General features: G+C 37.5%; 8 protein-coding genes and 3 long non-coding RNA genes across 28 annotated transcripts; 4 read left to right on the forward strand and 7 right to left on the reverse strand.

Moving 5' to 3' along the window:
• The first annotated feature begins 3003 nt into the window (after nucleotides 1-3003).
• c8a (complement component 8, alpha polypeptide) lies at nucleotides 3004-27443 on the forward strand. Its single transcript, XM_015355814.2, has 11 exons — nucleotides 3004-3183; nucleotides 5705-5819; nucleotides 8386-8530; nucleotides 9577-9727; nucleotides 11299-11488; nucleotides 11798-11980; nucleotides 14505-14745; nucleotides 17551-17670; nucleotides 19544-19701; nucleotides 19996-20218; nucleotides 27101-27443. The coding sequence occupies exons 1-11, from the start codon at nucleotides 3077-3079 to the stop codon at nucleotides 27247-27249; spliced, it is 1782 nt and encodes a 593-aa protein (XP_015211300.1). The 5' UTR covers nucleotides 3004-3076; the 3' UTR covers nucleotides 27250-27443.
• A 1161-nt stretch (nucleotides 27444-28604) lies between these two features.
• On the reverse strand, nucleotides 28605-44738 carry c8b (complement component 8, beta polypeptide). Of its 2 annotated transcripts, none has more exons than XM_015355813.2 (12): nucleotides 44618-44738; nucleotides 42709-42865; nucleotides 42200-42347; nucleotides 38047-38188; nucleotides 37647-37779; nucleotides 37354-37551; nucleotides 36308-36548; nucleotides 33657-33785; nucleotides 31748-31911; nucleotides 30807-30960; nucleotides 30264-30332; nucleotides 28605-28844 (listed from the first exon to the last, which is right to left on the reverse strand). In XM_015355813.2, the coding sequence occupies exons 1-12, from the start codon at nucleotides 44695-44697 to the stop codon at nucleotides 28690-28692; spliced, it is 1770 nt and encodes a 589-aa protein (XP_015211299.2). In that variant the 5' UTR covers nucleotides 44698-44738; the 3' UTR covers nucleotides 28605-28689. The 2 variants fall into 2 exon arrangements, with proteins under 2 accessions (XP_015211299.2, XP_015211298.2); XM_015355812.2 differs by lacking the exon at nucleotides 28605-28844 and adding an exon at nucleotides 29800-30080.
• A 14408-nt stretch (nucleotides 44739-59146) lies between these two features.
• Nucleotides 59147-83367, forward strand: LOC138241189 (uncharacterized). Its single transcript, XR_011190391.1, has 4 exons — nucleotides 59147-59532; nucleotides 61263-61362; nucleotides 82190-82204; nucleotides 83254-83367. It is a non-coding gene; the product is annotated as an uncharacterized lncRNA (long non-coding RNA).
• On the reverse strand, nucleotides 70418-432562 carry LOC102696525 (DAB adaptor protein 1). Of its 13 annotated transcripts, XM_069194212.1 has the most exons (17): nucleotides 432290-432562; nucleotides 256865-256921; nucleotides 192076-192287; nucleotides 132335-132474; nucleotides 130216-130314; nucleotides 106085-106216; nucleotides 102101-102220; nucleotides 101171-101209; nucleotides 99827-99892; nucleotides 97901-97960; nucleotides 92910-92960; nucleotides 91132-91194; nucleotides 90754-90850; nucleotides 86925-87491; nucleotides 84379-84506; nucleotides 81745-81816; nucleotides 70418-74493 (listed from the first exon to the last, which is right to left on the reverse strand). In XM_069194212.1, exons 3-17 carry the CDS (start codon nucleotides 192140-192142, stop codon nucleotides 74449-74451), a joined length of 1746 nt encoding a protein of 581 aa, XP_069050313.1. In that variant the 5' UTR covers nucleotides 192143-192287; nucleotides 256865-256921; nucleotides 432290-432562; the 3' UTR covers nucleotides 70418-74448. The 13 variants fall into 13 exon arrangements, with proteins under 13 accessions (XP_069050313.1, XP_069050315.1, XP_069050312.1 ...); XM_069194214.1 differs by lacking the exons at nucleotides 256865-256921; nucleotides 432290-432562 and adding an exon at nucleotides 243963-244177 and having other exon boundaries at nucleotides 97907-97960; XM_069194211.1 differs by lacking the exons at nucleotides 256865-256921; nucleotides 432290-432562 and adding an exon at nucleotides 243963-244177.
• On the forward strand, nucleotides 397587-441831 carry LOC107078423 (uncharacterized). Its single transcript, XR_001479358.2, has 3 exons — nucleotides 397587-397671; nucleotides 438022-438084; nucleotides 441756-441831. It is a non-coding gene; the product is annotated as an uncharacterized lncRNA (long non-coding RNA).
• Nucleotides 441832-488909: 47078 nt separating this feature from the next.
• oma1 (OMA1 zinc metallopeptidase) lies at nucleotides 488910-508429 on the reverse strand. 2 transcript variants are annotated; one of them, XM_015355840.2, is made up of 9 exons: nucleotides 508161-508429; nucleotides 506853-507350; nucleotides 504288-504516; nucleotides 501400-501573; nucleotides 500746-500853; nucleotides 496042-496170; nucleotides 493772-493846; nucleotides 492249-492398; nucleotides 488910-489819 (listed from the first exon to the last, which is right to left on the reverse strand). In XM_015355840.2, exons 2-9 carry the CDS (start codon nucleotides 507314-507316, stop codon nucleotides 489541-489543), a joined length of 1608 nt encoding a protein of 535 aa, XP_015211326.1. In that variant the 5' UTR covers nucleotides 507317-507350; nucleotides 508161-508429; the 3' UTR covers nucleotides 488910-489540. The 2 variants fall into 2 exon arrangements, with proteins under 2 accessions (XP_015211326.1, XP_015211327.1); XM_015355841.2 differs by lacking the exon at nucleotides 496042-496170.
• A 2789-nt stretch (nucleotides 508430-511218) lies between these two features.
• mysm1 (Myb-like, SWIRM and MPN domains 1) lies at nucleotides 511219-522882 on the reverse strand. 3 transcript variants are annotated; one of them, XM_015355838.2, is made up of 20 exons: nucleotides 522818-522882; nucleotides 521955-522033; nucleotides 521415-521485; nucleotides 521115-521189; nucleotides 520519-520591; nucleotides 520189-520251; nucleotides 519030-519615; nucleotides 518416-518614; nucleotides 518172-518302; nucleotides 517664-517767; nucleotides 517312-517389; nucleotides 516619-516707; nucleotides 516074-516128; nucleotides 515945-515995; nucleotides 514928-515002; nucleotides 513713-513901; nucleotides 513359-513491; nucleotides 512883-512988; nucleotides 512599-512656; nucleotides 511219-512452 (listed from the first exon to the last, which is right to left on the reverse strand). In XM_015355838.2, the coding sequence occupies exons 1-20, from the start codon at nucleotides 522874-522876 to the stop codon at nucleotides 512279-512281; spliced, it is 2448 nt and encodes an 815-aa protein (XP_015211324.1). In that variant the 5' UTR covers nucleotides 522877-522882; the 3' UTR covers nucleotides 511219-512278. The 3 variants fall into 3 exon arrangements, with proteins under 3 accessions (XP_015211324.1, XP_015211323.1, XP_015211325.1); XM_015355837.2 differs by having other exon boundaries at nucleotides 520153-520251; XM_015355839.2 differs by having other exon boundaries at nucleotides 520153-520251; nucleotides 521955-522050; nucleotides 522818-522874.
• A 1586-nt stretch (nucleotides 522883-524468) lies between these two features.
• LOC102697106 (uncharacterized) lies at nucleotides 524469-528119 on the reverse strand. Of its 2 annotated transcripts, none has more exons than XM_006635017.3 (5): nucleotides 527958-528119; nucleotides 527455-527495; nucleotides 527287-527361; nucleotides 526355-526553; nucleotides 524469-525472 (listed from the first exon to the last, which is right to left on the reverse strand). In XM_006635017.3, the coding sequence occupies exons 1-5, from the start codon at nucleotides 528022-528024 to the stop codon at nucleotides 525069-525071; spliced, it is 786 nt and encodes a 261-aa protein (XP_006635080.1). In that variant the 5' UTR covers nucleotides 528025-528119; the 3' UTR covers nucleotides 524469-525068. The 2 variants fall into 2 exon arrangements, with proteins under 2 accessions (XP_006635080.1, XP_015211238.1); XM_015355752.2 differs by having other exon boundaries at nucleotides 524469-525514.
• Nucleotides 528120-528315: 196 nt separating this feature from the next.
• caiap (CARD- and ANK-containing Inflammasome Adaptor Protein) lies at nucleotides 528316-531413 on the reverse strand. The gene has a single exon (XM_006635018.3). It carries the CDS (start codon nucleotides 531127-531129, stop codon nucleotides 528853-528855), a length of 2277 nt encoding a protein of 758 aa, XP_006635081.2. The 5' UTR covers nucleotides 531130-531413; the 3' UTR covers nucleotides 528316-528852.
• Nucleotides 531414-537814: 6401 nt separating this feature from the next.
• Nucleotides 537815-540093, reverse strand: jun (Jun proto-oncogene, AP-1 transcription factor subunit). Its single transcript, XM_006635001.3, has one exon. The coding sequence runs from the start codon at nucleotides 539539-539541 to the stop codon at nucleotides 538573-538575; it is 969 nt and encodes a 322-aa protein (XP_006635064.2). The 5' UTR covers nucleotides 539542-540093; the 3' UTR covers nucleotides 537815-538572.
• A 943-nt stretch (nucleotides 540094-541036) lies between these two features.
• LOC138241190 (uncharacterized) lies at nucleotides 541037-549153 on the forward strand. Its single transcript, XR_011190392.1, has 2 exons — nucleotides 541037-543232; nucleotides 548561-549153. It is a non-coding gene; the product is annotated as an uncharacterized lncRNA (long non-coding RNA).
• Nucleotides 549154-576716: the final 27563 nt, after the last annotated feature.

Raw genomic sequence — 576716 nt, forward strand, 5'->3', positions numbered from 1 at the left:
CAATTGTATTTGTCAAGTTATCTGTTAACATTGCATAAACTCTCAATGCTATGATGATGGTACACAACTGGTCACTACATATTCAGATTTATTAGGCTAAATCACTGATTTAAGGTTTGAGTCACATATTGAAAAAATACTTATAATTATCCTTTTGTCATTTAGAAATATTGTAAACATCAGTTAATGCTTATGACTTCCTGATAATGAGAGAAGAGTTCATGAGTCCGTAGGTTTGGACTGCTGTAATGCTCCGTGTGCAGGCATCACTAGTCAAATTAAATTAAAGTGTTTGTGTGCCATGTAATTTATTTATGCCATAAACACTGTATAATCTCAGCTTGCAAACTGTGTCATGGGCCATTTCAGAAAGAAGAAGCTTTCTGCTAATGAATGGATGCTTTTTAGTGTTTACCTTGATGATACCTAGGGTATATACACAATCAAGATTCAGTAATATTCATTTTTGGTGTCTCTGATATTTTGTTTATTTGTTACATCAATTGACCTTGACTGTAAGAGCAGGTACTTTCATTTACTTAGAAGCTTCCCTTTTGTTTTATTACACTAAAGACGCAATGCATGCAGTACTAACTTTTAACCAACAGATGGCGATAAGAATTCACACTGCATTACATACAGAATTCTATTTAGGGAAATCATTTTTTTAAGCTCAGTTAAAAAATTAAATACAGATAATATTATTTGGAAAAATAATTTCATCCTCTCTAGGAAATTCTTATAAATGAATTAAATTCATGATATACTGTATAAACCAAGAGTTTAACTGATGTTTTAGTAATGAGTTTTTCACCCTGGAGTTACGCTTTAAATATTGTCATTCTGACCAAATAGAGTTCTGTGCCACTCTAGTCTTATCTGTAGATAGGGTTTTTGGACAAAGATAAAATGCAAGGAAGAGTTAGCTACAAGTAGCCACTTGAGGATCTTACAATGATCTACAATACATTATGCGAATAACAAATATGAGGTGTATGTGAGAAGTGCATAACCCAAATCAGTTACCTACAGGAGAATAATAGTCATGCTACTAGTAATGTCACTGCATGTGTAGTCTCTGGGAAGCATTTTTTTAAACAAATGGGTACTTTTATTGTAGCTATATGCTGAAAATGCATCCTCTTGTTGCTTTGATTCTGTGCCAGGTTTGTTTGATAAACTTAAGTGTGTTGAATATTTTTAAAGGTAAAAACACCAAATCAATATACCTTTTTAGCACAATTATCATCCTTCACTTTAGAGAAAAGCGGTTTAAAAATGTGTTTAAGCATTACTGTGGACAACATGGTTTTCTTTCTACATTTTACATTTCACCTACAGTATAACGCCAACAGCAATTCTAGTTTTTTTATTACAACAATAGGACACACTCATTACAGTACTTGACCATAGCTGACTATACTCCAGATTCAATATATTTTCTAAAGATAATAAAACCTACAGCATTATGCTGACCTGATGAGAAGGCAATAAGGGAATCTGTGTCAGTAAGGTCTCTGCAATAAAGAGGCTTGATCTAGGCAATATCATGCTGAGAGTAATTAAATCACTAGCTGTGACTTTATTTTAAGACAAGGTCAACAGAGTGTACATATTTGATTCAGTTTAGTGTATTTTTTTATTTTAAAACTACTCACTCCCTCTTTTAGCTATGTTTCAGTCTCAGGACATCATGTATAAAAGCTTGCATTTATTGATGTTTGTGAATACATTTCACATCCTATTTTTATTACTTCTGTGCTCGCTTTGTATGTGGTGCAGCCTATGATCATCTTCTTTAGGTGCTGTTTAAATAGGGTTTAAAATGTCTTTAGTGACTTCTGAAGATGCTGGAAGATGTGTCCCATTTGTACAGATTTTGATAAAAAAAAAGAAAAAGGTCTACCAGTTAAGCGCGATGGACATGGGATGAGCTTGGTTTATTCAAGGGCTCATTCACAGATTTCATCCTGTTTGAGGAATATAAAGAAGAAAGAACTGGGCCTGAGGTGCTTGAAATTGGATTGACTGTAGTCATTCAGGTATAGAACCTTTCTTTTAATGTCAAATTGCCCTCTTTCATTTGTATCAGCCCCTCTGCGTACCTGCTTCAGTAGTCCCCAGTAAACATATGACTTTATTTTTTTGTAAAAGATATAAAATAGATTTTGTCTCCTTCTTTTTCCCTTACTACCACTACATCAGTTACAGTCTGTATATAAGCCTATAGTGAAACTGCTAGGTGCTTTAAAGTGAGTCTGCTTTTTAAGACCAACTGAATAACCACTGGCTTTCAGCAAAATTGTGTCCTTTAAAACTAGATGACTAAAACTAACTAACTTTTCATTTGTAGTAGTAAAGGATCCAGTGTGTTTCACTGTGATAGTGCTTGCAGATTCTATCAGCTCTAAATCAATATACTCTTTCTACAATATGTAGAGATTTGTTAAAGTCTGTAATACTTCTGCACTTAAATGGTATGGATATATTAGTTTTGTATAGCAAGCAATTCTGGAAATCTTCAATCTAAAATCAATAATGTCTTACAAGGTCAAATAAAATTCCTTTAATTTCTTTAGCTCTTTTAACCTGTATCCACGTATCTCTAAATAGACATTTTTCCCATGTGCATGTAAAAAGTAGAATGGACCAGTTGATTTAAACAATTTTGTATTTCAATGTTGATAATCAAAAGGATTATTAGGTTTCAACTAAAGGAACCCATAACAATCTTATTAAACTGTGAGTGTTAGACTTGCTGGCTATTCTAATCATAAGAATCCCCAAAGTCTGACTGAATTAAAGAAGGTGCACTTTAATATAGATAAACATATACTGTAGCTACAGTGTTTGGTTATTGTGCAACTTGTGCTATTTACCAACTGCTTAACCAAAAAGTCAATTTTATGGAAGGAGTCAGTTCCCGGGTAAACAGTGTTTCCAATTGTTTGTCTTTAATCAATGATTTACTCTGTGCTCTATTGATCCAACTCTGGTTGGATTGATGCGTGCAAAACAGCCAGTATAGAACCAGGAATCCAGAGTGTCTTCTACACTGTAGCCATTAATTGTAACGATGAAGAGATTTATACATTCTTCAGTGGGCTTAACCCTCCTGATATTACTAAATCATCTTATTGTGGTCCGGCCTTCTAATACTCTCAGGAGCTGTGTTGATGGGAGGTATGGATTTTTTAATACTTTCATTTTGTATTGGGCTACTGGATAAGCTTTTTTTCTGTTAAAAATAGTTGGATAATATTTCTTTTGGATTTGCAACACATTAGAATGAGAAATTGTAACTGAAAGTGATTCATTAAAAAATATAAGCATTTGTGTCCTTTCTCTGGCTTGCTTGAATAATGCTTGTCAGATGACAGAAATAATATGATTATTTAGCTCAAAATAATTCTACTAAAAGGCAGAATCTTTTTTTATAATTTGTTAGAATGGAAATCATTAATAAAATAAATAATAATAAAATCATTAAATAAATGTTGTTTTGAAAATTATTTGATTAATTCATCAATTAACCATTTTTATAAATCAAAAATCATTCTGTTATGATGTTCACTATCAATTAATCACTATATTAACCAGAGCCTAAAAAAAGAATACTGAAAGAGATCCAATGATATTTGCTTGAAATAATTGCAAAATAAGACTGTCATGCCTAAGCAGTCGAGATATAGTGTAGATTCTGCAATGATGTAACCTGGTGAGACACAGTCGCGTCTTGCTGATAGGTGTCATGCCCAGTACACCTAGAGGGCGCTCTACTTTTCTCCTGTTCCTAGTTCCCTGTGACTATTCATGTCTTTCTGGTGTGTCTTGTTGTATAGCCAATTTACTTCCTGCTTCTGCTCTGCTACTCGCTCAACATTGAGGTTCAGATGTCCCGAGACCCCTACTAGCACCAGGTCACTCCTGTCCATGGCCTGAGGGCATAGGTTTCTATAAGGCATTTCCTGAACAGCTGAGCCTGGGCTAACCCCCGCCTCGTCGCTACGTACAGAGTCTTTTTTCACTCTCCTTCCATTCCACGGTTTCGTCCTGAAGTGGGGCATGTATAAATCTCACTTATCCAGCATCAAAGTATCACCACTTAAGCACAGTGTGAGAGGTGTTGGTGGGGTCTGTTAATTTAGCCTCAAACAAAAGTTACACTTAGATGCCATAAAGCTGACTTGCTTTAGAACCCTAGTGGCTTAACTCTACAGTACATAATAAAAGACAGGAACAACACCCACAAACAGGTTAAACCAGACAAACTTTCTTCTGACTGTATATAAGAGCTTGGAAACCCTTGCAGTTTGTCTGTTATGTGGGGCAGACCCAGCGCGTGTTGTTGGACTTAGTGAGTTCAATAAAACTGAATCTGCACAAGACTGTCCTGCTCCTCTGATGAAGAATTTCCCATAACAGTCCTTTCCGACATCTGTGAAAATAGGCTGGGAATCCAAATGTTAGAGCCTGGTGGGGGGTTAATGTTAACTGAAGGCTGTCAGAGAGAGACAAATTGGTGGTATCAGGGAACCAATAGGTAGAATAGGACCTTATGCATAACCGTGAATCCTGCAGAACGTGGCGGGACAATCCAAAACACATAACCCAGGGGCTTGGTCAATTGGAGAAGGAATGAGTCCAGTAACCAAGGAAATCCAAAAAGACAATCCAAAAAACAAAATCCAAAGAGCATGGTCAAAAGACAGGGGCAAAGGTTAGTAACCAGGAGATCGGTAAAAAAGTTTAGAAACACACACCAGAGAATTCTACAGGAGGCTTCTCAATAGTGAGCATGGGGTTGGTGTGTGAGGGAACTTTAAATACCGAAGGGAAAGGGATGTGGTTGGATAATTGGTCCAGGAGTGAACATTTTTGGAATCTGGTGCATGTGGGAATGTGATGGGCTCAATTAGGAATGAGATTGTGAAAGAGTGGGTTTGGGAATGTAACGGCGTTTGCGAGGGAGAGTATGGAGTGTGACAGGTGGAGCATGGAGGCCGCCAGAGATGGCCAAAGCAGGACAAAGACTGATGGAAAATGTGTAAGGGAAACAGTGGCTATAATTGGGAGTGGACTCAGGTTAATACAGCTGAATGCAGTGTCATGTGAAGCATTTCAAGAACAGAGCACTGGACCAGTGGCAAATCAAGGCTTAAGTATTGTCTTGGATTGCGCACTTGTTAATTGGTCAAAGGTGGCCAGGACATCTGGGCCAAGATAGTCTAAGTAGTCCTGGGTGGAATGTGGCTCCTCATTGGCTTGTGCTCGGTTTCCTAGGACTGCACCGAGGACTGCAAGCTCCTAGTGGCTCACACATAATGGATTTAATATAAATTAGCATCGATGATGTCTTTTTTATGACGCTCAAAAGAAGTCACCTCTATTTCAAGTTTCTTAAAAATGGGTTATAGCTATTCACCTCTACGTACTATATTATATAACTCAAACATGAGTGATAAACCTAGTGTAAATCAAGATGAAATGACCCTAACAAATAATGGATTAGTTCTGCACAGCAGTAGTCCTCAACGAATGGGTTAACATGTGGCTTTCATTTAATCTGTGTTCTCATTAACCCAAAAATTGTTGATTAATATTATTATTAGCCATAATGCAAACCAATTGTATGTACCTTTGGTGCACCAGTAGTCTTAAGTGTTGCTCTTTCTCTAAGTGCATGTTCTTTCTTTCTTTACAGAGGTAAGAACAGCACTGCAAGGAAACCCAGAGGTGTGAATACCCCTGCTCCAGTGGACTGTAAACTAGGCCCATGGTCAGCATGGGCACCTTGCTCTGCCTGTCAACAAAAAACAGTTAAGTACTCTACATCAAGATTCATATTTGTCTATATATGGATGCATGGATGGGCAGACAGAAAGATCGAAGTTTTCCTGGAATGGTCTGCCTACTTTTGATATAGAACTAATTTGCAGTATGGGCTCTTGATTCATGAATAGACGTTTATGGGTTTATTACCTGAGTAGTTTTTACTAATGAGAAACCTTGAACCCAAGTTTCAGTCGGATTGATTCAGTAAAACCTCTGTCTGTATAAAAGAGTACAAATGTAAGCTAAATAATATTCAATATTGACATATCCCATTATTCATAGGCAGTTCACTTTAAAACACCAAGACTCTGAACAGTGTTTCTAACAAGATCCATGTGAAGCCAGTTTCACTGGTCAAAGTATGGCTCTACCATGCCGATGAACCTTAACAAGTGAAGAAGAAGCTCAGGATGCCTTCCTCTCCTTTGTGTTAATCCTTCTTAATCTCTGTGCTGCCTTTTTCCCTGAAGAACAGTTGATTTTTCTCTTGTCAACATCTCAGAATTTCTGGTTCTTTTTGCATATGTTTCTTCATTTACCTCTCTGATTGTACTGACCATGACTTACTCTCAGCCCCGTAATCCCCCTCCAATTGTGTTTTTAATATTCAAGGGTTCTATCCTGGGCTCCCTACTATTCTCTCTCTTATCCTGTTCCCTGGGTCTTTTCATTTCCTCCCATACCTAGACTATTGTAACTCCCTTTTTAATGCCCTCTTTTAAAACTCTCCATTAACTTCAACTCATACTGAATGCTGCTGGTTTGTCATTTCTCATTTTCCTCATGCTAGTCCATTCCAATTTTCAGTGCCTGCTCAATATTCACCTGTTAAGATGGCTCTAAGTAAGGCTTGGTCTACTCAGCACTGGGATGAGTACATACCGGTTGCTCCTGTAATTGGTGTTGATGGCACTCTTCCCTCTGACAAAAATTTCAAAAACCTATGTCCCAGTACAGTAACTGGAGACACTATGCTGCATCTGTAATGTTAATTGTCTCCACTATGTGGTGATTAAAGATCCAATGACACTGCTTGTAAGCACAGGGATGTCAGACCTGGTGTCTGGGAATTTACTACTCTAAAGTAGAGTTTACTACTCTGTTCTTCAACATTCTGGCCTCCCTACAGTTCCCCCTAATAATTGAATTAAGACTTAGAATTGAGGCAGGCAAGTTAAAGTGTACAATAATGAAGACATTTCTTATACCTCCACCTGATGTGCTGTATTGTAAGGCTGCTGATGAATAATGGTTTCCACATGTCACTATGGATGGGTGCTTTAATTCAATGTTTGATGAACTGGGTTCCCTCCAATTTGTAGAGCACTTTAGGATCTTTGGAACAAAAGCAATTCATATTTGCAATAAATAAATTATTTTATATCCACACAATATCTATATAACTGTTAAAAACTTACTGTTTCATTTTTTCCAGCACAATACTTGCTATAAACCTCCATCTTGTGCTAGTCGTTTTTATGAACTTATGTAATATGTGATTTTTATTTATGTAAAAAAATGATAGAAATTTAATACAATTTTAATACAAATTTAAAGTGTATTGTATGTCACCCTGGATAAAGGTGTCAGCTAAAAAAAATTAATATTTATTATCATTATCATCCACATGGACAAATAAACCACAGACATTTTCAAAGAAAACATTCTCTCTGTCATATGTTTACATACAAAAAAATGTACTACTGTGAAATTTATACATTCCTATTACAAACCCCCAAATGAATAGTTATGATATGTTTTAGCACTTCAATTTCCATATCAAAGCCCTGGAAAACTCAATATTTCTGATCCCTAATCTTTTAGATTTTGTAATGACAAAGAAATCATATTAGTAATGGAGGAAATGAATTTCTAATCTATATCAAACATATAATTTTTATTATTTGTTCAGGAGAAGTGTAATTAAATATTACAATCTTAAATAAATTTCTGTATCACAATACATTTCTTATCACTATCCCTCTGAGCGAGTACAGATGCACTCCTTTAAAGCATACAAAGTAAAATGTAGAAACAATTCTTATACTGATAATGAAGATCTACTACAACAATATGAGTGTGCTTTCCCCAATACTGTATATGCATAATTATTTCATTTTTAGTATAAGTATAGGTAGAACAGCAATGGTTTAGTTACGTAGCAACTAACCATGTGTGGTTGCACAAGTACTGCTTAAATTTCCAGTGTACATTTATTGACAGCATATTTGAACAAGCTTATTTGCATTACTATTGAATATTGAGGCGAGTTATGGTTCACCGTACTATAACTTATTAATATCTGGATACACGTGATGTTGTCAACAGTAGACTTAAATAGAAATATTAACGTATGCCTTGTCAGCACCACTGCTACATACATTGCCTCTGCTTCTAACCATAAAACCAACCTCATAATTCTTCTATTTTTAACGAGGTACAGTTTGGAATCTACTTTGCCGGTGAAGTGAAGACAGGACAAGCACTATAAAGCACTGAATTTTTTAGTTTGCTTCTGTTCTCATCTTTTCCTGTTCACTCCTCTATCAGTACCAGCACAGGTACTTGGAACAAGCAAACCAGTTTGGTGGTAACCCATGTCTGGGCAACAAGTTGGAAGAAAAGATATGTCCCAGTGACATACAGTGCAACCGACAGGACCTTTGTGGAGAGGATTTCACATGCCAGGAAACAGGCAAGTTAACTTGTATGACAGCATAATGGAAGAGGATTGTTATAATTATTATTAATTAGGGGTGGGGTGACATGGTGGCACAGTAGTTAGCATTGCAGCCTTGTAGCGCTAGGGCCCTGAGTCCAATTCTGGAGATCTCAGGGCCATGGCGAATGATAAGACGAGCTCCAAGAGCAGGTACACAAAGGAGCCTCAGGAGTCTTTGGGATGGCAAGGTGGGAGCAAGGCTTAATGATAGATGATGAAGTGATAATGCAGGAAAATAAATCATGTGAGTTGGAAAAAAAGGCTGCCTTGAATCAGCAAAGATGCTGACTCGAATATGACTGACTGAAAAAGTAATAAGCCAGTAAAAAGCTGCCTTGATGCAGTGGAGAGACTGGCCTGAATATGGCTGTCTGAATAAATATTAAGATTGGAAAAAGCCACCTTGATGCAGAGGAGAGACTGGCAGGCTGAAACTAAGCTGGTTTTGGATAATGCAAAGGCTCCCCAGCAGAATGAGACTGGCTGGAATGGCAGCAGAGAAAGTCAGAGCCGTGGCTTTGGAGGTGACAGCGAAAAAGAAAATTAAAAAGTATAAGCCAAAGAAAACCAGAGAGACTGAATGGCCTTGCTGATTCAGTGCTTGTGAACCTTAGGAAAAAAATTAAGCATTTGTTGGATGATTGTTTCAGTACTTGAACCTTAGCTCAATGTCAGAGCACTGAATAAACAGGTAAAATAGCCTTTAATAGTCTGCTTAACTGTCTGATTGATTTTGAGATGGTCTGCCTGATTGAAAGATAAATGGTCTTTGGGAGTTGTGTCTTAAGTGAGTTCTCAAAGCGTTGGAAGCAGGCTGAAGCAACATCGGGATGTGAGCTGCTCCCAGCCTGGGTGTGACACTGATAGATTAATTGGCCCTGGTGTGTGTTTGTGTCTTGCAGCCCAATGCCAATCAACGAGTAATGTGTTCATTACTTGCTGATTGGCTTTGGGATCCAAAGTTGCATGAACAGCTCTGTGTGCTGAGAAATGTGCAGTGAACATGTGTCTGTTTCCAGGGCGGTGCATCAGCCGGCGGCTGCTATGCAACAGTGACCCAGACTGCAGAGATGGGTCAGATGAGAATGAATGTGGTGACTTGGAGAACTATGAAGATACTTTCTGCAAGCAGCTTTTCCCTATCCCTGGCTCAGAAATAAGTGCCCGAGGGTAACAGTGCATCTCTGGTCAGCTATGAGGGTCTCTGGGATTAAAGGGAGGCCAATACAAATTTGTTTTCACTGAGTTTCAGAAATCCAACGTGCTAAGTATTGTCAGCACAGAAGAAAATGCCTAGCTGCTTGTAATGATACATAAATGTATGTTCAAATGTAAAGTTTAGGTTAGAATATTTAAACATATTAGAATATATTTAAATGCAACAATAGTGAGTTCTGTACTGACACTGCATTAACATCAGTGAGCAATTTTAATTTAAGTCACTCCAGAAAAAATCAATTTAATATGACTCTTGTTAATGTAGAAATTTGTATCATGAAATTGAAATATCTAGGCCTTAATATAATGTGAGTCAATGGAATTAAATACCTATTATGTCATTGGTTATTGCCACCACACTATCATTCATAATGAGTTATATCAGCCATCCAATTAATTTCCACCTCTTAATATCACTTCTGTTTTTGCATATTGCTGTTACGCATTCTGCACGCACTCGCACTGTCACGCATTCCACACACTCTCACAAACACCATCACATTCCCATGTGCACCCACTCAAACATGCTCACGCCGCAGCTAATCTTCCTATCATCTTTTACTCCCATCACTACTTTAACCCTCCTCTTTTCCCATACTTCTCCCCCCTCCATAAACTTTGGAAAAAAACTACAACCATACTGTTTGGAACCGCCCACAGACAACAGACTTCTGCCAATAAACGCTGACGACCCTTTATTTTTTAGCAGAATGATTGCTAACAATTGCATGACATTTTCACTTTATAGTAAAAAAATGTAAAAAAAATATTTAATATGATATACTGTAGTTACTATATCAAATAACATAAAAATTATACATTTTTAGTACTTTCAGAGTGAAATACTCTCAAAAGTGTAATTCTTTTAAACTATGTATTTACTGAGTAAAATATGTATTCAAGAATATAACACTCCATTTTAATTATGAATGGAGTTTATAGCACAATATGATAGAAGGTATTAGAATACACCTTATTGAACAAATATACAAACATTGCTGATTATTACAATGTGGTTGTTTCATGGCAGGTTTGTCACATGTGTATGATATACAGTAGTAGGTGATAACTGCCAGAAACATGATATTTGCTTGGATATTGGTGAGTCACTGATAACAGCAACATTAACCAGCAACACTTAATGTCAGACGTTTTATTCTGTGGCTTATAATTATATTATTGGAGGGCTTTACACACAAAATTGTTATGCTGCAACATTTGTAATTAATATTTTGTGATCAATTAAAACTAAATTTAAAAATATTCAGTACAGTAGACTTTCCTATTGTACCACCATAATGATGCAAAGCAGAACATTGCCATTATATGTATACGAGTAAAACACCTTGAGAAAAAACATTAGTTTCAAGTTATTCATACATTTTAACTTGAAGATTTTAAACTTTAAAATTTTGAAAAACACAAGGTCATTTGTTAAAATCGTTTCATAATATTGCTATATTTTTAATTGAACAAGAAATGGGAATTCAATTGATTTTGTGAACATTATTTGTCTTCTTTAGCTATAATGCATTAACGGGAGAGTTTCTCCTCAACACTATTGACCCTGGTTACTATGGTGGATTTTGTGAATACGTCTATAATGGTGACTGGAGGGAGCTGACTTATAATGCTTTTTGTGAGCACATGTCTTACAACGAAGATGAGAAGTATTACAGGAAACCATACAATATCCACTACTATCAATTCTTGGTAGGTATGAGACTTTTAAATCCAGAGTTTGAATTTCTCAGCATCTTAAACCTATTTGCTTATAGTTGTTCCTAATCCAGAGTCTGGCTTTCTGAATCACTTTGGGCCATATTTAGCAATTTGTGTCAGAAAAACATGTTCGTTGTGCCAGTGATTTTAGGACCCTTAATTGGTCTATGTTCACAAAAAAAGATACTGAACTGGGACAATAACTAGAAAAAAAGATTAACAGAAGGCCTCTGAAAGTAGACATTGTGTCAGTGGTATGATTTTCTGCTTTTCAGATTTATTTTGTGTTGATGTTGACAGGCCCAAGCTGACTCTGGAAGCTCTTCAGAATTTTATAATGATGTAACCAGCTTGTTAAGAGCAAAGAAGGAAGAGGATTCTTTCAACTTTGGTTTTACAATTGGAATTAGTGTAGTTGAAGGTGGATTTTCACATAAACAAGATTCCAAATCCTTAAAAAATATATCAGAATACACAGATCAGGTAAGTTGGAACCTAACTTTATATCTGTTTTAGTGTTTTACTTAAGTGAGTTCACTTAAGGAAGTTTTTAGGAAACTACACTGTGATGTTTTAAAATGTTACAAAAATCATATGTTCTAATTCACTGAAGCTGTTTTAGTTTAGGGATTTCATTCATTTTCTTTATGAATACATACCAGTTAGTTATTAATTTCGTTTTAAAAATTGTAGCAAACCTATCAAGGTTTAAATGTGATAACTTTTACCTTAAGAATAATACCTCAGTAGCACCTTAGCTTGCAAAACTTGCTCCGAATTAATGGGGAAGTCATCTTATGAAGATCTCCAGGTTTCAAGATCTGTGTATGCTGATGAACTAGATAGATATGGTTGCAGAAGGACAGTGGCACAACAAGCTTCACCCTCTTGCAAAAAAAGAAATTGGTATTCAGAAAGTTGAGTTATTGTACAGGAAGGCTGTTACATACCACAGGCAACTGGCCACAAAAAACTCTTCTGCAGCTGAGTATTTAAGCTACCACTAATAATAATTTTAATTTTGCCTTATCAACCAATTCAATGATCTGCAATTCAATATAAGTTTCTTACAATTATGCAAATATATTTTGCCCAAGACAATGTAGTTGTGAGAAAAACTGGGGTAAATCAATACCTACTGAACATTACTCTTTTGTTGCATAAGTAGTCTTCCAATTTAGAATTTTTCATCATATTTTTTTTTATTTTGTTCCCAAACATTTTAAACTGGTCTTGTTTGGACTCCACATATTCAAATTGGGGCATGCATGACCTTATCTAAGTTGTTAGTTTTCTTATAATATGCATAACACCATGCTGCTTACTCCAAACTTGGAGGATATTGTCCCTTAGAAAGGACTATTGATATGTAAATCATATGTAAAATGATAGCCAGTTAAGACCATACATGGCAGGTTTCATGCTTAACATATTGGGGAAGATGCAGTTATAATATGATACAATGGAACAAGTAAAGTTTAATTCCACATAAAAAAATAAGAAATTTCTCCACTGCTTCAAGGAGAAACACAACCTTTTGGTTGTATAGCCTTCTTCAGAAGTAAAGAACATTTACTTATGATAACGTGACAGGTTATTAAAATGAAATACAAGTCACAAAAATCCAGATTACGGTTTACACTTTTGAAAAACAGTTCCTCGTTAATATTTCTTTCAAACATATATATACAAACACACATACACACAAAGTATAAACAATTTCCTTTAAGTGTAGCAACATTTTATATCTAAATATGTATTTAATGATAAATAATATTAATACCAATAATAAAAATAATTTAAATCTTTCTTAATATCATTAAAGCCAGCAGCCTTATCACCCTGCAACTAGAAACTGGCAACCCACTGAAACTAAGTAGGTGTGAGCCCGGTCAGTACCTGGATGGGAAAAACTAAGGTTGCTGCTGGAAGAGGTGTTAGTGGGGCCAGCAGGGGGTGCTCACCTTGCTGTCCATGTGGGTCCTAATGCCCCAGTATAGTGATGGGGACACTATACTGTAAACAGGCGCTGTCCTTCGGATGAGACGTGAAACCAAGGTCCCGACTCTCTGTGGTCATTAAAAATCCCAGGGTGTTTCTCGAAAAGAGTAGGGGTGTAACCCCGGTGTCCTGGCCAAATTTCCCATTGGCCCTTACCAATCATGGCCTCCTAATAATCCCCATCTATGAATTGGCTTTATTACTCTGCTCTCTTCCCCACTGATAGCTGATGTGTGGTGAGAGTTCTGGTGCACTATGGCTCCCGTCGCATCATTCAGGTGTATGCTACACATGGGAGGTGGTGGAGGGGAGTCACCATTACCTGTAAAGTGCTTTGTGTCCAGAAAAGAGCTATATAAGTGTAAGAAATTATTATTATTATTGTAGTTAGGGTATACTCTTGCTGGTATACGCCTGGGTAATACTGCAGTTATTTTTTGTTATTGGTTTGGTTAGTGTCAATGGCTATAAGCAGATCCTTGTTTCCCACTTTGAATATTAACTCCATAGCAATCTTATTGCAACATTGCTGTACTATATTTATTTCCTGGCAATGAAACTTTCTTGGGTTTTGTCATTTTACTTGATATTTAAACAGTTTCCTGTGAACCACACATTCACAAAGGAATGTCTGTTTTTTAACCTTGTGTTTTCCATACTGTTTTATCAAATTTTTAAACAACTGTTGTCTATACTGTGACTTAATACTAAACATAAATCACCTTGCTCACGTACTTGAATGCACATTGGTCTTACATGCATGACTTTTGCTTTTCCTATGGTTTTTATCTATTGTATTTTATTTTTTATTTAAACCTATTCCTGTTGTAATTTTTTCAGAAATACTTATATAATCTTTCAAACAAGTGTGAGAACTTTCCAAGGGCTGTACTAAGAAGTATGAAGTTTTAAACTAAAATAAATTGTCCTTGGCAGACACAGACTTCATTAAAATGGATAGTACCGTATTGTAAGGGTTAAACATGACCATAATATTTTATTACAGAATTTGGGATTTATAAGGCATTTGACAAAAATTCAAACATCCCAATTTAAAATGAGAAGCAGAGGTTTGGTTCTGGATGAAGATATGTATCAGTCTCTAATTGAACTCCCAGAAGAATATGACTATGGGGCCTACTCCCAGTTCATCAACAGTTACGGAACTCACTACATCACCTCTGGCATAATGGGAGGAATCCTCGAGTACATCATGGTTGTTGACAAGAAATCTATGGAAAGGAATGGTACATTTTTTTCTTTCAATATTAACATTAAAAGTCTTGAAAATGTGGGATCTGTATCAGTAATGTAAGTGAAAATGAACAGTTTCTCATTTTTCTCATTTTCAATTTCACCTTTAAAAATTGAGCAATTAAGAACCAATTGGAGGAATAAATAAGCAATTAATAATCTTATTATACGGTTAATAAGCAATCAGAAAGCTGAACTTTGCATTAAAACTTTTTTAACTTGTGTGGAAACAATGCTGGATCTCTGTTCCAGTACATTTGTGTTTAGGGTGGTCTTGTGCCTTTTACTTCTATTGGCGAACATGACATCATTAGATAGCAAACACAATACAGCCTGAAAGTACCTGAAGATGTCTTATAGATAAAATATAAAACAGCCATATACTGTAGATCATTAGTTCCTGTTGATCCTAAACAAGCTTAGGCCTTAGTTCTCAGTGCAAATGTGAAATGTGAAAAAAGTAAAAAGTTGATGGTATAATTTTACATTTAACATATTCTGGAAAAAAAAGAGGCAGACATTGCATGTCAGAGGCTGGGTTATGTCAATAGTCACTATTGGAATTCCACAAGTGGCAGCACAGAACTTGCTAAGCACTCATTGGATTATGGTTGGGTAGTCAGTCAGGGCTTTCTCAACTTCTAGTAAAACAGTGACTCTGTGACAGTGTTACTACAGAGTTTGCAGTGTGTCAAAAGCTAAATCAGTCACTGTGAACAGAAATATAAAGCATACATACAAAATGGGTAGGCATGTAATAAAAATCTAACCATTTTCTAACCACGTCTTCCAATTCATGGTTGTGGAGGAGCCAGAGACACCAGTCCATCTCAGGACAGACACACTGAGATAGATGTGCATGCACTCACACATAGGACCAGTTTTCCTAGAAGCCAATGTAACCCCATGGGGTATGGCCATCAAATTAGGTCATGAAAAGGGTGTGTTCACAGCTGCGGACACCCCCCCCCCCCTACAGCTTTTAGGGAGTTTTTCCACTCCTTTCCCTAGTTTCACACACACTCTCCTCCAAGAGTGTTGATGTATACGTCCCCCTTGTCTGGGCAACTAGGACCCAAAGCAAGCGTATGTCAATTTCTCTAAGCCCTTGGCTGATGGACTGTTGGGCTCAGAGTTTCCCAATTCATCCACGCTTCTGTCTCTACTATGATCTCTGAGATCAACTCAAGATTCACTAATATCGCTGAGCGTTTTGCTCATGTATTCCTGAAGGATCCTCTAGTTCTCTCTGTTGTTTCACACTAGTTCCTTTTGGGGAGAAGCAGTGAAAAACTCTCGACTTGGTTGTTCTCATTTGGTACGACTTCTCCGACCTCTACTGCTTTCTTTAACTTACCAGCTGGCTGACATGGCAACGATCGTATCTGCTACTCTTTGGGAGCCTTCCCTGCATCTCGATGATGTTTACTGAAGGAGTCTAGCCACTACACATGGAGTATCCGACTCCCTCACTCTACCCTAGTTCCACACCCACAGTTACCCACACTTACTCGCATCGGTGGCACCCTCCTTCTGTTGCCACTGTATGCCCACGAACAGATTTCAGCAGCTAGATGAGCCTTTTTCTTCGCTCAACACTTCAATGTTTTTCAGAGTGAGGATTCCTCTACCGCAACCTACTCGGTTTTATATCATTCACTTGAAGAGGTAAGCAGCAAGACATTGATAAACTCAATGCTTCAGCATTTTCTAGAGTGAGGACTCCTCTGCCACACCTACTCTATGATACACACTCTATTACACAAATTCACATTAACTTAAACACCACTTACTAATCCTGTCACTCAGTGGACTTTTCTCTAGACAGACCTGTTCTTTTACTCCAATGGTCCCTTCCTTCAATGCATAAACATCTAAAAACTCTTACCTAGATTCCCTAAGAAATTAACATTCTACAACTCTTCTATTCAGGACACCTAATATTATATGCAGTTCCTTTCCAAAATCCTCCAAGAGTGTTGCCATCATTGTTTCCCCTTATCGGGGTATCTCTACAGCTGCAACTTACTAACCTGCTTTCTCATAATGCAGATGTTCTTCCTAAACATTGATTTCAGCAGCATCTGACACCTGCTGCTAACACGCAGATAGATGCGATCTATTCTCTCTCACTACTTCACCTACTGTATGCATGAGTTAAGAGGATACACCACATTACAGACACCTGACCTCACTCATTCTGTTGTGCTGAGTCTGTTTCTTCTTTTCCTACATATTAAAGTTGTGATCTTATGTCTGTCCTACTCTACAGCTAGTCCAGTACTGACTGCCTGGCTTGATCTTCACTCAGGGAAGTACTCAGTCAGCTCTTATAGACCTCTCACAGTAGAGTCTTGTTAACTCTAATAAGTTCTATTCAGCTGTGGTCGCCTAGCAACGTGCATCTCTCTTGCAAGAACTCCGACACTCAGGGACTCCACACCCTGGACAGCATTACAGCAATTAACCTAACAATATGCTTTCGGACAGTGGATGGAAACCACAGGAATTCCTTGCTACCATGGGGAGAACATACAAAGTTCACACAGATAGCACCCCAGATAAGAAATTGAATACAGAGCCCCAGCACTGTGAGGCAGCAACAATAACTGCGCCACCACGTGGCCCCAAAAAGTAATGAGCAATTCTCAAATTAAAATAGGAAAATTGATTAGTATTCACACTTTAGATGGTTACTGTCTTAAGTCTAAATATTTTTTTTCAGCAATATGTAAGAGAAACTGATGCCTGTGAAACAATGTATTTTTTGTCATTCACATTCACCTTTGATCTTGTAGAAATTACTGGAGAGCAGGCAGGGCAGTGCAATGCCTTGTCACTAGGAATTGCAAAGGTTGGCCCAATGGACCTTTCTGTCTCAGCAGACTTTTGCAACAGACATGGGTTTCAGAACACAGGTTTGTGTGCATGCCTTCAGTTTTTCTTAACAGATAGTACCATATTTTTCCTCTGGGGTTATATTTAGTAACGGTTAGCAAAGCTGTAACTCAATTGCACATCACTTTTGTGGTGTGTTAGGTACCACACTAAAATGTGTGGGAAACAGACATTGCCTGCAACTATGCTAAACTAAACAGAAACTCAGACAATGTATTCTCTGAGTTGTGTAGTTGTGTATTAACAACTACAAGTGCATTACAGATGATTGGATTACATATGAACAGGTGCACTGAAGGGATCTTCTTATTGGCCCTAATCTTACCTACTGTGCTTTGATTGACTACAGAATTTGATTCACTGTTGATGTATATTTGTACACATGTGAAACCTGACACCTGTTATAAAAGGTGTCATCATCCCTTAAACCCTGTAGAGTACAGGAGAAAACCAGGAGTGCAGGAGACCAGGTCTTTTGCCATAGCGGAGTTTGCCAGTGTTTGGAGAGTGGCGCAATTTCTCCTCTGAGCCTATAAGCTACAATGATCAAATCCCAGCAGGGGCAGAACAGAGTTGCATCCATCACACACGTGCAACCAAAAGGATTCACTAATACTCTTAATTGTGATAGCAAAAGTGTCGGTGTTCACATTCACATGTTTACTATATAGGGCCATGTGAAGAACACAATGATTGCCAGATTAAAATATTCATAGAACCTTTTTATGACACATCGGAAAAAATACATCACCTCTCGTTAGTTTCTGTGAACCCAAATGTGGGAGGGGGAAAATAACCCTTCAAAAGATATTTTCTGCAATACGAAAAACTATGTCAAAAGGAGAAGCCAGTAATCTCAAATCTAGAGAGCGTGATTGCCGAGTCAAAGAGCTGTAGTTAAATGGAGGAAGCCAGAAATCTGAAACCAAGAGGGGTACTTCCCAAAACTGGAGTTAACAGGAGTTAACACCGCTACTCTTACAGACAGAGCCATGGGATCTTTAAAGACCATCTTATCTTCTGAGATCTGACAATGTTAACCTAGAAGGTGACCATGGCTATGGAAACAGTTAAAACCGTTGAAGGGTTTATTAAATTCTATAATTAGTGCAATATTATTTTGAAATGTATAGTACATCTGTGTACATTCCACAGTATAACAATTGTAGTTTAATCTGACTCTAATTAAAAATAATAAGACCTCTATCTGCTTCATAAGTACTTATTTATAACTCCATGGAAAACACCCACAGCCTTTAGCTATGAGCTTTAGAACAATCATGTGTTCAAAACATATGCATTTATCGTATATACTGCGTGTATAAATAAAACTACTGTATATGTGATAAGACCATTATGTGATTTTTTTTACACTGATGTTTTAAAAAATAAAAAATCAGTAATTGTGGTCTAACTCCCCATCTATTAGTCTGTTTTATACAACAATTATCCTATTCAGTTTCTATCAAGGTGGAATAAACAAGGTGATCATCACTAAACGGAACTAGGTTGCTGAAGATTTCACCTGAACTGTAGACAAACTTGCAACAGACTGATAGCTCAGTATTGCTGGTCCTTTGATAAGTGAAGAATACTATAGTGGAGCATTTCTATATTTTTATTTCTTGATTTTCACCAGGTTTGACATTCAACAAGTTAAATCACCACATCAGCCAGTTAATGATCTCAGTAATAAGGTGATTTAGTGCTTATACCATAGCCCAAGTGTATCATGGCTATTCATGAATTATCAATTAATTAAAATGACTCCAAAAACATTTAATCATGATCCAGAATCTATATCCATGTTATTTTTATAAAAACATGCATAAATAGACTGACAAGTTTCTTTTGAAGCTCAGTATATATCTGTGTGTTTATTGATTTTGACAGATAATAAAAAGGAAAGTAGTATGGTAAAAGATGTTATCAACTTGATTCGAGGAGGAGACACAGCTTCCAGCGGTGGGCTGTTGGCAGTTTATGATGAGAAAACATACCGACATTGGGGGAAATCCTTAAAATACCAGCCAGCTCTCATCGAATTTGAGGTATAATGAAATATTCCCTTAGAGCAAATTGTTTAATTAAATCTACATATCCATATTAAAGCAAAAGCAATAGCACATGAGACAGTGAATTTTTGACAAACATAGAAAGATTTGTTAGTGATTTTTTTAGTATTTTTTAATAAGAAAAAGCTTAAAACTAAATGGGGATGTCAGTCTTGTGTTGTTGCATTAGTTAGTATATTTGGGACGATATTAGCTTGGGAACACCAGAGGAGAAAAACAAATCATAGTTCTGATGTCCCTTCTTCTGTGTTTATTGTGCATTAATTCCAGATCCTTCCAATATATGAGCTAGTCCATTTCAGCACAGCTAAGAGTGGCAATGCAAAGCTTGAGAACCTGCGGAAGGCATGGCATGAGTATCTGAGGGAGTTCAACTCATGCCGCTGTCAGCCCTGCAAAAACAATGGGCAGACCATGCTTGATGGAACGTCGTGCCGGTGCCTGTGCCCCAGTGGATTTGAAGGGCCTGCTTGTGAGGAGACCCAGAGGAAAGGTAATGACCTTTCAGAAAACTTTTTTTCCAATCCCTTCTCTATCACTTTCAGTAAGTTGTGTAAAATAATATACATAAACAAAAGCTTAATTTCTTTAAGAGCAGTTGATTTCCTTTATACAGCCAAATCTTTGAAAATCGGAATAAAAAAGCATACTAAATATAAAGTTTTTTTTAAGGTTTCCTGCATGTGAGACAGTTAGCTATCTCCCAGCTGTACCTATCAATCAACCAAAGCTGAACACAGAAATAAATAGTACTGAGTATCATTTGGGGGTATTTTTACATCTTTTCCAACTTGCAACCAGAGGAGCTCATCAAAATGAAGCAATTCAGCATTGCTACCTTCCTTCTCCAGCATGGCTGCCTCCTGTGTCTGCCATCTTTAATTTTCTCTCTTATCCATTATGCACCACTGGCCAATGTTTTACAAAACTCTTTATGTGGTACAATGGAGCCCAAAAAAAACTCGGTCCATTCAAAATGATAAAAATATGGTAACTATGTCAAATATCACTATAATACAGATGCAGCCATTCAAAGATCGCAGTACAAACCAATATCATGGGCAACTATGCTTGCGCCACCGCTGCATACCGTGGTATGTGATTGGCTGGCCAAAATGACCGACAGGGGAACTGGTGGTGCATTGGTCGGTAGTGGAAAGGTTAAATCATTTAATGTTTTTATTGTGCACGTTTTAATCTGCTTAGTATTTAATATTTAGATGGAATTTTACAACTAAAGGGAAATTTTAGTAGCTGAGCATGAAAAGAAGAGGAGCATAATGCATCTGAAGGTCATAAACGATATTAATTTAGGAACATAAACATTATGTAAACTGTATATTGCTGGTCTTGGTAGTTTAAAGAAAAAAATACACACCAATATTCCATTTCTCCCTTAACATTTCTCCCTAAACATCAAAGTCTTACATGTGGTTATTTCGGGAACGTTTTTACACGCTCCTTCTGAACATATTACTGTACGTTTATATACTTTGTGAAAATTGATCTTTTTAACATTTCTGCAAATACACTTGTTATCGGATTAAACAAAAGCATACTTTTAGAATTGGATTAATAGGGAATATAATATGGATTCGCAGATCTAAATAAATAACGGTATAACTATATTCATGTACTGTTGCACAAACAGTAGTATAAGACTTTCCATTGATATGTGCTTGTCACATGACCGCCTCAGTAGTGTGATAGCTTAAGTGACTGACTTATGACCCTGAGGTTGAGTGTTCAAACCCAGCTGTCACCATCAGTTTTCTTTTGACAAATAAACATTTCTTTGAAAAACTAGGGCACAAATCCACGTGAGCCCGAAAGCCCTAAATTAATGTTGTGCATTCGCCAGGCGCTGCACGGTTTTTGCATCTCTCTCTCTCTCTCTCTTTCTCTCTCTCTCTCTCTCTCTCTCTCTGTGTCTACATTATTTGTAAAGAAACCGGTTTCACAGGTATTTTCAAAGTAGAATAGAGCCAGTCTTCCAATGAAAGACAGTCCAGAAGACAGAAAGACAGAAGACAGACACAACACAAAGCTGTGTCAGTCTTCTGTGTAAAAAAATCGGTTTGAGCACCATGGGTGCTGTTTTTAATAAGTTACTGAGTAAAGAAAAGGAATTTTCCTGCTGTCACCAGTATTGTGTATATAGTTTTATGTACAGGCTGCAAAAAATTTCACTAGTAGAGGTCTTTAAAATTAGGCTGGGCAAACTATTTTTTTAATTCTTAAAAAAAAAGAGATATAATGATGTGTTCCTGCTTAGACATTGCACAACTTTTAAAGCCATAAAAACAGGTTTTGATAGTTAATAACCACTTTTTATGCGCGAGAAACAGGTGATTTTTCTTCCTCGTGAATAGCTTAAAATTTCTGTGTGTGCTTTAATTAAACATTTAAAATACACTAATTAAAAAAAAATTAAAAAAATAAAAATTTGTTTCGAATAGAAAAAAATCATATTCTTTTGTCTTGGTCTGGTATGTAGAACAGATCAGCAGGTCTTTTTTTTTCCAATCAGAGGCTCACCACAATTCACACTCATCCACATCACAGATCTGCCACACACATACGCCTCAGGACAGTGAAGTCACTGACTTTCATATCGAAACATTTTGACACTGCGCTTAACAATCTTAGGAAGATCACAAAACAAGCCTGTTAGCCTGGTTTTTGCCTTAAAAAATCACGCCTAAGAAAGTGAAGTAGTATTAACTAGCAAAGGTGTTTCGCAGATGTAGGCATTATACGTAATTCAGGATTTATGAACTCTAATAATTAATAACCCTAATTAATCGAATCCCAGGTGTTCATAAGTTCATAAAGCCTGAATTACATAATATGCCTACGTCTGCGAAACACCTGATCATCTACTCTAAAGATTTCAGTGCTTTGTGTATATTCTAATTGCAGTGGGGGCAGGGTGTGTGGGGAAAGGTTACTGGAGTAAAGTTAGCTTGAAGTTCGTGAATGATTTTGGCATGTCTGTAGCTTTTTCACGAAACTTCCTAGAGTTAAGAAAACACTTGCTGTGTGTACAAAATATATCGTGACTGTTTTCACAGTCTTCACTATGTAGTTTTTAAGCCATATTTTTTACCACGCTGGAACATTCTTTTGTTCATATCTTCGCAAGGGAAACACAGAAGGCCTTCAAACCAAATGTATTTCATGAGGAATGATGGCAGCCGAAAGCTTGGGAGAAATTAGAATCGTTTATTGGGATGTGGAGATTTGGCGTAACCTGCTTGGCTGAGGGCCAACCTCCCGGCCGTTGGACAGGGAGGATAGGACCCCCATGCAACCAATGGGGTAGCTGGAAAGGTGGAGAGGGGGTGGAGGAGGGATGCAGAAAACAAACGAGGAAGAGGAGAAGGTGACGTTTGATATATGGAGACCAGTTGCTTATGTCAGGATTAGTGAGAATTGCAGCAGCTGTGTCGAATGAGCTTGGCTGCCTTCATTCCTCCCGAACTTTCATTAAAAACTCCATTTAAAAGACCATGAACTCTGGTTTTTCATCAATGCGTAATTACGCACTAACTGGAACCAGGGGGGACTGCTGTGTACACACGTTCACAACGTGAGAAATACTGCTCAATACGGCTTTGTGTAAAAAACCTGTATATCACCATAGGAAGCATAACAGCGCAGCCTCCAATTACCCAGTCTGTAAGCACAGGAATAAAGCTTTGTTTGATTTCTGAAACCCTTTCTTTATGTCCTGTTTTCAGGTAAGGGTCAACTATATACACAATACTGCTGACAGCAGGAAAATTCAAATATTCTTTAATCAGCAGCTTATTAAAAACAGCTCCCATGATGTTCAAACTGATTTTTTTACACAGAAGACTGCTTTCTGAATCTCTTTTTCTCATGCTTTTATTTAATGTGGCACTGTGCACCCCTATGAAGAGGGCAATGCTGTTCACAAGCCAATAGCATTTAAACCACAGCACCTACAATGCTGCAAGTAAGTGTTTTACACACTAAGCAGGTCCTCTGACCTTTCCAAGTCTTGCTTTGGGTTGTGAAACCTCTTATTTTTTAATGATTTTTCAATATGGCATTACACATTTATATGACATTACCATTACACATGACATTTTTTAACCATTACACAATTTAAAAAATCATTGGTGTTCGAACTGATTTTTTTTACACAGAATAGTGAGAGAGAGAGGGCACCGGGCGCTCCTCGGCTGCAGTGCCAGGAGCATGCGCAACATCAGCTTTGCACCCCACACCCTGCGGTACTGCTGTGTACATACAGTACGAACATGTTGTAATATTTAGAAATATAAAAAATGTCAATAGAATGCCAATAATATTTGCTATTTTAGTTTTTGAATGAAATTTGTATTTGTTAAAAGAAAACTCATATCAATTGCTGGATTTGATCACCCAACCTCACACTTATAAGTCAGTCACTTAAGCTATTACGCCATAGACACAGTGCCATAGCATGGGGGTGAAACAGCCGTACACATATCAATAGGAAATCTTATACTACTGTTTGTGCAGTAATACTACAGCAACACTACAACTACAGCAATACTACAATAGATATTTCTAAATATCACCCATGCGAGTTGTTCGCACGAACACATATTGGGCAGTATTTCTCGCATTGTGAATCCTCAGGTGAACCTCAGTGGTCTGGGGTGCAGGCTACAAACCTGTAGCCTTTTAACGACAGAGTTGTTCTATTCCACCTTTCGGGCAGAGTCTGTCTAAGAAAGCATAATATTGTAATAACAGTGGGGACGGGTTTGGTCGAAATCTGTGTTCTTCACACCTGAAACATTTTCTCTGAAATCGTTTTCTTCCCAGTTTAGCCGATCTTTTGCTGCCTGCACATGCTTACACAGCTCCCTAGGTAAATTATCATACTTGACTGTGAAAGCTTTAGAGAACTTAACATTTTCATTATCAACAAATTGTAAATACGACATTTACATTGGCGTTATTAATTTTTTACTTGAGTGTATGGAGGAGTGTCAGCTGTCAATGATAGCAGACCCCCCCCTCTTAGGCTGGGCAAACGATTTTTTTAATTTTAAAAAAATAAATAAAAAAATAGATATAATGATATAAACATTTACTGCAAGACATTTATTCTGGTGGGTAGCTGCGTAAGCCTGCAACGTTTCAGCTGTGAATCCTTCTTCAGGTGTGAGGGTCTTCAGCTCAAAATGAAATGCTTGAAGTTTGTAATGTAGGGCGCTCTGAACGAGTTAAACTTTAATGCAGGAAAAATGTATTTCCCAGATGCCATACTGATTCTTATGGAAGCCTGTTTCCACCAGGGAGTAAAAAAAAACACGCTATGGTATTCTCTCTGATGCAGTGCAGTTAAAAAAATATCTCTGATGCTGTTCCTAAATTAATATAGTTTATGACCATCAGATGCTTTATGCTCCTTTTCTTTTTTCCAATGGATTGGACAGGGAGAGGCATTTCATGATGTACTTTTCACTGATCTCTGGAACAGTTTTCAACCATGTAATTTTATAAAAAGGGGAGATATGTGAACAAGCAAAACCCAAAACATCCGCCGAAGGTTAGCCTATTCTACTCTGAGAAGGGTAGAGGGGGTGGAAAGTGCCTGTGGTCATTTAATTAGTATTAAAATTCGCACCGATTCCCTTGTGAAGATATGGACATAAGAAAACATTGACAATGTTCTTTATACACAAAGGAAGTGTTCTCAAAACTCTAGGAGGTTTCGTGAAAATTCTACAGCTGTGCCAAAATTGTTTTTGAACTTCAAGCTAACTTTACTCCGGTTTTCATTGTCAGATTGTGAATCAAAAAAGGCATTTAACTAAACACGCGTTTGCGATTTTAATCAAAATGGGGTTAGACCATTAGACATGTAATACACTTCCTCTTGATCATGTTAGAATCTTTATGTAAGCTTTAAGTTTTTTTTACCTTTTAATTAAACACTTTAAACACTTTAATTTTGTAAACGCAACACGCATTCCGTACAGATATAGTACAATCACATTCTCCTGTCTTCCCGTGGTGTAAAACGAATTAGCAGGTGATTGAGATAACAATGCATCACCCACTGAGTGGAATGTTCTCATATTATATTCCCTGATAATCAAATTCTAAAAGTATGTGTTTGTTTAAGCCGATAACGAGCAAATTCACAGAAAAGGTTAAAAGGCTATCGCTTTTCACAAAGTATATAATCCTAATATGTTCAGAAGGAGCAAGTGAAAACTTTTCAAAAATAACCACATGTAATGATGCTTAAAATGTTTAGGGAGAAAGTGGAATACTGGTGTGTATTTTTTCTTTAAAATACCAATACCAGCCTTATACAGTTTACATGATATGTTTATGTTCCTAAATTAATATCGTTTATGAGCATGTGAAAGGCATGGTGAATTGGAGATTCTCAAAACTTACTTTGTATGATTGGAAACTAATACGTGATTGGATCAACGAAAAGCTTTTGCTTTACTTTTTGTCAATGAAAAAAATGTCGGTTACAAAGAATATGGACCAGGGTAATACTTTTGAGTTTACAGCTTGTCCAAGGTCATTCATTATTAATACTATTAGTAATATCTTCGGTTAAGACTTTGATGCATAAACTATTTCTGCATAATTAAAATATTTATGATAATGGTAGGTTGTGTACTTTTGAGCTGAGCAATCTCAAAACTGAGCAATCTTGCTTTCATAAAATATACCAACTTTTTAATGATGATTAACATGCTGTAATACACAGTTTAAATTTAAAAGTCTAAAGAGTATACAACTTATATTCTAAATTGAATAAAGATTGTCCCTCAGCAGTGATCAGGATTTGAAAACGGCATTTTCTGGTGACAGCTCAAATGCTGTACATGAGAGATTAAGCTTTATTAGCTCCTCCTGACAGTTTTACAAGTTGATTCTGGATACTATTAATATAATCTAATGTGCATATTGTAATTTGCAGTATGACGAGAAATTACGCGTTATACAGCATTTTGATGCGACACGCCCACCGTGTTATACTATATAGTCATATAGCATATTAGTATATGGGCATAATATTTATCCATGCATTCGACCATTATAAGAAAACCACTTGTCCTGTTGAATTGAGCATCAACCTTCAGGCTGTCCAGAAAGCATAGATTGCAAGGCAAGACTTGAAAGTACAGGCCTGTCCTCACCTAGGATACAAGTTTATCTAATGTCCACAGAGGTAGTTACAGTTTAGACTGCATGTCTTTGGGAAGTGGAAGCTCCTGGAGAAAACCCCACAGACAGGGCTCCCCATCTAAAACTCAGAACCCAACAGCTGTAAAGAGCTCTGCCTCCATGATCCATATTTATTTGTAGTTTCTTCAACCCACAGGACCAACACATGGGAACTGGGGCTGCTGGAGCTCCTGGTCATTCTGCAGGTCTGGCAGTAAAACACGGAGTCGACACTGTAACAACCCTGCTCCTCTCAACGATGGATCTCCATGTTTGGGCAAAGCCTCACAAACAGTGTCCTGTTAACAGTTTTCTCCAGGCTGTTCACAGTCAACAGAGCACTGTTGAAGAACACACTCGTCTGCCTTTATAATAATCATGAGAATAATACTGATAATAATAATAATAATAATAATAATAATAATAATAATAATAATAATAATAATAAAAAGGCAAGGGTACTGCACATTGTAGCATATCAATAAAATATAAGAATATGAGTTTTTGGAATTTACTTTCCAATCTTGGGCTCTTACAGGTTCTTACAGTATCTCTATCAGCTACTTAAAAATAAATGTCCACCCCTCATTTGTAAACATTAAGTAATTGATTATTAAATTTAAATACAAAAATCTATTACATTGCTTTTTAGACTTTTTAAGAGGGGTTTGTGTAACTGTATTTAAAGGATGATGAAGTATGCTTTTTTAATTAGCTCCCCAAAATTTCTGACATTGTGGCAGTCTGTGAAATATTATAGGATTATTAGTGTGGTTTAAAAGTGACCTATGGTCACATTCATGTCAGTGAGATTTCATGGAAGGAAGCAGATTGTGGTACCAAGAAGAATGATATGTAAATGATACTTCTGCTGATTTTTTCTGAGCTAGAGAATCTACACTTCCACACAAGCGGGGCTGGTAAGGTATATAATCAGGTAGCAAGGATGACAAGAGACTTACAAGATATTAAAAATAATTATGCTTTTGTGACCTGTATACAACATAATACCATTGGTAGAAGCAATTAAGAAACAAGCTTCAGAACCATACATTCAAATGATTTGAATGTAATATAGCCCTTCCACGAAAGAGTGACAAACCATGTAATTATAGACACATAAGTCTTATTCTGATTATAAGTAAAGTTATGGGAATGTTAATTATTACTAGAGGATAATTTGAATATCATTAGGATTTTGTGGGATAATGAACTTTATTGTTGATTTTATAAAGTATTCGAAAGTAGAAAGTAGTCGTGGTTAACTAACCTACTGTATCCATTGATTTCTTTGAGCAAGCAACAGCAGTAATGAACACAAACCATATTGTATAATTTATACAATAAAATATTCATTAAATATTGTATTTTTAGTTTTAAAGAAGGTGCATTAAACCCAGAGAGTGACAGGTAAGGGGTGAATGCTCAAATTCCAGTGATGTATTCAGTGCAGAACCACAGGGATCTAAATTACTAATTTATATCAGTAATTCTAATATCTTAATCTAATAGAATCTAGTTTCCGTCCACTTCACAGAATAAATATAATCAAAATAGTTATAGTAAAAAGTAATCAAAAACCATTTTGGAACTTCTGAAAACATTTTGTACATGATTGCCATCTTCTGAAACATTAAAAAAATGCTAGTATTACAACAATGTCATAGTGTTTTGCAGAGGAAGAAAATAGTTTATTTCTCTATAGTAATCAGGGACATGGCAAGAAGTGCTGTTTCAGTAAGCAAATCACTTGCAGGTCTCAGATTCCTCACTGATCCCAAAGCAACCCACACCACCATTCTGAGGAGGGGGGTTAGTGCAGCTGCGACTACGGCGTCTTTTCTGGCCACTACATGTCGACCACTGAGACCAGCAGCTCCAGCTGCCGTCCACTGCAACCCCTGCAAGAAGCAGTGTCAAAGGTCAAAAGCAGGTCACGACAAGAGGTTCACTCTTCTTTCAGAATCATTACATTAATCAAAGACAGTAGAAAATATAAAGCAATATCATGGACATCATAACATTATGGACAATGGGAGTCAATGATGGTACCATTTGTTTTTTTTTAAAGTTTACATGATTAAGTGATTTAAATGTTTCTGTATTGACAGGTAACAAAATCTGAACTCTGAACACTGAATGAGACGAAACAAATATTCACTCTTTCTGAAAATCATTAAACAAGTCTCTTCTTTCTTATTCACTGTTTTCTACTGGAAGAAATTAAAGTACACAGACTGGGAATCTAGCAACTTATATTTTGAAAATGTATTGAGAAAACAGGCCTGGTAACCTAAGGCTTTGATCCAAAGGGAATGTCAGTATATAACAGGGGTGTCTAACTCATTTTTAATGGGGGCCAAACTAAAAACATTTAATCATGTCGCGGCCACAAATGCAGAGATAAATACTGATTAGAGTTTTATTATACATTTTTCCACATATGCAAGTGAATGTAGCCTATACAAACAAAATATTGCTTCAGTATCCCTATTTTTAAGAATATGGTTGAACATTTCATAAAAGAAAATGTATTCAAGATAAAAATAAGATAAAAAAATGTAGGTAATTTTTGGTAATGTAACTATATTGCACAAAATGAATTGAAATAAATACATAAATTGAAATAAAAACAAACACAAATAAGGATAGGTCTACATCACAAACTGTTAGCCTACTGTTGCTTTGCCAAGCCAGCAGCCTGAGCTCTTTTCTTTGATGCAAGAAAGTCTGCAAGTGATTATACAATAAATTCAGTCGATTTCTCTGAAAGCTGCTCTTGTAGATCGTAAGCAATCTTATCCAGTCGACTAGCCATCCTGCTGTTGCGAGACTCACACAATTGACCAGAGAAGTCTAACAAGGGCCGGATTAAAATGGATGGTGGGCCGAATGCGGCCCGCTGGCTATGAGTTTGACACATGGTATATAAGAATATGCGAAAACATTAAACTTAGTGTAAAAATAATCTGAAATGAACATATGTAATGGAGTGGTTAAACAAACGTTTACTAGGAGTTCAGATTGTACTACAGATTTCTCTTTAATGAATACTGTACTTGCCTGCTGCTGCTCCCTTGAGTACATCTTTTCTAAAACACCTCCCTTCATCCCATCCCAGCCTCTCTGGTTCATTCCTTACAGGTGAGAGAGATTTTGGCAGTCTTGGTCTTATGGCAAGGACTGTAACTCAGTCAGGCATGATAAAGCCGAAGACTAAAATATTAAGTGTGCTTTTTCTTTATATTTGTCATCTTGTCTCATTGGACTTTGACCTAACGGCTGAAAATTTGAAAATGATCTGTACACAGCAGGCTTACCAGTTCTTTGAGTGATTTCACAAGCTCTCCCACGAAATCCCATGGGACACACACACTCACACCTAGTGTCTATGATGAAAACAATGACATGAGCATGACTTTCAGATCTGTTTAATCACATTACTGCTACATTGCTGATACACATACAGTAAGATTCTAGGTATTGGGATAGATCTTTTACACACTGCATCAGTTCATTCTTTCTTTAATTTTAGGAGGAGTTAACTTTTAAATTATGTAATTAAAGATTTGAAAAAAACCCTTGCGTGTTAAGTGTATCATTTCTGCTAAAGAAGCCAAAATGTTGATGACAATTTTAGACAGCATGAGACTTTGAATACGTATGATACTAAACAAAATACTTGTTTATTACAAACAAAATACATGCTCTAGGAATTCACAGAGAATTCAGATATTGTCTGTATCATTTCTTACTCTATAGTTATATATATTTATTCTATAGATCAGAACAGACTTAGATCTAAACATACCACAGCGAAAATAAATCCCAAATTAAGCCTTTGGGAGCAGAGCTGAAGTTACCTTTCAGCACAGCCACTCCATTGTTGAGGCAGGGGGCACAGCGGCAGTTACTGCTCTCAGCCAGGTACTCTTCTAAGGCCCGTTTTAGGTTCCTCTTGATAATATTGGCATTAGCAAAATCTTTGGAGGTTACCAGCTCAAACAGAGGCTCTGTCTACATGGGAATAAAGGATGTCCTGAATCACTGGAGCTCAGCTTGGACCACTACCCAGTGCTGGGAATACCATTTTGTTAGATGCTATGCGGTGTCAAGAGATACAGTATATTATTACACATAATACATATAGTAATACTGCTATGTCTTTTGGAAGAAAGGTCATAAAGGATTTTGAATAGTACTATTCAAATTATATGAAGTCCATCTGAAAGTTTAATGTTGCTTTCCTCATCTTATTACTAAATAATCTTTTTAATCCATATAACTAACTATGTTATCAAACACAGCTGAAGCCTATCCCAGTGAGCAACAGGAGCAAGGAAGGGTACACTCTGGACAGGATGCCAGCCAATTTCAGGGCACACACGCTCACACCAGGGCCAGTTCTCCCAGAAGACAATTCACCTACAAGTATGTCTTTAATAAACTTTAATTATATAGCACCTTTAAAAGTGGTTTCTCAAAGTGCCATAACCGGAGGAAACCTTCCTACCCAGAAGAAGCCTGTGAGAGCAAACGGAAAACATACAGTACAAGAGCACCCCAGATCCAGAACTAAACCAAGGGCCCTAGCACTATGGGGCAGCAATGCTAACCACTGCACCACCATACCGTCCTAATCTTATTAATTTATTAAATTATTTTTCAATGATCTGATCCAGAGCTGGAAATAATACTTCAGAAGACATTTGAATCTTCTGTAAATTGTATCTCAAGCTGTGATCAGTATGTGTTGCCTATATTACACAAAAACAGATCTATGAATGAATATTTACAATCGTACCTTGCTCTCGATGAAGTCGGGATTGTACTGCACGGCTTCTCCCCATTCCTGCATCAGTGCCGGAGTCGGCAGCTGATTATACGCCAACCTAGTGATATACTCACTGGCTCCTCCCTTCACTTCCACAATAAAATCTTCAACAAACCTCTTTTCTGTTTTGCTGTCTTCAGTGTCCATGGAAATGAAAAATGAAGTGTATAAAACAAAACGATACAGGTTAAATTACTTGAGCACACATATAAATATGTATTTTCAGTGAAATGTGTTAATGGGAAGGTATTGTTCCAAGCAGCACAGGACAGAGCCATCAAGCCTACATTTCTTATTTGTTGAGAACATGAAAATTTGAGATATTAGATTATTTAGATATTCAAGGCAAATTCCAAATTCAGAGCATATTCATTTTGAGGTAGATTTTATCAGGCTCTACAGTCCATACTGTAGTCCATACTGTGAATACTGTATTCAAAAACACTAAATCATGTCAGGGGACACAAGTGAAAAGTACAGAGAAAAGTGCATTTAAAACCAAGAATGAGAGGCACTTCTTTACGCACAGGGTTATAGAAGTCTAGAAAAAGCCATCCAGTCATGTTGTTGAAGCTGATACCACCATTGGTTCTGAGAAATGGCTGTATGAGATCCTTGGATTAAATAGTTACAAATGAGCTAGATGGGCCAAATAGCCTTGACTTGTTAAGTCAGTCAAGCCCCTGTAATACACCTGATAGAGATAATGTGTATGAGTAGGAAGTAATGTAGTTTGTTCGGGAGAAGAAGGCTCCACAGCTGAAATTTTGTATTTCTTCTATTCTCTTTTTAGCATGGAATAAACCTTTACTTGTTCCTTTGCAGCGTTCACATGCTGATGCAGCTATTTACTTAATATAGCAAAGTTGGTCTGTGATGCAATTTTTTTATCCATCATTACCAATTACTTTCCATGATTATTACTGAACAAGGATATTATGATTCACAAACAAAAAAATATTACTAATATAATACGTAACATGGAATGGTGAATTCCATGTGTGCTGATGTCACAACCAAACCCTTGCATCCCTCCAAATCTTCCTATTACAACTGGTGTCACGTACATAGTGTTGAACGAAAAGGCGAGAACTGAAATGTAAGTATTATCTCTAAGGGAACTCTTTAAACACTAAAAGGTTTCTCCGCTGATGAGATTAATCTGTTCATTATAAAGAAGACCAAAAAAAAACTAAGGAAATGGCATTTTGGAAGCTTCATTGCAGGGCAATCACTATGTAATGCATTTATCACTTCTGACAGAAATTCATCAGGAACCCTTGACAAAACAGTTGCCTTCCTGAACCTAGTACAAATCTTGACAACTCTTATCGGATGCTTTTGTCAAATTCAATAATATTCCCTTGCAGGAGACTTCAAAGGTCCATGCAATTCAACATGTCTGTCCTATTCCCAAGGAGGAGGGAAACATTTGCATGGCAGATAAAAGATAGTCCTTAATACTGTACGTTCCTTCTCAGTGAATGTAACAATCACATTTCATTTGGCATTAACATAACCTTTGGCACATGCTTAACTGTAATCACCTGCTCCTGTTAACACAGATATATACAGAATTGTGTTTTCAATAAAAAGTAGCATCCTCTCACAGTGGGAGGATAATGGTAGCATGGGGGATGGGATCATCTATGGATGATCTGCAGAATATCAGAAAATTCCAGTTATTCCTAATAGAAAAAAATACTATTGTTGGAAAAAAACACCAACAAAGCAAAAAATTAAGAACCCCATATTATAAAATATAAATTACAACAATAGTCTTTAATTCAGAGGGGAAAAAGATTTGTTTTCAGTAAGGAATAAAGTTGCATGACAAGTCTTGAGAGATTGACAACACTTTCAGCTGTTCTTTATTTACCTCCTAGTTCCTTTAGCAGACCCCGACATCTGCCACCACCAGCTCCAAGACTCACATACAGCCCATCAATGTTAGCTCCAACTTTCAGGCCGGCTTGGACACACTTGTTTGCATCACTCAAAGTAAAATCTGAAACAAGAATCACAAGAAATAATTGCAGGACTCCATACTCAGACTTCTTAAGTCAGTACTGTTGGAACTGTTTGTTTAACCCGGTGTTCCTGAATTATTGTTGTATTATTACTCACCAAGACTGTGCCAGAGAACAAAGATCTCAGGTGCCTCTAATTATACCAATAGCTTGGGTATATTCTTGGCATAATGTTTACAATTTGAAGGTTATGATTATTTATTTGAATTGATTAATTTGCACAGTCATTTTCTGATATTCTCTATTTTTGTAACCCCTATTTGTAACAATTTAGGCACTTAATAACAACAACAACAACAATTATTATTATTATACATCACCAGTCTGGTCTGTTCCCGTACCCCAGAGGGACCCTACCACCCTGCCACCTGGCATATAGCTTACATTTAGGAGTGGGAAGGTAACCATGAGGCTTTTTTCCAGTACTTGAGCAGGTCTCGCCACTTCAGAGGACACCAGAGGACTCTCCCTGAGTTATCCCTGAGTGCTCATAGCGAATGACCTTTCACAAGTACTGATTCTAGGAATACACCAGGTTTAGGGATCTGATGGTCTTCCTTTTCTATTTGGTGGTCTGCTAAGTGGATGTTGACAATTTTACAGACCATTTTATGGCCAGCAGCCATATTACTCCGCAACTCATAACTAGCAGCCCACTAAAACAAAGCAGGTGTGAGCCTGGTCAGTACCTGGATGGGAGACCTCCAGGGAAAACCTAAGGTTGCTGCTGCAAGAGGTGTTAGTGGGGCTAGCAAGGGGTGCTCACCCTGTGGTCCATATGGGTCCTAATGCCCCAGTATAGTGAGGAGGACACTATACTGTAAACAGATGCTGTCCTATGGATGAGATGTAAAACCGAGGTCCTAACACTCTGTGGTCATTAAAAATCCCAGGGTGTTTCTCAAAAAGAGTAGGGGTGTAAACCTGGCATCCTGGCCAAATTTCCCATTGGCCCTTACCTACCATAGCCTCCTAATAATCCCCCTCTATGAATTGGCTTCATTACTCTGCTCTCCTCCCCACTGATAGCTAATGTGTGGTGAGCGTTCTGGCGCACTATGGCTGCCATCAAATCATGCAGGTGGATGCTGCACATTGGTGGTGGTGGAGGGGAGTCCCAATTACCTGACAAGCGCTTTGAGTGGAGTGTCCAGAAAAGTGCTATTTAAGTGTAAGTAATTATTATTATTATTATTATTATTATTATTATTATTATTATTGTACTCTCTTGTCTCTGAGACATTGATCTGCCTCATTTTCTTCTGTCCCACACCAGGAACATAGGGGATGTCATCGTGATTCTTCTGTCTTTCAACCCGGGAAGGAGATTGCCATCCATGGGTTCAGACAGAATCGTTTCCTTAGCTTCTCATTTTGGTTGTGCTCCCTTCATTTCGTAGTCCTTGACACAGAGAAGAACCCCCCTTGGAATTCCTTTCTGAGGTGGCCATGAAGTTATTGACAGTTTAAGGATTCATTTGTCCAACAGTTTGTCTCAGTTCAGGGTGCAGTTGTCGTAGGTATGTGTCGAGGACTATTTACTCCACTATAGAGTTGGGTGTTAAGGATTCTGGCTCCAACCACTTTTTTGATACGTAGACTAAAGTAGATAATAAATTTGGGAGGGAGCGGAGATGTGGGGATCATTTGTGTATACAGTAGCATGAATCTGTGGATAATTCAAGCACATACTTAAGAAACATATCTCTGCCTATTTTAGTGGTTTGGTTTAGTCAGTATAGGGTCAGGTTTTTTAAATTAAAACCTGTTTTCAAAGCCATTTTTTAATCATTTTTGTGTGAGTATGCACAAATGCTAACAGAGAAGAGGAGCAGATTTCATATCTAGTTACAGGTATAAATTGATTTAATATTGCGAAACAGCTACATTTACACTTTAAGGTCAAAATGTAGAATCCTAACTATTTTATTTGTTCTATTCCCCACTTTAGGAAGTTCCAGTTCTAAATCTCTAAGTCACCAAAAGTAACCACAACAACATATTATAACAAAACTGAGGATAAAAAGAGAGGAAATCCAAACTGTGTGAAAAATGGACAATTCTGCTTTTTTGCGACCTCCACAAAGCTTAGGAGGGAGGACACAAATGGCTCATACTAATTACATGGCAAACTCATGTGTGCCAGCAAGCTGTAGGACATTCCAGCTGAGGTTGCCATAGGTATCTGTGGACCCTTTCAACTCAGATGGCATTTGGAGTACTCTGCAAGAATATCCATAGACCGATTCCAGAGCAGCAGTATTACATTTTTCTATCATGGTTACCAATACCGAGTATTGGTAATTTTAAATGAGCCCTTCCTAATGTATTGTGCAATATTAACACAGCATCCATATATTTCAATTCTACACTTATACTGCGAGTATATATCCTAACCTTTGCCTGACCTTAGTACAACAGGTTCAAATTTGACTATGATTAGGCAGTTTCTCTGGTTGATGCCACTCAGGAACTAAGTAATCCCATCATTGCATGGTACCTGTACGCTCCATACTTTCTTGATTCAGCACCACTGTGTACTCATAATCGCCACCCAGGGTAGCCTCAGTAATGTAATGTGTTCCATAGTCCTTGAAGATCTCTTTGTACTCTCCATAGCTGTACTCCATAGGGAGGCTCTGCAACCTTTGGAAGAACTCATAGTGCAGCATCAGATCCTGTGTCTTCAGCTTGTACTGTGCCACTTCAAGCCTGGAATGTGCTCGCACAAAACTGCTTTTCTGAAAAAAAGAACAGCATGTTAACCTTTGTTTGAAGCACGGGTTTACTTTCCCACCCTTCTCTCTAGCTGTTGTAAGTGGCTACATTATGTTTGTTTCAGTTGAGAGCCTACAGTGAAGGGCTTGTAGATCTTCAGATGTAATGAAGGGTGCTAGTATATCTAAACAGGTTTGTATAAGCACCAAGCACAGGCATAACTTGTTTGCAATTCATAAACATGTTTTGTATTTTTTTTATTTATAATTAGGGTAATCTTCCCACCAAATTTTGAATGAGGAATTCTGTCTTTATTATAATGTCTTTACAGCTCTGCTTCTGGCAATGGTCTCTGTACATACTACATTTAGGTAAAGAGTGAGTGAAGACAGGCTCCTCTCAGTTGCCCATCAAATAAGCCAATCATATATTTACAATTAAAAATTCTCATTGTCAAGAAAAGTGGCTCAGCACTGAGTGGAGGAATAGGGCGTCTATTACTGAAGTCACTGCACCTTTTAATGCATCTGGTAAGGTGTCATTACGTTGTCAGGAGCTGAGAGAGCACTGGCTGACAAATCTCAAATCCTACTCCTTGCAACACAGTTTTTGTCTTTGAAAGGAAAGTTTGTGGTCAAGGAGTAAGTCAGTCCCCACTAACCACTAACGTTTGACGTTAACTGCAATATATAAATATGTTGTTCTTGTAAAGACATACTTCAGAGATAAATATGCAATGCCATGGTATACCCATAATTCCTCTTTTGTCATCCTTCAATTACACTTTTATTCTGTTACTATAATTATTCATGCTTCTATATTACTTACTGTCCCAGATAAACGTCGGGTTTTTTGAACATTCTTCTTGAATTTGGCATCTTGGTAGTTAAAACCAAACTCAAATATGCCAGGAAGACTAATTCCAAAGCTTACGCTTTTTTGAGAACTGTGTGCCTTGAATGTGTCTTTTTCATAACTGGAGTATGACTCGTATGCATCCAATGAGAACTCATAATTTCCTTTTGTCTAAAAAAGGAGACAAAAGCAATGTGTACTTTAAAGTTTTGCAGTATAAAAATTCTGAGATTGATCTTGCAAATTAAAAGACAAAATATAGTTACCTCCAGAGTGTAGTGTTGCAAATTAAAGGGTTTTCTAAATCTTGTGTTGTAAATGTATTGTGGTAAGCAGCTGCCCCCATAGTATCTATTATCAATAACAACACCTTCCAAATTGCTGTTCAAAATGTTTATCCTAGAGATAAAAAACCAGAATAGAAATGAGAAAACAAAACAAAGCTTTTATGATACAAAATCACAAATGTAACCTAGTTAACACTATATATTGGAAACCCATTATTTACACTGAAAATATGCAGCCTCAGAGCTAAGACAGGAATATGAGTAATAGAGGAAGACAGTAACAATGTTTTTGATGAACGTGATTGTTTTTCACTGTTTCTGTATGACAGAGTGTAAGTCTGTTGTGTGTGGTTGGCAGATTGGGTGCACAAAGACTTACCCTTTTCCTAAGTTTTCGATTCCCCAGTACTCCTCTACTTTAGTCTTACAGGGTTTGTAAACTTTCTTGCAGCTTTTCTCGTCAGAGCGGTCCCCACAGTCATCATCTCCATTGCACACGAGCCTCTGGGGAATGCACCTGCCTGGAAGACATAGGGTTCAGGGTTTGAGAAGGTTTTGTCTGCTCATGGTCACTTTGTCTATAAACTTTTATCTACCAGGTTATACTTAATATAAGTAAGCAGCATGTTCAGTCTTGGGGTTATGAAGAAGTTTCTCATTCCCATTTCTCACAGTTTCTCAATTTATTGAATGGAACTTATCCTGCATTCATGGAATTTTACTCTCTACAAATGTTTCTACAGCTGCATGAGTTTAAATAAATATTGTTACAAATGTTTTATGAAAATAGAGAAAATCAGGATTTGACCGAGTGGTTAAGACAATAAGTAAAATAAATATTCATAACCCCCAACTTGTGTAAGTGATTTCTCCAGAATATACCTAATGTCACGATTATAGTTCCCCCTCCTTAAGGGCGCTCCAGCCCTTTCACTTTAGACTTTATTCTGTGCACCTGATCCCTATTCCCAGCCCACCTTAAAAGCCAGGCGCTGCCGCTCATCCTGGCTCTGCATCTGGTTTCCGCACCATGCGAGTCCGGGACCTGGAACCGCCTGGTCCCGTTAAGGTTTTAACCTCTGCTCCTGTTCCTAGTCCGCCGGTTCCGACCTGGTTCATGGTTTTTAATTCCTTGTTTTGATGGATCTCCTGGCTTTGGGCTTACTCTTGTGTTTTTGGATACCCTCTAAGGATTACTCTCTTGGATTGTTTGCCTCGGCCACACCTCCCCCGTGCACCAGCGCACTTTGGACCCACCCCCCTGTTTTTAGCCCCGTATTCCTGCATGACGTTTTCCCAGTGTTTCCCCACTTCTTTGGATTGTGTCGTCTGCATAGGGTCCGGAAAGAACTGTTCGTTACACCTAAGCGCTGGTATGATTAGAAGCGCATGAATTCTTTATTCTCTGGCATAGCTTTGGTGATAAGAAGAGTAATAATTCAGGCACACTTGGTTAAACAAATATTTCTTACAATGGCATCACAAACTGCACTACACACAACAAAACATACAACACACAAGTTATTCTATGTACAGTATTTACAGACAAGGCCTAACAGAGGCCTAATATTCTAATCATCCAGAAAAAACCCCAGACTTCTACTAAGTATTAAACTCTTTAAGCCTACAGAGGCCACATTAGAGATAAGCTACCTTCTAATTAAATCAAATGCAACCTGCACTTAAATCTCTCACTCTCTGCACCCTGCCCCAAAATAAATGTGAGCCTATTGTACAAATGTACCCACAAAGAGGAAAGACATTTCTAACCTTGATATCTTTTACTCAGGAAAACCAAGTTCGCGAAAAACACAGAATAGCAAGCTCTCCCCTAGCAAGGTTCTGACACTTAGCTCCAGTCAGGTTTTGTTAGGATGATCATGAAGCAGGGGCTCTTGCCTGGCACAAGCTTCAAGTTCCACCTCCTCCTGACTAATCTCTTGTCTCTTTCTTCTTGCTTCTTGTCCCTCTCTGTTGTTCTTAATGTGATCTTATATTGCATGTTTCTGTACTGTTCATTGACAATCATTAACCCACAACTTACCTAGGTATACCAAGGTAAACTTTCAAATTGTTTTTTGCTGAAGGGACCCCCAGACCTCAGCAAACATCCTCTCTGCTTTGAAGCAAGAAATGTTTACTCTTCTAAGTTTCACAAACTTTAACTAAAATCCAATAGACACTTCTCAGTCACCTAAAGCTGTAACACTATTTAATACAGTTATTTATACCAAATCAGTTTAAATACATAGCAATTGCACTTGTGTTCAAGAAGATCCAACAATGTCTTGTCAAGGTCCTTCTAGCTTTCATATCCTCTTCACAGGCATTAGAGTCTTTCTATTGAGTCTTATACTGCTTATTTGAAACTTCTCCTGTGGTAATTAAATTAAAGCAGCTCAAAAGCTCAATTCTTTAGGATCTGTCATGGGTTTCTTAATGGTTCCATTAAATATTTTGTTGCTTAACAAGTTGAAAGCTGTTAAATTGACCCAGTCAATAATTCCTCGTTTCCAGCCGTCACTGTGTCTGTGACTGTGAAATAATTTTTCCCTTGTCTCTGCGAACCCCATTCACTCAGTTTGAATTATTATTACCCTAATTATTACTAGTTAGAAATGGTTAGAGACTTAGCCCGGATCCCTGACGACCACGCATGTCGTTTCATTTTTTTTTAAGATAATGCAAGATAAACAACAGTTTTTTTCAAACCACTCCACATATTTTCTCACATGCAAGTATTCTCCAATATCATCACAACAAAACCATAACGTTTGTTTCCACAGATGTGACACTATTGTGCAATAAACCAATAAATGAATGAAACAGCAGAACCCCAATAAAAACACCCGGCCACCCGGCCAGCAAAGCATGTCAATATCATACATTTGTACCAACAAAATCGCAAAAGCAAAAACCAGCAAAAAAAAAATATATATCCCATGATTTTACCTTATTCTGAAGCATGATATGTATCCAAAGTAACCCAGACTAGTTTATCTCCAGACCGGGTGGCTACTGATAGTTATTGCCTGTGTTGTAAATAGTAGTAAATGTTTGAAGCAGGGCCGCAAGAAATAAGGCGATCTGATTGGTAAAAAGCACCGTCATTCGTTGTATTTTCAGCCATTCAGATCCCTTAGGGGGTGAGACTTGCTCTAGAAGCCTCAGGCTGCATTCCGCCTGCCTTTTAGCTGTCAATCATTGAGTCAGAAGGGGGTAACCAACCAGTTTTTTATCAGTTTCTTATCAGTTTTCCTTTTTTTCACACCAGAAGGCAACTCTTGAGTTTTTTTTCCATTGCATAACAGCAGATAAAGGCTTTCAAGCAGTGTCTAAAGGTTTTTATAGCAATTGCAATGGTTTTTATTCTTATTATTTTCAATATTTTTACCTCAAAATGAAGAAGTCACCTAGAAGGTTTTCAAATTTTTACACATTTTTACACGCATATAGTTGAAAAATCCGACCTCTGAAGACCAAAAAAACATTTTCGTCTGCTGTGTTCTTGGGGTTTTGTTTTCATATGTGTGTCTGCAGAGTGGACACATTAAGAAATATAAGACATTTGACTGTTCACACTAAAAGCCAAGGGGGTTAGCTTCGATTTAAGACCTGAACTAGGCTCCTGCTATGTTCTGCTGCAGCGATATAACAAATGTTTAAGGGGGAGGAAATTCCATGTGTAAATTGGCTAAATGTGTCCATGGAGATACTGTAAGTGGTTAAAAATATATGATTAGACTTTTTAAGTTAAATTTTATTTGATTTCATTATAAGAATGTATATTTGTAGATAAACATTTCCCAGCCTGGAAAAAATCTATTATGATCTAAAAAGTACATAGTGTGAGCCATTTTCTGTATGTATGTGTGTGTGTGACTAGCTACTGTACTACTGTGATCCCTTGTAAATTTTTACTTCATCTACTCAGCACAACTATCCCTGCTCCAACAGGATTATCAGAAATTACTTTTGTGCTCTTTGTTTCCTGCACTGACACTGGGGTTTAATGGGACACTCTTCGAACTCAACTCTCTCCTTAGCCTTTCTTTCAGGTTGCATCAGGGAGCTGTGAACTCAACACATGGTACACACGCATTAACTGGTAAATATAATATAAAATATGAAAAATAACTAAACAATTTAGATACTTCAGACTCAGGAGTAAAAAAGAACATAAAGACACTCAAATTAATTTAGCATGGTGAACGGGAAACGGTTTGTTGCACAAATAGTACATTGGACAGAGTTCCCAAGTAGCTATTTGCTCTTAACCCCCATTTGATGTGGGACCTACAGCGATAAGAAAGTTGAACTAGAGAGACCTATTTAGGAGACTGAAAAAGTTGGAGAAAAGTCTGTAATTCCATTTTTGTCATCTGTTCTCTTATTTTGTTTAAAAACAAAGTTTTCCACACTGCTGGAAGACAAGCTATATTGAATCACTTATTATTACACTCTTTTACTTTTACTTTTACTTTTATGTAAGAAATAGTGCCCCCTTTGTGCTGAGAAAGGTGTTACAGTACCCGTGGTGGTGCAGACAAAGCCATCGCACTGGACACTGTCTCTGCAGGAATAGCGGGATGGGGGGGCACAGGCCTCCTCTTCTCGTCCGCGGAAGTGACAGGGTTCCCCTCCGAACTGGGAGGGCTGCTGCAGCTTTGTGTAGCGGTACTATACAGAGAGAGGGGTCAGAGGCAACCAGTGGCTGCAGAATCCTTCATTTAAGGGAGGAGTGAAACTCACACAATTTGTGCTCCTTATGGGGTCGTTGTGACAACCTTTATATTGTACCCAGATACATGTGAAACTTTTTTGGGTGTTCCCACCTTCTGCTGTAATCAAACCAATCACTATATAACTGACTGCAATTTTCTGCTTGTGCATTATACAGTATAATAGCAGCACTAGGCCAGCAATGTATCAAAGAGCCTTATGGATGTGATAGCATCCTGTTGAAAGAGACAGTGCATTTAATTTCGGAATTCGTTTTTTTTTGTGAGGCAAAAAGAGCCTTTCTCAGACTGGTACTTACTCGCTTTTTCTGACAGGGATCACATCGGGTCCATTCAGACCACTCTGAAAAAACACATTCCACAGGCTCTGGTAGGCCCCCTACTGACCGGCTCCAGCGAACCTTGGACAGAACATTAAGGCTGGAATTGTGAAGGCTCAGCTGGACCTCACTGCAACTGTTCACAAAAGACAGGCAAATAATGAAACATAAAAAGAATCAAAGAAGAAGAGATCAAAGGAATTTAAAGAGCAGAACTTAGCTAAGCTGACGTGTAAGACATATCATTGCGGAGCACACAGGGCCAAATTTTGGTGGTCGTAGGCCCTAGGCACTTTCACTCTGAAATGTGCAAAAAGAGGGGTAAACCCCAATTGAATTACATCGATTGACATGATGCACTTTAAACTATTGCAATGACTGCACATCCATGATGTGCCGGCAACAACATGTTTATTTTCCTCTGCTCCTCAGACTTTGACACTCCTTGAAGGGGTTACACACACACACAGGGTAAGGATTAAGGGGTTTATGGTGGGTTACAAGGACAAAGTAGCTAACACTGACAACTATTTACAATAGCTCATCATAAACTCTCTATGCTATTTACACTGCTAGGTCAATCTCCGGTCGACACACTGACCTCAAGTCCAGCCCCATGGCTCCTGCCCCCTGCCTGCCTTGTTGGCCCATAGCTAAGGGGAGGTGCAGCTACTAAAGCGACCGTTGTGGGTGCTACACTATTCTAATGCTAAACCACGGGATTGATGGACCATCCCTTAGATACTTCTAGTTTCTAGAACAGCCACTAGATAGTGTATGATTATGTATTTGGAGCCCTAGAGTCAATTGTAAGCATGTTGTTTCAGCTCATTTTTCATTAGTCACTAGTGTTTCCCTCCTTCGCAGGCCCTAAAATGTTTGTAGGCCCTAGGCACTGTGCCTACTGTGCCTAATAGGAAATGCGGCACTGGAAGCACAGAGGAGAGAAATTGTGTTACATAATTTAAATAATAAATTATAAATTGTCAGCAATCCATACAACTCCAACTGTTAAAATAAATACAAAACCATGCATTAACTGAATGAGCATTTCATTGTGTTACATGTAAGGCAACTATTAAAATCCATACTGACATACTATTATCCCACCATAATGCCAACCTCAGTGGAAGATTGTGTGAAATGGAAATCCAGCTGGAATGATTTATCTAGACCCCAAAGCTGAACTACCAGTGAAGCAACATCTGAATCACTGAGTCACTGAAGTTTGCCTTCCAGTTATAAATAGACATGTAATGGTAACTAATCTAAGTAAATGTAGGGGCACTTAAGGCAAAAAATAATTCAAAATGATTAATGAGGCAGAAACAATTTAAGTGATGTTTTTTGCCATGCATAGTCAACCACATTTTACTTTTGAACAGGCCCTGAAACATGGATACTGCAAAATGTGCTGTGAAGTAAATGAAAATAACAACCCAATTATTATTTTTTAAAACATGAAGTAGCTATAGATATGTCTACTGAATCTGGTAGGGAGACATATAAAAGAGCTTTAAAATGACAAGGAATTAAATTGAGCATGACAGCAAATGAAACTTACAAGACTCAGAAAATTACATTCCTTTATTGCCCTGACCTTCACTGACAGGTTTTGGAATTAAAAACTTTTGTATTTGTGCTTCAGGATATCCATATTACGAATTACAGAATGGGTGTTCTGTAAAAGTCAGGATCCACTAAATCCCTAGAGTTTTACAGATGGATCCACAAAAGGATACATAAATAAATACCATACTGGTAGCATTAACAGACCTCAGGAGTTTTATCTTACTATTTATAAGTGCTTAAGATTTTTTTTCCAAAACTGTGGAGTTTTAAAGATTATATACAGATACAAATATAAAAATATTATTTATGCACTTACCACCTAGTAACATGTAGCAACACAAAAAGAAGGAATGAGGGGTTCTTGGAAAAGATGTGGATCACAGACAGGGGTGTCATAGTTGACAGCAGACATACAGAGCTTTAAAAGAAACAGTAAAGTGCCCTTTGCATTTCTGAAAGGGGGTAGACTTGTAATATTTACTCATTGAGGAGGAAATCAATATGCATGGTTTTTAGGGTCTTAACTCTTTGCTGCACAGGTTTGGCTCACGGAAAGAGCAGCTCTATGCATTAGGGGATAAGTCAATGTAAAATATATGTAAAATATAATGCAATTTTTTAAAGTTCTTTTCAAATTAATACACATGATCACTTACTTACAAAGACAACCATAGGGTCTTTTGAGATCAATTACTGAAGTGACGCTTGGGTTAAAAAAATAACATGAATCCATCAGTCAATCAATAAACACTTTATTGCAACACTATTAAATGATATATAGTATACTGTAACTGCTGTACTGTAGTCCCTTATTTTATCATTAAAACCTCACACCCCCACGCAATGTGTAGGCTCACTTGTTCTAGAATAGATGCATGCCTGCCATAGCACAAGGGCATTTGATGTTAACGTATGAAAAGTGCCATACAATGTTTGGAAAAGTGTGTTTTTTATGTTATTTTCTGTTGAACAAATTGGAGAAGTGAAATGAAACATTTTTTAAACTTTCCAACAATTACTGATAATTTCATAAAGCTTTTTGGAAATTTATTAATGCAGTAAAGTGACTACTAATAAAAACACTTTCAAACAAAATACTAAAAAATAATCTCAGACATAGCAGCATAAAAGTGTCCAAATTTAAGATGTACTAGACCACATATTGGATGCTGTATCATATCCATTGAAATATTATTTAGAATCTCATATGAGTAAATCTATGGGCTGTGGGAGACCCATATAAGGTAATTCTCTAGATTAATTTTAATGAAAAATGAAAGGGCTAAAAAGCATTAGAGTTTCTGTTTGAAAAAATAACCAAAGATCTTTTTATAATTAGCATTCTTTTCAATTATGAAATAATCCCTGCAGCATTAGACTCATGTTTGGGTGCTGAGCAAGGCCAGTGTCACAAAATAACCCACATCTCTTGAAATCTCTGCATCCTCATGTCCTTGGGGTTCTTTCAAAGTTCTCCTTGCTGTCCAAGGACCAGTTTTGTACCAATAAATAAACAATGAAGTGAGTTTGAACACAAAAACGCAGCTATATCCTCAATTTCTTATCCTGAATATGTTTAATTATTATACACATATAACATTATTAGATTCATAAACATTAAGAAAAAACATAAAATCTTTGCCTTCATATTTAAATTATAAATGAGTGCTTTAAATATTTTCTGTTGTATTCTGGAGGAAAAAAAACAAATGTTACATGTTACATTGTTGTGTAAATTCTTTAAAAAATGATACATCAATGATGACAAAATCACTATCATTATTAACCCCAGCTATTTTCTCAGAAGTAACAATAAAGTAATCATAGTCTGAAGATTATTTCTTGTTAAGAAAAAGAACAAGTTGGGTCGCATTCTTTTCTGAAAGCATAGTGCTCTGCTCTAGGCTTTACCTTGGAAGACGTTTTATTTAGTCTTGGACCTTGGCTGTTAAAGCCAAGGTAAAATTCCTCCTTCAGGATAAAAAAAAATACATTGTTTTTTAATTTACCAAAGCATTGAACTCAAGGGAAAATTCCTAACTGGAATTTGCCTCATCCTCATTGCACAAATGTTTACAGTATAAGTAAACTGCACATAGGGCTGTTAGAGACCTCTGCTGGTGAAATTTTACATACTGTACTGTATGTATTGAAATAAATACAACACCATCTGTTGTTGGGTACAAACTCTGAATCAGAATAGTTAGGGTTAGTTAAGAAGTAATAAAATGATGCTTTAGTTCATCTTGAAATCATAGCATTTGTTATAAAATGCTGCTGTCCCTTTACTGACAATATTGTTGAAGAGCAGCACTGCAGTTGTCACAATAGACTGGGAAGTGCATTTTATGTTGACCTCAGAACAATACAATTGGTACTGCAGGTAATAAAGTCCGTTCCAGTAAAATATGCTCAATGCTTCAACACAATTTTAATTACCTTGTAATTATTGATTATAAACATTTATCCATGTATAACACAATAATGTAGAGTGTAGTGTAGATTGCATGGAGTAACAAGTTAAGGCAAGGCTTAACAAATGTACTGTTTGAAATCTGATTTTTCTAATGATTTCTATAATTCTGTACTTAGTTCTCCCCTTTTACATGACTGGTCATCTTTGTCACCTGACCTAGTCAGTAATTTAAGCCTTGTGATGATCAATATTTTGGATAAACTCACCTTTAAAATTCAAACCCTCCTCTCCGTGATATACAGCTAAACTTCGGTCTTTGACACTGTAGTACACAAGAGGGAAAAATATTTTAGGTTTATAATGCACACCTGCAAGTCTACTGAGTTGCTCTAGCTTCTGCCAGATCCTCCTATATCTTGGATACAATCAGCACTCGGACTAAGAAAGTGCTATTCTCTGTTATTTACAAACGCATTGAACTCCCTGACAAATCTGTTCTTTCTTCCACACCTGACTTCTCTTAAGTTTTTGCAATTCTTTCAGTCCAAGATTATAAATCTACAATTATCTGAATCAAGCCTTAGTCTTGTTCCTGTTCCAGAAAAATATTTAAGCCCTAACTTTGAAATTCCCTCTGTGTCAGATGTTTCTGAATTTACCCCAATTAATTCAGATCAACTTAAAAAAAATATTGTTGCAGAACAACTTGTTGCCTGAGTCCTATCCCACTTCACTGAACGCTTGCTTCCAGACATCTGCCTATTAATTGTCAACATCATCAATAGTTCCCTTTCCATGGGTGTGGTACCTACTGTACTGCTTTTAAGAATGCATATATCAGTCCTACAGATGCAGCCATTCAAAATGAGCGGTAAAAACCCGCGGTACAGTAACCAACCCGCAGGGCACCGTAGGGCACCGCAGGGCAAGTGATTGGCTGGCCAAAATGACCGACAGGGGCACCCGTGGTGTATTGGTTGGTAGTGAAAAGATTTAATCATTTAATGTCTTTACTGTGCACATTTCAATCCGCTTAGTTTTGAATATTTATATGGAATTTTACCACTAAAGGGAAATTTTAGTAGTTGAGCATAAAAAGAAGAGGAGCATAATGCATCTGAAGGTCATAAACGATATTAATTTTGGAACATAAACATACAGTATATGGCTGGTCTTGGTACTTTAAAGAAAAAAATACACACCAGTATTCAATTTCTCCCTAAACATTTTAAGCTTCGAAGTCTTTAACTAACATGATACCGGACTCAACAAGCATACTTTTAGAATTTGATTAAAAGGGAATATAATATGGAATCGCGTATCTAAAGAATTTAATAACAGTATGATTATATCCGTGTACTGCGACATGGCTGTGTAGGGCTGTTTCGCCTGCCTGTTCATGTGAGCTGTCTTGTAGCCTACTGGTCTAGGTGCATGACTACCAACTGGCAGGTTGTGTGTTCGAATCCAGCTGGTACTGGACTTTTCTTTTAACAAACATTTCTTCGAAAAAATAGAATAGCGATATTATGGACAATCAATTGACTTTTATATTTCAAAGTATCGCAACATGATCGATATTTGCGATATTTTGAACATATCTTCCCTTCTGACAGCGGTTCCTGCTTCTAGTGTGTGTCTGTGTGCAACAGAGTAAATTTTTATAGAGAAATGGAGGCTGGACAGTATGCGTTACAATATAAACATTTATATTGATTTAAATCGTGTTCTGATTTAAATCGCAAACGCGTGTTTAATTATGTGTTTTTTAATCATAATCAGGCTAATGTATTTCTACATTTTCTGTATGAACCAGCTTAGAGGTTCATACAGAAAGACAGCTTGTGTTTAAATTGAGTGTAAGGTAATTTATGCTTCTAAAGTCATGGTCAGCATTTATTATTGTACTGTGCTGTAAACTTTTTCTGTGCCTAGTCACATTATTTTATAGCGTTTTTATTGCGTTATTAAATCCGGTGGTGCTGTGTGTTAGTTTCCTGACTCCCATGTCACATGGTCTGTGATTGAATCCCATGGAACTATGACTTTATTTTTTAACAAACATTTCTTTGAAAAAATGAAACGTTTCCCTTGGTCAGAGATTAAATAAAACCTCACTCGCACCAAACAAATTTATATTTCTAAATATCACAAAATACGTTCATTGTCTTCCAATCGAGTCGAGTTGACATTGGAAGCCTGCCACACCCGGACTGTTAAACCAACGCATTAGCACGTCAAAGCCCATTGAGGGTATTGAGCCAGTATTGGCTTTAGTATTCCCCCCCTCTCCCCTCAATTCAATTCAATTCAATTCAAGGTGTTTTATTTGCATGACAGATGGGTACAAGCAGTGTTGGGTATGTATATTGTAACGCTTACGGCAGACAGGCACTGTGTAAGAGCCGGCGCACCAGAGCAGCGCACAGAGGGAGAGGGAGCGTCTGCATATATAACTTAGTTTTTAAAATTAGTCAAGCAATATGAAGCATCTCCTTTTACTTTTAAGTCCCTTAAATACATTGAGCACAGCTTTCTCACCACTTAAGATTGCTTTTGATACCATCCTTACACAAAGCAGAAGGGAGATCTTAGTGCCAGAGCATAAAAAGAATAGGAGCATACTGCAACGCGTGTGAAGTCCATAAACAATATTAATTTTGGAACTTAAACATACAGTATATGGCTGGTCTCGGTACTTAAAAGAAAACATACACACCAGTATTCCATTTCTCCCTAAACATTTTAAGCATCGAAGTCTTTAACTAACGCGATACCGGAGTCAACAAGCATACTTTTAGAATTTGATTAAAAGGGAATATAATATGGAATCGCGTATCTCAAGAAATTAATAACGATATAATTATATTCATGTTGCAAAAGAACTGCAACGGACATAAAAACTCCCTTGCTTTTAACAGAGCGTTCCATAACTTCTAACTACGAAAATGCCAGGTGAAAGGATTTGTAAACATATTTTGTTAAAGCAAGTCAGTTTTTTCCGCAACACATAAAAGACATTTTCCCAAGAAAGTTTAGCCTTTGTCACTAATGAAACCACTAAATAAAGACATAAATATAGAAATCTTAAGATTTGTTTTATTTAATGTTGGTAGCAGGATGAACTGTCAGAGTGTATATTTTGTTGCAGAATTGCTGCAAGATGTTAACAGTGAAAAAGGTATTTAGAAATGAGTTATTTCAAGATGAAAATTTTCAGAATAATTGCAAATCTAGCAGGATAGAGAAAGCACAGAAAACTGGCAGTTAGATTGATCAGATTAGTATGAAAAGTCATTTAGTAAAGGGAATGAGAAGAGTGACAAAGTAGTATGCTTTAGATCTTTTTATCTGAACCAGGGGAAATCTGATCATGTTTCCCTATAACAATAATAAAAAACTTTATTTGATATATCACCATTAAAGGTGGCATCTCAAAGCAATACAGTAGATGTAAAAACAGATAAAAGGACCACAGATTACAAAGTAAATGCATATAAGAAAGACAAGCAGTTAGAGGTGCTACCAAAATTAGAAAATGAAGCAGATACAGACACTAAGTCTTCTGAAAAGAAAGGTTCTGAGGTTAGATTTAAACTGGCCCTGGTGTGTGTGTGTTTGTGTCTGTCTGTCCTGTGATGGACTTGCGCTATGTCCAGGGTGTATTCTGCCTTGTGTCCGTCGCTTACTGGGATAGGCTCCAAATCCTCTGTACTGGATAAAGAGATTAGAAATGGATGGAAGTAAAGGCACTGTGTGGATGGAACTATACACAGTGTTAGAAACCCACTATGAAATGGCAGCATCTCACTGAGAATAAAACATTTTATAGTGCTGGCTTAAGGAAACAGCCTTTCCACCTCTCTTGCACATCAGTATCCATACCTAGTTATTTAAACAAATTGCCTCTAATTATAAACATCTTAATATGCTGGCTCTGTGGATCCGCATCAGCTATGTTTGCCCATTCCTTCAATTCATGTGCATCCAACACACAGTTCAATGCCAGCAACTACACATAATCTAAAATACAATCCTTATTTCAGTATCTATGTAAACATATAGTCTGTTAACTTCATCATCTTCATCAAAAGTATGCCTAACCCCATTATGAAGTGTTCTTGTTATAAGTGTATTCCTCAGCTTTCCTCAAATTATCTTCTTCTTGCCAACATCTCTAGTCTTTTATCCTGCAATAACTCAGCCAACACTTAAATCTCCAAAAGCTGCTTGTGTTAATTTCTTGAAATCACAAATATCATGTGTAAATACTGGCCATGTAATACTCTGCATTGTGGAATAATAGTTTATTTTAAAGGGAACTAGAGAAACTAAGAACTAGAGAAATCAAGAAAGGCTTTTTTTCTAGAATTAATAAATGCACATCCTGTTCACTGGGGAAATTAAATCCACACTGAACAATCTTCAATATGTTCAGAATATGACAGCAAGAATCCTATCAGGGATGCATTACACCTGTTTTCAGGTCCTTGCACTGGTTACCTATCAGATTTTTAGTCAACTTCAAAATCCTTATCCTCCTTATATACTGTCCTACAACTGTTATTTTTGATCTCTGAATTATTGTACTTGACATGACTTCATTCAGCCTTTCCTGAACGTCTATGACAGGCAGAGAGAGTGCTGTTTCTGGTGCGATCTTTTGCAGCTGACATTTCACTGTTTTAAACGAACAAGAAATTAGATTGCTCATAAATCACTTATTCTATATAAACACAACGTAATTGCCCTCCGAAAATCCTCTTTTTCTTGTTCATTTTAGAGACCTTGATCGAAACTGATTTTAGATGTCAGAAAGGATTTATTTTCTCTGTATTTCCTACATTGCTTTGTCGAGATTTTAACTTTATATCTAACTTTATATCTAGGCTCAGATTTCAACTATAAATCGTACAGTAATTAATAGCAGTAAATACTGATGTTTTGCGCCCTCTTACCACAAAAATATATGTTTTGTAGTTGGGATTAACTTTATTTCGTATGCGTAGCTACTCCGATTCGGACACCGAACAGTTAAAGATGGCGGCAAATCAGACACCCAGAGAGGGGGGGGGGCGTCTTCTCGCCTCCATAACTAAAATGCCAAATAGGAGTGGCTTAAGTGACATACACAGTCGTGTAACTGACAGTTTGAGGTAGCCTATCGTGTAAATTTCGCTTTGTTGCTGATAGGTTAAGTTTTCGAAACTCTGCCCCAAAGTCATGTGACTGATTTTTCGCCCTGTTTCGTTGGTTAAACGCGATGATCACAAGCACCACCATGGTAACTGGGATGTGTGGTTTTTAATTCCGTTTGAATTATAACTGTACGTACTGTCTTCATATTTGGCCAGGGCTTTAAAGAGAAGGCGCGCCAAAAAATGTCGGTGCCGTCATCTCCGCTTTAAAGGTACCCCCGTGCTGGAAGAATTTGACCTCAGAACGTTTACCCAGCGTAGTTACTGTATAGTGGACATAAAAACAAGAGTTCGCTTGCATTATATCCTAGAAGACACAGATCAGCGCCAGACCGATAAATGCTTGATGAACTAGGGATTGGACAGTTTCCAAGTGCTTGTACAATCGATGGAAATGTTCAAATAAATGTGCAAAAGAAATAAACAAAATAATCATTTATTTCTTTATCATATTGGCTAGCTAATGTCCTCTCTTTGCTAGTTAGTGGCTGTGTTTCTGCGTTGGGTAGCAACGGGTGACTGTTCTCAGGCTGAAGATGTAAACAATAATTAAATGTGATAAAGTATAGTTTGGATGTTTATACATTCATGTTAATCGTATTCTTGATTTATTTCAATAAATGTTCATGTTTCATTTGCTAACTTAGAGCATATTGTGCAATGAAGAATAAAATAGCTGCATGACAAGTGACTTCCTTCTCTCAGTGGAAATTAAAAGGTAGCCTGATAAATTATAAGACAGTAAGAAAGGTTCCAATCAGGAGGAGACAATTCTTTCCATTTTTTTGTTTGATTGCTGGTAGCAAACTGATCTGAGGATCTACTCCAGCTCTTTCTCTTTTTATCATACAGTAAATTTTATTTTCTTGCTTTCTGAAACACAATATAACAAAAAATAACCTCACAAACTCAAAGAAAAAATCCTTGCTCCCCCCCCCTCCCCTTGGCAGTACTTCCTCCCATGCTTTTAACTAAGGGCATCTAAAATACTGTCAAACAGCTACAATGGTATCTCTGTACAAGGCTTTGACTGTGTCAATCACAGCACCTACCGTTCCCTTACCAGCAACAACATGGATTCTAACACTCAGACATTAAAAAAAGTCAGGCCAAGAGAGAAAATACCGAGCTTTACAACATGCGGTACCAGTAACATTTTACCCACAGTAGACTCACCAACCAGATGTGTTTCAGTTTCTGTGATAAGCCTAGATTAATCATATCCTCTCCTCTAGTAGGAGCACCAAGTGTAAACATGTAACGTCCCTATTAAAAATAATGGCAAAACAGAAGTTCACTCTTTCTAGAACATACCTTCCTATGGACACTCCTAAAATGTATAAAATAGTGTCCACAGCATCTCATAATAGAGGCAAATGGGGAACTACAAACTCATTTCATACAATGCCATCCATGAGGGGTTAAATACACCCTGAGAGAAATTAATTTCTGGATAATTCAACGGCTGTGATTTCTGGAATATGTATTATCCCAAATATTTTCAAAAGAAATTGAATCATTTCAATGAATCTGTGCCATTCAAGTACCTGCTCCAGACAGTAACCACTGCTAAGGGTTTATATGAAGCTTGCATTAAAAGACTTTAAAAAAATGTCATGTTCCCATAAAAAAGTCATGCCTTGGAGTATAGACCCCCATAGGAATGCCATAGACTCAAACTGCAAAATAAACACATACAGAAAGAAAGTATTTGTATTGTAATTGCAAATCCTGGTACTGTATGAGTGATTGGTATGACTTTCCTCATTACAAATCTCTTATTAGAATTTAAATTTCTCTGTAACTCCAGGTCAGAACAGAGAAAATGTAACTGCCTTAAGGAGTTTATGATTATGAAAAATAGAAGGATAAGCATGATACGTATGTCTTCTGTCATTTTCTAAGTCATGTTACTGAGCACCAAATCTTATTGAGAATATGAATCCATTTAAGGTTTATACCATTAAAGTAACGGTTTATTCCATGCTGAAAATGTTTGTACCAGACTTTTTTGAGGCCTGTTTAATTGTGTCTGAAGTCTGATGTTGTAAATTTTATCGTTAAAAAGATCCATGAAAATGTCACTACTAAAGTTAGCTGGTACTGTTGGTATTGTAAGTGGCAAGTAGAGCTCATATTTTAGATTTTGTGTAGTTGCTAGCGTTGAACTGTGTGTTGGATGCACACGAATTGAAGGAATGGGCAAACATAGCTGATGCGGATCCACAGAGCCAGCATATTAAGATGTTTATAATTAGAGGCAATTTGTTTAAATAACTAGGTATGGATACTGATGTGCAAGAGAGGTGGAAAGGCTGTTTCCTTAAGCCAGCACTATAAAATGTTTTATTCTCAGTGAGATGCTGCCATTTCATAGTGGGTTTCTAACACTGTGTATAGTTCCATCCACACAGTGCCTTTACTTCCATCCATTTCTAATCTCTTTATCCAGTACAGAGGATTTGGAGCCTATCCCAGTAAGCAATGGACACAAGGCAGAATACACCCTGGACATAGCGCCAGTCCATCACAGGACAGACAGACACAAACACACACACACCAGGGCCAGTTTTCCCATAAACCAATTAACTTACCAGTATGTTTTGGAGTGCGAGAGGGAGTCATATCACACATATGGGAAAAACCATGTAACCCAGAGAGAACATGTAAACCCCACACACACCGGATGGCAGGAATTGAACCTAGGACCCCAGTGCTGCAAGATAGCAATGCTAACCACTTTGCCACCATTATAAATGGATGGATATCTTAGTTATCTTTCTAGTTCACAGGTTTGCATGCATAATTTAATTTTGAAAGCCACTGAGACATCAGGTACTACTGTTGTATTTCTGAAAAAGAAACAAAACAAAAAACATACTAACAACTGTGCCATCCTACTCCTTAGTTAATACATTTTATTATTCATAAACAGTTAACATTGTTAGCAAAATATTTTGAATTATATTTAACCCTATTTTTTCTTTAGTTTTGTATTTAACTTATTATATGATAGTCAGACTTAATGTATATTTGAACAATGAAAATATATTTTTACAAGATTTTACTTAAGCACTTAAAATTAATATGGTTAATAATAGTAAACTGTAACATGCTGTAACAAGATCGGTTAAACTGTGAAGAAAATGCTTTCAGAGAAAATGTTTCAGGTGTGATGAACATAGATCTCCAATGCAATTTCAACCAAACCTGTTCCCACACACCCTGCCCCCACTACCATTAGAATATACACAAAGCACTCAAATCTTTCGAGCTAATGATCAGGTGACCCGAGAGAGAGCGAGAGAAAGACCAAGGGGTGCGGAACCAGGGAACTATTTACATGGAAAACGGGCGATCTCCCCAGACTGTCCGCCCGTTTCACTGTTACCTGGATACCTCTTTATTTAGAACTCACTAACACTGATTTTTAGTTTAGAAGGATTCTAGTAGGGTTTTAGATGAAAGGCAGCAACCTTAATCAAGCCCAAATCATAATTGAACCCATTCAGAGCCTACATTACATTTTAGCGTTTCATTCTGAGCAGAAGACCCTCACACCTGAAGAAGGGGGAGGTGTCTTTCGCTGGAAATCTCGCCTGCTTCTACTTTACGAGTACAACCCACTCTCTGCTGGAGTGCTGACTGTGACGAATTAAACCGGTTTCACAGGTTTCAATCACAGACCATGTGACATGGGAGTCAGGAAACTAACACACAGCGCCACCGGATTTGATAACGCTATAAAAACGCTATAAAATAATGTGACTAGGCACAGAACAAGTTTACAGCACAGTACAATAATAAATGCTGACCATGACTTTAGAAGCATTACACTCAATTTAAACACAAGCTGTCTTTAGCCCTCTAAGCTGGTTCATACAGAAACGTAGAGATCCAGGCTCAGAACACACAGCTTCATTAGCGAATACATATGCAGGACAACTAGAGAAGACGTTTTACAGAGGATGGATTTTTAAAAACATCCCATCAGTGACATCACTGATTGTTCTAGATAAAACTGCAAAAAAAAACAACAACCCATAATGTACTTCTTTGCGGCTCTGTTTGCCCAAATCATATATTCACAACGTGAAATCTAGAAAATAATATTACGTAACCAAAATCTGCAATATGGAAACATAACCTGTGTAATTGTTGATAGATGATGTACTCGTAACATTTTTTCAAGACGAACTACAACATTTAAAAAATGACTTGTATGTACTTGATATCTCTAATCAATCCACGGGTCCCAGCACAAAACGAAACTAAAACGCATATCGTTTCGCGCTTCTTATTAGTTGCTCAAAAGTAATTTGACCATATGAAATGCATAATATAAACCTAGAAACATATACGTGAGCAGTACTTAAGCACTGTAGTATCGGTGTTAAGACATACCTCTCAAATACTGTAAATCAAGTTAAAAATATCTCAAGACCGATTCTGGTCATAATGAAACCATGTTTCGTGTATGTTTTCTTTAAAGTACCGAGACCAGCCATATACTGTATGTTTATGTTCCAAAATTAATATCGTTTATGGCCTTCACAGGCGTTGCAGTATGCTCCAATTCTTTCAATGCTCAGCTACTAAGATTTCCCTTCAGTGGTAAAATTAGATATGAATATTCAATACTTAAACGGGCACAGTTAAGACATTAAATATACATATACATACTGTATACAGTACAGTTTTCATACGGTAATATGTTTATGTTCCTAAATCAATCTCTTTTATGAGCATGTGAAAGGCATGGTGAATCGATTCTCAAAAGTTACTGTACTTTGCATGATTGGAAACAAATGCGTGATTGCGAAATGCTGTAGTGTTACTTTTACAAAGACGTTCTATGAAAAAAAGAATGTTGACCAGGGCAATACTTTGAGTTTACACTTACAGCTTGTCCAAGGTCATTCATTATTAATACTATTAGTAATATCTTCTTTAAAGACTTTGATGGCCACAGCTCAAACATGAGAGGTTGAGCTTTATTAGCACCACCTTGCGGAAATTCCGGATACTATTATTTTGCTTGTCGTATTATAGGAGAATTTACGGTAACTCGCGGTATTTACCGGTAGCTTGCGGTAGACTGCGTACAGCGTACCGCAAAATAATAATTTTGAAAGGCTGCATCTGTATATTAAAACCTGACATGGATTCTGATGTAATGATTAACTACAAACCAATTTCTAATTTAGCAATCCTGTCTAAAGTTTTAGAATGTGTAGTTGTACATGAATTACAGGCTAATGTAATAGCTAATGATCTGTTTAAACTTTTCCAGTTTTTTTTTATTATTTTAATCATAGCACTGAGACTACTCTTCTCACTGTTCTTCTCTTCTCAGACTTATTGTGTCTGATTCGGGGCTATATATCCTTAAAAATCCTTATGCTCCTTGATATTAGTGCAACTTTTGATACAGTAAATCATTCAGTGTTGCTCAATTGAGTACAAACATTCTTGTCTACCAATGGTTTAATGGTCAAAATGGTATCTTTAACTGGTTTTGCTCATATCTCATTGACATTTTGTTTCCCTTAGTCCTCATCAATCTCCCATAGCCCAAGTCAATCAAGGTGGTGCCACAGTCTTGGCTCAGTCTTGGGCCAATCTCTTATTGTTTATACTGTATACTTCTTCTTGGTCAGATGATATGCAAACATGGTCTTCAGCTTCATTGTTATGCAGATGATACTCTGATTTACGTTAAAACTTCCCCCTCTGATCTCCCAACTCCGTCGCTTATCTGTAATCAAACTCTGGATGTCATCCAATTCCCAAAGCTAAATAGTGACAAAACAAATTTAATTTGTGGGTAACAAATGTCAGCTGGAAAATCAGCAGCATTACTTCTCAGTAATGGTGGGTGGCTTCCTCATTCAGGTGTCAGCTGTAGTCAAGAATCTGGGAGTCACACTTGATGCTCTCCTGATTCTCCTGAGATGCTTTATAAAAAAATGTATTTTTTTCACATTAGAAATATTGCACTCATTAGGTAATTTCTACCAATGTCTGATGCCGAGTACCTTTATAACATCAAGGCTTGATTTCTATAATTCTTTACTCTATGGGCTTCCTACCTCTCTTCTAGTTTGCAATATGTTCAGAAGTATGCAGTATGTTAGACATCTAACTCACAACAGGCCTGGCAGCATATGACTACTACACTTAAGTTTCTACATTTGTTGCCTTTAAACTCTGTCACGCTCTCTGCAGCCAGAGGGAGCTCCTTCTCTGTCCTGTCCCTGGTTTCTGGTCTGCTGTCCTTCCGGTTCCTGTCTTTCCCTTGGGCTATATATTTCCGGGTCTTGCACTCTGTCCTCGCTCAGCATTGACGTTCGGATGTCCTGAGACCTGCCTAGCACCAGGGCGCCCCACGTCCGCTCCCTGAGGGCATAGGTTTCTATACGGCATTCCTGAACTCTTTGCACTAATAAGCCTGGGCCTTTTTCCCATCTCGCCGCTACGCCTATGGGTCTTTTTCCGCTCTCCTGCTCCCCACGGTTAGCCCCTTTGGACGTCCATGACAAACTCATGTATTCAGACTTCCGGTTAAGATGCGGATGGGAATGGCAGCATAAAACGGATCACCACCCGACAATTTTGAATAAAACCCTGAAAAAAGTTTTTTTTTTTTACATTATGTTTGAAAAATAATAACTATGGCTGAAGTGACTGTCAGGAGAAGCAGGGGAAAACTACTGACTCGGAAAATATCGAAACTGCAACTTCTGAACGCAGTCGGAGCAGCTCAGTGAGTTCTGAACAAAATAGCGCAGACGCCAGTCTTCAGAAAATATTATATGAACTTAGAGACTTCAGATGGGGCTATAAACAGCAGCTTACAGATATTAAACAAGAGCTGAGCAAGGTTAATAAGAGACTGGATAAGACAGAGGGATGGATCAAAGAAGTGGAAACAAGGGTCTTGACAACAGAAACCGTGATAAAGAAACTTTTTCAATGACAAACTACTTTGGAAACTAAATTAACAGACAAGGAAGGAGATCACACAGAGAAAACATTTGGATTTATGCAATCCCCGAAGAATCCTTGAAAATCTGCTGAGGGGGGAATTTGAGTTACCGAAGAATGTGGAACTGAGAATTGAAAGGGCGCATGACGCCAAACCGCGCTCCATTGTTGCCAAGTTCTTAAGCTACAAAATGAAAGAGGAAGTGTTATGTAAAGGTTGGCAAAATAAATAACTTTTCTATAATAACAAACGATTTTTACGTGGATCATGATTACCCCCCGACAGTACTCAAAAAATGTATGGAATATTCTGAGGTAAAAAAGGTGCTGAAATTCCAGAAAATTTCAGACTCCATTTCCAGCGAGGCTATGGGTGTTCTATGAAGAAGGCACCTGTCTATACCATTCAGCAGCAGAAGCCAGAAAGGACATGGCAGAGTGGGGACTTAAAGTTCAAGTTATACCACTAGCGCCTACATTGGAAGAAAAAATTGAGCAACTGTTTACTTGGCAGAAGGCTGGCAGACGGGTTGGCCCTGTGCAAGACCAGTTCTTGAAACAGCAATATAAGGAGAAACTACAGAGTTTTAGGTGGAGATCCCCCTTGCAAGACTGAAGAAAATGGATACAGTGAGTTGTTAAAAGTTGGTCAGGATTTAATTGTTTAGTTGTTTTTTTGTAATTTATTTTTTTGAATAAGTGTCCTGCGATGTTTAAGATAATTTGTTAATGTTGGGATAGATATCTGGTGACTACGACTAGAGTGCCTTTTTTATTTTTCTGGTTACCCTCTTTTTTCTTTTTATAATAAAAGTTTGGATTTGCCATTGCGTCGCCTACTTAAGGGCCCTCCTCCAGAGGAGAAGGAGGACTTCTCTAATGGAGTTTCTTTTTTTTTCTAAAGAGAAGCCGACACAGGGTTCATTTGAAAAGAACCCTACAGATGGAAGAAAGTACTGTGATCGAGATGGAGATGGATACAGTTTTGTTTAAGATTGTTTGGCTAATGTTTTTGTTTATTGTGTTTTTTGTTTGTGAAAATTGATGGGTGGAGGATGTTTAACAATATGAAACATATGTCTTATGGGAGAGAGTATGAAAGTTCTACCATTTACATAAAATATGTCCAAGCAAGACCTTGTAAAACAACTTCTTGTTGCCTGAGTCCTATCCCTCTTCACTGAACGCTTGTTACATAGTTACATTTAATGTTAATGGAGTTCTTAACCCTATTAAGAGAAGTAAGATTTTGTCTAAAATGAAGAAAGAAAGGGCTCATATTGTTTTTTTACAAGAAGCACATCTGAGTGTATTGGAACACGAGAAATTAAGGATTAAGGAAATTAAGGTTTCTCAAAAATGTATTTCTCCTCATATAAATCTGGCCATAGGAGAGGTTTTGCTTTTTTCAGTTGCTTACAGACATTAAAGATAAGGACAGGAGATATGTATTAGTACTGGGAAATATGGAAGGGGAATTATTAACTTTACTTAATATATATGCCCCACCTGGTAGTGATTTTAATTTTTATTAAAAAAAAATGTTCGACTTGATGGTTAATGCACAAGGGATACTGATTTGTGGAGGTGATTGGAATGTGTGTCTTAACCCCAGGCTTGACTCTACAAATATATCTTCTCAGAGGGCTAAGTCATTGCATAAAAAGATTAATGTACTGATGAGAGAAATGGGAATAATAGATCTTTGGAGAGATTTCTATCCAAGTGGGCGAGATTACACTCACTATTCCTTCCCTCATTCAGTATATTCAAGGATTTATTATTTTTTTATATAGAGAGATAGACATAGGATTCAACATTGCGATATTGGTAGAATTGATTTTTCAGACCACACTCCTATGTCATTGTCCATACGATTAAGTAATAATCGTGGAAATACAACATGGAAGATGAACTCCAGTCTGTTGAACGACCCACAATGTTCCAACATTTTTTTGGAGGAGAATGATAATGGGGAAATGGGACCAGAGATGATATGGCACATTAAAGGCAGTTATAAGGGGGACAATTATTGCTCTGAGCAGTCATAAGAAGAAGGAAAAGCAACTACAATTATCTAATTGGAGAAAAAACATCAAGAAAATCAGTATTAAAAGATCATGTAAGAAATAAAGATGAGAAACAAAATAGATGTCTTATATACACAGGAAATTAAAATATATATATATATTTACTAGACAAAAATATTACGAGTCAGGGTCAAAATCACTAAAGCTGTTGGCAAGAAAATTTAAAAAACAACAGACCGATAATAAGGGACCAGAACTGTAATGGTGTATTATATAATGATCTTTGACTTTCGAAGGAATAAGTCTCCTCTGAACCCTGTTTCCATCCAGGGTGAGGACATAGAGGGCGTACATTCCTACAAGTACTGAGGGGTACACCTGGATGATAAGATGGAGCGGTCTGGTAACACTGACGCCCTGTACAAGAAAGGTCAGAGCCAACTCTATTTTCTTAGGAGACTCAGGTCCTTTGGTGTGTGTGGAACACTACTACACATTTTTTATGAATCAGTGGTGGTGGCGGCCATCTTCTATGCTGTTGTGTGCTGGGGCAGCAGCATCATGACAAAAGATGCAAATAGGCTCAATAAACTTATCAAGAAGGCTGGTACTGTGTTGGGGATGAGCCTTGACCCATGGAGGTGGTAGCTGAGAGGAGAATGCTGACCAAGCTCACAGCCATCATGAACAACACCTCTCATCTGCTTCATGGGACTGTTACTGGGCAGCGGAGCACATTTAGCAATAGACTGCTCCAGCTACGGTGTTCAAGGGAACGTTTCCGCAGGTCTTTCCTCCCGGCGGCTGTCAGGGTGTATAACGCTGCCCTAGGCTAGGACTGTTAGCGCTTCATTTTCTCCTCTATGGACAGCATGTTTACTCCATTGAACTGTTTGGACAATCACATTGCACATTTTGCAAACCTATGCACATTTTGCACATATTTTATTGTTTTTACAGTGGCTATGATCAGCACATTTTGCACACACCTATGTATTTATTTATTTTTATTTATTTTGTTGTCTTTTGTTTTATAACTATTCTGATGTCTGTTTTGCTTGTCTTGGGCTGGACTGCTGTAACACATCAATTTCCCTACAGGATTAATAAAGTATTATCTATCTATCTATAAATGGGAAGAAATCCAAAACACTTTTACAAATTATTACAGAAAACTATGTACACAACCCCCTTCAGAAAGTGAAGAAAAGATGGATACTTTTTTGGAATCCTTCAGTTTACCAACTGTTACGGATTATCAAAATAATATATTAAAAGCGACGATAACACCAGAAGAATTGAATTCAGTGATAACTAGCCTCAGAACTAATAAATCACCTGGAACTGATGGTTTTAATTCAGAATGGTATAAAACCTTCCGAGCAGAATTAATACCAAATCTTCTTTTTGCTTGTAGCTCAGCATCAATTGATGGAAAAATGCCCCCATCATGGAGAGAGACTATCAACTCAGTTATCCCTAAGGAGGGGAAAGATAGATTAGATTGTGGATCGTTCAGACCAATCTCAGCCCTTAATGTGGATTATAAAATTTATTTAGCAATACTGGCTAAATGAATTGAAAATATTCTCCCTCAACTGATACACTATGATCAAACAGGGTTTATTCAAGATAGACAAACCCATGATAACATTCGACGCACATTGATAATCATGAACCATATTCAACAATATAATTTAGAAGCTTCTTTGATGAGCCTAGATGCTGAGAAAGCTTTTGATTCTGTTAGTTGAAAATACCTCTATAAGGTCTTATGTAGGTTTGGTTTTTGCAAAAATATTATCAAAGGTATTCAAACCTTATATGATAGACCAATGGCACAAGTTAAAATAAAAGGTTATTTATCTGATAGAATAACTTTAGAACGAGGGACTAGATAAGACTGGCCTTTGTCTCCATTGCTTTTTGCTCTCTATATATAGAGCCATTAGCCCAGTGGATACGACAAGATAGCTAAATAAAAAGTATTTCTATACAAGGGCACAAGATAGGATTGTACTCAGATGACTTTTTGTTATATCTGGAGGTTCCCACTAGTTCATTTCTAGAACTAATGAAACTCTTAGATAGCTTTGGCTTGCTGGCAGGGTATAAATAAAAAAAACAACAAATTCTAACTTTTAATTACAACCCTCCCGAATTTTTAAAAGCAAATACCACCTTAAGTGGGACCAAAGTTCAAATGAGATATCTAGGAGTCTATTTACCAAAATATATTTCTACATTAGCAACAATGAATTATGGACCCCTTATAACTAAAATTAAAGCATATATACTGAAATAGAACCTAATCCGCTTTGAGTTTTAGTTCTAGAATTGAACTGTAAAAATGAATGTACTGCCTCGATTACTCTTCCTATTTCAAGCTCTCCCTGTAGAAGTCGCTGCAAAACTATTTTCAGAATGGGATAAGATGATTTCTAGGTTTATTTGGCAGGGGAGGAAACCTAGAATTAGATTCAAAACATTGCAACTTTCAAAAGATATGGGTATGGCTTTACCAAATTTGAAAGATTATTATTATGCATCTGAAATTAAACCTCTCATTAATTTTTGTACTCCAGAATATCAAGACAGATGGAAATATATGTAATTATCCCTTGTAAATAAGCCCACAATTCAGGCATTATTAGGTAATAGGAATTTAAACAAAATTACTGAAAAATATTCAATCCATGGATACAGTTTCAACTAAGGACATGGAATACGATCACAAAAGAGTATCACTTGGGTGAGGCATTAAAGATACTCAGATGGTGTGCCTATGATAGAGTTTCAACCAAATAAAGTGGATAATGATTTAATGATGGGGTAGTGAAAGTAGTTACAGAAGCCTACAAATCAGAATTAGGTAAAGGTATTATATCTAGATTATATAAAGGTTTTATGGAAAATAAATCATATTCTACAGAGTATATAAAAGATAAATGGGTGAAAGAAAATGAAGTTAGAATTTTGAATGAAATGTGGCTTAAAATGTGTGAATTTCAATGGAGATGTACTAACTCACATTTATGGAGAGAGTTTTGCTGGTACATTTAGAGTATATAGGTTCCCCCCTTTCATAAATGTATACATCTACCTCATTTTGAATGTATATAATTTTGTTTAGAAGTTATATAATTGTAAAATACTAGGGGAACAAACAGGAATTGGCAATTTTTGTTTGTGATGTATAGTCGAAGGTGTAATGTAAAAGTAAGGCTGAATAATGGTACAGATGCAGCCATTCAAAATGCGCGGGCGATACCGCATTATTTTGCGGTGCGCAGTCTACCGCGAGTTACCGGTAAATACCGCGAGTTACCGTAAATTCTCCTATAGTACCGCAAGCAAAATAATATTATCCGGAATTTCCGCAAGGTGGACCTAATAAAGCTCAACCTCTCATGTTTGAGCTGTCGCCATCAAAGTCTTTAACGAAGATATTACTAATAGTATTAATAATGAATGACCTTGGACAAGCTGTAAACTCAAAGTATTGCCCTGGTCCACATTCTTTTTTTCATTGACCGTCTTTGTAAAAGTAACACTACAGCATTTCACAATCACACATTTGTTTCCAATCATGCAAAGTAATATGTAATTGCGTATCTAAAGAAATTAACAACAATATAATTATATTCGTATACCGCAACACAAGAATAGTACACGCTGTACATTGTCTTGATAATGTTTCTGTAGTGCTTTTTCAGCACCCTCCATGTGACCTTGCCAGTGGCTCAGTGGGTTAGGTTCCTGACTGTGATCGAATCCCACTGAATCCCCATGAATTTCCTTTAACAAACATTTCTTTGAAAAAATGAAACGTTTCCCTGAGTCAGAGATTAAATAAAACCTCACTCGCACCAAACAAATGTATATTTCTAAATATCACACCATGATCGAATTTAAGTAATTTTCATAACAATCAAAAGGCAATATAAACATTTATATTGATTTAAATCGCATTTTGATTTTAACCGCAAATGCGGGTTTAAATATATGTGTTTTTTGATTCACAATCAGACAAATGCAACATAAATTTATACTGTATCTTTGTCTTCTAAGTATCTTAATAAACTTTCAGCATAGCTTTCTCCCCATTTAGATTTATTTTTCTTGGTATCTTGGGATCAAACGTGGAAAGATTAGATTGTAATCGTTTTTATTTTTTAAATACATTTTAGAAAACTGTAATCTATACTAAAAAGCTGTACACCACCTGCTATAAAGACACATATTGTAATACTTTCGAGTTTGGATAGGACAGACACGAGAACTCAGACTTTAACTTAGAGTTAAAGCAAGTTAAAACCTTGATTTTATATATCACCTTTAAAAGTAGCATCTCAAAGCAAAGTAAATACCCAACACTGATTGTACCCATCTGTCATGCTGATAAAGCACCTTGAATTGAATTGAACTGAGGGAGAGAGGGGGAGAGGGCGAGCGAGAGAGCCAGGACAGACAGGCAAATAAAATACACTCCACAGACATTCACAACAGCGACATATCATAAAACGTTTGCATATATAGTTAAGTTATTACTTGGTTTTCAAAGTGCAATGAAATACAATATTGTTGTTGTTGCTGTTATTGCTGTTTTTATCCTGTAAGGCGTTTTGAGAAGCCACCTTTAAAGGCGATATATAAAAGCGCTGATTCTTATGGAATGTGTTCCGCCGGGAACTGTATTACAGCAGCACAATGGACAATTCTATATAAATTGCAAAAATGCACTTGGAATCTGTCCAAGCCCTACTTTGGCAGGCATTTTCTTTTACTGCAACGGACATAAAAACTCCCTTGCTTTTAACAGAGCGTTTCATAATTTCCAACTACGAAATTTATTTAAACTGCGACACTTATCATTCAACGAGAGCTCGAAATATCACAAGGATCCCCAAGAGCACAGCAAAGACTGTATTAAAAGAATCGCGTATCTAAAGAAATTAATAAGATATAATTATATTCGTGTACTGCGACAGGGCTGTGTAGGGCTGTTTCACCTCTCTGTTCATGTGACTCTATTCAAAAGCCATTTAGCAAAGAGGGGATGAGAAGAGTGACAAACTAGTATACTTTAGATCTTTGTTTCTGAACCGGGGAAAATCTGATCATGTTTCTCTATAACAATAATAAAAAACATTGCCACACCCGGACTGTTAAACCAATGCATTAGCACGTCAAAACCCATTGAGGAGCCAGGTGCAATAATTGTTTTGTCCCTTGATTTACTGATCTGCATTAATTACAGAAATCGAGTTCCTGCTCTTTGCAGACAACCTAGTCCTGCTGTTGCCCACAGAACAGAGGCTGCGGCAGAACCTGGCACTGCTGGAGCAGCACTGTTAGACCTGGGTGCTGACAGTCAATCTGGACAAGACCAGAGTTATGGTTTTCCAGAAAAAAATCCAGACCTCAGGGAAACAGGTACAAATTCACACTTAACAACAACACATTAACACCTAACAATGGGAGCAGGGCCGAATTAGGCCAGTATCCACAATTGTTAAACATACAGAAAAGAATATTAGAGTATTGGCTTTAGTATTAGCCATAGAGAACATTAAAGTGCCCCTTTCCATTCAGCGGGTGTCTGAGCCGCTGTGTCCTATCTTCTGACAGTCGCTGTTGTGAATGTCTGTAGAGTGTATCTTATTTTTATTACTTTATTTTTATATTATATTCCCTATTAATCAAACTCTAAGAGTATGTATCGGCTTGTCCCCCCCTCCCGCCCCTCTCTGAGTTATATTATGTATTTTTCATATATAAGATATAATGATGTGTTCCCGCTCACACATCGCACGACTTTAAAAGCTAGAAAAACAGGTTTCGATTCACATTATCTGGCGAGCCTTGTTTTGTCAAAGGACAGCACAAAAAAAAAACAGACAGGGGGGGGGGGCAAGCGAGAGAGAGTTTTTTACCCTCTGTCAAAAAAAAAAGTCACCAGGGGCAGAGACTCTGGGGGGATCATTGTGCGGTACAGAACGGAGCTCAGTCAATCCAAACAAGTTCAGTAGTAAAGAGAGAAAAGTCAACAATTGATTTAAGGACGATCTGTCAAAGTGCAATGAAACACAATAATGTTGTTGTTGCTATTATTGTTGTTTTTATCCTGTAAAGCGTTTTGAGAAGCCACCTTTAAAGGCGATATATAAAAGCGCTGATTCTTATGGAATGTGTTCCGCCGGGGATTCAAAAAAACTGCAACGGACATAAAAACTCCCTTGCTTTTAACAGAGCGTTTCATAATTTCCAACTACGAAATTTATTTAAACTGCGACAGTTATCATTCAACCAGAGCTCGAAATATCACAAGGATCCTCTAGAGCACAGCAAAGACTGTATTAAAAGTATACTAGTGACAAACTAGTATACTTTAAATATTTTTTTCTGAACCGGGGAAAATCTGATTATGTTTCTCTATAACAATAATAAAAAACATTATTTTTCATATCACCTTTATGTGATATCACCTTAAGGACAGCACATACAAGGGTTCATTGCACAATGGACCGTGCAAAGAAATTTAAAATAGTCTTCTTTAGGTGTGAGGGCAGGAGTGGATTGCAGAAGGCATAATCAGCAAATTAGGAAAACAAAGAACAGGACAGGTGAGACGTTTATCCAGAGAGTTAGTGATCAGAAAAAGGAACAGCTGTTACGCCCAGGTTTTACGCTCTCTCTCTGCTGAATGAATAAAAGCATTTTATTAAAAACGCGTTTGTGTTTGTCTGGGTATTTACTTTGTAATCTGTGGTTAACATCTACTGTATTGCTTTGAGATCCCACTTTTAAAGGTGATATGTAAAATAAAGTTTTTTATTATTGTTATAGAGAACATGATCAGATTTTCCCTGGTTCAGAAAAAAGACGATTAAAATCTGTAATCTTTCCACTTGTATGTAATCGGAAAATACAAGAAGTTTCTGCTTTGTGTAAGGATGGTATTAAAAAGTAATCTAAGTGGTGAGAAAGCTGTGCTCCTCAAAGCGCTTTACAGGATAAAAAGAATAACAACAATAGTGTTAGGCTGGGCAAACAATTTTTTTATAGAAATACAAAATGAGATATAATGATGTGTTCCGGCTAAGACATTAACGAGTACAACCCCCCTTTCTGCGGGAGTGCTGGCTGTGACGAATTAAACCAGTTTCACAGGTATTTTCAAAGTAGAAGGGGGCGAGATTTCCAGCGAAAGACATCTCCCCCCTCCAAAACCAAGGAAGTACAGTACTTACTAGTTAAGAAAGCTAGGCTCCTCAATGAAATTGCTTTAACATGCTAATGCGTTGGTGTAACAGTCTGGGCGTGGCAAGCTTCTAATGTCAACTTAACTCGATTGGAAGACAATGAACATATTCTAGCCTTAAATGAATTAATAGCAAACATGGTTTACATAAAATACGTTTTTCCAAGAAAGTTTATAATAATACGATCTATAGTTGAAATCTGAGCCTAAATAAAAAGAAAAAGCATTTTCAGAGAGCAATCACGCTGTGTTTATATAGAAAAAGTGATTAGGTTTATGAGAAATCTAATTACTTATTTGTTTAAAACACTATATAAAATAAAGTTTATTATTAATTTGCTGGACAGAGCGGTGAACATTATTATGGATAAGACAAAGATAACGATCCTGATCAGTTTAGAAATCTGTGTACGCTGTAAGGTTTTTACTTCTTAAACTTTTAAAATACACGTTTCGAATAGAAAGAAATCATCTTCCTGGTACAGTATGTGTAGCAAACCAGCATGTCTTTTTGCTCCAATCAGAGGGGTTAGACGCTCGGTTAAAAGCAAAGGAGATTGTCTGTTATAGTGGACATAAAAACAAGAGTTCGCTGGCATTATATCCTAGAAGACACAGACCGGCGCCAGACCGGGAGAATGCCCGCAGCGTAAAAGAAAATGCCTGATGAACTAGGGATTGGACAGTTTCCAAGTGCTTGTACAATCGATGGAAATGTTCAAATAAATGTGCAAAAGAAATAAACAAAATAATCATTTATTTCTTTATCATATTGGCTAGCTAATGTCCTCTCTTTGTTAGTTACTGGCTGTGTTTCTGCGTTGGGTATCAACGGGTGACTGTTCTCATGCGGAAGATGTAAACAGCTTAATTTTCGTGTTAAATAATTTTTTAAAATTAAAATTCATTCTATACAGCAATTGCATATTTGGGTACCGTTTCATAAAACTTTCATGCTTAAAATATTTAGGAAGAAATGGAAGACTGGTGTGTATTTTTCTTTAAACTACCAAGACCAGCCATACACAGTACAGTTTACGTTCAGTAATGTTTATGTTCCTAAATTAATATCGTTTATGATCTTCAGATGCATTATGTTCCTCTTCTTTTTATGCTCAGCTACATAAATTTCCCTTTAGTGGTAAAATTCCATATAAATATTCAAAACTAAGCGGAATAAAATGTGCACAGTAAAGACATTAAATGATTAAATCTTTTCACTACCAACCAATGTACCACGAGTGCCCCTGTCGGTCATTTTGGCCAGCCAATCACTTACCGCGGTGCCCTACAGTGCCCCGCGGCGGCTTGTGGGTAGATTACCGTACCGCGGGTTTGTACCACGCATTTTGAATGGCTGCATCTGTAGTTTATATGTAAAATGGTTTGGTTTTGCTCTCTAAAATAAAAAAAGAAATCATCAATTCAATACAATATATTGTTACTGACTTTTAAGGCTTTAATATTCTAGCTCTTTCATAGAGGTACATCTCTGATCTCCTCCATGTTTATACTCTCACTTGTAGGCTGGTCCTTTGCTCATTGTACCCAGAAATCTTGGAATTATTAACAATAAATGGAATGCCACCTATGGAATGGCCATTTTCCAACTCTTTGGAAGGCAAATTCTTTTTTCAAATCTAAAGGCAAAACCCATCTTTTTTATGAGGGCCTTACCCTGTATTATACTCTGTATGTTATTGTTTAATGTTTACTTTTATCGTAATTTTTGTCTTTTTCTTTATCAATATGTACACTGTCCTTGGGTTTGGAAAGGTGTTTAATATTTTTATAGATTTTGTTTTTAATATTATTACTTTGAAAGGAGGGTACAATTTTATAAGTTGATCTGACAGGTAATCCAGTCTCAAGCATCAGTATTTTCTTATTCCTAGATCATGATCTTTTCACATTTCTATACTTTATAATCTAATGATTTTCTTATATTCAATGGAAATCTGTTGCTAAACTAAGCCAGGCTGGTAAGAAGGAGACTTGTATAAATATTCCCAACCTCTCTCATTGGCCTATATAAGATCAATACAGTAGTTATAATGTTGTTTATTTAATTCTTTTAACTTTTCAGCATGTAATTAATCTCTACTTGTTCTTATGTAGTTAATATTTTATGTTAAAAAGACAAGAAGTGAAAAACCAGCTGGTTTATGAGTTAATCTTCATGGGATCATTGTGATTTTTACAGTACAAAGGAGTCAACATCTTCTTTTAGGATGTGTTTATTTGTAACAGTATTACATGGTGGATTACATAAATCAAAAGAAAAGAAAAAAATATCTAAAAATCCACTGTAGAATGTTGTATTCATAAAGATAAAAATAATGTAAATTTACATTAACAAATTGTTAGCTGAGGTAAAGTTAAAATAGATCTAGAAATGTACTCAAACAGTCATTTTCCCCCTTATTTTCATTTCTGTTGTCAAATTTTCTTCTTACATTTTCTTAAGTTGAAAAAAATATTCAAATTAAAATGGGACTCTGGCCATAACATAGGCAATTGGAGTAAGAATGGTATTTGTAAAATTAATGTGCAAAAAAAAAATGTGATGGGTTGAACTTCAACACCTAAAAACAATTTCAAGATCCCCACCCACTTTTCTTGGGTGGGTCTAGGGATGTATTTCTCACACACATCATTGTACAATTTTTTTAGGTTCTTAATATCCAAATTCATGATGGAAAGCTAGACTCAGAGTGCAATCTGTCAATTCTTTTATAAGACAGGATCAATGAATTGCATTTCCATCCTACCTTAGGATTCCAGTACTTACTGTTTTTCCAGTTTATATTGGCACTGAAATGAATGTAATATTGAAAATACAGGTCACTGCATTTCTTACATGATGATACAGGACAAAAGTAATTATCACAGATTTTCCAGCAACTGAAACAACATACCCCAAACATACATGAGAAACTAATAGAGTTAAGTGCACATCTCTCCCACACACACCTTACATAGATGATATGGTAACCCCTGAGAAAGAGATACCAAGTCCTACATACAGTATTATTGAAATCCAGCATGGGAAAATTGCTTTGCTCTTTTATACTCTGCCAAGGCCATGAGGAGGGTGCACACACAGATAGGACAACGAACATTTATCTTGAGCCTTTGGTTGTATGGTACCATTGGGGAAAATTGAAGTTCTTCATGTGAGCAATTTGAACTTCTATTTTCTATGGTGTGAGAGTACATACACCAGACTATTATTTGCTGCCAGCAGGATAACCAAAATGACTTGTGTTGTGGCTGTAAATTAAGTCAGACAATAACCTTGATAGAAGTCAGGATGGGATATTTGTAAAGGAAAGACAGGGCATCGTGATTCAAATTACAAATAGGAAATATTTCCAGTGGTGAGTGCTTCTGATGTATAAGTAGGTGCCTATAATTTATCCAGGCAGACAAAAACATTCAAAGTGAATGGGAATAGCTGATTATGTCTTACACACAGTGGAATATAACCTCTCAGCATCACTGTCTAGATCTTTAGTTAAAGGACAATGCATCTTGGCTTCCAAATGCATTAAAGCCAATTAAAGAGAGTGACTTTATGGTGAGTAGTTCATTACAGCCTAAAATGTAATCTGCATTCTAGGCCTTTTCTAATTTGAGGGGAAAATGCATTTTACCAGGAAGAGGGGCACTTTACTTTTTTATCCAATACCCAGCCTGAATAGAAATTTTATAAAGCACTATACTCTCTAGATACAGTACTATTTGAGTTGTTGTACACTACTGCAATGACTTTCTGTGAATCCAGCTCAGTCACAAATTTAAGATTCTATGCTGATTTCATTATACATCAGGCCTGGTGTGTGAATTAACATCATTTTGTATAATGTGACAATGCTAGGCAACAACAGGAACAAGCAAAAGGTTAAATAAAACAATAAACTAAAAAAAAGTACTCATAAGTGAAAGGACCAAATGCTGGCTAAATTGTTGTTGTGTTATGTGGAAGTTGCCAAACCTTTAATTTTAATTATTGTTGAATGAACAATTTCCATTCTGGATGAGATAACCTGAACATAAATGTGCACAGTAGAGGCCTCTACTGATAATAAGCATTAGAACAGAATAGGGGACTAATAGCAGAGTAACTAACAGAGAGCGGTAACCATAGCACTCTAACACTTTGTGACTTTTGCTGAAGTTTTCACAGGCTGAGCTTTAGAACTAGGGACAGACAGATTTGGCTGCAAGAGATAGGACCTTTGTCATATTGCTCAGAAAGCAATAAAGCCAATTTAACATCTGCATAACAGTGACTAACTTTGGAACAAGATTATTTTGAATAATCATACCATTTGGAAAAAAATAGTGCTTCCTGACAGTTTTATCAAGTTAGCCCTCACTGCTAGATCATTACCCAGAAATTGTACTGTATATTTGCCACAGTGTATCAGTGTAAAGAACAGGGTATATTTTACACAATACATCATTGTGCTCTCCACACTCATAGAACAGTGGTTAAGGCAGTGTTCACTGCATGTGATGCTGTTTGCTGTTTTTAAGAGGGACTAAAGGTGCTTTTCTGTGGATTTCAGTGGAAAACTCCTTAAAAATGGGACTTGTCAATTATCTTCCATTCCCAATCTAGAATATTCATACTGGTACAAAAGGACATTTGCCTTTTTTTCAATTAAGTCTCAAGGGACCACAGACCACAGTCAGCATGGATGTTGTAATGTGCCTCTCATTGATTAGAGCAAGCTCCCAGTGGCTGCTTTTGCATGGCAGGTCAAAGACACACTGGTCAGCTCTTACTCATCAAACCCTGGCGGTACCTGGCCACTGGCGTGTTCCTATCTGGAGAAACCTAGTCACCATTTACAAAAGTCATACACATCCCAGGTTTGAACTAGTTAATGCAAGACTCAAGCTGCGTGGTCGAGCCTCTCAGGAGTCCCAGCAGTACTTGTTTTTTAAGACTACAAGAAATTGATAGTAAGAGTTTCTTGTAATAATGCGAAAGAAAAATGTTCTTTTTTTAAAATACTGTTACTTCATACATAATTGTAGTGACATCTCAAAAAAGTTAAAGCAAAATCAACAAGCAAAAAGAAATGCTGATATTGCTTGGGTTTCATGTATGAACTGGCATCACTTGTGCCTCCCTATTTTATGGCACAAGAGTCCTTGTTTGAAAGAATGACTTATTTACAAAATAAATCTGGCAAACCAAAGTTCAGATGCCTTAAAGCCATTTACCCTAAAACACATATAGAGCTGACCCCAATGGCTGGATTGACTTATAAAATAAAAATTCCATTTCAACTTATTTTTTTAATTAGTATTGTACAAAAGCTATAGAGAATGAACAGTTCAATCACAGAATTGGATTAGCAAAATCCATGCCCCTCAGTGTCCATTTCAACAGACAACACATCTCTTCTGAGACTTTATATGAAGAAAGATTTGGCAAATTATTCCTTTTGTCTTCAATACAGGGTGCACAGAATAATCTTTACTGCATAGCACTCTAGCAGCAGAAACAGAAATGAAAGAAAATGATTTTCCTCTCCCTTCTGAATGAAGCAAATCATGTATTTCTCCATCAGGGGAGCTGGGCTATCCAACAAATTAACTAAATCTACTTCTCTGCTCAAGGAATCATTAGATTTTTTATCTTTGTTTTAATTGCAACTGATTTGTATCATGTCTCAATTAAATTTCCATTCCTCATAAATACTGTAGCTTTATGGTAATACAATGATCTTTTTTAACATCCCAATGGATTTGGTTTAGAAGGAAAGTGGCACCAATCTGCTTCATTTTCTGTGCGCAGCGATGTCATTCTCGTTTCTTTGTGGAAGGAAACTCAAAAGCCACACAAAGAGACTTCAGTAAGGCTGAATGCGTCCGCCGTAAAAAATGCTTGAGACACGGCGACTGTTGAAAGCTAGTTTCTTTTGTTTCTTTTAGAAAGGGAACAGTTTGGACCTACTAAAAACAACAACAAAACAAGAAAAATAAGGAACAAAAAGTACAGTGTCTCCCTTTCTTATGGAGTCTATATGAGCAGCAGTAAACAAGCTCATAAATCTGCTCCTAAAAACAAGAGGCTGCTGAAGAAGAACACCATTCCAGTGAGAGGAAACCTTCTGCCTTGCAGTGTCAGATTACAGAGAGATAGAGCCCTAGGAACCCACAGAGAGCCAGGTGACAACAAGGTCTTTCAGATCCGGTCTTGTGGAGCACCATAAGATGGATTTTCTTTTGTACTTATTTCTTCCATTTGTGAATCTGGGCATAGAGAGGATCTTTCTCCTGTGGACAGTAAAGACAGTGTTAGTTCAATGCTGTAATCTACAACCATAAGAGAAAATTATACTATACATGGCCTGCAGTAATAATAATAATAATAATAATAATAATAATAATAATACAAATAATTGCTTACACTTATATATCGCTTTTCTGGACACTACACTCAAAGCACTTTACAGGTAGTAGGGACTCCCCTCCACCACCACCAATGTGTAGCATCCACCTGGATGATGCAATGGCAGCCATAGTGCGCCAGAATGCTCACTACACATCAGCTATCAGTGGGGAGGACAACAGAGTAATGAAGCCAATTCATAGATGGGGATTATTAGGAGGCCATGATTGGTTAGGGCCAATAGGAAATGTGGCCAAGATGCCAGGGTTACACCCCTACTCTTTTCGAGAAACGCCCTGGGATTTTTAATGACCACGGAGAGTCAGGACCTCTGTTTTACATCTCATCCAAAGGACAGCGCCTGTTTACAGTATAGTGTCCCCGTCACTATACTGGGGCATTAGGACCCAAATGGACCACAGGGTGAGCGCCCCCTGCTGGCCCCACTAACACCTCTTCCAGCAGCAACCTTAGTTTTTCCCAGGAGGTCTCCCATCCAGGTACTGACCAGGCTCACACCTGCATAGCTTTAGTGGGTTGTCAGTTGTGAGTTGCAGAGTGATATGGCTTCTGACAGTGACATATTCTGTACATTTAAGAATATACAGCTATACATTTAAAACAGTAAATTAATAAATAGAAAAACTGGTGTAGAATGTATTTTAGTTTTTGTGGTTCAAACAATTTCAAATTACAGATTAAACAAATTGTACTAAATACAATACATACATTATTTATTTGCAATGCATTTAAATAGCATACATATACTTATAGTGCACACACAAAAAATATGATTTGAAAGCAGAGATCCAATTATTCACAAAAAAAACTAAGTTAAATGTTTCAAACTCCTTTTAAGGAAACTAAAAGTACTTTCTTTAGTTTTTACTAATAACACCAAGCTTAGGCAGTGTGTTAAACAATATACAATATCTTAGCATCAAAACAGAAAACAATCAGATCTTTTGTGTTGAGAACTAATGTGTCCTAAACATGCATACTGACCACTTATATAATAATAATAAATTAATAATAATAATAATAATAAACTTTATTTTATATAGCGCCTTTAAAGGTGGCTTCTCAAAGCGGTTTACAGGATGACAATAACAATAAATAAGAAGACTACAACAATAAATAAGAAGATTTCACAAGATAGGACACAACTATAATTACAACAATACAACAATAACAATAGAAGAGACCGTGGAAGGTGGTATTAAGAAGAGCAGAGGGGTGAAGAATGAAACCAGTTAAGTAAAGGTTTTTCTGAAGAAGAAGGTTTTGAGTCTGGATTTGAAGGAGTTTAGAGAAGGTGACTCTCTAATATCCTTGGGCAAAGAGTTCCAGAGCTTGGGGGCATAGCAGGAGAAGGCCCTGTCGCCCAAACAATGTAGACGGGCTTGGGGGACAGTAAGGAGGGCAGAATTTGAAGAGTGGAGGTTGGGAGGTGGGGAGTAGGGCGATAAAAGTTCAGACAGGTATTGAGGTGCCAAGCCATGTAAAGCCTTATAGGTGAACATGAGGATTTTAAAGTCTACGTGGAATTTGACAGGAAGTCAGTGCAAGGACTCCAGGATAGGAGTAATGTGAACACTTGCACTAGACCTGGTCAGGATTCTGGCTGCTGAATTTTGGACATACTGCAGCTTGTTCAGAGTAGATTTAGATACCCCAGGGAGTAGAGCATTGCAGTAGTCAATTCGAGAGAATACAAATATGTTGATCAGCTTTTCAGCCACAGTTAATGTTAGCATAGGGCGTAGTCTTGCGATATTTCTAAGGTGAAAAAAAGATGTTTTGACAGTATGCTGTACATGTGGGTCGAATGTTAAGCCAGAATCGAATATAACCCCAAGGTTTTTCAATTTTGATTGAAGCTCAAGTACAGAGCCATCTACAGACAGGGTTACAGGACTGGCTTTACGAAGTTGATGGGGAGTACCAATAAGCATGACTTCAGTCTTGTCACAGTTAAGATGAAGGAAGTTTTGAGTCATCCAAATTTTTATGTCAGAGATGCAATTAGATAGAATAGAGACAGCCACATCAGTGTCGGGTTTGGTATGGATGTATATTTGAGTATCGTCAGCGTAAAAATGAAAGCTGAGGCCATGTGATCTTAAAAGCAGACCAACTGGGAACATGTAAATGCTGAAGAGCAAGGGGCCCAGTATTGAGCCCTGGGGGACACCAGACTTGACAAGACCAATTTCAGACCTGTACCCACTGAGAGAGACAAAGTGACAGCGATCAGTGAGGTAAGACTTAAACCATTTGAGGGCAGTGTCAGAGTCTCCAAACACAGTCTCGAGACGAGAAAGTAAGATGTTATGGTCAACAGTGTCAAAGGCAGCACTGAGATCAAGAAGGATGAGTATGGAAAGAGAACCAGAATCAGAATCTATTAGGAGATCGTTGGTGACTTTGACTAGGGCGCTTCTGTGCTGTGAAGTTGACGGAAGCCAGATTGGAGGGGTTCGAAAAGGTTGTTTGTCATGAGGTGGTTATGTAACTGAAGTGTGACAGCACGTTCTAGAATTTTAGAGAGAAAGGGTAAGTTGGAGATGGGGCGAAAATTGTTAAGATTGTCGAGAGCCATGTTAGGCTTTTTTGGCACTGGGGTAATGGCAGCAGTTTTGAGGATCGTTGGTAATGACAGTGCTCAAGGATTCATGTATTATATTGAGGACAATGGGACAGAGAGAAGAGAAACAGGACTGGAATAAAGTGGTTGGAATGGGATCTAAAATAGATGTGGGTTTCATGCGCGTAACTAGTTTGTTTAGGGATGCTGAGTCAAGAAGAGAGAAGCTGGAGAGACAGGAACCAGAGAAGTTGGATGAGGAGGGAGGAGGTATGGAAATGATATCCGTAGTGGAGAGAATGTGATGCCGGATGTTGTCAATCTTAGAACTAAAGAAATCTAAGAATGTGTTGCAAAGTTGTGATGAGGCAGGTAATGTGGTAGGGCAGTTTGGCTTGAGCAGTCTGTTGATGGTGGAGAAAAGATGTCTGGGATTGTTTTGGTGATTTTCAATGATGTGAAAGAAGTAGGTGGATCTAGCAGAATCTACAGTAACCTTATAATCAGATAAGTAATCTCTCCAGGCCATATAATGTACATTTAAGCCGGAAAGACCCCACCTACGCTCAAGTTTGCGAGAGGTTGCCTTCATGAATCGCAGATGGTCATTGTACCAGGGGGCAGGGCGAGAGAAGGAGATGGTTCGAGTTTTTAAAGGAGCAAAGGTGTCAAGGGGAGATAAAAGAGCATTGTCAAGTAACTGTATTTTGTCCTCTAGAGGGTCAGAGGAAGAGAAACAGGATAAGGAGGACAGAACAGAATTTCGAATTCTGTTACTTACAAGAAAAAAAGTATAAAGCTAATGACAGGAGAACAAAATAATTTCAGAAAAATACTGTTGTAAGTTGAAAATACTTAGTTTCTATAAATAGTTCATTTTTTACCAAGCATCAAATTAGAAATTATAAAAATGTAGCTAAAAATGTTTCTCTAGGTTTGACATTTAGTCAGCTTTCTTGATTTAACCATGCTTCATATTAGTCTGTACTTTTGATTAAATCCAGTCTCACACAACAGTACACTAAGCAATACGTGTCTTCTTTGAAATCTGCAAAGGAACAAGTAAAGGTTTATTCCATGCTGAAAAGAGAAGAAAGAAATACAACGTTTCGGCTGTGGAGCCTTCTTCAGGTGTGTGGAGAAAGGTTATACAGCAGAAACATTCTGTTTATTTTCTTCTCTTTTCAACAAGAAATAAACCTTTACTTGTTTCTTTGCAGCCTGCTGATGCAGCTACCTACTTGAACTTCTTTGAAATCTGTTTCCCAGTTTACACCCTCCCTATGAGAAAGATTTAGAATATAAGGTTATATGTACAGTATGTCCAAAACAGTAAATGTGAAAAACCTAATTAACAAGCAAGAAAATTGTATTGTTGTCAAATAAATTTTAGAGATAAAAGACTATTAAAGGCACTTTGTGCCTGAGCACATACTGTACTGTAGTACTGAGTGTTCTAAGTACTAAGTACTGAGTGTTCCGAGCCACCAAGAAAAAAATCAGGAAAATGAATTAAATCTGTCATAATTCTGCGACGAAAACACATTTGAATGTACTTCATACTATGCTTTTCCATTTAATTTTGAAATCTTTCTGCATGTACTGTGGACTTCAGTATCCAGCATAAGCACTAGATGGCACTGCTGGTTCTACAGTTCAATCAGTTAACCATGGAGTCTGCACATTGTAGCCATGCGGGTCACCTTCCCTTCTCTTCTCAGTCAGTAACTCATAAATAAAAACAAAACAATTCTCAGTCTAACCAAATTAGTAAATATGCCAAACTCTTACAATACCAATGCAAATGATAAAGATGCCAGTAATAATCATGTCTCATCTTTATATCTTTCACACACAGTTACTAGGGTTGCAGTTCAATCTATTGTTGTCAAACTGACTATTGAGAGCATTCATATGCTCCCTCCTTTCTCTGTATTGCGATGTTTGAAGGCACGAAGGGAAATGTGTGTGTGGAGGTGGCTGTAGTGTGTATAGTGCTTTGTTACTGCAGATTCAACATGGTTTTTATTTGAGAGAGAACTGCCTAATCATGCATTCCTTTTTGCACACTGTAGTTAAAGGTGGATATGATGTAATATATATTCTGGAAACTATGGAAAATGATTCAGAAATTAAATTAAATAAATATGTAAGAAATTTCAGAAATTACAAATTTTAAAAAATTAATTAAAAACTTGCAGTCATTGTTTCTTTAGCACTGTAAAAACACATTATACAAACACATTAAACAAATTATCATTCTCAGATGAAATCTCTCAGATAATTGACATAACGATAAATTAAATTAATCTATGTTCTAAATAATAACCTTCTAAAACCAAAGTTTTAAGGTGAAGAGGTCTTAAATTCAGGAAAACTCAAACCCTGAGTTAATCCAGATGAACAAGGCCTTCAGTTTTGCCTCCGCCTCATAAATTCTTCTCAGATACACTGGCTGAAAGATAGGAGAGGCAGCCCTCGCTCCCCTCACTGAAGGCTGAAATGGGATTTCACGAAGGAGGGCAGACTGCAGCAACTGTGTATGTTTGGGAGGGGGTTGTACAGTATACTGTACAGCTTTATGTGGAACAGAAGGAAGGTGCCAAGTGCTTTAACAGCCCAGTGCCTGAACTCATAGTGACAGCCAGAAAAAGGATAGCATCTTGAGTCACTTTAAATTATTCATTTTGAAGATAGTGAAACATGAGGAATACAACCTCTTGTTTACAGCGCTGGCCTGACTGCACAATGAGGGGATTAAAACTGAGGGATGGTGGCAGGGAGCCACCATTCTTCAGACATATTCATGCCCAAAATCAAATAAAAATATCTGTTTTCCTGGGCATCATCCAGGCTGCTCATACTGCATTACAAAGCAGCATGTGATCAATAAGTGAACTGTAACAATACATTATTGCATGTATTTGACCAAGGGGACTTAATGGTTTCATTTAGTACAAACGTTCACTGACAACACCGCAAACACACGTCATTGTGTATAATACAGAGCTGGAAGAAACGGCTGTCTCATTGTGTTTTACACTGAGAGCACTGTCCTTCTATGCTTTTAATCCACCCGTCTCCACCATATACTGTAGAGAGACACACACTGAAAAGCAGTTAGTTGTTGACTACTTTTGAATCTTTTCAAGCTTCCATAAGGTCTACAAAACAAGGAATCCTGCTTTTACCAAACTACACTGCAAAATATGCAAAAAAAAACACAAGACTTGGAGATTTAAAGTGCAACAATACAATGAAAGACAGACAGAGAGGGGTCAACATAATTATACTTGATTTCAACCTGAAGCCTTATGAAATATTTTCACAGTTCAAGACTGCCTTTTGTACTTTCTGTGTGCCCCATCAGTTGGATAGTACAACATTAACTGACCACCAATTTGCAAATGCTGGTGAAGCTTGTGGAGCAGAATGAATGTTCAATCATACATTTCATTTTTAAAAAATACTTTGGAGATCCATTACATTTTATAGCAAAAACAGATACATTCTCTGAAGCAATTCATCTAAAAAAAACTGACAGTTAAGCAAAGAAAATGCCATTATTTAATATTTTTTCTTTTGTTATGAATGTTACAGTAATCAAACATCACCAGAACATATCATTAGTTAGTCTATAACTAATCACCATTTTGGTTTGATAGATAAGGAATATAATGAAGGCACTTGCTAGCATGGGCTTCACCTTGCAAAAGGCATTTGAGGTTCAAAATAATGGATCAATAAGAAATAACGCTTTGATAAAAAACATTGATTGTTTTCTACATAAAATTAACATGTACTGAGTTTTACAAAATCATTCTACAAGCTACAGAATATGAACAGATTGCCATGTAAATTCCCGATTATACTGACAACGCCATGCATGGGTTTGCCAGTATATTTTCAGTAAGAGATGAAGATTGACATGAAAACAAAACTTCAACTACTGAAACCTAGCCCTTCAAATCTGATCAGGTATTATACCAACATCTGCTTTTATTCTGGATTAACTACACTGAATATTTTTGAAACGGTATCAATCACACAGATAAGAATGAAAATTATTATTTTTTATTTTTTACATTATATTTTTGAACTAATATATTGATTACTGAAGCTTACTTGGAGAGATAAGAATGACTGGGAGAGAAGAAGTAGATTTGTGGTTGAGAAGAAAGTGCACATATTAGGTCATATAATAATATGGTCAAGATACTCACGTTTTGTCGCAGCTTGAAAAATAAAAACATCCAGATGCACTGTGGGAGTGTGTTAGCATGCACACATACATGCATATCATATACATCACATATACTGTATCACAGAGCATGCTGCCAATGCAGGCAGGAGTAATGTGCAGGAAAAGCAGGATGACCTAAAGGAAAAGCAATAAAACACATGGAGACGCACAGCCATAATGTGGAGTTGTGATGAAGGGGGGCAGGGCGCGTGTGGTGTCAGCTGATGTGAGCACAGAGCAGGCCAACACCAAGAGCAGGAAAGAAGGACAGATACCTACCCTGACCTGCGCTATCTAGCTACCGACCTGTGGACTGGGGCTATCAACAGGGGGCTCTGCGGGGGGCTCGCTGGCAGAGGAGGCCTGAGACCCACCGGCCTGGAAATCAAGGGAGAGAGAACTAAGAAGGTAGAAAAGAACATACAAGCAAACAGTGCAGGAACAAAGGAGCAGAGGAAAGGAAGAAAGAACAAAGTTGAAGGAACAGTCAAACACAGGATCAATCGCCATGAAGAACAGAGGAAAATCTAAGCAAATCTAACCCTTCACTGTGCCAGTAATTCTGACATGCCATGCCTAGTATGCATCATACATAAAACTAGCCTTTCCATTTAAATTTTCAGCCCACTCTTCTTGCTCTGCTTGGCCACTTCAGTTTCACAACCAGGGGGTACAAATCACTGAATTTGTAATGTCTTCAATTCATGTTTAAAGCCCATATTTACAATTTCCATATTCTGGTCTCTTTCAGATTCCGAGACAGATGGTAAGTAGCTAACATCACCTGACTGCAGTATTAACTCCCCCAGACACACACACAAAACAACTTGGTTCAACTCTAAAATGAAATAAACAGCTCAACAGGGTTCTGAAGTTCAATGCACTGCTCTGCAAGTTTGTTACTGCTATGGACAGGAAATAAGCCAGCAATAAGCCTAAAATATTTCAAACTAATGACCCTGTTTATAGAAAACGTCTATCACATTAAAGTAATGCAAAAAGCTTAATTTTCTACACTTCATTAGTATTTGTACAACAGCAAGAAACCAGTAAAACGGACAATGATTCATAGTGCTATATAATGGGAAACTTATCTATTCCCTTGAATTGATATCTATATCATGACCACGTTAAGTGTCTAGGCATTTGTCTATTTAACTGCCCTTAATTGACTACCTCTTTCCTAGATTTTCTTCATATTTATTCGTTTCCTGAAAGGTGTCTGGTAGCACTTCTTTGACTTCTGGCAGCACTTTTTCTAGGCCAGTAACAAATGGTATTTTCCATCTTGTGCTTCAAATTAAGGTTTCATTCCATGCAAAAAAAAATGAATTTGGGTAATTTGTCTCATACTTTTAATAATTGGCAAAAATTGTGGCTGGATTATTATTGAAAACAAAACTCTGCATGTTTTTAAAACACATTTTTTGTTTAATTTATAATACATGAAATTTGAAGATAGGAGTTGTTGCCATGTTCATATCATAGTTATTAATGTGTAGGATTTACATTAAATGGAAGTGTTTTATAACCAGGTAATGCTGTTTTGTAACCAGTAAATGCGTGTGTGTTTTTGTTTGTGGTGTTTCCATCGAATAGGAGATAACATTATGCAATTCATTTGTCCCATATCAGGATTTGAAATGTTTATTTTTATAATCTTGTGTGTTGTATTTACATAATTAATAGAATAACATGATACAATTGTTTTAGATTTCAATCCCAATGCGGAAAAGTTAAGTTGTATATGTAATGTTAAGTAATGCTGATGTAAATGTAATGTAATATGTAAAGTTATTACATATTTTCTTTTAGATTTTCAACAAATGTGGATACTGGATCAGATAAAGGTGACCACACAGATATATAGCAAGGACTGCACTGCTGAGACAGAACATGAAAGCATGTGAAATAAAAATTACTACCACATCTAATCTTCATTCATTTGTATTTGTTCTTTCATGATCCAAGTGATGAGCTCTTTATTAACCCTGACATCACAGATAGAAAGATGGAGCACATCTCACTGCACACTTTAAAAACTTTCCCGATTATTTCCCAAGAAGTCCCATCATGTTCCCTTTCCTGCAGGATGATCATGTACACCATGAATTAATCAGCCTGTGACGAATTGGTCACTTTTGCTATTTACAACCAACCATAGGAGATATGCTACATGACAAATGAAATGTAAATTACTTATGTGGCTTGTACATTGTGACTTCAGAATTTATTATTAACCGTATATATAATGTGGTATATACAGGTTTGTACTCCATATGGATATTAATAAGCCCACAGCTTTTTTAATAGCTACAAAATGAGGGAAGGTCTTGCAGGTTTACTCTGTGGAATGGTCAGGGAATTTAAACATGTTATTCACACAATTGCAGACAGACGGTTAAAATTAATGATAAATGATAGGTGGCTAGTTTGAGCCTATTTTGTAAGACATTTCTATGGGAATACTGTACATGTCTTATATGGTGAACTAGTGCTGGCATTAAAAGTTCTAAGACATCATTTCAGGTAGGAGACTGTTTAAAAGAAATTTAAAGGTACAGTATACATATGAAAGGACTGAAGACACTATGGATTTTTACTAATTTTTGCTGTTGTCCACAGCTAATTCTCAGGTGATTTGGTATAGTTGGGTGTGCTGACAGAAGATTCTATTTAAAAGCCATCAATGAACATACTGTACCACACTCTATTTCACTGTATCATTGTTATTACTATACATCTTTCTGTAATACTGGTAAAAACATTGTTTTAATTCTGCAATAAAACACTGAACAGAATTCAATGTAGGGAATCAAACTATTGCATAGCTTTCCATGAATCCATTTTGTCTTGCACTTATTATATATGCTGTAATCCAAAAAAGGAGACCACCTGTTCCCTGCAGATTATTTTTCCACAGGCATTGGTGATACTCACAGCATCTTCTTCCCCACTCCGGCTGGGACTGCCTTCTGCGTCACCGAATGAATCGTCTGTGGCCGGGTCACTGGCATGCGAGGTGGAGGACTTGGATGGAGAGCTCTGTCGGGGGGCTGGAGTTGGAGCTGCATAAAGACACAGAGCAAATACCCTGACAAAGACAGCCGCTGCAGTGTGCGAATACAGGCACAGACACAAGACACACACACTGAAGTCTCTAACACAGGAAATTCAGATCCTTGTGTTAAAATGTAATCTAATGAATTTGTTGTTCTCCACATTTTGACTTTTCTTGTCAGTAATGTAGAACAATACTCAGATGTGGATCCAAAATTTTTAAAGCATCTGTGTGTAGCACCTTGGATTTTTACCATGCTATGTATGTTCAATAAGTCAGAGTCAATTTTTTGTCAATAACAAACTAAAAGTGCATGGAGACTAGACAAGCCAAAAACTTGCGAAATTGCATTATAGACGTAAACAAGCTGTCAATAATTTTTTCAGTCAATCTTTTCAGTTTAATGTTTGTTGAACAGAGTCACTGCAAAGGCTTCAGTACTGAATACTGTATCTACATACAGTACATATCTATATAGATTTATATATAATATATTCAGACATTAAGAACATTATTTATATATTGATATAGAAAATGCATTTTAACTTGTAGTGAGTATATGTAGTGAGTGTAGACTGTGTTAAATGTACCTATGTATATTGACAAAAACTAAGAGAATAAAGAGGAAACTTTAAAGGCCAGGGTATGCACAGAACCTAAATGCCATGTTCTCAAGATACTTGCACTTGTACATGGTACTAAAACCTTTCACATTCACTTAGCACAAACTGTGGAACACTTTCTCTGACAATTATAGGCAAAACACAGAAGGATGTAACATAAGCTCTCTCTGGGAGGCACTAAATGTAATCGTGCTGTTTTCTCAAACTCTGTCATCCTTTCAGACAGCTGCACTTTGGGTAATGCCTTGTTGAATCTTCTTACAGCTCATGCCCATTCCGTCTCCAGTGTTCTTGTTAAAACTCCTGCTCTTTTATTTTGCTGCCTAACCTGGTGGATTGCAGTGCTGTAGAATATCATTGCGGGGCTATAGTTGCTTTAGTTTTTTTACCTGAAACAATTTAACATATATTCAAAAATATTCACTGTTATATTTTAGGAGATGATCAGAAGTAAGTGGAATCCACTCATAGGAAAACTTTAAGACCATAGCCAAAAAAAAATCCAAGATTAATATATTTCACCCTGTTAAACATGCTATAGCCCAAAACCTCTTGAGCAAAAGTGAAGAATTACACTATAACTGCAAAGTTCTCACCTCTGATTATTTTAATTTGCACAGAATGTGCATCCTGACATTGTATCACTTTTCTTACTAATAATTCATACAATACAGGTTTGTAAAATTAAATGGGCCATCATTGCTTCAGTCTCTCAGTATCATAGATAATTAAACAATCATAAATAGCTCACAGGGGAAGACAAAATATTCTTCTGCTCTTCTAAATGTCAGCTATTGCCTTTAGTTATTTTTCTGATAAAATGGATTCTAATTTCACAGCTCAACACTACAATCTGTTCTTGTTCCAGGGGGACTATAAGCACAATGTGGTGTCTGTATGGTGGACCCACAGAGCCCAGCACCTGTCTCTCGGAAAGCATGGAGTGTAAGGGTTTGTAGTGATATACTGTAGTTCAAGACATACAGTACAGAAACTTAATCAGATGAGCCGAATAAAAAAGAACAAAATAACCGGTACAAACATGTTTCTAGGACAATGCAAAAAAATGAAAACTAAAAGATGAAGACATCAAAAGAAAAAGAAGGGGATGAAAGAACAGAAAAATAAGCTGGAAAACATAAAGAAAATGCAAGGTACTAATTAAGGTACTGATGATGTCTTCCAGTTTTCCATATCCTTTCTAAGTGAAAATGGCATGCTTGTTTTGCAATGTACAGTATTGCTTATGTATTATATAAATCAGGTATGAGATTTTGGATTCAAAAGCTTTAGACTTTAGTCTAATGGACATTTTACAATGTGTCTTTGAGGAAGCCATAGAGCCCACAGTAACCCTGCTTTTTCAAAGATAACAATCTAACACAGAGATGAAGATGATAACTAATTCAACTAAGAGGAGCATCTTTCCATGTGACTTTGGAAATAAATGCCTTTTGTTTGCAAGAAGAAAATAAATCTGTGACATAAGTTATTATATTGGTATACTTAAAGATTGCTTGCTGAAGCTGGACACTAAAAACAAGAAAAAAACAACAAAAACCGTACAATAGAGCTGAAACGAAAAACTGCACAGCAGAATTAACCATTTCAGGCTTTATGAACACTAGAGATTTATTTTGCAAGTAAACGAGCACGAGGTACTTATTTTTAGTAAATTTGCATTAACTATCTTTCTTAATAATAATAATAATAATAATAATAATAATAATAATAATAATAATAATATAGCCACTGGGGTCTATCTATTGTCTGGATTTAGAATCTGTAGGATAAGAACTCACGTGAGTTGGTGGAAGGAGTAGTAGAAGTCACAGGAGTCAGGTTCATTTGTGATATGTCAAAGTCATCGCAGTCATCGTTGTCTTGAGCCACTCCCACACGGTTGAAGTAAGTGGTGAAGGCCTCCGAGGTGCAGGCCAACACTGGCTGCTCGCTTTTTCGAGATGGTACAGCGGGTGGTTTGGCCATCTGGAAATCTTTGAACATCTCTTTGCTCATCTTCTGTCGGGACGGATCTCCCTGCTGAGGGCTGGACACTGTGGGGGCTTCGCAGGTAGGTGGCACGGCAGCCACAGGTGCCGCTGCTATGCCCTGGAACATAGCAGCCGGCAGGGGGGAAACAGTTTGCGTCGGCATGAAGGCAGTGGGTGGAAATGCCCCTGCCATGGCAGCCCATTGCTGCTGAGTGGCAGGAAAAAGGTTGGCTTGACCCCAAATCATTGGCTGGGCTCCTGGGATGACCTGAGCGACGGGCATGGGAGGCTGTATGCCAAACGCCAGGGGCTGCTGGGCGGCAAACGGCTGCTGTCCCCAGTGGGCAGGCTGGACAGCTCCCATTGTGACATAACCTGGAAAGTACAGCCAAGGGCAAGAAGTGAGCTCCACAGAACACCTGGCCAAGCTAGCCTTACACAGTGTTACACAGACCACTGAAGCAGTCTTCACCAATCCTGTTGCAGCAGGCATAATAGAGGTGCTGACTAGAAGCAGCAACAGTTCACAAAGGGGGAAAATACATTGAGTAACCAGTGACACACATTAACCAACAGCGAGTGATTCACAAGAAGTATTCTTAAAACCACTATGGATTTTTTTGGTTTTCCAACCGGAGTACAAATACTTATGTATCTTATATTGAAACACTTGCACCTTCTCGAGTTAGAATAAACATTCTAAAACTAAGAACACCATCACATCGTATTAGAGTATGTATTTTAGAGTTCTTCAGGCAGAATCCTGATGGGGAAGTGGGCTTGTGTGAAGAATGAGTTTTTACTCTGCATTATATAGTAATTTATCCTAAAGTTTGTTTAGGAAAACAATGGGTCATGGTTTGTATTTTTAATTTAGGAATTCACTGAAAGATAAAAGTAAGACTGATGCAGGTTTTGTTGCTTCCAAAAATGTTAAAAGTAAATCCATAAAGAGGTTGTGTATTTAAATGGAGAGTGTCTTTGAAAGAATACCTTTGCAATAAGCCTCTAGTTTGTGAAATTGAAATCTGTCTGAGGGTGTCTGAGGGTGTTGAAATGGCAAAGATGTACACTAAAATAAGAAACAAGCCTGATTTTCTTACATTCTGCCACAATAAGCACTAAAAACTGTGCAAATTAAATCCCTTTACTTAATGTGGCTGCTGTAAATTTGACTGCCAAGGCAGAAGAAAAATTATTCACAACTAAGTTAAATGAAGTCCCAAAATTCAATAGTAAGCTACTTTGAATATATTAAAGATAATCACATTATCTAAAATAGGCTATAAAACATTTGTTTGGTCAGGTACGCCGTTGCTGAGCAAACATTTATAAGTCCAGGTTTACTAACAATTGTATAAGTATACAGAATTCATCAAAGTACTTACAGAATTGTTTGTAAGTACTATGATGAATTTCAATGAAATATTGTTTACATTTATACCACTATTCAATCTGTCACAGCCAGATGTCCCAGCTGTATCAGCAATTATAGAGGAACTGAATATGCATGTATGTTTAGAGTATACAGACAGCATCCAAAATCATCAGAGCCAAACTTTTGCAAGATCACTGACTATTTATCCAGTAATCTGAGTTTATTAAGATAAATATTTTATTAAACAGATTTAATTGTGTAATTGTGAGTAAATGTATTGTTAATCTATCACTCTATTATCGTAATAATTAATTGTAATTAAAAAATGAAGAAGGATTAACAAATATTTTATTACAGAGCCAACAGCTCTTCTATTTTGTATCTCCATTGACATACAGTATGTTTCAACCCAGGGCCAGTACAACTATAAAATTCACCCAAAGTTGTCTAATCTTTGTCAGTCATTATTCAACTGTACTTGTCACTTCAACATTGTATGTTATGAATACTCACTGAAATGTCAAGTACTGGAGTACAGTGTAACATGAATATGTTTTTTCCTTTTTTGTATGAGACTGTGCAAAGCTTTCCAAGAGGTCCCATTTTAGACACAATATCTGAGCAGCATGAAAATGATTAACTAATGACTGCAAACAGCACTGAGGAAAACCAATCTTCTCCAGGTAGGTACTGTACCACAATGTACTGTAGGGTCTTATGAAGACTGATTGAATCTCTTTTCTGCTCAGCCAAGGGTATATTTCATAACCTCAAGGGGCAATATAAGGAAAGTTAATCACAGAGGTCCTAATGCTTTACTGTGTTACTGTATACTGTGAGAGAATTCAATCCGAAGATTGATATTGATTTTATTGCTAACACTGTCATATCTGTGAGACACAGTTCATATCTTTGTGGTATTTCTAATAACTTATTATGCCTGTTGGACTGTCGCTTCCATTGACTTGAGACATGTTTAATTACATGCTCACAATTTCATAGCTGTTTCATAGTCTCATAGTTTAAAAAGACTGTGAATGATTTATTTCAAAGGTGACCTGCATCCTCTACCATTACAAAAAAGAATGCGCAAGATCTTTTAGAGCTTAGGAAATACAGCATTGCCTAATATCCTAGTCATTATATATTGAATAAAAATTGATATTATCTAATTAATCCATTCATTTAAATTTATTTTTCAAAAGTGGTGAATTACTTATTTTTATTTGATTCAAAGAAAACTCATTTTGTGAAATTCAATTTAAAATTAAGTATTTAATTTTTTAACATAGTAATTAAACTGAGGAATTCAAAGTGTTACCAAGATTAAATTATGACAACTGTGACAAATTATGACAACAAGTGAAAAGTCATAATAAACCATATTTCAGGAGATGTACACAAACCCTTTTGTTTTGTCTAGGTCTAGGCTAAAGTAATTAATGTTTAAATACATGATCTGGATTTAAAATGTTTGGCTTAAGAAACAATGACTTGGTCAAGTGGCTGAAGTCGTTGGAGACCTTGGCTATCACATGAGCCAAAGGGTTGCAGGTGGTAGCAATGACATTTGTGGAGGTATACATGAGCAAAGAACATCGGTAAGGTAGTCCGGATTTCTATACTGCAGCAGGTGACTGCAAGTAGCTGAGATTCATTTTTCTCCCAGACATTCATTTTGAATCCCATAAAAAACAATATAAGAGTAACATTATGAAATACATGCTCCAATAGTTTTCTATTGCAATTTTTAAGTGTACTTAGAGTAAAAGGAGTTCAAAATAAAAGTTTGGGAGATATGACAACAGCCAAGCTCAATTAGCCTCATCTGTCCTAAATAGTAATCATATAATTCCTGGCATCTTTTCCTCACATTAAAAAAAATACAAATACTATATGTAATTCTATATGTAAGCCCCTTCACTCTCTCGCATTTGACTTTTTCATCCCTTCTCCACCCCATCTCTACCTTTGCAGTTCCCCCTGTGATCACTCTGCATGGGGATCCCAGCCTCCTTGTCCTATGGAGACTGGCCCTCAGCCAAGCAGGGTAAGCCAAGTTGCTATGATTAAAACACTCAATAAACATTTCAGTACACTTAATTCTTGGTTGTTGTTATTCCTAGTGAATGAGAATGTACTATGCTACAGTAGCTCTAAGATAACATGATATCAGGACCTTATGGGAGCTGAATGGAGTAGGTGAATCTCAGAGCACTGGTTGATGGGTTGATGCCTGTGAGAGAAACTCTCCTTTACCTGAGGGCACTGATGCAGGGTTGAAAGGGGCGAACATCTCCGATGTGGGTTGATGAGACACTCCAGGGTCGAGCGTGTTGGCTGGAGATGCAGGTGTCTGACGGAACAAACAGCAGGTTAAAGAAGCAGTTTTCTTTCCTTCCTTCCCATGTGACTGTCTTCAAAGTGCAAATTATAAAAAATAGTTCCAGGTAATGCTTCTTTAAAAAAAGAATTAAAAGTAAAATTTTCACAAAAATTTTCCATTCTTTTAGTTTTGTTTCATAGTTTTTTTTTTATATTGAACGGGTTATTCGTATACTCGTGGTCATAAAGCAAAGGTTCCTTAACAAAATCTGAAAAAAAAGCACATGGTGTGGAAGTCGGCGGGACACTCACGGATGGAGATGTGATATCAGGAGGGGTCGACATGTCTCCAAACAGTTCCAGTTGATTAATATTCTGGAATTACAGATTTCAAAATGCATTTTAGAAAAGCAGAGGAAAGCTAAGGCTCCAATTTCTTTAGAAACAAATCCTCACTGGAATTCATGTCATACGCACCTTTGTCACGAACAGTTCTAAAAAATCTAGCAACGTTAGGTAGAATTAGTGAGATGTGGAGGCTCATTCCATGAATGTGAATTTGATAAAATATCTTGTTAGAATATGAACAACAACATGTGAATGAAACATGACACTAATGGATTGCAAGATACTCACCCGGAACTAGCCATAGCTTGAAGCAGGTGAGAATTATAGACTCCCTAACTTGAGTGAGAACCACACATAAATGCATTATTTTTTCTAATCTGATGTTTCCCTTAAGCAGGTAGAGAATTCATTTGTCACTTCATTTAATATTCCTCCAGGAAGGAAATATGGAGAGGGTTCATTCTATTTATACCACCTTATATTCCCAGTCTTGTACAGTACTCTGTATCAGATAAAGGATTTGCATAAATCATAAGACACATTTTGGATGTCGGTGCAATTCTTAAAATATTTGAGTCAATTGCATATCATTGCAAACTTTTTATATTAATGTACTATGTAGTCCTATTATTTTAATATCAGAAAACAGATCTAAAACTGTAGGATGAACAGTCTATTCTCATCTAGTGCTGCTTCAAACCCAGCCTTTTAAAATAAAGGGCTAATAAAACATTCAAATGCATTCGTAATGTCTGTTAGAAATTAGTATGCTGGCCACATTTGGATTTTGGATTGTGCAGATTTGTTTTTACTGATCAGGGTTTCAATAATAAGCAAACTTTTAGCAGGATGTTTATTTCTATATTTTCAACTACATAATAGTACAAGCAGTACACTATTTGACTATATTGATAAAGTGCTAATATTCCATTAACTAGTTATTTTAAAGACCATCTTCACACTACATTACACATTTTCCAAAGCTGTACTGTATTTTTTAAATGGATTAATTGTATGAATTACCATATGTAAATTTGTGCTACATAAAGTGGACCATACACTTTTATTTTTACCTTTGAAGAGTTATTATTCAGAGTGAATTGCTGCAATATATGGATCAATATTTACTGCTGATATCTGTTTTACATTAAATTTAAGTCAGGATAGTATCCCTTTTCATATTCTGTTTTAAAGAGGAATTCCACGTTTAAAAGAAGTTCAACCATTAGGGCTTTGTGATGGGATAAAAAACATGGTGTAGTTACATGTGGCATTTCTATTACTTGTTTACAAGCCGCCAATGAGGCACTGCTTCGGTGCCAACTGCATTACCAGCTTATTCAGTTTCTTGGAACTAATATCCATGACATAATGGTTTATTCCATTGTTGATAAATTATTCTTGACTTATGAATCACTACTCCAAGGTCTCCATGATTATATGGAATTACTACATATTCCATAGCAACATTTATGTTTACACATGGACATAGCTAGCAAAGGACACCGTGCCAGTAAGCAGCAAGTGTCCTAAAGGCTACACAGCAGATGACAGTGTATTGACATGCTTTAATAAAGGTAGTAACTTTGTGCACTCAATAAAACCATAAATGTACTTAATACTGATTGTGTTAAATCTATCAATCCTGAGTGCTGATTAGACATTAATACAATTTGGATCTAATTTCACTACTGATTGTGAACAACCTGTCTCCCTACATTCTCAGACTATCTAAACCTTACCTGGGTGACCTTGCACAGGTCCTCATCGATCTCCACCAGTGTCTGTCCATTCTGCAATGGTAAAGTGGTACTGAATGGGTGATAGGATGAGAAAGTGGGACAGCAGTGACCACAGACACTGGGTGAATGAGTGAAGATGAAGATGATCAGTCAAAGACATTCTCCATGTGTGACCTGCTCTCATATTCATTAATATGGAAAAAACATTATCTTTTTGACCTGTGACTCTCAAATCCTACTCCCTCATGATCACATACACAGGACACTATATATTGTGTGATTGAACAGGTAAGGAGAAGTACAGGTTGCAATGCAACTAATTCAGAACACAGGGAATAAACATACTTATTAAAGGCCAGTACTGACAGGGATTTCAGAATAACTATTCCAACCAATCAGATATCAATTAGACATATCCTGCTAAAGAAAATTCTAGTTCTAGCTTCAATATCTGTTCCATGAGGGGATAAGGAATAGATAGAGAAAAAAGATAAATAAAGATAAGCCATGAATCTCTTTATTTTAAATGTCTATGTCTTGTTTTCATTCCAAACCTCAGGCTGTCAGGGCTTTTCTTTTCATTTCCTGACAGGAAGCTGTGACTGTTGGTAATTGATGGTAGGAATAAAAGCAACAATTAAAAAGGAATTAATTATGCCCGCCTACCAATCAGTACCACTGGCAAAGATACATAAATGTGTTTCACACACAGAACAGAATACATGCAAAATGCAAAAATGCAAACATTATAATCAAGCACTGTCAGATAAGTCAACTCCCACTTATCCAAGAATAATTAAAATATTGATTTTAACTTCATTCCCTAGTGTTAGCAGTAACCATGGCATGAAAATGACCAGAAAGGGTGCAATTAAGTGATGTCATTGTAGGATGATAAGGATTAATTCTAATAAAAAAATAAAAGCAATGAAAATGGTGCTGTCATAACTCACTACAAGAATGGGTTGAGGGATCACCAGTAGAGAATAGTACATCACAGCACTACATATAAAGAGTATGAAAAAGAAAAAAAAGCTTATACAGGTAGTTGAGACTTATTTTTGCCTGATTAGAAATCAAGATATTTAGAACCACCTTAATTACATTATTGTTTGTAACAGTGACCTGTTTCACCAGCCATTTTGAACTGCAACAATCTTTATAACAAAATAAAAGACACGAGTATAAAATAAGCATACAGTATGCCCTGGGTATTTCTGGTTACAAGTTCTTGGTGGACAAAATGTGTTCCAGAAAAGCTGGACTGCTGAACTTATACATCTTTAATGCTGGTACTGGTACTCTGAGGGGTTTATTGTGTTTGACATAATGCAAAGTTGAGTCAGTATAGTCTAACCTATAGCATATATAGTATAGTCTCCTAAACTACTGCTGCTTTATGTATTTTGGTATGTGCAAGTTTAATTGGAATAATGGTAATCTAGCCCTGAAGGTAATATGTTATTGCAAATTGACTGCTGCTACAGCAAAGCTTATTAGAGTTTTGTTTTTATTTTGCTTTTGGGAGGATAGGTTAGTGGTTGATACCACTAACTGATAAGAAGTGTTGACCCTCCTGACTGTTCACCCTATCTCTCTCAGTTGAACTGAATACTGTATCTCCATGACCTTGGTTTCCTGACAGCCTCAGTACCTCCTCTCTCGCTGGACAGCTGTTCAGCCTTGCTACGCCTACCTTGCAATTTGTGTACTCTGGGGAAAAGTGTAATTAATCACGTGTGTGTATTTTGCATATGTTAATGTAGCCTACATAATTAACATTGTATACCTTATCTCCAATTTTCTGATTGATCATGCAAATGCATTCCATCTGGAAAGAAAAAAATGTGGAGCCATTTGCACATGGTACTAAGATTAAGATAAGAAAACAGGGATGCCTAAAGCATACACTTACGTTGGCTGTTTGTAGCAGATTTCTTCTGCTTCATAATGTTTGTGTGTAAAATCATATTATGTAGTATTAGTTCATTTTAATTTGGGGGGCAATAGGGACCTTTAAGGACCTTACTGATTTACAAAACGTATTCCACATAAAAAACTGTATGAAAAGTGAACTCTGGCCCAACATTGTTAAGCATTACATTGTCTTTCTCCTTAATATGCCACAGAGAAGTGCAGTTAGGCTATTTCAGATTCCACTTTTTATATGTTCATTGGCAGTAGCAGAGAGAAAACCAGGATGATCCTTCTTATGTAAGGAATTGTATGCAAGTTAGCCGAAAAGTGTAAAGCCCATGATTAGTGTTGTTAGAATGAAAGCTTTTGAACTCAGTTTTACAAAAGTTCACCTACAGTATTTGGCAGATTGTTCCCCACTGGAAAATAACATGCTGAATAAATACATAAACTGTGCATTTTTAAACGTGATTAAATGAGAAGTCATTTTTTTATTTCCCCCTAAGGATACTTTCCTGATCTGTTTGCCATTTATTTCTACTAAAGCAAGGTGCTTATTATCTAGATACTATGCTTGGTACAAATGCACACATCAACTCATTTTGTAATTTGGGTCTTGCAGTGAAGCCATTCCTTTACCATATCTTCTTAAGACTGCACCATTCTCCTTAATTCTCCTGAAGACTATTTGTAATGTGCCAATTTGTTATTAATTAATATTCTATGTAAAGTTAGTTGGAAGCATCCATGAAACATACATGATAGTTTGTGGCTGTGCTTCTTCTTCTTTGCCACCATAAAAATAATGTGTTTTAAAGTCAACACTTGGCTGAGTTCTAACAATAGTTTATAGGATTCCAGAATTATTCTGTGTTTGGAACAGATACATTCCAGATTTTATGTATAAGTATTAATATGCCTTCTTTGATAATGTGATTAAAATAATATAAACAAAAAGGGTACAACAGTTTCATAAAACTTACTAATCAAGGATATTGAATCTGAAACCATCCAGGTAAAGCTATTTTACGCTTGATTCACTGGTACTAAAAAATTCCAAATAACTAAATAGACTATCACAATTGTGGTTTTAGGACTGGTAATTTCAGAGTTAAGCACACTGTGTGGCTTTTCATGAAACTATAGACACAATAATGTGTCTGATTTTTAAAGAAACAAAAACAAATTAAAATAGAAATGCTTGGCCTACATGAATGTAAATCAACATACTATAAACACAGGCCATAATGAATCATATCACACATAAATAAGTACTGTGAGTTCAAAAAGGCTATCTATCCAGCTTTCTGGGCTATGTTAAAGGGAGTCCCTAAATAGTGTTTGCTCATTGAAATTGTTCTATATAACATTATGAAAAGCTCACCCTACTCACACAATCGACAGTACTTATAACAATTGCAAAGTAATTACAAATAACATTTTACTTTTAGCGACACAAATACCGTATTTTCAATAAATGCACAGATCCAAAGGCATCAGATAAGAGCTTGCTTGCACCGTATTCTAAGATGGTGAAATGTGTCAAAGGAAATAAACCTACTGTAAATGTGATTGGATGACAGGGACAAGGAGCAATAAGCACTCAATAAGCTCAGACTGAATGAACAGACCAGCAATAATACCAATGAAAAAGAACCTAAGTCAGCTTTTCTACATCCATTTGAAATGAGATAGCAAGTTTTAACAAGTTAAAGTTTGATTGTTTGTTCTGCAACTGGCAACAGTTAAGAAGACTGGGCATTTGCTATACACAGGGCATTGAATCATTTAAACAGCACTGCTTTAAAATGTTGCCTTTCAATTAATTTCTTATAAATACTTACTATATCCTTTGTCAATGGTTAGATTGTATACTTCTACCCAGATGGAAAGAAATATATTTTCAATTGTTTCCTTTTTTAAATATAGACTTTCCTTTTATTTAATAAGCTTCATGTAATATCAATAGAGGATCACTCTTCTAAAGAAACAAAATACATATTCTTGATCTACCAAGCAGAATCTTCAAAAGAACTATGCAGTTCTAATGAAAATACATTTCCTATCCATATGAGTAGTTCCAAATCATGCATTTCAGTAACTTTTCATTTTAGGGGTTGCAAATGTCATGTTTTACAGACATTTAAAAATCTGTTATTTGTAATTTGTCAATTAATTTAACATTTCTACAGGATAACTATCAGAGTTTTCTTATTATGGTATTATTAATAATAAGTAAGAATAAGTTACTACTAAGCACTAAAGAACTATTAATCTACTACAGGCTATAAAGAATTTCTCATTTGCAACCCCTAACCTAAAATGTTGCAGATTATAAAACTGCATGCAGCTAATACAAAGCAAAAGACAACCGCAAACAAACCTCTCAACATACCTAAGATCCAATTCAGAACAATAGAACAAAAAAGGTAGAAGCAATTTGACTATAATAAGTGGAAGTTAAAGAAATTAGTATGGGGACAAAGGCAGTGTTTAAATGGTGGGGGTTTGCCAGAATTATTTTTTTTTATCAGATTACTTGCCTTTATTAGATTTGGTTACATGCAAGCTCTAAACCATTGGTAAATTACATATTATGACATACTTTTGTCCTTCCACAACATGCATAAATGTGGCTCCATTGTCCTATTCTTGGAATGTTATAGATTTTAAACTCCTTTTGTGGTATGTTTTTAATAAAACCTTCATTCCAACGAATAAAATCATTCAAAGGAAAAAAACTAAAAAAACGGCTACAGCCTCCTCTGCTATTCCTACTGAGAGGCACAACGGATTTTCTAGATCCCTCCAGTTAGTGTAGAACACACAGCACTTGAGGCCCGTGACCCTGAGAGAGCATACTGTATGTTCCATACAAAAGCATAGCGCTCTGCCAGAGATCACATAGGATTCTAAAGCTGAAGTAAAAGGGGCAGCAGCAGAATTCCATATGGAGAAAAATAGAAGGAAATAAAGAATAAAAAACTACTGCCTTTGCGCAGTGGGCTTCACGTGATTTGGAGTGACTGAGAGGTTTGCCTGAGGGTAGCAAAGAACAAAGCACAAACACCTACACTCACTGGATGCCGTTTGGGAACATCATAGACACCTTCCTTCTGCTGACTTGTAGGGACCTAGATTGGCAGTCAGTCAAGCCAAAAATAAGTAAACAAAAAATTATCTTCAGGCAAAAAAATACCTATAACCTTCAGGAGGCAAACAGCAGCACTCAGACACCCCCATCACCACCACTACCAGAAAGACAGGACAACTCAGGAGGAACTCTACTTTTCAGGAAAAATTAAATGTTTGCCTGCCTCACTAATTTATGAGAATCATATTTCAGTTGAAGATATCCTTCACATATAATTAAAGTCTAAGCAAACCTTTATCTGAATGAAATCACAAAATTGCAGTATAAATCTGGTTTGTAACCTAACAGTACACATTACTACAAAATGTGCTGAAAAATAAATGCAACTTCTTTCTGCAAATCTGTTCTAGTTTTTTCATTTCAGTAAAATGCCAAAATATTTAGCACAATATTTTAATTTGTTCCCATATATCAGTATAATTTTAAAAACAGCACATTTATTTTTAAATTAGAATGATAGTGAGAATTTTTTCTCATGTAGGAAATTTCATTAGTACTAAGAACCTTTGGAGGCAAAAGCAATTTTTTACAGAATTTCTAAGATTTACGAAAGCAGAAACAAATTTCTTAGTTTTGTTGTTGTTTCAGGCTTATTTTTGGTGATTAATATTATTTTCACTTTTTCTAGCTTATTTATATTTGTTACAATTATTTCTGCTTCTGCTTTGAAATGATTCAGCTTATTTTTTATTTAAAGATCAAAAAGCATTGCTGGTGATTAACCTTCCTTTGGCTTTCATCTTCTAAAGAGGAGGTAAGCACAGTGCTACTCAGTGGCAGAATTAGAACACCACGAAGGTCAGCTTATTCCTTTGAGAAGGGAAATTGTAAATGCTGCACAGTGTAGTTGCAGCAAATGACTGATTTTTACGCAGACCAACAGATAATGGTTTCCATTTGGCAATTACTGGTTTCTGAATTTTTCATCACTAATCATTAGCAATCCAGATTTATAATCTCTTTGCTTGCACAGTTGAAAGAATTTAACATATTTTCTCAAGACATTTCTGAAGTAAGTTTTTTAGGTGCAAGAATCAAGTGAATTTCTTCACCCGGCCTTCAGTGATATAAAAGAAAGCAGAGAATGATTTTGAATAATAAAAATATTTTTTCCAGTCCTCTCTCCAATACTAAAAACAATCATTCTTACTATGTTAAACTAGGCTGTATGCCTTCACTAAATTATTCCTAACAATAATTGGTAAATATTGCTACTGCTATGGAGGTCCCAAACCAGCAGAATACGTAGCTCGTAGAGAATAAATAACTGAGTGCTATCAAATCAATGTCTAGGATCCACAGTTGTATCAATCAAGCTTAATGTGTGTCTAAGTGTTTTATTTTGCAGTTTGGATCAAATCAAGCCTTATGCTCTGTGTTAATCTAAGATGCTATTTTTGTAAAAAAAAAAAAAGCCATATTAAAATAAGTATCTAATACAAAAAAATAATCACTGAAAAATATCTGAAGATGACCGGGATGGAAGATGGAATATTGACTTCCACCAAACAGTGAATGTGTCATACATCATTTCATGCAGTTTGGAACTTGTTTGGAACCAACTTGTAAAAGATGGGCCGATCACTAGATGATTTTCTATTTTCTATATAGCCTAATCTGGACAAAACTAGATAGAAACACCTGTTCCTAATTATTTTGCTGCAAATATGGAGATAATAAATTTTTATGAGAGTTGGATTTGGTGAAGAGATTAGATGTCTCCTGCTACCTGAGACCATGTGAGAAATAGAGTCCCTCTTGCTCAGTTTTAAAAATACAAGCCTCCTGCCTTGAAGTTCCAGCTGTCAGATAGGGCAGCATTGATTCAGAAGGGAGGTTTTAGTACCTGATAAATGTTCTCCTCTGACTGGGGCTCACGGATGGGCTCGTGTCCAGCCTCAAACACAATATACTATAACATCGGCAGCACAACGGGAGAAGGCAGAAAGAAAAACAGTGGGAAAGCACAAAGTGATTGGTAAACAAGATCAATACAAGCATGGCCCAAGCAGTTACACTCAATCATCTGGACCAGCAGCCCCATTTACAATGAAACAGATCTGCACTGACTGGGGATTCGGGATTATTCTCATCCATACCAGCAATGTCATGGGACATATTTTTTAAAAGAACTGCATTCCTTCTCAAATGCCACTATTTATGCAATTATGCAATTCATTCAGTTAATACTATTATCAGATAACATTGTACAAAATTGGAGATGTTTTTGGTAGGGATGAATGTTTTGTAATCAAATTGTGAAATGCACATGATAAGCTATAATGCTTATATTGTAGGTACTTGTAAATTCAAGTAAAGAAAAATCAAGAAACAATCAAATAGAATCTGCCATTCCTGCCCTTCTCTGTGAACTACAATGACTTGATTCAGCTGTTTCTGAAAGGAGACAGAGCAGACAAAATCCTCTTTTCTCATGATCTTTACAGCCCCACATGGAAGAGAAATTTTGGCTAAGTCAAACCCAGCTCAACCCGTTGATGGTTTGCAATTCTGATTAAAAAAACACTGAACCACTGAACCAATTTTCATAATTTCTTCACACACTTTATTTTGTGTTTGGTACTTGTGTATGTGAGTTATGTTCACTAACATACACAGATATAATTGAAATTTAGAAAGTATTTCTCTGTTATGTAGGGAGTCCCTGAATTTTCTGGCCATATTAATATTTTTTTTATCTGCATGCAACTACACAGGGCATAGTTATTCTTTTTTCAGCTTATACAACGGTTAATATATTTTGCTAAAGGTATTTTGGGTCATTTGCCATATTCCAAACATTTTGAAAAGGGTAAAGGGTTAAAGCTGTCTATATTCAGTGAGTGCTACAGAGCATTGTATTAAGTGAAGCAAGTGGAAAAAGAGGTGCAATCAAACCAGGCCAGACCTTCAAATCAACCAGAAAAAAACTGTGTAACACTGCACTGGTAAAAAAACTAAAATGGTTAAACACAATCAATTACTGCAATGATCCACTATGTATTAAAAGTATAGGAGGGATGAATTAATATGACATTAATTTTGAAAGAGAAAAATGTAAGGGTGGAGTTTGTAGTTTGTGACGCCTTTTACTAACAAGGGAATTTTCTACTATAAATTTAAAGCAAAGAGTCTGTATCAGATAACCTCAGAAATAAAAATCATATTCATAATTTGTATAAAAATGTACCTGGTACACAGGGTCTTCTACATCTTCCTCCAAAATCGTCTTTGAAAGCATTTAAGAAGCAGAAGCAAAGATTGGACCAACAGAAAAGAGAAAAGAGGAGGGAGGATAGTGGTGGAGTAAAAATTAAGATTCAAAGGCAGGCAAATCAGCAAACTCGACAGGAGCACAATAAATTTTTCAACATCTGATTATTAAAATTTCATTCTTGGAAGAAATATTCATTGCTTTTTCCCCACTCAAGAAGCCACACTTTGACAGATTTTTGTAATTTAATTGTAAAAGCTGCCTGAAACTTATCACCCAGTGTGATCTAACTGCTAGCAGATATGTTCAGGCTCAAAATAAGTAGCAATAAATGCAAAGGAGATCAATGAGCTCTCTTTAATGACATGCTTAATTATGCAGAGACTGCCACTACTGCCTTTGTCTTGAAATTGTATTTCAGATATATTTTTTAAGTTAACATACTTAACCACAGTTTATTTTAAGTCATACTTTTTAATATTTTTTATATACACCGGTTTCCAGTTCACTTTAAAAAAAATGCTTACAGTGAAGAACAGATATTGTAAATGCAGTACATGTCTTCTGTATATGTTTCTACAGAATCCTTAGAGCATCTACAGTATGTGAGAATGAGTTTGCAATGCTGTAAGCTTGAACTAAATGATTTCCTGGTGATAGAACGCCTTACAGATGTGAGTCACCTCACTGTGTTTTTATCTGGCTGTAACTTCTTCCAGGTCAACACTTTCTTTCGAATTCTCGTTTTATATGCATTCACTAGAGATCATGGCTGACCTGTCTGTACTGACTGTACAGTATGTACATTCATAATCTATCATTTCTTAATAAAATACTCTTCCAGTCTTATTCTGTAATAAAGTGGAGATGTTGCTCACGATAAATATTGGAAACACTCAGGTTTACCTGGTAAACTGCCTGCTCACACTGTTTATCCTTCTGTGCCTTCTTCTCCATCTCTTCGCGCTGCTTTATCTCATAGATGAGTTGAAAGAGATCTCGCAGATCAAGGATTACAGGCTCAGCCTAGAGGATGAAAGGGATGCTGAGGCTGATGACTAAGTCATATATCTCTGTATACTGTATACTTCCACATCTCAAAACTGAAAACAACAAACATTAGATTATAACAAATAAAGTCCAGCAAACAAAACTAGAATGAAAATAGCCAAGGGATCAGATCAGAAGTTAATCAATTTACTCTTTTACTTATCTTTTACTTACAAAATTCATAGTAAAAAGAGATTAACTTGGGAGCTGTTTATGCATACTGTTATCCTCCAAAAACAAGTCTGTGTGGCTTCACTCGTGAAACAAACAGTGCATACACTCCTTTCAACCTGAAGTTCATCATTCCACACCTGGAGCATTTGTAGATCTATGCTTGGCTGAAATAATGGACAATCACTGACATTTCTGAAAAGATGTACAGGTAACAAACAATAAATAGCTGTTGTTTTGTCACTGAATGAAAACAAAACAAAGTAGCCTATAAAACATAAATCTCTTAACATTTAAACATGACAGAGTTTCTATTCCCCTCTGAACCAAATGGTCTGTGGTATGAGCCTAGGATAGGTGCTCAAAGGACTCTAACATAGGGAAGGTGATATAGCTATTACCACTGGCATAGCATAGAAGGTACAAATCCAAGGTATTCAGGAGTACAATTCTATGTATGTGCATTAACTACAGATGAGTCTGTAGATGCCTATGTGTCAGCTGAACATAAGAACATGAGATCATGGTTACAAAAGAGAAGGAGCCATTTGGCCCATGTAGCATGTGTAGTAGTTAGCAGCAAAGTGATCCGAGGAACTTTTTCCAAGAGCATCTAAAAATAAAATAAGGTAAAGGCTTCAGCAAAACAGCTTGATTATCCTACATATTTTCACCCTATCTGGGTAAAAAAGTGCCTCCTGTTTTCATGCTACAAACCAGTCCTGTGGATGTCTAAGGAAGGGGGAAGATCAGATCAAGAAAAGGGAGGCATTCAATGCCTGTTGGAATTAGTAGTTTGATTTTTTTTCAATGCTCTGTCAACAATACTATACTGAAAGTATACTGAATTCCATCTCACAATATTAAATTAGAGAAGAGTCTGGAGCTGTACCAACAAAGCTCCAAAGTCATTTTTAAATCAGGGTGGGTTAACACAACACCTTCTGATTCTTGTCATACAGATCATGAATTAAGAGAAAATCAACAATGCCACAACTATGACAATCTTCAAAAAAGTCATACAGGGGGATCTCTGCAAGCTTATTGTGGGTAAGCGCATTACGAGAGTTGTCCTTGGCTATTGCATTACCCTTACTGAACAATTTGTTCTAGAATCACGAGTGGATTAAGACCCTCAAGAGGCACAGTGAACATCATGTCATAATCCATCAATTACTTGAAAAACATTTAACCTATTTAACCTCCAATGCCTTTGGTCAAGTTTAATTTTCTTGCAAATGTCATGATGTTTACCATTGCAATATTAACTACATGTTAAAACATACACTCTCATGTGCATATTAAATCTGGTATGATGAATCCAATTACCATGTTTCTGAAAAGGTTGTTGGAAATGAAACCTCTCTACCGAGATGCAACACTTGCATAACTGGCAAAAATTATGATTATGAACTTTAAACCAAGAGCAAACAGTACAGACATTACAAATAACACATGGGCACATCTATTTGGCTTGTGTCAGACTTCCTAAAGCTCATGTCAAAACAAAACCGAAGCAACATTACATGACTCACAAGCCCCATACAAATTCAGCCAGTGTTCTTACCTAGAGAACCATATGTTCTCAGTGGAAATGAAGCACTGTGGTCAAAATGCTGTGATGTATCCATAATAATGAACAGCCCTTCATACTGTTTTCCCATAATGAATTAGTCCCCATCCTCCTTCACAAGAGGAGTTAGATATGCATGCTCAATGCTCCCTGCTATGCGTGGACTCTGAAGAGACAGTGCTTACATGACTTTCTCATTACTACAAAAAATAACACCATAAAATTAATTAATTCTACTTGTTTTCTTCCTATAGTCCATCCACATAGTTTTATCATGGATGCTATAAAACGGATTCATTTACAGTATAGATACCTAAAGGATCTTTGAATCTTTGAATTAAGCATTTACTAAATGCTTAGTACTTTAATCACATCAGATTGATATCAGTTGATGTTGTGGTTTTAATTTATTTATAACCCAGGTGTTATTGAATCTGTACTGAATGCACATATATTGAATCAGTTTACCTCAATCTTTATTTATTTCCCCATAAAAAAATTCTCCCTCAATACAATTCTGCTCCATGCTTGACTCAGAGTTTGAAAGGGATGGACGCCTAATTATTATTAATTTATTAATGAGTGAAATCACAGAAAACAGAGAACCGGAGCAAACAATAAAAGAAAACAGAAAGTATATTGGGTTTGAATTAATTTAGTAATATACAAATAATTTCTTTTTCTTTTTCGACTACACAACCCTTTATGGAGTTAAATATACTGATGGAAAAGAGAAACGCAACACCTTCTCCTCCACACTCTGGCCCTCTCGTCTGCGTGGAACAGGCTGAAGAATGACTCATCCGTGAAGAGAACCTGATGCCACTGCTGACGAGTCCATCCCAGCCTCTCTCTGGCCCAAGCCAGTTGGGTGTGACGTCTAGGAGTTGTGAGCAGAGGGCCTCTGACAGGTCGTCTTGCTCTAAGGCCAGCAGTTTGGAGCCTCACTGTCCTGTCATTGATGTGGGCAGTTTCAGCAGCAGTACGAGTGGCAGATCTGAAATAATCTCTCAGATGGACGAGTCTGATGTGTCAGTCCTGCTCCATTGTGGTCACTCGAGGTTGACCAGATCTTAGATCTGTCCTGTTGGTCTGCCTAAACCCTCTCTGCAGTCGGGACACAGTGGAGCAGCATACTCCATAGTGTTTGGCAACGCTGGCACATGACATGGCTGCCTGCAGCATGCCAGTGGTCCTCTCCCTTGCTTGTGGTGATATTCAAGGCATTATGGAATGCACAGAAAACTGGCTGAAAGTGAGGACTTTTTCTTGCAGTGACCTAAGCTTTGAATTAAGGCCATTTGAAAGGTGACTTGATCAGGCATTGTTTCACCTGGACCTCATTGGGTAAAAGTGCACCTAACAAGCTTTTGTGTGATTTGCAAGTTGCAATGCTTCACTGCACAAGCTGTATTGCTGGTCAGAGGGCTTAAAACAAATTGATACCTTTTTGTGAAAGCACATAAGTGTAATGAATCCAAGTGATGAAGTATGGGGATCCTTTGCAGACGAAGGAGAATGTAGGGGCTGTAACATGTGTCCAATCCAAATCAATAGGTGAGTCCGTAGTCAAGATCAAAGGTAGTTCAAAAAGCCGAATGAGGTATACCAAGAGATGTTTAACAAAAGGCGAGATAGGAGCTCTCTAGTAGAGGAATCAATACCGAGCAGCGAGTAGCGAGTTTAGAGGGTTTAAATAGAGCTGTGTGCAGCACAGTACAGCGGGTGGTGATGGTTTAACAAGTGTGGTGACACTTTTTATGATTAGTCCGTTGCTGGAACTGGTTAGCTCATCTGTGGGTCGAACTCTGCTGGCTGGCACTCGTGACAATAAGTTATAACTAGAGTATTCTCACTCCAGAAAATGTTGCATTTCTTTTTTCCCTCAATATATTTTAAACCACTGTGGATCTTAATCTGAAGGGTTTTATGTGTTTGATTAAAATGATAAGCAAACATACTAAAACTATGGTATCCAGTTTCTGATAAAGATCTAAAGAAAACAGGTTCTGAAGCTTAACATTTAAGAGTTTTATATTGAATGACTGTGCAATGCTCTAATCCGGTGTGTCTGCTCATCCGGCCACTGTACTCACTGACTGTGCTGTCTTGATGGCCACAAATCGGTGGTTTCCCTCCTTCCCACACACATAACCAAAGGCTCGGTGATCTGTGATGTCCTTGGCAATGTATGAGATTTCATGGACTGCGTGGTGATGCTGAAGGACCTGCAACCAAGAAGCAGTAACACGATTAAAGAAAGCTTCAGGAAGGGGCACAACTGACTAATTTACATTAAAGGCTGGGATACAATTGGCCTTCAGACATACAGTATGTGCTGTGTTACATTAAAGACCTAAAGCTACACTAGCAGATTGATAGACACAGCATTTTATTGAAACAACATGGATGCTATCATAAATGGGTTAGTAAGCAGCTTAAGTGGTGCAGTATACAGTACCTCCACGCAGAACAGACAAGATCAAATAATGGAATCAGTGCACTATCAACTAAATCTTAAGTATAGGTACTACAAATTTATAAACTCTAAGAATGCTCCTATATCCCATTTAAGAATCTGCAATTAAAAAATGAAAAAGAAATAGAAATAGTTAATTTACAATATTTTAAATTTCTACAGATATCACTCTTAATTAGTACTTAATGCTCTGTTTACAATATACTAAGATTAAATAATTTAAATCCACTGATAAAGATTAAATATGCAACAAACACTATGGTCCAATATTCATTTTTTGCATTTTCAATACTTCTTAGTATATATTAGATTTGTAAAACTGAGTGGAAAAGCATAACATTCTTCATGATAATACCTAGAGAATCACATGCTCTCAGTGAAAATGAAGCACTGTGGTTAAAATGCTGTCATGTATCCATATTTTAAATAATGAACAGCCCTTCATACTGTTTTCCCATAAGAAATAAGTCCCCATTCTCCTTCACAAGAGGAGTTAGATACAGTATGCATGCTCAATGCTCCCTGCTATGCATGGACTCTGGAGAAACAGTTCAGGACTCCTTTCAACAAAACATTCAAGCTATGTGGCAAAATTATTGCTGATTATATTTGTGTCTAAATGATTGTACAGTAGTACTATATATAAATGAGGTGCTTAATTTCCGTTCTGCTAGTAATAATATTGTACCAGCTGGGGTAGAAATGCAAGAAGTTTATTTGAACTCTACTTTAATCACTACATCATAAGAACACAAGAATGACCTAGAGCTTATCTGCAATTGCACTTGATAATTTAGGAGTTCTCCAGTGCGATCCATCATTACAGGGCTCCATTGCTGGCCCAGTCAGCAAGTGGTTCAGAGCAGGACCACATACTGCATATTCTTAAAGCTCTGCTGTGTTTTGACACCATTTGCCAGCAGCCAGTCTCTTTGTTAAAGCCACAACAACTTTCATCTGCAGAGATGATAAAAACAAAATCACTTGCTACCTTTTTCTTGCAGATGCAGTAGCAACATTAACATTTCTGCCCTGTAGCTCTATTCTGTGCAAAACTAAATAGTACAAAAAGTGATCTGAAATCAAGATAGGTAGATAAAAATCATGTTTTCTTAATTTCTACCTTGTAGACTGAGCTTTGATTCCATAAAAACATTTGTTTGAAAAAAAAATGAACAACGTCTTGAAATAAAGAAAAAAAAAATTAAAAAATTGCATTCCCTTGTCATAGTCAGAGGATGTCTTATTTATAACTTTCTCTGTTGGATCTTTGCATTGGAGATAAACTGGGATGTACAGAAAATGCTGTGTTATTCTCCTGTCCCTAGGGGATTCAAGACCTGTTTATCACCATGCAAAAGAAAAGGAAGTTCTGCATTCTTCTCCTGACACTACAAACTTCTTATGAGAGAGAGGATTCACTTAATCTGTTTATAAGCACACACCTAATGGCTGGGCCTGGTCAACACTGAGCTTAAAGGCTGGGATTCTATTGGCCTCTAGACATACAGTATGTGCTGTGTTACATAAAAAACCTAAAGCTCCACTAGCAGAATGACAGATACACCATTTTATCAATACAACATGGAATTTATTAGCCTTCAGAGCTGGAAGAAGTCCAAAGAAAACTATTAAAAGTAAGAAAATGAAGACATCCATTGCTATAAATGGTATTTGTGGACCACTAGGTGACACTCCTCTCTCTGGACCAGAATTTCCAAACCAATGCCACAGAATAGTGGAAAGAGGACACTGTGCAGCAGGGGGTGTCATCCTTCATGCCATTTTCAAAATACAGGTGCTGTGACTAACATTCATTTGTCGTAAATGTGTAAATATATGCACTAATCTGGTACATTACTACATTTTCATTTAGGTACAGTATATCTGTTATATAAATACAAATGTCAACAAAATATTAAATTTCCATAACTCATCACTCACAGGTATATCTTCCTTTAAGAGCAATTGAACCATCTCCCCCTTGTGTTTCTCACTCAATGCATAACAAGCCAGAATCAAGGCAGAGATCTAACAGGGACAAAACTGAATTCATACTGTATGCTTCCAATACCTCACTGCAAGCATGTCATAAAGAGCAAATCCTCCTACATTTGCAAAGTTTATTTTTAATGCTATTGCTATCCATTTGATGCTTTTACCGCTCTTCTGTTTGCATAATGGATATCCAAATCTAGAATGGACCAGCAGAATTTGTGATAATTGAAAAACTTGAAATATAGATACAAATGAAAAAAAAGTTTTAGATTTTAGTGAGAATACAAGTACAATATATTTATAAGCATTAAAAATACGAGAAAACAAAAGTTAGCCACTTTGAACTTTGTTATTTGTTCCACTACTATACATTTCACTGAGAAATGTGACATGTCTGACTGAGATAAGCGAAGTAGTAAACATTCTGAATTGAGTAATATGCTGTAAACCCACAGCAAGTCCTATATATATTCCTAAAATTAAGTTTTGAACTATTCAATTCATAGGTATCGTTTGTGCAGCAAGACGAATAATTATACAACGGTCTGGAGACAGGAAATAAACCTTTCAAATAAACTGGTAGTATAGTATTATTTGCCTTTCATTGTGTCACTTTTTTTTTCTTTTGCCAAGGAGAAAGAGATAATTACTGAATTCCTCTATAAAAAATAAAAATTATGCTTCTTGTGTGTGTGATAGAATGGCTGTAAAGCCACTTTCTTTACATACAAATAATAATGCTAAATTTTCTAAAAAAAATGCAGCAGTCTACTACATGTACATCAATAAAGAGAGGCCAATCAGGAGGTGTGAAGTCAGCTAGCATTACACCTCACACCTGAAGAAGGCTCCATGGCCAAAACGTTGTGTTTTCTTTCTTCTTTTTTTCAGCATGGAATAAACCTATTACTTGTTCCTTTGCAGCCTACGCATGCTGATGCAGCTACCCACCTGAACTAGTATCACACCTTCCCCGTTCTCTTAACAACAGACTACTTTTCTTCTAATTTCTCTATTCATTGCAGGTTTCAATGCTCTTCACCTATCCTGACTTCACACCTCCCGATTGGCCTCTCTTTCTGTCCCCTGCTCCCGCCCCTCGCTCCTCCTCTCTCCAAGCTTTTGTTCTCCCGCTACATTACCTTTGCTTACTGCCCTGTCTTTCTCACACCTGAAGAAGGCTCCACGGCCGAAACTTTGTTTTCTTTCTTCTCTTTTCAGTATGGAATAAACCTATTACTTGTTCCTTTGCATCAATAAAGAGAGGTCACTTTTCTATGCAGCACAGACTCTACCTCTGAGGAACTGATTGGTAATAATAATTTCTTATGAAGCCATAATTATTTATGGTGTGCATCTTTTTAGAAAGTCCTTACTATGGGTTATTATAATTTCAAATAGTGTTCTGTAAACTGCTATCCCATCTGTGTGGTTAGTAAATGTCTTGCCTGTTAGTGACAGCTTACGTAGTTCTGAAGATCTTGCATTAATTATAAAGGCCTAAGGAACAACAGAGAGGTAACTTCCTGTTTAAATTCAAAGACAAAAAAAGTGTGCCATGAAAAAGCAAGCTGGCTATTAGAAAATCATGGTAAATGAGGTTGGGGTGGAAACAGGGCACTGCTTCTCACTGTCTACAAGAGCAATAGGCAAACCATGTTCCCTCAACACTGATGACAAAATACCAGCTTATCATCAGCTGTGACTGAAAATAGCCTTTTCTGCATTTGTGCAACTGTAATTCACACTAGTTGAGACAAGGAAAAGGCCTTCAATTAGTATATTGCACTGGGAAATGCAATTTCATTTCTGTTATAACAGTCTTGGGTCACGCTATAAATATTTTCTAAAAGACATCCTGCTTCTTTTGATAGACGGTGAATGGATAGTGTCCATTTCAAGGCTGTGTATGAAGAGATAGTATTTGACCTTTACCTGCATTTCATCACCACTTAGTTCTGTGAGGACAAGAGAGACATTATAGGCCATGTGTACAATGTCAGCTCGGTAACCTAATTTGTGGCATGTTGAAAAGTATCTGCTTATAAAACCTTATAGAGTGCCTGAATGAAGAAAACAGATCACACTGCTCAGAAAAGAAGTTGCCAGTCTTGTTTTAAAATGCAGACTGGGATATTAATCCAGCTTCTGAGCTATTCAAGGCCGAGTGATTGCCAGCGCCAGATGTGTACGAAGACTAAAACGTAAAAAAATATACACCAGGGACTGAGATCTCCAAGATATGCCTGTCAAGAAAAATACAATATATCTTGTCACGCAGGATAATAATGAATACTAGTGTGATCCTACAATCTCTATTTGAAAAAGCAAGGATGGTTCCCCTGGGTTTTTGCCATCAATACAGAAATAGTGATATTCAAATATGTTTAAATAAGCAGAACATTTAGTGATATAAAAAAGACTGGCACTAACTTCCAAGGGAGATCTATAAATCATTAGTGTGTTAAATACCACTGCTTTGATTCTCAACAACATGTAGGTATGGATCAATCTACCTTATTTCACTCAATCCTGAGAATAGTTCCAAATCATTAGACCTAAACTAAAAGTAATTCTTAAGAGTCTTTTTTAAAAAGAATCTTTGACTCGAAGATATTCATTTGTTGGTACTAATCCAACTGCTAATTATTTCATTCCTCACAAATGCAACAACGAGCTCCCCTTGTGCACATCGGAAGCAAAAACATAAAATATAGAATTGAATTTAACATGAAACAATGAAGCGTATAAGAGATCTAAATATTTTTTGTTCCTTTTTCTCTTTTTTATTAATCCACAGTCAGACAATGTAACTGTCTAGTAAAACACACAAATCTGAGCTCCTTAAGACAGGCTTGTCACCCTCTCACTTGGTGAGAACTGCAGGCCTTTATCCTGTAATGGATTGGTTTGAGCAGTTCATCACTCCCCTAGGGATACACATTCTTCAGGACCTGGTTACCATGCATTACAGCTAACACAAAAAGGAAGGAAGGCTTGCACATGCTTATAGCTGTCACGATTGCTACTCCTCCTCTTAAGGGCACTCCAGCCCTTCCTTGTTTAGCCCCATTACCTGCACCTGCTTCTTATTTCTGTTCTCCCTTAAAAGCCAGACGCTGACATCATCCGGGGTTCCTCATTGAATTCCGCTTCGTGAGAGCCCGGGTCCTGCTGTGTCTGGCTCCGTTATGCTTTTAACCTTCTGTTCCTGATTCCCCTCCCTTCGCCGGTCCCGACTCGGTTCATGGTTTTAATCACCTGGATTGATCTCCTGGCCTTGGAGTTTGCTTCTGTCTTGGATTACCCGTTTGGATTTTCTCTTGGATCGTTCGCCCCGGACTCACTCCCCCTGGACACCTGCACCCCTTGGACATGCCCCCTGTCTCCATACCCTCTCCTGCATGACTTTTTCCCCCGTGTTACCTCACAATTTCTGATCGTGTCATCTGCATAAGGCCCAGAAAGAACTGTTTCGTGACAATAGCAGAAGTCTAGTTACACAACAGAAAAAATGCTTGATTCTCCTACAGTGTGGCAGAAGTAGTATACGTAATGATTAATGTTCAAACGAATAAAGAACACCTTTTTGGATTTAGAACCATCACAATTTTCGGATCTACCACTGTCTTAATGCTCTCATACAGTATGTGTTCTCTTCACATACAGTATAGCAACTGGCAATACATATGTTCCACTGAATAGCACATGCATTTTAACAACGTGGTCGCAAAACACATTCTTAGGGGGGTAAGACAAGAATTAGAAAGGGGTGTTACTCCTTCATACCCATATGCTTTGTGACATGCAGTGAAATGAGAAAACAGGGAAGATTTTAAGCATTCGATATGTGTATCACATAAACAGCATGCTTCAGTTATGGGTACATCAATAGAAAACTGCCTGAAACAAAAACCTTTTGAAGCCAAAGGTTTTATGTCTTGTGTTCAGCCTACCATATGTAATTCTACAATTTGGGAAAATACAATTGCATGCAGTTCTTTTTCCTTTCACTGAAAGCTCTTCTTATGTGAGGCTAAACTGATTTTGCATTCTAGTGCATTACAGCATATTAGACAACTTGTTTTGACATTTTGAATCCAATTACCTACTGGAGAACCACATTAACATTAGTTTTCACTTAGCCCAGTTAAACCCCTTGTGATGGAGTAGGTTCTTGAGCTGTCTTTCGCCGGTGGAGGGTCAATGCTTCTAGTTGAAGCAGAGAGCCGACACATAGTCAGTTCCAAGGTGGCTCCATAGTCCCCATAGGGGAGTCGGCTCCATAGTCTCCAAGGTGCGTTTCTTTTAGATTCTCAAAGTTGAGCTACTAGCGAGAGACCCTTGTGCACTAATTGCCAGGTATAACGGACGCCTGCTGTCTTGCAGCTGATGCCAGGGTTCCGAGGTGAACCCAGAGTAATCGTGTGAGAATGTTATTTAGGTTTTCCTAATGAGGACCCAGGTGGTGCTGATTCACATTCTCACGTGAAACTGGTTAGAAAGGGAGTAGCTGGATGATCCTCTACTGATGTAAAGTGGGAAACCTTTTACACTGTCCCACATCTGTCCCCTCAGCTTAGAGTGGTTCACCCTAAGCAGTTATATCATGTTGTCTTCATAGAGCATCTGCGTTCCCGTGGGCTGTCCCCGTTCGATGTTTCACTTCAAATCGATATGGCTGAAGGGCAAGGAGCCACTGGGTCACTCTGGCATTTTTCCTTTGTTTGCTTTCATCCAGATGAGTGGAGCGTGGTCGGTTACTAAAGTTAATTCCCTGCCCAGCAGATAGTATCACAACAATTCAACACCCCATTTCATGGCCAGACACTCTTTCTCTACAACGGCATATCTTTGCTCCCTCGGTAGTAATTTCCTGCTCAGGAACATGACTGGATGTTCCACTCCATCAATTTCCTGAGACGGGACAGTGCCAATCCCCCTTTTTGAAGTGTCTGTAGTAGGAACTGTTTCTTAAAATCTGGCACCATAAGGACAGGTTCCTGACAGAGGCCATCCTTGAGTTTGGCAAAGGCTCTGGCCGTTCACCGCACTGCCTTTGGAGCCGAAGTCCATGTCAGCTCCGTGAGGAGGGCCGCCCATTCAGCCAGCTGGGGAATAATGCGTCGGTAATAACTGAGTAAGCCGAGAAAAGACTTCACCTGCGTCTTTATCTTAGGGACTGTCCAGTCTCGAATAGCCTGGATCTTATTCAGCTGAGGCCGTGTTGGTCCTTTGCCCACCACATAGCTGAGGTATTTCACTGAGGCGAACCCAAATCTGCTCTTTTTAGGGTTGATTCGGAGTCCTGCTTCTTCTAGCGAGCAGAGGAAAGCCTGGAAATGGTCTAAATGTGAAGACCATCACTAGGTTGTCCAGGTATGCAGTGGCGTACTGAAGGTGGGGCCTCAACAGCTGGTCCATTAGATGCTGAAAATTTGCTGGAGCTCCGTGGAGAATGAAAGGAAACACCTTATACTGATAGAGCAACTGAAGGTGTTGAAAATGCGGTTTAAGGTTTCGCTGCGGCTGTTGGGGGAATCTGCCAATAGCCCTTAGTCAGACCTAGCGTCATGATGAACTTGGCTTTCCCCAATTTCTCCAGGAGCTCAACAATCTGAGGCATTGGATAGGCATCAAATTGAGAGACTTTGTTCAGCCTTCTTAAGTCGTTGCAAAAAATCTTCAATGTCATCCAGCTCCAGCTTACTCTGAATTTCCTTTTGGATTTCCTCACACTTTGCTTCGGGTATCCAGTAGTGAGGTATCCTGAGCACGACTTAACAGAGTGTGGGCTTCCTCTGTTTGGCTTAGGGAAAGGTGTGGAGAGAGTGTTACAGTTTCCCAGGCTGAAGCGGTTTAAGCACAGGACAGTGAGGCAGGCGCACCATCCTCCATGGGGTTTTCACGCCACAGTGTCAGGAGATTGACATGATAAATCCTTTCCTTCTTTTTGTGGTCCAGGTGATAGATCTTATAGGTCACCAGGCCAGTTCATTCACGTACTTCATATGCCAGCGTGCGTAAAGCTTGCACTCCAGTGCAGGCAGGAGTAGCATTACATGGTCACCAGGCTGAAAGGTCCGAAGCTGACGCTGCAATCATAATACATTTTCTGTCTGTCCTGTTCTACTCTCAGGAGTTGTTCCACTATCGGTTTTAACTGGGACAGCCTCTCCTGAAACTTGTTCACGTAATCTAGGATGTTAGTAGAAGTAAGGCGTTGTGCCTCCCAGGACTCTCGGGCAATGTCGAGGATTCCCCGGGGCTGCCTCCCATAACGTAACTCGAACGGGGAGAACCCCACTGAGGCTTGTAGCACTTCCCTGATAGCCAACCGAATGAGAATCCTTCTTCAGCATCTGTTTAAGGGTTTTATTAAACCTCTAAACCAAACTATTGGTCTGCGGGTGATGCACGGAGGTCCTTAAGAATTTTACTCACAGGAGGTCAGTGAATTCCTGCATTAGCTGGAAAATAAATGGGTTCCCTGGTCGGTTAGAATTTCTTTAGGCAGCTGATCCGAGTGAACACATTTACCATTTCCCTGATGATACTTTAACTGACAACCCTCCGAACTGGAATGGCCTCTGGATATCAGGAAATGGTAAATGTGTTCTTAACTTAGACATTGCACGACTTTAAAACATATAAAAACAGGTTTCGAGAGTTAAAAACCACTTTTTATGGGCGAAAAATGGGTGATTTTTCTTCCTCGTGATCAACTCAGAATCTTTGTGTACGCTGTAAGGTAATTAAACGTTTAAAATACACGAATTTCATAAAGACAACACACGTTTCAAAGAGAAAAAATCCCATTCTATTCTCTTCCTGTTGTGTGAAACTCATCAGCAGGTCTTTTTTTCCCAATCAGAGGCTCTGAAAATAGCGTACCGCCCACTGCGCTCCGTCAGAGAGGGGCGCGGCACCGAGAGAGGGAGGAGGCGCGGAGCTCAGCAGTACAGACCGAACGTTCTTCTGCCTGGAGCGCTTATGGCAGCGATCGCGTCTGCATTTATGTTTTTAAAATTAATCAAGCAATATGAAGCATCTCTTTTAAGTCACTTAATTATCATTAAGCACAGCTTTCTCACCACCTAGACTACTTTTTGATACCATCCTTAGACAAAGCAGAAACGTGTTGTTCTGTCTAATGACATTACAAGTGGAAAGATTACAGATTTTAATCGTCTTTAATTTTGTTACGTTATACATTTTAGAAACGTTTCATCCATACAAACACCACAAAACTATTCTCGATTGTATTTCTGAATGGTATGTTACACTTAATTCACTGTTTTAAATACATCTAATTAAGAAAGTTAGGTGTTAGCATAAACTATTTGCAAAATATTAAATTTAGCACTGTAATAAGTTGTTGCACTTTCCCCCGCATCTTGTAAAAATATATTTTCATTGTTCAAATATACATTAAATCTGACTATCATATAATAAGTTAAATACAAAACTAAAGAACAAATAGGGTTAAATATAATTCAAAATATTTTGCTAACAATGTTAACTGTTTATAAATAATAAATTGTATTAACTAAAGAGTAGGATGGAACAGTTGTTAGTATGATTTTTGTTTTGTTTCTTTTTCATTACATACAACAGTAGTACCTGATGTCTCAGTGGCTTTCAAAATTAAATTATGCATGCAAACCTGTGAACTAGAAAGATAACTAAGATATCCATCCATTTATAATGGTGGCAAAGTGGTTAGCATTGCTATCTTGGAGCACTGGGGTCCTAGGTTCAATTCCTGCCATCCTGTGTGTGTGGGGTTTGCATGTTCTCTCTGGGTTACATGGTTTTTCTCCATATGTGTGATATGACTCCCTCTCGCACACCAAAACATACTGGTAAGTTAATTGGTTTATGGGAAAACTGGCCCTGGTGTGTGTGTGTTTGTGTCTGTCTGTCCTGTGATGGACTGGCGCTATGTCCAGGGTGTATTCTGCCTTGTGTCCGTTGCTTACTGGGATAGGCTCCAAATCCTCTGTACTGGATAAAGAGATTAGAAATGGATGGAAGTAAAGGCACTGTGTGGATGGAACTATACACAGTGTTAGAAACCCACTATGAAATGGCAGCATCTCACTGAGAATAAAATATTTTATAGTGCTGGCTTAAGGAAACAGCCTTTCCACCTCTCTTGCACATCAGTATCCATACCTAGTTATTTAAACAAATTGCCTCTAATTATAAACATCTTAATATGCTGGCTCTGTGGATCCGCATCAGCTATGTTTGCCCATTCCTTCAATTCATGTGCATCCAACACACAGTTTAACGCTAGCAACTACACAAAATCTAAAATACAATCCTCATTTCAGTATCTATGTAAACATACAGTCTGTTAACTTCATCATCTTCATCAAAAGTATGCCTAACCCCATTAGGAAGTGTTCTTGTTATCAGTGTATTCCTCAGCTATCCCAAAATTATCTTCTTCTTACCAACATCTCTAGTCTTTTATCCTGCTATAACTCAGCCAACACTTAAATCTCCAAAAGCTGCTTGTGTTAATTTCTTGAAATCACAAATATCATGTGTAAAGACTGGCCATGTAATACTCTGCATTGTGGAATAATAGTTTATTTTAAAGGGAACTAGAGAAACTAAGAACTAGAGAAATCAAGAAAGGCTTTTTTTTCTAGAATTAATAAATGCACATCCTGTTCACTGGGGAAATTAAATCCACGCTGAGTAATCTTGAATATGTTCAGAATATGACAGCGAGAATCCTATCAGGGATGCATTACACCTTTTTTCAAGTCCTTGCATTGGTTATCTATCAGGTTTCGAGTCAACTTCAAAATCCTCATCCTCATTCAGTACCTACAGTATATGGCTTATTATCTGTCTACTCCCCACCTTTGTCCGTCTGACTCTGGTCTTCTAGCTGTCCTCAAGAACATCTACATTCTGTGGGTGACAGGGTCTTCTCTAGCTGTACCCCAGAGCTCTCAATTTTTATTCCCAGTGATATCAGTCACGTACCCTGAGTGCATTTAAATCTAACCTCAGAACCTTTCTTTTCAGAAGACTTAGTGTCTGTATCTGCTTCATTTTCTAATTTTGGTAGCACCTCTAACTGCTTGTCTTTCTTATATGTATTTAATTTTTTTATATTTGGTCCTTTTATCTGTTTTTATATCTACTGTATTGCTTTGAGATGCCACTTTTAAAGGTGACATATAAAATAAAGTTTTTTATTATTGTTATAGAGAAACATGATTAGTTTTCCCTGGTTCAGATAAAAAGATCTAAAGCATACTAGTTTGTCACTCTTCTCATTCCCTTTGCTAAATAACTTTTCATACTAATCTGATCAATCTAACTGCCTGTTTTCTGTGCTTTCTGTATCCTGCTAGATTTGCAATTATTCTGAAAATTTTCTTCTTGAAATAACTCATTTCTAAATACCTTTTTTCACTGTTAACATCTTGCAGCAACTCTGCGACAAAATATACACTTAGCACAGTTCATCCTGCTATCAACATTGAATAAAAAAATCTTATGATTTCTATATTTATGTCTTTATTTAGTGGTTTCATTAGTGACAAAGGCTAAACTTTCTTGGAAAAATGTATTTTATGTGTTGTGGAAAAAACTGACTTGCTTTAACAAAGTATGTTTACAAATCCTTTCACCTGGCAATCTACCTGAATGCCCAACTATCTGAGAAGCCCTCCATGAAACCATGGTTGCTATTAATTCATTTAGGGCTCATTGACAGAATTGCTGTTTTTTATGCATGCTAATTTTCTGATTCCTCACTCTGTTTACTGTTTATAGATAACACTTTATTGATCGCAAAGGGAAATTGATGTACATGTTTGCATGTTCTTTTGTAACATACACCTTTTTGTGATTTTTTTTTGTATATCTAAGCTAGTGTTCCTGCATCCCTCTTATGCACTATAGGCATGGCTTTTTTTCTGTTTGCTCCATTTCTAAAACTTTTTGCTCATGTGCATTTTTGTATTTTTTTACACCTCTAGCACTTTAACATCCAGAATTTTCATTTGCCTTAATTTGTAGAATGAATTTGAGTTCTAGCCTTAAAAATCTTAAGTTTTCACTATCTTTTGTTTCTTGTCCTACAACTGTTATTATTGATCACCGAATTATTGTACTTGACATGACTTCATTCAGCCTTTCCTGAGCATCTATGACAGGCAGAGAGAGTGCTGTTTCTGGTGCGATCTTTTGCAGCTGACATTTCACTGTTTTAAACGAACAAGAAATTAGATTGCTCATAAATCACTTATCCTATATAAATACAGTGTAATTGCCCTCCGAAAATCCTCTTTTTCTTGTTCGTTTTAGAGACCTTGATTGAAACTGATTTTAGATGTCAGAAAGGATTTATTTTCTCTGTATTTCCTACATTGCTTTGTCGAGATTTTAACTTTATATTTAGGCTCAGATTTCAACTATAAATCGTACACTAATTAATAGAAGTAAATACTGATGTTTTGCTCCCTCTTACCACAAAAATATATATGTTTTGTAGCTGGGATGAACTTTATTTCGTACGCGTAGCTACTACCATTCGGACACGAAGTGGTTAAAGATGGCAGCAAATCAGACACCCAGGGGGGGGGGGTGGCGTCTTCTCGCCTCCATAACTAAAATGCCAAATAGGAGTGGCTTAAGCGACATACACAGTCGTGTAACTGACAGTTTGAGGTAGCCTATTGTGTAAATTTCGCTTTGTTGCTGATAGGTTAAGCTTTCGAAACTCTGCCCCAAAGTCATGTGACTGATTTTTCACCCTGTTTCGTTGGTTAAACGCAATGATCACAAGCACCACCATGGTAACTGGGATGTGTAGTTTTTAATTCCGTTTGAATTATAACTGTACGTACTGTCTTCATATTTGGCCAGGGCTTTAAAGAGAAGGCGCGCCAAAAAATTTCGGTGCGTCGTCTCCGCTTAACAGGTACCCCCGTGCTGGAAGAATTTGACCTCGGAACGTTTGCCCAGCGTAATATTAGATCAAACATTTGTGAGCGGGCAGAGACTTGGAGATTATATCACCATTCGTGGAAACGCTGGGCTCAGACGCAAGTCGTGGCCCCTTCCCGGGCTAGAATTTCGGCTTAAAGGGGGTCGTAGTCAGAGGTAGAAGAGCTGTCCAGGTGTAATATGCCTTCTGAGCCTCGGCACACAGGAAAGGAGCTACGATGCTAGCCCACAGGTTACGGTCCCACTGTAGCCGCTCTGATGCCTGCAAGTATGCCTCTACATTGTCCTCAGATGTCATCTTCTGCAGAACATGACTGGGTTGGACCCAGACAAGTGTTGGTACAGGTGACATGGGCGTGGTTACGGGAGGAGGGGCTGTGATCTTCTCTCCAATCTGCCGGCACAGATCCTGCACAGCAGTCACCTGGTCCTGCAAGTAGCAGGTCTGTGCTGCAGCTGACTCCTGTAGTGTGGAGAGTTGTGCATGTTACATGTCTTGAGCTTGCTTCTGTAATTCATTGGCTTCCCTCTGGACAGTCGTAAGGGCTCAAACCGCTTCCTCTAGCAGACTCAGACATTGTATATGTTGTACTATGACATCCTAATTGCACTTTGTCTTGAGAAATGAGTGCAGCACCATCATCTGTGACAGGAAAAGGAGATTACCTTTTTTCCCATGGCAGGTAGTTCTAACTCTAAATGTACTCAGATGTGCCCCAGAGTACCTGTGAAAATACATTTCCATCCTGAAACTCCTGCTTTTAAGAGTCTGCACATAAGCAATATGCATTCTGTCGTACCACATTATGAGCACATTCCGGTTATATTAAGATACGTTTCATGGGTTATAATAACATGCTAAATACCCTTTTATGGAATTGTGCAAATGCATTGTATTCAGAATCATACTAATTGCTGTACAAAGATAAGGCAAAGAAAACATAAAAAAGATTAGTGTTGTTAATTTTTAATAAACTTAAAAAGTCTGCATTAGACCAAGTGTTGGTTATTCTTTCTGTAATGAAATTCAATAAGGGGTCAATTAAATAATTACCAATGGAGAAAAGCAGCCCTGTGGGACTTGAAGAAAAAACACAATTTATAGATATTGCAGTCTGCAGCTCAGAAAATTATTTCAAAGATGTTTGTGCTTGTCTGTGATCCAAAAACTAATTCAGTCTACAAGTAAATCTCACCGAGTTCAATTTCTTTTAAGTCAAAATTCCTATACTAAATGTAATCTTTTTAAAGCAGACTGGGGACTGTTTATAAACAAAGCCATGTAACTTTAATGTAATTTACTCAATTACTGTATAATAACCTGTATACATATTTGCACTTGAATACTCACAAATGCACACATATATATTTAGTTGTACTGTATATACAGAACATTCTCAATGTTGTTAGGTTCCAAAAATCTAACTTAAGTCGATAATGATATGTAGCTTATTACACTGCACTTTAGAATGTATGTCTGCTTACTGTATGTTGTGTGTGTGGCAGCACATATATCTTTTCTTCTTCCTTGCTTAGGGACAGCCTCTAAGCTGTCGCAAAAGGAATCTAATGGAGACAAAGTCCCAGGTGAACAGGTGAACTACAGTATACAGGCTTTTCTTGTGTGACTGCCAGCTCTCATGATTTTACAACATGTTCCAGAGAACCATATTCATTAAATGAAAAGCAGACACTTGGAGGAAAGGCTGGAATTAGACAGGCGCACTGTTTAATCTTGATACTTTGAATATCCAAGAGACAGCCACCTGTGTACATCTGTAAACCTTTTCTGTTTGTTTTGTGAAGCTCCAGAGCTTCAATCACTCATCAGCAGAGAGGGAGGAATACAAATTTCCACTGCTAATGGAGAGTTTCAATGACCTCGACCTTTTAACCTTCATATTCCATGAGCGGCAGTATCTCATTAATACTCTTTATGATGATTTATTGCCTTGCAAACCATCCCCCTTGGCAGCCACTCGCCTCGTTGCAGGAGATCCAGCCTCTTCCTTCCCCCACACGGAGAAAGTGCCATGCCAGGTGCCAGGACTAAGGGGGCAAGACAGGCAGATATTTCAGTGCCAGAGTTCCTCAGGATAACTATCATTACCTGTATTCTGAAAAATAAACTCCATGCTTTTAGGGCATGACCACTGGTTACATTCTTTGTCCTAAAGATGATAATACCTGGAAGATCTTTAGCAGTGTATCAATATTATGTACAAATGAAGCACTAAGGAATTTACTGGATTATACAGACTGACATGGGACATACTTTGATAGACTTTGGTATATTTTCCAATATAATCAAACATTTTTTAAATCATCATATATAAGATGTGTTTTATGATGATAAAAATTGTAAAACGCATACAAAGCTCATTTTCATTTTTGAAAGGCTGTTTCTAGGCTGTTCTGTATTGATCAGATGTGATGATTCAAATGGAAGCAGAGTCAAGATTCCTCAATGTTCAACAACAGCTAATATGTGTTATTCCTTGTACAGTGCTCAGAATTGTTTAAGCACTTTAAAGCATTGCACTTCTGGGTTTTGGAGCATTTCCAGATTTAAAAAGCAATATTATGCTGCGTCAGCATGTTTGGCAGGTGGATAGAAACAACTAAGAAAAGTGAAAGAAGTACATATCTATGGGAGAGGCAAAGCTGCAGGCAAAACATTGTGAGATTGAGAACAGAGCAAATGGAAAATGAGAGTTATAGAATACTGCAATTTTAATTAATTTCACATTCATCCAGAGCCTCCTGCTTTCAGTCTAGTACATTTCTAGTACAATATTTTGTTCTTCCAATCATTTTAGTAAAAAGCAGATGTTGAAGAATCCTGTCTATTGTTTTATCTCTCTGAAGGTAATCACTAGGATACAGGTTTCCTAGTATCATCACATCTGATGATCAATACAGAACAGCCTAGAAAGACTTTTTTTCAAAAATTAAAATGAGCTTTGTATGTGTTTTACTATTTTTATCATCATAAAACACATCTTATATATGAAGATTTAAAAAATGTTTGATTATATTTAACTTAACTGCATCATTAAGTTGATCATTAAGTTTGCGGATGACACCACTATAATAGGACTGATCAGTGATGATGACGAGTCCACTTACAGGGATGAAGTCGTACAGCTGCTTAGGTGGTGTCATAGCAATAACCTCGACTTGAACGTAAATAAAACAAAGGGCTAATAGTGGACTTTTGGAGACACAGGCCACACACTCACAGCCCACTCAGTATTGATGGAACAGAAGTGGAAACAGTCACCAGCTTTAGGTTTCTGGGAATTCACAACTATAAAGATCTAACCAGGACTGTGAACACTGACTCTAACATGAAGAAGGCGCAGCAGCGCCTTTATTTCTTGAGGTGCCTCAAGCGATGGGGGATGCCAGTACCTGTGTTGGTGAACTTTTACCGCTGCACCATCAAGAGCATCCTCACCAACGGGATCACCGTGTGGTATGACAACACCTCTTCTCAAGAAAGAAAGGCACTGCAGAGAATGGTCAATATGGCCCAGAAGATCATTGGCTGTGGTCTCACCAAGATTAAATAGCTCTATGTGGACCGCTGGCATGGTAGAATTCTGACCATCACAGAGGACAGTCACCACCACGGGCATGAGCTCTTCACCCCACTGCCCTCAGGCAAGAGATATAAGAGCATACGGACAGTTACAACTAGATTCTTCAATAGCTTCTATCCACAAGCAGTGCGATTGGCGAACAAATTTAGCCATGCCCCTCGGACCACACCTACACCCTCTACCTCATTATGATTTCTTATTTATTGCACATCTCCAGTCATTGTTTGCACATCTGTATTGTTTAAATTCAAGCTGTTTACTTGTACATTGTCTACTGTTTGTTTGTATATTGTCTTGATGAACTGTCTGCATGTTATTGTTTTACACTTGTTTTAACAATTGAGAGACTTTCTGTAAGTAAGAATTCCATTGTACCAGTACATGTACCAGTTACATATGGCAATAAAGTTCAAGTTCAAGGTTCCTCCAGCTTTGAAATTGATGAAGTCTGCAGGCTGTTTACTATACAATATGCAGATCTTCATGACAGAACACAGGGAAAAAAATAATTTACTGTACATTTACTGTTCAGTTACCTTAATGTGTTTAATTGATTAGTTATATTTAATACAGTCATGTGTATGGTATCTATGCCTAATACAAAGTAAACAGAACTTGACACGCTGACTTACTGGATTTGTAATACCACTGTCATTACATACAGGTAACATAAAGGACTATATTTTAATTCTTGGTATAGTGAAGGAAGAAATGGTAAATTTCTCTTATAAAAAGAAATCAGAATTCACTTCAGTCCTAAACACACGTGATTACTCCAATTGATTGGAGAGGGGTAGGGGGTTTCTTTTTTTTTACTGCTAGAATTACTAATTAACTGGTACCCAAAGGAATGATTAGAGACAAGAGGGAATTGTAATGAGGCTCCTTGTTAGAAAAATCAAGTTAGATCTTTATGCTCTTTACAGCATTCCACTATTCTATGAAAGATGTCAAAAACAAAAATAAAAACACAGAAAAGATACAATCTGCACTGTTGCACACTGGTTAGTATTGCTGCCCTATAGTGCTGGAGCCCTGGGTGCATTTCGTAGGGTGCTATCTGCGTGGAGTTTGTATGTTCTCCCTGTGTTCATGTGGATTTCCTCCGGATTGTTATTTAGCTTCTGAGGAAATTGGTCCTTGTACGAGTGTGTGCATGTCTGCGTCTGCATGTGTCCTGTGATGGACTGCAGTTATAAGATGACTGAATGGTACCACCTTGTGTATACAGTATATTGATAAAATATCACTATTATTATTACTTGTATGTGTTGGAGATGTACTATCAGTAGAAGTATAGAAAAAAAAGAATGGAGAATTTTTTCAAGTAAAATTCATACCATATATTTAACCACTTCCTCATGTCATTTATAGAATTTTAATGCATACCAGAACATAAGCATAAATATTTCCCCCTCTTAAACTTTAGAAATCTGCAAAAATATTCAGAATTTTCTTGGTAACTCATCACACCGGGGGTATTTCTGTCACCCTCTTTGTTCCTGCTGCTTTCCATACAATAAAATCATTCCAGGACTGTTTTCCAAACTTGTCCCACCACATAACAGCTAATAAAGATAAGGCACACTCTGGCATGTCTCCAGAATACCATCTAAATGGAGTGCTAATAGATCAGTCACATCAGTGCATTCTGTGGTATGGTTGCTTTGTAATGAAATTATAAGGTCACTTGTATTCCTTGGAACTACAGTAGGTCTTTGAAAAACACATCAATATATAGTATGTGGATGTCAGTGCAAAGGCTAAAGAAAATCACACCAAGCAAATCCATTGTCAAATTAAAAACAACATCTGTTATTTGAAATGAAAATTTTTAAATGTAAGACAAGTGTTTGCATTTAATAAAAATCTATAGAAGAGAAATCAAATACTTCAATGTTATAGAAAACAGTTAAATTGAAAATAAAAATAATTACTTCAAGACTATTTTATTGGGTCTAATATTATAAATATTGCACCATTTTGGAATTTTAATTGTTTACTAGACAGTATTTTCCACTTCATGTTCTATGTTTTAGCAGATAAAGTAAATTGGTACAATACAACAGTTTTGACTGGGGAAAACAGCTGTCTAAGCTGTCTGGAGAAAAAAGAAATTAATCCATTCGTTTCTAACTGCTTCTTCCAATAAAGGGTCACAGGGGAGCTGGAGCCTATCAAATAAAGCAATGTGCGCAAAGCAGTATACACTTTGAATGGGATGCCAGTCCATTACAGGGCACACACAGACACAAACATGCACACATTTACACCAGTGCTAATTTTCCAAAAATCTAGTTAACCTACCAGTATGTCTTTGGACTGTGGGAGGAAACCTGGTACCTGGAACCTGTGTAAACACGAGGGAGAACATACAGACACCAAGTAGATAGCAGCGTGGGTCTAGAGCTGAACCCTGGGACCAAGCTCTGCAATGCTAACCACTGTGTCACCATGCTGCCCTGTAAACTGAAATATAATACTAAATTTCAAGTAGTAGGGAAGGGAACTTTTCTTCCGACTCAGACTTTCAGACTCTGCCTACTGCATAACTGATAAGAGTTTGTTTCCAAGGTTACCTCCCTCCTCACATGGAGTGCTGGGGTTTAGACAGGAAATGGCTTGTTGAAAAAAGCTCCTATGCAGCCCACCAGTAATCAAATGTCTTGAATACATATCAAGAATAAACAAACATATTAATTTGAAGTTATAGTTAGGAGCCGGCTGAAAACTTACTGTAAATGTATAGGAAAAAGAAAGACAATGGCAAACAGGACAGCACCTTCTTTTGCAGAAGTTTTAAAAGGGAGAGCACTGAATGATAAACATATGTTGGTGCAGGCTGAGACGCTGTAAATGTTAGAGTTAATGATGATGGCAACAAAACCAACAGCTAAGTCTTTTTCAGGTGCCAAAAGATTAATGACCCATCTTGCTTTTCCATTTTCAGCACCTCGATTGCCTTCCTTGTCAATCTCTGAAATGACCTTTCCATCACATGTGATTGAAATAGGGAAACTCATCATGGGTACGACATGAGAAAAATCAGCTGTGAGACTCTATTTATCCTCAAACAACAAAGACACATTGCAACACCATGGAATAACTGCATATACAATTGATGCTTTTTATATAAGACAGTACAATTCCAACGTCGGAAGTACAGGCAGAATTTAAAGAAATACTCATGCACACATGCATATCAGCATGGATTTTTCAATAAAAAGTTCCCTAGGGATTTGATACAGTACATGCAGCATGTACTACTGTATATATACCTCAACCATAGTAATACTATCACATAAATACTATCACACAAAACATCAGAGCCATTTACAAGACATGTCTGGTTGTATAGGCCCCAATTAACAATAGTCCTAGAAAAATATACCCAAATTTAAATTAAGCACTCCAAAATATATGCTCATCCTTGACCCCCAGCCATAACTGGGTTCACAAACATCATTGTTCTAAATAAATCTTGCAAAAAGCAATGTTTATAATGCCAGGTACTTGCGCAATCCAAGATTGCGTTAGAATTAAGGTTTCTCGCAGTCATCTAGCCTCCAAAACAAACTCTACTTTGCTCTCCTGCTGCTCTGTTACTTACAACCTTGGTTTTTTATAGCAAAGAGCCTTGCCAGGTGGATGCTGCACATTCGTGTTTGTGGAGTGGAGTCCCCATTACCTGTAAAGCGTTTTGAGTGGAGTGTCCAGAAAAGCGCTATATAAGTGTAAGCAATTATTATTATTATTATTGCCAGAACAGAAAGCCTTCAGGCTTCATGGACAATCTAATAACATACAGGACACTATAGCAAACTAACTTGCATTTACTTATATTTCACTCTAAGGACACCTTAATGAATCGCAGCTGAATAGAACCTTTAGTACCCCTACAAATCCTGTCAGTTCCAGCAACACTGTAGGATTAATCACATATTAATTTCCATTATGAACTTCATTCCAGAGATCTGCCAGATGTCACAGTGCTCATTTGCAGTCATAACGTACACAGTATTGACTGGGAAACCATTGCAAATCTAAAAACAAACCTTACAAGTGGTAAATAGAAACACAAGCTTGGATATACAAAAGAACGAATGAGTGAAAACTCAACAGCAAATTTCTTAAACCATCCATATTTATTCTCTTATTATATTACAGTTGAAGAGGAATTACACAAATAAACCATAAACAAAGGAGTTTCTTCTCATTGATTGATATTTCAATATTTATGTTCAGTCTTACAAAGTGGTGCACAGGTTTAATTGGTATTGCTGTGTAGAACTCAGTTGAAGATAAATCAAATAAGAGTATTATGTAGTCCTTATGTGGGCAGCTTTGACAGCACCAGTTCCATTTAATGTGTGATTCCTGTGATTTACACAGACGGCTTTTCATCACTGGAACAGTTCATATTCTGGAGCCTGGTCTGTTGTATTTTTTATAAGGAGAGGTAAATCCTGAGCTTACCACCTAACCGGCAGTAAAACCCAAATAATAGAATTCACTTGCACCACACAGATCTGCCCAGAATTAACTTGCTGATATATATCTTCCAGTGCTTAAGGGAGAAAAAGTCACAGAAGACCAGTACTACTTCCAAAGAGTGACCTTCACAGTCAGTTCTATAGCCACCTGTAATTCACTGTTACTGTATATTTCTCAGTAAACCTTTGATGAACAAACGGCACATTTCTGTTTGTGTATAATAAGGTATACTGTAATCACATACCATTATGTATTTTTATAAGGCAGCTACAGGGAAATATACACTTCATCAAACAGGAAAAGCATTAAGATTCAGTATTTACTTATTCTCCAGCATACAAATACAGTACATACTGTATGTGACCGCACTGATAAAAAAGACCTAAATAAACTGTTGTAAACCCTGCAACTGTTATTAAAGTAAAAAAAAAAAGTTTTTTAGACTACAAAATGAATGACTTTAAAAATTCTACAAATTGTGTAAGGGCTCTATTATGGATTGTTAAACGAGACTCTAACAGGCGGTTATGTAGAGGTGATCGTGTGTTTTTCATATGAACATGAAAGAGTGAATTTATGCCTTGTACATTTTAAGTTCCTTATGCAATGTATACTTCACAAACACAACACCAGCCTTAACAATAAACTGGAACTCTAACCGTAATGCTAACCCTGATCCTAATCTTCACCTTAAAGCATATTTTAAATTTGCAGTTTCAGAAGTGATGCAAGACATAGTGGTTGAGTTCTGTGTACAGTACTGTATGTGTGCACACTATAGCAATGGAAGGGGGGCATGAAACTTTTGGTGCTTTATCTCAATAAACTTCCTGAATGTGCATTAACAGTGATACAATCCATGCTAAATCTTCAAACCTATTTTTGAATGTAAAATTAAAATTAAAAAGTTATTTTAAATGACCTTACACAACGTATCCGAGATCTAAACATGTCATCCATGCATTGTGCTGAGGGAGATTTTTGTCACATGTTGTTAATCATATCTAAACCCACCAACCAATGAACATCTTTGAACACTGTAGTACAGAACTCAATTCTTCACAGTCTCCATTGCCATAGGCTAGTGCTGATTAAAACCTTTTTCTCTCAGGAGCGCCAGCACAAAATTACAGCTACAACAAAAGGTCAAGCAAGGCCCTGCAGCTATCAGGTCACAGATCTGCATTGATTAAGAGGCTGTCAAAGGCTCTGTTAATTTTATCCTGTCTGAAAACCATAGAAAAAAACTCCTTATACAGTACATTGGGTGAGAGAGCAACTATTTACTGAAGTCTAAAATATTATTCACATGTTCATACCTACTGTATACTCTTCTAACAAGCATAAATCATAATAATATACTGTATAGTACAGTGGCTTGGTTCATGTTAATATTATACATTATACAAATGTTTCTTTCTTTAAAAAAAACATCATACATTGTTTTTTATCATGTACCCTTTCAGTGGAAATCACCAGTTGTTTTAAGACTTGGCTCTGTTAATGGCTCTCCAGCAGTAACTCAGGTTTAACCGTTGCAGATCTGAATAATCCCATAAATAATCAACAAAGTTCTGATGATTATGGACTACAATTATTTTTTATCTAAAATCATTGTCATATATAAAGTATAAAATAAATATATATACTGTAATACTATAAATTCAAGTCACTACAAGACTGTTATGACTATAAAATTACATAGAACAATCCACATATTTTAGAACTCAGAACAATGTAAAGTGTCCAACCATCTACAAAAATCTCCCCGTCGCATCCTTCTATTAGAAATGCATCATTAACACTCGAGAAACAAAAAAAATGCAGGAATTTTTGCAGTTTGTTTTAAAGTACGTTGTAGAATATTAAATACACTCATCCATTTATTTACTCAGACGTATCAGTGTATCCCCTTTATAAAAGGCAAATCTTCGGGTGTACAGAATTACACCATAGGTGCCTTTGTGGCTTTACTTTCTGAAAGACGTTAAAACAAAATGCCTCTGTGTTTAGAAACCAGAGTCATGGGAACTGCCGGTCCAGAAAGGCTGCGCTACTACTGTTTTTCAAGGTGTCCAAAACTGAGAGATGGGCTAAGAGAGGCTCTAGGAACACTGTCATTTACAAAGGGCAACAGCAGCATTTGGAATTGTAGTGGAGCTCACATAAAACAGCATACAATAAAACATCATACTGGAAACTATAAAAATTACCACATACTGTACATTTTTTAAAGTATCATTTACCTCACAAAGTGGTGATATTGTCTTTTGCAGCTCTGAAAATTTTTTTTAGATCTTAAACTTGATTTTTACCTTATGCTGATGTACTGTAGTGCCGAATATTTGTCACATCTTGTTAATTGCTCACATGCCATCAAAATTCAGAAACCAGCACTCTGTATCAGGAAATAGCTTGTTTTTTTGACAAACTACAGAAAGATAACTGCCAAGTGATTGTGTTTGTAAGACATGTCAGCTTTAAAGGAGCTCTTGTTTCTTCATACCTGTCTTTTGATTTTCCTAAGATGGCAGAGTGACCGAATGCCTATGCTTGTTGTTGCCACTCCCCTTGAGACGTGGAGCCCAGTGTGTCCTTGGGCAGAAAGGATCCAGAGGCAGCACGTGTCAGTATTTTATTTTTTGCTGTACCATGCAATTCTGTTACTCACCCCTGTCTTCTCATCAAAGATTTTGATCCCTCCAAAGGAGACAGTTAAAAAGACTTTCTGCTTGTGTTCTCCTTTAGAACGAGCTGCAGCAGCAATTCCCTGTAGGGGAAAAAAAAAACAGCAACAACAACAGAAAATCAAGATTTTTTTTTTCTCCTCCCTTGAGATGACAGGTGTTATGTTATGGTAGTGATATGTTTTTATAACAGCACAAATAGTTTCAGTACATACAAAAAAGTATGAATGTACAGTAGATAATAATAATAATTATCATTGCTTACACTTATATAGCACTTTTCTGGTCACTCCACTCAAACCCCACCAATGTGCAGCATCCACCTGGATGATGCGACAGCAGCCATAGTGCGCCAGAACGCTCACCACACACCAGCTATCAGTGTGGAGGAGAGCAGAGTAATGAAGCCAATTCATAGATGCTACAGAGACTACAAGAGTAGGTTACACCCCTACTCTTTTCGAGAAACACCCTGCGATTTTTAATGACCACAGAGAGTAAGGACCTTGGTTTATTACGTCTCATCCGAAGGACGGACCTGCTTACTATACTGGGGCATTAGAACCCACATAGACCGCAGGGTGAGCGCCCCCTGCTGGCCCCACTAACACCTCTTCCAGCAGCAACCTTAGTTTTTCCCCAGGAGGTCTCCCACCCAGGTACTGACCAGGCTCACACCTCCTTAGCTTCAGTGGGTTGCCAGTTGTGAGTTGCAGAGTCTTATTGCTGATGGCTTTACAGCACACAAATTAAATCTGAGGTGTGAGCTGGCAGACCATTTTTTAAAGCACCAGAATGAACTTTGTATGATTTTCACACATACAGTACGTTTCACCAAATGGATGGTGAAGGAATGTTTTTAGGGGACTTTCTGTGCAAACATTATCAGTAATTACTGTTACTATTAGTTAATAAAGAGCAGAAGATTAACTCTTTAAATTGGCCAATATCTGGAAAGTATGGAAAACATAAAAATTAATGTATCATTGGAGAAGTTATCTGTCTCTATTAATCGAAAATCTGCTTTTTTATTAAGGGATTCTCTTTCTAACTTCAAAGACTGATCGACTGTGACCTCTGGCCTCCAAAGAATAGTATGCAGTTATTGACTAAGACATTTTTCTTGATGTGACTATGGACAGAGAGCAGATATTAGCTGTACACCACTGGAATAGCAGAGCTTTGAAGTCCAAGTGTCTGTAAGATTATTTAATAAACAATCTTTTACGTTACGGCATACTGAGCTTTTTACATGATAGCGGTGTAACATACCCGAATCTGTATGTGCAGATCTGTATCTGTATCTGAATATGCAAAGAGGTTGCAGCACAGCAGATGAACTGATTAGAAAAAATTAATTATATAATATTATATGAATTAATATAATAATACATAGAATACTTTTAATTAATGTAATATTAATAGCATAATTGTTATGACTTATTGTTACTACCTAGTAAGGTTTTTTTGAACATTTATATTGTTTTCTGCGCAAAAAAACTGAGGAACTGAACAAATTAGAACAATTTCTATTGAAATTGATCATCTACTGATGCCAAAGCTGTCTATTATTGCTGTTTTGATGAGTATTGCTTTCCGCATACAGAGAGAAAGATCTATAGTATCCCCATTACAAGAAACAGAGAACTCTCTCCAGTTTAACATTAAAAGTACAAAATGGAACAATTTCAAATTTATTTGTTAATTCTGTGGAGGTGGAGAAACTTTCAAACGAGACACTAGGTCTGATGGACCAAAATTGACCCCAGACATCCTGGCCTTTATAATACATTGTGGAAACACAGCAGACAACCAACCCACTCCATAACAAATGACTTACATTGACAGGTGGACTCCACTCTAGCCATCACAGAAAACTATGTCCCTGGTTTGATTTTGTGACAGAGCTGGAGGCTTTGATTTGCAAGAAAACGTCAATTGGTGCAGTTTTTTATTTGTTAAAGAGCATATTTCAAAACATCTGATTAACAGTCTTTGTAAAGGATCATTTATTCTAGGCTATAACCAACAGACGTCAGAGCTAAAGTGTTAGTGGATGAATATTCATGACAGCATGACAGCCCACACAGCATGGGTGCCTACCTTGAGCTTCATCATAGAGTCCTGGCATAACTTGTCCCCCCGTGCAGCTGTGACTTCATCAATCCCAATCAGCTTGGCCTTGTACCGGATACCATCCCCTTTGAAGCGTTTAATCAGCCCTGCTTCACTGCGATCCTGACCTGCAGAAAAACCACAGACATAATAAAACAGTGTTTTAAATCCCTGGGCATAAGCCTGGGTTTCATACCAATAACTCATGCAATCATGGGCTTCTGCACAGAAGACATTAAAGTTCACAATGATCAAACTTCTACAAAAAAAGGTATTCACCTACAAAACATTTACGATGAAATTATTTACCCCTCAAATGTTTTAAAATGTTAATTTTCCTGCCATTTTTCAACATATTTTTCACTTTGGACTAACAAAGGATTCAAAGAAAGACACGTGTCTTAAGTACTGTATATTACAATAATAAGAATAAAGTTGCCTTTTTGCACAGTGTGGCAACAACTTTCAGGTCAGTGAACAGAAGAAATGAAAGATACAAGTAGAGATAAAACAGTTACAATTGGCATAGTGTTTTTTAAAGTCTTAAATACAGAAGCATCTGATCTGAAATAATTTTGCATATTTGGAACCTTTAACATATTCTTTGTATTTTTTAGGAAACTGATATGTTTATTAGGTACAATTTGAAGCTAGTGCTCATGTATAGAGTAGAGATGACTAAAGCAATCGAGTTTAAGATCTCACTCACTACATTAGTGTTATAATTGGAGACTAGATTTTAATGGGACAAACCAATACCTTGTACTACTTTCTTTATAAAAGGTGCAATTATATTGCATAGTTAAATATAATTATTTGTTATTTCTAGTTAACTAATCTTAGTTCCTGAGAGGTCAAAGACTAGATTTGAGAAGTACATTAACACTTTCACATGTATTCTGGCTTTACAGCCATGAATCTGGGGTGACATTTCACCTGCCAGACCTTGTGCAGAACCTCAATAAATTTCTGACGGCTGTTTCTGTGTGATGGATGTTGGGGCCCTGAGGTGATGCAGTTCTGATGGTCTGAACCCTGCTTTTAACAGATCAGCCTGGGTGTCTTGGTCCGTGGCAGATGGGTGACACTGACAGCAACCATCTGATCTGCAACACGTGAAAAGGGCACGGATCATAGAAAACCTCATGGAAAAGCTCAGCGGACTCTGCAACACAATGTCTGCAGGGTACATGGATGCTGCACCCAGACAGAAAAGCGTTGAAAACTGGTGCTTCATCAACAGATTTGGCTAAAGTCAGGCCTGACACCAAGGCTTTCTTTGGTGTGGTTGATATTTTTTAGCTCCCCTTGAGCAAAATATTCAGATGAAAATTTGAACAGATGAGCAAGCTTGTATTACTGGATTCAGACAAGGCTTCAAGGTTTTGCATTCTGAACATTTAAGTATACAGTCTATTTTATTAATTCACTCCAATAGAAAGTGTTTATTTCTTAATTTGTTCTGCTTGAATAAATAACTTTACACTTGCTGATATTAGTCACAAAAACTGGGAATAACATTGGTGAGTGGAAAAGGAAAGTATTTTCCTGCAATCTCCAAGTACTGGTTTCATTTACCTTGTTACAGCAGGATGATCACGTTTTAAAAATAAGATGTTACAAATTGAAGCAGATAAAAATCACATGGTGCCAACTTGTGCGGATAATTTTATTGGTATTGAGGGGATGCCTGTCTTGGAATGCTAACCACTGCTCAGTTATTGCACCAAGTGCTGCTTCAAATGGGCAAAGATGCATGCAGCGGGAGATGGCTTTTTGACAGCAGAATTTAGAGCAGAAACAGTTAATACAGTGCGGAGCCCCAACGTGTAATAAAGCGATCAGAGGAAGAATGCTGGCGCTCATTCAGTGCAAATACATCAAAGAATCCCCTTTACCCATATACTTTCTAAAGACCAGTCGTCTTTGTTAGTACTGCCACATCCATCATTATTTACTCTCTAAATCATGATTGGTGTTGAATGTGCATTAAGATAAATTGCTCTTTAAGATAAAGTGAAATTAGGAACCTTCTGGCTAAAAGAGTGGCATGTTTGTTCAGAATGTGACAATTTATTTTACCTGGTAAAGCAAAAAGGATGAAGCCTTCACAAAATTGCCATCATTAAACCCTTAGTTAAAACAGCACAGTGCTGTGCCAGTATCTTAACCTATTTTGCTAATTGAATTGCCTTCCACAGCCAGGACTGTGTGAAATGAGAAGACTAGAGCTCTGAATAAGCAATTGAAGGAAATGCTTATTACAGGTGAAGAGAAAGTCGATTCATTGAGGTCAACAAAAGTTTAGCTTTATAATCCAAGGATAGAAGCAAATTAATATTCAGGAAGGCATGTTTCAAAAGGGCACATTTTCAGCCATATGCTCAGAAAGTCACACACAAAGATGTGTGGCAAAGGCACATTAGGAAATTATGTACACAGATTCAAATGAGGAATGTTTTGAGAATCACAGAAATACTGTACACTGATTAAATGTAAAGTTCTAATTCTGTGTTTCAAAAAGAATGAAAATCTATACAGATAATAAAGTATTTTTAACTTAAAAATAATTCATTGTCTAAGAAAAGATGAAAAAACATTATTGAATCATTATATTTTTATTATATTGGTGCAATTAAACATTGAAAGCATTCTCTGTGTTAATAAGTGCCTTTGATGTAACATGGTCTGATTTGATGAAAAACGAACAGTTAAGGAAAACATTATTCAGCTACTTAAAAAATAAAATCTTGACTATCACCTTTAATCATGCAGGATAATTAAATCTGTTTTGAATTTTCCAGAACTTAATAAAAATGAATGAAGGCCCTCCTCAGGCTAAGCTCTATGATCATAAACCTGGTAATGTTGCTAGTCCTCTCTGACAGGGATTCTAAACAAAGACATTCAGCTGCTGAGTGCCATCAAGGATAGGCTTGTATTAGTGTTCTTTTGGCAACAAAGGGATTCCAGAGGCCCTGCGACCACCAAGGATCTTGTTAACATGCAGAGATTAAAAACACACAACTGGCTAATTGGGTGAGTAGAACAAAAATAATTGGTGATTCTAGATTATAAATCTATATCACCATAACACTTTCTTTAAATAATCGAGCCATTCCAGATATTCTCTGATGGAAAGCAACAGGCCAACTGTTAATGGCCATCAGCAAGTGACTTATGGAACACCATTCTGGGCTATGTCATTGTCAATTTGAAGCTATTTGCTCAAACCACAAAGCTCTTATTGCAACTTATGGCCCCTTTTTGTGCTTACAAACCTCAGTGAAAGACTGCTAATGAAAGTCAGCACAGTCACATAATTGCAGCATCTTTTCAGTCAATAGCATGCCTGAAGTGTATGATGTCCCAAAGGATAGAAAAGCTAGATTCTATTGTGTGGTGAGCTCACTCAGTGTCCCGCCCTCTCTGTCAAATCTCTGTGACAGCATGACACTGTTGTCTTATCTTGTCTCTCTTTTCTTTATACTGTAGCTTCTCGAGTGCCCTTCATTTTTATGTATCAGTAATGGTTAAGCACAGCCTTTATTTGTATAATTTGTGGTCTGCAACTAATATCATAACAGGAATACACCCTCGCCAATAACTCCCTCATCGCAAAAGAATTGACAGTTTACTGTCTTATGAGTTCTAAATGCTTTAAGACAAGACAAAAACTTATTTGATGACATTACTGAGATTGACAGTGCTTGACAGTGGTTGAAATATGGGTTCCGACAAAAGCTCCCCAGGTGTAAAACCATGTTAATTGCATATTACTAAATAATTAATTTGAAAATTAGTATGGAGTATGATGGAATACTACCACTGCATTATAAAATCAACGCCAAACAATTTTTAAGTATTTCTTATAAGTATTACACTATTTGTTTAAACAGTAATGTCAGGTGTCAACAAATATCACAAACTGTTCTCCATCAAAACATCAAAAGAAACTTATCATTTATATATGTTCATATACGTTCATTCAAATATGTTGTTAGAAAAGAATTACAGATTTTGGATGTTGATTACATGTTTTTAGTATCATTTTGATCATTGATGACTCGCTGTGATACACTAGTGTGGCTAGCTGTTGCATAATCTCGAAATCATTTTATTCGTGAGACAGTTCACTGGGCACAGGTGATAAGGTGATTTAGGTGTTTTAGCCTTTTTAATATTGCATCTGGTGAATATTTAAAAAAACTAAATAGAAATAAATACAGTATATCCTACTTATCAAGAAAGAAAAGCCTTTACATCATAATTAAGTTGAAGGCTGGACTTACCTCAAGAGAACTCATCAGCAGTGGTGCATCTTTCAGGGGTTTTGTGAATCAATGTTTTGTGCAGGCTACCCTGAGATGGTGTAGTCAAAGCAGGTTTGACTGTTCTCTCCAGAACACCACTGGTAGTGATTAATGGCAACCAGACTACACAGTGCAACATTGATCATGTCTTTCTTACTGCCCTGCTTGTGAGTTCATTCTAACATATCATTCTGACTTGTCTTCACACTGCTACCTAAACAAAGGCTTTTCCGGTGAGATGGGAAATATGAAATATGCTGTAGATTCCTATAACAGATCTCCCTTGATGGTAGCCAAGCATAAGGAAATTTTGCTACATTAACCCATCTGTGAATCGTTTAAAGGCAGCATAAAGATTGAAGTTGCTTCTTTTAACCAGGTTTTAACCTTAAGTCAGTCCGTAGCTTACCTAACCTCTTTCTATCTTATGACTGAATAGCAATGGAAGTCACCCTGATCTGGTCAATTTTGTTTAGGTCGATACTCTCTATAAACATATTTTTTAGTTACCAGCAGGCCAACAAGGAAACAACTAAGTCTGCTTCTCTTTTGTTATCTTCCACACTCTTAGTCACTTTAAATATCTGTGTCTAGGAGACCACTACACTTGCTCCTAACCTTGGGAGCCTTAACTTCTAATGAGTTGTCTCCCCTGAGACTGAGCTTCTCCTGAAGCTCCAAACGTGTCTCAGTCACCTAAGCGCAAATGGTTAGATGCCTCACTGCAAGACTGGCTTTGGCTGAGAAAGCCTTGTTCTCCCCCAGAACATGCTGTCTGTAGCATTGTCCCTTTGGGATTGTTGGTAGAACCCACCCCTTCCTGGGTTTAGATGGTATCTCAGCATCTCACTGTGAGATCTGGTATCTCATTGACATACCTCCCAGGTGAGGAACTTACACTTGTTTGCCTCTCACTGACACACATGCCAGCAGCCAGCAGCCATTTCACTCTGCAACTCACAACTGGCAACCCACTAAAGCTAAGCAGGTGTGAGCCTGGTCAGTACCTGGATGGGAGACCTCCTGGGAAAAACTAAGGTTGCCGCTGGAGAGGTGTTAGTGGGGCCAGCAGGGGGCGCTCACCCTGCAGTCCAAATGGGTCTTAATGCCCCAGTATAGTGACTGGGACACTATACTGTAAACAAGCGCCGTCTTTCAGATGAGACGTAAAACTAAGGTCCTGACTCTCTATAGTCAATCCCAGGGTGTTTCTTGAAAAGAGTTTGGGTGTAACCCTGGTCGCCTGGCCAAATTGTCCCTTGGCCTTTACCAATCATGGCCTCCTAATAATCCCCATCTATGAATTGGCTTCATTACTCTGCTCTCCTCCCCACTGATAGCTGATGTGTGGTGAGCGTTCTGGTGCACTATGGCTGCGGTCGCATCATCCAGGTGGATGCTGCAGATTGGTGGTGGAGGGGAGTCCCCATTACCAGTAAAGCACTTTGAGTGGAGTGTCCAGAAAAGTGCTATATAAGTGTAAGTAAATAATAATAATAAAATGCCAGTGAGAAAATCGCTTGTTCGGCGTCTCACTGTCCCCTTGAGGGTGAGGGTCTAGCTTACCATGAGCTGACAATTAGAGTCTCCTCATAAGCCACGGCCAAACCTAACAGCAAGGATCTGATTCCCCTGGGTTAAACAGGACTGCTCACTCAATAACCCTTTATATAGATAGTCTGACTTCACACAGGTGAGGCTTATTTTCCTAGCCTGGACTTTTTGCATATGGACTTTTAATGTATTTTAATGTAACCCTCTGGTGGCTTAACCCCTTTGGGATTCTCCAGATACTTATCAACACAATTGAAGATCTGTGGTATGAGTTGAGTTGAGTTGATATGTGGTATTTAGTGCTAAGAGAACAGGTGAACAGGCACATGACTATCCTGTCTCTATGAGATGCATAGGACAGAATCCCACAAGACAGAATCTGAAACATTACAGATGTACAGCTTGTATTGCTTCCAATGGTGGCCACACATGTTGCTACAGTAGACAGAGTATATTAAGCAAACTAATTCATCTGTTTGTGTCATATTTGTTTAATAAATTGTCAGTGCACCAGCTCCAACCAATCTTGTAATGATTTTCCTAATAATAACTATGTTTCTATTATTACTTATTATGTTCACATATAGAAAATCTTGTGAATTGGTGCCCTATGTGTTGTTAATAACACAGTTAAAGTGTCATTGCATTATTAACTGCAAAAGAGGTCTTGAGGGAGACAGAATGTGTTTTGGGGGAAATTCTACTTGAAAACCAATTATCTAATAAACTATTTTAAACACCAACCAGATAGCATTGTGAAATCAAAGTCTTATTCTTTAAGTTTGTGAAATATTTAATTTTTATTAATATCTCAGAGAATGACAAACATGTGGCAACTACCCAAATACAGTATCTTCTATATTCTTGTTTTACTACTCACACCAGAAGTGTCTCATTGTCTGCCAAAATGAGTTTTAAGAGCTGAATAAATAAAAGAATCAAAGCAGGATGAGTGATGTATTTGTAAGTGGTGTGTGTATAGACACTTTGTTCCGAGATACCCCTTTAGAGAGAGACATGTAAACCACACCCAGACACAAAGAACACCATGTTCTTAAAAAAAGTATATTGAAGCATGTCAGACCATACAGATTTGTCATCTTTGATCCTGCTTATGTTTTTATACTCTTTCAAAATAAGAAAAAAAGAAAGTGTTTGAAAAACCCCAAAAGAACCCTTATGACTCCTAGGCAGCTCTTCACTGCTACACTGTCCTGATACCACTTCAAATACAATGAAATTGTCATGGAAACAAAGACTCCCTGACATACTCAAGAACTTAAGAACACGAGACACATTCAGAAATAGACATTTCATTATCCAAAAAAATCTGAAACATTAGAAAAAGCACCATCAACCAGCAGTATACAACTTGTAAGAGAAAGCATGGTGAGTACTTTACATGAAATGGCATCTCTGACAAAAAAGAAGAACGTAGCTTTGGATTTTGGCACACCTTGGTTACTTGGATTCACAATAGCTGACAGACTATTCTATAAAAAAAGCATATGTCTATAGAACTTTACACTTCCATTATAGGGAAATATTTTAGAGGAAGATATTTTAGAACAGCATTGTGAAAGATGTTCTAAAGTGCCTAAATGTTGATGAGAGCCACAGAAAGTCCAGCTCCCCCAGGTCATTTCCTGCAGATAGCAGACACTGAGAAACAGACAATCTAATCATCCTGCTAGTACAGATTGCTTCCAGCACTGTGTTGGAGGAATAACAGAGCTTGGAAATGGTATTCCACACAGGCATCTTTTTTTTCTACAAAGCCCTGCTACCTACAGTGATCAAAGTCTGTCTCTAAAAAATGAAGATCAGATATTAAATACAGAGGAATAACCAAATACTACTTGTTCCAAATAAATATTGCCACACAAATAAATATTAAGTTCTCGAACAGAATGTAAACCTTTCTGAATAAAAAAAGATTTTTAAATATAATATTGTATCTGTGTTGGAACCTTTGAAAAAATAATTTGGGAACTAAGGAGTTCATAAAAGCAGAATTAGAATTATAAAAACAGAATGTATTCTATATCTACTGTGCATTTTTAAATACATTTACATGGTCAAAGCCAGAGTCTTTATCTCAGGATATTTCCTTCAAGACCTGATATGACAAACACAATATTTTAAGCATTTTTATTATATTCTTATTTATATGTTGTACCTAGTCAATAAACCTATATTGTTTAACATTTCCTACAGAAAACAGCCGGGGAAGATTCTGCACTTCTGGCACCGCAGCATTAAAGAGGAGTTACAAAGCTTATAAAAAGATATATACTCTGGCATATAAAGCTTTTGCCAGTTACTTTGAAAATACAAATCCACCTTTCCAGTCGTTATTTTTTCCTACAACCAAGGTGTTTGGAATATGGAGTAGGATTCAAGGGGAGTTTTATTCAATTTATGAGCCCAAGAACATTTAAAAGGGGTGAAATAAAATTTTTAAACTGAGCAGAGATGGAAGAAATACACACTTCTTTGTACCCTAAACGACAGAACAATTTAAGGCAGATGAATATTATAAAAGGTCGAGGAAAACACAACCGCCAACACTGTTGCTGAGATACCCATTAAATCATGTTGCACTATATCAGAAGACTGCTCTCAATAAGAGTAGCAGAATGACAGAAGAGATAATATAGTAGAGTGAGCCATGCAATGAAATAACTCCGTATATTAAATAAAACAAATAAAACTCACCTCACAGGTTGGGGGGTCATTGCTTTCTTGAATCAGTTTTGTAAACCAGAAAGTTCCATGCTGCTGCTCCATCATAATACAAGGAAAATAGCCTGGTGCATACTTCTGTTGCGAACTGTGTTATTAGACCTGAGAGATTTTAGGTTGTCTTGTGAGTACCGCACATACTGTACCACATACCAGGGACGTTTATCTGATTAGATTCCAGCTAATGAGCTACATGGCCACAAAGGGGGTGACAAATCAGCATTTATTTCACTGCAGCCTCACCTTAACAGAGTTTAAGACTTTCTATAAATTGGCAAGGGGTTTGAAAAAGGCAAAGAACAATCCACAGAGTTTTACTGAGCAACAAGGAATCTATAATCCAGAGTTACAAATTGCACTTCTTTTAATTCACTGCAAACCTTTTTCTACAAACTAGTCAATAATTATTTATAAAAAACGAATATAATATAAATATATACAATATAAATATAAACTAATAAACTAATATAACTTAAATGTGGTGCATATGGAAAGAATATTGAAAAGGTGTACTGGAACAGTTGAACAGTTGTAATAGTTCTGGTCTACTTAGAGAGTGAGCTGCAGGATTTAAACAGCCATATACAGCTTGTTTCTACCCTTCCTTAAGAAACATGCCAGTAATGCTTCATTTTGGTTTCACATTAACATCTGAAGATGTCAGGCTACACCCATGCAGGAATGTGTCCTGGCTGTTGTCTGTCTATTACAACTCACATCTGGTGAGGAACTTCAAAATACACGTACCTACAGTACACTGAGCTAAGGTTTGGAGAAAGGTTTTTCCTAGCAATTGTTAAGTAGGACCAGAAAGACCAGAAAGGGGAAACACCCCTGTGTGACTCCAGTCTGTCAACTTCAGAGTCACTTCACAGAGTGCAATATATATACCTTGTAAATATAGCAACCTGGCAGGATGTGAATAATGAAAGGTACAGTATGCTATTTGATATCTAACATTTTTAAAAATTCATTTATTTTAAAAATGCAATTATCACCATTGTTCTTCAAGTATACTTGAGTATTTTTCATCATTAAAAGCCTATAAATTCTTTAAGTATTTTTGTCACGCCCAGTACAGTACTGTGCCAGCAGCCATATCACCCTGTAACTCACAACTGGCAACCCACTGAAGCTAAGCAGGTGTTAGCCTGGTCAGTACCTGGATGGGAGACCTCCGGAGAAAAACTAAGGTTGCTGCTGGAAGAGGTGTTAGTGGGGCTCACCCTGCCGTCCATGTGGGTCCTAATGCCCCAGTATAGTGATGGGGACACTATACTGTAAACAGGCACCGTCCTTTGCATGAGACGTAAAACAGAGGTCCTGACTCTGTGGTCATTAAAAATCCCAGGTCGTTTCTCAAAAAGAGTAGGGGTATAACCGCGGTGTCCTGGCCAAATTTCCCATTGGCCCTTACTGATTATGGCCTCCTAATAATCCCCATCTATTAATTGGCTTCATTACTCTGCTCTCCTCCCCACTAATAGCTGATGTGTGGTGAGCGTTCTGGTGCACTATGGCTGCCATCGCATCATCCAGGTGGATGCTGCACATTGGTGGTGGTGGAGGGGAGTCCCCATTACCTGTAAAGCGCTAGAGTGTCCAGAAAAGCGCTATATAAGTGTAAGCAATTATTATTATTATTATTACACCTAGAGGGCGCTCTACTTCTCTCCTGTTCCTAGTTCCCTGTGATTATCCATGTCTTTCTGGTGTGTCTCATTGTGAAGCCTATTTGCTTCCTGCTTTCACTCTGCTCCTTGCTCAGCATTGAGGTTCGCTCCTGTCCATGGCCTAAGGGCATAGTTTTCTATATACGGCATTTCCTGAACAGCTGAGCCCAGCTAACTCCCGTCTCGCCGCTACGCATAGGGTCTTTATCACTCTCTGCCATTCCACAGTTCGTCCCTTCAGATATCTGTGACAATTTTAAGTTGTTTGTTTTTCATACATTGTTGATGCCTTTAAAACAATAAGAGTCACAACTGTCATTGAATTCAGAACTGCCTGCAGGCATTCTGCGCAGTTATACTGTAGCTCTATATCCATGACTTCTTGACAATTTCCCAAACTTAATGTGCTCTCAGGTGGATGTATCATTCAGTGATCTGTACCAGAAATGCATTCAATCCCACATCCAAAGGGTTAGTGGACAGAGTGACTAAGGAATTGAGTGGAAACCTGACTGCAGCCATTTCAACATGAGTCATCTATTGATTGTGTCAGCAAGAAGCCCCATGTATTTTAGAAGAAAGGCTTCATCAGTGTTGATGCACAGGGCTGCAGCCACCTCTCTCTGCTATTGAATAGATAAGAAAAAACAATTGAAAATAGCACACACAAAAAGGAGTCGTTTTCTAGCTCCAATTTTACTCCTACACATTCCTTTGCAATCATCTCATTAAGTGTTGCCTACAGTCGCAGAGAACTCACAGAATAAAGACTTTCTAATTGCATAATACAGCAATTTAATTTTATTAAAATAAGTTATACATTGAACAACATTATAAAATCATTTATATTGCTCCATTCTTATTCTTCCTTCCCCCTTTATGCGCTGTAGTTACAGAATTCCATCACATACTGTAGATGTAGGAGCCTATCTCTGTTCCACATTCATGAATGAAAAGTATTATATCTACAGATGCAGCCATTCAAAATGCGCGGGCGATACCGCATTATTTTCCGGTACGCTGTACACAGTCTACCGCGAGTTACCCGTAAATACCGCGAGTTACCGGTAAATACCGCTAGTTACCGTAAATTCTCCTATAATACGACAAGCAAAATAATTGTATCCGGAATTTCTGCAAGGTGGAGCTACTAAAGCTCAACCTCTCATGTTTGAGCTGTCGCCATCAAAGTCTTTAACGAAGATATTACTAATAGTATTAATAATGAATGACCTTGGACAAGCTGTAAGTGTAAACTCAAAGTATTGCCCTGGTCAACATTCTTTTTTTCATTGATCTGTCACGATATAGTTCCCCCTCCTTAAGGGTGCTCCAGCCCTTTCACTTAAGACTTTATTCTGCGCACCTGATTCCTATTCCCAGCCCACCTTAAAAGCCAGGCGCTGACGCTCATCCGGGCTCTGCATCTGATTTCCGTATCGTGCGAGTCCGGGACCTGGAAGCGCCTGGTCCCGTTAAGGTTTTAATCTCTGTTCCTGTTCCTGTTCCTGTTCCTGTTCCTGTTCCTGTTCCTGTTCCTGTTCCTGTTCCCTGTCCGCCGGTTCCGACCCGGCCTCTGGTTTTAATTCCTTGTTCTGATGGATCTTCTGGTTTTGGATTTACCCATTTGTTTGGATACTCTCTAAGGATTACTCTTTTGGATTGTTCGCCTCAGCCACACCTCCCCCGTGCAACAGCGCACCTTGGACACGCCCCCCCGTCTTCAGCCCCGTATTCCTGCATGACGTTTCCCCAGTGTTTCCCACTTCTTCGGATTGTGTCGTCCGCATAGAACTGTTCGTAACATGACCGTCTTTGTAAAAGTAACACCACAGCATTTTGCAATCACGCATTTGTTTCCAATCATGCAAAGTACAGTAATTTTTGATAATCGATTCTCCATGCCTTTCACATGCTCATAAAAGAGATTGATTTAGGAACATAAACATATTACCGTATGCAAACTGTACTGTATACAGTATGTATATGTATATTTAATGTCTTAACTGTGCCCGTTTAAGTATTGAATATTTATATGGAATTTTACCACTGAAGGGAAATCTTAGTGCTTGAGCATAAAAAGAATAGGAGCGTACTGCAACGCGTGTGAAGGCCATAAACGATATTAATTTTGGAACTTAAACATACAGTATATGACTGGTCTCGGTACTTTAAAGAAAACATACACACCAGTATTCCATTTCTCCCTAAACATTTTAAGCATCGAAATCTTTAACTAACGTGATACCGGAGTCAACAAGCATACTTTTAGAATTTGATTAAAAGGGAATATAATATGGAATCGCGTATCTCAAGAAATTAATAACGATATAATTATATTCATGTTGCAAAAAATCTGCAACAGACATAAAAACTCCCTTGCTTTTAACAGAGCGTTCCATAATTTCTAACTACGAAAATTATTTAAACTGCGAAACTTATCATTCAACCAGAGCTCGAAATATCACAAGGATCCTCTAAAGCACAGCAAAGACTGTATTAAAAGAATCGCGTATCTCAAGAAATTAATAAGATATAATTATATTCGTGTACTGCGACAGGGCTGTGTAGGGCTGTTTCACCTCTGTCTTCATGTGACTCTATTCAAAAGCCATTTAGCAAAGAGGGGATGAGAAGAGTGACAAACTAGTATACAGTACAGTACTTCAGATATTTTTTTCTGAACTGGGGAAAATCTGATCATGTTTCTCTATAACAATAATAAAAAACATTGCCACACCCGGACTGTTAAACCAACACATTAGCACGTCAAAGCCCATTGAGGAGCCGGGCGCAATAACTGTTTTGTCCCTTGATTTACTGATCTGCATTAATTACAGAAATCGAGTTCCTCCTCTTGCAGACGAACTGGTCCTGCTGTCGCCCACAGAACAGAGGCTGGAGCAGCACTGTCAGACCTGGGCGCTGACAGTCAATCTGGACAAGACCAGAGTTATGGTTTTCCAGAAAAAAAGCCAGACCCCCATTAGTCTTCCTGAGATCGTCGGATTATGAACGAATAAAAGCATCTTATTAAAAACGCGTTTGCTTTAGTCTGGGTATTTACTTTGTAATCTGTGCTTTACATCTACTGTATTGTTTTGAGATGCCACTTTTAAAGGTGACATGTAAAATAAAGTTTTTTATTATTGTTATAGAGAAACATGATCAGATTTTCCCTGGTTCAGAAAAAAGACGATTAAAATCTGTAATCTTTCCACTTGTATGTCATCGGAAAATACAAGAAGTTTCTGCTTTGTGCTAAGACATTAACGAGTACAACCCCCTCTCTGCGGGAGGGCTGGCTGTGACGAATTAATGTGTTCTTTTTCATAATGTAAGATATTTACAGTAAAATGCACCAAATTTCTAAAAGACTGCCATTTTTTAAGGTACAGTAAATATCAAAATAAATTTGAGTAGCACTATTTTAGGAGTCCAAAGCCCACTTTTTGAGTTGATAACACACAGATGTTAACAATTAAGTTTCCATTATAATGAAATATTTGTAAACAACAAATAGTCAACTTAATTAAAGATACAAATCATTATTAGCAAGTGTCACTTACTAGCAAATTACTGACAGTTGTGACAGAGTGTCATGGTTTACAAGGTGTGTATACAGGTACCTCATTTTAAAGCCCCTACAATGAAGTGTTACAGTACCTAATTATATATACCCATTCTTACTATTTTTCTTAAAGTTTCCAAATTATTTGTATTGAGTAAAAAGGAAATAAATTCCCTACAGGTTAGAATTCCTCATGGATTTTAACAGAACTGCACAGTTTTTTTTACTACTACTTTTTTGATCATTATAACTGCCCCATCACATTACCTGTCTCATCAAAACTTTGCAACACATTCTTAGATTTCTTTAGCTCCAAGATCAACAACATCCGGCATCAAATTCTCTCCACAATGCATATCATTTCCACACCTCCTCCCTGCTTGCTAAAAAAGCATGAACATAGTTCTGGACAATCTAAACATTTTTCACCCCATTTCCAATTTACTCTTTCTTGTAAAAATTCTAGAATATGCTGTCACAATTCAATTACATAACCACCTCATTGCAAATAACCTTTTTGAACCCCTCCAATCTGGCTTCTGAGAACTTCACAGCACAGAAACTTCCCTGGTCAAAGTCAATAATGATCTAATAGCTTCTGATTCTGGTTCTCTTTCTATCCTCATTCTTCTTGATCTCAGTGCTGCTTTCGATACTGTTAACCATGATATCTTACTTTCTCATCTTGAGACTGTGTTTGGAGATTCTGACACTGCTCTCAAATGGTTCAAGTCTTACCTCTCTGATTAGTGTCACTTTGTCTTTCTTGATGGATTTAGGTCTGACATTGGACTCGTTAAGTCTGGTATTCCTCAGGGCTCAATACTTTGGGCCCCTTACTTTTCAGCATTTACTCTACATGTTTCCTCTTGCTTACCTTTCAAGATCACATGGCCTAAACTATCATTTCTATGCTGATGATGCCCAAATAAACACCCATAACAAACCTGACACTGATGTGGCTGTCTCTATTCTATCTAATTGAATCTCCAACATAAAAAGATGGAAGACTCAAAATTTCCTTCATCTAAACTGTGACAAGACTGAAGTCATGCTTATTAGCACCCCTCATCAACTTTATGAAGCTAATGCTGTAACACCTGTCTGTGGATGGTACTGTACTTGAGCTTTTGTCTAAATTGAAAAACTGATATTTGATTCAGGTTTGACATTCGACCCACATGTGCAGCATATTGTCAAAACATCTTTCTTTCACTTCAGAAATATCGCTAGACTGCGTCCTGTGTTATCACTGTGGCTGAGAAGCTGTCAACACATTTGTCTTTTCCCGAATCAACTACTGTAATGCTCTACTTGCTGGGGTTTCTAAATCCACATTGAACAAACTCCACAATGTCCAAAATTCAGTAGTCAGAATCCTGACCAGGTCTAGTGCAAGTGATCACATTATTCCTATCCTGGAGTCCTTGCACTGACTTCCTGTCAAGTTTCATGTTAACTTCAAAATCCTCATGCTCACCTATAAGGCTCTGCATGGCTTGGCAACTTGATACCTGTCTGAGCTATTATCACCCTACTCCCCACCTCGCAACCTTCGCTCTTCTAATTCTGGTCTCCTATTTGTCCCCCAAGCCCATCTACACTCTATTGGTAACAGGACCTTCTCCTGTTATGCCCCAGAGCTCTGGAACTCTATCCCAAAGGATATCAGAGACTCACCTTCTCTAAACTCCTTCAAATCCAGACTCAAAACCTTCTTATTTAGAAAAGTCTTAACTGGTTGTGTTCTTTACCCCTCTGCTCCTACTGTATTTAGTAACACCATCTACTGTCTCCTCTAACTGTCTATTCTCATTGTGCATATCTTGCGTAATTTTTTAATGTTGTTGTCATTTTGTTAAGTGCTCTGAGAAGCCACCTTTAAAGTCAATATATACAGTGCCTTGCGAAAGTATTCGGCCCCCTTGAACTTTTCAACCTTTTGCCACATTTCAGGCTTCAAACATAAAGATATAAATTTTTTATTTTATGTGAAGAATCACCAACAAGTGGGACACAATTGTGAAGTGGAACGAAATCTATTGGATTTTTGAAACTTTTTTAACTAATAAAAAAATGAAAAGTGGGGCGTGCAAAATTATTCGGCCCCCTTGTGTTAATACTTTGTAGAGCCACCTTTTGCTGCGATTACAGCTGCAAGTCGCTTGGGGTATGTCTCTATCAGTTTTGCACATCGAGAGACTGAAATTCTTGCCCATTCTTCCTTGCAAAACAGCTCGAGCTCAGTGAGGTTGGATGGAGAGCGTTTGTGAACAGCAGTTTTCAGCTCTTTCCACAGATTCTCGATTGGATTCAGGTCTGGACTTTGACTTGGCCATTCAAACACCTGGATACGTTTATTTGTGAACCATTCCTTTGTAGATTTTGCTGTATGTTTGGGATCATTGTCTTGTTGGAAGATAAATCTCCGTCCCAGTTTCAGGTCTTTTGCAGACTCCAACAGGTTTTCATCCAGAATGGTCCTGTATTAGGCTGCATCCATCTTCCCCTCAATTTTAACCATCTTCCCTGTCCCTGCTGAAGAAAAGCAGGCCCAAACCATGATGCTGCCACCACCATGTTTGACAGTGGGGATGGTGTGTTGAGGGTGATGAGCTGTGTTGCTTTTACGCCAAACATATCGTTTTGCATTGTGGCCAAAAAGTTCGATTTTGGTTTCATCTGACCAGAGCACCTTCTTCCACATGTTTGGGGTGTCTCCCAGGTGGCTTGTGGCAAACTTTAGACGAGACTTTTTATGGATATCTTTGAGAAATGGCTTTCTTCTTGCCACTCTTCCATAAAGGCCAGATTTGTGCAGTGTAAGACTGATTGTTGTCCTATGGACAGACTCTCCCACCTCAGCTGTAGTTCTCTGCAGTTCATCCAGAGTGATCATGGGCCTCTTGGCTGCATCTCTGATCATTCTTCTCCTTGTCTGAGCTGAAAGTTTAGAGGGACGGCCAGGTCTTGGTAGATTTGCAGTGGTCTGATACTCCTTCCATTTCAAGATGATCGCTTGCACAGTGCTCCTTGGGATGTTTGAAGCTTGGGAAATCTTTTTGTATCCAAATCCGGCTTTAAACTTCTCCACAACAGTATTACGGACCTGCCTGGTGTGTTCCTTGGTCTTCATGATGCTCTCTGCGCTTTCAACAGAACCTTGAGACTATCACAGAGCAGGTGCATTTATACAGAGACTTGATTACACACAGGTGGATTCTATTTATCACCATCAGTCATTTAGGACAACATTGGATCATTCAGAGATCCTCGCTGAACTTCTGGAGTGAGTTTGCTGCACTGAAAGTAAAGGGGCCGAATAATTTTGCACGCCCCACTTTTCATTTTTTTATTAGTTAAAAAAGTTTCAAAAATCCAATAGATTTCGTTCCACTTCACAATTGTGTCCCACTTGTTGGTGATTCTTCACATAAAATAAAAAATTTATATCTTTATGTTTGAAGCCTGAAATGTGGCAAAAGGTTGAAAAGTTCAAGGGGGCCGAATACTTTCGCAAGGCACTGTATATTATTATTATTACTACTACTACTACTACTACTACTACTACTACTACAACTACTACTACTACTACTACTACTACTACTATTCTACTATTATTAGTAGTAGAATTGTAAAATACTGTAAGCTTTTGTTCAAATTCCAGAAATTTGAGATGTTTTTCAACATACAGTATACAAACACTTTGTGTCGGGAAGTTAACCATCTTTATTCAGATTAAAGTCAAAGACTTAATAAGTATGTTTTATTTGCATTCAGCTTTGCTTTTGTACTTAAAACATTAATTCTGAATTATTTTTTTAACAATTTCACTACTAAACCCCTAGAAAGCAAATACAACATCTTCACTGGGTTCGGAATAAAAACTTACAGTAAATGTTAACTATACTGTACAGTATATACAGTATTTCATAAAGCTATGTTTAATGTGTTGTAATAATGGTTGCACATAACCATTTAAAATGGATTCAGATGTTGTCTTTATCCTGAAAATAAACCACAAGTTCATGTTGTACAAACTGTTGTGCACTGATTTTCTAACAGCTAGAAACATCCAAGACTTACTGTAGCTCTTTTGATTGGTGTAGTGGAAAACAGTAACACACAAGGCATTAATCCACTCAGTTTAAATTCTGCATACATGATGCATCTGTGTTTGTTATGCATTTGTGGTGCAATACATCTTCTCTTTTGGAAGAGTCAGAATGTGGGAGTGATTGTTCTATTTCTGTCACCAGTTCTCAGTCGGCACCATGTACAGTAGAAATTAAGCATGCCTGTCTCTTTTTCACTTTGCATGCCATTGTCACTTGAATACAATAGCAATACTGGCAGGATGACGGGACAGGCTTTCCTATAGTGAAATACATCCACTATTACCTAGGAAGCTGGATTTTCTGTGTAGAGAGGCTGCTGTTTGAGTTTCTTTGGAACGTAGAGGTGGGAGATGATACAGGAGGGTCATAAATATGTAGGTGACATTTAATAAGTTTCATTGAAGATCAGCTGCTGCCCTGTTTGTGAAATTATGTTTTCAATTACGTGATGATTAATCAATTTTAATTCATAAATGCAATGACAATTTTAGCTCTTGAAAGTGAAACGTAAAACAGAGAGCAGATCTTCATAGAATGTAATACAATTTGTTTTCAGATATACTTGTAGCGGCAATGCTTGTTAATAAGACAGAATTAAGTGTTGCTGTGCTTTTCCAAATGAGGCCCCATCTCTCTGTTCATCTCTGTGGTGCAACCACAGAGAAGCTATTCATGCAGGCTGATTTAAAGATGTTTTCTTTTGATAGGGGACAGCTCCCAAATGGGGATGCACTTAGCTAAGCATGGCTATCATGATCAATGGTCATCCATTGGCGCCTATCTATCTAGGGAGTGCCAGATGGACATCTGGACTGCATTCCTAAGTGTCAGGAGTAAGTGACTCATATCTCACCTTGATCAACCAATCAGGGACTGGTAGGGCCGAGTAACCCACGTGGGACTCTGATGCCCATGGAACTTTCAGCCAATCAACGAGCTGAAATTCCTCCAGGTAAAAACAGGCAACAAAGAGAGATTCAGTGGAGAATTCTAAAGGGAATTCAAAGGAGAATTCCAGGGCAGGACGGCCCAGGAGCAGAAGGCTCCCAAGGGCAGGACATTCTCGCAGCGCGCCTCCTGACCATCCTGAGGCTCAGCCTGGACAACCACGGAACGGCCAGTGTGTCCGAGTGCCAGAACTTTCCTCTGTTCTAAGAGTCTAGAGCGGAGGTTGCCAGAGAGTAACCCGAGGATCCACCCGAGGTTAGCACCAGCAGCAAGCCTCGTGAACGGGTCGGAACTGTGGACAGCTGAATCACTATTCAGAACTAGCGCTTCACCAGGAATTAACCGGTCTTCTTCCTGACCTGCTGGGACCCACAGTCATCTTTTCTCCTGTGCACAAACTGTGCTAGTTAAAGCCAACACTAACTAGCTGGTCAGTGAGCATCAGCAGTGCACCGTCGCAAGCCGCACAGCACAGCCTGGCACGGAGCCAGAGAGCCCGCAGGAGATCTGAATCCCCAGAGATTGGATGAGTATTCAACTTCAATTACATTACAGCTCGAGAATTCAATTGTTATCCCAACCAGTTGATATCAATTTAATTCCTAAGAGTTATGTACTTGTTTTGAGTATCCAATGTAGAAGTTATAACCAAGTTAATTTTCGAAACGGTCTAAATGAATGATATACCGAACGTATGTCCTCTTGATATGTGTAACACTTTGTAACTGACTGAATATATACTTTTTGTATTCTGATAACCCTCACCATAAGATCTGTTAGGTTTATATGTATATTCTATGTATTAATAAATGTATCCTTGTGTATTAGTACCTGTGTGTGTGCGTTGTTTGAGTTATATCGCATGGTTGGATTCTAAGGCCATCAAAATAATTATTTTGTGATTTATTGCTACAATTAATAATTGTCCCAGTAAATGCCCAAAACCTACAGAACTGGTGCCTCCAGAGAGCACACTACATACTGTATGGAGCCATATTCACTTAGCTGAAATTAACTTCTTTTGTGTTTTGCTCTCAGGTACTTATTCTAAGGCAACTCAACCTGTAGGCATTCCAATCATTTCTAATGCAATTGTTTGATACAACCAGATCCTTAATTACATCATCGATCCTTAATCATCGATAATTAAGGAGCTGATTCACAGCAAAAGGATGTGAGAAAGTTGATTGGAAGGCCTACATTGTGAGTGATCTATACCAGGCAACAAAAAAAAACAATTAAAGAATGTCTTTAAGTACTGTATATGGCTTCCATTTTTCATTCAGTATACTCTTCACACTACTTTGCATCTTCATTTTAATCTGCCATTGATTCCATTTTGTGTTTTAAATATTTCTTGATTAATTTCTCTCTGTTCATTATAACTACATATTTAACAAAGTTGGTGGTATCGGGTTCAATTGTCATCTTTTTCATTGACTGTGTTCTGCCATTTGGATGAGGACTAAAACCCAAGCAGAATTTGCCAGTGGCTCAGCAGTAGCAGTGGTGATTCACTGATAAGTCTATTTAAAAACATGGATAATTAATGAATATATGGCATATACAAGTGTTTTCCAAAACAAGGGTCTTTTCAGGTAACAGATCACCAGTGTGAGACACTGCACTTTACATAAAATGATGTAAAAATAGTAACTTCTGTAAGTATGTAAGTTCTGCAGGGGCTGTTTTATAAGATCACTCCACTGGACTTCTATTTGCCATATAAAGGTAGTTTTCTTTAGGCTGACTGTATAGGCTGCACATTAATAAGCATGCAGGAAATGTCCTGAAGCCCAACTATGTACCAGTCCAAGCCCTCCTGCAGGTTCTGCTTTGAAATGTGTGCATTCTTGGACGACAAGGTGTGCAACATTTGTCAGTGATGATTGAAAACAGCTTAGATTAAATTAATCTCCACAGGTCTTTGCCTGTAGAAAGAATATAATTAAAAAGACCAAAACAGCGGGATTGAATTATTTCTTCATTTCACCCTGTTTACAGCTTAGTGAACTTTGCTTCAGGAGGTTTATGATAAAATACAGTTTTTTGGAGGAAACAATTAACGACATAAATATAGATTAATTGTATTGTTGTATGATAAATCTTTCATTTTCCTTTAAAATGAAATTTCTACCCATAATAATATTTACTGTTATTTTCTTTTGTACTAAACAGTGAGACTGCAGGTGTAAAACAAATTGGTCTAATATGCTTTACTGCAATGTAACTGTTGCACTTTGTGTTACTAATGTCACTAGGCAAAAACTGAGGCACTCATGGCTTAGTGTATGACGGTGTAAAAAGATTAACAGCTTATTTGGCAGAAAAAAAAACCCCAACAAAAACTCATTTCAACATTCTTAACAGAAAGCTCAAAATTGGATGAAGACATTCTTCACTTTCTGCCATCAGTATGACGACTGATGCTGAAAACTTTGTGATGCCCTTGTTTTGCAAAGTTCTGAGATCTTGATTTAGATGTCCGAGGGCAAATATAGTACTGCCTCAGCCTCCAGGTGCACTATGGAATAATATACAATCTCTTCTCCTGGAACAGAAAGGTGCAAATTCATTTTGCCCTCCTTGCGATAATAAGTAATCAGTGAGATGGGGTGAGGGAGGAGATGTGATATTAAATGTTAATATCCCTTTGTCTCAGGAGAGTTCTCACCATTCCCCTACATGAGGTACGTTGCTGACAGCAACAACTTTAATTTTCTTCTGTAGTTGCTGTGGTAAGCTGTCTAATATGCTATTTTTCTTGAGCTGTAGTTGGGACTCAGGTACAAAAAATCTAAAATAATTTGCTAGATTAATTTCCATTATCTGTGACATAGATCAGGAAGGACAGTTGTGATTAATTTATTTAGTTTAATTGTAGTATCTTGACTCTAAAAGAGATTTACAAGGTATCGTATGTAGTGTCCCCTCATTAATACCTTTTTATGATACAGTAACAAGAGTTTTCACCACTGCCCTACGTTGATGAGTAGAATTTATCTGTAGCAGAAATGTGATTTCCTGAGCACTCTTATTTCATAGGTCATCCCCATAGACAGGGGATACTGAGTTAGCATGAGTCAGTAGGAGCATTGCTATGTAGGATGATTATGACTACAGTACAAAATTCAACCAGAGTAAATAGCTTTGCTTTGGGATGCCATTGATCTACTTTGCAAGGGAGATTCAGTATTAAGTAATACAACTTATGATAATAACAATAATGTATCAGTACAGTTATTAGTGGTCCATTAACTCTGATTAAAACATGTCAGAAAATTAACAGAATGTACCCCACGAGGGAAATTATTTTTCAGATATCTGAGAAGAGTCTATAAGCAAGCATGCAGTACACTTATATATGTTCATGAGAAGTACAAGTTAGTCTCTAAGAACATTTGTGCTGCCTCTGGCAGCAATTCTCAAATCAATTCCATAGGCTGTGGAATTCTGTATGTGGTTGTTTGCTTGTTAGCTTGTTTATCCTCACCAATTTTTAAGGGCAGTCTGCTTAAACATGTTTCATTTTCCCTGTTTTGATTTGTTCACTAACAGCCTCATCTGTGAATAGCAGCACATAACCAGGCAGGCAGTTTCTCATCAAAAATGTCCTAAATTACATTTGAGGAAATCCTGCTACCCTTGAGGTCTGTAAGGTAATTTCCAGAACAATTAAATGAATACTGAAGTGAGAATTTAAGACACGGATCTTTATTTAATTCTAAGAGGAAGTGCAAAGGAATGTGTTGTTGAAATTCATCCTTCAATATTGCAGCCGGGAAGGCTTTAAGAAAAGATTACACCACTGTCCCCGAGCAATAAGGCATTCTGTGGTTCTGGCTTGGTGCTGGTTGTACCACCAGTGCTCATTGCTCTGGGTGGTATGATGGACACTTCAGCACAGAGCAGGAAACTATCTATTGTACATTTAAACCCGCTGCTTAAATGTAGCTAGAAGATTTTAAACATACAGCAGCCTGCCAATCATTGTAAAGCTATGCATGAAACAGAATTCCTTCACTCAGAATGCCAAAACCTTGATGTATTTGTCAAGAACACACACGAAGACAAACGAAAAGTGACACTTAACATTGCATGCTGAACTGTAGCGAATTAATCGCTGCTCAATGTTGCCTATTAAGTGTGCATGATTGAAGTTCATTAACAAAATTCAGTTTACAAACACATTAACAAACTGACTCAGTATATTAAAAATTTGGTTCTGCATGTGTATTAGGAATTGATAAAACATCTCCCGCAACCATGAAATGGAAGTGTTGCCCGTTTAATTATTTACATGGATTTTGTCCTAAACTTTTACTGAGTAATAACTTTGCATCCATCAGTGGGAAGCCAGCATGACTGTGTTTTATAAAGCATAGAGAAATAAACAAATAAATACAGACTTTTAATTGCATGGTAACAATTAGTTTTCAGTATGTTTTGCAATTGTTGTCTTCACATATAATGAAGCTGGAGAGTTCAATTATAAACAGCACTTCATGTCAATCTTCCCAGCTTACCATGAATTCTGAAGGAAGTTCAGGAAGGGGGTCACACTGTAAGTGCTCCTCTCATCTTTCTCAAGACATTACAGAGACCAGCTGCTGGGAGCATGGGGAGGGTGTGTAGTGTGTTGGGGTAGTAATGGGTTAGGGTTATGTCTTGCGCAGTTGGGTTTTTTTTCCATCCATCCATTTTCTAACCGCTTTATCCAGTGAAGGGTTGCAGTTGAGTTGGAGCCTATCCCAGCAAGTAATGGGTGCAAATCAGCATAAAACCTGAAAGGAATGCTAGTCCAACCCATGGCACAGATACAAACATGAATGCATTCATGCCAGTGTTAATTATGTCTAGAACCCAATTAAGCTACCATTTTATATATTTGGATTGTGGTAGGAAATTGGAGCATCCATAGGAAATCCATGTGAACACGGGCAGAACATATGAACTCCACCCTAGTGCTGTGAAGCAGCAATGCTAACCTCTGCATCCACCATGAAGCTCCATGAAACAATATAGAATTTGTCCTTACAGTGTTTTTTCTCTTAATGTACAAAAGTACCCACTTAAATAAAGGTGAACCAAACAAATAATACAGTAAATTATCTACAAGACATTGGATAAAATGTGATTTCCAATTAACTAAAAAAATAGTAAATTTTCTCTGCAATTAAAATTTGCCCAAAAAAGTAAAAGATTATTGAGCAAATGCACTTAATGCCACTCATGGATCAGAGGGAAAGAACCTGCTTCTTCAGGTCACTAAATCTGATTTTCTCTGTTTCTTAAACTAAACTAGAATAATCACAGCCAGCATTTAGGATAGATGGAGGAATTCCTAGTGGAAAGAAACACCCAATCAGAGCCTAAGATTTTTCATTGAGACTCATTGCACAAGTTATTTGTTTTCCATCTTTAATCAGAGTAATTTTCAGAAAACAGAAATCACATTTCTATCTCAGAAAAAAGCTTTTTAAATTCCGTTTGCACATTTTAATATTAATAACTGCTGGAATTACTGTATCACTCCATAGTCATCCAACCAATGATTATTTTCATGAAACATTTAAGTAAAGCATTCACTGAACAGAAACACAACAATCAAGGAATATACATAACTTACAGTAGTTCTTAAATGCTGTTAGGAATGTCTAAATATGCTGTGTGAAAATATGGTAACACTTCTATTCTAAAGTTTCATTTTTTAGCTGAGTAAACATCTATTCAATGTCCACTATGATTAGATAAACCTTTTGTTAAAGCACAGCACATTGACAAAGATGGATTCAAACTCAGTGGAATGCACAATTAATATTTAATCAAGCATATTAGCTTTTCTTAGATAATACATTTTTATCTCTCCGATTATGCATATTTTTTCTCTTTTCGTGTAACATTTGTAAAGTGTAATATGCTGGTCAATGGTTTCATCATAATAAAAATAAAAATGTAATACTTGAATGCCAGGTTTTAGGCATGCTGAGACAATGTCGTGCTGCACAGCATATTCAATATTCAGCAAGAATTAAAGCCAACATGATTTTAGGATTTAGAGTGAAAATCACAGAATAGTAAAGCTGCCATTTTACAAAAAAGACTGCCAATCTTAAAATCGTTCAAAAATCATTCAAAATTAAAAGAGTGAAAAAGTAAATTTATGGCATTTAAAAAATGTTATACAATACATGCAAAAGCAACAGGATGTTAGTGTTTGGAGGAGATGGTTGGCAAAATTCTACATTAAAACACAGTTATTATTTTCAAACTAATTTTTGCTTCTTTCCTTAAACATCTTGTCTCCTGACTGCAAGCTGACTACAGGATTCCCAGTATTGCAAGCATTATGTTCCATCTCCCAGGGTTTTGGAGAACAAATGAAAGTGAAAGCAGAGCTGTAGGAGGGTTTTGTTCTCAGACATCAAGGTCACTTTTGAAGTCTCTAGGACTTTTTCTAAAACTGTTGGCTTTCTCAAAGGTGGGAGGTGATTCTGTAAGATTTTTGCTACCTTTAATCATTAACTAATAACTTAAATTTAAATAAATATTAATGTTCTGGCTCTTTTATTATTAGTATGTGACAATATTTCAGAGGATTGTTACACCAGGTGTGGAGATACATCTGGCTTGGTGTTCAAAAATTGTTATTTCAGGCATTGAGGACATTTTAACAGCAAAAACACACAGTCCTGTTTAAATGAAGCAGACACCAAGTGTTAACAACTTACTGTAAATTCATAAGATAACAGCCATACATATGAATCATATTCAGAATCAGGAAGATACAGTACATATGGAGAGAAAACGATACACAGATAGCATCAGAGAAAAAAGAAAAACATCTCTATGATATATACTTGCACATTTGCTAGCTTCTTTCTGTTACGATCTCTGCCTCCCGGCAATGGAGGAGGCAGAAGTAGGCGTAGCTCCTATCCATTAGTGCACCTATTAGTTTTCCCATTCACCACCACACCCCCGTCTCATCCTACTTAAACACCTGTCCTTCCCTACCTCGTTGCTCAGTATTGGTTTTTCCTTTCGAGCTTCCCGGTTGCGCTACTCCTACTTCTTCCCTGTGTTCGTCTTGGCTTTCGGTTTGCGGCTTTTCCCTTTGGACTTCAGCTTTTCGGATCTCGGTTTGGCTTGGTTACTTTCGCTATGTTTCGGATCACTGGCTACCCCTGGATTATCGGATTGCTCTACTGACTACGACTTCGGATCACGCTTCGGCTTCGGTACTTGTTCCCTTTCGGATATCTGGCTTCCCCTGGACTCTCGGCTCGTTCCTACGATTACGGCTTGCTTTCGGATTACGGCTTGGCCTTGTTCGCTCCTGCAAGAGGGTTCACTCACTGGTTCGGTCCCTCGTACCGAATCCCTAACACTTTCACCAAGTGATGCAAAATGGCCGCATGAATAGGGCCATTTAAAACACATTCAACTGAATGAAGATAGAAAACAGAAGCAAATATGTGATAAGATGCATGTCACATTTACGTTGCCTGATATTATTCTCAAAAAATAAATAAGAACACAGGTGTTACTATGATTACATATCTATCATGAAGTTTAATAGAAGATATTAAAACTGAAATGTTATTTTTACCATAATCATCTGGTCAAGGAATTTTCCCTGAAAAAAGTGGGTGTACAATATGCACCACAAAGTATCTTAAGAACCAGGAAAATGTTTACAGTATTACAAAGTAAGTAAGTTACAAATGTGAGAACCACATTCAGAATCATAATAAACTGACTTCCACACCATTACCTATTTCATCTTGTGATTTTTCTTAAGCACAAATATTTTGACTATTTCAGAAACATGCACTTTCTTCATATGATCTGGCTGGCACATATTATAATGGAAAACATTATTGCAGCCTCAGAAAGCCTCCATCACCAAAAAAACAAATCAGTGAAATTGTAGAAGGTGGAATAACTACTGTCTATATGGAAGTTCACAACAGCAAACATTTAATTAGTGAGTATCCATTGACCATATGGTGATGGCAACAGGAGGAAAATAAAGTGAGTGCCCACACTCTTCAAGTAGCATTTTTTTCTGGACTGCAGGACTAGAGAGGGTGGGTTGAGCAATATGACCAACAGTACAGTACATACAGAGCAATAGATAATCACAAAAACAACTGCTTAATGTTCCTGGGAATACAAAAACCTTTACGAATATACAGTATGAGACACTCAAAAGAAAGGTAAGGATACAAAGATCAACAACTTTTGATCTTTCGGGGTATTATTTTACAATACACTGATATCATGAAAACTTAATTAAGCTAAGCAAATAAACATCAACAATAATAATAATAATTATAATAATAGATTAAAGATTCACTTTCTTATACTTCTGCACTGTACATTTATTTTGCATCACATACTGAGATTCATAATATTAATAGTGGCAATAAACTAATTCTACATTTCTTAAGACTACATCAAGGACCACATATTACTTAAATCATACAACCCACCCTTTCCACCTCATTTGGCTGACAGAGCTTGTGTCAGGCACATTGTGTTTTTTTAACAGTACTTATGTTATAGCCATACAGAGCCATACTCTGCTTTTGTTTGTGATGCAGGCACATAATCAATTTTAGCATTAGAAGAGGGGACAGTGTGAACAAAACGCTAGATTATCAATCTTTTTTGCTATGTAATCAAAAAGAGAATCCATTGCCATGCGAAGATAATCTGTGTCACTCACCATAATACAAAGGTCTGGTGAAACAGGACCAAAGTATATACTGTAGGTTGAAAATTAGTCCTGGCTACCAGTTTCGCAAATACTCCAGGTGCCTTTAATTTTTCAATACTTTTCAAGAAGGTTATGGGGTATCCAGGGCTGGTGTGGCTGTTCTCTCTTTGAGCAAGGTACTTCACTGAGATTACTTCAGTAATATGCTTAGCAATATAAATGGGTACAAGCATCAGCCAAATTATTGCAGTTCATATAGTATAAGAATAAGAAAAATTATGTTGGCAGCGTCTTCCCTGCTATTTGTACAGAGAACACCTCATTACAGAAGCAGTACAGGTTTCTATTTTAAGAAAAATACAATAATGACTCCTTTATATTTTAAAGGGCTAACAAATCCCCCATATATTCACGACATGAAAAGATAAAAAAGTGAGAGGCAGAATGACTCATAAAGGGGAGTGGAACAACAACAATCATAATGCTGAGTTATACCTTCCTTCCACACAGCACTACAGGAGCTTGGAAAACCTGTCTCTCACTTTATTATTTTCAGGTTATCACCCCTTTGACAACAAATGGTGCTTGTCCCTGTTGGGCAGTGGTACTATACCTTAGAGAAAGTAGGTATTGGGTTAAATTTAATGTACCCTGCAGTCTGCATGCAAACTATGCATAGTCAGAGAGCAAACTTCTGAACAAATACAAATCAAAGAAAAACACATAGTATGAAATCAGATATTGAGAATAAGTATTCAAATTATCACACACTATATGTACTGTATACATTTTTAAAACGTTTTTTAAAAATGTTGCATAATCATACATATAAAACACAACAGAAGTAAAATAAATATTACAGTAAATCGAACAAACAAAAGCATGACTTCAACATCATTATACTGTACATTAAAAGCTATACTGAAGACGTAGGTCTCACAGCTGTAGAATCTCCAATGGACTTGGTGAATGAGCTTTACAGTTGTGGAAATGCAAAAGAGAAGACATGATCATGGTCTTTGGTTGAATAAGAAGATATGCATGAGAAGATTAACTTTGATTTAAGTTTGAACTATAATCATGCAATACCCCCAGAAGGTATCCTGGTGCTAGGCTCCACACATCTCATATACTTTTAATCTCACAATACATTTTCAAAGATTTAAATATCCAGTTAGGAAAACAGTCTCCTGCTATTACCTGTGATTTGGGATGGATGGTCTCTTTTTAAAAAGGCACAGCAGTGAAACTGGAGCTTGTATTTCCTGACCAGCAAATTATTTGAGATAAGCATGTCTTGGCATTCTGTATTCTGAAGAAACAACACACATAAAGTGCATAAGTCAGAGCTACAAAAAAAAAGAAAACTATTTAGATCTAACACTGCTCAATTAGAAATGTATTTATCTTTTTATGAACTGGGAAAAGCTACACATGTTCAGCTTCCTCAGTGCAGCAAGACGATGCCAAGGTGGGTAGGCTGCAGGCAGTACAGCAGCAGACAACCAAACTGTGGCTTCCTAGAGGCATCTATTCAGTTCTGCAATGTGGGTAGTTTAATGATCCCTGCATGCTGTCCTACAGAAATGGACAGATCATGGTTCTAGTTTGGCCTCAGGTCATTGCAGCTAGAGCTACTGCTGTTTGTAATACCAGTATACATATATAATGGGTCAGCTTTCATAGAAATTAGAAACCAACACTTAATTTACGATTCTTTGCATTTATATAGCACTTTTCATCCCAAAGGTTCTCCCACCAGGGTGATGTATGACAACCATTATGTGCCTGCAGCCTTAGCACATATCTGTGTAATGAAGCTAGAAATGTAGGAACACCAGGTTGTACAAGAGCAGAGTGGAATTTAGCTAGGACACTAAGGTTAACACCCCTAGATTTTTAAAGTACCAAGGGATCAATGACCATGTGAGGAATGTGGTTTATCATCTCATTCAAAGGACCTTCTAAAATACATGGTCCTCAGTAACTTGGCTGTGACACTGATTTTGAATAGTCTGGTCCATCAACACTGAACCTTAATAGTCTTTAAATATAGCAAATACAGGATATAATTTCCTGAACCTAAACCCAAAGATTCTGTCAGGGTAAGACAGAATAGCAGTACTGAGGACTATAGTAGCATTCTTTTCAATACCCGTATAACTTATAATAGAGAGGGCTTAAGAAGAGTAGAAGGATATTTGATGGAAATTAAATCAGTGGAGAATAGAATGGTGTGCAGAGATTATGCTTAAATGAAGAACATATTTAACCCAAGAGTAAAGCAGGTCAAAATTAAGCCAAGACATAAGTAAGCCATAAAAATGGCAAAAGCGTTTCAGGTATTACAAAAACTCAAGATAAATAATTTACTGGACCTGATGGTAACTTATCAGTTAAGCAAACTGTTAAAATATGCAGGCAATCCAACTGCACATGCTCAACGATTTCTGGAAACTGTCGGAGGTTACCGAGAAGACAACGGAAAGAAAAGGTGGAGAGAAGAAAGCTCTGAATAAGCAGACAGACAGCTGAATCTAGGCAGGGAAAAAGCTGATTATACAGGCAGAAAAATGAACCATGGGGAAGTTTGAGGCAGAACAGGGTCAGGGCAAGTTCAGGCATTTGGGGTTAGAAGTCAGTGTAGCGGCAATGCTTGTTAATAAGACAGAATTAAGTGTTGCGGTGCTTTCCCAAATGAGGCCCCATCTCTCTCTTCATCTCTGTGGTGCAGCCACAGATAAGCTTTTCATGCAGGATGATTTAAAGATGTTTTCTTTTGATAAGGGACAGCTCCTAAAGGGGGATGCACTTAGCTAAGCCTGGCTATCATGATCAATGGTCATCCATTGGCGCCTATCTGTCTAGGGAGTGCCAGATGGACATCTGGACTGCACTCCTAAGTGTCAGGAGTAAATGACTTATATTTCACCTTGATCAACCAATCAGGGACTGGTAGGGCCGAGTAACCCACGTGGGACTCTGATGCCCATGGAACTTTCAGCCAATGAATGAGCTGAAGTTCCTCCAGGTAAAAACAGGCAACACAGAGGGCCTGAGAGGATTCTGTGGACAATTCTAAAAGGAATTCAAAGGAGAATTCCAGGGCAGGATGGCCCAGGAGCAGAAGGCTCCCAAGGACAGGACATTCTCGCAGCGCGCCTCCTGACCATCCTGAGACTCAGCCCGGACAACCACGGAATGGCCAGTGTGTCCGAGTGCCAGAACTTTCCTTTTTTCTAAGGGTCTAGAGCGGATTGTTGCCAAAGAGTAACCAGAGGATCCACCCGAGGTTAGCACCAGCAGCAGGCCTTGTGAACAGGTCAGAACCGTGGACAGCTGAATCACTATTCAGAACTAGCTCTTCATCAGGAACGAACCGGTCCTCTTCCTGACTTGCTGGGACCCACAGTCATCTTTTCTCCTGTGCGCAAACTTTGCTAGTTAAAGCTAACACTAACTAGCCGGTCAGTGAGCATCAGCAGCGCACCGTTGCAAGCAGCACAGCACAGCCTGGCACCGAGCCAGAGAGCGTGGATTGGACAGCAACAGCCTGCAACTGTTTCTTTGTGCCCGCAGGAGATCTGAATCCCCAGAGATTGGATGAGTATTCAACTGCATTACTGCTCGAGAATTCAATTGTTATCCCAACCAGTTGATATCAATTTAATTCCTAAGAGTTATGTACATGTTTTGAGTATCTGATGTAGAACTTATAACCAAGTGAATTTACAAAACGGTCTAAATGAATGATATACTGAACGTATGTCCTCTTGATATGTGTAACACTTTGTAACTGATTGAATATATACCTTTTGTATTCTGATAACCCTCACGATAAGATCTGTTAGGTTTATATGCATATTCTATGTATTAATAAATGTATCCTCGTGTATTAGTACCTGTGTGTGTGCGTTGTTTGAGTTATATCGCATGGTTGGATTCTAAGGACATCAAAAGAATCATTTTGTGATTTACTGCTACAATTAATAATTGTCCAAGTAAATGCCCAAACCCTACAGAACTGGTGCCTTCAGAGAGCACACTACATTTTTATTGGCGTCCCTGGGTGGGCTGGTAAGACTGAAATGAGTCAACCAAGCAGAATAATTCACATAAAACGCCGCGGGTTTCATACACGACAATACAGTGTGCTGAAAGCCGAAAGGAAAAAAGCAGTGCTTGATTGTTTTGTGATCTTTTGCGATCTACCGGGTTGATTGCATACTTGATCTTGTGGTTTTCAGTGGTAGAACTGTGATTTCGTACTTAAAAGTAATACTCTTTAAGTTTAACGATGGTTGCTAAAAGGTCTGAATTCGAGTCACTATTAAGCACTCTCTCTAGCAGCGACAGGTCTGACCACGATCTCTTCAATATCTCCGTCAGCGGAGAAGCTAGAAGGATAAATCTCCATTCTCTGAGAGAGCTAGCGAAGAACATAGAGAGATTTGACCCCGCAGTGTCAGAGAATAATATCGAGAGTTATATTCAGGACCTCAGGTATACCCTGCAGTACCTCCCAAACGCCACAGAACAGGAGAAAGTGTTTCTGGTCAGGAAAACTACCAGCAGAGCCGTCCATGAGTGGATGGCTGGGCAGATGAAAGAAGTCTGTAATGACTTTGAACAGCTTTGTCATGCACGTATCGAGGAATACAGTGCGTTTATTGACCCGTCTGCCACGATTGCCACCGCCCTTAACATTAAGCACGAGAGAGCAAAGTCCCCTCGCGAATATTACGAGAGACTTAGACGAACTTATTTTGCAGGGCGAAATGATGAGGGTTGCGAAGAGAACACACATTTCAAGGATTTATTCATTGCGAATCTCCATCCATCAGTCAGAAAGATTATCATAATGCATACAGATGCACAGACCATGAGAATGACTGATATTAAGAGATTCGTGCAGAAAGCCTGGGAGTATGATGTCCAAAGTCGCTCTGAGCAAAAAGCTGTTAAAGTGACTGTGTTCGCCGGCAGAGCCAGCAGGGTTAACTCCCTCCTGAGCTGGCTAAGCCCCGTTCCAAAGCAGGCACACAGGACCGCACCCAGCGTCCTAAGTGCCATGAGAACACCGGGGGAAGGAAAGAGCTAGAAAAGGCTGAACAAAAGGATTCAGTAGCCGCCCGCCTGGCCAGGCTTGAACAAGTTTTATTAAGACAGAGACATCCGCTCCCCAAGACTGCCGGAAGCGTGAATGAGCTGATACTCTCCACTGGAGGAGGCGGAGACCCGCCCCCTCTCCCTCCCTCAGTCTATCTGATTGAGCGGAAGGGTTCCTGCCTGGATGAGGTCAGCCACTCCCAAGTGAGTGCTGACTCCACCCCTGAAGTCACAGAGCAGGCAGTAAAACACAGAGGAAAAGCAAGAAGCTTTTACCTCAAGGCTGCCATGGGAGATGTCTTACACAGTGAGACACTGATTGACACTGAGGTTGAAAGGTGTTTGATGTCACACGGCAAGCTCAAACGGGTTTAAAAAGAAAAGGGTATGCAACTCAGAGAGGAACCTTTGGTGGATCACCAGAAAGGCAAGGTGTGGAAACAGGTCAAGGCTCCTAAGCCTTCTGTACAGAAGGAAAGGGGGGCCAAGAGGCAGACTGTGCTCACACAGTGCCCACCGAACACAGAAGTGTCACGGACGTCCAAAGGGACTAACCGTGGGGAGCAGGAGAGCGGAAAAAGACCCATATGCGTAGCGGCGAGACGGGAAAAAGGCCCGGGCTCATTAATGCAAAGAGTTCAGGAATGCCGTATAGAAACCTATGCCCTCAGGGAGCGGACGTGGGGCGCCCTGGTGCTAGGCGGGTCTCAGGACATCCGAACCTCAATGCTGAGCCAGGACAGAGTGCAAGACCCGGAAATATATAGCCCAAGGAAAAGAGAGGGACAGGAAGGACAGCAGATCGGAAACTAGGGACAGGACAGAGAAGGAGCGCCCTCTGCAGGTGACAAGAAGCTTATGTGGAGATTCCTTCTGTTCCCTCTGGAAAAGAAATAAAAATATTTCCTTGTTCCCCAGATATACAGGGAAGTCGTGTCCCGGCTGAGGTCACAACAGCCTCCATGCCACAGGAGCTCCAAGCTCCAAGCAGCCGCCTGATCCACCAGGTAAAGCACACCCCTTTTACATCCCTAAAGAGGAGCAGATCTCTCCACCTGGCGATGAAAAGGAGCTTTCCCTGTGCACCCTGGCACCCAAGAGGGGTCAGGACTACCACCCTGCAGTGGTGGAAGGGATCCAGGAGAGCAGGTTGGTGATGTAGCCCTCACCCTTAGCCCTGAGAGGTCCTCTATTAGTGAGGATCTGCTTGAGCAGCTGCCACGGGGCTACCGCCAGGTGGCCATGGTGCAACATTCACAGGTTAGACAGGAGGTCCAGCTGGACGCTGAGACTACTGCGCTGTGGACACACCTGATCCCAGATGCCAATTCCCTCTGCTGTGACCCAGGGAACCTGCAGTCAGGTAACATTATTTCTCACAACTACCAGGTAGTGAGTGAGACTGACCTGATTGTTCCTGCCTCAACGGCAGGGTTGCCAACATACCCAGTCCCCAGGAAGGGACAGGGAATGAAAGCCGAGCTGGTTTTCTCACAGCCACCAGCTCAGTCTGTCAGTCTGAGTCTGACCAACAGTGGTTCAGCCAGACTGGAGCTGGATGGCCAAGCCACCCGCCTGCCAGTGCAGGACATCGCAAAGAGGGGTGTCAGAATCCCTGCCTGCACTGACATGGGCCTGGTGGGTGATAGTAAGTTCAAAGACAGTGAACTAGCTATCCCACTGCTGGGGCAGCTCCCTGAACCCCTAGCAAGGGAAGGGGGGAGCGAGCAGGTGTCCTACACCCACGCCCAGCGAACGATTGTAAACATGCCGATAGAGGGATTCCTCAATCAGGAAGTGTGCAGGGTGGACCGGAACAGTGAGAATGGGGTAACAATCCCAGATCACTCAGGTGCTCCAGATGACCACTCAGCCGAGGGTCAGGCATGCTCCACTGCTGCACCGCCCCCTGCAGGGTTCCTAGAGCACAGGTATGAACAAATCGAAAAAGCAGATGCCCTGGAAAAGGAGGAGAAGCATCAGCAGCTGCGTCAGATCTCCCCAGATTTCCAGGATGTTGGTGCCCAAGATGACACATGGCAAAATGAGAACGTGTACGTGCTGCGCCAGCTTAGAAAGGCAACAGTCACTCAGAAGGAGATGACTGGGATCAGCCACCTGAAAAGACTTTTGGGAGGACTGATTGCTGCCACCACTGTTGTGCGTTTGCTATTTCTGGTAGGTTTGTGTGCTACTGGCACTCTCCCCCTGACTGCCCCAAGAAAGCAGGTGTCAGAGATGCCAGAGGGTAGTGACAGACTGTATCGACAGCAGCTAAGGCTGGAAAGCTTAGGGAAAACCCTACAGGCAACTTTCTATGCAACAGGGTTAAACCTTATTCCCCAACCAGTGGACATGATTGTTGGTGTTATACAGTGGGTTTATGCTTGTGTGCAATAGGCCAGAATGTTGACACAAGACCTGTTAAGGGAGTTTAGTGCCACTGTAGCCAGTCTAACCATGGCACAATTCCCAACCCACTTGATTCCACTCTTCTCAGTAGAGGAGTATGTGACATTAACCCCATCGTTCATAGCTCACCCAGAAGGCAAACCAAAATTGAATTCGCTTCCAAATTTTGAGATGGTTATGGCTACCAAAGCTATCCATTGGCTGTGTCTAAACGATTCACCAATGAAGGGTGTAAAGCTACTAACGAGCAGAGGGAGGTTAATGAACCCCATGAAGAGCAGTGGGACGTAAATGGCTGGTCAGCACACCACATTTAACTGACACTGTGACTTGTGACAGGTATGATACAGCTACCACAATGCAGCTACCTAATCAAAACAGTTTCCTGCAAGTTCCGGAGGAGGCCATAGTACAGCTTGGTGACTTAACACTGTACGGTCTGGAACCAGACAACATAAGACCAAACTTGAGGTCGTGGATGCCTTCAGGTGCCACGCTATTGAATTGGATAGAAATCCAAGAAACAGTAAGCCCTGAAGAGGTACAGGTAGTTGAGTTTGCTTTACTGGAACAAACCTCCAAACCACCCTAGCAGATACCCAACACAGGTGTTGTGGTTTATCGGGGGGCTGGGAACAGGAACTGTTGTTATTGTAACACTACTGCCGGGTAGCTGGATCATGACTGGATGTACTCTGAATGCTGTACTCTCACATCAAGATGTACTCCGGATAGCACGAATGAGTCAAAGGTAGTATGTCAAAAGAAAGGAAGTTACTTCTTCCCCATTATCTGCCTACAGAGGTATCAGATACTGACAGTGAACTTCCTGATGTGTAATTCCTAGACTGAGATGATGTCTCTTACCTTGTTTATACGTACTCCAGATGTTATTCATCCTGTTTGTTCCCAATGCTGGTTCCTGTATGAATTCTCGAGGAGTAATGTGGACATTTAAGATTAATGTTCTAATGGCATGGGACATCACTTAACTCTGTTTTGTTTTGAAGGCAACAACGCCTCAGGACCTCGTGACCTTCAAAAAGGGGGGATATGTAGCGGCGAGGCTTATTAATAAGACAGAAATAAGTGTTGCTGTGCTTTCCCAAATTAGGCCTCATCTCTCTGCTCATCTCTGTGGTGCAGTCACAGAGAAACTATTCATGCAGGCTGATTTAAAGATGTTTTTTGTTGATAAGGGACAGCTCCCAAAGGGGGATGCACTTAGCTAAGCCTGGCTATCATGATCAATGGTCACCCATTGGCGCCTATCTGTCTAAGGAGTGCCAGATGGACATCTGGACTGCATTCCTAAGTGTCAGGAGTAAGTGACTCATATCTCACCTTGATCAACCAATCAGGGACTGGTAGGGCCGAGTAACCCACGTGGGACTCTGATGCCCATGGAACTTTCAGCCAATGAATGAGCTGAAGTTCCTCCAGAGGGCCTGAGAATATTCTGTGGACAATTCTAAAGGGAATTCAAAGGAGAATTCCAGGGCAGGACGGCCCAGGAGCAGAAGGCTCCCAAGGGCAGGACATTCTCACAGTGCGCCTCCTGACCATCCTGAGACTCAGCCCGGACAACCACAGAATGGCCAGTGTGTCCGAGTGCCAGAACTTTCCTTTTTTCTAAGAGTCTAGAGTGGAGATTGCCAGAGAGTAACCAGAGGATCCACCCGAGGTTAGCACCAGCAGCAGGCCTCGTGAACAGGTCAGAACTGTGGACAGATGAATCACTATTCAGAACTAGCTCTTCATCAGGAACGAACCGGTCCTCTTCCTGACTTGCTGGGACCAACAGTCATCTTTTCTCCTGTGCGCAAACTTTGCTAGTTAAAGCTAACACTAACTAGCCGGTCAGTGAGCATCAGCAGCGCACCGTCACAAGCCGCACAGCACAGCCTGGCACCGAGCCAGAGAGCGTGGATTGGACAGCAACAGCCTGCAACTGTTTCTTTGTGCCCGCAGGAGATCTGAATCCCCAGAGATTGGATGAGTATTCAACTTCACTGCATTATTGCTCGAGAATTCAATTGTTATCCCAACCAGTTGATATCAATTTAATTCCTAAGAGTTATGTACTTGTTTTGAGTATCTAATGTAGAAGTTATAACCAAGTTAATTTACGAAACGGTCTAAATGAATGATATACTGAACGTATGTCCTCTTGATATGTGTAACACTTTGTAACTGATTGAATATATATCTTTTGTATTCTGATAACCCTCTCGATAAGATCTGTTAGGTTTATATGCATATTCTATGTATTAATAAACGTACCCTTGTGTATATAGTACCTGTGTGTGTGCGTTGTTTGAGTTATATCGCATGGTTGGATTTTAAGGCCATCAAAAGAATCATTTTGTGATTTACTGCTACAATTAATAATTGTCCCAGTAAATATCCAAACCCTACAGAACTGGTGCCTTCAGAGAGCACACTACACAAGCATAATAAACGACTCTTCTTTCACCAACATCAGGACTCTGTCATTTTATATGACACCACACTTTACTGGAATCAGTCCAGAGGACAGCAACCACTTGCATCCTTGGACTCAAAGAAATGTGCTACAATGATATGTTAAAAGCACTGAATATTTTTAGTCTTAAACAGAGGACTATAAGGAGTATGATCTAAGTATTCAAAAGCCTAAAAGATGTTGACACATTCAGCCTTTCTTTATCTTTAGAATTAACAGTGAAATCTCAACCAGAGGATTGAAGTGGAAACTATGAGAAAATGTATTAAAAATCAAGAACAAGACCCTTTTTGCAAAGGATTATACAGTAGGTTTGTACAACAAGCCTCTCAGTCAATTTTGTTACTGAAGGCGAGGACCAAATGGCTTCCTCTTATTTCCGACTGTCCTTATAGTTCTTATAGTGCTAAAAAGCCACCAGCTACACCACTCCTTCACATTCTTCTAAATAAGAAGAAAACAGAACACTCATTGTTTCAATAACTGCTTTTAAGTTGCTTTAGTACAACAGTTTTGGACAGTTTTACATGGCACGCTTGGAAAAAGAAATTCATTGTACTTCACAGTTTAAAAGCTATTGCACAGGTTTCATTCCATTAACATATACTGTACTGCACAATTTTCTTCTCATTCATTTGATTCACTATAGTTGCTTTTACTGGGATAAAAAGATTTAGTTTGACTGTAGCTGGATGTTGAGTGTTGTGAATTATAGATGAACGAACAGGATTGTTCCTTGACTCAGAAATGTCCCCATCTGGCCAACAATGAATGTCAGGCTTGTTTTACTTCATTATTCTGATTTGTCTACACTCCTGTGCAGTGGTTTGATATGAATCAAACCAACTGAAGCTTACTAGAGTATAAGGGATTCAATGTTACATGCTCAGGCAGACAAGCAGATGTTTCTGCCCAGAATAAATCTCTCTGCAATGCCTGTCTAAAACTGCAGTTACACTTTTCTGCTGTGTTGTAGGTAGATGGCAAGTCACAAGGCAGTACACTTGCACTCAAGAGGCAGAGAAAATGGAAAATAGCAAAAGAACATCCAGTAAGGTTTATTAAATAGGTAATAAACATACTGTATTATTGCACCTCTTTTTCTTCCAATCTAGCCATATACTGCACCTGACCAACAATAGTGTTTTTAATGAACAATTTATTATAGTCCTTACACTATTTACAGGAGAGTTTTCCACACATTAGGAGACTATTAGACTATAGTATGTTAGTGATGCACTCAATGTTTCTATGAAACAGTAAGCAAAATATAAAATGTGGAGTAATTCCAGATATTAAGACCTACATTGTGTTTAAGTTTATTAAATTAAATCAAAGTTATGTACTATGTATATTGTTTGCACACTGTATGTCACACTATTCTTTAGAAATTGAACCACACGACAGCACCGACTTATTGGAGAGAAAGAAAAAGTAAGAAGAATTGAAGAATTAAAACAAACACAGTCCAGAAAGTAAAATCAATGGAACAGCAGAATCAACAGCAGGGTGGTACAGTAGAACCAATACAGATTTGCTATGTAGTACAACTAGGTAACAAAACAAAGAGATTAATGAGGGGAAAACAGATACAAATACAGCGCATTTAACTAAAACCAAAACATACAGTACTCAACAATGAAGCACATGTCCATCTACTAAACATACACACCTCAAATAGTATTCCAATAAGACATTTCCATCCTAGGGTGTTTAAAAAGAAATGAAAAGGACAGATGGTACCAGATGGGATTTAAATGGCCCTCCAGATATTAATCTGGCAACAGCCAGCTCTGTGTGATGCCCTATCCAGAGACCACAACCTGGGGCACCCATACCACATATCATTTGTATGAATTGAATCTTTTCATTCTGTTCATGGCACTGGGCAAAAGCATTGTATCACTCTTTTATGTGCCAGGGAGTCTGCGCCAGTGGGCAGTTATTAATATGTAGCGGCATGTTATTGCACCACAACATGCAGATGGAATGTTTCCTATTAAGATGTAATCATTAAACATGTTTGCAGTGTGTAAATTAACGAGAACACAGTATAATGAATACAAAATATACTGCATAACTGCATAACTACTCTGTTTGCTAGTATCTCCAAATATCACAGAGAGACAACAATATTTGCATGACTCTTACTGTAGTTACATAAACAAAAATTGAAAATATATTTGAAGTCTAACTGCTGAATATGCTTGACCTAAATATGCCAACTTAGTATGCCTGCTCACTCTTTCTCGAATTCAAATTCTAATGTGGTTTGATTGACATGACTATAAGAACTGCCACAGCAGACACAAAATACAAAAATGCAAAAAAATGTCTCACAGACAGGAAAACATATGTGAACCACAATGAGTCAGGAACTGAACTGTTGAAAAGTCCAGCCTATGATGGTGTCTTTCTCTTTCAGAAAAAGTTAAGTTAAGTTAAGAGGGACTGACTTCAACATTCATGTGGAATCATTGTAAGCATTATTTACAGCATGTACAGTAGTATTCTGTAGAATAAACAATAATTCAGAAAGGTTCAAAGCATAACACAAAATAAGTTGTGAAAAATCAGATTATCATGTGTCAGAAAGATTAACAGGGTTCATAGTCATTTCATGATTAATAAGACATTGACCATATTTTGTGCTTGTTCACGCAAAATAATTCTTTGTAACACTTAACAAAGCTAATAATCACTAATTACAATTTCCAAATCCAACGTAAGTAAGACTGCTTGCCACAGACACCATTACATTGTTTTAATTAAATTAATGAATATGGCAATTAGTCACACAAATGAAAGAGGACAGGCTAGCATTACCACAATAAGGACAGGAACAAGGGTTTTAAAGAGGCTCCAACTCAGTTTTTATTGCATTAAATTAGGCCTCAATACATATTTGTACTTTCATGTTATTAGATGCTCTTAGTTATTTGCTAATGTTTGTAAACAGGCTCTAAGGACCAATTCCTACACAACTGCAAAAGACTCTCTCAGTGGGCTCATCTGTCTGTAACCCACAAAAAGACACCCAGGGAAACAATTACAGGGGGTGATACAGAATGTGTTCTGTTGACTAAGGAGTAAATCAAAATCATGCTGTTCTGATTAATAAAGAAAATTATTGTACTCCTGAGCACAAAACAAGCAGCTTGTCTGGTTTGCCACATCTTTCTTTCATTATACACACCCTAGGGAATTTAAAATGCAACACTGAATTATTAAATTCTTAATAACTAAAATTTGCCTATTCTTTGAATTATTTAATAAAAAATCAACACAAGAAAAAGTAATAAGGGCATGATTTCTGAGCTTTTTTCATTAGTTTTGTAGTGAGGAATACAGTTAAACTTTGTTTTTAATGAGGTGAATAGATCTGCAATGCAAGATACTGTACACTATCACTGGTCATTGTAGTTCAAGGGCTGCTCTCCATTACTTTAATCCTGCTACAGGAATCCATTTTAGCACAAATCACTTGGATGACTCTTGTCCAGTTATTATAGCAAAGGAAATCTTCAGAAAGAATATGTTTTTCTCCCTGTTTTTCTTCATTTTGATTTAGTACAGTAATACTATTATTTGTTTCTTCCTCCCGGCTTTTGTTTTTAAGGAGCAGCAGCATAACAGCACATGAAAGAAAGACACCAAGAGGGCAAATCTGTTCCAGCCATCTGCCTTCTTCTCTGCGTGTATGCTAATAGATTTAACACACATTTCAAATCAAGACTGTTAATTACTGCGCTAGAGCTATGGTTGGAACCCTCTGACAAAATAAAGGCCGGTCTAATCATGGTACCAATTTCAGAATTAGTGTACACTAAGCAGTAGTAAACACAATTAGAGATATCTGATTAACTGGTATCATTAAATGTTAGGGTCTGAATACATTAGAATGATGTTTAGATAGATGAACAGAAAGAGCTTGTCTTATTTTTAGAGTTAATTTCTAAGATGACAATGGCGAAGGGACAAATAATAAAATAAATCAAAAAGAAATAAAGAAAAACTTTGTCCAGTCACAATTCAAAAGACATACTTTTTGTATTGATATAATATAGTCTTCTCTCTAGAGAAAAAAAATCAATAAAATAAAAAAATAAAGTATAATACTTTTTACATTTCTAGGAGAATTTTGATGCGTGGACTGAATGTTTATTTCTGATGGCAGAAACATAACAAATAGAGATATATTGTCAATTGAAGAATTAGCATTGTTTCATGAGTAATCTGATACTGGTGAAGAAACACACACAAAAAATTATAACAAGACTCTAGCTCTAATCCCAAAATTAACATACTAATGCACTGTAATAACAACATAATAATAATTACATTAATTTAGGAACAATAAGGACATCACACTCCACAACAAAAGGGACAATTGAGACTGTATTACATTTTTAAAAAGATGTTGTATTTTGATGCTGTAGTCAACTTTCATTGTCAACTATCACTGTCAACTATCAGCAAAAAAGATAGGAAAAGTCCATTAAAGGAAGAAACACTTTGTAAGTCCTATGGAAAATCCACAGAAAATAAATTAATCAGTATCACTGTAAATTGTCATCAACATACAATAATCGTAATTCTTTGCATTTTGTATAACAGATTTTATCCAGAAGGATCCCAATGAGTTTTACATGCAGGATCATACTAACTTCAACCACCAACGAATTGCCGCAGCCTCCTGGGTGATGTACAGCTGCTATTCTGTTCCAGCAGCTCCACTACACAGCACATGAGGTGGAGAATTAGTTTATCAAGGTACTCTTTCTGAGATTACCATAAAAACACATCTGTTCAGTGCATCTTCTACAACAAAAGAAATTTCACTCTTCAGTGTCAATTCTCAACCCTCAAAAGTAAACAATTTGAAAGGGCTCACAATCACACTGTGGCTTAACACAACTCTGTAAATGATACAATGGTAAAAATATTGAAGTGTATTATAACTGTAGATGTATTCATTTTAAAATTAAACCACTGCTTAATAGATTTAACAGAGATGAACAGATAAATTGATCTATTCTGAAGTCTTTTTTTCCTTGTTCTAATTCACTCTAGTTCCCTGACAAATAATATTTAATAAAAGCATTCTGGTTGAAATAAATTAATGTTTTTCTTACTGATGGAATTCATTAGGACACATTTGTTGCACCCCTATTCAAATTGTGAGAAATACATTAATTGTAATAAACAGAAGGCTGCCCTATATTCACCATAAAAAAACAACAAATTTAAATTCTGTGTAAGTGTATGAGTGTGCATGCATTGGGTCTATTTTTTGTACATAAATTACTGTTGGGAAGAAGCAACAGTTGCCATGGAGACAAGAGTTACTTGTGAAAAATCCCATCGATAGATGGAGTGAGAGCATACAAAGAACATCTTGAGAGGAACTTCTTTAAAACACAATTAAGAAAAAACTCTAGGAAATACAAACCTCCAGAACTTCAAGAAAATTTAAAGCCACGTCCACATCAGTTCATCTGTCTTGAATTGTGAACTTAAAGTTACAGGGGAAATGTGAAAACCTATTATTTTGTACTCATATTATTACGTTATTGTAACCAATTAACCAAAATCAAGTCAATGAAGTAAACTTTGCATGAAGCAGAGATATGACCCCAAATACACTGGCGCTTCACATTGTGAAAAATAATACTACTATCACGCCTTCTACACCTAGAAGGCGATTCTACTCTGTCCTGTCCCTAGTTTCCTGTGCTTTGCTTGTCCTTCCAGTGTGTCTTTGTCTGGGGCTACATATATATTTCCCGGTCATGCTTTCCTCCAGGCTCAGCATTGAGGGTTCGGATGTCTTGAGACCTGCCTAGAACCAGGTCGTCTCTTCCGTGGCCTAAAGGCATAAGTTTCTACTTGACATTGTCTGACCAGCTGAGCCAGGGTTAACCCCCGTCTCGCCATTATGCATAGGGTCTTTTTTTCGCTCTCCTGCCATTCCAAGGCATACCTTTCCGACATCCGTGACAACTCCCATCCCACTGTGTGTTCACCTTAATCTCAAATCTTTTTTATTTTGCAACTTTTTTACTTTGTACAAATCTTTTACTTTACTATTTTTCTTTTTATAAAGAGAGTAAGGTGACCACACAGGCCTTACAAATCAAGTGTCATACAGTATATTCAAACCACATGAAGAAATAAGGATTTAAACTACTACATTGTTAAATCTAGGGCCTAAAAACTCAATTTTGAAAAAATTCACAGGCTTATCTCTAGCTCTTGAATTAGCGGATAATGTGGAATCTCCTTTTCTACTGAAGTGCTTTATTCCTGATACCTGATAAGCTTTAGAGTATCCTCTTTAAGTATATCTTCCCACAAACACAAAAGTATATATATATTATCTCAATGCACTTCATGACCAGTGTAAACTAGTGTAAAAGTGTAAACTTGCACCTGTGAAATCCGGTGATAGGGAACATTAACAATGATGATAAAAACCAGAGGCTACCACACAGGATAGATGTGACCCCCACATGTGACCACAACAGGTTGTAAACATGGAATTATATTTTGTACAGCTCCACAAAGCTGTTCAGCGAGAGCACTGTCATTGTCCATGGAAATATTCTCCTTATATTCCCATTTCTATGTGTACCTATCTGTACCACATTGGATCAATCTACAGTACACATTTTTCACAACATAGTTGCTTGAACAGACTAACTTACAATCACAATCTACTATAGATGCACTTATGTACGGTACAGTCTAGCTGAGGGGTGCATTATTGGAACTTGCAACTTACTGTATGAAATCCATGTGCATTTCTTACATTAAAGGAGATGTACCTTGAGAAAAGAGGTATTCAGGAGGCTGCCAGTTGAACTGCTGGTAAAGTAAAAAAAAATCTGTGCAGCTGTAATCAGAGCTGCTGTCCTTCTTTAATCAGAACTGATCTGTTCATTTAAAAAGTAGGAGAGAACAGCTTTTTATTTATCTCAGAGAGCTCAGAGAGGACATGCCTTATTTGAGCTTTCATCCTTATTGCCAATGGCAGTATTCAATGTGTAAAACATTTTTATCTCTGTTACAATCCCAGCATTCCACAACCAGAGGGCACCTCAACTTATGCTGCCTACCGTACTTCATCCATTCAGAAGAGGTGTAGATCAAGAAGACAGCATTAGCCAATCCCTGTTTGCCTAGTGTCTTTACATCACTATGACTCCCCTCCCCAAACCTACTTTAACCCTGCTCTTAGTCCAAACTTTGCTCAGTATTGTTTTCAACACCTTGAGCTCTCCTTCTCATCTTCTGCTGTATTCGTCCTGGACTTCTTGCTTATTTTCTGGATTTCGGCCTGTCTTTTGATCTTGATTTTTGGATCGTGTCTTTGGCTCTTTACACTGAATCTATCTCCTGCTAATTTGGATTTTCACCTTTTTTTCACCAAATTTTACAAATTTGGTAATTTGGAAAGTAAGTTTCAGACTCTGGGCCTCGACTTACCTATTTTACCGGTTTGGGATTTTCTGCAACCTTTAACCCACATATGGTCTATCTCTTGCCTCCTGAGCTATGATCAGCCTAACAATCTCATGATTACTGTCCTCTACAGCAGTGATTCCCAGCAGGGGAGGATTTGTACCCCAGGGGGTACATGAGCAGTAACCAGGGGGTATGTGGGAAGATTATGGATTTAATTTAATTTTCAAATTTTAAAAAAATATCAAATACTGTTTCACTTTCAATCAACATAATTGTGATTAGGAACAAATGAAGTAGAAATAGATTAAATCAGTGAGATGTTGATGTCTAGTGTAGCCTATTATCACAATAATCATCCCTGCGTTACTGCACGGACGTGAAAGCTAGCAAGCAAAAGTAGAGAGCTAATGGATAAGTGGTTGAAACGTCCAGCTGCTACCACTCCAAGTGTCAGTAACAGTATGAATTCAAACTTAGGTGAACTTACCGAGCTTTAGTCAGCATTAAGACTGAATCATTTAGTGTTCTATGCTTTTAAAAATGTAACCTCACATCACAGAACATACAGAACTTTTAAAACTAAATGTTTCATACTTCTTCTCATACTTCTACTGGGTAGAAGTCTTGTTTCCATGTAGTTATAACTTCATAGTGTGGTCACCATGACACTTCAAAGTTTGGAAAACCATAATACACTGGTAACCGTAAACCTATGGAGAGATTATATCCTATATACAGTATGTAATGGTAAGAGATAATTTTATTATTGATTTTGAGTACTTAAATACACAAGTGCAAAATGTACTCACACAAGCACACATTTATTTGCATGCTCATCTTGCTCCCAAAACAATCTAATACTGAACATGATTTCAGAATCAGGAATAAAATATAACTATCATTGTTTTAGAACACAAAGCCATTTCGATACCATGTAAAATTAATAAAAGATAGAAAGTGCAGTTTTACACCTCAATGCCTTTTTTTTTACTGTCTTGCTGTTTGGTGACACAATTTGATATGATACAGAGAGGACTGACAGGATCATGAAGGAAACTGTCACCTCAAGGCCTTCATACATTTTAAATGTTTTCACAAACAGAAATGGAGATAGTTTGGACAGGTGGGGAGGGGACAGATGCTTTTGCAAGAGTCAGATTTTGTCATCACTGCCTGCCAGAAAACATTTTCAGTGACCCTTCTCCACAAACCTAACTCCAGTGGACAGAATACATTAGAGACAACACATAATGCCTCTAACACAGGCTAACACAAAGATGATCTGTTGGCTTCCAGAAAGCATTTTGGAAACTCTATTCAGAAGCCATGATGTATCACTTAAAGCTATATGCATGAGAAGTTAAACATTTTTCAATTAACCAATTGCAAAATTAACCTGATGAATCACACAGCATGGACACTGCAGATGCAGGTGGTTCATCATACATCTATCGATTCCCCTGCAAGTGAAAGACCATAGCTGCATGGATCTCAGAAAACAAAACAAATTGATTAAACCATAAAACTGAACAAACATTCTGTGCAATTTTCATTTTTTCATGACACGAAATGAAGATAGTTGATGTAGCCATTTTTGCTATTTTGCCCAAAGACCTGTTAAAACAAATTTCTGAGTATACACACAGTAGGGCCTGTTAAAACTTTCATGTGTGAATTATTCCATTACATTCACTAAATTTCTGAACTAGACTAAATTCTTCTGAACAAAGGCCACACTGTTACCAAATGGCGTCTTAGTAGATGCAGATAACAGTTAACTTGGTAATGATGCATGTGAAGTTTTTGGTCAGTAACATTTTGTTCTGGTACTTGGAGTAACTCTAAATAATATATTTAGTTATTGGGTTAGGGCAATTAGACAAGGATGTAGTGACTATCCTACATTTTACTGTGAGTCTTGACAGAGGTAGGAGACATCACCACTTGCATAATATTCTTGAGTCCTTCAGCTAAATACAGAACCAGCTGATTTAGACTTCAGCAATGGAATGCAACAGAGGTTCAATATTGCCTATCCCTACCATTGGAGTCACCAAGAAGGCATTTGGTACTTGAGAATAATTAAATGCATTTAGTGGCCGTGCTAATCAAGTGTTTTTAATTACAAATCACAGATTTTCTGATGCTTGGCATCACAGCAGCTGATTATTTATGTACAGTACAGTGTATATAGCATATTGTGCAATGCTACTTGTCATCAGGGTGATTCACTTATCTAGATTAATGGTGCCTCAATGTGACATCCATGTAAATTTATCATACTTTTTTCCAATGCATTTCAGCACTAGTATGTTACTTCCAACAAAATGTTTATTGGAATCACTAAGCCATTTTCTTCTAAGCAGATGTGGGCCTTGTTTGTTGACAAGCTCCTTTTACTACTGTAGTACAGCTTACAGTGTAACCCTAAGGTCTTCTAATTAAATTACAGTAATTTGTTTGATCCTACTTAAACACTTCAATTTAAAAAAGATCCCTATGGGTTGGACATACAATACAAAATACCAAAGTATTTTCTGAACGTTTCTGTATGGTAGATTTTCTAATGCTTTACTAACAACTTAGAGATTTCCTATTCTAATGCAAATATTCTCACTCTAAGATGCACTGACAGACTTACAGTATCCTTATAGACTTCTGTAAATCCATAGTCTTTCTTTTTACCGGTTTCACAGGTATTTTCAAAGTAGGAAGTACAGTGTTAACTAGTTAAGAAAGCTAGGCTCCTCAATGAAATCGCTTTAACATGCTAATGCGTTGGTGTAACAGTCCGGGCATGGCAAGCTTCCAATGTCAACTCGACTCGATTGGAAGACAATGAACGTATTCTAGCCCTAAATGAATTAATAGCAAACATGGTTTACATAAAAGACATTTTTCCAAGAAAGTTTATAATAATACGATTTATAGTTGAAATCTGAGCCTAAATATAAGAAAAAGCATTTTCAGAGAGCAATCACGCTGTGTTTATGTAGAAAAAGCGATTAGGTTTATGAGCAATCTAATTACCTATTCGCTTAAAACGCTATATAAAATAAAGTTTATTTAAAGATGAATGATAAGTGTCGCAGTTTAAATAATTTTTGTAGTAGGGCTTGGACAGATTCCAAGTGCATTTTTTCAATTTACGTTGCATTGTCCAATGTGCTGCTGTCATACAGTTTAGAATACAGTAAGTCTAAACTGTATCAGCTTTATTTATGGGTTGCAATTTAGAAAAAGTCAAAAACCGCACTCAAAATGCAATTTAGAGCTTTCTGGCAAGAGGAGACACCCAAATTATAATGTAACATGCCACTGTTTGTGCATGAACAAAGTTATACTGCAATTTTCCTTCGATACGCGATTAAAAAAAATAAATTTTTTGAATCCCCGGCGGAACACATTCCATAAGAATCAGCGGTTTTATACAGTATATCGCCTTTAAACACATATATTTAAACACGCGTTTACGATTTAAATCAAAACGCGATTTAAATCAATATAAATGTTTATTTTGTAACGCATAGGTGACTATTCATTGTTATTAAAAGACTTAAACATTAAAAAACAGAAATATTATCGACAGACAATTTACAGATTTGATAAAGCTATAAAATAATGTAATTAGGGACAGAACAAGTTTACAGCACAGTACAATAATAAATGCTGACCATGACTTTAGAAGCATAAATTACCTTACACTCAATTTAAACACAAGCTGTCTTTAGAACTCTAAGCTGGTTCATACAGAAATGTAGAGAACCAGGCTCGGAAAACATAGCTTCATTAGCGAATAGAAATGCAGGACAACTGGAGAAGACGTTTTACAGTGGATGGATTTTTAGAAACATCCCATCAGTGACATCACTGAAGTCAACTCCTAGGTAACTGTAAAGGTTTAAGCGTCGCTTGTTCTAGATAAAACTGCAAAAAAAAACAACAACCCATAATGTACTTCTTTGCGGCTCTGTTTGCCCAAATCATATATATATTCACAACGTGAAATTAGAAAATAATATTATGTAACCAAAATCCGCAATATGGAAACAGAACCTGTGTAATTGTTGACAGACGATGTACTCGTAACATTTTTACAAGACGAACTACAACATTTAAAAAATGACTTGTATGTACTTGATATCTCTAATCAATCCACTGCACTGCATTAAAACAAAACGAAAACTAAAACGCCCTGGGCATACCGTTTCGCGCTTCTTATCAGTTGCTCAAAAGTAATTTGACCGTATGAAATGCATAATATAAACCTAGAAACATATACGTTAGCAGTATTTACGTAGTATCGGTGTCAAGACATACCTCTCAAATACTGTAAATCAAGTTAAAAATATCTCAAGACTGATTCTGGTCATAATGAAACCATGTTTCGTGTATGTTTTCTTTAAAGTCCCTAGACCAGCCATATACTATATGTTTATGTTCCAAAATTGATATCGTTTATGGCCTTCACACGCGTTGCAGTATGCTCCTATTCTTTTTATGCTCAGCTACTAAGATTTTCCTTCAGTGGTAAAATTCCATATGAATATTCAATACTACAACGGGCACAGTAAAGACGTTTACTGTAAATCTTTCTACGACAGACCAACGGACCACGAGTGCCCCTGTTGGTCAACCAAACACGTACCGCGGTACCCCGCGTCATCTTGCGTCACGATGCGCAACGCCGTAGCCAATTACCTCCGGTACGTGTCTGTACCGCGCACTTTGAATGGCTGCATCTGTATATGTTTGGTGTAGTATGTTGGTATTTGAGTGAACAGCCTGCTTCGTAAAAAACAGGACATTAAAAAGAGTTTGTAATTTGTAGAGTGTTGAGTGGGAGGGGGGATGATGTAAAAGGAGTGTGCAGTTGTTTAGGTGACAAAACATTACACTGATTTCTGCACAATTAAACCTTATTGCAATTACAGCTTTAACTGGTTCCATGACTTGGAACAATGGAATTTTCCTTTCCCTTTTCGAATTATGGGAAACATGATAATAATACTTAAAACACCTAGAAAATAAAACATTTTTAATTATTCTTCAACATACACACAAACTCAAGATAATGCTTTTTAGGTGAACCTAAATTGAATTATTTTTTTTACTTAGTTTAAATCAACATATAATCTTTTATGTTATAAAATAATTTTCTCTCTTAATGCTTTGTTTCCACCAGATTTAAATAAACTGTTTATATGATAAATTGCAGGTTGTACAGAGTAGCCAAGATGGTAGGAGAGTCAGAATGAAACCCATTACTTGTCTGAATAATACATACAGTCTTTTATACATTTAAATAGACCCACAGTAAATATTCTTAGCTTCTAGGCAATGCGCAGTGTCTGTCAGGTAACAACTACATTATTCAAAGTCCCCTTTAACCTCTAGCCTCATCTAAATAATAGCTCTAAGCAGACAGGAGGTGTTAGTGTATAAAATTGATGTCTTGCTTCTATTATGATTAGCATTTTGTTTTGTGACCAACTTTGAAGCATGAAACCCTTAAAAAACAATTGTAAGTTACTGGCAAATCTGTTTGAAATCCATTAAATAAAAAAAATAGAAAACACCAGAAATTAATGTCACAATCAAATACAGTACCTGTTAAGACTCATAACCACATTGTAGCTAGAAGAAGACAAGAAATGTGTTCTTTAGTATGTTTTGATTAGATGTTTGAGAGTCATTTTGTGGAATAACATGCAATTTATTAGAAGGAAAATTGTTTCCATACATAATGATTTTTTGTCTGTATGTACAATACATATGGGGAAGGGATTTTACAGTGCACATGTACAGTGCTAGCAGTGTGCCCACTCTCCCTCTTACCAACTATCCACTATCCACATATCTACCCTGCAGCTTAGAGGTTACTAGATACACTCTTGCTACATGCAATACGATTATATTTACATACACTGGAGATTACATATTAATCAGGTTTCCAAAACCAGTAATAGTAGGTATTTGTGGGTTTTCTATAACCTTGCAGAAGCAGTATTGCCGTATTTCAATCCATTCCCTGTCTTTACCCAGTGTTTTCACTCTCACAGCCTTTTGTTATTCACTCGACATATCTGCATGCAAAGCTTTTCAAGTAGCCTTTCTTTTTATCTTTCCAGATGCAGGATTTAGCCTGACTGGGGTTCAGATCTCTCTAGATATATTCCTCTGTGTTTTCAACAATTAAACTCTTCTGGATAGTTTCTGAACACTTAGGAGCTTAAGTTTTGTTCAAAAGGGACTTCTTAAATCATTCAGCTGAAGCGAAAAATGTCTTTGCAAAGGGCTAGGGATGCATGTTAGAGCATGAAAGCCACTCATCAGAGTGCAAGAAGATCTTATAAGTGAACCCAGTGGAGAATTCACCCCTAAGAGCATTGAAAAGAATCCTAGACACCTGCCGTTCATGCACCTGATATGATAAAATACTTCATAAAAGCACAGTATTCAAGATTTTATAGTGTGGTTATTAGTGTTATAGCTACAGGATATAAGGGTGAGGTAGCAGATTAATCCCACACTGCGTTAAATTGCTTTTTTTTATTACTCAATTTGGAAAATAAGCTCTTTTAAGGAGCTGGTTAACCCTTACAGGATTATTAGTCTATATGATAAAATGAGCACAGAAATTCATCCATCAAGCAACCTTATAGATTTGTCTTTCCACATAGACACAAAAGAAAATATGCATCTTGCAATGGAATTCTTTTCACCTCTTTTTTGTAAAATTCTGATTTTGCACTTCATAACCACAGATAACATTTAATTACTCACGGATTGAAACGTCTGAAACAGAGAAACTGCCACCCACAGCTTTATTATGAACCATATGTAGTACCTTGAAAAATGAAAATCTGTTCCACCTGTTTGTTTCCAGATGTCACATACTGTATCTTAAGATGACTTAGGTTACAGCTGTCATTTTCCATGGCAACAGTCTTCATGACTTACTTGTCAATCCACACCCTTACATTTAAATACAAACAAGTACACAAACAGCAGTACACTATTCTCCCCTCAGCTGCAGTACAGTGAATCAGCAAAATAAACTTCCTTCAACATCTGATCCAACAACGAGCCAATTCATTTTGGTAAAAAACAGCAACAAATTCCTCCTTTTTACTTTATTCCCCTGAATTACAGTATACTTTTGCCCTCTTGTTCCCCTTTGGTTTTTATAAAACCTCTCCTTATTTCACACTTAACCAGATTCCATGTTCAACCACCAATCCACATTAAAATGCATGACAGCTAGCATCATGAAATAAAGCAATCAATTCACGTAGCCAGTAACAGTATATATTACTTCATTAAGACTCACTTTATCTTCATACTGTGCTCTGCTCTTCAGACTTCTGCATGGTGAATACAATATGATAAATTCAGGAGAATGAAGAACAGTAATGTGTGCCTGAGAATCCATTACTCTAATCTCGATTTGCCACACAATCTACTCCATTTGGGGAAACTTCAAAGCTTTCAGCAGTGGAAAATATGATTGCTTGTTATCTCCTGTTTAACTTCAAGACTGCAAACAATTACAGCATGCAGTTTCTTAAAAACGGTATGCAGCTGATAGTGTTTATTTTTTCAAACTTCTTTTATATTGCAAATAGTATTTTACTATTTACATACAAAAATAATAAAATTGAGTACACAGTTCTTGCTGTGTCAAGTTAAGAGGTTATGCCCTTTTTTAAAAGGAGTGCCTCAGTTTTTTATTCTTGGTCCCATGTAACATTTTATGGTCTAAGGACTGGTTACAGGACTTGGAAGTTATTGATTTTCCTGGCATGTCTAAGTACCAAAATGCTTGTTATAATGCAACAGTAGATACAATTTTAACATTTTAAAATGTTATTGAAATCACTGAAATGTTACTATCAACATTTTAACAATTAAGTGTACCCATGTTTCTTTGCAACTGGCAAAAAAAATATGTTTTCACATAATATACAGTATGAAACTTTTAATTACACATTAAAAGCAGATAATATACTATATATTAGAAATTTCACATACAGAAAACTGCAGACATTTCACCTATTTCTGATTATTGATGATTTTGAACAATAACATGAACACAGGTATATTTCTGAGAATTAATCCATTGTTGATGAAAGAAAGTCCAGAGCTTTATTCATTCACTGACTCTAGTTAATTATGAAAACACAAAAGTGCAGTTTATGTGGGCACCATATGGTAACAGCTAAATGGCTAATGCTAACTCAAAGCATTACTTTTTATTCTACAACACTTTTTAATAAGATTGGTTCCTGTATACATTTTCTCCAGGATTGATGTTAATCATCACAAAGTAGAGAGAGGTGAGTCATTGACAACCAACAGGACATACAGCTGTGATTCAATCTCATTTCAATTTCACATCAAGCAGTCCATCGTTGTGCCTTATGACCTACTCAATTACCTTGCTCATGCTGTTCATTAGCTGAAGGGAAAGGAAAGAGAGCAAAGCAAGTTTCTTCATTCTTTCCTCTATCAATAGTTAAAAGTTAAAAGGTGACTTAAATCTCTGGTATACCAACACCATTGTAAAAGCAAAGACTTTATTTATATACAGGGGCTTTTATTAAACAAATAAAAAGGTAGGGGCAAGTACAAAAGTAAAGCAAAACCTACAAAAGTAAGTTGGTCTTGTTTTTATCTATGGTTCAGAACTAACAAGTACTTCAACATAATTTATAATTATTTACAAATAATAATAATTACACTTAGCTTTTTTTCTGGACACTCTACTCAAAGCACACATCAGCTATCAGTGGACAGGAGAACAGATTCATAGATGGGGATTATTAGGAGGCCAAGATTGGTAAAGCCCAATGGGAAATCTTGGCCAGGACACCGGGGTAACACCCCTACTCTTTTCAAGAAACACCCTGGGATTTTAAATGACCACAGAGAGTCAGGACCTCGGTTTTATGTCTCATACAAAGGAGGGTGCCTTTTTTACAGTATAGTGTCCCCATCACTATACTGGAGCATTAGGACCCACATAGACTGCAGGATGAGCTCACAAGAGGTCTCCCATCCAGGTACTGACCAGGCTCACACCTGCTTAGCATCAGTGGGTTCTCAAAGAAAAGAATACTGGAAGAAAAGGGGTACATTTTGATGAACATTAGCCTTGCACTGCAGGTATAGAAATCTGCAAAATCTACAGAATAATTTCAACTCTATTTGGCAGCTTAATTTAAAAATATACCCAACATTAAGGAAATTAAGGAAATGTCATTGGAAACTATTTACTCTTCAATTAAAAAGCCAGGTCAACAGGCACTCATCAAGTGCCTTGTTCATTAGTCACGGTGCCCCTCAAAGAACCTGAATGTATTCGGTCCTTTTACATTTTAATATGCATTAATGATTTCCATATTCATTAATAGCTGCCCCATGTGTGTCCATCCTGCTCTGAACAGATAATATTTCAATATTGTATGCACTCATTATTCATCCTCAGTAGACCTTTTGGGAAATGTCCTTATAAAGGGCTTATTAATTATTACAATTGATTTGGTTTGAGGTTGAAAACCTATTAGAGGAGTATAACTGAGTTATAATTAACAATACACACACAATACATATATGCACAAATCCACATACCCTCAATGTATCGCATTGCTACCGAAACATAAGAAAACTGGGAATGCGGCTCACTGGGGCGTGCATCATTTGCACACCACATTGTTATAACATGGAAATGAGAAGTTCCATTTTATAGAGAAAAAAAATCAGAAGCTGTCACAAAGCACTGCAATCTATAAATGAAAGTGTTAACAGACCTGAAATAATGAATTATTATAAAAAATGCAAATTACAAAGCATCATAACCCTGCAGCTACTGTATTGAATCCTTTATTTCCTTTAAGACTCAGAACTCCTAACATTTATCTGACAAGCTTGTACTTATACAAAGTCATTAGAGCCATTCAATGCATGTATATTGTATATGCCTTTTCATATCTTATCAAAGTTATAGAATTTATAATTTTTCCACAATAAATGGTTTCTTACACTAGGTGAAAATCATGTTATCTTTGATCTGAAAAAACGCAACTGGAATTTAACACATTTTTTGCACTGAAAATGTTGGTAGGTCACCACATGACCTCTTGCAATTTACTGGTGTTGGCATAATCAGGTTTCTTACTCCACTAAGAACACCAGGGTTTAAGTTGTGACTGTGCCATTGTGCCCACAGCACATGCCAGCTCCTTTTAACAGATATCAGAGAATCTGTTCTCACTCCTTCATGCAAATGTATTGTCACACTGAGAAACTGATAAATTGAGAAGTAGGTGCATTCAGTATCTGGATGTCTAAGCATCAGAGCATGGATGCTGTCAGATACCTAAAAGTGGTGAGTTGTAGGACCCCTGTGCAAAGCCATGAGGAAGGGAGTTTGAGGAAAAGAGTAAATCCAATTTTCCTCATCCAAGTCATTAGACAAGAGTAAAGTCAAAACTAGGAGAACCAGGTTGGGTAGCCAAAGGAGTAAGTTTAGGAGGTTTATAGCTTGCACAAGAGAAAGCTGTGGAAGACTTCGCAATAGTGAGCGTAGGTAAGCCAGTGAAGGAGTGTTTAAATATTGAAAGAGGGACATGGTTGGATAATTAGCTCCTGGGTGAGCGTGGGTGGAATCTAGTATTTTTGGTAATGCCAGGGCGTTTACGAGAGAATGTACGAGTTGTGACAGACACTTTGCTGACTCTAAGAGACAAGACCTAAGTAACTTGAGAAACCAGCCATATCTAGGTTTTTTAACCTTTAAAAAGGTTTTTTTAAAGTGGTGTGAGGAACAGCTCAGCTAGCATAGTCCTGGCATCATATAGAGAAGTGCCCTGAAATATGGCCTATGACTTGGCCAAGCTGCTTAAAGAGTATGGTGCCACCCTAACTGGGGGCAGATGACCTGCACTGACATACAGTATGCCACATCAGCCTTGGAAATCACATAGCATCTTCATAACAGACTGAACTGCCTAGCTATTTGTCTGAATGCCATATTTTGCATGTCCAGCCTACAACAACTGCCTAAACTCACTCACAGCATGTTCAGTGACCTGTGCTTGTACCAGGCAAAGAGAATGGGATGTCATCAGTCTCTGTATTTTATCAAGAACCAACAAGCAGACCCTCACAATATTAAGAGATTTACTGTCACGATCATTACTCCTCCTCTTAAGGGCGCTCCAGCACTTCCTCATTCTGTCCCATTACCCACACCTGTTCTTTATTCCAGCCCCTCTTCTGTTCCATCTTATAAGCCAGATGCAGACGTCATCCGGGGCTTCTCATTGATTTCCGCATCATGAGAGCCCGGGTCCTGCTGTGTCTGGCTCCGTTATGTTTTTAACCTTCAGTTCCTGGTTCATGATTTTAACCCCAGGATGGATCGCCTGGTTAAGGACTTTTGCTTTTGTCTTGGATTCCCTGTTTGGACTTTACATGGATTGTTTGCCTCGGCCACACCTCCCCGGATCACCTGCACTCCCCGGACACGCCCCCTGTCTCCAGACTTTTCTCCTGCATGACTATTTTTCCCCTTGTATCATCACAATTCTGGATCGTGTTGTCTGCATAGGCTCGGAAAGAACCGGATCGTGACATTTACATCTGCCTCCTAAATTGAGTGCAAATGAAGTTCAGCACCTGATAGTGGAGATACAGTACCACTATGAGACTAGTGAGCTTCCTTTTGTTGGATATCCTGTTCGGGAGCTAAGCAGAGGAAGCATGGATGTGGTGGTGAGGAGAGGTGCAAATGTGCATGTACACTGTAGACTCAAAGTGTTAGAAAAGGAGGCACATAGTACTCAGAGTCGGTGTATGGGAGCAACTGGGTTATAAAAATCATGGAATCTTCATGGGGTTAACAGAGATACAGAACTGGAATGGAAATGGAAACAATATACTTGGAACTGGAGTGTAGCCCAAAAAATAGAAGCCTGCTTTTGCTTAAGCCCTCTTAGTTCTTTTTCTACTTAAAACCTGAAAGGAAAACAAATAGGAAAGAATGAAGTGATGGTGAGTGCCAAGAACAGTACAAACAATAGAGAAATTTATGAGTAACCACACTCATAAATAATGCAAAAGAAGGCAACAGACAATGTAATGAATGAGGTGCACTGAGTTCCTAAGAAAATCAAGAAAAAAGTCATCCGATGCCTGAGAAAGAGTGACTCTTACTTTAAATGAGTGCTTTGGTCCTACAGTAGGTTTGCTTTGCTACGGAGACACCAACTGTGGATTAATCTAGAAAAAGGTGGATAAATGTTGCAGACACCAACTGGATACACATGCACTGGGAACAACAACAATAAGTGACAACAGAGATAACAGGGATTAAATTAACTCAATAATTCAGTGGTTCTCAAACTGTGGTACTCGTACCAGGAGTGGTACTGTATGTGGAGTGCTGCCAGCTGGTGACCCCATATGACACTGGAACTTTGTTTTGTGCACTGAAAAATCGGGACGGGTTTTCATATTTTCTATTTTAAGACGTCTCAAATACGCAGCCTATGTACTACGATACAGCGCGCGCTAATACTTGAGAAGACACAGAGCTACAATGTAATTCTATACCATTCTATAGGAATGCGTGCTACGAAGTAAGTGACCAATTGTATTTAAAAAAACGTATCTCCAGCAAATAGAGAGGTAGGAGAATGTGCGTGATTTTGGAACAATGCCAATGTTGTAAACACAGGAATGCACAGAAATGTGTACTAGGAACGCTGGCAATCTTGTGAGCACAGGAAAGCATGATAGATAACAGAAAAATATTTAAGAACTGTTCTAGGTTAACTAGAGAAAAATACACCGAGCGTCTCTGTGTTTCGCTCCCATGTGCATGAAATAAAAACTTCTTTTAACTTCTGAGATGGACTCCTGAAATGCAAACGGGGAAAAATACAAGCTTGCGAATTGCTAAAGCAGGTAAGCCCCACACTATTTTTGAAGAACCTTTTTACCGTTGGCAGAAGAGCTGACACGTATTGTGCGGAGAAAATGCTGCTAAACAGCTCGACCCGCTGCCACCTCTGAAAGACACAGTCACTCATAGAATTATTGAAATGGCAGATGATATCAAAAATACGCTGATAGAGCGCTTTATAATGAGCAGATGCTTTTCACTGCAATTAGATGAATCTGTAGTCGATTTGGCCAATTCGCTCGTTTACTGTACATTAGATACGAGTTTGAGGACATGTCCCATAAGGACTTTCTGTTCTGTAAACCGCTGCCAACAGGAACTATAGGAGAGCACGTATTTCAGCTTCTGAATTAATTTATCGAAGAGAATGGCATTGACTGGATAAAACGCGTCAGAGTTTGTACAGACGGTGCTAGAGCAATGACAAGCCAACACAGCGGTGTAGTTGCACAAATTAGAGAGGTTGCTGCAGAAATGAATGGACGCATTGCAACATCCACCGCGAGACCTTTGCCGTCAAGAAAATGCCTGACGATTTAAAATCTGTTAGACTCTGTTGTGAATTGCATCAAGGCTCAAAAAATGAATTCACATCTGCTTTGCTAGACTAAACAGGCTCACCCCTCTCACTGAAATGGTGCTTTTTATTGTTTATTTTTATTTGTTGTTCATGTTTTTTTTCTGTAAAGGGCTTTGAGAAGCCACCTTTAAAGGCGCTATATCAAGTAAAGTTTATTATTATAATATGTATTATATGCGTGTGTGAGTGTGTGCGCACACGCGCTCATGTTGGTCATTGAGAATTTCTGGGGTTCCTAGGAAAAGATGATTTGTAGGTGGTACTTGTATGCTTTGGTTTGATCAGGGGTGGTACTTGGTCCAAAAAGTTTGAGAACCACTGCAATAATTTACCCACTGTTGAAAAAACAAAATAAAGAGTAGGAAGTATCCAAGCCCTATACTCCCACAGGAGAGGAGGTCTAGATAGGATGTCACGCTCCTCACTTGCATATTTAATAGTAAATCTGGTTCAAAACAAAATTTGAAAGTTAAGTGCACGCTACTGCAGTTCAGAACATATCATATCAGGTTACTGTATAATAACTGTATGCACTGTAATTTCAAAACATCCAAATGTTCCTCTTTACAATTCCAAATGTAGCTACTGTATGTCCCAAGACTGTATGAAGAACACTATGTACACTATAAAAAATATTTTTAAATGAAGGATGTATCAATAGTCAAATTATTATTAAATCAACTGATTAAATTATATTTAAGTAGCATTTTCAATTAATTTGTGTTCAAAAGTGTAATAAGCAGTGCAATACTTGGGGAAACCTTTGTTTAAATGCTCTCACTAATCTGGATGCTTCCTCTCCTGTAGACAATTTGTACTGGCCTTTCCAAACTAAACACATATCATCATGCTGGCAGGCATACTGCTCCACTTCTAACAGAAGTCTGAATTTCACAGCTTCCTACTAAAACATGCCATCACACCACACCACCCAGAAAGTACTCTATTTTTCAAATGCAGTCTTATTGCTATGAAATGTAAAAGCATTCCTGGTCAGATTTGTGGGTTTTTAATGACCAGTCTGTAATTAGCGAGCAAAGGCAGCAAATACACTCCTACCTTTCTTTTTGGACTCCTTTCTCGTGCTGGGTCTCACAGCTTGCTGGAGTTCTGTCTCTGTTGACATCCTATTAAGTCCTTATTCCTTTTCAAATCAGGTCCAGTAGCGCACACAGGCTCATTTAGAATGGCTCTTCCACTGACTGTGAATCAGCCCCACTGCTGCTCTAGCCTTGACAGTGCATCTCAATCACTCTCTCTGAGTGCTGTAACTAAGAAAATAGAAAAGAGAAAGAGAAGGTAAACATTTTTAGGAAAAGCCTTAAGGACAAAAAACACAAATATGTTATTATTGTTTCCTTTCATACATTCCCAAATCCCCCCAGCTAAAGGGAGCATAAAGCTGATTTGTGAAGAATGGATTGAGCCTGGAACAGTCTAAAAAAGTTGCATTGTCAAGACATAACTTTCAGCACAAAAAATCTCAAAAGGGCTTTCCTGGCCGTGTTATTTGAGATTCCACCCAGTCATAACAAAACAATTTATTTGGTGGCAACTATTCCTTAATGGAAATAGTGTCCTTTTTGATGGTTGTAGCTCTGGCCAGTTTTAAAACTGTATACAGTATAAACAAAACAACCATATAAAATATTTTAAAACTATACAATTTTTTGCCCCTAAAAGAAAAGAAAAAAATTCTAAAGTCATGCCCAGATTAAGTTGAAACTGAAAAATCAATCGTCACCATGCAACTTTCTGTTTGTCAGAGATTTCTAACATGTGCTTCATTGAAAGCAAATTAAGTACTGTTTGGAATTTATATGGTGGATGAAGGCTTTGATTTAGTTCAAGAAAATAATTTTAAATCTATTAATACATATTAAAAAGTAATAATAAAAATGACCTGATATAAATTCACTACTGTGAGAAATGTCTTTAGACTAATGTGCTGTATCCTCAGTATGGATTTAGAATTATCTGACATTATCATCATTGGCCTTGTGCCTTCACAACCTTCCCGGAAGCTGTTTTTGTTCATTTTTTTAATTCATGAGGCATTATAAGTGTCCCATGAAACAAACACCTCATCAAAATTCTTTGCATGTTTGCAGTGACACAGGACTGCAAATGTACAGCTAATCTCTCTCCTGAATGGCTGCAAGCTGTCTTCAAACCGATATCCCCTTTGTGCCCCACACACCAGCCCCCCTGAAGCTACTCTAGCGTCTGTTGTCACCTTTGATGTGCTAATTGGCCTCACTTGAAATCTACATCATTTTGAGTGCCAGTTGATTCACGGGTTCAAACAACATGAATTTCATAAATAATTACAAGCATAAAATACTCTACCGTGTACTTATGCGGAATCTCAATATTGTTCTTCTTTGCATTGCTGACTATGATGGCATTATGACAATAAACAAGGCAATACTTTCAGTCAGGATTGTTATTCTTCTTACTAAATATTAATTGCATTTGTGTTGATTATTGTGAAAGTTGATTCTGGTATTTCATCAGCATTACCACTGTAGCTGTGATCTCAGAAGCTAAACAAGGCTGAGCCTGGTCAATACCAGGATGCAAAAAACAGGTTGTTGCTGTAAATGTTGCTACTGTTGTCATTTGGTACTTTTCTCTTTAGGCCAGTTTTTCCAGAAATGGCTATTCCACAATGGTGATGTAGTACAGTATATGCTTTAGGAGGTGTCACCCTTACTGTTAAACCAAGGACCTGTTAAACCAAGGGATGTTAACCCCTGGTGTCATAGTTTAATTCCACTCTGGGTTCTTCTCTAATAGATCTGCTCTGCAGTGGAGCTTCTGTCACATAATGGCTATCACACATCTCCCAGGTTAATTACAGTAAGTACACTTCAGTTTTTAATGAAGTGGGTCCCCTCCAATATGAAAAATCACTTTGGGATCTATTAAGGTGCAATGAAGTAGTAGTAGTAATAATAATAATAATAATAATAATAATAATAATAATAATAATAATAATAATAATAATAATAATAATAATAATCCACACAATATACATAGCCTAATCTTATATAGTTATATACTTATATACTATAAGTATATGTATAGATATGGGAAAAATTGAAAAGTTACGATTACATAAATATTCAAACCCTTTACTGTGTTAACCTAAATTAATTTGAAAAAATAATTAATAAAAAGTTAACAAAATTGTCTTAATGACCCCCAACAATTAGTTGAGTGGCCTCTGCCTGTGTACAGTAGTAGTTGATAATTTCAGAATACAGTATACCTTAGTCAGGAAGTGAATGCTAAGATTCAAGTATGAAGACAAAAGATCTTTCAAATAAGACGGATAAAGACACAGACCAGGAGGAGGGTATAAAATATTTCAAAGAACCTTAATATCTCTTTAAGCATGTTAAAGTAAATGATTAAGAGGTAGACAGCACCCTGATACAGCCTAGATAAGGATATGCCTGCAAACTGAGCAGTCAACAAAGAGGAAGTTAGTGATACCACCATGAGGCCAGACCTACGGTGTTCAGTGGCTGTGATGGGAGAAATTCTATCACTCCACAAAGTAGGCTTGTATGAAAATGAAAAAAAAAAAATGGGGGGTGAGCATGTTTTGTGAACAGGTTATGTGGTAAGATAAAACAAAATTGATTTGGACAAAATCTGCAAATGCAGCATAGTGCATTACTCATTAAATGTCTCCCTAATGTTAAGCATGTCAGTGGCAACATTACATTATAGTCACTGGATTGCGAAGACTAATGGTAACATTGATGGAGCAATATACTGGCAATTTAAGAGGAAAACCTGCTTTTGACTTAAAAGTGGGACCAAACTTCAAGATTCAGCAGGACAGTGATCCAAAGCACAAGGCCAAAGCTACAGCGGAGTGGCTTAAGAATAAGAAGGTGAATGTCCTTGAGCCACCCAATCAAACTTGAGACTTGAATTTTATTGACAATCTATAGAAAGACTTAAAAACTGCTGTCTTACCCAAAAGAGACTTTTGTAATTGTTTTCACCTAATTATTAATTAATTTAGGTTTGCCACAGCAAAGGATTTGATACTTATGCAATCATAATAGGTTGTATATGATAACAAATACAGTATTTTTAAATAACATTGTTTTCATTAATTAACATTAATACGATTAAATAATTAAGGTGGGTAGCTACGTCAGCATGTGTAGGCTGCAAAGGAACAAAACAACACAACATTTTGGCCGAAACATGTTTTCTTTCTTCTCTTTTCAGCATTAAATAATAAATATAACATTAATGAACAAAATGTGAAAACTGTGCAAGGATTATAATGTACATACTAAACCAACAGAATCCAACGGGGAAAAAAAAGAAAATTATAAGAAAAAATTACAATATTACGGTATACAGTATACCTTATCTTTACAGAGGAACAGTTTGATATTTCAGATAATTATATTTTAGAATTTTGCTAAACTAATAGCAGTATTTTCATCTGAAAAAAGCGTAATAGCACAGAAATCACTGGGAATATGTCTGGGCTGTGTAGTCAGCTAGCTGTGACAAAAATTCCCGTACAGCAGTGCAGAAATAGCCAAGCACTCCCAGCTATGGATGAGCTTAAACTAGCCAGAATATTCTTGGCCTGCTACAAAGCAGAAAATCCAGGGACTTGCACGCCACCTGCAAACTTTGCAGTACTGTTAATAACAGAGGCATCAGTCCTTCAATTGATGCTAATACTTCTGTGAAGCACTATGGAGCTGTGCAAAATGGTGAATGGGTGAATGGCAGAGGACATGTTGTAAACGTGAGCATATATGTTTAACAGGTTAGAAAAACATTTTTAAATTGAACAAATTATCTGTGTAATGCTTATTAAAAGATTGTTTATAAAAATATAAGGAACATACTTTAATTAGGTACTAACCAGGCTTAGGAGTAGAAAGAAAGTTAACTGCCAATGTGATGTTTCTACTGTAAAATCTCACTTCCCATATAGTCACTTTTATAAACTGTCAAATTGCAGTTTGCAGACAGCTCCGTTCACCACCCCTTTAAAACTGTCCTTTCTTATACTGGGGGTAAATAACGCAGTTAAGCTATTATATGGCCCTTTTCTGTCACACTATTTTGTTAAGAATGGACAGGGTGGAGGTGGGGGAGGCTAGTTGTGAATAATCCAGGGTGCAGCCCTCACAGAAGAGATTCTACAAAAACTGCTCCTTCAAAGAAAAGACTAGTAGAGAAAATAATGTTAACGTAAAGAGCGGGGATCCACTTTGGTTCTCAAATGCTTTCTATCTCAATTTTGCAAGAAGATATTCATAACAGAATGTAAGATGTTCTTAATGCAGCGTGGTCACATTCTTATAATTCTACTGTTTTCCACATTTGTTTTCATCAGGTAAAGATTTCATTTAAGGTTTACTGTATGTCCTCATCTACCTCCCCACAACCCCCTAAAAAAACTAGTTTCTTTTATACTAACATTTCTATATCTTCAAATGCTGTTATGCTCTCTGTCACTTGTATGGTTTGGAATAACCTGACCATGAATAGCATCACTTACTCTCGGGGGTGCATTTTTTTCAGTATCATTTTTACAGTATATTGGACTCCTGAATGCTAAATTAGTACATGGGGCAGAAGGTATGAAATAAAGAAACTGAGACCTAAAAAAATTAGGATTTTGCATGAAGTGAGGATGACATGTAAAATAAGAAAAGCATAAATTTTGAAGAAGGATCATGAGCAATAGCATATTTCTATTATGCTCAGAAAATTGGAAATGTTGGAGAATACACAGAGCACCATCTTATAATTACAAGGCAGTTTTACAAACGCTACTATGCTCTGTAAAACAAAAGGGACATTTCCGTGGTCCATGATGAATGTTATGTAAATTGCAATACACACGATGAGGCTTATTTTAAAATGCTTTCTTGAAAATGCGACTTATTTCAGATACCAAATGAAGATTGAAAAATGTTCTCCACCATATTAACTTCATCCTCTTTCAAAATGGATGCCATAATAATTTGTATTACTCATCTACAGTACAGATATTATTTTCCATCATTGTACATTGTAGCAGTTATTTCACTATATTAAATATGACACTGAAATCACTGATAGTCGCTTACACACCCAAGAGCAGGCACTGATTTAGTGTTTCAATTAAAGCTGAAGAAGGAGGTATTTTTAAATCTAGGCTAAACTGCCCTTTGGGAAAAGTCACAGTTCCTGAATAAAAGTGAGTCTAACTTCAGAATTATTTAGCAATTACTAAGTATAGTTCAAATTCACAAGTTCTATTTTTTAGAAAATTGTGACTAATAGCTAACCTTGGGCAGTTGTTTAAAGGTAGAGTGTGCTGAAACACAATGTTACTGTTCCTGACAAGATATACTTTTAGTGCCTTGATTGCACAGCTGATATCTTTTTGTTTTTTTGCTGGACAGCACCCTGACACTTTTGAATGTCAGTTATTCTTTTCTCTTTTTTAATCTTTTTTCAACTATGCAATTTCATAAACATATTATACACTGTTGGAAAACTGCCCCTGTTTCTGGTAATACCTTGCTGTTTTCATTTAAGACAAGGCTTGCTGGTTGTGAGAAGCACTGCTGCTTTATAATACTGTAGTGACACTCCGCTAAGGGTCTTTGATTTTGTTAGATCAGTGGTTCTCAAACTGTGGGACTCGTACCAGGAGTGGTACTGTATGTGGAGCGCTGCCAGCTGGTGACGCCATATGACCCTGGAACTTTGTTTTGTGCACTGAAAAATCGGGACGGGTTTTCATATTTTCTATTTTAAGACGTCTCAAATACGCAGCCTATGTACTACGATACAGCGCGCGCTAATACTTGAGAAGACACAGAGCTACAATGTAATTCTATACCATTCTATAGGAATGCGTGCTACGAAGTAAGTGACCAATTGTATTTAAAAAAACGTATCTCCAGCAAATAGAGAGGTAGGAGAATGTGCGTGATTTTGGAACAATGCCAATGTTGTAAACACAGGAATGCACAGAAATGTGTACTAGGAACGCTGGCAATCTTGTGAGCACAGGAAAGCGTGATAGATAACAGAAAAATATTTAAGAACTGTTCTAGGTTAACTAGAGAAAAATACACCGAGCGTCTCTGTGTTTCGCTCCCATGTGCATGAAATAAAAAGTTCTTTTAACTTCTGAGATGGACTCCTGAAATGCAAACGGGGAAAAATACAAGCTTGCGAATTGCTAAAGCAGGTAAGTCCCACACTATTTTTGAAGAACCTTTTTACCATTGGCAAAAGAGCTGACACGTATTGTGCGGAGAAAATGCTGCTAAACAGCTCGACCCGCTGCCACCTCTGAAAGACACAGTCACTCATAGAATTATTGAAATGGCGGATGATATCAAAAGTACGCTGATAGAGCGCTTTATAATGAGCAGATGCTTTTTACTGCAATTAGATGAGTCTGTAATCGATTTGGCCAATTCGCTCGTTTACTGTACATTAGATACGAGTTTGAGGACATGTCCCATAAGGACTTTCTGTTCTGTAAACCGCTGCCAACAGGAACTATAGGAGAGCACATTTCAGCTTCTGAATTAATTTATCGAAGAGAATGGCATCGACTGGATAAAACGCATCAGAGTTTGTACAGACGGTGCTAGAGCAATGACAAGCCGACACAGCGGTGTTGTTGCACAAATTAGAGAGGTTGCTGCAGAAATGAATGGACGCATTGCAACATCCACCGCGAGACCTTTGCCGTCAAGAAAATGCCTGACGATTTAAAATCTGTTAGACTCTGTTGTGAATTGCATCAAGGCTCAAAAAATGAATTCACATCTGCTTTGCTAGACTAAACAGGCTCACCCCTCTCACTGAAATGGTGCTTTTTATTGTTTATTTTTATTTGTTGTTCATGTTTTTTTCTGTAAAGGGCTTAGAGTAGCCACCTTTAAAGGCGCTATATCAAGTAAAGTTTATTATTATAATACAGTATGTATTATATGTGTGTGTGAGTGTGTGCGCACATTCACTCATGTTGGTCATTGAGAATTTCTGAGGTTTCTTATGAGAAGATGAGTTTTAGGTGGTACTTGTATGCTTTGGTTTGATCAGGGGTAGTACTTAGTCCAAAAAGCTTGAGAACCAATGTGTTAGATCATTTTTTAATTAAGTACTTAAGACACAGGCAAATGTTAAACCTTGCCACTTAAGCAAATAATTAATATATTCAAGTCATTTTAAATACAAATGAATCTGAAATAGTCTCATTCTGAGAGAAGCAGTGCTACAGTATACCGCTCCTCCTAGTGGTTTTATTTTTGCTCATAGTTTGCCCGTCACACCAGAATCATGTGTACTTCTGTTTAAGGGATTAGTATAGGGGAGTCCTATTAACATGTACAGCCAGCTCTATTGGACTACTGGTTTATAGTTGCAGGTGAGCAAAATTAAACTGGCACACTAATTGCTTGCTAATCCCAACCAACATTAAGTCAGCAACAACAAAATAACTTTCAACAAATATACTATGTTTTTAATGCACAGGTTAAATAAAATAAATTGACATATCATTATCTAGGTGGAATCAAAGAGTAGAGAAATCTCTACTGTTAAATTATATTTTCATTGAGACTGAAGCAGTGAAATCAATTTCTCAAAGAACATGGTGCAGTATTTGCTCTGAAGGGCTCCCAACTGTTCCTTGATTTCATTTTCGAGGTCCAACAAGAAAACCTCTACAATTTTGTCATGAGTATTGTTTCACTGTGTAACTTATTAACATATCTCACTAAGCATGTACTGTAAACATCAAACAGAGAGTCAAGATTTCAAAATTAGGCAGGAATAAAAGTATGTGTGTGGGTTTACTTCAGCAATGAATGATAAGGGGAAACATACTGTATACACTGTATGATTTTGGTTTATTTACTATGTTAAGAAATACTGTACATGCATAAAAAAGAAGCAGTAAATTTAATGCTAGTTTGAAGGCTACTGCCAGTAAGAAGCTTAATCTGAATAAATCATCAGTTACTAACAATGGGGCACTGCCAGGAGTACTTGAGAGGTTAAATATTATGTCAATTATTAGCATAGAACCCCTCGGAATGTTCTGAAGCACAAAGGTAAGATTGTCAATGCAGCTGTCAACCAACATCTGTGTCAATCCAGGGCTATACACAACCCTCAAATCACAATATACAGTATGGAAAAAATGTCTTCCCTTGACCACAGCCATCTGCAGAAAAATATATTTTTCAGTATATTTACATATGCTGATGAAATTATAATGCATATTCACAATTGTACAGTGTAGAGACATGAATGATAAAGGGGAGAGAAGTCACTGAAATGTCAATTTGATTGGTCAGATCCCTCACATTGTAAGGTATTTTCTTAACTGCAGAAAATACTTGCTTAATTGATCAATAAGAGGTATCCCCAACCTTTTGAAACAGCTCTGAAATAGTTTTACGGTGACCTACAGTATGAGATTTACTTGATTTAAACTCCAGGTCCATGGGTGGAAATCTACTGCATCCTTGAATATTTAACATCACAATGTCCTCCGTGAAAACACTCAAGGAAATCATTCATTAATTACTTTATTTCTCAGTTGTAATTTTACAACTTAAACTCGACACTTTGCTTTCAAAGTCTAAAAAAGCCATTTTAAATACCACAACATAGATCACCTATAAAAAGCACAAGAATATTCATATCTACCCAATATAAAAATAAGACAGGTGGGTAGCTGCGTCAGCATGCGTAGGCTGCAAAGGAACAAGTAATAGGTTTATTCCATGCTGAAAAAAAGAAGAAAGAGAACACAACGTTTCGGCCGTGGAGCCTTCTTCAGGTGTGGACACCTGAAGAAGGCTCCACGGCCGAAACGTTGTGTTCTCTTTCTTCTTTTTTTCAGCATGGAATAAACCTATTACTTGTTCCTAAAAATAAGACATATAACAGTAAAAAGAGAGAGCAATGGTAGTCTTCATGAAAGAGCAAGTATGAATGGTTCACAAAATGTGAGCACGTTTAGCAACATGCCAAGTAGATCCATGAACTGTTATGATTTCTAAACATTAATCAAGTTTGCTTTTAAGTTCAAATTAAGAAACACTGTACTGCACAGAAAGTTTCCAAAAAACATACGGGTAGCAAAAAAGTGAAATCAGACAAAGGCTTCATTTACAAAGCAATTGTAATTTAATTTGCATTACAATGTATCTGGATACACTGTCATTTTATTATATTAACCAGTCAAGCAAGAAAAATGTCTGCATGCCTGTTCTTCAAATCACTGGTATCTAGGTCACTGTGGCTCTCAATCTGTTCTTTGCTATAACAGCTTTGATTGTCTCATCTAATTTAGGTCAGTTAATAAACACTACTCATTCTGTCAGCTTCTGTAAGAGTGGCAAAATTCTGTTGATCAGCGTTTGGCCCAGTCAATATCTGAATGTTTTAGCTATCTACAGTATATATGAATATTCAATTAATCTTTGACTCAAACATTGTTTTAATGTATTTTTGTATGCAGCTGCAGAGAAGACAAAAGTGATGAGAAAGACGTAATGAAACCAAGAATAAGATCTACATTAGAGATGAGCTCATATGCTTTCAAGATGAACAGCTACTGTAGTATTGGAAAATATGATCTTACGTCTTGAGTAAAAAAAAATTGTTAAAAACACTGCAGAACACATCACTGCCTCCTTCTCCTACTTAACGAAAACAGTAGAGCCAACTTCCTTCTGAGTCGTAGAAATTTTATCAAGTGTGCTGTGTTGGCATGCAGAGCTGAAGCTTTTAAGGAAGTCATATCTTTTTATCATATACTTTTGTGCATGTACAGTACATATGAACATGGAGGTATAAAGCATGTACAGGTATCTGCAATAACAATATCAGCTGAACAAAACTGTTCCATTGCATAATTAAAGAATACATTAATTCCACAAGTGTTTTCTCTTGAGATTACACCTTTAATTAATGCAGATCATAACTGTCAGGTAAACTAAGAAAACTGATTCTGTAAAAGACACCCACTACGCCAATTAGAGCACACATCTAGGTCAGCAATTGTTACAGGGCATAACCGCTGGCATACTGTAAAAAGAAATCATCAAACTCATTGGGCTGCCATAAGAAGATGACCTAAAACATACACTATTGCACACTTAACCAAGGGGTTTAACAGGAAGAAAAAGTGGAAATCAGCCAACCAATAATTAGATTCCTTAATTCTGCAAACAGAAGATATCTATCATAGATACACAATAATACTGTAGGTGTGTAGTCAATTTTAGAGTTTACTTATGGTATATGATTTTTTTAAAGATAATAGATGTTATGAATAGCATCTATTAAAATAGCCTGTATATTGAAAACTAATTGTCTCTGATTGTTTAGGTAAGGAAGATGTTTCTAATCATTCTGTATTTATGAGCACTTTTAACCTCAGCATGCAGTTTTGTATGCAATGCCAATTGATGTTTAAATTGTATTAACATACAGTTTTTAATCCAATGAATAAATTCTAAAAAATATAAAAATGATATTCTCTCTGATGACATTTATTGTCACCTCGTTAGTGAAGAGTTTTAGAGAGGTGCTTTTTTGTGATGAATTAAAGCTCTTTATGTTGTTTAAAAAATACTTGGGGGCAGTGCTCATAAGGTTTGTCTGTGCTTTACACAAGCTTTGGCTTAACTTGGCTTAACAAGATAAAGGCCTTTTGCAAAATAAAATTTAAAAATGATATACTATATACATGAAGAATCTGGTGTTTTAATATTGTCAAGTCTGATTATGAGTTGAATCAACCAAGCAACCTCTGGGTGAAAGGTGTATCTTGGGAAGCAGCACATGGTTCTGGGCATGAGCGTGAGGGCAATGTGGTTCAGGAAACAGCAATACTGATTAAATACTGAGACCAGCCTGCTGGCAGTGCAGTGACACATCAACCTTCCATACACATGGCATTATACAGTAACAGCACTGATTTTTCAGCAAATTGTGTTATGCAGTTTTTTTTCTCATCCAGGTCACCTAAAGAAGGCTCCAGGGCTGAAACGTTGTGTTTTCTCTCTTCTCTTTTCAGCATGGAATAAACCTCTTATTTGTTTCTTTGCAGCCTACACATGCTGATGCAGCTACCCACCTGAATAACTTTTACAGTATAAAGTATACATTTAGACAGAGTGCTTTATGCAGTATGTCTGGGTAAAAACGCAGATAGGAAACTTCTTTTATTTTTTAACAAAATGTTCGATACTGTACTTTTTATCTTCGTGCCTTATACTCAAAGTCAACCCAAAGAAACAACTCTGGTTGTATTAGAAGTGGTTGTATTGTTGACCGTCTGCCAAGGGAATGGCAATGGAAGAGCTGAACATTAAAGGCTGGTTATTTAATTTTTCTCTAAGGGCAAACAATGAAAGTGATCAATAATTTTGGGTGCTTGCCCTTTGGCACAAGCTACCAAACACTGGCACCAGTGACCTACAGCTTGTGATGGAGATCAATGGGGGATGGCATCTGGCACTGATGCTCTCTTTGTGAAACTGCTACCAGCTCTGTCCACTGTGTTGTACAGCAGAGGGTAACTGAGTTTCTGCAATCCTGTCTGCAATCCCTGCTGCTTGACATTATTACTTTCTTTGGTCTCAAACACACATCATGTATTAAAAACTTGACATACAGTACATACTGTATAATGACTGAGATTCTAAGGAACATCTCAACATAAGAGATTGTAGGGATTTTTCAACCCAAATTATTTTTCTATATTCTAGCAATTCTAAAATAAATCGGTTAATTCCCTGTAAATTCTGGATGATTGCTTAAATACCTGTAATTGAAACATTGGCTAAGCCATTGTCTTCTCAACCTCACTGAGTCAGATGCCCTCTTAGAAATGCTCAAATAGATATTCCCAATACACTTGTTTTTTATAGAGAGGCAACATGCTCCCCTGTGTTTATACATGAGGAAGAAGATACTAATATGGATACACAGCTGGGGCAGCTGGTTTAGTCCCCTGAGATATTACGGCATGCTTTATGACAGAGCTAAATTTGATTTCCCTCAAAACTAAAAAGTGGGATTGAGCTGAGCAAAGAGATAAATGGTGTATTATGAACACAATAATCTCAACCTCCAATTTTCCTAGTGTTTGATCTGTCTACTCTAAAATGAATGACACTTTGTACCCATTAAGCCAAATTTAATGATATTCCACTAAGTGCTGCCATATTCATTTACAATGCAGTTCCCTTCAGGATAAAACCTCCATTTGCCCTTTCAAAAATGCTTTGGAAAAGTATGCCAAGTAAAAGAATCTTATGTTTTATGTCGCATTAACTACTTGTGGCAACATTGTATTTTGTAAAGATAGCTCAGTCTTCTGTAAAGATAGCTTTATACTTCTGGCAGTATGTAAAATGTGATAACAATGTTCTTAGTATTGTTCACTACTCCTCTGTCTTACAGCCATTCCTATTCTAGCTGTCAGTCACAATGGAATGAACAAAGTTTGTTCTCACAATAACTAATGCCTATCACCTTGATTTCATGTGTACACAAAGACACAAAATGTCAAAACAATTAAAATGATTTTATATTTTCCCAAACTATAAGGGAATGTAAATATTGATATGTACTATATTCAGTTGAGCGCATTCCATATCAGTAAATGTGTATTATTTAAGGTTTTGTTTCCATTTTCTATGGGAATATGACCTGGAAATGACTCTGACATGCACCTTTACTGAAACATATTTATATAACAGGCAACTATTGACATTCTACTCTGTATGTTAGATAATGTATCTCCAACAACAAAAAACTGACAAAATAAACAGAAAAAGAAAATCAATCAATTCAGATATCCCTATCTCCAGTACTAATATACATACAAAATATCTGAGTGGGTGATTTGGGTGTAGGAAGCTAAGCATGAAAGGAATATGGCCATTAATACAATTTTTCTATGTCCCCATCAAGACAGTGATGCATACAGGACAGCAATAGTAAAGGCAAGAATCATGCTTTGGTATATTGGAAAATGTGGGAAAAGTGTGGTGTAAATCAAAGAATTAAAAGCTTGTGTTTCACAATAAATTAAGTAAGTCTTTATTAAGAATATGGTGGACAGATTTGGTCACCACACCACAACAATTCTAGCTTTATAAAGAGCAACTTGTATAATTAATGGTCTCAGTCACATACACAATTAAAAAAATGATTTTAAAAGTCTTTATAACAAAGAAGACAGACACTTAGTAAAATATACAGTATTAAATTATAAAGCTTATCGACAGGGGCTGCTTAGTGTGCTACTTCAGATCAAATAGCAAAAAAAAAAAGCTTGATGGGCCAATCGGCCTCCTTTCGTTTTTGTATAATGTTCTATGATCTCTAACAAGATCATGCAACTTGAAATACTGTATACTTCAGAAATGAATGAAAATGAATGAATAGCTTCTTATTAATACTTATATTAATACTAGTACAGCAATATTACATTTTGTAGTAATATTACTAGCTGTACTTTTATTAGTGACAGCAACACCCCTACCAACTATTACATTTGCATTTATAAATGTAGTAGTAATAGAGACAAAAATGCTACAGTACACTGACTTATAAAACAGTCTTTATGATTTTAGGATAACATAGTTTTGTTAACACAAATTAAGTTATTTTAAGCAATACATGTAGTAAACATCTGTCATGTCAAAACATCACAATGAAGTAGATACAGTATTTACATTACCTGACAGCTTCAATGTCTGGAAACTGTATAATCAGTTTCATGTAAAGAAAATTATGTTTGCCTTTCTTGCACAGCCGAGGGACTAATGTAATTGTGCAAGCTATGATACAGGGAGGGAAACAGCAAAGTTCAGGACTGCACAGCAATTAGAGCAGAGATAAACTATTACACATTTGGAATCTACTAACCATCAAATAGTGAAGAAATAGTGCAATACATACAAGGGATATTCTTGCCGTGACACAGTGCTTCTGAACTGCTCAAAGTCCAGTTCAAGAACATGTAGGGCAGTTACTGAGATCTTTAAGATTAAAGTGATTTCCTTACACATCTCTGCATAAGACTGATGTCCAAGAGACTTTTGATTTTCATGCTAGTCTAAGTTAATGTTCAACAAGGGAGGATTAAACATTAGAAAGAAAGGACTGCAGTCTCATCTGTCACCTCTTTGAGTACTACAGTCGTAATAGTATCCACTCTTGCAACAAACAATGCAAAGCTGATTCAGTGTAAATGAGATGCACAAAAGTGTAAAGAACTGTTGTGCATCTGGAGCTTAAATGTATATCCCCCTTCTTCCGTGGAAGTTTAATTTGATAAGATTGACGAGAAAACATTGCTTTAAAACACTTTGGTGGATTGGTAGAATGCAAAACAAAAATGGAAAACAGAGGAGAAAAAACCAATATTTTCCATTTCCAACATCACCTGACACCTGAAAAAGGCTCCACGGCTGAAACGTAGTGTTTTCTTTCTTCGCTTTTCAGCATGGAATAAACCTATTACTTGCTCCTATGAATACATGATTTACTCCTAGCTAGAGTTTACTGCTGGATAAATTAACATTATGTGTATGCAATCAGCAAAGACATTCGCTTATACAATGTTTGCTAAAGTCTATTTTCCTTTTAATCAGAAGATGCTTTTTCATTATTTTTATCAACAATCACTACACTTTCTGATGAATAGCCACTGTTTTGACTAGTGATTCAGCTATGCTGGATCAGAAATGTAAGAATCCAGGGAAATGTATTCTGTCTCCATCCTATTTGGTATTGTTTCTGCTTAAATGTAAATTGAACTTTGTTTATCCTCTATTTTCCCACTTTTTTCATAAAAAACAACTTCTTTTTGACTGTTTTTTCTTATACTGTAAATATTCCCATTATTCATTGCTTGAAGAGGTGAGATTTCAGAATGAGGATGATAACAAGGATTTATAGTTAAAAAAACTGTTTCTTTGAATCTGTTTAAGGCAAGTTGCTCATCGAGATGAGTGGACACCCTACATTGTTACCTTCTAGCTGTTTATTTAATTCTGTTACTATAAACACAAATCTTCAAATCAAGAATCATTCACTTCTGTTAATAAATAAGAATCACTTAAGCAGAAAACTTAATGTCTTAATGAAGAAAATATTTTTTAGTACACTACATAATCTGTCCAGCCTTTTGCTGGGGATAATTTAAAATGTTATTCTTTCTCAGAAACTTTGATTTAATATTATTACACATCCTACCATCTTTCCTACATTTTCTTCTAATCCATCTGATATGCCTTATCTTACTGTATAAATTAATTTCTTCTTTCATACATTTGCATCATATAGGGGAGCTGGGGGAACACATTTTTTTCTGCTGTCATAATTCCTTAAATATGCTATAAAGTCAGTGAGATAATGTTTCCAGTTACTAAGTTCCAATTTTTGAACCAATTATGTGAATTGAAGCCATCTTTTCCTATTAAAATGCATGACACTCATTTGGCTGTTGCATCACAACTCTATGTTATTTGTAAAATTTAGTGAAGAGAAGTGTTGTAGTCATGTAATGTCTTCAATGAGCTGCTATGGAATTGTGATAAAAGCTTTTTATTTCTAAAAATACTTCAGTAGTCACGAATCTTCACCTGTGGCTCAGCCTTAATACTTTTAATAAAATTATATTTAGCAAAACCCATCCAATTTTCCACACGGTGAGCCACCTTAAAACACAGAATGATGTGATAAATCTACTTCTAAAACACTATACTGTACCTAAGGACATTATACTGTACCTAAGGGTTTTTATTTGTTAACTCTAGACCCCTGAAATTTTAATATTGACTATTACAACAACACTCTCACAAAGCACAAAAAAATAAAAAAATATTCTAAAAAGTCTGAGGAACTTCATTTGGAGTCGTTAAGATCTTCAGAATAGGACTGCATTCAGAAACTGTCAGCACTTCTAATCAAGTCAGTTTGAGATAGTTATATGTTTTATGCAGCTCCAACTGTGGATAATATGCTAGTTCAAAAAACATTTTATTACTCCTAGTTGTGAAATCTTTAACCTTTGCCTCAGCATGTGTGACTAATCATTACATACTGTAGAAGAATTCAGGACTTGATATTACTCAGTCAACCAGATCACTCTGAACTAAATGTATAATTATAAATTCTTGTGGCATCAGCCATTAAGACGAGCTGCTATACTGTACATACTGTACTTATGTCCATGAATTATGAAAAAACTGCTTATTCTTAGTAATGGCTGCGGCCATGAAGGGTGTATTCTGTAAGCCTAGGATACAAGAGAGACTTATATTGTAGGCACACACAGGTACAATTTTAAGATGCAAATTTACCTAACCAGCCTGTCCTTGTAAAGCTGAGAGAAGACTGGACAAAATCCACATGAATACAGGGAGAATATGCAAATTACAGTTACAGTTACAGTATTCGTCCCAGTTTGGAATCAAATTATGTTATTTATGACATCCACATACTTATGTACAGTTCATACTACATCGAGTTTGAAGACAAACTGGAACTTTTGCAGAGGACAGGATTCATTTCATGTTTCTCTAAGTATTAGAAAAAACATGCATGCTAGCTCCATTAACTTAATTTCAATATACACTGTAGATCTCGGACAGCTATAATTAGTTTTTGTAGCTTTCAATTTGTCATAAGTGCTGTGCAAAAAGTCCAAAAGTGACTTCCAGAAGAAGTGACAGTTTAACAGATGTGCAGTCATGCTGTTAAAGTCTCTGTCTTTATCCTTCACAATATTCAAGCCTCCTGCTTCTTGAAAGAAATTAAGCACAGCCAGAATCTGCTGCCTATCAGACTTCTGTTTTTGGATAAGTACAGGTAGTATCCTCAACAAGGGTTTAAAAAATATTAAAAATATTGAAAAAACAGAAAAGCCCTTGATCAAAAACAAAATAAGATCCCCATCCCTTCCCTCTGCTACTGCAGATCCCAGCTTCTCTTTCCCAGGCTGGCTTTCACTTGACCAACACTAGCTTGGTCTGTTTTTTTCTTATGATATTTAGTTTCATTTTATGAGTGTGTTAAGCAAATAAACTCTGTCGCCCTATGGCTACCACATGTTTAAATGTACAGTAACAGAAAAATGGCATTGCCTGAGATAGGGAGAGACAGAGAGCAAAAAAGGATCTGTGGCGGATTGTTAGACTCTGATTGTTTCTTTCAATCCATTTCTTCATAGTTCCCCAACAGAAAACACCCTCACATCTCCCCTTATAGCAGACTGTGACTGAAGCAGATTTTAATCCATCACTAGGTTTGCATTTTCTAGGTAAAATATTCAAAAATAAACTCATTCAAAACTCATGTTCATGGCTTACAGCCACTAGGATAGTGATCTGCATTTATCTGTGGTGCTCCAAGGGCACTATAAACCAAAATTATGAGATCTGCTGTTTTATTTCATGCTTGAGTATGAAGTGCTGCTGAAAATAATGCAGATTATGGAAAAAAGGGAAACAAGTTTGATACTGGAAAGAATGTGCCGCAGTCATCATCCTGTCACTGTCCTGTTTTGGTACATATTTTGACAGAGCAGGACCAATCACCTCCATGTTGCTGCATGGCTAGTAGGCAAAGGCAGCAAACAAGTGGAACTAATTCAAAAACTCTGTAATGATTAATTAATAATAATAATAAACTTTATTTTATATAGTGCCTTTAAAGGTGGCTTCTCAAAGCGCTTTACAGGATGACAATAACAATAAATAAGAACTAGATAAGACACAATTACAATTACAACAATAACAATAGAGGAGACCGTGGAAGGTGGTACTAAGAAGAGCAGAGGGGTGAAGAATGGAACCAGTTAAGTAAAGGCTTTTCTGAAGAAGAAGGTTTTGAGTCTGGATTTGAAGGAGATTAATATCATGATTTTGAAAGTTATTGCCTTGGCAATGTCCAGAAGTAAAGGTTTTGGACAATTAGGACCAATTTCAGGACCTGAACTACAGATATTGTACCATCAACACAATTTATTTCCATGAAGCACAGAAGGTGTTTTGATAATATAAAATGACATTATGTTCTGAATAATAAAGCATAACATCACAAGTAATATAAGTAGGCTTTACAATGGAGTGATATACTATACTGTTCTGTATATTCTTTGCAGATTAACACCACATCTCTGTAACGTATTATGCTAGCAAATGAACTCCACTAACAAACACTTTTTATGCAACTACAATAAAGAAAAAAGGAGACCTACTGTAATGTCAGCAAAGGCAATGTAAAGAAATTTTCAATTACATAAACTTGATTCTATTGAGGACTTGTGAATTCCTGCCAGTGCTTTGGTCAAAACCATTCTCTATTAGACACAAGTGGATTTCCAGCACACTAAAGGACATGCATATTATAGAAAGGCTTCACTCTCTCATTCATCAGCTTAGCATAATGATGATAAAGACAGCAGGAGGCCTCATCTATATTTGCTCAACAGCCAATTTACTGAACATAGCGGGTGTTTTCAGAAGTTAGTCATTTTATATAGCATTTTCTTTGGGTTCAATGATGATTTCCATATGATTGAAATTTGGTTTTAAAAATGCATTGCGTTACGAGGAGATTCTTATTACAGGCAGTGACTCCTATTTATCATGCATTGGCAGCTTGTTCCCTAACTTGAATGCTTTAAAAGACCTTGTTGGCTGAACTGTTTCTGTGCATTCACAAGTGTCACCTTTAAGGTAAGGATAAACTTCCCTAAATCATATACTCATTTGGTATCAGAACATCCAGGTGAGGCTTACAATGAACCAGAAGCTAGGGTGCTACATTAGGTGGAACTCACACAAATACTCAAGGAAAAATCAGGAGATGACAATTAAAGTAGCCAGCATTTCTTCTGAGTTTAGGAGGAAAACGAATCACTATGAATATAAATTGCATTTTACTTAGTTTTGAAGAAAAAGAGAAAAAGTGATTCCACATCAAACTTAATAAAAACGTGCTACATCATGAGTGGCTAAGTTAAACAGATTTGAGCTTAAAGGGAAAATCCAACGCTATGTTTATATTTTGGGGTTAGAAAGATTCAGCATCGATGAGTGCATTTTAAACCACAGTAAAACGTATGCAAAATGTTAACAGTAACGTAAAATCTCAAATTTACAGCCAATAAATAGACAAAATTTCTAGTATGCTGTAAAGAAGCAGGCTTGTAAATCCATCTCTTTTAATCCAAATGAACTATTACTCTCGACAGTTCCACACAATTTTGTCAACTAATAGTACTCAAGAACTCTGTATGCAGATCACATTGGAACGTTTCTGTGGTGAAATGTCGGCTGCACTACCTGTACTTATTCATTCATACAACACATTACATTAGTCATTACAGTGACAAGTGAGCAGAAAGAGCCATTTCTTATCGCAATTCATGCAAACTCTCACTCTAGCCCCTGGCGAGACCAGGTATTTGAACCAACATAGCATGCGTACAGTACTTTCACGAACTTCACAATTTTTTACCTAATTTGACATTTGTAAAAGTTTGCGATGATGTCAATTTATTTTGTTACCAAGATTTAATAACTGGTCTGAGATATTGGGTCTGCAGTTCCCCTTTAAAGCCAATACATTTATTTAGACAATGCGTGTACATTATCTGTCTTAATAATACAGTATATACCTAGGTTGCTGGGCAGATTGCAGATAAGTGCCTCAGTGCTAAGTGCTAAGAATACAGTGTTTGTTAACTGTCTGTGTGTAGCTAACATGCATTCAAAATAAAAAAAATAGTAGAATGATATAAATAATAAATGGGGATATACAGAAAAAAACTTGTACTGTAATGATATATTGTTAATTATGAATTTTGAATTTTAAATCTTCATTATGGCATACAGTAACATGGGGGATCCAGAGGACCTTATACTGTATTATAGCAACTGTAACCACTTCATTTAGCTAAGTGTAATAACCATGATTCACAAGACACGCATTTCTGATCCTCCTTTGTCCCTTAGTAAACAGTGCAAATTAGCAGCTGCACTAGTTTTAAAATCCACTGACAACACCTGCTCTGATCAAAACCCACTTGCAGTCATTATTCAGATCAGTCTCTTTGCAAACTACAATGAGAATGTCTGACAAGTAATAAATCCCACTGTAAAGCCACAAGACTCTCCAATTTTCTGATATTTCCCCTGCCATGTAGAGCCAGCTTCAGCCAAACATATTAAAATGCACAAGTAATTATAAGTAGCCTGATGTGTTTCTTTGAATCTCTTCTTTAATTAGAGTCCCTGGAATGCTGCAGCAAACACAAACACCATTTACATTCATTAACAACCCATTCCTTACTAAGAAAGTGAGCGGGGGTTATTTTATTTCTAATTAATTGTTCCTCTTTTCAGCTACTGTATGTCTTCTACAGTTTTTAAAAAGGTGGCAGTGAGATGAAATGAAGTTCACTAAGAGTAACAACACAGATGGCTTTCATCCTGCATTAAGAAAGTTATGGAGCAAACACTGCAAACATACATGTAAATGAGTAACAAGTAAAACAAAAAAGGATAAGATCCAATAAATTAAAAGTGAGAAGAAATAAAATGTACCAAAACCACATAACATTATTGAATAAAGTAAGCAGACATCGGATGCCTATGAAGGTATATAAATGTGTATGCACAACACTTGTAAAAAATTAAGTAATCCACTTGCTAGGATAAATGTGTTAAAATAATAGTCTCAACAATTTTGAGAGATCTGATAGAAAGTTGTGATAACAATAGTCATATTTAACATTATGAAATCTGTTACAAGAGATAATAATATGTCTAAGCAAAGAATGGACGTGGAAACTTTCTGCACTCCTCCACATATGAATGAAATATCAAAAAGTGTATCAATAGATGTGTTGTAAGAAGTCTTGGCTTGTGAGCTTGCATGTGCAAATGTAATTAAGGCATTCGCATTCACCTAATTAAAGTACTACAATGTTTCAAAAAGAAAGGAAGCAAATTCTGGTAATACTAATAGCAGAAATAATCCATGTGAAGAAAAAATGTCCACCTCTGATAACTTAACCACAGCAAAATTTGTAACATAATTGAGTATCATAACATAATATAACATAATTGCCAGTAGCCATATCACACTGCAACTCACAACTGGCAACCCACTAAAGCAAAGCAGGTGTGAGCCTGGTCAGTACCTGGATGGGAGACCTCCTGGGAAAAATCAAGGTTGCTGCTGGAAGAGGTGATAGTGGGTCCAGCAGGGGGTGCTCACCCTGCAGTCTATGTGGGTCCTAATACCTCAGTATAGTAATGGGGACACTATACTGTAAACAGGTGCTGTCCTTCAAATTAAACATAAAACCTGACTTTCTGTAGTCATTAAAAGTTTCCCATTGGCCCTTACCAATCATGGCCTCCTAATAATCCCCATCTTTGAATTGGCTTCATTACTCTGCTCTCCTCCCCACTGATAGTGTCTGTTCTGGCGCACTATGGCTACTGTCGCATCATCCAGGTGGATGCTGCACGTTGGTGGTGGTGGAGGGGAGTCCCCATTACCTGTAAAGTGCTTTGAGTGGAGTGTCCAGAAAAGTGCTATATAAGTGTAAGCAATTATTATAATTATTAATTCATGCACTATGTTTTGAGTCCTGGAATCTTTCAAAACTGTAACATGGGATATCTTGTAGATACACAAGTCTAGTTTTCTCATCTTTTTTTTAGAAATTACTGTGATAAAAGCTCTAAGAATGATTAACCTTTTTACACCAATGAAAAACAAGTCAATCTTATGAGTTATGTCAAAACCTATTTCATGGAACAGAGACTTATGGAACGTGGTCTTCCTTTCACAGGTCATTGCATCTAAATATAGGGTACTAGAGTAGAGTGTTACTCTCAGGCAATCCTTCTCAGAAAGACACTATGAGAGTGATACAGTAAAATCCATATTGCTGTTTTTATGAAAACAGGAGTGGTCTTAGCAATCCTATTTTGAAGTTCACTTTTTGTTTCAGTCAAGTTCAATCTTGAACTGTGAGCACTAAAGCCTGCAGTCTATAACTTCCCTCTCTGAAAGAATTGTGGACTTTCTTCACAAAACTTTCACAGCAACTATCCTCTCACCATGACAGTTTTTATTTATTTTTTGACAAAAAAGTAAATCTCCAGTCTCTTTTTTTGCTTTAAAGTGAAAAAATGATTTCAGATCACCCTGTTAGCAGAGTTTGGAAAAAAAATGTTTTTTTCTACCTGTAGATGAACTACATCTCGGATCATGTTCAATGACGAGCAAAGTGTAATTTTTGTTTTAAAATACATGAGGGCATTACATGCATTTGTTGGTGCTGACATGGCTTATATAAACTTAAAATGTTTCCAATATGTTGAAATTATGGACCATATTAGCAAGTGTTGATGCTCAGAATTACAAAGCTTCTGAGCTTACTGCAAGGAAGATTTATAGTATATTTTTGTTTCCATGGTTTTTCTAAAGACTCATGTAATCAAGTTGACTGGCAATCTAAATGTTGAGGCTTGTTTTTTTTTCATTTTACTTAACACAAGAACAAGTAATGTGGGTGTAATAAAAACAATCTTCATCTTACCTTCATCCTTCTGCTCTCCTTACATTCAAACTGAAGTGTAATGAACAATGGTGGCAAAGCTTATTTAAACATTACAGCAAGTACTTTCTCCATGGTTGACAATTTTAATTAAAAAATCTCAGGAAATGGATTTCCAGGGTTGCAGAGGTTAAAATATGCTGTCTGAAACTATTTCAAGTGTTATTCCATTATTTTCTGCAGTAACATTCTAAAGGTCAAGTGCTGTGATAATGTTTCCCTGTGACAGAAATTATTTCAAAACTGCAAATAAAACAACACTGTGGAGAGAACTTCAATCCTAAAATGACCAAATTAAATTGTTTTGGAGTGAGAGAACAACGAGTCTGGATTACCTCTTTAGTTAAAATAATATAATAACAAATTTAACTTTAGCAAGGTTAAAATTTTCTTATTTATGTATTTATGCAGGAATTGATAGGTTTTTCAAATCTAAGCAAAACTGAACTGTCCTAGCACATTACACTTTAATGTTCAATACTTTTTCCTACCCACATGTGTTTATTGATATACAGTATACACCGTACAGTACATCTAGAGCTACACACTAGGACTAGATGAAATGTGCAGGTTTCCTTTCTTGACCATCATATTTAATCTGAAACAGGGCTACACTTTTTATTTGTTGTTAAATGAGTGTGTGCACTTTTTAAACTACATGCCACATATCAATAATCTTTGGCCAGGGAATCGCATGCCGCAGTAAAGCACAGCCTTTGTAGTGCGTTACAGGTTTTTATTTTGCATTCTGAATGGCTATATCTTTAGAACTTCTTGAGCAGCTGTGACCTTCTGGTGTTGTCAGCCACATCTCTCCTCCAATCAAAACTAACTTTCCTGTATGGATATTAGGGCCTCACAGATTAGAAAACAGTTCTGACATGGGCTTCTAAAAAGAAAGCATGCTCACCTTTCATCCTCACCTCTATGTGGCACATAAGTTGTCAAGGGTTAAACTGATTAGCAATAGGTGAATGCAGTTGAGGTGTATGTGTGCATGTTGGGATGGATCAATAAATTGGCTTGACTTTTCAATGCCTTTTCAATACTTGAATCAGAACCCTTCAGCCAACATATTACATTACTTTAAGCCCAGGCATGTATTTGTTCCTCTTCTCATCACAATATTGCAAAAACATACTCCTTGGAATGTAGTGAATGAAATACACAATATTCTAAATGAGGTCTTAAAATGGTCTAACCATTTTAACATAGTGTCTTTGAATTTGCATTCTGCACTTATAAATGATACAGTATATCCTGAAATTCTGTTTTATAAAGTTCTTTCTTTCACCTTATAATTTTTTAATTTATTTATTGAACAAACTGAGTCATTGCTTTCTAGCAGTGATTTACTTGTGGGATGAGTGCAGTTCACAGTGCTATTTTGAACTTTAAACTATAAACTGTAACTGTAAACCTTTATTATGGACTGTATATGCAAAGTATCAGAATATACTTCAAAGCTAAAGTGCCCTAACAGTCCTCTGTTTTCATTACTTTGTCTTGATTTTTTTAAAAGACTAGGCCAAACAGAAATTCACTCTACTAGATATACTGAATTTAAAAGCAGTTGTTACCAATGGCAAGTATTTCTGTTCAGCTGCTGACATCCCTATTTGATATTTCAGTCTATGTGAGAAATGTTATACTACATTATAACTCGTATCTGAAAGTGGTAGTCTATAGCATTATTATACTGTGCCTTTACACTATGCATTTGAAGTGTTGATCCTTACAGCTTCTGAGAACCTTAGTTCATCATTTTAGATTACAGTTCAAGAATGGTATTTACAAATGCTTTCTAAACAAAATATATATCTATCTAAGCATTAACAGAGTGACAAATAGGATAGCAGCCAGAATGTATTTTAGAATAACTGGATATCAGTTTCAAAACCCTAATCCTGACTATTGCTTAAACCAAACAACTAATAATAACAATTAATAATAACTTTAGGAATAATAATAATCCCTTACACTTACATAGTGCTATTGTGGACACTCCATTCAAAGCGCTTTATCTACACCTGGATGAGGCAACGGCAGCCATAGTGCGCCACTTCTCTCCCCACACATTAGCTAAGTCCAGGGAGGAGAACAGAGTGCTGAAGCCAGTTCATAGATGGGAATTAGTAGGAGGCCATAACTGGTAAAGGCCTGGAAAGTTTGCCAGGACACCAGGGTAACACCCCTACTTTTTTCGAGAACTCACTGAGATTTTTAATGACAACAGAGAGTCAGGACCTTGGTTTTATGTCTCATCTGAAGGAAGGAGACTTTTTTTTACAGTATGGTGCCCCCATCACTATACTGGGACACTAAAATCACACAGACCTCAGGGTGAGAACCCCCTGCTGGTCCCACTAATACCTCTTCCAGCAGAAACCTTAGCTTTCCCAGGAGGTCTCCCATCCAGGTACTGACCAGGCTCACACCAGCTGAGCTTCAATGGGTTGCCAGTTGTGAATTGCAGGGTAATATGACTGCTGGCTATGGAAAGGAATATTAAAATGGAATACATTTTAGACCGTTTATAACACCATAACACAAATAGATTGTTTTTAGACTGTTTAACCATTTAAATTTAAACAGATAACCTCTTTTACATCTCTTCCTATGGATCACTTTGTATCCACTAATCCTGCACTACCTGTGAGTCTACCCAATTGAATTCTGTAATTCCAATTAGATCATAATTACATGCTTATTATTTAATTATTAGCAGTATTATTATTACAACAGCTTCTGTTTCTTTCTTTATGCGCCTAATACTCCTGGCATTTAGGCAAAACTATTGAAATTTGGAAACAGCTGAACAAGATGTTTGAATCAAATATCCATTAGACACCAAACAAGATAGCGGGGCAGAATGGTTTCCTCCCATATAAAAACGTTCTTTTGATTTCATGATAAACGTGGTCCTTTGACATATTTTTCTTTCTTTCGTTAAGTAACCCCTTCATCATTCTTTAAATTTAGCTCTTCACTATCTCCTGAATATTACTTTAATAATATGGAAGACAATGTCAGTGATTCAACCATATCCCTATTAAACCTGTTATGTTATTAACTATTATGTTGCCAGTAACCAAGGAATCTACATGTTGATGTGTATTTGTTATTAAGAATCACAATAAACAAGATCTTGGATAAATTATTTCAAGTAACCATCACAAAGTCTTAGTGCTTTAAAGAAATTGATTGTTTACCTTTCATTCTCATGTGATTTGTTATAGTATTTGTTTTGCATGGTTTCCTTCAAAAATACAGTAATTATCTGTGTTTATTAAAACAAATTGCAGGTTGCACACACAAAAAAGTAGTTAGAGTAGTAGCAGAAAGAGTGAAACACTTGACATCAATCAGAAAGTTTATAATAATACATGATGGAATAATATGAGAGCTGGCAACATTATACAAACTCTGATACAAATACTGTACCATGGTTCAGTACTGACCCTTTCCAATATACTACTGCTATTTTTTCATTCATTCCTACAAACCATCTATAGAAACAGACAACATAGCATCAGACATATTAGTATTCCACCTCCATCCTTAACAATGGTGAGCATGTTAGCCCATCCCTGCAAGTCTGCTAAAGAAGCATTTCTCAACTTCTAAGGGAAGAGGCACCCATCAATCATGCTTTGTGTGCTAATGATGGACTCATGCATATGAGTCACTGTAAGCAATGAGAGGCAGTGAGCATGAAAAAGAGTGAATCAACTGTCAACAGTGCTGATGTGAAGAAGTGCAGGCCTGTGATTTGAATTCTCAATCAGAGTTCACCCCTCGACATCACAGGCAATGGAGAACATGGAGAGTGTTTTCTCTGCAGCCTGCATTTCTGCTAAATCCTGAGAGACTTGCACTACATGGGTGTGGCCACAAAGAAACCACCATCCTGTACACAGGATGTTTTTGGTGTAGGTGGGGTCCACACTAAATAATACAAGGTTATCACTGATTAGGTATGTTTTTTAGCATCCTATCAACTTTGAGCACACTTGTAGATTATGCAATTACTGTATGTATATGGTATTTACAATAAATAAGACAGTATTAATATATAATAAAGTATCAACCTCTAATACAGAGGGTTGGTAAGACAAATCTGGTTTGAACAGCTCAAGCAAGAGAGCATCATTGGCAAGACAGGAGAAATGTCCATGCTACAAACCTTCACATTATAGTCTGTTAACTGATCACCCCACACTCTCGCGGTATAGACACTAAAATACACTAGGATGGACAAAAATGAACCACTACCTACTTATTTGGGGGAGTCAGAATATAACAATATTATGCCTTTGCATTAGTACAGTGCTTATAGGAGGGAATGCACTTTATCCACCATTGAAAGTGCAACTCCACGTTCAGTGCCTTGAAAAGGTATTTGCCCCTTGATTTCCTCCATTATTGCATAATGTCACACTGGATGTTTTCATTTTGGCAAATGAGAGACGAGTATTTACAGTATGTTCTTCTTAGTTAGCAGTGGTTTCATGAAGCCCGTTTTTGCCCAGTCTCTTTCTGATTATGGAGTCATGAACTCCTTAGCCGAGGCAAGAGAAACCTGCAGTTCTTTGGATATTTTTTTAGGATCCTTTGTGTATGATTTTACCCTGGGCCCTTGGAGAAATTTTGGCAGGTCGGCCACTCCTGCGAAGATTCACTACTGTTCCAAGTGTCCTCCATTTGGAGATTATGGCTCTGACTGTGGTTCAGTGGAGTCCCAGAGCCTTAGAAATGGCTTTGTAACCTTTCCAGACTGATAGATGTCAACAACTTATTTTCTGATCTCTTCAGGAATTTCCTTTGATTGTGGCATAATATGCTTTTTGAATCTTTCAGCTGGTACAGTAACATGACTCGAATGGTAAGGGTCAAAATAAGTGAGGTTTAAATTGAGCAGGGCTGGCTGTAATCAAGCCTGGCTGTGTTCAATCAGATGACTCTAAATTATCCCTTTAATTGGGTTGATTTAACTAGGGGGCAATTTCCACACAGTGCCAGTTGGTGTTGGATAACTTTGTTCATTAAATAAACTAAATAAGTAAAAAGAAAATATGTTTTTTGTTCACCCAGGTTCCCTTTATCTAATATTAGATTTTGGCTGAAGACCTGGAAACTTTCAGTGTCAAGAATAATGCAATAATAGAGGAAATCAGGAAGGGGGCAAATACTTTTTCACGGCTGTCCTATCCTTGAGTGAGATGATCAAAGTGTTCGTAAGGCAGTTGGGGAATATTAGGTAAAGCTTCTATTAAATCAAAGAAAAGATTTCCTGGAGCTTATTAAAAAGAGGAGAAAAGAAATGGCGGACCACATATCAGATTTTATTCCCTGCTACTTTAAACATTGTTATGATATGCTAATCAAGTAAAGGGAGAAGATTAAGATGTGTGCCTTGCAGGCAAAATAGATAAGGGCAGATTTCATGTGAGCTAGGATTAATTAAAGAGTTAAAGAATTTCTCATCTTTTTACCCCAGCACTAATAGAAAATGAAAGTATTGAGCTTTAGGTTATACTTAAATATGCCCTAAGGAGAGGGTTAGACTGACTTCTACACTTAAATATGACAGAAGCTCTTCATTCCTATTTCTAGTACAGCAATGGGTTTCCATGCATATACTTACCACATTCTGTACACACACAATAACAATACACACAAGGAGACTAACTCCAACTCATTCGCTTCAGTATAATATACTATAATCTACATTTTTCAAAATTGAATAAGAACTTCAACAGTCATTAAAAAAAGAAATTAAGACTTTTTCATATACAGCATCAGTAAAATAAACCATAATTGTTGTGACATATTACTTAGTAAATTCCATTTCATTATTCAATTCTTTATTTTAATCCGTCTAAAATGTACACGCAACAGCATCTATTTATGTGAAGCCCTTTGTGAATATCCACATTTCTATGTTCTGTGCACTATGCATGTAGATAAGATATTAAAAACCAGCATGAAGATTGACTTCTAGGCTTTATGTGCTCTCCGTAGGTTTTTAAGCACGCAGCATGAATGTTCTGAAAAATCAAATCTGATACCCTCAAGAGTCAAAACTGAGGTAGCCTACAAACAGTTTAATTCTAGATCTTTCTCTTTTCCTGCAGTGCAATTAAAGCGAAAAAGGGCTGAGAAGGATATTGTTTTTCCCTGAACTCTGTGTTGATCTAAGAGGAATCTGAAAGGATCTTGATGGGAGTCTGGCGGGTTTCTAGTGGCTGATCCACAGAGATAACCAATCGAATTTGAAAATGTCTATTAGGGACCCTCCTGCCTGTTTTCTGCTGTTTTCCCAGAGCTGCCAGACAAGGCACTCAGGGACACATGACTGGTCCAAAGTCACTCACAAGATAAACGTCAAGTGAAGAGTCACTCAGGATTGGTTTGAGTTGATGTTCTTTAATTACTCACCTGACTGCCTTAGAGAATTTGACTGCTTACCCTATCAATTTTTATTTTTTAACACCCAGACTATTTCTGCTGGTTGATAGAGGATATGTGTTAGTCCAATAGCTCTTCAAGTCTGCAACTATCCAGGATTGTTGCTGTCTTTACATTCATGGTGAGCTCGTACACGTTTTCTTGATAGGATAAATCAGTTTCATAATTAGGGCCACAGAGATTAAATTATTAGACTTACTGTCACTGCTCTGCCAACCAAAAACCTTTTGCAGTGATTTACAGGAAACTACAAAATGTGATCAAACCAGAGAAAACCAAGCAGCCATGAACTTCTGCCAAGCACCACAATTCACATGGTATAAAAAGGTACAGCAGCTAGTCTTTGGAACAGTGGAGCAGCCATACAGACTGCAGATAAACCCAAATAAATGTATTTCTTAAAATGGTAGTTACCCTTGGGATTTCAAGCAACAATGCAGACAATGAAGTCCAGGTGGTTCAGCAAGAAACTGTCGAACCCACAGTGTTTTTCTATCATTACCCATAATTTCTCTTTATTTCGATGTCTTATGCCATCTGGAACCGCAACAGTTATGCTGAGAAACTGGCAGATAACCTGTAGCATTCCCTGCAGAGTTTCTGAAGCTAAGCAGGGATTTCCATATAAGAAACATGTTGTACTGGTTAAGATCAGTGTAGCTTCTACTTTTACCAATGTAATAATATCTAAAGGTTTGCAACTTACATTGTAATATTAATTTCCACTATCCTAACAACCAATTAAACTACTAAGAGGGTTAATTGAATCAAATTCCCCTTCCTCTAAATCTTTTTCTAGATCTCTTCGTCATTCATTCTCCTCCTCCCTGGGCCACTTGCCCCGTTCTCTTACTAAACCAGCTTTCCACCTCTTCACAGTGATCTGTTCCAAGACCAGGCTCTCTAATCACCTCCTATTCCTTTACAGATGTCGGCGTCACAGTATCATTCCCAAAGGATTTCACCTAAAATTCAACACTTTCTTCTGACTCCAGTAATAGTCAGAGACTTCTACAACAGTGTTTATGGAAACTAATGCTTTCTACCATTTCTTCCCTCCAACAACAGATTACCCTTTACAACAACAACATCAAAGAAGCTAAGGCATTTTTACAGTTAACAGCTCTACATCATCTTCCCTTTATAACAAAGCTTATAAGGTCTCTCAATTCCAAACTCTACCAGTTCCTCACTTCAGAGAAAGATAGAAATCTCAATCGTCTTCTTCAAACTAAAACCATCAACACCCCTACTACCTCCACTAATCCTACTATACCCTTTGACCTTTCCTTTTTACAGGATGAGCGATCTCTTCTTAGCAAAGGCCTCAGTTTTGTTCCGGTCCTCAAGAAGCTGGACATCCCGCAACCCCAAGTTAACCTCCACCATTTTCACTGCAGGATTTGGCTCAAAGCTCATTTTGCTAACGACTCCTCCTCACCAGTAGCGGACAACAACCCGGTCACTGATGCCATTAACAATATCAATCCTAAGCCAAGCTCTTGGACTCCCTCTTCCAGCCGTTTTCCACCAGTTGATTACTTTATTAACCAACACAACATTCAAGTTCCCAAGACCCTTTCCACACCCAGGAAACACAGGTCTAACCTCACCCAAGGAGAAATTCAGGTGCTCCAATCTCTGCAATATGGATGATATTGTCATCAAACCAGCGGACAAAGGAGGAGTTGTTGTGGTGTGGCAAAAAGACCTATACAGGAAGCCCCCAGACAATTATCTGATACTTCTGCCTACCATCCTCTCCAATAGAATCCTACAACTGACTTCCAGAAGGAAGTGGTATCCATTATCTCTTTTCTTATCAGCAACCAGGGGCTCCCCCAGGAGGCGAACCATCTTGTAGCGGCAAGGCTTATTAAAAATACGGGAATAAAGTTTGCTGCTCCCTCGCCAGTCCCTCTGTCTCTCACCTCATCACATTTAAGGTGTTTCCTGATAAGGAACAGCTCCCAAAGCTGAGATTCACCAGCCACCCTAATAAATGGTCATATCTGGCACATTACTGTCTGGGAGATTCCTATGACAATATTTTTTTTGGCTGGGTAGAAGAATGCTTCTTTCCTTCCTATACTGGCTTGTCCCTGACCTAGAGCACATCCTGCATCGATTCATTAACTCTCACCTATCCCTCAAAAATACAGTTAACATATCTTCATCCACTCTTCTGTTTCTAGACATATATTTATCTATTAACCATTCACAACTCTCTGCCTCTGTCTATTACAAACCCACAGATTCACACAGCTATCTCCTGTACAGCCATTTTCACCCCACACACCAAAAACTCTCTCCCTTTTTCACAGTTCCTCAGGCTACGTCAACTCTGCAGTGACAACATGGATTTCCAGAACCAAGCACTCATAATGCATTCCTTTCTCATCAACAGAGGATAACCCCATCCAGGTTATCGATAGGGCCCTTTACCGGGCCAAAAACAGCCCTCGGATCATCACCTTGATCAGGAAGTCCCGGTCTCACAACCACATTCCCTTGGTGCTTCCCTACCGCCCAAACACACTTTCTATCCCCAGGACCATCGTTAACTACTACTCAATTTTACAGGACGATCCCTCCATCAGGATTTTTTCCAACCACTTAATCATCTCTCATCACCGACCACCCATTCTACATAAACGTCTTGTTCACAGCTCCCTCAACCGCACTCGGCAATCATCCCCACCAGGCGCCTTCCCCTGCAACAGAACTCACTGCATCACCTGCAAACACATTAAGGGGCCCTCAGGTCAATTCTGGATCACCCAGATGACATCCTTTATCTCCAGCAACCTCATTTTCAGTATCTCTTGCAAAAAATGCCAAGCTATCTACAGTATGTTGGGGAAACCAGAAGGAGACTAGGAGACCTCTTCAGAGAACATGATAGGGCTGTGAAGATTAAAGATTTCTCCAAGCCCATAGTTTCTCATTTCACCTCAGACAGCCATGATCACACTGATCTCTCTGTCTCTGTTCTGAAAGAAGGGTTTCTCAACTCCCACAGCAGAAAGACAACAGAAACTAAACTCATCCTGAAACTAGGTTCACACCTTCCCCCTTATCTCAATGACAGACTTATTTTCATGTAATCTTCTCTATTCTCATGCAGGTTTTGACTTCAACCTTTCTCCACCCCTCTCCACTTTTCACTTCCTGAGTGGCCTCTCTGCCTCTCACCTTTCCCTCATCCTCCACTTTTCCAGCTTTTGTTCTCCTGTGCTATTTAATCTTTGCCATCTACCCTGTCTTTCTCACACCTGAAGAAGGCTCCATAGCCGAAATGTTGTGTTTCCTTTCTTTTCTTTTCAGCATGGAATAAACATGTTCCTTTGCAGCCTACGCATTCTGACACAGCTACCTATTTGAATTTAATCAAATGCTTTGTCATGCTCTTATATTTTTATTTTTGTCCTTATCTTTATATTTGATTTTTAAAGCAAATGTATTAGTAACAATTAAAAATAATTTTGGGGCATAAATAATGCAAATTGATTTTTTTATTAACAATTAACATTTTTTTTAAATAAAGAAGATGATTTTTTTATGTTGATTAAATGCTTTCTGCATCATTTTGATTAACTGAATGTTAAATCACCTCATTAGTGAGGTGATGAGATAATATAACAACCTGTTAACATTATTCCTTGTGTCAGTCAAGAAAGAAAAACACATAAAATAATGAGCATTCTCCATTTATCAAATAAATTATGCCTTTGTGCCATTGGCATGTTTAAAATGGGAACACTATCTGGGTCTGCTTAAAATACAGACATTTCTCAACTTGGCAAGACATTACAGCCAAACACAATTATAGGCTAAGATCAATGAGGAGGTCCAAATGTGATAGTATGGAAATGTCTCACCTCTACAGAACTCAAACCAACTGATTAACAGCAACCTATGGCACTGTACTGATCAATTCCTGATACCTCATTTGTGGCCCTTCCTGCATACGCATCCCAATGTGACAACATTTCAGCAGGACAAAGCATGTTCTAACGCTGTTTGTGTAAAGATGGCTTTCTTGTGAGATGATCATGTAACAATTATGCCCTACTGGCCAGACTTGAATCCCATTGACCATTAAAGGAATAACCTGGGGATGGCATGTGGCATTATGAGCTCAGAGAGCAGTAAGCAGGCACATGCTTGTCCTGGCTATGAAAGAAATAATACAGAATACCACAAAAACAGCACCTGCTACAAAGTAAACACTTTCTATACACACACTACTAGCCTTTCACATTAGACCGTGCTGACAACGAAAGTTACTGAATAAAAAAAAACTACAGTACCTATGTCATGTCCATTTACTGAAATGCCAGTGCACCTGCTATAATGACTGTTGTTCCTGAATAGACATTTATGAATCTGTTGCAGTTATAAATGATACATCTCTTTTTATTCAGCACAGTATATATGCATGCTTGGGAAGAGGGATGACTAACAGAATTACTCTGATTTCCTAGCTCTGTGAGCCACACAAGGGTTGTGTTGCGAAATTAATTAGTCCCATCTGAGTATTTTCTCAGTATGATTTGTCTATTTAATGTCATGTGTGAGTAATTTACAGGAACAGAAGCAACACCTGGAACTCTTTTCAGTGGGAAACATTTCAGGATTCTTGCTCTATTACACCCTATAGAACCTTGTGCTAAACTGTAGTACAATAGGCATTTTGCACAATAAACCAATAGTATTTCAACATATCAATGTATCTAAAACAAACCTGCAAAATCAAATCAAGCTTTAAATGGCAATCAAAGTATTAACATGGAAGATTTTGTGTAAAATTGAATAAACATATACAAGTTAATACTGTTCAGCTTGTTTATTAAGCCCAAAGTCAAGATATTTTGTACATTTTTAAAAATATATATATTTTAGAGAACAAAACAAAACCTTTTTACATATAAACCACCATTATTCAGCCTTACTTTCACAATACACTTTCGACTATACATCACAAGCAAAAATTGTCTATTCCTGTTTGTTACCCTAGTATTTTACAATTATATAACTTTTAATCTTAACTATATACATTCCAAATAAGGAAGATGTATACATTTATGAATATGAAAAGGGAGGAGACTACAAAATTGTACCTTATTAAGTTTCAGTTATTTTGTATCTCAACAAACTCCGACCTTAATGGTTTAATGTACTGAACCCATCTAGACCAATTTTGGACAATTGTTTTCATTTGTAATTTTAGTGATTTGTTTTTATTCCTTTATATATATTTCCTTTATTAATTCAATCCAATCATTCATTGTTGATTCTGGGAGAAGCCACTTTCTTGTTATAGCTTTCTTCTCTGCTGATATAAGGTTTCCAAACAAATATTCGTCAGTTCCCCTCCAATTAAAGTCCAGTTTGCTAAAATATAAAGCCTCAAGTGTAAAGGGTACATTCCTTTCAAATATAGTTTCCAGGACCTCACGTAACTCCTTCCAGAAAAGCCTTATTTTAGGGCAGTTCCAGAATATATACCAATGATAACCTTGGTTTCCACACTGTCTCTAACATTTAGAGTTTTTCCAGCAAAATTATCTCCATAAATGTAAGTTAGTACTGTACATCTCCATTGCAATTCACAAATTTTAAGCCACTCTTCATTCGAAATTGTAACTTCACCTTCTTTTACCCATTTATCTTTTATATACTCTGCAGAATATGATTTATTTTCCTAAAACCTTTACAATATATAATCTAGATATAATACCTTTACTTAATTCTTATTTGTAGGCTTCTGTAACTACTTTCACCATCATTAACAATATCTAAATCGCCCCTTATAATCTCCTTATTGAAATAGTGGCGCATTTAAACATATCTATAAAAGTCTGAATTCTCCAAATAGTGTTTCTCCTTCAAATATTGAAAACTTTGTAATATCCATTACATTACAAAATGCAGTTATTCCTTTTGTGATCCAAATTTGAAATCTATTATCCACTTTATTTGGTTTAAACTCTGTATCATACTGTAGGTGTACCGATATTTTGTACATTTTTAAGTTTCATACCAATGTTGCGGTTTTATTGAAGGATGACAGATCCTGTAGATGACAAATGAGGAAATTCATTTCCGTTACATTGCTCAGTATTTCACATGCAAATTTAAGTTAAATCTAAGTTACATGCTAGATCTAACATGTAACTAGGTTCATTCATGTCCCCAAGGCTGTCCCCACTCATTTAAACAGTTTGGAATCTATTTAACCAATTAGTGACCAAAGTACGGTATTTAAATTCCTTACTATTATTTAATATCAAAAGTCTGAATGGAGTGGCAAGACACTGCTCATTTGCTGCCCCATGACTTGTGGTGTTTTGTTAAACATAAATTCTCATGCACAAAAGATATGAATTGCTGTATGTGATGGCATTCTGGATAACATTTAACTAAGAACATACTGTAAGAATGGTTTAAAATTGGAGAAGGATATTGAGCTTCCTTCTTGATTGTTTAGCAGATTAGTAATTAAGTGAATCTAACATTTAATTCAACCAAAGGAAAGATTTCCCACAACGTTTTGTATAAAGAATCGTTTCCTACTCTCTTTTCTGAATTGATGGTTGTGGTTGTTGTGGTCTGTTGTCCTTATTCACTGTTTATGTGAAAAATAGTGTCCTGGACTGATCCTATCTATAAGAATTTATATACTTGGATCAATCTTCCTCTCAATCAAATTTGTTTTTAGACCAAAGAGATTTACCACATTTAACCTTTCTGTATGTGACAAACAGCTGAGACCTGGAATCATTGGAGCTGTTCTTTGAAATATTTCTAATGTGATCAAAACAGAGTACAATATTCTAAAAGACGTTTTACTAGTGCACTGTAAACATTTTGACGTTTGAGCATGACATCCCTTGTTTGAATTTGCACACATGTTGCTATTGTATATTCACAATTATTCTGTTTGCTTTTTTATTGCTTTCCCCACATTGCTTTGATAAGGATATACTGTAGAACAATCTACATAATCACCAAGACCCCTTTCAAGTACAGCTTCCAGCAGCTTGAAATCACACATGCACTACAGTATGTGCTGTATAGTGTGTGTTTGTGGATCATGTGTGATCTTGCGTGGATCATGTCATTCATGTTCATATGATTTGGACATTTATTGGAAATTTATTGAATTAACCAGAATCTAATCAATTGATATAGATTTAGGAGGGTAATGGACCTATATACCCATCTGCCCAGTTAGTTGTCCCTTAAGATGATGATGTCCTTTAAGAAGCAAACACTGTGAAGCTCAAGCTCAAGATTAAGTATCACTTTCTCGACTTGCTCAATTTGACTTTTGTTGCTTCAGAAGAGGCTGTTTCCTCTGCTCAAGCAACACACATTCATCACCTAAGATTTTTATATTTAATTTTGGAATTCACTTTGTATGATGACCTTCACAGGAATTTCTGTTAATATAAATATATCACTTAACGGCCAGCAGCCATGTCACAATTGGCAGCCCACTGAAGCTAAGCAGGTGTGAGCCTGGTCAGTACCTGGATGGAAGACCTCCTGGGAAAAACGAAGGTTGCTGCTGGAAGAGGTGCTAATGAGGCTAGCAGGGGGCGCACACACCCTGCGGCTCATGTGGGTCCTAATGCCCCAGTATAGTGACGCAGACACTATACTGTAAACAGGCGCTGTCCTTCGGATGAGATATAAAACTAAGTTCCTGACTCTGTGGTCATTAAGAATCCCAGGGTGTTTCCCAGAGTAGGGGTGTAACCCCAGCGTCCTGGCCAAATTTCCTATGCCTCCTAATAATCCCCCTCTATGAATTGGCTACATTACTTTGTTCCCCTCCTTCCCGCCCCCCCGACAGCAGTTGCATTTAATGGCAACGTCAGCTCAAAGATTTGTTCAAACCACCAAATGGAGACGGGCGTGCCGACAAGCGGACCCTGCTGATGTGGGATTAATGCTAGGATGAGAGAGATAAATAAATAATTTAATATAATAATAATAATAATTGCTTACACTTATATAGCGCTTTTTCTGAACACTCCACTCAAAGCGCTTTACAGGTAATGGGGACTCCCCTCCACCACCACCAATGTGCAGCATCCACCTGGATGATGCGATGGCAGCCATAGTGCACCAGAACGCTCACCACACATCAGCTATCAGTGGGGAGGAGAGCAGAGTAATGAAGCCAATTCACAGAGGGGGATTGTTAGGAGGCCATGATTGATAACAGCCGATGGGGAAATTTGGCCAGGATGCCGGGGTTACACCCCTACTCTTTTCAAGAAACACCCTGGGATTTTTAATGACCACAGAGAGTCAGGACCTCGGTTTTACGTCTCATCCGAAGGACGGCGCCTGTTTACAGTATAGTGTCCCCGTCACTACACTGGGGCATTAGGACCCACATGAGCCGCAGGGTGAGCGCCCCCTGCTGGCCCCACTAACGCCTCTTCCAGCAGCAACCTTAGTTTTTCCCAGGAGGTCTCCCATCCAGGTACTGACCAGGCTCACACCTGCTTAGCTTCAGTGGGTTGCCAGTTGTGAGTTGCAGGGTGATATAACTTTAGTGTTATCAGCTGTCCTTGTCACTTGGTCATACAATTCTAGTTAAGTTAATTAGAACTGATTTCCCTTTTAGTCCATGTTGGCTATCTTTTAAAATAGCGATGTTCTATAAGCATTATTTTTATTTCTCATGATTATTTTTGTACTAGTAATATAAGTAAGACTTATTGGATTTACTTAGAATTATTTTAAGATCCCCTAGCTCCTGTAGAACCTCAGTGTTTGTTACACAGTACCAATACTACCCAAAACTTGGTAGAGCTCCAACTATAATATGAATGTTATTGATGTTGAAAGAGATTAAAGACCACCTGAACTCTGTGGGGAGTTTTACAGCATTTGTTGTTGTTCTTTTGTCATACTACATACTGTATAAAACCTCTGCTTAAATTGTAAAATTTTAAACACCAGAAGCCTAATAACTTAACAAAGGGAAAATTTGAAAGAGTTTGCTCATGTAAACCACAAAAAAATAATGAAAACTCACATTCAGTCCTTAAAATTATCAGCCCCACAAGTAATGCAGATATGCCCAGTAATACCCAAAGCCACCCCTCTCCCAGTTAAATGACTAGCATTTACCCTGAAATTTAAAGAGTATCCAAACAACCATGCATATGAATTGTAATTTCACACTGATGAAACAATGCTAGCTTGCACAGTACATATTGTAGCGGCGAGGCTTATTAATAAGAAAGAATTAAGTGTTCTGAGCCTTCCCAAATGAGGCCCCATTTCTCTGTTCATCTCTGTGGTGCAGCCACAGAGAAACTATTCATGCAGGCTGATTTAAAGATGTTTTCTTTTGATAAGAAACAAGCTCCCAAAGGGGGATGCACTTAGCTAAGCCTGGCTATCATGATCAATGGTCATCCATTGGCGCCTATCTGTCTAGGGAGTGCCAGATGGACATCTGGACTGCATTACTAAGTGTCAGGAGTAAGTGACTCATATCTCACCTTGATCAACCAATCAGGGACTGGTAGGGCCGAGTAACCCACGTGGGACTCTGATGCCCATGGAACTTTCAGCCAATCAACGAGCTGAAGTTCCTCCAGGTAAAAACAGGCAACACAGAGAGCCTGAGAGATTCAGTAAGATTCAGTAAGATTCTGGAGAGGATTCTGTGGACTGTTCTACAGGGAATTCAAAGGAGAATTCCAGGGCAGGACGGCCCAGGAGCAGAAGGCTCCCAAGGGCAGGACATTCTCGCAGCGCGCCTCCTGACCATCCTGAGACTCAGCCCGGACAACCACAGAACGGCCAGTGTGTCCGAGTGCCAGAACTTTCCTTTGTTCTAAGAGTCTAGAGTGGAGGTTGCCAGAAAGTAACCAGCAGCAGGCCTCGTAAATAGGTCGGAACTGTGGACAGCTGAATCACTATTCAGAACTAGCTCTTCATCAGGAACGAACCGGTCCTCTTCCTGACTTGCTGGGACCCACAGTCATCTTTTCTCCTGTGCACAAACTTTGCTAGTTAAAGCCAACACTAACTAGCCGGTCAGTGAGCATCAGCAGCGCACCGTCGCAAGCCACACAGCACAGCCTGGCACCGAGCCAGAGAGCGTGGATTGGACAGCAACAGCCTGCAACTGTTTCTTTGTGCCCGCAGGAAGATCTGAATCCCCAAAGATTGGATGAGTATTCAACTTCAATGCATTACAGCTCGAGAATTCAATTGTTATCCAAACCAGTTGATATCAATTTAATTCCTAAGAGTTATGTACTTGTTTTGAGTATCTAATGTTGAAGTTATAACCAAGTTCATTTATGAAACGGTCTTAATGAATGATATACTGAACGTATGTCCTCTTGATATGTGTAACACTTTGTAACTGATTGAATATATACCTTTTGTATTCTGATAACCCTCTCGATAAGATCTGTTAGGTTTACATGCATATTCTATGTATTAATAAATGTATCATCGTGTATTAATACCTGTGTGTGTGCGTTGTTTGAGTTATGTCGCATGGTTGGATTCTAAAGCCATCAAAAGAATCAACTTTGTGATTTACTGCTACAATTAATAATTGTCTCAGTAAATGCCCAAACCCTACAGAACTGGTGCCTTCAGAGAGCCACTACATTTAATTTTGCTATGGCTATGATTACATATTTGGTGTCCCTGAGCCGGTTTTCCTACAATATAATGATGGAAAAGTTTTGTTTGCATGATCTTGCACCTTGCACTTACAGAGGAGGGTTCTTTACGACAGAGTAAGGGGGAAAATATGTGGAGAGAGAAAAATGGCCTGTTATCTTAATGGAGGAAGATGCATCACACATTCGAAACAGCCTCCACAGAAGCAGCTACTGTATGTCCTGGCTGACACAATTTGCATTCACAACAGACTGCTTGTGTCATATTATTGCTTTAAATTACATTACATATAAAAACCAAGGAGAGGAAAAAACTGAAAGAGCAAAAATAAAATAATAATAAACCTTTCTCTATGGGTAAGCCTGGCATATATCACCAATCTCCTATATAGACTATAGTGTCAGAATCAGATTTATTTAAAAAGCACTCATGCCTTGGGGGTTCTGTGACCTAAACCCAATTTTCTCCTATAGCACACTGGCTGTTCTGTTTATATTGATTTAGTCTGACACCTGTGTAAAACCATGCCTGTTGAAGCCTTCTCATCTTAGTTTTTTTTTATTATGAATTTGCTGAGAGCAGAGCTCTGAAAAGATGCTATAAAGGCACAATGGTTATTATGTTAGGGGAAACACAAAATTCCTTTTTCGCCCAGGGTGTCTGAAAGCCAGTGTCTGATGGCATTGTGAGGAGCTGCCTATTGCCTCTTTGCATTTACTGAGTGCATGTATCTTTTGATGGAAAGTGACTTTGGGGGCTCTGAGGTTTTAAAGGAATTGCCCTCAAGAACCATGAAGGTTCAGTCCTTCATGGTTTCCCCACAACAGTCTTAGGAGCCAGCCTCTCAGTTTACAACACATCACTTAAAGATAAAAAACAGATATGAACTCGAAACCCAGCAGAACATCTATCATGCAATTGACAGCACTTCTAAGGAGAAACACCTCCTGTATCACTGTATTGTTTCACACTTTTTGTTGTTTTGCTCTAGTTCTTATGAACTTTTTTTCTCTCATTATGAAGCTTCTTGAGAAGACAAAGCTTAGCCTAAAGTTCCCCTGAGATGTCTATGCAACACCATATTGTAAAGTTGGTGGAGTCTTATTGCCACTTTGTTTAGGTCTATGATCGAAAAAAATGAAGATTTTTGCTCCATATAAAATGTTCATGTGTCCTAGATTTTAAAAATAAATGAGGATACCTGTGTTTCATACACAATACAAAGCAGTAAAATTAATGAGTAGTTGCTGGATTCCTCACTCACTAAGGGGGGCTGTAGCCCTGATTAAAATAAACTCAGATGGTGGGTATCTTACAGTGGTTATAAAAAGTCTACACACCCTTATTGAAATTGCAGGTTTTTCTGCTGTAAATTCAGAAATCAAGATACATTTTTCCATCTTTAATGTGACCTTGCAACCAATTAAATTCAAGAGAAAAACAGATAATTATTAGGAAAAATAATTGAAATAAAAAAACTACATAAACTTGGTTGCATAAGTGTGCACACACCCCCGCCCAATACTTTGTGGAGGCACCTTTTGCATTTATTACACCAGTAAGAATTTGTGAAGTCTCTATGAGCTTTGCACATCTGGGCTTTGCAATTTAATTCCACTCTTCCTTGCAAAAAAGTTCAAGCTCCTATTTATATCCACTGTATGCACCTCAGTCACTCTGGTGAGGGTCACAAAACAGAAAGATTAAATTATTCATTTGAATTTGTATATTTTTCTTATGGAAAGAATAGTTCTAATTTTTAGGACAAAACCCTGGCTATAATTGACTATAATAGTGATTAAGGATTTCATTTTTCAATCTCCAGACAGATTGGTGGGATTACAGTCAATTTTTGTTCAATTTTTTTCACATTACGTTCCAAACCTGGAAAATAGTGTGAAATAGATCCATTTGTTTGGGATATCTATCCTCCTTTGAGGACAATCTACGTGAAATCTAGTATAAGTAACTGCAAATGTTAATGCAAAACCTTAGCTCTAAGATCAATGTGCCAGTAGATACAGTATATGGCCTGAATTCTGCCTTCATTGTATTCTATTCACTTCATTTTAGTAGAAAAAGAAACATCTAGCCTACATACACATCAGGCTATATTGTAATAACCCCATGCTCTACAGAGCATGACAGATTCAATCCACATCCTGGAGCACATGGCTATGTTCATTGGGAAGATGAGAAAATTAAAAAACTGTATTCCACTTAAAAATGGAACAGTTTGAAAATGAGTGTATAGCGAGTATAATTAGCTAAGCAAGGAACACCCTGTAGCTCATTGGCCCTTCCTCCATTGCAGCAGCTGAGGGGAAGTGAGCCCAAATGGATAGGGTCTTTATAAATCATGCAGTTGTAATCTCCTTAACAATTTTTTCTGCAGCAAATATACAAATGTCTCTACATCAGTACATATAGTCATACTGTTAACATACTGTAGTAATGGGCTTATCCCATGCTGAATAGAGAAGAGAGAAAATACGTTTTGGCTGTGAAGCCTTCTTCAGGTGTGAGCGCCTGGCACCTGAAGCCTTCACACCTGAAGAAGGCTTCACAGCCAAAATGTTGTGTTTTCTCTCTTCTCTTTTCAGCATGGAATAAACCTATTACTTGTTCCTTTGCAGATGACACAGGGTGACGCAACTACCCACCTTAGGTAATATTCAATAAACGTGTGTGTATCTTCTGTCCATAGTTGTAGTAAGGTTAGCTCTGCAGATTCTTTTGTGTGGTTTGAAACAAGCAAAACTTCTTCATAACACCAAGCACATACTGTACAATCAAGTAGGAGTGAACGTCATACACAGCAATGAAAACAGAAGTTTGTGCCAGGCAAATTAGGAAAGACAGCCTTGAGAGTTGCAGTCTAATTACAAATATGATTAAGTTAGAGAGAGTTCACTGGCCCTATTGCATCTAAGACCTTTATATTCCTGTTATGCAGTGCTGCTAGCAAAGATGGATTTATACTGCTCTGAATCTGCCAATCATAAAGACCACTGCATGCCTATAGTATTTTGTGAAATTGATTCGTGTCTAAATGAGTAATTAACATTTTCCATTAAGCATTTCCACAAATTACTCCAACAAAAACCTAAAGCACATTCATGATCATTCTCTTGAGTGAGAAAATGTATACTTTTGTAAACAGCTCTTCACGGTGTCAGCCCTGAGAAGAGGAAAGGTGAGGTCACTCTTGCTTAAAACTGTAATTAAAATAAAACTTACAAATTGGCAACCTAAAATGGCAACATATTGGCCTAATATTTTTAAAACTGTCAAAAACTGATAGAACCTAAGATACACTGAGCTCAGACAATGATGCTCATTGCTTTAAACAAGGACAGAATTTATTTCATTTTTCTCAGGGGGCAGAGGAAAACTGTGTACACAAGATGGATGTTTAATACACGGGCTCTTTGAATGACTGATAAAGAGCGCTTTCTTAACCATGCAACTGGACTTTCACTGTGGATGACACTATGCCTGAGGAAGCTGAGTGCTTTGTTGAGGGTGGCTGAACCTGAGAGATTGAGTTCAAATCGAAGATCACATGTTATTACTTCGGAGTGGCAGGCATTTAAATGCGTGGCCCTTTTTTTATTCAATTCCGACGAGAGCAATAACTGTTCCTGCTCCACGGAGTAGATAAGAAAAATAGATTTATGGATGAATTTCCTTAGCCAAGGCCAGAAAAATGTCATTTTTTTGTTTAAGTTAACGGAATAAAAGAGAAAGAGGGAAAAAATCTTTATTCAAACTGTATTCTTCTGTACAAAACCACACTCACTGTTTTGTAAACCAATAATTTTAGAAACACTGTTCTGGAGATATGCTGATTTTTGAGGAACACAGCATGGAAGTTATTTCCAAATGTCATACCAATACATATCAGTTCAGACTTTTTTGTGGAAAGTTGAGATATGCATGACAATAAACGAAACTTATACAGTATATGAATTTAAGAAAAAAACATTCTAAGAAAAGGGGGATAAATTGACATTTGATGAAGTAGCATTATTATGGTTTCCCATTTCTTGTGTAATTGTGTGCAGTTAATTCATATTTTAATCATTATTTCTCCTAAGAACTATTAGAGTTTGATTTGAAGTTGGATATATATATATATTTGTATGAGCTTATCAGAAGTTACATAATTATATTGTCACTGTCAGGTGCCTCAGCCAGTCTTGAAGTTGGATGAGTGTCCTCTGATAATCTAACCTTGATCATATGTTCATTTAATTAATCTTGCTACCTGATATTGTTAGGCTAATGGACCCATGAGTGGATAGTTCAGCTTAGGCAATCACTGACATGCCCTAGGGAAATTATCTATGCTTGATTTGTCTTGCCAAACACTTATAACACTAACTTACCCCTAGCAAACCCTACTTAAATCCCAATCCCACCACTGTTTCTTCTACAGTTCATCAGTCATGTCTGAGTAGTTAAAACAGCCAACAGAAACTCGCTGACTGACAACTAACTTTAGATATCAACCTTTGGTCAGCTAAGCACTTGTAAAGTTTATATATATATTAAAAGAATAAATATTAATTAGCTCCTGCTATTTTACAATGCTGAGGGGAGCAAAACCATGTAAATAGAGTTTCCATCTTTTTTGTATTTAAATTCAAAGTTAGCAACTGTGGACACATATGTCACCCTCATCAGGGCATCAAGGTACAGTAGTTGTCTTTGACCTATGAAATGAATATGAAGTATACAGTATGTTATAAGGAACTCCTTAGCTCTGTAAAACTGCAAAAGCGAATTAATATTCAGTTGCATAATTCTCTGTGAAAGTATGGTATTAACACACAATAAACCTGAAAGTTGCACTTTGTTTTATATATTGTAGTGTAGCGCATTTGCCCAGCGCTGCGGCCGAGGAGCGCCCGGCTGGGGTACGCAGCGAGGGGCAGGACAGGAGTAGTAGTGATCAGGGCAGGGACTAGGAAAGCCGCTGACCAGTGCAGCTGACCCACTGCAAAACGGGCGTACAGTCTGGTGAGATTGTGTAAATAGATCCCTGGTTTCGCACCCCTGTACCCAATTGACACCCTACTCCTGTGTAACTACCCGAATAGATCCCTGGATGTTGCTCTCTTTCTTTTCTCTCATTATAAATGCATAGAAGGATATGTCCTCCCTCCCATGCTCATATAATTACACTCTGCCGCCTCGGGGTTAACAACTGCAGAATTCATTTCCACACTTTTGAGTGTCTTTATTAATTTGTTTTGTAATCCACTGAGCCCAATACAAGCCCTACTGCTGATACGCTGACATCAAGAAAACAGGCAGCACAAGAAAAGGAATTTGGATGGGTTGAAACTTGAAATGTTTTCATAACAGAATAAGCACTGGTTTGAGAGATAGTAGCTTTTGCAATTGACTCACTATATCTGGTGCAGCTCAAACATAATAAAAAATATCACTGTAAACCATGTCAATAGATTGTGAACCAGTTTCATTCAAGGCTTCATAACTTTAAGTCATTAAATGAAAAGAATATGAAGTCTCAAAAAATATTCAAAGTAGATCAAGGCTCCTCTAAGAAGAGGAAAGCCTACTGTACAGTAAGCATCTCAAGTCTTTCTAAAGGACAGTCTATCCACATCTTCATTTATTTTTTTCATTTGTAGCCTAAGCAGAGTAATATACATAATGGTCTAACATCCAATAACAATTAAAACTTAGTGTTACTGTGTATAGTTCACTGCTCTCCATTCTGGTACTTTACAGATGTTTAAAAAATTATTAGTAATAAATCACTCATTCAGTATTTCAGAGACAAGGCCTGCTACTGCATTAATGTACGTGGTATAATGTATGAAAATTCAGGAGCAAAGGTGTAAAAAATCCAGTTGTTGCAACTGACAACTGTGATGTTTAATAACTTGAAAATTAAAAGCTGAAACCAATAAATGAAAGGCACAAAGATCCACCCAAATCAAGCTTAATTCCTGTGGGAGACACATATTTGTACTCTCCCCATTGTTTGCTCCTGGGGTTTGCGTTAATTCCTGAGAAGAAAGAAAAGACAGAAACAGGCATAGTACGTTTTCAGTAAGACCAAAGGCGCCTACTGCTGGGAAATGTAAAACAACAACCATACCCAAGTGAATACAAACCATCCACTTTAATTTTATTTTGTGATTGCAAAATAAAAGAATAACATTAGAGAGAAAAGAACAGCTACTTTCTTAACAATACCAGATCGGGACAAAAAACTATGAATTAAAAGTGAATTTATTATGCTTTGTTTCACTTCCCCAGTGTTTTCATCAAATGTCAGATTAATTCTTTATATCCACTGGGAACTAATAAAGAACAAAAGTAATCTGAATTGAATGCTTCTTGAATGCAGTACACCAGCTATCTGTACGGCCACCTATTAGAGAAGCATGGACGTAAATGTTCTGATGCTCATATTTCTCCAACAGACATTTTATAATATAAGATCAATCAGCTTAAACATTAAGTCACCTTGTGACTTTGGTATATATTTTATTCCTAGTGTGCTAGCTCCCATACACAATATGCAATACGGTTAATATGCAAACTATTCCAAACCTTGTTTGATCGTACATAAATTTTGATCTTTTTAATTACACATACAAATTTCCAGCTGATATATTTTGTTTGCCTTTTGATTTTTAATAAGAACCAGCTTTTAAAATCTGCACTAAAATTTATAAAAATTTAATAATAAAATTAGCTGTGTTTCACAACCTTAGAAACAACGATCCCAGGTTTATTAAAAAAAAACTAGTGTTCAAGGAATGCACAGACATACAGCAGAACTCAAGTGAATTTGTAAGGGGAAATCAACAACTTGTTAAAAATATATTCCTATTGGAATCACAATAGTATATCCACTTGGCTAACTGTTACAGACCTTGTGTCAGCATGGAAGAAATGAAGACATATTTTTCCAAAATATGCACCATGTGGCCATCTGTCTGTATTTCACACTGTAAATCCCACAGCATCTGCAGCAGAGATAGCATGAAACAGAGGAATGATGGAGGTCTCACTGATAATACTGCAAGCATACAGGCACCTGGCAAGCCACAGGGCTCTCTGTAGCATGGCAGGTCAAAACATCCCTGACCTACTCAAGCATGCTCAATTGTCCAGCCTTGGGCAATTCTGTAGTATCACCAGATGAATTCTGATCAAGGTCAGCTAATGACGTGGTCTATTCCAAAACCAGAAAAGTTGCTCAACCTATATTAAAAAGGAATTAATTTACTGTCTGAAGCACTTGGAAGTCCATTAAAGACTTGAGTTGTTAAGTACAAGCAGTTTTAAAAAAGGTTTGTTTTGGTTTTGCCATACAGTACATAAATGAAAAATATAAATATCCTCAATATGGAGGCATTTTAAACTGAGGGAACTGTAGCTCTCCTGTCAGCACCAAATTAAGTGCCTTTCATATACTGTATATAGATATACAATTCAATAGTAATATACTACTGAATATTTAGCCATCTTGATTTAAGATGACAGTTTAATAATAATTTAATAATAATCTAATGCTGATAGATTATTATTTTGTTGCACAAAAATAAGCTATTTAGTTTTCTGGAGATGATGATGATACTTTGAGTAAACTGTTGATTGCAATAGCATACAGCAGTGGTTCTTAGTCCTACTTCAGAGTGTCCCTGTGTCTCTTGCATTTTGTTCCAAATGGGCCTCAGCATCACAGACGACAGTCACCACCCCGGGCATGAGCTCTTCACCCCACTGCCCTCAGGAAAGAGATATAAGAGCATACGGACACTTACCACTAGATTCTTCAATAGCTTCTATTCACAAGCAGTGAGACTGGCGAACACATTTAGCCATCCCCCTCGGACCACACCTACACCATCACCATCTACCTCTTTATGATTTCTTATCTATTGCACATCTCCAGTCATTGTTTACACGTCTATATTGTTTACATTCAAACTGTCTACATGTTTACTTGCACATTGTCTATTGTTTGTTTGTACATTGTCTTGATGCACTGTTTGCACTTTGTCTAGTTTTTTACACTTGTTTTACAATCGATAGACTTTCTGTAAGTAAGAATTCCATTGTACCAGTACCGGTTACATATGGCAATAAAGTTCAAGTTCAAGTTCAAGTTCTCAATCACCTGTGCTAATTTGTACCTGTAACTGATCTGTTCAGACTTTTTTTCTAAACTCTAAAGTTTTGGGTTTTAAAAATATACTAGCTAAAGTGCATTATTTCTAACAGCTCTGCACACAGCTCTTAAGAACTTCACTGGATCTAAATATAAAAGATACAAGAGCTCCCCAGGACCAGGATTTATAACCACTGTTTTAAAATATTTCTTAAAACAAAACAAGAAAGGAGATCAATTACTGACATCAATTAGCTCAGGTGATTACGGTATCAGTTGGAACAAAAAACAGCACACACAGGGTTAGGGTACCTCAGGACCAGGACTAAAAACTGACAGATTGGGATAATGCTTTGTTATCCTTTGGGATGGAAAATGTTATATATAAATGCAAGGAATCATATATTCTAACAGCTGTATAAGTTTACAATTTCTTAGAATTTTTTTTAATAGCCGTGTATATATTTGAAACATCACAACGGAACATATATTCAGTCAGCAATTTCTCATTTACTTTTTTATCTGTTATTTGTAAAATAACACACAAGACAAAATACCAGCCCCAAAATGGACAGAGAAATACATTCTTATAAGGTGGCTTAATCTGCAGTAACTCCAGATGCAGATCATCACATGAAAACCAAAATAAGATTCTGCTTGTATTTATTTTGTTGCAAAATGTTTTAAATTAAATATAAGTTAACAACATGTTTTTGATTAACAAACAACATAAGAAATGTTAAAAATGAGAGCCCATTTGACCAATTTAGCAGAAACGAGTCTCTAGGCTCTCTAGAACTAGGAAGTAGAGGAAGGTTAATTAATGTCACAAAAATCTTAAATAACCACTGGCTAAAATTAAGATCATTAACCACTAGAATATGAATGTCACTACCTCTGTTTCTGATCTAAGAAGAACTTTTCTGAGCGTTTCTTCATTACCGTCTCTCATTTTCTATAAGCTCCCCAGAAACAAGCAGTTTCAACAGAAGTTTTACAAACATTTATTCTTCATAGAACAAGAACCACACCTGAACATTGTAACACACTAATTAAACATGCAGGAAGCAATAATATTAATTAAAGTAAACCAGAAGGAATAAACTTAAGGATGGCATTTCTTTTTTCCATTTTGTGGTACTCTTAGAACATATTTTAAAGCTTAAGAGGCCAACCAGTCCAGGAGATATTGTATTATTATGAAAAGCATTGATTCAGCACAATATACTCTTGGTGGTGAATCGGATTAAGGTTTGATGTGACAGCTTTGAATCCTCACAAATATACACTTAAAGGCTTACCAGTACCAAAGTTAAAGGATTACTAACATACAAACAAAGTGAAATAAATTGGAAAATATATGGAAAATGGCCAACATTTAACTGCTTAGTGTTATAAATATATATTTTTCAGTTTTTGCAAATTGGCTTTTAATGTTTGCTAGAAACATATACTTTATCTTTCTTACAGTGTTTTCTATTATCAGATTAAACAAATGTAATTTTAATTAGTTCCTATACATATTCGGTTAAGGGAACCTGCAGTGAATTGCCACTGAAAGGCAATAATTCCTTAAGGAGCCAATCCTGCTGTATATCACTTTCTGAACTTCAAATCTGTGCAGCTATTTGCATTAGTTTCACGTGATTAGATTCAACTATCTGCTCCTTTGGTCGAGTTAACCTTGAGGAAGTGGCATATCAGTCCTTTGGGAAGATTTTCTCAGGACAGAAGCTCCCTGGTGCTACATTATACAAATTAGAATACAGAAATCACAAAGAAAATGTGAGTGAATGAAAGAGCAAAACAATGTATTCTTTGTGGTTTACACACAATGCTTGTGGTTTCTATGGAAACCCATTATTGCACCCTGGGCTCACACAGGCAGTGGCAAATGGCCTTTTACTCAGTTCAGACTTTTCAGAAATTAGGATGCCAGTACACCACTCAATAGAATAGTCATGCAATGGCTGTAATTCTACCAAAAAGGCAAGAAAGGGACCAGGCAAACACACCAATGCTTTGGTTTTAGACAGTGTATGTCTGGGGAAGTCAATGAGCACTGTTTCTTTCCTAACAATTAGGGAAAAAATAAGTGTCTTTATACAGCATAACCATTATAAATGATGGCAAAGATAGCAGGATAAAACATAAAATTCACACATCCATGATTGTTTTTCATGTTTGGCAGGTTAAAGATTGAATACTGGATTCAAAGTATTAAACTCAAACTCCCTAAGCATTGTTACAACCTCACAACAATAAATGAAATGTATATTTAAAGAGTTTTTGCTGAAGCACCAGACTCCTCAGTAGTCCTCAGATTTTAATTTAGATTCTTTCCAACAGGTAAAATAATGGCATACTATTGTTAGTTTCAGATATTTTGTACATACTACAATATTCCATAAGAGATCATACTTAAAATTATGAAATATGAATGTGATTAAACAGATATATTTTAAGACCTTCAAGCATAGAATAAAATATTTTAAATTGCAACACAATTATGGTACAAATCATTGAACATGATGAAAACTGAGAATTGTAACTGATTGTTTAAAGTCCTAATTAGTCATGCAGCTACTCTCTTCTGCAGTTTGGATATGCTAGTTAATAAAGATAAAGCTCTACCTTTCAAACAGATCATTTCTAATATGGCTTTCAACTGTTTGGCAGACTCAAGTGTCTCTCACACAGCTGTGAAGTCACTAAGTGTTCCCTACATTTCCTGGAATGAATTTTGGACACACTGGACAATCACTAAAGTGTGTGTTAGATTCACTGCTGTGTCTCTTAGTTTTAATTACACCCCAAGTACAAAAACTTTTTGGCCACATCCTACATTTCTAGATTTCTAGATTGAATGAGTCAGGGCCAAATGAACTGTTGTACAAAACTGACCAAAAAATATATCACACAATCAAAATAAAAACATGCTAAAAATACTCTCCAATTACAGCATCCTCTAGTCCAAATCCATTGCAAAGCACAGCTACCCATTAATGATGAAAGCAGGCTAAAGACACAGAGACACTCTTACAGACTTCCATGTCCATTCATAGTCTGGGCTCATTCAAGCTCGTCTTCTTAGCAACACCATTGTCCACATGTTGGTACTGCATTACAAAGCGCTGTATTCTAGAGCCACTTTACAGACAACTGAAACAACATTTACAGGCTTTTAGTTTTTGGTTTTGAACATGGTGGTTTGTTGATTAAAATGAGGTGCTTATTTATCAAACACAGAAATACTGTAGTATCCTATACTCCAGGAATGTGACCCTCACAGTAGCACACCAGTGAATAGAAATGTATTATTTTGTATTTGTATTGGAAAGATGTGTGTTCAGTAGTGGCTAGATAGAGAATGTACAGTACTGTACATTGATAATGCAAATGTCTATTATCATATGCCATTTGTATAAGTCAGCTTTGTTGTAAAATGTATTTTAATGACAATAAAAATAATAATGTGATAACAAAAGGTCTTACTTCAGTGAAAGTACTGTATACAAAATATGCTGCTTATTCATGTTTTTTCTGATGTTAATTACTGAAACATACAGTTTGTTGTTTTACTAATGTAATCATACATGCATGTAAAAATGTAAAAATACATAGACATATCTCACTAACTTTCAACGTAATTTGAATATGCATTCTTACTGCTAATCTGATTAAAAGAATTTTGAAAATTAATTTTATAAAACTTTTGCTAAGCATACCAGCACTGATTCCTCACTCCATATCCATCAAAAGAGAAATTTACCAGAGCTATGCAAACATGGAGTAATATATGAAAATAATAAATGCAAATTGAATATAAAACTTCTGACACAAGTCACATTGTAACTTTTATTAAAAAATTACACATGCATATATAATAGGTCTATAACCCTAAATCAGGTTCAATATGTAAGAGCTTAAACCAGCCTCAGTACTGACCTTTTTACTGATGTGTGATTCTGTATCTTCCATGCTTTGCATTGTTTAAACCCAATTATCTCCCAATGCTGATGTCTACAAAGGTCCATGCTTTTTCTAAAACAAGGGTAATCCCATTTCCCGTCCCAGGGACATTTTGTAATCTGGACTACATCCTTCCCATTGCTAAGCTGTATCAGGATTTGAGCGCTTTTTTCTGCTCCAGCTGAAGTTGCCTAGTTACCTCTCTCTCAGGGTGGCTGAAACCACTGATACAGCAACCAATGAGGCATCTAGCTGTGGATTAACTCCTTCCTGCCCCATTGTCCTGGTTTCAGGGGAAATAAGGAGAGTGGGCGGAGAGTAGGACCCCCCAGACCGAGACTGAGATATGGATATACAGAAAAAAAGGGAGACAAAATTACTTTGACTTTTGAGAAAAGGGAAGTTTAAATAGATGGGAATATTAGAAAAAAAGGAGTGTCAAAAGAAAACAGATAAAGTGAGGAAGAATTGGAAAGAAAAATGAGAAAGGACAGTAATAGACAGTAAAAGGTTTTGACAAAGTTGAACTACAAAATATATAAAATAAAAAAAAATTAACAGAAAAAACAGCAAAGTTTACTGCATTTTGGTTACATTTTATATGAACCAAACTATAAAGATTTTTGTCTGTAGTGTTCTAAAAGCTTGTGAAAATTACTTAACTGACTACTTTTTCAGTGTATAGACAATGGTTTATTATTCTTCCTGACAGATTAATTATAAAATCTTCTGATGCTATTATCTAAATTCCTACTCCTATTTCTTTTTCTTTGGTTGTCTTCTTATTTTAACCCTGTAAGCCACCTCATCGTGCCTTTTATTGATTTCAATTATAGTTGCAAGACTGAAAAAAGACCCTGTCAGTTTTAATCATTCTCAGGGGGGGAGAATAATGACCCTATAACCTTTATGTCACTGTACTCATTTCAGAAGAGGTAGTGGTGCTTTGGGTCCAATAACATAATGGTAATTCTTTGCATTTATATTAAGATAATAGGCTTTACAGACTATTCACCACTGAAGTGCAGTACCCACCTGGATGACATACAGTAGCCATTCTACTCAACAGCCACACTACCCAGTAGATTAGGTAGTAAGTAATTACCAACTATAATAATGAAGAAAGCCTTACTGTACGAGCCCAGGTGGAATTTAGTCAGGATACCTGGGTTAACGCTCAAACTTTTCAATAACCATGTTAGCTTTATTAGTTTGTTAAATGTCTCATCTGAAGGACGGCACCACCTGCATGTTCCAACAAGGCCAAAGCTTGCTACCTGAAATCTGAGGTGTGACATACACCTGGCTAGGAGGATAAAGGCTTTTGGTGCAAGAGGTTTTCCAGTTTCCCAAAGACTTTCCTCTCCCTGCTGTTCAGTGTGCACAGCAGGAGTTAAAAGCCACAAAGTATTGATTTCACCCAGATCTGGGCTTGTAAGTTCATTCACATCTCTTCACACTGACATGATAGTCCTATGTGAGTTCACCAGAAAATCAAATTAACTCCTTATTTTCCCTGAGGTAGTTAAAAGCTCTATTTTAAATTTTAAATATTTGTATAAAGCTTCAGCAGCAGCTGAAGAAAGTTGGTTCACTAGTTTTTCTAGAAGTGCCTGCACAATTTACATTGCAGAGGATGTATCTGAGTTAAAGTGTTTTCTTTAAGTACAGTATATGATGGTCCTACACAGGGCAGAAATTATCTCAAGAGAATATATAGTTTAAGCACATATAAAGATTATGTTTTTGTGGATTCTGCACTAGAGTAGTCATGTCTGAAGGGCTCAGATTGCCAATTCTGAACACAGACTACCACATTAGAAAGGCTTGATAGGTTAGTGAATCAGCCACATAAAAAAAATCCTTCTTGCATTTTAAATCACAGACATCTAAACCCCATTTTGCTGAGAACATGCAGTTTGGCACATGCAATGTGGTACTGCCCTGCAGTACAGTAATCCCTGTGGTACTGAAGATGGGCATTGGTCACTGTGACTGAATTGGAACATCTTGTTTTGCTCGCACACTTTGTTTTTTTCAGATTTAATCCTCTAGACACCTCCCACGTTTCCATTTTAACATGTAAACTCCCTCCCTACCCCTTAAATTCACAAAAAAATGGGTCACTTATACTAAAAGGATATAGCAGGCCATTTCATTTTTATTTCACTGTTTGTAATGCTAGATTACACTGATTCCAAAAGACTTAAAATCAAGCTTTATGTGAGAAGGGAGAACCTTTTTTTCTGTGCTGTTTTTTCTACAATAACATCTACATTAAACATTAAACATATCTTATTGTAAACATCTAGGCTGCTGACTTTTCCGGTATTTCTGACTCCATCTCCCTGAGCAGAATAATTTAGCTTTCATAAATAAGTACCTAGATCCTTTTTTTTTAATAATAAATTCAGCATAAATTCTAAATAGAATGATCAACTGAAGAGATAAGAGATCAACATTTTGTAAGGCCCATACCGATTGCCGATTTTCTGTTAGCAGGATTGGCTGATCCCGGGGGGTTACTATCCAGCCAAAGAAACAAAAGATGGTAGAAGTTAAAATTGTTTTATTAACAAGTAAGATAACGATTGTTGCAACCAACTTACATAAAGTAAAAAGCTGCAGTTTAACAGTTCTTTTATCTAATGAAGATGACCAAACGCCATAGGCCTTAAATTACATGAAAATACTCATGCCAAACACTACAGTCCTTAAATTAAATTAAATATAAATGAAAAATACCAAACGCTATAGGCAAGAACTCCATATATCGCTAGTAAAGCTCACTGAGATAATGTTTTTCAGGAAGTCGGTCTATGTGAGAGTAAACTGTCAGACAGAGTTCGGGAAGGGCAACATCTGAAAAGTATTTGCGACCGGGAACGGCATAGCACGGCTCTAGATAAGATATCAAGCGGCATAACCCTACATCTTCAACCACCAAAAATGGTTGGTTATCTAGTACAATAAATTCCATTATTTTGGTCGTGATTCCTTTTGCTTTCGATCTATTGCTGCTGTACTTTTATCTCTCAGATGTTGCCTGCACTGACAGCTGTCTTAATGCCGGTGTAGCTTTATCCGTCTTTTTTAGCTCTGCTAGTTTCCGATACTCACTTTACTTGGTCGGGTGATGTGCTCTTAAGTGTCGTATCACATTAGTTTTACAAACATTGCAAATAGCATTGGCTTGATCTGGATCAGATATTTAAAAAAAACTCCCAGATGGATGACATGTTTTAATTCCAAGACACACGGCGAAATATTGGCTCAGATATTTTGCATCATAGATCGTCTCTAAGTATCGGCCAAATGAAAGCAACAACTGCCGATCGCCGATCACATATTTAGAATGAAAATCAGCCAATTCCGATCTATAGCCGATCGATCCTTCCACCCCACCCCACCCCAGAGATCACTGTCAAACACATAAACTTTAGTAAACAATTTTAACTTACACTTATAAATTACAGTTGTTGAAGGTGAATGGGTTGCAATAAGTCAGAGACTTTTTCTTTTCAGATCCTTTGACTGTGGAAGTTTTCCATGGTCTGATTTTACTGATTTACCATTTTAAAAATAAGTATATTTACAACCATTTAATGACAGTGCATATTATACTCAATTACACAAATATGAGGAAATCCCAATGAAAACTATTTTGGGGCTCTGTGAGGAAGCAAGGTTTGAATGGGATCCTGCTGATAATCTATGAAGTCTTGAAATATTTGCAGCCCAGTCCCACTGCATTCTTATAACACGATGACCTTCATCTGGGGATTTAATAAGGGCAATGCTGTGGGATTGATCCTCCCATTCTACCAGATCTATCATTTTGCAGTAGGATAGCAATCAAGAGTTTATTCTGGCTAGGGAAGATGACAGAAGTCAGTCTTATATTCCTGAAGCCAAATACACATAACCATTTGAACAGGGCTTTCTAGAATTTTGGCCAGTGAATATAACTCCTTAAAGATGGACGATGTAGGAAAAAATATGTGTGGGTGTTTATTTAATAAAAAAGTCAAAATACACATTCCATTTATCTTTGCATTAAACGTAGAAGGGAAGAAGAGGTTGAAATAAGCTCTCACAACTGCTTTCACCATTAGACTATACCTGTTCTCATTTTTAAAGATCAGTAGGAAAATACACTAGAGCTGCATTTACAACCAAAAATCTAGTTTCAGTAATTACAAACATTGGAGGTCTTAATTTTAACCATGAAAATGACACAAAATGTTTTAGAACAATGTGGGTTTTAGTCTTTCTCCTTCTGAATGGTACAGTAATTTCTCTATATAAATATATTAGCTCAGTGAAGTTTAAATAAAGATAAAGTGTAACTCATTCAGAGTGCCCTACATTACAAAATCCAGGCGTTTCATTTTGAGTTGAAGACCCTCACACCTGAAGAAGGCTTCACAGCCAAAATGTTGTGTTTTTTCTCTTCTCTTTTCAGCATGGAATAAACCTATTACTTGTTCCTTTGCAGATAACACAGGCTGATGCAACTACCCACCTGAAGTATTTACAGTATATGTATTGCAAGGCGCTCTGTTTTATTATCAGACACTTCAACTCAAGTGTTGTACAGTGATATAGACGTGGGTAATGTCATCCCCATTAAACAATGTGCTTATCGCGCAAATCCTGCTAAACTAAAAATTAGATACAAGTATTATTGGACAACGTTGTGAGGATCTGGCGGAATTTCTCTGTAAACTGAAGAGTTATAGAGGAGACACGTATCACCTCTTTTACACTTGTAAAAAAGAACATTCTACTCAGTGGGCGACGCATTGTTATCTCAATAACCTGCTAATTTGTTTTACACCAAGGGAAGACAGGAGAATGTGATTGTACTGTATCTGTACGGAATGTGTGTTGTGTTTACAAAATTAAAGTGTTTAAAATGTATAATTAAAAATTAAAAAAACAACTTACAGCCTACTCAAAGATTCTAAGATGATCACAAGGAAGTTATTGCATGTCTAATGGTCGAACCCCATTACCCCCATTTTGATTAAAATCGCAAGCGCGTGTTTAATTAAATGCCTTTATTGATTCACAATCTGACAATGCAATGTAAATCATTATCTTTGTCTTCTAAGTCCCTAAATTAACTTTAAGCATAGCTTTCTCACCATTTAGATTTATTTTTCATACCATCGTTAAACAAAGCAGGAGCATATTGTACTTCCTCATGGGATCAAATGTGTAAAGATTAGATTGTAATCATTTTTATTTCTTAAATACATTTTAGAAAAGTGTCATCTATACAAAAAAGTTGTATTTAATACCACTCAACAGTTATATTAATAGAGATAAGCTCTCTATTAAAGCTCAGATCAAAGATCAAACACAGATCAAACAGCAGTATCTCACACACTGGGACTGATCTGTGATCTGTGTTGTGGTTGTGTGAATTGTGGTGCTCTAGCAGGCTAGCTGGTGTCTGTGTGGTTTGGGCTGGCTGGCTGTGAAAAAACCACGGGCACTATTCCTCCCCCCTACATTCTCAGAGGAGAATAGGCGGACCTTCCAATGAATGACAGTCCCCCTTCCCCCCACAGACAGAGGTTTTTTTGACAAATTTGACTATTATTTCAGCGTGAAAGGCAGTGACGTCACCGCGCTGGCAAGCATGTTCTTTAGATACGCGATTCCATATTATATTCCCTGTTAATCAAATTCTAAAAGTATGCTTTTTTTACGCTGATAATGAGTTAATTCACAGAAAAGGTTAAAATATTATCACTTTTCACAAAGTATAATAACAATATGGTCAGAAGGAGCACATAAAAACATTTCCAAAATAATAATTAAATTCTGAAAAGTATGAGTTTCTTTTACTGTGATAACAAGCACAAGTATTCATGGAAAATGGTAATCACATAAAAACTATTTTGTGATAATTAGAAAGACCAACAAGTTCAAGATAGTGTCGATAATATTTATTGTCAGTAATAATATCAGTAGCAGTTTGAAATTATTCGTAGTTATTAATAAATGACCTAGCTTCGAACATGTTGTATTTAGAAATATAAAAAATGTCAATATAGTGTCCATAATATTTGCTATTTTTATTTTTATTAAAGATTTTATTTTATTTGCTATTTTTATTTATTTGTTAAAAGAAAAATCATAGCAATAACTGGATTTGAACACCCAACCTCAAGCTTAAAAGGCACAGGCTTAAGCAATGACGCCACAGAAGCAATCACATGAAAAGCAGTGAAACAGCCATGCACATATCAATAGAAAGTCTTATACTACTGTTTCAGCTACAGTATATGAATATAATTATATCATTATTAATTTCTTTAGATACGCGATTCCATATTATATTCCCTATTAATCAAATTCTAAAAGTATGCTTTTGTTTACTCCGATAGCGAGCGTATTCGCAGAAAAGGTTAAAATTATCACTTTTCTCACAAAGTATATAAACGTAATATGGTCAGAAGGAGCACGTAAAACCGTTTCTGAAATAACCACATGTAAGACTTTGATGCTTAAAACCTTTAGGGAGAAATGGAATACTGGTGTGTATTTTTTCTTTTAACTACCAATACCAGCCATATACAGTACAGTTTCGGAGATTCAGTGGACCAGGGTAATACGTGTACTTTCAGTTTACAGCTTGTCCAAGGTCATTCATTATTCATACTATAAGTAATATCTTGGTAAAGACTGATGCATAAAATATTTCTGCATAATTATAATATTTATAATAAAGGTGGTAGGTTGTATACTTTTGTCCAACTGAGCAATCTTGCTTTCATAAAATATACCAACTTTTTAATGTTTAATGATAAACATGCTGTAATACACAGTTTAAATTAAAAAGTCTAAAGAGTATACAACTTAAATTCTTAATTGAATAAATATTGTCCCTCAACAGTGATCAGGATTCAAAACTGGGTGCTTTCTGGTGACAGCTCAAATGCTGTCCATGAAATGTTAAGCTATATTAGCTTACAAGGTGATTCCGGATACTATTAACATAATTTAATGTGTATGCAGTAAAATGTGGTATGACGCAAAATGATGCATTATGATGCGTTTTGCAACACGCCCACTGTGTTGTACCGCATCGTACCCCGCTCATTTTGAATGGCTGCATCTGTATAGCGTACAGTATATACAATATATACCATAAATTGAAGACAAGGAAATAAAGAGTCCTGTTTGTGTTCCGTTTCACATTTTACATGCTTGCATGTGTATAAAAGAAACAGTCTCTGCCTATGCACATTTTTATAACACTGAATGAAGTGCTTTTGTAGTTCATCTGTTCTTACAAGAAGCTAAAAAATCCGAGACAAATTAGTCTCCTATACAGCTGGGATTTTAATCTCTTTCTTTGTGTAAATGGCATGCACTGAGACTTTCAAACTCATCACAAACAGATTAAGAATGTTTGCTGTATACTGCAGCACAGTGCATTGCCCGCAACATAACCCACACCGATTTTAAAAATCTGTTTTTGGACTGCACTACTTTGAAAAAACGCCAGGTGCAGCAGTGAAAGCTTAATGTGGCGTGTGGAAGCATTTGGGCTATCGCCAGAAAACGCCTGACCAATGCTGAGGGACAATCTTTTTCCAATTATAGAATTTAAGTTGGATATTGTTTAGACTTTTATTAATTTTAAACTGTGTAATACAATATTAATAATATAAAATTAATATTTGTTTATTTACAAAAACAAAATTACTTTGTTTATTTTTATACTGTGTAGGGATGTCAAGGTGTGAGATTTTGGTGGTACGATTATAGGCTCAGGAAATAATCACAGTTTTACGATTTTTTTCAGGTAATTTATTCTGAGACATTATGGAGGGAAATAAAGACACAACGCATGGCATAATTAAACATTTTATTGTTTTTTTCATAACATTCTTTTGGTCCTGCAAATAAAACATGTAACCTACTTTATATTAAAAAACATAAATATGATGGGGGAAAAGTAAGCAGTGGCAAATGGAAATATTCCAATATTCAGTCTCAGCCTGTCCCTCATTTGACATTGTGACTCATTGTCATGTATTTACAGTGGATTCTAAAATAGAATTTTTCTCAAATTCTCACGGTTTCAAAAAAGTGATGTTTTTAACTGTGGTTAATAGCGAAACTGGTTAATTTCAACATCCCTAATACTGTGGCTTGTGAACGCGATGTGCATTTAGATAATTTATCATTTGCCTTAATTTCAGCAACAAGTAAATTTCGATTATAAAAATATATTTCACATATTGTATTGTAGTGGCTTTAAAACCATACAGTATCGTATTGTATACATGATATATTTTTACAGTATACTGTATGATCCACTACAGTTCATTGGCCTGTCTATGCTACGGTTTCCGTATAGTTGTATCTGTGGATATGACTTCATGTGATTTGCACATGTGGCGCATCGGGTGACGAGAAAGCAATGCTTAAAAAATCCTGATTGGGAGAAAAAAGTCCTGTGTAAGATTTATTTTTCTCATTGCAGTATATAGCCTAACAGTGTGATTTAATATGGAATACGAACTATTCCCCAAACAGATACAAATCTGTGTTCAATTTATTGTAACCCCAAAAACCACATCACACAACACGCATGTATAATAATCACTATATAAGGCGATAAACAGTAGAACCGAAGTTATATTTGCCATACTATTTTGCCAAAATAGATACAAATCTTAACACAAATCCGTAACCTTTTTTAACCAGAAGCTATTAACCCTACTTCACACATGCATGTCAAGATCAAGGTGTGCCCAGCGGCTGTTTTGTTTGGATTATACTAGGAATGAGTCCCCAAGGCATGATTTCAAGGTTTTAGTAATTATAACAAAAATAAAACCTACACAAACTGACGCAGCTATCTACTTAAATTAAAGAGAGGTCTGGATCACCCTGTCTTAAAAATAGGGGTTTTAATAAGAAAGCGAAGGTTGTGAAAACAGTGACAAATCACCCCGAACAAAATTATTAGTTGTTAAATTATTAGTTGTTATGAATTAATTCATATTGTTAATAATTATCAGATACGTTATTATAGTTCAGTTTCAGCAATCTTTTTAATACTGCTTTGTTATTCTTGATTATAATTATAATATATACAATTTCGTTTTAAAGGCTTGTCGTAAAGGATTGTCTTTAATTGCCCCACTTGAATGAATAAGGTTTTTTTAATTGACTTGAATTAAACCGGTTGTACTGGTTTTTACTCCCACTGTTGATAGTATTCAATTTTGCCCATTCATGTTGTTAATATAATTAAACTTTGAACAAGTGATAACAAGTGATATTTAGAAGTACCAAAAAAATCAATATAATGTGTCCATAATATTTACGATTTTTGCTTTTTTAAAAAAGGAATGTTTATTTGTTAAAGGAAAACTTGTGCCCTGACCGGGAATCAAACATGGGCTTCCAGAATGCGAGGCAGCCACTGTACCAACACGCAGCTCAGAAATTTAAGCTATAGCTGAAAAGGACAGGCAAAATGTTTCCACAGTAATCACGAGTGAATGAGCCAAATTGTTGCAGATGTTTACAAAGAAAATGGACTACAGTAATACTTTGAGATATATTATATTTAGATCCTTAAGTTGATATTGTTATTAATTTCTTTAGATACCATCTAAAGAAATTATATATTATATTCCCTATTAAGCGGATTCTAAAAAGCACATGTTTTTTTACTGCGATAACGAGCAAGTATTCATAGACAAGGTTAAAACATTGTAGCTTTTTTATAAAGTATATAAACTTAATATTGTCAGAACGAGCAGGTCAAAACTTTTCCAAAATAACCACAATATGTGACCAATTCAAAGACTTTGATGCATAAAATGTTTATGAAGAAAGTGGTATACTGTTGTGCATTTTTTATTTAAACTACCACTACCAGCCATATACAGTTTGTATAATATATTTATATTCACAAAGTAATATTGTTTATGACATTCAGAGATTTTATGCTCTGGTTATTTTTATGCTCAGCTACCAAAATTTCCCTTTAGCTGTAAAGTTCCATATTAAATGGATTTAAACATGCATAGCACAGAGATTAAAAGAAGCAACTGTTTCACTAACAACTAATGCACCACAAGTGCTACCTGTCGATTATTTTGGCCATCGAATCACGTCTGTGGTTGCCTGTAGCTCAATTCCCGCGGTACAGGGTTTCACCGCACATTTTGGCTTCAGTACATCTGTATGTTATTATAATTCAGTTTCAGTGGTCTTTTTAATGCCACTTTATTATTCTTGATTATAATTAAAATACATACGGTTTCATTTTAAGGCTTAGATTTTAAAGCTTTTGTCTTGAAGTCCCCATTGGGATGTATTTTGAATTGAATTGAATTAAACCAGTTGAACTGGTTTTTACTCCCACTGTTGACAGTATTTACATTTGCTCATTCATATTTTTAATTTATTGATATCATTTTTAAAATTGAATACATTGTCATATATAAAAATAATAAAATGTTAATATAGTGTGCATAATATTTACTATTTTATGTTTAAAAAAATAGTTTTTATTTGTTAAAGGAAAAGCTTGTACCCTGACTGGAAATCGAACACTGTCCTCAAGTTGATAAGCACGCACCAAATCCATTGTACCAGAGCGCCACTTAGAAACATTGTTGAAACAGACAGGTTAAAATGTTTCCAAAGTAATCTTGAGTAAGTCAAAGAAATCAATGCAGATATTTGCAAAGAAAGTGGAATGTGGTAATAGCTATATAAATATATGACTGTATATATATATCCTTAAATTAATATAATTATTAATTTCTTTAGATACGCTATTCCATATTTTATTCCCTATTAAGTGGATTCTAAAGCGTACAAGGTTTTTACTGCAATAACAACATCAAGTATTCATAAAAAAGGTTAAAACATTATAGCTTTTTAAAAAGTATACCGTATAAACATACTGTAATATAGTCAGAACGAACACATCAAAACTTTGCCAAAATAACCACAGTAAGTGACTAAGTTAAACACTTTGATTAATAAAATACTCTTGTGTATTTTCTTTTAATTTTAGCTACAACTACCAGCCATAAACAGTATGTATCATATATTTATATTTCTAAATTAATATTGTATATGATGTTCAGAGACGTTATGCTCCTGTTATTTTTATGTTCAACTACCCAATAAATTTCCATTTAGTTGCAAAATTCCATATTAATATTACATATTTAGCAGATTTAAACATGCACAGTTGAGGGATTAAATAAAGCAATCGCTTCACTAACAATTAATGCACCACAAGTGCCACCATCTTTGACCAGCAAATTACATGCCGTGGTAACGTGCAGCCCCTGTAATGCGTTACGGAGTTTTAATACACATTCTTAAAGGCTACATCTGTATGTGACCATGAAAACAGAAGCAACTGGACAGAAAATAAAGAATGCAGTGACCTCAGTAATATTTCTCATCTCAGGTTTTTAAATAAATTATATTTCCTTTATTGATGTGGATGCCAAGCTACATCAAGATGCAATGTTGCATTTTAAGCAAGAAAAATAAACTACTGTCTCACTGGAGGGATATCTGCCATGTTCACAAATGCACAAGGTGCATGAATGCAAGTATATTTCAGAAACCTATTTAAATTAATACACACAGGCCCTCAGAAACAGGCCCCTAGATACACATGAAAAAGAATCACAATGACCCTACAAGGTGAACCATGAATTTTGCTCTAAATCCTATTCAATGCCCTAAGGCACACCCATGAAAGAGTTTTAAAAAACAGTTTATTGTAGCACACTTTTTTATGGACCATGAGTATAATTTAATACACTCTATTCTGAAAATATTTTTTTGATTTACTGGTAATCTAATACCTGTGAGTATAACACACTGCTTATTCTATGTCACACTGTACAGTGCTTTCAAATTGAAATGCATTGCACTAAAATGTCAAACATGCTTATTATTTTAAGATGTTACTCTTCTGGATAATGCCCAGGATGTAATCCATCTGTTTTAATTAAAACCATCAACCCATCTACTCTCAAACTGTACTTGTAGCAGCAGCCTACATTTAACTGAAGCAACAGAGAACTTAAAAATGGCATAAGAAATGTACAGTAAGCAATCCAAATAAAAATACCAACAGATGCTATGGTCACTTTCACCTGTACAAACAACATCAGTGTCAACAATACAATTTTTGAACCCCATACACTACTCCTACCATAGATGAATAACTAGATGCAGTATATGACATGAACAACTACAGAATATTAGAGGGAATGATTGCTGGACTAAGGTTTTAAACTAAATTAAAACAGTTACACAAGGTCCTCTCAGTATTTTCTGTGCATCTATCAATACTTCCAAAGGTGCATAGCTCCAGACAGGAAAATAATTAGCATCTAATAAGCCACTGCCCATTACATACTGTATACAATACAGTACAGTACCTCAACTGCTTATAAAACAGATCTTCTGTGCCTGTATGGGCTGTACTCTTGTCTTCCTTGAGTATTGAACATTTTAGTACCTCTTAGCTTTTGTTTTGTTAGCTTTGCTCACTTAAAAAAATTGCTTCCCAACACAATTACAGTTTTCATTATTTTTCAATAAAACTTGTTTATGGACATTGTCCTCATTCATTTTAAGTAGACAATTATATAATACTTTTCTGCTTATAATGAACTAAAAACATGTTTTAGATCATAAATTAAGCAAGAGTAGTTAAAGATTTAGATTGTATAGTTTCAGTGTTCCTGACTGCAGGCTATTCAAGGCTCAGGCTTTGACAACCATACAGTAGATGTCAAACAGTGGAGTTAACTAATTAGCCCAATGTGTATGAAAGGTGAAACGCCTTGACTTACCTTAGTTTTGCCACGGCTGGCTTCCATATCAGAATTATCCTTACAACTTGAAATCACCTATAAAAGTAAAGAAAAAAACTGTTAAAGGTAAAATGTACTGTAATAAATTAATGAACTGCAATAATTAATTTGTAAATGATTGCACAATGCCAGCTGTACAATAATATATGCAAAGAAGTAACTGCAGATATCTGCAAAACCAAACCTACAAAATGTGTGAGTATTTTTGCTGCTCAATGTTTGCTAAAAATATTAAAAAATATTAAAAAAGGCTAAAAATATTTGATTATATATACAAATGGGTATTTATTTCACAAACATATCGCCTCCAAGCAAACCCTAAAGAAAGCTGAATCATAACACTTAATAATACTCTATAACCATAATTTAGTGATAAACAGTTCAAGAAAAACACGTGGTTTTGAAGACTTAAAACCACTGGCATTTCTTTAAAAAAAAATCCTAATTCTCCCCCCCAAAATAATACTTCCCAGCAGCAATTAACAAATAAATATGTTGGTATAAACCAAATACTACAGAGTTAGGCCAGTACAGAGAAATATCTTTACATTTTCCACAACTAACTTTCAAAATGTTTTTTAACCAGGGAATCACTGAAAGATTAAACAACACAGCCACACAGGTGGAGTGGTGGCTCTGTGGCTAAGGATCTGTGCCTGTAACTGGAAGGTTGCCAGTTCAAATCCTGTGGCTAGCAGAAGAATCCTACTCCGTTGGGCCCCTGAGCAAGGCCCTTAACCCTAACTACTCCAGAGGTGCTGTACAATGGCAGACCCTATGCTCTGACCCCCAGCTTCTCTCCCTGTCTGTGTCTCAATGGAGAAAAGCTGGGGTATGTGAAAAGATGAATTCCTAATGCAAGAAATTGTATAGGGCTAATAAAGAAGCATTATCATTATCAAGAAAAATATCATATGGTCTCACAAATGTATGTGTTACATGTTCATATGAATTAAGATGTGAGTGCAACTGGGTATAATCTGAAGTGTGAATAGCTGTGTTTTGGAAGAAATATAGAAAGAATGAAAAAAGAAGATGGATTTTGAATTTTTGTTGATTAAAGAAGATCTAAAAGATCTCCACTGTAAATAATTATCTTGTTTATAGTTATGCAAATATAAATATAAATGTTTATATTGTAACGCATAGGTGACTTTTCATTGTTATTAAAATGACTTAAATTTGATCACGTTGTGATATTTAGAAATATAAATTTGTTTGGTGCGAGTGAAGTTTTATTTAATCTCTGACCCAGGGAAACATTTTATTTTTTCAAAGAAATGTTTGTTAAAAAAAAGTCATGGCTCCAGCTGGATTCCGGCTTGTGTTGCGGTACATGAATATAATTATATCATTATTAATTTCTTTAGATACGCGATTCCATATTATATTCCGTTTTAATCAAATTCTAAAAGTATGCTTGTTGACTCCGGTATCACGTTAGTTAAAGACTTCGATGCTTAAAATGTTTAGGGAGAAATGGAATACTGGTGTGTATTTTTTCTTTAAAGTACCAAGACCAGCCATATACTGTATGTTTATGTTCCAAAATTAATATCGTTTATGGCCTTCACACGCGTTACAGTATGCTCCTATTCTTTTTATGCTCAGCTACTAAGATTTCCCTTCAGTGGTAAAATTCCATATAAATATAAATACTAAAACAGGCACAGTAAAGACATTTACTGTAAATCTTTCTACGACAGACCAACGGACCACGAGTGCCCCTGTCAGTCAACCAGTCACGTACCACGGTACCGCGCGTCATCGTGCGTCACAATGCGTGACGCCGTAGCCAGTTACCTCTGGTACGTGCCTGTACCGCGCACTTTGAATGGCTGCATCTGTATTTACCACATACAGCAGAAAATACAGATTTAAAAATATATTTTTAGTGACATCTTTTCAATTCAATTCAATATAAAAGAGAAATTTAAAAAATATGAGAAAATATCCTTGCATTGGTGTTTTTTTTTATTTCTATTGCATTATGTTCAGAAAGCAGGTATTGCTTCTGAACAAGAAGAGACGAGCTTCGAATCTTTTTTCTCCAGTGTGTAAACCTACAACACAACATCACTACAGATTTAATTAATATCTGTTTAATTCTAGGTGTGCACAGACAAGTGTTGCTTTTCCCCTTTTAGGAAAGATTTGTGCTAATAACACTTAAGTTAATTGGACCCACAAATAATGCAGAAACATAGGGAATATAAAAAATGACTGATTATTTCGATTTAGCACTACTATAATGATGTGGTAGATAATGAGGCTTCATAAAGCTGTCAACATGGCAGGGAAGAGAATATCGGCATGCCTAGCCACCCTGTGTTCAACACAACACAACAGACCCCCTATTAATGCAAAATCTCCTTTTTTCAGAAGCTGAAAATCAGTTTGCTTTCTTGATGAAGAAATCATCTCCATTTGCCCCCCAGAAGCTCTTAATTGCTCATGGTGAGTCTTTTCTAAGCAAGAGAAGGCTGGCAGCCAAGCAAAACTAAACACAGTAATGCCGTGTTCTCTGGATCTGGTGGCAGCAAACATCGTCTCAGGATTAGTGCATTTTCATTTTTAAAAGTGTCCTACTCAATTTCAACACATCTAATTAGTGTCATAGACTGAAGGGAACAACAAAACAAAAAGTATTCTATGCTTCACAGTTAAGACAGGCAAACAAAGTAGGTGTGAAATTTCATATAGAACAAATCCTCTCTTATATGTGGCTTTTACAGAACTGATTTGAGCTCACTCACACAATAGCCATCTTGTAATACTGGAATAATCCCAAAGAGGGGCACTAACCAAAATTGGATAAAGATGACAGTTTAGGCTACAATATAGAAAAATTAAAAATCCGAGGATATGGATTTAGACTTTTTTATTTCTATCATATCATGGTTACCTTCATAACATGAAAATATAGCATACTATAATGTTTTTTAAACACATAAATCACAGTTCTATTTTAATTATGTAGAAAACTATGATGATCAAAAAGTGTGGGTGACTTTTTAAAAACTCATTAATGGGCACTCACTGAAATCTGAAGCAAACTTGAGCCACTTTCCTCAAAGCCCGACATATGCACATAATTTAATCATAATGAAAATAGGTAAATGATTCTGATGGTTGATTTTTTAAAAGGTACAGATGCATCCAAAATGGAAAAAATGAGCGAGGTACACTGCGGTAAAATGCAGTGGGCATGGCGCAATATACTGCATTAAAGCGTATGCAAATTAGATTATGATAATAGTATCCGGAAGTACCTTGTAAGACCTTGTAAAACCACCAGGTGGAGCTAATTAAGCTTAACGTCTGATGTACGGCATTTGAGCTGTCGCCAAATAACACTGCTGAGGGACAATCTTTTTCCAATTAAGAATTTAAGTTGTATACACTTTTAATAATTTTAAACTGTGTATTACAGCATGTTTATCATTAATCATTAAAAAGTCGGATATATTTTATAAAAGCAAGATTGCTCTGTTGGACAAAAGTACACAACCTTCCACTTTCATCATAAATAATTAAATTATTTAGAAATATTTTATGCACCAAAGTCTTTACGGAAGATATTACTAATAGAATTAATAATGAATGACCTTGGGCAGGCTATAAGCTCAACCGTCCCTTTGTAACCGTCTGTATTAGTTTAACTGTTGCAAGACGAAAATACTTTATTTTTCCATTGACAACAAGTCACACCACAGCATTTTGTTGATCTGATCACATATTCGTTTCCAATCATACAAAGAAAGTTTTGAGAATCTCCGATTCCCTGTGCCTTTCACATGCTCATAAACTATATTAATTTAGGAACATAAACATATTACGTAAACTGTATATGGCTGGTATTGGTAGTTTAAATAAAAAATACACAACAGTATTCCACTTTCTTCCTAAACATTTTAAGCATCAAAGTCTTGCATTTGGTTACATTAAAAACAACGGTTTTACATGCTCCTTCTGACTATATTAAGTTTATATACTTTGTAAAAAGTTATAATGTTTTAACCTTTTCTGCGAAAATGCTCGTTATTGCAGTAAACAAAAGCATATTTTTTAGAATTTGATTAATAGGGAATATAATATGGAATCACGTATCTAAAGAAATTAATAACGATATAATTATATTCATATACCGTAGTTCAAATTATCACAGTAGTACACTTTCTTTGGAAATGTCTGCTTCAGTTTTACTCCTTCCCATGTGATTATGTCTGTGGCGTAATGGTTTAGGTGTGTGCTTTCCTTGCTGTAAGTCGGTTGTTCAAAGTTTTCGACTTTTCTTTTAACAAATAAAAATTTCTTTGAAAAACTAAAACAGCAAATATTATGTACACTATATTGACATTTTTAAAATTTGATTAATATGGAATATAATATGGAATCGCGTATCTAAAGAAATTAATAACGATATAATTATATCCATATACTAATTTTTAGTTTAGCTGGATTTGAACTACAGTATATTAATCTAATTATATCGTTATTGATTTCTTTAGATACGCGATTCCATATTATATTCCATATTAATCAAATTTTAAAAATGTAAATATAGCGTCAATAATATTTGCTATTTTTCAAAGAAAATTGTATTTGTTAAAAGAAAACTTTGAACAACCGACTTACAAAAGATTTTGATGCTTAAAATGTTTAGGAAGAAAGTAGAATATGGTGTGTATTTTCTATTTAAACTACCGATACCAGCCAGTGAAAGTGATTCTGATTAACCCCAAATACAAATCATCTGTTCCTGTAGGATTTCCTTGAAACGTGGTTGCATCCTACTGGGATAGCCATGGTCCGCAAGGAACTGACAAAACATCTACAGGGTCTTATTGTTGAAAGGTACTGATCAGGAGAGGGGGATAAACGAATATCAAAGGCATTGGATTTACCATGGAGCCTGAAGACTATCATCGATAAGTGAAGAAAATGTGGCACCACAGGGACATTGAGAAGATCAGGACAGCCCTCCAAGAGGCCTACAGCAACTTTAAAGGAGCTGCAGGAATTTCTGGCAGGTATTGGTCACTCCTTGCATGTGACAACAATCTCCTGTATTCTGCACACGTCAGTAAGGTAGGGGTGGCAAGACGGAAGACATTTCTCACAAAAAAGAACTTCCAAACCCGTCAGATTTTTCAAACAAATACATTCAACCACCATAAAACATGTGGAAAAATGTCTTATGGTCTGATGAGACAAAGGGTGAACTTTTTGGACTTAATTCTAAAAGATATGTTTGGTGCAAAGACAACATAGCTCATCATCCAAAGAACACCATACCTACTGTGAAGCATGGTGGTGGAAGAGGAATTTCACCTTCCAACATAATAATGACCCAAAGCACAAATCCAAGTCAACAAAGAAATGGCTTCAGAAAAGGGAGATCAAAGTCTTGGAATGGCCCAGTCAGAGCCCAGACCTGTAGAATAACCTAAAGAGGGGTGTGCACAGAAGATCCCCTGGCAATATGAAGGAGCTTGAACTCTTTTGCAAGGAAGAGTGGGATTAAATTGCAAAGTCCAGGTGTGCAAAGGTGATAGATGTCACGCCCTCTGCAGCCAGAGGGCACTCCTTCTCTGTCCTGTCTCTTGTTTCCGGTGCTTTGCTCTCCTTCCGGTGTTTCTCTCTCTCTGGGGTTATATATTTCTGGGTCTTTAATTTGCCTTCGCTCAGCATTGACGTTCGGATGTCCTGAAACCTGCTTAGCACCAGGTCGCCCCATGTCCGCTACCTGAGGGCATAGGTTTCTATACGGCATTTCCTGAACAGCGGAGCCCGGGCTTACCCCCGTCTTGCCACTACGCATAGGGTCTTTTACGCTTTCCTGCCATTCCACGGTTCGTCATTTCCGACATCCGTGACAATAGAGACTTATTCACAAAGACTTAATGCTGTAATAAATGCAAAAGGTGCTTCCACAAAGTATTAGCTGTGGGGGGTGCACACGTATGCAACCAGGGTGTTGTAGATTTTTTCATTTCAATTATTTTTCCTAATAATTATCTATTTGTTTTTATCTTGAATTTTGTTGGTTGCAAGGTCACACTAAAGATGGAAAGATGTCTGACATGATTTATCTTGATTTCTGGCTTTACATCAAAAAGATGACAAAAACCTTCAATAAAGGTGTGTAGACTTTTTATATCCACTGTACAGTTTAGATAATATGTTTATGTTCCTAAATTAATATTGTTTATGACCTTCAGACACATTATGGTCCTCTTCTTTTTATGCTAAGCTACTAAAATTTCCTTTTGTAAAATTCCATATAAATATTGATTACTAAGCTGATTAAAACATGCACAGTAAAGAGATTAAATGATTAAATTGTTTCACTAACAACCAATGCACCACGAGTGCCCCTGTCTGTCATTTTGGCCAGCCAAATCACGTACTGCGGTACACTGTAGTGCACTGTGGGTAATTGCATGCGGTACCGTGCATTTTGAATGGCTGCGTCTGATTTGACAAAACCATAAATAAATGTTTAAAACTGTCTAAAGGACTATTAAAATAGAATTCTGATTCAACATATATAATACTTTACAGCCGAGTTGTATTAATTTCTTATAATTTATATTCAATTTGATTATTGGTTTTTCAGGGAAAAGAAAAAATATTGCATGGTACCATATACAATAATGAACAAATGTGAACAATCATCATGGCATGAAAGACTTGGTACTTAAACAAACTGTGTAGATCCAATAGTAATATAAAAACAGGAATAATAGAGTTAAAAAAGAAAATCAAAGATTTGGAAGAGAAAAGTAAAGGAAAAAGAGAAAAAAAAGAAAAAGGGTAATGAAAGGACAGAAGAAGGAAGCCACAGTCTTTTAGGTTTTTCATATGCCTGGATCGAACTGCAAGTGTATAAAGAAATTTAAAAAGGGCTGCCACTCAGAATAAAATTTTGCAGTTGAGCCACAGAGGGAAAACATATTTTTTTGAAGGTGGAGAAAGTACATTAGATCCCTTACCCAGTGAGTGAAGGTGGGTGCAACTGGTTGTTTCCGATGGAGAAAAATCAAACATCTCGCAGGGTGCCTAACTGAATATTAGATACAATGTGATAATGAGGGACACCAAAGATACCTATAAGAGGAGATGGTTCAAGGGGTACATTAAAGGTTTTTGAAAAATATTCAAATATAGACTTCTAAAATGATTCCAGTGCTGAACAAGACAAGCACATGTGGAAGAGACCAGCAGGGGGCAACTTGCACTTATCACACTTAGGATCAGTGTTTGAGAACATTTTAACCACCTTAACCTTAGAGAAGTGGAGACAGTGAACTATTTTGAACTGTTTTAAACCAAACCAAACACATATAGATGAGGAATGTATTTGAGACAGAACAGTTTCCCATAATTCTTCTGAAAGTTCAAATCCTAAATCCTGTTCCCATAGGAATTTCACAGTAGCCAATGCAGTGATATCCAGAGACAGTATTGTGGAATTTATTCAGGAAATTACACCTTTAACACTTAATGTTAATGTAGGCATAAAATCAATAGATGAGTCTGGAGGGAGGGCAAGAAAATTTGGCACTTGGTTTCAGATAAAGTGTAAAATCTGAAGGTAATGAAGAAAGCGTGATTTGGATAACTTAAATTTACCGGATAGCTGTTCAAATGAGGCAAAACAAACATCAATAAATACTGCAGGTCTCTGCAAATGTAAGACCTCTATTGCTCCAAAGGAGGAATGTCTGGTCTATAACAGAAGGAGGAAACAAATGGTTTACATGGAGAGCACAAACATTGAAGCACTGAAATCCAAAGTGTGTTTCTGAACTGAACCCAAATCTCAAGAGACCTAACCAGGGATTACTTTCTAATTGGGAAATTGAGAGAGGGAGGAGCATACTAGGGCAGGTAGTGAAGAGGAAGAACAGGAGGACAATTCTATATGTAATCAAGATGGGCAGTGTAACAGGGAAGCCTTCCAATAAGAGATCACCCCATTGTTAGCTGCCCAATAATAAAACAGCAAATTGGGTAATGTGAGGCCCCCGTGCTTTTTGATCTTTGAAGAAATCCTTTAAATATTCTCAGGGACTTACTATTCCAAATAAAAGAAGACATATTTTGATCAAGAGATCTAAAGAAGGATTTGGAAATAACTATTGGAATACACTAAAATAAGGACAACAATTTAGGTAGGATGTTCATCTTGATAGAGGTAATGTGTCCAACTAAGGTCATAGGTAATGTAGACCAATAAGCAAAGTAATGTTTGGTTCTAATAAAGGTAGAAAATTCTTTTTTAAAAGGTCAGAAGAGGAAAGGGTTAACTTTATACCCTGATGTTTAAACCCATTATTCATAAATCTAAAATGAAAGTGACTAAGAGAGCAATTTTGAGCAGCGGGGTTTATGGAAAACTACTCACTCTTATTAAAGTTAAGTTTATAACCAGGGCATTTACTAAACTGTTCAAGGACAGAGATTACAAGAGGAAGGGAAGAGGCTGGATCTGTTAAATATAGTAATACATCATCTGCATAAAAGGAGACTTTATGCTCAAGACCACCCCTCACCAATCCCAACCCCAACACCAAATGTATATGCAGAAAGCTACACAAAGATATAGCAAAGGGCTCAATAGCAATAGCAAATAGAAGAGGGAAGAGGGGACAACCACAGTGTAAGGAGAAATATTGAGGTGAACAAAGACATTGGCTGCAAATTTAAAGAGTGGTCTGCTGCCTTCAAATCAGTTGACAGAGAACTGCATAAAAATATCAGGGGAAGACCTGGAGAAAGCTATTAAACTGGCAAAACAGGAAGTACAAATTAGAAAAACAGCTTGGGGGTGACTCAAGGTGCATGTGGCAAGGCTTGCAGGCTATCACAAACTAAAAAGGCAACACCAGTGTATACTACACTGAAGTATCTCTACCAGATGAACTGAACACCTTTTACTCCCGTTTTGAGGCTCAGAACACCAAGTCCATTATAAAGGCTCCCAGTGAACCAGGGGACTTTGTGTTACAGTTCTCTAAACATGAGGAGTGCAGAGGCTTTAAGAGAGTGAAAACCCACATCCAGGCCCAGATGGTGTCTCCCCTCGTGTCCTTAAAACCTGTGCAGACCAGCTATCTCCTGTGTATAGAATTTTTTTAATTTTTCTCTGTCCCTGTCATTTGAGTGCTTCAAGAAAACCACAATTGTGCCACTGCCCAAGAAGACCAAAGTAACTTATCTGAACAATTACCGCCCAGTGGCACTCACTTCAGTGGTCATGAAGTGCCTGGAAAACCTAGTATTGTCATATTGTATATTCAATTGTAAATTGCTCTATCCAAGACTCCTTTGACCCACTTCAGTTTGCTTACCGCCCGAATAGGTCAGTTGAAGAATCCATATGTCTAACACTACATACTGCCCTATAAAGCTCACATAGGAAATTTGGAAGTCAGGTGGGGAAACAAAAATGTAGACAAACTCACTAATACCTTAGCGCCTGTTTGCAAACAGAAACTAAAGCGATGGTAGTTACTAAATATTCTTTTTCTTCCATATATAGGGATCACCAAGGTAGAATCTGAAACAATTTAATGGTTTAGGAGCAGACAAATGAAAACATTCATAAACTGTAAACCCAAACTATTCTACTAAACAATAATTATTTACAGTGTGGAAAGGTGAAGACTGTGACTTTGCACGGGAAAGGTTTTCTGTTTGTACCTAAGACCACTGTCTTTCTGCAACTAAAGCCTGTGATTCTTCACACCCTTGTATTCAGCCAGAGAGAAATGAAACAGATTGCAGGATGCCAAATGGCATCTTCCTGTACTGTTTGTTTGTGTTTGAAAGACTTCTGACACTGCACCTTTTGCCTTATATTCCTTTGATGTGTTAAAGTCTTGCCTACTTTTAATGTATAAAAAGGAAAGTGTAACTTCAGTCTAGGGTGAGTGCTAGGGGAAACCCTTTCTCTGTGATATGCTCCCCTGATTGAATTAAAGATCTCTGTTTGACAATCTCCTAACCTGAGTGAAGACTGAGTTTTCTTCGACAATTAATGGTGTCATTACCTGGATGGCAATGCCGAACCAGTGAGTCTGATCGCACTGGGAAACTACTTTCTTGACACCATGCGCGCCAACAGAAAAATGTAAAGATCCTTTTGAAATCCCTATCTGGTGTCTGGAAGGCTGACCGAGTTATTGCATGTTGGGCTTACGCCATTCGAACTTTGTCTGAGATTGTCTACAGATTTCACTGGTATAGTGCACACAAATCTGGTCTAAACAGAACCCTTCATCTAGTAATTTAGCACTCTGGTTTGTAAACCCGGTTAGGGTTTACAGGAGATCTTTACCACTAAGACAAAGCACTTCCCGAAATGTTCAGACAAAAAAAAACATGTAATCATACTGAGGTTGGTTCCTTGTCTCTCACCAGTTACAGTATTCTTTCCTTCACCTGGAAATAGTGCACCTGCAAAGGGGACGGGGTCTATCCCTGTCCTTGGGCTGCGGAACAAGAGCGGTGAGTGCGATCTAGGACAGAAGGGGGGTTTAGCTCACCCCTTAAAGATCAACCAGAGGTTGAGAAACCCTCCTCTCCCTCAGGCACTCCGATGATGTGTAGATTATTTCTCCTACATCTCCCATCTAGGTCCTCCACTTTCCGTTTGACCATCTTATACTCCCTGTTTGATTCTTTCTTTCATGGTGCAGCGATTTTAAAATCTGAAGGGCTCAACAGACGTTCGTGTCTTGCTCCCCACCAACATCAACGCTGTCAGTTCACCATTACTCTCCCGCGAAGCAATATTACTTTCAGCCAGGCATGATTCAGAATCCAGATGAGTAGATTCTGTTGATTGTCCCTACTTTTTTTTCATCTTGGACAATGTAAACAAACTAACATCATTGTATATCAGGATTATTTCAGATAGAACTAAATAAATTACCTTGTTTGCAGGAAAAAAAATAAATTAAAATAGGAGCACCTAACAGGAATCTACACCCAAGCCATGCTCAACAACAGCCCCTCCAATAATTTAGGGAAAAAAACATGTTTTGAATATACCCCTTTACTAGTTAAAGAGAAGCTCTCTGTAAGACTGTCAACAGGAGTCTGGATATCTGCCAAACGGCAAGTGAAGAGTTCTGAAACATTAATGATGGTGAATTAACAGAAGAAGCTGTGTCTCAAACTGTAATAAAACCAAAGTGATCACAAAGTAATGATTATTTGTCTCCTTGCTTCTGGTGTCTAATTGAAATAATTATTCTAATTTAGTCCAAAACATTGTCAGGAGACAGAAACATTCTAAACACTATTGCAGCAGTTTAATTTATAGTTTTACAATTGTTTATGGCATGAGATGAAAGTTGATAACCTCTAAGAGTCATAAACCAAGATATTTGATTAATTATTGAATACCAAACAATGGATAGCTGTATTTCTTGAGTAATTTGTTACTGACTTCCAGTTCAATATGTTTTACTGCCAAGGAGACCAAAAGTCCTGTAATTTATTTTGCATTTAAGAAACCATTTTTTCCTGTTACTGGGCTCTTTATTCTCATTTTAAAAAATGCTGAATGAGACCCTAGTTTCAACTAGCTACTAACTACCAAATAAGTGAGATCTAAATGGCCTGTAACCAGTCTTATGTTCTCAATACACTGAGTTTTTTATGACACCCCTGTCCATACATAGGGAAAATTTTAAAAGTTATAGATCAATTAAGCAAATTTGATTAAGGAAACTATTGTATTCAAGAGCGGAAGGGATTTCAGATTTTGATTCAGATAAACTTTATTGCTTACTTTAACAAAAAGCATGCTTAAATGATTACAATTAAATTGTTTCAAATACAAAATCTGTGGTCGGAGGCTCATTGTGACCAGAGTTGGGGACCTCTGCTGTAGAATATATTCTGTATATAGAGTATAATACAACAATCACTTCAGAAAAGTATTGTGATTGTTTAGGTGTACCATGGAGTCTGTGAGGGAAGTCTGCAATAATGCATCTTTCATCTGTGGGCTTCCATAGTATTGATCTTTCAAGTGAGTGTCGCTAAAACTCCACAGGAACACTACTGTAAGTTGAGAATTCTGGGTTCAGGCTTTATTGTGCTGAGTAATGAAGTGAGGGCATCTCCATACTTGGCAAAATTCATTGATGCCTCCCTTGAAGTAAAACAATTGTTTTAAGTACATTTCCTTGAAAACCAGAAACATCCAACAAAAAATAAAAGAATGAAATGATTAAGACACCTCAACGAAATGTGATTTGGCAGCTGCAGTACTCCTGCTATCCCATTACAACACCGCCTCCCTTCCCTGTGGTTTAATTGACTTGATAAGTGCAACTTTAGTGAATATGCCCTCCTGACCAGAAACAACTAGGCTCACTAGACTGCGCAACTGCTGCATTAGGCTGCAAGTTAACGGATGAGGTTAAATGGCATAGAGAGAAAACTCTTTATTCTATAAGTTGCATTGTGCCAGTGGTTTTCATTTTTGCATCTGCAGTCATATTCCAATAATATCTTTGAGACAAAGGACTGAGATTTGCTGTCTTCAGGGAGGTCCAGGGAAGGCCAGGTGATGGCACAATAAAGCTCTAAATAAGAGCTTTAGAGATCAAGCAAGAATCATTCTATATCCCCTGTGTACAGATGCAGCCATTCAAAATGGGTGAGGTATTTCGCGGCATACCCCGGTGGGCATGTCGCGGTATCACGCAGTGTCATGCGGTTAATCGCGCGTCATTTGACGCTCTGCCGGAAACTATCCGGCGTCACCTTGTAAAACCTCCAGGGGGAGCTTAACCTCTCATGTACAGCATTTGAGCCTTTAATTTTGAACTGTGTATTACAGCATGTTAATCATCAGTCATTAAAATGTTGGTATATTTTATGAAAGCAAGACTGCTCAGTTGGACAAAAGTACACAACCTACCTTTATCAGAAATATTTATGCATCAAAGCCTTTACCGAAGATATTACTAATAGTATTAATAATGGATGACTTTGGACAAGCTGTATACTCAAAGTATAATTTCTTTAGCACATTTGTACAAGCACTTGGAATCTGTCCAAGCCATACTTTGTCAGGCATTTTGTTTTACTTCAACGGGCATAAAAACTTCCTTGCTTTTAACAGGGCGTTTCATAATTTCTAACTACGAAAATGATTTAAAATGCGACACTTATCATTCAACTAGAGCTCAAAATATCACAAGGATCCTCAAGAGCACAGCAAAGAGTGTATTAAAAGACACTTGTAATTATCAACGCTTTCGTTTCCGTATACCAGATTTTATGGAACCACTTCAGAAGGGTGTCAGCCAGTCAGATTCCAGGAATCGGTACTTTAAAGGAAAAATACACACTGGTATTCCATTTCTCCCTAACGATTTTAAGCATCGAAGTATTTAACTAGCATGTGAAATAGCGTGTGAAAAAGTGGTAGTTTGAAGCTTTTCTGCCAATATAATATGGAATCGCGTATCTAAAGAATTTAATAACAGTATTCGTGTGCTGCGACAGGGCTGTGTAGGGCTGTTTCGCCTCCCTGTTTATGGGAGTTCCCCTGTAGCCTACTGGTCTACATGCCTGACTAACAACTGGTAGATTGTGTGTTCGAATTCAGCTGGTGCTGGACTTTTCTTTTAACAAACATTTCTTCGAAAAAATAGAATAGCGATATTATGGACAATCAATTGACTTTTATATTTCAAAATATCGCAACATGATCGATTCTAAGTCATTTTTGATAACAATGAATAGTCACCTTCTTCCCTTCTGACAACGGTCCCTGCTTCTGCTTCCTGCTTCTATTGTGTGTGTGTGTGCAACAGAGTAAATTTTTATAGAGAAATGGAGGCTGGACAGTATGCGTTACAATATAAACATTTATATTGATTTAAATCATGTTCTGATTTAAATCGCAAACGCGTGTTTAATTAATTGTGTTTTTTAATCATAATCAGGCTAATGCAACATAAATTGATACAGTATCTTTGTCTTCTAAGTATCTTAATAAACTTTCAGCATAGCTTTCTACCCGTCAAGATTTATATTTCTTGGGATTTTGGGATCAAACGTGGAAGGATTAGATTGTAATCGTTTTTATTTGTCAAATACGTGATTGTATTTCTGAATGTTATGTGACACCTACAGTAGTTCACTGTAGAGGCTTGCCACACCCGGACTGTTAAACCAACGCATTAGCACGTCAAAGCCCATTGAGGACCCGGGCACAATAGTTGTTTTGTCCCTTGATTTACTGATCTGCATTAATTAAATCTTGTCAGTCAGGTCTTTTTTTCTCTATTTGAATTGTCCTTTACACCTCGCATGACTTTAAAAGCTAGCAAGACAGGTTTCGATTCACATTAGCTGGCGAGCCTTGTTAACAAAAAAACTAATAAAAATGTAACATGCCACTGTTTGTTCATGAACAAAGTTATACTGAGATTTCCTTAGATACGCGATTAAAAAATAAATAAATAAAAATGTGAATCCCCTGCGGAACACATTCCATAAGAATCAGCGGTTTTACAGTATATATCGCCTTTAAAGGTGGCTTCTCAAAACGCTTTACAGGATAAAAACAACCAGAACAGCAGCAACAACAATATTGTATTTCATTGCACTTTGAAAACCAAGTAATAACTTAACTATACAGTACGTGCAAAATACTGAGATTTCCTTAGATACGCGATTAAAAAATAAACGTTTCATACGTTGCTGTTGTGAATGCCTGTGGAGTGTATCTTATTAAGCTCTAATTTGCATTTTGAGCGCAATTTTCGACTTTTTTTTAATTGAATTTTGGGCGCGCCAAGAACTGCGCCAAGAAATTTAAAATAGTATTCTTTAGGTGTGAGGGTAGGAGTGGACCGCGGCAGGCATAATCAGCAAACCAGGAAAACAAAGAACAGGACAGGTGAGATGTGTATCCAGAAAGTGAGTGATCAGAAAAAGGAAATGGTGTTATGCCCAGGTTTTCGATCCAATTGTTTTAACTTGCTAATGCATCAGACACATTTCCTGGCGTATTGTGTTTTAAATAAAATAGGAGTGTCTTTCCCTGGCATTAGCTCATCGTTATGGTGTAAGTTTTATCTGTACCATACCATACAGTATATAGGTACAGAATTCAAGCTGCACCACTGTATCGCTTTGGTAAGGGGATGGACAATGACTAAAATCACGAAGACTCTCTCACACCAAATAATGAAGATGAAAAGAAACGGGAAGTCAACACGGGACATTGTACAGCAGTTGGCTTCGATGGACATCTTCGTTTCTGAAAGCACAGTGAGACGGCATTATAAAGGGGAGAGGAGGCAAAGAGAATCTAAACCGAGAACGATTCAAAGGTAAATAAATTTCTAAAAATACCTTTCTTGCATGTAAATACAACTACGCACATTATTTTTAAAACTAACTGCTGATCTCTTTTTTTTCAAGTCCTATTGTGCGAGCTATCAACAAACAGACTGATGAAAATGATGAGCTACCGGCGATGCAAGTCCAAAGACGGCTATGTGCTGACCTCGGTGCGAATATTAGCCCGACATCGATAAGAAGAGTACACAGGAGGCGTGGATGAAGATACAGAAAAACCAACACATGCCCCATGATAAGGCTAAAAAACAAAGAGGAAAGACTCAAGCAAGCGCTCCAATGGATTGAACAGGGGAAGGCATTTCAGGATATACTTTTTACCGACAAAACAACAGTGGCTCTGGAACAGTTTTCAACAATGGCATTTAGCAAAAAGGGGAGACATGTGGACAAGCCAAAGCTCAAACATCCACTGAAGGTTCAGGTCTGGGGGGGTATATCTAGAAGAGGCCCGGGACCACTTCTTATTTTTGAAGGAATTATGGACCGTGTATTCTTCGAGAAAGTCGTGGTCACACAGCATGCTGCCCCATATATCAGGGAGCAGTTTGGATCGAGGCACCGTCTCTTTCAAGACAACGATCTGAAACACACAGCAGCAAGGGCAAGGCTTATAGCAGAAGGAGTGAACTGGGTGAAAACTCCAGCCGAAACCCCAGATCTAAATCCGATAGAGATGGTTTGGCATTCGTTGAAAGACTACGTTCGGAAAACCGCTAAGCCCGTCACAAAGCAGGAACTGATCGATGCGATCTATAAATTCTGGGAGGAAGAACTGACCGAACAAAATTGTAACAATTTTATTAACAGGCTGTTTCGTGTTCTTCCTAGGATTGTTGACCGGGGCGTGGGACATTCGGGAATGTAAGTCTGAGAAAGACAGTCTCACGTTTGTGGACAGTCTGTCCACAAACAAAACATGTAAAAAAAAAATGTAAAAAAAAACAATTACTTAATTACTAAAAAAAACCGGTGTGTGTGTCTCACTCTGCTGGATATCCCTCTCACTCTCTGCTGAATGAATAAAATAATTTTATTGAAAACGTGTTTGCGATTGTTTGGTATTTACCTTGGTCCCTTTTAACTGTTTTTATGGTCTACAGTATTGCTTTGAGACGCCACTTTTAAAGGTGATATGTAAAATAAAGTTTTTTATTATTGTTATAGAGAAACATGATCAGATTTTCCCTGGTTCAGAAAAAAGACGATTTAAATCTGTAATCTTTGCACTTGTATGTTATCGGAAAATACAATCAGTTTCTGCTTTGTGTAAGGATGGTGTGGCGCTCCTCAAAGCGCTTTACAGGATAAAAACAATAACAACAATAGTGGCTGGGCAAACGATTTTTTTATCGAAATACAAAATGAGATACTGTATAATGATGTGCATGAACAAAGGTATACTGCAATTTTCCTTAGATACGCGATTAATGCTTCGTAGGAGGAGGCGCTTTTTTCCTCTAGTCTAACAGTCTGTCCAAAAACAAAACATTCCTGTTAGACAAGAGGAATTGAAAAAAAAAACAATTTTGTCAATGAAAACCGGTGTGTGTGTCTCTCTCTGCTGGATGTCCCTGTCACTCTCTGCTGAATGAATAAAATAATTTTATTGAAAACGCGTTTGTGATTGTCTGGTATTTAATTTGGTCCCTTTTAACTGTTTTTTGATCAACTGTATTGCTTTGAGATGCCACTTTTAAAGGTGATATGTAAAATAAAGTTTTTTATTATTGTTATAGAGAAACATGATCAGGTTTTCCCTGGTTCAGAAAAAAGATCTAAAGTGCTACACATAACTTTCTTAATTCGATGTATTTAAAGCAGTGAACTACTGTAGGTGTCACATAACATTCAGAAATACAATAACGTATTTGACAAATAAAAACGATTACAATCTAATCCTTCCACGTTTGAACCCAAAATCCCAAGAAATATAAATCTAAATGGGTAGAAAGCTATGCTGAAAGTTTATTAAGATACTTAGAAGACAAAGATACTGTATCAATTTATGTTGCATTAGCCTGATTATGATTAAAAAACACATATAATTAAACACGCGTTTGCGATTTAAATCAGAACACGATTTAAATCAATATAAATGCTTATATTGTAACGCATACTGTCCAGCCTCCATTTCTCTATAAAAATTTACTCTGTTGCACACACACACACAATAGAAGCAGGAAGCAGAAGCAGGGACCGTTGTCAGAAAGGAAGAAGGTGACTATTCATTGTTATCAAAAATGACTTAGAATCGATCATGTTGTGATATTTTGAAATATAAAAGTCAATTGATTGTCCATAATATTGCTATTCTATTTTTTCAAAGAAATGTTTGTTTAAAGAAAAGTCCAGTACCAGCTGGATTCGAACACACAACCTGCAAGTTGTTAGTCAGGCATGTAGACCAGTAGGCTACAAGACAACTCGCATGAACAGGGAGGCGAAACAGCCCTACACAGCCCTGTCGCAGTACACGAATATAATCATACCGTTATTAAATTCTTTAGATACACAATTCCATATTATATTAGCAGAAAAGCTTAAAACTACCACTTTTTCACACGCTATTTCACATGCTAGTTAAATTTAATTTATTTATATATTATATATTTATATCTCTGACCAAGGAAAACGTCTCATTTTTTCAAAGAAATGTTTGTTGATTGTTACAAAAATGACTTAGAATCGATCATGTTGTGATATTTTGAAATATAAAAGTCAATTGATTGTCCATAATATCGCTATTCTATTTTTTCGAAGAAATGTTTGTTAAAAGAAAAGTCCAGCACCAGCTGGATTCAAACACACAACCTGCCAGTTGTTGGTCAGGCACATAGACCAGTAGGCTACAAGACAACTCACATGAACAGGGAGGCGAAACAGCCCTACACAGCCATGTGGCAGTACACGAATATTATCCTACCATTATTAAATTCTTTAGATACGCGATTCCATATTATATTCCCCTTTAATCAAATTCTAAAAGTATGCTTGTTGACTCCGGTATCACGTTAGTTAAAGACTTCGAAGCTTAAAATGTTTAGGGAGAAATGGAATACTGGTGTGTATTTTTTTCTTTAAAGTACCAAGACCAGCTATATACTGTATGTTTATATTCCAAAATTAATATCGTTTATGGCCTTCACACGCGTTACAGTATGCTCCTATTCTTTTTATGCTCAGCTACTAAGATTTCCCTTCAGTGGTAAAATTCAATATCTACAACAGGCACAGTAAAGACGTTTACTGTACAGTAAGTCTTTCTACGACAGACCAACGGACCACGAGTGCCCCTGTCGGTCAACCAATCACGTACCGTGGTACCCCGCGTCATCTTACGTCATGATACGCGACACCGCAGCCAATTACCTGCGGTACGTGTCTCTACCGCTCACTTTGAATGGCTGCATCTGTACCAGCTTTCTGGAAAACAATTAATGGAAAGTCTTATACTGTATCTGCAGAATAACCATTCTTCAGACATTACACTAAAAACTTACCAAAGGTAAAAACCTTATAACTTTTTGCTTTACCAAAAACAACGCAAAAGAATCAGAATAAAGACATTTCATACTATAGATTTTATCTAGGGATGTCGTGGTGGCTGCCACTGTGGTCACAGAGGTCTGGTATACTGGGTTCAATTATGGACTGAGGGGCTATCTGTGTAAAATTTGCTTTTTCTCCGTGAAGAACTAAGAAAGAAGATGCAATTACCGTACATCCGCTTCTAAAGGCCTTCTTATCATTGTAAATAACTACACAAGGTGTCAATTATTAATTATTAGATTTTAAGTAATGGGTATAAAAATGTGCATTCTCACTTGGGTTAAATTATATACCACCACCTCAGGGGTAGTGTTTGTTTAGCAGTGAATACAGTAGGAAGGATGAAATGCCTTTTGTTGAAAGTCTTTAAAACCATAAAAAGGCTATAATCCTGCCTTGTATCCTTTGCTTCCAGGAGACTGTCCAGGATGCCATGACCCTTACCCAGAGTGACTTTCTGATAATTGATGGATAGAATAATATACTACTGTACATATACAGTATAAAATATATATGTGTCCTTGACCTGCACCCGCCTCATTATGTGTGCACGATGGCTCATGCTGATTTTGTTTTGCAATGTTTTGCTTTGGTGTTTGGGTCAGTTCTATGATGATAGAAAAGATCAGGTTGGATCATCTTCTATCAAAGTCCTGCAAAGCCTTCCAAAACATTTTTTAATATACAGTAGGCAGACCTATTCAAGAGAGGGTATGCACATATAATTTCTCCTACCTAAAAATGTTAAAAGTACACCAGAACTGCAAACCCATCACTGTACTTTTAACAAAGCAGCTAAAACTCCTTGGGATCATAAAGAAAAAAAAAACAGCAACAATAGCAGCTGTTTCTCTAATATGGTGCAAAACTGAATTAAATACCATTCTTTACTTCAGTGCACAACAGTTGCTGAAAACCATATTCCTGAAATGATCTATGTATACACATTTATTTGTTCATATTAATTTAACAAGTTGTTTTAATTAGAACAGCATTTAAAGCACTGTAAAACAAATGTGCTTTTAAAGGGGTCAGACCCTAGCCAGAATTTATAAACTGTTTCATTAGTCCAACGGCATTCTCAATAATATTCTAATTCTCAAGGAGGATTCGTTAATTAATTAATTTGAAAATAAACTCTCCAGTCCAGTTTCTCAGATCTTATTTCATGATGATATAAACAATAGAGTTTGACACTCTGTCAAAAATCTTACCACCAACCAGTGTGGACTGATTTTACAAAACTGGATAATAACTAAACCACACTTATCTAGGAAACAATCACAGCTGATCTATGGACTTCAAGATCCAGGATTAACATTGTTCAAAATCAAAATACTTAAAATGGGCTCAATGCTGGGATTTAGTTCTTTTCATGGCATATACAGTCTTTTAAAAATGATTTTTTATTTTCCTTGTACTTTAAAATTAGTTTAAAAATACCCAATTAAGTTTTAATTATTAGTGGCTGGGCCATAAGGAGCAGGCAGTTTGAATGCTGAATATTTTAGATATACGTATGAAAAAAAATTCAAGCCTCACTGGATTGAAAAACAATTGTCTTTAGACAAACAACATTCCTTAAGATCGCAATTACTGGTAAGCCTAACAGCTCACCCATTTTCTTTAGTGAAAATGACTTTAGGGTCAGTTGACCCCTTTAGGCAGCAGGGAATGGGAGCTTGGAAAGAGGAGGGGACAGGAGAAATGCCACCTCAGTGATGCTCCAGCTCTTTCTAAAGAGGGTCCAGATGCACTACAATACTCTGCCCATAAATCTCCCACTGATTATTTCCAACTATTCTGTGAGCTAGTGTTGTACAGTATGTTTAAATCCATAACCTATTTTTCTGATGACAGCTATCAGTACAAGTTTATATTTACCTCTTTATCAAAAGTACATAAAATAGTACTATTTATAATAGCTCCTATTTAATTAATTCTAGATGTAAAACCCCCCAGCCACCCCTCCTTTATCCTGTCTCTTAAAATCCCATGCGCTTCTGGCTATCAAGGCCAGGCAAGTGTAATGACCTTCATTAAATTGGGCTTTGTGCTGGAGCTATGGAGGGGTTCACGATTGCATCTGTTCCATTCCACTTGGCCTGCTCTAGCAAGCCTCGCTCCCAGAGATTGTCTAAACCTCATTAAAAGCACCTGTGAACAATTCATTATTATAATTTAACTGCAGGAGATGGGGAACAGAGGCTCATAAAGTGGGCCACCAAACAGCTTTGCCTGCTGGTTACGCTTTTATCCGTCAAGCAAATGTTGCGATAGAAGAGCTTCATTGTTTGGATAGAGGTGGAATAAACAGGCAGCATACCTGTTTGTGCTGTCTTGGCTAGTAGATGCAATCCCTGATAGACTGTGTGTTTTCAAACAATGGTCTTTCCAAGGAACCGGTAATGCAAAAATCCTCGCAGCCCCCAGAATCACTTTGCTATGAGATAATTTCTCCAGACAGAAACAGAACAATGCTGAAAGGGGGAAAGTGAACATTATGGGTACATTAGGTCCTCTAGACTGAATAAGACAGCCAGTACCAAAATACAGTACCAGCTTCTTGCTGTGCTGTACTTTTATATGCCACCTGCAAAATGATGAAACAGCCAGCTTACTCTGAAAATGTGTATTAAACTAATGTTAACATAATGTAGGCATTAATTATATTAGTTCTTGTTCTGCCTGCAGATAATACCTTATGTTGTCTCATTAATTATGGCACAATTCTGATACAATTTTGATGCACATACACAGAAAACATACTTTATATAGTAAGTAACTATATAGAACTGCATGTTATGTAATTCTAATAGTAAAAACATTATAATACAAACTTTATTAAAACGTAACTAGTTGAGCTAAAACATTGTTTCTCTACAGGTTCCCTTAAATTATCACATTATTGTTTTTTATTCCTGTGGTTTACAGGTGTATATTGTATAGCATAAACGTGAATTGTGTAAATGTGAAACATGCAATTTTCTTTTTTCTGTTGTTTCTTTTTTCTATTTGCTTAAAGTCGATTGGAATGCCAACTGTTAATTTAGTTAACAATGAAAAAATATTTTTACTGTACTCAAAGATGTATTCAGTTTGATATAAATCAAGGCATTTAAAACAAAGATATGGATGAAAAAGAGCCCTCAGACAGACTTTAATCAATTCAATGGGGTTTGCAAAGTAAGACCTAAAACATCTTTAATTTGCATCTCAATATTTGGTGGCATTCTAAAGTCACAACCTCTGCTCTGTCTTCACGGCTGCACAGTGGTGCTGAGAAATTCATGTATGTAAAACATTTTTGTGTCCATATGAGCATCTTATAATAATAATAATAATAATAATAATAATTGCTTACACTTATATAGCGCTTTTTCTGGACACTCCACTCAAAGCGCTTTACAGGTAATGGGGACTCCCCTCCACCACCACCAATGTGCAGCATCCACCTGGATGATGCGACGGCAGCCATAGTGCGCCAGAACGCTCACCACACATCAGCTATCAGTGGGGAGGAGAGCAGAGTAATGTAGCCAATTCATAGAGGGGGATTATTAGGAGGCCATGATTAGTAAGGGCCAATTGGAAATTTGGCCAGGACACCGGGGTTACACCCCTATTACATCTTCCATTTAATCCATCTTCCATTTCTGATACTGTAGCTCTCCAATGTTCTCCTGGGGAAGAGCACAAATCAATGAGCAAAATTACACAGCTGGGATTCTAAAACGTTGCTCCCCCTTCAAAAGACAGCATGCTAACCTATCAATTGCCCAGGACAATACAAATCAATGGCACGTACATAGGTTCCAAGCAAAGCATGCCATTAGATGGCAAGGAGTAATTTCTGACAAAAGTAACTAATAAACCAAAATATGCTTTTTATCAAAATTAAAGGAATTACACCGTATATGCAAGTCCAGTAAGAAATTCTTAAAATAAATGTCCCCTATGCACTCAATAAAATAAAAGTACTGAAATGCATGCTATATTCATTGAGCAGAAATGTTCTGCTGCTCTCGGCCTCGTTTTGCATGTATTTTTTTCTTCTTTCTATTCACTAAGGCAGCTGACACACCAGTGCATCATTGAGCATTCTTCTCAGCCTTGCTCTCAGGCCTTGTGAGAGTCAAATGATTCCTTTTGACATCCATCAGAGAAGCAATTTAAAAAACAAAACTACAAGTCATATAGAATTAATTCTTTGTGAATCTAATCAGAAATTGTATGGGTTCCTATCAAAGCATGCCTTTGTGAGTCCTTGTAAAGCCCCCTCCTGATTCACATAAATTCTTCCCCCGTTTGTGGACACAAACACATGTACACATACGTACTAAAAGAGGCTGATTTTTTGCACTTTAAACTGGCATACCTACACTGTTATTCATTGCAAGTTCAGTTCCATTCCATTCATTTTCAGAAATAAGTGATTCATGCATATTTGTGAAACCCACAGAACGTGTTGACAAAACACACATTTAGGGCTGTGTCTCTTTTGCCTGTCTTGTTCATCTTCTTCATTCAGTGACTAATTAATTAGATTCAACTGGGCCCCACACAGCACACTCAGAAAACAGCAAATTGCAGGTATAGGTAATTACAGTATTGAACCTGTTCTACAGTTCGTTAGAACATGCACTCTGCCCACTCAGCAGCTCCATAGTGGGCCGAATGTTTGCTACCATGGCAACAACCCTAGTAATGTCTGTTTGGGTAAAGGTAACCGTGCTGTACATTACAGTGTTTACACCAGAGACAATTTCTTTCTGGAGTTATGAAACACATTTAAAAAACATACAAAATTGTTAAATGAAGCATATTGGCTTTGCTGTTTTAAATGGAAAAAGATTATAAAAGGGAATTCTCATTACATAATTTATGTCATTTTTTAAGCCTATTCCTTTCCCCTTCTAAAAGATGTTGCAGTACATTAAACACTTCTTTCTATGCCCTTTAAATGAATGAATAAACATGTTACATGGAGTCTGAAGTCTAAAGACATAAATTAATAATTATGTTTTATTAACTGACATGTTTGTTTTTAATTATTGTGAAATTCAATACATATTTAATGTAAAATATGCAAATTTGCATCCTACTGATATTCAAATCATTCAGATGGTCAAATGAAAATTTGTAAGAAAAATGGAAGGCATTTTTGTTTCAATCATACAGTATGTTATCACGCAATATAATCAAAAATTACTATGTGCAGAAACCAGGCTTAGTCCCTTGCAAAGATAAGGTAATTTCATAATAAAAGGCCACATTAGCTTTTACTAAAATAATACAATTATTAAGAAATTTGTAAGCTGAATAATATAACAAAAACCAGAAGAGTTTTTGTCACTTTAAATCTGCTTTCAGAGCTACAGTTTATCTTAGATGTATCACAGTAAAATCATTAGAACGCAGCCATCACCAACAGGCTCTGGAAACAATCACACAGGTGGTCCTATTCTTCCCACCAGCAGTTTTCAAGGTTGGCCCCACAAAATAACACAAACCAAATTACCCTAAACCTGTATTCATTTAAAAAACGAATCTCTTACACAAGTAATTTGGATTAATATATTGGATTAAATGCATTACGTTTTAAAAGTAACTTTCCCCCCAACCACAAAGTGGTCCTTCAGCTGTCCTTCACTAAGTCCCAAAATATACAGTAAGTTGACTGAATAGTACATTTCTGATCATTCTTATAAGAAAGCCCTGAGATAAGGGAATGTCAGTGAGGTATGAACAATGTACTGGATACACTCCTGAAACATGAATGCTTTTTCTCCCTTTGGAAATCCTAAAATCCCTCCCGCAAAATATAAATAAAAATAAATGATTTGTTATATAATACTCGTTGACTTTATGGAGTTTAAAAATTGACCCCATGTCTGGGATGACAGGAGACAAAAAACTGCTAGAGATTTAATTTTTTGCCGTACTGCCCTTGTTAGGATAACCAAGCACATTTCATCCACCACTGAGAAATAACATGCTCTAGTTGTTAAAAACAAGCTCCACTATATATTCATACCTTCTTAAGAAAACCAAAAACAGTGTTTGTTCAATAGTAAATCGAGATACTACTGGTAACCTTGCTGCAGTCTTTCTTTGAAAAGTCTGATTTTATCCAGTTTGATTACTATCTATGGAACCTTCAAGTAGAAAAAGCAGGTGCTGCAGTGTAATAATGTCCTGTATGATTTACTGAGACTATTTCAGAAGGACAGATTTCAAAACATTTTCCTGTTAGAATGGCACTGTAATTACATATTTCATCAATCTACATTTTCAGCACTTTCATTTATTCAGGAATAAAAAGAAAATGCTGAGGATCTTATCCATTCATACTGCATGATTGAACTTACAATACAATATAAAGAGTAACATGCTATGCTAGATAATTACAGTTACTGTACATTACCCTTTCATCCAAGTCCCATGAGAAAATATTTAAAGCACTTTTTTCATCATACATGGGTTATATGCATCTCCTTTACTATACAGTACTAGAATCAGTGTGACTCTTTAAAAGCATCAAGGATTTATTGCAATCTGTTCTCATGTGAATTATTGACCCATGAAGACAATCCTCACTTTATCTTTAAATATGGCAAAACCATCTATGTTATTTTGTTTGTCTGCCTAACCAGGAACAATAGTTTACTGCATGACAGATTACTGGGGCTTTGTAGAGCTCTCTAAATCACATCTGCTAGACTGACATTTTAGATAACATCAAGGAAAACAATGAATCCCAATGTGAACAAGTGCCCACATTTCCTTAATCACTAAGACCAATTTGTGATCTACAGTATGTTTTCATTTTGTACTGAATACTCAAAAGTGGTTTAGTTTAGAGCGCCTGTTTTTTGGCTTTTCCTTATACTAAAACCTGCTGCATGTGAGTCATCACCTCCAAATCTGAATCCAGGTTCTCTCCTGGAAAATACTGAATTCCTTGCTTAATTTGATGGAGGAGAAAAAGCTCTTCATAAAAAAATTCAAATGCCTTGGGGTGTAGTTCATGAGAGATGTTAAGTACAGTAGGAGTTTGAGGTGAGCGGGTGGATTGGTGTGGTTCACAGCTGTGCTCAGGCACAGTTCCAGTCAGCAGATTTGAAATGATTTCTGAGCTTATGGGCAAAGATTTGGGTTTACAGATTGACCCACATCTCCATCCTCTTTAATGTCACGAATACAGGGTTATGACCAAAAGGACAGGATCACAGGCCAACTAATTAAGGTTTATTTGGAAGGACTTTTCTTTCCAGCAATTTAGGAAAGGCTAGGAGAGTTGGAGAGTTCGCTGGATCTGGAGGTTTAACAGTGGAAACTGTATCTCTTTTAGGCAAATCCCAATGAGTGGAGACCTCAAGGTGGACCCAGGAAAAATATTTCTGTCCCTTCCCTCACTGGTACATGTAGACTGAAACTGTCAGGATGGAGGGGAATTTAATGGTTTAATCAAGCATTAGCCTGGGGAAAAAACTGCTTTTTGGTGGTTTGGTGCTGGTCTAGCTAGTTATAGAGATGGTCAAGCTAGTATCCAAGTTGGATGCTAGCTGGTCAAGCTGGTCAGTGGGCTAGAAATCAATTGGGCAAGATGGTACTATCAAACCAAGCTGGTAGCTGGGCTGGAAATCAGAAGGTCAAGCTAGTTATTTTCTAACTAAGCTGGCAGATAGCCGGTAAGTCAGCTGGTCAACTTGGTCATTGTCTTAGCAAGCTGGTAGCTGGAATGTATTTGTAGCTGCACATGCTTAATGGAGACTGAAAAAATGAAATTGATAGCAAGTAAAAATGAATGATATCTTTGAGTTTGAGTAAGTGTTATGTGTTTCATTAGATACATTAGATGCAATCCCCTGATATTATGAATGAGTTGTGTAGTCACTGTGGTTTGGTATTAATATTAGTAATCAAAATTACATCAATTATTTGAGACTACTACTGAGCAGAAAATAAAAGATAAGAAATACATTTGAAATGTATTCATGTTTACATTAATAACATATAATCAATTAAATCAGTTGTAGTGACAATTCCATGAACATCACAGCAAAACAAATCAAATTGCTCTGGCTGATGTAAGAAAGGCAGCCATGGCTGATACCAGCTCGAGCTAGTTTTAGACAACCTGAATACCAGCAGAAACCAGCTTAAACTACTGCAAAGGATTACCAACTAGAGCTGGAACCAGTCCCAGCTGGTTTTAGATGGTCAAACAAGCTACCAGCAGCAATCAGCTAAAGCTGGTGAAAGACGGGATGATACCAACTCTAGATGGTTTTAGTTTGTCAAACCAACTACCTGCATCAACCAGCTAACAACTGTTCAAAACATACCTCCAGCTGGTCACCAGTAAGACTAGTTTATGAGATAGAGCTAGATTTTCAAGCAGGGTAAACCTTAGTGAGATTGTAAAATTGTTCTGCTGTAAAAAGATGTGTCTCTATGTACAGTACATCCATTACAGCACTAGACAGAATTTTGAATACAATCAAAAATATTTAATGTTGTAAACTTCTCATTTTGTAAATTTGGGGTTTTTAGATCTTAAGAGAGGAAAGTACAGTAATAGTTGGAAACAGTGGCCACAGATTTGTAAAAGGCAAAAGTGTTGTGTCATGGTTATGGTTTTGTACTCATAACTGGAAGGTTGTAAGTGAGACACTGCTTCTATACCTTTGAGCAATATACTTAATCTAAACATCTCCAGTACAATACCCATCTATTTAAATGAGTGCACATGTTAGCCACTACGGATAAAATAATTAGCCAAATATGTACAGTAGTACTGTACTTCCTTGTCCCTTGATCCCTTATACAAAAAGGATAAACAATGTTAATGTGCAGGGTACAGGAAGATAGTGGAGCACTTGGAGCACTGCTGCTGATGCATTAAAATCTTTAATGCAAGGCACTACTTTCATAACTGCCTGACTTAATTTAAGGTGTCATTTGGTAGGAAACATGAAAGGACCTACTGTTTGATGGGTTATGGATGTGATGATATACTGTTATGTTTTTTGTTTTGCTCCATTTTTGCTAAATGTTTAATTCATAAATGTTGGTTCCTAATTTAAAAATGAGCCAACATATTTCTTTCAGTAATTCAGGTGCAATATAGAGTCTGCTTGGCATTTGGTTGGCTTGGCACCCAGCTGCCACATACCCAGGCATCTCATAGAATGTGAGCTCTCCACATAAAGCACTGCAGTGTATAACCAGCTTGCTATCTTACATTTTATTTTCTAATGAAGCATTCTAAGTAAGAGATACTTAGGATAAACCCTAAGGATGAAGAGTTCAGATACTGTTTAAGATGAGAATGTATGCAAACTTATATTGTACATACTGTACTGTACAGTAGTTGTCTGTAGGAGACTTTTTGAAACCACAGTGTATTTCAGTTTTTTAAATACAGTAATTGAATTAAGAGTAGAAGATTTTTATGAACTTTAGAATAAAAACTGGGGGAAGGCTGTTGGTCATTCTAACCTTCAGGGACATTTGAATTTCATTTCACATACAAGAGTACGTTTGGTGAAAATCTTCAATGTCAAGGACATTTCTGACTCACTGATGTTTTCTTATAAAGTACTTCTGCAAAACATTTTGCAGCACTGTACTTCTGCAAAATGTGAAATGAACCAAAAAAGGTCTACTCCCATTTGGATGTGAGGATTGTAAAGAAATAGAATTCACTGAATATTGTTTCCACAGAAATCCCAGCACTGGGATTTGAGCAAGAGGCTCCAACAACACAAAAAAAACATGGTTTACATTCTTACACTCGAAGAATGCTCCACAGCCAAAGCATTGTGTTTCCTTTCTTTTCTTTCACCATGAATAAACCTATTACTTGTTCCTTTGCAGCCTATGCATGCTGACACAGCTACCCATTTGAACTACTTCTATTATTACTGTTTTGACTTATGCAATTACCCTTGCTATATACAAGTTTTGGTGCCCGTTTATATAGTTGGGTTTTCAGGCAAAATATTGGAAAAGCACCTTGTTCACAGTCAGTAATGGTCCCACCGCATTAATAGTAATAGTACTCTACACTGCTGTTCTGTTTCTTCCTATATCCTCATCTGTGAGCACGTTTGTTGTTTTTGAGCACAGACAGCTTCAAGCATGCCTCTTGCTGTCAGACTTACTGCAACATACTGTATGTTTCACAGAGATCTATAGGCAAAGTACTTTTGACTGAAAAACTGTATAAAGGTTCTTATAAACACTTGAGGGAATTTGACCTTTAAGAGGCAGAGGAGAGTTTAAACTTGGACATAAGGTGAATAAAAGTGAAATTCAACTTTAGTACACCCTTAGGTAGCACTGCAAAAGATTCTCTGTATGAAACTGAAACACAAGTCAGTTCTAACTTTAGAGGCTTGGTCCATTAAATCAGTCAAAGGTCTGCTGTGTTTGGGAGACATGTACCTGCACACTTGTATAACTGATGGTACAGGTACTTTCTCCACTAAAGGTCAAGAGTTTTGGTTTATATTTCAAGACATGTTCTTTACTTTATTTGCTATTTCAGTAAAAGATGTCAAAGAGCAGTGCTGTCTCCCTCTGCATTCATTTTTTGTGCAGTCTGTGAAACAGCAGCAGGATCCCCTTCAGGAGAAATAATTTCTTGCCAAGTATTCTAATGAAAAATGGCACAATCTGCCCAGTATGTAAAGACCAGCAAGACACTTGGCTTGACTTAGAATATCTTTACATCAAGTTTGAATATATTCTTTCATTTGAGGTCTTAGGGTGTGTTTGCAAATGGTAAATATTGTTCATTGAAAAGACTGGCAAGCGTAACTTTGAGCAAGACTGCTTGTAATATTACTTCAAGAGCTACTGACGATACCAAGGTCTCATGTGACCTCCTTCATATAAACATTATTTAGACTCCTAATCTCTTTAGCAAAATCTGCAAATTTATTTTTCCTAATTGAAAATTCTTGAAACACCATGAAATTGCTAATTATATTAGCATCAAGTACAGATTAGAAAAACAGAAAAAAATTGATTAACTACTAGCTGTCACTGGCAGCAAGGACTCCTAGCAATTAATGTACTGTAAACCCATTTAAGATTTTATTTTAAAGACAAAGTAACCATGGATGGAATAATCTATTTTAGGAAAGGAAGCTGTTAATGTCACAGGATTGATTTGTCCTTTTTACCAAAATACCTTACTTTTCAAGGAGTTGTTAGATTCCCACTAAAACCTGTAATGTTGATCTGCTGAGGATAGACTGGTAGTGCAACACAGAAACATAAAGAACCCGCCTACTAAATGAAAGGCAACCCACAAGCAGTGCACAAGGAATAGCCGAGACCTGCCTGTTATTGAGACTGGAGGTTGTGAGGAACATGCATTCTGGGACTGAGGATTAGGGTGTTTGCAGACTACAGAGCTGAGTAGCCAAGTAGCAGGCAGAGAAGGTGCAGTGGCTACCTAGGGAACCAGATTTTGGTGCAGGCAAACACAGCAATGGGCTGTAATCTGAAATGGGCTGTAACCCATAACCCTACAGGCACTGTAGCAAAGCACAAGAGGATGTCTGGGAGATAAGTCAAGGTTCAGTCCAAGTTCAAAGCCAGGGTCAAAGCTAAGGGGTGATCTGGGAAGACGGTGAGGAGCCAAAGCAGGGGATTGAAACATACTGTACCAATCTGTCATGGCGAAACAAGCAAAACAATATTCAGAACAGAGATGATGCTCGATAGGCTTGATGTTGAAACTCAAAGACAGAGCCTTGGGATAAGGGATGGTTTTCGGTAAAGAATTGCTAAACTGGATAACATGGATTGTATTTTAAAAAGTAAGGCCCAAAAACTATATGTTAAAAAAAGGTGCCAGGAGGACTTCTTTAAATTCCAGTTTCATTTTAAAATGCTGCCATGTCAGAAAAGTTCCACAGTGGGGCTAAAGGGAGGACTGTTTAATTGATTAAGCAACAAACATGGGCTGTCACACAGCCTGACAGACCTTGCACCAGTGAAACGTCAAGGCTCATGAATTTGACTCTCGATTTCGCAGGGACCAGAGAGAGAGGCTTCCAAGTTCTGTCAGTCAGTCATACTGTAAACACACACGGACTCCATACACAATTTATGTCAGATCCAATTAAACATCTACTGCCTCTTCCAGGACAAACTCTTTGCACATCTGTTTAATATTGAATTATTTTGTTTGTTTTTTCAACTGATGCTTTCCTGAAAGAGAAGAAAACTGAAGTAAAGATAATTTAGATTGTTGATGATAACCATGTATGAATATAAGTCTGTATGAACATGCAGTATGTACTTCATGTAAAAACTATATTAGTGCAGAAATTCATATATCTAGGATTGAACATTAAACATTTTTTTTGCTTCAAGGTTTAGCATATAAATACAAAATGCATACATTTTCATAATTTATAAAAGTCAAACAACAGATTAGAAAGTAAATTGGAAACAAATTCCCTTCCTGCCATATCATATTGATCATAGATTGACTGATACAGAATTTGCACAAGGCATTCTGAATTCAGCACTCATCCCTATGTACAAGCTGTTAAGCCTGACTACAAAAAAGTAAGACTAGATACCAGAAGAGACTTTTGTTCTTTTGTACAGGTCACTGAAGTGACAAAATGTTTGTGAGTATCTGTCATAAATAAATGTTTTGAGTGGGCAGCTGTGTTAGTATGCATTGTTTACAAAGGAACAAGCAGATATGTATCCCACACTGAAAAAATAGAAAGAAAAAACACATATTTTCCGTTGTCAAGCCTTTTTCAGGTGAAAAGCTTTCTTTACAACTGAAGAAGGTTCAATAGCAAAAATATTTTCTTTCATTCTGTTTCATAGGGAAATGATTCTCTACTTGTTCCTTCATAAATAAACTATGGCTATAAAAAGTGAAAAAAGTGAAAACATGGAATGTCCTCATGTCTGTCCTGCGTAATTTCTTTCCTATATGTGTTCAGTTTCCAGCTGTGTACCCATGATCCCTGTGCTTCTAGGCTTCTGTGAAACACTGCCCCTTTCACACTCACAGCCTGTTTGTTTGTCACATCCCAGTCCAGTAATGAATGAGCATATTAGAATTACCCAAAGCACATGCCCTATCTGGGCACAAAATAACAGCAGGGAATAAATTATAAACACGAATGCCACTGCATTTATTTTTTGTTTAGTTCTCTTGTTCTGCTCTTCTTATAGCTGATGTGGCGTTTGAGCACTGTGCTCAATTTTGAGGTACATTTGCTAGTACACTAAAAGTGTAGGGAAATATGAAAAAAATACCAATTCATTTATCACTTTAAACTCACACCAGAAAATATCTTGAACACTAAACTATAAATTTACATGTAAACACCAGTGCTCTTACGATAAAGAAAGCTTTCATTTTTCTTTTTTTTTTAATTTTTAACACCAGCCAGTAAAAAGCTGTTCAGCTGCTCAAAGCTTTGTTTCTGTGGCTAAGACCTTTGTAAAACCTGCAGTTTACATTGTATCTGGTACTTTCTTTTAGCATAATCAGAGATATTCGGTGAGGACACAACAGCAGAAATCAGCTCTAATTGAATCAATGCAGATGCGCTTCCTAAACAGTGCTTTTGCTTAGGAGAGCTCTGTATTGACTCCTGAACAGCTGGTCAGTCTGTATTACACAGTTTCTCAGTTTCAGCAGTCAGCTGTATAGAAAATAAAGGACTAGAGGCAAACTAACAATTTTGCACATGAATAAGCTACATGATCCCCTTCAAAAGCCAATGGTGATTAAATTCTTTCCAGCTCAAATTATATCTCTGTCAGCCAAGACTAAACTTGTAATATGCATTTATGAGCATTTTTTGGCCAATAAATTTCAAAATGTGAAGTTAAAACAAAATGCAAAAAATGTAAAATACTTAGGAAAATTATACTGCCATTATTGAAGTGAGAATGTGATGGCACAGTATAGTATGTTCAATTTCTTTCATAATATTTAAAGAACAAATCGTTCATTGAATGAACAAGCTTGAAAGCATAAGCATTACTGTAATAAAATTTCTGAGCACTTTAAGCATCTCACATCAGCTATCCATATCCATTTTCTAACCGCTTCTTCCAATTCAGGGTCACAGGGAAGCTGAAGCCCATTCTGGAAAGTAATAGGCGCAAAACAGGGCACACCCCAGACAGGATGCCAGTCCACCATGAGACAAACAAACACAAATATAGATGCACACACACTCGCACCAGGGCCAATTTTCCCAGAAGCGAATTTTACCTAACAGTATGTTTTTGGACTGTGGGAGGAAACTAGAGTACCCGGAAGAAACCCACACGAATCTGGGGAGAACATACAAACCCCACACACACATAGCACCCTACTGTAGGTCCAGAATTGAACCCAGGGATCAAACACTGCAAGGCAGTAATGCTAACTACTGCTCCACCGTGCCCCTGGATCTAATTTTAATTTAAATCATATTATAATCCAAGTGGAAGTGAATCATTGCAGAATGAAAACAGAAAATACCAATGAAATATATTGTATCCAATAGAATAAGAGTTGATTTACTTTAAGTAAACACTGAAAGAAGGAAAAATATATCCCACACTCAGAAGAAAAACAGAAAAGGGGTGGTGAGATAAAGGTAAAGTCAATACCAGAACCTCAATTCTCTCCGGGCCAGCTTCTTAAAAAAGAGCTGTTACTTAAGAAAGAGGGTTAATTGCACAAAAAGCAAAAAAAAGTACTTATGTTCGTCTTGAACACCTGATCAATCATTAAAAAGGGCTGAAAATCAAATTATTTAGAAAGTAACTTCAGTTGTTTTATCAATGCAATTTATTATCCCATCTGGACAAAAAGAACACATACACAAGACTACTATTTATCGACTTCAGCTCAGCTTTTAACACTATCATCCCAGAGAAACTAGTCAAGAAACTCAGTCCACTGGGTCTCAACACCACCCTCTGCAACTGGATTCGGGACTTTCTGACAGGCAGACCTCAGGCTTTCAGGCTTGGAAACCACACCTCCGGAACACTAACTCTGAACACTGGGGTCCCCGAGGGGTGTGTGTCCTACTCCCTCTATACCACCGACTGTAAGGCCAAACACAACACCAACTCCATCATCAAGTTTGCCGATGACACCACAGTTGTAGGTCTGATCACAGACAATGATGAGAGGGCCTACAGGGAGGAGTTCAATCTCCTTACAACATGGTGTGATGACAACAACCTCACCCTCAACGTCAGCAAAACCAAGGAGCTGATCGTTGATTTCAGGAAACTGCAAACCGGACATGGCCCTATCCACATCAACGGGACTGAAGTGGAAAGGGTCAGTAACTTTAAATTCCTTGGTGTCCATATCACCGAGGACCTCACATGGTCTCTCAACACCACCTGTCTGATCAAGAAAGCGCAACAGCACCTATACTTCTTAAGACGGTTGAAGAAGACCAAGATATGTCCCCAGATCCTCACTAACTTTTACAGATGCAGTACAGAAAGCACACTGACAGGCTGCATCACATTGTGGTATGGCAACTGCAGTGCTGCTGACCGCAAAGCCCTACAGCGGGTGGTGAAAACTGCCCAGTCCATCACTGGGGTTACCCTCCCATCTATCCAGGACATTTATGACAGATGGTGCTTGAGGAAAGCTCTAAGTATAATCAAAGACCCCACACACCCCAGCTACAGACTTTATGATCTGCTTCCATCTGGAAAACGGTACCGGAGCATTCGGGCCCGGACTACCAGACTCAGAGACAGTTTTTACCCCCGCAGTATCAAACTGTTAAATTCCCAACCTCTCTCACTCTCACTCTCACCTATGATCTGAACCTCACAGTGCTTTCTTCCTTTCTTTCTTACCAAAAACCCAAACACACATTGAAAATCTACCTCTACCATACATGTCAAAAGCTCACTCCCCATAAATTCTGTCCCTTTATTTTATTCTGTTGATGCATATTTTTGCACATAACCTGTTACCTTTTTGTTGTTTTGCACATTGCCTGTTGTTGTTTTTTGCACATTGCCTGTTGTTGTTTTTGCACATCGTCTGTTGTTGTTTTTTGCACACTACCTGTTGTCTCTGTCTTTCTTTTGCGACACAATTGTGTTGTTGCTGTTGTTTTTTCTCTTTGTACTACTGATGTCCGAGAGCTAGCTAAATAGCATTTTGTTATACCATATACCATGTATGTGAGTGTAATGACAATAAACTGAAACTTGAACTTGAACTTATTGAAGGTACTGTAACTAGTTTCACAGATTTGACAGACAAGTGGTCATTACCTGGCATCAGTAGCTAATCGATTTACTCTATAACTGTATATATTAGGAATATTAATTTTCTTATTGCTCACTATGAAAAATTGTGATTAATGATTGGAAGTAAGTCTACATTTGTAACTCTATACAGTAGGAACAATAAATGCAGAAATGCTGCTGAATTTAATTATATGAGGCAATCCATGTGCATTTTTTACATATAACATTAACAGTGGGGGACAAAAAGCTCCTGAGGCAAAGGGTGATCTCAAGTTGTTTCTCTTTATCTTTACACTACTTTTGATACTGGTCAGAAACATCCCAGAAGCTGTGAATTACCACACAGTTGATTTCAAAGGTATGTGATGTCATGCAACCAGCAAGAATATCTCAAAGCCTGTTCTGCCATTGAATTTAAAATTGACTGCATTTTTCAGCATTTATGATCAAGATCAAGTCAAATCCTTACAAAATCACTTCCATAATGAACATTATATCTTTTCAAACTGAAAAGATAATATTACCTGTGCTAACAGATAATAAATAAAATATTTTTAAAAATTAATAAAAACAACTTTATTTTACCCAAAATGTGTATAAGACATTTAGTTTATTTCTGATCTCAGATTTCTGCCTGAATGGAGTTTGCAAGTTCTCTATGTCCTCACATGAGATTTCTTTGGACTATTACCAACCTCCCAATGACATGCTAGTAAGGTTTTATTGATTTTTATTGGTGGTTCTTTTCTCTGCTGTCTGTAAGGTATAGTATTGTTGTCCCATTCAGGGGTAGAACAGACATACTGTATTAGTCCAATGTGGAACCCTGTGCTTGGGCATGCAGAGGGACACAAAAGTATCTCAGTGACAGTGAAATTCTACCACTCCCTTTTAATTACTCCCTTCCTATAGCTCTGAACAGTGCAGATCATCATGTACAGTAATTTTTTTAATTCTGGTCCCTGATTCGTATTGTGTCCACGACATACAGTAGCATGAGAGTGCGTAAGCATGTGCTTATTCTTGTCTGTTTCCTTACTTATACATAAAAAACACAGAATTGATTAATCAAATATTTATTGTACATGTCCCAGTTTGTAAAACTCTCTATTGTATTAGATAGTTTTATAATAGTTGGCAGCTTAAAGTTCCTCTACATTCAGTACAATTCATTTTAACTCCTGTGGTGTGTTCAGTTCGACATCAATTGTTTCCTTAATTTTTTTAACTTCATTTTCTTTTATATAGCAGTATTGCAGTCTCAAAATACCATTATATTTTCACTAAACTAACTAGTTCGTGTTGATTTAATACCTTGGTACTGTACATTATGTCAGAATGACTGCATTTAGCTGAGAATGAAGGCAGTGTCATGCACCTAGATTTACTTTGACACTGTCCGGAGAAACAATCGATTGATGTGAGTGGATATTAGTGAATTATATTCCATTTTAATTGCCCTAAATTCCTCTTCAGTGTTGTTTTAACATATACTTTGGGAAATTCAAATCCATTGAAAACAAGTTAGCAGAACCTAATGTCAATGAGGTTAAAGTAGAAAAAATACATATATACTAATGAATAATGTAATACAAATATAATTTTCTGTGCTTGTTTGCATACCGGCATAATTGCCAGGATATTTGTCTTTCTGCCACTATTCATTTTTATTTTGACTGATTTGTAACAATCCAAAAGTAAAACAATGTGCCATAAGGTATTGGTAGGAACAACCTGGAGGCTTACGGGCTGGCAGATAATCCTTAGCATACAATTGTACATATGTTTCATGCTCTGCTATTCCTTCCTTGTTTCATAGGTTTAAGAAACACTTAACTTCTGTCACTTGCTATTATGTCCTACCGGGTATATTAAGACAGCACTGAAGAGGCTCGGAGGTTCACCTCTGACTTTTGAGATAATTGATTTTCATTGCCATCCAGACTGGCACATGAGGAATACATAACGAATCACTTGAAAGCCTGTTTACCATGGCCATTTAATGAGAAATATGCACTTTTCCATATTACAGTACAAGCTAACAAGCTCAAAGCAAAAGAAGAAATTACAACAAATATCAGTCTTACTGACAGGTCTCACTAGTGGTGAAGGGGGGTTCTTGGCAGTGTCAAGGGTAATTATCAATCTGTATATTTTGGTGGTGGGAGGAATTATTGACTTTCCTATTGCTTCATTTTTACACTTAATATACAGTGTTGTAAAGTATGAATTTTATTGATAGACGATTTGTTCATAAATAAAATTAATCTCCAAGCTGTGTGACTATGAGGCATGTTTAATGAGTAGATGTGGGGGTAGGATGGAGAAGGGCTGTGAAAAACTTTTAACAGAATTACATTCCCTGCTTTCTCAGAATAAATATAAAACATGCATGTACTGTAATTAATTGTTAAAGTGAGATTTGCTTGATCAGAAAATCAGAATTATCTTCTTGAGTGTATTTCATGTTCTCAGGTGTTAGCAGTGGGGAGTAACTTAGCAACCAGCTGATTGGCGTGGGATCAAAGTTTAACACACAGAGAAAGAGAGGGTGCTTTACTGTAACTACAGTACAGACAATTAATGTGATAACACTGGAGAGAAACATTTCAAAAGTCATTACCAAACAGGTGTTTTCAAACGTGCAACTAGCAAGGTTAAAGATTCTTATATCAATGAACACATGCTTGAAATTCACTACATCTTTCTAGTATAAATATGAATAGCTGGGCTAAAAATACAAGCCTTAAAAAAATTCAAGAAATCACTAATGTACTGAATATTCAAGATTTCAAGAAAATACACCTATCTCAGCTCCTTGTAACTAACTGAAATGGTACAAATAACTTAATCAAAAGCATTTCATTTCATTGCAAATTCATATTTAAGAATGTTTTTATTGGCTTCTTAGTCAAGCACATACAGTACACCAAATGTCCTGGAGCTGCGACTCCTCTCGTACTGAGCAGGACTACTATTTGTCACGGACGTCCAAAGGGACTAACCGTGGGAGCAGGAGAGCGGAAAAAGACCCATATGCGTAGCGGCGAGACGGGGAAAAGGCCCGGGCTCATTAGTGCAAAGAGTTCAGGAATGCCGTATAGAAACCTATGCCCTCAGGGAGCAGACGTGGGGCGCCCTGGTGCTAGGCGGGTCTCAGGACATCCGAACGTCAATGCTGAGCGAGGACAGAGTGCAAGACCCAGAAATATATAGCCCAAGGGAAAGAGTGGGACAGGAAGGACAGCAGACCGGAAACTAGGGACAGGACAGAGAAGGAGCGCTCTCTGGCTGCAGAGGGCGTGACACTATTGCAACAACATATCACTAGAATGCAAACACTATCCAAACATACTGTATACTGTAATGTCAAAGACAATCTTCTCATTGTCTTTTTAAAACTCAGACATGTTATATATTCACAGAACATATACTGTATTTTGTACCAAGATCCTTTTAACATTTGTATGAATACAATGTAGCAGTTGGAAGAACATAAAATGATGTTCCTTTCATTAATATGAAACCATTTTAGTATGCCAGTAAGACCCTGAATAAAGTGTTCTTCTAAATGCGTCACAGTTGAAACTTTTAATGAAAGGGCCCTCTTCTTCAATGTCATCAAGAGTTTAATGGAATCAGCAATCTTACACATGATTTATAGATTCAGACCAAAAAAAACATGAAGGTTAAAACCTTCACTAATTTCTTTTGAGATTTTCACTGGTACTGAGCAAAGGTGAGGGGGAAAAGAGGTACATAGATTATTGTGAAACTTACAGAGTCTACATGAAAAGGAGTAGCTCTGCATTTCTGCTGATTTGTTCTGCAAGCCAGCTCACATTTTCAGTTTTAAGACAGAAATTACATTTATGCAATCTTTATAACCTGATCTAAGAGTAAAAATAGATGGTTATGATCATAGTACTAACATCGTGAAGAAACACTAATCCATACTAATGATCAATAATGTTATTATTAAAATGTTTTTTCATGTACTGTACTGTGTAGCATAATAGAAGTACACTGCACTGCAAATATCTTGTTTATTGTAGATTTAGAACATATTATCTAAAATCCTTCAACAAAAGGATCATAACTCTTTTTTGACCAAACTGTTACATACAACATGCACCAGTGACACAAAACAACACTATGCAGGATTTGCCAATTCAGAGATAGAAAAACCTTCTTGGGCTTACTGTGCTCTAGTCTATAAAGACCTACAGAGTATGCAATATGGCGAGGTCAGGAGGAGTTGGTGGGTTGCTGAATTGTCTGAATGCAAAAAAGATTTAGAGAGCACTGGCCTTGTGTACATCTCTTCCGTCACCAAGCTGCATAGTATGGTATTAGATGTACCAGACTCAGTTGAAAATCAAAAAGGAAAGAACTAAACTGGACTTTCTAAAAACATTTTTAAAACTTTAAAAATGTAGCACTTGCTACAGTTTTCTTCCAAATGAATTGCAGATTGTCCTTGGCTAAAATGGCACTTTGACTCATAACTGATAGTAATTAAGACAATTTAAGTGTGGACAGCCTGCATAAGAGCATCCGGTGGTAAACAACTCTTCGTCTTAAAGCTTCTGTGCTGTTAAAGCTGTAAAATCTGCTGAGAAGTCAGTTACAGCTTTCAAGGGGCTGAAAAGGGGGATTTGCAATGTCAGACAATTGCTGCTAAGCTTCTTTTCCAAACTCTTACAGGGAGCTGCTAGATTAAAACAGAACTCAAACTTTAACAATGCATCAAACATCAAACCTTACTAGTACAGTCAAGACAGAGAAAACACGTTATTCTGTGCCATGAGGTAAAAAGAAAAACAATATTTTTCTCCCTTTGTTAACCAATGAGCAGTTCTTCTTTTATAAATCTACATTAACAAGCCTGTCCTAATTCATTTGGTGTGAACTGACTAGTCACAATCCTCATGCAGCTAGTTAGAGGCAATTATGATCCACTATTTTACTTCCCCTGTCCATAATGAAAGAAGATTAGAGACAGTGTGACAGATTAGCAATAGATTAAAAACCAGACAAGACACTATACAAAGCTGTCAATGAAATACAGTATATGCTGCATACGTTCAGACACTGACCTAGCAACTTTGCAAAGTCTTTTCCTCCTGTTTCATTCCACACATTGCCATCCATCCACTTTTCCCTTGAAACAACATTCAAGAAAGATATTTGCTTTCTTTTTCTGGTCTAAGAGTGAAGCCTCCTCCTGTCTAATTCCCTGTATACAGTATTTCTGTTATTTGATCTTTTAGCACTGGCAGGTATGATTGGCTTGGATGCTACAATGCTGTATAATTCTCTGAACATTAATAATTCAAAGGATCACACAAAAACAAAGTATTTTAAAATGTAACACAGTATTTACAGCTGTTGGATGTTTATGCTTTGAGATTTTGACACTAGTGAAGCGCATTCTTAGTTTAATGGAACAGCTGTCAATTTAGGATAAACACTACCCACAGTCTATATTGCATGTGAGCAACCACAGACACCTCAACCTATTTAAAAAAAAAGTCAGAAATAAAATTAAGAAGAAAAGCTGTTTCAACCTTCTGAAACTTAGATAATTTATCTTTCTCTCTGTACCTGAAACACAAGGGACCCTGAGGTGACAAAACGGTTGTTATGAAAGACACAAGCAACTGTTCTTCAGCCTGATTTTAGAACGTTTTCTGCTGTATGATAAAGCATTCCGGGTTGTTGCCTTCAGACAAAGAGGTTCTGCTGTCTCCACAGAGTTCTTATAGGAATGTAGCTACAGGGCTGCTATTGGCAAGCTCTCCTATCTGAGCAAAGTTACAGATCTGCCTGTCATGGCCCCTCCTGTATCCTGAGCCCTAAAGGATTTATTTCACAGACAGGTCCCTCTGTGCATAACGGCTGAACCTAAGGCTTTTCAGGGTTTTTTACATGATAAAATGAGGACTTGCTTTACTAAAAAATATTGATCAGTGCAATAAAGAAATTAATAGGTACAACCTTTTTTAAAGTCAAAGTAATTAAGTAGAATGCAAACAGGCTTGTTAAGATGAATGGAGGAAAACAGCTTTTGTTCTTTTTATGTAAAGGAGAAAAGTTAAAAATACAAAAATCCTATTTTTTGCACACAGAAGGCAAAGTTAGAAGTTCAACAGTAAACAATTTTTTTCTTTCATTGATGGACTTTTTGCACACAAGCATTTCAATCGATAAGAAAAAGAGCAGATTTATAGACTCCAAGAACCACAGCCATTGCACTAGAACAGACTCACCAACACAATTTAAATACCAGTCTATGTGACCAGTAGTTCAGCTGCTTACTGTACATCTCCTATGATTGACCACTCCACATCCAATCTGGAATCACTGGGAACCTAAGAATAACCTCTTTGAGGTACACGTGTTGTAAAAACAAGTGGTCATGAAATCAAAACAAGTCCAGGCCCAACAACCTCTAATGAAATGTTGAATGTTTTAATTTAAATGAAAAACACTAAATGGGATATTCTGCCCAAGAGCACTGTTTCTGCTTTAGACACTTACACCAATTAAAACCAACTGCCTGATTTCACTGTGGTAGACAGTATATCTAAGACTGCTGCAGTACAAGAGCATTCACCTAATGGTTGCCAACCACTCACAATGTTTGTGGCAGTAATAACAATAGAATTAGCTGCTCCTAAAACTGGGACCTGGAAAAAAGTATAGAAGTACATTATGACAAAACAGTTCACGGTAACACTGGCAAATAAAGATGAGCTGGCACTGAACTTCCTTCAAATGTCATTCTGTTTAAATTCTCATTTGTGGTGTATTGTGTCGCAGGGTTAATAAAGCTTAGGTTTTTTTGGAAGGGGGAGGGAACCTTTCAATTTGCAATTCAAAGCAGTAGTTATTTCAGTATTCTGCATAGTTTCTCATTTCTGCTTTCTAGGCATTTTGACAAAACATTTGCTAAGCACCATTTCTCCCACACACATTACTAACAAGCATGGGCAGGCTGTGAAGACCCTTGCCAAGATGCCTGTTTAGCAAACACAATTTGCATAGAGCTAATATGGATTGCATTCTATGTCACAGTCATTTTCATATATTTGCATATAATTAAATGCCCTCTCCTGCATCAGCCATATCTTCAGATGTAAAAATGAGTGCAAAACAAAACTAGATCAGATATTGCATCTAGACAAATCTTGATGTTCCAGTTTCACTAAACCAGTTCCTCTGAAATGTGATGTTTTCCAAGTCAGTGGTGCTAAATGTAATAAAATCATCTGTCACTCTAGTCATGTGCATTTTCTACTTTATTTTTTATTTTATTACTTTATAATTAATAAATAAAATAAATATATTTTAAGCAATCTCTTTTAATGCAATATTTTTGTATACTGTAAATGTAATACATAATTTAATAATTGTGTACACAACTTCAGAATAAATTTATTGTGCAATTTGTCACTTGGCAACAGATATCTGTTTCTTTTCAAACGGGATTCATCCGTACCCTTTCCAAGTTTACATCTTCTCTGTTTGGTTCCCTTAACTTGCCAACATACAAAACCAGTTTGTGTGTTATAACTGTATGTGTCTTTATAACTACATCTAATCAGTGTGATTTCTTTTTGCTTCTCTTTGCTTATCCATAACATAACAAAAGGGTCAGGTTTTGGTTAATGGAAGAGAAGCTGTTTTGTTCATATGCTACAATTATACTGTAGCAGTCTCTAGCCACCCTTTCTGACTACACCATTGTGGGAATTTTATCCTCAGAAGACAAAAGAAAATCAAAACGGTTACATATAAAACCAAATGGTGAGCAGCTTCTTTAATAGGAGAAGTAGTTTAGACAAAATAATTCAGAAAACAAGTGTCAGAATTGTAGAAAAAGAGCATTACAAGTTAGTTCAATAATTAGTTTTGGGTAGCCTCTTACATTACAAACATTTATAAGGGGAACATAACATTCTTCACAACAGGATGAATCCAGATCTAGTTTCAGCCACTTACAATTAAACATCAAATAAATGTACAGCTTAAGACAAACACAGTTAAACATTCTCTATACAGTATACAGTACAATACATACAATAGATTTCCAACACATTTTCCTTGATTTTTATGTTTCATACATTCTTAAAGTGGTAAATGTTTGCCCTAAGATTATAGACAAACTACACACATCAACAGCCCAAGCACATTCGTATATTATAAATGAATGCTTAATTTGAGTTTGCCTTTAAGTGCATAGTCACCTTATCCTGGAAGGAATAAAGGACAGTGAATCACAGAGCTCATTCAGCTGCTCTCAGACAACCTCTCCTTTTGTATTTATGCCCATATAAACTTTCTTTTATTCATTTTTTATTTCTCTCATACAGGTATGTGACTTTTTCCAAAATTCCATGACACATTTGTTAATGTGTCAAGGCCGAAAATGCTGCTGTAGCTCAGTTCCATTCAACATACTGTACCTAAATGCATGTAGCTAAATAAGGACACAGACAAATCAGTAGATGGAAGTCCCATCTTCCAAGTGCAGATACAGAAAATATGTATCTTTTTAGATGTGTATTCAAGACATTATAAGATATTCATTTTGATTTCATAGAAAACCTTACACTATTTACCCTTTAGAATTTCAGTGTTTCTTTCCTCACTTGTTTCATTAAAAAGCACACATTTCTCTATGGTTGAGCATCCCTGTATGTATACAAGTGTAGCGGCAAGGCTTATTAATAAGAAAGAATTAAGTGTTCTGAGCTTTCCCAAATGAGGCCACATCTCTGTTCATCTCTGTGGTGCAGCCAACGAGAAACTATTCATGCAGGCTGATTTAAGGTTTCCTTTGATAAGGGACAGCTCCCAAAGGGGGATGCACTTAGCTAAGCCTGGCTATCATGATCAATGGTCATCCATTGGCGCCTATCTGTCTAGGGAGTGCCAGATGGACATCTGGACTGCATTCCTAAGTGTCAGGAGTAAGTGACTCATATCTCGCCTTGATCAACCAATCAGGGACTGGTAGGGCCGAGTAACCCACTTGGGACTCTGATGCCCATGGAACTTTCAGCCAATCAACGAGCTGAAGTTCCTCCAGGTAAAACAGGCAACACAGAGAAATTCAGTGGAGAATTCTGTGGACAATTCTAAAGGGAATTCAAAGGAGAATTCCAGGGCAGGACGGCCCAGGAGCGGAAGGCTCCCAAGGGCAGGACATTCTCTCAGCGCGCCTCCTGACCATCCTGAGACTCAGCCCGGACAACCACGGAACGGCCAGTGTGTCCGAGTGCCAGAACTTTCCTTTGTTCTAAGAGTCTAGAGCGGAGGTTGCCAGAGAGTAACCAGAGGATCCACCCGAGGTTAGCACCAGCAGCAGGCCTCGTGAACAGGTCAGAACTGTGGACAGCTGAATCACTATTCAGAACTAGCGCTTCATCAGGAATTAACCGGTCTTCTTCCTGACTTGCTTGGACCCACAGTCATCTTTTCTCCTGTGCACAAACTTTGCTAGTTAAAGCCAACACTAACTAGCCGGTCAGTGAGCATCAGCAGCGCACCGTCGCAAACCGCACAGCACAGCCTGGCACCTAGCCAGACAGCGCAGTTTGGACAGCAACAAGCCTGCAACTGCTTCTTTGAGTCCGCAGGAGATCTGAATCCCCAGAGATTGGATGAGTATTCAACTTCACTGCATTACTGCTCGAGAATTCAATTGTTATCCCAACCAGTTGATATCAATTTAATTCCTAAGAGTTATGTACTTGTTTTGAGTATCTGATGTAGAAGTTATAACCAAGTTCATTTACGAAACGGTCTAAATGAATGATATACTGAACGTATGTCCTCTTGATATGTTTAACACTTCGTAACTGATGGAATATATATCTTTTGTATTCTGATAACCCTCTCGATAAGATCTGTTAGGTTAACATGCATATTTTATGTTTTAATAAATGTATCCTCGTGTATTAGTACCGGTGTGTGCGTTGTTTGAGTTATATTGCATGGTTGGATTCTAAAGCCATCAAAAGAATCATTTTGTGATTTACTGTTACAATTAATAATTGTCCCAGTAAATGCCCAAACCCTACAGAACTGGTGCCTTCAGAGAACGCACTACACAAGGCTGACTTTGGCTGCACAGAAGGGGGAAATATGGTGATTGTCAAGAAAGTCTCCAATGAATTTCTAATCGAAGGCCAAGAGCAGAGTGTTACGATCCCTGCCTCTCGGCAACGGAGGAGGCAGAAGTAGGTGTAGCCCCTATCCATCAGTTCACCTATCAGTTTTCCCATTCACCACCACACCCCCGTCTCATCCTACTTAAACACCTGTCCTTCCCTACCTCGTTGCTCAGTATTGGTTTTCCCTATCGAGCTTCCTGTCTGCGCTTCTTCTACTCTGTGTTTGTCTTGGATTTCGGCTTACGGTTTTTCCCTTTGGACTTCGGCTTTTCGGATCTCGGCTTGGATTGGTACTTTCGCTCTGTCTTGGATTACTGGCTACCTCTCGATTCTCGGATTGCTCTACGGACTACGACTTCGGATCACACTTCGGCTTCGGTACACGTTCCCTTTCGGATATCTTGCTCTCCCTGGACTCTCGGCTCGTTCCTACGATTACGGTTTGCTTTCGGTTTACGACTTGGCTTTGTTCGCTCCTGCAAGTGGGTTCACTCACTAGTTCGGTCCCTATTACCGAACTCGTAACACAGAGTAGATCAGTCTTCAATTTGTCTCACAGTGCGAAATAAGAGAAGGGTAAAATCACGCCTTTAAAACACACAAAGATAAACCTAAAAATGTTAAGAAGTAAGAAGAGAGGAAGCTCCATAAGAAATAATTGCTTGGAAACTTTAATTGCAGTTCACGTGATACAGAAGATGTAAAATGACTGGATTAATGCTGCACAGTTCATAAATATGTAATAATTTTAAAGCTTATTTTCCTTATCATACTGTAAGTTCATAATTACCAACAACTTATATTAATTATGTACATTTTCAGAATTTTAAAGATGGCATCCAATAACCGTATTATTTTAGTGACAGTTTAGTAAATGCATAAGGATTAATGACTGTACTGGTATTTCATCTTCTATTTACATACAAATCAAACCAATCAAGTAATGTGCACAATTTAGAATAATGAGGAGAAGGTGTAATAAGCTGTAATAATACATATTTGCATTCCAAGTTTCTTAAACTTTTCATAGTTTTAAATTTCTGTAACATCTATAAAATAATAAGACTATTATAATTTGTGTTTAGCTGCATAGATCTGAAACAAATTTCAGAAATGTGTGAAAGTTCCACTTTTAGCAAATGTTCAGTTTTAGATAATGGCTCAAGTCCATGCAGCAATTCAACACTTTGGCAGAAAAGTACCTTTCAGATTCATTACAAGTTTTTTCTTAAGCATTCTGAGCTGACTGTCATCCTGAAGCACATTTATTATTTAGCATTAATTTACCAAAAAAATGTCTCAATTCAAAGCTGCAAATTCTATTTCCACTCAGAGCTGAGTTAATAAATCCTTTTGCATTATAAATGCATTCATTAAACATTCATTCTCTCTCATTTGCATATTTCAAATGTCAGATTTATCTCTTCTATAGATTGGATATCCAGACTGAACTGAAAAAAGACATTGTATTTCCCTGCCAACTGCTTTGCCAAGAGCTTATAGAATGGCCTAATTTAACTAACAATGCTTTGCCCCCTTTGCAACTTTTGTTCAAGGGGAAACAATTGTGTCTTATGCTTGTTGCACATAACAACAATAGTTCATGCCACTGTTACTTATCTCTTGGTTGTCAAGACATATTGCACATCTATTGACTACATCAGTCATGATCCAGATGGCACTAGATTTATGTTTTCTGATTTCTCCAAAATACTGGCTTGGACATGCTGGACAATGCAGAACCTTGTTCAGAGACAAATCAAGTGTTTGATGAGCTACTATTATCCCCTTTGTGAGTTCATTCATTTCCTTATGCTTGTAGATGACTTGCTGTGCAGTTATCTGCACTCCTTGTCTTATGCAATATACTGTACTGTATACAGTGACTGTATACATCCCTGACAGGTGTATCTTTTTCTCCCTAAATTAAACATAATTAGAACTGTATACAGTATCCACCTGAACCCACCTGAACTACTTCATAAATAGAACTTTAAATATTAAGCATTTGAACAACAACAGCTTTTCTTTCTTTGGACTCTACAGATACAGTGGGGTGACAAAAAGTAGATCCTGTTAAGATTTTATGCTTTAACATGTTTAGATATTTTTTACCTCCACCTAGTCCTCACCAAGTGCTAATAGTTTATAAAAAATTGCTTGATTTGACCAATAACACACATAAATTCTGATCTCACACAAAAATATTGAATTTGTTTGTGTGTTTGTGATCATTGTCCTGCTCATGATCCATTTTTGGTTCATCTTTAGCTGTTGTGGTCTCATATTTTACTCTAGAATATTCTTGTACAGTGTGGAAATTCAGGTAGACTCAATGATAGCAAATTGTCTAGATCCTGAGGCAGCACAGCAGACCCAAACCATAACCCTACCAACCCAACCACCGTGCATGATGGATGGTATGATGTTCTTCTGGCCAAAGGAAATGTTTGGTTTTCACCATACACTACATTTTGCATTATAGCCCGTACATCCCCAGACGTAATCTAGGGGTTCTTTGAGACTTCCAGAAGCATTATATGATCAGGTCTTGGAGAGAATTTGGTAGGACTATTCCTGTGTCTGCAGCTCTTGAATTTTCTCCATTTATAGATTATCTTTCTTACTATGGAACGGTGGACTTAATTTGTTTGGATATGGCTTTATAACCCTTTGCAGAATAACAAGCAACAGTAACTCTTTATCCAAGACTGTCAAAAATTTATTTTGATCTAGGCATGATCTGACCACAAACCTGGGTGCTTAAGACCATATGCTGGTGGAATAACTTCCTTATCAACTAATCATTTGCACTTTTTGGAGTACCTAATTCTACACACCCTCTTAACTGTAGAATGTAGAATGTAGAAAAAGTTTGATTTTGCTGACTTATTTTTTAAAATAATCACCAAACAGACTTTTTGTGGAATTGTCAGATGAATTTTGTTTTATCTATTATAAAGAGTTGGTGAGGACTAGGTGAAGGTCAAATGTGTTTACATACAGTAAAGTATAGACTCCTATGGCAGTATACTTAGTTTTTCTCCACACTGTATTCTAGATGATTGAAATGTTCACAGTTTCTTATAGTAAAGACCTCAGATAAGGATAGATAAGAAATCTATTTTTTAGAACAGATATGGAATCAGCTGATTAATTACTTTGGATGGAAAACAATTCTATGCTGTAGTTATACCCTACATATTGTTATTGATCATTTGATCAATTGATTAATTTTATTTTTTTTTAGGTTGGAGAGACAGGTCTTAATTAGTCATCCTTGCAAAAAACACAAAACAAGTTGAAAACTTTAAGGTTTTCCAAAACAAGAAAAAAGGTGAAAACTAGGCTTCAGGGGAGTAATTCGGAAACCAAGAGTAACATATAGGAACTATCATTTTTCAATTGATACCAAACACTTTTTGCATCTTCTCACTTTTTGGTGTTATTATTCCCCTTCCTAAACAGGAATGTCTTTCAGATCAGGGACCAAAGGGATTCCAAAGGCAATGCAAAGTCTCATTTTATATTCACCCATATGGTGGCAAGTAAGCATAAAGAAAAAAGGCATACTGTAAGGAAGGAACTAAATAACGCATTACTTTATAAAGGTTACCTTTAGATTCAGATTCAAGATTCAGTTAGTTTTTATTAAAGAAGAAGAAAAAAAGAAAGTCTAATATGACAGATGTTCTTAGCTTGTGCATTTTTTACTCCACATATTTCATTACAGAGCAATGATAAAATAGAGAAGGATAGAACATATGAGATGACATCTTCTCTACTCTTGTTTTGAACATGCTGGTTAAGCAACAGCTCATGGTGCATTCTTAAATATTCACGGCTAACCTAACAGAACTAATGAGCAGGGTAGCTGGTAATTTGTGTACAGTATTATGGTATTAATGTGTGTATTAAGCATACTGCTTCCCAGGTTTGTTTTAGGTTATGGATTTTACAAATAAGGATTAAAATAACTATAACTACAATAATAATAATAATAATAATAATAATAATAATAATTCCTTACACATATATAGCGATTTACTGGACACTCCACTCAAAGCGCTAATAGCAAGCAGCGATACATTTTTATATGTATATCTGTAGACTCAGAAAGAGAGAGAGGCTGAAAAGTTATGACTGATTACCATTACCAGAATGTAAACCAATGTTGTAATTTGATCAGTAGCATGTTAAATCCAACTAGTCCAGCAGGAACACTGAACATACTGCTTTTGGTTTGTAATGCACTCTGTAGGCTCTTAAAGCTCTAAACTAAACAGAAGGAACTCTTTGTGAGAATGAGCTTCTGACACTTTGCCTCCTTAACAAAGTATAATTTATAATTTTTCTTCTAGGAAAAACAAGACAACATTCTATAATTAAAGATATATTATAGTTCATATTGCAAAGTTTAGATAAGAGATTGATTGCTTATTTGAATGATTAGTTTTGACCCATTAGTATGATGAGATTCCCACCCTTCCCCTTCCAAACATTGGTATAGAACTCTGTCCTGGGTCAGTGTGATCAAAGTGAAAAAATAAATGCTTTTGTTTGCAAATATTCAAACAAATTATCTTACTCATTAAAGATTTAAGGGGCATTTAATTAACTTAAGTGTGTGTTTTATTATTCTCTCAGTCCTTTATTTCCTTATTTATTTATAAAAAGTGGTCTGCAAACAATTAGTTGGAGGTTATTAACAAAAGGCCAAACTTAACTAAAGTTTTTTAAATGAATTTATTGGGCACGAAAGCTATTATTTTTAAATAAGTGTTGTAACAAAAAGAATAAGGTTCTGGATCCCAAGATGAAGTAAAACAGATGAGTTTATTGCATGCAAGGAACAATAAAGCCGAAGTCTTGTTTCCCGCAAGAAACAACAAAACCGAAGTTTTGTTTGATGTGCCGGTACAAACTTTTAGGTTATATAGTCCTTCCTTGCTGCTTCGGACGTTATTCAGTGTTATGGTAAGGGGGGGGTCATGGTATTTGGCCAGTAAAGAGACCCTGGCCAAATGGTCAGTTTAAGATTATGCCCCCAGGGGGTTCCTTGCTGGCATCTGGAATCCTTATCAGTTAACCCCTTTCCTGCCATAAACCCCTGTTGCTTAGAAGTCTAATTTTCAGGCAGAACTGAGTTAAGTTAACCCTTTTTACATCTTGTCTCTTATTTCATAAGAAATTTTAAATTAAACCATTCCTTTTCAAGAAACAAGCAAAATATAATTAGTGGCCAAATGAAGTAGGTCTGTTGCATAGTTTAGACCAATTACCTAAAGGTGAAGGACTAGTGCTCACATACTGTAGTTATGGCACAGATTTTGCATGCTTTGTATCAGTGTTGAAAATAATTACATATCCCAAGTATGGAAGCCAGAGAAAGAGCAGAATAATGAGCACATTCATAGGAGCGCAATCACAGACATGAGTAGCTTTCAAACCCTTGGGAAGAAGGTTCAAGGGAAATAAAAAGATGTAATCTGTTTGGAAAAAATGCAATAAAGGGAAAAGTCAGAACACAGAAATCCTCTGCAGGACATAAAAGATTAACAAAGAGTCATGAGGCTACATTTCCTTAACAAGAAGCCTCAGAAGCTAATTAAATACATAATACAGTCTCTCAAAGATCGTATCATGGAAAAGTGGACATTATGTACACTTTTCAGCGATACAATCTCAGCCATACTATTATTTGTTTAGTTAATTATCTTCACATCCCATCCAAAAGATGATGAAAACAAACTGATAAAGATTTTTGCAAGAATATTATATATGCTTCAGAACAAAATAGTCACAGAAAACTGGGCTATCCTTGATCTTGTCAGCATATAAATGAATCTAACTTAGTCATGTTCATGATGTTAGTCAAATGTTTTTGTTGATTTTAGGAATAATGGTATTGAATCTACTGACATCAGATCATTATAGGTAAAAATGAAGGATGCCATCTCCAGGGCTAATGTTATTATATTAGTTCAAGTAGGTAGCTGCGTCAGCTTGCGCAGGGCGCAGAAGAACGAGTAAAAGGTTTATTCCATGCTGGAAAGAGAAGAAAGGAAACACAACATTTCGGCTGTGGGGCCTTCTAGACAGGTAAGCTCTTTCCATTTCTGAGCCACTTAGTGCAATTTTTAATGCCCTCAGTTTTGTGGACAAAGATACTCTCTATAATGCTGTACTGTACTGTAGATCCGAGAACCAATTTCCGAAACTTGGTAAAACCTTCATGCAGAGTGCAAGGAGAGTTCTACAGTAAGTGCCAAAAGTGCCAGTTTGCTGAAAATACACCAGACACTATTGATTGGGCAAGCTACCGTCAGCTACGAGACTCTTAGCTTGAAGAACTTGGACTTTAAATATATTTTACACATAATTATGGATTTGGAATCTGCTGCCACATTATACAATAGCTAAAAATACAGATTATCTAACTATATTAAAACAACTCACTGTGATTTGTGGTAACAGCTTGCTAAATTGATTTCATAAGATTGGTCATAAATTTCATAAAAAAGAACATCGAGGCCATCTATAAGAAGGGACAGAGCCGACTTTACTTCTTGAGGAGGCTCAGGTCCTTCAATGTGTGTAGTAAGATGCTACACATGTTCTATCAGTCGGTGGTAGCGAGTGCCATTTTCTACGCAGTGGTGTGCTGGGGCTCTGGGATTAGAGCAGTAGATTCCACAAGGCTGAACAAGCTCATCAGGAGAGCAAGCTCTGTCATTGGGTCTGACCTGGACCCCTTGGAGGTAGTGGCTGAGAGGAGAATGATGTCCAAACTAGAGGCCATCATGGACAACTTCTCCCATCCCCTCTATGACAGGCTTGCAGGAATGAAGAGCTCGTACAGCAATAGACTGATTCATCCACGGTGTGACAGGGAGCGCTACAGGAGGTAATTCTTGCCGTCTGCCAATTCGAGGGATCAACGCATCCACCTTGCGTCTTGGCAGAGGCAACATCGACAGTGACCTGTTTCTGGACTAAACGCATATACACATCTACTGCTACATCTGTTCTCTTTCTTTTTCTTTTGCCCGTGTACAACCACTTTTGTGCAATATATGCCAGGGACCTGTGCAATACATTTATATTTATATCTATAGTTACATCTATATTTATATTCATATGTGTGATACGATTTTCTGTGTACTGTTCTGTTCTAGTTTGTTCTTGTGTGTCCGGACTGTGAGTAACTCTTGTATTGTATTGTATGTATTGTACTATTATTATATAATTCGTTACACTGTGGCTGTGTTGTGTGTGTTAAGCTGCTATTGCACTGCAATTTCCCTCACGGGATCAATAAAGTATCTATCTATCTATTGGTGCTGAGTAATTGAATATGATGCAGAGAGGCAGCATCTTTCTGATGTGTTAAACATATGTTTGATCAATAAAGCCTATGTCCTAAATACAAATGGAACTATGGTAGAACTGAAAAATAGGACAACTTCAGAGGCTAAGTGCTTAAGTGGTAAAGGTAAAGAGGTTCTTTCAAAAAGAATTCTAGCTGAAACCCTTGCTTAGCCTCTGACTCAGTTGTGCTTCCCTGAGCAAGTTTTTTTTTATCTTAAAGATGTTTAATGATCCCTGTCTTCCATACTGATGGCTCCTGTTGCTGTATTTTAGGGTTAGTGCCCACAGTGTCAGCCTTGCTGTTGCTCCAGGCATACAGTGGAAAAAGAAACAAGTGACTTTCTGTGCTGGAGCTATGTGTGAGTCCTCTGAATATGCAGTGGCAATCCACTGCATTTTCAAAGGTTACTTAGAAAAACAAGTGTTAACAAGTGATTAAAAATGATAAAAGACCATGTAACTACATATTCTAATGGTGCCAACAAACAGCTTGTCCTTAAATGTACACAGCTGTTACAAAGACCCTGTTTTCCAAGTTTCAAGGTTGATGGGCATGGAATGATACTTATGTTAGACAGAGAGGATAATGAGTTGAGGAGATTTGTATTACCAGACCACGTATGTGGATGGTCTGATTTGAATACAACAAAGTAAACATTGACAGCAAAGTTTCTAAAACCATATGCACAGCAGTCAGGTTCTTACGTTTCATATTTTTACTCAGCTTGCACTTCTCGTGGGAGAAAGACTAAGGATTAATAATTTAGGTAGGCTTCATGCCTTCTCTGATACATACAGTAGTGGTGCAGCACTACAGATACAAAGTAGTCTTACTGTTTTGAAATAAAACATACTGTTTCATTGGCTGAGAGCCTGTCCTTTTTTAAATTGTTAATATCGGAGGTTAAATATTATATTAATGGAGGCTATAGATTAATTATTTCTCATTTAAGTGCACACAATTGTAATACTGTATGTATACAACTGGACTTGTTCTCCGTGGAGATTCTTCTGTGGTCCTCTTCCCAGGACTTGTGAGCACTTACAAGGTCCAGCTGGCTGCCCATACTAATTTCTACAGCAGAAATAACTTCCAAGATCCTATTTTCTAGAGTAGATATATACAGCAGGTCAGAATAGATTCAAGATTAAAAATGTCTTTATTTGCCATATACAACAAGTGTATTGGAATGCTTACTCGTTCAGCTGTACCCAGTAACATTAGAGAAAGGAAAAAATAGGCACAAATGACAAACAGACATGGACAATAAATTTAGACAATAGACATTATAATACAGCAAAGACAGGACATAGTGCAAACACTGCAGTACCTTAAAGTGCAGGTGCTAATTTGAGCTGTTTAAGATGCGGTCTGTTTGGGGGAAGAAACTGTTTTTGAATCTATTTGTCAGTGTTCTGATACTGCAATACCTCCTACCAGAACCCAGGGGTGAAAACAGATCGTGGCCAGGGTGAATTGGGACCCAAAGTATAGCCCGAGCCCAATTGTGGCAGAGGTTGAGATATATATGGTTGATGGAGGGTAGCTCGTTCCAAGTTATCTTCTGCATGGACCTCACAACCCTCTGTATGGCTTTTCTGTCCTGTACTGTGTCCACCATACCACACCATAATACCACTGGTTAGGACACTCTTAATCATATTATGGTAAAAATAGGTGAGTGTTCTCTTGCTCATCCCCCACTTCCTTAACTGTCTCAGGAAGTGAAGGCACTGGTGGGCTTTAGTGAGGATGGCAGCAGTGTTCTCTGACCAGCTCAGCCTCTCAAAGATCCGAAGGCCGAGGAACCTGAAGGTGCTGATAGTTTCGACCGGGGCCCCCTGAATGATGATGGGTGTGTGACGTCCACCGTGCCTCCTGAAGTCCACTATAATCTCTTTTGTTTTGCCGATGTTAAGTTTGAGGTTGTTGCTGTGGCACCACTCCACTAGCTCTGCTACCTCGCTCCTGTAGGCGGTTTCATCATTGTTGCTGATAAGACCGATTACTGTGGTGTCATCAGCAAACTTGATGATTGTGGTTGCTGTTTAATCTAGCCACACATTCATGTGTAAATAGAGAATACAGCCAAATATTGCATCTAGTAGTGTTACATATTGAAGAATGAAACATCTTCAAATGTGTCTCTTTATAGCTTCTGGAGTTTGACAAAAGTACTGGAACGTCAATAAATAGTAACTGAAATAGCACTGAAGTACAAAAATAGATTTGATCCACCCTATGCGAAAAAGCTAGTGATCTCACGTTTTGAGTGAGAAAGAAAAAAAAGAGGTATGTGGAAAAAGCCAGGTGTACTTAGGCAAATCGAGTTATCAAGAATCATAGTCTATATTTAGTCACAGGTCAGGAAGCCGGAGGATCTGAAGTTTAACAGTCAGGAGTTTCTCAAAAAGTGAGAGACAGGAGCTCCACTGGTGAAAACAATACTGAGTGTTGTGGTAATGGTAGTGAGCAGAAGGTAGAAGGCGAAGGTGAAGAGTGAGAGGTGCGATTGGATGATCAGTTCATGCGTCGGTGTTTACGGGAATTGGGAAGTACTGGTGCCTGATTGTCTGTGGTTGTGATAATGTGTTGGCATTTCCGGGAAGGGTCTGGTGTTTGATTATGAGTGGTCGTGACAGAAACCTCAATTTTCAATGTTCTAGTTAAACATCTTTAACACATGTACCAGATGGGTAGGCCTTGAAACACTAATTTCATGGGGCACACCTTTCATGGGGCTATGTGATACAGAGGGAAAAGTCACAAGACATTCATCTCTATAGGCCACATTTTTCACTAAAGCAGGTAGGAGGTATATGATCTAAGCAGGATTGAAAAGAGATATGACTGCAAAAATACAAAATACAAAAATGGGGTCCACCATTTTTTAAAAGCCCAAACAGGAAGGACATATGACAGGGAGTTTCTGTCAAAAGAAGCCCTGTTCACCATAGAGCTGAAGTAAGATGTGAAGATGGGGTTAATTTTAAGTCCTTTCTGCATGAAGAATAGACTTCTAAGGCTGGAGTTTATGGCAGTAAGGGGGGTTAACTGATAAGGATTCCAGATGCCAGCTAGGAGAGCTAGTGAACCCCCTGGGGACTAATCCCTGACCATTTGGCCAAAAAGCTGTAAACTGGTCAAACCCGAGACCTCACCCCTTTATCATAATAATGAATGACGAATCAGAACAGCAAGGAAGGACTATATGTGCCTCAAATTTGTACCGGTACATCGAACAATACTTCAGTTTTGTTGTTTCTTGCGGGAAACAAGACTTCGGCTTTATTGTTTCTTGCATGCAATAAACTCATCTGCTTAACTTCATCTCGGGATCCAGAACCTTATTCTTTCTGTAACAACAGAGCTTAGTCAAAAAGATGTCAATATGAGCATTTAACCTCATTCTAGAAGTGTTGCGAATGGTGAATTCACTTATATACAGAGTATTAGTCTTTTCTAATCCCCCAGTGGAATAGACTCTTCATATGTCATTATGCTGTTCCAAAAGAAAACAATCCATTGTTTAAACTTGAACAGTCCATAAAAGAACAAGTAATAGGTTTATTCCATGCTGAAAAGAGAAGAAAGAAAACACAACTCTTCAGTCATGGAGCCTTCTTCAAGCTTCTTCAGCTGAAACCTATTACTTGTTCCTTTGCAGTTTATGCATGCGGACACAGCTACCCACCTTATCTAGTCCATAAAAGAGTTGAACTGAAGGAAACTGCAGTTACATTTTAAATATTCTTACTTGATACTGATACTGCAGAGGCTGCAATCATGACACTTTCAAGGACGCATTTTTGTTGTGTATGTTTTGTTGATCTTGTATATAAAAGTTTTTGTTTATTCAGCAGACCAAGGTCTTAAGCAGTAGCAACAGGATGTGGAGAGGTAGCTACCCTTTACATGTATTTTGTTTATTATTTGTAAAGAAACCTTTCTAATTGTATTATGTAACACATCTTCTAAATACTGACAACAACAGGTGGGATATTTGCTGTTCCTCTGTGTGTGGAGCGGGTCATGGTTAAGAGCCCCTAACCAACACATACAGCTAATCCTCTGATATGCATCTACAGTAAATAAGAAATAGCTTTCAAGAAAAAAACAGGAATAGCAGCATTTATAGACCGTGAGATGACCAGATGAAATACAATAACAAGCAGTTTCCTTTTAAGCAATATTATTAAAGAAAGTAAACCTGAATGATGCCTGTTGCAAAAATGCTTGCTAATAGTGCTAGAGTAGTTATTTTTTCTCTTGTGTATCTTGCTTCCGGTGGCCCAGTAAAGAGATACAGATATCCCAGTAAATGGGAAGCTGAAAGGAGGTTTTCTATAATGTGTAAAATGTATTTACAATTTAGTAATACTGGGAGGAATTAAAAATGAATCAAATGTTTTTGGTCCCTAAACTCTTGTTGCGATTTAATGCCTCTCAGTATATAAAATATAACTCCCACCAATATAGTTCCTTATATCAAAATCCAGGATTAGCTATGTGTTGCCATGAATAAAATGGTAACAAAGGGGCACAAACCTAAAATGTTCATTTTAAAGGTAACAAATACTTTTACACATTGGATACCATTACATGATTATCTAACTTAAAAAAAGAAACCACAGTAAGAAATGTATGAAACCATTAAACAGGCCATGATGTATTATTTATTGAAGCTGTGTAAGAAACACCAAGGACTGAGAAATTTAGAAGACAGGCTTTATTGATAAGGCAGCTCTTGTTCATATTCAAAAGTCTTCCCAATAAAGAACTATCTCAGGGAGCATTAATGTTAGTAACAGACTGACTACCACTGAGATGACAATTGCAAGACCAAGAGCCACAGTGCCATCCTGCACCCTGAGGACTTCGAATACATTACAGCAAAACTGTGAATGATCTCCCAGAGACCCTCATTTAATTCCTAGAGAAAACCCTTATCGGCATATTTCACAATGCCAATTAGGAACAGAGGGCTGACTTGCTACAGTGTATTTCATTGTATATATTCACACTACGACAGCACAAATACTGCAAGGGCAAAATATGAGAAAAAAAGACAAATCTGATTTGCATATTTTTGTTTTAAAGATGATTTACTCAAGACTTTATAAAAAATAAGACAAAAATATTGTTTTCTTCACAGTCATAAATACCTGTAGCTTGTATTATTTCTGACTTTGGTGGATTTAATAATAATAATAATAATTGCTTACATTTATATAGCGCTTTTCTGGACACTCCACTCAAAGCGCTTTACAGGTAATGGGGACTCCCCTCGACCACCACCAATGTGCAGCATCCACCTGGATGATGCGACGGCAGCCATAGTGCGCCAGAACGCTCACCACACATCAGCTATCAGTGGGGAGGAGAGCAGAGTAATGTAGCCAATTCATAGAGGGGGATTATTAGGAGGCCATGATTAGTAAGGGCCAATTGGAAGTTTGGCCAGGACACCGGGGTTACACCCCTACTCTTTTCGAGAAGCGCCCTGGGATTTTTAATGACCACAGAGAGTCAGGACCTCGGTTTTACGTCTCATCCGAAGGACGGCGCCTGTTTACAGTATAGTGTCCCCGTCACTATACTGGGGCATTAGGACCCACATGGACCGCAGGGTGAGCGCCCCCCGCTGGCCCCACTAACACCTCTTCCAGCAGCAACCTTAGTTTTTCCCAGGAGGTCTCCCATCCAGGTACTGACCAGGCTCACACCTGCTTAGCTTCAGTGGGTTGCCAGTTGTGAGTTGCAGGGTGATATGGCTGCTGGCCTAATTTCTATAGTTTACACTATACACAGCTACAGTATACCTTTAAGTCACCCTGTATACCCAAGTATATTTTCTTCAAACCACCCAGAGTATTAAATAATACACACCTAAAAGTCCATGTGACTTTGTGATGAGAAGTCAAATTGTTCTGTCAACAAATGTTTTCAACCTCAGTCATTTTCACAGCACTGTAGAATGTCTGTTAATACACTGAATTTATATCAGCCTTCAACACATTTCATGATTGAGAGTTTGACACTATGGACAAGGTGTGACCTTATTTTTTCATTTTGTGTTCCAGAGCTTCAGAATAAAAATGACCATCGTCCAATGCCAGTTTGTTTGAAAGTAAAGGTAAGAACATGTTGCAGATACTTTTTAATAAGGTCACTTAAAATGTTCATTTATATAGTTTAATAGTTATAAATTATAAAATATTTCTGCAGCAATTTCTGTGCAAAGCATCAACAGCTGTTGCTCATAGTGACTGTGGGTGTATGTTAATGTACCAGAATACCAATCAGGAGCAAAAACAGCACACTTAAAGAAGGAATTTACTGTTGGCCACGAAAGAGCACAGCAGCATAATCAATTTTAATTAGCATTACTCATCATGGGAAGTGATAAGGTATCAGTCATTGTAACTGCAGGTACTGACAATTAGTCAGGGCTGTTAACATCTCAGGAAGCAACCTGATAAAGGTGGTATAGACAAGTGCCTTGGGTTGGAAAAGCATCTGACTTTCATTGGAAAATCAATTGACAGATAAAGGAATGCAATAACAAAGTCTCCAGATCCTTTTAAGGAAACTTACATTTTAAATGATTTCTAAAAACGAACACGAGCCCATCATTTCTGAAGATACAGTACACACATCTGCTCTAACCAAAAGGAACAAATGCATTATAGGACTATTGTGATCTTGTGATTTCTAGTGCAGACTTAACAAAATCTACAGACTTCTAAAAAGCTAAACATTCAATAAAAATAAAAACAGGCAACACAGTATAATCTGCATACATAATTAGGTAGACAATAATAATGTGTTTTTGGCTTACTTTCTGTAATGTTTGCTTGACAACTGAACAGTTACATCAAGATCACATCCGATTATACATTTGATCCTTTCAGGCAGACCAAGTGTGATTCACCTCTGAAATTACAGGCAGATGGTTTACATTCATAAATCATTTAAAATTGTTCTCCAGAATTATTTAAAAAAAAAGAATAAATCAGATAAAGTTGTTTTTTTTTACAAGTATGTAAAGGCATTTCATTTTTATTATTGCTAAGTTTAGATAAGCTCTCTAAAGATAAACAGTATAAAATTGTAATCTTCACATATTGCTTTATACAGTCATAACATCCCTTAACACCATATTTCTCAACCTTTCTATGGTGTGGCACACCAGTCACACGTGTCACCAGCAAAAGCATGTTATTATAAATATTATATATACATTTTATTTCAATGTGTAATCTGAGTATGCCTCAAAGAGCATAATCACCATATTCTGCCAGGAACTGATAACCTTGAAACACAAAGGTCTTGCTCAGTTACTCAGATGTTCAGGTTTTGTTTTGCACCAAATGTTATTCCTACTTATACTGTACAGTCTTCAAGTGTGGTCTTTATGTCGTATGTATACACTGAATGTGCAACATGAGACTTGGGTTTCTTTACAAGACAAATTTGATATATAAAAATAATAATTAATGTAATGTATTTTGTAATGAGATAAAATTAATGTATTTTATCTCATATATATAACTTTGCCAAAATTCTCTATGTGACACACCTTAATCCTAAAGGCTCACCAATGTGCTGCTGCACATTAATAAATAAGTGACCCTTAACACATGCTGTCTATTGGAGTGTGTACTGTACAGTATGTGTAAATTACATTTTTATATATATTATTTTGGTCCCCATGAAACCTAAACTGCTTTCTGTCTATGCATACTACAGAGGGAAAAAAGCTTGTGTACACTAAAGTGGATCCCAAAACATTATCTTCACTCCCTGGCATGGAAACTACACTGATCTCTCCAGCAGGCAGGCAGGATCAGCCTGACAGCTTGGTCTTTGTATTACAAACTGTTGTGTTACACTAGCAATATTAATGACACATGCTGTGCACCAAATACACAGGAACATTCAAGTTCTTATATAACACAGAAGACTGACATTCATGACATTCATGGCTCCTATTCATTGATGCAGGAGCAAAGACAGTTGACATTTTAAAAGGAGCCATGAGGCATATTGAGCCGGAGTCTCTTTATTCTGTGCTACAGTATGCAGGTGTCCTATTGTAAAACGTTAGATGGATTTCTCAGAGTTTTTGAACTGTAAGTGTACTACACTGTATCTCCAATATGTTCTAAAACAAACTTTTGTATTTTACTGAAAGCAATGTCAGTGGCTAAACTGTACCTAAGCTGACAGCATCTTTTGTAGCATCAGCAGAACAGATCTTCCTTTAAAAATATTACTTAACCTTAATACTTAAGATCTTGACAAACTATCTCTTTTGTCATAAATTCATTGCTTCTCTAGTCTAGAATTAGAGTTTGGTCTATACCTTTAAAAGAGTTTCAATTAATGAATGGAGTCTTGACGTCACCCAAAGGCAATCTTTTGAAAGCAATGTTTCAGTTTTTTGGTCATATTTCAGTTTTTTTGACTATTAGTAATGGTTTTCTCTACCATTCTGAAAAGCAAAATACAGCTGAATGGAAATAAAAAGAGAGACTTGTGAGCTCATAAATAATCAGATATTGTTTCAGCATGGAGATGAAATGGCTAGGTTAAGCAGGGCATGTGTAACACCGTTTAACAAACATCACTGCTCTAAACTAGGTATTACAAATATTACTTGGATAAAGCAAACTGACATGGCTGTTAACATACCCTGTAATACAAAGATACAGAATGAAAATGGAACAGAACAGATAGCAAATAAGATTGTTATTACTACAGTACATACTTCTCCAGTACTTAAACCTTTTCCAAGGTCCAACTTTTATACTCTGAGCCATAATAATAGTGGTCAATTAGGAATGTGTGGCTTCTAAGCCATGAATCGATGTGATTCAGGACTTGAAGAGAGGCAGAGAAAGCCTGCATCATGCCTGAGATGCAATAACTGAAACTGTAAATTAAATCTTTCCCTAATAACCAGGGCTGACTTGCATCCTTCAAGTAGCTGAGTAGCTAAACTGTACTCTCGTACATTAACCCTGTAATTCCAGTTTAATAACAGAGGGCACCAGGGATACAGGGCAGATCAATAACAGCAACCTTACTTCAGAGTTTGCAGATACTGGAGACAGTGCTTTATGTTTTTTCCTAAGTAAAGGTATGGACACATTTATGTGAAAATAACATTAAGCCACAACAATGTAAGTAAAGTATAGCATGTAAAAGTACATATATATTTTGCTGTTAAGTATCTAGAGAGAGTATTAATAAAAAACTGCAAAAATGAAGAGAAAACTTTATCACAATTAAAATGTACTGTAGATGAGTAGAAACTGTCACACAAGTCGAGTCTTTTTTTTATTTGAACGCTGACCATGAAGAATGTTATTAAAATGAATATCCTAAATATGATTATATTTTTCTTAAATATACATATATAGATACAATATTTAAATTGTACACGTAGATTTAAGAAACAGTTTTGATAATTTTGATATCTGTAAGTGCTCACTCCTATTCCGTATAAGGTTTAAGTGACTTTGAAACTGTGGTATTACAGTATAGGCCCTAGCTGGAATCTTATATATCTTCTGCTATATGGTCACAAATACCAAGGCCTGACATGTTTTATTACATGAATCTAAAGAGTGTGTATTAAAGCAGATACAGTGATTATGAATTCATACTTTTATAATTATTAATGAATATTTATCTACTGGGAGATTTACTGCTTGTGTGCAACTAGAATCAGTTTGTTAAAAAAAAACATGGGAGCAGTGAAAGGCAGTTGCATCTCCTGTGCTGGGGATGGCAGGGTGGGTCTATATATCTTTCTCTCTCACACACACAGATGTGCTCACAGTTCTACTGCAGAGATCACTCTGTGGACTAGGGCATTAGGGTGTGCTGGGAAGAGATTATGGAACGTTGAGCAGATGGACAAGTTCGTGCACTGTAACTGACCTTCAATTCCAGCCTTCTATTTTAAAGCAGAAAATTTTTATAGTTGTATATTATTTGAAGTTGTAAAACAAAATAAATAGCATGACAAATAGTGTTGTTCTACTTTTTGCTTTTTTGTGGATGTGGGTTTAATGGTGACGTTTTGTTGTTCTAACCATTTCTTCAGCCTTTTATTCTTTCATAAATTCCAACTACTTCAGCCCTTTCAAGCTCAAGCCATCTTCCTTTGTCATAGTTCAAGCCTAGAACTTAAACATTAGGTATATTCTCTAGGATCTCTAAGCTACAATCAGCTGTAGGCTCAGTCTGATTTCAACAGAACATCTCTATGGTACAGAAGGAATCCTGTATGGAACCTATTCCATGTCCAAAATATCCCTGTGTTACATCAAAATGCATTTCCTTTTCTTATATGTCCATCTGTTCTTGCCCATTGTGTCTTTATACTATAATAGCACCCCATGACTGTCCTGCTGTTACAGAATGATATTTGAGCTATTAGAGGCCTGACGGTAGTTACACACGAGTGTCTGCAAACTCTGTGCACATCAGACAGAGCTGCTAGTGATTCAAAATAACCCACAGATTCCTGGTAGTACACTGCTACGGGCTATATGAAGAGGTTCTAAAATGGTACCTTTTGATCTTCCAGCCTTTCAATTGGGTTATGTGGGTCTTTTGAGAACAAAATAAATGTTTTTCAGCAATGAACCTTTTTCAGGAACACACATGGGATTTATCCCATGTATCCCGAGTTCCAGTACTACTTACCCCTTCAAACAGAGCTAATGGAACAGGTGAAGCAAAGAGCTTCATAGCCTGTACTGCTGACTAGGTATACTTTAAACAGTTTTATGACTTGAAAAATGTCTGGCTGAAATAGAAAATAATGTAACCAGCAACTACTCTCAAAATGCTGCACTGATGAATAAGAGAGCTACTAAAATAACTGCCAACTATCCATTAGCAGAGATCCACTTATCCTATGAAGGTCATGGCAAACTTTAGCCTATCCATGAAGCATAAGGCATGACTGAGGTCAGATGAACGAAATCCATCTACACAGGATAGGGATTATTGTTATTGCTGGCGTTGTTGGTGAACACAAATATTAATTTATTCCTAGATGGACACTAAGAAAATGAGAAACTGAAGTTATTTCAACGCATAATTTTGGGAACTTATGCACAGCTCACACTGATTCCCCTAAAAAAGGAATAGCAAGGACTTAAATCCAGGGTTTCAGTGCTACTCCTCCCTCAGTGAGTAATAAGCCACTTATCTCTTTACTTTCAGGTCTGTCATAATAAATGTTCATGTGAAATAGTGCATTGTTTCTGCTTTTATGTATTAATGCATTTACTGTATGTATTTATTTTCCCAGTTCCCTAACAGCAGCATGGACAGCCTACATGGGAATGTGTTTCAGTGGTGAAGCATTGCCGTTTCCAGAGAGTCATCCATCTTCACTGCTGTCAGCTGCTCTCCAAGGGAATCACACTGTGCGATCGCCTCTGATTTTCTTCCTCTTTTCACTACAGTTCTTACATTGAAACAGTCATAGTTTTCATTTGCCTTCTGAATTGGGTGACTTCATTTCCTGTACAAACTGCCATTGGTATGCTGCTCACAGATGATAGGCAGACAATTGTTAGATTAGATTAAGGCTGACAGAAAAGAAACTGTGTTGACTGCCATCTACAGGCCTGCTGCAGTGTCTCCTGTCTGAATTTCCCATTAACTGAGCACATGCTCTGAGCACTCTCACATCTCCAGCATGCTAATAAGCATCTCACTTATTGATGTGATTCCTATCTGAATTAGTAAATAGTAGAAATGCAAGTAGAAAAAAACATTAAAAAACTATAGTAAAAAAATCATTCTATGCACTGTGTATACCCAGCACACATATAATTATACATATATACAACTTAGTTCAGATATAATATGAATACACAGTACATTCTTTGGAGGATGCAAGACAATGAATTAACACTGAATTTTAAGACATTGAATTGTTGAATGCAATGCCCAAAACTGACTATATAAATTAGTTTATCATATGTGCTAGAGAGCACAGCATAAATCTTTTCTGTATTTCACAGAAGGTGGCAAAAAATTCAGAAACAAATGACAATGCTTTATCTTCTCACCATGAAAACCTATAAATAACATGAAGACAAGATGATAACCAAAGTAAATTACAAACAACATATTTTTGTGTGTTTTCAGTTGAGATTTACATGTTATAAGATGGCTATTTCAGGTGTACAGTCTTGTAGCCTAAAAGAAGAAAAAACTGTTTTTATATCCTTTGTGAATGTCCTAGAGCTATTTCAATTCCAAAAACATTTAGAGAAGATAATGTACTGGCAGTGTAACCCAAGCATTGTCTAAGAAAAAGCGGTGTATAAAGAAAGCCAGGTGCAATTAATTTGTTCTTTGGATATTTTATTAATAGAATTCAGGCAATTATCTATAAGGGTTAATTAAATAACCAAAAAGGTTTTTCAGATGACTGGAGTTTACTGTGTGTAAAGAGCTTCCTTTAAAAGCGGGTAAATACTTCAGTCCCCTGTGGCTCACACCCTTTTTAGAAAGTGAGAGTGCAAATTGATGTGCCATTCAATAAAAAAGACGAACTATCAACAAATTAGGCTTCATTAGAATAAAAGTATAGACTTGCAAGCAACTGCTAGAGATTCAGGCGAATCAAAACTAGTGTTCCTTTTTAAATAAATTAGATAATAACCTCAGGCACAAAAGGTACTTATTATTATTGCTATACTATTAAGAATGTTAAGAACAGGCTTTTACTTGAGATTATAAGATCATTGTTGGCACAGTAGCCAGTGATTTAAGTTTAAACTTGGCTGTACATTTATATTCAATGTACCCAGGAACATAGTAGTGGTTATTGTGCTGTCTACAACATCCTGACTATTGTTGATGCGCTCAACACATTACATTGCTATTACAGAATAAAAAGTGGTGAAAACATTAGACTTTGTTTTTGTTTTTATTTTATTTTCATGTAAATGAAATGTTTTGGAGGTCTGAACTGATCATAGCAAAGACCTAGAATGAAAAAGGTGTAGATATGACCTTGTCCTTCTTTTTCTGAACTTGACAAAAGAGTATGAACCACTGTAAAAGAAACAGCATTGCAAAGCTAACCTGGGTCATTTTTACAGAAATATATTTTGGGGCCTGCTCATTCTCCTGATAAGAGTTACAAAGCAGCTCCTCCATTTAACAAAAAAATCATAGCAATGTGTTTGAAAGAGATATGTAGAATGAACAGGATATGTGTTTGTGTGTGCTGGTAAGAATGGCTGATTATTATTGGTTCACAAACCATTACAGATTATAAATAGAAACCTTGGTTCAAATCTAACTTAGGTCAAGTAAACAAAAAGGAAGCTTTGTTTGGCGTAGAGGCACCTAAAAATGTATTTGAACTGGAATGTAGTGCTAAGAAAGACAGTTTGCACATTCCTTGCAGCCACCGTGTCTGAGAAAAGCACTGTACTCTATCCCCAATAAAACAGTCACTGAAATTAGTACTCTTTAATATTATTAAGATCTTTAATATTATTAAGATCTTTTAAATTGTTCTCAATGTCAGTGTTTTACTCTGTTAAATTCTGTGGTACAATAGGAGCACACCATAGAATCATAAGCAACTGCTTACTGCAACTTGTTTACTCAAGACTTCAACTTCAGAGGTTCTCAAAGTGTGGTCCGTGAACCTCCAGTGGTCGGGAGCATGCGCCAGGTGGTCTGCGGGCTGGCCTAATCATCTTTCTTAAAGAAAGACTACGCTGTATAAGTCAGAGGAAAGAATATTGCAGTGTCTGCTACGAAGGGGCTCCCCCTAGGAGCACTGTTAAGAACTGCAAGCTGAAAATAGTGGGAGGAGGGAGTTGTTTGTTGGTTGTAGGTATCTGGGTTTCACCAGCCGTTACAGGGACTGTGTGTGTCAGTAATGGGGCGAGCATTACAGCTTGAGGGTCTGCTGAAAGGGCAAAGTTTCCATTCTTTCTCACTGGCTATATCCTTCGGTTGCCTTTGTGTTTTAATGAAGCTTGAGTTATGGCGGACCACCTCACTTCTTCATTCTCCCCATCAGAGCCTATCGCTTCAGTGTTTTAGTTTTATGCCCCACAAATAAAATGATGTCACACATTGAAAATGAGACAGTTTGGCGGCGACGGTCTGAACACACTCCATTAGAAATTATACCGAACAATATTCGCACATTCATTTGATTAGCATTTATTGAAACAGTATATCCAGCATATTATACTGTAAATATAAGAGTCCAGTATATTAGCCAGCAGCCATATCACCCTGTAACTCACAACTGGCAGCCCACTGAAGCTAAGCAGGTGTGAGCCTGGTCAGTACCTGGATGGAAGACCTCCTGGGAAAAACATTGGTTGCTGCTGGAAGAGGTGTTAGTGGGGCCAGCAGGGGGCGCTCACCCTGCGGTCCATGTGGGTCCTAATGCCCCAGTATAGTGATGGGGACACTATACTGTAAACAGGCGCTGTCCTTCAGATGAGATGTAAAACCAAGGTCCTGACTCTCTATAGTCATTAAAAATCCCAGGGAGTTTCTCGAAAAGAGGAGGGGTGTAACCCTGGCATCCTGGCCAAATTTCCCATTGGCCCTTACCAATCATGGCCTCCCCATCTATGAATTGGCTTCATTACTCTGCTCTCCTCCCCACTATGGCTGCCGTCACATCATGCAGGTGGATGCTGCACATTGGTGGTGGAAGGGAGTTCCCATTACCTGTAAAGCACTTTGAGTGGAGTGTCTAGAAAAGCGCTATTAAGTGTAACCAATCATTATTAATTTGTGTCTTTTGCCAGTTTAAATATCAGTTTGTTCATTACTTATTTTAGAAAATAATCTCTTCACGCATCTTACTCGCACTTGCGCTATCATTGCTATATTTGCATTTCAGAGTCCCAGATTTGAGCCTGTGATCTATAATAACCTTTACACTTTGAACTTTCAAACTCAAAGCAAGGTATTCAAAAGAACAAAACGGTATGAAACAATAATAAGTGCAATGGTCGAACCACTCTCACATAGCAAAACGTAAACAGCGTAACCACGCAATCATGACAACTAGTGATGCGCAGATTGACCCGGGTTAAAAAAAATTTCTAAAATAAGTAATGAACAAACTGATATTTAAACTGGCAAAAGACACAAATTAATAATGATTGGTTACACCTAATAGCACTTTTCTAGACACTTCACTCAAAGCACTTTACAGGTAATGGGGACTCCCTTCCACCACCAATGTGCAGCATCCACCTGCATGATGCGACAGCAGCCATAGCGGAGAGCAGAGTAATGGAGCCAATTCATAGATGGGGATTATTAGGAGACCATGATTGGTAAGGGCCAATGGGAAATTTGGCCAGGATGCCAGGGTTACACCCCTCCTCTTTTCGAGAAACGCCCTGGGATTTTTAATGACCACAGAGAGTCAGGACCTTGGTTTTACATCTCATCTGAAGGACGGCGCCTGTTTACAGTATAGTGTCCCCATCACTATACTGGGGCATTAGGACCCAGATGGACCGCAGGGTGAGCGCCCCCTGCTGGCCCCACTAACACCTCTTCAAGCAGCAACCAATGTTTTTCCCAGGAGGTCTTCCATCCAGGTACTGACCAGGGTCACACCTGCTTAGCTTCAGTGGGCTGCCAGTTGTGAGTTGCAAGTTGATATGGCTGCTAGTGATTTCAATTCTCACTGAAAGATCAGAGGTTGTTAAGATTATTGGATATTGCACAAATTTTGTAAAAAGTACAAAAGAACACTTCATACACAACAGAATCTCATAGGAATAAAGATGTTGCCTGATTAACTTACACATAAACCCAAACTGTTTCTGATTTGTTTAATGTTTAGTTTTTTTTCCAAGCCAGCAGCCATATCACTCTGCATCTCACAACTAGCAACTGGCTAAAGTTAAGCAGGGGTGAGCCTGCTCAGTACCTGGATGGGAAACCTCCTGGAAAACACTAAGGTTGGTGCTGGAGGAGGTATTAGAGGGGTGAGTTGGAGGCCCCTACTCTGCGGTCTGTGTGGGTCCTAATGCCCCAGTATAGTGACAGGGACAATATACTGTAAAAAGGCACTGTCCTACATATGAAATGTAAAACCGAAGTCTTGACTCTCTGTGGTCATTAAAAATCCCAGGTTGTTTATTAAAAAGAGTTACCTGGCCAAATTTCCCATTGGTCTTTACCAAGCATGGCCTCCTAATAATCCCCATCTATGAACTGGCTTCATCACTTTGTTCTCCTCTCTGTTAACCAGGTACTGAGGCAGATAGGTTTCGCAGACGTCTGCTCTTTATTGTGCATTACTCGTAGCTGACACAGAAATGCAAAAAACCCACCAAGGTACCCAAGTGCCGTAAAGTGATAACCCCCAAACCAAAAGCACAACAGCATCCTAAACCCCAATGGACGCTGTATGCGATATAACACTCCCCACTGACAGCTGATGTGAGGTGAGCATTGTGGCGCACTATGGCTGCCGTTGCATCATCTAGGTGGATGCTGCACATTGATGGTGGTGGAGGCGAGTCCTCATTACTGTAAATCACTTTGACGGGAGTATCCAGAAAAGTGGTATGTAAGTGTAAGGAATTATTATTTTTGTTTTTCCTCATTGTGGAGTGCTGGTAATTGAGCTTCTAGAGACAAAAAATTACCTCTGCCACTGTGACCTTAACACTTTAATGATTGGTTGCCACCCCAGACAAATGTAGGAGTTCCCTTGGGGGGATTTAACTGCATTTCACCAGCAAGAGTCACCTCTCAGGATGTTCCACAGTCTAGCACCAGGTAAAGCAGAGATGGGCAATTTGTTTTCCTCTATAGATTTGACAAAATAGTCTTAATATCATCTTCATAATAGCAGTAATACTGTTGGTTTGTTTAATTATTGTACTATTTATAATATGACTCATGTGGCCTATGGCAGACTGTCACGACCACCAGCCAGCGGAGATCAACACGTAAGCGAGCCAATCAGCACCAGCAGCGGATTACTTCTAACAAGCGCCGCCGCACGAGTTAACACACCTGCAATTGCTCTACCGTGCGGCACGCCGGGTTATTTATACCATTCGTACCTGATTCCCGTTGCTCGGTATTGAGTTCTCTTCTTGTTGCTCAGCCTAGCGTTCTCACCCCTCTTTTGCCTTCCTGGAATTCTGCCTACACCTTTTGCCTTCGGACTTCGGATCTCGTCTCGCCCTTTGGATTGTTTGCTATCATTGCCTGTTGTGGATTTGACCCTGTAGCTCTCTTTTCGACTACGATTCTGTCTCACGTTTTGGATTGTTCGCCACCAGTGCCTTTACCGGATCTCGACTTACCTTCGCCTTCGGACTATGGCTCAGCTCCTGGATTTGCTCGGTACGTTTACTTACCTCCCTGCGACTCCTGCATCTGCATCGGATCCTTTTCACCTCTACAGAGCATCGTTACAGAATACCGAGCCTGATTATGGATCCCGCAGACGCACAGACCCTTCGTTCCCTTCTCCCGCAGCAATCCCAGACCATCGCCCAGCTTCAATCTTCTCTCCAACTGCTCACTAACCAAGTCGCCTGGCTTTTTTCTTCCCCTGTTTCGCCGGCTCCCGCACCGATTCCTACAACGCCTTTTTTACAAACACCTGCTCCAACCACCGCGGCACTGCCCACCACTCCCTCAACTTTACCATTTGTTCTCCCGGAGAAGTATGACGGCAATCCTGCAGGCTGCAGGGGCTTTATTGCCCAGTGCTCCCTGGCTTTTCAGCTGCAGCCTGAGCGTTTTTCTACTTCTCGACAGAGGATCGGATTCGCACTTTCCTTGCTCACAGGCAAAGCATTGGATTGGGCTGCAGTATTGCTTGCTAGAGGAGAGCAGCTGTTCTCTGACTTTCAGCTTTTTGCTGACCGTCTCCAGGCGCGTTTTTCTCAAAGCAACCCGGATTTGACTTGCCTTCGGCTTTCCTCTCTTCGCCAGGGCGACAGACCACTGCAAGATTATGTGGCTGAATTCCAAGCCCTCGCCACGGAGTCTGCCTGGAACCCGGAAGCTTTGGTTTGCCTCTTCGCTAAGGGTCTCTCGGAGGATCTAAAGGACCACCTGGTGCTCATGTCCTTACCAACCTGGTCTCTAGAGGCGGCTATCGCTGCGGTAGTTGAATTGGACACTCGCATTCGGCTGCGGAGAGCGGAGAGACACCCAGGAAGCAGACCTGTGCGCCCCATGGGTCCTCCCCTCGTGGCGCCCACCCTGCCACATGCACCCCTGTCCTTGGAGGAAAAGGAAAGGCGCCGTCAGGAGGGGCTGTGTCTGTACTGCTCTGCGTCGGGTCACCTGCTCGCTACTTGTCCTTTGAGACCCCCACATCCACCTCGAGCTCCCCCACTGCCTACTGTTAGTGTCAGTAGTGCTGTTTTTTCACAATCCTCTTCAGGGCCTTTATTCCCAGCTGAGATTTCCTGGATGGACACGCACCTTCCCCTTTCGGTTTTGGTGGATTCAGGGGCAGCTGGGAATTTTATGGATGCCTCTTTTGCCAAGAAGTGGGATATTCCTCTTGCTCCGCTTTCACCCCCTATCTGCATTCAAACGTTGGATGGGTCACCAATCGCTCCTGGACGTATTTCCTGGCAGACCATTCCCCTATCCCTTACTGTTGGTGCCACTCATGTGGAGGACATTTCACTCCTTCTCCTGGACTCCCCTGCTTACCCTGTGATCCTGGGCCTTCCCTGGCTCAAAAAGCATGATCCCCACATCTCCTGGGCCAAGAATGAGATCATTGCCTGGAGCCAGGCCTGTCGTGACAACTGTTGTCGTCCTCCACTCAAGGTTGCTGCTTCAGTAAACCTCTTGGAAGAACACTCTATTATTCCCCCCCAATATGCACATTTGAAGCAAGCCTTTGACAAACAGAAAGCTCTATCGCTCCCCCCTCACTGCACCTATGACTGTGCAATAGATTTGCTTCCAGGAGCACTCCCACCCAAAGGACGGATCTACCCGCTCACTCAGACGGAGAATGAAGCCCTGCAGGATTATATCAAGGAGGCCCTGAATTCTGGTTTTATTCCTCCCTCCTCGTCCCCAGCCTGTGCTGGGTTCTTCTTCATAGGGAAGAAGGACGGCTCCTTGAAGCCGTGTATTGATTACAGAGGCCTGAACTCCATTACAGTCAAACATCCCTACCCCTTGCCTTTAATCCCAGCCGCTCTGGAGTCCCTACGTGGAGCCTCCATTTTCTCAAAACTAGATCTACGAGGGGCTTATAATTTAATCAGGATCCGTGAAGGGGATGAGTGGAAGACAGCCTTTATGACCACGCACGACCACTATGAATATCAGGTGATGCCTTTTGGACTCGCTAATGCCCCGGCAGTCTTCCAATCCTTCATAAATGACATCTTCAGGGACATTATTGGAAAATTTGTCTTGGTATACTTGGATGACATCCTCATTTTTTCCACCGACCCTCAGGAACATGTCCATCACGTCCAGGAGGTCTTGTCCAGACTCATCGACAACCAGCTCTACGCCAAGCTTGAGAAATGCATTTTTCATGCTTCTAAGATTCACTTTCTGGGCTACATTATTTCTCCTCTTGGAGTTGAGATGGACTCAGCCAAGGTGGCAGCTATCAATGATTGGCCTGTGCCACGTAATTTGAAGCAAATCCAACGCTTTCTAAGTTTTGCCAACTTCTACAGGCGATTCATCCGGAACTTTAGCTCCGTGGTGGCGCCCATTACGGCTCTGACCCGCAACCGTCCTAGTCGGGGTAAATGGAATCCGGAGGCTAACCAGGCATTCCTGCGCTTGAAACGTCTCTTCAGCTCCGCTCCTCTCCTACGGCATCCGGATCCCTCCCGGCCTTTCATTGTTGAAGTTGACGCCTCTGCCCATGGGGTTGGTGCAGTCCTCTCCCAGCGCCTCGAAGAGGATCGCCTCCCTCATCCATGTGCTTTCTTTTCCAAGAAGCTCTCTCCTGCTGAGGTTAACTATGATGTGGGCAATCGGGAACTCCTAGCTATCAAGCTGGCCCTCGAGGAATGGAGACACTGGCTGGAGGGGGCTCAGCACCCCTTTGTCATTATTACGGACCATAAGAACCTGTCCTATATTCAATCTGCCAAGCGCCTCAACTCGCGTCAGGCCCGTTGGTCACTTTTCTTTTCTCGTTTCAATTTTGTTATCACTTACACTCCTGGCTCAAAGAATGGGAGGGCTGATGCACTCTCTCGGCTCCATGACCCCCCAGACCTGGACGACACACCTGAACCAATCATCTCTCCTAACAGAATCGTGGCAGCGATTCATTGCTCCATTGAAGATCAGGTCAGGCGTGCCCTCAACGGAACTACAGTTCCTCTGTGCTGCCCCCCGGATAAGCTTTTCGTCCCGAACAACTTACGTTCTGCGGTTTTGCAGTGGGGACATGATTCCCGGTTTGCCGGCCACCCAGGATGCAGACGCACTCTGGACCTCCTCACCAGGGACTTTTGGTGGCCTTCCATGCGATCTGATGCAGCAGAGTACGTCCGGGCTTGCCCGGTCTGTGCCAGGAGCAAGACTCCGCGCTCTAGGAAGGCTGGCCTCCTTCACCCCCTTCCAATCCCACACCGCCCTTGGTCCCACATAGCTGTTGACTTCATTACGGACCTTCCTAACAGTCAGGGTCATACGGTAATCATGGTGGTCTCCGATCGTTTTTCCAAAGCAGCCCATTTTGTCCCCCTCCCAGCATTGCCCACAGCCCAGGAAATGGCATCTTTGTTTGTACAACAGGTCTTTAGGATACATGGTTTGCCTGATGACGTTGTCTCGGACAGGGGACCGCAATTTATCTCGGCCTTTTGGAAGGCTTTCTGTCAAACTCTAGGGACTCATGTATCTTTGACTTCTGGTTATCATCCTGAGGCCAATGGTCAGGTGGAAAGGACCAATCAAAGCCTCCTGACCTTTTTGAGAGCCTTCACCTCCAGCTCACAGGATGATTGGTCATCACTACTTCCCTGGGCAGAATATGCCCACAATTCTCTTACCTCCTCCTCCACAGGTCTCTCTCCCTTCCTTTGTTCTTTAGGTTATCAGCCCACTCTCATCCCTGTCACACCTCCACTCACGGCAGTGCCGTCCGTGCAACAATATATTGCCAAACTGCGAACGACCTGGAAAATGGCGAGGACAGCTCTTATTAAGTCAACCCAGCGCCACGCCAAATTCGCCAACTGACACCGCAGACCAGCCCCTCGTTTTCGGAAAGGACAGTTTGTTTGGTTATCTACACGGAACCTACCTATACATCAGCCTTCCAAAAAGCTTGGGCCTAGATATATTGGTCCCTTCCGGATTCGTTCCCGGATCACCCCGGTTACCTTCCGTCTTGCTCTCCCCCCTACCCTCAGAATCCACCCCTCATTTCATGTCTCCCTCCTGAAACCTGTTTACCGCTCGCCCCTTGCGGCTCCCGAACATCGCCCGCCACCTCCTCGTCGCATTCAGGGGCGCCCGGCTTATACGGTCCACAAGATCATTGACTCCAGATGGAACCGCGGTACCCTGCAGTATTTAGTTGACTGGGAAGGTTTTGGTGCCGAGGAGAGATCTTGGGTTCCAGAGAAGGATATTTTGGACCCTACACTAATCAGTGACTTTCACAGGGACTATCCTAATCGGCCGTCTCGGGCGTCGGGAGCCGCCCGTGAAGGGGGGGGTACTGTCACGACCACCAGCCAGCGGAGATCAACACGTAAGCGAGCCAATCAGCACCAGCAGCGGATTACTTCTAACAAGCGCCGCCGCACGAGTTAACACACCTGCAATTGCTCTACCGTGCGGCACGCCGGGTTATTTATACCATTCGTACCTGATTCCCGTTGCTCGGTATTGAGTTCTCTTCTTGTTGCTCAGCCTAGCGTTCTCACCCCTCTTTTGCCTTCCTGGAATTCTGCCTACACCTTTTGCCTTCGGACTTCGGATCTCGTCTCGCCCTTTGGATTGTTTGCTATCATTGCCTGTTTTGGATTTGACCCTGTAGCTCTCTTTTCGACTACGATTCTGTCTCACGTTTTGGATTGTTCGCCACCAGTGCCTTTACCGGATCTCGACTTAGCTTCGCCTTCGGACTACGGCTCAGCTCCTGGATTTGCTCGGTACATTTACTTACCTCCCTGCGACTCCTGCATCTGCATCGGATCCTTTTCACCTCTACAGAGCATCGTTACACAGACCTCAAGGAGATTATACACATTGGGAAAGATTCATGTACATGCTCAGGAAGAAAGGCATTCAACAACAGATCTTTAGGGACCCATTGCATATTTTCAAAATAGATAAAGAATTTCTTAATTGTCTTATTTGATTCAGAGAAAGAACAACACATACGGAGGTCATTAGCGTAGAAATGTAAAGTAACTTTTATCATATTTTGTGCCTGTGTTCTTGAAAATGATTCAACATAACCCATCAAATAAAAACTTAAACAAGAGTAAATACCTTAAAAACGTTAACAATGGTAGTGTTTTTGAAAAGCTTTTTGTTACTTTTACCAAGGCACACTTCCCATTTAAACTTATAGTTTGTTTGCAATAGCTATTATTAAGAAAGAGCTTTCTAAAGAATACAACTTTAAAGTTTTTACTGTAAAACACACTGTGAAAATTATACCAGAATTCCCTATATCCATATAAATAAAACTAGAGTCTGATAACAATAATAAAAAAAACTTATTTTTTATTGTGTGGCTTGATCCTCTGTTTGGAATGTGCTCTGTAAATGAATGGATATATACACAGGTGAATGCATGACAGCTTTGTGCTGACACCTGCACTGCATTCATTATGTCTCGCTTCACAGATCTTGTGTACTGAAAGACTCTGAATGAAAACACTGCTTAGCATCACCCCACAATAGCAGAATCTTCATTTATATGTTATTGCTATTCATTAGAACACTACATCCCAGGCTGATATAATTAGATCCCTGTCAATTTCAATGAATGCTTTTCTATACAAACACAATATGGGAGGGAGAAACGAGATGCATTCCCCCATGTCTCCAAGGGCAGGGATATGTATTGTGCATTTAAAGGATAGAATTCATTTGGGGATCCTGTCAAATTCTAATCACACAGCAGGTTTTAAATGACTCCTGTCAAATGCAGCCCTTTTTTTCATCAGAACCAGCCATGTGTGCTTTGAAGTGCTTCACTTTTCTGTTTCAATCATGTCAAGGATGCTGGGCTCCCCATCAGCTCCCTCTGAAAGGATTTACACCTTCTTTCCCCCTTTATTTCTTAAGTAAAATACAAGAATTTATCGTCAGCTTTCCGGTGGCCATAGATTAATGTCCTTAAGCAATGGGATTACTATTGACCTTTGTGGTTTCCATGGAAACTGAACCAAAGTTAAAGACTATGCATGGTTCTTGTCGGGATGCTTTCAGGTATTAAAGGAATTTATCGTCTGTAGTTCACGTAGTCGTGTTACATCTCACTTCACACAACAGAAAGCACATAGGAAATGAGCAGCATCAGCTTGTTCAGCCAAGTAGTGTTTTTGACATTTGAAATGGGCTTACACAACGTTCAGTTTGAGTTATTGAAACACCCTCTCAAGGTATAATGCACAGATTTTAATTTTCAGTTTTGTGGCTAGATTTAAGAATTGCTTGTTTAAGAGTATTGTTTTATTGCTAGACATTCACCACATCTATAGTCCTTATCTATAGCCATAGCTGGAAATGTACTGTATAATACAAGCTATGAATGTTACTTTCCATTCTTCTATGTTGCTACTATGGCCAATTCTGATCATATTTGCTAAAAGTTCTGATAAAAAAGGCATATAATTAAAATAAAAGATTGGCAAAAAGACAACAAATTCAAAATAAGTTATATATTTTATGGTATAAAATTCTCTAAACACAAAACAAAGTCATTCAATGTAATATAAAATATGAGAGCTTCACTACTTAATGCTTTTTATTAATCTTAAACCGTCTATACCCTAACCCCCAAAATAACTGAATTTCACTGAAACAAATCAGAAATCTCAATACTGAGAACAGGCCTCAGTAGATAGCTTCAGTAGATTTACAACAGCATTATGGTACATTGGTGCTGCACTGATTCCTTAATGGCATTGATGCCACTGATGGTGCTTTTTCCCCTTCTTCCTCCATTCATTTGGTTTTATTGCCATGCATTCGTGTTGCAGGGGCAATCTACAATATTACTTGTGCACCCTCTGACACAAGGAAAAGCAGAGATCTTCAATTTACTATATCAGCAGCCCTTGGTATGATAAACACACACTATAAATCACCGCTGTGCTAAAAGGTCAAAGTTCACTTCTCCCCTAGAGGATGGCGTAATTCATCTTTAAAAACCAGTGGAAGAGAAGAGACTTCTAATAACATGACTAAGTTTTCTGAAGATCTAGATGCAAAGGCCAGTCTTCTGCAATCCTTCTGTCCAATCACCCTCATAAACTGGTGAGTGAAGGACTAAGCTGTATGCATTGTCCTCATGGGAGATGAACACTGAACCAAAAAGTATCACAAATACAACATAATGTAGAAAAGGCAAGAATGAAAATGAGATGTTACCTTTATCATCTTTGTATTGATGAACAGATTTGTGAAATATTATTTTTAAAGTTTTAATTACACAACTCCAGTACCTACATAAAAAGTCCTTAAGCAATGTTAAATGTTCATATGATGTGGAGGTGTTCACGATTTTATGTATATAGGAGAAAAGTTATACAGGAGTATACCATTACCTACTTAAACTAAATATTCCAAATCATTACTGCCCTGATTATCATGTACTTATATTTATAAAGGTAGGACAAAAATCTCTCCAGTTTCAATGTAATGCTCTGGAAACAGTGAAGAGGGCATTATGTATTCAGATACTGCACGATATACAGTACTGTAGTTCTGCACCTATAGAAAAAAAATAAAGTGGGTGAGTTTCTTTCCTCTCGTTCCATCCACACTAGACCTTTTCACTGAGATCAGTGAATGCATTAAGAATAAATTACTGATGAATACAAATTTCACAGCCAATTCCCTGATGGATGCAAAGGCTCTACAACACACTGTAATGAGTCTATAAATAACGCCTTAGTTTGAAACTACAGTATAAGATTGACCCTTAACCAAAAAGACGTCTGTATGACATTTCACTTTTTATCTTTTTGAGCAGATAGGCTTTTATCTTTTGCTACCAGAGTGCATTTACAGAGAATTTGTATTTTTGTTAAGGTTGTAGATTAAGCCGGTTCAGGGACGCCAAATATGTAAGAAAAGTGGCTCTCTGAAGGCACCAGTTCTGTAGGGTTTGGGCATTTACTGAGACAATTATTAATTGTAGCAGTAAATCACAAAGTTGATTCTTTTGATGGCTTTAGAATCCAACCATGCGATATAACTCAAACAACGCACACACACAGGTACTAATACACGAGGATACATTTATTAATACATAGAATATGCATATAAACCTAACAGATCTTATCGTGAGGGTTATCAGAATACAAAAGGTATATATTCAATCAGTTACAAAGTGTTACACATATCAAGAGGACATACGTTCAGTATATCATTCATTAAGACCGTTTCGTAAAGTGAACTTGGTTACAACTTCTACATTAGATACTCAAACAAGTACATAACTCTTAGGAATTAAATTGATATCAACTGGTTGGGATAACAATTGAATTCTCGAGCTGTAATGCATTGAAGTTGAATACTCATCCAATCTTTGGGGATTCAGATCTCCTGCGGGCACAAAGAAACAGTTGCAGGCTGTTGCTGTCCAATCCGCGCTCTCTGGCTCGGTGCCAGGCTGTGCTGTGCGGCTTGCGACGGTGCGCTGCTGATGCTCACTGACCGGCTAGTTAGTGTTGGCTTTAACTAGCAAAGTTTGTGCACAGGAGAAAAGATGACTGTGGGTCCCAGCAAGTCAGGAAGAGGACCGGTTCGTTCCTGATGAAGAGCTAGTTCTGAATAGTAATTCAGCTGTCCACAGTTCCGACCTGTTCACGAGGCCTGCTGCTGGTTACTCTCTGGCAACCTCAACTCTAGACTCTTAGAACAAAGGAAAGTTCTGGCACTCGGACACACTGGCCGTTCCGTGGTTGTCCGGGCTGAGTCTCAGGATGGTCAGGAGGCGCGCTGCGAGAATGTCCTGCCCTTGGGAGCCTTCTGCTCCTGGGCCGTCCTGCCCTGGAATTCTCCTTTGAATTCCCTTTAGAATTGTTGAATCTGAATCTGAATCTTGTTGAATCTTGTCTGAATCTCCCAGGCTCTCTGCGTTGCCTGTTTTTACCTGGAGGAACTTCAGCTCATTGATTGGCTGAAAGTTCCATGGGCATCAGAGTCCCACATGGGTTACTCGGCCCTACCAGTCCCTGATTGGTTGATCAAGGTGAGATATGAGTCACTTAGTCCTGACACTTAGGAATGCAATCCAGATGTCCAACTGGCACTCCCTAGACAGATAGGCGCCAGTGGGTGACCATTGATCATGATAGCCAGGCTTAGCTAAGTGCATCCCCCTTTGGGAGCTGTCCTTGGACCTTAAATCACCTTGCATGAATGGTTTCTCTGTGGCTGCACCACAGAGATGAACAGAGAAATGAGGCCTAATTTGGGAAAGCTCAGAAACACTTAATTCTGCCTTATTATTAAGCCTTGCCGCTACAAGGTTATTTTAAGATGTAAGTTTAAGCAACTTGTTTCTTAGGGAGATAACATTCTGTGTGAGCCTTTGTTTACTAGTGCTGTCAAGGCACAAGCATGTCTTATTCTCACTATTCCTGAGCTCTTCATTTAAATACATACAGTACATAAACTATTCTACAGAAGCAGCCCCAGATTAATGAAAAACATTACATGTGATATACTATACAGTACTTGGGTTTTTCAATAAGCTGTGGTTGTTACATTTCTTCAGCATTTATAAACCAATTCTAATGTCATATGTGGTATGTTTGTCATGAGGCATTCAAGTCAGATACCTCTACTTAAAAGATGAATCTGGCTCTACCCGCATTAACACAAATAACTTTAACTGAAAGTGGTAGACACTTAACTATCCTTTTACCTACAGATGACTTATGTCCTCATTAAGGCCTAATGAGACAATAGGCCAAAGTATGACCTTGATCCCAGAATGGGGCAAAAAGTATTGAGGTCCCCAGTCATATAAAGATAAGCATTAAACGTTCACATTAAAGGAGTGTATTGATTTTGATTGATGTTGGTGTCGCTCCAATGTGTTGATCATAGGTCTAACAGGTTGCTCAGGAATGTTGTATGGAGAGATTACCATGAACACGTTGAACCCCAATGTTGACATTCATGTTTTTAACATTATTAAATTGCTAAACTGATCTCAAAGAACTTTTCTGATTTCTTTCATATCTTTTGCTCTACCAATTGGTAATTGAGACACAGAATATCTTACAATAAGAAAACAACCCATTTCCAATACTCAGGGATTTTGTGTCCAGTTGATACTGTATTCAAAATGAAGATTTTTCACTTAGCTAAGTCATGATCACTAACACAATTGATAACTGTAATCAGTGTATTAGTTTTCAATTACTTGCAATTGTGTTAGCTACTATAGTTTTTGCTGTGCAGAAGCAATCCTTCATGAGGTCCTTCTAGATCTGACAGTCCAGTTGCTGGATCACTACACGTGACTACATACTTTGTGTCAGTTGGTAACACAAATAGAGTATAATGATAGCCTATTGAGGGGCCCTAGAGATCTTAGCAAACTAACATTGTGAAGTTCTAGTCTGAAATCTTCACAGAGCATAATTCATCTCTTAAACTGGGGAACTGTAGTGGTGTGATAAAAAACAGTTAATTGCTTGTACTGTACATTACAACACAACATTTGAAGTGTTTTAACACTGTACTCATGTAAAAAAAAAATAGTAAGGAATCCCAAATGTTGATAAGAGCTCTAAACACTACTACATGCACGTATAATACCTGCTTTATACTCAAACAGGTTAAACACTAAGCATTGCACAATTAATAATCATAGGAATTAATATATGTTGCATCTGCCTACTTGATTCTAGTTAAATACTGCATCATATCAAGACAAAAGAATGCTTTACATCATTGCAAAAGCACATGCTTGTCCCTCAACAAATTCATCTTCATTCAAATTAATTCACTGAATTGATGGACTTGAAAGTACAAGATAATTTAACAAGTTAAGATATGGTTTCACTGGCCTCCAACATGTTTTGTATTAAACTAGTCACTGCATTGATATTCCACTTTGCTGTCTACACAGGTATATATAAAGATGGTAAAAATGAAAAAAAAAAAAAAAACAATTTTGTAGTTCCTTGAATCCACAGCTTCACTGGGGCAATTAGTATCCAGGCTATTATTGTGCATACCACCTACAGGGTTTCATTCTCTAGAACTGGCTGCTTGTCAAATCAAAACAAGGAGATATTGATCCACTTTTCTTTTCAAAACCTGCAATCACCTTAACTGATTGATAACTACACTGTTGCACAGGGGTGAGCAGAGGCAGTTGTTTAAGAGGGAGACATGCAGTATCAGAAAGCCGACTGAGAAGCACCACATCAAATCAAGTGTCACAGGAAGATGAGAAAGGGTCATGGGAACAACAGGTAAATGCAACACATACGTTTGTCTTCATCGCCTTCATCACTATTACTGTGTAGTGTTTTTCTTTTAGATAAATTTAATTTGTCTGCACAGTATTTGGTCTTGCAATTGTAAAATAAAACTAATGCCTACTTATCAACATTTTACAATACTACCACAATACATTAACATATTTTTGTAACATTTCACTGGAATTCTTCTTATATTCTTTCCTTAATCAAATCTAAGACACCCACCAGAAATGTGAAAGGACCATATTGCAGTATGTCACATGGTTGGGACTTGTTTTATTTGCTAAGCAACCTACATAGGATTCTGCTCCAATTTCTGCTGTGCATGGGCTATAGGGAATGGATTAAAACCAAACTGTAACTGGGATAAATGTGTAAGATAGCCCCAGAGCCACCCTGGGAAAAAAGGGATACATTATACAATTTTTATACAGCGCTGTGTTCGCATTTCTAATTCAAATTGGCCTCTGTAATACTATGCTTCAGTGGAAAATCTTATCATAGAAAATGAAAAGAACACAGTGGCTGTTGTTAAAGAAACCTGATGCACTTACAGAAGCCTCAGTATTCTAGCTTGTTTTTTCAACTCATACACATTTGAAACTATTTAGTAATGAGGTTATGAATGAGCTGGTGAGATGCTGGTTAGCTTTGTGTCCCCTGAAATGGAATACATGCAGAATTATTTTGCAGTTAATGTTCATCCAGGAATTAAGCTGATTTACTTACCATTAAACTCAATCTTTTGCATACTTTTTTACTGAAAGCACAGAACCGGAATTTAAAGATGTAAAAGAAAGGGCATTTTTGAATTTCATACAATTGGGTACTGCATTTTCATGGACTGGCTTCAAGGTTCTGCAACAAGAATCCTCAGTCCTATTCCTGTAGAGCTAGTTAATCTACAGGCTTGTAACAACTTTAATCAGTTATGGTTTTAATTGTACCAGTTTAACAGCATTTCACAGCTCTTCTGGTGTTGCAGCTTTAAACAGACACAGACAAATTGTAGTCTCAACAAACTCCCAGGAATAATAATAATAAACTTTATTTTTATATTGTACTTTTAAAGGTGTAACGAAAATACACAATGAGAGGAGACAGTAGATGGGGGTACTGGATACAGTACAAGCAGAGGGGTAAATAATAGAACCAGTTAAATAAAGGCCCTACTAAAGAAGGTTTTGAGTCTAGATTTGAAGGAGTTTAGGAAAGGTGACTCTCTGATATCCTTAGGGACATCCATAGGGATGGAGTTCCAGAGCCTTGGGGCATAAAAGTAGAAGTCCCTGTCACCTACAGAGTGTAGATGGGTTTGGAGGACAGACAGGAGACCAGAATTAGAAGAGCCAAGGTTGCAAGGTGGTGAGAAGGACGACAGTAGCTCAGACAGGTACGGAGGTGCCAAGCCATGCAGAGCCGTATACGTTAACTGAGGATTTTGAAGTTGACATGAAACCTGACAGGAAGCCACCGCAAGGACTCCAGGGTAGGAGTGATGTGGTCACTTGCATTAGACCTGGTCAGGATTTAATGAGTAGAGCATTAAAATATTCAATTGGGGAGAACACAGATGTGTCGATCAGTTTTTCAACAACAGTCAGTGATAATATATGTTGTAGTTGAAGGACACAATGCTTAGGCGATATTTCTAAGGGTGAAAGAATGATGTTTTGACAATATGTTGCACATGCGGATTGAATATCAAGCCTGCATCAAATATCACCCTCACATTTTTCAATTTAGACTGAAGTTCAAGCATAGTACCATCCATATACAGAGTTACAAGTAATAGGTTTATTCCATGCTGAAAAAAAGAAGAAAGAGAACACAACGTTCCGGCCGTGGAGCCTTCTTTCATATACAGAGTTAGATCTATTAGGAAATTAGATAGGACATTTTGAGTCATATTGAGTTTATATGTCGGAGATGCGATTAAAGGGAATAGACACAGCCACATCAGTGTCAGGTTTGGTATGGAAGTAGATTTTAGTATTGTCAGCATAGAAGTGATAGTTAAGGCCATGTGATCTTAAAAGCTGACCAAGTGGAAACCTGTAAATGCTGAAAAGTATTGGGCCCAGTTCTGAACCTTGAGGAACACCAGACTTGAAGTGTCCAATTTCAGATCTAAATCCACCAAGAAAGACAAAGTGACCATAATCAGTGCGGTAAGACTTGAGCCATTTAAGAATGGTATCAGAAACTCCAAACACAGTCTCAAGATGAGAAAGTAAGATATCATGGTTAACAGTGTTGAAAGCAGCACTGAGACCAAGAAGAATGACTTAGACCAGGGCAGATTCTGTGCTGTGAAGTTGTCAGAAGACAGATTGGAGGGGTTCGAAAAGGTTATTTGCAATAAGGTGGTTATTAAACTGAATTGTAACAGCAGGTTTTAGAATTTTTGCAAGAAAGAGTAAGTTGGAGATGGGGCAAAAATTTTTTAGATTATCCACAGCTACATTTGGCTTTTTTGGGATGGGGTAATGGCAGCAGTTTTGAGGACAACACCAGTGCTCAAGGTTTCATTTATTATATTGAAGATAATGGGGCAGAGTGAAGTGAAACAGGACTGAAATAAAGTGATGGGATTTGGATCTAATATATAGGTGGTGGATTTCACTGCAAAACCAGTTTACTGATGGATAATGAGACAAGAAGAGAGACGTTGGATAGAAGGGAACCAAGTTAGGCAAGCAGGGAGGTGTGGAAGTGACGTACTGTGGAGACAATGTGACGCCGGATATTGTCGATCTGGGAGCTAAAGAAATCTAAAGATGTGTTGCAAAGTTGCAATGAGGCAGGTAATGTGGTAGGGCAGTTTTACTTAAGCAGTCTGTTAATGCTGGATCTAGCAGACTCTATTGTATCCTTATATTCTGACAAGTAATCTTTCCAAGCCTGGATTGGATAGGAATAGGATTTTTGGACCTCCGACTACAAGGAAACCTACTGAACAGACAAGAGACTGGGATGCCATGGATTCAAGAAGTATCAACAGTTGCTGATCCATAGGCAAAAAGGAAGTCAAATGAGACAAAGCATGAAGACTCACATTATCACTTATGTGGAGTAAAAACCACTGAATTATATAATAGTGAAAAACATGAAAAATTAAAAGAGGACAAGAAAATGTATATATAATTTCAAGAAGACCTTGACTCAATGTGCTCATCTAGTTTTGAGATGACAGTATGTAGAAACAATGTGTCATGATTAATTCACAAAAACAAACAATTTAATGAATTGGTCACATCAAGAAATGTAGAGCAGCATCCGGAACCTTTTGACATGTGATATAAATCTGAAGTGTTTAGACCTACCTCACACACTGCTTAATGAACAATGGGCTTGATTTACTATTGACTTTCTATGCACTTGCACCTGCATATCTAAGACTTACGCCCTCTGATATTTCCCTGTGAAGAAAGAAATTAGATTCACAGTCTTTACTTAAAACTATTTTTAAGTAACTGAGAGGCTGATTGCTACTTCCAAGCCACTTAACGCCCAATGTGGGAGCCATATCTTTACATCACCAAAGGGTCTTTTACAGAATCAGACAGCAGTTGGGTCTTATTAAAGTAACTACTTTTTTAATGAGACATTGCTTTAGCACAAAATTTGCACTTTTGATTTTTTTCCTTTTTGAGATAGTAATTGAGTAATTGACAGTGAAAAAAGAGAACAGTTTCTCTCCAAGAAAACAATAATGGATACTTGCACAATTTCAATCCTAACATTTGTTATTCTTAAATTATAATAATAATAAACTTTATTTTATATAGCGCCTTTAAAGGTGGCATCTCAAAGCACTTCACAGAATGACAACAACAATAAATTAAAAGAATACACAAGATAAAACACAGTTACAATATACAGAGGAGACCGTGGATGGTGGTACTAAGAAAAGCAGAGGGGTGAAGAATGGAACCAGTTAAGTAAGGGCTTTTCTAAAGAAGAAGGTATGAGTCTGGATTTGAAGGAGTTTAGAGAAGGTGACTCTCTGATATCTTTGGGCAAAGCGTTCCAGAGCTTGGAAACATAACAGGAGAAGGCCCTGTCACCCATACAATGTAGACGGGCTGGGGGGACAGTAAGGAGACCAGAATTAGAAGAGCGAAGGTTGCAAGGTGGAGAGTAGGGTGGTAATAGTTCAGACAGGTATCGAGTTCCCCAGCCATGCAGAGCCTTGTAGGTGAGCATGAGGATTTTAAAGTCCACACGGAATTTGACAGGAAGCCAGAGCAAGGACTCCAGGATAGGAGTAATATGATCATTTGCACTAGACCTGGTCAGGATTCTGGTTGCTGAATTTTGGACATACTGCAGTTTGTTCAAAGTAGATTTAGATACCCCAGCGAGTAGAGCATTACAGTAGTCAATTCGAGAGAACACAAATGTGTTGATCAGCTTTTCAGCCACAGTTAGTGATAGCATAGGGCGTAGTCTAGCGATATTTCTGAAGTGAAAACAAGATGTTTTGACAATATGCTGCACACCTGGGTCGAATGTGTAAGACAGAATTAATTGTTCTTGTGCTTTCCCAAGTGAGGCCCCATCTCTCTCTTCATGTGGCTGCACCACAGAGAAGCTATTCATGCAGGCTGATTTAAAGATGTTTTCTTTTGATAAGGGACAGCTCCCAAATGGGGATGCACTTAGCTAAGCCCGGCTATCATGATCAATAGTCATCCATTGGTGCCTATATGTCTAGGGAGTGCCAGATGGACATCTGGGCTGCATTCCTAAGTGTCAGGAGTAAGTGACTCATATCTCACCCTGATCAACCAATCAGGGACTGGTAGGGCCGAGTAACCCACGTGGGTCTCTGATGCCCATGAAACTTTCAGCCAATGAACGAGCTGAAGTTCCTCCAGGTAAAAACAGGCAACACAGAGAGCCAGTAGGAGAATTCTAAGGAGAATTCCAGGGGTGTGAGACAATTCCAGGGCAGGACGGCCCAGGAGCAGAAAGGCTCCCAAGGGCAGGACATTCTCGCAGCGCGCCTCCTGACCATCCTGAGACTCAGCCCGGACAACCACGAAACGGCCAGTGTGTCCGAGTGCCAGAAATTTCCTCTGTTCTAAGAGTCTAGAGCGGAGGTTGTCAGAGAGTAAACAGAGGATCCACCTGAGGTTAGCATCAGCAGCAAGCCTCATGAACAGGTCGGAACTATGGACCTGAATCACTATTCAGAACTAGCGGGAACGAACCGATCCTCTTCCTGACCTGCTGGGACCCACAGTCATCTTTTCTCCTGTGCACAAACTCTTGCTAGTTTCAGCCAAAACTAACTAGTGAGTCTTCAGAGAGCAGCACATCACAGGAACTTTTCTCAAGCTGCACAGCACAGCCTGGCACAGAGCCAGAGAGCGCGGATTGGACCGCAACAAGCCTACAGCTGTTTCTTTGCTGGTGTCTGCAAGAGATCTGAATCCCCAGAGATTGGATGAGTATTCAACTTCACTGCATTACTGCTCTAGAATTTATTTGTTATCCAAACCAGTTATGTACTTGTTTTGAGTATCTAATGTAGAAGTTATAACCAAGTTCATTTACGAATCGGTCTAAATAAAGGATGTACCGAACTTATGTCTTGTAACTCTTTGTAACTGATTGAATATATACCTTTTGTATTCTGATAACCCTCTCGATAAGATCTGTTAGGTTTAAATTTTTTATGTATTAATAAATGTATTCTTGTGTAGTACCTGTGTGTGTGCGTTGTTTGAAATATATCGCAGGGTTGGATTCTAAAGCCATCAAAAGAATCATTTTGTGATTTACGGCTACAATTAATAATTGTCCCCGTAAATGCCCAAACCCCTACAGAACTGGTGCCTTGTGAGAGCACACTACAAATGTAAAGCCAGAATCGAATATAACCCCAAGGTTTTTCAATTTAGATTGAAGCTCATGTACAGAACCATCTACAGATAGGGTTACAGGATTGGCTTTAAGAAGTTGATAGCCAATCCTGATAAGCATGACTTCAGTCTGTAAATGCAATGTGATTCAGTTTTTTCTATATCTTCATCATTTTTCTGTATTGAATATAAAACATCTTCCTGTAGTTCACCATGCACAAAAAGTACTATAGTATATTTATTAGACCCCTTTAGTTTTAGAATCTTCCCAAACCTATCTACCCCTTGCAGTATCTGGTGTTTCAATATAACACTCTTATCAGATCAAAACCTAAGCATTTTCTTTTCATTTCCTCCTAAAGTAATATTTTTCTTGACAGTTTTCCATTCTATGTATCCTACTTGTGAGGACAATGTCACGCAAGCGCTCCCGCATTCCCACAACTGTATTCACTCTAAACGTCCACGCACCAATTGACACCACACACTATTTAACACCTCACTCTCCTCTTCTACCTCTCTCATCATTGAGGTCTCCTCCCACAGCTCCGAAACTAGTTTCTAGTCTCTCCTATCGTCTAATATTACTTTTTGGCTACCGACTTAGCGCTATCCTTTTGACCACAACTTCGCTTCTCATTTTTGGTACCTCTTCGCTTTGACTCTTCACTTTAGTTTAAGACAATGACTTTGTCTCTCGTTTGGTACCATACTGTTTTGGAACTCAATCTACTTCCTGACCTGATTCCACCGGAGTTAGCGACACACAGGATCCTACCTACTGCAGCCTCCTGCCTTGTGACACAATAGTAAGCCACAGAATGGACCCCATGGACTCCAACAACCCTTTGGTGCTGCTGCATTCCCTGGCACTGGATCAGCTTAATACTACTGTGCAACAACCGGTTAAAACCCCATGCCGCCTCCAGTTCCTGCTGCTTCACCCAGTCCCCTGCCTCCTCGCACTCTGGACAGGTTCAACGGCAACTCAAATATATTTTCAGAGGAGAGACCGGGAGAAGATGACTTTTATGGTCTTTTACCTCTCTGGCCGAGCACTGGAATGGGTCTTCTCGCCAGGAATGCACCTGAAACTTCAGATCTCTCCCAGTTCCAGTCACTACTGACCTCCACCTTCGGACAGGTCCAGTCTCCATATTTCGCAGCCTCACGCCTTTCCACACTGTCGCAAGGAGCACGTCCCCTACAAGAATACGTGACTGACTTCCGGGTACTGGCCTCCCAGATTTCTTGGAATCAGGAGGCTCTCATCCATGAATTACGTAGGGGGTTGTTTGAGGAACTGAAAGACCGCTTGACTCTCCTCCCCTTCCACACGCCCACTCTGGAGGTCTTTGTCTCATTGGTTACTGAAATCAACGTTCGCCTGCAAGAGTGTAGGACCGAACGTCTCCCTCTCTGCCCTACCCCCAGCCAGCCTTCTCCCGGCTCGGCACCAGTTTCATTTCCTACTCCCTCACCCTCTAGTTTACCCCTGAGGAAAGGAACCACTGGCTCACTGAGGGGCGCTGTCTCTATTGCGGTGCTCTCAACTGCAAAGCTTCCTGTCCTATACCTCCTCGCACCACCCCTCCCTCTACTAAGGTCAGTATCCTCTCAGTCAACCCTTCTGCTTCTGGTCTCTCCCTCCATGTGACCCTTTCCTGGGGCGGGGCTCAAGAATCTCTTCTGGCTTTTGTTGACTCAGGTGCCGAGAGATACTTCTAGACTCTGGACTCACCTCCTCACTGAAGTTTTCCATTACCGGTTTGCCCTCCCATCCGCATCCAGTCCATCAACGGCTCCTACTTTTCTCCTGGATTCGTTGAATGGCAGACGATCCCCTTTTCCCTTCGCAATGAAGCCACTCACCTGGAAGTGATTCAGTTTCTCCTCCTCCAGTCTCCATCACTCCCACTCATTCTCAGTTTACAGTTACACAGTCCCTACATTTCCTGGACCCGTATTGAACTCACAGCCTGGGGATCCCTCTGCCTAGCTCACTGTTGTCAGCTTCCCATAAAACTTTCCATTGCCCATATCTCTCACGATATGTCCTCCACTATTCTCCCCCTTTATGCCAACCTACATATTGCTTTTGGATAACAGAATGCCCTGGTTTTCCCACCTCATCGTCCTTATGACTGAGCCATTGATCTGATCCCAGGTGCATTACCACCTAGAGGCTGAATTTATCCCCTCTAGTTAGATCCAAGGCTTTAGAGACATACATCCAGCACTCTCTTAAGTCGGGCTTCATCCATCCTTCCTCCTCACCTGCCTGCACTAGTTTTTCTTTTGTAGAGAAGAAGGATGGTTCTTTGAGACCATGCTTTGATTACCGCGGCCTCAACGAAATCACTGTTAAGAATCGCCATTCTTAACCATCCGTTTACCATTCTCACTGATCATAAGAACCTGTCCTATATCTAGTCAGCACGACGCCTAAATCCAAGCCAAGCCAGGTGTTCTTTGCCCAGTTCAGCTTTTTCATCACCTACACCTCAGGATCAAAGAATATCAAGGCCGAAGACCTCTCCCACCTCCATGACCCGCAGGAGATTGAGAACCCCCCTGAGCCCATTATTCCCTCTCACCAGTTCATTGCTGCCATTCATTCTGATATTGAACACCTTGTCAGGCACGCCCTAAAGGAACACCCCGTACCCCCCAAGTGCCCTTCTAACAAGCTGTTCATGATTGATCATGTCCGTTCTGATGTCCTACTATGGGGGCCATCCTGTCATTAGACATACACTGGAATTGATTTCCTGGGACTTCTGTGGCCCTCTCTCAAGGCAGATGTCACCAAATACATCAGAGCTTGCCCCACATGTGCTTGGATCAAAACACCCCGTCATCAACAGTCTGGCCTCCTCCAACCCCTCCCAGTACCTGGACGGCCCTGGTCACACATCTCTGTGGATTTTCTTATGGACTTAACCAAGAACCAGGGCAACACCGTGATCATGATCGTCATCGACAGGTTTTCTAAGTCTGCTCATTTTCTCCCCCTCCCCTCCTTACCTTCCGTCCAGGAAATGGCCGATCTGTTTGTCCTTCAGGTCCTTAGGTTCCACGGCATTCCAGAAAACACTGTTTCTGAGAGGGCCACAATACGTGTCCCATTTCTGGAGAGCCCTTTTCCGGGTCCTGGGAACTACCGTCTCACTTACCTCTGCCAACCACCCCAAAGCCAACGGCCAGATGGAGAGCCTAAACCAGGACCTTTTAACATCCTTAAGAGTATACGTCTTGGACACCCAGGACGACTGGACCTCTTTAGCCCCTTGGGCTGAGTACGCCCATAACTTCCTATACTCCTCATCCACTGGCATGTCACCTTTCTTCTGCTCCCTTGGTTACCAACCTTCACTCCTCTGGAACGACACATCCTCAACAAGGCCCTTATCGAGGACTTCCATCACTCCCTCTCTCCTTACCTATCTATGGCGTCCAGATCCACCCATGAAGGGGGGGGTACTGTCAAAAACCGCACGCAAGCATGCAAGCCCTCCTGCATTCCCACGGGCTCTATTCACTTTAAACATCCACGCACCAATTGACACCACACGCTGTTTAAACCCTCACTCCCCTCTTCTACCTCTCTTACTATTGAGGTCTCCTCCCAGAGCTCCAAAACAAGTTTCTAGTCTCTCCTATCGTCTAATATTACTTTTTGGCTACTGACTCAGCGCTATCCTTTTGACCACAACTTCGCCTCTCATTTTTGGTACCTCTTCGATTCGGAACCCTACTGGCTTTGACTCTTCACTTTTGTTTAAGACCACGACTTCGTCACTTGTTTGGTCAGATCCTGTTTTGGAACTCAATCTACTTCCTGACTTGACTGCACCGGAGTTAGCCATGCACAGGGTCCTACATCCTACAGCCTCCTGCCTTGTGACAGACAAACTATTTAGTCACACATTCTGAGCTACATGCCAGTAACTCTAATCCTGATCGTCATAAGAAATGATTAATCACAATCACAATAAGGTCTATCATCTACAAAATAAGTAAAACAAATGCCTTATAAATCATGCCACAAAACAGTCAAAAACTGAGACAAGACCATCAAAGTTGTCAGTTGCTTTGCATTTTATAATGCTAATTAGTTCTTGGTTACATGCAGTACTGAGGCAATATTATGCCAAACTTCCTATCTTCATCATCTCTTATGTCACATGTCCTCCCTCCCATTTTCCTCCACAAAGCTTAACATTAACCAGGATCAGAATCTCTGGGCTCAGTTTAGAGGACAGCTTGGCTTACAGTCCCTTCAATCACCTTTTTCCACACCCATTAATATCACAGAACGTTGTTTTTGGCAAAGTTATAGCTTTAAATAAGTTAATGACCTGAATACAATACATTTAACACATTTGCTCAGGTCTCAAGCAGTTTTATCAATTAAAAACAATTAATTTCCTTATTTATAACTTTTTATATAGCTAATTTATAATAGCTTTATTTGCAACAAAGTGATCTAATTTCCATTGCTACTGCCAATAAAACGATTCCCTAAAACCTAATTCAAAACATGTACGGTAAATACTCATCAGTTTGCACTAGAAAAGAACAAATTATTTTATTAATCTAACATTTCATAACCAGTTTATCAGTTCGTGACCCCAACCAATGTCCTACGTCTGTGGCTTGCTGGAAGAGACACTCCATCCTATTGGATGAAGCAGTTTGAAAACGGATGAATAGTATAACCCAATCAATGCAAACAGGTCCCTGTTACTATAAATCAATGAGATTTGCTATTCAACGTAATTCTAGGGGATATTCAACCTAGATATTCAGTTTTAAGTGAAATACTGTATATCCAGGCACAATCAAATGTAATTTGCAATCTTTCAGGCCAGACTTTTCTTCCTTTGAGACTTGAATCAGGAATCCCAACATTTTTTGCATACTAAAAAAGTAAATTTACTTGTTTCTTTTAATTCTCCACAGATTAATTTTATGCAATGTTGAATTCTTACATCACTACTTCGTATGGCTGAAGAAAACCATTCTTACTGATGGTTTAACAAATCATAATTGACACGAAAGTGTGTTTTGGGATATTTTCAGTTTCTTATCTTGTTTCACCATAAAAGGTGTTTCTCTTCCTGTCTTAATACTCCTTTAGTTTCTTTTCATTATTAAAATGTTTCCAGACACAATTGAATGCACACGTTGATTTCCCTTACTTTCCTTGATCTTTCCTGTACCCAATTCAATTTTACAAATTACAAAAAGAAAAAACATGTACAGGGTTATGAAGATTTGTGTTAGACCAAATGCATAAAAACACTCTTCCAAGTACTGAATTTTAGCTAAATTGTTTTTAATTTCATATGTTGCTTCTACAGTGTCTGCTAATCCTTCATAAAATTCAGAATCTTGATCATTGATTTCAATTAGGAAGAGCAGCGGTCCTAGTAAATATCCCTGTGGTATTCCGCTAACTACATCACACCAATTTAAGCATTCATTCATTTGTATGAAAAGCAGCAACAGGCTGTGTGAGGGCCCCAAAGGGAATAGAAGAAAGACCTGGATGGAGAGACTAAGAAAAGTGATGTTGTGACCTGCTCTGAGTGCTTTTGACCAAATAGCACAATTGAGAACTTCTGTAATATTTTGCATCCAGTTCGCAATAAATCGTTGTCATGCTGATGTGACAGGAAGTCACAGCTTGATTGATCACTGCAGCCAATATGTCATTCAGTGTGTGTGCACTGATGCAACAGAGAGGCCACAAACAGGCTGATCCCTGGAGCCAGAAATACACTTCAGGCATGAACACTGGGTCACTGGAAGGAGTTTGACAGAGTTAGCAGAAAATGCCAAGGACATTTAACTGTGAAACAAAACCTTGGCCTGTCTTCACTCTAACATAGGTTACCAAGAGACAAGTATTAGATTGGCACAAAAAGTATAAAATCTACTTTCATTTATTAAATCATCTCTTTATCAATGTTGTTGCCTTTCATGTAAAGTGGCATTACTTTCAATGCAAGCAGGAAGTACAACCTTGATCCAGGTATTAAGATAAGCTTTTTATTACAGAATTTTATTAAATCCCTTTCATCTTCAAAAGATCTTACATGGCTCATACTATGTATGGAATTTCCATCCTCCCTCAGATTGCACAGGCATGAAATCTAATTTAACTGTGTACCTGTTTTTAATCAGTTGCTTATAATATTTACATAGTTATAAGTGTTATATTAGGTTTTGGAACCTACTGTAGTTACTAAACTGAGCAAGAGGAGCATTGACTTCAAACCTTAATAAAGCATGGCTAAAGGGACGGTTTAGTCAAATCACATGAATTATGTTGGTAGCACATGATTTGTAGTCGCATAAATTCTGCTCCTTCTGCTCCTAAAGAATGTAATGCAATGTCTAATAGAACAATAATTACATCCTCAGAGGTTTTAATAAAAAATGCAGACTGTTGAAATGGAAACAACCTGAGAACAAGACTAAAAAAGAAAATAACCATCTAGACAATGCAAAAGAGTAATAATTTTAGGGTGCATCTGTATAAGAAAATAGGACTCTTTATATGTTTTTTGTTTAGTTTTTCTCAACGTGAATAGTGCAAAACTGACAAATTTTAAGTTCTTCTTTTTCTTAATGTAAAAGCAATGCTTAGAAAGGATTGCATTTCCAGATAATTACTGAATGGAGAGAATGCAAAACGGATAAGGATAAAAAAACTGCAGCAGAATTATTATACATTTCCTTAAACATTCTTCAGCTTTACTGAAATAACTTTTAAATGTGTTTCTATAAGTTTAGTTTCATGACTAAAAAGAATTCTTAATCATACAATTGAGAACGTGAAAACAAATAGTTGTTTGGATGGCATAAGTTACACAGATCCTTTTGTTTTTTGAAGATTTTAGGGACTATGGAGGTAGAGATAAGAGGATGAACCAACAAACCCCCTGAAGAGTATCATCCACCTGGGAATTTCACAACTCTTACTCTTTAGATTTACTGCACATTGAACAGAATAGAAGCAGTCACTATTGTCTATAGCACATTTATCAAATGGACATCACATGCTGCTACTACTATAACAAGTGGTCAGGGTTCCTCGAGAGAGAAGAGAGAATTTCACTTGCAGTTCATACCTTTTATTTCCTGGATGAGTTTCTCTTTTTACAGCATAGAGCAATTTGGGAAACCTACTCAAATTCATATTCCAGCTCATGCTATCTATACTCTTCCCAGTTATCTGTGGTCATGCAGAATTGTGCAATGGGGAGTATCATACTGTCCTCAGCACTGTACACCAAAGCAAAATAGGGTGTTGCCAGATTGTGTCACATTTAGTCTAGCTTTCTAGTTTTAACTCCAGTTTTACTGAAGAAATGTTTTAATAGCAGCCTATTGGAAGTTCCTCTTCCTTGACAGACAGCACAGTTATCCTTTTTATTATTAATACTAATAAATGTCATATATCAGCAGAGAATCTACACATTTTACTACACCAACAATTTCACTTTGGGCTTCACAAAGACACATACATACCGTGGTCAGAAGTTATTTTCAAACCCGATAGCTAGCTTTGAGTTCAAAGTAAAATTTATATTGTGTGTCTTCAGCATTGAATATGTCAGAAAGTTTGCATTGAAAATGGATCTACTTGATGTACTTGGTGTCCTTCGATAAAAGGGCTCCTACTTTAAATGCATTTCCTAATGACAAGTAACCTTTTCTGAATATTTTTTTTAATGCAGCCCATTGAAATTAATGTTAAAGCATCCTTTTTATTTACAAATGAGTAAGAGGCATCCTAGGTCTTTGCTCATCTTGCAAGCCCATTGCATTTAAGAAAAATAATGTGAAAACCTTAAACGTGACATTGATAAGGAAAGTGTTACTTGTGCAGTTGTAGAGGAAACTCTAAAACAAGTTTTCTTATGTTCATGTGATATAATTACATCAATTAAAGGTAGACAAGGTTTTCATATGCAGTTTACTTTTGAAAGGGCACTGTAAAGAAAAAAAATACTGTATGCACCAGTCAAAATATGTTTTTTGTTAAATAATACATTTCTGTAATGTGGACTGTAGCACTGCCTCATACAGTAGGTGCACACAACTTGCACATACAGTACCCCAGTTATATTTGATCTCTTGTCAGACAACGTACATAGCAGTTTAAAATTTCCTGCCTTTATGTCGTCTACTTTAATCTAGAAGTGTCAAGACTACCACATATGAGTAAACAATTATTTTCTAGTTACAATATCTCTCAACGTATTAACAGGATAAATAAACTTCAATAGATGCAATATAGAAGCACGAATTAGATTTAAAGAAAAGGTTTAATATCAGGATTGTCCTTACAGAGAGAGTTAGTCTTTACATTTTAATATTTTTTTAGATAAAGGGGTTGGTCTTCCACACAATAGCAAAAAAAAAGAAGCAACAATTAATAAGGGTCTAGTCTGTTAAACTTTTTTAATGTTTCCATTTATAATGCCTCATTGCTTTAAATCTCTTCTGTGCAATTTTTTTCCATTTTCTTTTTTTTTATTTTGTGCCCTGAGATGCAGGAGCTATTAGTAAGCACTTCATTCAGGCATAAAATTGTACCCTCAGGGCTCATAAACAATACAGAGCTTTGGAGAGATTAAATAAGTGTAAACAGCCAAGAAAAAGCCCATTAAGACATATTATTAAATACTGTCAGGACCACTGACCCTGAAGAACTGCTGTCCACTGCATGTCAGAGTGATGTCATCATCACAGATTAACACCAGGGTTAGTTGTTACGCATTCCACTCGTGCCGCTCTCCCTTCTCGCATTCCCACGCACACACCCGGTAAGACAAGCTCACGCCGCAAGTAACACCAATCACCTTCTCTTCCGTCTCTATTTTAGTTCCCCTTTTTCCTCACTTCCCCGCTCACTATTGCGGATTCTCCTAGAGCTCCCTAGTGCGCGGTTTACTTCTGGTTTGTCTCAGGTTTTCGAATTCCTAGTCTGTCTTTCGTTTACTCTTTCGTCTTGTGATTTGGATTGCTGCTTCCCCGTTTACGCCTCCGTGTTTCGACCGTCTCGCCTGCTTCCCGGATTGGATTTTTACCTAGTGATTTGGATTGTTGCCTCCTGTTCGCCACCCTGTGTACCGACTTACTCACCTGCCTTCTGGTTTACGTTTTTGCCTTGCGATTCTGCTCAGTGCTTTCTCCACTCCAGAGTCCTGCATAGGATCCTATTGCTCCAGCAGCCCACTCTAACAGAATAGTGAGCCAACATGGATCCAGCGGACCAGAACTCCACTGCCACCTTTTTGCAACAGCAGTCCCACGCCCTTCTGCAACTGACTTCTGCTGTTCAACGCCTAGTGGACCACACCACCCGGCCGCCACCCCCTCCAGTGGCACCTGTGCCTGTCCCACCCCTGGTGGCTGCTGCTGCTTGCCCCTTGCCCCCTCCCACCCCGGAGAAATTTGAGGGTGACCCAGCAAAGCTCCAGAGCTTTTTAACCCAGTGCTGGATGGCCTTCCACCTTCGGCCAGACTGTTTTCCCACCGACAGAGAGAAGATTGCCTTCTTGGTCTCCCACCTCTCCGGTCGCGCCCTGGACTGGGCTACCTCCCTCCTTGCTCAGAATCTCCCCGTGACTGCTGATGTCAACCAGTTCGCTGCTGCCATGCAGTCCATTTTTGGTCAGCTCCACTCCCACCACATTGCCATCTCCCGTCTCACCTCTCTCACTCAGGGTTCCCGTTCGTTCCAAGAATATGCCACGGAATTCCGCCTCCTGGCCTCCCAAGTTCCCTGGAATGAAGAGGCTCTTATTCACCAGTTCTGCCAGGGCTTGTCTTCTGCTTTACAGGACCTTTTTGTCCAACATGTTTTCCGTCTCCATGGCATTCCCAAGGATATTGTTTCTGACAGGGGCCCGCAGTTTATATCTAAGTTTTGGAAGGCTTTCTGTCAGACCTTAGGGGCATCCTCCTCCCTCACTTCTGGTTACCACCCCGAAGCCAATGGTCAGGCGGAGAGGATTAACCAGGACCTGCTGACTTACCTCAGGTCCTATGTCTCTGCCGCCCACGATAACTGGGCTTCCCTCCTCCCCTGGGCTGAATATGCCCATAATTCTCTCTATACCTCCTCCACGAATATGTCTCCGTTCCTCTGTTCACTGGGCTATCAACCATCGCTCTTCCCCGACACTATTCCCGATTCTGATGTCCCCGCTGTTCGGGCATATTTTTCTTCCCTCCCGGAACTCTGGAAAAAGGCCAGGACTGCTCTGCTCAAGACCTTTAGGAGACAGAAACTTTCTGCTGATAGACGGCGACGTCCCTTTCCCCGTCTACGTCGAGGCCAATTCGTCTGGTTGTCGTCCAAGAATATTCCACTCCAGCAACCTTCCCGCAAGCTGGGTCCTCGCTTCATTGGCCCCTTCAGAATTCTATCCCGTGTTACCCCTGTTTCTTACCGCCTCGCCCTCCCCCCCACCCTCAGGATTCACCCCACCTTCCATGTTTCCCTCTTGAAGCCCTACCACAGATCCCCACTCTCTGCTCGGCAACCTCGCCCACCTCCTCCCCGACTGATGGATGGAGTTCCCACCTATACGGTGAATAAGATTTTGGACACCCGATGGCGCAGAGGGATCCGCCAGTTTTTGATTGACTGGGAGGGTTATGGCCCAGAGGAACGTTCCTGGGTTTCTGAAGTGGATATCCTGGACCGAAACCTTATTCGAGATTTCCTTCACACCCATCCCGCGCCGGTTATCCAGTCGTCAGGAGCCGACCCTGTGGGGGGGGGTACTGTTACGCATTCCACTCGTGCCGCTCTCCCTTCTCGCATTCCCACGCACACACCCGGTAAGACAAGCTCACGCCGCAAGTAACACCAATCACCTTCTCTTCCGTCTCTATTTTAGTTCCCCTTTTTCCTCACTTCCCCGCTCACTATTGCGGATTCTCCTAGAGCTCCCTAGTGCGCGGTTTACTTCTGGTTTGTCTCAGGTTTTCGAATTCCTAGTCTGTCTTTCGTTTACTCTTTCGTCTTGTGATTTGGATTGCTGCTTCCCCGTTTACGCCTCCGTGTTTCGACCGTCTCGCCTGCTTCCCGGATTGGATTTTTACCTAGTGATTTGGATTGTTGCCTCCTGTTCGCCACCCTGTGTACCGACTTACTCACCTGCCTTCTGGTTTACGTTTTTGCCTTGCGATTCTGCTCAGTGCTTTCTCCACTCCAGAGTCCTGCATAGGATCCTATTGCTCCAGCAGCCCACTCTAACATTAGTCATAATGCCTAACTTGTAACCTTGGCAGCATTTCCTCTCTCAACCATGACATCACATGCAAAGTTGTCTGCAAGCAGAGAAATTAGAAAGTAACCATGAGTGGATATACAGTAGCTTTTAACTTTCTTTTCCTGAAGAAAATGGATTAGGAACCCACCAGCCCCACTAACAAGTGATCCTCTATATAATCTATTTAGGAATTCACACATCCTGAATCTCCCTTTACGTGTTTCACATAGCAGGCTAATGTTACTGTGCAGGATATCCTCTTACAATATGGAGCATCTGGCCAGGTTCCACTAACCTTGCACTTATAGTTTATAATAATAATTGCTTACACCTAAATAGCTCTTTTCTGGAATATCCACTCAAAGCGCTTTACAGGTAATGGGGACTCCCCTTCACCACCACCAATGTACAGCATCCACCTGGATGATGCGACGGCAGCCATAGTGCACCAGAATGCTCACCACACATCAGCTATCAGTGGGGAGGAGAGCAGAGTAATGAAGTCAATTCATGGATGGGGATTATTAGGAGGCCGTGATTGGTAAAGGCCAATGAATTTTTGGCCAGGTCACTGGGGTTACACCCCTACTCTTTTCAAGAAACACCCTGGGACCCTGGGATCTCATCCGAAGGACAGCGCCCGTTTACAGTATAGTGTCCCCGTCACTATACTGGGGCATTAGGACCCACATGGACCACAGGGTGAGCACCCCCACTAACGCCTCTTCCAGCAGCAACCTTAGTTTTTCCCAGGAGGTCTTCCAACCAGGTACTGACCAGGCTCACACCTGCTTAGCTTCAGTGGGTTGCAAATTGTGAGTTGCAGAGTGATATGGCTGCTGGCTTAAATTAAGAAGTTTGAATCTCTTGGTAATTTGAATTACATTGCATTTTGCTCCGGGAACTCCCTTCCAGTGGTCTGATTATTTTGCTCAGCAATAGACCATTAGTAAAGGGCAAACATGTTGTTTCTATAATTTACGGTTTGCTGTCAGATAGCATACATCCTCTGGTCCTTTAGAGAGCAGCCCTACAGATATTTAATTGGAAAGGTTACTTAAATACAGTGTTTTTCCTCCCCAGCCCAGGAAAACATCTGTGAGCCCAGGCAGCAGCATATGCGATACTGACTCTTCATTCCCATTCCACAACAATGAACCGCGTTTCCTAATGAGCTCTTAACTGCTTGGCAGAGTTGCTGTTTGCCCACAGCAAAGCCTGATGGCTCCACTGTGAGCCACTGTTTGGATTGTATTAGCATCTTAACCCACTGTCCGGAAAGGCACATTAAGCAAAGGTGTCATTGAAAAATTAGCTGTGTTCTGAGAACCTCTTTTATTAAAACTGAATATTACTTTATTTTAAGCTTCACCTATTCAGCCTTTATTACCCACTTATGAGACCCCAAACAATTTAGAAGATCTGAATACGGCTGTGCAAGCTAGTTATTACACTGATTCCCACATGTATTGTACTGCTTATTAAATTATTTGAATCTGACATTCTAAGTTGAAATTTGTTCATGTCCATCTAGGGATTTACTGACTGCTTTCTAACCATAAATACTTTAATAATAAAACATTTATTCAAAGGATTTAAGCAGAAAATAAATTTAAAAAAGACACCTCATTTCAAATTATTCTTTATTTGAACCACCGTTGATACTCATTCACTTCAGTGTGTAAAATTATTATTATTTTGTGTTGCAAATATTCATTGCTTAGATGTATTTTTGCACTCATACTGAAACTCAGCAGGAACTGAAGTTTTTACATTTGCACATTAAATAACAAGAAATGTGTAAATAGGACTGTGAATTTACACACAACACACAGAGTTTGCCCAGGATGAAAAAAAATCAAGAGTATTCTTTTTTTTTAAGTTTGGAACATCTGAAGAATGTTTTTTTTTAAGTATACAGTATTGTTTCTTTGTTATATTGTACTTTGCGCTTATGTACAAGATAATGATTAATCTTTACTTCAGAACAGGAGAAGTAGATCCTTTATTAAGATTCAGTTAATATACAGTGCAAAAAGAACTAATAACTAGCTTTAATAAGTTCTGTACTTATAAATTGTTTCTTTTGGGAAGTAAATAATAAATGTCTAATAAGAGAAGCTTAAAAGAAATGGTTACCGTAAATTCTTGTTTACTAATAACATTTATGATGTTTGTTTTCAAAGCATTTAAAACAAATCCAGACACAGATAAAGGAAAATCCATACAAAATTACATACACGTGCCTTTGGAAAAATATTTAGAAATTTAAAAAAATTGTATGAAAAATGATAATCTCATTTCCGAGTGTTTCAGTATCAGAACTACCCACAGGTGGCTTTGCACACCTGGTACATAAAAAGAATAAATAAACATCAGTCTTCTGACTAACTGATGAAAGAAAAAGTATACTGTAAATAAGCAAAGTGTAAAACCCAGTGTGCAGATCAATACTTTTTTTAAAAGAATGAATGTGCTCTCACTCAGAAGCAACTCCAAAATCCTTTTCCAATGTGGTACTGTATGTATTTTTAAACATACTGTAGAATGGCAGGAGAAGAACTTGACTAAGTTCTGACACTTCATCAATCACTAACTTTATACTTTGGCAGATGATACTCAGATATATTCAGATATATTTGGGTACAAAACATGAAAACTATAGCTATTACATTGTAATATTACAGTGTAGTTACACAGATCAAACCTATAATCTGCATCTTGATATAGCAGAACAAATTAAATCAAAGTAACATTGTTTGTGGCTTTCATTACTGGTTCTGAAAAACTAACAGCAGCACACTATAATGTTCTTCAAGCTATTAGAAGAACACATTAGAATTAGAAATAGAATTCAAGAAATAGAAGAATTAAACATTCTCCCATCAAATCTTACTTTACTTGATCAATAAACAACCCTCTTGGCTACATATAACTAAACCTGGTTTTAGTAAAGTAGGGTTAGCAATGTGTATTAAAAAGCAATGTGTATATACCCCACTTCTGCTTAACAGGCGTAAAAACTGGTTAAAGAAAGTGTAAATTTAGCATGGCCAGGCATGCAAATATACAGTAACACTCACAAAATAAATGTTGATTCATAATAAAATCCATTTAATATTTTTTATAGAGTTATACGCTCCTTCAGTTTAAATGCTATTTATTGTTATGCTATTTTACTTTAAAATGAAAAGCTAAGCTTTTTGTAGTGAAGCAAATTAAAACTGACAAGGTTTCTTCCTAGTATACTTCTCACAAACTCATACTCTGTATGCACATGTATATATTTGCACATATTGTCCCTTTGGCAATCAATTGGTTTTAAATGTTTAGAAAAACAAATTGCTATAATTGATAACAAATCTCTGGATATAATATTTTTAAAGCAATGAAGATTATATTGTTTATATTTCTTATGCATGTTCAAAATGACATGCAATAGCAAAATGAAAAGGTACTTGTACTTGTGACTTGCATTGCTTCTGCTTCGAAATAAAAACATTTAAAAGAAAGTTATTATATACTACAGTATATGGCTTTGATATTTATATGCTTTTTTAATATATCCTTACAGTATATCATAGGTATATATTATCTTATGATAAAGCATACATACAGTACACATTTCAATTGGTAAATTATGTGAAGTTAAATGCAATACCTACTGTATAACTAGTAGCCATATCACCCTGCAACTCACAACTGGCAACCCAGTGAAGTGAAGCTAAGCAGGTGTGAGCCTGGTAAGTACCTGGATGGGAGACCTCCTGGGAAAAACTAAGGTTGCTGCTGGACGAGGTGTTAGTGGGGCCAGCAGGTGGGGCTCACGCTGCGGTCTATGTGGGTCCTAATGCCCCAGTATAGTGACAGGGACACTATACTGTAAACAGGCGCCGTCCTTCGGATGAGACGTAAAACCGAGATCCTGACTCTCTGTGGTCATTAAAAATTCCAGGGCGCTTCTCGAAAAGAGTAGGGGTGTAACCCCAGTGTCCTGGCTAAATTTCCCATTGGCCCTTACCAATCATGGCCTCCTAATAATCCCCTTCTATGAATTGGCTACATTACTCTGCTCTCCTCCCCACTGATAGCTGATATGTGGTGAGCATTCTGGCGCACTATGGCTGCCATCGCATCATCCAGGTGGATGCTGCACATTGGTGGTGGTGGAGGGGAGTCCCCATTACTTGTAAAGCACTTTGAGTGGAGTGTCCAGAAAAGTGCTATATAAGTGTAAGCAATTATTATTAATTATTATCATATTATAAACTTACAGGTATAAAATATTGTAAGCTATACAGTATATATATATTACATATTTGGATGTAATATATCTTTACCTAAACATTACCAGTTTAAATACTGTAGGTGTTTCTACTTGCAGAATTCATGTTCCAATAATAACATAATCTCATTATTAGAATCAGACTGCTGCAATATCTTGGAATGTCAAATGCAGCACTGGCCCACTCTCCCTTGTCAGATGTATTACTATAGTACAAAGTGCTATCACATAGCTTTTGAAAACAAGTGGCTGAATAAAGATGCCCTCTAGTGTTTCAATGACAGTATACATGAATGTGTGTCAGGCTGATGGACATGAACAGCAGGGAGGAAAAATGAAGTTAGATCATAAATGTAGTACAGTACACTGAAGAAGTATCAAAAGAGCTACAGTCTGTTACCTGTCAGTTTTATTCAGGGTTTTCAGTTCAGCGAGACAAACTTTGAAGACTGTATTACTGTACTGTAGATCCGATCCATATATTCCTTGTATTAACAGATTATGGCCAGAATCTATTTAGTCTATTTTGTTTCTGCATCTCTTAACTCATTCACAGAAACTTGAAACTTTAATTTGTTGATCTCAATATTTTAGTAGTTCTGTCAAACTTGAGTTAATGAGACAAAGCAACAAAGTTAATAGGAACAGCATCTTTAGAGTTTATTTGGTATAACTTGCCTTGCTGAGTAAATGGCAACCTAACCATAAGGTCAAGTCTGATAGGAACCCAAACAAGATCAAAAGAACTCCATAACACTGATACAAGGGTCTTCAATGACAGTTTATGGTGTATGAGCTTTTGGTTGATTGTTGTAGTTTAAATATGCAGTATTCACGGTAGCTTAAGAGGAATACTAATGTAGGGTCTGGTTCCTGGTCTGTGCCGGCCCAGAAGTGTAGGAACTATAATCAGTAACAGCTGATACTTGTTGGTAAATAGACAGAATGGCTGACTGAGAAGAGCAAAGGGATTCATACGAACATAGAGAAAATAATGGAATCAAGATTTAAGTACTGAATGTACAGTAAACATCATACCTGGCTGGTTAATTTGCTTCTTCTGATTGATTAAGGATGTATTCCAGGAAGAAAATATTCTGCAGTATGCTCTGGTCTGCATGGACATGGCTGGTAAAAAGTGTTTGGGGGGGGGGGGGCTGTGTAAGAAGTGCACTTAAACAAAGAGACCAAATCCAGTACAGTGGGCTGGATGTCCAATGATGAAACAGGGAAGAAGTCGTAAAGAGAGCACAAACCACAAATTATGGAAAGGGAAAGAGGCATAAGGAAATGATGGAGTAGGAGCCAAGTGATGCGTAATGCACAGGAATAACATTCTGAAATAAGAAAACATTCAGAAAAAGAGAATTGAGAGCAAATACAGAGTGCAACAAAGCGCAAAGGAGTGCTTAGGAAAGGATATATTTATGTTAGGTGAGTGGATCTGGGCGAGATTAAAATCTAACCTCCCGAACATCCATTTAAAAACTCCATTAGTGAAAAAAGAGAAATAAGATAATGATCTACATATAAAGAGCTCATACAATTTAGGATTCTTTTGAAGTCAATTTCATCCAGGAAAGAACAGGGTTTTGAGCAGGGAGTGTCTTATCTAAATTACTTGCACATGTACTGTACTCCATAATGTTGGAAGGGCAAGAGAAAAGGCTGCAGTAGCATACATAAACCCAAATTTTTGGTAATGACAGAGTTAACAACCCAAATCTTTACCGTCAACAAAATAACATTTATTTCTTGAATGACTGTCATTTTTTTAACTTAGCAATGTATTACAAACTCATAAAACCCCTACCAGCACCATCTTCTATGGTAATGGGACTGAGGTAGCAGGACAGCAGGACTTGTCTGAAGCTCTGCGTGTCACAGAATCAGCTAGAGTGCCAACAGATTGTCATGAAATCATTTAGAAAGAAAAAGAGAAAAGAACCTCCACAGAGCACTAAAGCAAACATGATCTTACTGAACATGAAGTGTGACCTTTCAAGTAATCCAGTCTAAAATATCTAACACGTGTGTCTGGATAATAAATGTATGATCTGTTTAAGGTGACCTTGACCCACAGGGTTTGGTTCAAAACAATGTTAATACATTAACATTAATAGTAAATGTAACAAAACGTTTTTTAAAAAAGCAAAAATGTATATGCATATATTTAATTCATTCTGCCACTTTTAAAAGCACAAGAATATGCTATGTACTCTGCCCATCTCATCGTTATCATACACATTTGATGTAGTGCTGGGCGATAATTCGATAACGATAATTATCGCGATATAATTTTCCTCTATAGAATTTTAACAAAAGTTCGATAAATGTTCGATATACAGTATATGTTTATGCTTTGCATATGATATGCGCATGCGCACAAAATACTGCACGAGTGCGCATGCGTGTTGCAGATGCGTGTTGGGCAGCTAACGTGGTGTTTAACCACACGGTGGTGGCTGACAGGATTGTAGGTAGAGCGGAGAAATGAGCGACACTGAAGCAAATGCAGTGCTGCCAATGACCAGCTCGAAGGACGATGACATTGTCGATAGAAAAGGTCATACAATTTTGGTAATTTGGAGATATTTTGGCTTTTTTACGATCAGACATAAAACAGAGCACTTTAAACTTTGCAGTCTGTCTGAGCCATATTCTATGTATGTTTTGTCTATGTGTATTAAATCTATGTGTATTTAATTTTTCTACTAAGATATTTATTTTGTAAATTTTACTCATGCGTATTTTGACATAAAAAAGACTTGAATACTCTCTACCTGAGATTTGTTTAATGTTTCTGCTGTTTGGCAAGTGTTTGTTGTGTTCTTAAAATAAAGAGTTGTTTAATTTACCAATTAACTGTCTAGTTTCTTCAACTTTCACTCAGGAGAAAAAAATCTGCCTTTAAACTTGAAAGAAATAATGATTTGACATTTATTGTGATAATTATCGATATCGACTGATATGAAAATTTTTATTGTGATAATGTTTTTAACCATATCGCCCAGCCCTAATTTGATGTTCAGCTCTGAGATGGGAATTTCATGAGTACAACTCTGTAGAATGCATTAGACTTCCAGTGATATAAGGTGATTGACTTTTTTCTGGTCCTTAATCAGCTGATTTGTATTCAGGGCAGTGCAGCCCAAGTGTTTGATCTTACACCTTCCATACGATTATATTTGGTGTGAATCACAATACCGGCTTGCTTTTCTATTGTACCTTCTCTCCTTATGTCAATCTGAGCTCCCATCATTCACCTGGTGCTCAAGTCAGTAATGCTAATTGAGCGATTTTTGCTTACCAGGGAAAACCCAACACATCAGCACAATCATTGACTTTTCAGATGTTTCTAACTGAAGATGTGCCAGGTTTGAATTCAGCTGAATTCAATAATCTCTCCTCCAAAATTTAAATTCCGGGTTTCAAAAACGTAATCCTTTGGGAGGATGACATTTTTGTTCTTTCCTTTACTTGCTTTTCTTAAATACACAGCTCTGAAGGACATTATTAAAAAGTGTAATCAGCAGGTATTTTTGTTTTCATACTTTAATTACAATTGAAAGATGTTACCATCTTGGTTCAACCCTACAGCCCTTGCACCAACATATATTCTCAAGTCATGTGCTTCTTATTGTTCAGCATGCTTCCCACTGTGAGAATGGACTGAAGGACTGACTTGACAATACCACAGACACAAAGATGCCCAGCAGGACAGGATGTTGCTGTTAAATGAGAAGAAAAGGATACTCTGACTGATGTAAGTGCTGGGCAAAAAGCCTGGGGCCAACTAAAACCATTTCACATGCCTTTTGTTTTTATCAGTACTTACTCTTTATAGAAAATGTTTTTAATTAAATCATCTGGTGATAGAAAGTTCAGATCAAAGGAGGTCATGCTGAAACTACAATGATATCTGCACAGATGACAGCAAGAAATCATTATTGTAATTGTGATACAAGAAGGACACTACAGAAATTAAAACATTATAGAAAAAGGCATCACAAATATGATTCAGTTTAATTTTAACGCTATGACAAAAAAAACCTCAGAAGAAATTATTAGGGCCAGAATGACTAATTAAATTACTAATAGTCACAATCATTAATTTTAGGACAAAGAAACTCCACTATACTTGATGAAGAACCTTTGAGTCTTTGCTTATTTTATAGTTAGATAGTGGTATTTTGAGCTTGTGACAGTTTCTGGTTCACCGGAGTGCTCTAGTAGAGTGAACCTCACTCCTGGACCTGGAGAGCTATTGCCCCCTCATTGAATAAAGTTCAGTTGATATTAAGCTAAATAATGTCAAAGATTGATACAATTAAGTTAAAACTAGGTCAATCTGAGTGGAAACCACAAGACCCCATGGTGTTCCAGTACCTAGAGTAAGAATCAATGCTCTAGAAGCCTTTCAAGTGGAAACCTACGATCAAAGGGGAGCTGAATTGTAAACAGATTTGTATATATTAATGAACAAGATGATGTCACTTTCCTATGATTCAAGATAAATTACACATTACACATTAAATAATTTAACAGATCCCCATAAAACAGAAGCATATTGGCACAAAACAATCAGTGGCAAAGATCACATAAATTATTATATATTAGGTACAGCATGTCATAACCGCTTCTGATTGTTATTATGAGATCATAGTCCTGAAAGCCCATAGTTTTGGTTTGGACTTATTGCTCCACAAAATCATTAAAATGCACATACTATTCAAGCATTAGCATTCAAAACACTTCTGGAGATTAACAAAATCATTCACACAAATGAGATGTTGTGTATAATTATACAAAATATAGCTGACAGATCAAATGTTTTGGAGGCTGCTCCTGAGCAATATCTATTTGGTTCCCAATACAATAGGTATAATTCTAGTGACAACAGAGTTTAGAATTCAGTGTCAAAATAGGATTCCTAACTAAACCAGGACGGCTGCTTATAGTTTATCATTTTGCACTTAATTCTCAAACCACCTCTGCACCTCTTGAATTGAAATTTAGAAGACTTCACCACACAATTCTTAATAATTGAGACAGTACTGTATGCTCTTCTGCAAAATCTATTAACCAAACATATTCCACATTTGATAGATATTATTGAAGTGACAGTGCAATTACTATATGGAAAAACTGTTGTCTTGCATAAACTAGGAAGACCATCTGTTTATCATTTTATATTTGTAATAAAATGTATCCCAAACTAAAAACTGTTTAACTACACATCTCTAGACTTGATAGGCATCATATATGTAAGTTATGTTATTGAAACACATGTAAGTATAATAAGTACTGTATAAGCTATAAACCAAGACACCGCCTGCTACATTTTCTGGAAAATTATATTGCCCCTGTAATGGAGAAAACTGAACTAATCTGATTGAAACATCTGCATAGCACTAGATGCAGTGATTCTATTTATTTCACTGGGTCAATGTGAAACTTAGTTTGTTAGGATTTGTTTGGAATCCTTCAAACCCTCTAACAACTTTCTACTTATTATTGTTGAGTCTTGTACTGGTCTATCTCTGTTTGCTTTATCACTGTTCACATACAGTATACACATTCAGATTGTGTTTGGTTTAGAAAACCTGGTTGATCTTTTGTCATCCAAAGTCACACTAATGAAGTAGTACCGTTTTACAATCTAGTTGGATAATCTTATAAAAACAACTTAACAGGCTCTTGGGAGTGAATGTCAGGCAGTAGGATCAATTCACAATGAGGTCACAGGAGCAAAAGAATGGCTTTCACATGAGTGCTCTTAAAAGCAAAAGCACAGATGACTGGAAATTAAGTCTTGGCGCATTAAAAAAATAAAACAAATGTGAAAATGGTGAAAACAATTTTGTTGTGTTGTAACCAGATTTGCTTTGATAAAACATAGTGTTTAATGGTAAAATGAGTAATCAGTATGCAGTGTAGAATTACCTATTATGATAAAATAAACCTAGTGCCCATTTATCTAAGTAAAGGCAGAAAAGAAGGACTGAGCTACAGTATATCATATATATACATGATATATGATAGTACTATAGAATAGTGTATATTATTTTGTATTGTGTGCCCTTCTGTGACAGACTGACAGAGTGCAAAGCATGCCTTGCTACCACTCCCTTTGTCCCTTCAAGGATAAAGTGGTTACTAAAATGGATGATGTTGCTCTACAAAGTACCAGAACTCTATAAAACAGCATAAGGCTGTCACTGTTACTGGGAGCCTGCTCTAAGCACTTCTGCAGAGTATTCCCAAAGCTTCCTTGTAAGCAAACCGTTGTGTTAAATCACAATTAAAATTGGCAAAAACAATGATGTTGTGTCATTTTCTTGATATGAACTGAACAAAGAGAAAGACACATATGCTGCAGATTTCCTCTCAGATTCAATTTGCTTCACATTCCACCAAAAACCTTATGTAGCCACAAAACATCAGTGACTGTTTTCTAAGTGAGCATTGTTTTTTAAAAGCATTACAGTGGCCTTCACAACTGTAAATGTTAGGGAAGGTTTTGAGCAATTATTTTACTTTAATCTGATACATAATAAATGAGTGCGTTCTGTGTGCAGATGGCAGCTGTATGAAGTTATATATACTGCTGTCAATTGCATCAATATTCACACTCTAACTTGCAGATTGATCCCCTGTTGTGAAGGGATCTACAGCAAGAATAAGAGAGTAATCAAAATTATCCTGAATAGACATTATCGTGCAAGATGTATTGCAGCAGCAAAAATATATTCTTTGAGTCTCCTGGTTCTCAGATAATACATTATACATCAAGTGCACTTCATGAACTCATACAATCCATAACCCATATAAAAACTATGCAAATTTTAAAGACTTCAGATTACTAACTTTATTAAAATAATGCAAAGAACTTCAGCTCAGCCTACAATTCCCACATCTATGAGTTGGTGACAACACCCTAACATGAGAATCTGCAGTGGCCTTCCCAAGGACCTTAAGCGGTGAAGGAAGATTATGACAAAGTGGAACTGCAAGAGTTCAGAAGAAAGAACGACACAGCATCACATTGGACATTAATCATACATTAATGGCCTGTTCAGTCAACAAGTTTTAAATGGAGTGCCAACATATATTTCCACACTCCCACTTGCCAGAGCTTTGTTTTCACAGAGACTAATGTAGGGTAAAGAATGCCTATCATAACAATAAACCCTTTTCAAGTTATCCCTACCTTCTTTTTGTTTGTCAAAAATCCCTTGACACTTTTTGATAAAGAAAATGAAAATCTTAATTTCTATGGCAGACATTTCATTTCAGTACAGAAATGTGAGAGTTTTAAATTGGTGCAGTCAATTCTATGCAGCTATAATGTAGGATCAAGAGAAGGATGTTTCTCTTTCAGGAACAGGTTGTATGTGGACAGGCCAGGAGTCTAGAGGTAAATGAGTGATATCCTAAGCAAATGTGGAGGATGGATCATAGTTATTAATTCTGCAATAAATGTAGCACTAGCAAACGAAGTGCACACATACTGTACGTGTGTGGTATTGCATAATTTCAATAGATTCTCACTTTTTCACTTAGTTACCATTGACCTGGTTTACTGTTACTGGTTTACTGTATGTGCAAGTACACATACTGTACTATAAAAAATTGAGTTGTGAGAAAACGTTTGTGAACCCCTGGTAATTATCTGGATTTCTGCATGAATGGCTCCTAAAATATGATCTGATCTTCATCTAAGTCATAATAAAAAATACAGACAAGTCACATAAAAAAATCACACATCTCCATCAGTCCACAGTCAGGCAGATAGTTTACAAATAGAAGAAGGTAATTGCCTGACTGTGGACTGATGGAGGCCCAAGTCGTTAGAAATCCTTTTGTAACCCTTTCCAGTCTTATGAACTTCAACAACTCTTCTTCTGAGGTCCTCTGAAATCTCTTCTGATTGAGCCATATTGCACTTCAACAGAATTCTGTTGTGAAGAGCAGGTGACCAAAATTGTGAGATTTTTTTTTTATACGGCAGGGCAGGTCAAACCCACACCTGAATTGATTGGAATACCTGATCCAGTTACCCTCTTTTCAAGATGTTATTATTCCAAAGGTCCACATACATTTTCCATCAATCACCTTGATTGTTTTAACCATTTGTTCAATAAAGATATGTAAAATGTTGTGTGTGTTGTTTGTTAAATAAGATGGTTTGTAAACTATCTGCCTGACTGTGGACTGATGGAGATGTGTGATTTTTTTATGCGACTTGTCAGTATTTTTTATTATGACTTAGGTGAAGATCAGATCACATTTTAGGAGCCATTCATGCATAAATCCAGATAATTCCTAAGGGTTCACAAACTGTCTCACAACTGTACGGTATGTATAGAATTATTGTATATCTACAGGGTCTTTAAAGACAGGATCAAAGGGTGTATTTGTCACAGAGCTGCCTCAACATCTGAAACTATGAAAAGTGAAATATCCACAATAGAAATGGATATTACAGAAGAACTGTTGGTTACATGTGCAGAAGTGTAAATCAACATTTGTTCTTAAAGTTATGCACATATTGAAAATACTTTTCCATTAAAAAATAATCCAATCTTGCACATTTTGAATACAAATCCTTTCTTTTCTTACAGTACATACACAAAGAAGAAAGTTTCTTAGTTTTCTTCTCAGGGAATTTGCCAAGGCCATGTCCCCGAGACTGAATACCTTTCAGAACCCCGAAGATGCCACAGATCCAGAAATGCTGGTTTCCAAATGTGAAAACCACCCCTCATGCTGTGTTGACTCATCTTGACAGAAGGGTGATGATGACCCCCCCACTGAGAAAGCTAAGCTCTGACAACTGTTTCTCTTGCTCAGAATTATGCCGTGCTGTAGTTAAGCATTCTTTAATTATAATTATTATTGTTCTTGCACAACAGATATCCTTAATGTGGCACACATGATGCATACAAAACAAATATGTTTGATTTGATTGTTATTTATATTGTTGCTATTATTGGTATAATTCATTTTTAAAAAAGCATTACAATCTTAAAACATGGCTTACTAATAGAAATTACTCATCTTAGTGCAAGCTACTATAACTTGAATTTATAATTAAGTCCTACATATTTAGTTTTTTGATGTTAAATTTAAATAGACATATGAGACATGTTTATATATACTGTAATGTCCATTTTTTTCTGAGGTATTGTTTCATTATCAAACTTCAATGGAAGTTTGTAGAGCTGAATGAAGTATACTGACTTAATATACATTTTCCCTTTCATCCTATGATATTACTAATAATGAATATGTTCACACAAAAACATACACTCTAATTCCCAGGGAAGTTAGTAAATCATTATCAAGTTATTTTCAGTTCATTAATTCCTTTTTTATTATTGTTAATAATTAACTCCTTTTTTATTATTGTTATTTTTAAAAAATGAGAATGTAGAAAGTAAATATTCAGTTCATGCACGACTTCCATAATAGTATATATTATATATGTCAAATATTAAAAAATGTAAGAGACTGGCTTTGCAAAGCCAGCTCAAACCTGGCTTTGCAGCAAGTTAAAACGGTCTGTATTTACCTGTTTGAAAGCTGCATGCCAGTCTCTGAGGCTAGGAGAAGTAGCAAATTCAAAACCAGATTTAGAATTTATTCAGTTCTGTGGTAGGCCACACATTCTGTTACTTAGCAACACCACCAAATGTGTTCCTTAGTGGTTTGTTGACCACTAAGAGGGTAAGGGAAAGGGACCAACTCCTCTTTCATTACAAAAAAGAAAATCAACAGATTAAAAAAAAAACTATGAATTGAAAAATGATGATTGCGTCCATTTTTCTTAGGAAGTTTTGTATTCTAAACCAAAGAACACGGTGGATCATTGTCATGAATTTCTTTGTACTTTCATAAACTTAAAACACTTTACATAGGCAATTTGCTCTCTGACACGAGATACGATACAATCAATTTATTAGTTATATACAATTTCTTGCATTACGAATTTGTCTTTTCACATACCCCAGCTTGCTCTTGATGAGACATACAGGCACACAGACAGGGAGAGAGAAGCTTGGGGTCAGAGCACAGGGTGAGCTATTTACATGGTGCCCCTGGAGCAGCTGGGGTTAAGTGCATTGCCCAAGGACCCGATGGAGTAGAATTCCTCTGCCGGCTGCAGGATTTGAACCGGCAACCTTCCAGCCAGAGCAAAGATCCTTAGCCACAGTGCCACCGCTCCACCCCCAACATTTCCAAATGTTGAAATGTGTCTGATTATGGGCCATATTTTGCACACTTAAGACAGTTTACAGGAGTTATTTCAAGACACATACTGTATAAGGGATTAACAATTAATTTTATTGGCATATCTGAAAGGCACAGCTCTCCAGTGCAGAACAAATTGTCAAACATCAATGTTCTTACCAACCATCTAACCATCTGCCCCTTCAAAATATGACTCACCTAAGGCTAAATCTCAAACACCCAAGTTTGGTATGTTATGTGGTTTAGGGTTTGATGCCGTCTAAACCCAAAGTTTCTTTTTGTGTGCAGTGCATTTATAAATGAGACCTCTTTAAGAGTCTATTTTAAGGAAATCATACTTCGAAGTCAGCATGAAAGATAAAATTTAATGGTGTGGTACTTTATCTTAAAGCAACAGTAGGTATTTATACTTTCATGTGCATGTCTGTTCATTTTAAGAAACTACAGTGTGCATTATTTCCTGTACACCATTTCATATATTATTCATCCTGCTGCTTTCTCATCACAAACATTTCCGACAAGGGAAATGTTGGAATTAAAGCTAATACTTGACTTTTCTTTTTTCAGCTTTTTATCATTCATTGTTAATTAATTCACCTGTAATACGTTAGATATCTTATAGACTGAATTGCAAACTTAATAAAAGTTAAATTTTGTTTGCCGTCACAGTCCTTGGAGTACAGTCTGTCTGAAAATGTCAAACAATGAAAACTGTAGTTTCAAAAGAAAGGGAACCTCTCAGAGTTTATAATTAAGCCCAGCCAGTGGCTTTCTGTAATGTTGTAGATAAGTATAAAAGTGGGATCTTAAATGAAATTTATCTTTGTGTGTTTCTACTACTCCCATCTAGATCAAGAGCAAAAAATCTCAGAGGAGCCCCCTTCACTCGGGCTGTTGATAGCTACACTGTGCTTCTCAATTAGATACATTTTAGCAAAGTCTAATTGCCCCCCATGGGAGCAGCTCTTAATTATTTCAGTCTAAAACATTCAGCGAAGCAGAGAAGCAATGTGACATGAGGTGTGTGAAAAATGTCTTCAAGTGCTTAATTGTACTGGGCCAGTGTCTTTTCATCCTGAAAAACCTGCATTGATCTCTCTCCCTGCAGAACTTAACATAATGCTTAGCTAGAAAAAGAGAACAAAAATGTAGTACATGACTTGTCTTTATGCATATACTGTATTTAAATTGCCCACATAAAAAAGTCCAAATTTTCTCTAACTGTTAATACCAGTAAAAGAGTTACTGATTATAAGGGCAATATTTCCATTTGTTAAAATAAGGAGATCTCAGAGTTTAAATAAATTAGATGATTATAATACTCTTTCTAAAGCATTAGAAACCACCCAATCAAATGCACAGTCTTTCTCTATTAGCAAGCAGCAAGATTTCTTTCCAATTCAAATGTCAGTTCTACTAAAAACCGTGGAAAACCAGTGGAACTGAAAGCACTCCATCTAGAAGAACAAGATAATACTTGATACTGAACATTTCAGATCCTTGGGGAATAGATGCTACATTTTTTTCAAGCTATTCATTCTACAAGCAGTTGTTCAGATTTTTTCTTGTTCTCTTGTTTTGATCAGTGAGTACAAAATTCAAAGTTCTTTACTTTTGTACAAGGGCCAGCTATTGTAAAAGACTGAATTGTGTGAAGACATCTTAACAAAAGCATTTCACCTAACCTAAACTACACACCACAAAAAAGAATAGCTCAATCAGCAGGAAGACAGAAAAGACAAATATACAGTACCTGACATTAAATATTTACCATTTGCACCAAGCTTTAACCTCAAAACCTGTTCTAAGATTGTGCTGTGACTCAATTTTATCTTTTCACTTTTCACCTACACAAGTAACCAGTAAACCCTTAGTGCTTTTGATGTTTCCCATACTGCCTCCCCAAAATATATTATAAAAAACCACAGGAGGTTCCCACAGAGGACATGAAAGGACAACATAAATACTGAAGAATCCCTCTGTTTTCCTTGTTAAATTATACATTTTTTTAAAAAAAGAACAAATTGTTTATTCTAGGGACTACTTCTACAATAATAGAACCTTCATATCCTAAGTATTGAGTAAATTCAATGTACCATATATAATTCATACAGAGAATGTTGTTCTGCACTAAGGGAAACCACGTATGTAAAAAGAGGAAAGCAGAAAAAATCCAGACAACCTTGCTGCACAATTTGATTTATCTTGTTTATTAACTATTTAAAAAAAAACATTAAGGTTAAATATAAAGTCAGACCTCCATTAAATACTATTTTTCAGAATTTAATCACACATACAGTACAGTGATCATGTAATGATTATGTTTACTCAGAAAATTGCCATAATATTTATGAGCTGTATTTTTAAATAACAAAAAATCTAAGCAGATAGCAAGTTTCATTAAGACAAATTAACTGTCATTTACTGTCCCTTAATAAAATGGGAAGTTGAATGTCGTGGTTTGCAAAAGTAAGTAACAATGAAAGTCTTAATAAGGAGTTGTTTCGACTTCCCTTTTTACTACATTTAAGACATGAGCTGTACTTTTCCACTGACTTATAGATGCCCCCCGGTATGTTTCCACTTGCCAGGGTTATAAGCAGTTAGGAAGCTAAAAGACAAGCAGTTTGTTAGCTTTTAAAAAATGTATAACATTCCTCCAGTCCCTCCTTTAGAACATATTTGTTTTCACACCACTATGTTCTAAACAATGATATTCTTGTCCTCCTTATGATTATATTAAATTATAATAACAGAGTTAAGTACTTGGGTACATACAGCTTTAAGACAGTAGGAAGCTTGTCTGTTACTGTGTTTAAAAAGCGCTGAGCAACATTTTTCGGAGAGACTGGCTTTGGTTAGCTACTCTCCCGCTTGCAAGCATAATAAATGACTCTTCTTTCATCAACATCCGAATTCTGATATTTTAATGTTTCTTCAATGGTATGCTGACCTAGTTATAAAAAGAAATGTTTTTTTTTAATTCAGCTTTCTGGTCATACCACCTGTACCTAGAAGAGACAGTCACGTAGTGATGTGACCCAAGCAACTAAAACTTTGGGTCATAGAGAACAACATGCACACTGGTTGAGTCTCTCCGAAACCCTATTTGTATGTTTTTGTAAGGTTAGCTCTTTAGGAATTATAGTGAACTGCTATGCATTGGTTTTATATCCCATTAAACAATCTATGATTATCAGAAGACTCCTTTCAATAGTTTCAAAAGCACATCACATGGAAATAAAGCTATTTTATCACAGCATTGTGTAATTTACCCAGTGATATAGTCCATTAGTAATGGGATCTGCTTATAAGAATACAACATGTTTAGACTGATTAAATTAGTTCATAAAAATAAAAAGAAACATCCTTTAAACAACTGTTTAAAAGGCATTGTAAGGATGTTGTTAAGAAACAAGATTCACACTGCAAACTGTTTTGATTTTTTCAGGTTTTACATCTTTGAAGTCATATTTATCTATGCAATTAAATGACATTCAAATCCTAGCATTCTTACACCACTCTGCAGGTCATAAACTCTTAACCAGTCTTATGTCTATGTGTTAAACAGCATGTGTTGCAGGGTTTTTCATTTCTCCTGTGTATCACTCATGCTGCAGTCCCCTTGGTTTGTCGTAATAACACATCAACAGGCCAGGACACGTGGGCAGATAGGATTTGAGCAAAAGCTTTAAGAGCAGAGGTCTCTGTAACACTGGGAGAAAAGAAATAATTTTAAAATGGAATTACTTTCCTGGATATAACCCATGTTTTGTGCACAACTAACCAGACTGGAAATAGAAAACCAGTGTGTCGCAACGGGGAAGAAAATCACTTTACAGAGACAACCACAGAGTAACAGAGATACTATAGATAAAGCCACGCCACAAATATCTTCAATATATCTTGATAGCATAGTATAGACCACCTAATATCACTACCCCATCTCCAGTATAGATATGTGGGGCACAGGAATTTTAATGAAAAATTAAATTTGGACATTTTTGACATTTTTGTTTTAATTAAAAAGTATAGTCTCACTGTACAGATGTTACACTCACAGGCAAATAACATTAATTTACATATACAGTTGCAGACAAAAGTATTTCCACCAGAATTTAAAACAATGTTGACCATTAATTCATTTAGTTAAATAAATAATTAATTTATTAATAAATAATGCTTATTAACCTATACATTTTTGTGTCGCAGAACACGTGGTATCTTGTTAAAATGTTCTGGAAACTCCACTCAAAGCACTTTACAGGTAATGGGGACTCTCCTCCACCACCACCACCAATGTGCAGCCCCACCTGGATGATCAAATCAAGTATCTTCTGTGAAAAACAGGTCTTCGTATGGTTGATATTTGGTCTTACAAGAAGAGGTCACCTTACAGACCTCTAAAGGTATCCTGCCAAGCAGTATAAGAAGGACTTGATGACAGAGGAAGGGTAAATTAAAAAATTAAGAGTCTGGAGCACAGTTAGTTACACTTGGTGATCCTCCACAAGGTTAAACTATTTATTGCTTTCCCTCTTGTGCACACTGAAATGAGCAGATAAATTAACTTGTCCCAGATGGTTATTGACTGGGAATAAGTAACTGCAGTTACAAAACAAAATCCTTGTATGTCCCCATACAGCATTCCATATTGTTCTTCAATGCAAGACAAATCAATATCTAATTAATCACAGTTCAATATTTACACTTAATTCCAGTTGTCAGTTCCACCCAGTCAAGAAAAGAGATGCTGCAGGAATGCAGAAGATGTTTTCTTCTTTGATACCAAGATGACATCAAGGCTTTTTTGTGTGGCTTTGGTAGCTTGTCTTGACAAAAATGAAACCTAATTTCAGTGTTGCTACAGCAAAAATAGAGATAAAAAACACCACCATTTCATACAAAATGACATATCCACACATTCAAGCACAAATCCTTGGACACATTAGTCTGTTTTCCTTATGTAGCATGTGTGATCAGGTCCTAGGGTTAAATCAGTTATCTTTCAGAGATTGCCCAACACTGTGCCACACAGTCCTTTTAAGTCACAGAGAAGTCCACTATACACAGGCTGACCCATGACAACATAAATGCTGTTGAGTGCCTTTGTAAGTCATGCATTACACTATGGGATCTATTATGCCTACATTTCATATATTTTTATTCATTATCTTATTTATTCCACATGAATAGTTGTCCATGCAGTGTGCAAACTAAGACACAGACCCAGTGGTAGTTTAGAGTGGTATTTCTTATCCGTTTTCTCATCATAACAGCACAGGATATCTGCATCACTCTGAAGTAGCTGTGACTGTACTACCAGAATCTAGATTTATTGCTCTTCCTCCTTTCCTGCAGTTACTGCTCTAACTGATCACTTTGAACATAAAGACCAGAAACTCAAAACAGGGGTCTTATCTGACGCTCAGTACAACCCCTTTTGTCCACAACAACAAAACACTGAGCCATGGATCTTACGTGCTATAGCTTCAGCATGTACAATAGAAATAAAAAACAATTAAAATAATACTTACAGATTTCAAACCTACACTCCTGTATGGCTGCTGGGTGTGGGCTAAACCATGCTAAATTACTGGGAGACAGACTGATAAATGCATGACAGAAATCACAAATCGTCACCAGCATAAAACACAGCAACAGTAGGATAAGGGTGGAGTTCATTCAGAGGAACAGTTTGGTCCAGCTTGTCTCAGTGCTGTGAGGTGCAATTTCAAAGAATCTCTAAAATTATGTCTCTGCTCAATGGCTAAGAATGACACTTCATAGTCTCAAGACAAGCTGATCTCTCCTATGTTAAAGAGCAACACATAACAAAATGCCCATGTAAATGAAAATTGCTAAAAGCAAGTCTCGCAGGCCGCATATACAGTATTAATCACTACTAGGCCTACCTTATCTGCGTGCATAATAGCTATTAACCATGTGTAGAGAGAGATTAGTTATGGCGTAGTACACAAGGTTCCTTGAGAAACAGGACATTGGACGGAAGTCCTTCATCAGCCTTGCAATTTCAGAAGCAATTTGCGTGCACACCTGAAGCACTACTGATTTACACTGCAGTTACTCCCTGGATTTTTAAATATATATAAAATATATATTCTTAACTCTGACAGTATAGTACTGACATTCACAGTCCGAATTCAAACATCTGACCCAACTGCATAACTGAGCCACATCCACAATATCCGTAGATTCGTCTGCAGCTAAGCTCAGAGCAGAAGCTGCGGCTACTTAAACCTAGCTGTGCTATCAAGTTATCAGACATTTCTTCAATTCGTCGCGTAACGTTGTCATTGCTTAGCTCTGAACTATTTATCCTGCGAATTATCTCGCTTTTGTTGATCAAGTCCTCAAAGAGACATTGTGATTCAAGAAACAGTTCTTTACTAGTTCACCATCAATGAATGGTTTTCCACGTTTAGCGAGTAGCCATGAAATTCTGAACTTGGATAGCGTCACCACCTGTTGTTTCGAAATTACTTATCTTGAGAGACCTATCATTTGAATCAGGTTGGTATTGCTTGTCAAAAGTCTTGTGAGTAGTATCAAATGCCTGTTTACATTGTACGTTTTGCAAGCACCAATAATGTTACTACAAAGCAAACAGAAAGGCTCACCATCTCTATCAATCAAGGCATATTTGCTCCTCCATTCTTCCAGTACTTTCCTACCCTCATCGCTGATGCTTTTTTTCTGTTTGCACGTTTCATTATCTATATTTGTTTCGTTGACATTTTCTTCCTCTGGCCCATGTCGTTTTTCACCCTTTAAGACAAACGTATCCATTTTTCTTTCTTTTTTTATATGAACTAGCAGGCCACTAGGCTAGGCAACCTGCTGCGAGCGGTCTAGTTCTTGAGCTCAGACGTACAGTATGATGGGCGCGACGGTGAAGGCAATACAAAAGTGTGTTCTAGTGACGCGCGTTGTAGCCTACAGTACATGCAGCACTTTAATGAAATTAAAGATGAATGAAAATTAATCTGATTACCAGTGAATCTATTCAGAATGGTTTAACGTGACTAGAACACACTCTTAGTGGGGCGGTGAGTTCTACCTATTTTTTTATCGAAGGAATCGACTGCAAACAAAAGGGTCGGATGTGACGGGCCGCAGGTTGAGAACCACTGGTTTAGCGACGAAATGATGAAGGTAGTCATTAACCATTTCCTGTTTGTAATGAGCAATAAGATAACCCAACATTTGCATTAATCAATAATCTTATCATTAAGTTCAAAGAGTTTTCAGAGAAATCAAAAATACCATATTTTAATAATTATTGAGGCCAGCAATTGTTCTTTCGAGATGAAAGACTAAGGTTGCAGATGGCACAGTAAAATTATTCTCATATAACCTTGGTTCAGCAAACAAATTTTAAGAAATTCAAGAAATGTGAGTAAGCAGTCCTTCTCAGTATCATGACCATGAGCCAAAAATACATCATTATGTACATGATAATTTTATACATGATAAGTCAAAAGATTCAAATGTAACCATACAATGTAAAGAAGGACATCAGTGTATGTATGTCTGCCTTATGGAATGCTCACAAAGTACAGCAATACAGCACTGCACATAGACTATAAGTCTGTCTCAATGCCATGAGCTGCCATTTCAAAGAATCTCTAAAATTATGTCTCTGCTCAATGCCGCTTCATAGTCTCAAGATAAACTGATCTCTCCTATCTAAAGAGTTTCTGAACAACACATAATAAAATGTCCATGTAAATGAAAAATGGCAAGAGACTGAAAGATTACTATTAAAATAAACTGATCTGGCTTTCATAATGACACGCAGGAGTATTAGGACTGAAATTGAGGATGTAAAAAAAAGGCCCACGCAGTGACACCTGCCAAAGCCAACTGTGTGGTACTTAATAGCAGTGGTTTGTATTGCTCATGTTCTATACCCCCATTACAATATGAATAGCCTCATTGCAGTAAGCCACTGAGATTTTTTATATGCAGAGCATTTATCTTGTTTGAATTCACCCCACCAATGGGCTGCCAGCAAAAAAATGGTTTCTCTGCTCTACAGAGTGCAGTGCTTTGAATATTTTAATGAAAAATGTCACACAATAACATGCAATCTTGTTCCATGTTTTAAGTAACAGCAGATGCAAAAAAACCACTAATGACATCTATAAATCTCGTTAAAAAATCACAAACAACACTTATAAATCACATTCTAATATCCCTCTATCCTAGAAATTGCTAATTTTCTACGATACACCACAGCAAATTTCCTCTTTAAGGATGCACTGATGAACAACACGTCTGAGACTGATGTGGAACAAAAGAGTATATTTAAGGGGGTGAACAATGAAGTACGATTTCTCAACTGTGGTTTCCCTTTCAAATTTGACATTTAATCAACCAGTCATGCAAACTTAAACCCAAGTTAAAAATGACTCAGCCATAATATCAAAAAGTCAGGGATGTAACATGTATAAACCCAAAGAAAAGAAACAGCATGTTATTTAAATCTTTCTGGCTTTATTATCAACTAAGACTGAAAATATATTTTGTTGCACCAAAGGAAAAAATAGTCTTAAAATTCATCCAATTGCTATAAAACCATACAAATGTCAAGAGATATATCTGACCTTAACTATGGACCTTCATGAAATATGAAATAATAAATATATAAACCAGCAAGAACTTGGTTCAAAAGAACTGTGATTTTCTTTGCTGTGGGTAACAAGCAGGGATATGTATAGAGCAGAGCCTCATTTATCCAAGACATTTTACCCACAGCTTCAGTAATCTGTGCCTCGTCTCCGGGGTCAGACCAGAAAGACTTAGTATGATACAGCCATTGCCAGTGTAGACATGATCACCCTGGGAGCCTGAACCAACCAACTCTTTTTATTTATTCAAAAGGCCATAATGTACTTTTTAAGATTTAGAAATAAAGACATTTTTAGCAGCTTAAACTGAGGTACAGTAGTCAAAATACAGTACTAGGTCAACCAGATCAGTTTCTCCACTGAAAATGTGTTTTTGTGTTTTTAAAGATACATTTTTCTACAGTATGTGTATTTTACTTCATTTTTATTTATGTGTTTTTTTTAATCTGTTGTTTTAAGTCTTTTTTAATTGCATTAACTTTTTTTCAACTTCTTTGGAACAGAAACCAAACCATTTCTCTATAAATGTGCTCCTGAAGAGCAGCCTGTTTATAGCATGAAGCAAAACTCAAAAAACATTTGATCTCAACAAGATGAATGATAGACTATTTGATGCCTTAGCATAGAGCATTGTACCACTAATCATTTTTTAAACTATTACAAGAGTTCTATTTTTTAAGTTGCATTAAGTTTACGTTTATATGTTTGGAAAAGCTAAAATGAACAATGGATTTCTGAACAGAATTTAATATGAAAATAAAATACCTTCTATAAATCTTTTATCTTGTTATCACTTCTAAGCCAGTGAACAAGAATAGAATAACATTTTCAACAATTTTTGACATAAGCAATTAAAAAATAATTAAGTATACCTGTGGCTTATGACATATTCAATAACTACTGCATACTGTATGTTTAAATTACTAATGTACTAAGTACTAAAGTACAGTTCTACGTACTACTCTTTATTACTCTTTATTTAACAGTAACACCTTTTTTACTATATTTGTTGATTATACAAATTCACAGACCCTTGACTCCCTACAAAAAGTAAATTGTTCCAATTACATGTGAAAAAACTGGCTGAGTTAAAACAATGGGAAGCATTGGAATATAATTTCTTTAACAATCATATTTTCTCAGAATTATGAACAACATTTCATGCAGTGTTTTAAAATTACAGCTTATTGGGGTAAACTTTGAATCCTCTACAACACTGATATTCACTCCTGGTTTCATGTCTTCTGGTTGTCATTCTACTCTGGACACTTTAGCCTTTCTTAATTTATCTACAGTATATCACTGATGTTTCTAGATTCTTAACCTGGTTCTTAACCATTGAGGATTAGATGTTTTGAGTTAGACCTGGTAAATTGTGGACCATCTGGACAGAAGAAAAAATTACTGCTCTAAAACTTTGCTTTGGAAATGTGCAGTTCCCTTAGGTGCAGCTGTAGCTGTTGGATTTATACTTCCCGCAAAGCACTGAAAATTTAAAGATGGCTAATAAGCTTGTCTGAGTTAAATAATCACATCCTTAGGGTATTTCATGTATGGGTGTGGCTGACATTACTCATTTTTTTGAAAGGCGAAGGCTCAGGACTGTTAGAGTAGTAGTTTGTGTATGTGCTTATATTCCAAAAGATGTCTCTTGTGGGAGGTTTATTTTCATATTGGAAGTCTGTGCTTTTATTTTTTTTATTCATTTCCTTGTACTGTATAAATCCCAAAAAATTACTACTTGGTTTCTAGACCTTTTATAATGAAAATTCTCAATTGTTTGATTCTGCATACCAAAGAATAAAAAGTGTTTTCAGATTTTTAAATCAATTGCCCATGGGCAAACACAATTACATATACTAAGGCTGTTATGCAACATAGACTGGGGACAAAGAGTTTGAACAGTAGACTTAGAGGAAACTAATTAAGGGCAAGTGAAAATATTGTGCAATTAGTGAGCAACTACCTGCATAAATAAAATACCAAATAAAGTACTGTAGCTGCATGAACACTCCTCAAATGAACTGTCCTTTTCTATACCAGAGACCTAAACCAGTCGAGTTTAGGGTGTTGTGAACAGCATTCTCCACTCTCCAACCACTTCAATAATTTTAAACACTCACTCAAAACAATCTTAGAATCTTTTACCAAATGATGTCCTGGGTCACTGTCAGTAGCAATAATGTCTTGAACAGGATGTGGCATTGATTTCACAATAGTCAGAAGCATTTGCAGCCCGATCCTATTCTTCTAGCATGATTGGTTTCTGTTGAGGTTGTGAAGAGAGTAATTGTGTGGGGGATGGTAACGCATGTTCTACCAGTTTACAACAGGATTGAAATCTGGAGATTGTTTGGGCCAGATAAAGTAGAATCCAGCTGTGTGGTACTTACTCATTGGGATTGATTATGTTGAAGAGTTCCTAATACTTTGTCCAGATTTCTAGGGAATAGAGTACAACATGCTTTAGAATGTAGATCATACTAATGTATTTTCTGTATGTTTTTTTAAATACCACTCTGACTTTGATCCAAAATGTCTTATCAATTTTTTAGACACAGAATCTAACAGTACTATATAACTGTACACCTAGACACATTATGCTATCATTTTAGAAACATTACAAATCTGGGACAATGTATCCCCTGTCAGAACAAGCTCATTTCAGACCAATTAAAAATAACTGTGATTCTTTGAAAAACAATGAAGCAGTTCAAACTGCAAGCAATATCTGGAGCAAAGATGAAAAGATTGTTCTATAGAAAGAGGCTGAAGTTGTGGTGCTTTTGAGCCTTCCATACATTAACAATGATCATCCTTTACAAGCATGATAAAATGCACACAGTGTCTGTATAACAAACACAGTAGTACCACAAGAAATATTCCTTTATATTATTTATGTCTTTATTCTTAGTACAATTGAACCAGATGTGATTTAACATTGCAGCTTCTGTACATTAGCTGTGTCTGCTACTGAATGCCATTCTTAGACTGTGGCCAAAGAACCGTGCCAGGTCTGCTTTTTATACATGTAAGCAGAGTCAGAATATTTTGTACTGTTCACTAAGGGCAGCAAATGGTCTCAAACATGTTCAAAAGCTATTTAACTATTAGATTATTGTTTGTGTGTGTGGGGGTATTTTTCAATACTTGAAAAAAATGTTTTTCAAGTATTGATTTGAAGTCCTCAAGGAGGAACTAATAACCTACGATTACAAATATATTTTTTATTTTTGTATGTATATACTGTATGTGTGCAGAATTACCACAAAATATTATGACTGGTAATAAGTGTTGCCCTCCTTGCCAGCTCAAAATTTTACTTTTCTGTGTATCTTTGGGCAACAGTAACATTAGTCCATTTATATGACTTATCTTCATCTTAAATATTAAAGTAATTTCTCACAAGCATACATTTAGGAAACTAAAAGATGTCATATTTCATTGAATATATTTATGAATATTTTCAGTATACCCTACCAATAAAAAGGGGTTCCTTGAGAACTTGAAAAATGTGATCTGTGGTGGTTGATATAGGAAACTAGATTGGACCAGGGACTATTGGTAAGGACATTGAAGCTTAGAAGAAGCCATTGCTTTTTGTCTGGTCTTTGTAGTGTACAGGAATAGAATTGTGTCAAAAAGAAAGACTTGACTTCACAATCTATGAGTTACTTAAATCATAAATCATAAAGTATACTGTGATGATGTACTTCTCTCACTGTAGCTGAAATGTGGCTTATAGGCACTAGTCCAGTCAAAACATAGAAACCCAGACCAAAAAGCAACAGCAAGTGTCATTATGGCTTCTGCAATGTCCTAGGTCACATCTCATGGCTTCATCTGCTTTTAACCCAGGGAGGGAGTGTCAGGATGAGCAGATAGATGGTAACAGAAATGCAAAGTCGTTCTTGTGGCTGCCTGAGGCCCAGATCAAAAGACGGCAGGTTTTAGAGTCATCATCCATCAGGCCAAAGTCACTTCACATCCACATCTCCTTTGCTCTTACAGCAAGGACCCAGCAGCTAAAGTCTGGATTGATTCCATCTGTCACTGCAATGCACTGCTTATTAGGATGTGATTGGAGACTATACCCTGTGGGAGGAGATGTGCATTCCAATGATCTTTCAGTCATACTGAAGAGGGAGAAAAAACACTTATTTTTCTTCTTTCAAAAACCTTTAGAAGGCTACCTTTATTTTTTTCCTGTCACAAGAGAGCAGGCATGAACTTATCACAGAGTGTACACAATACTGGAATGATGTTATGCTAATACTTCCAAGAAATATAAACACGTTTAAACCCTGAAGACCTTTTAAGTTTTAAATGCATGAATGTACCTGGTTCTGTGATATTTCAAGCAAATACAAAGTAGTGTATGTTGACAATAAACAGTTTATTTAAGTGGTTTAACCACAGGAATGGAACAACTATATTTTTAGATTCTTATCTTATATAATAAAAATAATAGTAAAGTAATAGTCCTACTGTAGTAGAAGTTACCAAGCTTTCATTATTACCTTTAGTTTCTTAGTCTCCTTATTTCAAAATTTACCAATAGTTTCCTATAGACTGGTCTTGAGATGAACGAGATTGGCAATTTCCACACACTTTACCTTCTTCCCAGGAAAAAAAACACACCCCACTTTTAGTAATTGTCCTAGTCATTGATATGGCTGATTGTGCTGTTAAAAACATTTCATGATCAGTTAGTTGGGACTTTTTTCCCTCAGTACAAGAACACTGAAGCCTTTACAGCTCAGTGTTCTGAATAAGAATGCATCCTGCACTAAAAGCAGGACAGCTTTTAGATGCCGGGACATTGTGTACTGCAAAGGTTATTTGCTGCAGAGTTGTCTAATCAATGAGCTCCCTGAAGGCTCTCCACAAGAGTGTAGAGCTTGTCTTCTCTGGCTTTCATGGCAGCTCACCAAGCCTCTCCTGCACCTCCTTAATGCTGCCATAGCCCCGAGAGACCCAGAGCGGTTTGTCATGAAAGTGAAAGCATATGGTGACAACAGAGAGCATGGAGATTTAGCGTCTGCTCCGCGGAAACCTGAGATCAGGGGATTGCTGCAGAAAACTCATTCGTTCCCATCTCCAAGCACAAACACTGCAGATTAAACTATTTAATGATGATGTTCGCCAGTGAAATTCAATCTAACCAGTGTATAAACCTGCTTTGAACTGAATGTATAAAGTGCTTTGCAACCCCCTTATATGAATTGCTGCTATTTGAGTTTTTTCAAACAAATAATGTTATAAGTGAGAAAATCTGCCAAACTGTCTAAAATATATTGGTATTCATTTATTCAAGTTTTTTGGCTTGTTGTCAAATTCATTTTGATTTTTTTCTGAACTGCAGCAATTTGTTTTGGAATTACTGGGGAATGAATTTTGTTTTGAATGGTGTTTAGACATGTTGCATCTTTGAGCTTAAATGCATTAAAATGCTTTATACACTACCAGCCAAAGTTTGAGAAAATTTGCTGGAAACTAGGTTTATTTAATATTTGACCATATTTTACCTTATATAATTTTCTGTAAATACTGTTAAAACATGCTATAATATGCAAAACAAAACATCAGAATATCAAAGTAATGTTCAAGAAAAAATGTCTCTAAATCTTTGATTCCACAAAATAGGCACCCTTTGCCTTAACAGCATCACAGGCATGAGGAATTTTGTTTAAAAGTTTCACCAGGAAATCACTTGACAAGCCCTCCCAGCTCTTCTGCAACAATTCCAAGAGATGTAGGGCAGTTGTCGGTTGCTTTGCTTTGACTCTTCTGTCCATGGCAATCTCAACCAGCATGGCTATCATGCTATCATGGCATACTGCAAAGGTATGCTCCAAAGATTCCTTCTTTACATGATAGTACTTGCACAACTTTATGGTGTGTTTTGGCTCGTTATCTTCTTGAAGAATGAAGGACTGCCCAACTAACCATACTTGTGATGGAATAGCATGCCTTTTCAGTATGCCATGATAGCATGATAGCCATGCCGGTTGTGATTGCCATGGATTTGGTAAAGATCACCAACTCTATCACCAGCAAAGCAACCCCAGACCATGACACTACCTTCTCCATGCTTGACAGTAGGAACCAAACATGCAGAACTCACACGCTCACCCTCTTGCATCTTACAAATACTTGGTGGCTGGACCCAAATATTGAAAATTTTGACTCATCAGTCCCTAAGACTGACTTCCACTCCTCTAAAGTCCAGTTTCTGTGTTTTTTTGGCCCAGGCAAGTCTCTTCCTCTTATTCTGCACTCTTAACAATGGTTTCTTTGCAGCAATTCCTTCTGGTGGCCAGCTTCACGCAACCTCCTCTGAACAGTTGATGTTGAAACATCTGTACTTCTAGTTGCATTGAGCTGAGCTTGTATTTCAAGGGCAGTTAGTACCAGTTTCACAGACTTGTGACTCTAATGAACGTATTCTTTGATTCTAAGGTCACCTTTGGCCTGCCTGACCTCTTTTTGTCCTCATGAGTGCCAGTTTCTTCATATCGCTTGATAGTCTTGGCCACAGCAGTTACTGACATTTGCAAAGTCCTTGCAGTTTGTCTTAAAGATTGACCTTAATTTCTTAAAGTAATTATAGACTGTGTTTTTTCCTTGCTTAACTGAGCAAATTTTGCCATGTTCATTCAGGAATTACAAACTTCTGCCCATGCTCCCTACAGTATATTTATAGAAATCGTGGACCCTCACCTGTTACCAATAATTGGTGACAAAAGGTTAATGAGGTAACATGTTAGTTAATTGTGAGAGGTTCTAACACCATGTTATACACATTTCTGATTTTTAACTAACCTAGGCTTCAGATTAAAATCTGCTTGCTTTAGATGTTCATTTTATTGAAAATGAAAAATTAACATTTTCAATGTAGTTCACTTAAGATTATAATTACACATATCATGTTATTAAATATTAAGTTTTTACAGACAAGTTTTTACAGTTTAAAGCACAGATAATCATGAAAAACCTGGTTTCAAGCAGATGTGCTCAAACTTTTGACTGGTACTGTATATGGAAAAGAGACTTTGAATACAGTGACAGGAAGCCAGAAAACATATTTTTATATATAAGAAAGAATATTCACTGCCTCCTCTGACTCACCTTTACAGGATCCACATTTAAGGTATATTCTAATAACTCCACAGCTTAATAAATCCTGGCATTCTACAATAATTCAAATTATTTCATCACATTCCAGAGATCATTGGTTCAAGTTCTTCAAATTCTTCCTTGGAAGACTAAGGTAAAATAGGTTTCATAGTCTCAGTGTGCAGCACATCATAATACAATGTTATCTTTTTGGAGACTTCACATTAACATTCTAAAAATCTGAACATTTATATTATAGATTAATGTTGCCCTGTTTAATAAATGTACAAGTCTTTGTACAATGTACAATATCTTACTGTTTTTCAGAATTTCAGCCACTTGCTGACAATGTGAAATTCTTGCCAGCGTGCATGGTGGCTCATTAGTACACAGCCATGCAAAACTGTGGAGTGTTAACAAACTTGTCATGAGAATATGACAAGGTGAGCAGTCTCAACAGGATCAGGCAGCAAATACAGAGGTGTGAGAGCTCACTGTGACAAGTGGAAAAATGAACAAGAGGCACTAGAACAAGAAAATCAAGCAACTGACAGAGGGGTTGCAGGCAAGCATAAGGTAACAAGCACTACAATTTCTTGCACCTGTTGGAAATACTCAAATATTTTATTCAGATGCAGAGGAAAAAACATAAAATATTAAATACTCAATTAATTTGAGAGGGGAGGGAATTCCATCAAAAAGTAAGAAAAAAACAGAATGAAGAATTTCTAGTGAAGAGCTTCTGCAAAGTAGTTATCATTATTTAAACAAAAGGGTCAACTAAATTCATTTACCATTTTTAAATCATAGCAACCTATCTGAAAATATGACAAGAATGTAATTTTGCTGTATACAGCAATATCAATGGTTCAATAAGGCTGTGACTATGTTGTCTATTCTATATACCATCTGGAAATTGCAACTTTACTATAAAGCTCTTTTGCATTATCCACTAGAAATTTCTAATAAGGTAGAAATACTGTACTCTAGAACTAATATTTTCAGTTTGCTACCTCAAAACCTTCCACTTAAGAAGAGTTGTTCAGGTTTGATATCCAAATGACAATAAAACAATGAGTAATTCCTAATCTGGAAATAAATGAGGAAACTGAGATGTAAGAAATGGTATTTATTGATATGCACATGATTCCTTTCTTAAGGAGAGCTCTTGAAGAACGCCAAAAAACTATCCACACTCAACCCCAGGGCAAAGAAGAAACATCTAAACCTTCTTCTGTAAGACCAAGAATTTAAACACATGGGCAGGTAAGGTTGGTGAAACAAAAAGATGTGTAGCGTAGGGCTGGGCGATATGGCCAAAAACATTATCACGATAAAAAAATTAATATCAGTCGATATCGATAATTATCACGATAAATGTCAAATCATTATTTCTTTCAAGTTTAAAGGCAGATTTTTTCTCCTGAGTGAAAGTTGAAGAAACCAGACAGTTAATTGGTAAATTAAACAACTCTTTATTTTAAGAACACAACAAACACTTGCCAAACAGCAGAAACATTAAACAAATCTGAGGTAGAGAGTATTCAAGTATTTTTATGTCAAAATACGCATGGGTAAAATTTACAAAATAAATATCTTAATACAAAAATTAAATACTGCAGTGTGACAAAACACACATAGAAGATGGCTCAGACAGACTGCAAAGTTTAAAGTGCTCCGTTTTATGTCTGATCGTAAAAAGCCAAAATATCTCCAAATTACCAAAGTTGAATGACCTTTTCTATCGACGACGTCATCGTCCTTCGAGCTGGTCGTTGGCAACACTGCATTTGCTTCAGTGTCACTCATTTCTCCACTCTTAACTTCAATCCTGTCAGCCACCACCGTGTGGTTAAACAACACCACGTTAGCTGCCCGGTCTGCAACACGCATGCGCACTCGCATATCATGTGCAAAGCATAAACATATATATCGAACATTTATCGAACTTTTGTTAAAATTATATCGACGAAAATTATATCGCGAACATTATCGGTATCGAATTATCGCCCAGCACTAGTGTAGCGTATGATTCCTGCCTCAGATGTCATATGCTTGATGACTTTAAAAAAGAAGCGGTTGCAAAAAATGTTTTAAAAAGTCTCACGCATCCAGAATACACAAACATTCCTGTCTGCAGGTAGTTTGAATTTAGTACCCCATCAGCTAAGCCAAAGTGTTTAAGAGCCCTGTGACCATAAGTAAATTGAGAAAAGGGCTTCCAATTGTGTGCTTATTGCCTTGGTTTACTTCAGTGCTTTGTCTTATTATTTTGATTGATTTTGCTACAACTTCCAATAATACATCATAAGTAAATAACCCCTCAAAGTGCTTGACCTGTTCTATGGAAAAAAAACGTGCCTGTTTGCTAGCCCCTCTTTGACGGTGCACTTTCAGTGAAGTGGAAAGAGCACTTTACTAACTTTCTTTTGAACAGACTACATCTTAAATGAACAAGCTTGGAGGGCAGCCAGTAAACAAAGAGAGAAGGATCTACAAAAGCCATTAGTTTAGAAAGAGCTGAACAACACTGAGAATGGAAATAACTGTAATAAATTAACATCAGCAATGAAGCTCAGAGCAAGTGACCTACAAGGTGATGGATTCTGCTACTCAACACAGCCTTGTAGCAGTATCTGTGAACCATGTGGAAATGATAATTAATAATCTTTCTCTTATATTGTTTTATTGCATTTTCGCTCCAGCACTGTTACCATGGTACAATAGGAGACAACCTTTAGTGAATGATGCATCCTAACATCATTTAAAGTAATGGTTGCATACCTGAAGATGTAACACTGAATGGTAATGAAGATAGTAAGGCACATATTCAAACTGAAAAAAGATCCACATAGACATTTCATTCTTAAAAAATCATTAAAAAACAAAAGCACTACTGATTTTTGGACTCCAGTATTAACTGTTCAATGGTGCACTGCAAAATTCAAATGAAAAGCATTGCACAAATCATATTGAACAAATCATTGTACTTTTTATATGGTTCATCTGTTTAAGAATACACTCCATGAATAAGCCAAAACAAGTGTTAAGAAAGCATTAAAATGTGAAATATACAAATACAAAAGTGGATATTGTCTGTTATACAAAATCTAAATTTATTCTAAAAAATGTAATCTCATTGTGAAATTCAGGTGCTCTGTTTACAATAAGTACAGTTAGTTTCCAAAATCAGAAGCACAAAATGCATTGATCTTGTGAATAATTACAAGGCTGATTAGTTTATGCAAAGATATTAGTTAAATAATAATTAGATGAGTATAGAAAAGACATACAGGTATTTAACTTCAGAATTCCTGTTCTGTTCTGATGTGAAAGAGCTGATATGGAACAACATACACCAATAAAGCAACTGAAAGAGATGAAGCAGCAGTCCCATGTACAGATGAGGAATGTCTGACCGTACTAAATCTCAGTACTTAGTCATTGAATATCTACTATTTTTTTAACACATACAGTACATAATCAGCTCACAGAAACTATAATTGGAAATAAACACAGAGCATGCAGTCAGCCCCCAAGTGCCTTGATTTTTCTCACTCCTTTGAAATCCTTCTCCTTCAACCAAACATGCAAAATTACATAATATTTCCCATCTCACTTAAGATTATGTTGGAGCCAAAGAGGTCCAATTTGTTTTAACTAGGAAGCAGGTGCACTGTTTATTATGCATAGCAAATGGCCAGACCTGCACAAGTCTCACACTGAGAGAATAGCTGCTCCACTTGCAAGTCTTTTCTGAAGATGGAGGAGCCTGGAAGAAATTAGAGTGCAATACTTGGGTTGCCAGCATGATGAAAATCATTACAGCATCACAGAGCACTTATGCTCTTCATTCGTTTTATTAATGTTATTATTGCATACTGCATAGACTGGTCAAGCTTCACATTTGCAGATGATAGACGTCCAGTCTAAATTATTGGCCTGTGCATCGCATTATAGCTTAACAGAGTAAGTGCTTAACTGCAGTCAGTTCAATGGAGACAGTATTTCAGCTAGAATGCAGCCTTTGCTGTGATTCTGCATTGGCCCTTTCATCACTATATGTGAATTTTTTTCTTTCAATATTTCATTTGAATTTCATTTATCTTTTTTTTTTGTTTTCACTATGAATAACATTAAAACACACAGCTCATTTACTTAATTTTTGAACTCTTATTGTAGTTTATTAAAAATATCTAAAATGTGGCTCTGAAGCAAAACATCCTTTTCATTTGTCTCTCATTCAATTCTATTAATTATACTATTTTTATCATTATAATACAGGGCATCTACAGTATAATTACTACAACCCTGCCTCTGTCCCACTCAGGTATATTTTAAGAGAAACTAATGGATAAAAATATGTGCAGTTATGTACTGTAAGTAACAGCAAAACAATCTGATCTAACAAGTCAGAGATAATAACTTCTGCAAGAGAAGTACTGTATCATAATTTAGCATATTACTTTTCAAAGTCTATCTATTGACAACAATAAGCTCAGAGATACCCACTTTGTCTCCTTAGTATGTGATGCAGTAACAACATTTAGTTAATTTTTGTTTTTTTTTGGAAACAGATGCAACTATCTGATGATGTGACAGACTGCTGTATATTGTAACAAATGGGACCTTTCTATTTTTTTTCAGTGCATCGCTGTCCTAATGTTCAGCAACACACCTACATCAAGCTTGCTAGATATTTCTCTTTTTCTTTCTCCACTTAAACCTCCCAAGACTCAAAGAAAATGTCATGAATTGTACATCAACTAGGCACAGTTAAGAAGTTTCTGTTATATTCTGCCCTCAAGTAAAGGCTAAGAGTAAACTATAGAGGATCGTGGCAAATCTCATCTTTGTTTTGTTGGTAAATTAGCCAGCATGCAACAAAGCCTAGGAAAGCTTAATCTGGTTTTGCACCATTTCTATGTACTCAACTAAATGTCTCCAAGTATTATTTTTTCTTTAACTTAGAATTCAGGTACATTTATAAAACACATCCCATAAGGAACACCCCTCAACTTTAAAGTGTGTTAAGAAAATTTGGTCAAAATGAAATAGGGAATGAATATTAATTAGCCCTCATGTATTCAGCAGAAAGGGGGACAGACTTCAAAATCAGCTAGGCACATTGGTGATACTGTAAGTCGAAACAGCTGTCGATGGCTACTGATTGACTTGAAAAAAAGCGAAGATCTGTAATCACTTGTAATGTTATCACAGAGCAAGCTCTGTGACTACACAAATGCACATATACAGTATATGTTTCACATGTAACCATTAATTTTGAATGTAATTAACATCAAACACAATGCTTTGCAGTATTTCCAGGCAGTGGAAATACAGTAGAACTATACTTTGATGTCAGATAGTTGAAGCACTCTCAACTATAAAAGCAGCACTGTGCAGAATTTTATAAGCACTGTAAATTTGCATAGCTGAATTTATTTCCCTGATGGTAATCTCATAATAAGCTAATTTTCCATGTATCATTTTATGATATTTCTGAAGCAAATGGAGTGTTCTTTTAGATACTTCCATAGAGAAAATTCTAGTTTTTATCTGTTCACATTCCTTAAGCTTTGCTAGCCAGATGAAATTCTCAGTTGACTCCAATTCATAAAGAACTAGAAACAAGTCTTAAAGAAATAATCATAAATTGATAGAATACTCAGAGAACACGGACACCAGTCTAACAATAATGCAAGTCTCATGAATTAAATGATGGCCAATAATACCACATGAGAGCAGTGATAAAGACAACTTGAAGTTTGCAATTTATATGATCTTAATGGGCTTCTTTTGCTTCTTTTTAGCTTAATTAATACTATTCAGTGTGTGCTAAAGAAAGAAGATCTTAAACAGCAGGAAATCCTGTAATCCTCAAAAGATTGAAAAAAAAAATGCAAGAGATCAAAAAAACTCATCAGTTGCTTCCCTTGTGACTCTACCAAATTAAAGCTAGGTTTGTAAGGGCTTTTGGCCACAAATATATCAGGTCTAATTAATTACCAGTGTGTATTATGTCAATGTCATGACAATCTAAAGACCCATTCAACGGCTAAGACTACCCTTTCCTCTCTCCATTTTCCTTTTGCCTTCTATTTTCTTTTATCCTCTCTCTGCATACTTCCTTTCTTAATTTTAAGAGGAGTAAGACTCCCATAGCTTAGATGTTTGCTCCATTTCAGGCTTTAGGAGTGTTGCATGCATTTAATATAAAATCTGATTTGGCTTGAATTTAAAAAAATGAAAGGTTCATAATGCTATGTAATTTGAGCATTAATGATCTCTTATTTATTTTATTACATTGTTCTGTCTTCACTTTTTGATTGGGCTTCTAACAACAAATTGCACAGGGATTCTTAATCTGCAAATGCAGCCAGGCCAAGATGAGACGAGGCAGCATGTTTCCCATGATCAATCTTGTTCAAGGCCTGTAGGTGCAGTTTCTGGCTCCCAACTTGCCACCTTATTCCACAGCTCAGTGAGAGACCTTGCCTTCAAGGTGCTTGTTCGTCCTGTGAAGTCTTCCACTCTTTACAGCAGATTACAAGGGAATTGAAGAACTACAAATGTTGTAGATAAGTCCTTATGAATCCCGCGGCCAGCAGAGGTACCCTACTCCGTTGGGCCTCTGAGCAAGGACTTTAACCCCAACTGCTCCAGGGGCACCATGTAATCGCTTGCCCTGTGTTCTGATCCCAAGGTTCTCTCCCTGTCTGTGTGTCTCATGGAGAGCAAGTTGGGGTATGCGAAAAGGCAAATTCCTAATACTAGAAATTGTATATGGCCAATAAAGTGATCTTCTCTTATCTATCTTTATCTTATCACTTCCCTAAACTCTCTCTGGTTGCATGAAGACGTCACACAGGCCACTCCTGAGAAACTGCATAAAAAAGCAGGCTTGTTGTCCATCTTGCTGACTGATTGGGTAATAACCTACACTTCTGTACAAACCTTACCTTGTATACTTACTGTATAATTTTATCAGATACTTTCAGCTACTGTCAGTGTATGTACAAAATAAAAGGATGTTGCTTTAAGAGAGGCAGTACTGAAATGAATCAGAAGACTCTCAGAAACCAGCATACTTTTCAAAGTGTGTAGGAAAAACATCAGAAAAAGATCATTCAGATCATTAAAAAAATACAGACTTACTAAAAAGAAAAAGGAAGAGAAGAAAACAATTTGGAAGCAAACTGCTCCAAGAATGCTCCTCTCTCCAAGCATAAATTCCTGCTGGTTTTGCAGCAGAGCTAAAAGATTTATGACTTTTCAATATGCAGTTATCCCTTATACTGTCATGATTTAGAGTGGATTCAAACCATTGCATCCTCACTTGGACTCAATGGAAAAGCTTGCTGTGTTTGTGGCATCAAGAAGTTATTAATTCCTGCCGAGAGTATTGGATTTCTCTGCGCTGGTATTAAAGTCTATTTTGTTTCCTGGGAGTGTGTAGAGGTCTAGACATCCCAGACCACCTTTTATAATTTAATTTACTCCCCAGAAAACAATGTTAAATCTCTAATACTTTAACCAACCTGGCTCCCTGGGGAAAATGGATTGCAGTCCATCTTGCTGGCTGGCTGATAACGTACAGCTCTGTATTTAAATGCCAGACAGCCACTAATCTGTCTCTGCTGCTGCCTCCCAAGGCCACTTTATTGCCTGTTGTGATTGCCTGGATGCAGCTTTTCATTTGATGTTGCTATTGCTCTAAATTAAATATGCTTTGTTACAAGGGTTACCCTTCCATATTCCTGACAGTGGTGTTGGAATTCTGATAAGATAAAGCCGAGGCAATAGATGTAGGCTACAGTGTCCCATATACGCTGCTCCTCCTGGAGTGAAACCCCAACACACTGGAGAGGTGGCACACTTTAGAGATAAAATTAGAAACTAGGTGCGGTCCTGGGACCAGCAGGCGAGGCAGAGTTGGAAGAGTTGGTTTCCAAATGGTGATATTAAAAGAACACTGTAATTTTCAGTTCACAAAGTAAAGCAATCAATAACATAAATTTTAGTTCTAGCAGTAGCAGTACTAGTAGTAATTATTTTTTTAAGGCTTATTGTACCATTGTTGCTTATCCTAAATCCCCTTAATGTCAAAAATAAAATGCTGCTGTCTAAAAAAATATCTATCTAGAACTGGGACATCCATTATTAAACACTATTCTGTAACAAAAATTGTCATAGGTCAAAGTAATCTGATTTAAATAAGTGCAAGATACATTGATGCAATATAAATCGAAGGACATTTGAAGAGCACACCTTATGTTTACTAAAGATTAAGAATATTCAACTTATTCTGTCATTCAAATGCATGTCTTTATTATAGCTGATAAGATTTAGTTTTCTATTTTGTTTTGGAATTATAATTTTATCAAGAATTACAGATTGTCTGATATATATGCACACACAAAAAAGTTTCAAATATAATTGTAGGCTGCATAAAAATGGACACATTTACAGTAAAACAGAAAACTAAGGGGGAAATGAGGAGTACATTTCCACCCATAATTTTGGTGGCTATACCTACTGTATACCCAAACTGAAAAGGTCAAACAAAGTGAGACACTGAACATTGTTCTTCTTATTTGTTTTTCTTGTAGACAACAGGAATGGAAAAGAACAGGTTTGCTAGCAGGGAACAAAGGGGTACAGAACACACTGGTCTGTTCGTTCAGCCAGAGCCAGCTGCTAATCAGACAGGCAGGACAGTCTCCACAGCATGCTTCTGGCTAGCAGTAAAATGGATCCGGTTCTATGAGCTTTGGGAATTTGGCAACTAACACCCTCCTTGCACAGAATCACCATTAATTTCAATTTGCATTACAGCCTTTAATGTCTCCTTTGCTTTCTGGTTCAGTGCTCCAAGCTTTTCACTACTACTTTATTTAACTCATGCTGTGTGGGAACCATCTAAGAGTAAACATATTTTCAAAAGGAGGTCAAAAAGAATTCAATTGTTGGTCTTCTGACAACCAGATAATTCAAAAGAAATTAACACAAGTTAATGCCAGTGAATGAAAAATGTTTCAAAACAAGTTATCAATGAGGAAAATTAAGTTCTTAAAATATTTTTTTGAAAATGGTTAATTAGTATTGGCTTAATATTAGTTAGTATACTAGTTAATTATCATTGGAAGCTCATAAGTGCACTGAGTACAGTTCATTTTATTTGAGATGCAAATCATTCTGAATCCTCTGAAGAGCTCTTTAATTTGAAATCAGTCAATTCATCTTCATATTTAAAAGACAAGTGCTGTGCCCCTGGACTAAAAGAAAACCTTGAACTACACAACCTCCTTGAGTAAGATGTAAATCCTAAAACCTGTGTTAGGACACTGTCCTATATTTGAATCTTAAATGTTCTCCTAACTTTAAATAAGGCTTTGCACTGTCCATTCTCTTCTTTGTTAAAGGGTTGTTATCCTCAGTGCACAATCTGTTTCCTTCAATTACTTTAAAAAGTACCAAGGACACTTTCCAAGTTTAGATTAAATGGTATGTAAAATAAGATTGATATTGATATTTTCAGTAGGTATACCAAATTGAAGAAGTTCAGGTAGGTAGCTGCATCAGCATGCATAGGCTGCAAAGGAAGAAGTAAAAGGTTTATTCCTTGCTGAAAAAAAGAAGAAAGAAAACAGAACGTTTCGGGCGTGGAGCCTTCTTCAGGTGTGAGCAAATTGAAGCCTGATTTTGTCAAATCACAAAGCAAAGCTAGGTTGCACTTAAGCAAACAGAAGACAGGAGGTGCTTTTCTGTAGATGGTACCACGTTTTATATTGGACCTTAAAATTAGATCGTAACCACATGGTAGACACCATTTTAAATCCTGGTTAGATAAAATAAATAAAGCAAATATTATGTGGAACAGAATGTGGCTTGATATGCAGTTCACCTTGGTAACAGTTTACCCTGCATTAAGTGCATGCTGTAGGGGAAAATGGAAGAAGCAAGCACACAATAAGACAGAGAGACATACCGAGAGAAACCTTCAGCTCTTGCATGTGTAATTTTCCAGCAAAGTCTGATTAAACTCCACCTGTTTATGATTGCTAGAGGACACTGTCTGCAACAGCTGAATGTATATAACCTACTGCATGAATTTGCACTGCTTCCTCAAAACAAAGACTCAGGACAGATGTGAAAAGCAACACAGAATATAATGGTTTGTCATTTTGCAGACTATTACTTACAGTATAGTCCAACTCTAAATAAATCTCAGCGGGAAGTTACTGAATTTCTGAGTAAAAAAAGTAAAAAGTGAACCTCTTACGCAAGTTTCAGGAAGGCAGGTAAAACTTAATGAATAATGAATTTTGTTGCTGCTGAATAATTTATGAAACATTTCAATTATCGTCCTCCCAAGCGTAATCTCTGAGAAGTGTTCACAGTTGCTGCTGAAGAAACACATCCCTGGTCCTTGGGGAGACTACAGAAGAGCCTCTCTTTAACAATTCCTCTACTAAAAACACTAGCCAACATCTGTTTATAGAATATTGATGCCCAGTAACATATATTGTAACTGGTCCAAAAAAGATAAACCACCCATCCCATGAGCCAAAACTAATGTGCTAACAATAGCTTACTGTTCCTCTCCAAAATATAGAGATTCCAGAACAAGTTTGATCTGCAGGAAATAGGTTTTCGTCTTTCAAATCAATTTTAATGCAGAACATTAATGTAACCAGCATCTGCGCTCTTTAATGGACAATTAGTAAGAATAACCTAACATCCAAGGTGCTGGTTACACTAAAGTACTGATATGGAGTGGATTAGAAGGGCAGCATTATAAGGAGGCCTAGTCTTCAATAAGCATATTTTTTCTTGAGCTTCAATTTAATTTGTACCTAGTGAAAAACTAGAGCAATTAGTTTATTACTGTTACAAGCCTAAACAAAACGTCATATCAGTTTTCAGTATTCTAACATTGGGGAAAAAAGAATGAACTTACTTTTCTGTAAGTTCATTCTTTTTTTCCCAAATGTTAGAATACTTAAAATGTATTCTAGTGAATTGCCATTCACTATGACCAAATACAGCTGAAGAAAGTGTATATAGTTCCATAACATATAATATATATTTTATCTGTGTTACAGTATAATGTTTAGAGTATAAGCAGGATTTTTGGAGGGGAGGAACCACAGGGGGTAGAGTGAGTGTCATGTTTATCAGCAATATTTTAGAGTGAAGTTGTTGGTGTGCATCTCAACTACTGTACATTGATGGAATTCTTTGCTCAAAATTCAGAAATCCTGCCTGCCAGCCTCAGTGTGTCTAGCAACTGCAATCATTCACAACTTATTAATAAATGTAACTGTGTCAGACTGTGTCCTAAGTCATTTAAAACTCTGGAAAGTCAATGATTCTGATGCTGTAGTTTAAATTAAACCATCATTCAAAAAACGGGGCTGCAGCTGGAGAATATTAATAAAAATACAGAGAGAAAAAGTAATATGATTCAAGTAATTCAGTGTGTATTTATTTTTACCAGTTTCATCAGATTTAGTCTGGTAAACAAATGTTTTGTGTGTGTATGTGCATGTTTTTTAGTCAAGTCAAAAATGAATATTTATTTGCAACTCAAGCTTCAGTTCCATAGTGTATGCATGAGTAACACTGCTTGAACCAAAACCCTGTGACATTGTGAGTTGAAAAACATATACTATTGTTTTTCACAGACACTCCAAACCTAGGGTGGACACCTCAGCTTTTTGAGTATGGCATTTGCTTCTGGATTTAATTCCATTTCAGATGTTAATTTAATTGAGGTAAGTGAATAGGAAATCATATTCATATCAGGTGTTTTTTCCAGGTCTTGGTTAGGTCCTAATTAAAAGGTGTGTCTAAAACCTGTGGAACCAAAGCACACCTCTTGCTCTGTGTAGGGTGGCATTAAATCTATTTTCGATGTAAAGCTCCAAAGCTATTTGCATGCACCATTCAAGCAAGCCATGATTTCTAAAAAATATGCAATTACAGTAAAATCTAATCCTGCATTTCTGTTAAATCTCACAATTTTGGAAAGCACAAACAGGACAGCCATGGCTTAATGTATTTAAATAAATTAGAAAAAAGACTCTAAGTACAGTAATATAAAAAAAGGATATTTCATTAAGGAAAACTTAACATACAGTATGAACTTCATTAAAATTTCATGAAAGAAAAAACTTCAAAAAGCCCCTCTGAAAATAAAAAGAGGCCAATTTGCTATATCCTTTGCCTTCTAAGGCTTTGGCTGGCCCACATAAATCCTGCTCTGTCAGCTTTTTCTCAAAGCCCTTCTGGCCCACTGCAAAATCCTTCTCTGCTTCTACAGAGAGAGAGGAGGAACACTCTCCCCTAGCCTCCAGCTAATCCCCATTTTACACTACATGACCAATACTGTATATCATTGCACTTATCTTCTTCCACTTGAAGAGAATGTATGTGTTTCTTTCTTTATTTCTGTTTTTAAATGTATTTAGTGGGCTGTTTTAATTCTGAATGATATTATAAACTCAGGGTGCTGTGGTGGTGTGTATAGGCAGTATTAAGGCTTCTGAATTAGTTTAGAAACTAACTGGATCATCAAGTGAGTCATGATCTCTCCTATGGAGGACCAAATCAATTACCATGGTTCTAAAAAAGAAAAGAAAATCAGAGATAAAAAGACACTGAAATGTGTACATGCCCTAATTCCCTTTGGCACTCCTTCCACACAATTCATGGAAAACAAAAAAATTAAAATCCTTAACAGGAGACGCTAGAAAAACAGGAATTAATGGATTTGAACATTTGGCCTCAGGTAAAGGTATTACAAATTTGGCTTTTTCAAAAAGTGTCTCACATTTGCATCCATCTATACAGCCAGGTATTTTACTGGAACAATTCAAGTTAAGTACTTTACCTTATTCAAGGGTACAGCAGTAGTGTTTCAGCTAGATTTGAACTACACTCCTCCCATTATACAGTAAGTCCAGAAGCCTAACTACTGTTATTGACAGACTGATCTCTTTATGGGTTTTTTGCTTGGTAATTCAATTCCAGATAAAAATGACCAGAATTGTTCATAAACTCTAAGAAATGCCCTACAATAATAGACTAAAAGAAATTAATCGTTTTATTCTTAAACTGAGAAGTATCACTCTGCAACTCACAACTGGCAACCCACTCACACTAAGCTCTTAGTGAGCCTGGCTGGTACCTGGATGGGAGACCTCCTGGGAAAGCTAAGATTGCTGCTGGAAGAGTTGTTAATGGGGCCAGTATGGGGCGCTCACTGTGTGTGTTAATGTACTAGTATAGTGACAGGAACACTATACTGTAACATGGTTCTGTCCTGCAGATGGTGTGAAACCAAAGTCTTGACTCTTCATGGTCATTAACAATCTCATGGTGTTTCTTGAAAAGAATGGGGGTCCTAGACAAAAACTTCCCATTGGCCTTTACCAATCATGTTCTCCTAATACCCCCCCATCTATGAATTAGCTTCATCACTCTGTTCTCCTCCCTACTGATTGGTGATGTTTGGTGAGCATAGAGGTGCACTATGGCTGCTGTTGCATCATTCAGGGGGGTGCTGCACATTGGTGATGGATTACTTGTAAAGCACTTTGAGTGGAGTGTCTAGAAAAGTGCAATAAAAGTATAAGGAAATAATGATAATATATCAGGGGACCTGATTCAAGTATTCAAAATCATCTAAGGCATAGACAAAGTCAACCTAATGGATTTCTTTAGAATCAATGGAGAAACACACCAAAAGAAACATGTGTTGGAAGGACATCTCTTTTGGCAGCATTTGCTGAACCAAACAACAATAGGCTTGGCTGCCATTATATTAGCTGATATTAGAGCAATCTGTACATGCCTTGTGCCAGAAGAAATATCACCTTGCAACTCACAACTGGCAACCCACTTAAGCTAAGCAGGCGTGAGCCGGGTCAGTACCTGAATGGGAGACCTCCTGGGGAAAAACTAAGGTTGCTGCTGGAAGGAGTGTTAGTGGGGCCATCAGGGGGCGCTCATCCTGCAGTCTATATGGGTCCTAATGCCCCAGTATAGTGACAGGGACAATATACTGCAAAAAGGTGCTGCCCTACATATGAAATGTAAAACCGAGGTCCTGGCTCTCTGTGATCATTAAAAATCCCAGGGCGTTCCTAAAAAAAAGTAGGGGTTTACCCTTACCAATCATGGCCTTCTAATAATCTCCATCTATGAATTGGCTTCATTACTCTGTTCTCCTCCCCACTGATAGCTGATGTGTGGTGAGCGTTCTGGCGCACTATGGCTGTCCAGGTGGACGCTGCACATTGGTGGTGGTAGAGGGGATTCCCCATTACCTGTAAAGTGCTTTGAGTGGAGTGTCCAGTAAAGCGCTATAAAAGTATAAGGAATAATAATAATCTACTTGTTCTTATGGTTTTATCTACCATTTCCTGAAAGCAACTGAACTCTCTGTACTTAAAAACATTGATAAGAGAAAATATCCACTTTAAACAATCAAGACATTTATTATCACCACATGTCAGCCTTATGGTCTGTCATGTTAATGGCCACTCTGGCTGTTGGAGACTGCAAAATGTTAAATGCATGATCATACTCGCAGTATTGTAAACAAGATCAGAAATACCTTTCACCTTCGTTTCATGGCCCATTATATTTATTAAGTGAATTGGTAGGAGAAAAAACAAACATAAATTATCCTGGGGGACAAAGCCACCACTAATCATTGGTCCTTAAGTGATTTAGCATGCAGTGGGAATTCACAAAGAAATTGCTTTTAGCTTTTCTTCACCAGTACTTTGGAAAAATATTCAAAGGCAGTCTTTCTGTGACTGGTACTACTTCACTCAGCCATAATGAGAGAGAAAACCACATTAGCCAATGTGATAACTATTGTTATTTTAACTTATTTAACATTCTTTCTATTCAATCAGAATGCAAAATTCCAACTGGTGAAGAGGAATTAATACATTTTTTTCAATTTGCAAATGTATGTATCCAAAAGATACATGTATATGGATTAATGGCTACAATCAGGTGCACTAATGATTTAAGAAAGTTTACAAATTATTTGGTTTGGTTTTAGTGCACATATTTGTGTATCTGTTCATCAATGCTACTTAGTAATTTGAAACAAAATATTCCTTCAATTTAAACTAAAGTTTGATTTCATTCAAAGCAGAGGTAAATTTCGGACTTTCTGGATGATACGTACAGAAGGCCATCCAAATGAAATACCCAGATAAGTTAACTGGCTTTTTTTGATAATACATTTTTCTATGTATTATTTTCTATGAATTTCTAACACAGAATAGGCTGTGGTTTAGCCTGTATTGCAAGCACTCCTGAAGAGAAAATACTTTTATCAAACACGTCTTCCAGAAAATTTAAGTGATCAAGGGCAAACACAATGACATCTTGATTGGAAAAATGTGGTGCTGAGTTTTGTGCCAGTATACACCAGAAAAAGAGGAATGATTATTTGCTGCACTTTTCAGTTCGTTCCTGAACTAGAAAATAACCCACACTTCCACCCTCTCTTTCTGCACCCTCTTCCCTTCCTGCTGCTTTTTACCTAAGCCTCTCCTCTCTTTTCTTCCCCTCATCCCCTCACATTATGCAACACTTTACAGAAAGAAAATGCTTACTTAATAGTTTCTCCCGGGGGCACATAAATATCTTTTTAAATTCTTATTTATTTGCTATGGACCTTGAAATTGCACTGTAAAGCACTGCTGCCGTTTAGAAAGACAGAAACATGAGGCATGTTTTGAACACTGAGCAAAAACTTATATTTCTCTTCTCTGAATGTAAAATAGCCATTGATCAAGGTACCCACAGTGTTGCTGTAAGATTGAGTCTGGCAAACACTTGAAAATGATGTTGTACCTTTAATGCTCAGTTGAAAATAAAAAAAAATCAAACTACAATATATTGCACTAGGTTTGCTGTAGGATTTCAATGCCTGAGCCATATTACGAACAAGGTCTAAAGGCAATCAGGTTTACAACAGGCAGTCCACTTAGGGCATTTACTCAAAGTAAACTTTTCTCCCTCGAGCATTTTTTCATTAATCTCTGCTAGGACAATTTACAGAATCAACTTCCCAAGCTGTAGTGGCAGTGACTTGTGCCTTAAAATAAGTCAGTCACTTATAAATACATTTTTTTCTCATCTTAGACATTTTTTACTACTAATTTACTAACTCAGCTTCAGAAAGCAATACAAATGTTTCATATTCACGTATTCCAGTCCTAAATGCTAGGCACACACACAGAGTTGTGTAGTAATTGAAGTTTGAGGTTAACGACTCAACACTGCAGACTCTCGTTCTTGCTTAAGCAGCGTTTCTGCACTTTGCTTTCCTTGTTTAATCCATCGTGCTGCTGGTCTGAGTATTGACATTATTCACTAAGACCTAATTGGTTTGTAAATATATGCAACCATGTGCATGTCAAACGCCAGCTACATATGTTAAAATTCTCCAACTGAGCACATTTGCGTTGAAGTGAGGATGTGTTCACTGTGTCGGAAAAATAATTAAAGATCTTACAGGATTTGAAGAGTACATGAGCTCTAGGATCCAGTGCCTATCTCTGCCTTTTATATTTGTTCTAAATTCACCTTCGAATTTTATGTTTTAAAAAATGCGTACAGTTACTATGGTGGAATAACTAGAAAGGAAAGAAATTAGAAATACTAGCCTGTAGAATTGTTGTGGAGGATTAATTAGAGCTTAACAACACAGTTTGGTCACCGGCTCCACACAGCTAATATTATGTAAATAGTCATTACCTGTGTAAGTGCCTCGTGCCTTCTTTTCTAATTATGGTCCTGTCCTTGGTCTCTGCTAGGGACTGATTTGCTGATCCCTTCATTCTTTAAATCAATCTTGGTAAAGCACTTCTGGTTCTGTGCCACAATCACCCAGCTCCTATCTCCTTACCATACACCATTGCTGTGCAATGCACTTCCCACTAACATTAGATGAAAACTACTGTTAGTTTGTAGGAACACCACTGAAAACACTGCCTTTAAGAGAAAAACTGGTAGTATGTGATTTGTATTTGATTCATAGGGATGTTGTTGAAACTTTCATAAAGTTGTTAAATGACAATGTTAACACAGATGCAAAGTTTACTTGTCAGTTTGGTAATTTGTAAAATTGTAAGTTCTAATTGATCCAAGAATCAATTTTCGTTATTTCCTGTGAGAAACCAGTATCAGCTTCAACAACAGGGCTAGGTAGCTTGTTCCAGATGTCCACAATCCTTTGTGCCTCCTGTTCTAAATTCACTGTAAGTTCAATTTTTGTCTTAAGGTTGATTTAGAAATGGACTGACTTTCTGAATACTTAAATTAGGTCTGCTTACAGACTTTATTCAAGACTAAAAAGATTCAGTTGTTTTGGTCATCCAGTGTCCTTCTCAATGTCCTTTGAACCCAATAATGTATCCGGTCGCTTTTCTCTTGACTGATTCCAGAGCAGCAACATACAATATTTCTTGTTCTTGCTTACCATAATTGTATTCAATATTTTAGGTCTTACCAGTTCATGGTATAATTTTAACATGACATAACATATAAGATACCTTGATTTAAAATCTGCACTATTAACTATATACCCTAATAAAATGTTTAACTTTTGTATTGTTTCCTCAAAGTGTCTTGCTGGAACAAGCAGCAATGAAGGAAGACAAAATAGTTGCTCCATTTTCCCCAAGAGCACCCCACCCACATGCAACATCGCAGGAAAACAGTCTCTTCTACTTTTTAAATTTCACAGCCCTTTTCAGAATAAACGTTAGCACCATTTGCATTTTCAGTGTGAAATTACAATAAACTCAGTAGCAAATGTAAAATTCACAGCTGTTAGCCAAGATGGAATCTAGTGCAACCTGCAGTTATCTGCATTTCCAAGGTACCATAATTCCCAGCAGATGCAGTGCAAACCCTACAAGGAGATGAAACTGGAGTCCAGCACCCACAGGCCTTTCACTTTAATCCTAATTAACCCTACATATACCAGGGTCAGTGTACCCAGAAATCACTGGATTTCACAGACAGATGCATTTTGCCCAGGAACTATGCTCATGGCTATGCTCCTACTCTGTTTTAAACATCTAAAATACAATGAGAAAAAATACAAATAAACCAAGAAAAGAAACTTAAGCATATCACATACTTTACTGGCCTTTAAATTAATATTCAATTCCTCTTTAATATATAAAGTATATGAAGATAGTTGTAACATCTAAAGTCACAGAACAATATATTTTGAAAAAGAAACTTTTGATGTAATAACACCAGTGTGTTCCACATAGTGTACTTTTCAATGGTGCAAACCAAAATTGTGGTGAGCAAAATTTATGTTCCTATACCGTCACATACATAAAACCAACTTTGCATATTTCAGACAGGGAAGGTCTTGATCAATAGTCAAAGTTAATTTTTTTTACCATAGCATACTAGCTGCTTTATAAATTAATTAAATACAATCATTATTTTATATCACCTAGAGGAGAATTCCTGATATAGGCAAATACAAATATCAGCAAATACAGTCCCCTTGGTGCATTGTACGTGACTAATAATGTAGATCACATGATGACCCAGGTGAAATATGCACCAAGACAATGACATTTAAAGGTATCAGATTCACCAACATGTCTGTTGGAGTAGCTTGTTCCATATTCCCACAACCCTTTACAGAAGGTAACAAAGACATACACTGGGTTGACTGTCAATGCCTTTGAGGATTTTTAATACTTATATTGGGTCAGCTTGTAGTCTCTGTTCAAGACTTAAAAGGTTCAGTTCCTTCAGCCTATGAATGGAGGTTGTGATAACTGAACCTGCACTGACAGGCTGAACACTGGAAAAATTGTGCTTCCTGTATATTCATTAAAGCACAATGGTACAATCCCTAACGAATTCAGTAATACAAGCTTTTTCACAAAAACTGCCAAACATTTGTCTGTAATCTCTGGAGGGTTCTTCAAGGAAGTGCACTTCTGTTGTCTCTGACAGTAATAGGTGATGTGCTCAGAAAAAAGCTCCCGTCTTAGTAAAAATATATTTAAAGAAAATTACCTGCATAAGAACTGCAGTCAAAATGTAACATCCAATTTCCACTTATTGACTCTAGCTTGTAAAGCTGGTTGATGCTTCCTGCTGTCTAGAAGTTTCAGACTGTGGGGAATACAGATAGCTGGATGACAGAGACAGGTAAAGATGACAAGGACTTAAATCTAAGGTGCCTTGGCTGTCATTAGCACAGACCCACTGTGAAAAGTAAGCAAAATATATGCCAATTCTTATAATGAGGAGCATAGCAAATGGAGAACATGACCATGTGGCAGTGAACTAAAAACACCTGTGAACAGCAATATTTATTTTATTCACTTCCAAAATATATTTAGTATTGTCAGAACTAATGAAAAAATAACTGCACTGTTAACGGCTCTGTGTGTGAAAAATGTATAATGATTAGGAGCTTAGACATTTATATGACTGTAGGAGGAGTAGATTTCTGTCTCTTAAGAGCTCTTCAAGTGCAGTAGCTAATCATTCCATCACTCAGTGCTTTCAAAAACAAGCTGGGGTTTAACTTTCCTTGGTGCTTTATGAATAAAGGTTTAATAAGTCACTGCTTTCCTGTACAGTAACAACTAAATTAATTAGCTAATTACTACATCTAAATAATTACTATATTAAGATTCAGACTAAAATGCATGTTATGCTCTGAGATAGACCAATGTATACATGATAACATCTATATACTGTATATAAAACTGGCTGCACAAAAAAAGTTTTGAGTCTACCCCATTCCAATTTTGTACCCAATTTGCAGATGGAGAGCCCAGCTCCATGTCAGTCAAAATGAGAGTGCCTGAATAACACAATCTGACCTACACATCAGGCTAATGGAAACTCCTGTGTCTCTGCTCACTGAGATTGAACTAGTCTGCATTTCATCATCAAAATGGAACCAAAAAAGCACATCATCTGTAATAGATCAAATAAAGACTGCTTTTAGATCCACAAAAGATAAATAATCCTGAAAAAATATATAAAGACTTGAATTGTCCATGAACTGTGTGCTGAAATAGACTAATCAATCAGGATTTCCATTAACTGTTACAGTACCTGGCCAATCAATTACTAAAGTACAATAATTACAGATTTATTAACAGGGAAAGAGCAGCAATAGCTGGTCCTCAAGGTCAGAAGAGAGAGATGGACAATGGTCTACCTCTCATGCATGTCACTTCTTTCTTTGACATATTAAGTGTATCTCCAGTATGTATATACTGTATATAAAGCTTAGAAAAGAGAGAAACTGCTCAACTTGTTGCTCAAGGTCATTTGCAAACCACACTACAGCCAGTCACATACACCTCAGTTATGCTGAGAGGTTTGACATGGACATGAGTATTACTCAACAAAATGAGTATTACTTGAAGCAGAATGATGACAAGCAAGGAAAGTGGTGTCACTGAGCAGTGAATTCTCTCCTTTTATAAATTTTCCCATTCTATTCTTTACTCAGAGATAACATTGATTATTCAATCAAGTTTTTGCACTACCGATTCCCTTCTTTCTCTATTATATCAATCTATACATCATCTGTAGCCTCTTAATCCTAAGAAGGGTCATAGTGAGCAGAAGTCTCACCTTGGAGACAAAAAGGGTACAGGCAAGACTACACCCTGGACATGATGTCTGACCAGAAACGTGCTTACAGGAACAATTTAGAGACACCAATTACCCTGGCCAGCATGTCTTTTGAAAGTAAGAGGAAACCAGACCACCCACAGAATACCCAAGCAAACATGGGGAGGACATGAAAATTCCACATAGAAGGCGCCCTGCTCAGGACCCTAGATTTGCAAGGCAGTAGTGGTAACCACCATTACAACTTTTTTTAGATGTATGTGACGATCTCTTTGCAGTTTTAAATTAAATATGCATGCCCCTTCATGCAAGAGAAAAGCTGATCTGATGAGCACATTTCTTTTTTGGGTTACAGTTTCTAAGGATAAAGTGCAAATCTAAATCAGACAATTCTGACTCTGTGCACTGACGTTATGCCCTGAAGTGTTGCTAAGAGGAGGGCTAAAGGTGCTTTCACATGCGAGACTGGAGACTAGGCTTCATGGGGTTGGTTGACATTAAATTCCAATTCAATTCAATTTATTTTATATAGTGCTTTTCACAACAAGGTTGCCCCAAGGCGCATCAGTTTCTGTGAAAATTGATTTCCCTTGTAGTTGCAATATAAATAATTTTATTTGACTTAATGTAACCTTCTGGATAAACTAATCAATTTAATAGATTTAAACTAATAGGTAACATAATTTGTCTACAGTATTCCTTACATACAATTGAGTGTTTGTGCAGCTGAACTCAGAGACTAGTCTAAGAGCAAGTACAGACCCAAAAATCAGCCTTTTATATATTGCACAGGCAGTGGCTAATCAACCTTTGCATTTTAAAGTACAGTATCTTACTGTTTATGAACAAAAAAACACTGAATGAAGAGGTCTGTTAGGGAATAAAACTTACAATGTATTAAAATAAGATCACTTTATAAACCATTTACAATTTCTTGCATTAGGAATTTATCTTTTTGCATACCTCAGCTTGCTCTCCATGAGAAGCTTGGGGTCAGAGCACAGGGTCAGCCATTTATGCAGCACCCCTGGAGCAGCTGGGGTTAAGGGGCCTTTCTCAGGGGCCTAACGGAGTAGGATTCTTCTGCCAACAGCAGGATTTGAACCAGCAACCTTCCAGCCAGAGGTGCAGATCCTTAGCCACAGTGCCACTGCTCTGACCTATGTTATTATCTTTGTCAAGAATAACAATTTAAGACCTCTAATGCAAGGATCTTGTAGATTATACTTTGAGTTCTTGTTGGAACAAAGTAAAGGACTCAGGTAGTCAGGTACTGTATATCTTAAAATAGCAAAAGTTAAAGTTCTTTCATGGAAAAAATGAAAGGATTGTGCTTCTGGACTTTTTACATCTATTTTATCTTCATTAGACTGTTCATTCTTGTGTAATTAGTAAATTACAGTGTTTTGCAGTGAAAACATTGTTTTAAAAGTAAGCTGAAAGTTTCTTTATTCATCTACAAGGGCGGGATAGTTAGATACGTTATTACATTAAGATAACTCACATGCTTATTTTATGCTGTTATATTTTTAATTTTGACTATAGCACCATCATTTAGTTTTAATGTTAGTGCTCAGACAGAAGGACTTGAAAAGACATCTGTGCTGTCCTCCAGATGCTAAACGTGCATGGCAGTTGTTAAAAACAGAATCTGAAACAAATCAAAAAGTTTATGCCCCAGAATGGATTTCAGTTATCTGCATATTTAGGAAACTAAATGCTTGTCTTTGCTTTCCTATGTAGTAGGCAGGTCTGAAATATTTGACTATAAAATGGCAAAGAACAAAGGAAAGCAAAAGAAACAAACACTGAATAACTTAATAAGATCTGTATTCTTGGCTTGACTGGAATTTCTCTTGAATTCCTTTTAAAATGATTTCTATATTTTTGTCTCGAAATCAAAACCTTTTTTTACATTAAAATGGGCTTAGAGGGCATGAAATTATAAGAAGCAAAATCCATTAATTCTGCTCATTTACCCCGAGTTCATCCATTAAAGTTAAACCTGCCCCTAAAGCACAAATTAGGCACTTCATCTCAACCCTATGATAATGCTCCCAATTATTCCAGCTCCTTCCTTTATGGAAACTGAAGGTCACAAATATTGGAAAATGGTGAAAAACACGTAATCCTGATCTTCAAGACACAGCAAATTTCATGGGTACTGGATTGGATCATTAAAATCTAATCCTGAATTAGCCCCGTTAACGTCTGTGTTAATCATGAAATTCTGTTGACATTTGACCAGTTTTAAATAGATATGCCTGCAGGAAAATCCAGCAGTGGCCAAACTGCCCTAATTCTGCCTGCTTACAAAATTTGACCTGGACTTTGTGCACATTCTGCATCTTATTGGTGATGAAAGAATGTTTGAAAGATTAAGAAAAACAAAAATGAAATACCATTTACAAAGATTAATTAAAAAAAAATTAGATGTGAACATTCTAAACTCAAGCTGGCATCCAAACACGTTCCAGCAAAAAGAAGCATACTCTTTCATTCCATTGTGTGCTGTTTTATCAAGATTATCTGATTTTTAATACAATTTAAGAAAATATCGCTCACTGGTTCAATCTCATTCTCTGCAATTTCAATTGATTTTACAAGCTGTTAAAATTCAGAAAACTGAGAACTGAATCAGGTTTCATAACATAAGAAGAAATCTGGTTTATTACTCATTTTTCCAAGACTTGTTTTGCATTAGGCTTGTGCATATGGTTTGTGAACTTCAGAGGTTTTTTTATTTTATCTACCTTGTGTGGACAGCTTACTGTCAATGGTTTGGAATATTAAATCCAGAAAAAAGGTAAGGTGTTTGGCACTTTAATTACTTTAAAGCAAGACACAGAGTATGCATTAAATATTGCAGTTACAGAGGAACAAAATAAATAATTTTCCTATGAGCAAGCCACCAGCAATAGGGTGTTCAGGTTTCACATCATGAGAACAAAAAAGTTAACAAACAAAAGGAAACCATTCATCCCATCTTGTCTATTTGGATACATGAATATTATTCATCATTAGTGATCAATAATCAACTTAAATAACCCTCAACCTTTTAATTGAACTGATATAACTAAAATGTATCACACTCAAGCTAATATTTTTTAACATTATGCTAATTCCTCAGAGCTTATCTAAAAGAAACTTATTGGACTTTTTATTGTGTTAATTCTTCTAATTATAAACATGTAAATATTTTAAATGTCAAGACTTCAAAGAACTATCATCCTTATTAATTTCAAAATCAATGTTGACAATAAAAATATAATTCCATTCCTCCAAAGACCAATGAAGACAAAACAATCTAAAGTGGAATATAACAATATTAATTTAATCAAAAATGTATTAAATACCTCACTGGTTCAAGTCCAACTGGTTCCAACGTTGTAAAGTGTGGATCCAATAAGGTTCTCAATAAGAAATCAATCAGACTCCCTTCTCTAGTTGGTGTACACTGATTCTCTCCAATACTAAAGATGCAATAAATGAGACAGGTTTTGCTTCAAATCATACTCCCCCCTTAATTCGATCAATGGATTCTTTTCTCACTTTTTCACCTGACCTGTTGCATAGTTGGGCTGCTGAACATAATTGCTGCCATGTGTCACACAGGTGGGTGCTGCACTTCAGTGGTGGATAATACATACTGTAGGATGTCCCTTCCTATGTATGAAGCACTTCAGGACTGTTTAAGATGAAAATTGTTATGTACATGCAAGGTATTATACTTTGTGTATTGAAGATGTTCCATCAATTCTTGTTCCTGGTGAACACTAAAATAAATAGACTATAAATAAATGAATATAGAGATTGATTAAAACCAAGCCATTCTATACATCCCAGAATAGGCAAGAACTATACACCATAATAAACAAGTCAAGAGTATGTTTTCTATACCAGGTTATTACAACACCAGATTATTACAAAGTCCAGCATTCATTGTTGTAAACATAAAAAGCAGTTTATTAAAGATACTTCTCTTCCTTGCAGTCATAATCATGACTGTTTGAACCTCATGTCAAAGCATTAATCCAGACATAATAGGAAAGCACTTAAGTAGGCTGAAAACACGCTCCATAACATGTCATGAATATAAAACATAACTCCTTAAGGATTATCATGGGGACAGTGAATGCATTTAAATATTAGATGAGATCCATAAATAATGGACAATAAAAATAAAAAAAAATCTTTGCCTTCATTACCATTTATACATTTAAGAGCTTGTGCTGAATGCATTGTAAGCCAATGTGTGCTTTTAACACTTTCATTACCTTTTCCAGAACAGCTATCCCACAGTATTTGCATATTTTGGTTGAAACTTTGTCATTCTGATCTGTAATTGCACAAAAAAGAAGATGCAAAAAGAATACAGTTTAAACAATAAGGCACTCGAGGCCGTGCTATATTGTGAATATAGTCACAGTTAAAAGGCGTTGTTAGGCGAAGCGTAGGGCCGGCATATTCACGATATAGCACAGGCCTCGAGTGCCTTATTGCTTTTATAAAATGGTCCCCAAATATGCGATTGCTTTATAGAATGAATTTTAATTTAAAAATGTATTTAACACAAAAACTAAGCTGTTTACGTACCTCCATCTGAGAATATAGTCCCTCGTTGCTACACAATCCAGAAACACAGCCATAAGTAACATTATCTAGCCAATATGATAAAAGAATAAATTACTTGTTTTTTGTTTATTTCTTTAGTACATTTATTTGAACGTTTCCATTGATCGTACAAGCATTGAAAAAGTTGTCAAGTCCCTAGTTTGTCAGGCATTTTCTTTTTCGTTTTGGGAGCATCCACTGGTGCTGGTCTCGGTGCCTGTCAGGATATCACTCCAGCACTTTGTCATTAAAATTGGGTTTCCAATAACGCCGTAGCGAACTCTCGCTATAACTATAACAGACATAATCTCCCTTTCTTTTAACTGAGTGTTTGATTATTTTCAAGAATGAAAATGATTTAAACTATGAGACACTATCATTCAACGAGAGCACAAAAAATCACAAGGACCCTCTAAAGTGGAAAAAAGACAGCAGAAGAAGATACATGTATCAAATACCTGAAAATCCAAGCTTTCTTATCTACGCTAAGAAGTAATCTTTAAAAGTTTATGCGATTGATTTGATTGACCGTTATTTATCAGTCAGCGCATTGATATTTCTTTATCACACAGTAAAAAGTCAAAATTCCTTCCGGAGTGTGCATATATCAGAGAAAATAGCAAGGCTTCGAAAGCTTGTTAGCCAATCAGATTCCAGGACCAGAACTATCCTTTTTATAATCGGACATAATTTCCAGTAAAAATGTCTTCTCTATGCACAAAACTTTTTGTGTGGATATAAATATTGTAAGGTGGTAATGGAGGCAGTTACATGGATCCTAGAATAGGTTTGGCACTACTAACTAAACTTACACTTCTGACTTTATTACGGCATACATCCAACAAAGACTTGAAATGTTGTTCTTCCCTCTTGTCCAGAAAGAAACAACAATTTCTCTGTCAAAAGCAATGTAGTAGCTGCTCTATTCTGGTAAATTTCGTAATGATGTTCTTGATGTTTAATTCTAAATTGGCCTCTAAGATGCCTTGTTTTAAATAAATTAACTGGTATGCTATATATTGAGTCGTGTGTTTAGTATGTGTCATTGTCATTATTAATAAATATTTGTTTAACGCAGAGTGGCTGATTTATACTTCTTTTTACCACAAATGTGCCAGAGAGAAAAGAACCAAGGAGCCTCTAATTCTACCAAAAGATCAGGTATATTTTTGGCAAAATCTTTACAATTTGAGGGTTATCATTATTTATTTAACTTATTGAGTATTCCATTCAGTATCTTCAGCAATCTCTATTTTCATTACCCCCTATTTGTACAGCCACAGCGGGAAAGGGTTTTGTTCTTTGAAGAAATGTTAAATATACCAGCATTTGTTGAAACTACAGTACCTTACTTCATATGTAGACCCAAAACAATAACTAAACTCCATTTATTACAGGAGGTCAAAGACTAAAAAGAAAATGTCATTAATTCTAGGTCTCAGCTTTTATTTCTTTCAGCAAAAACTCCGAATTCAGGGAGAATCTACAAAAGCAAATAAGGAAGAGAACATTCGTAGAATTTTTTTCTGTATATAAACAAAAACCTTGAGGAATGTGGTTGTTCAGCAACTAATGAGGTGAAAGAATATTTTTAAATTAATCTCAGTTAATTGATTATGTAGAAGATATTGTACTTACAGCAATCATTGCCAGTCCACAATAGTAGTATTTATAGCAGTGCAGGTTAGTATCTATGTGAGAAATCTATGTCTTTCTATCGTAGCTAGGCTTCCAGGATTTTGTTTTAGACTTGGAAATAATCAAACATCTCATCTAAGATTGATAGACCAATGTCTTTCAGTAAATATTCCCTGCAGTTAATGTAGGTTTATTCCATGCTGGAAAAAAAGAAGAAAAAGAAGGCTCCACGGCCAAAACATTGTGTTTTCTTTCTTCTTTTTTTCAGCATGGGAATAAACCTATTACTTGTTCCTTTGCAGTAATGCATGCTGACGCAGCTGCCCACCTGATCTAAGTAATGTAATTCATTGCACAAATACAAAACTGGCTGAAATTTGTTAGATGAAAAAATGGTCTTGGTCCTACAGCAGTCCAATTAAGAACACAATCAGATTTCTAAAAATCTATTTGTACATGCCGCTCTCTGAATACGTGATCTGATTGCATACAGTAGATCCAGATTATGGAAAATGTTATTTCTTTAAGTCACAGAAAAGAGGCTTCTAATTAACTGTGAATTTTAGTAATGTTAACAAACCTACAAATATGTGCCTGGGTTTCGTGTGAGGAATTACATTTGTCTCTGATTATTTTATCTTCACACATAGAAGGAAAACATATCAGTGCCATATTTTCACCTCTTTCAATTGCATTAATAAAACAGAATTCTGGGTTAAGAAAGAGGAAATCGCATAAAAGGCAGAGCTTCTAATCACCATGTCTTCATTGATCTTTCAGTTTACTTTTCCAATTATTTTCTCCTTTCTCTTCCAGTTTTATGTGTTCAAAGCCAGCCCTAACAGCACCCTTGGGATTGTGTCCATTGTCATCTCTTGTTTGTTTTTGTAATAATCTGGGCTCAAAATAAAGACCAGTGCAGGGATCCTTATTCACCTTTGACTCAGTAATTCTAATTGACACATTCTGTCTGCAAAGCATACACCCACCCCCAAACCTCTCCGTAATTCTTAGTTTGCCCCATTATCATCAATGGCAAATAAGTTTTGACAAAAGGATGAATTACATACTGTATTCAGAAATTTGAGGACTGGGGCAAGACCTACACTTGGCCAATCAGAACAGCAAAAAAGGTTGCAATTAAATGTAAAAATGTTAATTATTGTTCTTCTGAAAGCCATTTCCTAATATAGAACCCCAGACATTCCTCTCAGAAAGCAAGCATTTATGTTTTCAGCTTTGCAGCACAAAAATAACATTCGGCCACATGTAAGCTGTAAAGTTGATCCTCTTAAAAGCTCAAAATTCTCAGCTAATCTCCAAACTATTTTCAACCCATCAACATGATAGCCGAAACAGAGAAAGGGCTCCCTGTATCAAAGCCCGAGTTTCATCAAGATAGAGACTGCTCTTTTGTGACCTGTTGACAGGAACCCTGTTTCCCAGTACATATATCATTGGTTGAAGATGCGCTCGTTTCCAATTTTCCACACTGCAAGCCTGTTAACTGAATAATATCAGAAAATATCAATTTCTAAGGAACTTAAGGCCTGAACTTTAACATAATATCACAGATGTGTAACCCTTAAAAACAAGACTTATTCTTGTTTTTTGTATAATTACACCACCTAGCTATTGTAAAGGATGCCAGGACCTCTTTTACTTCCTACAGATTCTGTTTATCTCCCAGAATTACCAGTGCATGCACAGACCAGCAAAAGACACTAGTATCATTTAAGTAGCCCTTTTTATTTTATTTGACACAACACTTAACACTGTCAACCCAACACCCAGGGAACATTATACAAAACCAACTCCAAAAGACACACATTCCAAAGCAGCACAGGTATCCAATTGGACCAGTTAAGCAAATGTCCCAGAATACTGCAGTCCAGGAGTTCTGCTCACAGTGTAGTTCCTTTCATGGTTCTAAGGCATCTTTTCTCATCCTGGCTGTCCAGGACAATGTGGTCCCCTCATGATCCCCCCACCTTTATTTTTCCAAGTCCATTGTCAGGTGGGGTAAGAGATGATGCCAGAGCCTTCCTATAGAGTCCCTGGTGTCAGAGTCCTCTCCTGGGTCCAGTGCTGTGATCTGTCCAACAAACCTTCCTGCCTCCAAAACACTTCTGTTCTCCCTTCATTGGGGCCTTTGATTTTGTGGTGCAGAGTCCACCTGGCATCTCCATGACTAACATGTCATGATCATATTTTAAGATTTGAATAATCGATGACTGCAATGGTATAGTTTTTTTCAGGAGAACTGAGTTTGCTTCTGATACCATTCCAAACAGGAACAACACTAGGAACTATGCAAAAGAGATCGGTCCATTAAGATGATTTCCTCATGGGCTGCTGTCCAGTAGGTCTGTAGTAAAACTCGCTGAGCAATGCAGATCACGTCTGTGGTTTGGAAGCACATGCATACAAACACCTACAGACACTTGTATAGAGCAATTCAGAGAGAGATGGACTGTGACCACATTATCCTTTAAAGCAGAGAAGTTCTCTCACACAAAAATAGGTCTTCAAACTTTTGCACAGCTCTTTAGTAAACATCATATTATAGCCCAAAAATCCTTATAGTAAACTCCTTAAATTTAAGACATTAGTCAGATATAAGGTACAACACCCTATGATACAAATATAAAACACAATCCACACTTAAAAAAAAAAATAGAATACTGCATTAAAATGTTATGTGTCAGAGCCTAGCAACCTCCAGGGAGAATTTTCTGATCAAACACAAATTTATCTTCCCTGTCACTGTTATCACAAATACCATTTTTATTTCTACTCTCATATTTCACTGTTGATTATATTACTTAAAAATCGCATTGATTTCTCTTCCTTTATTAAATGGTACCAAGAGATAGCTGTGACTGAAGGAGCACATTAGTTGGTAAACGCTTTTCATTCCACTCTTCTGACAGTAATGACATCTCACGTTCAAAGATGCCTCCTGTTTTCACATAACTGCTGAGGTAGTGCTTCCAGAACTGCTGTTTTGTTCATCATTTTCATTTCTTAATTTATATATTCTCACAGTAACCTTTATGGCTCACCCTGTTCTACATTCAACTGTGTAACAGGCCTGTATATTCCCCTACAGAAAAAAAATGTTAATTTGTTATGAAAATAATTTTATTTGCATTCTACTGTGGAGTAGCATGCTGAGCACAGACTGTGGAAAATGGCCTTTGCCAGCATGAAGTGTAGGTCTGAACTCCAGTTTTTAATGAGAAATCCTTTTCATCTCTTCTTTGACTGTGCTTTATTTCTTCTTGATAGTAACTGGAGGGTATCAGACAGAAAAGCTTAATTATCAGGGTCTTTAGAAACAAAACTGCAACTTGCTCACTTTGTTTTGCTATTAGCAAAATGCAAATAAACATATCTCTCCAACCACATTAGCAACAGAATAAACAAATAAATGAATTTCACTATAATGTTTCCTCACTGGTCAAGGGCATCTCTCATATAAACATGAAGGAAACTAACCCAAACGCTGGTGTATAAATTCTCCTACTGAGACAACCTTACAAGGGAAACCTAACAGAATCTCGGGCATGAGGTCATAACCCCTAAAAGACAACTTCCTCACCAAAGGTACAATTTATAGCTTACAAATATATTTCAGGCTTGTGCTTTACATTTTCTTCTGGTGTCAGATCTGAAACTGCTAATACAGTAAAGGAAAAAAGAACGAAGCTTTAGCAATAAAAGCTGTAGGAAATAAGCATGTAAAAAAACAGACTGCCACTGACATCATGGACATATTGCAATTGCATTAAATGTAAATGCAGTGTACAGAAATTGGGACATGAGCCAATGGGATGACAAGAAACAGACTCAAGACATAATAAGGGTTACATTAATAATTAACACAAAAAGAGAAATGATTTCAAGGACAAAAAAGAGGAAATGAAAATATTTTTATCATGTTTTCAGAAGCTGGAAATGTACTCTTTCCAAGTTTCAGATTTTTGTAGTATGCTGCACATTTCATGCATATAAACGTATCTAAACAGTTTAATGATTCAAGAAGTGTATTAAAAAAAACTGGAGAACTAATTTTTACACAGTTCACTGCTTCACAAGTTGTGGATTTCAACACTTTTGGTATGTGATGTCTAATGTATAAATAAGATGAGAAATCTACAGTTTGTAAATTTGGACAAAGGATAGCATTTAATTTCAATGTTTGCAGATTACTACTAAGACCTTTGTTCTGACAGCAGGAACAAAGCTATCAGAAAAGCAGCTGTTGTATCTAATCAAGAGAGGAAAACACAGCCTGGCTAGCTAATCCACTATCTTACAACAGTGTATCAGATTGTAGTATATGAATATTTCATAGAAGAAACTATTAACATTATTTAAAATTAAGACTTTATTAACATCACCAAAAGCTACGGAAGCTTTTCAATCATTTTTGAGAACTTCATTGAGAAATAAAGATTCTGCGACTGGCCTCTACATTTTGATGATTCTGCATTGCATGGGAATATGAATTAAGTGTCATGTATAGCATATGCAGTTGGACCCTGTAGTTGAAATAGTCTCAGGCAATCCTCTGTGTATGTGAACTATACAGCCCAAATTAGCATCAAACCCATTATGCCAGAAGGCCAGCCCCTTTGGTGCAGTGCACTGAAAAGCTCTTAAAGACCCTGGCTCACTATACAGTACATTCATATCCTCTAGACCTTTCAGAATACTCACAGCTGCACAAATCATAATACCTCCGAACCACACCTAATCACATCTCAGTTTTGAACCAGCATCTTAGGCACAACTCCAATCCAGGTACTGCAGATAAGCATCAAACCCAGTAACCTGAAAGGCCAGCCTCAACTTCTTGCTTAACCACCCAGGGGAGTTAAGATACCGCAACAGGTTGTTATATACCATGAGCCATGAATTACATACCGTGACCCACGCCTTAAGGCATATTTTTGAGAGTCAATAAATTGATACAATCATAATTAAAAAACAATAAAAATAGACAACAGATTAGTACCATTCAACTAGTGACAACATAATTAAAGGAAAGGTACAGTATGCTATGCAATTGGTAATTACTAATTTTGTAATCTTTTGTACTTTCTTTTTGTACATAATACAAGTACATAAAGAGCACTTGTTTTTATTTTATGGTTGTATTTGTGTCCGTTCTCCTGGGATCCAACCATTAAAAGATCACTGCTATCACACTCCAATGCCCAGGTGTGTTTTCATGTTAAAAATATATCTCTCCATCTGTTCAACCAAACACCCAAACAAAACAGGCTAGACAAATTAAAATAAACTCCATGTAGACCCTGTGTGACATCCCATCAAATTAGTTTGATGTCTTCCAAGAAAGTTACATTGCAAATACCCTAATGTAAGCTATGTGTTTGTTCATTTGTTTAACTGTTCACCTCACCACACTCTAAAAATACTTCAAATTCAAATGTTAACATGTACAGAGCCATTAAAAAATATTGGGACAGCAAAGTCTAAATGTGTGCTTTACAATCTAGCTATTTGCACTTGCAGCTATCAGGTTGATATGAGTGATTAGTGTAATGGAATTCATTTTAAATTAGGGATAATTACATGCATACAATTTATCATATAAGAACAAAAATATACTGTGACAGACAGGGCAGTCTGTCAGGGCAGTCCCAAGGCCTGCATACACAGAAATTGCAATGGAAATAAAAAAATGTAGAGCCTAGAAAGCTTTATGTTAGGGCACAAAACAACAAACACCCATCACCGTGCACAATCTTTCTATACTGAAATGACCTAATTACACCAATGTGAGAATGCACATTCTGAAACTGAAACAATTAACTGATAATTAACCAACTAATCCTCACTGTGACTGTTTACAGGTAGTGACAGGTAGGTAGCATCCATCTCTTGAGCTGGCCTGCCATGTAGGTACATTTATTCATCCCAGATATTTCAAGTGGCTATTATGTATTAGAAAAGAATCTTAAGTAAATTATAGAGTATAAAATCATAATTTAGCTGCATACCTGTATGAAGTTTGCAACCCATTCAGCTCTTGAAACTCTGTGTAATCATTTAAGATGCTTAGTGCAGCAGTTGTTCTTGACTATTCTTGATATTATGGTTTAAAGTTTTTCTTCAGTGCCCAAAATTGGATTAAAATCTTGATATTGACTTAACCAGTCTAAGATTTTCCATTTATTTCTGTATTGGCCTTTGTTGTATTGGATATATGTTTCAGGTATGGTGAAGCACTGTCTAATAAGTATTGAAGTATTGTTCTCTATGCAAGCAGCCAAAACGCTTCTCTAAGCATCAGAATTTATTCTGCTGCTGTCATCATTAATTATATCATCATAAAGAAGAGTGAGCCAGTTCCAGAGGCAGCCATGCAAGCCCAGGCCAGACCATCCTTCTCATATAAATTCTTTGGATCATCTGCAGCACCTTTTTTTTCCTCATTTTAACCTTTCCAACATTTTGAAAAAGGTGTATCTTGGTTTCATCTATCCACAAAGCTTTGTCCAAAAATTCTCCTGGCATGGTACAGGTAGTGTGCAGACCTGGACATTAGTGGTTGGAACTGATTGACTGCAGTAAAGCATGAGAATTTAGCTTTAACAACAAGGACAGAAAAAAAAAATAAAAATAACACAGATACACGCAAGTGGCCAGTAGCCTAAAGCACATGATCAGAATGAGCAATGATTTGATAAAATACACTTACTCACACAAATTCAGTGCAAGCAAACATACAAAATAAATCTTCACCATCCACTGTATTAGTTGTGCACTTTCTCTAAAACAATTTTCATTTTTATTCTCCAGAAATTCAGCTAACAATTCTCAGTTTTCTGGTGGTTGACAAACCACTCCACTCAAATTCATGATACTGGACAGGCCTTGCTCACACCTGAAGAAGGCTTCCCAGCCAAAACGTTGTGTATACTTGTTCCTTTGCAGACAACGCATGCTGACGTAGCTACCCACCTGAACGTATCTAATCAGTGTGTGTCAGATCTTATTTAATCCATCCAACTGAAGAAATTCAGATTCCCATTAATAAAACACTGTTTCTTTGCATCCCATTCAATTAGATTAGTGTCTCATTCTATATATTTAAACTGAAATTAGATATTTTGTTGTTGTTTAAACAGTTGGTGTTCTTGACAGATGACCATTAGATATTTCAGAAGTTTTTCTCCTTAGATTACACTTATGTCACATTCAACCATAGTGTAAAATACCCCAGCAGCAATGTGCCCTTGTTGGCCTGTCTTGACGCTCTCACATGGTCAGGATGTAGGAGAGCATCTCTTACATACAGACACCAAGGTAATAGTTTCATAATTGGGTGGTGTTAATTTAAGTCACCTCAGTTTTATGTCGAGGGCAAAACCACCCATGTTATCAATTTGGTGCAGATTAGGTGTTTTGTCCACTGTATTTAGTATGAACCAAGATGGGCTGCTGTAGTAGAAAGACTTTAATATAGGGCTGTGTTTCTTGCTGGCCATTTCATATAATTTTGTAGATATTTTACTAACCTTACAAAATACTCCTTTTTGTTTTGTCAGCACATTTTTTGATAATGAAGGTTTTCATTAATTTTCGTTCGGTTATGGCAACAAAAAACAGAAATAAACATCAGAGCAGAAAATGACTGCTAAGAAAAGGCAGGAGAAAAACTAAAAGGTACAAAAAATTGAAAATATATATGTAAAATGCTTCAACCTTGCCGTAGGGTGAACATCTCTTCTAAAGGTCCTTTTGTATTCCTGTATGTAGGTGTTCTGCTCAGTCTAGCTGTGTTAACAGGCTGTGTGATGTCCCTCAAGGGTGTCCAGGAGACAGCCGCAAGCAGCACATGGCATCCAAACAGAGGATCTTATTAGAGTTACCTCAAGCACAATACTGCATCAGCCTATAAGTCAATAGCATTTCAAATCAGTTTAAAGCAACAAGGCTGTGGCTGCTGGCATGCATTTCCTGGTCTGAAAATGAGGAAGTGGGAGAAAGACAGGAGAAGTCCAGACTGTTCTGCATTTTCTTCTTGACTTTCGCTAGCTGCAACCTTTCTCCTTCAGAGCAGTAATACTGTATTAACTCTCCTTCTATAACTCAAATGGCATTGCTCTCAAAGAGAATATCAAATCCCAAAGCAGCCTGCCATATAAACAAAACCAGGACAATGCTACACCAGTACTCTGGCCCTTAAAAGGCTCCAGTATTAAAGCAGAGTGCAGAATGAAAATAAAAAAGATACATTATTGTTATTACTGCATTAAAAGGACCTGTCTCTTTGTTTCTCACGGTACATATAGTAATAGAATAAAGTGACCGAACAATAAAAGAGAAGAATTATCTGCATGTGTTGTAAATAAGATGGTGTTTGTAAAAAATGGATTTAAGGGTTTTTCACAAATCTTTTTTTAAAACACGAAACACCACATTTTTAATTAATCAAAATAATCTATTTCTACTAAAGACTTTATGATAAGCTGCAATCAAAGTTTCATGAGATGGGTTTCCAGTTTTAAGGCAGATCAATAGATTCTGTCTCCTCAATGATCAAACCAGTCCACACCCTCCCTTGCAAAATACACAGGAGGCCTCTGCCTGCTTCAGATGATGAATTCCTTTGGGCCTCAATAATATGCACGTTTCTTCCTGGTTTCCCATTAAAAGGTTGCTTTAACATGAAAATGTAAAAAGTGTGAAATTAGAAAAATGAAATGTATTAGAATCACAGGCAGAAAATTCAGACATGATATACATAATATATGCATAGCTGTCATAAGTGTAAACCCAATCAAGAAATTACAAAGCCAGAAACACAAGAACAGAATGGTGGTTACAAATAAAAGGAGGCCATTTGCCCACGCTAGCCTGTTTGTATTACTTACTGTACTACTGTTTTACTATATTACTGTAGGAGCTAACTGATCCAAGGATCTCATCCAGCCGTTTCTTGAAAGACATCAAGGTAGCAACTTCAACAACATGGCTGGGGAGCTTGTTCCATACAGCTCTCTATGTACAGAAGTGCCTATTGTTCACAGATTTAGATGCATTTCCACATTTTCCTTTTGGGACCTCTGGTTTGAGATTCATTATTGATACTGAAGACTGACTTTGTCAATGCCTTGGAGGATTTTGAGTACTTGGATTAGGTCCCCTTGTAGTCTTCTCTGTTGGAGACTAAAATGATTTAGGCCTTTTAGCCTGACAGTGTATGCAGTCAGTCTTCTCTGATTCTGGAGCAGAAATATTTTTTATAACATGGCAACGAAAATTATGCATGGTAATTAAAATGAGATGGCAATCATGAGAAATTACTTTCATTCAGTAAAATTAATTAGGTCTAAACTGATTGTTATTTAACTATTTTTGTTTATAGTACAGAAATAGTTCTGTTCATTTACAGCCTCACCTTCATTCAGAATATGATAGTGTCTAAAAGAAACGGAACAAAGACAAAATGTGATCTTCACCAAAATGCCATTAATCACTAGTATTATTGCTTAAGCTGTTCCTGTTACCTTATTGACTTTCATATAAGATATAAATCCACACAAGTTTGTATAAGACTGTTAACTGTGTCTTTACGCAATGTCAGCATTTTGAACAAACCAAACGGCCAGACAGTGAGATTTCCAAAACACTGCTTCCCCAGCAACAGCAGCTCCATGCATTGACTGCAGTCTTTCACTTTAAGTTCAATCCATTAAGCATCTTCTGGGAGGACTGAAAACTAAGAAAAAAACTAAAATCTTTCCCACTACCAACAAATGAAAACATATTCAACTTGGAATAAGATTTAACCAAGCTATTTGCAGAGCACACAGTGAAAAAGTACTTCACCTGGTTTCCAAGATCGCAGTAAAAGTCTCAGCAATCCTCTTTCCTTATATGTGAGGGATAATTCCTTTTGTTATTTAGTGCAGTTTGTAGCACTTTTTTATAGTCTGTAAAACAAATTTCAGTGCATCAGATTCAATTTATAATTTGTTTCCCCCTTACATCACACTATGACCTAAGCAATAAGGTGTTAGAAGCTATTGCAACCTTGGTGGCTGGTCTGCATTATAAATCTAGGCTGTTCAACAAAGGCTGCCTCTGGGAAGCTCTTTAGAGACAGGTATTTGATCTCTCGGGTAGGAACAGAGTGAAAATAATAAATATCTCACTGGCAACTAGAAGATCAATACATAAGACAACAGGACTTCAGTCAAAGAAAAAAGTTTTCGTTGTTTTCTGCTAGAAGCAGTGCCTCAGTGGATGTAAGCATGTAGATGCACTAATCTCTGGTCAACTCAATCATCTAAAAGCTTTTATTCTATTACAGTGGGTTTGCTAGTTTGAACCCCCAGCACATGCAAAATGTGGCACCATCAACATAACACAGAAACAGTATCTCATGTGCTGCTCTAGGATCATAATTTGAAATCATCAACATATGATTGTGTTATGAAGCACAAGGTGTCTCCACACATACTGTAAAAACCAATAGACAGTATACTAATGCAAAACCCACAGGTACTGTATATGTATTTGTAATAAAAAAAACAACAAAACAATTAAAGTTGAGTAACCAAACTAAATAATAAAGTAATTTGAATAGTGGTGCAAATTACACTTTGTTGAACACCCTTAATAGGTTGAGACATTATGGGAATACTTTTTTCTATGATAGGAAATGCTCCCCTTTATGTTACACCATAAATTACTCTTGCTCACTATCTTGAAAAAATAAAATGACATAAAAATGACATAAATAAACAAAGAAATAACACGTGTTCTCTGAAGGACTGAGGATACCCCCAAGACATCTTGTTGGAGCAGTGCTATTCTTAGCTCCATGACTGTAACCATGGTGATGAAGTCCCTTGATTCACTCAAATTATCATCTTGTGACAACTCGTATGAAGTACATGCATTGCTTTTTACTGTTCAAAGGGGCTTCCCTATTTCTTCCTGCTTCCACTTGAACTGTTAGAGCAGGACAACCATTCCTGCACTGTGACTGTTCATCTGCTTTATTTAGTTGTTTCCCTTGTTATTTTGACTTTCCCTTCTGCCCATCTTGTGCATATTGACAAAGCACAAGTAAGACAGCTGTGACAGTCAAACCTCACCATCAACAGAAGAAGCAACAGAAAGTACAGCCACTTTTGTCATTTAAAAATGTGTTGTGCTTGTGAATTTATTTAACTTTTGCATTACATATTGTAACCAGCTGTTGTGTGGTGTATTCTCACTCATTCCAGTAAAATCCCATTCATGTTCTACTAGGCTTATGTTATGAAATACAAATATATAAAGGGAGAGAGGAAGAGAATACAGTTTTGGTTATGCAATTTATGGTTAATAATAAATTAAAATATGTTGTATCTTACAAATCATATGAATATTTTCTGTCTAACCACAATAAACACTGGTAATTTTGTTGTGTGCTATTGATTTACCTTGTATTTTGGATGATTTTATGGCTATGTAGCATTTGTGTATTCTGCATACAGTATATGAGTGTGTATTGAACAGTATTCAATTCGATTCAACTTTATCTGTCATTATACAGTACTTACACAGGTGCATAGTATAATGAAAAGTGTTCCTCATTAGTCTCTCAGGTGCAGTATATATAGAACAGCAGGCAGGACAATAGACTGTAAATACAATAACAATATAAACAATGAGTATGGTACCAGTATGACTTATATCTGTTAAAAACTGTGCAATAGTAAATAACTTGATGATGTACAGTATATACAGTATGTTTACTGAACTTCTCAATCTTAATCAAAATATATATTACATAAAAATTCAATAAGAACAGAATTGTTCTTGTTGTCCATGGCTCTGAACTGTGCAGAATATGTTTTAAATGCCACACTGCTGACAGCATAAAGACTGGGACAGAGAAAATGCAGTGAAAATGTAACTATTAATCCTAAGGGAAAATCTGCATGCCACATTGGGGCCCAAATGTTTATTAAATGTAGCATGGATAATAAGGTTAACTCAAGCCCTTTTCGTGTCAGGACTGCAAGGGAGGTATGCCTAAAACATGACTCCTAAAGACACTTAGAAATCCCTGCAGTCAAGGTCAGCAGATTTCAGACTACTACACAGACACTGTCACCAATGAGTTTTGACACATGATTTCCAGTCACAGCTTTGCAAAAGAAAAAAAGTAGCTAATGGCACAGACCTGTCTGAGCACTAATTGTTTTTGTTTTTGCTACTGACAGAAGCCTCTGCCAACATTTTGTTACCATTAATAATTACATCAAAGTGAGGGCTCACTATTAACTTAGAAATTAACTTTAACATATTTTGGCAATGAAGGACCAGTTAGGGCTGGTAAAATAAACATTTGGTATAATGTAATTGTCACGATTATAGTCCCCCCTCCTTAAGGGTGCTCCAGCCCTTTCACTTTAGACTTAATTCGGTGCACCTCATCCCTTTTCCCAGCCCACCTTAAAAGCCAGGCGCTGACGCTCATCCTGGCTCTGCATCTGGTTTCCGCACCGTGCGAGTCCGGGACCTGGAAGCTCCTGGTCCCGTTAAGGTTTTAATCTCTGTTCCTGTTCCCTGTCCGCCGGTTCCGACCCGGTTCATGGTTTTAATTCCTAGTTTGGATGGATCACCTGGCTATGGACTTATTCTTGTGTTTTTGGATTCCCTCTTTGGATTACTTTTGGATTGTTTGCCTCGGCCACACCTTCCCCGTGCACCACGCACTTTGGACACGCCCCCCTGTTTTCAGCCCTGTATTCCTGCATGACCTTTTCCTAGTGTTTCCCACTTCTTCGGATTGTGTCGTCCGCATAGGGTCCGGAAAGAACTGTTCGTTACAGTAATTTACTCTGAAATGTAGATGTATAAAGGTTAATTCTTCAAATACTTGAAAAGCATAAAGTATGTTAATGAGAGGAGAACCATTCAGCCAGCATTTGGTTTAAAAAAGTAAAGGTTTGTTAAAAAAGAAAAATATCATGAGATAAGACATGACATTGTCTTATTTTTGCAATTATTGTCATTACTATTTTCTCAATGTTTATATGGATAGAAGATTTAAATATGTAAATGCATACTATTACATATTTAATCTGCACATCACCAAACATTTTAATAAAACTACAAAATGAAAACAGTCAAGTGCTTCTGATGACTTATAGTATCAAATGCTGTGTACTTGCCATTGTTTATTCAGAAAATGTAACATTGCTGGAAGTGGCATCATTAAGGGTAAAAATTGTTCTGAGGAAAATTACTTCAATTCTAACATGCTATACAATTTCCTGTATAGATTCAGTGTTAGTTTAATTTTGTCATGTGCAGATGCCACAGAGGTCTTATTAAATGTTTATTTGTAGTTCTGAAACAGCTTCTAAAGCTAGGAAAATTCCCTTCCACTTCATTTCAGTATGTCAACATGAAACATAATTATGGAAATTAATCCCTGGCGCAAATCAAGAGGACATCCCGTTTCCTTAAATTGGAAAATTGGTAAATAATGAAAGCTTATATACTGTATGCAAAGACAAAAGTCCTGCTATTTCCACCTGTCAAGAATTAACAAGTGGAAACAATATGGTTGAACAGACAGATTTAAATAGCTCTAGCTGTGTAAAAATGCATGCAGTTAACATGATATTACTCTGATCAAGATCAGTTATTGTTTGACTTTCCTTTCCTACTCAGTAACTTAAAGCTTATGAAAGAAATCTGACATAATTTAGACTAATCAGAGTTACTTTAATTCATTTCAGCATGAAGTAACAAAAAATAACTCAATCAATGTCTGATTTCCTGGTGAAAAGTCTTTCAAGTTGAAAGCATGCATATCCTGTAAATCCTTTTTCATTAATACATTATTATTATTACTACCTTATCCATGTTAGATATGCTTTCTCTTTTTTTTCAGGAGAGCTTTAAAAAACACAGAAAACAACAAAGATATCACTTGTTAATTGGTAACTGATAGTTATTTACAAGTGTAAATTGCAAATTTGATATTTGTAGCACTTAAACAACTTTAAATCTTCCTGCTGGTATCACAGCTGTAAATAGCTGTTAATGTATGTCTTGGCAGTTAATAGCTGTTACGTCCCAGAAGTGTGTCAATAAAGACAGAAAGATGATGTTGTGGAGAAACCAAAGTCATCAGAGAGTTCAGGGAAAGCTCCCACAAACTCATTTTCTCCTGCTATATGTCCATCCTATTTCATGAGTAGTTACAAACCTCCACATAAAATTAGTCACATGATGGGTACCTCGAGGGATTAATGGCAATATAGTGAGCAGCAATTTGATTAGAATACATCACCAGTTATTTATAATGCTAAAGTAAAACTTTAGTTTGTGGTATTAAGTCTTGATCTGAATGCACTGAAACAAATAAACCTCCCATTACACTGCAGTTTCAAGTTTCATCCATCTCAGGATTTACAGGTTCGCAGACCATTAAGTAAGCCTGCATTAAGACTCAGAGGTCTTTGTAGAGTTATGAGAGGAAGATCATTGACTGGCTGTGTGCCTGGGTACAGTGAGCGTTGTCCCTCTCCTTTGAGGGGTACTAAATTTACAATCAGTCATACAAAGCTTTTCCACTTATTAAGGTGAAGGCAGACAGGCCCTTATTACCATACATCTTTTATCTCTAATAATGCATTTTAATCCATTAACATGTTATGGATCACAAGATCTGTCATTGATTGAATTTCTCTGTTCCTTCTCCCCTGCCTCTCTGTTAAACCATCAATACAGTCCTTAGGTGAGAATAAAGAACTACTGCTCTTAAATTTAACTGTTTTTCCAGGTATACTGTATGAAAATAATATATATTTATTCAAATTAATGAAAATACGAATTTATCTCTAAGTATTGCAAAGCACAATAGGAAATGCAATTAATAAACCACATTAATAAATATTACTAAAAATCCATTCCAAGAAGCATAACATGTTTTAGTAGAATAAAACAAAAACAAAAAATGTCTATTTATTTCATTCTGTCAATAAACTAAAATGCCGAAAATATATTATTTTCCTTGAACATGCTGTATCACAAAAACAACAGTATATAAATACATTAAGAGTAAAAAAATACTCTTACATTACATACTGTAAATGAAGTGTTGTCTTTTCTTATCTTAAGCATTTTTCTCCATTTCTGGCAAGAATTAGGCATCTATAATTTACCATGACCTTGGAATGTCCTGCATATAAGTAATATCAGGCATTTCAAAATCATTCCTAATCAGACTTGGAACAAGCAGCCATTGATGTCATTATTCAGTCTTTATCTTCGTGTACATTTGTTCTTTTTTTCTAAGTCCAGTTTATCTCCGTTGTACTACAGGGTCTTTTTTTTCATTGTCATGTTATTTCAATGGATAGAATTAGGAATGTGTCCAGTGCTCTCTTCTACAGCACTACTCAAGGTATCTACAGTCTGCATACAAAGGAGAACCTAGAGCAGAAAGGAAAGATTCATAGAACCCTCAGTATATTAGCATCTGTGTTTCCAGCAACATGGTTCATTGCACCTATATCCTCTATGTAAATCTAGAGAAGACATATCTACCCAATGGAAAAAAGTTTAAATTGTAATATTTACATGCTATGTGTGTTTCATACCTTCACAGTTTGTTCAAGGTTTTGTGTTACATATATTTTTATAATACTGTACATATACAAACACAATAGGCATCACTTATGCTCTGAAGTGCATTGTCAGTTTGTGCTATTGCAAAATATCCATGACACAAAACAGAGCAGAAGTGACCTACTAATATTTCTCAACAGAGTGATGACATCATTAAAAATGCCAAAATGGCAATATCAGATAAAGCTATTGTCGCGGATGTTGGAAAGGCATGCCGTGGAATGGCCAGGAGAGCAATAAAGACCCTATGCGTAGCGGAGGAGACGACCTGGTGCTAGGCGGGTATCAAGACATTTGAACCCTCAATGCTGAGCTAGGAGCAAATTGTGATCTGGAAATATATAGCTCCACACAAAGACACACTGGAAGGACAGGAAAAGCACATGGAAAACTAGGTACAGGACAGAGTAAGAGCGCCCCCTAGACAGAACACCCCCCCCCCCCTCAAGGGCGGCTCCTGATGCCCCCAAAAATAAATGAGCTGCACAGCACTGGGGGGAGAAAAAACCTCATTTAGCTGAAAGGAATGGATGCCTTGAGTGACTTCCTGTGGAAAGCCAGGTATTTGAACATGGATGTCGGAAGGCATACTGCTGAATGACCCACTCACAGGCACGGATGTGGGGAGTGGCATCCAGCAACAAGAATAGAACAGCCAGCTCAACATTCAATTACGGATGCCGGGAGTGACAACCCGAGGAAAGCCAGGTATTCGTACCCGAATGTCTGGAAGGCATACCTCTCACACGCATGTATGTCGGGAGTAGCATTCCGCGACTAGAATAGAAGAACTGAAAAAAAAAATCCCAAAGCGATGCGGGAAAACAAAAATAGATGCGGTTTCAAAGTATGGCTCAGCATTCTGTCACGAATGTCGGAAAGGCATGCCATGGAATGGCCAGGAGAGCAATAAAGACCCTATGCATAGCGGCAAAAGGGGCAACAAAGAGGTTAGTCCGTGCTTAGGGGCTCAGATAATGTCCAGTAGAAACCTATGCCCCCAGGCTGCAGAGGAGATGCACTGGTGCTAGGCGGGTCTCAAGACATCTGAACCCTCAATGCTAAGCGAAGAGCAAAGGGTGACTCGGAAATATATAGCCCCACACAAGGACACACTGGAAGGACAAGAAAAGCACAGGGAAACTAGGAACAGGACAGAGTAGGTGTCCTCTGGACGTTGAAGGCGTGACAGCCATATAATTTCAGTGGACATTAAACAACAATCTTCAGTTGACAAAGACATTTAATCATTTTCCATGAATAACAGGTGTTAGGAAGTGAACAGTGTGTTTAACTATATTTTTTGTTGTCTACTGTTCAAATACATGTGTATAAATGAGAGTAATCCAGATATTGTATGAGATAAAGTGCAAATAGACTAATTTTAAAAAGCTTTGTTTTCATTTCTTAAGACAATACCTCAATTTAATTAAACAAAAATGAAAAATTGATGAAAAGTTAATGATTTTCTTTAATATACAAAAATACATAACCTATACCAAAACACAAGAACTGGATTGAGTGCTCTCTAATATACCATTCACAGTGATTACATGTAATACCAACATAAAGAAATGCTTTCTGTGAGCATCTATCTGATAAAGATTCAACGTACTAAAGAACCGTTGAATTACTAAGGGATTTCCTGTAGAGTTTTCTCTACTGGAAATATATATATATATGATGAATTAATTTTAATTTTAATCCTTAACTAATACAACAGTATATTTTTGCAGAACATCTCAATCTGTTCCAATGTAATGGACATGCATTACATCAACAGCTAAACATTGTATTTTTCAGCATGAATCAGGTAATTCACTTTTTAGTATATTAGTATCAGCCTCTGTCGTAAATGTGGTTCAGTCACTAAACATCAGCTGCTGATCTGTATTCAGAATACACATCTAAATTAGCACATTAATAGAAAAATAAATATATAAATAATGCTTCTGAACTACTGTATGTTGCCTTGCAAAACGTAAACCAGCTTGAAGGCTGCCATACAAAGGAATGAAGTGCAGTAGTGAAAATAGAAATAAATCAATAAAAAAGAAGGCGTTATATGCAGGATTTTATCATATTTTAATAGTAATAATGTCAGTAAAACTGAGTGACCTAACCATATTTCACACCGATTATACAGGTATATCTTAGCTTAAGAATTTTTGTTGTTGTATAAAAACAGTCAGGCCACTACATATACTGTACATGCATTCAGTTTTAGAAGTGAAATATTCCAAATCATTAAACAAGGGAGAGAAGTACAGTACATGTATCATATTTATTTTGGGCTGTGAATATTTCTTGCAATTTCCATTGTGATGTAGTACAATGCGTCCCTTATGTGTCTTTTGAATTGCAGGCAGTTGAGCAATATTTCAGACAGCTGATGCATAATAGCAGCACCAAAGGCACTTGCAAAACACAGCACACTGCAGTTCCACTTCAAATAATTCCAAAAATCAGCAGTGTACTGTCTCTCTGAAAAATACAAGTGACCCAAGTTGTAAAACCTAAAGAGGATGTCTGCAGTAGTAAGGCACATATATAAAACAAAATCTGACAAACCCTTAAAAGCTGTAGTCTGTTTGACTTCCTCTTTGACTTCCTCTTCTCCATTGTTTTTCAATCAGTAATACAGTACATATGCTTATGTAGAATGTCGTCTAATTCCTTGTACAATCAGTGAGGTAGAAAAAGAGGATAATTTTAACACACAGCAAGTTTAAAGGACATACTATGACTGGCAGTTTAGCCAAAGAACTGGTCTAGAGCACGTACTCCAGTTATATTACTTTCCTTACAGCCCTTTGCTGACTGACACAGACACACATGCAAAAATGGGGCACAGACAGTGCTGTCACACTTCAGGATTGAACTAAAGCTTCACAGCAGGTACAATATAATGACAAGCCCCTTTTAAATGTGCTCTTTCAGAAATAAGAGTTAAACTTTTACAGGAATAACTATTTGCATTTTGATTCCATCTCACACAGAATTCCTTTTGAGCTGTTTGCCTCAATGGAAAAGAACTGTAATCTTTTGCATTTATCCTTGTACAAATACATACATACTTAGGGCGTTTCACCCCTTTAAACTCCATTTAGATCTTATTATTAGCCACTAACTGAAAAAAGACATCCAAGATCTGTGATACTTGTAACAGGGGTGTATTAAGCAAATGCATACACCTGTAGAGAGATTGATAAGACAAAGACTGACATACAGTAAAGGTTGATATTTAAACACCAAGATGGACTGCAATTTTATTGATGGAGAGCTTGTCTTGAATAATCAATGTAGTACTTCAATATTTATCTTAATCCTCTTTATGGAATTAGAAAATCAATTTAATAAAGATATGAGAGACATGAGGAAAATGAATTAAAGTACATTTTATAGTTTAGTGAAGCTAGTCTAAGGTTTTGATGCCCCTGTATGTGATCATATCCCGAAGTACTACACATACAGAGGAGGAGTACAGCAGCAGTAGAGCTGGAATTGATGACAAACTGTCTACTGTCTGTATCCAAGCAGACCCATTGCATTTTCCATTCCATAACATAAACCTCTAAAAAAACACAAACACAAAAAACTTGGAATTAATAAGGCTGAAGTGGGACAAATCACCACTCACAGAGACAGATGCCTAATGCAGCTGTGTTCCAAGGTACTCCTGCAATAGCCTTCTCAATGACATTTTACTGACTGGAACGCCCAGGGTTTCCCTCCCTGCACTCCTGCAATGCAATGAAAAGCAATGTGATAGACAAATTCTCTTACCTTGAGCTGGTGTGCAGCTGTCCCCCATACAGACCCCCTCACTCCCTCTGGCGTGACTCCCACCTGAAGAGTCCTATTCCCTTTGACTTGTCCCACTCCAGAGGCTAAGCCTTTCTGTTTGGAGAAGGTAGACCCCCTTCTTTTTGGGAAGCCTGCCTTGCAAAGTGGTATCCGAGTAGGAAAAATCCTCAGCAGCTCCAATCCAGCTTCAGCAAACACCTACAGTCACAGCAATAGCGGCAGCAGCAATCTGCAGGCCACATCGTTCATACCTTATACATCACTACCACATTCCTCCTAATAGCAGATCCCTCCACCCCTCCCCTCTCTCCCATACCCTCCACCCCTCCTTCCCCGGTATCCTTGGCAATGAGGATTTTCACAGGCTTAAGGAGGAGTAAGGCATGGATGAATTGATTTCCAGAGGCAGTACGTCCTTATCAGTCTCCTGCTAAGCACTCAACTAAACAGCCCCATCAGAACTGCATTGTTAAAAAGGAATAAATATATAATATATAATCCATAGAATACCACACATTCCTGTAATGTATTTAGAGCATAATGCATGTATATCATATCGTTTTCTTTCTTTCCCTACTCATTAATTCACCCTCAAATGTGTATTTAGAGAAGAAAATCATTCTGGACCATCAAGTAAATATGGTAGACAGCACCGTGCAATTGTTACATTAAATTCAGTTTGCATAATGCAGCATTAATAACTCAAGCAGGAGTGACCATTTGGTTTATATCACTGGGAATCTATTTACATAATCAGCATAAGCAATTATGATTCAAACATCTTGCCACAAGTTAGGTCTTCGAATACCTGCCAATAATATTTTTTGCAATGCAATGGTTCAAATAGGTATGCAGGATGACTGCTAGAACATTCAGAGAGCAAATGCTCATAGAGGTTTATTGTGTTACATAAGAAATAACCATGTTAATACATTAGTTGGCATATAATCAGAGGTGTGATTTTTTTTTACATTAGTTCTGCGGATATTGGGGGGTATGGTATCTTACATATAACATGTCAGATCCTTTAATTCCTTGCTCATCACCTCTGGCACGAACTTTGTTACAGTAACAGTGTTCACATGTGCTTTGTAAAAAGACAGTAGAAAGATCACTCCATGGAAAGTCCTTTGCTTCACATTACTGATTGTTTACAAGAGTGTCTCTAAATAAACACTTGACATTGCCAACAGAAAAGTTTAGATATGACATTTGAAGGTGTCCAACCAGTTTCATAGACCTGGTGTGACAAATTTTTACTTTCCAGTGAAGAACTTCAAAATCAAAACCATCATTACTTCAAACTACAGTGTGTCAACAAAATATTCAGGCCCTTGTTCAGTCTAAAATTTATTACCTTTAAACTTGCAGTCAAGTTACTTTTAGAAGTTCTTAATATTTGTTGTATACTTAACACACTCCACAATTTCAAACCAAAAATTAAAAGAGCATGTAATGCAGTAGCTGGATACAGCTGCATGGGTGGTGATTTGTCAGAACCCAAGTACAGGAGACCGGAGACTGAAAAGTAAAAGATGATAATGAGAATTAATTACTGGCCAATGGGGCTAATCAGCCCAGGTCAGTTAGTAATGGAAGAAATCATCGATCCTAGGAGAAGCCAGGCTAACCACATCCCTGCTGAAAAGAAAGGCTACTGATTAAAGCCCTTTGGAGGGAGTCTTGGGTATGGAAGGGACCCCAATACTGGATCCCTGAAAAGGAACTGAACTGGCTTAGAAGGCAGCCCTCAAAGGCCAGGGGTGCAGATCGGAAAATTTGAGGGTTGAGGTGATGAGCAGTGAAAAGAAAAAGTGAAGTTAAAAGGTACTGGCTAGAATAGAGACTACCGCCTCAGGTGATGCAGGGTAATTGTGAGCTTCCTTGGAAAGGAGCTGGACAGATAGAAGGGCCGACTTGAGGCCGGGGGTGGGGGAGGGAGATGGCAAACAGAAGGGATACAAAGTTCTGAGCTTGAACAGAGGCAGCTCTAAGCAGAGGAATGGAGGTACTGTGTAGAGACATTTTAATACTTGAGAGAAAGGAGCAAAGAAACCTGTCTGGTGAGTAGTTAATGAACAAAGGGGAACTACAGCCTACAGGAGGACTCCCGATATAGCCCAGATGTATACTGGGGAAATTGGACTGTGTGGCATCCCTCTTCTATGTGTTGCTGTACTTCTCTGTACCATTTAGACCTTCTAACACCCTCTCCTCATCATCTGAAAGGACAGCAGACACTCAGGAAATCATTATGATGCTTGGAAGTACCTTTTTGTTGCTGAGAATGCTGTTTTCTTTGGGTCTTGGAGTAATAGTAAATGTTGTTGTGCTTAGAAAATAAAAAGGGAACTTATATGATACTAATGTTTGTTGCTGGTTTGTGTGTGCATTGGTGATTCTGGGATATGAATAGAACCTCTGGTTTAGTAGAGCGGTCCTAGCCTCCTGTTTGTATTGCTAGGTGGTGTAGTCATATACGAGGCAGGAAATAATTATTGTTTGAGGGGTCACCTCATTGTGTCAAGAGCCCTAAAAAAAAGAAAAACAGACTTCAGGACGTTCATGAGGCACCAACATACTGTAAGTGCAGTCAAGACACAAATGTGGGGTGAGACAGAAGTGCAAGAGAACGTGCATGTGGAAAAATGAAGAGCAGCCCCTTGGCTTTATATAAAAAAGTGGGAATTGAATAATGAGCTAATTAACACGGATCACAAAAACATGATCTGGTCAGAGCAACAAACCCCTGGAAAACCATGAGCCCTTGTTAGAATATGATGGTTTTCCAGGGCAATCTCTAGCCGAAGGACGTCGTCATGACAGAGAGAAATAAAATATCTAATTAATACGAAAGAGAAATAGAAAAAGCCATAACTGCATTAGAATACAAATCATTGTTGTGTCAAACCTAAATTAATTTGTAACCAAATTAAAGAGCATATTTAGTTGAGTGACATCTGACGTGTATGATAATGTTTGCACATAACTCATAATTTCAGAATAAAAACATCAGGCTCTGTGAAGATTCTTGGTTAGGTAGTGAATTTAAAGCAAAGACTCAACCATGGAGACTAAAGAGTTTTTAAAGCAAGTCAGGGATAAAGTTTTTGTAAAACACAGTAAAGGGTACAGAAATATAGAAGTCTCTGAATATCCCTCTGAGAAAAGTCTACTCAGCCACTGAGAAACTGACAGTACCTTTTACCACTTAGATACTGAATTGATCAGGCTTTCCCTCTAAACTAAGTAGCTGAGCACAGTGGAATTAGGTTAGGCAAACCACTGTGATAGCACAACACTACCAATGACAGCTTTGAAAGAACTACAGAAATCAATAGCTGAAATGGGAGAAAATATGCTTGCTTTCACTGGAACACTGTGGAGTGATCTAGAGTTTGAGACGGTGGTCGGCCAAACTTCCACTCACCTGTCACTCAGTACTGGTAACAACAGAAACAGATTCTGACAGGCAACTTGTATCACCTGTGGGCAATTTAAATCCACATCTGCATCAGGTGATGCAGAATATCCAAGGTCAGACATTACTCAGGGCTCTGATATACTTGTCATGTCCACTGCTTAAGGTGGAATTAACCAGCAGCTGTGAGAGACGTAAGATGAACCCATGCACTGGGCGAAAGAGAGAAAAGTGCATAAGGAGAAGTGCAGGCAAATATGGTGCGGACAATTACACTGTGGTCAGATTGTAAATGGTACAAAGCTAGAGAGACAGTGAAAGCATAAATGGAATTCCACAATCATAATTGAGACAAGCAGGCATAGTTCATAGCACTGGAAATCACAGAAGCACAAAGGGACAAATCCACAGAATTGATCAGGTTGAAGCTAGAGTCAAGAATCCAGGAAAATAATAAACACAAAGTAACTCAGGAACAGAGCGAGGAAACAAAGCTGAGGTCAGAGCTAAACTCTATACCAGAGCCGTGAGTACTGTCCAAGCAGACCTTAAATATTCTGCACCACTTGATGTGGGTCTGGATGCAATTTGCCCCATGGTGATAGAGGTTCTTGTTGGAATGTGTTTCCTTGGTAACCGGCACTGAGTGACAGGTGAGTGGAAGTGTGGCCGACTCCCATGGCAAACTCTAAATCACTCATCTAGCTCTCGTTCCAGTGAGAGCAAACCTGACAGCTAAATTCTATAGTTTTGCAACAAAGAACCTGCAAGATCCTGCAAAAAGAACAGTAGTAAAAGGTGCTGTGGTCAGATGAGACCAGATTGGAACTTTTTGTGAAATAAATAAATATCAAGTATCAACAACACAACACATCTCCTAGTAAACACCATTCCTACAGTCAAATATGATGGTGGTATTATCATGTTAATGACATGATTAACTTCTGTAGGGACTTGAAAGCTTGTTAGGATTGAAGAAAAAATGGTTGGAGTAAAGTACAGGCAAATACTAAAGGAAAACATGTTTCAGTTGGCTAAATACTTAAAACTCTGATGGAAATTCACCTTTCAGCAAGACAATGATCTACAGCACGGCTATACTAGAGTGTCTTAAGAAAAAGAAAATGAATGTTCTTGAGTGCCTCAATTAAAGTCTTGACTTGAATCCTACTGAAAATCTGTGCAGACTTAAAAACTGCTGTCCATAAGCAATCTCTAAACAACTTAATAGCAGCTTAAGAAAACCTGAATAAATCTGTCAAGACAAATGGGCAAAAATTGGACCAAGACAGTTTTCAAAATTGGAAGATACTTACCTACAAGACTCATGGCTGTTGTTGCTGCTAAAGATGCTTCTACCAAATATTGAGATTAGGGATTGAAATTCTTACAAAACTAGCATATTTGTTGTTAATGTTTTTTTCTAAACTCTTACACTTTCAGTTTATGCATTCATGTTTCAATCACTTATTTAAAAATCAGTATGTATAAGTAATATCACAAGAATGGACACTATAGGAGAGGTCTGTATATTTTTATAATGAACTGTAAGTTATTTACAAGTGATTCTGTAAGTCAAACCCTGATATACTCCTTTATTTTAAAATTAATTTATCTTCCATACTAGAGAGACCTTCAGAGGACAGTCTTCATATATAGGTTTTTAATTAGAAGGAAAAGGAAAAATGGGTAATTTCAAACAATCCAAGTGCTAACTGATAGTTAAGACCTTCTGACAGAAGAGACCTAGAAGCTATTGAACCTCTGAAAGGCAAAGACGTTTGTAAATTGCACTTTAGATCTGATCATTTCATGAAAACCCATTAATTACTTCAGATTTCAAACCAGCAATGAAGCGCAAGCATTATAATTGAAAGGAGTTCCTGTGATGTGCAACAGAGAGGGGTCAATTCAAGAAGAATGGGAATGAGCTAATAAACCGATCACGACAATTAAGCACACCAATATCATCTTAAAATCCTTTTATCTCCCAGATGGGTGGTTTTAAGCATTGCTAGACCTGACCAGAGAACTGCAGTCTTTGCCCTGCCACAGGCAAGGAAACCAAAATCATTAGGGGGTGGTAGATTCCTACTGAAAGGACACAGAGCAAAGCCAAGGGCAGACCTCTCCCACTGAGAGACACTAATTTCATTTCCCCCATTTTAATGTAGATGTGAAGAGTGGGTGTTCATTGATTATTTATAAAGCAAAGTGCTCCATCACTAGAACTTGGAAAAAAACAGTTAATAATCAACATCTGTATTTGCTTTATTGTTCCTCACTTCAGACTTCTTTGTGTCAAACACAGACAGCTAGGAAGTGAGAAGAAAATTACATGGGGCAAGAAAGGGTAAGTACCTTTAACCCTATAAATAAAGAAAGGTTATCAACCATTTCTTATGCTTTATGATGCAAATTATTTGTTCTTGTGTTAGCAGTCATGCCTCAAAAATGGACATTGTACATAAATAGGAGTCAAATGCACATGATAATATTTTCTTTTTCTAAGAGTGGTTATGTAATTTAAAATATGAAAGGATGGAAAAATAAATATTTGCAGTATGTCAATGCCCTAATCAACTTGTTCAAAAATAATTGTCTGTGTGTGTATTAGATCACAACAGCAACACAGCCAAAGAAATGTCTTTGAAGTAAATCTACACTAGCAAAAAGGTGCAACTACAACGTCACTGCACTTTTTAAACAGAAGCTGCAGCCCATACTGGAAGTCAATGGGTTAAGAGGTTATATGAATAACTCCAATAAAGATGGATGGGTTCTCAACAGAAGCGAGTCACAATCTTTAATTTCTTTTCCTTCACTATCCCCCTTTTGAAATCAATACAAATTACACCACATTCAGGCCAGACTGGAGATTCACATCTGAAACACACACATAAATTAAGCTGTCTGTAATGGACCCAAAGATAGAAACTACCTACAAATCAAAACAGCAGGGTCAGCCGAAGCCTGAAGGTGAAACCCCCATTTTTGTTCTATTACAGTCACTGCCCCCGGAATGAATTATGCATGGAGTCACACCAGGATGTTATACAAAGATTATAAAGAGGCATTTAAATTTCTCATTCATATTTACAAACAAATAAATACAAATAGTAAATAATAGAACCGTATATTGATATATGGTGGCATGTCTCTGCTAAATGACAAATGGGGCATAATTCATTGTAAATCCTTGATGAGTGACAAAAGAGCACTGCATATAAAATCAGCGAGAAACTGTAGAAAAATTGAAATAAAAACATTCTTTAAATAAATATAGCTCATATGTAGAATAATTGATTATATTGATTTATCTATTTGGAGACAATTTAACATTCATATCCCAACACTGCACTGCACATGTGCAGTATAAGTGCCTGACATCTTTTTATGCAGTGGATTTATTTCTGCAGATCAACTAAAGGTTTTAGACACAAAAGCTAAGACCAGAACAAGATTGTTTAGACGATATACTTTGAACACTAGAATTAGCTTTTCAGATATCAAATGGGATGTGATCTGATCTTTACTTTTGCTCCATTATTGTGATAGTGGAGTGCCCATTCAAGCTGACTAAGTGGGAGGTTCCCTGCAGTGATGGTGCATTTCTCAATATACTCATCTGAAAGAGAAGGGAGACCATGTGCACTTATTGATGGAAAGCAAGTGGTCAAAACCTGAGTCATTCTTTGTCGAGAACAAGTCCTGAGAAACGGACAGAGAGAATCCCACTGCAATTTGGAAATATCAAATTAAGAGAAACAAATGTATTTGTGCTGGCAGTCATTCAGACTTGTGCAAAACAGAGGTTAAAGGATTCATCTCAGGGGAAATGTGATGTTTGCAATTTTGCTCACTATGAAATGCAAGCTTGAGGGTTTTAATTCTCAGTTCACAGGAGAAGTATTATATTTCTCTGTGGCAAAATCTCACAGAAATCTCTTTCATCTCTATTTCACTTTTAGTGAATAGATGGCAAAATAATTGTGTTGAAAGCAGTGTGTAAAGCAACAAATATTCCCTTAATACAGAATTACTAAATTTGCACTTCAATTTTTGATACAACGTGGAGGAACTTTCTTGAGATCACCAAGCAAGAAAGAAACTCTTATTAAGAACATTTTCTGTGCAGTGTCTCTTTCCTAAGGTTATCATTTAAAATGTGTGAAGCTTATAATGGATTTAATTTGTATTATTTTGTTGAGAGGGAATTTTTAATTTTCATTGCACACTCTTTCATGAATAATTATGAAGCTGGACAGCCCTGTCCTGGAAATTAGTAGCAGTTATTGTGAATGTCAACAATTCTCATTTATTTGTATTTATTACACCTTTCTTTTTTCATACCCCTTTAGTATTCATGCATAGTCCATTTCCATTCTCTGGAGAAGTCAGATTAACTAAACTGCTGGCATAAAATGTGGTTCACTTTTTTGTGATTTTATGTTTCATTTTAACTTAGCCTGACATCTGTTGTTTCCTCTTGTATTTCACTAACATTACACAAAACAAAACTGTATCAGTGTAAAGGTTATAGATAAGTATTCCCCTCTGCATGATTGTGAGCTTGAGTCCCCACTGCTGGTACATCCTTAAGCAAGATACAGGTACTTAACCTTAGTTTCAGGCTCCTCAGTCATATAACTGTGTACAAGCATTAGTGGGGATAAACCTGCAAGGGTCCCAACACCAGGGTTGGATGGTGGGTTACTTATAGCAACAAAGATTGAGATCTGGCCTCTGGTTTAACCGCCCTCTTGGTTCAAGCATGAGCACTATCTAACACTACACATAAAAACTGTTTTCCTGAGCTCTGCTTTGATAAATTTGAAGGGACCTTCATCATTAGAGTAGAAATGAAATGTTTGTAATAAATCAGAAATGCCACTTTCAGTAAATATTTCCATAGGTGACAAAAAGCACTTTCATGCCTATTATGGCAAACAATGTACCTTAATTGGACAACATTTAATAATCCTACTGTTTTTGCTCTGCTGATTCTGAGTTTATATTTTACCTAATGGTATATAAAGTCTGGAATTACCATAGCAGGTCTGTAATTAAATGTTGAATTTGTCTTTGCTTTAATAATGGAGCTGATTAATATCATGCTCTATGGCACCATGGTTTTCCCTAGGTAGCTCTTTTCTGAAATGAGTTTGTTTTGAATTGAAGTCCCAGATTAAACCTCTGCAGCTTTATTCCTGTTTTCCTTTCACTCGTAACATTGCTTTGTGGATAATAATTAGTATTGTTAATGAGAGATTCTAAGGTTGAACAACAATTAAGTTTATAGTTACTTAATTCTTTTAAATCAATTGAGCCATAAATTCAAAACATTGTTTATTTTTCCAGGTGCTTTGACATTTTTGTTAGGTTTTGCTCTATTATGAGAGCTAGATAGGCTATGCTGAAACTTCATGTGCTGGCAGACAAAAAGAAATAAAATATTAGGGTGCCCAATATTTTAAATTTTCTTTGATACATTAATAACATACTGACACATCCACTCCAGAGGAAAGGCACAGTGCCAGGTTAAACTCTGGGGAAGGCTTTAATTCATAGATTAATTAGCATGCTTCACAACTCGACAGTAGAGGAGGAACAGCTAAACAGTGGTGTGGCATTTGCCATTTTTATGAGAAATATTACTTTTTATATATGTGTAGTCTGATGCTATGTTAATTTTATGTGCATACAGTATATGTTTTTGAAAATATTAATTTCTGCTGAAATGCAAAATTTCCACAGATTCTTCATTTTCAAGGAGTACAGTGTACAGTATCTTAGTGGTTTTCTCTTGGTTAAATAATTAAAATATATACAGTATATATAAACAATATCCTACTTTTCTTCACTCCTATTGGGTATGGTGATAGGAGAGGCAACTGCACCCATTCGGCTCAGCAACTGTGGTTGCCGACACAGGAAATGTCTTACGATGACTGATGTATAGTGCTGAACAGCTGTGATCAGCTGTTATTACATTTAATCTCTTTCCCTCTTTTGTCATCACAGATTCCACAGGAGAAAGTGCTAATTCAGCAGTCTGGGCAGACTCCTCAAGGACAGTGTGTGTAACAAGTGACAGTTTAACCAAAAGACCAAGAAGAAAATCATCTTTAATTAAACATTCCTAAAATGTTGTTTCAATTGATATTACTTTCACCGTTCACAGTTCCCCCCCTTAAACAAATAATTTAAAATGATGTTTGTTCTGTGGTTACAGCTACCTCAGTCCCCAAGCAATTCCTGTTCTTAATCAGCATATCATTGTTATTGTCTTAAATACATTGTTTTCAGGCACAGTGTGCTCCATTACCAACACACATCGCATCTTCTTTTTGGAGGCATTCTTTATGATGAGACAATGATGAGCATGTGCCTCACTATAGTCTAGCTTGTAGTATGTGTGTGCATTATCTAATTTGTGATGTCAGTGTGTGTACTGTCTTGATCTAACCATTGTGAACTGTGGTACACTAATATGTTGTCACTAATATACATATTAATATATTGGTTAGCTGTTTTAAAAACAGTATGAACTGTTTCAATTCTGGCTTCAGTACTGAGCCCTCCTTGTCTTCTGAGAAAGTCTTCATTAGGCGCTCTTCTAAATTTTTCATTTCACAAACTCTGCATTTCTTAAAACCAAAGGATAATGCACAGCAACATTCACTGCTTATACATTTTTCAAGAATGTTATCTAATTTACCAAGCATAATAAATTGTCTGTTAAAATTCTTTCACAATGATATCTCTCTTTTGGTTTTGGAATCCTCCTAATGAATTACCTGATGGCACAGGGTGTGAATGTGGCACAGTTTATTGGTCCAAGGATCTTATTCAGGTGTTTCTTGAGGAAAGTTAAGGTACCAGCTTCAACCATTAGGCAAGGTAGCTTGCTCCATACTCCCACGACCTTTTGGATATAAAACTGCCTCCTGTTCTTAGTTTTAAATGCACTCCTACATTTCCACATGTGTCCTCTGGTTCAGATTTCACATTCTTTCTTAAGAACTCCATTGCACTGACATTGTCACTGCCTTTGAGAACTTTGAGCACTTGTATCAGATCCCCCTGTTGTTACGGCCACGGACTGAGATCCGTGTCAGGTCTTGTAGTAGACCCTATGCGATGTGGTAAGAGCTCGAGAAAACAGGAGGCGTGGTAAAAGGAAACACACAGGGGTTTAATAGTGCACAAAATAATAGTGACAGTCCGTGACACAATGAATGGGTGAGACAAAGAACTGCATCCAAATCCAAATGGGTCCAAAGGCAGGTCAGGGCACAGTGCGGGAGTCTAGCCGCGAGTAATCCATCCTGGGACACGACAAGGTTAAAATCCCCGGGAGGGGGGAACACACGGAGAAACAAAACTTGGAGGTCCTAGAGTGACGGGGCGAGATCCTCCAGACCCCAGGAAGCGGGAGGTATCGGGGATGAGGCCTATACCCTCAGGAGACGAATGTAAGGTTTCCTGATGCTAGGCGGGCCTTGCAAGATCCTTACCCTAATGATGAGCCGGGAGGAGCCAGTCTTTAAATAATACACCTAAGAAGGTACACCTGGGGAGCTTAATCACAGGAACAATATTGGGAGTAGTGGAGCGCCCTCTAGGATGGGATGTCAGACGTGACACCTGTAGTCTTTTGTAGATTAAAAAAGTTTTAAAAATAGATTTAAAAAAAATTATTTCAACCTGACAATGTAAATAGGACATTCGTTAAACTTGGAATTCATCTGTTTTTTTCTTCTCTGGACTGATTCTAGAGCAGCAATATCTTTTTTGTAAAATTATGACCACAATTGTTCACAAATTGTCTTTGCTCTAACTAGAGCCTGTTGTTTTTTAATCTTTATAAAGTACTTTCTTTTCCCTTTCATCTTTACGAGTTCATTTGTTAATCCAATTTGGATATTGGATTTTATCTTTTTAATTGCTATTTCCTGGGATAAATTTGATCTTGACCTTCTGTTGCAATCGATCTACCTTCTCTCATTTTACAGTACATCTCTTAACTTATGTTTCAGTCCTTCTTGATATTATAATATTTTGGTTTGATTTAATCTGTATAGTTTCAAAATATGCTTCTAAGCATTCCATATTGTTACGAACCCCTAATTTGGCTCACTCAGTCACTAGGAGATGAAGGAGCCATGAACACAAAACGTTAAGAAATAAAATAATTAATTGATTTAAATACCAGGGCCTGTTCCCCGGGAGCAGATATAGGGCGACAAGACAACTGAGGGCGACATAGGTATTGGTTTGTTTCTGTTAGGCATTTATTCCTAAACAGTATAGACATTTATATTATTACAGCAAACAACTATTTAAAGTTGTATAAGAATGAGTTGTTTGAGATCTAATAGTGAGTCCCCGAAAACGAAAGGGTGTGATTTGTGTAGTTAATAAAACAGTCAAAAGAATATAAGAACGGCTCTTTATTAAGATACACAACACTGTAGGTACTTAGGACATTAGGAGAATACTTTGCTGATTTCAAATGCTATCATGATAAAACTATTTTAAATGTCTAACCTACCAGGATACTACAGACTGATCACATACAGTGATTCTTCTCAGAGACAAAAGTGATGTGCAGCCACTAGTAAATATAATTGTTCCCACTTCACGGGCACCAAGAGAAAGGGCTGAGACACATGATGTTCATGCTCTTTTCTGACAGCCGTTTTTTAAGCTCTCATCTATTCCCAAGTTATTGGCTTTAAAAAGAGAGGGTTGTGAGTATCTTTGGCCACAAAGTTATCACTGTTTAACACAAAGCAATCATTTATATCAGTTGTGGCCTACACGTCATACTTTTCTCCACTTTCACTCTTTTACTCAATAAGCCAATATTTCAATGTCTCGTGAAACTGCCAGGAGAGCACCACAGCTTGCAAAATCAATTTTAAGCAACTTTAAAACACCATCTTTGTAATATTTCATTTTTGTATCTATTTCTGATTTTTTTAATGGATTTTTCCCATGAAATAAATATCCTTCAAATTCCAAAAATAGCTTTTAATGTATTTATACAATAAAAGCTGATGACTTGGATTTGGAAAACATGGTTAAGAACTACTTGCACAAGTATAGGTGGGAAATAAATTCGGTGCTTTAAGGTCTGAGCATTTTAACCATAATATATACTGTACATGAGTTCATAGACCTGGATTTATAATATATAGTTTTATAGATTTGTACTTGGGGATATTAAATCCTTAACCTAGAGGAAACCCCAGTATAAATAACTGTTTTGTTTATTTAACTGAGCACCTTTCCATTAGCTGATTACAATCTTACTTCTGCATTCTAAGACGTGGACATGTGATTGATATTAAATAACATCACATTGGTTAGCACTAAATCAGCCACTAAATTGCTCTAGATGCTATTACGACTTCAGTATGTGGTTGCGTGTTAAACTGGTTTCCAAAGGTATTCTCTAACCAGGAAATCCAATAATTCCATTAACATCATTGGGAGTTGTATATTTCTATAAAGATGTAATGGGTGGATGTGCTGTACTTTCATAATTCAGATTGCACTCCAGAACCCTTATTAACTATGTGCCTCACAAGCAACTAATATGCAGTTAGCCACAGAGCTTATAAAATCCAAAATGTAATACCAAGACTGCATGTTAAACAACACATCAGAAAGAGCAATAGCAGAAATACCATGTCAGAAAACATTTAAAGGACCAACAGAATCAGTATTTTAAAGATCATCCTTTAAATCAGCTCACAGAAAAAAATATAATAGGAAGGCTGTATTAAGTTGTGATTGTGAATATGATCTGAAAAAGGAAATATTGTATACAGTATATAAAAAGAACAGTGATTTGACAATACTGAGTCTGGTACAGTAAAAATGTACCTAGAAAGCAAATAAGCACCTTTACCGATGGAAGTTTATTTTCATACATGAAGCAAAAGAAACTCACTGTACATTTACCAAATACAGTCTTTGTTCTTCACAATTTTTTAGCACAGCTTTCACAATGGTTTCATCACTGATGAAAGATGATAAACAAGGGTGTAGCCATATGTAATGGAATCAAGTCAGACATTAAAGTTTTACCAAAACCTCATTCTTAATTTATCCGTTTTTACAGATTGACATTTCCTGCATAGCAAGAAATAACACCAGACATGAGAATACACATTTTCTAAAAAAATATTCATTAGTGGACAATAACTGAAGGGGAAGACAGGCAGATGAAGTAATTCAATTGCAGTCACAACAAAACTCTTATGCATTCTTCCAGCACCTTGATGAGGAATTTGCACTCTTTAATGGACTCTTTTTACAATGAGCAGCAGGCAGTTAGATGAAGACAAATCATATAAAAAAGCACAAAACTTCTATAATTATTACAAGACCTTTGCTTTCAGTAGTGGACCAATTCAGCTTGAGGGGAAGAGAACTGAGGGTGATTGAAAATGTTAATTACAATTTTTTTTACATGAAGGAGAAAAAAACAATGAAAATAGTAATTTACAGTAAGATGTGTTTTTTGTGTGAACAGCTCTGATTTGCATTGATTAAACTTCTCCCTCTGCCGCATAGCCCAGTAGATTACAGCATTTCATTTGAGAAACAAAATGTCTTACCAGGGAAGAGGCACAGAGTGACAGAACTGCGGTATTTTTCTAAGAGGGTCATTTATTCATCTCTAAAACACTTATAGAACTGAGTGCTCAGGACTCCAGAAAGAGTCAGGTTACGACAAAATGGATATGATCTGGATGATTAACAAAAGCGGATAAAAAAGCAAAGTGTTGACAGCAGGGAATCGCTGAAGATGCACATCTTAGATGGAAAACAGAATCATTACAATCAAAATTCATGCATGGTCTTTATTTTTTCTTTTCAGATTGTAGCACAGAGCCTCCGTAATTTAGCTTTAATGGCAAATTCAGTGAGAACAACGCCTACCGTAGCACTACGGATACCCATCCATCTGTCAGTTTTTCTAATGGTGCCTGAATATTTTTATTTTTAAATTATTTTTAAAGAAAAAGCTGCAGTAAGACAGGGATAACATTGCTAGTATTTCAAAATGAGGAATTTACTATTCTGCCACACAAGGCCAGTCACAAAAAAGAACATCAATCTTGCAGACCAACACTTAAACCAAATTAAATGTGAATGTAAGCACTTCCAGCTAATATGTTTTGACAACAGCATTTTAAAACCTTAGAACTAGCCAAGTTATAAAGATGAACCAGATTTGTAAAGCTACAAAACCTTTAAAATGCAAAAGAGGAGAAAGGGATTAAATTAAGTATACATACAGTACAGTAGTTGCAAAGAAGCATCCTTATCTGGACAGTTAGCGGTAATGTCTTGTAAACCAAAGTCATTAACCTGAAGGGTAAACAGCCCCAAATTTATCAAAGAAATATACTGTAATGTTAAAATGGTTTGTTTCTATATACTTTATGTGTAAGGCCTACAGAAAGGGTAGGATCCAAAAATATTGCACGGGTTGAGAGTGAAGCCACAATACAGCCTGAAATGTCACCATTCAAGTTTTATTTGTAAATGTTAATAGGGTCACAGCCTCAAAAGCACCATGTCTGTTCCACTCGTGACCAGGAAGGTAATTAAAACAAATATAAACATGAAAGAAAAACTAATTACAGAATTAATCTATGTGCCTCAAGGCATTAAACTAATCATATTACTTAGCTGGTGTCAATCTTTATAGCACGGAAAGGGGTTGCAAAAATCTTTCATTATGTGCCTTAGTTCTGGAACAAGACATCAGAGGCCAACAATTTTTCTTTATATACAAGTTACATTAACCTTTCTCAGAATTTGCTTAATCTAATATTTCTGTAGTTAATCAATACCAATAAAATGACCTATGGCAGAGTTGTGTTTTCCTGTGTGATATTCACAAATGTGGAAAAAAATACCTGTTGTAAAACAAAGACTGGTTCTTTTATTGTCATAAATAAAGAAGATTTTAAAGCAAGACTTAAGTACACATCTATTTATCCATGTCTTGAATAAAGGAAAACAGGGAAGCAAATAATAAATCAGTAGAACTTACTAATCTCCATTGAAAATGATCTCTCATCTCTTACTCATAGGTTATGCAGTGGTAATGTTGACTACTGAAGAATGAAGGTACCATCTTCTGTTGAACACAAAACAATTTCTAAGATGGTGGCAGAGAGAGTGATTGGGTATATGCTGTTTCACACTTGTCATGCCTGATGGAAGAGATCATGTGTGAAGTTGTCATGGTGAGCATTATCCTGACTATTGCATTGTTAAACCCCACTGGTGGAGCTGTGGAAGTGTGATGATGTGAGGAGGAATGTCCTTTAACCAAAAAACTCCTTTAGTACAGATTGAAAATAATCTTATTGCTCAATGATATAGTGATGAAATTATTAACCTAATGCTTTTCCCACTCCAGATTTGTTGATTTTCCAGCAAGACACAAAGAACTAGGACTACAATGACACTACTTAAGAAAACAATATTAATGTATTGCCATACCCAGTTTTTCCACCAACAGAACTACAGTAATATAAGTTAGGATAAATCTATCAGAGCCCACCAGAAAAATATGGGATGAATTCAACAGTGACATCCTTAAGTGATAACTGGCACAAAGTACGATTGGTGGAATATTCCATAATAGTCTGTCAAGGAGCCAATCAGGCCTATGTGTCCGGGATACATAATGTTCAGGAAAGTCATACACAGTGCTAACTTTAAACTGTAACGAACAGTTCTTTCCGGACACTATGCGGATGACACAATCCGAAAAAGTGGGGAAACACTAGGGAAAACAGCATGCAGGAATAGGGGCTGAAGACAGGGGGGCGTGTCCAAGGTGCGCTGGTGCACTGGGGAGGTGTGGCCGAGACGAACAATCCAAAAGAGTAATACTTAGAGAGTATCCAAAACACAAGGGTAAGTCCAAAACCAGCAGATCCATCAAAACACGGAATTAAAACCAGAGGCCGGGTCGGAACCGGCGGACAGGGAACGGGAACGGGAACGGGAACGGGGGTTAAAACCTTAACTCGCACGATACAGAAATCAGATGCAGAGCCCGGATGAGCCTCAGCGCCTGGCTTTTAAGGTGAGCTGGGAATAGGAATCAGGTGCGCAGAATAAAGTCTTAAGTGAAAGGGCTGGAGCACCCTTAAGGAGGGGGGACTATAATCGTGACATAAACATTTTCATTTTTACTGAGTCACTTGTCATACTGAAAATGTATCATGATTCTTTTATCTGTATTATTATTATAATATTTTCTGTGATATTCTCTGGTATCTTATATTTTAAAGTATTTTATTAAATCCATTTGAACTGAATATTGTTTAGGAATACAAGAACTAATCGAGCACTTCTGGTAATTATTAGCTTATTGATCCAAAGATCTCATTCTGCCAAGGTGTCATCTTTAACAACATGGCTGGGTAGCTTGTTGTATTTGATCAAGTCCCCTTGTAGTCTTCTCTGTTAAAAATTACAAAAAAAAGTTCCTTCCACCTGTCAATACAGGGCATCCCTTATTCCATAGCAGCAATATTTCTTCTATAACATGGTGACCAAAATTGTTACACAATGGTGTAATTGAGTCCTTACTAGTGCATTAAAAAATGTTAGCATAACATCAATTAATTTCCATTCTAAATGGAGCATATCATATGTTCTGTGTCTATCAATTACTGTTGTTGGTTGTTCAAATAACTCTATTGAATTGGTTTAGTAAGGCCTACTGTACCTTTTCAAAGTCCTAATAATGGTTTCCATAATCTTACATGCAATAGATGTCAGTTTTCTTATTCTATAGTTACTTTGTTCAGTTTTGTCACCTTTCATTTGAACTGGCACTATATTATCACGGCAGTCCATGGGTACCACTCCTGTCTTAAGTGACTACTGGAAGATATACGTCAAAGGGTGATGTATAAATTCATTTCTTCTTTGAGAACACTGGTAAAATACCATCAGGCCCTGGAGATGTCTTAAACTTTAATCTCACTTTTATAAGTAAAACATCTGTCTCTTCTGTGCTAATACAATACTATTTAATGCAGAACTGTGTCTTTCTGCTACCCACTTCCAGTATTCTACTGGTGCAGTGTTTATTTCTTAATTGATGAATATTATTTATGATTTATTTTACAGTCGTTTGCAATATTCCTTTCCATTTCTGTCTTGATCTTCCCAAAATCTTTACCTGTGCTTACAATTCCTTATACCCAAATCCTTAAATCCTTATACAACGGAATGTTTTATCATGACAACAAAACCCCAGATACAGTATCTTACATGTTACATGTTTGTATGAAAAAGTAATGTAGCTTGATCAGAGATATTTTATACCTTAGACAGGAAAGAGAGAGAGGAAAAAAGAGGCAAAGCAGATGCATGTTAAAAATGTTAATGTAATTATGAGGAAAAAGTTTTAAAATACTCTGCTGCTAAAGTAAATGGTAGTATTCTATAAAAGATACATTACAGGCTGCTTTCTCTACTCTCGTTTAGTTTATGTCATTTACTGTCAGTCAGGCATATAAAAATGCCTAGCTACCGTCAAAAACATTTTAATCTTACAGGCTACTACTTTGCAGGTATACTATGTGTTCTCCATCTATACATTATACTGAAATATTACTATTACAGTGCCACTTAACAACTGGTAAATATATCTTGTAAGTTTCAACAATTTAGTAAGTACTGCTCCATGAGCCCTAAGATTTTTTGCTTGACTTTATATTTTCATGATCTTCATTTCCCACTAGTAAAACTTAATGACAATGGACTATGTGAGGCACAACACAGAATCCAGCAACATAGCTGAGTGCAGTAGAGGGGAAGTAATTTATAGCTGCCCAGTACCTGTGAAGGAATCCCAGAGGGCTTTGGAAGGAGGCTGGCAGAGGGAGGGGATGTATGCCTGAATTGTAAACACTGTCACGGAGACAATCTGAAATCAACACACTGCATACTAACAAATCAAACCTTGAACACATGAAATAAAAATAACTATTCAGGAGAGATTAATAAAGACTATGGCAATGCAAGGAAAACACTAAATCCAACAGCACTGGGAGCAATTCCGTAATATAAAGCTCCAGATAAGCTTTATTCCTGGATGCCATTAACAGTTTGTTGTTTTCTTTGAAGAAGATCAAATTGTCTTGGAAGGACTTACTTTTTTTATTGCTTTGGTCATATAAACCATCAGAAGGGATTCTCAGTTGGCTCAGTTTTAACCATATTGTGTGGGACCACAACCAGTTAACTCATCAGGCACTTTCCTATAACAACATAGACACTTATCTAATTGGATATTAAATTATTACACAAAACAAGGCTCTCAGCTCCAGTGCTACAAGGCTCAGAAATTTAGTTTTTAGGTTACTTGACCTTTTAATTAAAATTCTGATACTTATTTAAACTCTCGTATCAAGCCTGACAAGGAAATGATTTAAAGGGACTTATAAAATCTGCTAGGCTACAGCCCTTGAAGAGGGGAGTTGCAGACTCCTGACATCCAGGTTGTGATTTCTTCCAACGATTCATAATAAATATAAAACTAAAAAGATGTCTGTGTAGAACAGTGGTAGGTTTAACAAAACCAGCTTATATTCAGGCTTGTCTGCTGAGAATTTGTCTCACATAATTTATAGAATTCTCTCTTTTTGAAGAGCTTGCAAGGTGCAGTGGCTACCTGTAGTGTGTATATTCAGTTCTCATTCACCACTATTCTCCCAGCTCATCAAAATAATATCAAGTCAAAACTCAAAAGAGCTTGACAGGTGTACTTGGAAGGAAAACCAAACATATCATCAAACAAAAAGCCTTTATACTTGTAATTGATAAAATCACCACTGAAAAGCAAAATGACCCAAATTCACACCCTGAGGAAACAGGTTAAAAGCAGAAAAACAATCTGCAAAAAGTCCCTCTACTCAGGATTGTGCATATCATTTGTGAGATAAAGTAATGCCCCAGCAGTCAGTAGCAGCATGGATTTCTATAGTTCACTTATTTTGCTGCATTTGAAATTAAGTAAATTATGGTTATAAAATGTGAGCAATGTTATTGTTTTGTACCTGTTCCCTCTCACAAAGACAAGGTAGCAAAGACTGAAAACTGTACTTCAGCCAGGTGGTAGTGTAAACCTTTTATAGCTTTTCATTTTTTAAGGTCCTGGGGTTCTCATGGTGTGAAAATACAGAGTGTATAAGACAACTCACCCAGTAAAGTGGGGATGCAGGTACTGAAAAGTGTTGTAGAAGAAGCTGCTTTTGTATGTGACACAGCAATGTAATCTTAATGCCAACACCAATTATTCCACTATGGCCTGTCAGCCTAGCAAAACTCCCTTGGCCCTTCTCCTGTGTCTCCAACACACTTTCTTCTGTGTTCTTCAATATTCTGTATCTCCACTTCAGTTCAGCCTCCCCTCTCAAGACAAACCACCAAGGAGTGTTTAACAAGAAGAACTGAAGTTTGAAGTTATAGTGACAGGCCTTGGTTCATTTTAAGTGTGTGCAAAGCCAGTTCCTTTTCATGGTCTCTACAAGGTATTTTTGAGAAACAGATAATCTTTCCCTTTTGGCAGTGTGCTACAAACCAGCAGTGGCTTAGCAACTGCTCCACTGAATAAACCTTTCCAGCTGCTGTCCAACAATGAGCTACTGTACCTCTGACATTTCAGGCTCAAGGCTCTTTGAAACTGTGTTGTTAGTGTTCAAATGCCCACAGCCATTCTGATGTACACACCTCTAAAGCTATAATGGTATATGATTTTTATGTTTATTAAAAACAATAAACAAACATTAGCCATTTAAATGCAGTTTGTAAAGCCATACTTTACTTAAAGGTTTTAATTATAGGGAGGGGTTTCTATTTTTTATTGTTTTAGTACTTTAGAACTAGAGAGAAATTCAATATCATTGCCAAAACTAATGTTTAAAGAGCCAGAGGTTAAAGCATCAATGAACTTTGTGTGGTTGAACACTATATAAACGTCAAACATCAGAGCAGTGTTTTCTACAGGCCAGCTGATGTTGAAAGATTTTTATTTGTCCATTAAGTAAGTAAACATTGTGAGAAAATGGCATCAAAACTGAGCTAAGATTACTGGGTTCAACTCTGAGTGGACTGTAAGCAGAAAGTTTTGTGCTCATTGAAGACATTGAAGTTTGATTTTAATCACTTTAGCCTTCTTGAAGGAAAAACAACACTACACAAGCAAAATGAAGCTGTATACAGCATTCTAAGAAAGGAAAAAAACAAGTAAGATAAAAACCACATAAATATACTATACAGTTAAAATATAGAGAATCAGATACAGTATATGGAGAGTTACATTATTTTCTTGCTGCGTGTACTGTCAGCTGCTTTGAGCATAGTTCAGCTGCATGACTTTAGCTGGTCCAGGTTGTCCCCTGGATGTCCTCCTCTTTATTATATTTGCTTTGCATAACTGACATCTCTTTTCTTTCTGAGCAACAAGGCCAGTGTTTCATTAAAGGTTATCTGTTAATTAAACAGACATCACTGCGTGGTGTCAGAATATTTCTTCCCTTACACAGCACTGCTTTTCTTATTGACATAACCTTTTCAGGACTTTTCCTCTGGTCTAGCTTCCAAAAAGTGATCTTCCAGTTATTTTCTATAGGTAACTTCTTTATGCAAATTACACACCATCCTCATCATGTCTGTCTGTTAAAACACACGCAGTCCAACTTGGCTTCCACCTAGACCATAATAAATCCTGTTCTAATCGCCTTCATTAGTGCATGCTTTGCAGAGCACCAAGCACAAATGTATGGCTCTCAAGGACAGTATTATCAATGATCAAATACTGAAACCTGCAATAACCAGATGGTTTATGATTTGCAACAGTGATGAGCTCAATTCAGTGAGGCCTTATGTGTTAATGTCAAATGCCTATAAAACGATAGCACATAAACTCTACTATCATTTCCTCTATTTTTTAATAATGAAATGAATTAGAATAGTGACAGCAGAAAGTAGGTGAGCTTTTTACAAGATAACTTGTTTTATCATTATTATTTTCATAGTGGGGTTTCAAAAAAGTTTTTCATTGGCCTTGACTGATCATTATCATTAGTGTGTAAAGTGTGTAAAGAGGATATTCTTAAGGCTCTGACAGCTATGATAATGATGAAAAGTGTGGAGAACATTAAACATAATCAGACATCACCACAGTAGGCTCTCTTAGTGTCTTAACCCCCCTTTGCCACACACCTGAATGTAGAAAATGTGCTTCATTACACCTGATTAGTTGTTTGATTGTGTGAAACCAGTGCAATGGCTTTATTAGAAAAGATATTTTAAATTTGCTATATTCTCATATTTCAAATAGACTGGAGAAAGGAGTAAACATGAGGCAGACTTGGCTCATGTTTTTAACAATAGTTATAAGCACTAGTTTATTAGTTGAAGAATAACTATGGATCTAAAGTGTAAGTTAGGCTTTCAAAATATTTTAATTGATTGTGAAATTTGATGTATTTTTCTGTGACTGAAACAAGAACATAAATTTAAATAATGCCAGTAGTTAATTTTCTCCCATTGTTTGTGGAGCATTTGTTCTTGTTATCATACTTATTCATGTCTAATGTAGTGGTGCACAGTGGTGCAGTGGTTATCATTGCTGCTTCACAGATCTGGAGCCCTGGGTCCATTTCTTGAAATGGGGTGCTGTCTGTGTGGAATTCGTATGTTCTTCCCCTGTTTATGTGGGTTTCCTCTGGATGCTCCAGTTTCCTCCCACATCCCCATAAACATACTGGTAGGTTAATTGGCTGCTGGGAAAAATGACCTTAGGTATAAGTATATACATGTCTATACATGCCATTACAGTCTGACGTTGTAATGGACCGGTATCCTGTCCATGGAGTACCCTGCCTTGTACCTGTTGTTTGCCGGGATTTGTTCCAATTTCCGCAGGACTCTAACCGGAAGAAGCGGTTAGAAAATGGATGCATGTCTAAGGTAGAACTGCATGATATCAGTATGGTTGGCATTGCTGCCTCGTAGTTGTGTGGCCACGGGTTCCAATTTCTATGGTCCTACAGGTATCTGCGTTGGGTTCTCCCCGTGCTCCAGTTTCCCTTACTACCAAAGACATACTGGTAGGTTCATTGGTTTATTGGGATATTGGTCCTGGTATGAGTGGGTGGGTATTTGCCCTGAGAAAGACTGGCATCCCATCCAGGGTGTATCCCGCCTTGGGCCTGTTCCTGCCAGGACAGGCTCTGGCTTGCCCGTGACCCTGTGTTGAATACAACAGTTAGAAAAGGGATGGGTGGATGCAAGCCCTCCAATCCATGACATGGCTGAAGTTTTGCAAGAATCAGTTGCTTAATTGTTTATCTGCAAGTTTTATTTTGCAAGCTTAATAAAATATCAATTTCTCTTCAGATCACAATGCAATAAATCTGAAGAGCTACTAGAGTCCTAGTTTAAACTACTGTGAAAAACACATGAAACATTTTGGGCAATCTCATTATCATTCTAAACCCCATTTGGCATAGTTCAGGGTTAAAAAGATTGAATTCTTCAAATAAAAAACAGTGCTTCTTCCACCCCAGGATGGATTTTCTGGCACTTCTCATTTTTCTAGGCATTAGGTAACATGCCCTGCCTTCACTGGTCTCATTCCATCTCCTCTGACAAAATCAGACAGCATGCTTACCGCTAATGAGAATATTGCAATGTAAAAGGTGGCCTTTTTGAGGGCTTGTAAAAGCAAACATGAAAAATGCACCACCCACCCTCTCCAAGATTAAAACCATACCAGCATTTATTCACAAGACCCAAGCTTTTAAAAGCCCTTTAAGTTTAATCAATGCTCATTATTCTGTTAGACTCTAATACTGACTCTCTCTCGTCGCTGTAGTAATCCTGTTGAGTTTCTTCTTACCAAACTGTCACTTGCTGAGCCATCACTGCCTAGCCCATGGGCAATACACAGAATGACTGCTTAAATCCTTTTCTCTGCTGTCAATGACGCTTGCTTCCCACAGTCCACAGTATGTACTTTTAATAAATTCACAGATTTCCCCATTCCCTCACCTCACTATTTCGTCTCCCCACACCAGCCCATGTGTTAATGATCCATTAAATCAATATCAGAGAACCACTTGTTCTGGTGAGGGCCACAGTAACTTCTTAGCAATTCTAGGAGAAAAGGGTGCAAGGCAGGACTGAAAGCATGTGACTGCTCATGCCCAGAGTAGGACACCAGAGAAAGGGACAATTTAGATTATCTAATCAAACCTAACCTGCATGCCTTTGAGAGGTAGGAGGAAACCATGGCAGCTGAAAGACCTCATCTGAACAAGTGGCGAGCATGCAAACTCCACACAGAAGGAGTTCTAGAACTGCAATAGTAGAACACAGAACAACAAAAATAATCTTGTTCTATTCTCAACATCTTCATCTCCATTCTCAACAACAACAGAGACTCCTTTCAGATACCAAACTGAATGGTATTCGGTGCACACCAACCCACATACATTATACAGTAGTATCCAAAGGTTTTTTTCATACTAAGAACTGTTGGTTTCCAAAATCTCACTGTTGTCTGTGATTTAGTATTAATTATTAATAATCATTATGTTTAAATAATAAATATCCAAGTAATATTGAGTATGATAATATCTACAATAATGGAATAGCCCAGTATTCTCATACCACTTCATGTAGGTATTAGAGATATCACATTATAGAAAAGCCAGTCTCTGCAAGATCATCTGCATGACAGTCTGCCTCAGTAATGTACAAAAAAAAGGTTACCAGACATAAATGTGCTTTGTCTGCTCCAGACAAGATGTTTCCTTACATGGAAGTCACTCCTTACTTGCACAGAAGTACAGAAGGCTCATGATATCACCACAAGTAAATGTTCTTTGAACTAGTTCTCTTTGAATATCAAGGTAATTTATGATTGTGGACAGTTAGCAGACATGTTTTCATTTTGCTATTCATTTTTCTGCCATCACCTTTTCAGTGTTTTGTAGCTTGTTCCCTCCATGCTGCTTTTATTCACTGGTTCACAGCAGGACTAGGTCCCCGTAGAGAGCACACCCACTCTATCTGCCAACACTGTGTCAATGAGATACACCAGCCCTCAGGCTGATGTGAACGTACCCTCCACTCAAGGGCATTTGGAGGTACTTTACTGGCAGAGATGTGCACTTCAGGCACGTACAGTAGCTAACTAACTGTTGTTCTTCCAGGAGATGGCCCATTCAGTCATTAGACCTCATAGACTATTGTCTGCACTCCTGTAACCAATATCTTCTCAGATTATGTATAAACATAACACCTTTTGGTGAAGATAATCATATAGTAGACATCAAAAGACACTTACAATTGCAATAATTCTGGTTATTTTCAGAAAATTACCAATTACTGATCAACATTTCGTATCAATAGGGTTGATCAATAGGGTGCATTAATGAAGCAAAAATACAGTAAAATGTAAGAGAAAGCACAAAACAAAATTCCTAAACTGTAATACTAAGATGAATCTTGTAGAAGGGTTTTGGACAGCTACTGTAGCTATGATTTTGACAGTCATTTTGCCTTTATATATAATATGGTAACTGGAAACACTTTGTTTTTGAACTTGGTAGACAGCTTTCATCCTTAACACAGTGATTAATGAACCAATTAAGACCTTTCATACCCTCAGCCAATTCTGTAATACTATTGCAGATTACACAGAGAGGGGACAGCATATTTGCCAATGTCTGGCCAACATGAAGCTAGTGTTTTAAAGTCAAAACTCCACCTTAAATTATTAAAGGCATCCAGAGAGTGGGACCTGCAATATTTATCTGCAATATTGACTTGACTGCAAGTGACTCTCCTTTTTTGGAAATCTGCACAAAACCCACGCTGATGTAATCCTTCTGGTTTTTAACCTCCCATGGGCTGAATTCAGTTTTATACCAAAGCACTGTACTCTGTCACTATGTATTCTGTTCATCAGTTTCTGGCTACAGTATATACACAGTTATAATGTAGTTTCCACTTTCTTGCTCTATTGCTCTGTTGGAGATCTATGAATATGTACACACATATTTTAACACAGTAGCATACACACATAAATACATACTTATGTGTACACAAAGATATGTCAGAGATACCAGATAGAAAATATTGTAGATACGGATTGCTTTATTTTTCCTGAAGTCAGGACCCTGACTAGAAAATATCAATCAAGCCTACTCAGTCTTCCATTTCAAAACCTATGGGCAAAGTAAACCAAAATATACAATGGGGTGAGTGTGTACTGTGTTACTATGGGTGTGTACACATTTTTCTTTTTATTATTTCTTTGTTTTTGCATGTGTGTTGGTTCTTCTGGACACTAAGGCATTTCAAAGTTCATTCTGTCTGCTACTTGACTCTCTCCATCAATGTCCCAATGTCCATTACATGAAAACTGTCAGTGACCATCTCTGACTGCACATTAATCAGTAAGTCTCTATGTTTTATGTGTTCTGCAATTCTTTTTAATTTCTTCAGGCAACAGATAGCTGTTATATTATTCATTGCAAAGTCTTCTATTTTTCCCTTTAATGCATGGCTGGTATAAAGTGGCCTGGGGTATATACATATTTGCTGTAACTCATCTTGCCAAAGTAAAGTACTTGATTTCTAAACTGGCACAAGTTAAGGAAAAATACAATGGGGCCACGCTGTCAAAGCTATCTAAAGGGAAGTTTATTTCACAGTGCATCTGCACTGTTACAGTATTCGAGTTTTCATCTTTTTCACTGTTTCCAGATAAATTTGTTTGAATTCCATTTTTTATACCTAGGTGTTAAGATAAACTTTGCTGTTACAGTGTAACACAACGTAGCTTTCTAACAGTTCTACTTCAATACAATTAGAGTTAGAAACTCATCTGTATTTATGAAATGCTCAGCCTTTAAATGTATGGCATCCAAAAACACTCAATTTGAAATAAAACATTAAGTCTTAGTGTTAAAATGTTTATTTTCTGATTTCAAAGCTTTCCTTGAAATAGACATTTGGGGTAATGTCAAAACCTGTAGAAATTAGACTGCAGAGTGCCTCTCCGTGATGTAACTTTATGTCTTTTTACTTTTAACTTTCCAAAGGGGGATAAAATTACAGGTGTGTGTGTGAATGTCTGCGCGTGTGTGAAATTGCTTTCTTTTTCCAAGATGGGAGACTCTGATTATCAAGTCATTTTAAGCAATGCACCAAGCAAGAACATTAATTACAGACTGCGATACTAAGAAATCTGAGGATGTTAGATTCTGCATGTCATATTTTGAAGACCTGCTTCCATAGGCAAGGAGATTGATCTCAGGTTCTCAAAGAAAAACAAGCAAAAAATAAATAAATCTAAGGAAGTGGAAAGTGTATTTTATGCCCACCCTAGATCTGGAAAACATCTAACTGTTCCCTACAATGTGATCAGATATTATCTTCAGCAATGTTCATTTCAAAATGTGATACATTCATCAGTGCATTTAAGCTTGGCTTATGAACCTGCTTCATAATGAAAAAATGTATCCATTCCTTGAACAACTTCCAGTACTGTAATGAAAACTGTAAAAACCCAAGGCTCCTAAAATACTGGCTTTATTATAAGGCTTTTAAGTATGTTTCCTCTTGATCATTGCAAAGCATTTTCTTCAGGCTTCTTTTTTATTTCAATAATCGATAGCTAATGATTTATGGGAGGAAGGTTTGTGCAACCTTCCTCAATTTATTGTTGACAAGTTCTTTGGGTAATGAGGTGCTCAATATAGCATCCCCAGGCACATTTACACAGACAGTGGCTCCCAGAGGTAGCCTTAACCAACTGTTCTGCTTTGCAAAGGGGGAACCACAGCTTCAGTAGTCAAGAGAGCAATAGCTGAAATACCGTATGTCCTTTATCATAGGCCACAATTCCTGTGCACACCAGTAAAAACAGTGAAAGACAAAACAAAAATTACCAGCATTCAATCCCTTCCTAACAATAATGCTGCCAACAGCATAGCGTATACGTTTCTCATTTTCTCTGTTCCCACATTTTAAATATTTTTTATTTTAAGTACAAAATGAAATCACACAGAACATTAAGGTGTTAAATTTCATTTTGTTTATGGTGTCTTATAAACAAATGCAAAACTGTGTTGCATGACAAAATATTTTTCAAAAACAGTGAATGTTATTGATATATGCTGTCTTGGGTGGTGCACTGTTCTGGTACACTGCATTGCCCACTCAGTAGAGAGAGAGAATTTCCCTGTTGTCTTACCTGAAGGATGCAGAGCTTTTCATAGCAATGTGCTCACCAATCCAGTTTTTTGCCATCTTCAGTAGTCAGATCTGACACAAAAACAAGAGCTCATCATTGCATCCTCTATAGATCAATACAAATTAGTTTGGGAGCATGTGATTTTGTTACTGTAAATAGTAGAACAGTTCAGATATAAGCCAGGGTTCAAAAGCCCAAAGCAAATAAGTCAGAAAAACTGCTTTGGAAAATGCAGAGGCCTTTAAAACTAATCAGCACTGCTCACATAGAAATAATAGGCTAAGTGGCAACACCAAGCACAAAACAGACCAGACAAAAATATATTCATACGTGATAGCTTGGTCTTATGCATAATGCAGGACCTGAGGTTGATGCTGTAGTCATGTATATACTAGGTACTGTATAGTACTGCTGATACAGAATTGAATAATTCCATAATTGAGATTCTTGTTTCAAAACAGCAGGCTCTGTAAATACAGTGCACTAGCCCACACAGTACTCTGCTCCAGATTCCGGATAGAATGGGATAGGATGGAAATAGAATCAGTACAGAAAGGATGTGAAACATTTAGACATCCTGTGTAAATCACAAAAGAAATTGATCTCACAAGAAATCAAAGACTGGCTACTATTAGCCTATATGGTTAAATCAGTTATGAATAATATTAGAAGAGAGAAAACTGTTTAAAAAGCATTTTAAAAGATCAAGATCCAGTTAAGGAAGATGAATATAATGATCTGCAAGTAAAAAAGCATTAATTTAGAATTAAATTAGAAAGGCCAAACAAGAGGATTTATAAGTTCATGGAAGTACAGTACAAGTACTTGGATTTCAAAATGTTGAATGGGCAAGAAACAGGAAAGTAAATGCTCAAATTTGGGTCATGAACTATAGTTAGTGGAGTACAGTACCACGGGGATCTACTGTATATTAAGACCACTGTTCTTAATTTATATTAATGCAGATTATACCAAAATAGAAGTATTAGAAAATATAGTAGGATCTGCAAAAGAAATTTAGTTAATTTCAGGACCAGGCAAGTAGCTGGCAGATGACATTTAAGGAACAAGTAATAGGTTTATTCCATGCTGAAAAGAGAAAAAAGGAAACACAACGTTTCTGCTGTGGACCCGAAGAAGGCTCCACAGCTGAAACGTTGTGTTCCTTTTCTTCTCTTTTCAGCACGAAATAAACCTTTAACTTGTTCCTTTGCAGCCTATGCATGCTGACACAGCTACCTACAGTACTAGACCTGTCTTCTAGATATTGTGTAGAAGTAATAAAAAAGGTAAAGAAAAATAGGATTTATAGTTTTTAAATCAAGGAATTCAATGTTAAAATTGTATACGCTCTAGTAAGACTTAATTTAAAATAGAAGGCTAAGAGGGGAGCTGATTCACATGTTCAAAATCTGAAGAGCTTTAATAACATGGAAGTGCATTTAAAATTAGGAACAGAAGACAATTAGTTATACAGTGTTGTGGTAGTATGGAACAAACTACCCAGTAATGTTGTTGAAGCTGATACCATACCTTGGCTTCCTTCAAGGAATGGCTAGAGGGTCAATTACAGTAGTTACTAAACAAAAACATTTATTAGATCGTATAAGCTATAAGATGAATCTTAAAGCTACCCCTCATTTGTAATCATTCAGATGTTCTTTTGAATTGATACACTAAATTGTCCCTTTTTCTGTGGTCCTGCAAAGGACTGATGTCCAAGGTTAGAGCAGTAATGTGCTTTCAAATTCTGTTTTGAGCCCTATGCCTCCAAGATGAGTTCTAGGCTGCAGTGACTTTCAGCAGGACAAGCTTTCTGTTGATGGATGAATAGATGAAACAGATACACATACAATGTGTTTTAGCAATATTAGTTTTTATTTAAAGAAACATATCTGTTGAAAGAAATTGAGGGGTTTCTCTGCTCTTCTGCTGTAGTCACAGAAATACTGTTGATCAGTTTAGTAGTACTGCTTTAAAGGGCTTTAATGTCTTACACCTATAGCTGCAACTATAAATATAAACTATTAAAACTATAAAGATAAATCAGCTATGTCTGCTCTTGTTGATAAGAGAATGAGGCAAAATTTTGTTTTGGATGTGCTGATGACATTAATTAACCTTTGGCTGGAGTGCTCCGGAGTTAGTCAGTCTTTAACATGGTTTACATAAAGCAGCAGAATGATGTGATGCATTTCCTCTATCAGTGGCATGCGGTGGCTGAATTCAGCCATCTGAAACATGCTTATCAGATTCACCTGTTTGACCAGCAGCCTAACTCTGCAGTTGCCCTGTGCAACACAGCCCTGCCTGGCTCAGACAGTTATAAATGATGTGTAGAAGCGCTGACAGCTCTCTCTCTCTCTAACTGATGGGATGTACTGTCCCAGAACTAGGGCTATGAATTTCACCAGGATACTCATACAAACACACGAGCATGCTTAGAAAGATATATTTGAAAATCTGCTTTTGGGAAAAACAGAAAAAGTTTTTTACACCAAAAAATAAACAATTAACATACAGTATACACACAATGTCAAACTTATGCAGTCAGTTTTTGCAAATTTAGCATATGCATTAACTCAGAAACACAGAATCGGACATAAATATGAGAGCACATTCATGCCCACCAAAATACCATACACCGGCTAGCAGCACAATACATGTGGAACCACCTTCCACAGAGCAAAACCTATGCATGCCTTCTCATGTGGAGGAAAATGAGAAGGCATATTTCCCTAATGAAAGCAAAAGACAAGAAAGGCCTGAAGAACACTAAGGCAAAGCATAAATTTATATATTGGCTGGTTTTACTTTGAAGAGCTTTTCCTTCTGAAAGCATCATCAATCATGAGGACAGCTTGGGTCACTATTTGTTACCAAGGCTAGCTTGATATGTGCTGGATCAGGTAGGATGAATAGTTGGTGCTCTCACTAATAATAAGATTACCCTGCTGGGATGATTGGATCCAAGATTTAAAACATACTAATGACTACTGAAGTCTGAAAACACTTTAAATGCTTTCATTCAAATTCTCCCAATGAAAGTGAGTGCAAATTATGAAAAACTGAACAAAACACTAACATGAATACTGTATTACAATTAGAAATTGTTAATTTTGCTGGAATTCTTTTTAACAGTACAGGTAAAATATCTTTGGCTGTCATCATCAAGCATTAATGAGCAGTAATACAAGTGGAAGTCACAGGGACATTAATGCAATAAACTAGAGGTCCCTGGATCAATTAGTTTTTTTGAAGTACTGAAGACGGAGTTACTCAGATTTTTGTTGCAAAGAAAAATAACCAAAGGTGGAACTAAATACTATTAAGAATTCATTGAAACTAAATGATCATGGCAAGAAGTCCTAGAAGATCATTCAGATTGTGACTTCAAGGCAGCATCTGCAGTGACAGGAACTGCATGCAGAGCAGTAGGCACACAAATGTAATATATACAGTACCAGGGGAGGGTAAAGCAATTGTCCACAATGGCTTGTCAAACAGCTTATCATTCCTATCTAAATAATATGCTATTTATTGTGCTTTAAACAGCTTTAAACTGACATGGTGAGTGACAATAACATGGAGTGAAACCTTGCTTATTGCCCTATTACTCAGAAAGTATATACTGTATAAGCAATACAGAAGGTAAGGAAAAGTTAAACTGCAGAGAATGGGGGAACAATAGTTGTGTGATTGGGAGGTATCTCTTGGTTTTAAGATCCACAGAATAAAAACATAGAACAATAACTGACTAATAGAATAATGACTGCTGTTACTTTACCCAACTGTTGATGGTTTGTGAGTTTTTTATGTTGCTACAGTATGAGCTACTTACACAGGCTGGTGTATGCACTACTTTTGGCTGATTTAAGTAAGCCAAAGAAACAGAAACTAAGGCACAGTACAGAATAAGATGCTGAAACAAAGAATTTGTAATACTATCCCTGTTTCTGTTTAAACAATGATTTAAGAGGAGCAGTAGCTCATAGTTTAATTTAGCTTGTATATACTTTGTTAATATTTAAAGTTTAATATTCAAGTGTCATGTTTTCATAATGCCTGCCAAATGTACACCGAGAAATAGCGATTTAATCTGCTGGCTTGGCACACAGATTATGTAGCAAGGTTTTTTCAGGCTGTGAACAGTATTGTAAAGTAAGCCATCGCTAGGATACTCTTTGATCTATTAAAGGAATCTTATTAAAAGTTATGGATACCCACTAAGTACCTTTTTTATACTGGAGTGGCACAGTTGAAAGAGGATTTGGCATTTCTACTAGTGTGTATTTGGATTATCCAGGCAAGAGAGAAATCCATGGCTTTTGAGCACAAAAAATACAAAAGCTGATCTTTATCTGTCTTTACTTTAGCTCCACAATAAATAAACTTTTGAGCCTTAACCTAATTTCTGCCAACATCCATTTAAAGTCAGTCTACTAAAATAAATCCTGCAAATCACTTCCAAAGTAATCCTGTTTTCTAAAAAACTAACTTTTTTTTCCATTTATGGAATTTTCACTATTATTATTCCTTAAAAAACTAAAAAATATTTAAATACTAAATAATTGCCATTGAAAACTTGACAGGTTGATTATTAAATTTTAAAGGGCAGGTGTCACTGAAGGCTAAATACAGGCATCTTTGTGTTCAGATTCAGTTTAGGTTACAAATGGTACAAAGCTGGCTAGATCTAGTAATTCCTAAAAGGATATTAATCCATGTCAGAAGAAAACAAACGTTTGGGGAAAAGGGAGGCCAGAGATCAATGGGTGCGTCAGTTCAAGAGCGACGAGAAATCCATTTGGAAAACCATGAGGTTTCACAGGGTACCTAGTACTAGTGGGCTACCACTGAACCTACAGTATCTCAATTCACTTGGCAAAATTATCTACAATTTAGTTTAATGAAAATAAAAAATGCTTCATTTGTGTAACAACAGATTATTCTCTATTTTCTGCTTCAGCGCATTAAGATTTCATAGATTTAGCACATTTAGGTCACGGGTCACTATGATAGAATGGTAGAACAGGAACCCAAAGGGGATCGTGGAACTGAGCTGCTTTTTGCATCTCTTGCATTATAATTAATATCACTGCTTCTCTTCTGCACAAAAACTGCTACAGTTCTTAAGAAAAAATGAAATTAGATGTTTTTATGTGTGATGTTCTAATGTTTTAACATTTAAGAAATACAAAAAAATTAAGAAAAAAGAGCAGAGACACATGGAAAGAGGAAAAAGAAAAGGAGAGAAAATTAATCATGTGTAGCACAGGGCAGATGAAAAAGACACACTGACTTTATTGTCCCTTAAATGCCAATATATTTCCACTGTAATGGCAAAATGAGATTCCAAAAAAAGAGAGTTTCCTTACAAACTGTTAGCTTTTAGGCATGCACATCTAAGAAATATATCAAATGAGTACAATAAAATATGTTATATACCACAAATTCAATTAGCACACAAAAAAGAAATTATTACATGAAACAAAATTTTAAAAAATCCATGTAAATAAGACTCAACAGGGATTAAAACCTACAGTAACAAGAGACATACAGAAGGATAGACGAACATTTAAAGACAAAGAAATACTAGAAAATGCACAACAAACTGTAGCTGTGATATTCAGACATCAATGAATTGACCCACTTTCTTCTTTGTATGGTACTGATGTACATATACAGTATAAGAGAGACACAAAGATACCAACACTGCATGAGAAACGTGAGTCAGTACTAACCAATGTTAATACTTACCTTCTAACAGTTCTCTGACCTCCACTTGTTTCAACATTCTGTCTCTCCTGCATTTCATACATTCCTAACCTCTGCCCTTTCCGCTATAGTGTGTTGTGCCTATATGTGGGATCATTACATGCACATCTTCAGGTACCCCATCTGCTATCTGCTAGGAAATGTCTTCTCATTAGATCGCTACCTAGTTAGATGTGTGTTGCTGTATTAATGATATGCTAATGATTACATATCCACATTAGTGGCACTCACCTTTGTGAATAAACACTTGTGGTTGTTATATTCATCAAACAGGGGGCGGATTATATGCATTTTTTTATTTTCTAAATCTTAATGAATGAGATTCTTAGAAATCAAAACATTTTTAAATGAATACACTCAATGACAAAAACAGTAGAGCTCTACAGTTTCTGCCATATCACTTCCATGCTTTTGTTATACTTTAGGTTTTTGTAGAAGCAACTACTGGCAGCGTATGTGTGATGAACAAGGACATTGACATATCTGATGCTCCAGTTTTCCTGATCATTGTTTATACAGTAAAGCTCTTTGTATTATTAGTATGAACGTTATATTTAGGGGAGAGCCAGTGGTGTTTAACCATTATCTGATAACTGGGTTATCACCAGAAACAAAGGTACAGATTCCGAAGGTAAAATGAGTATATTTACAAGTCTCCGTCTACATCACATCACTGCCTTCTTGTAACAAACTTAATTACTCGAGTTGTATCGATAGGAGTTTTACAGATTGTTGAAATCCTAATCGAGGCAATTGTGTTTTCAAGCTTGTTCTGCCTTGAGATATGATATGGCCTCAGAGAAAGAAAAAAACACTATTGATTGGCTAAAAGCTGGAGCACAAGAGAGATACACAGACATTTGGTAGAGTAAATTGCTTTGCCATGGATTTTGTTTTCTTTCAAACCTGTCTTTAACTATCAACCCTCTGGGGAGTGTATAAAAGTCAAATACAATGCAGTCAGACACTGCATTTAAAGAATAAAAAATAAAAATCCAAACTTCTCTTAAAATTTGAATAGCAAATATGATATCTGTGGAGAAGCACAATTCTTTGACAGGGAATTAAAGCAAAAATGTCAGCCAGCTGAACTAATTCTTTATATTTAGTATCTGCAAGAGGAAATTGATCAGATAACAATCATACAGACTCTTCAATGCATGTTACATATAAACAGAAACTCACAAACTCCAAATTATGCAGACTAAGCAACCAGATATAAGCAGAAACAAAAGACAGGACTCATAGCCCCTTAAATAGTACACTAGAGATTTGGAATATGTGAATGTTTTGGAAATATGCTGCCCAATGAACCAGGAAAATGCAAATTACTTGCTTTCCATGGAAATTTTCAATTAGAGATTGAATCTGCTTTCTATACTGATGCCTGATCTATATGAAAAGGCCTCAGGCTCCAACTTTAGCAAAGCAAGGGTCAAAGCAAGTACTGTAAGTGTGTACTTTTAATAATGTAAACATCTGCTTCTTGCCTGAGTAGATCTATAGGTTTAATATACTGTAGTATAATTCCTCCCATCCAATTTCATAAGGGTAATATCAAAATAGAAATATCTACTGTCAAATGAATTATGAACTGTGACTAGATTAATTATATTTATTTAAAGTGTCTTGAAAAAAATCCCATATCCAATGCAATGGCAATGATGATAATAAAGCTATCAGCAATTTATATTTCTAGATCCAAATAGCTTTTAATATAATAAATAAATTCAAATTTATGTTGAAATTAATCAAAATTATTCCATTGTGCTTAAGGTACAGGAATAAAGAAAATAATTCCCATTATAAATCAGAAATCCCATTACACAGCAGATCAGGTAAAGAAGTGAGATGCTGATTCTTCCATTGGATTAAAGAGACCCTTTAGGAAATCTTAATTGTGCAAACCCAGAATGCCATGATACTGTGGTTAACAAAAATATTTAGTCAATATATTCATTTATATAATAATAGATAATATAACTTCAATTATTAATAAAATAATATAAGTAGTCAGGACCTTTCTTCATCATTTCAGCAGAAAGAAGGCACCTCCCAGATCACAGTATTTCTAGTCATTTTACTGGGGCACTGGAGTTTAGAAATTCTGGCCTAGAGGGAACAGTGCTACGATATTAGTCACCCCTCCTTAAGGGTGCTCCAGCCCTTTCACTCAAGACTTTGTTCAGTGCACCTGTTTCCCATTCCCAGCCCACCTTAAAAGCCAGGCGCTGACGCTCAGCTGGGCTCTGCATCTGATTTCCATATCGTGCGAGTCCGGGACCTGGAAGCGCCTGGTCTCGTTAAGGTTTTAACCTCTGTTCCCGTTCCTGTTCCCCGTCCGCCGGTTCCGACCCGGCCTTCGTGGTTTTTAATTCATTTTTCTGATGGATCTTCTGGTTTTGGACTTTCCCTTGTGTTTTGGATATTCTCTAAGGACTACTCTTTTGGATTGTTCGCCTCGGCCACACCTCCCCCCGTGCACCAGCGCACCTTGGACGCTCCCCCCTGTCTTCAGCCCCGTTTTCCTGCATGACGTTTCCCTAGTGTTTCCCCACTCCGTCGGATTGTGTCGTCCTCATAGGGTCTGGAAAGAACTGTTCGTTACACTACATGCTTATAGCACACCCACACCACTTATAGCAGCGACCTTGTTTTTCTAGAAGGTCTCCCACTATCAGTCTTTATCCGAACCACCCAGCTAATATCATGTTTGTACTATAATATAGAGGTTTATAAAGACAAGAGGGGATTGGAATAATGTATGTGTATGGATTGAGAATTGATTTCTGTAAACATGAAGAGCTGATAAGAGGTAAATCCTCAATCCTAGGTAAAGAAGAAAGTGGAGTGCCACAGGGATCCGTATAAGGGCCATCTTTTCCCGTAGTGCATGTCAATAAAATTGTTCATAAACTTGTTAAAGTTGCAAATACAGTATATGTGTATATGTATACTGCAGATACAACTAAGGAAATAAAAACACAGACACTACAATTGATTAAACAGACATTTGACAAATGTAAGCTAAACAACGGCAAAACATTACATACAGAAAAATAGAAAAAATGTAGGTTAGAATTCTAAATGGATTAATACTTAAATTGAAAAACATTACCTAAAAAAAAATTGTTACTTTTGAGCATATTATTCAAATCCTCGAAAGCATTAGCACAGCTTTTTTTCACACAAAGAGATAGGTAGATATCTAGAAAGAACTAAATGGTTGTTGAAGACTATTATAGAACAGTATTTTATAGAAAACTAGATTGGAAATGGAGAATTATTAGATAATACAATCAAAGCAAGCAAGATGGAATTTTCTTAAATGCTGGAAAATACACACACATGTCATGAAGATTATATCCATCCATTTTCTAACTGTTTTATCCAATACAGGGTTGCGGAGGAGCCAGAGCCTAACCCGACAGGCATGAAGATTCCATGATAAATTTTAAATAGTTCTGAGGATCATTGATAAGGAAAAACATTCCAAATAAATGTAAAAATCAAAACATGATCATAATGAAAACAAACCAGAAAAAACATGCAAGGATTTAGATATCAAAATATCAAAGAGATCAGAGCTGATTTTCTGTTTGCTTTTCATTACAACTTCTTCCCAGTGGTTTGGCAGAGGCCAGTTCTTTTCCTACTGTACTTTCCAGCAAACCAAGCTAAATTGTATTTGAAAACATTAAAATCAGCTCCATAAAATACATTCTACATCTTGTGCTTCCAACTCTGGCAACATGAGTTACTCACTCAACAGGCATGGGAAGAGTGAGTAGATCTAGAACAACAAATACAGAAACATACACTTATATAATATGCTTAATGATAAACATTTTTTTTAAAAAAGGTATTGTAATAGAGCTAATAGGATACTATGCCTCTACAGGCTTAGCTATTAAAATCGTCACAGTTTTCAGCAGCTTGAAATCTAAAGCTCAGGTGCATACTCATTCCTTACAAACACTTATCTTAACCTGCTGCAGCAGATTTAAATTAAATAGATTCCCATCATCATCTCAGTTCTGCTTGCGGAAGTGCTGTCTTGTACTTGAAGAGCAGGGAGAAAATCTCAGATATAATTTAGGGTCCTAGTGAAATATTGACCTATTGTCATTGTGATGTGTGGTAATAGAATATAATTATCTTGGTATGATGGGCTATGGCCTGGCCAGAAGACTGGGTCAATGCAGGGACTACAGGCATTTATTATCTCTGATTTGACCTCTTCACACTATAGATTGCAGAGAAATTGTGCAAGATATTAAACAGATCAAAACATTGTCATCGGTGCCCATGCTGATGTCCTTAACAACAGTAAAAAGAATAAGGAAATTATTATTTCATGTCCGATCTTGTTTTTTTACATAGAGTAAAAAGGGGTGGAGGGGATAGAGTGCTACTGCAGAACAGAGTGTGTGTTGGCATCAGTGTGTTCACATTTCATTCCTTTGGAAATAAAAGGTCAACTATTTATCAATACCTTTATATTTTTAAGATGTCAGAATGCTCCATAAACATTTTGGCTTATCTGTTCAGGTAGTGCTGTCACGCACTGAGATTAACAGAAACCAGCACAGCAAAAAATGTATATATTAATAATAGAAAAAAGAACCCCGTTCTATCCCTTTCAATGCTAAACACAGAGCAAGCAGACAATTAAACTCTATCAGTGAGTGAAAGCAGGCGTACTGATGGGCTCACACTGAGTTGGCTTCACTGTCACTAGACAACAGAGAAAATAACAAAATTACTCATCTTTAAAGCTACACACTGCACAATTTAAAGCAACAAACAGGTGTAGGTGTAACAAACTTTAATACCTAGTACATAAGATCAAATCACTTTATTGGCCATATACAGTTTCTTGAATTAGAAAATTTTATTTTTTCTCAAACCCCAACTTGCTCTCTATGAGACACACAGACAGGGAGAGAAGCTCAGAGGGCAGAGTCAGCCATTTATACAGCACCCCTGGAGCAGTTGGGCCTAACGGAAGAAATGACCTCTGTGTCAACTGTGGCAGAGGAATCCACAGTTGAATTCCTCTGCCAACTGTGGAATACAAACCGGAAACCTTTCAGCCACAGGTGCAGATCCTTAGCCACAGAGTCACCGCACCGCCCCACTTTTTTTTTATAACATAAGATCACTTAGGCCAAATTGTATATTGACTATTTACAATTTCTTGTATTTCTTGTAATTTCCTGTATAGTACATAACTATAATATCAAATTTTAATGGAATCAGAGGCCACCAATTCAAAGCATAAAGAATTGATGGAAATGTAAGTGTGAGTGATGATTATATGAACCCAGTTGTTTTTTTTCAGGGGTAGGTGTAATTTACTGAAAAGAGTCAGTGCTACATCGTGCATGGCCTGCTTTAAACATGGGAAAATACAATAAGAACCACACTACAAAGAAACATTGATCCTAACAAAACTGTTGTTGACACCAAACTGTGCAATAGTATAGATTTGTTGTTTCTCTTTTTTACCTATTGCTAGATTAGAAACTGGTTGTCTCATATGATATTTACTTGTCTCTGTCCAAATCCATCCATCCATTTTCTAACCACTCTATCCAATACAGGTTCGCAGGGGAGCCAGAACTTATCCCAACAAGCAACAGGCGCAAGGAACCCCAGTCTATCGCAGGACAACAGTCAAAGTCTTCATGCAGAATACAGGAATACAAACCATTGCTTTCAGCATCACTTTTGGCCCCACAGCAAGTGAATAAAAACCATTTGAAACTTGTTTCAATTCATCCCAGGAGCAACTGTGGAAAGGAGTCTTGTTCAGAAGGACATTTCCATAAATCACCCATCTGGAGAAAGATGAAGATGGGCATTCTTCCAACTTCCTATGCCATGCTCTTCCTAAAGTTTATTGAAAACAATATTCTACTACAAGACATTGTGTTTCAGTTTGTTTACTTCAGAAGAATAAAAAAAAAACAGTATGGAAAATATTAATTACGTGTATTTTAAATTGTTTGTCATTCAAATAGAAAAAATATAACAGAAACCATGACAACCAGGATGTGCCTTCTCAGGTTTTGTAGTGTGAGATGCAGAGGGGACTGGCAGTTTCTCATAATAATTTTAATAATTCATCATCCCATCATAATGAGGGCAAATGGCAAAAAACAGGCACTTCTCAACACTACAATTCTTACTGGCTAAGATAATGGTGGTAAAACACTAACGCTCAATATGGAGTGTTGGCAGTGAGACAGAAAGGAACTGAACAAGTATGAGAAAAGGGGGAAAAATCTGTGGCACCGCCAAATCCCACTTTCCAAGGTGGGTTATACTTGAATCAGCACTGCACACTCCATCCTTTCTTACTCATAGCCTGGGAATACCCACACAATCATTTTGGTCCTAAAGGATTCTTATCATAGTAGTGTACTTTTAGCAATGTCCTCTCCTTCTGTAAAACAGTTTGAGACTCAATCACATGCATTTACAAACAGTAAATCTATGTTCACTCATTTAAAATCAGTACATGTATAAAAAACATGTACTCCTTCTTCTGAACAGAATACAAACATTTTGGGGGACAATTCAAAATCTGAGTCTGGTTATTAAATTCAAAATTAAATTCAAGTACACTTTTTTTCTTCCTTAACATAGTGCAGTAAATAGTGCCCATGACGCTACATCGCCAATGTTGCTAAATAGGGGTCCTTTGTGGTAACCTGTAATTAGAGATTGCATCTGATTTGCACACAGTGAAGACTGATCTATAACAAAGGCCTCCAACCCTTACAAAGTAAGAGCAACAGTGAGTAAGTCAGTGATTTAACAACAAGACTATAAACATGATTGTCACATTAATATTTGCTTCTCGTCTGATTAGAGTTATGGGCTCAAGCTGATGTAATTCCTCCTTTCAGTTCCCTGGTAATATCAATATATATATACATCAGCTGAAAAATGAAATATTAACTGTGGCTCTGAATTGATTAATATTTTCAAGGAGATGTGGTAATTCCAAATATACAGTATTTATCCTTATATATTTAAAATTGTACTGAATAGTACTACAGTACTGAATACTTTGACACAGCACACGACGTACATGATTACATTTGAATAATAAATAGCATATAAATAAATAACGGGACCATATTATTGAGTTATGGATATGAAATATGACTGAGAAATGATTTATATTTAATAATGGAAAGCTGTGGTTTGAGGCAAAAACCTAATATGAGAGCTGTGTATTCGCTAGTATTTTATACCCAAATGCAGCATAGCATTCAAAGTGTACAATAAAAACAAAGGGCAGAGTAAGAAACCAATTTAAAGGCAGGACCATTAGCCTCAAGCAAACAGCTGTTCATGAATACAAAGAAATGCAGATTTTAAGGAGCCAGGATTCCTAGAATTGTTTGTATTAGTTTTATATAGAATTCACTGTTGTGTTTTGAAAGTTTGATTTGTTTGCACAAACAATAGCAATGCACAAAAAAATGATCAGCTTAGTCCTCAGTTATCTCATAATAAAACATGCAAAGTCTTAGTTATCATTTCTTTATAAAACAGCCAAGATTTAAAGCAAAAGCTTTTTGTTTCATTATTATTGAATGTGTTGGAAACAAAATAAAGATCTTAGGTTTTCTTGTTTTAGTATGAGAATAAAACACCACAATTTAAATGTGAAAGGAATCTGGGCCATTACCTCTACCTTACAATTTAGCTGTTTTTCCACTGTCTCTCCCCTGTGTGTTATCATTATCCTCCTTGTCAGGAATCTGCTCATCTTCCAGAAAGCATTAGTGGGATTTTTGTCCCACATACGACAGAAAGAGGAAGTACTTATTCTTCACCCATCTTATGTGGCATATTTTCTATTCATGTTTCAAATCTGAAATGAGAAGTGTTGAAAAAACATCCCATGGTAGGGATGCATACATGTATTTTCTCCAGTTTGAAGAAGAAGCTGAAGGCTCACATTACAGCATGCCCAATCTTCTGTAGAGAAATGCATCACTACTGCACCCTATCCTAAAATATTCTAGATATACAGTGCCTTGCGAAAGTATTCGGCCCCCTTGAACCTTTCAACCTTTTGCCACATTTCAGGCTTCAAACATAAAGATATAAATTTTTTATTTTATGTGAAGAATCACCAACAAGTGGGACACAATTGTGAAGTGGAACGAAATCTATTGGATTTTTGAAACTTTTTTAACTAATAAAAAAATGAAAAGTGGGGCGTGCAAAATTATTCGGCCCCTTTACTTTCAGTGCAGCAAACTCACTCCAGAAGTTCAGCGAGGATCTCTGAATGATCCAATGTTGTCCTAAATGACTGATGGTGATAAATAGAATCCACCTGTGTGTAATCAAGTCTCTGTATAAATGCACTCTGTATAAAAGCTCTGTGATAGTCTCAAGGTTCTGTTGAAAGCGCAGAGAGCATCATGAAGACCAAGGAACACACCAGGCAGGTCCGTAATACTGTTGTGGAGAAGTTTAAAGCCGGATTTGGATACAAAAAGATTTCCCAAGCTTCAAACATCCCAAGGAGCACTGTGCAAGCGATCATCTTGAAATGGAAGGAGTATCAGACCACTGCAAATCTACCAAGACCTGGCCGTCCCTCTAAACTTTCAGCTCAGACAAGGAGAAGACTGATCAGAGATGCAGCCAAGAGGCCCATGATCACTCTGGATGAACTGCAGAGAACTACAGCTGAGGTGGGAGAGTCTGTCCATAGGACAACAATCAGTCTTACACTGCACAAATCTGGCCTTTATGGAAGAGTGGCAAGAAGAAAGCCATTTCTCAAAGATATCCATAAAAAGTCTCGTCTAAAGTTTGCCACAAGCCACCTGGGAGACACCCCAAACATGTGGAAGAAGGTGCTCTGGTCAGATGAAACCAAAATCGAACTTTTTGGCCACAATGCAAAACGATATGTTTGGCGTAAAAGCAATACAGCTCATCACCCTCAACACACCATCCCCACTGTCAAACATGGTGGTGGCAGCATCATGGTTTGGGCCTGCTTTTCTTCAGCAGGGACAGGGAAGATGGTTAAAATTGAGGGGAAGATGGATGCAGCCAAATACAGGACCATTCTGGATGAAAACCTGTTGGAGTCTGCAAAAGACCTGAAACTGGGACGGAGATTTATCTTCCAACAAGACAATGATCCCAAACATACAGCAAAATCTACAAAGGAATGGTTCACAAATAAACGTATCCAGGTGTTTGAATGGCCAAGTCAAAGTCCAGACCTGAATCCAATCGAGAATCTGTGGAAAGAGCTGAAAACTGCTGTTCACAAACGCTCTCCATCCAACCTCACTGAGCTCGAGCTGTTTTGCAAGGAAGAATGGGCAAGAATTTCAGTCTCTCGATGTGCAAAACTGATAGAGACATACCCCAAGCGACTTGCAGCTGTAATCGCAGCAAAAGGTGGCTCTACAAAGTATTAACGCAAGGGGGCCGAATAATTTTGCACGCCCCACTTTTCATTTTTTTATTCGTTAAAAAAGTTTCAAAAATCCAATAGATTTCGTTCCACTTCACAATTGTGTCCCACTTGTTGGTGATTCTTCACATAAAATAAAAAATTTATATCTTTATGTTTGAAGCCTGAAATGTGGCAAAAGGTTGAAAAGTTCAAGGGGGCCGAATACTTTCGCAAGGCACTGTAGTTAGTTTATATAGCTCTTTGGGGTCAGTGCCTGCTGGCATATCCATTAAGCATGAATAACACAGATCTCTTGTCACGACCACCAGCCAGCGGAGATCAACACGTAAGCGAGCCAATCAGCACCAGCAGCGGATTACTACTAACAAGCGCCGCCGCACGAGTTAACACACCTGCAATTGCTCTACCGTGCGGCACGCCGAGTTATTTATACCATTCGCACCTGATTCCCGTTGCTCGGTATTGGGTTCTCTTCTTGTTGCTCAGCCTAGCGTTCTCACCCCTCTTTTGCCTTCCTGGAATTCTGCCTGCACCTTTTGCCTTCGGACTTCGGATCTCGTCTCGCCCTTTGGATTGTTTGCTATCATTGCCTGTTTTGGATTTGACCCTGAAGCTCTCCTTTCGACTACGATTCTGTCTCACGTTTTGGATTGTTCGCCACCAGTGCCTTTACCGGATTTCGACTTACCTTCGCCTTCGGACTACGGCTCAGCTCCTGGATTTGCTCGGTACGTTTACTTACCTCCCTGCAACTCCTGCATCTGCATCGGATCCTTTTCACCTCTACAGAGCATCGTTACAGAATACCGAGCCCGATTATGGATCCCGCAGACGCACAGACCCTTCGTTCCCTTCTCCCGCAGCAATCCCAGACCATCGCCCAGCTTCAATCTTCTCTCCAACTGCTCACTAACCAAGTCGCCTGGCTTTTTTCTTCCCCTGTTTCGCCGGCTCCCGCACCGATTCCTACAACGCCTTTTTTACAAACACCTGCTCCAACCACCGCGGCCCCGCCCACCACTCCCTCAACTTTACCATTTGTTCTCCCGGAGAAGTATGACGGCAATCCTGCAGGCTGAAGGGGCTTTATTGCCCAGTGCTCCCTGGCTTTTCAGCTGCAGCCTGAGCGTTTTTCTACTTCTCGACAGAGGATCGGATTCGCACTTTCCTTGCTCACAGGCAAAGCATTGGATTGGGCTGCAGTATTGCTTGCTAGAGGAGAGCAGCTGTTCTCTGACTTTCAGCTTTTCGCTGACCGTCTCCAGGCGCCTTTTTCTCAAAGCAACCCGGATTTGACTTGCCCTCGGCTTTCCTCTCTTCGCCAGGGCGACAGACCACTGCAAGATTATGTGGCTGAATTCCAAGCCCTCGCCACGGAGTCTGCCTGGAACCCGGAAGCTTTGGTTTGCCTCTTCGCTAAGGGTCTCTCGGAGGATCTAAAGGACCACCTGGTGCTCATGTCCTTACCAACCTGGTCTCTAGAGGCGGCTATCGCTGCGGTAGTTGAATTGGACACTCGCATTCGGCTGCGGAGAGCGGAGAGACACCCAGGAAGCAGACCTGTGCGCCCCATGGGTCCTCCCCTCGTGGCGCCCACCCTGCCACATGCACCCCTGTCCTTGGAGGAAAAGGAAAGGCGCCGTCAGGAGGGGCTGTGTCTGTACTGCTCTGCGTCGGGTCACCTGCTCGCTACTTGTCCTTTGAGACCCCCACATCCACCTCGAGCTCCCCCACTGCCTACTGTTAGTGTCAGTAGTGCTGTTTTTTCACAATCCTCTTCAGGGCCTTTATTCCCAGCTGAGATTTCCTGGATGGACACGCACCTTCCCCTTTCGGTTTTGGTGGATTCAGGGGCAGCTGGGAATTTTATGGATGCCTCTTTTGCTAAGAAGTGGGATATTCCTCTTGCTCCGCTTTCACCCCCTATCTGCATTCAAACGTTGGATGGGTCACCGATCGCTCCTGGACGTATTTCCTGGCAGACCATTCCCCTATCCCTTACTGTTGGTGCCACTCATGTGGAGGACATTTCACTCCTTCTCCTGGACTCCCCTGCTTACCCTGTGATCCTGGGCCTTCCCTGGCTCAAAAAGCATGATCCCCACATCTCCTGGGCCAAGAATGAGATCATTGCCTGGAGCCAGGCCTGTCGTGACAACTGTTGTCGTCCTCCACTCAAGGTTGCTGCTTCAGTAAACCTCTTGGAAGTACACTCTATTATTCCCCCCCAATATGCACATTTGAAGCAAGCCTTTGACAAACAGAAAGCTCTATCGCTCCCCCCTCACCGCACCTATGACTGTGCAATAGATTTGCTTCCAGGAGCACTCCCACCCAAAGGACGGATCTACCCGCTCACTCAGACAGAGAATGAAGCCCTGCAGGATTATATCAAGGAGGCCCTGAATTCTGGTTTTATTCGTCCCTCCTCGTCCCCAGCCTGTGCTGGTTTCTTCTTCATAGGGAAGAAGGACGGCTCCTTGAGGCCGTGTATTGATTACAGAGGCCTGAACTCCATTACAGTCAAACATCCCTACCCCTTGCCTTTAATCCCAGCCGCTCTGGAGTCCCTACGTGGAGCCTCCATTTTCTCAAAACTAGATCTACGAGGGGCTTATAATTTAATCAGGATCCGTGAAGGGGATGAGTGGAAGACAGCCTTTATGACCACGCACGGCCACTATGAATATCAGGTGATGCCTTTTGGACTCGCTAATGCCCCGGCAGTCTTCCAATCCTTCATAAATGACATCTTCAGGGACATTATTGGAAAATTTGTCTTGGTATACTTGGATGACATCCTCATTTTTTCCACCGACCCTCAGGAACATGTCCATCACGTCCAGGAGGTGTTGTCCAGACTCATCGACAACCAGCTCTACGCCAAGCTTGAGAAATGCATTTTTCATGCTTCTAAGATTCACTTTCTGGGCTACATTATTTCTCCTCTTGGAGTCGAGATGGACTCAGCCAAGGTGGCAGCTATCAATGATTGGCCTGTGCCACGTAATTTGAAGCAAATCCAACGCTTTCTAGGTTTTGCCAACTTCTACAGGCGATTCATCCGGAACTTTAGCTCCGTGGTGGCGCCCATTACGGCTCTGACCCGCAACCGTCCTAGTCGGGGTAAATGGAATCCGGAGGCTAACCAGGCATTCCTGCGCTTGAAACGTCTCTTCAGCTCCGCTCCTCTCCTACGGCATCCGGATCCCTCCCGGCCTTTCATTGTTGAAGTTGACGCCTCTGCCCATGGGGTTGGTGCAGTCCTCTCCCAGCGCCTCGAAGAGGATCGCCTCCCTCATCCATGTGCTTTCTTTTCCAAGAAGCTCTCTCCTGCTGAGGTTAACTATGATGTGGGCAATCGGGAACTCCTAGCTATCAAGCTGGCCCTCGAGGAATGGAGACACTGGCTGGAGGGGGCTCAGCACCCCTTTGTCATTATTACGGACCATAAGAACCTGTCCTATATTCAATCTGCCAAGCGCCTCAACTCGCGTCAGGCCCGTTGGTCACTTTTCTTTTCTCGTTTCAATTTTGTCATCACTTACACTCCTGGCTCGAAGAATGGGAGGGCTGATGCACTCTCTCGGCTCCATGACCCCCCAGACCTGGACGACACACCTGAACCAATCATCTCTCCTAACAGAATCGTGGCAGCGATTCATTGCTCCATTGAAGATCAGGTCAGGCGTGCCCTCAACGGAACTACAGTTCCTCTGTGCTGCCCCCCGGATAAGCTTTTCGTCCCGAACAACTTACGTTCTGCGGTTTTGCAGTGGGGACATGATTCCCGGTTTGCCGGCCACCCAGGATGCAGACGCACTCTGGACCTCCTCACCAGGGACTTTTGGTGGCCTTCCATGCGATCTGATGCAGCAGAGTACGTCCGGGCTTGCCCTGTCTGTGCCAGGAGCAAGACTCCGCGCTCTAGGAAGGCTGGCCTCCTTCACCCCCTTCCAATCCCACACCGCCCTTGGTCCCACATAGCTGTTGACTTCATTACGGACCTTCCTAACAGTCAGGGTCATACGGTAATCATGGTGGTCTCCGATCGTTTTTCCAAAGCAGCCCATTTTGTCCCCCTCCCAGCATTGCCCACAGCCCAGGAAATGGCATCTTTGTTTGTACAACAGGTCTTTAGGATACATGGTTTGCCTGATGACGTTGTCTCGGACAGGGGACCGCAATTTATCTCGGCCTTTTGGAAGGCTTTCTGTCAAACTCTAGGGACTCATGTATCTTTGACTTCTGGTTATCATCCTGAAGCCAATGGTCAGGTGGAAAGGACCAATCAAAGCCTCCTGACCTTTTTGAGAGCCTTCACCTCCAGCTCACAGGATGATTGGTCATCACTACTTCCCTGGGCAGAATATGCCCACAATTCTCTTACCTCCTCCTCCACAGGTCTCTCTCCCTTCCTTTGTTCTTTAGGTTATCAGCACACTCTCATCCCTGTCACACCTCCACTCACGGCAGTGCCGTCCGTGCAACAATATATTGCCAAACTGCGAAGGACCTGGAAAATGGCGAGGACAGCTCTTATTAAGTCAACCCAGCGCCACGCCAAATTCGCCAACCGACACCGCAGACCAGCCCCTCGTTTTCGGAAAGGACAGTTTGTTTGGTTATCTACACGGAACCTACCTATACATCAGCCTTCCAAAAAGCTTGGGCCTAGATATATTGGTCCCTTCCGGATTCGTTCCCGGATCACCCCGGTTACCTTCCGTCTTGCTCTCCCCCCTACCCTCAGAATCCACCCCTCATTTCATGTCTCCCTCCTGAAACCTGTTTACCGCTCGCCCCTTGCGGCTCCCCAACATCGCCCGCCACCTCCTCGTCGCATTCAGGGGCGCCCGGCTTATACGGTCCACAAGATCATTGACTCCAGATGGAACCGCGGTACCCTGCAGTATTTTGTCGACTGGGAAGGTTTTGGTGCCGAGGAGAGATCTTGGGTTCCAGAGAAGGATATTTTGGACCCTACACTAATCAGTGACTTTCACAGGGACTATCCTAATCGGCCGTCTCGGGCGTCGGGAGCCGCCCGTGAAGGGGGGGGTACTGTCACGACCACCAGCCAGCGGAGATCAACACGTAAGCGAGCCAATCAGCACCAGCAGCGGATTACTACTAACAAGCGCCGCCGCACGAGTTAACACACCTGCAATTGCTCTACCGTGCGGCACGCCGGGTTATTTATACCATTCGCACCTGATTCCCGTTGCTCGGTATTGGGTTCTCTTCTTGTTGCTCAGCCTAGCGTTCTCACCCCTCTTTTGCCTTCCTGGAATTCTGCCTGCACCTTTTGCCTTCGGACTTCGGATCTCGTCTCACCCTTTGGATTGTTTGCTATCATTGCCTGTTTTGGATTTGACCCTGAAGCTCTCCTTTCGACTACGATTCTGTCTCACGTTTTGGATTGTTCGCCACCAGTGCCTTTACCGGATTTCGACTTACCTTCGCCTTCGGACTACGGCTCAGCTCCTGGATTTGCTCGGTACGTTTACTTACCTCCCTGCAACTCCTGCATCTGCATCGGATCCTTTTCACCTCTACAGAGCATCGTTACACTCTTTCCTTTACTTCAGGTATTAGACACAGGTATTAGGTATATGCCTAAATGTGATAAGCTGCTTTCTGCAATTCACTTCAAATTAAGAAAATCTCAGGTTTAAAACTGAAACTGAAAATAAGAGGAGGTAAAGGTATTTTAATCAACTAACCCTGGCAATTTTAAATCAATATAATTATTAAAATACTGATTTAGCCAGAGGTTACTGGTACAAGACACACTGCTTTTCCCTTCATTTTTTTCATTCCCAAATAATGCTTATTTATTCATAAAAAATGGAAAGCAGTTTGCAGAGTGGGACTATTAATTTTTTAGTTCATAAATATAAATGGCCTCTTTTCTTTATTTCACTCTAGTAAAGTGAAAGTGATGAATGAAAAGACAATGATATATACTGAGCAACAGAATAATCATATAATTCTGTTCATGCATGTTAAGCATGTTATGATAAGAAGCACAGTACGGTCTTCATATCTGCAAACTTAATATACTGTATATGAATTCAGTGTAGTTGATAGGGTCTTGGTTGGAAGAAGAGCAGGATGAAACCTTACTAAAAGTTGTTAAGTGCAACTTTAAAATTAGCAGACTAGGATCCTGAGCCAAATCTAGCTTTTTTCATGATAGCTTTGACACTGCATCAGAAATGCCAGGTTGTACAACCTGTGTGGTGATCAACTGAATATCAGATGGCTACACATGGATCCAGTGCTCATCAAAACTCATCGATGCAACAGAATAAGGTGGTATAAACAGCACTTCAGGTGAGCTCAGGAGCAAAAGAGCCAAGTCCTCTTTAGTGATAAATCAAGGTTTTGTGGTAAAGTTCGTGTGATAAACTAATTGTTCAACAAACTGTTCAATGGGAAGGTTCAAGTAAGAAAATGGACAGGAGAGTCTAGTTGCTATAGAACTGTTTATTTTGTTACTGATGGAAATCTGACTACACACTATTATATTAATCAAGTCCTGGGAACTTACTTGGTACCCTTCTTGCCAGATCAATATAATGGGACATTCTTGGAGGACAACATTCAGCTTCATTTCACAACAGTTTTCAGTCTTTAATTTACGTCTTTCTTGCCCTACACTCCAAACTTACAGTAGCCCCTATTGAACATTTCTGGGAAGAGCCGAGTTAACATTCTTCTATGATATATAGTAACTCTGTGAGATTGTTGCATATAGTTGTGTCTAAAAAGATAAGTGGTGGGTAGGTAGAGGAATTAAACTGGGAACATCAATTTATGAACAAAAAACGTGACAGCCATTTGTGCTAAAGGAAAATGATGTAGTACTCTTTCACATCATCAAGGACGTAGCCTCAAGTCCATTGTTATGCCCAAATTATCTAGTACCAATCACAGGAGAGGGTTAAGGCACATGTTTCATTTGATGTGCAGTTTGTTCTCCCTTGTCTCACAAACAAAATGACACAGCTGGAGTCCAGCTGAAGAGAGTGAGCCTACATTGCTAAAGGTTAAGGCAATCAGAGCAGTGTGTAGCACCAGTACGGCTGTCCTCTCCTCTTGCCACTGCTGCATGATGATGTTGCCACAGCTCTGTCACTGCTGCAGGGGTAGTATTACAGTACCGTACAAAATCAAAAGCTTCCATCACAGTCCAAACACCACTGACGTTTAATACTGATCCTGATGTCAAACATAAGATAAGACATGTGATTGATAAGATAATGTGGCCTTGCACAGCCAGATTTTCAAACAGAATCTCATATTTGTTTAAATACCCTGCATTTTGGGTTCTAATATATAGTTGGGTTAAAATATAAATTTAAATTCTTCATAGAAATTTGACTCGTGCTTCACTGGAATTCTTATTTCCTCGAAGATTTGCACTAAAAGTTTAATTTCCTATTTTTTGTCTGGGCAGAAGGACCACTCCTAGGCTAGTTGTTTGAAAACAGAAAGCTCACACTGAGCTTAGGACCATCTTTGAGTTACTTGTCAAGGAAAATGGAAAACCAAGTGAATAAGATCAACAGTGGAACAAGTGTATATTGATAGAGTTCCAAAATACCTGAGAGCAGCAAAGCATAGCAGAGTTCAAACATTTGGGATGAGTCCTTTAAAAACGACCCAAAGCCTGGAGCCTATTCTTTTAACGTCATCAGAGATTTGACAGGTTAAAACCTTAGTAATGGCTAACTGTGGTATGAAGACAGATTAGTCTGTAGCAGAGATTCTAATTTCTTACACTAGTAGGATTCAAGCAACGATTGCATTACGTTATAAGGACGGCTGGATGCAAGTATATAACCCCCTTAACTCAATACTGATTACAAATTCTCAGATTTCACTCAGCCCTTCATACAGTATTAATTAACCCTCTCACTCCACTGCTTAATCAAATTGTTAAAATATTCACCAGAACACATTTAGTTTTGAAGAAAGATGTGAAGACGGGGGTTTGAATTTAATCTTTTCTGTAGGGGGTTTAGACTTCCAAGTCACAAGCAGGGGTTTATGGCAGGAAAGGGGGTTAACTGATAAGGATTGCAGATGCCAGCTAGGAACCCCCCTGGGTGTAATGTTAAACTGACCATTTGCCCAGAACATCATAAACTGGCCAAATACCATGAACCCCCCTCTTTACCATCAGACCGAGTGACGTCAGAAACGGAGAAGAAAACTGTATATAACCCAAAAGTTTGTAACAATACGTTGAACAATACTTCGGTTTTGTTGTTTCTTGCGGGAAACAAGACTTCGGCTTTATTGTTCCTTGCATGCAATAAACTCATCTGTTTTACTTCATCTCGGGATCAAGAACCTTATTTCTTCTGTTACAACAGTTTCTTCAATATATGATGTTCTTCTCTCATCAAAAATCAGGCCCTACCCACTCACCTTTATATAACATGAAAAGCGGGTCACACTTGATGATTATCCTGATTGGGATCCAGTCTGGGATAACACTGTGGTGTTTATAGGACTTTCATTTAATCCTGAAGAAATCACACAAGTGCTACAATACTTAGTGTTAGTGGGGCCAGCAGGGGGCGCTCACCCTGTGGCTCATGTGGGTCCCAATGCCCCAGTGTAGTGACGGGGACACTATACCGTAAACAGGCACTGTCCTTCGGATGAGACGTAAAACCGAGGTCCTGACTCTCTGTGGTCATTAAAAATCCCATGGCGTTTCTCGAAAAGAGTAGGGGTTTACCCCGGCATCCTGGCCAAATTTCCCATCGGCCTTTATCAATCATGGCCTCCTAACAATCCCCTTCTATGAATTGGCTTCATTACTCTGCTCTCCTCCCCACTGATAGCTGATGTGTGGTGAGCGTTCTGGCGCACTATGGCTGCCGTCGCATCATCCAGGTGGATGCTGCACATTGGTGGTGGTGGAGAGGAGTCCCCATTACCTGTAAAGCGCTTTGAGTGGAGTGTCCAGAAAAGGCACTCTATAAGTGTAAGCAATTATTATTATTATTATTATTATTATTAGTGTCCATAGAGATTAGATTCCTCAACGAAACAAGAGGACAAATACATCAAATTAAATAAAGTCAAGAAGTTAACTAAGATCCTGTTGTTACAAAAGTTTCAAGTATAGTACCATATTCTATGATATGCTTTACCTTATTACATGTGAAACTTAATTAAAAAGTTAAAAACAACTCTATCCCCAATTTTTGTTATACACCAGTATTATGGTAGACCCATCTGCAACAATAAAAATTTGCCCTCTCGTGGACAGCGTGAGAACACATCTGTAAAACGTGAGAGGCGTATTATTTGGGATTGTACCTGCATTCACCTTTCTAAATCATTGTTTATATTAACGTGACCAAACATTAGCCCGAAGGTCACATGCCAGCACAGCTACTGAAACAATTTCAAAAGGTGAACTTGTCATGTATGACTTGGTATTTTAGTATCGTTACTCAACTGAGAGTGTTAGTTGTGTATTGCTAATATGAAACAATGAACTTTTGTCACTAAATGTGATGTTATGTATTTAACATTGCAATACAAAATTCAAAAGACTTATCCCACACTTAACCAACAAACAGTTGAAGAAAAGAGTTTAGTATGCTGTATTCAAATGTAATGTGCAGCTGTAAAAAACATTTCAGTTTTTCGATGGGTACAGTATCTGTCCTATCCCTGTATATACTTCTATCGCTGCAGATATAGCTAGTTATCTCATTATGTCCATGAGGAATAGTCATGAACATAATGTTAGGCATTAAAACATTCACACTCAGACTCAGTTGTGTCGTGTCTTATTAACAGCCATTTGTTTTCGTAAAAAAAATGATTGTATCTTGGTTAAAGCTTTTGCTTTGCTTTCCTTGGTAAGGCCGGAATAAGAACCCTCCAACTCTGCAAATAAATTAAGATAATGTGTCAACACTCATCAGCTTCCCTATGGGATCAATAAAGTCTTATCTATCTTATCTATTAAAAATGTAATAGTAGTACAATTATGCTTAAAAACTCTGAATATATTCATTACACGTATCAAAGGATTTGTAATGAATTACTGTGCTTAATTATACATCTTCTCCACATTTAATATCAAGTTGTTTTGGCCAGATCGGAACGAAGAAACAAATTATCTTGGAACTTAGGAGTGATTTAGATGGATTGGTGTAGCTCCATACATTAGATATACCTGATTTCATATGCCATGCTTCAAAGAGCAGAAGCTTGTCTATGACACCTTGAGCAATAAAAAAGAACCTTCTGTGCAAGAGGGACTAAGTGTACTATTTTTACTAACTGGGTCACCATGCTGCCCCGGGGGCTATAGGCAACATATTTAATTGCCCAGGTAACACAAACAGATGTTCAAAACAATTTCTCTTCTGTTGTCTTACAATGCAGTCCTCAGGTTGATACAGTAGCAAATTGGATTAAAATAAATGAGAAATAATGCTTCTGCTGAAGATCTGTCTTACATTTCTTGAAATAATGGGACTTGTCATGACTAGAGTGGAGCTAAATCTCTCTTTTCTTGTTTCACAAGAGAGCCTAAAGTAGGTTTCTAGGTTTGGCTGGCAATGTTGAAACAGACAATAACTCTGCATTTGTCCCCTCTAAGGATGGTGGAGGGTGTTGGCATTTCTCTCCCTCTCTGCCTCCATCTTTCTCCATCATTAATTTTGGATTCCTTTCTCCCTTTTCACGATTGTCCTGTCAGGACCAAGCAGGGCTCAGCCCAGACCACGCTTGATTGCTGTTTTATTGTCTTTGTGTGTTACTGCTCTTCTTAATCAGATCAATAGCCACAAAACCTTTTTCCTCTTTACTCTTGAGGTGTATAGGAAAGCCTTTTGACATCTTAACACATGTTCATACAGAACCAGCCACCAGCACAAATATATTTACTTATCTGTGGTGGAGTTTTTTAAAGTCCATTGTGTGTTCACAACACTAAGAGAAAGCAATGAAACTGCATCTACAGAATGTAATGAGCATTGATTAATAATCTATAGAGGCTAAAAGACAGCAAAACAGAGCAGTTTTACAATTTCAATGTTTTAGCATCTTTGTATTTATTGCATAGCATTGTTAGCACTGTTTTGCATAGCATTTCATTCTGTATGTAATATATATAAATTGACACAAGAATGAGATGTAGGGTTTTGTTAAATATGTGTCCCAGATTTCATATTCCATGACCTTCCTATACAGTATTTCAAGAAGCAGTGACATATCTGCAGAGTTTTGCTGATGAGGTCTTGCTTTGCAGGGAAATAAGGGCTTGTTTTAAGAAAATCAGCTTGCTACTTACACACTGAACGACATATTTTGTATTGCAGCCAGGTTCTATTCACTATAACACGGTCTGTCAAATTAAACTGCATCTTATTTTCCAATAGAAATCCTGCTGTTTGTGATTCCACTAGCCACTGCACAGCTTGGTGCCTTGTATTTTGTCTACCTCTGGAGTTGTGGGAGGGTGTTTTCTACAAATATAAATGCTGTCTGCTCTCCTGCTAGGAAAAACTCCAAATAACAAAACTGTGGGGGTAGCAAATCTGTCTTAATTCTGCTCTTCCTGATTTGGGTTGTAATTAAATGTTATGGAGACCATGGAATTATTTTGGCAAATTGTTTTAATTTCATTCACTACCATCATATACAGGTCTAATAAAGGACCTCTATTATAAATGTATTGTAATTTGTTAGATAAAAAATATTTTTTCAAATGAAAATAAGATTCTCCAGGATCTTCTCAGATTTTCTAATGAATACCACACTTGATGGCATGGTATGGGATGCTAGTAGGATGATTTCCATTTCTTCCAAAACATGTATTAATAACATTAAAGGTGTCTGTGGGTGTTAGTAGGAATAATAGGGTAATGAAGGCAAGCTGTAAATAACTTTAAAGAAAAACAAACTGCATTGGAAAAATGGGGAAAAAAATGTGATCATGAACAGAGTATGTGGGGTTTAGAGGATTTGATCAGCCCTGATGGAGACTGTTGGATGAGACATCTCTGTGACTCACCCAGTAGCACCACATAAGCTTCTGTCAACATTCTGCCACACCTCTCCCCAAGCTGCCACAGACCCATACCATGGAAAGAGGGCAATCTGTTTCTACTCATTGAAGCGAGGAAGGATGCAGTGATTGCATTCAACTGACCTGAAAAAAATCATTTTTAGTCCAGTTAGACTTTATTGGGGGAAATCTAATTTTTAAGGCTCGAAATAAATGTCCTCTTCTTTTTCACGGTGACTGACTTTACTTGAAGGCAAATTCATTGTTTCTGTCCTGGGCCTGCCTTCTTCACTGCGGAATAAGGCCAATGGGTTAGGGAAAAGTATGCTATACAGGCCAAGTGTCAGAGAAGCTGTTTGCATTTGTAAAGAAGTGCCTGTGAGTTAAAAGTATAAGACAGTTCAGTCCCCCGTTTTTTTTGTCAGTGCTCACGATTGAAGAAGCAAAACTGTACATTCCAATATGGATCAAAGCAGACAGAGAAAGGTGAGAATTATTTTTCTCAAGATTCATCACACTAGGTGTAGGTGTACTAAATATAAGTCTACTGACACCCGTTACGTTCACTCTTGCTCTCCCTACTTAAAAGGCTTGAAATACTGTAATATTTTTTACAAATTCAAAGACAATTTAAAATACACATAGAGAAATGCAACTACATAGATTTTTTCTAAAAGGGGCCTCTGGAATCTTTAACACCAATGAAAGAAGTGCATTAATGTTGTAGGGGGACTGTGATGAGAGGAAACACATTATGCACATGAAATTTGAAGAAACTATTTCTCTTCTGTCAGGCTTAACATTTAATGAAAATTCCTTGCAAACCACAGTGCAGCTTCACTGCAAATGTCAAATGTAAAACATGATCTTCACAAGCTTTGTCATCATGCTTCCCCTCAGCAGAATGTGATCATTAACTAGAAACCATTATCATTTTCTTTACATAACACCTTTTTGCTTGAAGTCTGTTTGTGTTGTTTTGTTTGCTTTTGCACAGCTTCTTTAATTAGTCTTGAAAAAAGGAATTACGTTATAAATATTTTTATAGTCTTCTGGTTTGTATTTAGCTTCTTTATGGGTTTCCCCAGGTGTTGCACAAAGCAGAGAGCAGCCAAATTTTAAAGCAATAAAAAACTGAATATTTTTAGCTCCAAGACTACTCCAACTACATAAGCAACAGAACCAACAACAAAATAATGATTCATAATAATACAATGCAGGCATTATGGCAAGGTTAGGTAACATATTGCATAACCAAGAGTGAAAATTGAGGGCTTCAAGTCTTGAATGTCTAGGGATCATTGATTGCTTTTACTCAGAGCTCTCTGTATTGACAAGAAGAATCACTGTTAGCACTGCTACAAACTCTACTGCATATTCACAAGGCATTATTTTGTTTATTTTTTATTTAAGGAGGCATGATCCATTGAGAGTTGGCTTTCTCATAAAGTGGAAACCTTACAAAGATAGATTATGGTGTTCTGGGTGTTGAAATGCATGTGTATTCAATGGGGTCAACCACTAGTAAGAAACAGAAACTTTAGGTAAACCACACTTTATTGGTACTTTTGGACAAGGCCAAGACAGAGGGATAGCATCCTTGCTCTTAACAAAAATCCTCAGATCTTTCAAAACATAGAACAAGATCCTGTCCTGTTATTTATCCAGTCTTCAGGGACAATGTGTGGATATGAGTCTTTGTTTTTTGTGAAGGAGTGAGGGGTACAGAAATTGATAAGAAACTTTGAAAAGATGACAACCTGTTCATTTTTGTAATTTCACATTCACAAGACCTCTATTCCACATTTTCTATAGTAGGTCATTTCTTGTTAATCCCACTATAGAATTTCTGAGACTTACAATCCTTTGAAATCATACCAAAACAAACACAGAAAACAAACAAATGGCGTCCTAAAAAAACAAATCAATAAAGATCCTTTTTCTAAATAGGCCTCACGCTGCAGAGAGAGTAATAGTGCAGCGCTAAACACTAAAAGATATATATAGCCAAGTGAACTAGCAGAGCCAAATGGCCTCATCTAGGCTGACAATCTAGTCTGAAACGTTTCTTGTTTTTTTGAGTCGTTTATAGCCACTTGATTAGAGGACTGAGTCAACACAGAAATACAAGGTGTTATAACTGTACTTTTAACTGAGAAGAGGGAGCTGTTCATTTCTGGGTGGCATTCAGGGATTCTGTAAATTGTGCTTTTGCTGCAAAGACCCTAGGGTGCTTCTGCTCATTCTCTGGGTGTGGTGGCATGGGCAGAGGCTGGGCTCTGGGCTGGCGCTGGCTCTGGGCAGTCTCCAAGATGCTTCCACCGTGGGAGGGGCTGTCTGCTTTCTCTCTCACACTCTCCAGCAGCACCTGCATGCTCTTCCTGAACACAGTGCGGGGGTCTCTGGTGGGCAAAGTGGGGCAGTCACACCTCTCCCTCAGTTCTAGTGCCTGGAGGTTAACAACACAAAACCCCAAGTCATCAAATGTTATCAACAGACTAACTTCACATCTTTTCTTACCATAAACAATATACAATATTTAGTAATAGGTTTATTCCATGCTGAAAAAAAGAAGAAAGAGAACACAACGTTTCGGCCGTGGAGCCTTCTTCAGGTGTGAGCACACCTGAAGAAGGCTCCACCCTCACACCTGAAGAAGGCTCCACGGCCGAAACGTTGTGTTCTCTTTCTTCTTTTTTTCAGCATGGAATAAACCTATTACTTGTTCCTTTGCAGCCTACGCATGCTGACGCAGCTACCCACCTGAACTACAATATTTAGGATGTGTGGCATATCAATAACCTTTTAGTATTGCTTGTTTTACACTTTGTATGTTTCTTTTTTGGTATGTTAAGCCCTATAGTTCAGGTTATACAATTGGACCACTACAACATTCCTTGATTTAAATTCTACACTTTTAATTAGATATTTCTGTTCACCATTTGTATTGCTTCCCTACACTTTCCATATAACAAAAATATGTCAAAATAAGCAATTAAGTCTTTATCCCATCTTATATTTATACTGTATGTTTGTGCTACAGTACCTACATGTTACACCCTGCACTTACCTGCATTAAACTATAAATGCATAAATATAAAACTATGCTTAAAATATGTGTAGGGCTGGGAAAATGTGTTCACTTTCTTTCCTCTATATGACTCATTAACTTGAATTCCTGTCTCTCTCCAACAATTTTCCAATACAACAAATAATATGTTCTTCATCTTAATGTCAAATTAGAAGCTGTTTGATTTCCAAATAGGCCATTGCATTTGTTGTTTCTGTAGAATTCCTTTCAGCATTGACCCCCCCTGTCTGCTGCTTAAAAATGCAAAGTGTAAAAAAAAATCTATTCTTGAAGGTAAACTGTTGCTAATAGTAAGGCTGTGGTCATTAAACCCCTTATAACCTTTTAGTTTCTATTTAGAGAAAGCACATCACAATCATTGAGAAAACACACAACTTGTCACGCAACGTTCCCTTTTCCTGTCACTAATTAGTCCTCAGACAATGTTTACAATGGCTGTGGTACAGTTCATTTATCCTATAGCAGCAGTATAGACTTGAGTATGAGCACTTCAGTTTCTTTGTACTTTGTGTGCCATGCAACAGAGGTGCACGTGACCTCCTCAAATGCTGGCAGCAGACATTCAGCATGTCAGGCTTATCCACATGCTGGACTAATCTAATTAAAAGAATGGACATTTACTTTAAATGTACAGAGCTGGGAAAAGATAAATGAGTTTAACCTTTGTCCAACTGAAGACATCAACAGCTATCAAAAGTGCTGAGGTTTCCAAAGCCTTTAATTTTTTCCCTAACAGCAAGTAAGCTTTCAGTTGCAATAAACGAACATCTCAAATACACATCAAATGAGGATCTATAAATAATGTATGTCACACACAGTACTCAAACAAGGTAAATCGCACTTTGTTATTTTATTGTATTTATCTATTCTGTGCAATAGGGAAATACAAACACATCATTCATTTTTAAAAATATTTTTTCTTGGAATTTCACTCAGCCCCCAGTTTTATGAGCCTAATTACAGTACACTGCAAACAAACATCATGAAACTAGTTCAGGTGGGTAGCTGCGTCAGCATGCGTAGGCTGCAAAGGAAAAAGTAATAGGTTTATTCCATGCTGAAAAAAAAGAAAGAAAACACAACGTTTCAGCCGTGGAGCCTTCCTCAGGTATTGTTGTACCACAATGCCTTAAGGAAACGTATATTATTAAGTATAACATAGCTCTTTTAAAAGCCAGAGACAGTATGATTTGCAATCATTTAGCATTTCTTTTACAACAAGCTTTATTTCCATATTCTTGTTGTAAGTGCAAGACATTTGTTTGGCACATCTAATCAAAGTTACTCAGTCTTGTGTACTACATTATGTTATGTGTTCAGTAAAATGTTAAAATAAATAAAATTGAGGATTGTGAATTTCTCCATTTTCTTTCTGTCTTTTGACAGAAAAATGCTCAGTTCTTTTTCTATGATTAATCAGCATTGCTGGAAGGTAAATCCTACATCTGTATCTGATTGTATCTAATCTGGGGGGGGGTGTCACCATGCTCACTATTCCATTTAACGCTACAGAAACTGGGATGAGCTCTGAACCAATGAGCCACTATGGCCCTAGTTTGGACTTTACCTTTTTTTTTTTTATTAATGAAAATGTCTTTTTTTTTACATTTAAACCAAAATCCGGGCCAATAGTATTGTGTTGAAAGAGGAAAAGGAATATGTTGCTTAGTTAAATGACAGATTGATAGTGTTGCTGCTTTGCCTGGCATGCATTTCCAGTCCCACTGCTGACAGGAGCCAGCAGGACCCACTGATAGGTATCACACTTGGGACTGATTGCTGCCTACCTGTGGGACAAGGCGGTCAAGCTGGGTGGCACGGTTCCTGTGGGACGGGTGGGTGGAGAGCCATTCGGGCATGCTGGGCTCCCCCTCCAGCCGATCCAAGATCTCCATCTGCTGCCAGAACACTGGCCCAGCCCGAACATCTGCACATGCCTGAGAGACAGGACAGCACTGTTTTAATGCACCTCCTCCAGTTAAGCATTGTTGTTAGTAACAGAATAAGCTCTATTACAGATGTGGTTTTCTATTTATATAAGCTGAACCACAGAGATCAAGGTACTGCTGACTATTACTTTCAGTGCTCTTTCCTCCTACATTTTCCTATCATGCTGAAAATCAAAGGATATCAGTCCTCAGCACTATAAAAGCTCCCACTGGAAAAAAAAATGCCTGCAAAAATATAATAGCGGCTAAGGAAATACAGAACAGTTTAAGAGCATGTGTTTGAGTATGTTTCAAAAACTGGATGCGTAATGCAGTGATATATTTTCTCACTCTTGAAATGGCTACAATGACACACACCATTCCCTTTACCTAACACGCCATCTAGTGTCTGTTGAGCACAAAATATTTCATAGAGAATATCCCAAACAATCCAGAAAAACACTTTGCATTTATGACTATCTGATCTTGTTTAATGTTTTATCTATTAGTGTGCACTGTTTTACTATAGAGAGTGCAGGGTTAGCTCAGCTAACTAGATCATTAAATGTGTTTTCACACAAACTGCTATAATACTGTTATAATACTGCAATCATACATTCTACATCTGGTTTTCTGGCTTTACTTAATTGGCACTCATGCATTAGTTCTTTTTTCTGGCACTGAGATCATTGTATGTTGGGGAATGAACTAAGCAGTCTGAATTCACATTGGAATGACTCTCTATTTCAGGGCTGGCAGCCCTGCCTCTTCCACTCTATTGGATTGAACAGGGTTTCTTTAACTAGTTCTTAATTATGCAACATATCTTCAGAACAAAGTTCAATTATGTAATTAAAGTACTTGACTGAATCCCTGCAGTGTCAGCCTGGAAAAGCCAATGATGCCTATTCCAACACAAAATCAAGAGACTTAGTTTGAACCGGAACAGAGGACCTCTGTAAAAGGGAACTGTGGCCTTTCTCTGTTCAGTGGAGCACAGAGCTTACTATGCCCCTGTACAGTCTGTATAGTCTGTTTGAGACTGACATTTGCTTCCATACAGGAATTATGAGAGCAACCAGACAAGCTCCTGGTCTAAAACAGGGACATCACAAGATTAACACCGATACCAGAATCCAATAACATTAGTGGAAGTATGGGAACATTCAGTACAAAAAACAAAAAAAGACACTTCCTTATAGACAGAATCCTGGAGGAACAAGACGGTGTCCCTAGCCATGACACTGAAACTGTTCCCATGGGATCTTAAAGAAATGGTTTGATGGATGTCTTTGATCATTCACCTACCAAAAATCCAAGACACAAAATGGCCTCTCATTTGTAACCTTTATTATGACATGTGCAGGAAAGGGATGATGTACCTTAGCAGCCAGCTGAAGTCCTACTTTGTCAGCTTCTGCCTCCAACTTCCTGCTGTAGGGCCGCTCAAACATGAACTGCAGGGAGAGAGATAAGGGACAGCATGAGGGGGGGAGAACAGTAAATACTGCTAGCTACGTGAATGACCCAGTGTCTATAACATTTATATTCTTATTCTACTCCTTGGAGACACTGGAAGCTTTCATTTGTTTGCGAGCTGTTTTTGCATATCAAAGATTTTCTTGGTTAGCGGAGGCAACACAGAATAATCAATAAACCAAAAACATATACATGATTACTGACATAGTTCAAGTAGGTAGCTGCGTCAGCATGCGTAGGCTGCAAAGGAACAAGTAAAGGTTTATTCCATGCTGAAAGAGAAAAAAAGAAACAACATTTCGGCTGTGGAGCACAGCTGAAATGTTGTGTTTTTCTTCTCTTTTCAGCATGGAATAAACCTTTACTTGTTCCTTTGATGACTGACACGCTGTCTTCAATGTGAGACACCTGATCTTATCAATGGGATATAGGCGTTATTAAAAATAATCGGCAACGGCACACACTTTTTCTACAGAAGATTCAATATAACTTATATGAGCTGTTACATTTATATATCAGAAGTGTTAGTGTTTGGTAATGTTTTGTAGAAAGATTGTACTGTACTAAGGTTGCCTCCTTGTTGGCATAAAATACAGTTACAGTGAAAGAATTATGGAATGACACAATTGCTTCACTGGGGGGAGGTCTTTTTCGATCACCCGTCGTTTAGATAGTTACAGCCCATGAAAGAAAACAAAGAAATAAAAATAAACCGTAATTACAGTAGGACAGAAGCTTTTTTAGAACAAAGGAGCAGGGACCTCAAGGCTTCTCTGTGGCTCACAGCGGTTGCTATCTGAGCTGCATCTTGATTTTCCACGCTGAAGGCCATTCTCATTATAAAAAACAGAACACCCACTGCTTGGAAATTTTTTCACAGTGTTTAATGTTCACCACCTTAGAGAATGTGGAGCTGAGTCACAAGCTGCATAAATAAATGGGGTCTGTAAAGTGAAGTGAAATTAAGCAGGAAAACTACGATTGAAACAGCAATACCTTGAGACAAGTTTAAAGACGTAACCAGCAAATTAAACTGTCTTACACACACAGACCAACACCATCCCCTTGAAAGCTGGAAACACTGTTGCTGCTGAAATGATGTTGCTATGAATTTTCCTTGAACACAGCATTCTGGTCAGAGCCAAGGACAGATTCCATTTCTCACAGCAGAGTAGAACCAGAATGGCACACAGTCTGCCTTGACACAGTATGACCTTTAATTGAAATATAATACATCCACAGGTTGACTATATAATACAGACAGGTTGACTATATAAGAATAAAACACAAAAAATAAATCAAATATGGGAAAAGAAATGCAAAAAAAATATTGAAAGAACATATGGTACTGGAAATACAAATAAGCTTTCCAACACTATGTAACTATGTAATATCTTTTCAGCAGGAATTCTCTGACATAGAGATAATCATCTCCCCCCTCTCTGTGTTCACAGTTATGTCCCCTTTTCATCTATTTTGCCCCCCTTTAGCACACTAGGGGATGACCAATTTAAATGTCAATTCAACATCTGAAGCTCGCTTCTTCAGTTGCAGCCTCCCAACTTCATCCAAAATTAAAGTCACTGTAGCATCTGGGGGAGCTACAGTAGTGGGCAGAGTTCATCCAAATCTTGAAGTTCTGCTACTTGTTTAGTTTAGATAATCTACTACCTCGGTATGGGGCCTTTGAGGTGAGGGGGTGAGGGAGAGGATACAGTATATACAGCCTGACTGAGCTGAGGTGACAGCGTCTGTCTCCGCCTCAAGCTCCTGAAGTTGCTGCTCAATGAGGAGGCAGGTGGATGATGAAGTGATAAAAGGAGCAGATGATTCATCTTGAGGCAGGGCACGCACTAAGCCTGACAGCGAACTAGCACAAGATAGATTGGTGGGGTGCTGATTAAATGGCAGAGAAGATTGAGTGAACACTGAGACACCAAGGTGGAAGAGCCATCCTAAAAGTCAGCTAGCAGTCTAAACACCTATGGACAAGTAGTAGGGCCAGACTTCTGTATTTTTAACTGATAGGAACTATTGCAGGTGGCACAGTGCTACAAGGTGATATAAAATTAAAATAACAGAGATAAAAATCATTTGTCTTCAGTGGGTGAGGTCTCCAGAACTCCAGAGTTTCACTGCAGGGGTGTTCTGTTCTATATTTTTATTGTCTTACCTGGACTAATTTGCCTTGAATCCACTGTCCCAAGACAGCCAGGCTATCCCGAGGACAAATGGCCCAGACTGCTGTGAGGAGGATGACTGAGAGGAAATCCACAATATGAGACATGCTGGCCTGTTCTGCCTTCAGACAAAAACAGAGCATGAGAGAGGAAAAGAAGGGAGGCAGCAGGTCCTTCCATACAGTTTCTCACTCCCTTTACACTTACAGAACGTCTGTGACGTCTAGATCAGACAATATATTCAGAAGATAATGAAATTAAAAACAAAATGTTACAAACAAGTGCAGACCATTCATCACAACATGCTTGTGCAGTTGTAGTGTACAAGACAGGAGTGTTTAACTTACAGTATAAGTCCCTTTCAATCATATGATACAGTTGCAAGAAAAAGTTTGTGAACCCTTTGGAATTACCTTGATTTCTGCATTAATTACTCAAATGTGGTCTGATCTTCTGCTAAGTCACAATAATAGACAAACACAATGTGCGTTAACTAATAATACACAAACAATTATACTTCTTCTTGTCAGTACTAAACACATTGTTTAAACATTCACAGTCTAGGTTGGAAAAAGTGTGTGAAGGCTAATGACTTCTCCAAAAGCTAATTGGAGTCAGGTGTTCCAATCATTGAGATGAGATTGGAGGTGTGGGTTGGAGGTGCTCTGCCCTATTAAAAAGACACACAAAGGTTGGTTACTGACAGAGTCTGCTCTTCTCAAGGAAGAGCTGTTCATGTGAACCATGCCCTGATCAAAAGAAATATCAGAGGACCTTTGAAGTAGAATTGTTGAGATGCATAAAGATGGAAAAGGCTACAAAACATTTCTAAAGGCCTAGGTGTTCATCAATCCACAGTAAGACAAATTGTCTACAAATGGAGGAAATTCAGTACTGTTGCTATTCTCCCTAGGAGTGGGCATCCTGCAAAGATCACAGCAAGAGCGCAGCGTGCAATGCTGAAGGAAGTGAAAAAGAACCTTAGGGTAAAAGCAAAGGACCAGCAGAAATCTCTTGAACTTGTCAAAGTCTTTGTTTATGTGTCCACTATAAGAAAAACACTGAACAAGAATGATGTTAATTGAAGGACACCACGGAGAAAACCACTGCTCTCCAGAAAAAAACATTGCTGTATGTCTCAAGTTTGTAAAAGACCACCTGGATGTTCCACAATGTTATGTGGACGGATGAGACAAAAGTTGAACTCTTTGGCAGAAATGCACAACACTGTTTGTAGGAAAAAAAGCACTGCACACCAACACCAAAACCTCATCCCAACCGTGAAGCATGGTGGAGAGAGCATCATGGCTTGAAGCTGCTTTGCTGCCTAAGGGCCTAGACGGCTTGCTATCATAGAGTGAACTATGAATTCAAAATTGTATCAATAAATTTTACAGGAGAATGTCAGGGTAGCGGTCCATCACCTGAGGTTTAATAGAAGTTGGGTGATGCAACACGGCAATGACCCGAAACACAGGAGTAAATCAACAACAGAATGGGTTAACAGAAGAAAATTTGTGTTCTGGAATAGTTCCAGACCTCAACCCAATTGAGATGCTGTGGCATGACCTGCAGAGAGTTGTTCACGTAAATAATCCCAGAAATATCAATGAACTGAAACAGTTTTGTAAGGAGGAATGGTCTAAAAATGCAATCCGCAGCTACAGGAATCTTATGTTTGAGGTTATAGCTGCTAAAGGAGGTTCTACCAGTTACTAAATACAAGGGTTAACATACTTTTTCCAGCCTGGACTGTGAATGTTTAAACTATGTGTTCAATATTGACAAGAAGAAGTACCATTGTTTTTGTGTTATTAGTTTAAGCAGATTGTGTTTGTCTATTATTGTGACTTAGTTGAATATCAGACCACATTTTTATGAGTAATTAATGCAGAAATCCAGGTAATTCCAAAGGGTTCACTAACCTTTTCTTGCAACTGCATTTTGTTTAACACCTGGTGGTGCTTAATTGGTTCAGTGAACCACTGAAAACAACTAAGAGCACAGATGAAACAAGCAGAGTATTTTTCAGCCTTCACGGAGTGAATCTAACCAGCATGGCTGTGGCTCATGTAATTACCCACTCAAAAGTGCAAAACCATGATAAAACATAATCACTAATTTATAAATAATCATCCATTGTGCCCAAACTTTTAACTTCTTGTTAATTTAATTTGGGCATTTAAACAAAACCATTCCCACTCTCATTTACAATACACACAATAAAAGCCCTTTCTTCTAAAACTGAGATATACATAAAACTTCCTGTGCAGTACCATGATGCATTGCATAATACATAACAATCACCCTTTCAGTCAGTACCGAGATGTACAGCACAATAAAACTGACTTATTAAATACTGAGTGTGAAGTAGTTTACAGACACAGATCACATCATCAAGCTGTCATTTAATAGAGGGACACACAAAGCACCAAACAATCTCTCAAATTCATATCATGCATAGAAATATATATCAGATTGAATTCTTTTTAGTTAATATACAGTAGAAAAGTATAGAATGAACTGCACAGTTCATACTATGGAGTGTGCAGGTGGAGGGGAGTCCCCATTACCTGTAAAGCGCTATGAGTGGAGTGTCCAGAAAAGCGCTATATAAGTGTAAACAATTATTATTATTATTATTATTATTATTATTATTATTATTATTACTATATAGACACAACTGGAACTCCACAACCCTTTCATTCAATCACAGAAACACAAACATTATCAGCATCGTAGTACATTTGATATCCTGGAAAAGGATTTAGAAACATAAACAGTTATGAATATAGTATTGTAACACTGAATAACCCCCTCACATAATAAAAATATATCTTACTCCTTAGATCTGAGTTTCATTTGTTTATACATCTTATTCTGTTCCTATCCTTTAATTCATTTTAACTGAATGTGAATGATGTACAAATATGCTAAGTGTTTCTCAAAATATCACAAGCAACACGTCTTATGAAAGCAGAAACATTTGTGTTGCTGCACATGACATCAGCCATTTGACCAAATTCCAGTGTAGACTCTCTTTATAGGCCAGGATATGAGGTTAATGTCCACATATGACCAACAAGTAGCAAACATAATACAAAATAACCATACTACATACATAATTATTATATAAATAAGCATGTATTAAGATGAACACATAGGATACATAGGGTGGGGGACCACTCATTAAAATAAAGTCTGGGCAAAATGTCACACAACATGACATCTGTCATGTAAAGATCCAGACCACACTTCGGGTGTTTGTATCAGTGGGATTAAAATTGCAAGCAATCATTAAAAAATAACTTTTATTTCTGCATGTAAAACAGCAGGATTCTTTATTAAATTTCAGATTATGTGTTTATAACAGACCTTTTTCACTGAAGGTCTGTACATATAGGTGGGGATACCTGAGAAACAACTGTCCATAGTTTCGCTATGAGTCGATACAGACTCGACGGCACTCAACCACCACTTGAGACACAGCCACTCCTGTTTCTTGAAGAACCAGCTGAGATTTTTAGGACAAATGAACCCCATATACTGTATCTACTATATCTACATATATCAGCAGCCACATAACCCTGAAACTCACAACTGGCAACCCACTGAAGCTAAGCAGATGTGAGCCTGGTCAGTACCTGGATGGGAAACCTCCTGGGAAAAATAAGGTTTGCTTTTGGTAGACCAGCAGGGGTCGCTCCTGGGAAAAACTAAGGTTGCTGCTGGAAGTGGTGTTAGTGGGACCAGCAGGGGGCGCTCACCCTGCGGTCCATGTGGGTCCTAATGCGCCAGTATAGTGATAGGGACACTATACTGTAAAAAGGCACTGTCCTACGGATGAGACATAAAACCGAGGTCCTGACTCTCTGTGATAATTAAAAATGCCAGGGTGCTTCTAAAAAAAGAGTAGGGGTATAAACCCAGCATCCTGGCCAAATTTCCCATTTGGCCCTTACCAATCATGGCTTCCTAATAATCCCCATCTATGAATCGGCTTCATTACTCTGTTCTCCTCCCCACTGAGAGCTGGTGTATGAGGAATGTTCTGGTGCACTTTAGCTGCCATTGCGTCATCCAGGTGGATGCTGCACATTGGTGGTGGTAGAGGGAAGTCCCCATGGATTGGAGTGTCCAGAAAAGTGCTATATAAGTGTAAGAAATTCTTATTATTATTACTACTCATTAAGGCATATATTATATATCTATATATGACAGTCTTCCTTGTATTATGCAACAATGAAGTGAGCTGAGGAAGCACTTTGGATCATGTATCTAAACATCATTAGACCCCTTAGATACTGGCTTAAAACTTACTTAAATTACATTATGCAACACTAATATTTAAACACCAGAAATGATACAAGCACTAAGATGGGGGATGCAGACCTTAAAATGATGCAAATTCCCTCTGAAATCAAATCACAGACAGTGAAGGCACAAGTAACACAAGGGGTTTGAAAACTAACTGATAAGTTAAAATGTAAATTACCTTACTCATAAGGGTCACTGGCTTTTTAAACAGGCCCTACAAGTGATCCCAGGGGAGTAACAGTATATGAAGATCAGCCTTTTTTTGCTCACTAAATCTTAGAAACACACTGGCAAACCATATGTGAGCATGCATAGACCACACAGATACACACCCACATGGTTAGTCAAGCAGCACAATGAACTTGACTGGTTGTACTTACAGAGTGTCCGATGATTGCGTGTGCCATTTCATGCCCAAGAATGAATGTCAGCTGATGAATGTCAGCAACAGCCTCCAGCATTCCGGTGAAGATAAAGACCCGTCCGTTCTGTCAAAAGCCAGAGCATGCTGTGGTGTGTCAGAACATTCAGCTGCCACATTTAGTTTTTGCTGTACCATAACCAATTGCATTTCTGCATGGCCTTAGGACTTTACATCGTGTTTTTTCATAGTCTGTAAATAAATGTAGTCCGCACTCATCTGTTTTGAAAATGTAAAACAAGATGAAAATGGTAAAAAATAAAATATGACTCTTGTGGAGCTACTACAATTTTTGGAGGAAGATGTTTTCTGCATTTCAGTTCTTTTTTAACTTGTCAACTTTATGTTGCATCAGAACATGGGTTCGGCACTCACTGTTCTGCAAAAAAGCAGATGTTTTTGAGACATTTTCACCACAGACAAAGCATCAGCAGGAAAAAGTCACTGTTACGTTTTTTCATCTGCAATTGGAAATTGAACAAAAATGTAAAAAAACAATTGCAATTCTGTATTCTTATCATCCACCACAGCCACTGATATCTCCTGCCACAGTAAGACATGCCCATGAATGGGATCTGTGAACCTGCCTTATTTCAATTTCACTCTGACTTACCGGAAGAACAAAGGCATTGACTGTGGGGTCTTCCACCACTTGGACAGTCCAGGGGAGAGCAGACATCTCAGGAAGGTCCCGGTTTCTCTGCACCAAGTGACTGACAACAGTCTCCACCACCTTATGCCGTGGATCATCTCGGGACACCAGAGTATCCTTGAATTCCTCCATGTACTGTTAATAAAATTTGGGAACTGAGTGTACTAAGCTAGGGTCAACTTACTGACCAAGTTTTACCACTTTTACACACAGATCTAAGCAGCCATTTTCCTCGACTCCTCCTATAGCTTCCAAAAAGCTCATATATTGTATCTTTAAAAGTGTTAGCTGTATATAATTAGTCACTATATATAATATATAATTTTTAACTAAAGCAATATAGCGATTAGAATTTAAAATACAAATGAAAAACTGTTGATGCAGACACTATTAGGACCTTGTTTTCATCTCAGCTAAAGACACCGCAAGTTAAATTTCCTTTTACTTTTCTGCTTTAAGTGTTCCTTGAGTTCAAGGGTGTTGTACAAAACAACTTTACCCATTCATGCCAATTGCATTGTTAAGGGAAAGTGTACTCTTATTTAATACATTGAAGATCAAATATTTGTTTGATCAAAACAAGGACTTGAAATGCGATTTTCCAATATCAAGGGTTCAGGTTTCAAACTAACACAACCTCCAGTCAATCCTGAATGTGTTCATTGTTAAAACAAGATCCTTCATAAAGTAGTTTAAGTATTACTTGACACTTCAATAAACATTTCATTATTTCTAATGACAACTTGTCAAAGGTCACTTTAGCTAATTGCATTAATAAAGTAAAGTCTTGGATGTGTGAAAATGTTTTTTCACTCAACTGTGATAAAAGTGACATTCTGTTGTTTGGAGGCAACAGTGTGGATAGGACTGCTATAACCTCAGCACTCAACTCTGAGGGTTTAAAATTTTGCCTTAAAGATTTGGCATGTAACTTAGGCATCATCTTAGAAACAACGCTCTCATTTAACTCTCATGTTAATGCAATATTGAAGGTGTGCTTCCTACAGTTAAGAAACATTGCAAACCTAAGGTATTATCTTTCCACTCAAGACACAGAGAAACTAATAAATGCTCTGGTATACAGCAGATTAGATTACTGTAATGCTCTACTATCAGGGAGCGCCTATCGCACCTTCAACACCTTACAGTGAATTATTACAGCTAGAATTATTACCAGAAGTAGAAAGTATGACCACATAACACCTATACTTATCTCTCTCCATTGGCTTCCTGTTAGGTAGACTTCAAAATTATTTTACTTACTTATAAGGCTTTCAGAGGTCAGACACCTGTCTATTTAATGGAGCTGACTAATGTATACAATCCAAGTTGCCCACTTAGATCACAGAATGCAGGTCTTCTTCTTATTCCACATATTAATAAAAAAACAGTTGGCGGTAAAGCCTTTAGCTACAGGTCCCCTAATTTATGGAATAGTCTGCCAGCCTACATATGGGATGCGGAGTCAATCTCAGGATATAGATCCTGATTGAAAACATATTACTTCAGCCTAGCCTACTCACACCTTACATCATAGCTCATTGCTGCTGGTCCTGCTGTACATGCCATTTTGTGTCTCGGTGTTCGCCTTCCAGGTAGATACATCTGTTCTGACCAAACTATCCTATTCTCCTCCCCACATGTCCAGATGGTGTCCAGCTCGGGCACCATCTGAGTTGGATGCTGCATCACTGCCATGGATCCAAAAGGGACATTGCGAATACAGCTATCGTTTAGGTTCCTCTCCTCCATTGTCTTCTGGCTTTTAGTCTTTCTGTATTGTAATGTCATGTCTTGTCACACAGCTTTTTTAAGTGCCTTGTGGCAACCTTGTTGTGAAAGGTGCTATATAAAAATACACTGAATTAATTTGAATAATACTACATTTACATTTATTCTCATTGACTACATTTATATGCAGTTATTAAAATAAACAGAATATGTTTGTTTGGACTTGGAATGGAAAGGGTTCATTTACATGAATGAAGGATTTGCTACCCAAGTATCTTCCGTACCTAAATGATGCTTATTTTTTAAATGGAATACTTCATACCAACGTGTATCACACAGTAAAATATTTTAATAGCTTCTATTTTGGTTATGAAAAATAAAAATGTTTCCCCAGAGACATTTTTAAGCTTAATTGCATGAACAGTGCACTACTTACAGCACATCAGCAGCAACAATTAGCAGTGCTTCATGTACAACACTGCCTCATCTGAACCACAGGTTTGCAGAAGAAAATGCTAATGTTCTGGCTTACTTCATGTTCAATTTGCCACCTCTGTCTTTCCATTTGCTAATGTTTTTGTGTGACCGGTATATTCAGATGACCAAAAGTATCAGTATAGGGGTATTCTTAATAAGGTGATAAAAAAAATCAGCTTTACTCAAAAATCACTTAGTATCCCAGTAGTAACCTGGGATTAATATGGGAATAACATATTTGAGTTACTGCTATCCAGTTTACTTTGACAGGTTCTCAGAATTTAAATGATAATGCTCACTCATTCTGGGGATATAAATGAATAATGGAACATATTATCTGTGTACAACTCTAAAGTAAAAAAAAGACAAGAAAAAGTAATAACCTGTGTGATCAAGTCTCCAGGAGTAGGAATGGGAAACAAAACCAGTGAATCCAAAATTATGTTCTGAAGACCCCTGGAGTCCTTATACACTCTCAAGTGAGGTCCCCAAAAAAGTCTTAAAGTAATTCACCCCCAGAAATCCTAATAAAAGAGTCTGGAATACATTTACTGAGAATCTTTTACCCCCCAGTACTGCTGTCAACATTTTACTGAAGTGGCCTATTTAATTCCCCCCAAGCCAGCCCATTCCCCTCTCACCCCCTCAGCAGTCAGCTCAGCCAGTTCAATAAACTTGTCTCTGTTGAAGACCAGGAGCCGCATCCGACTGGTGATGGGCGACTCGTCCAGGTGCGTGAGGAGGAAGAGTGCCAGAACTGCCACGAGCGCTGCTATGCCTGCCGCAGCATGCCAGCGCTTCCTCCACAGGGCCTGGCGCAACATCTCCTGCCGGTTCTGGGGTAGCCCGGCCCACCACTTTCGGATACTCCTGTGGACAACCCCAAAGGCACAGGTCTGCATTGCCACAAGTGCATGGTGACTGACATTACAAGCAACCAAGAGCTCAGAGATAGTGTGTCAACTGGCCAGAAGATATTTTAATTTTAAAGCTTCACCCTCAAAGAAATAAATGCAATCTAAAAAAAAATTAAATCCACCAGCCACTTCATGGGGTTGTCACAAACTCCATGACAAAGAATAACACTTGTCCAAGTCCTTAAGTTATTAAATGCAACCTCACTTAAAATGGAATTTCTCATTCATAAAAGGACCATTCCGACAGCCATAGCCTACAGAGAAACCTGGCTCTTCCTTAGTCTTTATCTACTGCTATTTTGTTTTAATGAGAGATGTTAACACATTGTTAGGAGACACATGCTTCACTGTCCTTATACAGTATAGTCCCTTAGACAGGTGTGTTGCACTATGGACTTCAAGTCTTTGCAATGCAAAAACATATTTTTAATTAATAAACCTGACTGACCTGATGGAAACTGTGACAGACATACAGTATGACTCATACATGCCTTCAGGTCAATTCATTCTAGATTTTGCTTCCATTAACAAAACAACGTAATTCTATTATATACAGTGGGTATAGAAAGTCACCAACCCCTTTCAAAATGTTCACCTTTTGTTGCCCAAAAAGCCCAAAAAGAAGACAAATTAAATCAGACTTTTTCCAGTTTTATTTACAAACTGTACCTTCCAACATCCAAGTGAAAAAAGAAAGCAAAATTTCTAAACAAAAAAAATAAACAAGTAGAATAACTGGGTTGGATAAGAGAACACCCTCCTGAGTTAATACTTGATGGAAGCACCTTTTACTTGAATTACAGCCGTGAGTCTGTTTGGATACATCTCTACCAACTTTGTACAACCAGAGGGAGGAATATTTGCCCATTCCTCCTTACAGAATTGTTCAAGCTCAGTCAAACTGCGTGGCGACTGTTGATGGACTGGCCTTTTCACGGCATTCCAAAGATTTTCGATTGGATTTAGTTTGGGGCTCTGACTAGGCCACTTACCTTCCTGTATTTCAGCCACTGTATGGTTAGTTTGGTGGTGTGCTTTGTGTCACTGACATGTTGAAATGTGAACCATCTTCCCATTTTCAACTTCCTGGCTGAGGGCTGCAGGTTTTCTTCAAGACTTTGCCTGTATTCTGCACCATCATCTTCCCTTCTCTCCTGACAAGTGCCCCAGTCCCAGCTGAAGAGAAATACCCCCACAACAGGATGCTGCACCACCTTGCTTTACTGTAGGAATGGTGTTCTTCGGATGGTAAGATGTATTGGGTTTTCACCAGATGTATGGTTTTGCATTCTGGCTAAAAAGTTTGATTTTAGTCTCATCTGACCACAGCACTTTTTGCCACTTGGCCACAGAATCTTTAAGGTGCTTTTTAGCAAAACATAAACAAGACTTGATGTGGCTTTTTTTAAGGAGTCGCATTTTTCTTGCCACCCTCCCATACAGGCATCTCTAATCAGTCTCCTTCTTGCTCAGTCATCCAGTTTGGATGAACGGCTTGATCTAGGCAAGGTCGGGGTGGTGCCATACGCCTTCCACTTCTTAATGATGGCCTTCAGCTGCTTTTATTCTGAACTAATCACCACAATTGATCAATTGATTAGTTTGTTGTGTGATGTGTAAGGTGATTGGTTAAACATGAGCAAGTTTACAAATGCAATTGTAAGGGGGGTGTTCACTTATCCAAATAAGGTATTTTACTGTTGTAATACTAATTAATTTTATTTTCACTTGGCTAATGTGGGTTACTGTGTGTAAATAAAAATGGAACAAGCCTAACTTAATTTGTTTTTAATTTCAGAGTGTCATACAACAAAAGGTACACATTTTGAATGGAGGTGGTGACTTTCTATACAGACTGTACTTTCACTTTGTGGCTCACTGGATTTGACACTCCCCCATATTGGGATGCTGCCTGCATCGTATCAATAAAAGACAGAAGGCGTGTAATAACTTCTGTACCCCATCTGTTTAGAATTTGCCTTCTGTTATGAAGATGTAAATCCCTCAAAGACACACCATGATTTTCAGTAATGAAGCCGAATAGTGTAAACTGAAAAACATGAAAACAGGCAGAAATTCCCAGTTTATCTCTATACTCTGCAAATGTCCTAAGAAAGATGAAGCTAATAAACTTATATAAATCATGTGTATTTTTCCTGTTAACAGCATTGTTATGTAATTGTTTGTTTGGGCAAAAACATAATATGACGGTATGATCTCATACTAACTGTACATGTGACTTTGCATACTGTTGAAACACTGTGTAGAAACATTGAAACACCTTGTTACCTGCCCAGTATGATAGCCAAAAGCTTCTGAAGCGGTTTGATGATCATCCATACGAGCGGAACAGGCAGGGCTCTGTATGACGCTGAGGTGTGGAACTGCTGACAGCAAGGCAGGCCGACCTGCAGGGTGATACTGCAAACTGATGGGATGCATGTGTACAGGGTTCTCTGATGGCCAGCACTGACACTGAGAAGTCTGGGTTTGATGCTTTTGCAGAGAGCCAAGCGAATTGCACACAGCGTCCCCAGGTCCTCACTGCCTGCTAATCCTGTCTGTACCTGCAGCCACGGCTGCAAATTATTGTCTCTGAAAATATCTGCACGTCTGCCTTGGACGGACAGGGAGAGAGTGCATTTCTTCTGTTTGGAAAGACATGTTCTATATCCCTTCTGCCAATTGTTTCTACAAGCCAGTAGATAGCAGAGTCTTTTACTTCTTAAAAGTCTGATGCAGAAAAAAGCCATCTTCTGCTTCACAGGCACACTGACATCTCGAAACCTGCAAGTAAAAAGAGGACAAAATGTAGTGGATTGCTGGCAACAGCCTCATGAGAACAGGAGAAGAAAAACTGTAGAACACTCACAAGAAGTGAAAGCTCAAAAAAGCTAACAATAAGCCTTTGTGCTATAAAATGCTAGTTTGAGTGAGTATATGACTTAGAGCATAAGTTTACTAATAAATTAATACAGGCATGCGAGGTTCAAAATATTTCATGTAAGAAACATTCTAAAGATTTATCAGCATACAAAAACAACCAGAGCTTAGCATAACATATTAAACTAGGTCATCTACGGATCTACACTATCTTTTCACATTAAGGGTGTAATCCAAGGTATAATGCATGTACATAAAGATCTATATAACAGTATTGATGTGCCTCAGAAATGTTCTTAGCTAATTGACAACGAATAGACAGAGAGAACACATACAGATGTTGTACAGTATTAAAAATCAAAAGACTGAAAGATGAAAACAGACGTTGTTTAGCGCTTTGTTTATGCTAAACAAGAGCTGATCGACGACAATAGGGATCCTAATACCTTATCTGGACCAAAACAGTGTTTGTTCACTAATATGACCTTTTTTGTCAAATATCATAAAAAGTATAATTTATGTTTTCCTGTTCGATTTCGGGACGATCAAGGGTTTGTTACGTTCTTCTTAGTGTGTTTTTTTTTACTTTATTTAGTTTTTCATTCTATATCATACATTTGAAAAAATCAAACCTTTGAATGCGCTTATATAAATGGAGGTAATTATACATGTTAAGATGATTAGAACGTACAAGTAATTTCAATGTCAACTCACCTTAACAGTTTAATTACTTTCTCAAGTACTACCAGGAGAGTGTGCAAGACCTGACCGACAGATGAGGTCGTTACTCGAGTTGATCTTATACCTCTCGTTTAATCTTTTCTGTAGGATACACCGATTTATTATCATTGTGCAAAAATATATTCACTTTCCCGAACAATTTTTTCTTTAATCATGTTGGCATGTTGTATTTCTTTCTAGGATGTTCACAGTACTTCCGGCTCCTACACTAGTTCAGGGAGATAAATCAGAGAACTTGTGTAACACAGAACTCTGTCCCCCCTGCTGGACTTTGTAACACAGATGTTATAGACACAGACGCACAGATTTAATATATCGTATTACCTTATTAAAATGCGTACATTTAAGTAACATTTTAGGTATTAGAAATAAAAAAAAACACTGTTTAAAGTTCGCAACAAATAGCCTTATCTGTCACGCAGGATACATGACTCAAGTAAACCACCTATGTCACAGACATAACTAGGGCTCTGTATTTAAAATATTTCGGCACTAAAATTCATTTTAGTTTTTTAGAATTTTAAAATTCACAAATGATAGGAAATGTTTCCGTGTCTAGTGCACATGCTGCACTGCAGGCTGAATACATCTTCATTATGCAATACAGCAAGTACAATACCAGTAGCAGGTGAGAAAGACTGAGGAATACTAGGACCTGGTGGTTTTCGTGGTAGTGTTCGGAAAAAGATGGAAGTACATCTTCCCTTGTATGTTTTCTTTCAGTTTTCCTCTTGGTGTGTCCAGCGGTTATATGAAACTTTTTTTTTTCATATTAAAAAAGGCAGACGAACAAAGAATTGGACGTGTGATTTAGAAAATAATATTTTGTTCCAGGAATACATCATGGTCTCCATAATGTACATAGCATGAGGCCAATAGCACATCGAGCACAGAGTGAGCATTGAAGTGTTTTGATTTTTAAAGAGTTTGATGCTTCTCAAAATGTAAATAGTGATGTAATGTTATTGAAACAGTATTATAAATGAAAAGAGAGTAATACATGTTAAAAGTTTATATTTATATATATATATTAAAGCTTATTCAATATTTAAAATAACAGTTCCATCGACAGCTACTTTCTGTTTTGTGCTGCAAGAGAAGCAATGTGCTTTTTTTCTTTGGTGGAGATACTGCTATATGTATTCCAGAAACACAATGCACAACTCCTTTACATATGGAAAAGCAACATAAATTTACATAAGCTAACGTCAGTATCATGGGCACATTTGTCTAAGTTACTTTTCAAATCATTCAGTATTTATACTTGTTTAGGGTTTTGTAGGTAACATAGTATGTGTTGTCCAGCTTGAAATTGTTAACAAAACAATTATTATTCTACATACAGTACCTGCCATCAAATGTCCATCAAAGCCTCAATTCACTGTTCAAAAGGACTTGGCTTCACTGCAGATGAGTCCGTCCGAGGTGTTGCTCCAATACGGTAGCAATAAGCCATTGTTCTCTTTGTAATAATTGCTTACACTTATGAAGTGCTTTTCTGGACATTCCGCTCAAAGCACTTTACAGGTATTAGGGACTCCACTCCATCACCAACAATGTGCAGCATCCACCTGGATGATGCGACAACAGCCATAGTGCGCCAGAACACTCACCTCACATCAACTATTAGTGGGGAGGAGAACATAGTTCATAGATGGGGATTATTAGGAGGCCATGATTGTTAAAATCCAATGAGGAATTTGGCCAGGTCACCAGGGTTACACCCCTACTCATTTTCGAAAAACACCCTGGGATTTTTGAATGACCACAAAAAGTCAGGACCTCAGATTAACATCTCATCCAAAGGACAGCACCTTTGTATTGTATAGTATCCCTGTCACTATACTGGAGCATTAGGACCCACACAGGCTGCAGGGTGAGTGCCCCTTGCTGGTCTTCCAACAGCAACCTTATTTGTCCCAGGTCTGCCATCCAGGTACTGACCAGGCTCACATCTGTTTAGCTTTAGTGGGTTGCCAGTTGTGAGTTGCAGGGTGATATGGCTGCTGGCATAATAGCCATATTACTTCCATTCTTTTTTTCTTTGATTTCCTTTTTTCTCACTAATAAGATGATTTATTGCTTATGCAAATTATAGCCACTAAAATACATCAAGTGTCATCATGATTGATAAATCAAAATGAAGACCAAAACATTTATCCAAAATACTTTTTCTAAAACTATGCATGCAGAGAGGATTAAGTTTCTTTTGTTACCCCTCCTTTCTTTTTTTGTGAAAAATATAGAAAGATTATAAAGAAAAGTAACAGTTTTTAAATGGCTATTTTTCTCTCTACTATTATTATACTGTCTACAGACGCCATGCTGTTAAATCATGAGGGAGATGTATGCAAAGTACACACCTGCCACATGTTAATTACACATATCATTAGCTGAAAGAATGCAAGAGAAATTACTTGATTTTTTCTTGAGGCTTTCCTCTACCAGGTGTTGATAATTGCAAAGTACAGTCTTTAGTGAATGAGGCTCTAAGTGTACAGGGCCCCTATGTTTAAGCTTTCTAGAATTTTGTGAATAGTTCTTCAGATTTCAATATAAAAAACCTAATAAAGATTTGATTTGAAAATTAATTCAAAAGAACAAGATCATATTATTATAAATGGCAGTAATGTTGTGAATTGCACAATAACATTTCAGCATGCTTTCTTCTGCTCGTAATGTAATTGATTTCAAGGGAACACACATTAGGGTCACTATTTTCACCTCCATTCAGCTGATTCAGAGTCACGTAAATGATTCATCAATCTGGATACCCAATAAGAAAGGAGCAAGCTGACCAAGTATTTTTTATGTCTATTTTTTAACCATTTTTGCTGCCGTCAAACCTGCTGCTCATTTAATATCTGCTCAACTGCCCACTTAATCAATCTCTCTTTTAAAACCGTTTAATTCCCTGCAGACTGGAAGTACTCCTTTGTTCAGCCTCTATTCAAAGAGGCAGTAAGTCCAACCCTAAAAGAACCCATATCCATTTTTCTTAGCTTTGTAAGCATGGAAAAAATTGAAAATGCACGTTTTTCAAATATTTTATTAATTTGTATTAACAGATATTTGGCTCTGATATTTTATAATGTCCAGAATTATCAGTGATAATACAGAACTTAGATATACAAAATACAGAAGAAATAGTGCATGCCCCCCCACCTGTAAATACTGGTATTTATCTTATAAACCACAGATGGCAAACTGAGAATTTTCACCATGCATGATAACCTACCCCAAGCTTCTCTCCCTGTCTGTGTGTCTCATGGAGAGCAAGTTGGGGTATGCAAAAAGATAAATTCCTAATACAAGAAACTGTATATGGCCAATAAAGTGATCTTATCTTAACCTACATAACACTGTTCTTAAAAGGTATTAATACTGGAAAGAAAATATTTAATATAATGAACCTATTCTTATATATAGGATTTATTTGTTGCACCCTAGTTCCCTGGTGATTACTATATGTAATCTGGACATTGTCCTCTGCCAAACACATGTATTTAAGTAACCTAGTCAGATGCTCTGGTGGAATCCTTTTCCACTATCTGAAAAACTGGGTCGACACGGTTGCTCAGCAAAATTCTTTAATTCAGTGTTGCACTGAAACCAGATGAAATCTTACAAACTAATGGGAAAAGTGTATCCACATCATCACGTAAGCAAAGTGTATAGTTCAAGAACAATGATGGAGGTGAAAACTGAACCAGAGGCAACAATGGGAAGGCCTGCCTGCAGCTCTGTGGTGTCTCACTGGGCTGGCTAAATTATGGTGATAAAAGGCAGAAAATACTTGTATGTTTGTTTGTATCTACTGCATAATATCAAAAGTGCTGTGTATTTTTCTTAACTATTTAAAATGTAAAATGGTCAGCAAATATGGTTGCCTTTATATTGACAGTTATACTGTTCATAATATTCCCCTACGAACATTAAACTATATAACAGGACAAATAGGGGAAGATAGTGAAAGTCCAAGTTACACAAATAAGTAATGGCTGGGTTAGTAGGAAAAATCCACAAATTTATAAATATGGAGGGAGGGCCAGAGGTGGAACATATTTTCACAGATATTAACAATACTACACCTACTCAGTGCTAGGTGTCTGTACATTATAACTTGTGGGTTCTATTTCTTGTGTTTCTGTGCTCTTGCTTTCAGCTGCAAACTGTGAGAGGAACAGAGTCTCAATCTGGGCCAGGAAACTGGTCACGGTGGTGTCCTGAAGAAACTCCAGAGACTTTCGCATTGAAGCCAACATCTTGGTAAAAAAAATCACAGAACAAAAATAATGCATAATGCAAAATGCTTAGAAAGTCTGGGTTTCTTTATAAAATGCATTATGTGACACTATTTTATCATATAACAGAGCTTGTATACAAAGCAGCCAAAGTTTCAGTTACTTACTTTCTCTAAACAGGTAAGATCAGAATCCCTATGGAAAAGCCTGTCCATTGGTACACTTCTGCAAATAAAATAATAAAATGTTACTGTCCTACATCTTCTCTTTTGAATTAAGTCATTAATGCACAATTTGCATTTAGTACCCCTTTCTATTTATATATTAAAACAGAATTAAAGCAATATCTCATGGGAAATACAATAAAATATATTGTTAGCAACCAACACTAGTATCTGAAAGATTTATTTTGCAAATATGGATCACTGTACATAGTGGAGGTTTATCTTACCCATGTGACAGTCTGTACTTCTCAATGATCCACTCTGCCTTCTTCAACACCAGAGACCAATCTGGCTCCTCTGAAGAATGGTGAATTTCAAATTTAAAAGGAAGCTCTGTACCACAACAAAAGAAATATCCTGAATGAATCTACCTCCAGATGAATGTTACATATAAACCAAAGAAATAAAAAGGTACTGCTTGACATGGCACACATCACCAACTGCTAAACAATGTTTTAGGGAAATTATTCAGTATTTTGTCTAAAGGGTGGGAGAAAATATTGAAAAACAACCATTTAATGTTTTCTCCTGCCCTGTTGTTAGTCGTTGTCTGTAAACTGTGTTCCAACTCTGCATTCAAAAATTTCAATAATGCTGGGAAAAGGTCCTCATACTCTTTGGAGTGTAAGCCTAGATATGCACACTGAAACAGACACACATGAAGTGCACAGTGAAGAGGCTTCCAGGCACTGAAAGAACGTACTGTGTAAGCCGATGGGGCTGAGCTCCTCACTCACAACGAGACAAGTGACCTGGGAATGTGGAGAAGTGTTGGTGGGATTATAGGGACTGATGATCATTCCTATAAACTGAGCACCTCCTCTGAAGAAGTAACTCTGAAAGAAGAAAACAAAGACAACTCAGAAGGGGATGCATGTACCACAGAAAGATTAGTCTTGAAAACATTTTTCCAAACTTACCTGTATTTAACCCTCGATTAACCTCGCTAACAAGGCAGAAACAGTCTTCCTAAACTGCTATTACGTCTAAATATTGTACATTAAACATAAATCTGTATTTAAAAATCCCAACTATACCATAAAGAATAAACTCTCACCTGAAATTTGGTCTGTGTATCAATGTCTCTGAGGGAGGGATCTGGGTCGAAGGCAGGGTGAGAGTGGTACCAGCCCACAACATTGTACCCTCTCCCTGCTAGCGCCTCAGAGGCCTGGGTCTGAGAGACTGGATCCATCTCACACTGCAGCCCGGTGCTTAGGCTGTTACAAGGCTCTGCGGCACATATCTACAGAACAGTGCACAGCAACACACTCAGATACATACAACGGATAATCAAATTTAAAGTTTGATTTGCTTGACTGTAGCAGTTTTAATATAATTTCCCCAATTATTTTCTTTCCCAAATGCCTTAAATTCTTTGCAATTTTTATTTCTCCTTCCAGTTAAAATGACATGGTTTTGGAGCAGTGTTTCCCAATCTGTGGTCCCTATTTAAACTTCAGGTGGTTTTTAGCTGTAAAAATCTAGTTAAACATTTTAATTACAATGTTCTACACATAAGTCATTCCATTTCTAAATTTTAGTAAGAACCACAAATAACTTGAAAATAGTATCATAATATATGAACACGCTGTATTTTTGTAGGTTTTCCAATATATCTATTGGGTTTATGTCAACAATATACATGTGTAATCCAGGAATTATACCTGGATTTTCTGTGATGCACAGCTTTCAAAGCCAACATTGAAACAGCTCCAATTCACATACATTTATATATATATCATACAAATTTAAAGGTGTCATCAAAACTTTTTATTTTTATTACACATTTTTAAAAGCAATTTAAAGATAACACTTTTCTAAATACAATGCCTTCTACTGTGCATGGAAAAAAACAGCTAACAGCATGAACAATTTTTAAAATATTTACAGAAGAAAACCACAGTATGAGCAATGCATTGGAGAGAAAATAAGACAGAGAACTTAGGTTAAGAACACTTGCACATTAAAGCATACATCTAATAATAAAGTCCACTCCTCCACACTCATGAACATCTTCCAGGACAACAGCTAATTCTCTTTTTGCTAATGTCTCTTTTATTTATTACGATCAATGTAATATCCATTACAGTTTCAGCATGTCCATCCTGACTACCAAAACAATGGGCACTCTAAAAAAGGCAAGCAGTTTGCAAGAGGTCCACTAGGAAAATGCTAGGAACCAGTTATGTGGCTGGCAACAAAGACAGGCAACCACATTTTGATTGATATTTCAACATATATATAGCTTAGTGAAATCCTGACTCCTCACCTTGAGAACCCTTGTGCTTTCAGTGTATCCTCCTCCAAGCAGCCCAATGACCTCACCCATGGACACATGAGCGTGCTGTACATGCAAAGTAGTCACACACAGGGTCAGTACTCATCTGATCAATACACTCTTATCTCACAGCCACCTGACACAGTGCTAAACCCTGTGTCATTTGACAAAGTATTTTTCTCTTATCGTAAAAGGTTAGACTTTAGAGGACACAAGACTAAAACAAAGCATTCTGGTTAAAACCTCCATCACTGAAGGTTCTAAATTTAAAACTCATATGCTGCTTCTTTTTTAGAGAAAGCTTTGAAGTGACTATTGTGACTTAATATGGGACAGAATGGCCAAAGAACTTCCCACCATTTTCTTCTGAGGGACCTGCCCAGCAATGTAATTGAGGACAAAGGCAATGTGGGGAAGTTAAAGAATTCCCTTTATAACCTTTAATGCTGAATTAGTAAACTTATTGATAACCTCACTCCTAGATACCTCTGCCACAGTTTCAGCCATCCTCTACCCAACACACTGTCAAGCTTTCTCCTTCCTTTTCCCAGTACTGCGATTTCAAAATTAGTTCCCCCAATTGTGGGATGAAGAAAGAGAAACCTAGTGTTTTGATAGTACACCGATCAAGATGAACAGTACACAAGATTTTTTGCTTCTTTAAATATTTCGATTTTTCTTTTCATATACCCATGTGGCTTACAAGCTACCCAACAACTAGTATCTTGTGTTGAGAATTAGGTATCAAGTGGATAAGATATTTGTTTATTTTATGCAGGTCTAGCAGTCAAAAAGGGAAACCTAACCTTACACTTTTGGTCCACTAGGTGAATCCCGACAAATATTTCATCACTAGCATTCATAAGTAGTCTGGCTTGTGGTCTGTCCCAGTTCGGCAATGGTAAAATGATGCAACAACCCTAGTCCTGTGCTACACATTCATGGTCCAATAATATAGACATACATCATAAAATCACTATATGTACTTATTAGTAATATATGACGTACCATATCCATAACAATGAGTGCTTCTGCAGACACCACCACCTGGAAAGGCTCCTGAAAATAATTTAGTTGGTAAGCACACATAATTTGTGGAAAGATAAATGTTCCATTTTCAAACTAAATAAAGGTTACCTGCTTTTCCTCTCCAAAAGACTGACAGGGAATTAGTTGGAAAGGGTCAAAGGTACTGAAAGAATAAAATACAACATTAGAGTACTGTCAAGAGTGCCTGGCTAGTGAGAGATACAGTTGCCGAGCTCTAGCTAGCTTGGAACTCTTTGAATGACTAAATGGACTGAAACCACAGTCTCTGTGCACAAAACATTATTGTACAAACAGAAGAAAATTTAGATCTTCCTGCGTAACTAACATTTGAAACTAGAGGTTTTAAATACAAATCAAGACTTGTGTTGAAAAGTGCATTTAATATGGCTTCCAGTAATTCAAACTAAGCAAGTTAATTTCAAACTAAGCAAGTCACCTTGACTAGTTTCTTTAAAGTCATTCGATTTTTCCTTTTTAAACAAATTAAATAGAACATCTAAAGTATTTTCTTTATCTCACATAAAAAATTAATTATGTTTAACTCATGGAGGACCTCGGTTTGGTCCTTAAACTTGAAAATGTGCTGCAAGCCTGCATGACAGTGAGTCTTTGCAAGGAGAGGTCTAATATACCCTTTGGTTTGTCGTGGAACTTTACTGGGCTTGGGGAGTCTTCTCTTGTTCTCCTCTCTCCTCCTGGCAAGTTCCTCAGCACTCAGGTGCTGGTAAACAGAAACAGAACTTATAAAACTGGAAAGTTCACAGAACCTTGTGACTAAACTACACCAGTCAGCAAGAAGCTAAATATTCTAACTTACTGCTAATAATTGAGAGGAAAAAACCTGATAAGGCAAGACTCTCCAAAGTGATTATTAAACAGATCACAGTACTGATTAATTAATGATTTACATTTTATAATTAATGGTTCCTTATATTTATATAATGCTTTCACCCAGAAGGATCCTAAAGTGATTAGATACAGGAGTGAACCCACTTCATCTGCCAATGAAACTGTAGTCGACTAGGTGATGTGTGGCAGCCATTTTGTAAAATGAGAAATTATTTCATCAGCTGAATTAAAGAGAAACTATTTGTAAGCTAGATAATACAAGTCCAAGATGGAATCTAGCCAGATACAGTTCTAATGTTGTAAAAAGATGTCAATAGATCCTTGCAACATAATTATTGTTATTTTAACAGGAATAAGCCCAAAATTATAAATCAGAAAATGGCTGAACCAACTCTTCTTTTCCATGGGAACAAACAGAAAAGAAAATGTTATATTACCACAAATGAAGTTAAAAGTACTTTAAGAACTTAAAATACCTCAAATGTCTGTCCTTCTAGGTCCCTGGCATCACACCAGTTACCCCACATGTCTCGTACACGACGTTTTCTTGTTCGCTTTAGGAGGACAAAAAAAGTAATTCAAAATGATAAACTGAAAACTAATAACCTTATGGATATATAAAAGCTAACTGGGTCTCATATAGGGCAATATTTTGTATTGAGTGTACAGGAACCAGCAAAATAGAAAGACTATAAAAAGGTACAACACCTAAAAAATATTTAAAATATATAGTTTAATGGAGTTTTATTTATTTTTTCAGTTTGATCATATTCTTTAAGCAAAATAGTGGCATTCTATCATTAGCAGGACAGAAAAGATCGCCCTTACCATAGACTGCAGTCTTTGAGCCAGCTGGTAAGCCACTAGAGCATCCCTTCCTTCTTTCAGACGTGACTTATCCACTGTTCTTGGTCTGTTATAGATCGCCTGTTCTGATACAACAGAGAAACACAATCAATTCGTAGACAGATAAGACTCAAAAAGCTGAAAGAACTGTTAATTTCAATAGCTGTGCACTTGTTGTTTTAAGCTGTACAGTTTTGGTCTCTTTACTACACAGAATGCAAGAACAAACAATTCTGACCAAGGAACAAATCAGCATGTTATAACTGGCGCAAAAAGCACAGACTTTCATCAGATGTCTCCACATTATAGGGATAAATATAAAAAAACAAGCAGATGTGAAGCACTGCTGATTGCACTTGAGCTTTAGGCTACTGTACTCTAATAAAATAGTTACAAATGGTTATTAAACTAACACCCTTACAATCTATGAACATTATTGAAAGAAAATTCCAGACATCACAAAAGTGTTATTCTCATTTCCAAGTAATACCACAGTTGAAGTTAATGGCTCCTATAAGCTCCAAATAGGTGTGGATCCTTCCAATACAGTTCACATCACCACAGTTCTTCAGGCCAGGCCGCACTGAGGTCTTGTTTAGGTATTTGGGTTTACTTTTCACCCTTAAGAAAAACAGAAAAGGTCTACTCAAACACAGATGGACAAAGTAAATATAGCCACAGTAGAAACATCTGTCTTCACTAAGTTAGTCTTTAGAACCAGGTTCTTGTCTCACCACTGCTCTAGGATGTAGTTCCTAATTTTGAGGTAGCGCTCAGGCGTCTTAGAAGGCCGACCTTCAAAGAACTCTGCAATGGCATGTTTCTCCTCATCTGTAATGATGTTTGGGTCCAACTCCACTTCTTGTTCGGGGGCTTTTAACTCTTCTTCTTCATCTAGGCCTTCCTCCGACCCTGCAAGCCGTTGTGTTGGATCTTCAGAGAAAAACATTCAGGAGTTTACATACTTTGTCAGCTAAGTCTATGTCACATTACAATATAATTATGCAAGCTAATGGGATAAAAGTGTTGATAAAAACAGCTTTTTAGCAGTATTCTTCAGTTATAGGCAAAAAAGAATATTACTGATGGACTTTTAACTCAGAAATAATTAACATAGTTCATTTGTAAACTCTAACTATAAGATCATTTGAAATTAATTTCTTCAGGACAAACTTTGCAGTTTATCACTCAGTACTATCATACTTCTGAAAGGTATGTTACCATTGTATCTCTTTTACCTTCCAAATGGACAATTTATTAATCTACATAGACGGATTATATATTGACCCAGAGAACTAAGGAACAAATTAAAACCAGTAGCTAAATAATTAAGCTTTCTTCACTCTACCTGCAATGTCAGCAAATTCGCTTTCAAGCAGTGACTGTCCCAAACCTTCTACAATCTCATTCTCCTTCTGTAATCCTGGGCTGCCTGCCCTTAACTCCCGTTCCTCAGTCTCTTCTCCAGTTTCTTTTTCTGACTCTGTGTCATACTGAAACAGATCTGAATTCCTAAGCTGTTTTGCTGTAGGTCTGTGCTCTGAACTGCCAAGGACAGATGTTGTAGAGAAAAGGTGGTGAGTATAGTACTCGTCTGAGGAGCAGCTGGGAGTCTCTTTTTGGCATTTGGAAGTTGATCCAGGGCTCCTCTTTGCCTCCTCATGGGTTGTGCTGTCTAGGTCCTCCATGCATCCCTGCTCCAGATGATGGGATTCGGTCTTGCAGGCTGGCAAAGTTGTGTCCTGATCTGTGTCATCAGTGATATCCACATCTTCATCATCTGACAATCTCTCAATTCTGACTGCATTAGGCAGGGCAACAATTTGGTTCTCCACAGCCCTCAAGGAGTTGGGCTTATTGCCTACCACATCGCCATTTGATGAATCCTGAATAGAAGCGCCTGAACTCTGTTTGAGGGAATTTTCAGTCTTTGTCTGTGAAGATATTGAAAAGACGATGAGCCCTCTCTGCATTTTCCTTTTAAGTTATATAATTTCTTACGCTCATTTCCCTGTCCTAAAGATGCACAGACAAAAATGGTACATAACTGGTTCTAGAATCACGATACTGTAATAATCTAGCATATCTTAATAAAATAATTACAATTTATTGTATTTATGAAATACTTTCCAAGATCCGTATCTTCTAAATTTTAAAGGATCCAGAAGCATTTCACACATAGGAAAGTATCCCACTTCATCAAAAATGAAGGCCAATACTTTAATTACCAAATAGGCAGGTTCAGGATGCGAAGAGTACCAACTACTGGTGACCAAAATGTTCTCCCTGACCAGTCCTAGCCTTGCTTAACTTCTGAGATCTGACAACAGCAAAAACTCTGAAATTCCTGCTTGTCCTTAGCATGCTTATACAGTAATTGCTCATTACCTCAACAATGAAAGAACAGCAAATGTTATAAATGTTCTTCACTGTGATAAGGTTCTGTTTTATTATTTACACTCAGGACATACCATCTTTTTAAAGTACTGCCTTGCATAGCTCTTCACCTGCAAAACACTGCGACTGCCAATCATTTTTGCTATCTTGGTCCATCTTCGACCAAACTGTGTCTGAAACATCAAAAAGACAGGAGGGAAATATCTTTAATGCTGTTCAACATCTATTACACTTATAGTTCAAATTACAGACTATTAGGATTTGTTTCCACACTTTAAGCTGTACTAGCTACAAAACTATCTTTGGTGATAATGTTATAAAAACATAAACATAAATCTTTATAGAAACAGAAACAAATAAAAAAAATGCTAAATGATAAAAAATCCAGATGTTATACACAGTGCAATAGCCAGTATAATTTGTCAAAGTAAATTTATTACCAGTCCTTTTTCAAAAAGATCCTTTTCCTGCTGTGCCCAGCGAACAGTTTGAGTACCCGATTTAATTGGAGACCTATAAGGATTTTTTCAAAAGAATTTAAAAAAAAGAAAACCAAAAATAATTAAAACAAACTCTATTGACTCTATCTATAGCCAACAGTATAGATCCATTCAAAACAAAAAAGAAGCATCTTTCAGAACAAACATTTATTTATAAGAAATGTTTTTACAGAAAAAATAGGTATTAAGAAAATAGGTATTGTGTTTATATATAAAACTTGTATTTATGTAAATATATGTACAAATATTAAACATAGCCAAAATCATAAGACAGGATTACCGCAAATGTATATTAGGGACTGCAAAAGAATGTGTATTTATAAAGATACATACGTTTAGAATTTATCATATTTAGTGTCATAAATGACGTAAATGAAAGGAAATGTCAGTCCTGTACACCTAGAGAACTGCAAAATTCAAGGGTAGTCTTAATTTACCAAATAATTCAGCATTAAAACAGCTGATCTGACTTAATATCTAAATAATAACATTAAGAAATTATTATCGGAGTTATAAAATCAAGTTGATAAACTCACTTCTTTACTTTTTCGGTCATTTGCTTGTCACCAGTCCAGGTGTTCTTGGGAAGCTCCTTACCTGTTAGATAATATCTTAAACCTTTTTAAGAAAAACTGTCAGATCACTGCATTGGAGATGACTGCCTTTGATTAATAGCATTTCTCAACTGTGTTAACTTATATAATGAAATAATAAAATCAAGAAGAGGTGAAAACAAATATATATATATACACTTCTCAACTATGTCTATGCTGCACTGATTCTTCCTGCTAGAAGAGTTCACATTTTAAGTCAGTCCAGAAACAAAAAAAGGATACTCCTCTTCAAGCAGCATGTTCTCAATAGCTGCTCTATTCTCAGCACTGATGGAGCTGTCCAAGGCCCAGGGCTAAGGGAGTTAGGAGCAGAACCTAATGTTAAATGTGAAACCTAATGTGTAAAGACTTCTACTCACATAACACCAAGCAGGCAAAAGCTTTGAGCTTCCTCAAAGCTGCAGACCAAGAGCTGAGTATGAATGCTGTTATATCAATCTCTTCCACCTTGCTTATCCACCTGTTACAACCTAAGTGAAGATTTTGTTTCCAGAAACTTTAAACCAAAATGAAAGCAAATTGAACTGAAAGTTATTGAGCAAGAGACATCATTTGGTTGTAACTGCCTCTTGTGGAGAGATTGAAAGAAGGAGCTTTTACTCCATGATGTATTCTGTTTTCCTGCTGTAAAGTGTGGACAAAATAAAATGTCACCAGACATGTCACATAAGCATGACAATAGAAACAATGTTAGCAATGCAGTCATGTAGGAAGGTTTGAATTGCAAATGCAAATTACTACATTGTAAATGCATCCACTTACTATCAACCCACTGTCTGTCCTCCATGATGACTGTAAATACTGGTCTTGCAAGAATCTAGCAGATCCAGCATCAGGGTCTCTGAAATACATTTCAGGCTATCACAGAAAGATTTCAAATAGTATCCATGTCAAAACATGGCTGTTAAACACAGCCATGTTTAGTGCGTACTTAATCCACACTGCACTAAGTACGGTATTATAATATTAAAGTTTATGTCGAAGACAACAGGTCAGATCTCTGAGACTACTCATGGGAATAGGCTTAAAGTGGCATCAAAAATATTTTTGGAAAAGGTCTTCATGTTCTTCAAATTTTAGATAACTTGAGTTAGTTCTAGATGGTCTCCTCTCGTTTGTAACTTTTCGTTCATTAGATGCTAAGCGTTTACTGAGAAGACGAAGCCTCCTGACAAAGGTGGCAGGATAGCACGATTAGCTCTCCAACACAACTTGCTCGTACATTTGAAACGGTCTGTTATACCCGAGGTCTTCTTGTTTATACTTTTACATCGGTATTACTAAAACAGATGTAGCAATATCTTTAGGAGAAACATTCTGACACTCTAAAGGTTCTATTTCTATATAGCTGAAGATCTGAAAGGAAAAAGCGAGTCCACAAGGTATGTGAAAAAAATATATAGAAAACAACATAAATGTTTATTCAAATTAACATAAATCTATAATATCTGACTTATCTAACACTCACATTACGGATTTTACTCTCGACATTTCGCCATTCATTTCAATATGTTAAGTACTGAGACCTTTAAAAAAAACAGAAATTTCGTAAAAGTACTCCTGTCAAACTCTGAATCAACTGACACTGTGTAAGACATTACAGACACACTGTTCCATCACATTACCTCAAATTCAACTCAGATTCATCACCCTCAATATCAACAACATCCAGCTCCTCCGCCATGTTCTCTAAAACTCAGCACTAGCAACAAAGAGAAGTGACAGGTCGCTCAAAGGACGAAGTTTTTCTCTGTAGCGACATCTGCTGAGTGGAAGACCTCCAGTTAATGTCGTTATTTATATTTGATATATTTCATTTTTAAAACATTTATCTAAATAATGTTATGAAAGTATAAAAATATATTTTTTGATCGAGCTTATACTGAATATTAAAGTTCCCGATTTGTGTGATTCTATAACCCCATTCTTTTCACAAAACTGTTGACAACTGTCTAAAAGTCTAAAAGGATGCCCTTTTGAATGTGACAAGTTTTATGCACAATTGTTTGACAACTTGTAAGAGAAACATGATTACATTTTGTGTAGTCAAATTCAGTTTTTTATCAAACTTAATTTAAACCACTGAATTTTTTGGGTCCAAAAATAATAATTACATTGCTACTCTTAGTTTTATAACAAAATTACAATTGGAGAACACATATAAATTTAGTGGTTACTGGTGCTATAGTAGATACCTGTTATTAATACCCATCACCAGGTGTTTCCATATTTAGTGTAGCAAAAGCGAAATTAAGGAACTGGAGTTTTGCTTTTCATTTTCAATAATCAGCTAATTTTTGTATGCTATTTCAATTTTGCTTTGCAACTCCCTAATCAATTTCTGAAGTATGAAGTCATTTTAAAAGAAAATAATCACTCTGATCCCATTACAACATCTAGGGTGATGTATTTATAAAAAAGGTATATTTTGAAGCATAATACCCTGGCTTCTATTAAAAAATGTGTGGATGAGACCTTTGGGATAATAAGCTTAATGTAATGTAATGTAATGTGTAATGTAATTACTACTAGCAATCAAACATGTTAGAAGTGTATAATGGCTTCCTCTGGATTGTAACTATTCCTATGTTGTTATATGGCCAGCAGCCATATCACCCTGCAACTCACAACTGGCAACCCACTGAAGCTCAGCAGGTTTGAGCCTGGTCAGTACCTGGATGGGAGGCCTCCTGGGAAAAACTAAGGTTGCTGCTGGAAGAGGTGTTAGCGGGGCCAGCGGGGCCAGCGGGGCCGCTCACCCATGTGGGTCCTAATGCCCCAATGTAGTGACAGGGACACTATACTGTAAACAGTGAGATGTAAAACCGAGGTCCTGACTCTCTGTGGCCATTAAAAATCCCAGGGTGTTTCTCGAAAAGAGTAGGAGTGTAAGCCCGACGTCCTGGCCAAATTTCCCATTGGCCCTTATCAATCATAGCCTCCTTATAATCCCCCTCTATGAATTGGCTTCATTACTTTACTCTCCTCCACACTGATAGCTGATGTGTGGTGAGTGTTCTGGTGCACTATGGCTGCTGACGCATCATCCAGGTGGATGTTGCACATTGGTGGTGATAGAGGAGAGTCCCCATTACCTGTAAAACACTTTGAGTGGAGTGTCCAGAAAAGCCCTATATAAGTGTAAGCCATTATTATTATTATTGATAATACAAAGTAATTAAGACATTTTTAGTGTTGGTAAACAATTACAGGTACCTTTGTGTTAAAAGGGAAAAGGGTATTATATAAGTCAGTCTCTCAATTTAATTTCTTCCAAAAATAAAGTTTTTATTAAAGTTACTAACAATAACTGACATAAACAACTCATAAACACTTGAATGAGATAAGAGTATGAAACATAATACACGTTATTATTTACAAAATGTTTTTATATTCAGTTTTAAACAATTCAATGAAAATTCTCATAGTACAAATATTCCAAAATTATCTATTTTAAATCCTGCCTTAATTTTACATTTCCTAATCCATTACAGAAACTTTGAAGTCTGGAAGAAGTCTAAAAGTAACTTTCTTAAGTCTATAATTTGCCAGTTAAATTTACACCAGCTAATTTTCAGTGAAGCCTTAAAGAAGTCCTGATGGGTAATTTTAAACTCCTTAAATTACCTGCTTTTCTGTATAGCTGGATCACATTTTTAGTTTAAAAGCCAAAAGAGAAACAGTTTACTCTATGAAGGCAGAAATACAGAGCTTGTGAATAACTCCTTATGGAGAAATACTCCCCTACCAGTGTCACATGAGACAAATATGAACAGATTTCTCTGCTACTTCCCCAACCTGTCGGATATTTCCAACAACGAGGTCACTTTTGTGTGGTGCCATCAGCTGAACTCCCTTCTGTGTTCCAGTAATACCCTATGTGTCCTCTTCTGAGGAGGAGTAGCAGTCAAGACCCAGAACATGTGGCTTGTGTTCGGCAGGCAGGTGGGACGTACTGAGCTCCAATGCCTCTGAATTTTTGGGAAGACAGTTCTGGGCTGCAGAATTCTGGGCCATGGAGCAGCTTTGAAGGTTCGGAAGCCCTGTAAACAGAACCCTTGCCAGACTGTCTAAGTTCTGATCATCTAGTGTGGCACGTTGCCCAGAAACCTTCACAGCCATCTTGCTGTGGTTGAAGCAGAGAGGCTGGTCTTGGCTGGGTAGGTCTGCCACAGGGGAAGTGAGTACAAGAGTACAACTCTTCTCTTTCTCTGGAGCTTGTGTCACCTTGCTCTCCTCTTCATCATCACTGTCTGACTCATCACTCTGGGATCCTGGTTCTGACAGCACAGGAGTACATAACCTTTTAAAGCCCCCAGACTCTGAGAAAAAATAATTCTTTTTAATTTTAATTTAATGTATACACACTACTTAGTAAAAGGTAATAGCTTCCTAAAGTAACTGTGGATTAAAATGTAACAGTTTTCAGTGCTACATGTTAGAGCTGATACTTCAAAATAACCCCATGTTTGAAAGAAATGTGCTGGTACTTCATGTTTGAAATAAATATATTAATAAAATACTACATGATTTCTGATGGTGAGCTTATAGTAATCACAAAACACTTTTGTTCTTCGTACAAAACAAGTAATTTTGTCAACAAAAATGACATCTCAGAGCCATCAATCTCAGACGTATCACCTCCAAACGTTATGAAGTTTAATAAATATTGATGGTAAAACTAGAAGTCCAAAGTAGTCCAAAGTGATACCTCTTCTAAATTTATGAAAAGTTGAAATTTATAATAAATTAACATAATACAAAGGGAGGTAGTACTTCTTTTTGCAACTCTTTGCAAGTCAAGACCCACTGTCTTTTTTTAATTCACTAGAGGCTTTAATTACCACTTACGAAGATGACTGTTCATAAAACATGGGTTGATACAGTCAAATAAGTCATCTTTATGAATTATGTATTTATTTATAAATATGTTATTCTTTATTAAAATAATTATTACATTATTTATAAATCAGTAAAAGGGATTACTGGAGATGGGGGATGTCAAAACTTACAGCAGTGATAGTTTATCCATCACAAAAACAGACATGATTTTGAAATAACTTCAGAAATCATTAAGGATACATATCTGCTGGAGACTTTAAAAATGTGAAATGCAAGCAAATGTACTTCAATGCATCACACAGGAGGACAGACAGATCTACCTGCTTGGCTAGGACATGGTACCCCATCCTGTGGCCGTTTCCTTTTAGTGTAGCCTCGGGGATTCCAGGGCTGGTGTTTGCAGGACGGATCTAGGACCCGGAGCTTGTGGAGGTAACTCTTATATTCCTTCCGCAGCCCCTCTATCTGCTGCTGAAACTCTGCAATCTTCCTCTCAGGGTAGTGAGAGAGCTGGGACTGCTGCAAGACAAAGAACAGTTCTATTATAAAAGAACACATGAAATGTTACAAAGAAATTAAGGCCATTTCCCCCATCATGCCTGTTTGGCTTCTAGTACATTCCCAATCTCCCTGCTTCAACAGCACTGCAGTGCAGTTTGTTCCAAAGAATTGCCATTCTTTGTGTAAAGAGCACCTCCTGTTTCCAACTCAATTCATTTTTCTATAGCCTCCACTTGTGCCCTCAAGCCTTTGTGTCTTCTCTGTTCAAGACTTAAATCATTGTCATAACAAGACCTCACTGTATTAGTCATCTCAAATATTCAACACTGAAGTGTATCAGTAATCTGCATAACACATGGAAACCATAGGACCAAATACATAGCAAGTCAGGAAAAGAAGTAAGTTCAACAGCTGAGTCTATTATGCAATGAAAGAGTGAAATTTATCAGGACACTAGGATTAGTACCTTTTAAAAAATGCTAGTGGCTTGTGGAAGAACGAAACAGGATCTTAAAAGACCAGGTATTGGATTATTTTGAACTGCATTTCCACTTTTAGAAAAAAACAGTCTCAACAGCAGGGGGCATTGTCATAATTGCAAAGAGGGAATTGTTAATGAACACAATGATTTCTTCATACATAGACAGCAATTTAATTGTGTCAGTAATAAAAAAAGTGTTATTGCCATAACAGAAGTCTACATTAGTCCCTCTTTGACAGTCTGATTGAACAAAACACCACACCAGAATACCTGCAAATAATATTCTATTTCATTTGTGATGCTTGGAATCCATTTCTTCACGGCTGCAGGTGAATTCAAGGAAGACTGGAAGACAAAATTGGGTCAGGGGACGTCAGGAACATTTTAATAAAATAAAGTAGGAGTTTTATTTTATAGTTTATTTTGGGTTACACTCACCAGTCTGGGTCTTGATTCACCTATGTCCTTTAAGCGACCCTCTGCGGAAGACGAAAACATTAAAACGATAGCAGATTTCTGAGAGATGAGAGATTTACCTCTCATTGTGTATTTTCATTGTGTACAGCTGTAAAGCGCGTTGAGAAGCCACCTTTAAAGGCGCTATATAAAAACGTTTTTAGTTTTATTATCGACCCTTAATTCTTTCGAAACGGAAAGAGACCTAACTTCATAACGATTTAGATAACTGCTAAAACAACTGTATCAATTTATAAACCTACGAACTCGAGACTCTTGATTTAGATTTGCAACGCTTAACTAGATCAAAGGAAAATGAACAGTACAAGTATTAATATCAGGAATAAATAAATATCCATTTACTTTTTACGGTTCATTTCATAGCCTGCCGAGTTCGTTACTGATATGATTTGAAACAATTTATTTGCATACTGTTAGATAGTTCTAGGACACAGAGCTCAGCGAAGCAGTTTTCTTTCACGTACCGTCTCGCTGCCTCTGAAGCCACAGCCGGTTTAGTTTCCCTAGCTGTTTCTCCTCATTCCTGGCCATCTTGGAGTCGCCGCAGCTGTCAACAACCGGTCACGTGCCCAGTCGCCGGAAAACAGCTACCAGTCTCATGTGATCTGTGAAATAGCTCCTCTCCTTGGCATTTCTCACTGATGCCACTGCTTTAGATATTACGCCTTTACTTTATTATTTTAATAACCAATTAAAAGTTTATTTAAATATGCATATCTAAAGGACAGCCTTCAAATAAAGATCATTAAGCACAACACAATAAATCATTAGTTTTACTATTTCTGGCTATTATTATTATTGCATAAACGTTTACTACGTATTATATAAAAACATTGGTAAAAAGCCTAACGTTTAACATTTCCAATACAAGTTACTGTATGTGAAGCAAAACATTTTTTTCTAAAATGACCACCAGAGGTCGGTATGTGTGAACTATGGTATCTGAAATTTCATTTCAGTGATCTGTTGATTTCTTAATGTACAGAAATATACAGATAGCCATTTACAAACATATGTTTTATAAGGAATATACTCTATACTCTGCTGTGAAAGGTATTTGGAATTCTACATTGTTTAACTCTTTCTCTCAGTTTTTTCTTCCAAATATGGAAAGTATGTAAATACTGTAGTCATTTTGTTTTAACATGATAATCCTGACAGATTATCACCTCACCAACATCTGACAACATGTTAGTGTACAGGATATAAGTGAAAATCTGATTAATTATTCTTCCAGAATAATGAAACCCTGCTGCACTACCATTTAGACACTGATATTCACTCCAACATGGGACAAATCTTCTAAGGTGTCGGAGTCCTATGAAAATCATATGATGTCCATTTTTAGACGGTTATGTATTATTTGATAAGAAACATTTTCTTCTTCAGTAGTGTGGCAACTTGCTGGTGTTTTTCTGTGTCCCCAGTCTGCGCCACCTGCAGTGGGGTTTTCTTCACACTGTTAGTGGCCTGCAGGTTGACCTTTTCACCCTGTGTCCAGTTCACTAGTCTGTGAACAGTGCCAAGGTGCCCGGCTCGACTGGCAATGTGCAGAGGGGTGTCTTTATTGATGTCCATAGCATTGATCTTTGCACCACTGGACAGCAGGAAGTCTACCAAAGAGTCATACCCATGCTCTGCCGCAATGTGCAAGGCGGTCTTCCGCCACACATTTCTATCATCAACATTCTTGTTTTTTCCAAAGGCCAAAAGAACTTTCATGAGGCTCAGATGGCCTTTTGCTGTGGTGTAGTGCAGGGGCGTGCAGCCATCCATGTCCTTGGCTCTGATCATTGCCTTGCCTGACAGCATGGCTGAGGCAGCCTCAGAATTTCCTTTCAGCGCTGCCATGTGTAAAGGTGACTTTTTTTCCTTGTCCACGGCATTGGGATCAGCACCATTTCTGAGCAGCAGCTGCACCACAGATGCCCCACCTTGAGCTGGAGCAAGATGCAGAGGTGTCCTCGACTGTTTGTCTTTTGCGTTAATATCTGCCTTAAATTGGATCAGCTTCTCCACAACCTCCTGGTGTCCCTGCTGACTTGCAATGTGCAAGGGTGTAAGTACCTCTTTGGTGACAGCATTCACCTGGGCCCCATGTCTGATCAGTACCTCCACTACATCAGGTTTGTTGTGCAAGGCAGCCAGGTGCAAAGGAGTCTGGTCTACAGGGCCTGGCATGTTAACGTCCATTCCTTTCTCTAACAGCAATTTTAAAACTGGCAGATTCCCACTCTGAGCAGCCAGATGCAGAGCTGAGTTATGGTTTGGCAATTTCTCATCCAGACTAGCCTTTTTGGCAACCAAAATCTTGACAGCTTCCAAATTCCCCAGCTCTGCAGCGAGAAGCAAAGGTGTGTACTGCATCCCATTACGTGCATTTATGTCAGTACCTCTGTCTATCAAAGCAGCTATAACTCCTTGCAGGTTCTTCTGAACTGCTTTGAAAAGTGCTGACACCATGGTATCAGGAGATAGCCCTTTAGCATGCTGAAGAAGTAGGCTATACATGGACTGGCTGTTAAGGTTAAATGCAGCTTCAATGATACTGGAATCTAGCTTGGCTCCAGCTTCAAGAAGAACTCTAGCTGTTTTCTCAAAACCACTGTGAACAGCATGGAACAGTGCAGTCTTCTTCTGATTGTCCTTTGCATCTACTGGGGCACCTTCCTGAAGGAGGATTTGGGCTAGATGGGAGTTATCTTTGAGGGCTGCCATATGTAGAAATGTCCTCTGATTATGGCAAATCTTGATTTCCTCTTCCACTAGAATTTTGACTGAATTGAGATGCTTGTTTTGGGCTGCCAAGTGAAGTGGAGTTTTAGATTCCTTATCCATGGCATAGATATTAGCCCCTGCCTGCACAAGGGATTTTACTGCCATGCTATGACCATTTTCAGCAGCCCTGTGCAAAGCTGTCCTTCCTTTTCTGTCTCTCAAATCCATTTTGACCCCTTTACGCAGAAGGAATTCTATAATTGGGACCTGGCCATTCAAGGCAGCTATGTGCAAGAGACTCTCATTCAAAGAATTCACTGCATTGATGTCACAATCGCTTAAAAGCTTCTCCAGACAAGATACATCCCCCTTTGCAGCTGAATCGAAAAGACCCCCAGGTTTACGATGCACCACTTCCGTTTCTTCTGGTGTCTTAAGCGATGAGATAGTTGAGACAGGTTTACTGTCTTGGATCTTTACTCTCTTTCGTGGAACTGCCATATTAGTGGTCTTCTCAGGGATTTTATGCTGTGTATTTTTGGGGGGATTACTGTGGTCCCTTTCTAAAAGGTACCCTATAAGCTGCCTTCTGCCATCCCCGATACTTTCATTCACATCTCCCACGTACACTTTGATGCTGTTGTACAAGTCAGGCTCTATGAGTTTCAGACATGGATAGAAGAACAACCTGCAAGCTCTCTCACCTTGGGAGACCAGAAAGTCCAGGACTCGTGAATTCTTCTCCTCCCGAGATCTGCAGCTAAGCACAAGGAGTCTCTTCTCAGGTGGTAAGACTTCCTTGTCAATCAGAAGATTCAGCAAATGCTCAGTTTTAGATATGCCTTCAATCAAGTCCCTCTTTTTTGTCTGGAGAACTTCGATTGCATACGGATTGGTAAACAGTCTATTGGAATGCATGGCTATATAACTCACAGGAACAGTTAAAAAAAAGAAAACAGTATATCCAATCTACTGTACATTGCAGGTTACAATGGCATTTCAGACAACACTGTAAACTTTACTTAAAGAAAACACTCACTTTCTTGGCAGGCATGAAAGGACTCCTTACATTTTTCTAATCCAATATCCCCTTAGCAACCAGGTAACTATTGATACCAAAAAGACAAAAAAAAATCTACATAAACCAAGTAAAATTATTTGAAGAACTTTTACAATGAAAATAAAAAGATTAAGATATTAAATTTGTGATTATTATTTTAACAAGATCCTGTAAAGCTTTGAAAGGTAAATACAGCCACGCTACCAGGCATTCTTTAACTTTTAATTGCAGTTCACACAATCTGTCAGAGGTGACTAAGGAAGTAATTTGCAGCCAGGATACTGTTTCCATGATCACATTTTGGCCTTTGGGTGTGTTTGCAGTTCACTCAGTCCAACAATAAACAAACCCTGCACAAGCTCTCTGACTGGGACCACACAGACCTACATTGATCGGACTAGAGCACTCCCTGAGAGACCACTGAGGAAATACAATGGACAGCTTTAACAATCTTTCCACAATAGATTATCCATATATGAACATGGTAGTTTGTTTTGTTAAAACAAAAAAAATCTCTTTAAGTTAATTCTCAATCTTACATCTTTGGTTTGTCAAACATAACTGGATTTGACTGTAATTGTGTACATTAAAAGATAAAGATAAAAAAGCTAAAATTGTGTTTACACTCCTTAAAACACTTCTTAGAGATTATCAGTGAAATGTGAAAATTAATATTTAGATTTAATCTTGGAAGGCATTCAACTCGTTTGTTTCAGGGGAAAAACGCGATACTACAAGAGGCAACAGATGAAAAGAAGACTCCTAAACCTAATGAGCTCTTAAGAGTACATACATTATATAACTTTATTTTTTCTAAAGCGTTAGTGAAAAGTATGTGATTTTTAATTTTTAAAATATACTTTGACACTCTCCTACTCGAGAAAGATCACACTTCCAAAACAAAAACTGTTGTCCAGTTTAATGCAGCAACAACATAGAGCACCCTGCAAAATGTCATTGTGAAAAGTACCCATGGTTTAAAGCCATGGTTTAATATTTTCAAAACAACTTACTGAAAAAGAAAATCAAAATTATTTATTGTTTTTGTTACTGTTTTTTTACCAACTAATATTTTTATACAAGAACAAAACTAAAAATTAACTTCACTAAAGTATATAGAGTATTAATAAAATGCTTCATATCTTACATGTTACGTCACACCCCTGGAGAACTCACCATCCTCAATCAACTCCTTCACATTCCAGGGCAGTTTCCAATGAACTAATCACACCTTCTCCCATTGGCCTACTTAAACCAACCTGACACACCTCTCCTTGCTCAGTATTGGGTTTAACCTAGCCAGAGCTGCATTGTTTCTTGTTTTGCAAGATTCCTAGGTTTGTCTCTGACTTTGTCTTCTGGGTCTTGACTTGGTTATTGTGGATTTAGTGGGTTTTTTACCCTGACCCACATTTTTGGATAAACTCCTGCTGGTACTTTTGAGTTCAGAGGATTCTGCTTAGGGTACTTCTTCTGCACTGTAACATTACACTTTATAAGATTAAATATTAATTTACAATAATGTAAATGCCTGTATGGATATAGACAGGCACAAACAAAAACAAATGTTCCTTAATTCACACCAAGTTTTCACTCAGGTCCAATTATCCAGAATACAGGAACATAGTATATAATTAGTCTAATGAAGGTCCAGTGATCTTGATGTAACCTAATTCACACTCCTAAGGTTGGACTTGTTCTGTATTACAGTGAACTATAACAGGGACACTTTACTGTAAACAGGTGCCGTCCTTCGGTTGAGACATAAAACCGAGGTCCTGACTCTCTGTGGTCATTAAAAATCCCAGGGTGTTTCTCGAAAGAGTAGGGGTGTAACCCTGGCGTCCTGGCCAAATTTCCAATTGGTCCTTACCAATCATGGCCTCCTTATAATCCCCATCTATGAATTAGGCTTCATTACTCTGCTCTCCTCCCCACTGATAGCTGATGTGTGGTGAGCGTTCTGGCGCACTATGGCTGCTGTCGCATCATCCAGGTGGATGCTGCACATTGGTGGTGGTGGAGGGGAGTTCCCACTCCCTGTAAAGTGCTTTGAGTGGAGTGTCCAGAAAAGCCCTATATACAGTAAGTGTAAGCATTTATTTTTATTTTATTTTTTTCACTTTTCCAGAAAATCTCTCTTAAAGTGCCTAAGGCTGTAAATTAACTCTTATTGCCAGACTGAATTGTGTGGGCTTTACTACTGTTTAACCTACAGTAAACTGTACAGTTTTCTTCACACGTGAACAGATGTCAAAAGATTAAACATTCTTTTTCTTTACTTTTCAGCATTGAATTAACTTTCAGTGTTCCTCTACAGCCGAAGGAAGTGACTCAACACTCTAGTCGAACATCTACAGTAAACTTGTTAGATAGGATGTTCAAACACTTACTTTAAAATGATGATCCAATCTGTATACATTGACAAGGATAAGCAGTCCTTTGGGTGTATTTTTTGTAAATTATACTGCAATGTCTTGTCAGAAAGACTAAGATTATTGATATGTAGTTAGGTTTTCCACATGGGCAAGAAAGGGGTTATATGTGGTCTTATTCCCACTTGTATTCTTCCTAGCAAGATACTTTTCCTAACTGGCCTACTTATGTTTTAGAGGAGGCTTTATATGGTATTAGGCAGACAGCTCAGGAAAATCTCTGATTTTTTTATGCCAAGTGTTTCTGTATATTTCCAGCAATCAGAATCTGTCCCACATCCAAGCTCCAATCATGCTTCTGGCATGAGCCTCCCCATCTCATCCTACTGAACAAACACACATACACCAGCATGACTAGCCATCTTGAAGTAATCCAGTAATCTTCTTAATAAAACTGATAATAGGATCATTCTGGGGGAAATGTATATTGTTTCAATTATAATAATTCAAGTCATCATATATTTGTGTAGCATGTATGATAAACTAACAGGTTAATGATCACCCTCCTAATCAATCCATTAATCAATGAATTTCTTAATTATGGAACATTTAATATAATAATATTTGTATATTTATTTAAACAATTTTTACACAATATGTGATGTAGGGTACAATACTAACCATTGCTAACTGCAACTGAAGACTCTAATAATTATGGAGTAAAAGTTGTAATTCAAGTGGCCTGGCTAAATTCCACTACACCCTTGCACACTTTGACATTCCTAAATTTCTCTCAATTTAACTGGCAAAGCAATGTCACATCTGCTCTGTTGTGTAGTGGGATCACTGGCACAAACTGGCTGTCACTAGATTGGTGCTGCACTTCTGTGGTGAATGAAGTGGATTGTCCTCTATATAAGGCAACCTGGGATCCTTCCAAATGAAAAGAGTCATATAAATGTATGGAATTATAATTTTAAAATGTATACCTATCACCAACTTAAAGATTCGTAGTAAACCAACTTAAATATTTTGAATAAATACAATAAAGGCAAGGTGTTACATTATTTCAAATATTATCACTTAAATTCCAGATGTACAGTACATCCTATGAAATTCCTAATGCTGATTTGGATAGTCAGAAGGTGGAACTTACTATCTTTCACAGTGCTAATGATGTCACTGTGCAGTACACAAAAGGATTGGAAAACTCTGAAAATTAATGTAAGGATACAATAGCAGTATGCTTGTGCTTACATTTAACTATATAAAAGTATCCAATTTGAATAAAATAGTTAAAGGTCCAATTATACTGCTAGAGAGTATTTTTACAAACAGTATGCTTGTTGAATGCCTGGTCTGTTTTATCAATAGGTGAATATCCCTTTTATTCTGTTTGAGAAGGCTCAGTGAAGTATAAAGATGTACAATAAAAATAAAATTGGGGGAACAGAAGGAATTCTACCCTACAGTACTTTTAACACTAATCTACTGTAACGCATATGGCCGGCAGGTACTGTGTAAGAGCCGGCTTACCAGAGCGGTGACGTCGCCGCCCTTCCCTGTAACAGCACGACCACAGCCCCTGGGATGCGAAGAGATAGCTCTTCAGCTCACCAGGCTCGGTCCCTGTTGAGTGACGCGGGAATCCCGGGTTCGAGCCCCCGGCGATGCGGGGCTGACCTAATGCGGCAAGGGCGCCCACCTGAACCCAGTTGCGTTACACTACATATTTAATTCATATTAGTTAGACTTGTATTGCTCAACGAATACAGTTCTGTAGCCATAGTAATCCTTATTGCATGTTACAGTTCTAGAGGCTGTATTATCTATTCTGTACACTGCTGCTTGGGAATCTGACAGCTTGGTCTTGTAAACTGCTCTTCTCATTAGTTCTGAAAAGCTGAAGTGATGAGTTCCAGTTCCAGTAATACACGCCCACTATCTGTGGGGATGACGTACCTCTTCCGACCGTTCCTTTTCTCAATATGGGCAAGTAGATGCCCCCTTTCCGGTATGATGTCAATGTATCGCTCCATTAGAGAAAGTCTTAAATCTACAATTTCTTGATGCTTTGTATTCTTTTGCAGTATTTGTAAACATAATGTAACATTCTCTGTAGATTATTGCCATCCCCTAGCCCAGTATCAAACTGTCAGAAAAAAAAGTCGTGTTATTACTGTACGTCGGTAAATGGATTCATAATAAATCAATATAATCATAAATGACAAAAGCTAAGTATAGTACTGAACATTTCTGTGTAGTTCTGCTAACTTTTGTTTACACATTTATTTTATTAGAAACAGGCAAATGTACATGATACTTTGATCTTAATAGTAGATATTTAAAAAATGAGTTTCGTCCAAAACATAAAGCAACGACTCTATATTACTTGCAATGTGAAATATCGTTCAACATTTTAATCAGAGCAACGACGATACCTGTACTGTTACTATTGCTTTAATCAGAGCTAGAGTTGGCTGACCGCTTCTTACAAAAGGAAATTGTGCATTTATTTTTTTTTGTAGTTTTAGTTCAGTGCCAAAACGGATAAAGCAAATGACGGTTTAAAGAGCAATGACGCTCTCTTGTGGTGACATCCTGCTATTGAAGCCGTTGCACTTCAATGAACTGTGAAGTATTCTACATAAAATCAGGCTAAATTAAAATAATTTAGACATCTGATTTATATAAAAGGCTTACTCGAATTGAATTATAAATCCATTACTGGAATAACTCAATTTCTTGTGTGGCTGCCACCACAGTTGTTAATGATACTTCCAATCTAGTATTACTTCACATTCGCATTTTAATTTGATGAAAACTAGTTTAGTGAACTGTTTCTGCTTTGAAGGCAAAGCAGCAAAGGCAGTAAGGTCACTTCACACTGAAGTTTCGCACAGCAGCTTCACAGATCAAGGGTCTGACTGTGTGGAGTTTGCATGTTATCTTCTGTTCACTAGGGTTTCCTCAGGGTACTTTGGTTTCCTCCCACCTACCATCTGTGAATCATTCGTATGTATGCCTGTAAGCTGTTACTGAAATGGTTTGATTGTCTTGCTGGTTTGAAAACTTTATAGGTTTTGATTAATAAATGCATACAGCTTTGTCTAATTAAGAATTTAAATATCTTTATATTTTTTTATTTAAAGCACTTTATTAGCTCATATTCAATCTCTTTGATTATTGATGTGTGACAAATGAGGAAAGCCTTTGAGGCAATGCCTCCTTGTGACAGTAATATAAAGTTACTGTCACCTGACACCTGAAGAAGGCTCCACAGCTGAAATGTTGTTTTCTCTCTTCTTTTTGTCAGCATGGAATAAACCTATTACTTGTTCCTTTGCAGCCTACGCATGCTGACGCAGCTACCCACCTGAACATATGAAGTTTTAGCACATTTTAAAGTTGCATGAGTCCAGGACACCAGGCACCTGCTTTCAGGGGTCAGTAAGAATAGTATTCAGGTTCACAACTACAGCCACTGCAATCATGACTTCAGGTGAATAACCACCTCCTTGATCTTCTATTCCTAATCACCTGTATATGACCACTTCACTGTTACACAACTCCAAGACACCAGTTTTCAGGTACTTCTAAAGGGTAACCATTCAGTTCAAATAGCATTAACTGCAAAATGAGGCAAATAATTGTGCTTGAAACTTTGTCACATAAAGACCACCTGAAATCAAGCTCAATTACACATACTAAAAGATGTGATTCACTCAAGATTTGTTTTCAATACAAAAAAGGCTAGGACTTTTTGAATGCCTGTTTAAAATTGACAGGAACTTTTTTTTTTACACCAGATCCAATTAATATCAATATCTCAGTTTTCAAAAGTCTGGTCAGCTAGGCACTTAACTGTTGCTTTTGTGGTATAAAGAATCCTAGTGTATAAAAGAACACGCATTTCCTCTTGAGCTTTCAAACTTGAAAGAGGCAGTGCAGTACCTACCACTTCTGAAAACAGGAGGGAGGGAATTTTGCGTAGGATGTGGAGAGTACAGAAGAATGCCTGCAGTTATCGACGGATCAGTTTCAGAACATTTTAACTTGCTCGTTATATGAAAAAAGTGGGGGAAAAACGTTTAGGGAAGAAAACCATTTTCCTTATACAACTACAAACCCACCACCCAAAACTTAGAAAAGAGATACATTACAGACATTCATTTTATATACTTTATTTACACGGTCCTTAAATATAATCGATTAGTTTCTGAAATCTTCAGAAAACCAACATAAAAAATTATATATTTATTACAAATGGTAAACATAAGTCCTCAAAATTTAATCTTATTTACAAATAACAATGGGTTAAACCCCATTAAGCAACATAAAACAAATTTACAAAGGCTTGAAGCTTTTTGTATTGAAAGTACGTGAGTTGCCATAAAAGTAACGAAAAAAAAACCTTGCGTACATAACCCAAACTTCAGGCAACTTTTTTCAAAAGTATTCAGCCTTCTTTCATCACAGTACACGCCTTTCCATGGCGTTACATACAGGCAACCTACTGTTTCTATTGCAGTGTATTTTGTTTTACTTAAATCTTTTAATACTGAATGATCTTCGAAGGTAAGGTCCATGCAAAACTTGGTCAACGTGGTCTCTCTCTTTTCGTTCTTTCAGGGAAAAAAGCATGAAACAGAACATTTACAAAGCTGTGCTGTTTGTGGCCTTGTCTTTTGCTACCGACAAACTCAGCTTCTGAAGTTTCGGACTTCAGTCAAGTCGGAACTCCTGTGCGCGCGGGGCTCAGGCAGTCAGGCAGCCTCCTTCCTCTCAGTCTCTCGTCTTTCTCTCAGTCCGTTTCTTTCTCTCACTGCTGCATACTAACTGACCGCTGCTATAGCTCGTATAGCCTTTTAAGTTTCGTCCTTGATTTCTCTGCAATTAGTCTTTAACTCGCTCGCGCGTTCTCCTTCAGAAGGTTTGCAGCTGCTGTGTCAACATGAGCTGGCACCCGCTGTTGACATGATTCATGACCTTCTGTTTCAGCTGGGCCACTTGCTCCCGGAGCATGTTCGCGGTGGAGGCCAGTTCAGAGTTCTGAGATTTGAGCGTCTTCACTTTTTCCTCCAGCCTGGAAATCCTCTCTAGCTTCCTCTTCCGGCACTTAGAAGCAGCGATCCTGTTCCTCATGCGCTTTCTCTCGGCCTTGATCCTCTCCTGGCTCTCCATGTCTATGGGGGAGAGGGGAGGGGTCTCGCCGGGCATCTCGGGTACAGTCTGCGGCTCCTCTTTCAAAGCTTGGAGCCGCGGGTGCTGAACTGGCAACTGCGAGTTCATGGGGTGCTGGTGCGGCGGAGGTGGGTAGCTCATGTTTGTGTTGGCATTGCTGTAGCTGGGCGCCGCTGCGGTGCTCATGGTGGGATTGAACGTGCTGAGGTCGGCGTACACGGGCGGATCGGAACGCATGCTGGAATTGAAAACTGTATTACCAGCCATAGAGGAAACAGGTGCCATCGCGTTGTTAATGTTGCTCTGCGGTGCCGAGGTGACACTGGGCACACCGGGCATGTTCTGGTGGTGCAACTCAGCCAGTGCCCTGACGAAACCTTCGGCGAACCCTTCTTGCTCGTCCGTGACATTTTTCGGGCACAGGAACTGTGTCGGAGTCGGGGTTGTGGTGATGAGACCGTTGCTGGACTGAATGATAAGCCGCTCCAACTCCGGGGAGGCTAATTTGAGCAGTCCGACATCCGGAGACGTCAGGATGTCATTGGCTTTTGCCCGCAGGTGAGGTTTGAGAGAGACCGTTGGATCTGAGAGATTCAGGGTCATGTTTTGTTTCAGGGCTTTAGGGTTATATCCGTAGCCGGTTGTTTCGTGCTGAGAGAAGGTAGCATTCAGCGAGTCATCGTAGAAAGTAGGTTCCATCTTGGTAGACATAGAAGTTTGACCAAACCTCAGTTCAAATATTTTTCACACAGGAGACAAAAAAGTTTCCCTTGTTTTACCTGTAGTTATTGAAAGTCCACCTCGGTCAAAGTTCGACTTGTCAGTCCTCCTCGACTTTTCAGCAATGAAAAAAAGTCTGTTCTTTATAGAAGAAAGCCCTTTTTTCTTCAGTTTCAAAGTTGTTGTAGAAGTACTTGTCCAGTGTAGCCCGTCTTTAACGTCTGTTGCTACTCGGGGGTTTGTCAGCTTCTTCGAACTTGGATGTTTAAGTTGAACTCCCCAAAGCCCAGTCAAATGGGGAAAAAAGTTTTCTTCCTTATTAGCGACACTTCTCTGAGTCAGCTTGCTCAATGACACGCACAGTCTCGGGGTGTAACTGAAGCAGTGTCTGTTAAAAGTGCCTTTTGTGGTACTCTTCAGTTGTCTTCTGAAGAAACGTGTTAAGTGCTGAAGTTGCTAGGGGGCTTATACACCTCTTTAGACTTGGGTGTTGAACTCTGCTAAAGTCTGTATACTCTGAGCTGTTCCAGCGTGGAGGCAAACCTTATCTGCTGGTACTGCCTCACTAAAAATAGCAATGATGTAATGCGTGAAGTTTCTTATTGGCTGCAGGCAATACACTGGGCGTGCCCTTATTTTCAGATAAGGTGCGTTGCCTAGACGACCACCCAGAAGATTCTACTTCTCGCGGTGGCTGATGGGATGAGGTAATTCGAAGTACTGTGCATTATGGGATTACGTATTGTTTTTGAATATCTGGTTACCCGCTTAGTTACACAGACAGCGGTTAGATATATTTAATTGTTAAAGGAATATCATTTTCGTTTTGTTTTTTAAATGTATTAATTTTTTAGTTTTTACGATAATTATTGGTGTATGATTAAAACACAATTTTTATGTTAAAGCTGGTAAAACGTACTTGAAAGTTTAAATCTTGGGACATATATGCATTTTACCTGTATCTCTGTTTAATGACACTTTATTATTGGGAATAGACCTAATAAGGGCTGAAGATGGTGCAAGGTACGACACACTACCAAGAGTAGACGGATTAAAACTATTAAATACTAAAATACGATTATTTTACAAATTCAGTACAGCTGTTGATGCAGCAATGGAATCACATGTGAAAATAATACACTTTTGAGAAACCATTTGTCAAACTTTGTTTTGGCTTGTAAAAACAATGTTAATTTAAATAAAACATGTTAAAGTAAGAACACACTACATCATAATATGAATGATTAATTTTAAACCTTGATAAATAATTGATCTCACCAGTGGAATTATAAATGTTTTGCGAGTCTGTTTGTATTACATGCAGGGACATGTCTCGGTTAGGTTTAGCGCGCTGGTCACAACGGGGTCAATCGATGGATTAGGTCGTCTGTTGTGATATTGACATGATACACGTCCAGTTGTCCGAGCGTCGCCCGCCAATCGAATTAAAGCAGGAGGCGGGTTTAAGGTAAAGTTACAGCAGGGGTCTCTCAAACGTCTGTGGGACTTAGCATAAGGGGTGCTCTCTAAACTACAAAATTCATCCAAACACGGGAAGACAACTTTTTTATTAAAATATTTTCAGTTTTTACTAGGTACAGGTAGTGACTCACATGTTTTTCTATACCATGAAAACACAAAGGTGTAGACTTTACTTCGCTGTACATTTTTCCTACTTTGTGGATAGTAACAATGTTGGGTATACCGTTATGTAAGGTGTTTTCAAGCCTTGGACTCCAGTACTAATACTTCCTGCTTTTTTAGCTTTAGTAGGATTGTTAAAATGCAACTGTTTTAGCGAATATCAGTTTAATGATTAATTGTTTAGGTTAGGACGGGCAGCATCTTGTTCTCTTATCCTAATTTGTCTTGTTTTAAAGACACCAATTAGAGAAATGTCGTTTCAAATTTAACAATATTATAAAGCTTCAAAATGTTGTTTGTGCTAACGCATGTGTGTTACCCTTTGAAGAAAGCAGTTGCTTACTATTCCATATTGTGCTGAATCGTCTGTGATACAAAGAGTACAAAACGCGTATTCTGTTCTATTCTGTTCTTATTCTGTTGAAAACGATTATCCCAGTACTGTACCTCTGTCTAGTTCATTCTTGTGCCATTTATCAAATACTTCTGTCGTCTTGTATTTCTTCTTTAAAGATGTTTGCGTTCAGAGTTTAAATACCTTTAAAGGTTGATATAACTGACACGTTGCTTAAGGTACTTTGTCCAAGTTTTGAATGTCCTGGGACACTTATCGAAAAAAGCACATAGCAAATGAATGTTCATTTGTGTACTCAAGTATGGAGTAATTTTTGAAAGAAAAGTTTACATTGTCGTATATTTATATGTATAGTATGCGTTTGTTATATTTCGTCGTTGTTATACTGCGTCTAATTGTCATAAACGGTTGTAGTATTTACATTTATTTTAACTAATCGCTGATGCACACTACGTAACACCCGATATAAATAAATCGTAAGTGAAAAATTAAGATTATATATACAGAAATAACCTGATACTTTCATTTAATGAAATAACCATCAGAAGTAGTGCTTTTTCTGTTTAGGTGTGATGAAAAGACTTAATAAATACGAAAGGTGAAGCTCTCACAGCACACATACAGTAAATGGCATATACACTATGTTATGTATGCCTATTCCATCGCGAGTTTATCCGACTGAAGTTTTTATATATTTACTTTATAAATCATTCATAGACATCTGCGGATATGTGGAGATTTTGTACAAACACTGTTGTTCAGCCTCTTAGATGTAAGTCTCCGCCCCACCACACACAGCCGGGAGGTTTATCAGAGGAAATAGAATAATTATCTGCTTTAATATGGTTTTGTATCTCGGTAAAGACTCTCCGGATTCAAATGAAAGTGTTTTGATCTAGAGAAAGGTTACAGAGAGGCATACGGTTTGAATAAAATAGGTTCATATCAATAATTTTAAAAATCTGTTTTTAAATAATCGGAGGTAATCAGAAGTGGATATATATATATAAAAAAAACCGAAAAGTAATTTCCTCATGCCCAAACAATACATACAGTAGTTGCTTAACGATAGGGATCTCGTAGAAGTACTTGTTCGGCTACTCTTGCCTTTGCGTTTTTATTTTTACTGTGTTTTTTGAGCATGTCCCTAATAAGTTTCACATTGTTGCAACAGCCCGAGCTCGGTCTCTGTACATCACGTAAACATGACACTGCACTTGGTCGATACGCTTGAGTATATCTGGAAATGGTAATGAAAGGATACCGCGTTTTAAAATTCACTTGTCCCCCCCTCCCCGGTTTTTTGTTGCTGTAACACAGCGATCGCAAAGTTCGTCAAGAAGAGAGCAGCGTTTTACCCGAACTGTGGAAAATAGATTTCTAGATTAATATGTATATACATTTAGAGAAATCTCAGACACCTTTAACTGTAGAAAACGTTTTAATATAGACGCCAAAGAACACAAAAGAAATGCAAATTACGAAAATAAAATACATATAATGGGTTAAAAAAATGATCGCAGGTTTTCAGAGTGTAAAGGGACTGCTTGTGCTAGTGGTTGAATACAAGGGCGCGTTCGTGAATTATTTTTTTTAAAGAACAATTCAGAAACTCAGCACTGCGCATATTAAATTCCAGAGTCTGGGTCCTTCCATTATCCGTAATCGATTTGTCCTTTCAAGGTAGGCTACCCCTACTCAGTCGTTCGCAGGAAATGCACATACACATTCTCTTGAACACGCACACGGTGTAATGTCAGAGATGACAGTTAACTAGGACAGCGTGGTTTTGGACCAGAGAAAACCCACAGACTCGGGGGTCAAGCAGCACAGAAGCTGAGCTGCGCTAACCCCCCACGCCACTGTGCCATCCGGCTGCGTTTATTTAGTGGTCTAAATTACTACTCCGGGTTTTAACTGTCTCTAATCGTTTACAAGGTTGTATTCTGGCTCACGGACACGCAAGAAATAAATGAGACATGGCGATACAATAATATAGGAGAAAGCGTTTCTTTGTTTCTGTCTTTTTAACAGATTTGCTTCTAAAAGAGTTTTTTGCTCATGACATTTGAACTTCACAATGATGAACAATTTAAAATGTATTTTCCTCTTATTTGAAAGCTCATTTTACTGCTGGGACCTCTCCCAAAATCATATGAGCTCCACTAGTAAACCTTTCAGTGGATAATAAATAACAGCCTGGCCATCCAGTATTTATCAAACTAAGAGCCTGACTGAGAGAGCTATTACATGAATAAAATATTAGCAATCTTGCACTCTTTGAGCTTACTACAATGCATAACAAGTAGCATTAACTAAGGTGGCTTTCCATGATTGATGGAAAGTATTAGTACTTGTCTATAATTGGATCCATTCTTAATGTCTTTGTTGATGTCTCCCATGTCTTGTTACATTGCTGCTGAGATCTCCATGTTTGTGATATGTTCTGTAGCTTCCATTTATACAAGTGAATAGAAATATCTAACATTTCTACTGCAAGTAATATTGAACTACAGAGGAAAACTGAAGCATAGAAGGCTTTCTTATAGTTAGAACAACACCACAAACATCCTGGAGTTTTATGGTAAAAATCTTGCAAAGATTTGATGGTTAATGTAACAAGGAAAACAGGAGTGTACAATGTGGAAAAGGTTACTTCAGCAGCAGTATAGATATTATGTTATTCTGATATTCTGTGCAAAAGTAAAATTAATACCTAATACCTTAACATGGTTCTATAAATGCCTAATTTAATTGATTACATTTTACTCATTACTCATAAACTTTTCTGATAAACTGTTTTGCCTTTGCATACGCATAAATTCTGCATTATGTGAAATCTGTCAGTCTGGTCAACACACAGAGTTTCACTTTCTCAACATTGATGTGTTGAAAAGCTTTATTGTGTGACAAACCCTACAATCTTTCATTTTCTAAGTAATATGTCCTTGCTTGTGAAGTAATAACATGTACTGCTGTTTTGTACTCAGTTTGTTTCCAGTTGTGTAATGCTTAAACAGAGCTTAGACAAGACCTGTTATTTTTGAACACAGGAGAAGTGGCTACACACAAGCCACCTTTCTTGCAAAGAACGAGCAGTTTAAACTTTCAAGATAAGATAATGAAAGAACCACACATTCCACAAGGCTTTCTTTGTTTGTTCTTCATTTAGTTCTGAAATGTTGCTCTTTTGCAGACAAATATTTACTGTTTACAGAATATGAGCAACAAACACCCAATAAGTTTTCCTTTTAATATAATAAAGTGCTCTTCTCAAAACATGGCATTGTGTCATCTGACTTTATTAATTTGATATACTTTTGTTTTTCACCTTTGGTTGATTTTTATATCTCTTAAATTGATTCTAGGAACAGAACTATGGTGCATTAAATCTTTTTCATTATCTGCATTTTTGTGTTTATGAGTAAAAAGTGGGTGGCACAGTTTGTTAGCATTGCTGCCCTGGAGCTGTGGGTTCAATTCTAGACCTGAGGTGCTGTGTGGAGTTTGTATGTTCTCCTTGTGTCCGTGTGGGTTTCCTCTGGGTGTTCCAATTTCCTCCTACAGTGCAACTAATAGTACTAATTGCTTAATTGCCTTCTGAGAAAATTAGCCCTGGAGAGAGTGTGCATGTATGTGTGTGTATCCTGCAATGGACTGGCATCCCATCCAATGTGTGCCCTGCACTCTTTGCTTGGCAAGATAGGTTCCAGTCCTCCATGACCCTGAATTGAATGAAACTTTAGAAAATGGAGGGATGGATGACTAAAAAGCAATATGGCTTTCCAATCCCAAGGAGTGATCCTTAACACTGTCAATGAACCGAACAAGGACTTTTACATTTAAAATACATTTCTTTTCAGAAAAAAATTCTCTTGTGATCTCCTGTTTTGTGAGTTATATGTAGTTATTGTAATGTTCCATTTTCAAAATGTAATAAAAAATATTAAAAATACAAGTTTTCAATTGTCTCTTATTTTTATTATCAACCAAAATACTGATGAACAATTTTATGGCATTGACATATCATTATTCAGATATAAAGGGGAAAGTCACTTACGATAAGAACTGTAGTGTTCTGCTATAATATATTAAAGATCAAACTGAAATAGAATATATAACTATATTGGTTTACATGAGGCAGATTTACTAATTGGAGAGCAATTGTGGTATTATAAATTACACAGTTCCAAGCAGGTAGGCATCTAAATGAAATATAATGGTTTGAAATTATAGTTATAGGTTTTTGGGTAGTACAGTTTTTTAACTATACAGAAAAGAAAGAATAATAGTGGAATCTCCAAAAAGTGTTTCAATACCTTCAAGTCCTTCAAAGGAAATTCTTTTTTAAAAGCTCATGGTTCCATTGTCATTGTTGGAATTTAGGTAACACATGTTTTTCATTCTTTATTTAGATGACAGTTTAAGTTTGGGCAGCTACTTTGGCTGCATTTAATTATAGATATGCTTTTAATTATACATGTTTTTGTAGTTGCTGGTTCATAGACTCCTTTCTCTAAGGATAAGAATAGCCAGCAATAGACATTTCATTCTATATAATGATACATACACACTGCAGGGCACAGTATTGTCTGTTGTTGTGGATTCCTGTAAAGATCAAGTTCAAAATACCTTAACCTGTCCTGTCTTATATAGAGATTTAAAGAGGGAGTCGTTCAGCATGCGGTTTATACATATAAGCTTTCAAATTGTGTTTTTATGCTATTAATAAAATAAGCTGCTTTACATAAATGAGTTGTTACAGAAGTTATTTGAAGTGATCAGACAGTTATATAACCTGACCTTATCAAATATCAATAAACAAATAAAGAATGAAGAAGTTTAAAGTTAAAAGGCTGGAGATAATGGGTGGAGTCAAACTGGAGTAGCACACAAAAGATGGCAGGAAACATTTTAATTATGATTACTGCATAATGATATTTTTACACAAAGAGTTGTGGGTGTCTGGGGAAAAAACATGTTGTTGAAAGTGACTCTAAAGCCTTCTTTAAAAATTAATGGATGATATAACTAGATAAAATCTAGATGGGCCAAATTGTCTTCTCTCATTTTTAGTTCCTGGTATCGTCCTCCAAAACTCCTATTTTACTATGTTCTTGTAGTTGTAGAAAGCACCCAAATTCTACAATACTCTTCAGTGCTTAATGCTGTTCTTGCACTTTTCAAGAAGACTAAAATTTGAAATTTAAATGAATATCTCTAAAGAAAGAAAAATGTTAATGCTATGGAGTAAATGTACAGAAAATCTCAAATACTGAATTCCAGCTTTTGCAATAGCACATTAGATCACAGAATTCTTTTTTTTTCCTACCTTGATTTCCCCAAAAGTATTAAAGTCAAGTATGTTAAATAGACAACCATATTATCACTGTTGAATCCAAACACATACAAACATTGAACAGTATGTCTTCTTTTCCAGCAGTGATTCATGTACTCCCCTTCTTAGAGATTTCAGGGAGAATGGTTGTAGTTTCTTTCTGATAGAGATAAACAAAACACAAAAGCAATTCCTTTATTTTCTCTGAGAGTATTGGCAATCCAACATGTTTCAATATATACTTCAGTTTAATGACAAATAATTCAGGGTCCTTAGGTTAGTTTCTCTCACTATATATGTACCGTATATCAGGTAAAAGGCTAAAGCTGTACATGAAAGTGGTGTCTGGATTTGTATTTTTAAACCACTTGGTAAGAACAGAATCAAATCAATTGTATTTCATGTATCCATAATAGTTATGTGTCCTGTCACTGTGGTTCTTCACAACATAACTGCATAAAATAAAAACTCCTAAGACAACTGAAGTTTTTTAAGGTGTTAATAAATCAGAAACAAACTAATAACATTAAGTGGATAAAGTGAACAGGAGGATCTTCTTGAAATGTATTTTATTCCTTATTTTTCTTTGCATAACCGTTCAATGCATTATTTCTTTGTAATTATTTGTAAAAAACAGACATTAATCATACAGAATGTTGTCAGCTGTATTCTTTTGTAATGCTTTTCTATATTTGTGAAGCCACATTGGGCTGGGTCCGTTGAGGGTGGTGCCTTTCCCCTGATATACCGCACCTTTAACTCACTTATGACCATAACTGGGAGGCTGACAAGAGCTTCAGGGTCACAACCTGATTACAGCAAGTGCTCAAATCCCCTCATGGAAACCAGCCCATGGTAGATTTACAATATGTTAATTATACAAAATACTGAAAACAGAAAGTGACATTTTGGGAATATAGCTTTAGCACACTTCTAGAGTCAGCACCTACACCGATGTAATTCTTGACCGTTGTAATTCTAGCTTTTTCTATTACATTCATTGTATGTAAAACTCTTTCCAATACCAGGTACAAAAGTGGCAGGTGCTGAAGGTGACTGTGCCCTGTACCGTTGATTTACCTGAATTCAGGAATTAGTATAAGAGGAACTCTGAATTATCCTTAGTATCAGAATGGAAAGTGAAACATCATACTTCTATAACTACTGTACCACTGGAAAACCCAATCAATTTTCCGTGCTCAAGACTGAGAAATGTGTTTCAACCCAGCGGACTGGTGCCTTTGACAGCAATGGTGTTTCAAGTTGTTTCGGTAAAGCAATCATGCCAAAGTACAGATAGAAAAGTGAGATTGCATATATATTTTTCTGGTTATATAAAGGTGACATATTAGTGAGATCACATATGTGAGAATGCATATATATTCTATTTAACATGTTCAAGCTTTTGTGTCAGAATAGTGGGGTTTCATAAGATAAAGACTGATTCACAGCAGCTGGGAATATCACCCTGGTGGTCTGGCTGTGGTAGGTCTAGCAAAAATGCTTTCTATTTATGTGTATGATAAACTGAAACTATAAAAAGATGACTGCAAAATATTTATAAAAATAACTTTTATTCTATACCATAATTTCATGCTGTATTGTTAATTTCATGCTGTACTGGTGGCTTTAATTTTCCATACTAACCTATATGCATATATTGTTTTTTATAGGGACGCAGTTTGTTATGGCCATTTGTCTTCAAAGGATGGACCTCATAAGAGCTCTAGGAGAAAGAAGGATTGGGATTGATGGAAGGTTTCATCAGTTGAAATGTAGGGGAAACGGTTTCCAGGAGTCAGTCAGTGTCCTTCCTGTTGTTGCTGGGCAGTGGAAAACTGTGGAACTGAAGAGATTTTAAAAAGTCTTCTCTACATCTCCAGAGCTGGAGATGATGTGTTAGATCAGGTTGGAGCCTGAAAGTGGCTTTTCCTTATGCCTTATAGTGTACAGGGTTAGTCAAAATGCTGTCGACAAAGTTTATTACAAATTAATTACATGGGTTACCATGACAAAAAAGGTTTCAAAGAAAAGCATAAATATCAAAGTTTCTAACAGTTACCTTACAGTCCTGCACCATACATGGAGGAGAAAACAAAACTTTAGTAAAATAATTGGTATTTATGCTTGTCGACAACATTTGGACTAACCCTGTATATTTATAGGCTTATGTTGTTATTCTGCTCATTTGGATGCATGTTAGAACACTCCATATTGTGATTTATGAATAATAAATGGAAGTCCGGGAGGAGTGACGATAACAAAACCAGTTTTGTTTTGTTTCTTTTAAATCATCATCATTTCCAACATCATTTCTCAAAGCTATGTATATCACATTATAATCCCTCTCTTTCACATCTCGTCTCTTGCATGATTCCTACTCCTTTGCAGGTTTCCTTTGGTTCACTCTTTACTGTGGAAGGAGGTCCCAGCATCCTTATCCTGTGGCCAATAAACATCCTCAGAGGCATCTAAAATCTTCAGTGTCATTTTTCCTCATGGAGTACACGATAAGAGAGATTTTGACAAAACGTCTCTGCCTATCATTTGCTAAGTACGAAAACAACAACACATCAAAAGGATGTTTATACTATTTTTGATTGCCAGGGTGTACGCCGCCCTGGACTCTTTGCTTGTAGAGAGTTCCAGTTCTCCATGACCCTGAATTGGATGAAACTTTAGAAAATAGAGGGATGGATGAGTAAAAAGCATCACGGCTTTCCAATCCCTAGCAGTGATCTTTAACACTGACAATGAACCGAAAATGGACTTTTACATTTAAAAATATATTTTATTTTTAGAAAAAAAATCCTCTTGTGATCTCCCATTTTGTGAGGTATATGGAGTTAATTTAATGTCCTATTTTTCCATTGTTTCTTATATTTTTAAAATCAACTAAGTAAGTATAATTATTTTTACAACGTTTTTATGTAAAATTTGCCTTTTCTTCTTTTCATTCATATTTATTTGTTACTAGTTGTAAAGTAACATTTTACTTTACACACAAAAAGTATGTTTTTTTCTTCCTATTTTATTGTTTTTTTTTCTGGGTCTTGGATAAGGGACTGTAATAACTTGTGTAGTTTATAGACTGGGGGATTATCATCAGTAATCACTCTGGCTTTAATGGGGAAAGTAACAGCCAATGACTAATCCAGCATTTCTGCTTTACTTTATGGTTTGGTCAGACTGACTTTCCCTTTGTTTTACAACTTTCTAAAGCTTTTGATGTGTAAATCTGTCGCAAAGCTGCTACTGAATGGTGAGACGTGCCTTTGCAATATGACCTTGGTGTGAAAACAATGCCATTTTCTTATCTGAAGTAGTGCTAGGGCAATTTTGATAAGTTATTATGACTTACCGTACTGGTTAATTTGTCTGTGCAGTAGTGGGTTTTTGGCAGAATTATGTGATGTCCTTTTTTATCTTGTCTGAGGCACTGCCATATTTTTTCATCTGAATTGTAAAACAGTTCAGCATGACGATATTTTATTTTGTATTAGGACATTTTTTAATACTGAGATACATTAAAAATGCAACAAGTGAGAGTTGGAACAATAGCATTTGTTGCGTTTTTAATGCATCTCATTTTATTTTCTTAACACTCATGGTTGGGGTCCACAATTTAGTGGTTTTAATACTTTGGTGGTTGTGGTAAAAACAAAGCATGGGAAGAGAAAATAAATGCACAGTATAATTGCAGTAAAACCACAGGATAACTGTGAAAACACCTGTTAAGTTTTCATAAAGGCTCGTGTTCTGTGGTAGACCTTTGGGGAAGAAGTCATATTTTCACGCTTATTCATTCACTTCTGTTAAGAAGTGGGACAAGCACAGCACTCAATGCAATGTCTTTGCACACTAAGCACAAAATTAAGTATTAATTTTGATTAGTTCATTCATTTGTTTTCAATATCTGTTTATGAAGTCTACATAGTTCAGTAAGAAGCAAATAAGATTTCACAGTGAAAATTGGAGCAAGAAGAAAAGAATAATAGCAAGGTAAAATACAACAGAGATGCATTCTAGATCATATAATGAGTATTTGTCAGAAAGCCCATCAGATGAAACATTTGTTTTTATAACTACTGTGTTAGTTATAAACACACAAAAAATTCTGAATAGTCCCACTCTGAATGTATCAATTATGTTAGTGTTTTGTTTTTTAACAGAAAAAAATAGTTTTGGGGTTTTGGATTTAATTGCCCAATTTATTAGCTTCAGGTCAGACATATGGTAAACAGTGCTTAGAAAAAAGTCCCCCTACTGCAGCAATGAGAATATGAATATTTATTGAACATCCACACGAGAGACTAAGAAAATACCACTGCTGTCCTAACTGGGTGCTGACTTTTATGGGCATACACTAAACCTCTGCCATGGACATCTTCCAGTGCCCAAGGTGCTTCTTTTATTGAAGTCATGACAGATAGAAGAACATTTGTGGAGACTTTAAAAGTCAGATGCTTGTTTCTGAAGGTTGTGCCTTTTTCCAGAACTGTTTTACAGTTTTAAAAATAAACCTGAGAGCATTTGGAAAGAAAGCACCTAAAAACAAAATCTTTTCTTTTGCATGGAACTGCATTAAGGCCTACCTGATAGTTATGTCAGGATTCTCTTAAACAGAGGTCAGAAACATCTGGCAAGGAAGAACCCACAATCACAATCAAGTGGTGGGTTTCTAATTTGGGATTTGCGAGTGGGTCAAAGTTTTAGTTTAATCAAGGCCAAAACCTCAGGAAGGGTAATAAATTAGGTCAATTAAGGTTTAATTGGATAAATGTATCCCTCATGAACTGGTCTGAAGCTGCCAATGATTTAAGGACACCTACCTGTTGGACTGTTCCACTCAAGAACTAAACTTGACCACCTGCATAGTGTAACATAGTGCAACATCTTAAATGTATTGTCGATTTAAATGTCTTTTTGTCTTGCTTACTTAATAATTACTGTATACTGTATGTTTACTGTTAAAATATTCCCTCATTATTTTTTTAATAAATAGAATACTGTATCCATCTCTTGATATTTCTACAGCGCTTTGTTCAATCAAAGGCAAAGATAAGGACACAGTGACATCTTTTTTGAAGGTCTGCCGGTTTCCACACAATTTTCATTGCCAGACTGAGAATTATGCTGCCCAAAACTGAATTCTAGGATACTTTGGATTTCAAAATTCACTAAAAAAAGAATAAGGAGTTATACTTTGACATTATTTTTTTTACATAGTAAAAAAAAGATGGGAAAAACAATTATTTAGAAGTACTTGATTTATTTTTAAGAAATAGTTTTAGGAAAACTCATCACATATGACAGTGGACTGTTCTCATACACTTTTGTGGATATATTTTGTGTCATAATATTACTACAAGCGTCTATTAAAATATTTTCTTTTGTTATGGAAAACAAAATATTATGCATAAATAGTAGTAGAGTAGTAGAGTAGAGGAGTTTATTGCCATACTGTATGTACATTTGGAATTCTTATTTGTGCTGATCTCTTGGGACATACACAGTACAACAGATAACACCACATAATGTAGACAAACATAATAAATAAGAACAACAGGATCTGTATTTCTAGACTTCTTGTCTTAATATGGCAAGGTGCTGTATTTGCTTAACATTTGGTGGTAGTTCCTTAAAGCAATACTTCAGAGATGTTTTAAGAGATGTTTTAAAGAGGTGAGATCCTTAGATCAAGAGGTTTTCAGAAAACAAAATAGCCACAATGGGATAATTGCGGCTTCTGATTTGCAACTTTTCTTCCATTCTTATGTTCATAAAATAGGAGTAAAACCAATATATGGAAGAGTGGCAGAAGCCACAATCAATTTGCATTAAAAAAGATTAGAAGTATCTATCACATGAAAACAAAATGGAAAGGGATAATTTTTCTCAGTGCTGCACAGGGGACAAACCCAAATACAGAAATAATCACAAATATTTAAATCCACTTTAGACATCAGATAACCACAAGAAAGTATTCCAGATGATTAAGTCTAGGATGTTGGTATACCTTTGGGTGCAGTCATCGCTTGGCCTACTTTATGAAAGAAATCTTATGCAATTTTGGGCAGTATATTCCCCCAGTGGAAGATTGAAATGTTAGTAGCATTTTATAGCCATCTGGTATGTGTCCAGGTCACTGGTGTCAAGTATCTGAACTGGGTGTTCTTTGTATTTATAACAAGTGAAAATATTTGTCCTCCAGAGTATGTTTTCTTAATCGCATACCTTTTTGATAAGAAAAAATCAAGACAGAAATGATAAATATGTATGTTACAGAGCAATTTCTATGCTTTTGAACTTTGCAAATATAATATTTGAAATACTTATTTAACATATGCCAATTTAGTATACAACCTGTTCTTAAACACTGTAAATTAATCCCTTATTTCAAATCACGTTCAACTTGTCCCAGCCTATATTCAGTTACACTCTCCATACAAAAAGACAAATTCTACAGCTCTCAGTAGAGACAGGTGTGATTTACTATCTTTCTTGTTTAATTGTTACTTTAAAGGTGCGCTGATTAGCTATGAATACTTGATCACCTGATCACCAACAGGTAGAAATCACATACATTCAGATCAGTTTACTTAGATGGCCAAACCAATCATCTCCCTCATATATGAGAGTATCTCTTTTAAAGAATTCCAAGGTCAAACATTTTGTTAACAAAGATGGATGTGTATAACCCAAACCCATTTATTTTTTATTTTTAAAAATATTGTTATAGTAGTGATAATAGCAAATTATTACTAATATTAACAATGACCCTGTGACTGAGATAATGATCCTCTTTGATACATACCTCTTACTGTAACACAGGTTGTCTGATGTGTCAGTAATTGTCCTGTGGATTTGTAATCCTCCCCTACCTGCCTCTTAATCTCCAGGCAGATTGTCACACACAAAGCTTTTTAACAATGTAGATAAATGCCACCTTTCCCACACACACTCCCTCTTCAGCCTAGAGTTTCATCAGATAATGTCACCCTGTGGTAGATTAAGAGTTGGGAAATCAATTTTCTCTACAATTACAAAAGATCTAGTAAACTCTAGGATTAAATGGAAGATTTAAATAAAATGAAATAACATTTCTAGTTTGACAAGATCATCAAAATTTTTAACTGTGGAAATTCAGATATGATCCTTGTTCACATACTGTACATACTGTAATATATATTTTATATATTTCATATTGATTGTGTATGTTTATACTGACATTGTTTTAAACATAATTTGTTTTTTCTGTGTGTTTTCTTTATTAAAAATGTTTACATATGTATGATTCGAATATTTAACGTGAGTCTGGAAAATGTCTTATTAAAAAAAAAATACTTTAATTCAAAAATTATACATATATGTGTATCAAATCAGTAAAAAAAATAAGAGCATGTTATGGTATTAATAATAATTTACCATTTTGAAAGGTAAAGCACAAACTTTCCTAGATGACGATTATTCAGCAATTCCACACGTAAATGCTAAAATCTTGTATATATGATTTAGAGCTCTGGGTGAGTCTGTTATTAGAAGATAGCATATAGTAAAATATCATATGGTTCTTTAGAAAACCAGATGATGAACATTCACAGTAGAAACTTCTATTGAAGTACTGCATTAATCAAAAAGCATAAAAAATGATTGCTCTTGGTTTGGAAACAATCCATCCCAATCCCTGGGCTGAATTATAATTTTTTTATTTGATATATAGCCAGCCATTTTACAGTGTGTATTTTTAGTCTTTGGATTGCGTCCGATTCTTTAAACAAATGGTAAACCACTGAGAAGGTCTAGTTTGAAACCATCTTAAAAATAAAATAAAAAGTATGGGGATTATTGTCAAAACATCTTAATTTCTGAGATTTCGCCAGGTTAGGCTGCAAAGTAATAATGATGATATGTAGCACATAATTTTCTTAAATAAATTCCCACTAGTAAAATGTTAATTTAGGCATCTATAAAATATTTTATTTAATTACTTTGGATTTGTCCCAGATTAGCTGAATGAAATTAGTTATACTTTAGTTTTTGGTTTCATATTATACACATGAAAATCTTAACCAACTTAACTGAGGTGGTGTTTGTCCTTCTTGAAAGATTTAAAACACTCCACTTTTCCAGTCATCTCATATTTAACCTAGTACTGGCTGAATGTTATCACTTCCATTAGTTTTGTTTTATTACGTGGAATATACCCAAATTCTTTATAACTCATTGTGGTACTCGTATATCATATTTTTCAGAAGTGGCTTGTGTTCCCACATTCAAGAATAGATACAGTTCAGTCTTAAGCTATTTTATAATGTGTCCAGAAAAGATAGAGAATTCACCCATTTATTGATATTCCTAGTTTGGTTGCAATTTAGTGCGAGACATCTGCTATGTTGATACCATGTACAAATGTACAAATAATAATGGAGGTGAAGTACAGCCTTAACTAATTCCTCTTTACAGCATAAACTGTTTTTATATAAACCTATTAGCAAGATTCACAACAATGTCCCTTCATATTAGAATCCCTATTCACTTTATGAACCTTGATAAAAAAACCTGTGAATTTTGAAAATGACAAATAAATAATTCTATTCTACTCTATCAAGTGCTTTTTCTGCATCCAATGCTAATGCAGAGCAATCCTTCAGGATCCATTTTATAATCAAAAGCCTCCTTATATTGATGTCCTAATTACCCTTTACCAAAATAATAATAGAATAACTGTTTTTCCAAACATATTGTGTCTTCATGTTTACAGTATTAACTATGCTTGTTATTTTAAATAGGATTATTGTTATAAACCCAATGAAAAATGTCATTTGAAGACTTAAGGTGTTGGGCTGTAATGAACAGTTTAAGAATTGAATGCATTTATGTGGGGGAAATTCAGGCAGTATTAAAACATTTTCATCCATTATCTGAAAAACCTTCTATACTTTTATATATTTTTGTGTTTTTTCTCATAGTGATTGAAAACAATTCTGAAATGTTTTTAATATTACAATGTGCGATATGGATTAGCATGTGGTGGAAATATATCTTCTACAGATGTATGCCTTTTAATGTGTATTTCAGTGAGTTTGAATCAGAAAATAACGGAGAACTCATCTGATATAAAGTATAGTACTGAGAATGTATTGTATTACCTTCATCCTTCTATGGATTCTATTCAATGGAACAAAACACTTTTGTACCCAGTATTAATACAGTATGATAAAACATATTTGTGAAAAAGTGCAGTTGGTATTTAATGAAAAATCATTTTGGAACCTTGAGGCATCAATTTGAAAAGTATTACCACACATCTTATAAAATCCACAGATGCCAAGTAATATTTAACAAGGTTTGATAAGGACAATTCTTCTGTATTCCCAAAGAGTTTACAGTCTCCTTTGCTTAATCTGGGCCAAAAGACCATACAGAAAAATCATTTTTTATGATTTAGGTTATTTCTAATTAATTTCTAATTAAAGATCCTAACAGAAATAATATTAAAAAGAATGAACAGTGAAGAAAAACTACTGATACATTATTACAATATGTCCCATCCATTCATTCATCCTTTTTCTAACCTCTTTAGACAATACAGGGTCGCGGGGGGAGCCGCAGCCCATTCTGACCAGCAACAGGCACAAGACTAGGTACACCCTGGTCCACATTGAACCCAAGGTGCCAGTTCTGCGAGACAGCAATGATAACCACTGCCCCACAGTATTGCCCATTTGTATAATCGCTTATTGGTTATTATACTTTTTACTGGGATTTAGACTACGACTGGCCTACAGCATTTTGATGTGCTAATTTAACTAGAGATTAATCAGGATTATCCAGTCAAACAGTGATTATTGTAGATTGAACAAATGACTTTATTATAATCTGTTTAAAATAGAAATTTACAGACATGGCCCTAGGGTTTTGTTCCTTGGAGCTTTAAAAGGGTGCTGTCCCTGGTCTTGTACATGTGTGTATGGCCATGAAGCACTTTGTGCATGGGGAAAACTAGCCCTAACCGATACTGTTCACTTTTTTTTGCTGGCTGGCATCTATTACCTTAAGTCATAGGCAGGTGAGTGACAAAAGACCATGTCTCAAACCCACTGCTTTCATGTTGGTAAAAGCTGCTGTTTCAGTGTTCCAGCATATCCGTTCCAAACAGGCTTCAGCAAAGACTTAAGTCTGGTAACTCTGCTTGTGGTATTATCATGATAAACACTCCTAACCCTGTTGTTTTGCTCAACACAGGAACACTCTGTGCTGGAGTACACAGTCAGACTTTCTCTTTTTCCTTTCCTGCACCCACTGTTGTGTTTCAGTCTTTTACTTGTTTTGGGGGGGTCAGCTGTTTTCCTGTCAAGATGTAACGTTTAGCACATCCGGCGCAAATTCTCCTAGCCCTGGCTGATCTGCTTGCCAGCCACTCACAGCTTAATGTGAAACTTATCACTGCCACAACAGGCAGGATATCCTCTCCATTCAAAACAACCCCTCTGCTGCTTTCTATTGTTTTTTTTGTATTTCTTTTCCAGAAGTCCCAAGTGCACATAAGATGTGATTCTTCCTGTGTTCGCTCTGGTTTTGTTTTGACCTGATGTAAATTCACAGACCGAACCTACAACAGAACAGGAACCCACACAAAACTCTGAAAGGAGTGAAACACGGCTCCTAATCGGGGTCATGCTGCTAATAAAACAGTGATTTCCTACATGTGCACAAATACATGCCATGCATACAGGAAAGCGCACTTGCAGAAATACACTTACCCAATTCTCTACAACCATTTATGAAAAATTTCCATAGTAAATATCCTCAGGAATTTTGCATTTTGACTACAATTTTCCTCAACATTTTATATTAATTTACCTTCATTGTCACTAAGAGTTTACTGGTGTAACACTCTGAGATATGTTTACTTGGGTGTGATAATTTGGTGTACCCAGAATATTGAGTAAAACATGGTAGACCCATGAGGAAATGTAAGAATTAAGACAATGAATCAAATGCAAGAGAAGAGTATTCAAAGATACAGAGTCTAATATTTACTAAGGGAATTTTTATATGGGAAACCTTTCATGCTTGCTGAAAACTCAGGAATCCATATATACACAAAATGGAACATGAACAGACCATCTCTATTGTTCACAGAGTGAGAAAATTCTGAAAAGACTGCAAATGCTAAAAAATTGACCTAACACAAAACATAACAACATATTAATAATCCAGATATTACAAGGTGAAGAATTAATTAAGCTTTTTTCTTTGCTGTGCTATAAATGTTTCTGTAAACAGCTGATCATGCAAAATTATAAATAATAAATTACTGTAGAATTCCTGTGGTTTTTTATAGATATACATCTGCAGTTTGTGTATGAGAATTTTTTAGATTTGGATAGATAATCCACCGAGTGCAGTTTATTCATCCAGCTATTTTGTATCCATTTGTAAATTCCTAGATATCTGTGTAGAATATATTTTCATGAAAACACATATGGATGGAAAAACATTAATATGGTACGATTATAATTAAAGAATACAATAAGTATAAACATAAATGTTTACATACTCTTAGTACCATATAATTTTGGCTATTGGGCAGCATGGTGGTGTGTCAATTAACAGTTCTACCTAGTGAATCCTGGGATTAGGATGGATACATTCTATATGGAGTTTGCATGTTCTTTACATGTTTTCCATGGGTGCCACAGTTAGCCAAAGTGATTCCAGTGTATGTCCCCATAATGGATTGCTGTCTTGTCCAGTATGTACATGTTCGTCATATCTTTTGTTTCTGGAATAGGCTACAGGTTTCCATAAACCTTACCAGGATTACTTGGCTTTCTGATAATGGATGAAGTTTGTCAGTCTGATGTGTATTCTAATTTGTTAAAAAAATTTTCATCATTTGTCAAAATTTGTTAATTAATATATTTTGCACATCCCACACTCATGACATTTTCTAATGATGTCTAAACATTTGTGCATGACTGAGAACAAAGGATAGTAAGCAGCAACAAAACCAAAAAAAAAATCCCCATACAATACTAAAATTAACAGATCATTAGCAATGACTTATTAATTAATGGGTATTTGCTTCCTCTTTGTGGTTTATTAGAGGATGACTTCAAAGATAAATTGTGAATGTAAAGGTTTGTTTAATTGTCTATTACAAGCTTCTTAACAGAGAACACAGTTTCTTTTTGTTGGCAGGATGTCAAAATTGGCAACGTTATTGCCAATTACACAAAGGCCTTCCCCCCCATGCACAGATGTTATTTCAGCTGTTGAAGAAAAAAAGTCCTGTTTGCTGAACAAGCTTTGTTCCAGTAGATATGTTTTTGCGATGTCATATACTGCCAGCTCTTCAATGAAGAAGAAAATCATCATGTTCTTTAGGTACTGGGGGAAATGATTTTTTGAAATGAGTGACCTTTATATTCAGAGAATCAGAATCTATGAGAGTAGATTGCTCGAGTTCAGTAGATTGCTTAGTAGGTTATAGATTGCACGAGCCCATAAACAGTGTGATTTTAGAAAATGCAGCTCTCATTCTTCAGTTATGAAGGGTACGGTACATAGTGTCCTTTAAAAAATGAAATAAGAAGAACCAGGTCTGTAGCAACGGAACTCTAAAATGCATCACAATAAAGAAATATTTCCCAGAGGAAACATAAAATTGATGTTAAAATCTGCATGTATCTCCAAAATTAATTCTGCATTTACATTTCATTTTTAGTGTAAGGAAAAAGTAAATATTATATGTTGGTAGCTTAGAGAACCATGCACTACGTATGGGTAGAAACTAAGGCAGCTGTCTGTTGTGCAACTATCTCATACACTAGCAACATGAACATGTGTTCATATTTAATATGAGCCATTTTGACCTCGAGTAATTACCATTAACAGACATCAGGACAGGTGCAATTTGCAGCACAGCACAAAGCTGCAATTCACAGACTATCTGAACATATTTGCACAGATCAGAAAATTGTCTTTCAGTTCACCTTCAAATTGGAGAAATATTATACTTCTCATAAAGTGATTCGTTGATTTTTAAGAAACTGTTAGCTCTTTCAATTAGTGTCATCTTTCAAACTGACTTAGACTCCTGAGTCACCATAAGTCATTCTGGAGGTTGATGCAGCTTTTAGCTGTATAACATCTGTTTTAAATCTTCCAGCATTCCAATGGCTAAAAGAGACAGTCTTAATAAACTTTTCTTCTTCCAAATTAATATGGTAATCTCCAAACATACGTGGTCAACGTACCCAAGGCCTGATGCTTTTAAAGAAAAAATTCTGAAGAGAGTTCAAATTGAATCCCTCACAACAATTTTCAGAAAGCATCTCTATTACCTTAATTGTCAGGTGCCGGGAATGTAATGCCGAGGCCCTCTCTCTGGCAGTTAGCCTCCCTGCCTAATTGTATTAGAACGTGGGGTGGAACCTTTTTGGTGGCTACAACCCAGAATAAATCAAAAGTGAAAACTATCTGCAAATTCCAAAGAACAACCTTTTGTTTTTCTATGCCATACAAATCTGAAATCATCCATTGTTAATAAAAAGCTCAGGGTGAATGAAGGCCTTGCACAAACTCTTCTCTCGTGTTTGTTATTTGATGCTCTGTGCACTCCACAGAATATTACAAGAGACCTTGCATCAAGAGGTGACATCACTGTTGATAGATTAATGTCACTGCAAACTCTCAGGTGGCCAACAAGCCTAAGGGTTGTGAAGCAATCCAACGATGCCTTGACTTGATGCAGGCCCTCCCAGTCACATGTGTTCTAGTCAGCTATTCCAAAATAGCCTTGCCCCACCTAGAGCATTGCAGTTACTACCCAAGCATTAAAGAAAATTGTCAAAAAACGACATTTGTCGAACCATAGTCACTCTTATAAAACACTCCATAATTTTGGTTAGTAAAAATAGCAAGTGTTTATCACATTAAGAATCTATCTGTATAAACAGACGTTTATAAAGATCGTAAAAGTTTAATTGAAACAAGAATATTAAAAGATACAACTGTGTTTTTCTTGAGTAATGGCGATTACCTGGTTGCTATCTGTATTATTAGAGGTAGCTTGTACGTGAAAGAAGTACCCGGGTGAGCGAAATGTTCTGCTTCAACCATCAGATGACAGGGAAATGAGAAAGCTAGTTGTATGAGGGACAAGCCATGTCCTGAAAGGCTGAGGGTCACTACACAGTCTGATCACTCTACAAAAGTGCAGAAGTTCTAGAATCAGCAGAATTACTCTAGTTTATTATCAGCTTCACAATGATCTGCATTCTTGGAGGCTATTCAGGAGTCAATGGCCACATCCTCGAAGATCATCACTCACCTAGGACATCATATCTGTCTGTGCAATTATTTTCAAACTGCAATTGCTACAGTACAGTATAGGAAATTAAAGGAAGAAATAACCTATGCATCAGACAAATGTCTGTAGTCCTCTTTTCCTCTTTCTTATGCATGCCATTCAAAGTTAGCTTTGACAGATAAGAATGGACATTTTCTGTGGGATAGACAACATCTGAGGTGGTTCAATATCCCTCCCCGTTCTCTCTCTCTGCTGGCGTTTGTAATCATTTTTATTTTTAAATACATTTTAGCAAAGTCATGTATTTTAAAAATCTTAAGATTTCTATATTTATGTCTTTATTTAGTGGTTTCATTAGTGACAAAGGCAAAACTTTCTCGGAAAAATGTATTTTATGTAAACCATGTTTGCTATTAATTCATTTAGGGCTAGAATATGTTCATTGTCTTCCAAAGAAAGAAGTTTCGCCGTAGTCAGGTTGACATTTGAAGCTTGCCACGCCCGGACTGTTACACCAACTCATTACCATGTTAAAGCAATTTCATTGAGGAGCCTAGCTTTCTTAACTAGTAAGTACTGTACTTACTGGGTGGTTTTGGAGGGGGGAGGTGTCTTTTGCTAGAAATCTCGCCCCCTTCTACTTTGAAAATACCTGTTAAACCGGCTTAATTCGTCACAGCCAGCACTCCCGCAGAGAGGGTGGTTGTATTTGCAGTGCATTGGCATACAGTAGATGGGAAAGCCAGAGCCGACCGCTACGCCGCCCACGTGTTATGCTCTTCGTTAATGTCTAAGCCGGAACACATCATTATATCTCATTTTGTATTTCTTTAAAAATATATATATATATTTTGCCCAGCCTAACAGTATTGTTGTTATTGTTTTTATCCTGTAAATGCTTTGAGGAGCCCCCTTTAAAGGCGCCATATACAATAAAGTTCATTATTATTACTATTGTTAATTTGCTGGACAGAGAGGTGAACATTAGTACGCAGAAGACAAAGATAGCAATTTACGTTGCATTGTGCATTGTGCTGCTGTAATACAGTTTTAAATAATTAAAAGTCTAAACAGTATCAGCTTTATTTATGGGTTTTAAATAAAGACGATTTAAACACGATTTAAATCAATATAAATGTTTATATTGTAATGCCTAGGTGACTATTCATTGTTATTAAAATGACTTAAATTCGATCATGTTGTGATATTTAGAAATATAAATTTGTTTGGTGCGAGTGAAGTTTTATTTAATCTCTGAGCCAGGGAAACGTTTTATTTTTTCAAAGAAATGTTTGTTAAAAAGAAGTCATGGCTTCAGCTGGATTTGAACACACAACATGTGATGTGGGAGTCAGGAACCTAACCCACAGTGCCGCCAGCAAGGTCACATGAGGAGTGTTGAAAAAGCCCTACAAAACATTATCAACAGACATTGTACAGCGTGTACAATTCTTGCGTTGCGGTACATGAGTATAATTATATTGTTATTAATTTCTTTAGTAAGCGATTCCATATTATATTCCCTTTTAATCAAATTCTAAAAGTATGCTTGTTGACTCCGGTATCATGTTAGTTAAAGACTTCGATGCTTAAAATGTTTAGGGAGAAATGGAATACTGGTGTGTATGTTTTCTTTAAAGTACCGAGACCAGCCATATACTGTATGTTTATGTTCCAAAATTAATATCGTTTATGGCCTTCACATGCGTTACAGTATGCTCCTATTCTTTTTAAGCTCAGCTACTAAGATTTCCCTTCAGTGGTAAAATTCCATATAAATATTCAATACTTAAACGGGCACAGTAAAGACATTAAATATACATATACATACTGTACACAGTACAGTTTGCATACAGTAATATGTTTATGTTCCTAAATCAATCTCTTTTATGAGCATGTGAAAGGCATGGTGAATTGGAGATTCTCAAAAATTACTGTGCTTTGCATGATTAGAAACAAATGCGTGATTGCAAAATGCTGTGGTGTTACTTTTACAAAGACGGTCAATGAAAAAAAGAATGTGGACCAGGGCAATACTTTGAGTTTACAGCTTGTCCAAGGTCATTCATTATTAATACTATTAGTAATATCTTCATTAAAGACTTTGATGGCGACAGCTCAAACGTGAGAGGTTGAGCTTTATTAATTCCTGATACTATTATTTTACTTGCGGTACTATAGGAGAATTTCCGTTAACTCGCGGTAGACTGCATAAAGCGCACTGCAAAATAATGCGGTATCGCCCGCTTGTTTTGAATGGCTGCATCTGTATTTTAATCACCAGTGAATGCTGATTTGCCCTTGACAGACCTGGCAGAAGACAAAAAATGTAATAATGTGAGGAGGAATCGCCTTTAACCCAATTATGCCTTTGGTAGAGGTGAAGGCCACATGTTACTGCTCAGTGATACATTTTTCCAGTCCTGCAAGCTGGTCTGGAAGTGGTCATTTTGACCAACTGCTGGTTTAGTGAGAGAAGCGGGCAAGTGGCCCAGGGAGGAAGAAACGGTATGACAAAGAGATCTAGAAAAAGATTTGGAGGAAGACATAGTGGGTCGCAGCAGGTGTAGGCTGTAGTAGTTCAGGTGGGTAGCTGCGTCTGCATGCATGGGCTGCAAAGGAACAAGTAATAGGTTTATTCCATGCTGAAAAAAAGAAGAAAGAAAACACGTCATGTTTTCTTTCTTCTTTTTTTCAGCATGGAATAAACCTATTACTTGTTTCTTTCCCATATACTGTACATGTTTTATCTCTTGGGTGGCTGTGGATTTTCCAACATCTATATAAAATGTAATGCACACAACATACTGTACAACATGTATTTTATTTATTTATAGAAAATCAAACCTACAGCTTGTACTTTAACATCAAAACCTACCCCAATGACATGAGACCACATGCAAATTACATTACTTTAACACATTTGCATTGGCCATCCACATAATATGAAAGTGGCATTCTTTTCTGCTCAGTGGGTTGTACTGTATATGTCACACAACCGACAGTCTCTCAGGTTTCAACTAGTGTCTCGTCTGCATACTGTGGAGCTTTGTGAGAACACAGAGAACGACCATGGCCCACTTGCAGGCTCACCATAATGTCTTCAAACTACAGGTGAACTGGAATCCTTTTAAGGGTTTGAATGGGTGCCTTGATACTGGCACAGAGAAAGCGTCTTAAGCTCTGTGAAAGCAGGTATGGCCCTGGAAAATGGCAAAAACTCTGTTATTATTTAATGTGACAGGCATCACCCAAAAGCTTTTTTCTGGGGGATTTGTTAGTTTTTCAAAGGATTCAGTCAGTCCCAAACAACGAGTCATGTGTGCCTGGGAAAATGATCGATAGTTATTAAATGCTGTTCCACAACTGGGTACAGATGTGCTGGTTGTTTGCACAGGTGCACAAAAATATTGCTAGTGATGTGAACCTGTTCCAGATCATTTAGCTCTGGATACTGGCAGCCTGCCTCTCTAGCTTTCAGAAGAACCCATGCCTGTTAGTTTTTTTAGTGGTTAATTCTGGGACTTTTTCGAGGCAGTTAAATATAAATGGATAAAAAGAAATATAACAGCACAAAAGTAAAGAGCCTTCATTAATAACTTCACTTTCAGTTTGCAATATCTTTGCAAAATGCAGAGGCCACTACAGAAAGAGTGTGACAAGAGGTATTCCATTGTTGCCAACAAGCCTACCTTTTACAGTGTGAAGACTGGAAAAAGATGTCTACTGACATGCATTAGTAGATTCTCTTCCACATGGAGAACCTGAAACAGGTTAAAGACAAGCAAATGGAACTTTTATCTGTAGATCTCTTTATTATCTGAAGCAACAGTACAGAACGAGGAATTGTAGTAGTGCAAGATAATAATTTTGTTGCTTACGTACAGTACATGTCCTTTTGAGACAGAATGAGCAAGTCTTAAAGTAACAATATGTCTTCCTTCTTTGGCTGTGGCTCGAATTGCTATAATCTTTCATGCCATATCTCACATTCCGTCCTTCAGCCGAATAAACAATGCTGACAGCTGTCATGTACAGCCTTATGGACAGCATTGCCTGTGGCAGGATTATCGATGTGACCTGAGGGCTCAATGCCAATTGCTGTTCAAAAGGGAAGCTTAGTCTCTTGACCCAAAGGTATTGACTTGTGATTGAGTTTCACTCATAGAATCTTTGTATCTAAAGGACTGATCTTGGTATTATCTGACTTTTAAGGAATGCATTTCAAGTTTTTATTCACTAGAGATGAAGTCTGAAAATTAAAACATCACAGCATTTGTATTTTTAAACAGTGGAACACAATACTCTTTTAGATTGACAATGTGGTACACGGTGCTGAAGGCTGAATATTAAAATATGATCAAATCCAAAAAGAAACAGTTGAATTCAAATGAAGTTACTTAAGTTTTTTGGGGGTTTGTAAAGATGCTCATATTAATCAAATTATATATATATATTTTTATTTTGACCTCCAGATTAGCTAAGTTTGTCTCTCCTGTTCTACCTTGTTCCAGATTAGCTAAGTTTGTCTCTCCTGTTCTCTCCTGTTCTACCGAAGGACACTTCCCGTGTCCAAGCACTCCTGGGAAGGAAGTGTACCCTACCTTGCGCTCGTGGCTTGCTGGGTAGGCTCCAGCGTCCCACAACACCATATGTTGTAAAGCAGTTTGGCAAATGACATGACATGACATATTGAATGCTTCTTAAGAAATAAGAACTACAAAGAAAATGTAAAGAATTCTGCTCTGGATTATTGCAGTAGTCTATCTGGGTGGTATAAACTAGATGATGTACCTTCGTTTATTCAATTGAAAAAATAAAATTGAGCAGTAATAGGTAGTATTCTGTTTTCTATTTCATTTTAATAGGTATTTCAACATGAAGGAAACCTAACACTTTCTTCTCAGTGTGTTTCACAACAATAGACTTCCATAAGTCAACAGAGACAGAAAAGAAAATAAAGCCATTACTGGCAGATCATCGCCCAATAGCAGTAGGCTGCTGTGGCACTCACAGTATCAACATTTGGTTTCATTATTACACTGCTTGACTGACGTTTCCTAGACTACATGACAACAAATATTTAGAGATATGCAACACCTTCCACCAAAATTCCAGACAAGAATATTTTGGAAAGTTCCCTTGTCACTCATCTCTCCCTCCTGCCAGTTCAATGAGCTCTTTGTCTCCTGGAACTGAACTTTAAAAAAATAGTGCTGAGGAGAATGAAGCCATCACTCCCTCAGCACAAAGTGGCAGCAAACCACAGCCAGCGAGCGGTACAGCCCTTTCCAGCTGATAAACACTACCAGTTAACTAGTTCGTAGGTGAGCTGCTGCAGAATTCATAGGTAATTTAAAAAGTCCTGCCTCCTTTGCCAGTGCAAAACTTCTATGACACCTTTGGGGTTTTCTGGTCACTACAGTTGGGCTTTTCCTGGCTTATCCACTAACATATTGTGATATTGTAGTCTGCTAGTACAAAAACAGAGGTTCCTCACAAACACTCCTTCATTTGGAGGCTTAACTTTTCCACTAATCTTAAACCCAGGAAAATACCTGTGTTTGTTCCTCAGAATAATATTCTCATACAAAACAGAAATATCTTGTTTTCTTATCACTTCCAGTTTTCGTTTGTCCAAAAAAGCACCCAATTTTCAGCACAAATGGTCTGGTCTAAAACAGATAGGTCACTCCAGTCTGCCACACATTTACGTACACAAATAGCAGCGCTTCTATTAACAACACTTGTGCTCAGGAAAGATTTACAATTAGCCTTAATTAATACTTTTTGATTAGCTTTTTCTGTTACCAATACAATATGAGGTAGAAGTTAGGGGGGTAGAGACTATGCCAGACCATAGGCCGACAATAGACTAGCCCTACAATTTCACCCCATAATCTGTCACCTTTCCTATTGTTAATAAAGCCACTTAAAGTAAAATGCATTTTAAAGAACTACTCAGCTGTAATAACCTAAATATAAAATAGTCCCCAACAATAAGCAACTGTACTAATCACTCTAAAACCACCCCATTGGTATTATAGCAGGAAGTAAGTAAACATTATATGCATCCTGTTCAATTGAATTACACAATAGTTTTGTTTGTGTTGGTTGTTGATTTTTTAATACAAGTTCTCAACATATTGGACTGAGATAGATCTAAGAATTGTATCCACCCTTTCTCACACTTTACTGCTGCTGTTATACTGACTATACCTCTCTGCAGTGCATCATCAAACAAACTGAGGTTGATAATGGCTTAAAACCTGGTTTTATCTGTGCACTTTTTTGGGGTTTGATCATCTTCCTATTTTATCACCCCATTTCAGCATGTTTGTTTTGTTGTCTCTTCTAAAAAAATTTCCCAGCTCATTTGGTCCATTTACAGAAATATGTAACTTTTCACATTTCACATTTTCTTCAAGAACAGTTGGTCTTGAAGAAAACATTAACAACTATACTGAAAGCCAGGCCATTTGTAAGATCACTCCTGGACTGTTACCTGTCCTGTGCATTATTTTAGATAGATTCTCAGCCACTCCCATTGCCAGCAGTACCAGTTTCCCAGCTGAAACCCTCTAAAGAGTATTGCATATGGCTGAAATATGAATTCAGGCCATGGCCTGGTGAAAGGAGTGAAATTCTTTTAAACATTTGATTTACCATATTTACTGTACATTTAGTTATATGGCAGACACTTTCACCCTTAGTAACTAACAATCACATCCAGTTAAGATGCAAAGGGTTATATGTTTTGAGTGTGTGATTTCCTTCACAGCTGCCAAGATGTTCATCACAAATTGCACTCTAAAATTTTGCTGGTTTTGGCCCAATGAGATTTATTTTCACGCAATGAATCACATCTTGCAATGTCAACACAATATTGTATTGTGTTATATTTGATTTTTACTTAGAAGATATTGTGTCAAGTCTCTTTTTTATTATGTACCCACTTTCTATAATTTTTAAATTTTAAATCTAAATTTCCAGTGCTCTATGTTCCCTTCAGCTGATCTGTGCATTATAAACTAATTATCATTCAATGCTAAATGACACATTCACAAACCCTTGGCTCAAATTTTATATGTGAGTATTTTAAGCTATAAAAATAGTTCAATCTTATGTTAATAAAATATAGCCAACACATGTGTTTATTGCCCTTATTGAGGGTACTCCTTTCGTCACCTAGAGGGGGTGTTTGCTTTAGCTTGAATGGCTGAAATCTGCTTACCCTGGCTAACTCATGTAAGATAAAATGGGAAGTTCTTCTTTCTTTTTTTAAAAAAGTACACTGTGCCACTTTTTACATTAATAATTCAATTTAATATATGAGACTAAATCAATGTTTTGATCAATACGTACATCAGTACATAATCTCCTTGTTCATTCTATCTAATTGATGCTGTCACTGCCAGTGTGCTTTAACATTAAATGCCAGGTGCTACTGTACCTGCAGAACAGTTGCAGTCCTTTATGGTTATCATTCTCAAGCCAGAACACAGAAGATGATTAAATATAATATATTTCTACTGTATTTAAATAAATTAAAAATGACTATTTTGTTGTTTTTTCTCTAATTATTTCTTTGGTATGTTGACTTTCTGCATTACAAGAATGTATTAACCAAAGCAAATGTTTATTTCTGTCTATTTCAGAGAACTAAAGGTGCATGTAAATAACGGTGTAGTTTATGATTAGATTGCTGTGTCTCAGTTTTCTTCTTCTCTGTCTCTGGTATCTATAATACCTATATGATAACATATCTGTTATGAAGGAAGGGTGACCCCTCGACTTTGTAGTCACAGTTCTCCCAGCTTCTAGATGATGGGCCACAACTGTGCAGGTCCTATAAAGGCACACTGGACACCCCCCGAAAGGATGAGCAAGGCCAACCCCCCGGAAGGAGGAGATTTCACATCGACAGTCCAGGGGGGATTGCACCCTTGTAAGGCGTTCTTTTTTTTTTCTTTTTCTTTTCCCATCAAGTATTTTCACCGGGGCAGGCACACCTTTTTCACGCACTAAGATTTTGTTTAGTTTTTGCCTTAAATGCCCTGCTCTACTAGACTGGGCCCCACTAAATAGGGTAAGTCCAGTCTGGTCACCACTGTGCTAGCAGTTCGTTTTTTCCCTAGGCTGGACCCAATTAAATAGGGTTAGCCCATCCTGGAGGTCATGAGGCACAGTGGTACACCTTTCTTTTGGCCTTTTTGTTTCATTTTTCACTCTTTTTGTGTTATTTTTGGTCCGTACTAACCTCCCATCGGTACCTCTGCCCCCTCACCTGAGCTGTTGACTTTTTAATGGTGTTTGCCGCGGCTCCTCCCACTCCGCACTGTCACAGCTGGTACATCTAAATGGTGCAGTAATAGACCCTAATGGGAAATCAAGACTTTGGTGTTCTGTAGATCTGTCTCCACTTCAGCATGGCTGGAAAATTCTGTTCTGTGCCTCAACTCTTTTCTATTCTTTCATTCTGATGATTCTTTCATCACGATCATATGGCCTTTCTCTCCACACAGCATTCCAAGTTCTTCTTTCTCACAGGCTCCTGACAAACTGCTGACTTATTGAATCACACATTTCTAACCCATCTAATGTTTTCAACCATGACCTCAAGGAACGTTCACCTACAGAGTGAATTGCTAACAATTACTTTCTATTTTGCTTTATCTGCATTTTTATATTCCACTGCACATCATTAAATAGGAGCTATGAATTTAGTCTCAGACTGGGAAAAAAAAGCTTGAAACAGCTTGAGTAACCAGAAGGCCCTGGAAACTGAAAATGTGTCCCACAGACAGCTGCTCAGTTGGGCTGCCACATGTGCTATCACTTTCCCCATGCGAAAGCAATGTGTGTGAGAGGCTCAAGAAATCCCAACTACGTTTGTTTCTCTGTCTGTCTTTCGCAGGCAGCCCACCACTGGCTTGTGGGTGTAAATTTATGTGTAGCTTTTCAGCAAACAGCTGGTGGGACTTTCCTTGTATTCCACAGGCAAGCCTAGCAAGCAGCCAGATTTTGTTTGTGTGGGAGTGGTGGTAGGTGCTTTCTCCTTCCTGAGATTAGAGTACAAGTGAGAATGCCCAATGCTTGACTGGCTTCTTTATCGTTGGCCTTATTATATGGTGTGGGCTGAGCTCTCAGTCTCCTTCACTGTTATTACTGGTATGATCTAGTGTAACAGTAAGTATGACTTTAAATACCAAAACAGTTCAAAGTACCTCTTGTGAAAAAAAGGATTTCCTTCCACTGTGCTTTCACTTACTAGTTGTCTTACATTACAAAACAATTAAGGATATATTCACACATATTCAAGATACTTTAAATCTTACCTTTAAGATAAATGTTACAGTTACATTGATAGATTTTACATCTTATATATCTTATATTTTCATGTGCCTTTTACATTTTAAACTTATGATGATGCTTCAGTAAATAAGGTAGGAAAACCTATTGTAGTTGAAAATAAGTTACCACAAAGGAGTTGAAAAGATAGAACACTGTAAAACCACTGTATGCTTTATTGTGAGCCCATGGGAACACAGTGACTCTCCGGGGTAAAGTTAGCATCAGTTTAAAGATGGTTGGAAAGTATTAATGTGGTCAGATACTGAAAGCTACTGTCACACATGGGACTGGTTCTGGTAAGACATTCGTTGGAGAAAAGCCTGAAACAAGATCAAGACATCATCTTGTTGCATTGTCACACACTTCCAGCTACACATTTACTCTGTTACAGGTCTTACAGATTCTAGACCATCTGCCTCACAGCTTTGTCCTGGCATCCAATGACCTCTTAAAGAAATACCTCTCCACCGCACAGTTGCAAACAATGGAAAGCTGCAGCTTGAATCCCTGCTGTCCAGGAACAGCCTGCCAAATGATTAATAGGAAAACTGTGAAAATGATCTAAATAAAAATGATAGCATCCCTGCACAATATTAGTATCACTAGACCACCCAATATTCTGTTTTAAAGTGTGATTTAAAAAATGTTTTCTTGGACAAACCAAAAGTCGGCAAATCACAGGATTACCTTCCTAAGGTGATCTTCTGTATCAGAGCTGTGCTGCACTAAATCTGGTCCAGGATGGTAGGATCCCGTGGGTTTTGTCTCTTCAGTCCATCACCCGCTAAAGTCCTAATAATATGATAATTGTGACCAGCAAAAAGTAAGCAAATTCAAACTAAGGAAGGAAAAAACAGTATCAATCAAGGAATGCATTAGATTTAAGGCACCTTTCCTCTGTATAGTGTTGAATTCTAGCACGCTACAGTATCTTACCTGATGCTTTTGAATAAGGACTGCACTGTGTGGTGTCAACTTGAACACTGTTTCACATTTATAAATGTGACTCCTTGAGGATGAACAGTATGCACTTGGAATATAACAAAAGCACCAGTGACCAAAACTTGGAAAGGCTTGTATAAACACATTGACCTGAGACAAAGGGCTGAACTACCAGACCTGCAAATGACCTGTACCCAAAATGACATTCCATACTGTACCACACCAATATAAAGAACAATGATCTTGGCGTCGTGCTGTTTTATAAAAGAAATACAGTACTACACGTTATGTTTAAGTGTAGGGTTGCAGCTACAATACTGTATTTATACCTGTTCTGACCTCACATTTTTTTAAAAGACAATCAGCAAAAAAGGCAGCATAGAAACCACTTCCTGAATTCAGTGTATTGCTTTTCGCACCTTTGAAAAACCAATCTAGATGGTATCAAAATCTTACAGGTTTTATTATTAGAAAGGTTGTACAACCTATTTTTAGACCTTCTTCTGTGACCTTACCTACTTTGACTTTCAACTCAGCTTCACAACCTTTTGACTGAAATCTAATGTTAATTGGACATAATTTATGCTTATCCTAATTTAACTTAAATTTAATTTAAATTTCAGTTTGTTTTAATAGTATGAATGAGCTGAGTAAAAATGTGTAAGGAATCTCAATAAAATATATGTGTATTATGTAAGCTTTCTTTATCTATAGATTTAGTGGTCCTAATTTTCATGCAAAACATGAACATTTAACCTGCTCTTTTTAAATTAATTTATATATGATTTGTCAAATTCTACAATATTCAGGTAATTTGCAAAACTGATAATTTTGTTCCATCTGAGCTTTTGGTTGCAGAGTTAGTGTTATTATTTAATTACAGTAATTGTGCTTTTAATGAAGTGAATGTTCTAAGTAATTACCTGTGAAGGAATTAACTTAAGAATCCTACATATTTATACATAAGAAAATAATTAGATTAAGTACACATTGATTGTCAGAAACCCTTGGTCTCTAATGATTTTATTGAAAACAATGTTTTTGGAAGATACAATGCATGTTTAAGATTTTGAAACGTTCTGTCTTCTACAGTAGTTTGACTTTCCTTGGTCATACTTGCTGTTCATGAACCAAAAAAAGGCTACAGATATTTGAAGAAGGCCATATGCTGATTATTTTGTTTTTGAGTCTGTTTAGTTCATCATTGAAAAGCACTGTGTTTCTAGGCAGTGACACACCATTATGGCTTTAACATCCTGCCAGTCCCAAAGCACCTATTTGCTTTTGAAGTTGTCTTATAGACTCTGGCCCTGAGGAGCAACAGCAGCCATCACAGGTGCATCCCGACCCTGTGAACTGCCAGCCAAGTGCAGCAACGCGAGCCAGTTAGAATCACCAGAATGACAATAAATACCAAACATCTCTCAGAAAATAAGCATCTGTAATGTTCTGTTGTCATTGTTTCGTAGTGATTCTAAGTCTCTTTTCTCTTTTACAGCTTCTATTGTTATCTAAAAAGAAACATACAAAGGAGCATGCAGGCAGCCAACAAACTCCCGTTAATAGCAAACCCTTTTTTACTGTTTTTTACTGTTGTTCTTTGTTTCTAGTGCAACACAACAAAAATATTTTCCTGTGCAACAGTGGTTTTGGGGAATGGCTGCCAGCATTGCTCTGGTGTTGTTTTTAATTTAGAATAAAAACTATTCATAAATATCTTAAAGTGTACCACTTTAACTTATTTTCTTGTTTATTGCATTTGTGAAAGTTTGTAGTGGTACACCATGGTAAAAATATAGTAAAGTGAAACAAATGGTAAAGTATGGTGCAAACTGTAGCAAAACCAAGTTAGTGTATTTTATAGGCAAATAAACCAATATGAAAACTCTATAAAGTTTATATGCATTTATTCTGGTAACATTTTAAAGTTCAGAGGGAGTTCTTTTTTTGTATAAAGTAGCATAGCATAAACTGATTTTGCTAGTTTTTAGTCAAGTAGTGTCCAAGTAAAGAAAGTGAAACAAGCACAAGTTTGAGCCCATATTTGTTAGCAAGGAAACCTCTTTACTCCCATCTTTATTCATCACACGATACACAATACAAAAATAGATGATCAGCACTATTTATTATTTTAACAGTTTGGGAAATATACAACTTGAATGATTAATTTATTTAAATTTTTCCTTGTAGTTTGAAGGCAATTTTATTTGAATTGCATCTAGTCTCAGGGAGTTTGTGTCCAGGTGACTGTATAGATAGATACTTTATTGATCCCGTGAGGGAAATTGCAGTGCAACAGCAGCTTAACACACACAACACAGCCACAGTGTAACGAATTATATAATAATAGTACAATACATACAATACAATACAAGAGTTACTCACATTCCGGACACACAACTAGAACAAACTAGAACAGAACAGTACACAGAAAATCATATCACACATATGAATATAAATATAGATGTAACTATAGATATAAATATAAATGTATTGCACAGGTCCCTGGCATATATTGCACACAAATGGTTGTAAACGGGAAAAAGAAAAAGAAAGAGAACAGATGTAGCAGTAGATGTGTAGATGTGTTTAGTCCAGAAACAGGTCAATGTCGATGTTGCCTCTGCCAAGACCAAGGTGGATGCGTTGTACAGTCTTATGGCAGAAGGCAAGAATGACCTCCTTCTGCTCTTCATTCCTGCAAGCCTGTCATAGAGGGGATGGGAGAAGTTGTCCATGATGGCCTCTAGTTTGGACATCATTCTCCCCTCAGCCACTACCTCCAAGGGGTCCAGGTCAGACCCAATGACAGAGCTTGCTCTCCTGATGAGCTTGTTCAGCCTTTTGGAATCTACTGCTCTAATCCCAGAGCCCCAGCACACCACTGCGTAGAAAATGGCACTCGCTACCACCAACTGATAGAACATGTGTAGCATCTTACTACACACATTGAAGGACCTGAGCCTCCTCAAGAAGTAAAGTCGGCTCTGTCCCTTCTTATAGATGGCCTCGATGTTCTTAGACCATTTATGAAATTTATGACCAATCTTATGAAATCAATTTAGCAAGCTGTTACCACAAATCACAGTGAGTTGTTTTAATATAGTTAGATAATCTGTATTTTTAGCTATTGTATAATGTGGCAGCAGATTCCAAATCCATAATTATGTGTAAAATATATTTAAAGTCCAAGTTCTTCAAGCTAAGAGTCTCGTAGCTGACAGTAGCTTGCCCAATCAATAGTGTCTGGTGTATTTTCAGCAAACTGGCACTTTTGGCACTTACTGTAGAACTCTCCTTGCACTCTGAATGAAGGTTTTACCAAGTTTCGGAAATTGGTTCTCGGATCTACAGTACAGTACAGCATTATAGAGAGTATCTTTGTCCACAAAACTGAGGGAATTAAAAATTGCACTAAGTGGCTCAGAAATGGAAAGAGCTTACCTGTCTAGAAGGCCCCACAGCTCTAATCCCAGGGCCCCAGCATACCACTGCGTAGAAAATGGCGCTCGCTACCACCGACTGATAGAACATATGTAGCATCTTACTACATACACTGAAGGACCTGAGCCACCTCAAAAAATAAAGTCGGCTCTGTCCCTTCTTAAAGATGGCCTCGATGTTCTTAGACCATTCCAGTCTATCGTCGATGTGCACTCCCAGGTACTTGTACGAGTCCACCATCTACACGCCACTCCCATGGATGTAGACAGGAGTAGGTTTGACCTTTTTCCTCCTGAAATCTACCACCAGTTCCTTTGTCTTTGTTCTAATCCATACTTATTTCTGAAATCTCTACAAAAATGAAACATGACAGACAGGGAAAAAAGAAATGCTGCAGACAATGCACTACGTAGCATTTCTCATAGCTAGAAAAACTCTGCAGTGTTACAAAAGTCATAGGTCTAACTGTATTTATTTTACATTTTCCTGAAATAATTGTCATGCATTTTAAAAGTACAAAATGTTGTGCCTGCTTATGGATTAGCTAAAGAATGTTTAAGCCCATGAAAATAATACCCTTAATGTTTGCTACTAGCCCAGTGTTTGAGAACTGTAGTCAGTCTTAATGTATTTGACCATGACTGACATGTGCTACAGTATAGGCCAGTTTCGTGTTTTTGTTTATTATTTATTCTTTTCCTTTGACAAACCAGTCAAACCACACTGGAGAAACACAGAGAGGATATTCTTATTCTACTGCAGTATCTGTTTTTCAGAAGGGGAGGATAGTTTATTTCTGTTTTGTGGTTTGGCTGATTTTTACATTGTGCTGCCTCTAACAGTTTTTATCAGTTTGACCCTTAAGTTATTGGGTCTTTGTGACTTGAGAAACATGTCTTCAAGTATTCATGTATTTTGTTATTTCTTTTACAGAGCTTCAAAGTGGACACCAGCATCAGGGCACTAGGAAAAAAGCTTGTTGAGCTATTTGAAAAAGATGTGTTGCATTTGTGAAATTGCAATCATGTACAGTATGTTGTGTTTTTGATAAATATCCTGCAGTTATAATTGCAATGTGTTAGAGCTGAAAATGGACTCTAGTTCTCTTTGTTTCTGATGTTTACTTGGATTGGAAGCACCAGGTGACATAAACACAACATAAACTGAAATGTTGCAGAATTCGTCATCCAAATGTTTTTCATAGTGGTAAAGCCAACTAAATAAATACAATAAAGTTAGTATACAGTAGTACTGCAAATATGCAAACATAAACAAGCTTGTTGAAATACATCACTGTGACTCTCTAAGAATAAAAAGGTAACTAAAACTGGATGATTAGAAAAAATATATGAGTATTCAAAATCAATGCCAATGTTTCATACATGTTAGGGTTCTCAGTATTTGCTTAAATTACATAAACAGCGTCAAGATAAATGCATTCTCTTGAGTGTGAAAAACATTTTATTACTCTTTTTTTATAAAACTCATAAAACTGATAAAACAATCATCATTGTCAGAGATGTAAAATCTCTCTAGAAATCATAGTTTTCTGGAAACATGAGGTCATCCTATCTACTGGGATGATTAGCCCTTCTGCTTTGTTTTACTGTAACATGCATCTGCATGTCTTGTAATCATATCTAAAGGCTCGATCAGTACCTATTAAGATTGATGAGGCACATTGACCTCACAATGCAAGCTTATTCTTTCATCTCCTACTCCTGCAAATATAGAATTTAGAGCAGTTGACTCTTTTTAGCCCAGTT

Source organism: Lepisosteus oculatus, chromosome 9, assembly GCF_040954835.1.
Source record: "Lepisosteus oculatus isolate fLepOcu1 chromosome 9, fLepOcu1.hap2, whole genome shotgun sequence".
Lineage (NCBI taxonomy): Eukaryota > Metazoa > Chordata > Actinopteri > Semionotiformes > Lepisosteidae > Lepisosteus > Lepisosteus oculatus.

Coding starts and splice junctions, on each gene's coding strand:
- LOC102696525 (XM_069194212.1), bottom strand. CDS start 192,142: ATGTCAACAGAGACAGAACTCCAGCAAGCTGTGAGACCCAGCACGAGA. Junction 97,961..99,826: donor CAGAGGAGAACATTTATCAG/GTACTAAAACCT, acceptor CTGCCAATCTAG/GTCCCTACAAGTCAGCAGAA. Junction 84,507..86,924: donor TACTCCTTCCACCAACTCAC/GTGAGTTCTTAT, acceptor GTCTTTATGCAG/CTCCAACTCCAGCCCCCCGA.
- jun (XM_006635001.3), bottom strand. CDS start 539,541: ATGTCTACCAAGATGGAACCTACTTTCTACGATGACTCGCTGAATGCT.
- LOC102697106 (XM_015355752.2), bottom strand. CDS start 528,024: ATGGCCAGGAATGAGGAGAAACAGCTAGGGAAACTAAACCGGCTGTGG. Junction 527,362..527,454: donor GTGAATCAAGACCCAGACTG/GTGAGTGTAACC, acceptor TTTGTCTTCCAG/TCTTCCTTGAATTCACCTGC. Junction 525,515..526,354: donor ACCATGTCCTAGCCAAGCAG/GTAGATCTGTCT, acceptor ATTTTTTCTCAG/AGTCTGGGGGCTTTAAAAGG.
- oma1 (XM_015355840.2), bottom strand. CDS start 507,316: ATGGCTTTTTTCTGCATCAGACTTTTAAGAAGTAAAAGACTCTGCTAT. Junction 504,517..506,852: donor TTGGCTATCATACTGGGCAG/GTAACAAGGTGT, acceptor GGTTGTCCACAG/GAGTATCCGAAAGTGGTGGG. Junction 501,574..504,287: donor CTGAGCTGACTGCTGAGGGG/GTGAGAGGGGAA, acceptor TTTTATTAACAG/TACATGGAGGAATTCAAGGA.
- caiap (XM_006635018.3), bottom strand. CDS start 531,129: ATGCATTCCAATAGACTGTTTACCAATCCGTATGCAATCGAAGTTCTC.
- c8a (XM_015355814.2), top strand. CDS start 3,077: ATGAAGAGATTTATACATTCTTCAGTGGGCTTAACCCTCCTGATATTA. Junction 11,981..14,504: donor TATCAGAATACACAGATCAG/GTAAGTTGGAAC, acceptor ATTTTATTACAG/AATTTGGGATTTATAAGGCA. Junction 17,671..19,543: donor ACATGGGTTTCAGAACACAG/GTTTGTGTGCAT, acceptor TGATTTTGACAG/ATAATAAAAAGGAAAGTAGT.
- mysm1 (XM_015355837.2), bottom strand. CDS start 522,876: ATGGCGGAGGAGCTGGATGTTGTTGATATTGAGGGTGATGAATCTGAG. Junction 519,616..520,152: donor GGCAGTACTTTAAAAAGATG/GTATGTCCTGAG, acceptor ATATCTTCACAG/ACAAAGACTGAAAATTCCCT. Junction 518,615..519,029: donor CGAATTTGCTGACATTGCAG/GTAGAGTGAAGA, acceptor TTTTCTCTGAAG/ATCCAACACAACGGCTTGCA.
- c8b (XM_015355812.2), bottom strand. CDS start 44,697: ATGACACCCCTGTCTGTGATCCACATCTTTTCCAAGAACCCCTCATTC. Junction 36,549..37,353: donor CCCGACGTTTATCTGGGACA/GTAAGTAATATA, acceptor TCTTTTTTTCAG/AAAAGCAGTTTTGTGCGAGC. Junction 31,912..33,656: donor TCTGCTAAAGGAACTAGGAG/GTAAATAAAGAA, acceptor TGGACACTGAAG/ACAGCAAAACAGAAAAGAGG.